At 53.6% G+C, this 534,994-nt stretch overlaps 4 protein-coding genes, 8 long non-coding RNA genes and 7 other non-coding genes across 27 annotated transcripts, besides 64 other annotated features; 12 read left to right on the top strand and 7 right to left on the bottom strand.

Moving 5' to 3' along the window:
- Nucleotides 20,992-21,737: an enhancer, noted in NCBI's record as "H3K27ac-H3K4me1 hESC enhancer chr9:138028907-138029652 (GRCh37/hg19 assembly coordinates)". NCBI's record gives its function as "activates a minimal SCP1, AML or CMV promoter by ChIP-STARR-seq in primed H9 embryonic stem cells {active_cell/tissue: H9 hESC(primed)}" and the evidence as "EXISTENCE:reporter gene assay evidence [ECO:0000049][PMID:30033119]".
- Nucleotides 21,738-22,481: an enhancer, noted in NCBI's record as "H3K27ac-H3K4me1 hESC enhancer chr9:138028163-138028906 (GRCh37/hg19 assembly coordinates)". NCBI's record gives its function as "activates a minimal SCP1, AML or CMV promoter by ChIP-STARR-seq in naive H9 embryonic stem cells {active_cell/tissue: H9 hESC(naive)}" and the evidence as "EXISTENCE:reporter gene assay evidence [ECO:0000049][PMID:30033119]".
- Nucleotides 23,874-24,675: an enhancer, noted in NCBI's record as "H3K4me1 hESC enhancer chr9:138025969-138026770 (GRCh37/hg19 assembly coordinates)". NCBI's record gives its function as "activates a minimal SCP1, AML or CMV promoter by ChIP-STARR-seq in naive and primed H9 embryonic stem cells {active_cell/tissue: H9 hESC(naive and primed)}" and the evidence as "EXISTENCE:reporter gene assay evidence [ECO:0000049][PMID:30033119]".
- Nucleotides 31,329-31,995: an enhancer, noted in NCBI's record as "H3K4me1 hESC enhancer chr9:138018649-138019315 (GRCh37/hg19 assembly coordinates)". NCBI's record gives its function as "activates a minimal SCP1, AML or CMV promoter by ChIP-STARR-seq in naive H9 embryonic stem cells {active_cell/tissue: H9 hESC(naive)}" and the evidence as "EXISTENCE:reporter gene assay evidence [ECO:0000049][PMID:30033119]".
- Nucleotides 31,996-32,662: an enhancer, noted in NCBI's record as "H3K4me1 hESC enhancer chr9:138017982-138018648 (GRCh37/hg19 assembly coordinates)". NCBI's record gives its function as "activates a minimal SCP1, AML or CMV promoter by ChIP-STARR-seq in naive H9 embryonic stem cells {active_cell/tissue: H9 hESC(naive)}" and the evidence as "EXISTENCE:reporter gene assay evidence [ECO:0000049][PMID:30033119]".
- Nucleotides 37,614-83,293, bottom strand: OLFM1 (olfactomedin 1). 4 transcript variants are annotated; one of them, NM_001282612.1, is made up of 6 exons: nt 71,356-71,538; nt 68,454-68,603; nt 62,779-62,934; nt 60,293-60,512; nt 51,943-52,049; nt 37,614-39,294 (listed from the first exon to the last, which is right to left on the bottom strand). In NM_001282612.1, exons 1-6 carry the CDS (start codon nt 71,422-71,424, stop codon nt 38,620-38,622), a joined length of 1,377 nt encoding a protein of 458 aa, NP_001269541.1. In that variant the 5' UTR covers nt 71,425-71,538; the 3' UTR covers nt 37,614-38,619. The 4 variants fall into 4 exon arrangements, with proteins under 4 accessions (NP_001269541.1, NP_055094.2, NP_001269540.1 ...); NM_014279.7 differs by lacking the exon at nt 71,356-71,538 and adding an exon at nt 82,996-83,293 and having other exon boundaries at nt 37,618-39,294; NM_001282611.2 differs by lacking the exon at nt 71,356-71,538 and adding an exon at nt 70,659-71,130 and having other exon boundaries at nt 37,618-39,294.
- Nucleotides 42,148-42,847: an enhancer, noted in NCBI's record as "H3K4me1 hESC enhancer chr9:138007797-138008496 (GRCh37/hg19 assembly coordinates)". NCBI's record gives its function as "activates a minimal SCP1, AML or CMV promoter by ChIP-STARR-seq in primed H9 embryonic stem cells {active_cell/tissue: H9 hESC(primed)}" and the evidence as "EXISTENCE:reporter gene assay evidence [ECO:0000049][PMID:30033119]".
- Nucleotides 49,442-50,001: an enhancer, noted in NCBI's record as "H3K4me1 hESC enhancer chr9:138000643-138001202 (GRCh37/hg19 assembly coordinates)". NCBI's record gives its function as "activates a minimal SCP1, AML or CMV promoter by ChIP-STARR-seq in primed H9 embryonic stem cells {active_cell/tissue: H9 hESC(primed)}" and the evidence as "EXISTENCE:reporter gene assay evidence [ECO:0000049][PMID:30033119]".
- Nucleotides 50,002-50,563: an enhancer, noted in NCBI's record as "H3K4me1 hESC enhancer chr9:138000081-138000642 (GRCh37/hg19 assembly coordinates)". NCBI's record gives its function as "activates a minimal SCP1, AML or CMV promoter by ChIP-STARR-seq in primed H9 embryonic stem cells {active_cell/tissue: H9 hESC(primed)}" and the evidence as "EXISTENCE:reporter gene assay evidence [ECO:0000049][PMID:30033119]".
- Nucleotides 51,300-51,825: an enhancer, noted in NCBI's record as "H3K4me1 hESC enhancer chr9:137998819-137999344 (GRCh37/hg19 assembly coordinates)". NCBI's record gives its function as "activates a minimal SCP1, AML or CMV promoter by ChIP-STARR-seq in primed H9 embryonic stem cells {active_cell/tissue: H9 hESC(primed)}" and the evidence as "EXISTENCE:reporter gene assay evidence [ECO:0000049][PMID:30033119]".
- Nucleotides 52,351-52,876: an enhancer, noted in NCBI's record as "H3K4me1 hESC enhancer chr9:137997768-137998293 (GRCh37/hg19 assembly coordinates)". NCBI's record gives its function as "activates a minimal SCP1, AML or CMV promoter by ChIP-STARR-seq in primed H9 embryonic stem cells {active_cell/tissue: H9 hESC(primed)}" and the evidence as "EXISTENCE:reporter gene assay evidence [ECO:0000049][PMID:30033119]".
- Nucleotides 52,877-53,401: an enhancer, noted in NCBI's record as "H3K4me1 hESC enhancer chr9:137997243-137997767 (GRCh37/hg19 assembly coordinates)". NCBI's record gives its function as "activates a minimal SCP1, AML or CMV promoter by ChIP-STARR-seq in primed H9 embryonic stem cells {active_cell/tissue: H9 hESC(primed)}" and the evidence as "EXISTENCE:reporter gene assay evidence [ECO:0000049][PMID:30033119]".
- Nucleotides 60,168-60,669: an enhancer, noted in NCBI's record as "H3K4me1 hESC enhancer chr9:137989975-137990476 (GRCh37/hg19 assembly coordinates)". NCBI's record gives its function as "activates a minimal SCP1, AML or CMV promoter by ChIP-STARR-seq in naive H9 embryonic stem cells {active_cell/tissue: H9 hESC(naive)}" and the evidence as "EXISTENCE:reporter gene assay evidence [ECO:0000049][PMID:30033119]".
- Nucleotides 66,688-66,845: a silencer, noted in NCBI's record as "fragment chr9:137983799-137983956 (GRCh37/hg19 assembly coordinates)". NCBI's record gives its function as "represses an EF-1alpha promoter that drives an FKBP-Casp9 reporter gene in an ReSE screen in HepG2 liver carcinoma cells {active_cell/tissue: HepG2}" and the evidence as "EXISTENCE:reporter gene assay evidence [ECO:0000049][PMID:32094911]".
- Nucleotides 68,866-69,669: an enhancer, noted in NCBI's record as "H3K4me1 hESC enhancer chr9:137980975-137981778 (GRCh37/hg19 assembly coordinates)". NCBI's record gives its function as "activates a minimal SCP1, AML or CMV promoter by ChIP-STARR-seq in naive H9 embryonic stem cells {active_cell/tissue: H9 hESC(naive)}" and the evidence as "EXISTENCE:reporter gene assay evidence [ECO:0000049][PMID:30033119]".
- Nucleotides 69,670-70,474: an enhancer, noted in NCBI's record as "H3K4me1 hESC enhancer chr9:137980170-137980974 (GRCh37/hg19 assembly coordinates)". NCBI's record gives its function as "activates a minimal SCP1, AML or CMV promoter by ChIP-STARR-seq in primed H9 embryonic stem cells {active_cell/tissue: H9 hESC(primed)}" and the evidence as "EXISTENCE:reporter gene assay evidence [ECO:0000049][PMID:30033119]".
- Nucleotides 71,109-71,969: an enhancer, noted in NCBI's record as "H3K27ac-H3K4me1 hESC enhancer chr9:137978675-137979535 (GRCh37/hg19 assembly coordinates)". NCBI's record gives its function as "activates a minimal SCP1, AML or CMV promoter by ChIP-STARR-seq in primed H9 embryonic stem cells {active_cell/tissue: H9 hESC(primed)}" and the evidence as "EXISTENCE:reporter gene assay evidence [ECO:0000049][PMID:30033119]".
- Nucleotides 71,970-72,830: an enhancer, noted in NCBI's record as "H3K27ac-H3K4me1 hESC enhancer chr9:137977814-137978674 (GRCh37/hg19 assembly coordinates)". NCBI's record gives its function as "activates a minimal SCP1, AML or CMV promoter by ChIP-STARR-seq in naive H9 embryonic stem cells {active_cell/tissue: H9 hESC(naive)}" and the evidence as "EXISTENCE:reporter gene assay evidence [ECO:0000049][PMID:30033119]".
- Nucleotides 88,006-88,903: an enhancer, noted in NCBI's record as "H3K4me1 hESC enhancer chr9:137961741-137962638 (GRCh37/hg19 assembly coordinates)". NCBI's record gives its function as "activates a minimal SCP1, AML or CMV promoter by ChIP-STARR-seq in primed H9 embryonic stem cells {active_cell/tissue: H9 hESC(primed)}" and the evidence as "EXISTENCE:reporter gene assay evidence [ECO:0000049][PMID:30033119]".
- Nucleotides 128,741-129,241: an enhancer, noted in NCBI's record as "H3K4me1 hESC enhancer chr9:137921403-137921903 (GRCh37/hg19 assembly coordinates)". NCBI's record gives its function as "activates a minimal SCP1, AML or CMV promoter by ChIP-STARR-seq in primed H9 embryonic stem cells {active_cell/tissue: H9 hESC(primed)}" and the evidence as "EXISTENCE:reporter gene assay evidence [ECO:0000049][PMID:30033119]".
- Nucleotides 135,589-136,229: an enhancer, noted in NCBI's record as "H3K27ac-H3K4me1 hESC enhancer chr9:137914415-137915055 (GRCh37/hg19 assembly coordinates)". NCBI's record gives its function as "activates a minimal SCP1, AML or CMV promoter by ChIP-STARR-seq in naive H9 embryonic stem cells {active_cell/tissue: H9 hESC(naive)}" and the evidence as "EXISTENCE:reporter gene assay evidence [ECO:0000049][PMID:30033119]".
- LOC124902303 (uncharacterized) lies at nt 164,752-166,508 on the bottom strand. The gene is made up of 2 exons (XR_007061847.1): nt 165,648-166,508; nt 164,752-165,169 (listed from the first exon to the last, which is right to left on the bottom strand). It is a non-coding gene; the product is annotated as an uncharacterized LOC124902303 (long non-coding RNA).
- Nucleotides 175,131-175,719: an enhancer, noted in NCBI's record as "H3K4me1 hESC enhancer chr9:137874925-137875513 (GRCh37/hg19 assembly coordinates)". NCBI's record gives its function as "activates a minimal SCP1, AML or CMV promoter by ChIP-STARR-seq in naive H9 embryonic stem cells {active_cell/tissue: H9 hESC(naive)}" and the evidence as "EXISTENCE:reporter gene assay evidence [ECO:0000049][PMID:30033119]".
- Nucleotides 175,720-176,310: an enhancer, noted in NCBI's record as "H3K4me1 hESC enhancer chr9:137874334-137874924 (GRCh37/hg19 assembly coordinates)". NCBI's record gives its function as "activates a minimal SCP1, AML or CMV promoter by ChIP-STARR-seq in naive H9 embryonic stem cells {active_cell/tissue: H9 hESC(naive)}" and the evidence as "EXISTENCE:reporter gene assay evidence [ECO:0000049][PMID:30033119]".
- LOC105376313 (uncharacterized) lies at nt 209,771-214,072 on the bottom strand. The gene is made up of 3 exons (XR_930421.3): nt 213,416-214,072; nt 213,226-213,330; nt 209,771-211,482 (listed from the first exon to the last, which is right to left on the bottom strand). It is a non-coding gene; the product is annotated as an uncharacterized LOC105376313 (long non-coding RNA).
- On the top strand, nt 213,100-222,008 carry LOC124902302 (uncharacterized). The gene is made up of 2 exons (XR_007061846.1): nt 213,100-213,391; nt 217,533-222,008. It is a non-coding gene; the product is annotated as an uncharacterized LOC124902302 (long non-coding RNA).
- LOC105376314 (uncharacterized) lies at nt 215,591-222,274 on the bottom strand. Its single transcript, NR_188683.1, has 4 exons — nt 222,225-222,274; nt 221,365-221,583; nt 217,190-217,330; nt 215,591-215,883 (listed from the first exon to the last, which is right to left on the bottom strand). It is a non-coding gene; the product is annotated as an uncharacterized LOC105376314 (long non-coding RNA).
- Nucleotides 225,702-225,761: an enhancer, noted in NCBI's record as "active region_29291". NCBI's record gives its function as "activates an Ori minimal core promoter by ATAC-STARR-seq in GM12878 lymphoblastoid cells {active_cell/tissue: GM12878}" and the evidence as "EXISTENCE:reporter gene assay evidence [ECO:0000049][PMID:35858748]".
- Nucleotides 227,970-228,089: a silencer, noted in NCBI's record as "silent region_20482". NCBI's record gives its function as "represses an Ori minimal core promoter by ATAC-STARR-seq in GM12878 lymphoblastoid cells {active_cell/tissue: GM12878}" and the evidence as "EXISTENCE:reporter gene assay evidence [ECO:0000049][PMID:35858748]".
- Nucleotides 228,570-229,427: an enhancer, noted in NCBI's record as "H3K4me1 hESC enhancer chr9:137821217-137822074 (GRCh37/hg19 assembly coordinates)". NCBI's record gives its function as "activates a minimal SCP1, AML or CMV promoter by ChIP-STARR-seq in primed H9 embryonic stem cells {active_cell/tissue: H9 hESC(primed)}" and the evidence as "EXISTENCE:reporter gene assay evidence [ECO:0000049][PMID:30033119]".
- Nucleotides 229,428-230,286: an enhancer, noted in NCBI's record as "H3K4me1 hESC enhancer chr9:137820358-137821216 (GRCh37/hg19 assembly coordinates)". NCBI's record gives its function as "activates a minimal SCP1, AML or CMV promoter by ChIP-STARR-seq in naive H9 embryonic stem cells {active_cell/tissue: H9 hESC(naive)}" and the evidence as "EXISTENCE:reporter gene assay evidence [ECO:0000049][PMID:30033119]".
- Nucleotides 233,643-233,782: an enhancer, noted in NCBI's record as "active region_29290". NCBI's record gives its function as "activates an Ori minimal core promoter by ATAC-STARR-seq in GM12878 lymphoblastoid cells {active_cell/tissue: GM12878}" and the evidence as "EXISTENCE:reporter gene assay evidence [ECO:0000049][PMID:35858748]".
- Nucleotides 240,886-255,566, top strand: FCN1 (ficolin 1). The gene is made up of 9 exons (NM_002003.5): nt 240,886-241,029; nt 242,337-242,450; nt 243,989-244,042; nt 244,378-244,413; nt 245,185-245,217; nt 245,655-245,782; nt 246,183-246,312; nt 247,531-247,665; nt 248,753-255,566. The coding sequence occupies exons 1-9, from the start codon at nt 240,927-240,929 to the stop codon at nt 248,998-249,000; spliced, it is 981 nt and encodes a 326-aa protein (NP_001994.2). The 5' UTR covers nt 240,886-240,926; the 3' UTR covers nt 249,001-255,566.
- Nucleotides 268,493-268,993: an enhancer, noted in NCBI's record as "H3K4me1 hESC enhancer chr9:137781651-137782151 (GRCh37/hg19 assembly coordinates)". NCBI's record gives its function as "activates a minimal SCP1, AML or CMV promoter by ChIP-STARR-seq in naive H9 embryonic stem cells {active_cell/tissue: H9 hESC(naive)}" and the evidence as "EXISTENCE:reporter gene assay evidence [ECO:0000049][PMID:30033119]".
- FCN2 (ficolin 2) lies at nt 271,275-294,654 on the bottom strand. 4 transcript variants are annotated; one of them, XM_011518392.4, is made up of 8 exons: nt 294,135-294,654; nt 276,159-276,272; nt 275,443-275,496; nt 274,026-274,058; nt 273,432-273,559; nt 272,901-273,030; nt 272,234-272,368; nt 271,275-271,630 (listed from the first exon to the last, which is right to left on the bottom strand). In XM_011518392.4, the coding sequence occupies exons 1-8, from the start codon at nt 294,199-294,201 to the stop codon at nt 271,383-271,385; spliced, it is 909 nt and encodes a 302-aa protein (XP_011516694.1). In that variant the 5' UTR covers nt 294,202-294,654; the 3' UTR covers nt 271,275-271,382. The 4 variants fall into 4 exon arrangements, with proteins under 4 accessions (XP_011516694.1, NP_004099.2, XP_006717078.1 ...); NM_004108.3 differs by lacking the exon at nt 294,135-294,654 and adding an exon at nt 277,877-277,988; XM_006717015.5 differs by lacking the exon at nt 276,159-276,272 and having other exon boundaries at nt 294,135-294,653.
- Nucleotides 285,829-286,029: a silencer, noted in NCBI's record as "peak7344 fragment used in MPRA reporter construct". NCBI's record gives its function as "represses an SCP1 promoter by STARR-seq MPRAs in K562 erythroleukemia cells {active_cell/tissue: K562}" and the evidence as "EXISTENCE:reporter gene assay evidence [ECO:0000049][PMID:32103011]".
- Nucleotides 286,137-286,310: a silencer, noted in NCBI's record as "fragment chr9:137764334-137764507 (GRCh37/hg19 assembly coordinates)". NCBI's record gives its function as "represses an EF-1alpha promoter that drives an FKBP-Casp9 reporter gene in an ReSE screen in HepG2 liver carcinoma cells {active_cell/tissue: HepG2}" and the evidence as "EXISTENCE:reporter gene assay evidence [ECO:0000049][PMID:32094911]".
- On the top strand, nt 286,180-339,383 carry LOC101448202 (uncharacterized). Its single transcript, NR_103451.2, has 2 exons — nt 286,180-286,249; nt 338,589-339,383. It is a non-coding gene; the product is annotated as an uncharacterized LOC101448202 (long non-coding RNA).
- Nucleotides 293,365-294,092: an enhancer, noted in NCBI's record as "H3K4me1 hESC enhancer chr9:137756552-137757279 (GRCh37/hg19 assembly coordinates)". NCBI's record gives its function as "activates a minimal SCP1, AML or CMV promoter by ChIP-STARR-seq in primed H9 embryonic stem cells {active_cell/tissue: H9 hESC(primed)}" and the evidence as "EXISTENCE:reporter gene assay evidence [ECO:0000049][PMID:30033119]".
- Nucleotides 294,093-294,821: an enhancer, noted in NCBI's record as "H3K4me1 hESC enhancer chr9:137755823-137756551 (GRCh37/hg19 assembly coordinates)". NCBI's record gives its function as "activates a minimal SCP1, AML or CMV promoter by ChIP-STARR-seq in primed H9 embryonic stem cells {active_cell/tissue: H9 hESC(primed)}" and the evidence as "EXISTENCE:reporter gene assay evidence [ECO:0000049][PMID:30033119]".
- Nucleotides 300,225-300,514: an enhancer, noted in NCBI's record as "active region_29289". NCBI's record gives its function as "activates an Ori minimal core promoter by ATAC-STARR-seq in GM12878 lymphoblastoid cells {active_cell/tissue: GM12878}" and the evidence as "EXISTENCE:reporter gene assay evidence [ECO:0000049][PMID:35858748]".
- Nucleotides 300,805-300,954: an enhancer, noted in NCBI's record as "active region_29288". NCBI's record gives its function as "activates an Ori minimal core promoter by ATAC-STARR-seq in GM12878 lymphoblastoid cells {active_cell/tissue: GM12878}" and the evidence as "EXISTENCE:reporter gene assay evidence [ECO:0000049][PMID:35858748]".
- Nucleotides 307,991-308,056, top strand: MIR3689F (microRNA 3689f). Its single transcript, NR_039696.1, has one exon. It is a non-coding gene; the product is annotated as a microRNA 3689f (primary transcript).
- MIR3689E (microRNA 3689e) lies at nt 308,157-308,228 on the top strand. Its single transcript, NR_039695.1, has one exon. It is a non-coding gene; the product is annotated as a microRNA 3689e (primary transcript).
- Nucleotides 308,442-308,521, top strand: MIR3689D2 (microRNA 3689d-2). The gene has a single exon (NR_039694.1). It is a non-coding gene; the product is annotated as a microRNA 3689d-2 (primary transcript).
- MIR3689B (microRNA 3689b) lies at nt 308,526-308,673 on the top strand. Its single transcript, NR_037469.1, has one exon. It is a non-coding gene; the product is annotated as a microRNA 3689b (primary transcript).
- Nucleotides 309,116-309,189, top strand: MIR3689D1 (microRNA 3689d-1). Its single transcript, NR_039693.1, has one exon. It is a non-coding gene; the product is annotated as a microRNA 3689d-1 (primary transcript).
- On the top strand, nt 309,234-309,311 carry MIR3689A (microRNA 3689a). Its single transcript, NR_037460.1, has one exon. It is a non-coding gene; the product is annotated as a microRNA 3689a (primary transcript).
- MIR3689C (microRNA 3689c) lies at nt 309,429-309,500 on the top strand. The gene has a single exon (NR_039691.1). It is a non-coding gene; the product is annotated as a microRNA 3689c (primary transcript).
- Nucleotides 313,013-313,513: an enhancer, noted in NCBI's record as "H3K4me1 hESC enhancer chr9:137737131-137737631 (GRCh37/hg19 assembly coordinates)". NCBI's record gives its function as "activates a minimal SCP1, AML or CMV promoter by ChIP-STARR-seq in primed H9 embryonic stem cells {active_cell/tissue: H9 hESC(primed)}" and the evidence as "EXISTENCE:reporter gene assay evidence [ECO:0000049][PMID:30033119]".
- On the bottom strand, nt 313,955-516,995 carry COL5A1 (collagen type V alpha 1 chain). Of its 3 annotated transcripts, none has more exons than NM_000093.5 (66): nt 516,502-516,995; nt 467,719-467,886; nt 458,676-458,889; nt 457,465-457,627; nt 431,401-431,532; nt 429,991-430,128; nt 428,323-428,562; nt 427,135-427,302; nt 426,671-426,727; nt 420,283-420,324; nt 419,990-420,052; nt 408,182-408,256; nt 407,916-408,008; nt 406,153-406,209; nt 404,895-404,948; nt 404,472-404,525; nt 401,980-402,033; nt 400,502-400,555; nt 396,820-396,873; nt 395,061-395,105; nt 393,064-393,117; nt 392,300-392,344; nt 391,745-391,798; nt 391,444-391,488; nt 390,335-390,388; nt 385,964-386,008; nt 383,886-383,939; nt 378,652-378,696; nt 376,078-376,131; nt 373,702-373,809; nt 372,750-372,803; nt 369,590-369,643; nt 363,672-363,716; nt 363,483-363,536; nt 362,380-362,424; nt 361,897-361,950; nt 360,337-360,390; nt 356,791-356,844; nt 355,803-355,910; nt 353,734-353,823; nt 353,584-353,637; nt 352,502-352,609; nt 349,508-349,615; nt 348,490-348,543; nt 347,406-347,459; nt 347,199-347,306; nt 346,296-346,349; nt 346,086-346,193; nt 344,762-344,815; nt 343,894-344,001; nt 343,169-343,222; nt 342,810-342,863; nt 341,719-341,772; nt 340,967-341,020; nt 340,035-340,142; nt 339,897-339,950; nt 339,745-339,798; nt 338,575-338,682; nt 336,648-336,701; nt 335,765-335,800; nt 335,329-335,382; nt 333,943-334,198; nt 332,894-333,006; nt 328,754-328,822; nt 323,594-323,827; nt 313,955-316,641 (listed from the first exon to the last, which is right to left on the bottom strand). In NM_000093.5, the coding sequence occupies exons 1-66, from the start codon at nt 516,608-516,610 to the stop codon at nt 316,495-316,497; spliced, it is 5,517 nt and encodes a 1,838-aa protein (NP_000084.3). In that variant the 5' UTR covers nt 516,611-516,995; the 3' UTR covers nt 313,955-316,494. The 3 variants fall into 3 exon arrangements, with proteins under 3 accessions (NP_000084.3, NP_001265003.1, XP_016869755.1); NM_001278074.1 differs by lacking the exon at nt 328,754-328,822 and adding an exon at nt 328,622-328,690 and having other exon boundaries at nt 516,502-516,993; XM_017014266.3 differs by lacking the exons at nt 313,955-316,641; nt 323,594-323,827; nt 328,754-328,822 and adding exons at nt 323,851-326,056; nt 328,622-328,690.
- Nucleotides 315,825-316,659: an enhancer, noted in NCBI's record as "H3K4me1 hESC enhancer chr9:137733985-137734819 (GRCh37/hg19 assembly coordinates)". NCBI's record gives its function as "activates a minimal SCP1, AML or CMV promoter by ChIP-STARR-seq in naive H9 embryonic stem cells {active_cell/tissue: H9 hESC(naive)}" and the evidence as "EXISTENCE:reporter gene assay evidence [ECO:0000049][PMID:30033119]".
- Nucleotides 353,625-354,125: an enhancer, noted in NCBI's record as "H3K4me1 hESC enhancer chr9:137696519-137697019 (GRCh37/hg19 assembly coordinates)". NCBI's record gives its function as "activates a minimal SCP1, AML or CMV promoter by ChIP-STARR-seq in primed H9 embryonic stem cells {active_cell/tissue: H9 hESC(primed)}" and the evidence as "EXISTENCE:reporter gene assay evidence [ECO:0000049][PMID:30033119]".
- Nucleotides 373,590-374,542: an enhancer, noted in NCBI's record as "H3K4me1 hESC enhancer chr9:137676102-137677054 (GRCh37/hg19 assembly coordinates)". NCBI's record gives its function as "activates a minimal SCP1, AML or CMV promoter by ChIP-STARR-seq in naive and primed H9 embryonic stem cells {active_cell/tissue: H9 hESC(naive and primed)}" and the evidence as "EXISTENCE:reporter gene assay evidence [ECO:0000049][PMID:30033119]".
- Nucleotides 379,956-380,565: an enhancer, noted in NCBI's record as "H3K4me1 hESC enhancer chr9:137670079-137670688 (GRCh37/hg19 assembly coordinates)". NCBI's record gives its function as "activates a minimal SCP1, AML or CMV promoter by ChIP-STARR-seq in naive H9 embryonic stem cells {active_cell/tissue: H9 hESC(naive)}" and the evidence as "EXISTENCE:reporter gene assay evidence [ECO:0000049][PMID:30033119]".
- Nucleotides 380,142-380,401: an enhancer, noted in NCBI's record as "active region_29287". NCBI's record gives its function as "activates an Ori minimal core promoter by ATAC-STARR-seq in GM12878 lymphoblastoid cells {active_cell/tissue: GM12878}" and the evidence as "EXISTENCE:reporter gene assay evidence [ECO:0000049][PMID:35858748]".
- Nucleotides 381,078-381,223: a silencer, noted in NCBI's record as "fragment chr9:137669421-137669566 (GRCh37/hg19 assembly coordinates)". NCBI's record gives its function as "represses an EF-1alpha promoter that drives an FKBP-Casp9 reporter gene in an ReSE screen in HepG2 liver carcinoma cells {active_cell/tissue: HepG2}" and the evidence as "EXISTENCE:reporter gene assay evidence [ECO:0000049][PMID:32094911]".
- Nucleotides 382,918-388,169, top strand: LOC124902301 (uncharacterized). Its single transcript, XR_007061843.1, has 2 exons — nt 382,918-385,581; nt 386,124-388,169. It is a non-coding gene; the product is annotated as an uncharacterized LOC124902301 (long non-coding RNA).
- Nucleotides 384,976-385,477: an enhancer, noted in NCBI's record as "H3K27ac hESC enhancer chr9:137665167-137665668 (GRCh37/hg19 assembly coordinates)". NCBI's record gives its function as "activates a minimal SCP1, AML or CMV promoter by ChIP-STARR-seq in primed H9 embryonic stem cells {active_cell/tissue: H9 hESC(primed)}" and the evidence as "EXISTENCE:reporter gene assay evidence [ECO:0000049][PMID:30033119]".
- Nucleotides 391,982-392,241: an enhancer, noted in NCBI's record as "active region_29286". NCBI's record gives its function as "activates an Ori minimal core promoter by ATAC-STARR-seq in GM12878 lymphoblastoid cells {active_cell/tissue: GM12878}" and the evidence as "EXISTENCE:reporter gene assay evidence [ECO:0000049][PMID:35858748]".
- Nucleotides 405,900-406,106: a silencer, noted in NCBI's record as "fragment chr9:137644538-137644744 (GRCh37/hg19 assembly coordinates)". NCBI's record gives its function as "represses an EF-1alpha promoter that drives an FKBP-Casp9 reporter gene in an ReSE screen in HepG2 liver carcinoma cells {active_cell/tissue: HepG2}" and the evidence as "EXISTENCE:reporter gene assay evidence [ECO:0000049][PMID:32094911]".
- Nucleotides 406,949-407,461: an enhancer, noted in NCBI's record as "H3K27ac-H3K4me1 hESC enhancer chr9:137643183-137643695 (GRCh37/hg19 assembly coordinates)". NCBI's record gives its function as "activates a minimal SCP1, AML or CMV promoter by ChIP-STARR-seq in primed H9 embryonic stem cells {active_cell/tissue: H9 hESC(primed)}" and the evidence as "EXISTENCE:reporter gene assay evidence [ECO:0000049][PMID:30033119]".
- Nucleotides 407,462-407,974: an enhancer, noted in NCBI's record as "H3K27ac-H3K4me1 hESC enhancer chr9:137642670-137643182 (GRCh37/hg19 assembly coordinates)". NCBI's record gives its function as "activates a minimal SCP1, AML or CMV promoter by ChIP-STARR-seq in naive and primed H9 embryonic stem cells {active_cell/tissue: H9 hESC(naive and primed)}" and the evidence as "EXISTENCE:reporter gene assay evidence [ECO:0000049][PMID:30033119]".
- Nucleotides 434,107-434,929: an enhancer, noted in NCBI's record as "H3K4me1 hESC enhancer chr9:137615715-137616537 (GRCh37/hg19 assembly coordinates)". NCBI's record gives its function as "activates a minimal SCP1, AML or CMV promoter by ChIP-STARR-seq in primed H9 embryonic stem cells {active_cell/tissue: H9 hESC(primed)}" and the evidence as "EXISTENCE:reporter gene assay evidence [ECO:0000049][PMID:30033119]".
- Nucleotides 449,930-450,497: an enhancer, noted in NCBI's record as "H3K4me1 hESC enhancer chr9:137600147-137600714 (GRCh37/hg19 assembly coordinates)". NCBI's record gives its function as "activates a minimal SCP1, AML or CMV promoter by ChIP-STARR-seq in primed H9 embryonic stem cells {active_cell/tissue: H9 hESC(primed)}" and the evidence as "EXISTENCE:reporter gene assay evidence [ECO:0000049][PMID:30033119]".
- Nucleotides 459,283-460,105: an enhancer, noted in NCBI's record as "H3K4me1 hESC enhancer chr9:137590539-137591361 (GRCh37/hg19 assembly coordinates)". NCBI's record gives its function as "activates a minimal SCP1, AML or CMV promoter by ChIP-STARR-seq in naive and primed H9 embryonic stem cells {active_cell/tissue: H9 hESC(naive and primed)}" and the evidence as "EXISTENCE:reporter gene assay evidence [ECO:0000049][PMID:30033119]".
- Nucleotides 460,106-460,930: an enhancer, noted in NCBI's record as "H3K4me1 hESC enhancer chr9:137589714-137590538 (GRCh37/hg19 assembly coordinates)". NCBI's record gives its function as "activates a minimal SCP1, AML or CMV promoter by ChIP-STARR-seq in naive and primed H9 embryonic stem cells {active_cell/tissue: H9 hESC(naive and primed)}" and the evidence as "EXISTENCE:reporter gene assay evidence [ECO:0000049][PMID:30033119]".
- Nucleotides 469,218-470,008: an enhancer, noted in NCBI's record as "H3K4me1 hESC enhancer chr9:137580636-137581426 (GRCh37/hg19 assembly coordinates)". NCBI's record gives its function as "activates a minimal SCP1, AML or CMV promoter by ChIP-STARR-seq in primed H9 embryonic stem cells {active_cell/tissue: H9 hESC(primed)}" and the evidence as "EXISTENCE:reporter gene assay evidence [ECO:0000049][PMID:30033119]".
- Nucleotides 476,651-477,170: an enhancer, noted in NCBI's record as "H3K4me1 hESC enhancer chr9:137573474-137573993 (GRCh37/hg19 assembly coordinates)". NCBI's record gives its function as "activates a minimal SCP1, AML or CMV promoter by ChIP-STARR-seq in naive H9 embryonic stem cells {active_cell/tissue: H9 hESC(naive)}" and the evidence as "EXISTENCE:reporter gene assay evidence [ECO:0000049][PMID:30033119]".
- Nucleotides 477,171-477,691: an enhancer, noted in NCBI's record as "H3K4me1 hESC enhancer chr9:137572953-137573473 (GRCh37/hg19 assembly coordinates)". NCBI's record gives its function as "activates a minimal SCP1, AML or CMV promoter by ChIP-STARR-seq in naive H9 embryonic stem cells {active_cell/tissue: H9 hESC(naive)}" and the evidence as "EXISTENCE:reporter gene assay evidence [ECO:0000049][PMID:30033119]".
- Nucleotides 477,692-478,211: an enhancer, noted in NCBI's record as "H3K4me1 hESC enhancer chr9:137572433-137572952 (GRCh37/hg19 assembly coordinates)". NCBI's record gives its function as "activates a minimal SCP1, AML or CMV promoter by ChIP-STARR-seq in primed H9 embryonic stem cells {active_cell/tissue: H9 hESC(primed)}" and the evidence as "EXISTENCE:reporter gene assay evidence [ECO:0000049][PMID:30033119]".
- Nucleotides 478,212-478,733: an enhancer, noted in NCBI's record as "H3K4me1 hESC enhancer chr9:137571911-137572432 (GRCh37/hg19 assembly coordinates)". NCBI's record gives its function as "activates a minimal SCP1, AML or CMV promoter by ChIP-STARR-seq in naive H9 embryonic stem cells {active_cell/tissue: H9 hESC(naive)}" and the evidence as "EXISTENCE:reporter gene assay evidence [ECO:0000049][PMID:30033119]".
- Nucleotides 500,411-501,218: an enhancer, noted in NCBI's record as "H3K4me1 hESC enhancer chr9:137549426-137550233 (GRCh37/hg19 assembly coordinates)". NCBI's record gives its function as "activates a minimal SCP1, AML or CMV promoter by ChIP-STARR-seq in primed H9 embryonic stem cells {active_cell/tissue: H9 hESC(primed)}" and the evidence as "EXISTENCE:reporter gene assay evidence [ECO:0000049][PMID:30033119]".
- Nucleotides 502,275-503,138: an enhancer, noted in NCBI's record as "H3K4me1 hESC enhancer chr9:137547506-137548369 (GRCh37/hg19 assembly coordinates)". NCBI's record gives its function as "activates a minimal SCP1, AML or CMV promoter by ChIP-STARR-seq in primed H9 embryonic stem cells {active_cell/tissue: H9 hESC(primed)}" and the evidence as "EXISTENCE:reporter gene assay evidence [ECO:0000049][PMID:30033119]".
- Nucleotides 503,139-504,003: an enhancer, noted in NCBI's record as "H3K4me1 hESC enhancer chr9:137546641-137547505 (GRCh37/hg19 assembly coordinates)". NCBI's record gives its function as "activates a minimal SCP1, AML or CMV promoter by ChIP-STARR-seq in primed H9 embryonic stem cells {active_cell/tissue: H9 hESC(primed)}" and the evidence as "EXISTENCE:reporter gene assay evidence [ECO:0000049][PMID:30033119]".
- On the top strand, nt 505,955-509,413 carry COL5A1-AS1 (COL5A1 antisense RNA 1). The gene is made up of 2 exons (NR_138049.1): nt 505,955-506,090; nt 509,214-509,413. It is a non-coding gene; the product is annotated as a COL5A1 antisense RNA 1 (long non-coding RNA).
- On the bottom strand, nt 508,592-510,744 carry LOC124902300 (uncharacterized). Its single transcript, XR_007061842.1, has 2 exons — nt 510,534-510,744; nt 508,592-510,407 (listed from the first exon to the last, which is right to left on the bottom strand). It is a non-coding gene; the product is annotated as an uncharacterized LOC124902300 (long non-coding RNA).
- Nucleotides 509,464-509,963: an enhancer, noted in NCBI's record as "H3K4me1 hESC enhancer chr9:137540681-137541180 (GRCh37/hg19 assembly coordinates)". NCBI's record gives its function as "activates a minimal SCP1, AML or CMV promoter by ChIP-STARR-seq in naive H9 embryonic stem cells {active_cell/tissue: H9 hESC(naive)}" and the evidence as "EXISTENCE:reporter gene assay evidence [ECO:0000049][PMID:30033119]".
- Nucleotides 510,688-511,487: an enhancer, noted in NCBI's record as "H3K27ac-H3K4me1 hESC enhancer chr9:137539157-137539956 (GRCh37/hg19 assembly coordinates)". NCBI's record gives its function as "activates a minimal SCP1, AML or CMV promoter by ChIP-STARR-seq in primed H9 embryonic stem cells {active_cell/tissue: H9 hESC(primed)}" and the evidence as "EXISTENCE:reporter gene assay evidence [ECO:0000049][PMID:30033119]".
- Nucleotides 513,470-514,054: an enhancer, noted in NCBI's record as "H3K27ac-H3K4me1 hESC enhancer chr9:137536590-137537174 (GRCh37/hg19 assembly coordinates)". NCBI's record gives its function as "activates a minimal SCP1, AML or CMV promoter by ChIP-STARR-seq in naive H9 embryonic stem cells {active_cell/tissue: H9 hESC(naive)}" and the evidence as "EXISTENCE:reporter gene assay evidence [ECO:0000049][PMID:30033119]".
- Nucleotides 515,310-516,016: an enhancer, noted in NCBI's record as "H3K4me1 hESC enhancer chr9:137534628-137535334 (GRCh37/hg19 assembly coordinates)". NCBI's record gives its function as "activates a minimal SCP1, AML or CMV promoter by ChIP-STARR-seq in naive H9 embryonic stem cells {active_cell/tissue: H9 hESC(naive)}" and the evidence as "EXISTENCE:reporter gene assay evidence [ECO:0000049][PMID:30033119]".
- Nucleotides 530,662-531,243: an enhancer, noted in NCBI's record as "H3K27ac-H3K4me1 hESC enhancer chr9:137519401-137519982 (GRCh37/hg19 assembly coordinates)". NCBI's record gives its function as "activates a minimal SCP1, AML or CMV promoter by ChIP-STARR-seq in naive H9 embryonic stem cells {active_cell/tissue: H9 hESC(naive)}" and the evidence as "EXISTENCE:reporter gene assay evidence [ECO:0000049][PMID:30033119]".
- Nucleotides 531,244-531,825: an enhancer, noted in NCBI's record as "H3K27ac-H3K4me1 hESC enhancer chr9:137518819-137519400 (GRCh37/hg19 assembly coordinates)". NCBI's record gives its function as "activates a minimal SCP1, AML or CMV promoter by ChIP-STARR-seq in naive H9 embryonic stem cells {active_cell/tissue: H9 hESC(naive)}" and the evidence as "EXISTENCE:reporter gene assay evidence [ECO:0000049][PMID:30033119]".

Genomic DNA, 534,994 nt, shown 5'->3' with positions numbered 1-534,994 from the left:
CCTTCGCTGAGTCAGCATTAGCAGAGTTTCTTGGTGTCTAGTGGGATTCTGTGAATCGTCATGGTGAAGAATGTGCATCTTGCCTGGAGAGACAGCAGTTTTTCATCCTTGGGATTTTGAACAAGCTCCTTGCAGAAGTCTGGCTGCCTAAGGACATCTGGAGCAAATTTAACACAAACTTTCACCATCTCCCCACTCCCAAGGAGGAGTACATACATGAAGACCCAAGTCCCAGAGCTTGTGGAGTACCCGTGTCTCATGGCTCTGGCTATGGGCAGGAGAGGCCAGCCTTGGGGATGGAACTCTTTCACCCTCAGGCTCTGGCCTCCTAAGATGAATGAACAGGGGAAACGGCTATTTCCAGAGCACTGGGAGGCTCCAACCCCTCTCAGCTGTGTAAAAACATGCCTGTGGTTCTCCAGCCTGCCAACCCGATGTGCCTTCATGTGTAACTCCGGACCTGCAGCCTGAGGCTGGGAAGGGCTAATTAGCCTCAGATTTTCCCAATTGTCCCTGCTTTTCACAAAGATCCATCTCAGATCTTCTCCTCAGTCATATCACCCTATTCAGGCTCATTCTCCAGGTGAGATGGGACACGTTTACTCAGAGGACAAGTCACCCTGCATGCATCAGTCTCAATTCCAGGACCAGAGGACATTAATAACTCCACTTCCACTCCCAGAAGATAGTGGCTCTGCACGCAGGTCTTGCTTGAACCTCGAGAACAAACAAAACTGCCTGGGGCTCCAGCTCCAGATAATCTCTCCAGCCCCATCTCACCACCTCTCCCTGAGCTTCGGGCAGTATTCCAGACATACCGGAAAACTTTTTGACAGATCACATTTCTAATTAAGTTTCTCTTTCCATGAAATAACATAGCTGATTTCTCTTCTTCTTCTTCTTCTTCTTCTTTTTTTTTTCATTTTCCAATTAGCATTTTGGAACTTAAAAAATGTTGGCCAGGCATGGTGGCTCACGCATGTAATCCCAGCCCTTTGGGAGGCTGAGGCAGGAAGATCACGAGGTCAAGAGATGAAGACCATCCTGCCCAACATGGTGAAACCCCGACTCTACTAAAAGTACAAAAATTAGCTGGGTGTGGTGGTGCACACCTCTATTCCCAGCTATTTAGGAGGCTGAGGCAGGAAAATCGCTTGAATCTGGGAGGCGGAGGTTGCAGTGAGCTGAGATCACACCACTGCACTCAAGCCTGGCGACAGGGTGAGACCCCATCTCTAAAAACAAGTTAAAGGACCATTATGGCAAGATGGATATAAGCTCAGACTTTGCTGTCATGGAGTTTTAGGTTTGAACCCTGGCTCTGCTACCCATCGGCTCTGCAGTCTTGAGCCGGGACTTACACTCCCTGATCCATGAAATGGGGAGGTAATAATAGTGGCTTCCAGGGTTGCTGTGGATTACATGAGATAGTGCATGGGGAGCATTCAGCATGAGCCTAGCACAGACTCATGCTGGAGAAGCAGTGGGTGCCCATGAAATTTTTATGAAGCATCCTGTTATGAAGATACAGAAAGACAAAAGAAAAGGAAAGAATGGAGGAGGGAGGGAGGGAGGGAGGAAGGAAGGAAGGAAGGAAGGAAGGAAGGAAGGAAGGAAGGAAGGAAGAGAGGGAGGGAGGAGTGAAGTAGTAAAAAATCTCCAACAGGGCCATTTGGGAGGAGAGACTAACATAACAACACTCTCTCTCATCTCAAATACTAGAGTGGGCTTTAAATTGGATTTGAGCTCTGACCCTCTAAAGGAGCTATTTCTAGAGTCTCCCTCTTTGAAAATGGAAGCAAAGATAGGACCCCAGCTCTTCTGCCTGAAAGCCTTGGAAGAGGAACGGCGGACTTGGAGCCACGTGGGAGGCTGTTCTCACGTCCTCCCGCTCGCTCTTCACAGACATTCCTAATTGATTAGCTCGTTCCCTTCCATCCAGCTTGGGCTCTGCCCCACAGGCCTCATCAACTCGGAGAGTGGGGTCACGCCGTCACGTGGATAGAGCTGGAGAAGATGGGAAATTCTTGGCCTCTTGGAGCTAAGACCTTGAGGCAGCTTGGGAGGTCAGCACCATGGACAGATCCCACTGAGGCGCGGGCTCTCGGACTTCTGGCCTCTGGGCGTTGCTGCTGCTTTTGCCTTTCCAGGGCCCTGCCAGCACCTGAGGAAGCATGGTCAGAGCACTGCGTAGGCGGGAGAATCATCCCATGCTCACACCTTACTGACCACCAGGCTGCAAACCAGAGGCCCGCAGTGGAGGAGAAAATGCTGAGCTTGCCAGGCAGTGCTAATGAAACTTGAGACCTTTCCTAAGTTTCTGGAGACCTCTGTCCCTACTCCTTTTAATCCAGTTTTCACTTCCGCATGCAGCTTGTGGAAGTCCAAAATCTGGTTATTGCCAAGGAATGAAAACTGCATATTTTTCCAAGATAGGTAAGTCCCATCCAAAGCTGGGGAGAAGATGCGTTGTCTCTGGGGGGACCTGGTGGCACTGGGAGCTTCTGCAGCGGTGGATTCATCCAACACAGAAGTAAATGCAGCTCTCTGATGTGTGCAACAGAATGCCAGCTACAGTCATCATCGGACGCCCCGTGCCAGGCCCGTGCTAAGTGTTCCCTGTGCATGACCGAGGTACCTATTCCTGCTCCCTTCCACGCTGTTGATAAAGCAATTTCGGGAGGATGAGGGGCTTTCTTGTGGCTGTGCAACCAAAGGGAGGGGCTTCGAGGAAGTCAGATTTTCTTTTCTATTTTTCTTTTCTCTTTCTTTCTTTGTTTTTTTTTTAGATGGACTCTCACTCTGTCACCCAGGCTGGAGTGCAGCCATGCGATCTCAGCTCACTGCAACCTCCACCTCCCGGGTTCAAGCGATTCTCCTGCCTCAGCCTCCCCGAGTAGCTGGGATGTCAGGCACGTGCCACCACACCCAGTTAATTTTTGTATTTTGACTAGAGACGGGGTTTTGCCATGTTGGCCAGGCTGGTCTTGAACTCCTGACCTCAGATGATCCACCCACCTCAGCCTCCCAAAGTGCTTGGATTACAGGCGAGAGCGACTGTGCCTGGCCGGAAGTCAGATTTTCTTTGCCAGAAGAAAACGCCTGCATGTCAGCCAAATGCAGACCCTAATGATCTGTGTTCCATCCTGTGACGTGAGGAGGAGGCTGTCCCCTGGGAACAGCATGGCAGGCATGCACCCAGTATCTCTCCTATCATTTTTCCTTGGCAGCAACAGTTTGATGCAGCAGGCCTGGCTGCCAGTGTTCAGATCTACACAGCACTGACGCAGGGACTGCCCATGGGACCCAGTTCCAGTGATGAGATGTAAGCAAAAGTCCACTGTGGGGGGCTCCTGGAAGCTGCTGGTTTCTTCATTAGAGGAAGCAGACTCAGCTGCTCACATCTTTTGTCTTTTACCCTTTCCCCTTCCAACAGCCTAGAATGTGAATGATGTCCGGGGCACTGCAGCTGTTCTGTGGCCATGAGGCTGAGAGTGGGACGATGAAGGAGCCTGCATCCATATTGTTCCTCTGGAGTCACCACAGTGGGCATGATGGCAGGCCTCTGGACTTATTGTTCTGTGGAAAAATAAATCTGAATCTGGACAAGCCCCCGTGGTCAGGCTTCTGTGACACACAGCTGAATTCCACCTCGACCTGGTCCCCCATCTCACTGGAGCCTCTAATGAAGGAATACATTTAGACCGCCCTCTTGGTCCTGTGCAGGACGAGGCCTTGGGAAATGGATGTGAAAACTGAACTGCTCCTCTTGACAGTTGCCTGGACCAGTTCTTTTCACAGACAGAAGGATACGAGATAGCAATGCTTAGCTTTGAGTGGCAGAATTCACTGCAGAGTTTCAAGGAAGCCTAATCTCCATCACAGAAAAAAAGCAGACTTGATTTTGGCTTTGCAGTTCACGAAGAATATCCTATCAGCCTGTTGGACTTGGAGCTACCTGCATCAGGATGACCTGGGGAGGCTGTGGAAATAGATTCCTGGGTCCTGCCCAGGCTCCCTTCATCACAATCCCTGAAGGAAGGAGGCAGGAATCTGCAACTTCAACAAGCTCCGGCCCCTTCCCCTTTGAGTCCTACACCTCTACAGTTGAGCTCCTGACCTGCTCCAATGTCTATTCTCACGTGGGATGTCCCCTAAGCCTTACAAAGCATGCATAGCCCCAGCCCCTCACCCAGCCCAGGGCTTCTCTTGCCATGGGATTTCTCTGACCTTTCCAGGGAAAAGGCCCCTCAGCTGCTACTCTTCCCCATTGAGAACGCTTAGCTCAGCCCTGAAAGAAACCGACATCAAACTGGCTGGAAAGAAAATTGCTGCCCCTGCAGTTTCAGGCAAATGTACAGCTGGGGACAGAGGCCTCAACGCATGGCCCATCCATCTTCTCTCCCTGGGTCAGCCACAGCCCTCCTGAGCCAGCAACCACTGCCGGCCCTTGACCTCTCTCAAAGCACCTCCTCTCTGCACGTTGTGTGTGCGTGTGAGTGTGTGCATGTGTGCACGTGACTGCTTATGTGTGCATGTATGCAGGTGTGTACGTGTGCACATGTGTGTTTGTGTGTGTGTCTGGCCATGTCGGTTCATGTGTGCATGCGTGTTAGTGAGACAGCACACTAGCTGCTCTCCAGGCCCTCTGCACAGCCATGTGCCTGTGTGTGTGCACACACATATATGTAAATAAGATATATGTTAGCTCCTTTCCAGGTCTTCTGCACAGAAGCAGCGTGATGAAGAGAAAATCCATTCAGGCCATATTTCTATTGAGCAGTTAGCAATGTCATCTCCACAGCCGGTTACTGCATCTCTTTTAGGTGTTCGGCCCTGAGCTAGAAATTTTACAGCCCCTGTCTCCCATACAAAGAGCCTGGAGTGACTGGTGTTGCTGTCCCCACTGTACAGGAGGAGACACAGGCTCAGCTGATGGTGTCCTGCCTGCGTCCCTGCTGGGGTGCAGAGGGGTGGGGATTGAACACCAGCTGCCCTCCCTTCCCTAAAGTGGGGGTGGTGTGGTCATGAGCACCAGCGCTGGTACACACCAGGCTCAGGGCTCCCCACAGTCCATGCGTGACCCCCCAGTCATCACAACCACCTCACAACATCACTTATTAGCCCCTTTGACTGATGAGGAAACCAAGGCTCAGCGCGTCGAACTGACCCGCCCCAGGCCACACAGCTGGATGTCCCAGAGCCACAGTGTCAGGTCCTCAGTTTCTCTAGGTCTGATTTTTTCCATCTACCAGGCCTGCCCCACCCCATGGAGTTAAGTGGCCGGGCCCCACCTTGCTCGAGGCTCTGGGAACATGGCGGTGACGGGATGTGCTCACCACGCAGTCACTGTGGCAAATGCAGTGCAGAGGGCAGGGAAGAGGGGTGGTCAGAGGAAGGAGGTGCTAATTCCAATAATTCCAAACACCAGGGTTGCCAGCGCAGGAACCAAGGGAGGAGGCTCTGAGGGAGGGAGGAGGGAAGTTCATGCAGGAACAGGGACAGCAAACGTGGGAAGGTCAGAGGCCAGCAGGAGGGGGAGAGAGGCCAGGGACGTCGAGTTCTAGAGCTGAGTCTCCCCAAAGTGGGATCTGGCCATGACTCAGCAGCCTCCATGGCCTCCATCCTCACTTCTGCAGCCAGTTTCTTAAGCCACCAACAGGGGCGGGGGATGGACGTGCTCAGACCTGAGCTGGAGGTTAGAGTTGTCTGGCGGGAATGTCGTGGATAAAGAAGATGGGAAGCTGGGGCCAGGGCACAGTTGGAGGGGCAGCAGGGAGGGATGGAATACACCCGCCTCCACCCCATCGGCAGCCTCGAACGTGCTTCCCTGAAGCCTCCTGTTGGCTCCATCACAGAGAAAAAGGAGGAAAGACCAGAGGCCAACAGGAGCCCACCCTCCCTGCACAAGAGGGAGCAGGTATGACAGGCCGACAAGAGCCCACCCTCGCCACACAGGAGGGAGCAGGTGTGACTCACTCCAAGCGGTCACATGAGGCTGGGAGGGGACTCTGCTCTGAGGGGCGGAGCTAGGCCCTGGCCCCAGAGTTTGCCATCAGAGCCGTGTCATGTCAGAGTGGGTGCGGTCACACTTGAGGAATTTGTCCCCATACCCAGATGGAGAGCAGACAGCAGCTGCCCTGGGAGCTCTGCCTTCCAAGAACAAAAGGTATCCTGTTTTTTTGTAAGCACTAATATATTCATTTAACAGACACAGCCCCTGTGCCTGGGGCTCAGCTAGTCCCTGTCCTAGTTCCTCTTGTGGGGGGTGGTGGGTTCTGCAAGTCCAGGAAGAGGGAGCACAGAGGGATGTAGGCATAGACACAGCCATAGGCAAATGTGTCAGCTCAGAGCATGTGGCAATCACAGAGTCCGCGGCCTGACTCTTGACAGCACCAGGCAAGTGAGGACTTTACCGCCTTCTCCCTAGACTCCAACCCCAAGGGGCAGAAAGCAGCAGGGGGAAGAGGCTGCCCACCCTGGCTGTGCCCGTAGACCAGCCCCCAAGTTGGGGGGAGGAGAAACATTTAATGTTAAATCCGTGTTTAACACTTTAATTTAATTTAATGCTAAATCAAAGCTATTTTTACTATCGAGGCTCTCTTTGAACAAGGTAGGGAAAGGTGGGTCTCATTACCTAAGAATGACAGGAAGTCACAGACTAGCCTGAGGGTTCATTTGGGGTGGAAGAAGAAATTTCACACTGAATTTTAAAGGGACCATCAGCTCTTTAAAAGATACAAATTTATTTTCTTGCTTACACCCCCCTGAGCCCTGCTTGTGCCACATCTGGGCTGCAGTGGTTGTAGGAGTCAAGGAAGGCTTCCTGGAAGAAGAGGCACACAAGTCAAGACCAGAGGGAGGAGCAAGTCTTGCTCCCTTACTCATTGAAGGGACACCACAGGCCAGAGGGAAAAGCAACCCCAGAGCACTGAAGTAACAGAAGGAAATCAGCCCATCTGAGCTGTGGTCAGCAGGGGCAGAGCTGGTGCTGAGGAGGCTGAGGAGGCTCAGGCAGGGAGGCCAGGCCAAGGCCTGGGGGACGGGAGGTCTTTGGCTGCACTTTGGAAGATGGATTTGGGGGGGATCCCGGAGCAAAGATCCCAGTGCTGAGATGGTGAGGATGGGATGAGGGCGGCCTGGAGGCTGGGGGATTCAAGGTTGCCTTTGCAGCTGGGATGGCCCAGTGTGAGGAGGAGGAGAAGTAAAGACACTGATGAATCTGGTCCCTGTGGCTTGGGTACTATGGTGGCTGGAAGAGCCCATCACGCAGTGGAATCTCATGGAGGGAGCATGGGGTGGAGGAAGGCAGAGCTGAGGGCAGGACGGCATCAGGTGCTGGCATGCTCGGTCACTGGTCCCAGGCAGGTCTAGAGCTCGGGGAAGAGGCCTGGCTGGCCATGCAATTTGGGGGTCACATTGCTGGCAACTGCAGCTGGGAAAACAGGGACTTCCTCCATGGCTTGCAAATCACAACGCATAGGGTCACTGAGCTGTGCCCACTCTTGGCGTGACCTTCGCCCTCCTGCCTTACTGTGAGCTCCAGCGGCAGCTCCCTGGAGAGGCTCTGGGCCTCCGGTGTCCTCTCTAGCGGTGCTGGTCTCTGCCATCATAGTGCCCATCCCACACTGATGTGTGTGGCCCTGTTCAAGCCTCATCTCCCCCGGCCCTCTGAGCTCCAGGAGGCTGGGACTTGGGCCATGCACGCCCCATAGCTTATCACCCTTTGCAGTAGGGGAAGAACAGCCCCAAGATGCCCACATCCCAGTCCCCAGCACCACGGATGTGCTCAGCTGCACGGCCACGGGGATGACAGTTGTAGTTGGAATTAAAGTTGCTAATCAGCTGACCATAGGCTAGGAGGATTATCTGGGATTCCACAGGTGGGTCCCATGCAGTCACAGGGTCCTTAAGAGTGGAGGAGGCACAGGAGAGAGCCGGGGGAGATGCGGCTGCAGGAAGCACCGAGAGATGCGACATCTCAGCTTTGAAGATGGAGGAGGGGCTTGGAGCCAAGGAGTGCATGACCTCTAGAAGCTGGAAAAGGCAAGGAAACGGGCTCTCCCTAGAGTGTCCAGAGGGACCAGCCCTGTCCAGACCTTGACTTCAGCCAGGCGAGAGATGTTGGACCTCTGACCTGCATGAGTGTCAGGTGGTAAATCTGCGCAGTGTTCAGTTTGTGGTAACTTTTACAGCAGCCCCAGGAAGCACATCCAGCCCTTTCCTTCCCCATCTCTAACAGTGGGTGCCTCGAGAGCAGCCTGGACCCACCATGTGGGCAAAGGATTACCTAGGTGCCGAGGCAAGAGACTGAAGGCACAAACTGTTTCAGTATAACAAAGAAAATAGTTAGAATAAGAACAGTCATAATACAAATTAGATATAGAGATGATCATGGACAATTATCAATCATTAGGATAAACATTATTAATCATTTAGCTTTTAATATTACTCTTTGTTACATTACAAATATAACCTAGGGATAATCGGTGGGTATAGCATCAGGTCTGAAGGGACATTGTGAGAAGTGACCTGGAAGGCAAGAGATGAGCCCTCTGTCATGCCCATATAAGGACCACTTGAGGGCTCCTTGGTCAAGCGGTAATGCCAGTGTCTGGGAAGGCACCTGTTACTTAGCCGACCGTGAAAGGGAGTCTCCTTTCCTCGGAGGAGTCAGGGAACGCTCTGCTCCACCAGCTTCCTGTGGGAGGTTGGATATTATCCAGGCTTGCCCGCAGTCATCCGGAGGCCTAACCCCCTCCCTGTGGTGCTTCAGTGGTCACGCTCCTTGTCCACTTTCATGCTCCTCCCATACTCCTGGTTCCTCTTTAAAGTTCGTAGTAGTTAGCAGTAGAAGAAATAGTGAAAGTCTTAAAGTCTTTGATCCTTCTTATAGTGCATAGAAGAAAACGCTGACGTATGCTGCCTTCTCTCTCTGCCTCAGCTACCTAAAAGGGAAGGGCCCCCTGTCCCATGATCACTTGACTTGCTTGACCTTATCAATCACTTAGAAGATTCACCCTCCTTACCCTGCCCCCTTGTCTTGTATGCAATAAATATCAGTGCGCCCAGTGGTTCGGGGCCACTACCAGTCTCTGCGTCTTGGTGGTGGTGGTCCCCTGGGCCCAGCTGTTTTCTCTTTGTCTCTTCGTCTTGTGTCTTTATTTCTTACAATCTCTTGTTTCCACACATGGGGAAAACACCCACTAAGCCTCGTAGGGCTGGTCCCTACACCACCGGGCCCCCAATGACCCCATCGATCCTGGGCCCTCCACCTGCTGGGCTGCAGTATATCCAGCACCCCCCAGGCCTCACCCTGAGCTCTGGGAGCCTCTCAGAGCCTGCACCTGTTTGCTGGGTGGACACCTCCAGTTCGGCACACCCCAACCAAACTCCTGCCACCCTTGCAGCCCAAGCTGTCCACAGCCCTCCTGCTGCAGCTGGCAGCAGCCACACCGTCCAGGCAGTGGGGCCAAAAACCAACCAGCCAGCCCAAACCACCCACCCACCACCAAGCACAAGTCCCGAGTCACACCTGGCCCCGCTGTCTCTCACACCTGCTCCCAGTTTATTGGGTGCCCCCTTAGGCTCAGGCTTCTGGGGCTCACTTCTCCCTACCTCCCCAGGGCCCCTCAGGAACCGTCAGTGCCTCTCTACTGCTGCAGCGGCCTCCCAACAAGTCTTCTGACCCCACTCAGCTGCCACCGTGACTCCTGAAGCTACAGATTAGGCCACGGCTTCAGGCTTCAGGCCCTGGGTGGTGCCACGTCTCAGGATAAGTAAAAGCTGGATGCAGTGGCCTGGGAGCTCCATGAGCCCTGCCCCCCTCCCTGGCTGCCCTTGCCTCCCCTCCCCTGCCTTCATTCCTCAGCTCCTGCCCTGGGATATCCTTCCCTCTAGTGTCCAGCTTGCTGCTCCCTCACTCCTCCAGGTGTGGTGTGGCTGTTGCTATCTCCTGCCACCTGCCCTGGCCACCCTGTGGTCACCTGACCCCCTCCTCAGGATACCTGGCCTATGGCCACAGGGACGAGCACCTCTAACTCCTGTATTGTGTCACGTCCTTCACTGCCCCATTGCTTTTGGACTCCTGTAAATGGCAGTGAGCCCAGCCCAAGGCAGCCCCCAGCCACTGCCGTGTGCAACCTTCACTGTCAGCCCAGGCAAAGTTGGCTGCGCAGGCAGCAGTCCTGCAACCTATGTCTCTGGCTGCTTCTCCAGCACCAGATGGAGACACACAGGGTAGGTGCTCGGCTGGTCTCTGTCTAATGGCTGCTGAGAGAATGAGCGAATTCTCTCCCTGCCCTCGCCCCTGTCTGTGCCCCTGGGACACTGAGGGATGGGAGGGCTGGGAGAGCCAAGGGTTCTAGGGGATCTGAGATGCCCCTGGCATCCTCAGTGAGCCCTGCTGGACTCAGAGCTGCTCTGGGCCCTGGGCTGCCCTGAAGGAGGAAGAGTCCTTCTCTCCTCCTCAGCCTTGGGGCCCAGTTTGCAGGTTGTGTCCAGGAAGCCTTGCCGGGCCTCCACCTCCCTCCCTTGTCCCCTGCTGTCCTCATCCTGGGCTTGTCATCCGGAGGAAACACCACACTGCGAGCACTGCCAGAGGGGCGCCTGGTGCACAGCAGGAACTGCCGACCTCACTGCCACCGGGGCCCTGCCCTCACCAGGAGCTAATAACCTGCGGGCTGGCACGGCCACGCTGTGGAAGGCAGACAATGTCACCCACTTTGCCACAGAGGTGGCCATGTCAAATGTGCACAGCCAGCCCCAAGCCTGTGCACATGTGCCCATGGATCCCACAGACTTGTGACTCAGAAGGAGCAGCTCCTGGCACCCAGGGTCCTGGGTCCTGCCCTGGGCCAGCTATGCTGGTTTAACTCCTCTGCATTTTGTCCCCTCCTCTGGGAGGAGCAGAGAGCAGCAGCCCCGTCGTGGGCACGCTCTGAAGATGAGGCCTCAGTCAGTGAGCACTCAGCAATGGCATCATGGCATCATCACTCGCCTGGAGCCCCTCCTAGGGCTCCCCTGACGCCCTGCCCGCCGCCTGCCATGTGGAGCCTCTGCTTTCTCGGTGCCTGGACAGAGGCCAGGTGGGCAGGGGAGCACTTGGGGAACCTGCCTGGCCTGGCCCAGCCCAGCCAGACCAAGCAGCTGTCACATGGTGAGAAGACCAGCTGGTGCGGAACCCGTGGGAGCCAGAGGAGGAGGAGGTCGGGCGCAGCCCCGGCCCATGGCCCTGTCTGTCCCAGGCTCCTAGCAGGTGCCTGGGCACACCTGCCCAGGGAGGGCACTATGGACAGGAGCTCCCCGGGTAAACAGCCGGCTCCTGGTTCTCCTCTCTGACTATGAGCGGTGAAAGTGTCTGTCCCCATTCATCTTTGTGAGAAAGCACCAGGCTGATGTAATTAAGCCCGTGCATCTGGTTGCCATAGCGTTCCTGCCAGGGCCAGCCCCATCAGCGGCAGAAGTGGGTCACACGTTTGCCTCCTCCTCGTTCTTGGACTTCTGTAAAATAACGATGAATCAGATCCACGTGTGCACCTCGGCTGTTTCCTGAGCTGTCCAGGTCCGTGATGAGCTGCCAGCCAGAGGGGGTGCTCTGCCCACTGGCTCGTCCCTTCTGGGTGCCAATTTATCTCTGGGTTCCAAGGTCTGCTGGCAGCTTCCACGGTGGAGGACTGTGCACCTCACACACAGCCATGGGAAGTCCTTCAGGTAGTCTGACCTTGTGCCTTCCCTGTGCTGTCTGACCCAGGCTGTGCTGCAGTGCACGGACCAGGGAGGCCTGTAGATCGTGAGGGTGGGTGGGGCTTGGTTCAGTGTGTGCTGCCTCTTTAATTGGCCTGGGGCTGGGGAGCCAGCATGGCGTCCTGCTCTCCGTCCTGCAGGATCTCATAGAGCACAAGGCTGAGCATTCACAGAGCATGTGCCTGGGCCAGGCATGGAGGACTCAAAGGTGAACAGCCATTCACTGCCTTCATAAGGGGGCTAATGTTTTGCAGCTCCAAGATGCTAGAAAATGAGAAGAAAGCACAGCTATCCCCACCCAACATCTTCAATAACCTTGCTGAGAAAGAGTCTTTGCAGGTGTAATTAAGTTATAGATCTAGAGGTGAGATCATCCTCGATTAGGTGGTACCAGAATCTAACGACAAATGCCCTCATAAAAGAGGAGAGAAGACAGAAGAGAAGAGCCCACGTGAGGCAGAGGCTGGAGCGATGCAGCCACAGCCAAGGAACCACCAGGAGCTGGAGGGGGCAGAGAGGACCCTCCCCTAGAGCCTCCAGAGTGAGCACGGCCCAGATCACAGCTGGAGTTCAGATCCCTGTGGCCTCCAGAACTGTGGGAATCAATTTCAGTTTTTTAAAACCAGCAAGTGTGTGATAATTGGTTATGACAGCTGCAAGAAACTAACACACACTCATACACAAAATTTCAGGGGCCTCTCAGGAGATCCCCTGAACCCTGGAGGTCATCTGCAGTGAGGAGGAAGGGGGCTGCCCAGAGCTCAGGGAGAGTCTGAGAGGCACACTTTGTGTTACGTCTTTGGGTGCATTTTCTAGCGTCTCTGCTCTCTATAGATTGAAGGTGCTGGCCTGGAAGCACCAAGATGCAATCAAAGCCCAGGAGGAATCCTAGGAGGCAGAGGAAAGAAAGGCCTGCTTGCCACGGGCTATGGAAAGTATATGGAGTCTCGGGGTCCACAGCCCTGCCATCTCCCAGTGGTACCATCTTGGGGAATGCTCAACGATATCACCAGTTGACCAAGGGCCAATGGCAGGCCAGATGGTCTGGGCACCAACAGAGAGGAGACGCTCCCTGGTAAAGTGAACCTTCCAATGGGAGGGTGCGAGGGAACCAATACATGAACACAGCAACCCCAGCCAGGAACAAATGCTGTGTAGAGAACTGAGCAGGGCAGAGTGGGAAAGAGGCCTGGGAGAGTGGGGTCAGTGATGCAGTCTCCAGGGAGGGGACATTAGACTGCCATCTGAATGACAAGGAGGACTTCACCCCTCAGAGGTCTGGGGAGGGCATTCCAGGGAGAGGATCTTTGGCTAAAAACCTGGGCAGGGCTGTGTCCTGGTCCAGGGTGCTCAGAAGGGCGGGTGCACTGTTGGCTGCCAGGGTGTCCAGGCTCCGGGGAAGCAGGAAAGGGTGGTCGTGGTGTGTGATTGTGGACTGTGGAGAATGAATGATGGGCTTGGTGGGAGGGAGACCCATGGGGAGGCGTTGGCTTTGGGTGGGGAGATGGTGGTAATTTAGATGAGGGCGGAATGAACCTTCATTAGGAGGTGGAGGGATCCAGGCGGATCCACAGTGCACTTTGGGAGTTGAGTCAGCACTGATTCCTGCTGGGGTAGGTGTTGGGTGAGGGAGAGGAGTCAACAGCCCTTCCTGGGCTGTGGTCTGAGCAGCTACAAAAATGTGGTGGCCAGTGCGTAGTGAGCGGGAAGGCGTGGGGTGTTGGTGTGAGACCTTGGGATCCGTCCTCGACACGCCGAGTGGACATGACATCAAGTGGGGAGCTGAGCCTGGAGTGAGGCAAGGCGGGGGTGTCTGTGGCCGCATGCCTGGAAAGACCTGGCTGGAGCAGGTGATCAGTAGATGTGGGGTCCCTCTGTTTCCAGATTTTCTCCCCAGATACAAGGGAAACAGGGGAAGGGCTGGAGGTGGGTGTGGAGGACAACTCAGCCTGGAAGAGCAGCACTGTCCCCAGGGTCGGCTCCAGCGAGGGTGGAGCCTCCACAGAGCCGCCTGTGGTTTGGAGCCATGCCAGCAGGTTGCCAGAAAGAAAGGCCCAGGAGGTGAGCCCTCAGCGGCCTTCCCTCCCTTCCCTGCCATCCTGGCTCAGTGTCTCTGGGGCCCGCCTCTGGGCCCTGGTTGGAATCAGGGGATCTGACTTTTCCATCCAGGCAGAAGGCGAGGATGCGCTACACCGTCAGCCCTCCAGGCCTTAGCAACCCTCCTTCCTCCAGACAAAAGAAACAGCATCAGCCTTGGGTCAGACTCCCCCAGGGGCGTGCCCTACGCCTGCTGATCTTGTTCTGAGGCCCCCCGCACAGCTGTCTCCTGCAGACGCATTTTGGCTGCCACCATGGGGAGCCGGGGAGGGCAGCCTTCCCGTGTCTGACCTTGGCAAGCTTAGAGGGTGCTGACGAGACATGGGCCGGGGCTTTCCAGGGAAACACAAAGATTCACAGTTTCCAAAATAAACACAAGCACGGCTCACCCCAGGGCTCCCAGCGGTGGGCAGGGCTCGTGGGGATCCTGGGGGACAGGGAATGAGCCGTTTTCTGTTGTCCTGACTGACAGGCCAGCTCTCCTGTGCCCACATGGAGTGGAAGGGGTACGTGCTTCCTCCTCCTTCCTGGGCTTCAAGTCTTTCTGGATTTCCTTCTTGATGACCCAGACAGGAATCCTCTCCTTTGCTGAATAAAAGAGACTTTTGGAGGTGCCTGAGTGTGGATTTGGTGGAGGCGGAAACATCCGTATCATACTCCAGCCAGTTTGTGAAATGACCTGGTGCTCTCTGGGCACCCGTGTCTGCCAGACCTGGGGGGACCCTAGGAAGCAGGACGGAGCCTGGAGACCCCGCTTGAGGGGCAGAGGGAATGTCCATGTTGTGACTTGAGGGTAATTTTGTATCAGCCAAATCAGCAGGACTGAGTGTGACGTGGGAGGGCAGAAAAGGAGGGAGCAGGGGAGCTGGCTTGTTGTGGGTTGAAACGCGCCCCCCAAGTCCACATGCAGTCCTGACCCTGAGTCCCTGAGAAGGTGGCCTTATTTGGAAACTGGGTCCTTGCACATGTTACTGGGTAAGATGAGGTCACGCTGGAGCAGGGCAGCCCTAGTCCAATATGACTGCTGTCCTTTAAAAAGGGACAATTTAGGCCGGGTGCGGAGGCTCACGGCTGTTATCCCAGCACTTTGGGAGGCCGAGGCGGGTGGATCATGAGGTCAGGAGATCAAGACCATCCTGGCTAACACAGTGAAACCCCGTCTCTACTAAAAATACAAAAAATTAACTGGGTGTGGTGGCGGGCGCCTGTAGTCCCAGCTACTCGGGAGGCTAAGGCAGGAGAATCACTTGAAGCTGGGAGGCGGAGGTTGCAGTGAGCCGAGATCGTGCCACTGCACTCCAGCCTGGGCGACAGAAAGAGCTCTGTCTCAACAAAACAAACAAACAAACAAAAACAAAAAAAATGGAGGGCAAATTGGACGCAGAGACAGACATACACACGAGGAGAACTTCATGTGAAGATGAAGGGAGAGACCAGAGTGGGGTGTCCACAAGGCGAGGAGCACCCCAGACGGCCAGCAGACCCCAGACAGAGAGGGCCCTGGAGCAGATGCCCCTCCCGGCAGGAACGGAACTCATTTGTGTTGAATGAATGAACTGATAGGAGCTACGGAAAGAGCGTGCAGCAGACTCCCCCAGATCGAGTCCCGGCTTGACCCCTGACCCCCACTGCATGCCAGCTCTGGGGAAAAACCTTTCCAGGCCCAAGTCCAAAATAGTATTGTCTTCTGTTTGTGTCCCCTTCACTTCCCTTCAGAGGAACTCACCCTGCTGACACTCTGATCTTAGAGTTCTGGCTTCCGGAACTGTGAGAAAATACATTTCATTGATTGAGCTGCCCAGCTTGTGGTACTTTGCATGGCAGCCCCAGCAAATTAAAACCGAGCTGCTTCCAAGAGAAGGGCCCCAGAGAGGCTTGGAGGCTCCGACTGGGGCTGCTGGGGGAACCCCTAGTCCTCCTGCACACTCCAGCTTTGACAACACTTTCTCCTGCCACAAATATTGCTAGAGCTTCTATCATGTGCCAGGACCTGTTTTAGACTCTGGGGATTTGGCAGAGAACAAAACAAAGTCCCTTTCTCAGAGCTTAAAGCTGAGTGAGTAAAGATGGGAAACAATGAGTAGGTAACATGGCTGATGGTGAAATGCACTGTGTGGAAGCTAAAGTAAGGGAAGTGGACAGAGACAGAGGCCGATGCTATTTTGGTCTTGGTTCTGGAAGGCTTTTCCCCTAAGGTGACATTCAGTGGAAGCCAGGCATCAATCCTGGTCTCTATTTGGGAGAAGAGTCTTGTGTGTGTGTTCTTTCATTAGCTCACTCATCAATTCTTACATACAACAAAAGTTTGTTTTATTTCTCCTGCCTCAGGGCAGGCAAGCCCCGCAATTGGGGCTTAGCCTGGGAAGGATCTTGGCTTTGCTCAGGAAAGAATTCAGGAGGCAGTCGGTGGTAGAAGGAAGCGACTTTATTGAGGCAGCAGTGTTGCAGTTCCATGACTGCTCCTGCAGAGCACGGCTACCCCACAGGCAACGTGCTGAGAGCGGCTGAAGGCAGTTCTGCAGTCATGTTTATACTCATTTTTAACTATATGCAAATCTGGATAGACAGATGAATGGATGAATGGATGAGTGGATGAGTGGATGGATGGACAGATGATGGATGAATGTGGATGGATGGGCTATTCATCAATTTCTAGAAAAGGGGCAGTAATTTCCAGGTCATTGCCATGGAAAGGGGTGGTAACTTTCAGGTGTTGCCATGACAATGATGGGCATGTTATGGAAAGGTGCTTTTGGTGCCTCTTCCCTGTTTCAGCTAGCCTCCAATGTGGTCCAGAGTTGAGTCCTGCCTCCTAACTCATTACTAAATGTTGGAGGCTCTTTCTTAGGCCCTAAAGATACATCAACAAACACAGCAGACAAGCCTCAGATTGGGGGAGGCAGATGGACAGTGAACAAGTACATAAGTAAACATCTAGAATCTGTGCCAGGTGGTGATGAGCCCCATGGAGAAGAATGCCACAGGGGATGGGGAGGGAGCTAGGAGTAAGTGTCTCCACTGAGTGGTCAGTGAGGCTGAATGGATAGGATGCCACTGGATGACTCAGCCCCATTCCATCATCCATCTATCCATCATCCATCCATCCATCATCCATTCATCACCCATCCATCCATCCATCCATCATCTATCCATCCATCCATCCACTAATCCATCCATCTATTCATCTATCCATCCATCCATCCATCATCTATCCATCCATCCATCCACTAATCCATCCATCTATTCATCCATCCATCTATCATCCATTCATCACCCATCCAGCCATCCATCATCTATCCATCCATCCATCCACTCATCCATCCATCTATTCATCTATCCGTCCATCATCCATCTATCATCCATTCATCCATCATCCATCTGTCCACTCATCCATCCATTCATCTATCCATCCATCATTCATTCATCCATTCATCATCCATCATTCATCCATCCCTCATCTACACGTCTATCATCTATCCATCTGTTCATGTATCCATCCATCATCCATCATCCATTCATCCATCTATCTTCCATCCATCACCCATTCATCCATCTATCCATCCATCACCCATCATCCATTCACCCATCCCTCATCTATCCATCCATCATCTGTCCATTCATCAACCATCATTCATCCATCCACTCATCTATTCACCTATCCATCCATCATCCATTCATCCATCTATCTCCTATCCATCATCCATCCATCCATCCATCCATCATCCATTCATCCATCCACTCATCCATCCATCCATTCATCTATCCATCCATATATTTACCCATCATCCATCCATCCATCCGCTTATCCTTTCATCCATCCATCAGCCATCCATCCATCCATACATCCTGTGAACAAATGTTTTTGTCTTCTGAGTAGATGGTATCATGAGTGTTGGGGCTATATCAGTGAACAGGACAGAGCTGGCCCTGCTCTCATGGAGCTAGATTCCATTGGTGGAGACAGATAATAGAGATGAAATAATTGCAAGTGAGAAGAGAGTGTTTCGGGACCATGGGGTGCCTAGCAGGGCACGGTTGCTTCCCTGGGTACCTTGGTCTCTGGTCCAGAACCCATTGGTCACTTATCTATTTTCATCCTGCAGAATGGGGACTCCTAGAAGCCAGAGGCCATGTTCTCTTCATCTCAGGACCCCCTTCACCAGCACCAGTCTTTCTGACCCCCAGCCAGGACCCAGTGCATAAGAAATGTGAATTACTGAGCCAGCTCTGGCTGAGCCTGGATGGTGGGTAAGATGAGGATCCACAGAGAAGCCAGGGCAGAGAAGGGCATTCTGAGCAGGGGCACCAGCCCGAGCAAAGATGGGAGAAGAGGCAATGCACACCTGTGTGCAGAGAGGGAGCTGCAGGGGAGAGCAGCCCAGGCTGGGGCAACCTGAGGAAGCAACCACAGTGTAGGGTGGGGCCCAGAAGGCCTGGACTGCTGCCTGAAGAGGCCGGTGACAAGATGAAACCCAGTGGGTGCTGAGTTGGTGGAGAGGTCCCCAGGCAGGACAGAGCATGTGGTGCCGTGTGGTGCTGTGTGGGAGTGAGGGGAGGGCATGGCCCAGTGCAGGTGGAGAGGCACCCAGGGAGAGAACTGCCTGTCCCTCGCAGCACTCAAGTGCCTCCGTGTCCCCCATCAAACAGCAATAAGCTGCTCCTTTTTTGGAGATGCCACCAGGGAGGCGGGGACACGCAGAATAATAGATGGAAGGTCCTTTCATTGTCCAGAGGCCCCAGCCTCATGGCTGACACCAGCTTCTGAGAAGTGTCGTATGCTGTGCTCATCTGTTCCTGAGACAAGCAGATCTTGAGGAGGAGACAGATCTCCCCACATGCCCCCTTCCTTTCCCCTGCAGTGCTGGGTGAATGGCACCCATGGGAGCGGGTGGGGGGGCGTGGCTGCATGCAGCTCACATGTTTACATTTGGTTCTGCTCCAAAGCAGCAATGGCAGCTCATGTCTTGTACCATCTCTCCACCCCTAACAACTCAAAACTCCAGCTGGAATTGCCAGGAGGCTTCTAAAGCTTTCTGAGACAAAAGGATAATTTACTGAAAAGCCCAGAAGCATGGAGGGGACTGGGTGGGACTGGCATGTGTGTGATGCCTCCCTCCTTTCCCTGCCTGGTTCCAGGCTCTATCTGCCCACTGGCTGGGCCCCGCTCAAGTCTGGTGTGAGCTCTGTCTGACCATGTGACAGGGATGCTGACCAAATATGACAGGGTGTGGGAAGGCTGGAGTAGACAGCTGTTCACCTCCTCCTCTTTTTCCCCAGTTAGAAAATCCAGGGTTTTTGGCTGGCCTCATGACCACCCAGTATAAAGACTACATTTCCCAGCCTCCCTTGCAGCAGTAGGTAGTCATGTGACTCAGTATTGACAAATAGGATATGCAGAAGTGTCATATGACAGCCCCTGGATACCATCCCTAAAAGGCAATTTGTGAATACACTGCGACTCTTTTCTTCTTTGCCCCATCCTTCCTGGAACAGAGATGTGGTGGCTTGAGCTTCAGCTGCCATCCTGGGCCATGAAGACAAAAGCCACATCTAGGGATGGCAGAGCAGATGCTGGAAGGCTCTTTGTCCTGGTAGCTGAACTGCCAAACCACCCCTGGGCTGCCCACAGGAAGTCTAGTCTTCACAGAGAGAGTGTCTCCGTGGATGTGATCTTGCTTCTGAGTCGGGCAACCTGAAGTGGAGAAAGCTCTCCCAGCAGAGGGAATAGCCTGCACCAAGGCCTGGTGTTTAGAGCAAGGTGTTCAGGCTGAGAATGGTTGGAGTCTGGGAAGGACAGTGTGGAGGGAATGAACCTGGGTATTCTTGGGGCAAGGGAGGTGGGTGGTCTGTGTACGCAGCTGCTTTGGGGTCCCGCCTGCCTCTTCCATGCAAACTCATCCTCAGGAAAGGGTTCCATACACATGACATTGCACACACCTGCAATGTCAACATAAGTCCTAGGGTGACTCTCCCACCCCAAAACTGAATAAGATGTTCTGTCCCCCAAGAAGGGGCTTCAGACTTCACCAAGGAGAAGTATTTGAGGTGGGCATGTCTTCCTGCCTGAACCCCATCACTGGCATGAGGCCTGGTAAAATTCTGGGCTCCAGATCCAGCCCAGCCTCTCAAGGACTTACATTAACAGTCAGCTCCACCCTACACCCCTCCGTGGTGAAGATCAGACCCCACAACTGCTTCATGTCAGGTCAGCTGTGGAGGGAGCGGTTTCCAGGCACAGAGGGGCTCTCAGGGTCCCAAGTCACCATGGTGTTGCTGTGGGCCCCTCCACTCGTGGTTGGTAACCCAAGCGTCCGCTCTCAAAAGGGGCTGAGAGAACCTGCAGGAGCAGGGCCAAGAGGTGGTGTCTGGGTGGACCCACTCACTTCTCGGAGCCTCGGGGTCCCAGGCTGGTAGGATGGAGTAGGGGGTGAGACCTGGAGGGCAGAGGACTTGATGCAGCACAGGAGCTGGGGAGGCTGGCTTGGTCTCCCTGTCTCATCCCATTTATTTCTCATCTGAACAGGACTCGTGTCCCCCTGGACTTGAGCTCTTTGGGGGCCAGGATGGGTTTGGTCTGTCCTTAGGCCCACCCATTGCAGTCATTCTTCCCAGAATGGGGGTCAGCAGATCTTTGTTAAGCAATTCTTTCAAAGTCAAATGCTGTTCCCTTTGTTCCGATCAGGGCTCTAACCATCCCTGCCTGCCTCATCTGAGCTCACATTCTCCATTCCTGTGTTATCAGTTTCACCCTCCACCTAAATTAACATGCAGCAGCTGTGGCTGTTCCCAAGGGGTCTTCGTGGCCAGACTGTAAGCTCTGAAGCACAGGGACCATGTATGTCTTACTTGCTGTTTGAATGCAGCCAAATCCCTTGGCTCAGAGAGGTTCCCCAGATGTTGGGTGAAGGAAGGAGGCAGGGGTAGAGTTGTGGGGGTGGGGATGCTAAGGGTCCCTTCATAGAAGGAAGGCTTGACTCACACTATAGGGACAGCTGAGTTCTCCAGATTCTGCCTCTTCTTCCCATGTGTGGACCAGGCTCCTCCCTCCTCTGGGTCTCAGTGAGGCCACCCTATGATCTATACCACGAGGGGTACCTGGGATCCCCAAGACCTCTTCTTACAGCTCCGCCAGCCAGGCTCTGGCTGCTGACAGCCCAGCACGTGGGGTCACCTCCCTGGTGATGCACGTTTCTCTGAGCTGAGTGGAGCCGAGCATCACAGAGGATTTTTCCATTGCCTCCTCCTGCTGCAGCCTCTGCCTCCAACAGTAACTTAATTAGCTCGCTGTTTTCCAAACAGGCAAAGCGTGACTCAGCACTTTCATGGGAGGTCTAAATTTGTCACAACCCCCTAGGTGTCTTTTAGCCAAATCCTTCGGGAAATTAGCTCATGGGGTTAGAAAAGGGATTTGGCGGTGGTTTCTGGCAGCTCTAGGGCCCCCCACAGGGCCAGGGCGGGTCCCTGTCCACAGACCTTGCTCCTGTGGGCTCCCTGCAGGGCAGGGTCACAGATGGCCTCAGATCCCTTCCCCTTGTTCCTTCCTCCCTCCCTGCCCCCAGTGGGGGCCTCAATCCCCATGGCTGGAAGTTAAAAAACAAGGTCACCAGCGTGCTGTGGATCCACCCCAGGCTCAAGCCTGAAAAGCGTGGGTTCTCCAGGGTGTCCAGGGCACCGCCTCTCTTACCCCTTCCAGGCTTCACCAAAGAGCAGCTGGAGCCCAGGGGGCTGCCTCTTGTCTTCTGTGAATGGCAGGGGTCTCTGACTAACTTGCCTCGAGGCAGAGGTCAGAGGCCATGGGCTCCCTCCCCTCGTTTCCTCCCTCTCCTTAAGGCCGGCAGCATCTTCTCGCCTCCAACCCCCTGGCCGGTCCTCATGTCTTCCCTCTGACGCTGAGCCTCCTAACTCCCTTTTATAAGGACCCTTGAGCTTCCATAGGGCCTGTGCAGATGATCCAGAATAATCTCCCTTTTCCATGAAATCCTTAACTTAAGCTCATCTGCAAAGCCTCTTTAGATAGGAACATTCACAGGTTCTGGGGAAGAGGATATGGCATCTTTCTGTCTGCCACAGTCACAGGGGCTTCTGCCAGTACTCACCCGGCTAGATCCCATCATCCTAGCTTCATCTCAGCCTGAGAACAGCACGGGGGGGCGGTCCTTGAATAAAGCCCACCCGGCCTCAGCTCCAAGGAGGGGCCGATGTCATGAAGGTGCCCCTGCCTGATAAGAGGCAGCGAGTCTCCCTGTCATCACTGGCTGCAGAACAGAATTATGGGTGTGGAATAAATTACATGCTAACATGCATGGTCACTCCCTGCTTCTCCTGCCATCAATAAGCACTACATCATATGTCCAGATGCTCAGAAACAGCCGACAGGTTTCAGTATCAGCACTGCCAAAACCGTGGTGGAGGCCCTCCCAAAGGCAAGAGCAGCCAAGCTCTGCGGCCTGTATCAGAGGTGTGGCTAGCCAGACTGCCTCCCTGGCACCACTGCCCTGCTCTCTGCTTGGGGTCCTCTGTCAGGGCCCCGGTCCTGGTCTGAGCTGCACCCCCGTCCCCACCTCTCCCTGGTCTCCTGAGGAATCGTGTTTGCTATTTTTCCGCAGAAACAGAGGTGGGAGTCTGTGTGGCTTGGGCCTGGCCTGGCTGCTGCTGAGAGCCCCCAGCCACCAAGTGAACTGTTGGGCACCAGCCACAGGCCTCCCAGCTTCTCAGTCAGACTTGGCCTAGAGGGGAGACCCCAGTTCTGGCTCTGGCTCAGCCTTCCCCGGTTTGAATTCAGCGAGTCACCTGATTTTGGTTTTCCAGAGTGGAGACTACAGTGATGATGCAAACAGCCTGCTTCACGGCTGCTCCCCATCAGCCCGGACCTGTCATCAGCCTTGACCTGTCTTCTGAAAAACACTCCATCCCTGTCCTCCCTGTGTCCTGGAGGAGGGACCTGAAGCCCGTCAGTGTGCCCCCTGCAGTGGGTGAGCTGTGGCAGCCAGCTCGCAGGCTTGAAGGCAATGGGGCCCACAGCCTGTGGCCCCCAGGGATGCCATCACCCTAGACAGGGCCCACAACAAGCTGGCTGTGTACTTAAGAAAGTCACTCGCGTCTGCCCGTTTATCCACTTTGTGGATGTTGGGTTGGAAACAGTCACCCAGCCAGCCCTCTCCTTTTATAGAAGATTTAAGAGAGGGCACCTGGCAGGGCCACGCCCTTGGTGTCTGCAACACGGTTTGTGGGGGTGGGGGCGGAACGAGCCGCAGCGGGCTCTGCCCTGGGCCAAGTGCTAGGTGGGCTGTGCGTCGAATCTTCCCAGCTAGAAAACTCCAGTGAGCCTCTCCATATGTGTGGCAAAGACTTGAGCTCAGAGTGGGTAAGTCACCTGCTCAAGGTCACCCAGCACTGCATGCTGGCCTCTCAGAAAAGTCAGCCTTTCCCAGATGTGGCCTGAGAGGTATGCAGAGATGCATTTTTTATTTTAATAATGTCAGAAACAGGTCCCCTTTTCTTCTCATTTCCTGCTTCACTGGTATCCTGAAACCACACCTCCCAGCCTCCCTTGCACTAGGCTGTGGCCGCATGACTGACTCTAGCCAAGGAAGTGTGGGTGGAGCCTTCCTCTTCTGCAGAGACCCTGGAGGCTCACAGATGGAGATGCCTGGATCCCTGCGGCACCCTATGGAAGAGAGAGGAGAGGATGAGACCTGGAGGAATTATCTACTACCATTTATTGTGAAGTATCAGAAAAAATATAGCCTGCCCATATATATATATATAACCATGGGTTAGAGATACTGTTGCTAAAATGCGGTTACGAAATAGGGTGAGGGAATTCTCTTTCTAAAACTGTTAAGTAAATAGCACGGGTGGTCCTTGGAAATGGCGTATCTGGAAGGTGACTGTGAGGATGTTTGGGAACGCCAGCACTGGGCTCTCCTGCTTCCCCAGCAGAAAGAAGGCGCTTCCCCGAGGCTCAGGGCCAGCATGGGGTTGGCATCTTTTGCCTCTTCCCTGGCAGGTGCCTTTTAGAAAACCCAATCTCCCCTCTCAGGACCTCTGTCCTCGTGCCCTCTGGCAGCCTCAGGGAAATTTGGGCTGACTTCTCTCCCAATTTAGAAGTCAACCATTTTATATCCAGTAAGGGAGAACAAGGCTTCTCTGAAACTCATCTCCCTGATTTATGCAGTCAGCGAATTCCACGAAGCTCACTGTGGCCAGTGCTTTCTGTGGCCCTTTTAGAGGCACGATCTATTTTACGACTCATTTAAGAAAGAGACGGGAAAATGCATGCTTTTCCTCACATAGGAAATCGGCAAGCCCAGTGCTTCCAATCAGTAAAATCATATTCTGCTGACTTTGAGAAGGGGCTGAAATACCATCCTCTGGGTGAGCTCTGACGGCGGGAGCTGGCGGGGTGGTCCGGAGCCAGAGACGTTTCTCGGTCGTGCTGCTGACGTGTTGAAAAACGACCTGGAGCTGCGCAAACAGATGGTCTGGGGCGGGGTGGGGCCTCCGAGCAGTGCTGGAGAAATCACCCCGGCTCGGCTGGTGCCTGCTCCCCAGGGGCGAGGCGCGGCCTGGCAGATTGCCCATTAATGAAACTCAGTGGGCAGAGGCTGCTGAGGGACACGGATTCCCACTCCCCGGGGGAGGGGGTGGAAATGGCTTCCTCCCTCTGCTTCCCTACCACCAGTAGTGGGGAGCTCACCATGCTTAGAAGACTCTTCCTTGCCTGGAGTTCGGGCCTCCTCCCTGCACCTACCACCCTAGTGGCCCCAAGTCTTAAGGCTGAAGGTAAATCCTGTGTCCTTCAGAAGCAAAGGCTGCAACCGATACCAAACAGAGGTGGCCAGCGCGGGCCATCCCTGGGATACCTAGCTTGGCAGAAGGTCATTCTCAGTTGTAGACTCCCTGCCCCCCTGGCATGCTGATACTGGGTATGAGGCCTGGCACCTGCCAGGTTCCGAGTCCATGCCGGATGGGTGAGGGAGGGATGGACAGATGCGGACTGAGTTGAACACACAGCTCTGATGTAGACTCTGAGTCTCCTGAACTAAGTCCAGCCCTTGAGGGGCAGCGCAGGCAGAGTGGTGAGGAGGGAAGGAGTTCAGGCTTGGTATCAGCACGGCTTCCTGTGGGCTCTGTGTGGAGCCACATGGGCAAGAGGGCGTGGCTCTGACCCTGGCTCCCCTGGGGTCTCCATGAGACCTCTGCCCCGTGCACACTGCTCCCACCTGAACCCCAGTCACCCTCCCTGCACCCTGCTGTGAGGCCCTTCAGTGCAAATCTGCACCCACGAACACCACCTTCTGAGTGCCCTCCAGCCCGCTCTGACACCTGGCTGTGTGGAGAGGTGAGGCCTTGCTTCCGCAGGCTCTCCAGGGAAGGCTGTTTTCCATGCCCATGGGTGGTTCCTCCCTTTCCCATATGGTCGAGCCCTCTCTCCTCACCCTGTGCAAAGCCCCAGCTCCTCTGCTCGCCTCCTCCAAGCCCCCTGTCCTGGTCCTGTGGGTCAGCTCCCTCCCGTGTAGCCTCTCAGCTCCTTGGCCCTGCCTACCAGCTTGTCCCCCACCCGAGCCACCCTCCTGGTGGGCCATGCCCTTGACCCTGTCAGCCCTGGCAGCAGCTCCTCCTCCCGAATCCTGGTTCCAAGCCCCCTTCTCTCCAGCTCGCCTGATGGAGTGCTCCAGTCCCTGGCTGCGCGCAGACCTCACTTCCTGGCTGCAGCCGCATTCTCACTCTTAATTCCTGCCTGCCCCTTGTCCTTGCCCACCTCTGCCTCGCCCCACTGGATTTCCATGGCCCCTGAGGTAGTGCCCCTCACTCCCACTTGCCCAGCACCATCTCCCTGACCCCCTCGCTCCCTTCCTCTGTTGACTGGCAGGAACTTCCCACCCTGCGCAGTCCTAGGGAACCGGTTTCCCACCCTTCAAACTGACGGGCTTATACCTGCTCCCTGCAAGCCCTCCTACATGCCCTGGCCCCTCCCCTTCATCTGACCCTGACCTCGACTCACGCCTCAATGTGAAAGTCAGAGCAGATGGAAAGGCACCCCCCTCAGGCCCTGACTGCCCATTATCACCTCTGCTCTGTCCTGCTAGTCTCGGGTGAAGTCTTGCGGGGGCCGACTCTTCCTGGACTCACTCCCTGGTGATGTCCCGAAGATGCTCCTGCAGCTGCCTCCTCTCTCCGGCACTGTCAACCTCTCCCTGCCACTGCTTTCCTGTCACTCACCACCCCTGACATTGTCATCCGCTGACCTGCCCTTTCCACTCCCCCTCCTGTACATGAGGCCCAGGCCTTGCTGTCTTGGTCACCAACGTGTTCCCAGGCCCAAAATGGCATCAGGAACAAATGGTGATTCATGGTTATTTGGTTAACTGAGCTGAAGAGTGGATGAACGGATACCTATGGCCCCGATCCACCAGCCGTCAGCCTATCCTGGCAGCCACAGAACCATGGGGCCCCTGGCCGTTTACAAGGGCAGGGGCTCCTTCCTCCCTGTGCTGGGCGGACAGCTCCCACCTGGGACCTTCCACACGGCAGGAGCCCCATGAACAGGACACAGAGTGGCGGAAGGGAAGGGCCCTAGACCTTTGAACAGTGACCCAGCTACTCAGAAGGGGAAGCCATGTGGAGACAGCCACGGGCTTCAGCCGTCCCGTCCCAGGCAGGCGACCCCGACCCACACTCCAGCTCCCTGCACGCCGTCCTGTCTCTCGCCTCTCACGCTTGTGTGATGATGAGAAGCCGGAAAAGATTCTCCCCATCATGATGGTGCATCTCGTTCTCGGCAATACCTTGACGTCCGGTGCTGCCCGGCCCCAGGCCCCGTGCCCACACCCCGCCTTGCCTGCAGGGGAAAATTCTAGACTCCTGAGGTCTTTGCCTGCTTTGCCTATTATCTGCACAATTGCTCTACCCCCACTTTTTCCACAGGAAGTGTCCTGTCTAGGGGTGAACATGAACCTTCACAGCTAAGGCTAAACGTGCAGTGTCTTTGGAGATGGCCCCAAGCCAGCAGCACCAAATTTGGGATAATTTTACAATAAAGGGATGTGCACAGTCCCAACCAGGCATGCGATGCGCTTCATGATGGGGCCTGAGCAGGGTGGTGGAGAGCCCTGGCTTGGGCATTCCCCTGGCTTGGGGTCAGGGGCACAGGCTGTGACCAGTGTTGAGGCACATAGGAGGTGCTCCTGTGAGATCATTAGAGACACAACTTCCTGCCCTCCACAGGGAGCTACTGCGCACCTGCGCTGAGCTGGCCGGAAGTGTGGCTGGGACAGGACCATGAGCGAGTCCAAAGGACCTTTGCTCTCTGGAGTCAGTGATGAAGGGGGGTTGCCAGAGGTGAACGTCAGCAGGCCAGTAATTGAAAAGCCTGCAGAAGAGCACAGGGTTATCCAGAATCCTGTCTGGAGAAAAGCAATTGATGAGTATTGTTCTTGAAACAACCGGTTGCATCTAATCAAATAATGTTTTCCTTAACTCACCGCTAATTTGTTTTCAAGATGAACCTTATGAGTGGTTTCGAGCTGGGATCTCTTTTCTGGCTGTTTCTAGATGGGTTGCCTCAGTCCTTCCTCTCACTTTGACTGCTCTGAATAATTCACATGCACCAAATTGCTTCTTCTCAGACTGCCTAGACATGGGAGGGAGAGTCTGCAGGGCCTGGCTGGGGGTTGGCGAGCAGAAAGGAGGTGCTGGCTTCCTCCTCCTTGTCCCTGATGAGGGGCTGTGGACGATTTCAAAAGACAAGAGGGTTTCAGGGCCGGCCTCCCTGTCCCCCAGAGGTTTCCTGTGTCAGGAATTCGGGGCTTCCCGGGTGCTTCTCCTCCTTTTACATCATCGCCCAAGTCTCAGTTCTGGGAAGCAGGAAGGAGAATCCATTCCGTGCCTCAGAGGATCGCAGCCGAATGTCCAGGGCACATGGAGTGGCCCTCATTCCAAAAACAGAGCGTCCAGGTGAGGACAAGAGCCAGAACCAGGCCAGGCCCTGCCTCGAGGGAGGGCGAGCCACCTCTTCACAGTCCCACCAGCTCAGCTGGCTGCGCGCCCCCAAGGAGCTCTGGAAATGGTTGTTGAAGTGGAACGATGACTGGAAGGTGCCAGAAGCCGGGCACTGGCTGCCTCCAGACCTCAGTTTGCTTCTGAAGGCCCATCCCTGCCTTGCATGCTTTCCCAATGTTTCACGGTGGGAGGTGTGCACCGTCCTTCGTGTATTCAACACACACAGACTGAGAACCTTCGTGTGCAGGCATGGGGCGGGCCCAGAGGAGAGCAGAGGCCAGCAGGACCGTAGGGACTCCCGTCTAGCCTGGAGTCTTCTGCAGGGCACAACAGACACTCAGGAGCCGGCTCCTGTGAGGCAGAGAACCTAAGGCTGAGTCACGCTGACTTCCTAGAACTAAATCAAAAGGAAAACCCCACACCTCCATGCCCAAGTAACAAAACAATCAGAGGCCACTCCCTTTGCAACTCCCCACTTTGCACTGCCTGGCAGAGGAAAAATGGAAAGTACCTCTGATTGTTCCCCTCCCACAACTAATCAGACTGGCCGCCAGCCAAGTCTTCATTTGCATACGGGTGTAACCTGGTAACTTCCTTTCAGCCTCTGATTGGTTGCCTCCTGTAACCAATCAGACTGTAAACAATCAGACCAATCAAACCAATGTCGGACCACTACTTCATTTACATAGGGTGTAAACAAGTAACCAATGGGAAACCTCTGGATGATATTTACACACAGAAAACTCTGTAACCAGTCCTCTTTGAGCCACTTGCTCCAGCCCACTCCCACTCTGTGGAGGGTACTTTCATTTCAATACATCTGTGCTTTCCCTGCTTCATTCTTTGTTGCTTTGTTTGTGTATTTTGTCCAATTCTTTGTTCAGGTTCTTTGTTCAGGTTCTTTGTCCAGGTTCAAAATGCCAAGAACCTGGACAACTCATAGTCAAGACTCTCCCCAGGTAACACCTGTAGACAGTGCTTGGGAGGGACCTGAGCTCATCTGCAGATGGAGCAGCTGCCAGCCCATCAGTGTCCCAGAGCAGGCCTGGCCCAGGGACGGCAAGCAGAGCCCATCAGACAGCGGCAGCTGTCTCCATTGAGACCTCACAATGGAGCCAGCACCTGAGCTGCCTGGCTGGGATGTGGACACAGCCCGACTGGGGCACAGCAAGGTGGTTAGGCACAGCCTGCCTGGCCCTCTGAGGCCCAGTGGCAGTCACCTGACTACTCCCAGCCTTAGTTTTCCAATATGAGAAATGGCGCTTGCTGTAGTGATGAGAGGAGGTAATGAACACGAGGGCTCAGCCTGCAGCCCAGCACCCCATGCTCAGCAAATGGGGGTGACAAGGAGCCACGAGAAGTCAGCAGCCCCCAGGGCCACACCTCACTGCCCCTGCATTCCCACCACCATCCCCACGGAGGCTTGGTGCCCACCAGTCAAGACCCCTGTCCTCCCCACCCACTGCCCCAGCCCAAGCACCCCGTGTCACTTCCCACCATCCCGGCCCCATTGTCCCAGCCCAGGGACTCTGTGTTACCCCCTGCCATCCCCACCCCACTGCCCCAGCCCAAGCACCCCATGTCACCTCCCACCATACCCACCCCACTGTCCCAGCCCAGGGACCCCGTGTTACCCCCTGCTATCCCCACCCCACTGCCCCAGCCCAAGCACCCCATGTCACCTCCCACCATCCCCACCCCACTGTCCCAGCCCAGGGACCCTGTGTTACCCCCTGCCATCCCCACCCCACTTCCCCAGCCCTGGCACCCTATTGTCCCCACCTCACTGCCCCAGCCCTGGGACCCTGTGTCACCCCCGGCCGTTTTGCTTTTTCAGGGTTGGCTCAGGGCCTGCTCTCAAAGGTCCCCAGGGGTGGGTCCTATGTGAATCCCGTTTTACAGATTTGAAACCTAAGGCCCATTAAGGGACACACAGCAGCCAGTGCTGGAGCACTCTGATGGGATCCCCAGTATCCCCAGCCCTCACCCCACCTCAGTGTCCACAGAAACTCTCTTGGCGTTAAACTCGTGTGTTTCTTTTTGCTTCCTTTGAGGAAAATGGCTCCCCCAAAAGCCTGTGCTAGTGAGGGGAGCAAGAGAAGGTGAAGGGGTCTAAGAATCGCATGGTTTTATCCAGAAAATCACCTTTTAGATTAGTCTCAGCCTGTATATAAAGAATCGGTAAGGGCCCGAAGAGGCCGCCGCATTTGTCTGTGATTTTATTGCACTTGAGTGGGCTAAATTAGCTGCTGGTTTCATATCCAAGAACTGGAGACTCAGGAACATCTTCTGGAATTGTCTGTCCCTGTCTCTGTCTTCTGCAGTAGGCTCAGAGCCCCTTGAGGCTGGGGTGTCTGGTTTGAGCCTTTGGCATGGAGCTGTGCGATCATTAACCTTCTGCAGAGTTGGGCTGCAGGGTAACCCCACAGGGCCACGCTCCCCCCGCCTGCCTGGGACTAGTGCAGACTGACAGTCTCCTGGTAGGAGGGACCCCGGGGAAGCTCCTCTGGCTGTGAGTCTTCTCCAAACCTCAGCCCAGCTCCAGAATTCACAGGCCAGGCCAGGAGCCGACGGGCCGCAGTAAAAGTTTAATTGAATCTCTCCTTTCCCAGCCCTTCTGGAGCTAATGTCAGCTTCTTGGAGTGACCTGATGCAGCCAGTTTTTCTTCTTTATTATGGCCTGCCACAGCCAATTTAACAGGGACAACAGGAGCCAGCCTGAGCGAGACAAACAGCCTGGGGGCTGATAGGAGGGCCCGTCCTGCTAATTACAGAAGTGAGGAGGCTGGAAGCTGGGGAATCGCGATGCTGGTGGACGGACAGCTGGCCACCTTTCAGGCTGTGCTGTGCTGGGGACAGCGGAGGGGTCAGTGCTGGAGGGCACTAGCCAGAGAAGGCACTTTTCGTGGAATCTGGATGAGCCACTGATGTCCTTGAAACAGGAAGCTGTTTGGGGGTGAAGTAGTGGCTGTGAGGCTGGGGGTCCTCCAGGGATAACAATTCAATAAGCGAAACTGAAACAACGAGAGACACGCAGCAACAACATCATTCTTGGCGACCTTATTTTCCAGACTGTAGCGGGAAGGAGAAGATCAATAAGGAAATTGCTGTTTCTTTTCACAGAGTCAGCTGCTGGAACCTCCAGTGTTGCTACAGCCCAGCCTCCTGAGTCTGACTCGGGAAGGAAGAAAGCGGCCTCCGGAGGAGTGGGCTCCGGTCCCCCAGCAATTCTGAAAACTTTGGCCCATTCGAAGGCAGTTGCTCGATATCACGCCAATTTCCCCAAACATGGCTCTTGGAAAAAGCCTGAGGCTGGGTGTCAGGGGACTTGGGTTCCGTCTCAGGCCCATCTCTCCCTTACCGTGCTAACTTGGGCAGGTGTTAACTAGTCTCTCCGGGCCGCGATGTCTCTACTTGCCGAGTGGGGATGACAATGCCTCAGAGGCAGAGCAAAGGGCTGTGGGAGCCCCTGGAGGGAGGGACTGCACGAGCACAGGAGAGGGAGGTTTGCGCCCGGCCAGAGGGTGCTTTGCCTTGAGGCCAGGAAGAGTCCTACTTTGAGGCCTTTTCCAGGTAAAGGGAGCAAAGAGACCCCTGAAGTCATCTGATGTGATGCCCGGTGCCCCCGCCAGCCTGGGGGAGCCGTCGCAAGAGCCGTGGCTGCCACTTCCATGAATGGGGAGCGGCGTCTGCTGGCACTGGACCCATGCTTCCCCAGCACAGCCCCCTCACTGTGACACCAGCGTTGGTATCCTCGGGTGTCGGGTGGGGAAACTGCGGCCCAGAGTAGGCTGTGCGTGGTGGAGGCAGGGTTCGAGCCCAGGTCTGGGTGACTTCATGCCCGAGCTTTGTTCCTCCTGCCAGGCTGGGGGACTGGAGCCGTGGGACATGGGAGCAGAAGTCTGCCGGGAAACAGGCAGGGTGGGCTTACCACTCCCGTTTTCCAGGGAGGAGATTAAACCAGAGGAAGCAAAGCGAGTCTGCCAGGCCCGCTTGTTAACCCGCAGCTGCTCGGCCTCTGGTGGGGTGCTCGGTATTAGCTGGCGTGCGTGCTGTATGCATGCATGTGTGTGTGTGCACATGTGTGTGTGTGGTGGGGCACAGGGATAGAGAGCGCACAGAGGAAAGGCTCAGCTTCCACATCAGCCATCCTCCCCTGAGAGGGCAGAGGCGGAAGTGATGCCGCCTGCTGGCTCGGCCTTCCCTGGCCAGAGCCTCGCCTCCCTCCGCCGCCCTACTCCATGCTGGCAGCAGTGACTCACCAGCACAGAGCTTCGTAGGGCACGCCATTCTGGCACCTTCCACTGCCTGCTGCGTGATGAATAAATGGCCGGTGACTCACCAACTGGAGGACGCACCGTGGGTGCCAGCAGGCCGGTTGAAGGCAGGAAAGAGCAGCGCCCAGGCTCGGCAGTCCCAGGTTTGCACCCAGAGCTGCGGCTCATCAGTGGGCCTGGGCTGCTGCGTAATCTCCCCGTGTCTATTTCTGTAAGACGGAGGTCACACAGCACCCTGTGGGGTGAGGGTTTCCCTGAAAGATCCTTCCGAAGACAAGACCTCACCTTGCCTTAGAATCCTGGCAGCGTCTCTGGAGTTAGGCACTTGGTTTAGAACAACAAGAACTGTGTCCGAGAGACACAGCACCCCGGAGTCACCATGGTCTTTATTGACCCAACAACACTGGTGAAGGCAAAAGATGGTGCTCAGGTTTCCAGATGCTTCCTGGAGTAGGGCCTGACAATCACAGGGGTTAAGCATCATGGTTTATAAGCTACTCAGAGATCACTTTATAAAACAATCCAGGGACCAGGTGCAGTGGCTCACACCTGTAATCCCAGCACGTTGGGAGCCCGAGGCAGATGGATCACTTGAGGTCAGGAGTTCAAGATCATTCTGGCCAACATGGTGAAACCCTGTCTCAACTAGAAAAAAACAAAACAAAAAACAAAACAAAACACACACACACACACACACACAAAATTAGCCAGGCATGGTGGTGCTTGCCTGTAATCCCAGCTACTCAGGAGGCTGAGGCAGAATTGCTTGAACCCAAGAGGTGGAGGTTGCAGTGAGCCGGGATTGCACGACTGCACTCCAGTCTGGGCGACAGAGCAAGAGCCTGTCTCAAAAAAAATAATAATAAAAATAAAAATAATTTTAAAAATTAAGAATTAAAAAACCATATAGGAAGTGTGCAAGGTGGTTGCCTGTGAAAAATCCCCTGCTCAGGTGAGTCCATGGGTCCTTTTGCCTTCTGGACACAGAGGCCAGCACATACCCAGGGAGAGGAGGGCCCAGGGATGGACCCCAGGACAAAGGGTCCAGGGGAGCAAGTTGGGCCATTTAACAAATAGCATTGGGGCCAAGGAGCAGCCTTTGGAAGAAGATGAAACTGGTTCCACACTTCACACTATCAAAGCCAGGGCATGGACAGCCCCAGGGTAAACAGACAGACTTTGCAAGAACCAAGAGAAGCAGGGATCACGTTGGGGAAGGCGGCCCTAACTCCAACCCCGAAGCCACAAGCATCACAAGGATGATAGATAACCCTGACTACACTCAAACACACACACAGACACACACACAACACATAACCAACATCAGGAGACAAATGACAGACTAGACAATATGTGCACCTCAGACCACAGAATCACAAAGGCTGACTTTCCACACATAGAAAGAACTCCCAAAATTTGAGAAAGTAAGACCAACAACTGAATAGAAAACAATAGGCAGAAGATAGGAACTGAAAGTTCACAGAAAACAGAGTCAGTCCTCCCCGCTGCCCTGAATGATGGCTCCCTTCCACCTCACCCCCCTGAGGATGGAAACAGAGGCAAAATTACTCACTGGCCAGGCCTTATAGGAGGCTGGACCAGGAGCTGACCCAATTCCTCTGCCTCCCGGTCCCCCTTGAGCACTAGGAACTGTCTGCTGTCCCAAATCGCAGGCTCAGCTGATCTCCAAGCTTCAACTGCTGTCCTAGACCCTTCTCCATGTTGGGCTGTGCTCATCTTGTAGACTCTGGGTTGGAAGCCCAGTGGCCCGGGGAAATTGCTGGTGTCTCAGAGCCTGACTTTTTTCCATCTAGCATGGGGCATGACGCCTCTTCAACGGGGCGGTGAGGTCCAAGGGTTGCCGGGGGCGTGGCATCCAGGTATTATCTGCTCCAAGCCACCACTTCCTTTCTTTCTTCCTTCCTTCCTTCCTTCCTTTCTTTCTTTCTTTCTTTCTTTCTTTCTTTCTTTGTTTCTTTCTTTCTTTCTTCTTTCTTTCTTTCCTTTTTCTTTCTTTCCTTTTTCTTTCTTTCTTCTTTCTTTTCTTCCTTTCTCTTTCTTTCTTTCTTTCTTCCTTCCTTCCTTCCTTCCTTCCTTTCTTCCCTTCCCCTGCCCCTTCCTTCCTTCCTTCCTTCCTTCTTTCCTTCCTTCCTTCCTTCCTTCCTTCCTTCCTTCCTTCCTTCCTTCCTTCCTTCCTTCCTCTCTCTCTCTCGCTTGTTTGCTTGCTTGCTTGCTGTCTTGCCCAGGCTGGAGTGTAGTGGTGCGATCTCAGCTCACTGCAAACTTCACCTCCCGGGTTCAACCAATTCTCCTGCCTCAGCCTCCCGAGTAGCTGGGATTACAGGCATACCGCACCACGCCCGGCTAATTTTTGTATTTTTAGTACAGACCAGGTTTCACCATGTTGGTCAGGCTGGTCTCGAGCTCCTGACCTTGTGATCTGCCCGCCTCAGCCTCCCAAAGTGCTGGGATTACAGGCATGAGCCATTGTGCCTAGCCCACTTGCTGCTTTCAAAGGGAATTAGGTGAAATGTTCCAATAAAAAACATTTTCACACTCCACAGCTTTATGGACTACGACTAGATGACCTAAGGGTTTCTGGGTTGAAGAGTCCCTCGGGCTGAGACAATGGGCCCGTTTGTGCTCAGTACCTGCCCCGACGTCACCTGGCTTGCTGACTGTTGGCTGTTCCAGAGTGTTCAGCTATGGAAATAACAGTGCCTTTCATTTCTGGATCCCTTCCAAGAACAGAGCTGGGCACTGGCTGTCCACCCAGCACTTCCCAAGGATTGTTGAGACAGAGCACCTCACCCAGAGCCGCCTACCCAGAGCCAACCCCTCCTGCTCACTGGTTCAGAGAGCAGAGCCGCCCACATCTTCTGTTTCCCCCACCAAGTGCTACCTGAGCACCTGCAGCTCTGACAGGGCCAGGGGAGGATTCGATGGGGAGCTGTGGGACCAACAGTCACAGGCTTCCCTCTGGAAATTAGGAGAATTTCAGACCCAGCTGCAAACAGAACTGTCTCTTGCTCTGGCCTCTGTGTATTGCGAATAACTGCCAGATATGGACTCTGGGCCAAACTTTTAATAAAGAAAATTCATCCACAGATGTTCCACCATCAGCCAATATACTCGGTTATTGGAATCTGGGAGATTTAATGGCAGCCTGGTTATTTTATTTGCTCTCTGGGTAGAACCATTTTTCTTGTGTATGTAATATCCTGGAGGAATATTTTCCCTAGCAAATACTCAGCCTGAGACAGCAAATCCATTCTGGACCTGTCAGGTCATTATTTTGTCTTCTGGTGACTCAGAACAGATATTTGAATGCTTGTTTTTTACTATGTCACTAAGGGGAGATTACAAGGAAATCAGCCCGTAATCACAGCCTGTAATTATAGAATAGTTCCCACTTGATTGTGCTTGGACAGGTTTCTGTCTCGTCGGGGTAAACTCATTGGCCTGCTAGACTGAGTTATGGCTTGATGGAAACTCAGGGCTTTTCTCTGAATATCCACTCCTGTGTCTTGCAGGGGGCATTTTGTGTGCCACCGCGCTCTGAGACAATTTGTAAACAGAAAAGTATAAACGTGCCTCCAGCCCTGAAAGTCCTCACTGAAAGTGCACTCCGCAGTGGCGTGTGAGCGCTGCTTTCCTGCCAGTGAGGCTGTAGTTATGGATTAGGCATTTCTGCCCCACTCCCTCCCAAATATCGGGCTTTTTTGTCTTGGGTTTGGAAATTCACCTATTTTGGATACCCCCAAATCCCCCTCAAATCCCAAAGAACATGTCATGTCAGGTGCAAGAGACTCATAGATGCTGGATGCAGGGGCTGGTGAGAGCCAGGGAACGGGAGAACGGAGGCCTGGAGGAACGCAGGCCAAGGAGGAATGCTCCCTGGAGGTGAGAAGGAGTCGTTCCCAAAATGATGGCCCCTGAGCTGGCCCCTGGGGAAGGCAGAGAGCGGGGACAGAAGGGCACACAGGGCAGGCAGGGCAGGCGAGAGGCTTGGGGCGGGTGGGGCCTAGGAGAGCAGATGGGAAGTGGCCACCCCGACTGGGAGAGGCGTGTGCAGGGCACAGACAGGCACTGAGCCCCTGCCATGGGGTTCTAGGCAGCTTGGGACTGGGGCATCACTGGCCCACCCAACCCACTGTAGAAACATGGCCCTAGCGGCCAGGAGGAAGGGACCTGGGGCAGACTTCGACTCCACGAGCGGCTGATGGCCATGGCGACTGGGAGCTGGGCTCTGCACCTCTCCGCAGATGCTGGCTTCTCCTTCCCTTCCCACCCAGTGGGTTAGGGCTCACCTGTGCCCTATTTGTCATCCCGTATTTTCCTAACTGTTGTCCAGGGCCAGGTAACAAGGGAGCTAGACATGGTCCCCAAATGTCCCCAGCTGCCACCTTCCCTGACCGGTTCACTCTTTCAGCAGCCCCAACTTCTGTGTGGTTTCAGGAGCTGGTGTCGCACCTTCTCAGACATTCTTGGACTCGGTTCCACTGGCTACTACAGACGTCAGCTTTGTCTGACTGCGCCATCCACGATTCCACCTGGGTACCGCCCGGCTGGCTGTCTTTCCAGGACAAATGATGGAAATGCTGGAAGCTCATCCACTCACTGGTTTGAGCAGGTGCCACTGGGCCAGGCTCACAGGGTTGCCTGGCTTTCCCCAATGACCCACATCACTGCCCTGCCACCCACGTTGCTGGGGGTGCCAGCTGCCCCCAAGCAGAGGGCAGGTGAGAGCAGGGTGGCTCCCAACCTCACACTATACCTGGGGACCCAGACGAGCAGCCCTCTTCTGCCAAGTTGGTGCCAGGAACGTTGTGAGGGAGTTACTCTGACATTCTTCCTTCTCTGGCTGACAGGAAGTGCCAGTATATTCCAGAAAGACTCCAAACATTGAGTTGTGGCCTGTCCTGCAGAGACCTCAGGGCCTGCTGAGTGGCAGGGGCCTCACGAAGCTCCCAGGATCTAGCCCATGTGATGCCCTGGGCCCCTCAGGGTTGCCAAGGGCTGCACACACCCGGCCATAGTTTCCAAGGCCTGGGGAGATACGGGTCCCAGAGAGGGCTGTCACTTATCTCCAGTGCCTGCTGCAGCCCTAGATGAGTGAACTTTTCCTCAGCAGGGTCTCTGCCCACCATGCCAGTGCTGACTAAAGTGGGTGCCGCCCCAGGCCCCCTCCAGTGGTGTCTATGGAGGGACAGCAGGGTGGAGATGGGGTGTGGGTGGAGTCCCTGGTGCACAGCCCCAAGTTGGAGTAGCGCCCCAGAGTCACCTAAGAGGTGGCGGGTAGATTCTAAGCTGCTTCTCCAGGTTGGGGGGATGGGAGGTTGGAGATCCAACAGGGACCTGTCCTTGCCCTCTTCCGAAAGAAAGGATTTATTTCCCTTTCTCAAAGGGCCACTCAAACCCAGGAATCCGTCTGCAAGGACCTGGAAGTCTCGGTCATTTTTAAAACTCTCAGAAATGACAAGTGAAGCAAAAAGATCTCCTAATGTTTTTATTGTTCCTTAGATAACTGGATAGTACAAAGTTTGCCTTTGTTTTTTACTTAAAAAACGTACTTTCCGCATACTGTTGCCCGTATGACTTTCCTGTCCCATCGGAAACCAGAGTTTCCCCAGGCGAGCCCTTCCTATCTGCGGTTACATGATTTAGCTAATTTAACAAGAAGAGAGTAATTCCTTTGATTATTATCAACATGAACTTGACTATGTCTCTATAAGGGTGAACACTGATTTTTTTTTTCTTTTTAGAAACAAAAACCATCCACTTATTAATCCAAACTACGGCATTGCATTTACAACAATCATCGCATAAACTGAACATACGAAGTTACCACCTCAAGGGAATAACAGAAGAACGTTGCACAATGTATCTACGGGGTACGCGAGTTCAAACAATGTGGGCACAGCAACTTCACTCTACACACTCTGACCATCGCTTCAGTATGTACTAGACACAGGTCCAGGAGCTATGTGGAGCCTCAGCACGGTTAATCTAAGAGACAGCAACACAGTCAAGAAACGGCACTGCAATGGGATGCGAGTTACACTAGCCTACGGCCGGGTGCAGCCCATGGCTCTCAAAGAGCCTGGACGCCACATTCCTCGGAGCTGACCACGATCTAAGGAAATGTTCATGCCATCCTAACAGTGGGTTTTTCCCCGGTGAGAACTGGCCAACAGTCATTGCCTCGCCTCTTTAGTATGTTGTTTGACCAGAGAGGGACAGGGCGGGGAGGAAAACCGGGGCGCCGTGGGCTGCAGTTCCAGCTGCAAATACGGGAGTTTCTTCCGACGTCTGTGGCCCGCCGGCTCGAAAGGGAGAAACACGGAGGTAATGCCATCCCTCGATGTCAGAATCCGCACTGCTGATGATTTTTCAAGATCGGTATTGTTAGTGTTATTGGTATCTTTTTGGCAGCAGTTTCACAGGAGTCCCTTTGTGGTGAGGACGTGGGCCCTTGGCTTCCAGGAGGAGGGAGCTACAACTCGTCGGAGCGGATGACGTGGAAGAGGGTCACGTTGTAGAGGATCTGGTGGCCGTTGTTCCAGGCATACAGGGCCCGGTCCTTGGGGTTGTAGTCCAGCATGGAGATGTGGGAGTATTTGTTCTGGAATGGGATGTCGATGTATTCATAGGTGGAGGCATTGGTCTGGTATGCATAGTGGACCTTGGTACCCCCTGAGTAGCCGTTGGTGACGTACAGCGTGCCGCAGATGATGAAGGCCTCCCCGGCGCTGCGCTTGGGGTAGCTCGTGTTCCAGGTCTGCAGGGTCTGCAGGGACACGGGGTCCAGCCTACTGACCACGATGTTGCCAGCGTTCTGGTTGGTGGCGTACACGGCCCACAGCCCGCTCTCGTCCACCATGAGGTCGATGTCCGAGTGGCCACCCCAGGCGTAGTGGTACATGTTGTTGTAACCGGCATAGTCCAGGCTGCGGGTCTTGAGGATGGTCTCTGTCTTCAGGTCAAACCTGATGATGATGTGGCTCTGGAACTTGTTGAAGTAGATAGAACCGTTGTAGACCACCTGCCCCGTGCCCGACCAGGGGTGGGGGAGACGGTGGGAGGTGAAATTGTCCGTGTTCATGAAGTCAACCATGGACTTGTACTCACGTACGAAGCGGTTGTTGTGATAGCCGTCCATGTACCACACCTGTGGAGAGAGCAGACCCGGTGGTGAGCACTTCCAAAGACCCAGTGAGTACTCCAAAGACCCAGTGAGCACTTCCAAAGATCCAGTGAGTACTCCAAAGACCCACTGAGCACTCCAAAGACCCAGTGAGCACTCCAAAGACCCAGAAAGCACTCCAAAGACCCCGTGAGCACTTCCAAAGATCCAGTGAGTACTCCAAAGACCCAGTGAGTACTCCAAAGACCAAGTGAGCACTTCCAAAGACCCAGTGAGCACTCCAAAGACCCAGTGAGTACTCCAAAGACACAGCGAGCACTCCAAAGACCCAGTGAGTACTCCAAAGACCCGGTAAGTACTCCAAAGACTCGGTGAGCACTCCAAAGACACAACGAGTACTCCAAAGACCCGGTGAGCACTTCCAAAGGCCCGGTGAGCACTCCAAAGACCCAGTGAGCACTTCCAAAGATCCAGTGAGCACTTCCAAAGATCCAGTGAGTAATCCAAAGATCCAGTGAGTACTCCAAAGACCCGGCGAGCATGCCAAAGACCCGGCGAGCATTTCCAAAGACCCAGTGAGCACTTCCAAAGACACAGAGAGCACTCCAAAGACCCGGCGAGCACTCCAAAGACCCAGTAAGCACTCCAAAGACACAGTGAGCACTCCAAAGACCCGGTGAGCACTCCAAAGACCCGGCGAGCACTCCAAAGACCCGGCGAGCACTCCAAAGACACGGCGAGCACTCCAAAGACACGGCGAGCACTCCAAAGACCCAGTGAGCACTCCAGAGACCCAGTGAGTACTCCAGAGACCCAGTGAGCATTTCCAAAGACCCAGTGAGCACTCCAAAGAGCCAGTGAGTACTCCAAAGACCCAGTGAGCATTCCAAAGACCCAGTGAGTACTCCAAAGACCCAGTGAGCATTTCCAAAGACCCAGCAAGCACTCCAAAGACCCAGTGAGCACTTCCAAAGATCCAGCGAGCATTCCAAAGACCCAGCGAGCATTCCAAAGACCCAGCGAGCACTCCAAAGACCCAGTGAGCACTCCAAAGACCCAGTAAGCACTCTAAAGACCTGGTGAGCACTCCAAAGACACAGCGAGCACTCCAAAGACACAGCGAGCACTCCAAAGACCCAGCGAGCACTCCAAAGACCCAGTGAGCATTTCCAAAGACCCAGCGAGCACTCCAAAGACCCAGTGAGCACTTCCAAAGACCTGGTGAGCACTCCAAAGACCCGGTGAGCACTCCAAAGACCCAGTGAGTACTCCAAAGACCCAGTGAGGACTTCCAAAGACCCAGTGAGCACTTCCAAAGACCCGGCGAGCACTTCCAAAGTGGGGTGGAACAGGCTTGTGTGGAAAGCTGTTCCTTGGGCGGGAAGCTGTTCCCCGACTTGGAATTTCCTGGACCTCAGGAGAAGGAGCTGAAAGAGCCAGGAAACAGTAGTCACGACCAAAGGGTGCCATGTCCTCCCTCCAAACCCAGAGAGCCAGGAAAGAGTAGTCACAACCAAAGGGTGCCACGTCCTACCTCCAAACCCAGCACACTCCTCAAAAGGAGACACAGCTATTGTGCTATCAGAGAAAGGATGGCCCAGTTTGAAGAAAGGGTCTAGTGGGAAGGTGAGATGGGAACACACAGTTTGAAGAAAGGATCTAGTGGGAATTTGGGATGGGACACACAGGCCCAGTTTGAAGAAAGAATCTAGCAGGAAGGTGGGATGGGAGCACACAGGCGTATACGTGCAGCCATTCGCCCCTAATCCTGCCCTCTGCTTGCTTGGGATGACACCAGGTTGTGGGGCAGCAGCTGCACCTATCTGTTCACTGCCATACCCCTAGCCAGGGGCCTGGCCCATAGTGGGGGTCATACACACGTGTGCAAGAAAGGAGCTCCTTCAGTACAGAACCCAGGGCTGAAGGGGGCCTTCGAAGGGGCACAGCCACCTGGCCTAGCCGAGGGCAAATGCTCACAGCCCCAGGCAGCTGTTGTCTGCAGTGAGGATCGACTCTCAAAGTCACCGGGGCGGGCCAGCTCCCATATCCCAACAAGACACCACGCTCAAGGCCTCTCCTCCCACCAAGCCATCGCTGCGGCACGGACTGAGTCATCCTGTCTGCAGGGCGGAATGTCATTAATTTGGCATTTGGGATGCTGTGAGTGTAATCACTCATTGTCACCCCTAATCCAGCAAAAGTGCCTCTCCGAGAAGAATATGGGCTTTGAAGAAGCCTCTGGTTGTCGAAAGCAACCAAGATAGCAAACCCAGTAATGGCCCAAGTTTGGGGTTACAGAAGAAGAGATTTCCGATGAAATGCCAGTTGACTTGAGAACTGTCTGGACTTTGCGCAAAATGCTTTAGTCATTTTCAACCAATGTGGGAGCAAATTAGAAAGCAACGCAGTTAGGCAGAGGGAGTCTGGCAGGCTGGTGCCGCTCTGCATGCATCTGTCTGGCAATGAGACAGCTGCTTTATCCGTCGAGGGCTCTGGAGCTGCAGGAGACTAAGGATGAGGGAGCTTTCAGACTTGGCATTACACACGCGCTAAAAATTAAAAAAAAATTATAACCTTCTTCTCAAGACATCCATTCGATACTTACAAGCAGATGTGCTTTTTGTTTTTAATGAGATCTTTTTTTTTTTTTCAGCTGGGCCTCATTTGAGGCTATTATCCTTAGCCTCCCACAGACCAAACCTCAATGATGTGGGTCACAGATTAGAACCGGGAGGGGTATTGGAGGGAACGGGGCCATGTGCTGAAACCCCCTTAATGACACTGCCACAAAGCTGCCCTCTTGCCCCCTCTTTGCTTGGCTATCTCATCAGACAGGGAGCTCACTGCTTCTGAAACTCACATCTAATACCATTCCTCCCCAAGCCCTCTCCTGACCTGCCTGGAGGGGAACCACCCCTGCCATCGCAGCACACAGAACACCTTTGACTGTGTTCACACATCACCCCCACAAACAAGCCCTTGATCGCGGGGACCCAGGGTGACTCACCCCTGTACCCTGGGTCCAGAGCCTCCTTCCCATGGGCAGAAGGGGGATACACCAGCATCAACTTGCTAAGGATTTTTAAATCACCTTCTCTTCCAGTACACCAGCAAAATGACACAGGATACCGCACTCTGAAGATGTAATTGGGGGTGGGAGGGAGAATCGGCACACGGTGCACAGGCTCAGGCAGGGTTCAGGGGAGGCCGCTCTGAGCGTTTGCCAGTTTCTGTGGGGTAAAAACTCCTTCGAGGCTGAGATCCAGTTGCCAATGGGAAGGCACCCATGCAAAGAGAGGCACTCAGAACCCCACAGGCCTTGGGATAAGGAGCCCCGTGCTTCACAGTAGGTCCCCTCCTCTGAGTTCATTCCCTCAATGTTCTCATCTGAAAGGCCTTTTTCTTCCCCTTTCTCCAAGTCCCAAGGCTCAGATCAAATTCCATCAATGCCTGCTAGCTTCCTCTCTGGGGAGGCGGCCCCAAATACAGTACCGGCTTTTAGGGAGATTGAGCACTTGCGCCTCCGGGCAGGACCTATCGTTCTTTCCAAAAAGACCCAAGGGCACCCAGCAAAAGGCCAAGAGCGGAACCAGGCTGCCTGGATGCCAGGTCACTTGTGTGCCGTTACTCAGGGCATTCACTGTGCCGGACGCTGGCATCATCTCTTGCCTTCAATTATCACATGAGCCCGTGCACCCAGGGAGCCGTGATCGCCCCATTTTTAGACTAGAAAATGGAGGCCAGGGAGGTTTGGTGACTTTCCAGTGGTCAGAGTCAAGAGGGGACTCCAAACCCTGAGCTTGAAACCACCAATCTGGCCAGTGGTGATCTGCCCTGGGGGCACTGCACATGCCCAGAAACAGTTCGATTGTCTTGACTGGGAAGTGGGGAAAGTGCTGCTGGCATCTAGGGGCAGAGGCCAGGGGTGCTGCTACCCATCCCCACACACCAACAGCCCCCTGCAACGAGGCATGATCCGGTCCCACACGTCAGTGGGTGAGGCTGAAAAGCCCCAGCCCTGATGCGCTGCTGTCCATGCCATGAACCTGCCAGGTAAACGGCCCATTTCCCTCCGTCCACTTATCCTTTCTGCCCCCAGGGGAACCTGGAGGGCAAACCCTCTGTCCCTGCGTCACCCATCAGGGCTGACCTTGGGCAAGCAATCTCGTCCCTGTGCTGGGGAAGTGGGGCCTGGCCAGGTAAGGCTTCGCCGGCCTCCTCCCTCTTCCGAAGGATGCAACCTGGATGTGGACGTGGGTTTGAAGGCTCGGCCTGAAGCTGCAGACCTGAGTGGTGAATGTGTAGGAAGGTGAAGATGGCACCCCTGGCTGAAGATTTCGGTGGCTCCCACAATAGAGGATATTTCTTTCCTAGCAGGGCTGAATTACAAAGAAGTACATTCACCCTTGACCTTTTGTGGCCCTAGCGGTCTTGAGGAAAGGATCTGTGTGTGTCAAGCTCCAGCGGGGAAATTGTCCCAAATAGGGCAGACGCATTTGCAGGGAGAAGCTTGCTGTTCCTGCCTGGCCTCATCCTTCCTGCCATAGAGCAGGGGTGGGTGGGGGGCTTGGATGACATCAGCTCCGGGGTCCACACTGTGCCGCGTGCGAAGAGGGCTATTCCCCATGCACATGGGAATAATCCGTGTCTGGGGCCTGGTTCCCGCTGCCTCATTCCTCAGTGGTGCTGGCAGCTCCCTCCTGGCCTCTGCAGCTCTGGTGTGGCCTGTGTGAACCTTCTAGAATGCCGGTCCAGCCTGTCCCTTACCCAGTCCCCTGTACACACCCTTTCTGATCCCAAACTCCAAACTCTGCTGCCCAGCCAGCCCCTCCCTCCCTCCCCAGGCTGCCCAGTCACATCCTTCAGTCCCAGACCTACCAACTCTTGCCTCTGTGCCTGCGGGAGCTGCCCCTCCACCCCGTCCCCATCCCTGCCCCAGGCCACACTCACCCCCTTGGGAGGTATTTCCTAAACCCCTGTACCCCCAGGCAGGCAGGTGTCCACTCTTATAGTAGACTGAATAGTGGCCCCCAGAAGATAGGTCCACATCCTGGGACCTGCAAATGGGACCTTATTTGGGAAAAAGGTCTTTGCAGATAGGATTAAGAATCTCGGCTGGGCATGGGGGCTTACGCTTGTAATCCCAGCATTTTGGGAGGCTAAGGTGGGCGGATCACGAGGTCAGGAGTTCGAGACCTGGCCAACACAGTGAAACCTCGTCTCTACTAAAAATATAAAAATTAGCTGGACATGGTGGCACGTGCCTGTAATCCCAGCTACTCGGGAGGCTAAGGCAGGAGAATCACTTGCAGTGAGCCGAGATCGCACCACTGCACTCCAGCACTCCAGCATGGGCAACAGAGTGAGACCCTGTCTCAAAAAAAAAAAAAAAAAAAAAAAAAAAGAATCTCAAGATGAGCTGGTCCTGGATGAAGGTGGGCCCTAAATCCAGTGACAAGTGTCCTTATAAGAGACAGAAGAGGGGACACAGACACAGGGAGGAGCCATGTGAAGACGGAGGCAGAGACTGGAGTGATGCAGCCACAGCCAGGAACACATGGAGCCACGAGACGAGGCAGGAGGGTCCTCCCCTGGCATCTTCAGAGCGCAGCCCTGCAGGCGCCCTGGTCTGGGGCTTCCAGCCTCCAGCACTGGGTGACAGTGAGCCCCTGTGGTGCCCCCCAGGCTGTGGGAGCTCCTGCAGCAGCCACAGGGCACCTCTTGGGCTTCCACACCCGTGTGCTGGGGCATCGGGCATGTGTCTCCCACCTGACCGTGAGCCCGGAGGGGAGGCCTTGCCGCCTCACTGTGACCCAGCACCCCCACTCAGCTCAGGGCACACCGTGGGTCTGCCAAAGCTTTCTGGCCTCCCAGGCACTGCTCTGTGGATCCCACAGAGTGAGGGGTGTCCACGTGGCTGGACTCCTGTTAATGCGGCACCAAGAAGCGCCTCCACCGCCAGCCACCGCCAGTCTCCAGCGAGACCTGGGGAGTTTCCACCCCTCTCTGTGCCTCAGTTCCCTCTGCTGTAAAATAGGTCCTGTGAGGACCTGCCACCTGTAGTGGTTCAATAAATGCCAGCTATCATCATTTATGTCCTTAGCCCGGGACTCGAGTGGGCTTGGTGGTTCTGGGTAGGCTAGACACGGCCCTCAGAGCCTGCTGGAGCTCATCAGGCCCAGGCACCACCCAAAGGAAGAAGGCCATAAGACCACCTGTGGGGACGTGGCGGTAGGGTCAGCCCATCTGAAAACCGAGACCACAGGGGGCTTGGCCTCCGGACTAGCCCAGGATGCAGCAAGACAGGCCGTGACACCCATCCCTCCACAGAGTCACAGAGGCTTAGGGACCCCGTCCCCAAATCCCCACTTCAGAGAGGCCCAGAGAGAAGGAAGGCCTCTCTCAGGGTCACATGGCCAGCTGTGCCAGCTGCCACATGCTCTGTGCATTAGGAAGCGTGCACGCTGGTCTGGATCTTGCACACAGCACATCCAAAGCCTGCCCTGACCCCGACACAGCTTGCTTCCACCCAGGTTCCCAAGGCTGCCCTCCCCCACGCCACAAAGTGGCTTCCATCTATGAAGGAGACAGCAGCTCCCCGCACCTGCTCATCCCTGGCTGGATGCCCCCAGTGATGCCCTCTTCCCTCCTGCCATGGCCTCTTCTCATCCCCCTTCCTTCTCCCCCTCAGGGACCTTGTCCCAATCTCACTTGGCGGCCCCATGTGGTGGTCCGTCTGTGCCCCTGCAGAAGGCAAGCTCTCACGCCGCCATCCTCCCAGGACACCACGGTGTCCACACGAGCCCTTGCTGCTGAGCTCTCCCAGGGTCAAGGCATCCACAGCGGCCCAGGAGACGCCCGCCCAAGAGTGGCCCTGTGCGGACTGGGTGGACGGGTCACCCACCGACTGGGAGAATGGTGCCTGAAAGCAGGTGTGCATGGCTGGCTGGCCATCCTGCCCCAGGTCTTGGCTACACAGAGCCCCAAGGCTGGGCCCCAAGCTCCATCAAGGGCCACCATTCATCTCCTATTTTCCAGGTGCTGGGGACACAGGCCCTGTCCTCCCAAAGCTTCTGACCTCATGAGGGGCCATGGCTCCACGCAAAAATCCTCGTGCTGGAAGAATCTTGGGGTTCCCCAGGCATAGGAAGGGGAGACCAGAGAGAACATTCTGGGAACAGAAGGCCAGTGCAGCCTGGAGGGAACAGGGACCTTAGACAGCAGAGACCAGAGACTCTTCTGCAGGTGCCTCTCCCAACTGAGAGCCCCACAGGGCGGGTGGCCCCTGGTGCCGTCTTTCCATGGAGCCCTTTTGGCGATCAGCGGCCAGTGCATGTCCCTCCCTGACCTAACTGCTCTCCATTCACAGCTGGACGGGCTGCTGTGTGCCATGAGCTGAAACCTGGTGTATTAGAGCCACTGGTGCTGCCCCCACAACGTATGCTGAGAGCCCCCTGTGCAGGTGTGCCCTTTCTGATCATGACCCCAAGGAACAGAAGGTTAAGAATGTCCTGGCTGGGCGTGGTGGCTCACGCCTGTAATCCCAGCACTTTGGGAGGCCGATGTAGGTGGATCATGAGGTCAGGAGATGGAGATCATCCTGGCCAATGTGGTGAAACCCTGTCTCTACTAAAAAACACACAGAAAAAAAATAGCCGGAAGTGATGGCATGCGCCTGTAATCCCAGCTACTCGGGAGGCTGAGGCCTGGGAATTGCTTCAATTCGGGAGGCGGAGGTTGCAGTGAGCTGAGATTGCACCACTGCACTCCAGTCTGACGACAGAGCAAGACTCCGTCTCAAAAAAAAAGAATATCCTAAAGGTCACAGAGCTGGGAGGGGCAGCAGAGAGACGCAGACTCCAGTGTGGAGCAGCTCCGAACCTCTGTGCCCAGCTCTGAACCACGCCACCCACAGGGACCCCACACAGGAGCTCACTGGTGACATCTGATGTCCCCAAGCTCCGCAACACACCCACCCTCAGCACAGGCAGGAAAGTTCAGATTCCCAGCCCCGAGATCTAGGAAAAGCAGGGGGTCAGGGCTGGACTCAGGCCTCCTGGGGGTCGTGGAGGTCTCGCACACTGATCATCCTTCTCCAGTTCAATGGGCCATGCGCTACAGTCCCTGAGAGCCTGCGGCCAGACGGCGAGCGAGGCCACCCTGCCCCGAGCACAGCCTCACTCTAATTCGACGACACAGGCTGGAAGGCCCCAAGTTCCTGCCCAAATCCCCTCCCCAACCCATGAGGGTTTCTTTGCCGGAAAAGATAAAGCAACGGGTGGGTTCTTCCTTCTCACGCAAACACAAAATGCATTTGTAAATACCATGCTTTCAGGGGACCAGGCTTCTCCGAAACCGAGGCCCAACACAGCTTCCCATATAAGAAAAACTGGCTGTCTGAACCTCTGCACCGCATTTCAGCCACATGTGGTGCAGTTTACTGAGAACGTGGGATTTTCCTAACTGTCCCGATTACTTTCATCAGCTTCCCAGTGAAGAGGGCCTCTCGGTTCAGGGTAGAGCTGGACGATGGGCACAGATCTGGCACTGCCGTCCCAAATGCCTCTGATGCAGCCCCCGGGAAGTGGGAAGCGGATGCTATTTAAGGGGTCTTGGCGTAGGGACTTGGGCCCGCGCTGGCACTTCCCTTTGGTTTGGCAAGCATCTGTCACATGTCGTCCTGACAGAATTCCTAACATCAAGGAGCCTGGGCCGCTGGAAAAGACACTCTAAAGCGGCCCGTAGCTGAATGGGTGGTGGGAAAGAGGTGGGGGGGATGCTGGCAGTTTCTGCCGGAGGCTCCACTTGGGGAGTGAAGGCTGAAGGGGAACAGACAACGGTTCTCGGTCCTGGGAAGGTCCCTCCTCACACTGAGAAGTGACTGGAAGGGGCGTTGATGTTTATTGCACCACTGGCGGCGGGCGGATCACTGCCTGCACCCACACGGTTTTATGCATTTTGGATATTTCCACCTTCTGGAAAAAAAGATTCCGTGGGATCCTTATAAAATATCTAGATGGCCTTGACGCTGTTTAGATGATGGGAAAGGACTTTGAAACGCTAAGCTAAGCTTGCTGCTGTTTGTAAATGACAGTGTTTTCCTAATTATATCACCCCTTCAAACATGAACTTCCTGGGGTGGTGGGAGTAGCGCTGGCCCCCTTTTTGGTGTCTGGTGTCTGATGTGAGCTGACCTGAGACTTTTATAGGAAGCGGGTCAGAAAGGAGGAGGCAGATGTTGGGCTCTGGAAGGCAGGCCATGGTCAGAGCAGGCCAGAAGCCTCCGAGCTGGGGAAGGGGTCCCAGAACTCATGTGGTCTCCCAGTGGGTGGGAACACAGCCTGGCAGGGCATTCACGCATCAGGTTGAGAGCTGGCCAACCTCCACACAGCCCTTCCCTCCTCCAACACTGAGGCAATGGGACGGGCGGGAAGGAAAGGAGGGGCTGTGGGGCCCGGTGCCCTGGGAAGCGCAGGGGTGGCTTCCTGCTGAGAAGAACTTGGGGGCTCTCAGTGCTCAGCACAGGCCGGACATACAGTCAGTGCTTAATAAATGAATCCAGAAAGACCTGCTGCAAAGGCGTCCCAAGCTAACCTTGTTCTGACAGCTTAGCAAGGCCCTGAAGCTGGCTCAGGACCGTCCCTCCTGTGGTCACACGAACACAGAGATTCTGCAGGTCCCCCTGAGCCGGGCTCTCTACTAGGCAGCCCCATTGAACCTCTCCCCTCTGCCCTTGGCCACACCTGCCTTACAATGCCCTCCGTGGCAGCCTGCACTGAAGCCGACATTGATTTCTTTTTCTTTTTTTTTTGGAGCGAGTTATTGGGCTCCTGTGTGTGTGATCAAAACTGAATGGGAGATTGGAAAAGATCAAAACAAACAAACCACGGCTGGCCTAGATCAATGACAGGACCTGGGGACATGTCACTTAGCACACTGGGAGTTGGAGGCTGTGCTGAGCGTATGGCTTGGAATGGCCGTAGCCGAGGGTGCTCTGAGCAGGCTCCGGGTGGCTCCTCTGCCAGCCCCAGCACCCATCTCCCCCACCCCCTTGCCAGGGATCCCTTCTCCTGCGGCTTCTTCTCCCCACACTCTACCCACCATCAGAGCCTCTTTTCCTGGAGGGCGATCCAGTCATCAAGCAGAAAATAGATGCCTAATGATCAAAAGCATCCATCAGCACCGCGACAGCTTTGCAAACCCACACCCTCGCTGCGCTGTGCAAAGCAAACAGCCGGGGCTTCCAGGAGCCCCAGATCCTTGGTACCTAGAAAAACGATAACTTGACTAGTGCTCCCTACGACAAAGGAAGGTGATACAAAAACAGAAGTCAAGAGGCACACACGTGTGGCGTTAGATACAGACAGAGCAGTCCAGCCCTGGGGGGTGTAAGGTACAGACAAAGCAGTCCAGTCCTGGGGGGTGTTAGATACAGACAGAGCAGTCCAGCCCTGGGGTTGCCCTCTGCAGCAGGGAGGTGACTGCTTCCTGCTCACAGATCTCAATGTGGTCAGCGTGGGTTTGTGGGGTGGTTTTCCTGCTCTGCATAGTGGGGTGGGCCAGATTGCGGGGAGGTGTGGGAAGGGCACTTGTAGGGGGAGGGTGGTATAAGGGACTCGGCTTGGAGTGTCAGTGCATGCTGCAGACAGGCACTCCATGATCCTGAGACCCTTCTGCCTCTGGGCGTGAGAACAGTCTTGTCATCCACACTGAGATGCCAATGACCCCGACGCAGGCAGGTCCCAGGGAGGACAAAGCAGGAAGGGCACGCAGATGGCTGCATGAAGGCCCCGTCCTTCCCCCGCTATTAAGGGAGTTAATGCATGAAAAGAAAGTGCTTTGGACAGCACCTGCACACAGGACACACTCGCTGTTTTTTTTGTTTTTTTTTTTTTGAGACAGAGCCTCGCTCTATCACCCAGGCTGGAGTGCAGTAGCATGATCTCGGCTCACTGCAACCTCTGCCTCCCAGGTTCAAGCGATTCTTATGCCTCAGCCTCCGGAGTCGCTGGGATTACAGGTGCACGCCACCACGCCTGGCTAATTTTTGCATTTTTAGAGAGATGGGGTTTCACCTTGTTGGCCAGGATGGTCTCAAACTCCTGACTTCAGGTGATCCGCCCGCCTCAGCCTCCCAAAGTGCTGGGATTACAGGTGTGAGCCACTGTGCCCGGGCCTGCTTTCTAAGTGCCTGCCAGCATCACCTTGTTTTCTTCTGTATTATGATCATTACAAAAACATCTGTGGCAGGAGCAAGTTCCTAACTCTGAACATAAGTGGGGTTTTCCAGGTGGGATGTGGAATAAAAGAGTGGTCAGAGTCTTCACAGCTAATTAAATTGTTAGAAAACTTCCAAGCCTCAGCTGTCACAATTTAGAAAACAGGACAGAAAAACCTCCCTGACAAACACCCAACACCAATTGTATCCCGGCTCTGCAGTCTGGCCAGCCCTTCCAGATGGGGGCGGGGGCCACTCCCATGCGAGGCTGGGGGATCAAGACACATGCAACAGGCTCTAGCAAGTCTGCCAGTCCCCCTCCCCTCCCCAGCCATCTTCCTGGAAGGAAGGAGTGTGCCAGAGGCCGTACCGCCCATGTTTTAAATATAAGAGATTTCGTGGAAATGGTGGCAATGGTGAAGGAGGGAGGCAAAGAGATCAGAAATCAGAGGGGAGAGAGCTGGGTCCATCCCTTCCTTCAAACCCGCTCCAGATAAAGCTTAGAGGATCTCACATTTCAAAGGGCCTTTCTCAGTCGGCCCAGGGCAGAGCTGGGTTGTTTGTTTTTAAGTGTTTATTTTCTAAGTGTCCTGCAAACCCCTGAAGGAAGGGGTTGCTGGGTGAGAAATGCCCACTCTGGCAGCCAGAGGTCAGTTTGCAAATCAAGGGACAGCGAAGCCCTGACAGCTTCCCTCCCCCATCGAGAGCCTTCAGAGGGTGCTCACTTTGGAGGGAGTCTACAAGCCCATGCTGCCTGTATACAGGGGTCTGGGGCCCAGGGGCCGAGCGAGGCCGGGCCTCACCATCAGTCGGGCAGCCACCCTCACCTCCCCATTTTTCAAAGGGGCTCGAACATAAAACCCAGCCCCCCAGATAAAGGCAAATATGATGCCTGTTTCTCTCTCCTCTTCTGAGGTTTCACCCAGCGGGGAAAAGCCTGGGAAAAAAGAACATGGCCTCTTTCCTAAATCAAAAGGAACATGAGTCTCCATCAGCCATGAAAGGAATGGCAAATGAAATACAAATGAGATGTCATTAAAACAAGAAAGGCCTAATGAATTCTCTTCCTGAAGCAGATGCAAGGACCGGAAAAGTCAGGGCTGGGTTTCGGCTCCAGAGAAATGGACTTGGGGCACCAGCCCAGCCCAGCCCAGCCCAGCCCAGCCCAGCCCAGCCCACCGGGCCGGGGAGGAGGCCTTGAAGGGGTCTACAGCCATGTCATGGGATACCATCAACCTCATGTCACTCCCTGGCCCATGATCTACAGCTCTGGATTAGCATAGAGGCCTGGGTCCCTCCCGAAAGTCTTCCAGGAACAAACGCCCCCAGGCACCAAGCTGCCCAGTCCATAGGCCCTGGAGGGTGGGCGTGGCTTGTACCCATGTCTGGGGCCCACCAGGTGTCCGAGAGCGCCCTTGCCCAAATGACCCCCTATGACATAAGGGGACACTCACCCGGTTATCGCCTTCAGGGGCGAGAGGGTCTGTCATCCAGGATCCGAACCTCGAGCCGGAGGTCTTGACAGTCACGGGGTCACTGATGCCCGTCAACTTCCCGCAAGCTGGAAAAGAGCACGCAGGTCAGGAGAGGGAGGGCGGGGGCCCCGGCCCGCGGTGATGACCCTGACCTCGACTGCCCAGAGCACACGTGCCATGTGGCGGCTTCTCCTCTTGCCCTCGGGGTCTGGGGTACTGTGGAAAGCTGCTCACGCCCTTGTTTTCACAGACAACTCCCCCACTCTCGGAAAAGCCACCTCCTCCCCAAAACAGAGCAGCTGTGGCCAGGATAGCAGGGAAGAGCCGTGGGCAGACGGCCGCCCTCCCAGGCTTCACGCCTCCTCAGCCTGCTGGACCCATGGCCTGGGGATGGGGGTGCTGGAGCAGCACCTCTAGGAGAGGGGGTCAGCTTTGCCAAGACTCAATTTTCTTCTCTTGGAGATGGGAACGCAGCGGCTCCACCCCCAAGGGCATTAGAGGTCATGCCCTGACAGCCCAGCCCGCGTGGGGCACAGTCAGGCCCAGTGTGAGACACTGCATCCAGGCAGGCCCTGTCCCACGATGGAGCAGCAGCACCACCAGCCGCCCCGGAACTGACCCGGGACAAAGGCCACAGCTGCCTTCCCGCAGGAAGAGCCTGCGCGCTTCTCCCACAGGCGTGAGCCGGTTGCTTCTGCCAGTGGGAGGAGCCCAAGCTGGAGCGCACCAGGGCGGATGGGATCCTGGATGTGATCTCAGCAGCCCTCCCGTCTCACAGAGGACCATGGAGGTGAGGAGGGACACACCCGGGCCACCCGGTGATTTGGACTGAGGCTGGAGCCCCCCACACCCCCGAGGGCTCAGGGCGGCTTCCACACCCACTGCACAGGAACAGAACTCCTCCTGCCCGGAGGCCGGTGTGTCTGCGCAGCCACGCAGCTCTTCCAGAATGCACGAGCCTCGGCCGCCCTCTGAAGGGCCAAACGCTCCTGATTCTAACAGGGACCCTGGATGGGAAGTGGGTGGCTTTCCTGGGGAGGGTAGAGGAAGGGCCCCTCCACCACAAGTCCCCGCACCCTGCCCTGTCCCTCCCGGCCAAGCCCGCCTGTGACCTCCTAGGTCTGCGTGGCACCCTCGGTGGGCTTGCACGAGCACACGAGTTCAGAGGCCATCCACGTGTGGGGGAAGACTGCGGGTGAGTGCGCCCGGACCTCGGCTCAGCCAGGATAATCCTGTCGGCAAGCAGGGTGGGGCAGGCTCCAGGCTGGCCCCCGGGAGGACGCGGCCTGGCCACTCCCATGCTCAGCGCGGGTCTCAGGGTGCCTCCCACTCTCTCCCAACTGGAAGTGGCCTGTTACTGGCATCACACAAGACCAGAAAGAGGAACGCTCCCGGCCCTGCCGGCATGGAGGCGTCTCCGATTCTGTGGGTTGGTGGGAGAGCGTGCATCCGGGCACCAGGGCTTTCAGAGGGACGAGGAGCCCACTGCCCACAGAAAAAGACTGGGTTTGCCCCCAAATTCCCATCGAGTCGGGCTGCATTGCTCCAAGGCCCCGGCAACCTGGCTCCCGGGCTGCCGCCTCTGCCCCGATTGGAAGAAGAAATGTCACAGCCCTTCCCTCCCTTCCTCCTCCGTGCGTAGTTCCCCATTCCTACTTTCAGGAGGAATTATGTGCTTTCCCAAGTAAATATTGTCCCCTCATGGCTGGAGGCTTCCTGGCAGTGGGGCCGGGTGAGAGGCTGCCAGGGTCTTCTCGGCCGTGGTCCACACGGGCTCTGGGCCAGGCCATGCTCCCCATCTGTGGGAGGAGAAGCAGCAGAAGAAAGGGATGGAGAGGAGATGGCCACAGCTGACCGGCGTCTATGGGGACGAGAAGTAAGAAGATGTGGGGGGTCTGAGAAGTCTCACAAGAGACTCCTCTTCCAGGAGAGCCCGGCCCAGATTTTCACCCCAGTGCAACTCGCTGGCGGAGAGGTGGAGCTCAGGGCGGCTTCACTAAGGCCCTGGAGGAGCAGGAGGCAGGAGGTGGGAGGGAGGAGCCATGGCTGGGCTCACCCTCCGGCTGCTGGGGGGCCCTGGGCTTCGGGGGAGACAGCAGCTCCCTCTGCACTGGGTGGGCGCTGGGAGAAGCCCTTCACAGCCCCTCTCCAGCCCTCCCTGCCATCCAGAGGCTGGTGTCCCCTAAGACAGTGCCTTGGCCCTGTGAACATCCCGTGAGGACTTTCCACGCCGTGGTTCTGTTAGTTGTCCGGAAGGAGAAGCCTAGAGGAGTGGCGGCCCCATGCTGGGTTTCCATCCAGCAGCGCACACGGGCTCTGGCCACTTCAGCCTCCTCAGTCAACACGCCGGGCCTTCCGTGACGCTGGCCCACACTAACGCCCGGAACCACACCCGCAGCAGACTCATCCCGGTCGCATGACCTACCGGAAGGAGACCAGGTGTCTGCCCTCCACCTTGCAGGCAGCCGGCAGAGGCCAGAGGCAGCAAGTCAGTGCTGGGCTCCTCTCCGCCGCCTGGCCAGAGCCCCGCCCTGCTGGTTCACGCAGCTTTGCTCCAGCTGTCCCTCCACCTGGTGTGCCGGCCCCAGCCCCACCTTCCCACCCACCTTCACTGGCTTGCCCCAAACTGACACCTCTGCCCTAAAGACGTGCCCTTCCTTCACTTTGCCTGGTCTGCCTGTCCTCACTGCAGCCGGAGCCAGCTTCCCACCGTACATCTCATGGGGCTGCCAAGGAATGTCTGGGTCTTACTGCCCCAGGGAAGAAGCTTCCTGCACTCACCCTGTTTCCTCCAAAACTCAGCCTGGGGATTTGTATGGAATGAATTAATGAATGAACGAATGACTCATTGCTCAGAAAAGCCTCCCAAGTCGAAGGCTTCACTCTCTGTCTCAGTGAAGGAGGGAGGGTGACCCTCTTCCCTGGGGGCTGCTGTGTACTCCCTCTCCTTCTCTATAGATGGGCTAATAACAACAGTGCCCCCTCGGAAGGCTGCTGTGAGAATTAGGGCAGGGACCACCAGAGAGCTTTTGGGACAGCACCTGCCACAGAGTCAGAGCTCCACAGAGGTCAGGAGGCATCACTGGGGATTCAGCCTGAGGATGTGCAGAAAAGGCGAGCCCAAGTGGACGTGGTCTTCACCCCTCCCACTTCATCCCGCCCACCCTGGACCTTGCAGTTCTGCTCTCCAGAGGGCGGCTCTGCCCCAGGCCCACCCTGCCGTGGGCCAAGGGCTCCCTCTTCCCTCCTGCATGGGCCCCACTGGCTCAGAGCTGAGCATCACCCTCTCCAGCTCCCTCTTTTAAATGCAAAAGTGACCCCTTGAAATGAGCCTTAAAATCCTGGCTTAGCAAGGGCAGGGAAGGGTGAGGCTGGCTCTGCACCCTGATCTTCCAACTGCTGGCTGTAGGCACAGCTCCCAGGGCCCTTGGGGCTGGAGGCCACCTGCCCTCCTTGAGTCAGGGAGTTATTTTTGGTTCTCCATCCAGACTGCTTCTGCCAAGACCTCAGGAACTGACAGGATCCAAAAAAGCCCATGGCAGAGCCTCAGTGGAATCTTGGCACATGCAGTTCAGGAAAGCGTCCCTCTCCAGTCACGAGCACTCAGGATGCACACACAAGGAGGGAAGAGGAGGGGAGAGGCAGGAGAGGGCTGGCCGGGCTTCCTGCACTGTTGGAGGCTCAGGAAATGGCCCAAACGGGCTCTCTCTCCTAGGAAGGCCTGGGCTTGGAGGGCCAGCATGCTCAGCTGGAGGGGCAGAGGCCCCCCGACGGCCCCAGACGGGCTCAGAGGGCAGAGCGCTGTGCAAGGCCGGGAGCCTGGACAAGCTGATGCCCCTGCGGATGAGACAATCTGCCTCTTGCTATTCACAAGAGGAGGCCACTTCTACGCAGCAGCATGGACGATCTCATAGAACAGGCCCGGGGAGATGCCCACTGAGGACCTCAGGCCAGAGACAGAGGGGTCTCTGGGCAACAAAGGAGACAGACCAGGAGGGCTGAGTGCCCTGAAGCAGGCAGATGGGGTTCCTGTCCTGCTGCCTGTCCTCTGAGCCTATCTCCCTTGGTCACAGCTTTTACCTCCTGCAATCCGGGAAGACTTAAGCTGGAAGAAGTCTGCAAAGCTGGGAACTTGGACAAACCGATGTCCAAAATGCAGATGAAAGAAGCTGAGAACCATGCTGCATCCCCGCCAGGCCTCGAGATCAGACCCAGGGCCTGGGCTGGGGCGGCCACTGAGGAAAGGGTCACGGCAGACCCTCTTCCTCGCATGGCAGGAAGGGCGGGCCTCCAGGAGACTCTCACCGCCTGTCATCTGGAGAACTTCCTGGGAGAAGCCCTGGCCGCCCGGGCCCCACTCAGTCAGTGCTTCTGAGCGGCTTTTTAGATTTTGGTTTATTTCCTCCCCTGTCACTCTAGTGGGTTTTCCTTCAGAATCCACTGGCAAGGGCTTAACTCTCTATCCTTGAACGCACCATGTGTGCTGGTGACAGTGGCTCACTGTCTAGCTCCACTCAGGGCCGGGGGCAGGAGAAGACAGACCCTCTCTCTGCCTGGCTGACCCTTTCTCACATCTCAGGGTCAGGGAACAAGAGGGAGGCTTCAGGTTTGTCTCCCCCAGGACAGAGTGTAGGGCATGGTGCCAGAGCCAAGCACTATGCCCTGCCATCCCGAGCTGGGACGGGGGCCTGCAACTGGACTTGCATCAACCTAGATACCCAGGCAGGCCCAGCTCCCAGCGGCTGACAGGGGACTCTGAAGCTGGAGCCAGCGGGCTTTGTTAAGACGCGTTCCAGTGAAACAAAAAGACCCGACTGACCCTGAAGCCCAGGCTCTGTCTGTGCTTATGGGTGTCTGGGGGCTTCCCAGGCTTTGGGAAAAAAAAGAAACTAAGGAAGCCTTTAGCACCAGAGTGCCAGGATGGTATATCTGGGAGGAGCCCTTCAAATCAGCTGGCCCCCTCACCCCTCATTTATAGAGAGGACCACGGAGGCCTGAAGCTGACAGGCACATGCCACGCCCCGGGAGCTCCATGGGTAGAGCAGCATCGTGCACTGACCCTCACGCTTCTGGCTTCGCTCAGCTTTGCTGCTGGGGCATCTGACTCTGCAGGCTCCCCTGGAGAGAGGGCCCCACGCCCAGCTCAGGGGACGAGGCCAGGGGCACGGGGCAGCACTGACTCTCCCCTTGCCTGGCAACAAGACTTGCTCCAGGGGAACCGGCAAACTGCCTCCTTTCCAGAGGATGCCCGAGAGGAGAGGTTCAGATTCAAGTTTCTGGCTGGGCCATTAGGAAAATCATATAATGCCATCAAAAGAGGGATCTTCAGAATTGGAAACTGAAAACTGATGGAGCCCTGGTCCTTGTTTTCTCTGTTTCTGAGTATGTTCTGGGCTTGTCAGCAACAGTGACTTGAAGAAGGTAGCAGCAAGGAGAGAACTATCAGGAAGACTTTGGGAGAGCCTCTCCTCCAGGCTTACTGCAGGAAGGGAACCCGGACCCTGTTCACTAGACCATGGAACCTGCAGTCACACTTCACACCAGCAGGAACAGCAGGCACACCAAGAAACTGCGGGGTCCGGGACAGGGGAGGAAACTGCCCACTACTGGAGGCCACGTCTCACAGAAGCCCTCACCACCCAGGACGGCCGGCAGCGGGTGCCGGCTCCACCTTGCAGAAGGCCGGGCTCCTCAGCAACCTCCCAGCAAGGGAACAGGCTGCCAGGGTGGTCCTGAGATGGGTACCTATTTGCAAGGCTAAAATGAAGCTAAATTAAGCAGCTGCAGGATATTAATTTGGTGCTTAAGTTACTGAGCTTGAATGAAAGCCTGGGAAGAGGGAGGAGGAAGGTCAGCAGCTGCTAACTCTATCTATGTGTCAATCATCTATCAATCAATCAATCAATCAATCAATCATTTATCTATCTAACTACCTATCCAGTTATCAGTCAGCTGTCATCACCTCTCTATCCATCGACCTACCTGCCTACCAGCACCTCCTCTGCTGGGCACAGTGCTGAGCTCAGGATCTGAAGGACTTCCATGAATTACCATTCCATGAATTACCCCAGAGCTCAGGGACTCCCTGCACCATTTTACAGAGGAGGAGGCAGCTGAAACTCGAGAGGGGAAATGCCTTGGGGGAGTCGCACAGCTATCGAGTGGCATTTACTACCTTACAAAACTGCCTCCTCTAACGGGGGAGCTCAGTTTGCTGTGTGTCAAGATTAGCTGGGTGCTGGCTACGGGCAGATGCCAGGGCCCCACCTGCAGACGCTCTGATTCAGCAGCTCCGCCTACGTGTCGCAGCCCTTCCAAAGAAAGAATTAAACGCAGAGGTGAAACCAGGCAGCTGCACTCCAAAGGTGGGAGAAAGAGGGCCTCTGGAGGCCTGTTAACCCTCTCTCTTTACTCCCAAATCAATGGTGTTAGCAGCCCAAGGACGGCCATGTGATCTCTTTCACAAGACCCAAGATTTTAAGCTGCAAGGTAAACTCACCCAGCTACTAAAAATAGGCCAAGCACAGATGGGAAGGCCAGCTCATCCGGGAGGGGTGGTGCCCCCTCAGAAAGGCCCTTGGCTTCTCACTATTTGCAACTTTTTACTCCAAATCCTCACTTTGCTCCCTTGATTCCTTGATTGGAAAATGTGGAGGTTTTCTCTGGGTTTCTCCATGATGTGCCCTGTCTATTCCAGGGAGGGAAGACACTGCTCATGGGGAAATACATAACAACAACAAAAAGACCCCACCACTGGATTCTTCGGAGGCCGAGGGAGACCCCATAAGTGGGAGTGTTTGGAGGTCCTGGAGAGAGGGGCAATGGTGAGGTCACTCAAGGTCACGATGGGTAGCAAGCCGAAGACAGTACCCAAGGGCAATAGTTATATAGCCCCATGATCGTTAATACAGCCCTATCATCATTAACATTCACACCAACTCCTAGAAAGTCAAACACTCACACCAACTCCTAGAAAGTCAAATTGGGAAGCCATGGTAGAGGCCATCTGGCCCAGACCCCCCTCCTGGGACTGTCTGAGATCACCCAGCCACTGTCATACCAGGGCTGGGCACCATGGAGCACAGAGCTGAAAGAATGCAGTTAGCAGCCCCCGTGAGACACAGCCAGCATGCACACATCAAAATGGATTAGTTCTCTGACTCCAAGCATTTCTTATTGTCTCTGTTTCGGGACTGGGGAATTTAAAGCTTTGTGCGTTCACTGAGGACACCTAGAAGAGCGTTTAAAAATCACCTAAATTGGGAACCTGGGAAACCAAGGGTTTGGCTGACTCTTTTCTTTCCCCTTGAATATTCTCTCTCTTCACCTGACTAACATTAGAGGTTTTTTTTTAAAGTGTTCTTTTTGGATGTTTTAGGTTTATAGTAAGGCACTTGGAGTGTGTGTGTGTGGAAGGGAGAGTAGAAATAAAAAGGTAATCCAGTTAGAACATCAGAGAAAGCCTGAGATAAACTTCATAAGGCAAAATCACCCTAAAATTACCCTAAGTTACCCTAAAAAGTAGGTAGTATGAAAACAACAACCTTTGTGTTATTAAACAAAAAACAAAAAACAAAAACAGCTTGGTGAGGACGGATGGCTAATATTTCTTAAGAAAAATTAAAAGTGGAATTGGGATTTGAAATGTGCTATTTAAAAGCAGACTCAGACACTAATGTGTTAATATTTCTCCTAGTAATTAACTGGAAAGTTGATAAGGTGAATGGGTAATCAATCAGAAATAAGAATCCAAATGGGTCACCCCACACTGGGGGTCTTTCTTAGGAAACACACCCGAGGAAGGGGTTCATTTGCTCAGAGGCTCCTCCCCTTCCAGGCTGTGAGCAGGGGCTCCCTCCCGTGCTGTGAATGGCAGCTCTACTGAGATGTGATTGAATTTTGTTCCCTTTTTTATTCAAACTATGCATGATTCAATATTTCAGGAGCTCCACCAGCCCCCGTTCTCAATCCGGAGGAATCTGAGATGTTATTGCCAGCCCTATTAAACTGGTGTCTTCAATGCACACACACATACGATTCACACACACACACACAATCTGCCAGATGGTATGCTATTTTTTTCCAGATGTGCGACTCAGCGGGGTCTGTGGCCTCTGCACAAGACCCGGCTCTGAACAATGCCCTAGGATGGGTGTGGCCTACGCTCCTCCTTTGCTGTCTCTCAAGGTAGACCTGCCCAGGAGCCCTAATCCAGCCATCACCTCGCGAAGCCAGGCGGGCGCTGTCCACTTCAGCACCACTCCCTAAGCCTGTGCGTGTGCCGGAGGTGGGCAGTGCAGCGCCACGTCCCGCAGGGTACTGGGCCTACCTAGTTTTTGCATGCATGCACGGAGCCTTTCTTCAAGATTGGACACTCTGCTCTGAAGTTCATCGTAGTCATAGGCGCCAATTTCCTCTTGCAGCTCGTTAAGCACTGACGTCAGATTCTGGACCTCCTCTTTAAACTGCAATACCAATTTGGCATCGGCCTTGTACTCTTCCAACACAGGTATCAAAGGCCTAAGTTCATCCATTTTCGCTTTTATCGCCTGCAAGGTTAAAATAAGCTGGTTCAGTGCGATGCATGCAAGAACTCTCACACCCTGCCTTGGCCTGGCTTCTCCCTAGGTGAGGGAAAGTGTGTATATTCCCGCTTTATTTACAGGCTTATTTGTTCTGGTCCAAATGAGTTAGAAGAGCATATTAAACAGTCCTCAGAACACCAGCATATTTGGGAAAGGTCTTTATTGTCAGTTTAGAATGCAACATCTTAAGGTTACATGCTTTGAGTCACATACACGAAGTTTTTTTTTTCTTTCTTTTTCAAAAAATGCATTGACAAGGGTTCAAACTATTCATGAAATGCAGCTACAGTCGCATGCAAAGGAGGATCCTGGTTGTATTCAAGGTTCCTTAGTGAAATGGTGCTAAGTATTGGAAAATAATAGTAAAAATGCATGGTGCAAAAAGCTCTCTGGCTCTCTTTCATGGTTACATGGGAGTGGACTGCTTCTTCAGTCACTGCAGCATTGAAAAAACTCTTTTAAGTTAGCCCTGCAAGTAAGAAAATGAAATACCGTTGAAGAACTAGCTCACTAGCCTGCCTGAAACAGACAGCCATCAGGAAACACATATTTGCATGGTCAGTTAGAAAAATCCCACTGTAATGCTCGAGTTAGTCAAAACAAACTGCTTTAAGAGTTATTGAGATTCCCTCGTCACAATTTCTGTTGGAATTTTTTTAATGCGGTTTAGCACAGTATAGGCAAGCGCTTGCTTTTCTTCCCCCAGAGCCACAGCACCCCAAAATTGGAAACTCGGAGAGATGCCTGTGTCAACAACGTTTGCCAAGATGAGCTACCTCCCAGTTGCTGAAGACACCCCCCTCGTTAGAGGAGTCTGCTGGCCGCAGAGAAGGGAGTGCTGGCTCAGAGACATAAATGCTTTTTTGGTTAGACAGGTCAACATCTCTCCCTCCAGAGTAATTCATGATGACCAGCCAGATGCGAGGACAAAAATGTCCAACTGCCTCTGATGAGCACAATCGGCTCATTTCACCTCAACAGGATTGGGCCTGCTATTATTTTATTTATAATATAGATTTATAATTTCATTAGCTTGCCATTTCATCTATTTAATGTATCATTTTTAAAAGAGAATTAGTTCTTGCCTCATGCAGGGAGCACATCGAAGAAAAACATTAGCATAAAAAGGACGGGAAGACAGAGACAGAGTACACCAGCAGTTTCTAGTCGGGCGAGGCTGTGTAATTTGACCTGTTCATTTACATCTGGGCTGGATTTCTAATTAAAATGCATGTATACCTTCATTAAGGCGGCATATAACGTTTCAGTCGAATCGCACTGAGATGGAGTCAACTGTGGGCATCTCTCTACCTGGCTGCACATCTGTATCTATGATTTTAGGTCAAACAAACACCAGTTTTAATGTCCAGAGTTACCCGGAGAAGCAGAACACTTCCCACGAGGTGGAAAGGAGGCTGGCATCTCTCTCTTTTTTCCCTGCAAGTCTATGGTATGCTTTGTCATGGCTAGATTAGGTCAGATGTGAAAACTGCCCTGAGAGATTCCTGCTCCAGAATGGCCCTCATCAATTCAGCTAATCTTTGGCTAATGTGATTTACCTGCAGCAGCTGCAGAATGACAAGGGCCAATAACGATGTCCCTTCCCAGCTAATATTCGACTTGGCTCGGGCAGCGCAGGATCTCAGACCCCTGGCTTCCAAACCACACTGACGGGGGCTTGGGGGCGAGTGTATGCTGCTGCCACCACTCAGGCCGCCCCTGTCAAGGTGGCTTCTGCCAAGCCAGGGCCAGTGGTGGCCTCCCTACTGCCAAGGGCAACAGTCCTTTCAAGGCACAGAACAACCTTTGCTATGCTTCTCCCTGCCCCAAATGACCATTTCTGTAGGGAAAGGGAGAGCATGAAGGGAAAGCACACCCAGCCTCAGAGGAGGAGAAGAAGGAGAGGGAGGAGGAAGAGGAGGAGAAGAAGGAGAGGGAGGAGGAAAAGGAGGATGAAGAGGATGAGGGGGAAGAGGAGGAGAAGAAGGAGAGGGAGGAGGAAGAGGAGGAGAAGAAGGAGAGGGAGGAGGAAGAGGAGGATGAAGAGGGGGAGGAGGAGGAAGAGGAGGAGAAGAAGGAGAGGGAGGAGGAAGAGGAGGATGAAGGGAGGAGGAGCAAGAGGAGGAGAAGAGGAGGAGGAAGAAGAGAAGGAGGAGAGGAGGGAGGGGAAGGAGGAGGAAGAGGAGGAGGAGGAGGATAAGGGGAGGGAGAGGGGGAGGAACATGCATACCTTAAACTGCCTGGCCAGGTGTTGCTTATGACTCTCCTCCACCTGTTTGAACTTGGACTCCAGTCCTTTCATTTGGTTCTCCATCTTCTCCACGTACTGCAAGTCTCTCTGGGTCCGCCTGTCCAAGACCTCTATGGATTGAGACATGTTCTGCACCTGTCAAAAGGGCAACAGGTTCAGCAAAACAGCCGCAGTAGGTGCCAGGCAATCTTCTCTGCCTGCTCGTACAGACATTGCCCTTTCCCACACAGCCAGCACACTGGGAACCAGAAGTGGCCCATGCATTATTTACAAGGTAATCGCCAGCATCGCGGACTGTGAGGACTGATAACTCCCCAAACACAGCAAATTGGTTGGGTAAACATTTTCTTTGCCAACCTGTTCTTATCATCAGGGATGCAAATCAGGGGTGTAGGAGACTCAAGTTCCGTTATTCGCTGTAGCTCCAGGCACAGGCTGGGTGATTTCTCTTGATCTCTCTCTCTCTCTTTTTTTTTTTTTTTTGGTAGTGGTGGGTGGGGATTGTTCCTAGTCTTTCTGTTGCAGGACAACATTAGTTAGGCAAGCATAAACACCAGCAGAGAGGAATGGCACTCTTAGGCTGCCCCGCCCCCAGGTATAAATTCTCCTTCTTCCTAAATCTCATTGACTGTCTTGCTGATAAGGTTGATTACTTAAGTGCAGAGTGAAGGAACAAGGGAGCTGCTCTCCCTGACTCTGCATCAAGCTTTTTTCCCTATCTGCTATGCCATCCATCACACCCCACAGTATCATAGGTAGATGACTGCTCTGCAAACATGTACATTCTGAGCATAGAGTCAGGAATCAATCACCCAGCAAATGAAGAATCGCTGTTTTACATCTTTACAGGCAGATCTGAATTGAGTCTAGCCTCAAGATGGAACTTTAATATTCAACAGGATTCCAGGGAGCTTAAAAGAAAAACAGTTTTAGTGCAGCCACCTGCCAGTGCATTTTATTTGCAGGAAACTGGTGTGTGCTTCTGTGCAAATGCATTCGGGGCTGCGGGGAGGCGGGAGGAAGCTGAGGATTGCTGCAGTGGTGTTTGGGTCATTTTCTCAGAATCTAATCCAATTACTAGAGAGGAAGTTACCTCCATGACAGCAAATCTTCACTCCTGACTTTTCTGCTGAATTTGAAAATACTCTCCCTTCTAGGAACAAAATCATTTGGGGATGAGGCTTAGCTTTGCCGGTCAGTGTGAAAAGAGGACAGTGTGGTTTCTACTTCTTACTATACATCCTCCACCCCGCCAAATAAAGTAAAATACAAGAGAGCAAACCAAGCCTCCTCAGTAGAAGGAAAACCACTATTGCCAATCTCAGCACCCCAAAATGCAAGGAATTTCATATCTTGTTATCAGAAAGTAACACACACAAACTCATCTTGAAATTTTAAGTTTGTAAAGTACACGACGGGGTGGCTTCAGCTCCCTCTCACCCCTTCTCTTCCCCGAGAAACGGAAGCATACCTCTAATACCACCTGCCTGATTCTCTTGTTGTCTTCCTCTGTCACTTTGAATAACTACAGCACCTTTTTCAAGAAAAGATGTAAAGTTTGTCTATATTCGTCCTTCAAGGCCCAGCCCAAATGCCACCTCCTCCAGGGAGGCTTCTCTGATGGACTGAGTTAAAACTAGCTGCAAACTATTTGGAAACAACAACGTCACTTTGTTGGCACAATGTCTGCCTAGGAGTGAGCCACACAGCTGTCCCCCCACAGCTTTCCGGACAGGATGCTCATGGGGGGAGTGACACTGGGTCTCATCCACATCTGTAACCCCTGCACAAAGTCCAGTAAATCTAGTGCACGGGAGTAGCTCCTGCAGCCACATGGCCGGAGGAAGCAACAATACAAATGGCGGCGCCAGTCCAGACCCCTCTCTCCATTCCCCTCCTGGCAAAATCCCCAGGAGCGAAGGCCCACAAGTGCCGAGGAGAAGCTGCTGAGCTCATGCTGGCCTCAGTCAGGAGACCACACACGGTGCTGTAGGCTTTTTGCTCCCCAGAGAAGGAATGCTTTTAAAAGATTTCAAAGATTAGACTTTAGATTTAAAAAACAAATTTTAAAGATACCAAGCTATTCAGCTGCCTTAAAACCAAACAATTACTCTCCTATAGTTCTCCTAACCCTGAATGCACTTTCCTTTCTGGCCATGGACAAGGCACAGGCACAGGTCTGCCTCCAGCTCACAGTCAGTCTAGGACTGCAATCACGCACCCATCTCCCAACCCTAGGGAAGGCATTCCTCTGAGCACAGCCCTTCCTCTGAGCACCTTCATTTTCTTGCCTGCAGGATGTGTCTCTGAGGAGCCAACTGGCAGGCTCAGGGTCACAGAGCTACGGGATGACAGTCTATCCCACACCCTACCCAACGGGGCAGCAGGCATTAAGAAGCGGGAGGGGGGCCAGCAACACACAAAGACACACCTGGCCTCAAGATAACTAACAGCTAATAATTATCCATCCTTTCCCATGTTCCAGGCACTGCACTGAGTCTGCTGTGTTATTTATCTCATTTGATCTTTACAAAACCCCGGGAAATGAATAAGTACTATTTTGAGTCCCATTTTACACATAGGGAGACCAAGGCTCAGAGAAGTTAAGCAACTTGCTTACTGTCACCCAGCCAGGAGGCCTGCCAGTTCAAGCTGGACTGGCTCCAAAGCCTACACTCTCAAACCCAGAGCCAAGTGCTTCTTCAAAGAGAACGGAGCCCGTGCCACACGCCTGCCACTATCTGTGTCCCTACAGTGCTCGACCCTAGCTGCATGGAACTACCTGGTGAGGCTTCCAGGGCTGTACATACCTGGGTTCCCCACAGGGACCCCAGGGCAACAGAAATCAGAGACTCTGGAGGTGGGGCCTGGGACTCAGTACCTTGCAGCCTCACCAGGTGGGTTAAAGGTGAAGCCAGGGCACAGAAATACCGACCTGGCTGGAATATGCTCAGCTGTGACCCAGCCCTATCAACAGGGCACATGGGCTGAGGTTTCTGGAGCACCCTGTCCTGCTTCTGCCCATGAAGAGAAAGCAAGAGAAGAAAAGAGAAAGAGGAAAGAAAGAAAATAGCACACAGGCCAGGGTGTGCGGGGGAAGCTGAGGACGGAGCAGCGCTGCCTCCTGCTAAAATGCACAGTGCATTAAGGAGCAAGGGCCCTCTTTCATAGCAAATGGCTCATGCCCTCTGAAAATAGAGTGCCCGCTATGGTATCAAATGGGGCTTTAAATTTTTAAGCAGTAATGCTGTGGCACGCACAGGCAGGAAGGAACATTCCAGGGCCTGCAGTCCCAGGGGCTCATGGAGCATTCTGGAATCCATTTCCCAACTCTCTGCTCTCCCCGCAAATGCCTCCTCCCTGGGCTCAGGGCTCTGTTTTCCCCTCCTGACTCTCGCCGGCCCCCACAGCCCAGAGGCCCCTCCAAGTGCCGCCTCCCCCATCTAAGCTTCTGAATAATTAAAGGCTCAGTTAGGCTTTGGTCTAGTTTGGTGTTAATAAATGTTGGTGGAATGTTAAATGTATCTTACTTTAATTCTTTTAAAATGATTTACTCAGGTGGCTAAAGAAAAAACAAATTCTATTCCTTCAAGGTGAGCGTGCTTTACGAACTAGGCCAGTTGCCCTGCGTACCATGATGCATCCTTCTTGCCCAAGAAACAAGGGTCCTGTGGCCATTCCAGACAGGGACTGGGACACAGAACAGGCAGTGACTCGGACCTTTCAAGGCCCGTCAGAGCTGGGTGGGCACTCGAAACCTCTAGCCCACCCTCTCCTTCTCCAAGGAAGGGGACTTGCTTTGTCTCGAGCTTCCTGAGGGTTTGTGGTTCAGCACCAGGAATGTGGACCCGAGTCGGGTCAATGCTGTCCTCTCACCAGGCTGCTCCCACCTTCCCCAACGAGGTGGGCAGTGACAGCACCATCTGTCCCCCCAGCACGGAGCCAGCCCTGAGTCACAGAGGCCCCCCGCCCCTCACAGGCCTCCTGCCATACTCCTGAGCTGACGCCCATTCCAGAAAGTCCAAGGCCAACCTGCAGGAAGAGTCACGGCTTTACTATTGTGTGTGTGTGAACGTGTGTGACTATGTGTGTGTGTGTGTGACTATGTGTGAGTGTGTGTGTGACTGTGTGTGAGTGTGTGTGACTATGTGTGAGTGTGTGTGTGACTGTGAGTGTGTGTGACTATGTGAGTGTGTGTGACTGTGTGACTATGTGTGAGTGTGTGTGTGACTGTGTGAGTGTGTGTGACTATGTGTGGGTGTGTGTGACTATGAGTGTGTGACTATGTGTGAGTGTGACTGTGTGTGTGTGAGACTATGTGTGAGTGTGTGACTGTGTGTGTGTGACTATGTGAGTGTGTGTGACTATGTGAGTGTGTGTGACTGTGTGACTATGTGTGAGTGTGTGACTGTGAGTGTGTGACTGTGTGTGTGTGTGACTATGAGTGTGTGACTATGTGAGTGTGACTGTGTGACTATGTGTGTGTGAGACTGTGTGAATGTGTGTGTGACTATGTGTGAATGTGTGTGACTGTGTGTGAGTGTGTGTGTGACTATGTGTGAGTGTGTTTGTGAGTGTGCGTGTGTGTGGTGTGACCCCACTCCCTCAGGGTGGGAAAGTTCCCTGCCCATAGGCACTACATGCAAATGCACCTTTCTTCTGGGGAATCAATGGGTGGAACAGAAGGGCCCACCATTCCTCCTTGTTCCCTTGGTAACTCTCCTATGGGGCCCCCAGAACCCAGGTTAACCACAGAATACGGGGTCCTTGGGTGGAATGTGCCAAAAGGCTGGTGGGCTGTGCCCATTAGGAGAAGGCCCCCTGACTAAAGTGGGGAGTGGAGGAGACTGAACCAGGTGATGAGCTCGGCCATGTGGGTCCGAGTGCCCACTTCCCTACTAACAGCTGTTTGGCTTGGGACAAATAAGTCCACCCCTTGGGAGCCAAATTTCCTTTTCTTGAACTGGAGTGAAAAATCTCACCAACTTCACATGGTTCTTGTGAAGATTAAGTGAAATAACGGATTCAAAATATGTTATGCAAACGACATATGCAAACCTGCTGTTCCCATGTGGTTCTGAAGGTGACAGCATGGCCTGCTTTAGCCCCAGGAAGGCATTCATGGTGATGAGCACCTGTCCAGCCACTGGCCAGGTACAACCATTCAAGGGCAGAAAAAAGATCTCATCTCGTAAAATCCAAATGGCCATGCATTCCTGGGCCTATGGGCGCTCTCCAAGGTAGCTGCTGGGTGACAGCCCCAGCCCTGTGCACACAGATTATGACATCACTCAGAGACGAGCCTTGTGTCCCGTCTCACCATGCCCATGTGACTTCTCAGTGGAGCCTGTGGTGACAGGGGGCAGGTCTAGTCCTCTCTTCCTGGACCACCCTTGGAAGTCTCAATCCACCTGTGTGTCCACCCACCCATCCACCCATCCGTCCATCCATCCACCCACCCATCCACCCATCCGTCCATCCACCCTTTCACTCATTCACAAATATTTTGAGTGGAGACAAACCAGGAAAGAGTCAAAATGGGGCCTGCAAGCTAGCCAAGCCTTGGTGCTGGTGTGAGCACACAGGCATGTACACACACACACACACACACAAACACACACACATACAAACTCACACACTCTGCGCAGACTCACCTTCTCCAGTAGCTGCCTCAGCTGTTTTGTGCGGGCATCCCGTGAACACATGGTCTGCTGTGGAGCGACCACTGTGCAGATACACCTGCCCTCGCTGTCCTGGGCAGAGCTGTACACCTGCCAGCTCTCCTCAGGGTTGGTGGGCAGCACCTGGAGAGGGGCGGGGCGGGAAGGGAGAGGGAAGGAGAGAAAGGGAGACCATGAGGTTGTGTATCAGAGCCAACAACCAGGGGAAACTGTCCACATCCACCCCCAAGGAAAAGATGGGAGGAAATGGTCCCAAGACATGTTTGACCCAAAGGGAAGAAAGGGTCCCTGGGAACAAAGAGGCACAGGTCTCCTGTTAGGGGGCTCAGGGCTGGAAGGATGTCAAAGAGGCAAGACCCTTTACGTTCTTAAAATTTAAGTTCAACTCAAGGGATGTCTGGAGTTTGTCGTCTGGCCAAATTGATCTGCTGGGTGGATGGGAGGGGCAACTGGAGGCCACAGGCTGGACTAGGAGCAAGGCAGGAAAGCAAACGCTGGGTGGCTTGCAGCGGGCACGTATTTCAGAAACAGGATATCCTTCCCGTAAGTCAAGCACGGGTGGCTGGCACCACCAAGCCTCGCCCTGCCGTTCCCTGACACTTGCAGACGAAGCACCCACTGTAACAGCCCCAGATCCAGCAGCCTATTCGCCCAGAGCTGTGATGAACCCCGAGCTACAGCAACCTCCCAGCCGGCAGCGTGGCACAGACCGACCCGAGAAAACACTAGGTTTCCAGCTCCTTGTGGGCTCCCCCCACGAGCCATTTGGTGGAGGTCGCCAAATTGCTGGTGACATGCTGTGCAGGGGTCACCCCCAACCTCAGTCCTGAGGTTTGCCCAAAGATCACCAAAGAAACCGGAGCTGCCCATGTCTGGTCTAACCTTGCAGCCCAGCCCTGCCAGGTACCGGGGCGGGCACTCCTGAGCCTACACAGCTCCATCCTGCTGCTGGCCCTACTGTCTCTGAGCACGCTCCCCTCCGGTGGCATCAGGTCATCTCTCTGCTATTTTTAGCATGAAGATGGGGAGGAGAAGTTGGGCGGGTAGAATCTATAGTAGTCATATCTTTAATCTCATTCATTCCCAACCCCAGAAGATCGGGACCGGCAGGCCGGAACAAAGTCATCATGGAGGAATCGCCCTCCGATTCCTGAAGGAGCAGGGAGGGCGGCCTCAAGAGGGGTCTTAGGAGGGAGCCACACCACGGAGCCCTCTTCGCAGGGCACTAAACCCCTGGCAGCAAAAAGAGAGAGGGAGGGAGACTCACGTCCTTCACCTCTCCTTTCAGCCTAAAGGGCCAGTGGTCTGGGGCGCGCCTTCCCGGCAGCGGCCCCTTCCCCGCGCGGCCCTCCGGGTGGCGGTTTCAGCTCAGCCTCGCTCAGCCATCTAAGTCAGCTCTGCCCAGAAGCAGCCCCGGCCACGGTTCCCCTCCCGCTAGGCTCGAGAGGGAGACGCGATTTCAATTTCAGAGGCCAGGAGGGAGGGGTGCGCGCAGAAGACGAAGGCAAAGGCGAGGGGGTGAGCGCCCAAGGGCAGGCTCCCAGGGGCCCCACCCAAGCCCCTCGGCACCGTCCTCGGAGGAGAAGGAACAAACCCTCCTATGGACTGGGGAGGAAAGGGCGCCTTGGGACTTTGGGAATGCAGGCGCGGGCAGGAGCTCCGGAGCCCACCGGCTGGGGCCCCACTCCCAGCCCGGTCCGGCCAGTCTGGCTTTTACAAACTAGGGCGGGCTCAGTCCCCGCTGGACCGAGCCCAGACTAGGGTCTAGCGGCGGCTCCACCCCTCACTCGCTGAGTGTGACCTTGGACAAGTCCCCAAGTCCCCAGCCTTAGTTTCCTAACCTTTTCAATGGGGGGCTCATGATTACTGACCCAGGACTCCAAGCCTCCGAGAACCCACCAAGCTCCCCCGGCCCCGCGGCGAGGGGCCCAGACGAAGGAAACGCCGCCCCAGGGGCGCGCGGGCGGAGATGGAGTGGCCCAGGCTGGGGGAGCGGGGAGCAGGGTCGCCACCGCTGCGCCGGCCCGCGACGCCTGCCCTTGCCCGCCCTGCTCCCCGCCGCCTCCCTGGGCGACTCGGGTCCCGCGCGGCGCCCGCCCAGCCCGGGGCTCCGGACCGAGGAGGGGGAGGAGGAGGAGGAGGAGGAGCCGCGCCAAGGCGGCCGGCGGGCGCACTTACGCCGGTGCTGCGGTCCAGCGTCCCGCCGCCGGCCGCCGAGAGCTTGGTGGTGTTGAGGCCCACCAGCGAGGGCAGCGTCTGGGACATCCAGTTAGTGATCATGGCCATGGTGCTCAGCACGACCCCGATCTTGAGCAGCGGCACCGACATCGCGCCTCGAGCTGCCTCCAGCGCCCGCTCCGAGCTGGCACCGGCTCCCGCGCCCAGGCGGCCTTCAGGCGGCGGGCACCGCGGCGGGCAGGGGCGCCTGGCTGTGTCCCCGCGCCCCCTCGGCCCGCCGCCGCCCGCCCGCCGCCGCCGCCGCCCCGCGCGCCCCGGCCATCGCCGCGCCTTCCCCGGGCGCCAGGGAAGGTGGCCAGGTGGCCTCTGCCCGCCGCGCCCTGCGCCTCGCGCCGCCCGCCCTGCGCCCTGCCTTGCCCGGCTGCGTCCCTCCGGGCTCCTCCGCCGCCACCGGGAAGCGCCGTCCGGCTCTGAGCGCTGCGCGGGCTGCGCGCGGGGGCCGCGGCCGGGAGGCGGGGCTCGGCCGGGCGGGACCGACGCAATCCGCCCAGGAAATGGGTGGATTTTTCCTCTCGCTCGGCTCCCCGCCGCCCCCTGGCTGCTGGCAGCGAGGTCTGCAAACTCCAGTCCGCCCAGGAGTTGGGATCAGGGTGACATGAGGAGACGGACACACCACCACCCCCAGATCATAAAATACCCGGCGGCGGCGCGGGGACTCCAGCTGGGGGCACGGCCCGCGGCCCTCCCGTCCCGGGGCTTCTCCCATCCTCACGCCGGGGCATCCCTCTCCGATCCCCGCAGAGGGTCCGCTTTGGGGCAAAGGTTGCCGGCAGAGAGACGGCGCCGTCCTGCCTACTGGAGCCCTTTTCCGCGGTGATTCGAGGGTCCCAGCCAGCCTGGGCCGTCGCCTGAAACCCAGCAGGCAGGGCAGGCTCCGAAAAGCAGCCAGACTCGCGAGGGCCTCCAGCGCCAGGGGGGCGTCGGGGCATCGGTGGAGAGCTAAAGGCGCCCCTGCGATCCCAGGGCAGCCGCGGTGCCCTAAGGCCTTGCTTGGGAGGAAGGGAGCCAACCGGCACTCCTGACACCTGCACAGCAAGGCGGGGGCTGGGGTGGTCTGCCGTGGCCCGCGGTGCGCAGTGAGGGCCCTGGGAGGGCGCACACCCGGCAGGAGCTGCATAAGGTCTGGGGCTCAGGCCTGGACCTCAGGAGCTGAAGGGACCACGCCCATGAACCTGGTGTTGGGGAGGTGGGTGTGTGGGGCGGGGACTGGGGTCTGTGGTGGAGGGGTGTGGGTTGGGGGGTGTCCTTACTGACTCAGGGGTGGCGCTCGAGTCATGGCGCCCAGGCACAGAGGCAGGGCAAGTGGCGCACGCTGCCCCTCTTCCCGGCCCTCTGCGGCGACCGCAGCAGGACTCACGCGTGTCAGTCCCACCTGAAGCGCAGGCCTGACTGGGTCAAACACGTTAATAGGGCTTTTGCATTTACAGAAGGCTTCTAATCGGAGATGAAAGCCACTTCCTCCGGGGCCTTCCATTAAGCTTTCCCAGCCATTTGGGAAGGAAAGAATCCTCCAGATCACTCACTACACTCTTCTCTGCCTGGGCGAAAATTAATCTCCCTTCCTGGATGGGATTTGAAAGACGGACGCCGGGCCGGAAGGAGCGCGCCTCCCTGGCGCCCGCCTGAGAGGAACAACGCCTTCCTGGGGCTTTTCTCTCTGTGTGCGCAGTCCTCGGCTGAAGAGACTTCAGCTGCAGCCAAGATGATCCTGGCCTGAGTGCTGGGTGTGAGACCCGCTAGTTAAATGAGCCCCTCAGATCTGCTTTTCTGATTAATGCTGTAATCTCAGGCAGCCGGGCTGGGTCGGATGCCAGGAAATTCCAACTGTTGGGGAAGGGCGCCATCTCCCAGTGTAAGCTGGGACTGCAGGCCCGGCTCACAGACTGGGCCCAGGCGGAGACACAAGTCCGGTTGGGCTGGCTTCGCCCCCCTCCTCTGGCCATGCATGTTTAACACCGATTCAAGGCCACAAGCCGTGTCTGTCCAGATCACTCACGCCGCTTCCCGCTGCGGAAGGACAAGGACCACTTGTTCTGCGGGAACAAATTCAAATGCAACCCAATCCAATCCACAAAACTGTCAGGCCATCTCAGAAGCCATAGACATTTATTTATTTAACGAAGTAAAAGATTAACCTGCACTTGGACTGCTCTAACCTGCACCTGAGCGGCTCCAACCTGCACCTGAGCGGCTCCAACCTGCACCTGCTCCAAACTGTCCTGTCCAGTTTCTAAAATCTGTGATTCAGTGGGCATAATGGTTTTGAAAGGGTCGTCAGATAAGGCTTGAGTAAGTGTAATTGGATTTAGAAGGCCATGGAGCATTCCAGAAGGAAAGTATGGATCGTTGAAGAATGAAGGCATTTGGATTAGGGGATCCATGGCGCCAGGCAATACCAAGTGTTCCTAAAGAGGACTTTCAATCCCAATTTCTTCACGACTTCTCTTAAAGCCAGGGCTCATCACACCTGCAGCTCTGAACAATCATACGGATGCTGATGGGGCAGGTGCTGCGCCCCTGGTGGCACTGGGGCTTTGCCATGCCTGGCACCCAATCCTTACTGAAGTGCATGGTGTGGTGGCATTGACTCCACTGTATAGATGAGGAATCTCAGGCCTAGAAAGATGATAAGACCTGTCCAAGGTCATATGGTGACAGCCTATTTCCAGGGCTAAGCCCATACACATGGTGGCATCCTCGTCTTATAAATGTCATGGCCATAGTTAAATCTCACGAGCCCCAGAAGTGGCATGAGTTGCATGGCCACAGCAGCCCTGGCTGTCCGCACAGTTCCACGAGCCACAGAGGCCGCCAGAAGACATTTCATGGGCCCTTGCCTTCCACGCTCGTGGGAAGGACAGGAGGTTGCCCACCCCTTTCTGAGTCCTGGCACGAGCCTGCACCACCCTCCCTGTCATGACAGGTTAGAACAGCCACGTCTCTATCCTCATGCCAGCCCCCTACAGGCCTTGACCTTGGTGGACTCTGTACAAATTCATCAACACACATAAAAACAAGCACACCCCCTCTGCATCTCCCGGCTTCAGAGCTCAGAAGACGCAAGTGTGAGAGGGTGCTCCTGCCCAGCTTGCTATAGACCTTACAAGAGGCGGACACACGTGGGCTATTGGGGAATCACCTCGAGAAGCCCTAGGACAGCCACATGGTGAGCTGATAGGGCACAGACGACACCAACACCCACAGTCAGACGACCACTGACACCCACAGTCAGAACAGTGAGGTCCGCAGGATGCAAACCTACTCAGGTCCCAGAGCCAGGAGTGGCTGCTTGGAGGGAAGCAGGTCTCTGGGCCACTTCCCGATGCTCCTTGGCAAAGGATGCCCTCAAGGGACAAAGTTTGGATGCCCGGTTGCTGTTTAAAAATACGCATACTCTCCTCAGGCTATTGGCAAATATCTTGAAGGGAAACAAGGGGAGGGGAGGAAGAAAGGGAGGGAGAAGGGGAGAAGAAGAGAGAGAGAGAGAGACAAAGGCAGAGAGACAGAAAGACAAAGAAACAGAGAGGAGACAGAGAGGAAGACAAAGAAATGGAGAGAGAGACAGAGAGAGAGGAGAGAGAAGAGAGGAGAAACAGAGAGAGGAGAGACAGAGAGAAGAGAGACAGAGAGGAGAGATAATAGAGACAGAGAGGAGAGACAGAAGAGAGACAGAGAGGAGAGATAATAGAGACAGAGAGGAGAGAGAGAAGAGACGGAGAGAGGAGAGACAGAGAGAGAGATGAGAGACAGAGAGAGAAGAGAGAGAGAGAAGAAAGATAGAGTGACACAGAGAGAGAAGAGACACAGAGAGAGGTCCCACATGGAGCCACCTCTCCTTTTTCTACGTTGTATGTAGCTTTTTCATTCCCTTTCTGTGCTGGAACATTCCAGGAGCAAGGAAAGGACCTGGCCTCAAGCCAGGCAGAATGGGAGGAGCCACAGGTCCCCTGGGCACTCCCTCTCGGCAGCCACAGAAGACCAGCATGGGTCTTCTGAGCCAAGTGTTCCCTGTACTCCCCTCCTCTGAGGCCTCTGGGTTCACACATGGGTGGAGGCGTAACTGCTCCTCACCCCCTTCCCTGGAGAGGATTTCCATCCTGGCCCGGCTCCCTGTGCCTGGCAGCACCTCCCATAAGCTGACAGTCTCCCAAACACCACCTGCATCAGGCGTGGCTGTGTGACCTGCGATTTTGGCCCCGGGAGGGAGAACGGCTAAGGGCCACGACTGAGCAGCTTTCAGAGCCAAATGTCTCAGTCACACCCTGTCTCTCTGCCTCTGTCATGAGGAAAACAGATCCAGAGAGGGCCCCTCCCTTGCCCAGGGCCCTCGAATGACAGGACATGTGAGCCAGAGGTGCCCCCAGGCAGCCTGTGCCCTATGCACACCGTTGCCATCATGAGCCACTGTGCTTGGGGTTTGTGAGCACGGCTGGCCTGAGCTGCCGACCCAGGAGATTCAACTTCCTCCGAGGTATCGTCCTTCCCCCTTTCCCTCAGTGTCAGCTCTTCAAGTCCCCCAGTGACAGTGATGGGGAGCTACTTGCCCTGGGGAGAGCATCCCACAGACCCATGGCTGTTGCTGGGGGACGTTTCCTCCATTCAGCAGTTGGCCTCGTGTCCAGCTCTTCAGTCCTAGTTCCTTGTCCATCCAGAGAGCTGACTTGTCCACGGCCCCCATCCCCCCAGACCCTTCATGCACCCTCCGCACTCTCCCTGGCAGGTTCCACGCCTCTTTCATGGATATCGTCTCAGCCTGGCCACAGCCAGGCCAAGGGAAGCCACAGCTCTGTATTCCCTTAGTTGCCGAATGGAAAAGAGGCCAATTCTGGGAGTGGTACTTTGAAGAACAGGGACAAGACAATTCAGCAGACACGTCACCCTCTGGGCTGAATGCACGTTTTTCAGGGACCCCACAAACATAATCATTTCCTACTTCCCAGGTGAGGAAACTCACCGTAACTAATTGGGAAAGGCAGCCCGGTTTCTGTGGAATCAGTCATTGATCCTGACATGAATTCAAAGGTGACATCATGATGAGAAACATCAAAGAGTCAATCCCAGGGTCCAGCTGGGAATGTGGAAAATGCCCCAGGTGGCACCATTTGCTTACAGCCAAGGATTTGGTGCTGCCAGATTCCAAACAAAGTTCTTTGCATCCAGACGACACCCGGCCTCTGCACAGGAGGCTCCCGGGCATTACTGATGGGGCCTGCCCTGTGGAGCCTGGACTTGGCCTCGGAAACGTTCTTAGCCACCTCTCACCAAGACTGCTGCAGCCCCTGGGAGAATCTCCTGTTTCATCATCCTTTGTATTGCTGATGGAACAAAGCACCCCTGGGTCCGTCAACACCCCTCACCTGCTGCCACTCAGAGCTGACTCAGTCTGTGCATCTGTGGGACAAGATGCTGAGGCTGAGTGGCCTGGGAACGGAAACCTGTGTGTGCATATTTGGGGCTGGGAAGGAGGCTGGGCAGGGGTTCAAGGACTCAAGTTGACAGCCAAATTGTTGGTAAATGGCTGGCTCCCCATTTCTGAGTCCCACTGCACTGTCAAAAACCACATCCTTCAGTGCATGGAGTAAAGTTATTTACGATACACTCATGTTCTTTCTTTGACTCTTAGGCCCCCGAAGCATCACCAGAAGCAAGTGGGGGAGACTTTCTTTTCAGCACCACTCAGGAGAGCCATTTTGTATGGTAGGGAAATCCCCGCGGCAGGGTTTAAACTCCCCGAAGACAACTTGTATACCTAAAACCACTAGCTGGAATGGAACCACTTTAGGGACGGCCCAAAGCGATGCTGTGAACTGCTGATCTGAATGTGGACAAGGGCTGGGGAGCCGACCTCATTCCCATCTCCCCCTTACACTCTTTCATCTCAACTTTTCATGGCTACACACTCTCCAATCAGATTTTAACTGTCATTGAACCATGCATAAGGAATATACGGGCAAGATCCCTGCTGCTGGGATGTCCTTTTGGGGCGAGCAGGTCTGCTAACACTGCAGCTGCCATCACCAGCTGGAGCCCAGGCAGGGGCGTGAGCTTTGACACGAGCACAGAAGAAGCAGGGACAGGAAACCTTCTCCAGGTGAGCAGCCACACACGAGGACGGGTCAGTTCGAACGCAGCGGATTCTCTCCATGGCAGCCCCTCCAGCCACCTTGTGCAAAGCATGCCAGGTGCAACAAAGGGGGTCACCGGACCCGCAGGCGTGTCGGGTGCACGTGTCGGGCAGTTTAGAGCCTCACTGAGAGGCCACCTTAGCTCAGGACCTGTAGATCCTATTTCTTACTTCTTGGCCTCGAACTCCTGACCTCAAGTGATCCACCTGCCTCGGCCTCTCAAAGTGCTGGGATCACAGGCATGAGCCAGTGCGCCTGGCCCCTAATTCTGACTTCTTGGATCTCAAGTTGTCATGCACATGCTGAGACATTTAACGGGCACAGGGCTGCCTACGTAACCCCTAACCTTACACTCCAGAGAACTGAGGCAGCTGGGCAGGCACTCCTAGATGCATCCCCGTTTCCAAGGGGTGGACGGGCCTGCTGGGGTCTTTGATCCTCAGGGGTTGCAAGGAAACCACAAGTGGACCCCCTCCTTCTTGCCCTGCTTTCTCCTTCAAAAGCCCGTTTTCAAGGTCAGCAGCCGGCCGTGCACGTGTCCACACAGTCGGAAAGGCACAGCTGATGGGCTCTGTGGTGCATTCCACAGAGGTCGGCGACCCGGCAGCAGCACCAGCACCTCCTTTGCACTGGTGTTCGGTGACACTGCGCTGTTTTTCGACTTTGCATTTTCTTTCTGTCTTAACAAGCACCAGAACTTAGGTTTCTCAGATGTCAGACAGACCTAGAGCACCATCTGGGGTCATCACATATGTGCTGGGTGGATGGGCAGGCTGCTTAACCTCCCCACGCCTGTGTGTCCTCAGGTCAAGAATGGGGACAACTGCCCAGGATTGCTGGGACCGCCGCAACATGATAAAGTTTACACTCGTGACATGCGGTATCAGTCCTCGCCACTGGCGGGATTCCTGGGGCTTTAACTCCGGGCGGGCTCCAGTTTCTTACATTATTTATCTTATATAGTATATTATTTACTATCATTATTATTTATAATATTTAGATTATTATTTTAATAATCTAAAAAAACTCAGAGGTGTGCATTTTTACTTCCTGTTCTCTCTTCCCCTCCCTTCGGTCGCCCTGCGGTGCCAGTCGGGACAGCGCTGAGGTTTCCGAGCGTGCAGGGTGTCCAGGACGAATCTTTCAGAGCTGGAAATTGGCTGCTCGCCCTGTCAGCCTAGCTCGTGGTTGCCATGTATCTAATTCAGTTTAGCTAGTAATTAGTTTTGTATTACTTTACACGGTGATGTTAATACTGATTACAGGGCCTGATAACTTTAGTAATAAATACAACCCAAGGCAGGAAATTACCTTTCTTCTGATTGGGGAAGGTTGAAGTCAGTGGAATGAGAAGCAAATTGCTTTAGGAGACGGAGCAGCTGTCTCATGGGCAGGATTGACAGCTCAGCGCCCCTGGTGTCAGGAGCCTCTCCACCAGGGGAGGCAGCCCGGGAATGGGAAAGGGGAGGGTGCCCCTCTCCCTCCGTGTGTCCAGAGGCATTGCCAGCCTGAGAGGCCACAGCCAACTTTGGTGCAAAGACTGAATGAATTCCACGTATTCTGAAATAATGGGTTTAGGAAAAGACCCCAATTTCACCTGAACTCTTCCCCCTACCCGTGCACTCCATCCCCTTCTACAAACACTGTATCCTCCCAGCAAGTCCAAAACAGAGGGGGCAGAGAAGCTGGAGGGGAAGAGGGCCTGGCAGGGGGACAAGACAGCTCATCCAGACCACCTGGCCCAAGCTTAGGTTGCAGCAGGTAAAAGTGTTTAGCCGTTTCTACTTGTTGGATTTGCTCAGGGCAGTGAAGTGAGGTCTTCAGCTCTAGAATGAGCTAAATGGGGGGATGAGGAACAGATTCAGAGGGATGGGCCTCACTGGGGTTCTCTGAAAGCCTAAGTCAGCATCACCTCCCTGGTCTTCTCGTCTGCCCTGTTCACACCAACCCACAACTCCCCAAGTGCAGTCCCGGGTCTGCCCACTTCTCAATGCAGGCACCTAGACTGGCAAACAGCTGGCCCAACTCCGAGACCCAGCAAACAGTAGTCACTCAATAAAACCTGAAGGCAAACAGTCACAGTGACGGTTGCCACTCAAGCCTGTTCTGTGTTCACTGACAGCTTGAACCCCACCAGGGGCATCCAGGGGTGTCATGTTTTAGGAAAGGCCAGGCCCGGCCTGGGGATGCGTGGCTAATGAGGAGAGCTCCGCTTCCATCTTCAAACACTTCAAATACCCTCAACCCACGTGGATTGAGCATTGGATGTGAGAGTCAGGGTTTCCAGGCCCTTCTTCCTGCTGCAGCCTCTGTCTGCAGCCATTTCTGTCCTCTTCTTCTTCTTTTTTTTGAGACAGAATCTCGCTCTGTCGCCCAGGCTGGAGTGCAGTGGTGCAGTCTCGGCTCACTGCAACCTCTGCCTCCTGGGTTCAAGTGATTCTCCTCCCTCAGTCTCCTGAGTAGCTGGGATTATAGGCGTCTGCCACCACGCCCTGCTCATTTTTTGTATTTTTAGTAGAAATGGGGTTTCTTCATGTTGGCCGGGCTGGTTTTGAACTCCTGACCTCAAGTGATCAAAGTGCTGGCCTTAAAGGTATGAGCCACCGTACCCAGCCTCTGTCCTCTTCTTCTTTCCCCCGGGCTCACTAGTGGACCCAGGTGCAAGCCTGGACCCAGATCAAATATCCTCCTTCTCCAGAGCTGCCTCCAGCTTCCAAAACAGAACTCACTCCCCAACTCCTACCCAGAGCACTCGGTGCAGACACTTCTTTTGCCACTGAAACACATGATTATGGCAGAGCCTGGGGTCTTCCCTCAAAGCAAGCCGGCCCCAGGTGCCAAGCGGCAAGGGTTTGGACTCACTTAACATTGTAAGCCCAGAATTGACCGAGTTAAATCTAACCAGCTGGTACCCAGGAAATGCTTGTCTAAGGAGAGGATGAGTGAGCCAAGGAAAGAATGGGGTTGGGGGTCTGTAGCAGGAAGGGATTTTACTCAAGAATCATCTTGTTTAATCCTCCTTGTGAAACAAGGAAGGTCAGGCTCAGAGGGGTTAAAGGGCCTTTCTCAAGGTCACACAGCCAGTGTCTGGTGGGATCGGGGTGAGAATGAGGCCATCTGGGTTCAAGGTTGTTGCTACAAAGCTTCCCAGCCCCTTTTACCCTATCACGTACAAAAAACATTCTTCACTCTGAAGGGAAGCCTGGGGGGTGTGGCGGTGGGCCTGGAGCCCAGGGAGTCCCTGCCCTGCCCCACCTTCCCCAAGGCCCAGAGATCAATGCCTCTGGACCCTGCCCCGGAAGCTCAGTACCATGCCACTTTACCCTGCTTCTCTAAGAGCATGAAATACCAGTCTTTTGTTGAAAATCACAGAGCAAGACCATGTGAAATGTCTTTCTGTCTGAGGACAAAGTTCACCTGGCCCCACAGCCTTGCGTGTCGTAGGCCATCCATCAACGGTTGGTGTTTGATTGAGTGTCTCATCGTAAGTAAGCTGTCGGGAGAACAGATGGCCCCGCCATGTGCTCCACTCCCCCTGCCTGTCCGCCTGAATCCTCCAGGCAGCATTTCTTAAGTGCAGGTAGGATCCAGGCGTTTCTGACATCTTCTTATGTCGACGTATGCTCATTTAGAAACACAGTGGCCCTAGAATCGCATGTCCATCCCTTGGAAGGAGCTAAAAGCAAGGATGTGGCTGTTGGAGCAATTTACCTACAGTGGAAGCGGGAGGCAGACACCAGGCAGCTCCAGCACCCTATCCTGAAGCCCAGACATGCTTCTTCACTCACTCACAAATATGAGCAGCATTGCTCAGGGAACCCGCAACGCATAACTTTGGAATCAAGAAAGTAAGATGCTTGGGGATGGATGTCCCCCAGTAGCTCTTGGAATCAGAGCAGGCTGGTCCTGCCCCCACACCCATTCCCGACCCCAGATGCCATCTTAGAGGTCAAAGATGAAAGTCACCTGGCATAACCCCAGTGGGGCCCACCCAGGTGGGGACTAGGGTAGCCAGGCTCTCGGGTGCTGGTGCTGAGCCAGCCACTCTCTGCCCCCTTCAGAGACTCAGAAACGTTGACGTGATTTCACCTGCTGAGGCTTTTTTCCAAAATCCCAACACATTAGGATAACTGGCCTCCAATGCAAGATTCCGAAAGCACAATTATCAGAAGCCAGCCTGGGGAAGGTGGAGCTGTACCATGAGGGTGGGAGGTGCCTCCTGGCTGAGTCAAGGGACACATTCCCCTGAGACAGCCTGTGGTTCAGCTTCAGAGAGAGGAACATGCCAGGCCAGCAAAGAAAACAGCAGCATTTCCCTTCCTGACCCGCGGAGGCTGTGGGCTGGCGGAGCTGACCAGGGTCCTGAAGGTGGCTGGCTGGGCCCTGACTCTAAGGTGTGAGGATGCAGGGGTGTGACCAGGGGCTGGCTGGGGTTCGGATGTCCAGCACCCTTCGTGTGGATGGACAAATACTTTCACCACTGAGACAAGGCTTCTAATTGAAGTTGAACCAAAAGTTTCTCCCCAGAACAGGGAATCTTTAAAAAGACACAAAGAGGAGAACTTAGGGAGGAAAAGCATCTTTTGGCCTGGGCATGGAGGCTTCAGGGTGCCATTAAGGCTTGGAGGGCCCTTGGGTGCGGCCATGTCCAGGACCACCCAGAATCAGCCATCTCTTTGCCAAGGTGTCTCAATAAGACACAGGCATAGCCCTTTGTGGGGCAGCTTGCCACTAATCAGGACCTGGTTGGCTCTTCTCTGCAGGTATCTGCTCCCCTGTGTGTGCATGTGTGTGTGTGTGTGTGCACATGAATGAATGCATCTGTCCAGCAACAGTGCACAACCACCACCCTCCACCAGGCCTTCCTGGGGCCAAGAAAACCTCTCCTAGAGGCCATGCAGAACCTCTCCAGGAGGGACTGGCTGATCGTCTGGGCAGCACCAGGAGAAGGGCTCTGAGGGTAAGCGGGACGACATAACCCCACTGCTGGATTGGGATTTGGACTGCACATCCTGGGCAGAGCCAGGGAGCCAGCGTGGGCTTCCAGGCAAAACAAGGGAAGCTCGTTCAGTGTCTTCTCTCCTGTGGTCTTCCTCTCGCTCTCTGGCCCTCCCATCTTCTCTGCTTTGTTTTCTCTTTTATTCTGAGGGAGATGGAGGAAGGGAGGAAGGAAAGAAGGGTCAGGGGCAGCTGGGGCTTGGGGCCAAGGTACTGGCTGCCCATCACTTCCTGGACTTGCAACTCCAAAGGGCCAGAGTCTCCCAGTTCAGAGCGTGGCACAGTGGCATCATTGAAAGGGCATTTTAATGTCACTCCCAAGCAGCCCGGCTCCCTCGGCTGGCAGGCTCTTCCGAGCACCATAGTGCCAAAGCAACCCTCCCAGTTCGGCGCTCACAGACAGCCCTTCTCCTCCCCCAAGACCTGCCAGCTCCAATATGCATCTTTAAAATGGAGAATACCAAGCAGAGACCTTTCTCTATTGATACATTGTTCAGGGTACGACAAGCCCGTTTGAAATGCCCACGATCCCCACACCAGCACGCCACAGGGCTCCTCACTCACCTCCTGCCGGGCATGTGGCCACAGCCCCCCAAGCCCTGCATATTAAGCCAGCAATGCACACAGCTGGCCGGCACGCTGGCTGCCCTTCCAGGTCTCAGCGGCACAATCCCCACCGCCTGTTTCTGGAGCCCCCAAGGGCAGCGTTATGCCCAAAGGGAGGATGAGCCACTCAGGGGTGTGTGTTGGGGGTAGGACTAAGGTCCCGCCACCTCTGAAAATGCCTGGGGTCTTGGCTATCCGGCTCTCACTCTTCCCCCTCCAGATGACAATAGCAGCCAAAGACCCCCTCGTGCTGCCCTTTGAACTTCTCAGCAGGGAGTCGGGGGCAGCGGAGTCCTAGGAAAAAGGGGGCAGCTGTCAGCTCTGCTGAGCCGGGGCTGGAGGAGCGCCGTCTCCGGTCAGCCTGCACCCCTCCCTCCCACCCAGGTCCAGCCTAGCGCCCTGGCCCCCTCCCCAACCCCGGCACTTCGGGCGCCCAGGCCGGGGGCGCGGGGCGGCGCGGAGCCAGAGCCGTTCCCGGACTTTGTGGGGCTCCCGAGGGGCCGGGCCGGGCGCCTGGCAGGGAGGAAAATGGCGTTGGATGCACGTACTTGAGTGAGTTCAGTGCCCATCAGGATGAGGAAGAGGAGGCTGAGGAGCTTCCGGGCCGGGTGCATGTCTCGCTGCCACCTCCAACGACCTGGCATGCAGGGCCCTGGGTGCTGGCCGGCCGGCGGCTGCGTGGACGCGGACGCGCTCCGGCTCTGGCCCCGGCTCCGCTGGCTCCGGCGGCGGCGCCTGGCTCGTGTCCCCACGCCTGGATTCAGCACCCGGAGCGGGCGGCGCGCGGGCTCTGCTGCGCGAAGCCTCCGCTCTGCATATTTATCGCGTCCCGGTTCCGGCGCGTCTGCCTCCGGGCAGGGCTGGGCAGGGCTGGGCTGGGCGGGAGCTGCGCCCTCCTCTCTCCTCGCCTCCTAATGGCTCCCCCGCGCGCCTGGCATTGGCGGAGAGAGGCGCGCCCTGCGGAGCACGAACGCGCGCTGGGCTGCGGTGGGTGCCAAAAGTTTGCTCGGAAGGGGCGGGGGCGGGGGTGGCGCAGAGGGACCCGCGCGCCTCGCTCTCTCCCGGGGAGGAGGGCGGCGGCCGGCGGGGAAGCAGGCTGGGACAGGATGTGACATCAAAAAGGCGGGGGAAATTGAACTGGGATAGAGAACTCCATCCTGGCCGGCCTGAGCCCTCGCGGGCTCCAGGTCCCGGGAATGGGGACAGAGGGGTTGCCCGCGCTGGGGACCTGGGCCCCTGGACAGGGAGTGGGCCGAAGATTGGGGGGGGGGAATGACAGCTGGGAGTGGGAGGGATGGGATGTTAAGTCTTGATGTCTATGGAGTGACAGGAGATAAAAGCTGAATGGGTCCTTAAAATTCACCCTTCAATGAGGTAAACTGAGGCTGGGTCAGGAAGGATGTTTCCAGGAGGAGGGGTCAGGGAGGAAGCCAGGGTTAGAACCCTGGTCACCTGGCACGCAGCCCTGATGAGTGGGGAGGTCAGCAAAGGGGTGGAAGCAGGAACAAGCATTGGGTGCTGGGCTCCTGTCCCCAGACAGGGCATGTGGACGAGAGTCTGTCTGTGTGCTCCTGGGGGTGGATACGACGTGCCTGTAAGGGGCCCTGTCATCGTGTGTTAGGTTGTGACACAGCTCTGCCCTCCCCAGGTGCCTTTTCTGAACCAGGAACCTAAGAGAGGAGCTCTCCCACCAGGGCCGGGGACTTCCAGAACCCCCTTGGCTCTGCCCGTCCTGGTGCCCTCCTTCCCTGGCCCTGGTGGGAGAGCTCCTCTTAGGTTCCTGGTTCAGAAAAGGCACCTGGGGAGGGCAGAGCTGTGTCACAACCTAACACACGATGACAGGGCCTCTTATAGGCACGTGCCAGGACCACAGGGCCCCTTACAGGCAGGTGCGTATCCACCCCCAGGACTCCCTTGGCTCCGCCCTTCCTGGTGCCCTCCTCCCCTTTCCTCCCTCTCTATGTCCCCTCTCCCTCCACCCTCCTTTAATGTGTACTCAGACCCGTTGACTAAAGGAGCTGTCTTGGGGCCCACGTTTTCCATTTAAATTCCTGATTTTGTGGAAGAGTCCCAAGCACCTGTATTTTCTGAGAAGCTAAGGTTGCAGTAGGTATCTAGAAGCCTCTCTCTGTTCTCTATTGTTTAGTCTTTAGTCTATGGAAAATAAACTCCCTAAAGAGAATCTCTGACAAGAAGAGACTCCAGACTCAATAATTGCAGAGAGCAGCACTGCCCAGGATGATGTGGCCCGGCCCCCTGTGTCACAGATGAGGCCGCTGGAGTTCAGGGGAGTCACGTACCGGGGTCACCCAGGGATATCCAGAACAAGGACAATGCCACCTCCTGCCCCTGTCACCATGCTGCTGGCATCTGGGAGGCATCCCCTGGGCATTGGGTGCAGGAGCTGGGCACATGTGCTGAAGAAGAGAAGATGGGAAGGGGCCCTCCGACACGGCCGTTGCACCCTGAGGGCCTTTGCTGTGGGGACTCTGTTCTCTGAGTGCTGGGGACAGAGCTCCCTCCAGGGAAGCCAGAGGGCCCGCCTGTTGGTCTGGGTGGGCTTCCCAGCCTCAGACGAGTTTAAGCAGTGGCATTCCTGGTGATATGCCACGGCCCCTGAGGCAGGGTGGCCCCCAAGACTCTGTGAGGAGATGGTGCTGGGAAGAAATTGGGGGGGGGGTGCAGCTGTGGAGGCTTCTTTTCTCTCTGCCCCCCTCATGTTACTACCCCCAGTGTCTTTGTTGTCCTAGAATGGAGGAAAGCTGTTTGTAAGCCCCTTGGGGATCGTTGAGAGAGGCAGCCAGGGGCCGGAGTGGACCCTGTGTTTGGAGCTGAAGGGATCTCCGGGTAGTGGCTGTCTGAGCCTCAGTCCCCACATCTGTCGAATGGGAATGAATGGTCCATATACTGCAGGTCTCGGGGCTACTGAGGAGATCCAGTGCAGGAATAAACACACTCTATATGCTTAAGAACTCTACGTGCATGGGGCACGCGCAGCACCCCAGGCCTCGACCCAAGTTTCTCCTTCAGCCTTCACATTGATGCTCCAAGTGGCCGCTAATAAATGTCTGGGCTCTGGGAGACCTGTGACATGGCCATAGAGCTGGAGTGCGACCCCCGTCTTTGGGGTTTTGTTCCTGTGGGCTGGGGAGGAAGGCTGCATTGATTTCCTTGAGTGGACTGAGGCCTCAGATCCAATTTTAGCAAGGATGGTTTTTATTTTTAAAGTTACACACCAGGTGACCCAGCAATTCCACTTCTGAGTACACACCCAAGGGAAGAGAAAGCAGGGACTGGAGCGGATATGTACACGCCTACGTTCATGGCAGCATTATTCATAACAGCCAAAAAGTGGGAACAGACAGGGCGTGGTGTCTCACGCTTGTAATCCCAGCACTTTGGGAGGCCGAGGCGGGTGGATCACCTGAGGTCAGTACTTTGAGACCAGCCAGGCCAACATGGTGAAACCCAGTATCTACTAAAAATACGAAAATTAGCCAGGTGTGGTGATGGGCACCTGTAGTCCCGCCTAGTCAGGAGGCTGAGGCAGGAGAATCGCTTGAACCAGGGAGGCGGAGGTTGCAGTGAGCCGAGATCACGCCATTGCACTCCAGCCTGGGGGACAGAACGAGACACCATCTTAATAAAACAAATAAGCAAACAAACAAAAAAGTGGGAACAACCCCTGTGTCCATCAACAGATGCATCAACAGACAGATGTGCTCCATCCAATGAACTGTTACCAGCGATGAAGAGAAGGGAAATTCCAACACATGCTACAACACAGATGAAGCTTGAAGACATTATCCTCAGCAAAATAAGCCGGTCACTGACGGACAAGTACTGCAGGATTCTGCTTTTATGGGGTCCCTAGAGTAGTCACATTCACAGAGCTGGGAAGTAGATTAGTGGTTACCAGGGGCTAAGGGGAAGGAGGTTGGGACATGATTGGTGAGTGGGTACAAGTTTAAGCCTGGAATAATGACAAAGTTTTGGAAGTCGACAGTGGTGACGGTGGCACAATATGGTGAATGTCATCAGTGCCACAAACTTGTGCACTTCATGGGTAAAATGGTAAATTTTATGTTATGCATATGTAACCACAGTTTTAAAAATATAGTAATATAATATACCAAAACCATTGAATTGTACACCTTAAGTGAGTGAATTGTATGGTATGTAAAACATATATATATATATATTTTTTTTTTTTTTTTTTTTTTTGAGACGGAGTCTCGCTCTGTCGCCCAGGCTGGAGTGCAGTGGATCGATCTCAGCTCACTGCAAGCTCCGCCTCCCAGGTTCATGCCATTCTCCAGCCTCAGCCCCCCGAGTAGTTGGGACTACAGGCGCCCGCCACCACGCCCAGCTAATTTTTTGTATTTTTAGTAGAGACGGGGTTTCGCCATGTTAGCCAGGATGGTCTCGATCTCCTGACCTCGTGATCCGCCCGCCTCGGCCTCCCAAAGTGCTGGGATTACAGGCATGAGCCACCACCTGTAAACTATATCTTAATAAAGCTGTTTTTTTTTTAAAAAAAAATACAGACTTATTATTGTATTTCTTTAAAAAGATAAAATACAAAGAAGAATGTAAAAGTAACGAAAGCCCCCTACCCAGAATAGCCAGTGTTGACCATGGGGCTGCTCTGCAGGCATTCCTCTGTGCACGTGATCAGGAAATGCAAAATGTGCAAACGTAAGAGGGTGGCCTCTAAGACCAAATGGCCTGGGTGCCAAGCCAGAGCCCCCCTCTTGGGAGCTGTTGAGGCCCTGGGCCAGTCACCCTCTCCGGGCCCCATTTATCTCCCTGGGGGTGGATTGATGATGGCAGCCCCACCTCAGTGCCCAGCTGAGTGGCGTCAGGGAGCCACAGCCGTGCCAAATATTTAGAACTGTGCCTGGCACGTGGCAATGGCTAGAAAGAAATAGGAAGGATGGGCAAATGCTGGTGTAAAAGATGACATCATCCTTCCCAGGCTTTGCAGCCCAGAAATATTAGATTGAACTGCAACGTAAAGAAGGAAGGGGAACAAAGTCAAGCCGAAGATGCTGCTGACTTCAAGCGCGTTTATCTTCACCATGCGAGGCATTGTTTCCTAGAAGAACCTTCTAAGATTGAGAAGGAAAAGTCTATGAAGACCGTTAACTGTTTGGAATTAGACATTCTCTATCCCGTGGTCCCGTTTTTGACAATAACGCCCACTTCCTCTTTTGAAAGCCTGGGTAATATTCAGCTCCTCTTTCTCTGGCCACCCTGTCCCTCCTCTCAATCTGTACTGCTTGTATTATTTGTATCTTGTCCGTACTTTTAATATTTATATTTGCTTCTGCAACCCAAGCTCCTAGCTCTTTGGCTCTAGTTCTGGATTTTGGGGAATCTGGCATCCACTCGGGCCCCTCGAGGAGGTTGCTCCGAGTTCTTCATTGTGTCCACCCCTTTGGGGTTGGCTGAGGTTCAGGTAGAGGGAGGCCACAGCCCGTGACACCAACACACCTCACTGCTGACAGATTTAGATGCTTGTCTTTTCCTCATCCCATGGCGTTCCTGTCTGCAAAATCAGGAAGCTCCCTAGAGCAGAGGCTCCATGTAGAGGTGGGTGTGGGGCCTGGGTCCCAAAGCTCCAGTCGGTCTGGGGCAGCTGCCCACCTCCTCCACCCCAGCTCTGAGATCCTGAGCTACCTTGGGATGAGGCCAAGTGGGTACCCAGCATCAGCCCGCCTCACTCTTTGGTGGGTACCGTGGGTCCTGGGACACCCCCACCCGCCCCTCTTCTGCTGCCTTCCTGATGGAGCTTGGGCAGCAGGCACCCAGGAAGCAGCCGCTTTCCCGCTGAGCTGCCTCAGGACACCAGCAAATCGATCTGCTTTGTGCTCCTCTAAGACAAGCCTCCTTCTACTGCTGAGCCCCATTAGAATGTGACAGAGCGTTGCCAAGGCAACGGCACTAACTCTCCCCTCCTCTCTGCGAATTTCCTAGCAAATGGGACCCAAAATCCACGCGATCGGCTCCCTGTGCCCTGAGCCTTCAGGCTGCCGGCTTCACCCTCTCCAAATCCAGCTGAGCCGAGCGAGCACCCAGATGGCCTCCCTGGCCCCTGGGGACACCGGCCTGGGGCGGTGGTGAATAGGCTCACAGAGGACCCAGGCTGCCCCTCCTTATCAGCTCCCTGGACTTGTGCACGGCAACCAGCTGCTTCTGTTTGGAAGCCGTCAAGCAAGGAAAGGGTGGCCAGCTCTGCTTCTGGGACCACCTGGGTGGTTTGGAGTTCTCAGCCCCACTGTGTGTTGGGCACGCGCTGAGCTTATGCCATTCTCTCACTAAATCCTTGCAGCCTAGGAGCACATTTGATGTTCACGGGAGTCAGTCGTGCACTTGCCGGTGTTCAGCCGGGGCAGGCAGCACCAAACCCTGCTCCGTGGTCTCCCCCTCGTCACTTCCCTGCTTGTCCAGCTGTGATTCCTCCAGAAGTCTCTCCTGTGCTCTCAGTTCCCTGGCGTTGCCCATCCTCCTGTCTTCCTGGCGACACCCAACTCTCTGTCCACCCCTCCCTGCTCCCTGACAGCTGAGCAGGGCCAGGGAAATCACACCGCCTTGTGGACTGGTCCCTGTTTGAATTCATGACCTCCCAGCCCAAGGGAGTCCTGAAATCCTGTCTCTGCCTCCCCCTGCCCACAGCCCCAACTCCCTTGGAGGGGCTCTAACTCTTTCTCCCCTGCTCCTCGGCCCTCCTCCTCCCACCTCTCCCCTGCCCCTCCGTCCTCCTCCTCACACCTCTCCCCTGCCCCTTGGCCCTCCTCCTCACACCTCTCCCCTGCCCCTTGGCCCTCCTCCTCACACCTCTCCCCTGCCCCTTGGCCCTCCTCCTCACACCTCTCCCCTGCCCCTTGGCCCTCCTCCTCACACCTCTCCCCCGGCAGATGACATGATTCTCACTGCACCGAGGAAGGCCCAGCCCAACTCTCAGCTCCCATCACAAGATCCACCACCCAGACTCCTGCCTGGCCCTGCCTTGCTCCTTGCAGGAGGTGAATCATCTCTGCCCCCATGCAGGACCACCATTCCGTGGGCCCGGGAGCTTGCCCCCTCCCTGCTCTGTCTCCCCACACCTGTCCTCTCGTCGAAAACATGTTGCCGTTTTTGCCCATCTTCACCAAAGAAATGTCTTTCCTTTCATCCCCTGCAGCCACGCCCCACCTCTCTGTCCTCCTTTGCAGAGATGAATGTCCACATCCCATCTCTCCAGGCTGCTCCTCCACACAGCTCTGGGCAAGCTCACCAGCGACTTCCTCGTCATCAAACGCAACGGTGGCAATGCCAGCCTTCATCTGACTGGAGGGAACCAGCGACACCCGGCACAGACTCTCCTCCCTCTACCCTGGAAGCCTCGCTTCCTCTGGATGGTGCATGCCCCTGCCTTGCGTGCCCTCGTCCCTCCCTGGCTGCTCCTCCCCAGGCTCTGTGCTGTGCTGGGCCTCACCGCCTTCCCACTTTCTTTTCTTTCTTTTTTTTTTTTTTAGATGGAGTCTCAATCTGTCTGCAGGCTGGAATGCAGTGGCGAGATCTTGGCTCACTGCAACCTCCGCCTCCCGGGTTCAAATGATTCTCCTGCCTCAGCCTCCCAAGTAGCTGGGACTACAGGTGCATGCACCACACCCAGCTAATTTTTGTATTTTTAGTAGAGACGGGGTTTCACCATGTTGGCCAGGCTTGCACCTTCCCACCTTCTAATGGTTGGGTGTTTCAAGGCTCTGTCCTCCATGGCCCCCCGCCAGGTGCCTCCTCCAGCGCAGGACAGGAACTCCCATTGCTGTGCTCCCCTCACTTACATCTCAGCATAGCCTCTTCTCTGAATTCCCAGCTCATACTGCACCACCTGACAGTGTCCCTTGGTATCTAACGTGCTTGTGCACCTGGCGAGTCTGCAGCACGGCTCTTTGTAGCCTACCCCAGACCCAGCCAGCTCCTGCCCCACCTTCCCAGTCCAGGGAACAGCAGTTCCGCCCTTCCTGTTGCCCAGGCCCAAATTCCAGGAGCTATGCCGGGCAACCCGCTTCCTTTTAAATCTCACATCCAACTCACCCGCAAGTCTTTCGGGCCAACCTGAATTATCCAGCACCGCCCCACACAGTCATCAACCACTCAACTGCATCCTCCAGTCTCCCTGCCGCCTCCCTAACCCTGCGGCCAGGGTGGATTTACAGAATCTTCCCTGAGGTCCTGACCCGGCAGAGGCTTCCCACAGGGCTGAGAGCCCTCCGTCCTCTGTCATGAGGTCCCCACCACCTCTCATATCCCACCCCCTTTCTCTCCCCTCGCTCAGTCCTGTTCGGCTGCACTGCCCTGCCCTGAGGCTGCTTGGGGACATCCCTGCTTTCCTGCCAGGAGCCTGTTGTCCCTGACGCCATGTGAATCCCACCCCGGCTTCATTCAGGCCCTGGACTCTGCTTTGTTTTCTTAGCTTTTCTGACTGTGTGATGGAGTAAGGCTCTCTCTCCCTCACTAGAGCTCCCTGAAGGCAAACAGAGCCCTAGTGAGGGAGAGAGAGCGTTATTACATCAGACAGGGCTGATGGTGAGAAGATACCCCAACCTGAGAAGCTTAAGGCAACGGAGATTCATTCTCTCCAAGTTCTGGAGGGGAGAAGTCCAAGACGAAGGTGTTGGCAGGGCTGTCCTCCCTCCAGAGGCTCTAGGGGAGGATCCTTCCTGCCTCCTGCAGCTTCTGGAGGCCCTGGGTGTTCCTAGGCCTGTGGCTGCTCCAGTCTTCCAGGCCAGCACCTTCAAGCTGTCTCTGCTGCATCTCCATGTCCCCTGCTCCTCCGCATGTGTCTCCCCCAACCCTGCATGTGTCTCTCCCCTCTGCCTGTGTCCCCACCGCTCCCTGCCGCGTGTGTCTTCCCCACTGCATGTGTCTCCCCGCCGTGCATGTGTCTCCCCCCAGCATGAGTCTCCCCCGGCATGTGTCTCCCCTCCTGCATGTGTTCCCCCCCATTGCACGTGTCTCTCCCCCACATGTGTCTCCCGCAATGTGTGTTTTCCTCCCCGCATGTGTCTCCCCTCCCCACATGTGTCTTCCCCCCCGCATGTGTCTCCCCGCTGCATGTGTCTCCCCCCGACATGTGTCTCCCCCAACCCTGCATGTGTCTCTCCCCTCTGCCTGTGTCCCTACCGCTCCCTGCCGCGTGTGTCTTCCCCGCTGCATGTGTCTCCCCCCCGTGCATGTGTCTCCCCCCAGCATGAGTCTCCCCCGGCATGTGTCTCCCCTCCTGCATGTGTCCCCCCCAACTGCATGTGTCTCCCTCTCACATGTGTCTCCCCCCATATGTGTTTTCCTCCCCGCATGTGTCCCCCCTCCCCACGTGTCTTCCCCCCCACATATGTCTCCCCCAACATGTGTCTCCCCCAGACATGTGTCTTCCCCTCCACATGTGTCTCCCCCACTGCATGTGTCTCCCCTCTTGCATGTGCCTCCTCTCCTGCATGTGTCCCCCCAAATGCATGTGTCTCCCCCACACATGTGCCTCCTCTCCTGCATGTGTCCCCCACTCTGCATGTGTCTCCCCTCCCCACATGTGTCTCCCCCCTGGCATGTGTCTCCCCCCCACATGTGTCTCCTTTCCTGCATGTGTCCCTCCAACTGCATGTATCTCCCTGCTGCATGTGTCTCCCCCCCAACCACGTGTCTCCCCCCCACATGTGTCTCCCCCAACATGTGTCTCCCCCAGACATGTGTCTTCCCCCCCACATGTGTCTCCCCCAACATGTGTCTCCCCCAGACGTGTGTCTTCCCCCCCACATGTGTCTCCCCCACTGCATGTGTCTCCCCCCGTGCGTGTGCCTCCTCTCCTGCACGTGTCCCCCCAACTGCATGCGTCTCCCCCACACATGTGTCTCCTTTCCTGCATGTGTCCCCCCAACTGCATGTATCTCCCCTGTGCATGTGTCTCCTCCCAACCACATGTGTCTTCCCCTGCCTCTTATAAGGATGCTTGAATTTAGTACCCACAGGGAGAGGACAGGAGGATCGGAAGACTCTGGATGTGGCCATATCTGCAGCTCACTTCTTCTGAATAAAGACCCATCAAGGTTCATGTCCAGCTCCAGGGATGAGAACATGGAGATCTTGGAGGGCTGTTACTCAGCCAATTGCAGGGACAGTGAGAAAACAAACAAGCAAGCAGATAGAAGAATTTGGTAAACGTCAGCCACAGCTGAGTGGTGTGAGCCTAATGAATAGGATGCTGGGCCCAGAGTCACTCGGGGAACATTTTGGGGAAGATGGCCCATGACTTGGGGAAGAGCACCCCATGCAGAGGCCTGAGGGTGAGAGTAGGTGGCTTTGGGGAAAGGTTGGGGGTTGGTGTCAGCAAGACTGGTGCAGGGGGAGGGCATGGGGAGCAGGCAGGGCCTTGCCAGCCCTGAACAGACCGTTAGCTCTCAGTATCATGAAACGGCAGTCACTGGGGTTTTGAGTGAGGGAGTGATGGTGTCTGATTTGTGCTTTGAAAACCCTGCCTCTTTGTGGAGAATGGATGAGGAGGATCCACAGGGAGCTACAGGGAAGGGGGGCTCACTCCAGGGGCCACTGGAAGGGGTCACATGAGTAACGACACAGCTTATGTGTTTGGTTTGGGGGCTCTGGGTGAGTAAGGGGCTTTCGTTGCACAAAGACAGAGAGAGGCAGGGTAAGGAAGGGAGGTCAGGAACGCTGTGGGGCATTGCAGGTGTCAGAGCCTGGGAGGAGATCCCAAGTGGAGATGCCAAAAAGGAGGCTGGACACGGCAGTCTGCTGTCCAGGGCCCAAGCGTAGGGGGAGACTGACCAGTGGGGACAGACAGCACCCATGAGGCTGGAGGGGTTCCCCAAGGGGAAGCAGGATGGGAGGATGGGAGCCGAAGGGCAGAGAGAGGTCCTCCACAGAGCCCAGGTCCAGGGATGTGGGGCTGGTCAGGGGCCAAGGAAGCAGCTCTAGAAACTATCACTAAGGATGCCACGTGGACAGCCTTGGTGGGCTGCCCTGGGCTGGCATGGTGCCCAGCAGGCTAAGAGCAGGGCTCAGGCCCCAGGTCATTGCCCCAGCATGGTTCTTGTTATTCAGAACCAGTGTGAATCCCAGAGGGAGGCCCTGTCTGCCCAACCCTGAGCCAGAACATGCCGTCCACTTGCCATTGTTGGACTGAATCCCAACTCAGTGCCTCCTGATTCTTGCCTGAGAGCCCAGCCCAGATCCTCAAGTGAAGGGCTTGGTGGGTGATATGGTTTGGCCATGTCCTCACTCAAATCTTATCCTGAATTTCCACATGTTGTGGGAGGGAACCAGTGGGAGGTAACTGAATCATGGGGGCAGGTCTTTCTCATACTGTTCTCATTATAGTGAATAAGTCTCACGAGATCTGACGGTTTTATAAGGGGGAGTTTCCCAGCATAAGCTCTCTCTTTGCCTGCTGCCATCCATGTAAGACATGACTTGCTAGTCCTTGCCTTCTGCCATGATTATGAAGCATCCCCAGCCATATGGAACTGTAAGTCCATTAAAACTTTTTCCTGTATAAATTACCCAGTCTCGAGTATGTCTTTATTAGCAGCATAAAAACAGACTAATACAGTACGTTGGTACCAGTAGAGTGGGGCACCACTGTAATGATAGCTGAAAATGTGGAATTAACTTTGGAACTGGGTAATAGACAGAAGTTGGAACAGTTTGGAGGGCTCAGAAGAAGACAGGAAAATGTGGGAAAGTTTGGAACTCCCTAGAGATTTGTTGAATGGCTTTGACAAAAATGCTTATAATGATATGGACAATGAAATCCAGGCTGAGGTAGTCTCAGATAGAGATGAGAAACTTGTGGGGAACTGGAGCAAAGGTGACTCTTGTTATGCTTTAGCAAAGACACTGGCAGAATTTTGCCTCTGCCCTAGAGATTTGTGGAACTTTGAACTTGAGAGAGATGATTTAGCATATCTGGTGGAAGAAATTTCTAAGCAGCAAAACATTGAAGAGGTGACTTGGGTGTTGTTAAAGGCATTCAGTTTTATAAGGGAAGCAGAGCATAAAAGTTTGGAAGATTTGCAGCCTGACAATGTGACAAAAAAAGAAAATTGCATTTTCTGAGGAGAAATTCAAGGTGGCTGCAGAAATTTGCACAAGCAACAAGGACCCGAATGTTAATCCCCAAGACGATGGGGAAAATGTCTCCAGGGCATGTCAGAGGTCTTCACAGCAGTTCCTCCCATTGCAGGCCCAGAGGCCTAGGAGGAAAAAATGGTTTCACGGCCCAGGCCCAGGGTCCCCATTCTGTGTGCAGCCTAGGGACTTGGTGCCCTGCATCCCAGCCACTCCAGCCATGGCTGAAAGGGGCCAATGTGGAGCTCAGGCCGTGATTTTAGAGGGTGCAAGCCCCAATCCTTGGCAGCTTCCATGTAGTGTTAGCCTGCAAGTGTACAGAAGCCAATAATTGAGGTTTGGGAAACTCCACCTAGTTTTCAGAAGATGTATGGAAACATCCTCTGTTGCCTGGATGCCCATTTGCTGCAGGGGCGGGGCCCTCATGGAGAACCTCTGTTAGGGCAGTGCAGAAGGGAAATGTGGGGCTGGAGCCTCCACACGGAGTCCCCACTGGACCACCACCTGGTGGAGCTGTGAGAAGAGGGCCACCGTCCTCCAGACTCCAGAATGGTAGATCTACTGACAGTTTGCACTGTGTGCCTGGAAAACCTGCAGACACTTAACGCCAGCCTGTGAAAGCAGCTGGGAGGGAGGTGGTACCCTGCAAAGCCACAGGGACAGAGCTGCCCAAGACCAGGGGGACCTACCTCATGCATCAGTGTGACCTGGATGTGAGATATGGAGTCAAAGGAGATCATTTTGAAGCTTTAAGATTTGACTCCCCTGATGGTTTTTTGACTTGCATGGGGCCTGTAGCCCCTTTGTGTGGGCTAATTTTTCCCATTTGGAAGGGCTGTATTTAGGCAATGCCTATACCCCCATTGTATCTAGGAAGTAACTAACTTGCTTTTGATCTTACAAGCTCATAGGCAGAAGGGACTTGACTTGTCTCAGATAAGACTTTGGACTGTGGTCTTTTGAGTTAATGCTGAAATGAGTTAAGACTTTAGGGGACTGTTGGGAAGGCATAATTCATTTTGAAATGTGAGGACATGAAATTTGGGAGGGGCTAGAGGTGGAATGATATGGTTTGGCTGTGTCCCCACCCAAATCTCACCTTGAATTCCCACATGTTGTGGGAGGGACCCAGTGGGAGGTAGCTGAATCATGGGGGCAGGTCTTTCTCATGCTGTTCTTGTGATAGTGAATAAATCTCACAAGATCTGATGGTTTTATAAGGGAGAGTTTCCCAGCATAAGCTCTCTCTTTGCCTGCTGCCATCCATGTAAGATGTGACTTGCTCCTCTTTGCCTTCTGCCATGATTATGAGGCCTTGTCAGCCACATGGAACTATAAGTCCATTAAACCTTTTTCCTGTATAAATTACCCAATCTCAAGTATGTCTTTATTAGCAGTATGAAAACAGACTAATACAGTGGGTTTCTGTGGTGGGATTTCTATCCTGGTAGCCTGCCTGGTACTCAAGTTTCCTTCTGGGAGAGGGAGAGGGGAGGAAATGTGCCTTTACTAAAACTGAACGTGGACTATGGTGCCAGGGTGTGTGTGTGTGTTTCCCTGTGCATGCATGAAGTGCATTCTGGCTTCATCTATATTCATGCCACCCTGCTTCCTCCTTAAAGTGAGGGAATTGGGTCTCAGATATGCTAAGGTCCATGCGCTGGGATGTGGCAGAGCCGCAGTTCTGCTGGTTTCTAGAGCTCCTCTTCTTCCCCGATCCCACATCACCTCACGAGAGTCAGGCTCAGCTTTGATCTTGTAACCCTCTGCTCCCAGGGCTGGAGACCTGCTTCTGAATTCCACCCTTGTAGCCAAGAGCCATCCGGGACATAAACAGATGGTGACAGAGCCACTGCTTGCTGAACAATTAACTTGTGCTGGGCCCTAAGCTGAGCTCTTTGCAGCAGGAATTTTCCCCTTCCTTGCTTTATGGAGAGTGCACTGCTCTTGCTTCATTTTACAGTTGAAGAAACTGAGGCAGAGATGGAGGAGAATTGCTGGCTCTAGGTTACTGGGCCAGGAGTGGCTGAGGCTGCCTCAAACCCAGGATCCTTGGGATTCAGAGCTGGGATCTGCCCCCAGCTCCCTCGTTACAGCTGCCCTCTCCTCCTCTGGGGTCTCCCTCAGCCCCAAATATCCATCTGCAGAGATAGCCGCTCAGAGAGGTCTGAAGTTTCACCTGCTTGGTTCCAGGGTGCAATTTGAGAACAAAGCTAAAAAAAAACCTAAAGGCTATTAAATGCACTAGTGAAGGTCATTGGTTTAAGAGAAAAGGCAAAAGGAAATGAGACACATCAATTTCAACGGTCTTTCCGGCTAGCATTTTGTTAGCAGCGACCCAGCGGATTTAACAACAACAACAACAAAAATGGAGAATATCTGATAATTCTGTACCAAGCCTGCTACTTAGGAAAAGTCTCTGGGGGCCTTCTTGGTGATGCCAATGCATGGAAATGAAGCAGGCAATTGCTTGACCTCCACGACGTCCTCTTCTAAATCTGTGTTTAAGATGAAGAGGCTCCGCGAAGACTTGAGTGGCTGCTGCGTGGAGATGCAGGGGCTGAGACTGAACATGAAGTGCTTCTGGGGCTCGTGAAGCGCCCACCCCCGGTGGAAAGGCTAGCGGGAGGCCCTCTGTGGGCTCCGGTTTCAAGAATGATGGTTCAGCTTGTACTCGCACCAGTATCCCATTTGCTTCTGAATTCACTCGCAGGGCACAGATTCAGGAGAAGAGCTGGAGGGGCAGGAAGGCTCAGGCTGTGGTGGTGGAGGTCTCTGGTCCTTTGTTTCTGGGGTTGCAGCCCCAGCCCCATCCTCTCCCCCACAGCATTGCAGGGCTGCTAGGTTAGTGCTGAGACTTCATGTGCTTTGCACAACTAAAATATTAATAAACAAACTGGACACACAGATTTCCTTAAGGTGAAGGATCAGAGAGCCCTGCCGGATCTGGGAATATTTATCCACCAAGTACCATTTGCATCTGTATCTTCCTGTACCAGCGTTTTTCCGCTATACCAGGTTGTCTTTCGAGGATTAGGTTCAGCTTTGATCTTGTCATTCCCACTCCCAGGGCTGGAGACTGGCTTCTGAATTCCACCTTTGTAGCCAAGAGCCATCAGGGACATAAACAGATCGTGAGAGAGCTGCCAGTTGCTGAACAATTAACTTGTACCAGGCCCTGCACTGAGCCGTTTGCAGCAGGAATCTTCTCCCTCCTCACCCTATGGGGTGGATGCTCCATGCCAGGTGCTGGACCAGCAGGGAAAGGGAAGGGGATCTGAAATCCAGAGAGTGGTTGGTTGGCTCTGGCCCATATGGGAACCCCATGGGCGTCCTGGTCTCTGAGCTGTTGAAACAGCCCTCTTGGCTGGGTCTGTCTGCTTATCTTTGCTGGGGGGCATATCCCCTTTGGCAGGACCATGGGACTCTGGGATGGGTACTCTGCATCCTGGGAGACAAGTGGGCATTGGGAGAGAGGGAGGGGGAGGCAACAAACCAGGCAGATGGCACTGAAACCCCAGGTGCAGAGTCCTCCTCCTGTCCGAGCTCCTCATTCCTGGGCCAGCCTCATCCTGTGCCTGAGCTGCACTTAGTGGAGCCCCTGAGCCAATGATGTCATTGAGGTTCATTTCCTCTGCAAGTTCTTTTCCTCTCTGGGACTCTCTCTGAGAGTGGCCCCAGGAGGACACCCAGGCTTCAGTTGGGGTGGCCAGAGCCACTGTGTGCCCCAGCCTGGATGGCCTCAGCAGTCCCTTCGCAGTCTCCCGGTCCACCCTTGCCCCAGATGACCAAAGATACTGGGCATCTTCTTGTGTGCTTATTGGCCCTGTGCATATTGTCTTGAGCTGTGCCCAGCTGTTTTGCCCATTTTCTAATAGATATTTTTGTCTTCTCCATGAATTGTAAAAGTTCTTCCTATATTCTGGGTATAAGTCTTTTGTCAGATAGATGTATTTTCAATACTCTCTTCCACTCTGTGCCTTGCTCCTTTTTGGTTTGTTTTCTTAGCGGTGGCTTTCAAGTTTTCGATTTTGATAAAGTTAACTTTTTCAATTTATATTTTGTGGTTTGTGTTTTTTGCAACCAACCTAAGAAATCTGTGCCCCACAGTTACAAAGATTTTCTCCTGTTTTCTTCTGGAAGTTTAGTATTAGCTTTTGCACTTTGCCCTATGATTCGAGTTTTGCTTTTGTATGTGGTGTGAGGTGAGGGTCAATTTTCATTTTCTCTTCATAGGTTTACCCCATAATTCCAGCAGCATTTGTCAAAAAAATTCTTCTTTCCCCATGAATTGCCACTGCACTTTGGTTAATCATGAATTTCACATATGTGTGAAATATTTCTGCACTCTCTGTTAGAGATCACTGCTTTATATATGTATCCTTTTGCAAAATCCTCACTGTCTTGGTTATTATACATTTACAATAAATCTTAAAATCAGATGAGTTTGAGCCCTCCACTTTGTTTTTGTGCTTTTTCAGGGGTGAAGCACATAATCTGAAGTCCACTTATATTTGGGCTGTGTATCCTTCATATTAATAAAAATGCTGATCTAGTGGAGCTACTCTTAGCATTTATATTTAAGCTTATTTTTCAATGAACCTTTACCTTTACATCTTTTTAGGTTAGCCTACACCTTTAAATCTTTCTGAAAACTGCTTTTACTGATGTATATGTGTATCGTACACATGGCATATATATGTGGGTTTATATATCATACACTTTGTTTATATACCTATAACTTGATGAATTTTTGCAAACCAAACACATCCATGAATCCAGCACAAGTTAAATAAACAGAACGTTCCCAGTCCCCGAGAAAGCCCCTCCTGCTCCTTTCCAGTCCCTAAGCCCCAGTGCTCACTACTCTGGATTTTAAACCTTAGTTTTGCTTGTTTTGTGCTTTACGTACATGAAACATAGAATGTCTCCATTTGATGATGTGATTTAAGTAGAACTATACTTGGAAAGCTCACAATTACACAATTATTTATATTCGGCACTAAACACATTTCCCATTTGATCCAAGTAGAATTAGTCTAAGGGTTTCTGCCGCTTGCTTGATGATAGGAATGACAGAGGTATCATTAAAATGTAGACCCCAGGTTCCTTTGCTGACAATTCAAATCCAGTGGATGGATCTGGGCCTGGGAATCTGTATTTATTTATTGCTTTTATAATTATTTTTAATCGACATAGAATAATTGCCCATACTTATGGGGCACAGTGTGAGATTTTAATACATGTATACAGTATGTAATGATCATTTGATTTCAGGGTGATTAGCATAGCCATTGCTGCAAACATTTATCATTTCTGTGTGTTGGGAACATTTGAAATCCACTCTCCTAGCTATTTATTAAATTGTTGTTAATTAATTACAGTCATCCTAGGTGCAATAGAGCCCTGAACTCATTCCTCCTCCCTAGCTGGCCATTTACATCCCTTAACCAACCTTTGATTACCCCGCCTTCCCTTCAACTTTGTTCTTTTTAAAAATTGCTTTGGCTATTCTAAGTCATTACCATTTTTGTATACATTTTTTTAATCAGCCTGTCAATTTCTCCATTCCAGTAAAATGCCTCCTGGGTTGCACTGAATCTATAGATCAGTTTAGAGAGGACTGACCTTTTGACAATGCCGGATACATAAATAGGGTCTGTCTTCCATTTACTTACGTAAATTTCTCTCAGCAGCATTTCATGGTTTTCAGTGAGGAGGAGTTACACTTTTTTGTTAAATTCATTCCTTCTGTGGCTTGTGGTGCTATTGTAAGAGTAATTTTTAAAATTTCACTTTCTAATTGTTTGATATTAGTATATAAACTGTGACTGATTTCTGTATCTTGTATCTTTCAATTTTGCTACATGCACTTATTAATTCCAGTAATTGTTTTACAGACTTCTTAGCATTTTTTACACAAGCAATTATTTTACCCACAGATAGGAACTGCTTTATTTCTTATCAAATCTGAATGCTTTTATTTCTTCATCTTCCTTTTGCAATGACTAGAATTTCAAGTAAATGTTTGAATAGAAGTGGCGAGAGCAAGAACTCTTGTTACCAATCTTATAGGGAAGATTAAGTGTGATAATTAGCTATGGATTTTACATAGCTACCCTTTATTCTTTATAAGGGGTATGCTTTATAAAGCTACCCTTTATCCTACCCTTATTCTTATTTCTCTGGGAGTTTATGATTGGATATGGAATTTTTATCTGATGTTTTTCTGTATCTATTAAAATGATTATATGGTTTTCTGCCTTCCTTTATTCTGTTAATATGGTGAATGACACTGATTGAGTTTCAAATGTTAAACCAACCTTGCATTTTGAGATAAAATTTACTTGTTCATAATGTACTATTATTTGTATATGTTGCTAGATTTCCTGAGTTGCTATTTTGTTAAGGATTGTTGTGTCTATGTTTGTGAGGAGTATTGGTTTATAGCTTTTTTCTTTTTTTCTTGTGATGTCTTTGTTTTGGTATCAGGATTACACCGGCCTCATAAGACAAGTTGAGCCATTTTCCCTTCTCCTCTTCTTTCTGAAAGGGTTTGTGTATATTCGGTGTTATTTCTTCTTGAAATGTGCTCGGAATTCACAAGTGAAACCATCCAGGCCTGAAATTTTCTTGGCGAAATTTGTTTTTATTTTTTAAAAAAACATTTTTAAAATAGCTATATAGATATTCAGATTTTCTCTTTCACATAATGTAAATTTTGGTAGGTTGCATTTTTCAAGGCTTTTCCTCCTTTTAACAAAGTTGTCACATTTGTTGGCATAAAGGTGTTCATGATATTCTCTTATATTTTTAATGTCAATGAATTTGTTTGCAAATTGTTATTCATAATAATTCCTCATCTTTTTAACATCTATAAGATCTGAAATCACATTCATTCTTTTATTCCTGATATTGACATTTTTGTTCTTCCTCATTTTTTTCTGGGTAAGTTTAGGGTTTTGTCATTTGTTTAATCTTGTCAAAGAATACATTTTTAGCTTTGTTAGTTTTCTCTATTTTTGATTGATTTCCCATTTCTTTGATTTCTTTACATATTGTTATTATTTTCTTCCTTCTACATACCTAGACTGATTTTGCTCTTCTTTTAGTTCTTGAGGGAGAACTTTAGATTTTGATTTTAAACCTTTATTCATTTCAGATAAAAACATTTTAAAGCTATAAGTTTCCTTCTACGCACTGCTTTAACTGAATCCCATAAATTCATATGTCACACTTTCATGATCATTTTTTGAACTATTTTCTAATTTCCACTGTGATTTCTTCTTTGACCATGAATTATCTAGAAGTATGTTGTTGACACCCATATGTATAGGAGTTTCCCAGATACCTTATTGTCACTGATATCTAATTTAATTCCATTGCAGTTAGAGAACATGCTCTGTATGACTTCAGGTCTTTAAAATGTATTATATTTATTTTATGGCTTAGAAATGACTCATCTTGCTGAGCTGACCACGTGTACTTAAAAAAAAAGTCTGTCTTTTGGTTGTTGGGTGTACTGCTCAGCACATATCAATCATATCAATACAATTGATATGATTGATGTAATTTGGCTATTCTAAGTCATTACCATTTTCATATAATTTTTTTTTCAGTGTTTTATTGACTTTTTTTCTCCCGTTCTTTTATCAGTTGCTGGAGAAGGGTGTCAACGTCTCTTACTATGATCATGGAATTATCTTTCTTCCTTTAGTTTTGTAATGTTTGTTTCATGTATTTTGAAGCTCTGTTATTAGGTGTACACACATTTGCAATTATTTTGTCTTCCAATAAATTAACCCTTTGGTCTTTATGAAATTTCTGTCTTTATCTTTGACAACATTCTTTGTCTATTTTACCTGACATTAATAAAGCTGCTTTAACTTCTTGGTCTGACTGTTTGCAAGGTTTATGGTTTTTCATCCATTTACTTTCAATCATTGTCTTTATATTTAAAGTGCTTCTCTTATAGAGAGTACATAGTTAGGCCTTGCTTTTTTATTTTTTAAAGAAATCATCTGGATTACTGTCTTTTTACTTGTTTTGTTTTTTCTCTCTTTTTTTTTTTTTTGGTTCTTCTCCTACTTTCCTACCTTCTTTTTTTTTTTGAGATGGAGTCTCGCTCTGTCGCCCAGGCTGGAGTGCAGTGGCACGATCTCGGCTCACTGCAAGCTCCACCTCCTGAGTTCACGCCATTCTCCTGCCTCAGCCTCCAGAGTAGCTGGGACTACAGGTGCCTGCCACCATGCCCAGCTAATTTTTTTGTATTTTTAGTAGAGATGGGGTTTCACCTTGTTAGCCAGGATGGTCTCGATCTCCTGACCTCGTGATCTGCCCGCCTCAGCCTCCCAAAGTGCAGGGATTACAGGCATGAGCCACTGCACCCAGCCCTCTTTCCTACCTTCTTTTGGATTATTTCATTAATTTTTAGAATTCCAACATACTTTACCTATTGACTTTTAGTGATACATTTTTGCATTATTCTTTTAGTGGTTATGCTAAGGATTATGATATACTGATATGATTTGGCTGTGTCCCCACCCAAATCTCATCTTGAATTCCCATGTATTGTGGGAGGGACCTGGTGGGTGGAAATTGAATCATGGGGGCAGGTCTTTCCCATGCTGTTTTCGGGAGAGTGAGTAAGTTTCATGAGATCTGATGGTTTTTATAAGGGGGAGTTTTCCTGCACAAGCTCTTCTCTTTTTTTTGCCTGTACCATCTCTGTAAGATGCGATTTGCTCCTCCTTGCCTCCTGCCATGATTGTGAGGCCTCCTCAGTCATGTGAAACTATAAGTCATTAAGCCTCTTTCTGCCATGATTGTGAGGCCTCCTCAGTCATATGAAGCTATAAGTCATTAAGCCTCTTTCTGCCATGATTGTGAGGCCTCCTCAGTCATGTGAAACTATAAATCATTAAGCCTCTTTCTTTTGCAAATTGCCCAGTCTCGGGTATGTCTTTATCAGCAGTGTGAAAATGGACTAATACATAGACATTCCCGTATTTTTCAATCTGGCTAATATTGTACCACTTAGCAATCCTATAGAGCCTTCCACACCCTTATCCTTATGTGATAGTAATCAAATGAATAATTTCATAAACATTATAAACCCCATAAGACCCAGTACACTTTTTGTTTTAACCAGTCCTATGTGCTTTAACAAAATGAAGGGAGACATAGTCTTTTTTCTATTTACTTCTCTGTTTCCTATTCCCGATGCTCTTTTGTTTCTGAACACCCAGATTTCCACCTGGTGGTGTTTTCTTTCTGCTGAGGAAATTTCTTCAGCATTTCTTGTAGGGAAGGTCTCCTGAGAAAAGGCTATTATAGTTTTCCTCCAACTGGAAATGCCTTTACTCTTCGTTGTTGAAGAATATTTAATTGGATATGGAGTTCTGGGTTGAGAAGGCTCTCTTCTTAACCTCCATGATTTCGGATGAGAAGGCTGAAGCTGTGGTTGTTCTCTTGTCCTTTTCCTCTTCCTACTTTCAACGTTTCTTCTTTATCTTTGGGTATTAGCCATTTGCTGCTGTGCCTGGATGTGAGCTTCTGCAAATGTATCCTGATTGCAGTTCCTTGTGCTTCTTGAATCATAAATTTATACCTTTCGCCCAATTTCATGAGTTTGAGGACATTCTTTCTTCCATTTTTTTCTTTCCCATGCTCTCTCCTCTCCTTTTGAGATTCCAATACTTGCTTGTGAGATTTTCCTAAAATAAGTTTCTGAGGTGTGATTCATCCTTATAGTGTCTTCTCTCTCTCTCTCTCTTCTTTGGATTAGATGATGACGATAGTTCTATATTCAAGTGTACCCTCTATCACCCCCAATCTGCTACTGACTCTATCAGGCAAATTTTTTTTCTTCTGCTTTATTTTTGAGTTCTAACATTTCCGTTGGATACTTTTTACACATTCTGTATCTCTGCTACAATTTTTTTCTTCCCATTTGCTATGAGAATATTTTCCTTTTCCACACTGAGCATAGTTAAAAATAGCTGTTCTTGTCTAGTAATTCCAACATTCGGTTCATCCTGAGGTTCATCGTGGAGTATTTTTCCTCGTAAATGAGTCACATCTTCCTGACTTCCACATTCAAATATTGAATAATTTTGAAGACTATTACTGCTATGTTGTGAGATTCTGGATTCTGTTATATTGCTCCAAAGAGGGTTGATGTTTTTGTTTTAATAGCCAATTTACTTGGTTAGAGCAAAACTGCAAACACTGTCATGCCAGTAGTTGACAGGTGTATGAGTCAGGGTTCTCCAGAGAAACAGAACCGATGGGGTCTGCAGAGAGAAAGAGATTCAGTATGAGGATTGTTTCATGTGGCTGTGGAGCCTGAGAGGCTCCGTGGATCTGTCACCTGCAAGCTGGAGACCCCAGAGAACCCATGGTATAAACCCCAGGCCGAGGGGCAGAGGAAACCGATGTCTCAGCTCCAGCATTCAGACAGAGAGAGGGCGTTCTCCTTCCCCCTCCCCTGTTATCCTTAGACCCTTGAAGGGTTGGATGATGCCCACTGGCATGGGGATTGCTGTTGGCTTTACTGAGTTCACTTATTATCACAGTGTGAGAATGGCTTCATACAAGCGTGGGGCAAGCTTTATGTTTCTCCAGCTTGATCTCTTCCAGAAACGCCCCCCACAGGCGCATCCAGAAATCATGTTTAGCCAAAGACCTGGGTACACCATAAGCTAGTCAAAATGAGGCATAAAATTAACTGTCACAGTGGGACCCCAAATCCCACTTCAAGCTGCTTCTCGTCTGTTTCACATGCACGCTGCAGGGTCCAGCTGGAGTCCTGGGCAGAGTTTGTATACAGAATGGGGGTTTTCCATTTCCCTTCTTGGCTTCCTCTTTTTCTGGGTTTCTGCTCACTCTCCACCAGCCTGCTGGGTTGGGGCTTCTTTCTGTGCTTCCTCCAGCCAGAAGGACGGCAGATTTTCCCACCACAGACCTAGCAGCCTGGTGCTGCTCCATGACCATGAGCCCTCTGGACAAGCTGGAGAAACACGGAAGTCGCCCCACACTTATATGATACCATTCTTGTGCTGCTATAAAGAATGACCTGAGACTGGAGAATTTATTTTATTTTTATTTATTTATTTATTTTGAGACGGAGTCTCTCTCTGTCGCCCAGGCTGGAGTGCAGTGGCGTGATCTCGGCTCACTGCAAGCTCCACCTCCGGGGTTCACGCCATTCTCCTGCCTCAGCCTCCTGAGTAGCTGTGACTACAGGCACCCACCACCACACCCGGCTAATTTTTTTGTATTTTTGGTAGAGATGGGGTTTCACTGTGTTAGTCAGGATGGTCTTGATCTCCTGACCTCGTGATCCGCCTGCCTCGGCCTCCCAAAGTGCTGGGATGACAGGCGTGAGCCACTGCACCCGGCCAAGACTGGAGAATTTATGAAGAAAAGTGGTTTAATTGGCTCGTGGTTCTGCAGCCTGTACAGGAAGCATGGTGCTGGCATCTGCGTGGCTTCTTGGGAGGCCTCAGGAAACTTATAATCATGGCAGAAGGCAAAGAAGGAGGCACGTCTTCCATGGCTGGAGCAGGAGCAAGAGAGATTGCTGGGGGAGGTGCCACACACTTTTAAACAGCCAGATCTCATGAGAACTCACTCACCATGTGGTATCAAGTGGGGAGGGTGCTAAGCCATTCATGAGAACCCCACCCTCACGATCCAATCACCTCCCGCCAGGCCCTACCTCCAGCACTGGGGATTGCAGCTGAACATGAGATTTGGGTGAGGACACAGACCCACACCACATCAACAGTCACCACCTGCACACTCGTGTTCCCGTCCAGTACCTGCCTGTGTGTGTTTAGACCCACACCACATCAACACTCACCACCTGCACACTCCTATTCCCGTCTAGTACCTGCCTGTGTGTGTTTATTCCCCACAGCCTTCAGGCGGTTGTGATTTTGCATTTCACTTAGCATTTAGTTACTTCTTGTGAGAGAATGGTTTTTTTGGGAGTTTCTTTGTGTATCTTGGAAATGGAACCCTGGAAGCCATTTATTGTTTACCAGCTGGAGGGGGCAGGCAAGGAGAAGCAGTTTTATTTTCAAATGTAGCCAACCCTGGTCCTCTCCCATTTACCAGGCCAGCCTTTAACATGTCTTGCTACTCTGGCATTTTATCCTTGGCCTCCAGAAGCAGCCAGGTGGTGTTTTGAATATTCTGTCTTGAAACTTCGTAGGTAGCTTATTGAGTTTATTAAGGTGATTTCTAATTTTCCTTGAAGCCACGTTGGTACCAGGCTTTTTGCCAGGACATGACAAGGGTCTCGTGCCTCCAAGCCGCTGTTAACATTTCCCTCCCCTTCCTCTCAGCCCTCGCTCTCAGCCTCCTGGAGTCCCCTTGGTTGTCCACAGACACTCTCAGGTCCCGCCGCACTTTGCTTCCTCTCAGCAGCCGGCCTCAGGGCAAGTCACATGTGTTCGGTTTTGGATCTGGCGATACCTCCTCCAGGCCCTGTAAGCGATTCCATACCTGTAATGCATAACAAGTCAATCCACACCCGGTCCTCAAACAACAATAATCGTTTATTTTAATCACCAATCTGCAGTTGTAGTAGAGCTCAGAAGGGGCAGTTTATTTCTGCTCCATAAAGCATCAGCTGGGGTGGCTTGAAGGTGGAGAGGGCCCAATGGCAGGTGCTGGGCTCACCTGAAGCCTCATCCTACCCTCGGCTGCTGATGCTGGCTGGCACCTGGCACCGCCACTGGGGGTGCTGGCATAAGACCTTCACGTAGCTTCTCCATGTGGCTGCCTGGCTTCCCCCAGCACAACTGCTGGGTACCCAGGGAAGTTCAGGAGAACAAGGTAGAAAGACACACATGGCTTTTTTGTGAGCTGGCCTTGGAAGTCACATCACATCGCATCTTCTGTACCCTATTGGGTGAGGCGGCACAAAGCCTGCCTGGGATCCAGGAGTGGGGACACGGGCCCCCCCACAAGATAGGAGGAGGGCTGCCCTCACATTGTAGGAAGAACATGCATGGGGGATGGAATCTCTCACGATGGCAGGTCTGGAAAAGACCAACTGCCATGGCATCTAATGAATGAGTGAACCTTAATAATTATTCATGAAGAGGCAACCATCCTCTCTTCTGCTTTAAAGAGCTCAGAATGGATTGTCCAAATAGTTCTGTTTTAAAACACCTCTTTGGTCTGCAGCATTGCACTAGGCACTACTCAAAAATTCTATTCTTCAATTAATAGTAATAACCATGGGGATGATGGAGAGGCATGCTCACACGGGGGTTGTTGTGTGCCGGCCCTTTTCCTAGGGCTTTACAGGGGTTAACTCATCGAGAGTCTCCCTCCTCAAAGCCTCTGATGTCATTTCCTGTCCCTTCCTCTCAACCCTCATTCTCAGCCTCCTTGCAGCCACAAACACTCTCAGGCCTGTTGTAACCGAAAGAGACGAAACATGTGCCCTGAGATCTGAAGTCTGAAATCCTGATGCAGATGAAGGCACCCATGCGTGCCTTGAGCTGGTTTTCTTCCCACCACCGCCCAGCTCACCACGCTGCTTTTCTCTTTGTCGTCCCGAGGTCTGGTCCCCGGGAGGCCTGATGATCCCACATATCCAGGACTCAGCACGACAGGCCCAGCATTGCGCGGGAGTGCCAGGGAGCCCTTGTGAGTCCAAGCCTGCCTTGAATTTGGGACAGAAGGTGACAGGCACAGGGCCAATGGCCCAGGGTCACTGTGAAGGCAGAGCAGGGGCACCTGGAGGGGTCATCTGGCCAAAAATATTTGGAGGTTCTTTCCAGCTCTAAAATGCTGCTTCGAATCAGATGAGAGAGCAGGGGAGCCAGGAGGGCCGCCCATTCAGTGCCTGCTGGACGTCGAGGCATCGGCACAGTGGGGGGTCCGAACCCGCCCTGCCTCACTCTGCGCCAGGCCCAATGCCTGTGTCTGGATGGGCACCGCCCGATGCTCACCCAACAACAAACATAAGTCAGCAGGCGGGAGCTGGGCAGGCCTGTCAGACTTCCTCTAAGGCGGCTCCTACAAGACCAGGGGCGTGGGCACATTTGGCCCTCATTCGCTTCGTTCTGACGAACAAGGCTCAAGCAACAGTCCCTGTCACCGTCTCCTGAATCACCAGAGTGGCCTTCTGTCCATTCTGCCCCCTGCCTCCCCATATTAAATCCATCCTGCCACGCAGTGTCCTCAAGGAAAGCGGTCTCTCTTCCACACTGGTCTGCAGATCTTATCTTGCTCTTTATTTCCAAGGTAGCAGTCAAACTCCGTATCTGGGACCCAATTCCTGTCCCTCCTGTCTTGGAATGAAAGGAAGGGGCTGCCTCTGTTTCAGGGATTGGAGCTCCATGACTTTGACTCTTTGGAAGCAAATCTTGCAGGAGGAAGGATGCTCCATAGAGACGGGGATCCACCCCCATAGAAGATCACACCTGCATCACCAACAGCCTGTGGCTGCTGAGGCCCAGGGGTCTCCTCGGTTTCTGGTAACAGAATTCTCTCACGTTTGCACACCAATCAGAAATGAAAGCAGGGGTGGGTAGCAATGGTGAGCAGTGTGGGGACGCGTGGCCAGGCCGGCCAAGGACTGGGGCAGGCTGAGGTGCTCCAGGGAGCATTTTTTCCCAGCCCATCTGTTTCTAGATAAGATGTGGAGGGGAGGTTTTTGGACAGGACTGATTTTATTCCTGGAAATGGGAATTGAGTTAGCACAAAACTCCCCGTGGATCTGCCCAGACCCTTGCTGGGTTGAGCGGGGACAGAGATGGCCAGATTTCCCCTCTGCAAGCTGTCTTGCTGGACTGGCTTTCAGAGGGGTCCCTCCAGGATCCATTCTCTAAGGCCGGCATCCACATTCGGGGGAGCAGTGGTTGGTTTCTGTAATCTACTGTGTTTTGTCACACAGAGAGGGTATTGACTGAACAGCTCGATTCTCTCAGCAGGTGCAGAGCAATCCATCCCCATTTGCTGCAACACGGGGCATTTATTCTTCGCGCAGACTGAGTTCTCCATCAGGGTCCCTCCCACCAGGCAGGAGCCACTGTGGAAGATGCAGGCATCTTGCATGTTGTGGGTCAGTCTGGTTTCTTACCCTGTCATTTCCCTAAGTGCCTTCTTTTCAGGCACTCTCGGCTCTCCAAACAGCAGAGGAACACAGGTCCTTTAATTGTCCATCAGGCATATTTGGCGGTATGAGAGAGGAGATGAAAGGAAAACGTCCTGTACTTAGTCAAGCTGCCATTGAAATTGATTTCTCAGAGCTCAGCATGGAGTCTGTAGCTGTGGAAATGCAGGAAGGCACATTATGTGGAGAGAATTGAGGCGCACGGCTCCGCTCTGGCTGGCTGGGGGCCACTTGTGTTCCTCGGCAGATCCGCACTGGGCATCTCCCCTTGCGAAGGTGGGCGCTCCTCAGGCCCCTGCACTTTGCCACCCACACTTCCGAGTCCCTTTGCTGTGTTTTGCCACCATGGTGCCCCCAGACGGACGTGTGGTTCCATAGACTAAGCAGCCTCATTGCCACTGGGCTGTGTGCCTCTCCCCAGACTCCAGTCAGCCTCCTCCCTGCCTTCAAAATGCACTTCACCCATGCCCTCAGCTACTCCCAGGCCTTGGCCTCGACCCCAGACCACCTGGACTCCTCACCACGGTGCCTCAGGCACCCACACTTCTGGTGTGACAACTCCTTCAATCAGCATGGGGAATGAGTGGCCCCAGGAAGGAGGGCAGGTGGTGCTCCTGGGTGCACCTCCTCCCAAATGAGGGGAGGAGTGAGGCGGGGGTCAGGCTGTCCCAGCTCTGCCCTTGGGATTTCACAAACTGCATCTGGCGGGCAGTGGTGGCTGCCTGGTTTCCTCCATATACGTCGTTTCTAATGTTTTGCAACCAAAATACACTGCGATACAGAACCTCATGTCTTTGTACACAGGTACAAGTGTAGGATTAAAAGTGGCCAAACAGGTGGGGGTGTGGTGGCTCATGCCTGTAATCCCAGCACTTTTTGGGAGGCTGAAGCGGGCAAGTTGCTTGAGCTCAAGAGTTCAAGACCAGCCTTGGTAATGTGGCAAAACACGATCTCTACTAAAAATACAAAATTTAGCCAGGCAGTGGTGGTGCACACCTGTAGTCCCAGCTACTCAGGAGGCTGAGGTAGGAGGATCCCCTGAGCCTGGGAGGTCAAGGCTGCAGTGAGCTGTGATCGTGCCACTGTACTCCAGCCTGGGCAATAGAGGGAGACCCTGTCTCAAAAAAAAAAAAAAAAGTGGTCAAACAAAAGTTATATTCATTTTTATTGCTAATAGATATTATTGAATCATATTCTAAAGACTCAAATCAACATTTCCCATAACATTTTATGAGCATGTTTAACCACCACATAGTATTGCAAATTTATATTTCTGTCATAATAATTATTTTTTTCTCCTGGCATCGAATCGCCCTTTGCATTCCTTTTCCTGCTAAGTCTTCACGCATGCGCTTTGCCTGTGGTTTCTACTGGGTTCTTGGTCCTTTGCAAATGTGTTTGTGAGAGGATTTAAATATTAAGGAAATTAACATTTTGTCATATGTTGAAAGTGCGTTATTCTTAGTTTGCTATTGGCTTTTGGCTTTGTCTGTCATGTAAGAAGTTTTAATTTTTATGACAGGATATTTTTCCATCTTTCTTTTTATTGGTTCTTGGTTTTAAGACCGCTGTACTTTAAGATCATTACCAAAAAAAAGCTCATATTCTAGTAAGGTTACATGGTTATTTTGCTTTTTTTTTTTTTTTTTGATATGTCTTTACTCTCATGAATGTATTTTGGTGTAGGGAGCAAGATAGGAAGACACTCCCCCACAAGGCCAGCCAGGGTGCCCCAAGCCACTGAGAAAGCCACAGACTTCCCGCTTTGCTGTGTGAACTCCCAAGCATGCGGGGCCACCCTGGGGTGCTGCTCCCCACGGGGGTCTGTCTGCCGTTGCATTCGCCAGCGCCAGCCTGCTCTAATCCCTGGAGGTCTAGGACAGGCTTCATGCCTGGTGGGTCCAGGCCTGTGCCCCCCAGTGACTGTGTGTGCCCTCCTTGCTGGGGCCGGGCCCGGCATCCCGATCTGAGCAGGGACACCATGGTTGGGGAGAAGGTAGGAGGTTCCCCCAGGCCCCAGTGCTGCCCAGGATCAGCCTTCTGGGGTGTGAAGAGGATGTCAGCGGCTAAGATACTCCCCATTCTGGAAGACAGCTCAGGCCCTTGCATCCTCAGGCTGCCCCCACCTGGGCCAGTGCTCAGACACCAAGCACTGGACAGCAAAGACTTTCCACGGTGCCGTACTGGGCACAGAGAGAGTGCTGGCCATTGAAGGGTCTGTTGGGATGTTGGGCTTCTGTCTTCTAGATGTGGTGCAATTCCCTTGTCCTCCACCCCTGCCTGCCCCACATTCCAGGCCCTCAAGTAACCTGGAAATCTGCTCTATGCCCAGTGGTCCAGGGACAACATGGGCTTTTGGAAAGGCCCATAGTGAGGTTTTGGACTTTAAGGAGTGGGTAGGAGAGTGCCGCTTGGTCCCATGGGAGGCAGCCCGGGCAGAGATGCTTGCCCATGAGCAGGATGTGGTCAGCAGACTGGACCACTTAGAGCCCATAGCTCTGGGAATGCTCCTCCCCAGAGGGTTCAGAGCCTGAGTGAGCTCCCGGAGTGGCCCACCATGCACCTGGTTTGCTAAGTGGGCCTTCCACTCAGATTTCACTGGTTAGCTGTGGCCAACAATGTGTTTGCTAATGGCTTTGAGCCCGTGCTCCCTCCCTTTTATGTGCGGGAAGGTAAATGCACAGGTCTCACATGCAGACACCTCTTTCTCATGCTCAGCACACAGCTGGGTGGGGCACAGCTAAGAAGCAGCTGCGATTGTTCCTCATCCCCACCCTGCCCCCACCCAGGGTCCACCAGGGATGCTGCAGGAGAGAGCCCCAGCCCCACAGCAGCCTGGGGACCGCCAGGATGAGCAGAACCTCGTAAGTGACCTCGTTTACACAGGCAGGTCATTCAGCTCATGGCAATGGCTCTCGATGGCAGCTGACAGATGCTGAATGGTGCCTGTGCCCGTGGCCCACAGCACAGCCAGGAAAGCGCCAGCCAGAAAAGTGCCTGCCCCCAGCCATTAGCTGGCCTCCCCAGACCCACACCCCGCCCGGGCCAGTTCTGCTGCCCACCGGTTCCTGCTCCCACCCATCACGCCACTGACATTGCCTGGATCCTCCCACAGGCACGGAAGCATGCTGCCATCCCCATCTGACAAAAAGCAACGATGGAAAACCAAAGCCCAAACTGCCCAGCCCCATCCCTCCGGACCCTGCACTGTTTCCTCTGCCCTTTTTACCCCCAAACAGCTGCAAAGAACTGTCTGACTTGCTGTCCCCAGTCCGCGTCCTCCATCCCGCAACCAACCCTCTCCATCCAGCGCCTCCCGTGATCCAATGACTTCCTTCGCTGGTGTCTTGCTCCATCTGGCAGCATTTGGAACTGCTGTGACGGCATCTCCGGTCCCTGCACACATGTCGCTTGGCTCTACCACCACCCTCTCCTCGGCCTTACTGGCTCCCCTCATCCCCAGCGAGGGCACCAGGTCCTGCCTTGTTTCTCTTCTGCGGAAACGCCTGGTCCTGTCTTGGGACTGAACACCAGGGCCTGCTGGTCTCTGCACTGGGCTCTGCCTCCTGGCCATCCTCCTGCAGCCTGCCTGTGCCAGCGGCGCTAGCTCTGTCCGGCCAGGTGTTCAGGCTGAAGCTTTGGTGCTGCCCCTGACACTCCTCTTTCTACATCTAGTCCATGAGCAGGCCCTGCGGGCTTCCTTCCACTATCAATGGTTCCATGCGTTTTGTCCCGCCGCGGCCCACACCGCAGGGCTGGCTTCCCGGCCTGAGACCTGGGCAGCAGGTCTCACGCTGACTTGATCCTCTGCTGTTGGAGGCCTCACCCTTTTATTTTTCACTGGGTCCTGCACACCGTACAACTGGCTCCTCCTGCACAAATCATTTCAACAGCCTCCTGGACTCGGACCATCCTCCTGCCCTCCCTAACCCTTTATTCTCTCTTCTAACTCGGTGGTGAGAGTGTAATTTTTTTTTTTTTTTTTGAGACCGTGTCTGGCTCTTGTTGCCTAGGCTGGAGTGCAATGGCGCGACCTCTGCTCACTGTGACCTCTGCTTCAAGCAATTCTCCCGCCTCAGCCTTCTGAGTAGCTGGAATTACAGGCGCCCACCACCATGCCTGGCTGATTTTTTTGTATTTTTAGTAGAGACGGGGTTTTGCCATGTTGGCCAGGCTGGTCTCGAACTCCTGACCTCAGGTGATCCACCCACCTCGGCCTCCCATAGTGCTGGGATTACAGGCGTGAGCCGCCGTGCCTAGCCCAAGAGTGTGATTTAAAAGCACCTGTCATATCAGGTCCCCTCTGCTGGTTTCCCACATCACTCAGGTAGAAGGCCAAAATTCCTACAGTGTCCGACAGGCCCTCTCTACCCAGCCCCCGCCCGCTGTGACCTTCTCTCCCCTACGAACCAAGACAAGCCGGCAGCCACCAGCAGCTGAAAAAGTCAAGAGAATGAATTTTCCCCCAGAGCCTCCAGAAGGAAGCAGCCCAGCCAGTACCTTGACTTTAGCCCGGTGAGGCTGAGTCCAGACTTCCGACGTCCAGGATGACAAGAGGAAACAGGTTTTATTTTGAGCTACCACGCTGGTGGGAATTTCTTACAGCAGCAACAAGAAACTCATGCCTCCGGCTTATAATACATTTCACTTATTTGTTTCTTGTTTATCGCCTCCAATAGAATGCAAGCTTAAAGAAGGCAGACACTCCCATCTGTTTTGTTGGTGATCATGTGCCTGCTGACTGTACAGCCCTGGCTCACAGTGGGTACTCCATGAAAACTGTGCGTTGTTCAGAAAAAGAAAAGGGACCTTAAACGTGTGAAAAGATGCTCAACCACACTCCAGATCTCAGAGATGAAAATTAAGATCAAGGGAGGCGCAGTGGCTCACGCCTGTAATCCCAGCACTTTGCGAGGCCGAGGCGGGTAGATCACCTCAGGTCAGGAGTTCAAGACCAGCCTGACCAACATGATGAAACCCCACCTCTATTAAAAATACAAAAATTAGCCGGACATGGTGGCTCATGCCTGTGATCCCAGCACCTTGGGAGGTCGAGGCGGGTGGATCACTTGAGGTCAGGAGTTCAAGACTAGCCTGGCCAACGTGGTGAAACCCCATCTGTACTAAAAATATAAAAAACTTAGGTGTTGAGGTGCGCACCTGTAATCCCAGCTACTCAGGAGTCTGAGGCAGAGAATCACTTGAACGCGGGAGGCGGAGGTTGCAGTGAGCTGAGACCACACCATTGCTCTCCAGCCTGGACAACAACAACTCAACTCCGCCTCATAAAAAAAAAAAAAAAAAAAAAACACGGAGAAACCATTTCTCATTTATCAGATTGACCCACCTACACTGTTGGCGAGGCTGTGGGGGACATGGGAGTCCTCAGGCTTTGTTGATAGGAATGTGTTATGAGCTACTGTGTCCCCTCCAAACAGAAATACGTGGAATGCTAATGTTAGGGGAACAGGAGCCTGGCAGAGCCAGAGTGATGTCATTTTAAGTTTGGCTCCATCTTGACACTAGCAAGGCACATTCCTTGCCAGTCACGACCCATGGTCCTGAGATGTTTGCGGTTGCGGAAGTGGCCTAAAGATGCCTGCGAGGACCTGCTCCTACAACAGAAAGTCCACAGGTCCCAATGCCCTTAGCCATATATTCGTTCGCAATAATTCAAGTTACGCTTTGGTGCACTCACACGCTGGAAGGTCGGGGATAGCTTTCTTTAAATCAATAAAGTAATAAACGTTATCATGTTATCAGCCCACCCGCACATAGGCACAGCTTAATTTAGTCTTTCTTTTTTTTGAGATGGAGTCTAGCTCTGTTGCCCAGGCTGGAGTGCAGTGGCATGATCTTGGCTCACTGCAACCTCTGCCTCCCAATTCAAGCGATTCTCCTGTCTCAGCCTCTGAGTAGCTGGGGTTACAGGCATGCACCACCATGCCTGTCTAATTTTTGTATTTTTAGTAGAGACGGGGTTTTGCCATGTTGGCCAGCCTGGTCTCAAACTCCTGACCTCAGGTGATCCGCCCACCTCAGCCTCCAAAAGTGTTGGGATTATAGGCATGAGCCACCGTGCCTGGCCCTAGTGTTTACAAAGATAAGACCCCTATATAAGAAAAACTGAAAACACAGGCGGTGTATTCCTTGGCTTGCTTTCTGTGGACAGACGCCCCCACTCTGTAAAGGAGCAGCTTTCAATAAACTCTCTTCTCACTACACTCTGCGACTAGGCTTGCGTTTCCTCCTGCACATGAGCCAAGGATCCTCTCTTAGAGACTGGATGGAGACCCCTTTTCCAGTTACACTAGCTCTTGGTACCTGTGACCCTATTTGGAAACAGGGCCTTTGCAGATGTAAGCAAGTTAGGATGAGCTCATTAGGAGGTGGGCTCCAAGCCAGTGCGACTTTCTTATAAGAGACACACAGGGAGAAGATGGCCATGGGACAATGGAGGCAGGGACTGGAGCGATGGATCTATAAGCCAAGGAATGCTGGGGGTCGCCCACCAACACCAGACGTTGGAAGGAGCAAGGAAGGAATTTCCCTACAAGCTCCTGAGCTTGTAGAGCACGGCCCTTGCCAGACCTTGATCTTGGACCTCTGACCTCTGTAAAACAATACATTTCGTGTGGTTTCAGCCGCCCAGGCTGTGGTCCTCTGTTATGAAAGCCCTAGGGAACTAACACAGAATGCAAAAGAAGATAGTCTCTGCCAGAGAAAATTTGGCAATCTCTAGTGAAGATAAAATGGAGGCACAAGACTGTATCCTGAACACCTTGTAATAACAAGATTGGAAGCCACTTCTGTGTCTATTCTTAGCTGACAGGTGAATAAATTATGGAACATCCTGGGCTGTTCTGTGCAGCAGTAAAAACAAGTAAAGACAACATCTACATCCCATCCCAGCAGGGTAACGGAGGCATATCGTAGGTGGAAAAGGAAAGACGGAAAACGGTGTGCAGAGCAGGCCAGCTTCATCTAAGAAAGGGGGCTGTGGATATAATTGTATGCAAATATGCACCCACACATATGTAATCACTTGCATTTTAAAATGTGGGAGAGTAAGTTTTGAAATCCTGTGGAATAGTTATCTGCGGTGAGAGGAAAAAGAGTGGAAGGGAAGGAGGAATGCTGGCTTTTTCTGCACCTGCCTTCTTGTGAATTACTGCAGGTAACTTTAAAACGCCATGTAGAGCTCGTGAGATTATATCCTATAGATCCCACTGCTGGAGAGAGGCTAAGTGATCTTACACTGGTTTTGGCAACTGTGCTAGTAGTCATGGTATTGTTGTCGGCCTTGTTGTTCTGAAAATACTACGGACGTGTGGGTGGAGTGTACACAGGTAGTGAGACATAGCAATTATGTATAAAGATGATGCATGTAAGAGAAAAAAGACACAGATATAAAATGGAATAAACCACATAGAAGCCAGTAATCCTACATTGGCATGGTAAATATTACAATGATGTTATGGTGTACTTTCCATAGTGTGTGTGTATTACTTCTGTTCACCAAAAAGGCCAAGAAACGATGACAAATTCAGTAACAATGAACATTCTCAGCACAGAGACTATGGTCTCTAAATACCATTTCCCCACCATAAGGACCCAGGGTTCTTTGGAGAAATGACTGGTCCAGTTTGGGACCAAGAAGTATCCAAGTTGAACCTGGAGCATCTTCTTGTGCCAAAATAAAGGATGCATTGAAGATAAGCATGCTTGTGCCAAAGGCACTAGGCCCTCCTCTCCACCCCTGCATGGGCAGTGAACACCCTTCCATATCAGTGTTTCTCCCCACACACTCCTTAACTTGCCTCAAGTCACACACACACACACACGCACGCACGCACGCACGCACGCACGCATTTTTTTTTCAAAACAACAAGCATCTTTTAAAAAAAAAAATCTCGTACGTGAGGCATCTTAATCCATCAATCTTTCATTGCACAATGTATTGTGTACCCGATCCTGAAAAGGGAACAGGGTCTGTGGCTTTGAGGAGGTCCCTGGAAGACAAACACGGAACAGGAAGATAGAGGAGGATTCCATGTGATTTTCGTATGTGCTATGCAGGCTCCGCCATCCTGGAGATTCTTGAGCTGAGAGACAGGGGAGACTTCCCAGAGAAGGTGGGAAGGGAAGAGAGGGATGAAGGAGGAGAGAGCCGCGGGACTCCAGCTCCGGTTTCTCCCCCTACATTGCATCGGGAATGCGGGGTCCTGAATGCATTATTTTACTCAGTGCTGTGTGGGCTAGATAAAAGGTGTCCACATGCTTCTGGGGCTCCACAGCGCAGGCAGATTTTCTGAAGGAATTTGTTATAAATAATTAATGTTGACTTCTTCGGTTTTATGTAATGAAAATATTTTTTGGTTTGTCCTCTTTTTATAACCTTGTTTGTTGGTATATGCCACAGAATTTTAAATTTATGCACATTCATATTTCCTTTTTTGATTTTTTAATCATACTTAAAATGAAATTCTGCACCATGAATGAAAGGAAATAACTTCTTAAGCTTTTCATCTTTAAAGAAATAATGCTAACCACCACTGCATGCACCTGGTCGCTCCTGCTCACTGCTGGGCTCCTGCTCACTACTGGTCTCCTGATCACCGCTGGGCTGTACTTCCTGGCAGACTTCCCATACGAAGCAGGTGCCAGGTGAGATGTTGGGTGATGGTTGAATAGGCATGTAACCTGAACAAATGGCATCCACAAATCCTGGGGTCTTTGCATAGTGTGGGGAACTCTCATCCTTATTTCGATTGGATTTTTTATGGGAATCCAGTCAAAGGATGCAGGAGGGTGCTGCACTGAGGGCTTGAACTCACCTTTCCAAACATAAGGTCAGTTTGGCTTCCAGATCTCAGAACTGGACGCCTGTGGAAAAGATGCCAGGTCAGAAGCATCCCCTGCTGGATTCTGGCAATGATCTTCCCTCTGGGGGAGCGACGTGGAGGAGCTGCCTCTGTGAGCTGTGGGCTCAGCTTCTGTCCCAGGTACTCACCTCCTGCGTGGTGGAGGCTGACAGAAAGCTTTCACCTGCTTGGAGTGATTGCTGTTCTCTTGGAAGATGCAAACCTGGGAAAACTCAGCTTTGGGGAACCTGGGTGCCTCATCGGAGAGTAGGGGCTGGCATAAATGTGAGAATTTGCCTGGGGATGGTGAATTTTGTGTCCATAGCAGAATATCTGAAAAAAAATGGACCGTCCAGTGTGCCTGAACTCATCAGACGGGCCCTGCCTGGCACTCTGCAAAGGCAGTTTCTGCTCACCCTGCACCTGGCGTTTGCAGAGAGGGAACCTTGAGGAGCTTCTCACTCCTCCCCAGTGTCTCGGCATCTCTCAGAGGAGCTGCTCAGCGGGGCCTCGGTGGCTGGTGGCTCGCATCAGAGATGAAGCCTGTGCTGAGCTGAGCATGCACCACTGGAGGCTGCAGGTCTGGGCCCAGCCGTGGCCAGCGGCCTTTCCGTGTTGCCCCACAGCCTGCAGGCATCGGGTGTGAGCGTGTCCTGGGGACTGCATTTCTGCAGGGTGCACCCTGCACTCCCTGCGCCTCACCTCTGGCTGCCACTTTGGGAATCACAGAAGGGAGGATGTTCTTGGACAGTGGCCTGGTCAGTATCCCTGGTAGCTCCCAGCTGGGTACACTCGTGCATGCATCCACCTGGAGCATAAGTGTCTGCTCTTTTGCCCAGGGGGCCCCAGAGCAGAGTGAAAATGTGGGGCCTCTGAAGACCTACCTTAGTCCGTTTGTGCTGCTACCAAGGAATAGTGAGGCTGGGTAATTCATCAAAGAAAAGAGGTTTACTGGACTCACAGTTCTGCAGGCTGTACAAGAAGCATGGTACCAGCATCTGCTTTGGGTAGAGGCCCCAGGAAGCCTCCACTCATGGTGAGAGGGGAAGGGGAGCAAGCGTGTTGCATGGCAGGGGAGGGAGCAAGAGAGAGGGAAGGGAGGTGTCAGGCTCTTTTAAACTGTCAGTTCTCCTGGGAATTCCTAGAGCAAGAACTCACCCATTACCTGGAGGGCAACACCAAGCCATTCACGAGGGACTCCCCGCACCCAGGACCCAAGCACCTCCCACCAGGCCCCACCTCCAACACTGAGGGTCAGATTTCAATCTGAGGCTTGGCAGGGCCAAACAAACCACAGAAAACTCTGTCCCAAGAAAGCCCCAAACATGACAATCTATCCATGCTGTCCTCAAGGAGCCCTGGGTGATCTCCATCCAATACAAAGAGCAGAGGCTGGAAACTGTGATGGTTCTCCCCGGAGCTCTCCTGGGAATAGTGGGTGTTTATAACATTGAGAAAATGATGCATTTCTTTTTCTGATAATGGAGTCCTGGGATAAGAATTGCTACATAAAGAAAAAGAAAAGCCACTAAGACCTGACTTCACTCTACCTGCCAGGCTTTGCTAGGAACGAAGATGGGCCCAGCTGAGGGCCACGTGCATGTCCTGTTTCCCTACTTGTGTACTTCCCAGGGGTTGCAGCCACGAGTTCACTGAGCTGTTTCTGGAGAGAGCCTGGGTGGGATCCTCCCAGCCCAGCCCCTGAGAACGTGGTGAAGCCGGTGCCCCTGCAAAGGCCGTGTGAGAAGGATCGGAGCCAGAAACATCGGAGGGACACAGTGTCCGTGGATTAGATCAGAGAGATGGATTAGATGTAGAGGAATATGGGGATCACGACCTGTGGGTCCGCGTCGGAGTCTGACTTCAGTTTGTAGGAACTGAAAATTGCTTCATAAGGGAGTAATAAAGATTTTTTTAAAAAACAACATTTTCAAAAGGACACAGCTTGAAGATGCTCCCACTAGTCAATGATGTGACAATTTGGGCATAAAAATAACAACTGTAATAGATTGAAACACATCAAATGTGCTGAAAATTCATGAGCTCATCACTAAGCTAAAGAAAGCCACACTGGTCCCCTGGGGTGGGCGCGGGGGCACCAACTCATCCTTCCGGAAACTGATAAATGCGAGGAAAAGCCAAGCACCCCTCTCCTTCCCCACAGGGACCGAGCCTTCGGGGGAAGCTTCTTTACACAAGTCCTCCAGCTCAGAAGCTCAGAGTGGAACCATGACAGCCGCCCTCCTTTGCAAACCACTGAGAGCTCCAGGAGGAAGGCTGCTGGGGTTTTATAACGACTGAGCGAGGGTGATGCCATCTCCCCCCATACAGAAAGGCAACAGGATGTCACATGCACCTCCCGAGGCAGTACAGTGGGAAGCGCCCACTCCACCCATGAAGGGCTCCTGCCTAAAAATCACGCCCCGCTCTCATCATGCCTCTAGGTCTAAGCACCTTACAGGAGGTCCAGGGGACAGAGAGACATTCAGACAGGAGATCCAGGGGACAGAGAGACGTTCAGATGACAGCACGGGTGCAGCCAGCCAGCTCCAGACTGCAGGACGCGCGAAGGGCAGATGACTCCATTCCTTCAACAACAACAAACGTCAAGAAAGAGAACTGGGGGAGGCTGTTGTCCTGGCCTCCTAGGGCAGCCAAAACAGATACCAGACTGGGCAGCTGAAACGGCAGACATTGCTTTCTTACAGTCTGTAGGCCGGGAAGTCCTGGATCTAGGTGCGCCTGGAGCAGTGCCTGGTACAGAGTCGGTTCTCAATAAGCATTATCCACAGTGGTCCAAGCACTGGCCATGTGGCTCTCTGTGTGGGTGGGGCTCTTCTGACCACCCTGCCCGTCTATCCCCTCTGCCTTCTGTGCCTGCTGGCTGCAGGCTGGTGCCATCTATGTAGTATAGCCTGGGGTATGATGGAACCCGTGAGGTTTGTGTTAATGGACCTGTGGTCTGAATTTAGATGAGCATCTCGGAATCCTGAGAGCTGGCCCTGCTCCCAGACCACCAGACTTCTTCTCCACTCCCAACTAGAATCCCCTCCTCAGCAGCCTGCCCCGCCCCCAGAGTCAGAGACCTTCCCTAGATGGGGGCGCAGCACCGCTCAGCCCTGAGGATTCATACTAGGATCAATCCAGACATGATGGGGGTTCCTTTGTGTGAGGCTGCAGCCAACCATCAGGGCTGCCAACGTCAGACTGGTCATCCCCAGAAAGGTGTGGGGGTACATAAGGAGCCTGGGCACTCTAGGCATGCAGCAAAGGGATCCAAGTGTACTGTGTGCACACACGTGTATATGTGTGTGCATGCACACCTGTGTGTGTGTGCACATGCCTGCACTGCATGAGTGTGCACGTGCATGTGTGTGCCTGTGCGCACGTGTCTGTGTGTGCATCTCCAGCCCTGCAATCCTTGCCTCCTCATTGTGCAGACACAAGGAGGTCAGCTCCCACATTGGGAATCAGCTTTGAGATTCTTCTGGTCCTTCTTGCACCATCTTTTCCTATGAAGGTCAGTTGGACAGATGTCTCAGCGATGCGTAGTACATGAGACAGCTGTGCCAAGCTCTTAGCCACAGCAGGTTTCCTTGTCCCACCCTCCTCCAGACACTCACGCTGGGTGTGTTTCAGCAGAGGTTTTGGCCACCTGGGGTGCGGGCCCCGAATGCTCGTTTCTGGAAGTTGCCCACCCCACACAAAGAGAATGGGGACAAGCGTATGTGGCGTTGCGGTATGACCTGCTCTAGAGACAGGTAGCATCCCTGTCTTCCCTCACAATGGTATCTTCCTCCACCTACACATAAACCTGCCTGGAGCAGGGCAGGTGGGGTACTAAGGCTGATTAATCCCAGGTACTGCAGGGTAGCAGGTTAATATACTCCAGGCAGATGGAAGCAAACTGGTTTGCAAATCAAGGTCAACTAATTCATTTATTGATCCAAGAGCTGCCTTTTACTTTCCCTTTTATCAAAGAGTCTTCTCTTCCTTTGTCCTAGAAAGTTAGCCCAGGGCCTCTCGGGAGGCCCAAACGGTGGATCCCACTCTGCTGACTCTCCTGCCCCCTGCCCCTGGTGTTTGCTTCCCTGGCCTCTGGCCCTGGTGTCCTTGTCATTGTCTGGCTTAGGTTGCTCAAAGCCCTAAGGTGAGTTTGCTCATCTTTTCTGCAACGTGGAGCTCCTGCTTCCCTTGCACCTCCCTTCCCAGGGCTCCTTCCTGAAGTATCCTCCCTGGACCATGCTGCCCAGGCCCCATGGCGGTCACATCATATGGCCTGGGCCCACCTGGAGGAGCCACCAGCCACTTTCCACAGTGACCTCCAGCTAGTCCTATATACACGCAGGTGTTCACTCACTCACTCATTTATTCATGGGTGTTCTCATCTGACAAGACAGCACTGAGGGCCTCTTTTGCAAGAAATGAAGGATCTTCACTTGGCCAGAAGCTGAGCCCTGGAGTGGCTGAGGGAACTGGCTTGGGGCATACCGGCCACTCCTGTGTGGGACAGAACACTCAGCCCCTCTGTCCTGATGGTTTTCATCTTTAAATGGGGTTAATAGCAAAATAAAAAGTTATTATTTTCCCATTTTAGGGAATAAAAGAGTCAATAAGATAATGTACAAAATGCAGACAGAGATATTAGGATAGCCAAAGGAAAAGATAAAGCGGAAAATAAATGTTGGCAAAGATGCGAAGAAACTGGAACCTTTGGGCACTGCTGATGGGAGTATAAGATGGCAGCTGCTCAAATAATTAAAAATAGTTGCCATGTGATTTGGCAATTCTGCTTTTTTTTTTTTTTGAGATGGAGTTTCACTCTTGTCGCCCAGGCTGGAGTACAATGGTGCAATCTCAGCTCACTGCCACCTCCACCTCCTGGGTTCAGACAATTCTCCTGCCTCAGCCTCCCAAGTAGCTAGGATTACAGGCACCCGCCACCATGCCTGGCTACTCTTTGTATTTTTAGTAGAGACGGGGTTTTGTCATGTTGGCCAGGCTGGTCTCGAACTCCTGACCTCAGGTGATCTGCCTGCCTCAGCCTCCAAAGTGCTGGGATGACAGGCGTGAGTCACCGCACCTGGCTGGCAATCCTGCTTTTGAGCGTATACCCAAGATGATTGAAAGCAGGATGACAGGCGTGAGCCACCACACCCGGCTGGTAATCCTGCTTTTGAGCGTATACCAGAGAGGATTGAAAGCGGGTCCCAAAGAGATATTTGTACATGCACATTTCTAGCAGCAGGACCCACAGCAGCCAAAGGTAGAAGCAACCCCAGCGTCCATCAGTGCGCGACGGATAAACAGAATGTGGTCCATCCCTACAATGGACCGTGGGCCTTGGAAGGGAAGGGAATTCTGATGCATACACTTCGACGCGAACAGACTGTGAAGACACCATGGTAAACCAATCCAGACACAAAAGGACAAATACTGCGCGACTCCCATTCTGCGAGGTGCCCAGAGTAGGCAGATTCACAGACACAGAAAGTAGAGAAGTGGGTGCCAGGGGCTGGGGAGAGGGGAATGGGGTCTTGTGTTTGATGGGACAGAGTGTTGGTTCGGAAAGATGAAGACGTTCTGGAGGTGGGTGGTGGTGATGGCTGCACAGCGATGTGAGTGTGTTTGGTGCCACGGAGCTGTACACTTAAAATGGCGAAGATGGTAGATTTATGTCATGTGCATTTTATCACAATTTTACAAAAAGCCAACATAGAGCCCAAGGGAGGGCAGGTGCTCAGTAAGCGACCGTCTTTTGAGATTCTGAGTGGTTCTTGCCAGAAGAGGACACGGGGCTTGTGCCCCAGGGATCTTCCACGAGACATGCAGTGTGGAAATTCAGGTGCAGCGGAGAGGAGAGGCAGGGGACGGGGTGGTGGGTGGGATCAGTGGAGAGAGTGATGGGGTGGCGGGTGGGATCAGTGGAGAGGGCGATCGGGTGGTGGGTGGGGTCAGCGGAGAGGAGAGGCAGGGGATGGGGTGGCGGGTGGGATCAGTGGAGAGGAGAGGCAGGGGACGGAGTGGCGGCTGGGATCAGCGGAGAGGGGGACGGGGTGGTGGGTGGGGTCAGCAGAGGGGAGAGGCAGGGGACAGGGTGGCGGGTGGGGTCAGCGGAAAGGGCAATGGGGTGGTGGGTGGGGTCAGTGGAGGGGAGAGGCAGGGGATGGGGTGGCGGGTGGGGTCAGCGGAGAGGGGGATGGGGTAGTGGGTGGGGTCAGTGGAGAAGGGGACGAAGTGGCGGGTGGGGTCAGCGGAGAGGACAGGCAGGGGACAGGGTGGCTGGGGGTGTCAGCAAAGAGGAGAGGCAGGGGATGGTGTGGTGGGTGGGGTCAGGTACTTCTCTGGGTGACAGTGGAAAGCTCCCTCCCTCCTGGGCCTTGGTTTTCTCAATCTGCAAATGGGGATAATGAGGGTGGCCACCTAGTATGTGCTGAGATTCAGTGAGTCCATGGGACACAGCCTCACTCTCGGCCACTATGGGGGTGGAAACAGGAGGAAGGAGTATATTCATGCTGGGCAGGCCAGGTAAGGCTGCCGGGGAGAGCAGGGGTGTGCATATGTGGGCAGGGGGGCCTTCCCGGCCGCGGGAGAAGCACCTTATGCTGTTCTGCCAAGACCACTTCGAAAAATAAATTCCTGTTTACTGCCACCTTCATTTCACACACTTCATATGGGCCAAATAAAGATGCTAATGCGTTAACAACCCAATTCCCAAGTAGCCTATCCTTTTTTACAAGGACCTTGTTCCTTTATGGCTCAGATTTGTCCCCAAGACATGACACACGCTGCTCTCACCTTCTCATTAATTCACCCCGCGAGCCGGCCCATCTCCAGAGCTCATGGACCACTGGACAAAAGGCCCGAGGCAGGGCAGAGCGGTGGGTGCTTTTAGGGTCTGGGGCTCTTCTGCTGCCGCTGAGCCTGTGCCATGGGGGCTGTTCTGGGCAGGGCGGGGCCAGGGCACCTGGGTCCCCATCGCCGACCTTCCTCACACGCCTTTCACTCTCGGAGACGCCTCTCCATGCTTGCAGATGGGCGGCTACCTCTCGCCTGCGCTGCCGGTTCCTGCTTACCTTGCCAGGAGAACCCTCAGCACTGCAGTTTCCAGAGGGCTGCACCCCCATCCTCTTAGCATCCCTGGACGGAAGCCCAGTGCTCTAATCTGTAAAAGGGGGACAAAGTGCACGCTCAGCAAACCTCATGGTGGGGGTGTTTGTATCCAAAATTGTGCTTCAGCCCCTGGCCTGGGGTCACGGGCTGAGCCAGAGCAGATGCACCCTGGAATCTGCCCCAGTCCTGAGCTTCTGCTGTGCGGCCCTTGCCCTGGGAGGGAAGGATAGTGGTGGGCGATAGTGGAGGGAGATAAAGAGCCTCGTCCACCAGCTCAGGAGGGGATGTGGGCCCTGTTTGGTGAAAAAAATCACCCACAAATAAAGATGAGGGAGCTCATAGGCTGGTGGGAGAGGCAGACATCCACTGAACTGCCACCTACTGACCTTGCGAATGCCATGGTGCAGTGTGGAAGGCAGCAGGGAGCCGAGGTTAAGACCCAATCTGGCTGGTAGGGCAGGAGCTGCTCTCACCTGGGCAGGAAGTCCCTTTCAGCAGGTGCAGGTGGCAGCAGAAAGGACTTCAAGACTGGAGAAGCCTGGGTCCCAGCAGGTGGTGAGCGCAGCAGCCCAAAAGACTTACCTGTGAGGGACACCAGAAGTGGGGTGGGATGCAGGCCTGTGTGGGACAGAACTCCCCAGGAATCTGTGCTCCCCCACACACTGACAACTGCCAGACGGAGGCTTTTAGTGTCAATTCCCGAGACAGAGAACCTGAATGGATGGTGGGCATGAGGGGAGCCTCGCAAGCTGAGCCAGGTCCCCGACCAGGGCGGGGGAGGAGGAGGAGGGGAAGGTTTGCTACCTGGAGGTTGCGAGATGCTGAGCTTGTTGGGGTGAGTTCCGGCCCAGGGCTCAGGGCTCAGGCCCTGCTGCCATCTATCCCTCCCTCCCAGGGCAAGGGCCGCACAGCAGAAGCTCAGGACTGGGGCAGATTCCAGGGTGCATCTGCTCTGGCTCAGCCTGCGAGCCCAGGCCAGTGGCTGAAGCACAGTTTTGGATACAAACACCCTTTAAGGCACAACATGGGTTTGAGGCTGGACAGCATGCACAAGCCCACGCTCATGGGTCACAGGCACCCACAGCTCCCCCATCTAGCCCCTCATCTAGACCCCATCTAACCCCCATCTAGTCCTCCATCTAGCCCCCATCTAACCCCCATCTAGCCCCCATCTAGCCCCCCATCTAATCCCCATCTAGCCCCCCATCTAGCCCCCCATCTAACCCCATCTAGCCCCCATCTAGTCCCCCATCTAGCCCCCATCTAGCCCCCATCTAACCCCCATCTAGCCCCCATCTAGCCCCCCATCTAACCCCCATCTAGCCCCCATCTAGCCCCCATCTAACCCCCATCTACCCCCATCTAGCCCCCACCTAGCCCCCATCTAGCCCCCATCTAACCCCCATCTAGCCCCCCATCTAGTCCCCCATCTAGCCCCCCAACTATCCCCCAATCTAGCCCCCCATCTAGCCCCTCATATAGTCCCCCCACCTAGTCCCCCTTCTAGCTCCCCAATCTAGCCCCCATCTAGTCCCCATCTAGCCCCCCTTCTAGCCCCCATCTAGACCCCTGTCTAGTCCCCCATCTAGTTCCCTATCTAGACCCCACATCTAATCCCCTACCTAGCCCCCCATCTGACCACCATCTAGCCCCCATCTAGTCCCTGATCTAGATCCCCTATCTAACTCCCACATCTAGCCACCCATCTAGACCCCATCTAGTCCCCCATCTAGCCCCGAATCTAGTCTCCCATCTAGCCCCCACTTCTAGCCCCCCAGTCTAGCCCCCCATCTAGCCCCCTGCTTCTAGCCCCCCATCTAGACCCCCCCGATCTAGATCCCTTTCTAGTCCCCCATCTAACCCCCTATTTAGCCCCCCATCTAGCCTCCCATAGTCCCCCATAGCCTCTCACAGCTCCCCATAGCCCCCCACAGCCCCCCATATTGCTGTAGGGTGTTTAGGCTGCTTCTACTTTTTCTCATTGTAACGACGATGCCGCGAGGGACAGCTTTGTGTCTGGCTGTGTGAGCCCATCCACCCTTGTTTACTAAGGACAGAGTTCTAGAAGCAGGGCTGCTGGGTTCCCCCCCGGGAGCTTGCAGGACTTTTCCTGCTAGCTACACATGCTGGCTGTGCATTTCCTTCCCAGAGCTACATCTAGGGGAGAAGAAGGGACATGCTAGAGCAGGAAGACCTTGTTTTCCTTTCTTGAGATGGTCCCCAAAGGGCAGTGGCCCTGAGAAGGGGCTTTGGTGAGGCTGGCAGGTGTCTCTGCAGCACCCAGCAGCTGGAGGCACCCTGCTCCCCCAGCCGGGTCCTTAGCATCTGGCGTGGCTGCCTGCTCCCAGGAGAGCCGCAGAGGGCGACCGAGGTAGCAGCGGCTGCATATTCATGAGGGCAGCGCGGCAGAGTCCGTGAAGCTCTGGCTGTCATATTTCGTGCTCATTTGCAGCTTCCAGTCAGGCTACAGCCTGCTGCATGCTCTGAAAGTTCCCTGAGATTCAGGGTGGGCAGCACCGGGCTCCAGTGTTTGGGGCATCTTCCCAACACTCCAGAGAGCTTGGCCAGGAAAGAGTGCAGGCACCCGGTACGGGGTTGCGGGGAGCAGGCCTGGGCTCCCCGCTGCAGAGGTGGCGCTGCTTAGCCCCCTGAGCCCACCCCGCAGCACCCCTCTCTGCCTCCAGTCCCCAGCAAAGCACTTTCCGGCCCCCAGTTTTCGGACCTCCCCCAGGCCTGCCTTGCTGGACAGTAGGGAAGCTGCCCCCAGTCCTAGCCTTTCTCTCCTCTACACCTATCCACACGTACTCAGCCCTGCCCTGCTCACCCTCCTGCAGGTATAAGCAGCCAGCAGCAGAGCAAGTCCACACCTGCTGTCACCAAGAACGGGCCTGTCCCAAGCTCTCCATGGTGGCCCACACCCCACCACATCAGGAGGAGGGGGCAGGGGCTGTGCCCACCCGTCGTACTTATGAGTAAAGCTGAGAGGCCCAACCCGCAGGGTGGGGGGGGGGTCTCAGTGGGTGACCAAGGGGCAGGTGGGTTCTGGGGGCATGTGAAGAAGTCCCTCTAACACAGACGACATCTAGCAGTCAAGGCAGCAGCGGCGCCGTGCGGAGCCTCCTGTCTGCTGGGTGAGCATACTGGACTTTCCGTGGGAACCTTCTGGGGAGAGTGTTGTGATTTAATGGTGGAATTTGGGGCACTGTCACAGGGTTAGAGAACAGGGTTAGAGTTTTTCGTGGAAAAGACCTGGTAGTGCTTTTCAAAGCACAGCCTGTTCCACGTTTGAATCCCATTTGCCCTGGGCAAAGCGGCTTGCAGCTGACCTCATCCCCAGAGATGGTGCGACAGGCAACATCTCACTCCTGCAGCCCCAGTGCATGGGGGACGCGGAAGCTCCTGCAAAAGATCACATGCAGAAATAGAGTCTTGTTCACTCAAAGGCTGTCAAAGCAAGAGTGTGTGGGGCTGGTGACACCCGCCGCCCTGCCTTCCGCATCTGCTGGAGGATTAGCACGCATGGGAAGGATGCACGGGGGATGGCTGGCCTGGCGCAGGATGATGGGGACAGAGGCTGCTGGCAGCAGGGCAGGAGCAGAGACACATAGCTGCACCCCTCCTTGTGGTTCTCGCTGAATCCTCTCGGGGGTGTGGGCATCCAGGAGAACCTCAGGAGGAGGCCAGCACTACAGCCAGATGTCCCCTGGTCCCTGCCAGTGTCTCGGGGCTCTGGCAGCTGCTCCCCTTAAATGGACACCAGGCTGGCTCGCAATGTAGCCGCAACATCATTGTGAGAAACAAACTCACCTCTTCAAACCCAAAGAATGGACTCAGAGACACGGAGAACAGCGGAAGAGAGACTTGCAAGATCGGGTGTCTGATGGGCAGGCACACCCAGCACAGTTTCAACAAGCAATTTATCCCCTAGTGCACAGTCCCCTCCCCCGGTTCCTCATAGGCTGTGTACTGTGGGGCCTCAATCTTCCTGGACGTCACCTATTGGTTGTCGGGCAGAGGCTTTAGGTGTTTTCTTTAGAGTTGTCTTGCTGCATTTTTTTTTTTTGAGACAGTGTCTCACTCTATTGCCCAGGCTGGAGTGCAGTGGTGTGATCTCTGCTCACTGCCACCTCTGCCTCCTGGGTTCAAGCAATTCTCCTGCCTCAGCCTCCCAAGTAGTTGGGATTACAGGCACCTGCCACTACACCCAGCTGAATTTTTGTGTTTTTAGTAGAGATGGGGTTTCGCCATGTTGGCCAGGCTGGTCTCAACCTTCTGACCTCAAGTGATCTGCCCACCTCGGCCTCCCAGAGTGCTGGGATTACGGGCATGAGCCACCACGCCCGCCCGTCTCGCTGCATTTTGTTGCAGCTCATAATACATTGCAATCATGATCAGCTCTGGGGCTGTTTAAGCATTTGACTTATGACCCAGCTAGTCAGGCAAGCTGATAAGAATAGATAAAGTGAGCTACTTTGCAGGCTAGTAAACTTTCATTTTAGACTAAACTTTTTGGTTTGGGTGAGGGTAACTAAGGGGTCCCGACAAGCAGGCGCCAGGTACTTAGGCAGGGGCTTAGTGTACCTTGTTCTTTTGTAGTCTGAGCACCCAAGCCTCTCTGAGGCATTCTAATTTGAAAATGGACCACCATATACATCATTTTCTACAAACATGACTGATGGGACACTGGCCGGCCACTGGCCGAGAGTCCATCAAACAAGCTCTGGCCCATCAGCCCCAAGAGGCAAGCTCTGCCCAGCCCACATGCTGGGATTGAAAGGGCCGTGGGGTAGCTGCAGCATCCACTGGTTACTGGGCCTGTCCAAGTGGCATCAGATCAGGGACAGGCCTGTGCTCTCCGGAAGGAAGTCTCTATGCTCAGCCCACACTTAAGGGGTGGGGAGATTTGAGTCACCTCCATGAGGGCATAAATTATGGAATGCCTCTGCATGGGAAAGATCTCTTCTTCCTCATTTATTGATTGACTCCGTCACTCATTTATAACCAGATGGACTCATGGACATTTATTCTATACCTTAGGTTATACTCTGATACTACTTTACTTTGCGGTTCCAATTTTTCCACCTGTGGCCATTGGGACCCCCTGCAGCTGGCTCCTGTGCCCCTGTGACATGTCCCTGCCTTTGCGAACTTTTCTTTTTTGGGGCACTGCGTTACCTTATGGCACCACAAGTCTATGCCCCACTCTCATCTTGCCCCAGTTCTAGAAGCAGCCATTTCTCCAAGAAGCCCTGGTTCTCTAATTGGAAAATGGTGCTAGAAACCAAGATCTGGGTGCTGGGGGTGCTGTCGTTACTGGGGGTGTGGTTGCTCCTTGGCCTTCTCAGCTGACAGAGAAAAGGTGTGTGTGTGTGTGTGTGTGTGTGTGTGTGTGTGTGTGTCAGCGGCAAGGATGCCTGGACATGGTGTGAACCTGACCCCAGTGGTCTTATGAGCTCTAGGACCATGGGCCAGTACTTAGCCTGCCAGTCGTGTAGTTAATTTCACTGTGTCAGGCCGAGTTCTACGGATTTCGACAAATTGATAGTCATGTATCCACCAACACAGATCCATAATAGAACAGAAAATTCCCCCCAGATTCCCTTGTGCTGACCTTTTGTAGTCAATCTCTCTTCATCGCAACTCCTGGCAACCCTGTCTCTGCTTTCCATCTCTATAATTCTGCCTTTCCTGGGATTTCCTATGTATGGAGTCATACAGTATACAGCCTTTGAGGCCTGTCTTCCCTCCTTTGGGGCTGAGCTCTAGCAGCATAGAGTGCCTGCCCTCATGGTGTTGCATTAATAATGCTTTGCTCCTTTTCCTCTTGGAGTACTTCTCCCCCGTACTTTGCTCCTTTTCCTTGTGGAGTACTTCTCCCCCATACTTTGCTCCTTTTCCTTGTGGAGTTCTTCTCCCCCGTACTTTGCTCCTTTTCCTTGTGGAGTTCTTCTCCCCCGTACTTTGCTCCTTTTCCTTGTGGAGTACTTCTCCCCCATATGGAAGCCCCAAGGTTGTTTTATCCATGCCACACCCGTATCTACGTGTTTTCAGTTTTTGATCACTGGGTCTTTCCCAGTGGCCCCAGATCAGGGCAGGCCTGTGCTTTCTGGAAGAAAGTCACTGTGTTTGTAAATAAAGCTTCTGTAATTGTTTGCATGCATATTTTTCGGTGACTGTAGGTTTTCAGTTCATTTAGATAAGTATCTAGGAGTGGGATGGCTGGGTCATATAATCGTAAGGGTGTGTTTGACTTCAAAAGAAATGGCCACACGTTTCCAAAGGGGCTAGAGCTTTTTGCATCCCACAGCAGTGTATGAAAGGTCCAGTTGCTGTGCCTCTTTGCCAGCACTTAGCATTGTCAGTTTTTTTAAAATATCGGCCCTTGTAATTAATGTGAAATGGCATCTCATCATGGCTTTAACTTTCATTTCCCTAATGATTCATGATGTTGAGGGTGTACTAGAGGCTTATTCACTATCTACATGTCTTCTTTTGTTGAATTTCTTTATTAGATTTTTGTTTTCTTGTGGTTGAATTTTGAAATTTCTTTAATATTTTAGACACAAGGTCGTGCTTACCTTGCTCTCAGTATTAAGGGAAAAAAATTCAGAATTTCACCAGTAAAGTGTGACGTTAGCTGTAAGATTTTTGTAGACGGCTTTTATAAAGTTAAGAAAATTTCTTTCTACACTAGTTTACTGAAAGATCTTATCATGAATCAATAATGAAGTTTACAAAATACTTTTTCTGCAACTATTGCAATGATTCTATGTTTTTTCTTCTTTAATGTGTGAACATGGTAAATCATATTGATTGGCTTTTCAAATATTAAACCATCCTTGCTGAGCCCCACTGAATCACAGCATGTTAACTTTTTAACATATTGCTGGATTAAAATTGTCAATATTTTTGAGAATTTTTGCGTCTCTGTGTATTACAAATATTGGTCTGTAGTTTTTTTTTTTCTTGTAATGTCTTTGTCTTACTTTGACATTAGAATAATGCTGGCCTCAAAAAATGAGTTGGGGAGTATTTTCTCTTTTTCTATATTCTGGAAGAAATTGTGTAGAATTGGTATTATTTATTCCTTAAATGTTACGACAATTTACCGGTAAAATCATTTGGGCTGTAGGTTTTATTTTAAGGGATACTTTAAACTATTAATTCAATTTTTCGATTTGATATAGGACTGTTCTAGTTATCTATTATTCTTGAGTAAGTTTAATACTTTTTCAACTTCCAAGAAATTGGTTCACTTTATCTATGTAATCAAATTAATAGGCAGAGAGTTGTTCATAGCATTCTCTTGTCATCCTTTTAATATGTATAATCAGTAGTGATAATGCTTCTTTCATTCTGGATATTTATGTGTGTCCTATCTCTCACCTTGTTGGTGTGGCCAGAGGTTTATCAATTCTGTCAATATTTTCAAAGAACCAGCACTTCGGGAGGCCAAGGCAGGCAGATCACTAGGTCAGGAGATCGAGACCATCCTGGCTAACATGGTAAAACCCCATCTCTACTAAAAATACAAAAAATTAGCCGGGCATGGTGGCGGGTGCCTGTAGTCCCAGTCACTTGGGAGGCTGAGGCAGGAGAATGGCATGAAATCGGGAGACGGAGCTTGCAGTGAGCCAAGATGGTGCCACGGCACTCCAGCCGGGGAGACAGAGCGAGACTCCATCTCAAAAAAAAAAAATAAAGAATCAAGTTTTGACTTAATAGATTTTTCTCTTTGGTTGTATTGATTTCTACTCTTATTGCTATTATTTCCTTCTTCCTGCTTGCTTTGGGTTTACTTTGCTCTTCTTTCTCTAGATTTTTAAAGTAGAAGCTCAGATTACTGATTTGGGACCTTCCTTTTCTAGCAGAAGCATTTAAAGCTATACGTTTTCCTGTAAGCACTGCCTTAGCTGCGTCCCACCAATTTTGACACAATGTATTTTTACTTTCATTCAGTTCAAAATATTTTTAAATTTACCTTGAGATTTCTCCTTTGACTCATATGTCCTTTGGAAAGATGTTATTTAATTCCTAATACTTGTGGATTTTCCACATATATTTCTTTTGTTGATTTTCATTTTAAGACTGTGGTATGTGAACACACTTTATATGATTTGTATTCTAAATTTCAGATTTGTTTTGTGGCTCATAATCTGGTCTGTCTTAGGGAAGCTTCCACGTACCCTTAAGAACATGTATTCTGTTGACGTTGGGTAGAGTGTACCAGAGATGCCAGGTGGGCCAAGTTGGCTGACGGTGTTGTTCAGGTCATCCACATCCTCACGGATTTTCTGCCAAGTACTGAGAGAGAATCGTTTACATCTCCAACAGTAATTATGGATTTGTCTAGTTCACTTTTCAGCTCTCTCATTTTTTGCTTCAGGTGTTTTGAAGCTGTGTTATTAAGTATATCTTTTAGATTTGTATGTCTCCTTGAAAAATCAAGTCTTTTATGGTGATGTAATGTTGCCTTTATCCCTGACAATTCTCCTTCTCGTGTCTCCTTCGTCTGATGTTAACATAGCTGCTCCGGCTGTACCTGGGCCGGCTCCCAAGAAGCTTCCATTCTTACACTCCCCAGTGGATTTTTGTGCACATTTTAAGTGTGAGAACCAGGGCCATCGGCATCATAAGCTCAGTGAGTGGAGATGGTGTCTTCTTTATTGAACCCCGTAGGAGGCACGAAGCCAGGCACAGACGTGATGTCAGGAGCTCGAAGATCTCCCGACAGGTGCCTGCCTTCCCCTTCTTGTCCCCATGGTCCATCCCCTTCGCCTCTGTCCACGTGGCTGTCCGAATTAGCATCCCGCATCACCTTGCTGGACTCCAGCCCACCTCTTCAGCTTCCTCTCTCCCCTCCCACCTTTGCTTCCTTGACTGGACATTTTTCCTTCTGGTCCATGGAGAGGCAGCACCCAACACTGTGCACCTCCAAGGTCCTCCTTCCTCTCCCAGGAATGCCACTAACGTCCAGGCCACTCTTTTGGGAGATCCCACGCCACCATTACCCCCTAGGAACACCTTCTTGGGCCCTCCGGAGCCGCTTCCCAGGTCCTGTGATCTGGTTTCTAAGGCTGGAGGTGTGATTGGCCTCACAGTCCTCCCGCCCCCGTGCAGCCTGCAGCAGGTGATCAGTGAAATGCACATCGCCTGAGTGAGTGCTGAGATGAGGTGGTGGCACGTGGCAGAGATTTGTCAGAAATTCTGGGAACAAATACCCTTCACAGTTCTCTAAAAAGGCAAAACTGGTGACAGGGAATGCAATGCCGGCAAACACAATCTCCTCACTTGCTTTGAAGCATGTAGGTCAATATTTCCATTTCAAGGAGGCTGTCATCAGCCTCGTCCATTATTAAGTGGGGGGCATGGGGAGCAGCTGTGGGGTTGACCATGGCAGCTGTCACAGCCCCACGTGGGCTGCTCCACTCTGAAGGGGTGAGGTGTTCTCTTCAGAAACACAATAATGAGTCACAGGTCCTGATTAGCAAGAAAGGCCGGAAAGCTGCTGCCAGCAGGACAGAGGCACAGACCAGGCTCCTTTCCAGAAAGTGCCCCCGGGGCTGAGGAGGCTCCTTTTGCAGGGCTGAGGTCTTGTGGCATGAAATTCCTCTCTCTGGCAGGGAAGCAGGCATGCGCAGACACCTCCCATCAGAACCATGGTGGATGGTGACTGTAGCTAGGTTTCAATATGGTTATTGTTTTCCTGATTATGAAAATAACACATAGCCATGATAGAAAGTTGAGAAAATACAGACATGGTGTAAAAAAGAAAGTAAGTGGCCGTAATCTCACCAAGCAAAGATCATTACTGTAGCTGCTGGGGATGAAGGGCGTGTACCTGTGAGACACACACCATGCTGGGCACACATGTAATCTTCCAATCATCCTGTAATTTTTCCAAAAACTGAGCAAGTGATTCTCAGTGAGGGCCTTCTGAGCCTCACTTTACTGGCAAGGAGACTCAGGCCTAGAGAGCTGAGGTGGCCTGTCTGCGATCCCATCGTGCAGCTGAGATCACATCCAAGCCCCCTGGCTCTTCTGCCTCTCCCCACTGCTTCTGGGGGTTGGTCCTCACAGCAGCTCACGCGCTTCCTTCCGTTCTTTTTTACAATCGAGTAGTTTTTGTTTGTTTATAGAACAGGGGTCCCATTGCACATATTAAGAGATATATCTTTTGTTCTCCACACAATGTCCTACCATTTGTGTATCCTCCCAAAACACCCAGGGTGACAATGTCATAGGGCACAGCCTCAGCACAGGCAGGTGAGCGCAGCTGGGGTGCACCGTGGGCCCTGAAATGCAGGGTAAGCCAATGGGAAGTTGGGGGAACACTCTGGTTTACAATGTCATAGGGCACAGCCTCGGCACAGGCAAGTGAGCTCAGCTGGGCGCACCCTGGACCCTGGAGTGCTGCGTGAGCTGTGGGAAGTCCAGGGACCCGCAGTTCTTGGTCTGTCTCTTTCTGCTTTCCCCATATCTGAAACGGGCCAGGTGCTTTCCAAGGTGTTTTGGCTCTGACCTGGAGGCTGGCACCACTCGAACGGGGTGTCCCCAGGGACCTGGGCCACTGTGGCGCCTGCCTTCAACCCCACTGCCAACCAGTCTCCAGGGTGTTGCCGGAAGTCGGGGGTGGCTCTCATGAGAAAGGCCGAGGAGGAAGGTCAGAGAAGTGGGAGGAGACCCAGGAAGGCCAAGAGAAGTTGGGTGTTGAAGCCCTGGGTAGCAGAGCATGGAGTGGGGCTGAGATCAGCTCTGGGTCACTGGTGGGGCGGAGGCAGTCCTGGTGGAGGGGCCTGAAGGCCTCCGGATGCACCCTGAGGCCTATCTCTACCCCAGGGCCTGCCCGCGTCTCCTTCACAGCATGAGCCCGAATGCCTCTCCCATCCTTCTCTGGGGTTTCTGCAGGGATGCAATGAGAGGAAAGATGTGTAAGTGCTTCGTAAGCCATAAAGCGCTATACAAATGGGAGCTGATATTATTATTATTGCTGTAATGATTGTTATTCTGAGTGCACAAAGATGATGGATAGCCTGCTGGGAGAGTCCGATCCGCCAAGAAATCCCTGTATTTCTGCATGAAAATGCTTTGAAATCTGTGGAGGAAAGAGGCTTCTAACCAAAGGCTTTTGATTATCATCGTATTCGAGTTAACTCATGTAAAACCTGACTTCATACAGGAAAAAAGGCATCCACGCAAAATTAAGTCGAGCTTTTCCCCCATCCCTTCGTACACTCACAAAACTCTGGGGCTTAAGAGATAAAAGTGCAGAATCCAATCGAGAAGAAGCTTTCTGGAAATTCTGGCCCAGCAAAAAGCCATTAAACCACCTTTTCCCCGGTCAGATGGGGCTTACGGGAAGGGGAGTGCAAATTATTATTTCAGCCTCTTCCAAGCCCAGCACCAGCAGCTGCTCCATGGTGTCCCAGGCGAAGCTTGAGGGTCACCCTGCCTGGCACTGTAGCCACTACTGCCTTGAGCCAAGGCCAGAGGAGGCCTGCAGGGGCTGGAGCAGGAGTCCCAGGGCGGACTGTGGGGTTGATCTCTGAGCTGCTGCTTGCAAAGCCCATAGGGCAGAGGAGGGACCAGGACCATGCAAGTCCAGCTGTGTCCAGCCCCGAGCTGGACCTGGCGTGTCACAGCTGCTCAGTTACCGGGTGTTGAGTGGAGGACCCAGAAACGGCTGTGTAAGAAACAGGCAGGGTCTTCAGGAGGACATTCGGGGCCATAGAAACCCCTTTGACCCAGGGCAACCATGCATGAGTGTCACCCACCTCCAGAGACTTGAGGGTGGAGGGCATGTGACCTGAATCCGGTGGCTGCCCTGGAGTGCTTTGCCCTGAAGTCTGATGCATGCGCCATTGTCCACCACAACCCCACGGCCCTCAAGCTGGAAGGTTCTGGGCCCTGGAGCTCAGCCCATCCTGTTCCGCCCAGCGTGTCCAACTGCTCACCCCTCATTCACCCGAGGGGAGTTGGGGGCTGTTTACAGCAACTGTGGGCTCCTCTGCAGGATAACAGGGCTGAGGGGCAGCCACCGGCCCAGCCCGTAGATCTTGAGAACAAAGTGCCCTCCCTCGTTCTCCACTGAACCGGTCTAGCAAATTGAGACATTTTGGGACTGAGAGAGTTGAGTGGCTGTGCAGAGCTTTGCCTGAAACACCCGTGGACGCAAGGCACACCCTGGGGCTCAGTAGACAAGCAGTCGCTTGCACGGGGTTCCAGTGACTGCAAGACTTTCCTGGGTCTTATTTTAGGAGCAAGTTTCAGCTCTGGTGTGCATAACACCCTCTTTTTCACACCTCAGAAATCACCAGAAAACAGGCTTGGCTGAGGTCACCATTTCCTAAGGAAGTGGAGGAGTTGGCGGGGCCCAGCAGAAGAAACATCAACCAACGGGAGCCGCAGACCCATCCGAGCAGGTGGAGAACTGCCCAGGGCAGCCCCGGGGACCCTGCACATCCTGGGCCCTGGGGACAATCTCCTCAGACATCCAGGACTGAAGCTGGGACCCCTGGGGCCATGGGGACAGGGAAGATGTCCAGTCCAGGCTTCTCCACACATGTTCGATGCGGCTGCTGCAACAAACGACCCCACCACGAGGGACTCAGAACAACACAGATTGATTCTCCCCCAGTTCTGCAGGCCAGAGGCCAAGAGGGAGGTGTCACAGGCCCGTGCTCCCTCCAGAAGCTCTAGGGGAGGATCCTTCCTGCCTCCTCCAGCTTCTATGGACTCCAGGCATTTCTTAGCTTGTGGCCACGTCCCTCCAACCTCTGTGTCCATCCTCACATGGCATCACCTCTCCCACTAGCTCCCTCTGATAAGGACCCTCATCTTAACATTGGACACACCTGTATGATCCAGGATCTCCTCCCATTTCAACAGCTTCAATCACACTCCAAACACCCAGTTTCCATATAAGGCAACATTTGCAGGTTTTGGGGATTGGGACCTGGTAACTTTGGAGGTCATTATTCAGCTGACCTCAGGCAGGCTGAGTAGACTCAGGAGGAGCCCCACAAAAGCAGACCCCGAAGCCCAAGAGAAACAGTCTCATAGGTTTCCATCCTATAATCTCTGCGGCCATTGTTCAGTTTAATTGGTTTGAAATGGATTTGGCTGGAAGGGACTTCCCAGGTAATAAATAGATGCAATCACACCTCCCGTAAGTGCAGAGCTTTCCAGCGTCCAGAGCCTGCACCGCTGCTATTTCTTTAGCTCTTCATAGCAGTAGGGTGGGGGCGGCTGCAACATTTGTCCCACCTGACAGACAAGGACCCTGAAGTATGGGTGGCCACCACAGAGGGGCCAGGACTCACCCCACATCCTGGCAGCTGCAGTTTCTGCTGGGACCTCACAGCCCATCCCCAGCCCTCAAATCGACTTCCTCTCATCCACACTCAGGCAGATTCCATTTCTTCACCCAGTGATGCCCACTGGCTGTGGAGTAAAGAGCTCCATGGCTTGGGCGATAGCAATGCTTACATCACCTGCTCCCATCTGCTTATGATGTGGCCACTGGGTTTCCAGTTGATCTGAGAGTCCCCATCTCCAGCCCAGCTCAAGGGGGCCCAGGACCTGGAGACAGGACTCCCTGCTGGACATCCCTGGAACATCCTTGCAGGAGCAGAGGGCAGGGGCGATGGTGCCACCGTCTTCCCTGGAGCTCTCCTGCAAGTCTGGGCTGGCAAGGGTGGCCGTGGGTGGCCGTGGATGGCCAGAGATGCAGGTCCTCACTCAGGTTCCACACTCAGGCTTGAGTGCCCGCATTTTAGCCATCCTCAGCTCCCTGGTCTATTTAGGGAAAGATCTAAGGGCCACTCAGGGGCTTTGGCAGGAGGGGCTGATGAAGACTCACCATTGAGAGGTTGTAAGTAATTCTGCCACTGAGGGTCTCAAAGTGCCACCCCTGGAAAAGGTCATTTTAAGAGGGAGTTATAGCCTCCCCCTACTCTTCATCTGTCTCCCGAGAGGGTAGCCTGGCAAAAAGCAAGGGGGATAGGACCCAAGCAACGGGGACCTGGGGAGAAAGACCATAGGCAACCCCTCCATCCTCGTTCATCCGCAATCACTTTGACGGTAAGATGGCACTGGGCCTCAGCCCAGGATCTCTGGACAAGGTAAGTTTCTGCAGCTCAGGCAGAGGGCTCTGTGTGGTCTGGTAACATTCTCTGGGTGATGTAATTAACTGGGATTAAAAGGTAGGTGGGCCCCTTTGACCAATTGCTTTGATAATCACAAATCTTCATCTGGTCGTGATTCAAAGAAGTGAAGAGTCTGACCCGAGAAGGGAGGCAGCCCCAAATGTGGGACAACCAGAGCCGTAGCACGGGGGAGGGCCAGTGGGTAACCCTGGTGATCATGGTGCACCTGGCACAGGGGAGGGCCCGTGGGTGACTGTGGTGGTGGTGAAGGTGCACCTGGCACAGGGGAGGGCCCATGGGTGACTGTGGTGATGATGATGGTGGACGTGGCACGGGGGAGGGCCTTGTGGGTGCCTGTGGTGGTGGTGAAGGTGCACCTGGCTTGGGGGAGGGCCCATGGGTGACTATGGTGATGGTGACAGTGCACCTGGCACAGGGGAGGGCCCGTGCGTGCCTGTGGTGATAATGATGATGCACCTGGCATGGGGGAGGGCCCGTGGGTGACTGTGGTGATGGTGATGGTGCACCTGGCTTGGGGGAGGGCCTGTGGGTGACTATGGTGATGGTGACGGTGCACCTGGCACAGGGAAGGGCCCGTGGGTGATTGTGGTGATGATGATGGTGCACGTGGCAAGGGGGAGGGCCTGTGGGTTCCTGTGGTGGTGGATGGTGCATGTGGCTTGGGGGAGGGCCCGTGGGTGACTGTGCTGGTAATGCTGCACCTACTATACACCAAGTGCTGTCTTAGAAAGAGATGTGTAGTTGTTTTCAAGGAATTTATTATCAAGATATCATGGGCTCAGAAGCACGTGGTTTGGAGTGATGCAGTGGTTTGGATTCACCCGTGTTACTTAGTGCACACATTAGCTTTGAGTTGCTTCACTTCTCTAAGCACTTATTTACTTCACTGCACAAGAGGATGGCAGTGAACTCCTAACTCAGGCTGTTAGCCTTCCTTCCTTACTCATCCGATTGCCTGTGGACTCCAGAGTCAGTTCCCCTCCTTCCTCCCCCTCCCTCCCTTCCATACATCCAGCCACAAGATGAAAGTGATGGGACACACAGAGAACCAACCCAGACGAGGGATTTCCCAGATGAGGTTTCTGCAAATATAGAAAGGATCTCAGCTGTCAGCAGAACTGGCCTCTCTCTCTCTCTCCCGCCACCTCTCTCTAATAGATGCTTTTCAGAAAATCACTTATGTCTTCATTTTCCTTTCCCTTCATGGAGGTCTGGCAGTACTTCCTGAAGAAAAGCTGCTTGCCTCCTTTAATCCCAGCACTTTGGGAGGCTGAGGCGGGTGGATCATGAGGTCACGAGTTCAAGACCAGCCTGGCCAAGATGGTGAAACCCCGTCTCTACTAAAAATACAAAAAATTAGTCGGGGGTGGTGGCATGTGCCTGTAATCCCAGTTACTAGAGAGGCTAAGGCAAGAGAATCACTTGAGCATGGGTGGCAGAGGTTGCAGTGAGCCAAGATTGTGCCACTGCACTCTAGCCTGGGTGACAGAGGGAGACTCCGTCTCAACAACAACAACAGCAAAAAACAATGGGGGCATTTAGTGCTGCAGAGCCTCAAAGCCCAACCAGGGGCTTTGTCCTCTGGACCCCAGACCCACGCAGGCAGCTCCTGGCAGGCCCAGACCTGCCCCTCCCAGAAGCCACCTTGGAGCTGCCTGCAAATTAGCCGCAGGCTCCTAAGAGTCATTGCGATTTGAGGACTTTGCAGTTATCAGCCTGACCGGTTCCCCTGGAGCTCTACCACACTTTCCAGGTTTGGGAATTCAACTCTGGTCTGGGAAGGCTGAGAAGGGACTCAGGGACTGCTGGGTGGGTAGCTGCGTCCTCACAGGGACCTGTGGGCAAGCTCAGCATCTCGGCTCCTGTCCTGGCACCTCCTGCTCTGTGAGGTCCATGAGGAGGAGATCCGAGCTGTCCACGCTTGGGCTCCATCCACGAGCAGGTGCACAGTAGACTTGTGGGCCTGCAGCCCGTGGCCTCTACCCTGTCCCTGCACAATCTGGGCCCCCAGCTGGGTGTGAGCCCGTTTTCCTAATTGTGTGAGAGGCTCTAATGAGCCTGTTTAATCTCAGCCCATCGCTTAAGAGTGCGTACATGCTGGCAAAGTGCAACCTCTCTAAGCTCCCTCTTCCTACTCTACCTACTCTATAAAAGAAGACGACACCTGTTTCACAGGAGTCTAATGAAGATGCCACGAGAGGCAGTGCCCCAGCTCTTCAATAGCGGCCACCCTTAGCTCTGCTATTCACTGTGTTTCAGGCTGTTATGAGTTGTTATTGATACGTTGTTGTTTTTATTGCCTGTGGGAAGAGGGGCCAGTTTCTGATGCCTAGGGAGTAGAAGGGTCTCCCTCTGTGGCTAATTAGCATGTCCCAAGTATTTTACGGGACATGTTTATAGTAAATAACAAAATTTTCATTTATCTGGAATTCAAGTCTTATTTTCAGGAGGATGATGACGCCAAGAAGAGGAAGCAGCTGTCACTGCATGCCCTGGCATGTGGGTGAATGTGTGGTGTGGGTGTCTCCCCAGCTAACCTTTTTATAAACAGCTCTATTGAGATATATTCACATACTGTACAATTACCCATTAGAGTGCACAGTTCAATGGTTTTGTAGCATATTTATGGATAAGTGCAGCCATCACTACAGGCAATTTGAGAACATTTTCATTCCCTCAAAAAGAAGCCCCACCCCTGTCGCCTGTCACTGCCCATCCCCGCTCCGCTCAGCCCTAAGCGACCCCTGCCTGGCTGCACGTCCCTGTGGGTTTCCACATCCGGACATTTCACTCGAATGGAATCCCATAAAATGGGGTCTTTGTGACTGGCTTCTTGCACCCACCACGCGTTCCAGGTCCACCCGTGTTGCACCAAGCGTCAGAACTCCGTTCCTTCCTATGGCTGAGCAGCGTTCCATTGTGTTAGACAGTATTTTTGTCATCCACTCATCAGAGTATGGTGACAAAGACTTCCTCCCTATCAGGGTCCTCTGACGTCGGTCTGCCACCCCACCCTTCACCTGCCATTCCCAGCTTTAGCAAAAGTCATGCTAAACCTATTTGCTGAGAATCCTGCACTCTTCATGCCTGACATGTTCTACATCCTCCAGCCTGGACATCTGGACCCTTGGTCTGCCTTTAGCAAGGATTCTGTTAGGCCCCCTCAGCACGAATCCCCTGCCCTCGCCGTCTAAGGGAGCTCCTCTTCATCAGTTTCCACCCACTGCCCCTCACTCTGCTGACCTGCTGAACATCCCCAGCTGCCTCTGTCTACTCAGAGTTGAGCTCAGTTCCACACTAAAGCCCTTTCCTCCTATTGGGGTAGCTGGAATAAAATCTGTCTTGCTGTTTTTAACAAGCGTCTGGTGCACATTTTGTAACTGACAGCGGGCCTCTGGCTGTTCCTGCCTTTGGGCTCTTACGAATGGAGCTGCTGTGAATCTCCAAGTGCGCGTTTTTGTGAGGCCTCTGCCTTTGTTTCTCTTGGGTGTGGATGCAGGAGTGGAACTGCTGGGTCAGCGGCTGAAATGCACGTTCAACAGGGTGTCCTGCATTTTTATCTGGCAATGCCTGGTCCAGCCCACGCATGTGTCCTGCGACAGGCTCGGGAGGACAACCTACGCCGTGCACCAGTGGGCTTCTCCCTTGGGACTGGCGCCTCCTCAGAAAGAAGCAGATGCCAGGAAAGGTGAGCGTTGCTCCTGTTGCTTGCTTGCAACCATGTGCACTTTCCTGTGACCACTGTGTCTGTCTTCCTCGGCTCTGGGATGAGACCCCCGCCTGAGTCCTGCTGCCCCAAATTCCCCAGTGGACTTCAATAAAACCTTACCAAGAAGAGAGGAATAAGGCCACCTTGGGCCTTCACACACACAACACTTCTCAGGAAGGTGAGTGGAAAACAGAAATCTCGTGTTACTCTGTAAAAGTAGAAGATACCTGCTTCCCGGGGGTCTAATGAAGATGCCCCCAGAGGCAGCGCCCCAGCCCTTCAACAGGGGCCACCCTTAGCTCTGCTGTTCACTGTGTTTCAGGCTGATTTTATTTGAGCTCCCGCAGTAGGAGGAAAAGATTTTAGTGTGGAACTGAGCTCAATTCTGAATAGACAGACAGCTGGGGATGTTCAGCAGGTAAGCAGAGTGAGGGACGGTGGGTGGAAAATGATTAAGAGGAGCTCCCGTAGACAGCAAGAGCAGGGGATTCGTGCTGAGCTGGCTTAATAGGATCCTTGGTAAAGGCAGACCAAGGGTCTACACGTCCAGGCTGGAGGATGTAGAACATGATCAGGCATGAACAGTGCAGACTCGGGACCCCTGTGACTCAGCTCGGGTGCCGGAATGAAATCCCACGGGCTGTGCAGCTTTAACCACACTCTCCAGACCCCTGTGACGCAGCTCGGGCGCCGGAATGAAATCCCACGGGCTGTGCAGCTTTAACCACACTCTCCGGACCCCTGTGACGCAGCTCGGGCGCCGGAATGAAATCCAAGGGCTGTGCAGCTTTAACCACACACTCGATTGATTTCCTCACAGTCCCAGAGGCTGGAAGTTTGAGGTGCAGGTGGAGGCAGGGCTGGTTCCTCCTGAGGCCTTTCTCCTGGGCTTGCAGATGGCGTCTTCTCCCTGCGTCCTCATGTGGTCATCCCTCTGTGGGCTTCTGTGTCCTAATCTCCTCTTCTTTTAAGGACACCAGTCACAATGGATTAGAGCTCATCCTGAAGACCTCATTTTACCTTAGTGACCTCTGAAAAGACGCTATCTCTGATACTCTCACATTGTGAGGTCCTGGGGGCCTAGGACTTCAACATACAAATTTGGGGGAACACAGACACCCAGCCCATAACATGAACCAAACCCCAAAGTGGCACTGGGGCTTTTCTCCGGGGACCGCCATCATTTTGGAGAAGGAAGAGGATTCTGGAAAAGATCCACCCAGGCCCAGAAAGGGGAAGGGAAGGAGGGAGACAGAGCGGGGGAGGCGGGAAAGGGGCCAGGAGCATGGTGCGGGGTCCCTCACAGCCTGGCCTCAGGGCTCCTGGAGGGAAAGAAGTGGGGACGTCCCCTGCTCCCCAAGAGGAAGTCTGACTTTGGGCCCCCGGTGAGGACTGGATTCCTAAATCCAGATGTCCTGTTCCTTTCTCTCTAAGGGCCAGAGGGAAACAGGACATTCAGCTCCTGGCCCACCCGTCTTTGTCATTTTAATTAAAATCAGGGCTCGTGGTGGTTTAGACAGTTGCCCTCATTAGCACTAAATCAAGCACCCATTTTTAAGATATAGGCCCCTTGAAAGTGAAGAATGGCAGGGCTGAGAAATAAATATTTGAAAAGGGCAGCGAAGCCACAGACCTGCCTCCCTTGGCTTCCTGCCGACTGGTTTCAGCTCCATTTCTCTCCCCTCGTCTCTGACAAATGGCCCCTGCACGGAGTCCACCTGTGAGGCTGGGCCCCTGGCTGAGGCCTCACGAGAGGGAGGCTGAGGACCCCAGGGCAGATGGCCAGTTCTGCTGCCCCTTCCTCTCAGGCCTGGGGAGAGTCTGTGTCCCACAGAGAGGAGACGGAGATAGGGCAGGGGTTGGAGGAGCTTCCTAGGAGCCTCTGGGGTGGTGGCCTCTGCAGATACCAGCACCCTCCTGAACAGGTAAGAACAGGCAAACAGCACGTCTCAGTGACATCTCTGGGCCCAGTGACAGGCTCCTTCCCCATTGAGTCCGAGTCCATAGGAAACACTAACATTCCCTTTTGGAAAAAGATAAGTAACTCCATGGTGGAGACACGTGACGTGCACATCCTCTGCCAGTGACCAAGGCCAGTGTCAGCAGTGAGAGTCAAGTGGACGGCACATGATCCTGCTGATGTGCGTGGGTGGAGGGGCATTGCCTTCCTGCTCCTCCTCCCAAACCCATCACCCAGTCTACCTGTGAGAAACACAGCAGACAGAGCCCCACCAAGGGGCAGGTGACCTGAGGTCAGGAGTCTGAGACTAGCCTGCCCAATATGGTAAAACCCACCCTGTCTCTACTAAAAATACAAAATTAGCCGGGCATGGTGGCAGGTGCTTATAATCCCAGCTACTCGGGAGGCTGAGGCAGGAGAATCGCTTGAACCCAGGAGGTGGAGGTTGTAGTGAGCAGAGATTGCACCACTGCACTCCAGCCTGGGCAACAGAGTAAGACTCTGTGTCAAAAAAAAAAAATAAATAAATAAATAAAAAAAACACCTAAACAGCATCCCTCAAAACTGTCAAGGTCATCACAGATGGGGAAAGGCTGAGAAACCACCACAGCCAGGAGGAAACCGAGACGACACAATGTCCTGTGGTGTCCTGGACAGAAAAGGGACCTCAGAAGAAAGATTAGTGAAATTCAAATCAGGTCTGAAGTTTAATTAATGATAGCATTGCAGCAATGTTGCTTTTCTGGTTGTGACCAACGTACCTGGTCATACAAGATGCTGACGATAGGAGATGCTGGTGACAGGTCTACAGGGACTTTGCAGACACCAGTCCCCTCCCTGGGCCCCACACACAGGATCTGAGAAGAGCAAGGCTACTGGAGATGCCCTGCATGGGCCTGGGCCCTCCGGCTGCTCCCAGCCCACCTCTCTCTGTGTGCCTCTCCTATCTCTCTGCTCCCCGCTCCCCAGACCCTCTGGCCCTCCCACCGCTTCAGGAGCTGGGTTCCTACTCAGCTGTCAGCCTTTGGGTCTGGGAGTCAAAGGGCATTGCTCTAGCAGCATGAAATTCTGATTCTTAGATTATCTTTGAATCTGAAACTTAATTTACTGACAGGTAGACCATTTACTCCAATGAGTCAGAAGCCCATTGCTGGCCAGTGCTGATTTTGAGATGCAGATGAAGCTTAGGTTCTGGTGGAGGCTTGGGTGGAAAGTGTCCTGAACCTTCCTTGGGTGGAAGAAGTGAGATCATTGACTCAAAATCCAAGATGCTTGGCAAGCCATGACAGAGCTGTCACCAAACGTTTCACATGCACTATTTAATTACTGACAAGGATCAGATGAGATAGGTATTGTTTCCTATCTCAAATGGTCCTGATGATGTGCATGGGTGGAGGGGCATTGCCTTCCCCTCATCCCCAGATTCCCATTTCAGACAAAGAAACGGAGGCTACTGTCTTTCTCAAGTTCACAGAGCTAGGAACAGCAGGGTCAGGATTTGAACCCAGGTCCCCATGGCTCCAAGGGCATAAACTTCACCATTACCACCAGATCTCCTAAACTGACTTCCTACCTTGTCAACTAGTTATGGGTGGGGCAAATAGCACCACTTATCCATCTGTGGCTTGTGCAGACAGTTTGGTCTTGGGGACTGCTAGGACCCCCTGATCTCTGGGCTCTTTGGGTAGGTGGAGAGGGGCTCACTGGGCCACTATTGCTTAGCTGCATTGTTCTGATTGGGCTCAGATGTGAGCTGTCGGTTGAGTTCCTAATTGCTCTTCAGCCGATCCGGTTGGCTGTTGAGGCTTACAGGAAGGCTTGGCTTTCTGGATTTGCTCTTCCAGCTTTCACTCCAGTGGTCACATCTGCGTTTAGCCTACAGTGCTCTGGGCCACTGGAGCTCCAGGCCTGGCCTCATGGGGGTCTTTTTTGTTGAGCCACCTTCCAGGGCTGCATTGGGGACCGTCCTTTGAGAGCTGGAGGGATGGCGTCATGAAGTCCCCTTGTGCACAAAACAAGGTGTGAAACAAGGCAGGCAGGGGATCCCTGGGAGCAAGTGTCAGAAGCACCCGGGGGATCCTGAGCAGATGCCAGCCCCACCCTCAGATTCTGCCTCCATGGGTCGGGGGCCAAGGGTTTGCACCTCTAACAAGCCAGGGCTACCACTGGGCTTGGGCCTCCCCTCGAGAACCGCCCTGAGCCTGAGGCTTGAGTGGTTTCGCTTGAGTGGTTTCACTTGAGAGGCTTCACTGCCCTCTTTACCAGTAAGTAGCTCAGTGCAGCCAGGACCTACCCAGTCCCCTGCTACGGAACCAGGAGCATGGAGGAGGTGGCTGGCTTGTCTGTTACTAACCCATGTCTCTTCTCACTCAACTAGCATTCGTGGACAGGGCAGGTGGAGGGAATTCATTTAAACAAAATTAAGTGATCACAGTTTCTCTTCGAGATGACACTGGCCCATGGAGGGAAGCTTGTCAGAGGTGGGGGCAGTGCCAGAGACAGGTGGGTGCTCCTGAGTGAGCCAGACCCTCAGGCCCCTAGCCTTCTGGACCCACCCTCACCCCACTACACCCTGCTTTGGTACAAGTTGTGCCCGAGGGTGAAGTGGTCCTAAGTCGCCCTGTCACTTCTCAAGGAGTGTGCCCCTTCCACATTCTCTCCAAGTGAGGTAGGAGGTGGGACTGGACTCTGGAGGCGGGGCTTGGCCACCAGACCCAATTGGGAACTAGCTAAAACAGGGCCAGGGTAGAAGCAGCTTTCCATCAGACACACCCACCAGTGTGTACTGTTGCCATGGCAACACCTGGCAGTCCCTTTTCATGGCAATGACAATGACCCAGAAGTGACTACCCTTTTCCTAGACATTTCTGCATATGCCGCCCCTTAATCTGCATGCAATTAAAAGTAAGCATCCGTATGGCTGCAGGGCTGCCTGGAGCTGCCGCTCTTAGCACTCCACCAGTGGGGAGCCCAGCTCTGCAGGAGCAGTCACGGAGTTGTGACACGCTCAGAGCTGACACCTGTGACACTGCCACATCCATAAAGTGGGTTTCTTCCACCACTGGCTCACCCGTGAATTATTTCCCGGGCAAAGTAAAAATCCCTCCCAGGCTGATTCCCAGCTAGGGCTCACCTGCCCTGTGTCACAAGGATGTGGAGTAAACAGCTTCGTTTCTGGAGTAGAAAATCTGCAGCAACGAAGCTTAGGGGCAGGTGAGCGTGAGAGAGTCTCCCTCGGTCCTTCCCAACACTGACCCCACCACTCAGGGCCCCTGCTGCCAACTTCCGGCCCCACACCTTCAGGGCAGGAGGCTCTGGAGTGAGGCCTTAGGGGCTGGGGCCATTGGGGCCCGCTCCTGCGCTGTGTTTGCTCCTCCCAGACGTGGGGAACAGGAAACAGGGTTCCGTCTCCAGGGGGAGTCGGTGGGCGCCTGGCCACGGAGGTGGGAGAGGCCCCTCCCACTGTTCCCTTCCATCCTGTAAACCGGGGTATCCAATCTGTGGCCTCCCTGGGCCACGGTGGAAGAAGAGGAATTGTCTTGGGCCACACATAAAATACACTAACACGAGTGGTAGCTGATGAGTTAAAAAAAAAAAAAGGCCTATACATAAATCTCATACTGTTTTAAGAAAGTTTAACGAATTTTTGTTGGGTGGCATTCAAAGCCGTCCTGGGCCATGTCACCTGCGGCCTGTGGGTTGGCAAGCTTGCAACACTCCTGTGTGCTCATGGCCCCTCTCTGCAGGTGAAGGGACTGTGGCTGAGAGTCTAGGGGACTTGCCACACAGATGGCCTGCTGCACTGGGAAGCGGGGAATCCGGCTCAGAGCTTGGCTCTCTTGGCTGCTGGAGATGGCGGCGTTCCTTCCTGGAAGCCCTGGAGTCCCCTTGAGAGGAGACAGAAGGGCAGGGACCACCGTTCTGGTCAGGAGGAGAGCAGCATGGGTAATACGGGGGTGCCAGTGAATCACCCCCAAGGTGCAGCCAGAGATGGACAGGCCCAACCTTGCTGCGGGGTGGAGAGACCAGGTGCACCAGTGTCCTGGGCCTGCTGAGCCAAGTCCCACAGGCCTGCGGCTTGACCCGCAGGTACTCATTCCCTCACAGTCTTGGGGGCCAGAAGGCCTAGAGCAAATGGCAGCAGAGTGGGCTTTTTCTAGAGGCTCTGAAGCGGAATCACTCCCCTGCCTCTCCCAGTTCCTGGTGGCTGCTGGCAATTTGGGGCCAACCTCTGCCTCCAATGTCATGGAGCCATGTATCTCTGTGCCTCTCTCCCCTCATAGGAACACCAGTGACATGGGATTAGGGCCCACCCACTCCGGGATGACCTCATCTGGACTAACTACATCTGCAAAGACCCTATTTCCAAATAAGGCCATATTATGGAGTATCGGAGGTTAGGACTGCCTCATCCCTTTATTCAACCCAAAACACCGGAAGCCTGGGCTGAGCTTCACACCTGCTGAAAGGTCGCCCAGCTCTTTCTCGAAGATAATTCCTCTTGTTCTTTTCCTCTGCTCTTGGCAGCACCTCCAGGGCTGATTTTAGCTCCTTTGTTTTCCTGTGGGTTCTGGGTTCTTGCTCACCTTTGGGCTGGGGGAGGGGAGAGAGGCGGAGGGGTGCCCTGCTCCCTGGATCCTGGATCCTACATCCCGGCCCCTCAGCGCCCCCAGCACACACCGCAGCTCCACCCCACAGAAGCCCACCCTGGTCACACTGCCAGCCAAGGCTGCGAGGCCCACGTCTCCACTATAATGTAAATGAGTTTCTGTGCTCCTGAAGGATATTTTTGACCAAGCAAAAATATCTCTGTGAGAAGGAATTTTAAAGATCCCAAAGAAAAATAATAATTGCATACCACATCTGTTATTAAGTCGATTTTTGGATAACCTTTCTGGTGCTGTGAATCCCACTTTAACTGTGGGTGCTTATCTACACCTGCAAAGCGAAAGCCCTGGCTGGATCCGGGTTTGATTTGTCTATTCAGGGCAAGCAGACCTTCAATGTCAGGCTTGCTTCTCATTACCTCCAACTCAGCAGAGAAAGACCATTCAGTCCCAGAATAGGGACAGTGGAGGGAAACCCACGCTGAGAGTGACAGCTGCCTTCAACCTAAGTGCTGGTGGCAGCTGAGGGAAACAGGACTGGGGGGCTGGGAGGGAGGTGCCTTGGGGACCCAGACCCTGGCAGGGAGGATCTGGGTTTGGGCTGCCCAGAGGGAGGGTCACGTTGGCTGCTCCTGGCTTGCCTGGGGGTGTAACCAGGAAGACAGACACACAGCATTCATCATTTGTCCGTGGGCCTGAGGAAGAAGGGCTGGGATGTTTGACCAGCATCTGTCCAGCCATGGGTCAGTTCCCACGGGGCCACAGCATCCACCTACCTCAGGCCGCACGCTGGAATCTGGGGAGAGCTGTGAAAACCACCCATGCTTGGCCCCTGCCCCAGACCCTGATGGTGAGGCCTGGGGCTGGGCTTCCCCAAAGCTCCCCATGCGATTCTATCGGCGGTGGGGGTGGTCAGGCTGTGCACCTGGAGGGGTGGGGAGCATCCTCCGCTCTCTGGGCAGGCCCCTCAGGAGGCTGTGAGAGGACTGAACTCAGTGCATTCGGAATATTTCTCCAAGCGCCGTCCTCCCTAGACTCCTGCAATCCAGGCCACAGCTCCCACCCACCCAACCCCGTAAGTCAGGAAAAGGGGGTCATCGCCTCCTCCTCCCTCACCCCCACACCAGGGCCATCTGCAGATTAGAGCATCCTTCTCCATTCCTGAGCTCCCGGCCTCCTCCAGTGTCAGGCCGCCTGCTGTAGCCCCCATCTCTCCCAACACTTGGCCAGAATTCTTTTTCAGGACCTGGCTTAGAAGCCGCCTCCTCAGGAAAGCCTCCCAAGCTTTCTCAAGCTGAGTCCCGCTCCGGCTCACCCTGAAGCGCTGCTGAGACTCTCCTGGGGTCAGGGGCCAGGTGCGGGTGCCTCGCAGCACAGCCCCTGGCACAGAGCAGGGCCTCTGCAGGTATTTACAGCTGCCAAAGGGAGCATCTGTCAGAGCTTTGGTTTCAGAAATCCAGGGGCTTCTAGAAGGGACACGTGGTCACAGGTGTCAGGCCCGAGCCCTCAGGTGGGGATGACCAACTGGGAAGGGCCTGGCTGTGGGGAGCCGGGCTTAGGGGAGCCAGGATTGGGAGAGCTGGGCTGGGGAGGACCTGGCTGTGGAGGGCCGGGCGGGGGCAGCCGGGCTGCCAGCTCATTCTGGCCTCTGTTCCCGTAACTGAGGAGGCCGACGGGCCTCCCGCTGGCCTGTCTGTGCCCACAGGCAGCCACCTTGCTAAGCTTAGGCTTTCTGACACTGCTTGGCCTTCCAGCTGGAACTCTTTTCAGAGGCCAGTGATTTTTGCAAACCTTTAATTGTTGGTTTCCTGGGGTGAGTAAAAATTCACAGACACACAGGGCTTTGTGATGGCTTCTTGCCGTTGGCTTTTTAGTCAATTACTCTACCTGTCCTCTCAAAGTGGAGCACGGCTGCAGGCAAAGGGGCCTGGAACTGTCCTCGGGAGCTCCAGACCCAGGTTCCTCCTCTGCCCTTGAAACCAGCTGGAGATCTGGCGGGACTGGAAGAAGAGGCCTCAGCATAGAACAGGGCTGGGTAGGGTGGGCTCCAGTGTCCGAGAATGCCTCTGTGGCTTGCCGCGCTATATGGGGCAAGGGCTCCTTCCACCAGCTTCACAGGTCCTGGGGGCTGCTACGAAGGACCTGGAGCTCCTTTCTGCCAGCAGTTTTCAAATTTTGCATCAGAGCTTTACACAGTATAGCTGTCCCTCAGTACTGCTGAGGGATTGGCTCCAGGAACCCCAAAGATACCAAACTCCAGGGATGCTCAAGTCCTCGACAGAAACTGGTGTAGTGTTTGCATAGCACCTATGCCCATCTTCCTGTACCCTTTAAACCCTCTCCAGATCATGTCTAATATCGAATGCAATGTAAATGCTATGTAGATGATTGGTATACTGTTTAGGGAATAATGACAAGAAAAGAAGTATGTACATGCTCAGAACAGATGCAGCCATCTATTTTACTTTTGAAATATTTTTAGTCCATGGTTGGTTGAATCCATGGATACAAAACCCACGGATACAAAGGGCCAACTCCATATAAATGAGAGAAACATGGAGACATTCACTTTCTCCTCCCCTCCCATCTCAGGTAGCATCACCAGATGTAGGAAGTAAAATTGCAGGACGCCCAGTTAAATTTCAATTTCAGATAAACAACAAGTAATTTTTTTTTAGTATAAGCATGCCCCACACAATATTTAGAACATAGACTAAAAAATTAGTGTTGTTTTTCTGAAATTTAAATGTAACTATCTTTTATCTGGCAACCATTCTCTTAGGTATCCAAGACATTCCCTATGGCAGCCCCAGGGCCATATTTCCTAGGATTTATTCTGCCTGTGGACCGGTGTGTTGTATCACATAACATTGCTTGAGCATTCCTGACAGACTCCTGGCTGTCAATTTATCAGTGGCAACAGTTTACTGGTTGAAAATGGGAAGCAATAATATTCATCTGACCAGTTTCTCTCTCTCTCTCTCTTTTTTTTTTTTTGAGATGAAGTCTCCCTCTGTCACCCAGGCTGGAGTGCAATGGCATGATCTTTGCTCACTGCAAAATCCACCTCCTGGGTTCAAGTGATTCTCCTGCCTCAGCCTCCCAAGTAGTTGGGATTACAGGTGCCCACAACCATGCCCAGCTAATTTTTGTATTTTTAGTAGAGATGGGGTTTCACCATGTTGGCCAGGCTGGTCTCAAATTCCTGACCTCTAGTGATCCACCCACCTCAGCCTCCAAAGTGCTGGGATTACAGGCGTGAGCCACCACGCCTGGCCCAGTTTTCTCTTAAAGCTATTTCCATGATGATCATGATGAGACTTAATTATATTTTTTTATTTCAAATCACTCCTGATAAGTAACAAATTTGGAGAAATAAAAATATCGAAAAAAAAACAACAACAGGAATTCTTAAGAGCCTCACAACACAGTTTGAAAAGAAACCATTGCTCTCTCAAATCATTGCATTCTCTCTGGGGAAGCAATCCCAGAGAGTCTACTTGACCTTTCAAGAGTCATATAGCGGATATGATGGGGCAAATGAAAGACTGTAGTCAGGTCTCGTGACTTACTATCTATCTATCTATCTATCTATCTATCTATCTATCTATCATCTACTTATATATCCACCCATCCATCCACCCACTTCTCCACCCATCCATTCATCCATCCACCCACCCATCCATCCCTCCATCCACCCATTCATTCATCTATCCATTCATTTATTTACAAAATGTCTATTAATTCATCCATCCATCCATCCCTCCATCCATTATTCACTCATTTATCCATTCATTTACCAAAATATCCATCCATCCATCCATCCATCCACTTGTCCATCCATCCACTCATCCATCCATCCACTCATCCATTCATCCATCCATCCATCCATCCATCCATCCACCCACCCACCCACCCATCCATCCATTCACTCATCCACCCATCCAGTCAGCTATCTAAAGCAAACATTTATCCAGAACCAACTAGGCTCTAGGCCTTGTACCAGCTTCTGGAAAACAGAAATAAACAAGATGGCGTTTGTGTCTCCTGTGGGCTTCATGAGCCACTGGGGAGCAGACTATAGCCCAGCACTAGCCCAGCCAGCAAGTGTCGTGGGGTAAGTGCTGGCATCACCGTGGGTATGGAGCCCTAGGAGCCCTGGGGCTTCCTGGAGAGGATCCCAGCTCTGGTGTAGAGAGGGGCTGTCCCTGAAGGTGATATTGAGTCTGTGTCTTAAAAGAGAAAAGGGAATTTGCTAAAATAGAAGGGAAGAGGGAAAGATCTTCCAGGCAATGGGAATAGCAGGTACATAGAGCTGTGGCTCAAGGCTTGTGTTCCTTCCTCAAACGTGCCCTGAGTGGGCACCAGCATCGGACACTGTGTTAGGACAGGCTTCTCTACTGTGGCCCTACTGACATTTTGGGACCAGATAATTTGTTGTTTAGCAGCATCTCTGGCTTCCACCTACCAGATGCCAGCAGAAATTATGACAACCAAAAACATCTCCAGATATTGCCAAATGTCTCCTGGGGCGGGGGGAAGTCTCGGCTGTTTGAGAAACCATTGTGTTAGAGGCTAGAGAGGCAAAGATGAAAACAAACTGCAGTCCTCCCTTTCAGGGAGGTTGTGAGAGTTTCTTCCCAGAAACTCTGCATAGCTGAAGTTAGTAGGGATGTAATTAAAAAGAAAGCCTGGGCTGGGCATGGTGGCTCACCCCTGTAATCCCAGCACTCTGGGAGGCCGAGGAGGGTGGGTCACCTGAGGTCAGGAGTTCGAGACCAGCCTGGCCAACATGGTGAAACCCCGTCTCTACTAAAAGTACAAAAAATAGCCCAGCATGGTGGCGGGCACCTGTGAGCCTGTAATCCCAGCTACTCAGGAGGCTGAGGCAAGAGAATCACTTGAACCCAGGAGGCAGAGGTTATAGTGAGCCGAGATCGCACCATTGCACTCCAGCCTGGGCAACAAGAGTGAAATGCCATCTCAAAAAATAAAAATAAAAATAAAAAAGCCTGCTGCAACATATCCTGGATAGTAATAGCTTTTAAGTATTTTTCTAAACCCCAGGTAAACACCTTGAAAACAGGAAAATGTACAGTAGTTCCTTCCTATCCATGGGAAATACATTCCATGACTCCCTGAGACCACCCGAAATCACAGATGGTACCAGTGCTCATATATACGATGTTATTTGCTATACATACATGCTTATGATAAAGTTTGATTTATACATTAGGCACAGTAAGAGATTAACAGCAGTAACTAATAATAAAACAGAACAATTATAACAATATACCATGGTAAAAGTTATGTGAATGTGGTCTCTCCCTCTCGTACTGTGCCCACCTATCTTCAGATCTCAGTTTACCTGGGGTAATAGAAACTTTGGAAAAGGAAACTGCAGATACAGGGGCACCGCTGTGTAACTATTCCACACAGGGTTCATAATGGGTTGGATTGCTACTCTTAAATATATATCAATCATATATATGTATGTGTATATAAACAGTCACTAGCATATTGAATTTTTTCACACTGTTTATCCAGCATAATTTGTAGTTGGTCTGTATTTGATTAAATATGATCATCTTTTATGTACAAGTTACATAAGTAAATAGAAAAATCCTTTACAGTCCAATGCCTCATGCAAAATTAATCTCAGCTGTGTCCTCGCTGCACACTCTGAGTTGTTGGGGACATGTGGTTAATTGAATATGGGAGGGGACGGGTGTCATCTGAGGCGAACTGTGAAACTTCACTTCTTCATTTTAATACTTTGGAAGCTTCAAAATTTTCCTGTGAATGTGTGGATTTAAAACTATTCTCAATGGTGATTTCATCGAGTAAATCTTGTAGAAGCTTCAGAATAACAAATTATTAAATACACTGCTCGACAGGAAGCATCTCTGGGGAAATTACTTCCTTAGTTGTAACATTCTCAACGTTTGACAGCAGCAACTCTGCGTTGACTGTCAGCTGACCACAGGGTGGTCTGTTCTCAAGCTCCTTCTGCCTGGGCCTCAGTCTCCAGGGAAGAGGGGAGGCAGCTGTTTCCATCCAAGCTCAGGCCCCACTTGCTGCGCGGGTGGGACCTCCTCCCCAGGCTGGTGTACCCCAATCCTGTCCAGAGACTGTGTCGATAGCCACATGGGAGGGGACCAAGCCAAGGGGCAGACAGGGAGGTGGACACAGAGAAAAGTCCAAGCTCGTCCTCTTTCTGGGAGCTTTTGGAGAGCCCAGATTCTAGAAAAGTTGTGAAGGTCTGATCCACTTTGGACCTGTGTCCCACCCAAATCTCCCTTCAAACTGCAATCCCCAGTGTTGAAGATGGGGCCTGGTGGGAGGTGACTGTATCATGGGGGTGTATTTCTCAAGAATGGTTTAGCACCCTCCTCTTGGTGCTGTCCTTGTGATAGTGAGTGAGTTCTCGTGAGATCTGGTCATTTAAAAGTGTGTGGCACCTCCCCCTCTGTGTCTTGCTCCTGCTCAGAACATGGGATGCACCTGCTTCTCCTTGGCCTTCCGCCATGATTAGAAGTTTCCTGAGGCCTCCCCAGAAGCTACCATGCTTCCTGTACAGCCTGCAGAACCATGAGCCAATTAAACCGTTTTCTTTGTAAAACACCCAGTCTCTGGTATTCTTTATAGCAATGTGAGAAAGGACTGATACACAGTACTTTTATTGCCTGGAGCGCCCATCCTCCGGGTCTTGCTCCCTCCTCCCATGAGTTCCCTGGGGCTGCCACAACAAAAGACCACAAACTGGTGACATCCAATGGCAGAAGTGTCTTCTCCCAGCCCTGAGGCCAGAAGCTCAACGCTGATGGATGTCCAACAGCAGAAGTGCCCTCTCTTAGCTCTGAGGCCAGCAGCTCAATGCTGAAGGACGTCCAACAGCAGGAGTGTCCTCTCCTGGCCCTGAGACCAGCAGCTCAACTCTGAGGGATGTCCAACCACAGAAGTGCCCTTCCCCAGCCCTGAGGCTAGCAGCTCAATGCTGAGGGACATCCATCAGCAGAAGTGTACCCTCTCACAATCCAGAAGCTGAAAGCTAAGGTGCTGGCAGGGCCACCTGCCTGGGGATCTGGGGAGGATTCTTCCTGCCTCTTCCAGTCTTTGGTGGCCCCAGACAGTTTTGGCTTGTGGCTGTGTCACTTCCATCTCTGTCTTCATCTTCAAGTGGCCTCTTGACCCCTCCACTGGTGTCTCCAGGTGGTCTCTCTGCCACTCCCTGTGTCTCATAAGGACGATTGTCATTGAATTGGGGGCCAAGCTGGCTAATCCAGGATGATCTTATCTTGAGACCCTTTACTTAATTATGTCTGCAAAGACTTTTTTGTTTTTTTGTTTCCCAAATAAGGTCACAGTCACAGGCTCCAGGTGACCATGTCTGGGGCACGACTCAGCCACCACACCTGTTGTTCTCACAAGGGGTGCTGCAGATGCTGATCCCACCAGAGCTGGTGTCCAGCTGAATCCAGGGGAGACTCATAAAGGTAGCAGGCATCATTGGGAAAAGACTGACATCACGTTTGCAGCACCATTTGAAGGTGAAACTGCTGAATTTTTGACAACAAATTTTTTTGTTTCTTAAGCCAAGAAATTTTCTTAAATTTTGTTGCTTTTGTTTACCAAAAGGTAAAGAAAAACCTTTTGCTGTGTGACTGTTTTTTCTTATTGGAAGTTCATTTAGGTAACCTGGAAGTTAAGCCCCATAAAAAATGTTTGAATTTAATTAGACACAGCATAGGGAACCAATTTCACAGAGACTATTAGACCGCAATTACATACAACATTTCTTTTATATATTTCCTTTCACAAATTTTAAACTTACACAGACCATCTACAGCATGCTTGAACTTTCTGAGTTGTCCTAAACATCCCTCTTTCTTAAACAACCAGTCATTTTACTTAGGACAAGAATTTACCATACAAGATTCTTCTTCATATAAAATCTCTTTCTCATAACCTTCCTTACCACAAATACCTCTTTACCTTTATAGCCTTTGAATGAGACAAAGTCGTTTTTCTTCTGTTAGGAAGCTGGGGTTTGTGCTGCCTGTTACTGTGTGTATCTGCGAAGGGGAAGCAGATGGAGAGGATGTCCCCACACCGTAGAAGTTATTCCCCTCAAGAGACTGCTCCATTAGACTTCTTGCTAGGGCTTGTCTGAGTAAGTGTGGAATATTCTTAAACCCCTGAGGTGGGACTCTCTAGGTTGAAGTTATTGGTTAAAGGTTTAGGTAGCTTTCCAGGGACAAACAGGGCTATTAGAGAGAAAGATGAATTTAGAGGTTGGGTAAATATTAAGCATGTCCTCATCTTTGAAAGTATATTTTTGCCCCAGAGAGGTGTAAGGTATGTTGACATTACCAGGGACTGGTGGGAGAATGGGCACTGGTCTTTTAAGTATTAATAATATAAATGGGTGTGAATTTTTCCTTTGGAGGGAGGGGTTGTCATTTGCTCCCATTATCTGACTGGATTTGGAGGAGAGTAGCTTAGAGAAGGAGGTTAGCACAGAGTAGGCAGTTTTTGAACCCAAAAGGGAAATTTATCATTTTACTTGCTGCCTCCAGAGTTGCCCTGGGCTTTGTCTTGTTGGTGAGTGTCTGATTTGGAAGCCAGCCAGGGCAGAAACCCCTTCAGCTCAAGGCCATCAGAGGTGGGGATTCCATCCCAGGAGCCCTGCGGCCCTCAGGGCAGTCCCATTTCCAGTGGCCGAGCTTGGGTCAGAGGGGACAAGCTCTGTGGGGCTTTTCCCCATTTATCCCATTGGGGCAGTTTGCCTTCTAGTGGTCTGGTTTCCCACACCAATGGCCGTTATCTGGAGGAGTGTTCTTAGGTCAACCTGGTGTGGGCTGGGGACTAGAAAGCAGCCAGCAGCTGAGCCTGCCTCTTGTTCTTGAGTTCTTTTTTTTTTCTCTTAACCCTGTTTTCTTTAATCTGCTGTTAGTTATAAAAGACTGAGGGGGTGAATTTGAGGATTTCCTGCATAGGGACCACAAAAATTAGATATTTGTTTTTGAGAGTCTAAGGGTCTAATTTACCCCAATGCTCTAAAATGCAGCCCTGGGGTGAGTCTGAGGGAATGGAGGGGCTCATGGGACTGGGAAGAACATCCAGTGGGGACACAAACCACAGTTTCTCCTGGGGCATCCCACCAAGGGAAAAGGGCTCCCCTCATGTCCACAGAGGGCCTCTGAGATGCACTTTCCAAAGGGGGCATCCATCCTATTGGAAAAGATCTCCCAGCACTAGTGCCTGACATTGGATGAACACTGGGTGAATGGCCCCAGGTCACTTCAAGTATGAATTACACTAGGTAGCCAGCCCAGGTATGAGTTATGCTGGGTGCTTCATCCAGGTATGAGGGGAAGGGGTTGAGGGAAGACTCACCATTCAGGTGCTGTTTGGGATCATCTGGCTTAAAATGCCTGAGTAGGATGGCTAGCTGCCTTCACTGGAGAATTGACAGGGAGAAAGAAGGGGTCTGAGTTCCCCAAAATGTGTGTAGGTTCACTTTCATTGAGCTTCCACTGCCCATCATGCTACCTGTAGGGAGTGGGGAACTTTTGACCAGAAAGGACAGGAGACGGCCTTCGTCCCTTCTGGGCAAGGCAGCCAGACCTGTTCACCTCCTGGCCTTTAGGCTACAACAGGGAGTGGCCCTGGCCAGTTGCCATCAATTGCCAGAAGAATACTAGACTTTGTCTTCTTGAAGATGGAAAAGGAAAGCAAAACTCTAGACTCTCACCAGATTGGGTAACAATGGTCAGACATCTTTCCACCGGGACATCCTGGTCTGCCAAGGAGTGGCCCTGACTGGCACCTCCAATTGTCTCTAGGTTTGGGTGCTGTCCATTAAGAGTCTGGAGTTGGAGGAGAGGAAAGGGAGAGAGTAGGGGAGCAGTCTCCAGGCACTTCCTGAGCTGTCCCCAAGCACTCCCTGGGTCACCAAAATGTCATAGGTGTGAGTAGATCAGGCCATTGTTGTGGGCTGTGAAGGAATTTACCAAGACAGTTGTAGGTAGAAAAAGGCAGATTATTAGAGAAAGTAGGAAAACACATTGCAAGAATGCAATGGGCAGCACAGCGAGAAGGGGCTATCTGCAAAGAGGCAGAAGCTAGGGGGAGGTTTGATAGGGCCATGCTGCTGAAGCTAGGTGGAGCAAGGCTTTTGTGAACAGGTTGTTTTGCCAGTGGGTGGTTTGCAGTAGCTGCTTCTCAGGACTATTGTTCTCCCAGACCTGGACCCCTTCCTCATTGTTGCTTATCTTATTAGGACTCCACAAAGTGATGCTAACACCATGGGGATACTCACTGTAAAAGTCTGGTGAAGAATGCAGGCTATACAATTGCCCCGTCTTAAGTACTTAAAAAAGAACTCTGTGGGGATGAAAGGCTGGGTGGAAGGCAACTAGTGATTATACCCCACTCCTTGTACATTTTGGTATCTGTCTTAGTTTTCTGCCACTGTTAGCAGCTTCACACAGCAGAAATGCCCTCTCTTACAGTTCTTGAGCTCAGAGTCTAGGGTCAGGGCGCTGGTGGGGCTGCTTCCTTCTGCACGTTCTGGGGAGAGTTTGTCTCCTTCCTTTTTAGCTTCTGGAACTCCCTTCATTCCTTGGTCTTTGGATTCTTCCTCCGCTTTTGAAGCACATCACTGCAATCTCTGCTTCTCCCACACACCTGCTATGAACTTGGACTCCCTGCCTCCCTTTCCTGAGGACACTTCTGATGGCTTGTGCTCACCGCAATTATGGAGAATCATCTCCTGTCTCCAGATCCCCAACTTCGGCACATTTGAAAAGCCCCTCTACCATGTAGAGGGGAGGTGTCACAGGTTCTGGGATGCACTAGTTCTGGGCATCAGGACCTGGACATCTTGGGGAACGGTATTCAGCCCACCATGGTATTTTCCAATCTTTTCCATGATGAAGAGACATGTTACTTTACAGTGGACAAAACATATATAATATATTTTATACTGCCAAGCAGACAGACCCACTGGAAATGTGGGGCTCACTTACTCAAAGCTCTTCAGCAAGGCCCATGAAGTCCTGAGTCATCTGATGCTGTGGATGCTTATGCTTCCTCTCCAGAGGCTGTCCTCTCCTTCCCAGGCCACAGACTCCCGGAAAGCCTTGATGCCTGGTGCACGCCCTGCTCCCCTCAACCTCCCTGCTTTGCTGTCCCCTCTGCTCTGGGACACGGCTGGGGCGTGAGTGTCGTGAGTACAGCAAAGCCAGGTGAGGCTCCACCTCCAGGAGGGTGCTGCTGGCTGAGGGTCTTGTGCCCACCTTCGTCAGGTGGCAGATCAGACTCACCAAGGGCTGTGGCTGGCCTTCCATTCCCTCAGCCTCCACACTGCCCTGGCAAGCCGTGCAGTGACCGCCCTCTGGCCAGGCCTGAGCTCAGCCCCTGCTCCCCGCCATCTTCACAGGCCTGAGCTTAGCCCCTGCTCCCCGCCATCTTCACAGGATGTGTCATGCTCTCCAGACTTCACACCCACATGCTCTGGACTCCTCTCCCCTCTAGGTGCTCCCTCCACACTCTCCCACTCACCTGCTGTGAAGGTGCCCAGCCCAGCACTCCCCTCCTTTTCTCTCCCTACCTCTGGCCATAAGAGGCTTCAGAACGTCGTCTCTGGGCCAGTGGCTCCCAGTGTCTGTCTCCAGCCCTGAGCTCCCACAGAACACCGGCACATGTGTTCACCTGCCCATCGGACGCCGCAGCTGTGCCTGCTGCCACGCTTCTTGGTGGGCACAAGGGCAGCCCCTCGCCTAGCATCCTCCACCTCGCAGCTGCTGAGACAGGGACCTGAGTCCTTCCCTCTTCCTCCGCCTACAGCCAGCGTTGTCTCCTGCCCCCTCCAGGATGTCTCTGGCATGAGTCCTCCCTCCCTCCAGCCAACACTCTCTCCCAGCCACTGTCCTGTTGCTGAACAGCCAGGACAGGGTTGAGCTCTGGTGTCCTTGCCCCATCCAGTCCACACAGTGCAGGCCGACGGAGCACCTGAAGCAGCGCTCAGGTCCAGTCTGCCCATCCCCAGCACCTGCTGAAGGCTCCAGCTACACTCAGGGAGATCCAAGCTCCTTACACTGCCCAGAAGAGGGGGCTACACCAGCTGTCCTGGCCCCACTGACTGCCTGGGCCCCTCCTGAGCACTCCCTTCCCCAAAGATGCCCGGCTCTTCTTCCAGTCCCCTGCCTGGCCCTGCCTCCACTATTCCACTGACCAGTACGAAGATCTCCACTGCAGTCACCTGTTCAGCGACCCTGCCATCTAAAGCCCCTGAAGTCCTTTCATGGCAACCTGACACACAGTCTTCTGGGCATCCCAACCTTGGGAAGTCACCTTCTTCCACATTTGTTTACTTGCTATTGTTTCTTCCCCCACCCCATTTCCATTCCTTCCGTCCCCTGACCCTCCCATCCCATCTCCCCAGTGTGGCTCCTTCACCATGTGCCTGGCTCATAGTAGGGATTCAGTAAACCATTCTTATGCAAAGGTCGCAAGTCTTTGGGCTCAATTAGGAACAGGGTGATTAAAAAATGAGCGCGTGAAGTGTTGAATGATCAGGGCTGTCCTCTCCTGGGGCAAGGCCACGAGGAGACCCTCTGAACCGGGCCTAAGACCTGCTTATTGATCAGCTCAGAAGGTGGCCTAGCCCGCCCAAGTGTGCCAAGCCCCTGCGGGGACAGACACCTGGGCAGGCTCATCCGCTCCATCTGCTACCCAAAGCGCAGGCTGCTGAGTGAAGGAATGGCTTTAATTTGCTAAAAAAACGATTGATTTGGCTTAGTTCCTTGCAGAATGAGTCATTTTAATCAGTGCCATCTAATACTGTTTGCGATGAATTTTGCAAACGTTAGCAGCTCCATTTTTTCTCTCTCCAAAGTTACTGCAATAAAGTTACAAGAGGAGGACCAGTAAGAAGCCTTGGCGTCCACCCTAGAGAGTGCCCGCAGCCTGTGTATGCCTTTGCCAGGCTGCTCAGATTCTGGTGGTGCTGGCAGAGGAAAGGGGGCTGCTGCCCTGAAGAAAGGAGTAGACCTCACTCTGACCCAAGGCTGATCCTCGCGAATGTGGCCCACGTCACCACGTCAGACTCACACCCTCCCAGGCCGTGAGAAAGTGACCACGTTAATGGTGACTCTGGAGAGCTGGCTTTGCCGGTGCAGACTCACCCAACGTCTGCTGGGCAATTCCTATGGGCCAGACGCTGGCCGTAGCTCTTCATCAGCAGGGAATTTTATTCACTGCTTGCAGCAACTCTGGGACCCTGGTGCATGGTATTGCACCTGTGAGTCGGGGTCGGGGAACCAGGTCCCATCAGGGCCCTTCCCAGGCAGGCCTTGTCCTTCCTTAGTCGCAAGGCTTGTCTTCAGTTTATTAACCTCATCCCCTTTGTTAGATGAGGATCAGACCTGGTCTAACCAAGTCCTTTTATTTTGTTCAAGCCTAACTTTCTGCTAATTCCAGCCCAGTTCTTGTTCAGGCATGCAAGCATGGCCCCCACCGCACGTGTGTGTGTTTATGCCCGAGTCCTTAGTGTCGGCCTCTTGCTTGGGAATGCCAGCCCTGCAAGAGCAAGGATCCCATTCACTTGGCACTGTCCCTGGCCCATGGGGGCCTGGAGAGCATCTGTGGTGCCAATGAATAGGCAAATGAATTTGTGGAGCTTCCCAAAGATTGAGACTATTTTTTGGCAATTTTGTATTCCCTTGGAGCCTAACACAGCATGCCCAGCAGGTGCTCAGTAAGAATTTGTTGGGGGGAAGGAGAGGTGGGAGGGAGGTGACAGAGAGATGGAAGAGGAAAGGAGGGAAGGTTCTTTGGAGACGCTGTGCCACACTCACCAGGGTTGCATCCTGCAAAGTCCACTTAGTCTCATGTGAGGACACCTGTGCTATGAAGCTTTGGGCCACACCTGGTTCCCAAGGGGTGGCTTAGACCCCGCGAGATGCCAGGATGCCTTTTTTCTAAGCTGTGTTCCAAGACCTTTGAGAGGTGGTGTCTAGGAGCTGAGCTCTGGGGTCAGCCGGCCTTGCCTCTGGCCCCACCTCTGCTGTCCCCTATGCAGGTGGCCCTGGTAAGCCCCGTGCCCCTGGGAGCCACTTTCCTTGGCTGTCAGATGAGGACTGTGACCCTCCCAGGATGACTGTCAGGGTGAGGGGGGTCGTCCCTCCTGCTTTAGCCCAGAGTTCATCTCGCAGGGTGATGGGGGATGGTGGCAAGTGGGGGAGGGTGGCAAACATGGCAGGAGCATCTGTCTCCTGCCCTAAGTTCTCTCCTCCAGCCCCCAGGCACCGCTCATTGTAAAGGGCCAGAAATATCACCCTTGCAGAAGGAGATGCCTACAGACTCCCTGCAAGAAGGTACATAGCTCCCTAGAGTCTCAGCACTCTGAGCCTGGGGCAGACACATCCTTCCCAGGATGGACTCACGCCACCCTTACACCCACACCTGCAGCTGGGCTGTGTCCTCAGTCCCCGCCTCCAGATTTAGGGGCTCAGTCGCCATGAGGCTTGCTGCGTCTTAGTAATGTGAATCCGAATAACTGTGGTGGCTTGCCAGGGGAGACCTCAATGAAGGAGCAGAGCAGACGGACCTTCAGGGAGGGATGCGATTTATTAAGATTACTCCTAGGTGCACGCTTAAGATTCAGATATTTAAAAACTAGGCTGGGAGGACAGCCAGGGGAATTGGGAAGCTAAGGTGGGTATGAAGTTTTGCCTCCACTCTTGTGGCTGCTGGGGATAAGGGCTTCCCTCCCTGTTCCTGCTGTGCCACTGCCCCAAGTGATCAGCTGCATTGAGGCCCAGGGTAAGCACAGCTTTCTAAGCAGCCATTGGCAAATCCTTGCGGGCGTGAGATTGAGGTCTGCAGAGCTCTCGCGTTCACTTTCTCGTCCACACACGCACAGAGCTGCTGTTTATGGGCTACTTCGCGTTCATGGCAGGCCTGGGAGCGGATTCTCATTATTGTGATTTTGCTTCAGGGGACTGAAGTCCAGAGACGTTGACGTATCTGCCCGGGGTCACACAGTGAAAAAGCAGAGACACTGGCCAGAGTCCCTCTGCTCCCAAAGCCACCCCCATCCCCAGTCTGCATGGATCCCCCCTGCAGGCAGGTCACACTGACCTGACAGATGACCAACACCTGAACCTTTCCGCAAGACATGAGAGCTGTGCGAGGAAAAGATACTGACGAGGCTGTGTTGCCGCTGGGCGACAAGGACATAAGGAAATCTTTATACTCTCCTGCCCATGTCCCAGTATTTTTGATCCTGCCCATGTCCCAGTATTTTTGATCCTGCCCATGTCTCAGTATTTTTGAAGATGCTCATAATTAAAAGTTTGGGGCTGTAAATAAACTCTAGAGAGATGCCTGGGACACGTCCAGAGCTATGGATTTGGGGTTTGAAAGCTCCAGATGAAATGGCAAAATGACAGCTAAAGCAAAGCTCCGCTTGCACTTCCTTGCGACAGAGGAATTTAATTTGTACCTTTTGAGAGCACTTCTTGGCTGTACTGCTCGGATGACGGGAAGCCAGTGCAGACGCCGAGTTTGTTTCGCTGATCCGGAACGTGGGTGGGTCGGCACTCCCGGAGGGCACCAAAGCCTCGCCCGCCCAGGAGACTAAGATGAGCTCAGAGCAGGAAATGTTTTTCCGCCTGGCAGAGGGCCTGGCGCGCACTGGGAGCAAAGCCCTCGATCAGGATTTCACAGAGGGAAGCTCCACGGGTTTCGGAGTCGCTGGAGGGGTGGGGCCCTTTCCGAGTTCACAATGAGGCCCCTGGCGAGGTGGTGGTGAGGGCCCTGCCTCCTACTCCATGTGTGACCTTGAACGGGTGACCTGACTCCTCTGTGCTTCAATATCGTCACCCATGAAACTGCAGCATCTGTGCCGCCCACCTGACAGGCCCCCACAAGGACCGAATGTAATGAAAGCCGTGTCTGGCACTCCGCGAGCACCCGATAAAGTCAGTCAGTCTCTCCGAGGACGATTAGGCCATGCGGCCTCGGAAAGGGGTCTGAGCAGCATTTTGCTAGAAATCTGTAAGGATGTTCACTTGGTGACAACGGTACTTAGAACTGGAGCCCCACCTTCCCAGAGACCGTCCGCGGCGGGGGGGGGGGGGGCCCTTCCTCCTTCCAGGAGACCCTCTGCAGGGACTTTTTCCTCCTTCCGGGAGACCCTCCGTGGGGGGGGGCCTCTTCCTCCTTCCGGGAGACCCTCTGCCGGGGCGGGGGGCTCCCTCGCCTTCTGGGGCCTTCCTCCTTCCGGGAGACCCTCCGCCGGGGGGCCTTCCTCCTTCCGGGAGACCCTCCGCCGGGGGGCGCTCCCTCCTTCCTGGAGACCCTCCGCGGGGAGGGGGGTCCTTCCTCCTTCCGGGAGACCCTCCGTGGGGTGGCCTCTTCCTCCTTCCTGGAGACCCTCCACCGGGGAGCCCCTTCCTCCTTCCGGGAGACCCTCTGCAGGGGATTTTTCCTCCTTCTGGGAGACCCTCCGTCTCAGGGGGCCTCCCTCCCAGCCCTTCCCCAGCATGCCCAGTTGCAGAGGGTGCATTAGATCCTCCACCTGCGTTCAGTCTCACTGGTCTTATTGCTTCTTAAGCTGCTTCCTTTGCCGACAGCTGGGCTTTTCTAATTTTGTGCCTGGGTCCTGGGCTGACCTGACCATTCCGACCTCATGAACGTCAGGAAAAGAAGGGGTGGTGGGGGGATGGGGGTGCCTCAAACCTCCCAGGGACTCAGCAGCCATCCTTGAATTTGTACAAAAGGGGTTTATGGTTTTCGTAGTAAATTAATTTGAAGACTTAGCGCTTAATGAAATCGGCTTCTTGAGCCTCTGTGTATCTCAGTTTGGTGTGGGAACCCACCTTGAATATCACAAGAGATTTTCGCTGTGGAGTTCCAGAAGGGACCCCCCGTCTCTCTTCTCTGACACCTGCGGCCGGAACCTGGCCCAAGGCCTCACTGGCAGCTCTGAGGATTTAGTTCCAGGCAGGACCTGAGGCCGAGACAAGCAGCAGCAGATCCATGGCCAGCCCAGCGCCACAGGACCCTTCGCTTTGAGAGGTGACAGCGTGCTGGCAGTCCTCAGAGCCCTCGCTTGCTCTCGGCACCTCCTCTGCCTGGCAGCACTTGAGCCCTTCAGCCCACCACTGCTCTGTGGGAGCCCCTTTCTGGGCTGGCCAAGGCTGGAGCCCACTCCGTCAGCTTGCAGGGAGGTGTGGAGGGAAAGGCTCGAGCGGGAACTGGGGCTGCGTGCGGCGCTTGCGGGCCAGCTGGACTTCCGGGTGGGGGTGGGCTTGGCGGCCCCGCACTCGGAGCAGTCGGCCAGCCCTGCTGGCTCCGGGCAATGAGGGACTTAGCACCCGGGCCAGCAGCTGCAGAGGGTGTACTGGGTCCCCCAGCAGTGCCAGCCCACTGGCGCTGCGCTCCATTTCTCGCCGGGCCTTAGCTGCCTTCCCACGGGGCAGGCCTCGGGACCTGCAGCCCGCCATGCCTGAGCCTCCCCCGGCTCCGTGGGTTCCTGTGCAGCCCGAGCTTCCCCGACGAGCGCCGCCCCCTGCTCCACTGTGCCCGGTCCCATCGACCACCCAAGGGCTGAGGCATGCGGGCGCACGGCACCGGGACTGGCAGGCAGCTCCACCTGCAGCCCCAGTGCGGGATCCACTGGGTGAAGCCAGCTGGGCTCCTGAGTCTGGTGGGGCTTTGGAGGACCTTTATGTCTAGCTCAGGGATTATAAATACACCAATCGGCACCCTGTGTCTAGCTCAAGGTTTGTAAACACACCAATCAGCACCCTGTGTCTAGCTCAGGGTTTGTGAATGCACCAATCCACACTCTGTATCTGGCTACTCTGGTGGGGCCTTGGAGAACCTTTGTGTGGATACTCTGTATCTAACTAATCTGATGGGGACGTGGAGAACCTTTGTGTCTAGCTCAGGGATTGTAAACGCACCAATCAAAACAGACCACTGGGCTCTACCAATCAGCAGGATGTGGGTGGGGCCAGATAAGACAATAAAAGCAGGCTGCCTGAGCCAGCAGTGGCAACCCTCTCGGGTTCCCTTCCACAGTGTGGAAGCTCTGTTCTTTCACTCTTTGCAATAAATCTTGCTACTGCTCACTGTTTGGGTCCACACTGCTTTTATGAGCTGTAACACTCACCGCGAAGATCTGCAGCTTCTCTCCTGAAGCCAGCGAGACCAAGAGCCCACCGGGAGAAGCGAACAACTCCAGATGCTCTGCCTTAAGAGCTGTAACACTCACCGCGAAGGTCTGCAGCTTCACTCCTGAGCCAGCGAGACCGCGAACCCTCCAGAAGGAAGAAACTCCAAACACATCCGAACATCAGAAGGAGCAAACTCCAGACGCACCACCTTAAGAGCTGTAACACTCACCGCGAGGGTCCGCGGCTTCATTCTTGAAGTCAGTGAGACCAAGAACCCACCAATTCCGAACACAGCTTCACAGAGAAGCCTGGACTTCATCAAGCTCGAAATACCTGCCCGAGAGCAGGAAACAGGGGACTTCGCTCTTCAAAGTGCCTCTCACGTTGTTGGAGAAAAACGGGCTCCAAATAAACTCTAAAAAGAAATGGAAAAAGAGAGGTGAAGAGAAGTCGGGCTGGGCCCAGGCTGGCCAGGGTGGCCCTGCCTTTCACCCACCTCTCCCCCAGGGCTGTTGTGGTGCAAGGCGAGAGGTCTTCATCAGCAGGATGCCCAGCCAGGCAGAAGCAGAAACCTGCCCAGCTTGCTGGATCTCTGATGGGTGATTCTGCCCCAAAACCTGGCCAAGGACTCCGGGCCAGGAGGCTGGCCACCTGTGGTGGGTCGTGGCCTAGTCAGGGGACCTTCAAAAGACGCGTTTTGAGTTTTCTTTTTGCAGCATGCCTCTACACCAGGCACTGGGACGTGGAAATAAATGTGGCATCCCTGCACCGGTGCCCTCAGGGGTGAGTGGGAAGCCAGGCATGTGCACACAGGTCACACGTGGACCACGTGCCCCGTGGTGAGCTGGGCCCTCTGCAGATCCAGGGGTATAGTGGAGAGTAGGGAGAGGTCAGCACAGCTTCCTGGGGAGAGGAGGAAGGCAGCCGTCCTTCCATCCAGCATCTGCAGGAGCTCCCCACGATGTGCCCAGGCTCATCCCACCCTCCCAGCCCAGTTCCGGTTTCCAGCGCCACCTGCCAAGCACAGCACTGTTCACCTCCCCACTCGCGGGGTGGACAGTGGGCACCTCGTGCTGGGGCTGGCATCGCCCTCGGCACCATCTTGAATCGGTGGCAGTGATCTCTGCATGAGATTTCAGTCTCCTACCATTAGGCAGCGGCCCCACTTCCTCAGTCTCCCCTCACACCCCTGACCAGGACACTCCTTCCTGTGTGGCCACAAGCTGCCTCGACCTGCAGAGTAATGTTTGTTTTCCCCAATCCTGCTAAGTGTCCAGCCCCCACCCCCTCCCGATTTTAAAAGCACCTGCCTGTTAGTGTCTGAAAAGACAGCAGATACAGTGGTCGGTGCTGTGGGTTTGGGAGACCCCCGTTCATTCACTGCCCCTGACACACACACCGCTGAAGAGCAGAAGGCACCTCACACAGTCTGGACACCCCTCCGAACCTCATGTTCAAACGGGACCCCAGTGTTGGAAGGGCGCCTGGTGGGAGGTGTCTAGGTCACGGGAGCAGATCCCTCATGGCTAGGCACTGTGCTGGCCATAGTGAATGAGTTCTCGTGAGGTCTGGCTGCTGAAAGTGTGCGCCATCTGCCCCCGGCCCCTGCCTCTGCCTCTTGCTCCTGCTCTGGCCGTGTGACGTGCCTGCCCCTGCCTTGCCTTCCACCTTGAATAACAGCTCCCTGAGGCCTCTCCAGAAGCTGAGCAGGTACCAGTGCCACGCTTGTATAGCCTGCAGAAGTGTGAGCCAACTACACCTCTCTTCTTTATCAATCACCCAGCCCCAGGCATTTCATAACATCAAGGCAAAAACAGACTAACGTAGTACCCAGGTCTCTGATCCCTGGGCCCAAACATATCCCAACACAAGCTCCCGGGAGGGAGGCGGCCCCGTTGCTCCCATCTCTCTGAATCAGGTGGGTGGGGGGCCTGCTTGGGTGTCTGGAGGCCACAGCAGAGGCTGGGGAAGGCGGCTACTGAGCCCCAGCTCGGGGGACCCCCCTCCTACTGGGGGCAGATGGAGGGAAGTTGGCTTTGGGTCTGCCCTTCCCCGTGGGGTAAAGGACCAGGCGCCATTTCAGCCAGCTTGTCACTAGGAAGGCCAAAACCAGAGAATGGGGCCACATCACAGAAAATCCCAATTTCCACGTGGAAAAGTTGTGGCTTCCGGCTGAGTGCAGCTAGCCCAGATCCTGACAGACCAGAGCGACGCCACTGCTGGTGGAGATTGACAGAGAATATCCCGGGCTTTGGTGGGAAGAGAATGGAGAAAGCAGGGAGGGTGGGGGCAGAAGCAAGGTCAGTGCTGCTCTCACGGCCCACATCCTCTCCAGGCAGTGGCAGAGAAGAGGCCAGATGTGTCCTGGGCACCTGCATATGCCTCTGCTCTCACGTGACCTGCACACATGCCAAGGCCAGGTGGCTTCTCACCTGCCATTCCCAGGGTGGGGAAGGCCAAGGGTTCAGGCTGCTCCCCCGTCACTACTCAAGGAGGAGATGACCCCTGCTCCCTGCCCACTGCAGAGAAAGCAGGGACCCCCAAGAGTCTCCCTGTATTTCTGAGCCAGGTGACCCTTCACACAAGTCACCTTGGTCTTTTCTGGGGAGCCTTGTTCTATCACTTCTTCCCTAACTTCTTCTGTCATTTTGCAATTGCTCTGCCAGCAAGGGCATTATTTGTCGATGCTCCTCAGGCATTATTTGATTAAGAGGTTGCAATGCCATTTTAGAAGCAAAGTCCTGGAATAATCCGTATTGATAGCTGGGAGAAATACCAATTGGTGCCCCTCCATAGCAGGAAGCTGGATGAAAACCCAGGATGCCACCCACGTCTCACCGCTCAGTTGGAGTCCCTGCACACTAAGCTATGTGCCAAGGCACCCGAGTGAGTTACTTCTCACTGCTGGGACGGCGGCCTTGGAATTCCAGTAATGCAAATTGTCCAACCCTTTCCCTTCACTAAGGGGGTCTCCATATTTAGAGCAAACAACTACTTACTGAGTTTTCACTCTGTCTAAATTCCCAATCCTGGATCATTCACAATCTAGTTGTGAAAGTAGAATGTTTGCCCACTAAACAGCAACAACTACAAAGAAGACAACAAAGACGAGAAAGAATCAACTAGTAAATAATGGGGTGCTTATTCAAAAGTACAGGAGTTGAGGAAAGGAGGAAAGTGTGTGTGGAGGGGAAGTCAAGGGAAGCTTCAGGGAAGAGGTGGCTTTCACACCAGGCTTTGAAACAACTACCGTTTCATGCTCTTGTGACTGTGGGTTGGCATTTGGGCTGGGCTCAGCAAATGGCTCTTCTGCTGGCCTTGGCTGGGGCTACTCCTACAGTTGCAGACATCTGGCAGTTTCCTGGTGCCAGATGGTCCAGATGACCTCACTCATCTGAGTGGTGGTTAGCACCAGCTCTTAGCTTGGCTCATGTCCTCCACATGGTCTGGGTTCTTTTTTTTTTTTTTCCTTTTTTTAAAAATACTTTAAGTTCTAGGGTACATGTGCACAACATGCAGGTTTGTTACATATGTATACATGTGCCATGTTGGTGTGCTGCACCCATTAACTCATCATTTACATTAGGTGTATCTCCTAATGCTATCCCTCTCCCCTGCCCCCACTCCATGACAGGCCGTGGTGTATGATGTTCCCCACCCTGCGTCCAAGTGTTCTCATTGTTCAATTCCCACCTATGAGTGAGAACATGTGGTGTTTGGTGTTCTGTCCTTGTGATAGTTTGCTCTGAATGATGGTTTTGAGCTTCATCCATGTCCCTATAAAGGACATGAACTCATCCTTTTTTATGGCTGCATAGTATTCCATGGTGTACATGTGCCACATTTTCTTAATCCAGTCTATCATTGATGGACATTTGGGCTGGTTCCAAGTCTTTGCTATTGTGAATAGTGCTGCAATAAACGTACGTGTGCATGTGTCTTTATAGCAGCATGATTTATAGTCATTTGGGTATATACCCAGTAATGGGATGGCTGGGTCAAATGGTATTTCTAGTTCTAGATCCTCGAGGAATCGCCACACTGTCTTCCACAATGGTTGAACTAGTTTAGAGTCCCATCAACAGTGTAAAAGTGTTCCTATTTCTCCACATCCTCTCCAGCACCTGTTGTTTCCTGACTTTTTAATGATCGCCATTCTAACTGGTGTGAGATGGTATCTCATTGTGGTTTTGATTTGCATTTCTCTAATTGGCCTGCGTTCTTTATATGGTGTCTCAGGGCAGTGGGATGCCAGAGGGGAAGCTGTGAGATCCCAATTTTCACCACCTTCCTCACCACTTTCTACAGCTCAAAGCCAGTCTCAAGGCTGGCCCAGATGCAAGGGGCAGGAAACAGCCTCCACTTTCAGTGGAGCTGCAGGGTCACATTGAAAAGGGCCCTACACGTGGGATGGGAGACATGGTGGTGCCATCCATGCAAACAATTCCACACCATAGGAAGACCTCAGTGGTCCAGACATCAGCCTCAAAGAGGGACATTCCTGAGACTCTGACCTGACCACATTCTCAGAAATGGAACAAATATCAAAGGGAAGGCTCAGGGCACCCGCGGCCATGGGAAATGGGATAATGAGCCACAGGCCAGGGGACTCGGAAGGCAGGAGACCTGGATCTCATAGGCATAGAGTGGCATTCAGGAGAGGGCTTTGGTGGCAGCTTCCACATTTTATATCAACATGGAAACTAAGTCCAGGCAGTAGAGGACTTTCTCAAGGTCACAAAGAAAGGTGGTGGCTAAGCGAGAACTGGAATCCCGGTGGTTCCTAGCCAGGGCTTTGCGGTCAGTGACCTGGTAGAAAGCTGAGTTTGCTGTTCATGACGGAGGCTCTTGCTTGCTGCCAGCCAAGTGAATGAGAAGGTGGCCGTGGGGATCAGACACCAAGAAGTGTGATTGGCAGACGCCAAAGGGCATAAGAGATTCCCCAGAATTAACGTTAGGGTCTGTCCACAGTGTGACTCTGGATAGAAGGGATGTCATACCTATTAGTCCCCAGGAAGATGTTTGTGGAGTAAATGAACAAAAGAAAGAAATGAATCAAGGTCTTGTTTGCACTTGTGCTAGTGTGTCTGCTGCTGGATTGAGTGTGTTAAATATTCAACTTCACCGAGCCAGCATGACACCTGTATATGCCGTTCTTACTACCATCTCGGTTCAGGACTTCTCCTCCACCTGTAACATCCCAGCGGGCAGTCTCTTCTCGTGCACTCAGTGATGGGGACTCACCCCCAAGGAGGCAGCAGAGGAAGGCGGGGGCTCAGCAGGTCTATGTAGGATTTGGCACATCCTTCAAAACCAGGGCACTGGAAGCTAGACACAAGCTGCAAGATGTGGCAGCCGAACCCAACCTTAATGTCCTTGCCCCATCTCATGGCAGATGGCCAGAGGTCTGTCTGTTGTTGGCCACAGATGGACTCAAATGATCCCCAGGGCACTGTGGTAGACACGGAGATGGGCCCCAGACACCCTCTGCACACATGGCCTCACTGCCCAGCTGCAGGGAACAGTCAGCCCACAGTCTCAGCCATCGGCATCTTCTGAGCCAGCCTGGGCTGCCAAGAGCTGCCCCACTGAGCCCACACCCTTCCTGGGGAGCCATTCCATGGGATATTCCAATGAGGACCGTGTACCCCAGAGCTCCCTACCAGGTGGGCCAGAGGCTTTTCAGGTTGCACACAGCATCGTTCTGCCTGGTCCTGCCTCCGCTACTTCCAGGCGTTGGACCTCCTGGACGTCCTGCTCCCAGACTCCACCGTGGCCTCTGCTTCTGGAGAGCCCAACCTAGACAGACCCCACTTCTACTTGGGGCTCCAGTCGGCCCCTGGCTTGCATTCGTGAAGCATCCTGAATTTTTTTCACCCTGACCTCTGCTTCTCTGTGGCTCCGTGGCTGGTCCTGGTTCCCCATTCCCAAGGCTGTTCCGTGGCCGGGTCTGGGAAGGAAGGACACCCCTGCTGCAGTTCGAGTATCAGCAGCAGCAGGAGCCCTGTGGGACCTGCGCTGTGGGACCCACCCCGTGGTGATACTGTGATGGAGGCGGCCTCTCCGTCCGCTCCCCCGCCTCAGCCTCAGAACTGGCATCCAAGTGCTGCTTGCATGACTTTCCTGTAGCTGCTGGAACAGAGTGCCACACCCTTGGGGGCTTCAAACTACACACATTTATTTTCTTACAGTTCTGGAAGTCAAAGGTCTAAACCAAGGTGCCAATGGGGCTGGCTCCTCCTGGAAGCTTCAGGGGAGAACCCCTTCCTGCCTCTCCTGCTTCTAGAGGCCTCCTGCATTCCTTGGCTCGTAGCCCCTTCCTCTACCTTCAAAGCTGGGAACATCACGTGAAAGTTGTCAGAATCAAAATAGAGTCACTTGTGTCAAACCCTAACAAAAAAAAAAAGTCAAGAGGCTAAGAAGGGCCCTCCCTGCCCCACACACCTGCCGGCGGTAAGAACTATCATAAAGGCTCTCTGAAGGGCTCTTATCTACATATGCCTGTAGCAAGAACTTTTCCGAAGGACTTTCCAAACTGCCACTTGCTATCTGAGTCACAGGGACAGCTGGTCGGATGCACAAGAACCCTTGCCTGACACGCTGTCTCCATCTCCAGGCATGAACTGACGTCAACTCTCACAACAAGACTCTGTGACCAGGGTTCTCTTTGCTTCAAAACAACTTATGTGCATGCCTCCCTTTGCCTTTAAAAGCTTCCCCTTGCCTCAACCTCCTTGCACATGCCTGTGGTCCCCACAGCCCTCGTAGCCAGGACAGGAACCCCGCCTATGCACTCCTGGATACACTCAGCATCACTGGACGAGCTGTCTCTGTTGCTTAGGTTGACAGTGGCATCTTCGACTCTCGCGTTGACCTCTGCTTCTGTGGTCATATCCTTTCTGACTTGGACCCTCCTGCCTCCCTCTCATAAGGACTCTTGTGGCTCATGGGGCCACCCAGATAATCCAGGATAAGCCCCCATCCCAGGGCTCTTCACCTAATCCCACCTGCAGGGTCCCTTTTGCCATGCCAGGGAACATACTCACAGGCTCTGGGTTTAGGGTGTGGACATACTTGGAGCCGTTATTCAGCCCACCTGAGTGCCTTATTTAGGGAGGGACAGGAAGGGCCGAGTGGCAGATAATCGGGTCAGATCCTGCGGGCTCTGTGGGTAGCCGCCGGCAGGTGGCGGTAACTGACCTCAGGCCACACTTGGACTTGCATAAAGCTATGGGTCAAGTTCCTCCGGGTGAAGTGCAGTCCCCACCCCCGCCCCCTGTGCTCAGGGTCCTTTGCGCCTGCTATTCCTGTGCACGCAGAGAAAACTGCCCCTCGGGCCTTCGCGTGGCTGTCCTTCCCCACTCCAGCAGGGCTCTGTTCCAGCGTCAGGATCTCTCCACCGCACGTCCAAAGTGCGGCCCACTCGTCGCCCCTTCACCCTGGCCTGTCCCTCTCAGCAAATGATCATCTCTGTGTTTACTGTGTGTCCTCGGTAGAACATAAGCTGCCCAAGGACAAACAGGGTGTGTTTTGTTCATGGCTCTTTTCCAGGGGCTACAGGAGCAATACAGGCATTTAGTGGGTGTCGTGGGGTTGAACTCTGTCCCCCAGAAAGATATGGGGAAGTCCTAGTTCCCAATACCTGCAAAAGAGACCTCATTTGCAAACAGGGTCTTTCAGGTGTAGTCAGGTTGAGATGAGGTTGTACTGAGGGGGGGTGGCCTTAGGAGGGGAAGGGGGTTCCGGAGACACACGCGGAAGATGGCAGCAGAGACTGGGGTGACGCCCCACTGACCTGGATGTTGAGCTCCCGGCCTCTGGGCAGCAAGGGAAGGAATTCCTGGGGGTTGAAGGCCCCTCATTCATGGTCTTTTGCTACAACAGCCCTGGGAAAGGAACAAGGCAGGATTCGGCTGTTTGTGAGGACGCACAGTCCAAGGCACCAGCACGAGGGTGCTGGCTGCGGACGGCTATCCTGAGCCTCTCCTGGCCTAGCCAGCCTGACTCTCCAGCCACAGCCCACCCAGCCCTGATGTGCAGGATTCCTTCGTTCTGCTGTAAAGATGGGGGCACCCTTCCACTTCAGTGGAATCTTTGAGCAGCTGCCTGTCATTTAAATAATTTCTCTTAATTTTTTAAAAAAGATAAATTTAAACATTTAGATAATTTAAAAGAAAACGCAGCTCCTACTGCCCTCCTTGTATAACCACCATCCTCTCACTGTCCGTCCTCCCCGTGGAATGATCATTATCTCGCCATCCTTCCTCCCTGTATAACCATCATCGTCCTCCCGCCGTCCCTCCTCCCAGTGTAGCCATCATAACCCTCTCGCTGTCCCTCCTCTCTGTATAGCCATCATCCTCTTGCCATCCCTCCTCCCTGTATAACCATCATCCTCTCGCCGTCCCTCCTCCCTGTGTAACCATCATCTTCCTCTCGCCATCCTTCCTGCCTGTATAGCCATCATCCTGTCGCCATCCCTTCTCCCTGTATAACCATCCCTCCTCCCTGTGTAACCATCATCATCCTCTTGCCGTCCCTCCTCCCTGTGTAACCATCATCATCCTTTTGCCGTCCCTCCTCCCTGTGTAACCATCATCTTCCTCTCACCATCCCTCCTCCCTGTGTAACCATCATCATCCTCTTGCCGTCCCTCCTCCCTGTGTAACCATCATCATCCTCTTGCCGTCCCTCCTCCCTGTGTAACCATCATCTTCCTCTCACCATCCCTCCTCCCTGTATAACCATCATCTTCCTCTCACCATCCCTCCTACCTGTATAGCCATCATCATCTCGCCATCCCGCTTGTGTAACCATCATTATCCTCTAGCCATCCCTCCTCCCTGTATAAGCATCATCTTCCTCTTACGATCCCTCCTCTCTGTATAACCGTCGTCCTCTCGCTGTCGCTCCTCCCTGTGTAGCCATCATCCTCTCACCATCCCTCCTCCCTGTATAACCATCATCTTCCTCTCGCCATCCCTCCTCCCTGTGTAACCATCATCCTCTTGCCGTCCCTTCTCCCTGTATAACCATCATCCTGTCGCCATCCCACCTCCCTGTATAACCATTATTCTCTCACTGGCCCTCCTCCCTGTATAATCATCATTCTCCCTGTATAACCATCCTCCCACGGAGGGACCAGCATGGTTTGTGGTGAGCCTTTGTGGGCAGGCAACTGACTGGCACAGATTCCCTCCGTGACCCACTGCGAGCCTGGGCTGAGCCCCGTCTCAACTAGGCCTTGACCTTGGCCTTCGTGTCCATGGCTGGCTGAGTCTTGTTATACTGAGAACCCTCCCATCCTTTGCATTGGATCAGATTCCTCGCCCCTGACCATCAATGTCTAAATCCTCGGCCTGCCTTTAACAGGAACTCCTGCCCTTGGTGTCTAACCAGGTGAGTGGTTTCCAGCCCGGACCCTCACTCTGCTCGTGGGCTGGGCATCCACAGCTGTCTTCACTGCGTCTGAACTGAGCTTGGTTCTAAAGTCCTTCACTTACTCCAGTGGCTTGAATACAATCTGTCTTGCTGTTTTTCCCAAGTGAGCAATGCAGACAGGTTCTCCTACACATGGTTACTTGCTTTGGATAGTCGCTGTGAAGGAGGACTCGCTGGCTGAGAGGATGAGCGTTTTTAAGGGCTGGGTACACCTTGCTGAGTTGCTGTGCACACAGGAGAGTGTCAGCTGGCACTCCTGCTGGCAGCAAGTGCCAGGAGAGGCCCTGGCCTGGGAAGGCCCCTTTCTCCCAGGGCTGGCTCCTGGGATCTCCTAAGTCGCTGAGATTCTAGGCTCAACCTCAGCTCCTCTGCGCCGGCACCCCCACCTGCCCCCCGGCCACCCAGCTCCCACCATGTCACCTCCAGCAGAGGCTGAGAAGGTGCCTCCCCCACCTCGTTAATTATGGAGTCGGCAAATGCCCTGGATCACACAGCTGGGTTGTTTTTATTCTTCACTGGAAGGTGGAAGGTTTTGTCTGGCTCTCTCCCCAGGTGCAAGGCCTTGCGCTGGGCTGACTTCACCCCTCAGATACAGGGTCATTTCCAGATGCCGATACCTGCAGCTTTCCGGACACCGCCCCGCATCTCCAGGCAGACTGGCCTGGGCATGGAGGTTACAGCCTGGTGCCTCTAACAGGGGTTTTACCCTTGGGTCTGTGAATTTAGATGGAAAACACGTTGCAGTTTTTAAAAATAAATTTCTGATCATCCGTCATTTCTCTCGATAATGCTTATAGACGACCACAGTACATGCGACTTTGTGCACAGGGAAAACCACAGATCTTTGATCTCTCGAGGTAGCCATTGCTGCTAACTTCAAATATCCTTTTTATTCACCACGGCTTGGGAATTGCGGAGTTATTAAGCCCACCGGCCACACGTGATGCAGCCTCCTTCCTGCCACAGGGCCAGGTAAAGGGACTGGCCCAGGATCAGGCCATTGTGTCACACCTGAAGAAAATATCTGATAACAGTACTTTAAAGCAAGTCGTTTATTTTGAAATCCTGACTATTTTGTTAAGAATTTAAAAACCCTATGATATGTCATTTGCAAACATCCTGAAAAGGGTTCCATAGGCAACAGCAGATGCCAAGGGGCCCCCTGGCTCAGAAGCCCTGAAGAACTCCTGCCCCACAGGCTTGGAGAGTCCCCTTCCAAAGCACAAGGACAACCTGAAGTCCTCTAAAAATTGAGGCCATTCCCAGGGACCCGGCAAGCAGATCGGGGCCTGGAGGAGGCCGGACAGATTCTTTTCGAATGGAAGATTGGGGGCTGGTCATGCCAGGCCCTTCCTGTTTCCACAGAGAAAACCACATTAGCAATTGCCCGCCACGCATCTCTGCTGTGGAAACTTTGTGTATTTTTTTTATCAGCCTTATGGAGGTATAACTGATATAGAGTAAACAGTGCATATGTAAAGTGTACAATTTGATCAGCTTTGACACTTCTGTGTACTTGTGATACTATCACCACGATCATGGTGAGACACGCAGACCCCACTCCTGAGAGTTTCCTTGTGTCCTTGGAACTTCTTCCCTCCCCTTTCCCTCCTCCCTCCCATTCAGGCAACTAACGACCCTACTTTAGGTCACTATGGATTAGTCAGCTTCCTTCCTTCCTTCCTTCCGTCCTTCCTCCCTTCCTTCCTTCCTTCCGTCCTTCCTCCCTTCCTTCCCTCCTCCCTTCCTTCCTCCCTTCCTTCCTTCCTTCCGTCCTTCCTCCCTTCCTTCCCTCCTCCCTTCCTTCCTCCCTTCCCTCCCTCCCTCCCTACTTCCCTGCCTCCCTCCTTCCCTTCCTTCCTTCCCTCTTTCCTTCCCTCCCTTCCTCCTTCCTTCCCTCCCCCCTCCTCCCTCCCTCTCTCCTTCCTCCCCTCCCTCTTTCTTTCCTTCCTCCTTCTCTCTTTCCTCTCCTCCCTCCCTTCTTTCTTCCCTCCTTCCTTCCCCTCCCTGCCTCCCTCCCTCCCTCTCTCCTCCCTCCCTCTCTTTTCTCCTCCCTCCCCTCCCTCCCTCCTTTCCTCCCTTCCTCCCTCCTTCTCTCCTTCCTTCCTTCCCCTCCCTACCTCCCTCCCTCCCTCTATCCTCCCTCCCTGTCTTCTTCTCTCCTTCCTCCCCTCCCTCCCTCCTTTCCTCCCTTCCTCCCTCCTTCTCTCCTTCCTTCCTTCCTCCCTCCTTCTCTCCTTCCTTCCTCCCCTCCCTTTCTTCATTTCTTTCTTCCGTCCCTCCCTGCCTTCCTTTCTTTCTTCCTTCCCTCACTCTGTTACCCAGGCTGGAGTGCAGTGGCACAATCATAGCTCATTGCAGCCTTGAACTCCTAGGCTCAAGTGATCCTCCCTGCTCAGCCTCCCAAGTAACTGGGACTACAAGTGCTAGGATCACAGGTGTGAGCCACCGTGCATGTGGCTCCATTTGCATTTTCAATAGCGCAATCATTATGGTTGTCTGGGACATCCACAGCTCATCCTTCATGTTGACGGGCAGGGCCCCACGGTGCGAGTATCCACGGCATGCTTGTTTATTCACTCATTGATGCCAGCTGGGTTTTTCCCAGGTTCTGACTATTACAGATGAAGCTGCTGTGAGCATTCATGTGTAAGCCTTTGGACAGATGCACACTTTCATATCTTGCGTAAATACATACGAGGGAAGTAGCCTTGTCATATGGTGGGTGAGTGTTTATCTGGAACCTTCCAAATGGTTTTCAAAGTCTTGTCCCATTTTACATCCCTGGGTCTTCCACATCACACTGGGTGTGCCCAGGCCTTGTAATAAGCCATTTAAATAGGCCTATGAAATTCAGCTATTTAATAGGTGTTTATTATTTTTTATCGGCCTTATTGAGGTATAACTGACATAGAGTAAACAGCACACATCTAAAGTGTAGAACTTGATCAGCTTTGACATGTGTGTGTACTCATGACCATCACCACGATCATGGTGATGCACACGGCCCCCATTCCTGACAGTTTCCTTGAGCCCTTGGCACTTCATCCCCACACAATATCTCATTGTGGTTTTAATTTATATTTCCCTAATGACTAATGATATTGAACATTTTTCTTTTGGAGTCAGTCTCACTCTGTCACCTAGGCTGGAGTGCAGTGGCACAATTTGGCTCACTGCAGCCTCGGGCTCAAGTGATCCTCCCATCTCAGCCACCCAGGTAGCTGGGACCATAGGCACTCACCGCCAGGCCTAAGTTTCACCATGTTGTCTGGGCTCAAGTTTCACCATGTTGCCTGGCCTCAGCCTGCCAAAGTGCTGGGATTACAGGCATGAGCCACCATGCCTGGTTAATTTTTGTATTTTTAATAGAGACGGGGTTTCACCATGTTGCCCAGGCTGGTCTCAAACTCCTGGGCTCAAGTGATCATCCTGCCTCAGCATCCCAAAGTGCTGGGATGACAGGTGTGAGCCACCGTGCCTGGACGGATATTGAGCATTTTTATGTGTTTGTCATATATATACACACACACACATATATATATATATATATATATATATATATATATATATATATACACACACACATATATATATACACATATATATATACACACATATATATACACATATATATATACACACACATATATATACACATATATATATACACACATATATATACACATATATATATACACATATATATATACACACATATATATATACACATATATATATACACATATATATACACATATATATATATACACACACACACATATATATGTATATATATATGCACACACACACACATATATATATATACACATACATACATATATATATGGCTTCTTGGTGAGATATCCATTCAAGTCTTTTCCCCACTTACTTAACTGGGTTGTTCATTGCCTTATTATCTGGATATAAGTTCTTTTTCAAATACAGGATTGCAAATATTTTCTTGCAGTCTGTGGTAATTTTGTTCTCTTAGTGATGTCTTTTGAAGAACATAAGTTCCTAATGAAGTCTAATTTACCCAATGTTTCTCTTTCATGCTTTTAGTATTGTAACTAAGAAATTGTTGCCTAACCCAAGATCACAAATATTTTTCTCCTGTTGTTTTTTGTTGTTGTTATTAGATGTTTTATGGTTTTAGGTTTTACACTTAAGCCTAGGATTCATTCTAAGTTAATTTTTGCATATGGTGCAGGCTCTGCAGAAGTTCATTTATTGCCTGTGGATATCCACATGCAATGGTTCTAGCACTATTGGTGAAAATGGGGGAGGGGGAAGGGGGAGGGGGGAAGGGATGGGGAGGGGAAGGGGGAGGGGGAGGGAGTGGGAGAGAGACAGAGAAAGAGAGAAAGAAAGAGGAAGGAAGGAAGGGAGGGAGGGAAGGGAAAATCAGCTAACCACATACATGTGGGTCTACCTCTGGCCTTTACACTCTGTTCCATCAACACGTGTCTCTTCCACCTTTTCCATGACATGGTGCCTTCTGATTACTGCAGCTTTATCATCAGACTTGAACAAGTCCTCTATTTATGCTTCATTTTCAAAGTTGCTTTAGCTGTTCCAGATACTTTGAATTTCCATGTACATTTTACTTTTCTTTTTATTCATTTTCTGAAACCCTGAAATGCCCCAAAAGCCATATAAATTTTAGAATCAGTTTATTATCTGAGAAAACTTGCTGGGGTTTTGATTGGCAGTGTATAGAATCTATAGCTCAAATTGGGAAGAACTCACATCTTAACAATATTGAGGCTTCCAATCTCTGAATGCGGCTGTCACTATACTTTGTTCTTTTAAATTTTTCTCTGCAGTATTTTGTAGTTTCAGCGCACAGGTCTTGGAAAACTTTTGTCCAACTTACCTCTAAGTATCTTATGTCTTTTGATGTTATTGTAAATAGTTTTGCATTTTCTTTTTTTTGAGACAGAGTTTCGCTGTGTCACCCAGACTGGAGTGCAGTGGTGCAATCTTGGCTCACTGCAACCTCCACCTCCCAGGTTCAAGCGATTCTCATGCCTCAGCCCCCTGAGTAGCTGGGATTACAGGCGTGCGCCACCACGCCCGGCTAATTTGTGTCTTTTAGTAGAGACAGGGTTTCACCATGTTGGCCAGGCTGGTCTCCAACTCCTGGTCTCAAGTGATCCACCCGCCTCGGCCTCTTAAAGTGTAGTTTTGCATTTTCAATTTCAATTTCCAAATGTTTGTTACTAATACATAAAAGTTGACTTTTGTATATTAATCTTGTACCCTGCATCCTTGTTAAACCCACTATCAGTTCTAGGGGTTGTCGCTGTTGTTGTTTTAGAGTTCATGCTATTTTCTAAGTAGATGATCATGTCTTCTGTGATTTCAGACAACTTCCTTCCTTCTTTACATGCAGGGTGCCTTTTATTTACTTTTCTTGACTTATTGAAAGGTTAATCCCCAATATAATGCTGAGTAGGAGTTGGGTGGGCCAGTGTCATTATTTGTTTTTTACCTTAGGGGAGAGCATTTGGTTGTCCAGTAAATATGGTACCACCTGTGGGTTTTTTATAGATACCTCTTATTATGCAAGCAAGTTCCCTTCTACTCCTAGTTACCTAAATATGGTACCGCCTGTGGATTCTTTACAGTTACCTTTTATTATGCAAGCAAGCTCCCTTCTACTCCTAGTTTTCTGAGAGTTTTTATCAGGAATGCAATTAGATTTTGTGAAACACCTTTTCAGCAAATCTTGAGAGAATCATATGTTTTTTGGTTTGGGTTTCTTAATATAAGTTACATTACTTTTTGAATGTCAGGTCAATGTTACATTTCTGAGATAAACACGTAGTCATGAGGTATTATCTCTTTTTAGGAATTACTAGCTTTTATTTGCCAAAATTTTGTTAAGAATGTTTGCATTTATGCTCATAAGGAATATTGGTCTTTAGGTTTATTGTCTCATAATCTCTTTGTCTAATTTTGCTTTCAGATCAATTCTGACCTCATGGAATGACTTGAGCAGTCCCTTCTTTTCAAGATTTTAGAAGAGATTATTTTAAATTGATATTTTTCTTTCTCATTTGGTGGAAGTCAGTGGTGAAGCTATATGAGATTGTACATTTCCTTGTGGATGGGCTTTAACTACAAATTAAATTTCTTTAACAAATTTGGAAAATTCATGATATCTATTTATTCTTAAGTGGGCTTTGGTGTTTGGTGGTTCATGTTTTTCAAACCATATGTCCATTGCATTTAAGTTGTTGAATTTATTGACAACAAGTTATTTACAGTATCTTATTGTTATCCTTTTACTATCTGGGAAATTTTTATAAATGTCACCTCTGTCAGTCCTAATTTGGTTAACTCATTTCTTTTCTATCTTTTTCCTGGTCAATCTGCCTAGAGATTTTATTGATCTTTAAAAAGAAACTTTGGCTTTTAATGATTTTATTTATTATTCTTCAGTTCTCTATTTCCTTAATTTTGATTTGTTGTATTTTCATTTTTATTCAGTTCAAAATACTCTCTAATTTGCTTTTTGGTTTCTTCTTTGATCCTTGGTGTATTAGGAAGTGTTCTATTTCATTTCCAAATATTTGGAGATTTCCAGATAGCTTTCTGTGGTCAATTTCTAATTTAAATCCATCACGGTCAGAGAACATAGTTTATATTCCTTGAATCCTTTTAAGCTTATTGATACTGGTTTCATGGTCTACAGTATGGTTGCTCTTGGGAGATGCTCTGTGTTCATTTTCTGAAGGTATTTTTGCTGGTAAAGAATTCCAGTTTGACAACCTTGCTTTTCTTTCAGACTTTGAGGATGTTCCTCTACTTTCTTTTCACTGGCCTCGATTCAGACGAAAGGTTCACCACCACTCTTTGTTCTTCTGTATGTAATACGTCTTTTTTCTCTGGCTACTGTTAAGGTTTTGTCTTTATTATCAGTTTAAAGCATTTATTTGTGCCTTGGTATTGTTGTTTTATGGTTTTTCACGCTTAGGGTTCATTGAGATTCTTGGATCTGCAGATTCATGGTTTTTATCACATTTAGAAAATGTTTGTATTTTATTTCGTCAAATGTTTTTTCTGACCTTCCTTTTCTCTCCTTTGTAGGCTCCAATTACATGTATATTAGGCTGTTTGACCTTGTCCCAGGACCCACTGAGGCTGTTATTTTTTTAAGTTTTTATTTCTCTGGATTTTATGTTGTACAGTTTTTATTGCTATGTTTTAAATTGCACTCATCTTTATTCTTCAATGTGAATTCTGCCATTAATCCTATACAGTATATATCTTACATATTATAGTTTCCATGTGTAGAATTTTGATTTGGTTCTCTTTTAAATTTTGGTTCTTCTATGTCTCTACCTGATATGTTTATTATTTCCTGTGAGTCTTGAATGTATGAAATTAAATTATACTAACCACTTAATGTCCTTACCTACTAATTTCATTATGTGTGTCATTTCTGGGTCGCTTTCAAGTGACTGATTTTTCTCCTTAGTATGGATTGTATTTTCTTGCTTTTCGCACCCCTGATAAGTTTTGGCTAGATGCTGGGCATTCTGAGTTTTACCTTATTGGATGCTGGATACACACACATGCACACACACACACGCACATGCATACACACACGTAATACCCTTGAGTTCATTCTGAAACACAGTTAAGTTACATGGAAACAATTTGTCCTCTTGGATCTTGCTTTTAGGCTTTCTTAAGTGAAAACAGCAGAATTGAGTCTAGGGCTAACTCTCCTTACACCACCACAGTCCCCTGCGTGTGCACTTGACGCCCGGTGATGTCGGGTGCTTTGCACTCTGGCTGGTGGAAACTGGCACTGTTCCTAATCCTGCATAAGCCCCTGGGATCCTTCCCTGTAATTCCTTTGGTGATTCTTCCCTGGCCTCAGGTGGTTTTTTTTCACACACACAAGCTGATTTCTAGAGTTCTCTGTGCAGCCGTCTCCCCTCCAGTGCCCTCCCCTGTGGTCTCCACCCTCTGTGGTCTTCCTGAGCTCCTAAGTGTTTTCTCCACTTTGGGAGACCTATGAGTTCCCTGTTCCTGTGCTGCTACCTGAAAACTTTCTCCAGGCAGTAAGGTCGAGCAGTCACAGCACCCACTCAGGGCTTCCTCTCATTTCACATCCTTCAGGGTGGGTTGCTTTTGTTGTCTGATATATTTTGTCCAAACCATTGGTTGATATATTTTGTCCAGTTTTTTCCCTCCCTTCCTTTCCCTTCCCTTCCTTCTTTCCTTTCTTCTTTTCTTCTTTCTCGTCTCACGAGAGAGAATATTCTGGTTCCCATTACTCTATCTTAGCTGAAAGTTACATTACTTTTTAAAAATTTACTTCAGTCAAGGGAAAGTTTTACCAGAAACATTTATTCAACAAATATTTATGTGTTATTTTCTGCAAAGGTTAATATGCCTAGAGCTGTGAATAAAGACAGACAGGATCTCTGCCCTAAGAGGTGAGAGAGGCATGAAGTGAATCTCACAATTAGCTATTTAATTTCAGTTGTTCATGTCCTGGGCACTGTGAATCCAATGATGACTCCCAGAGCTCATAGCTGAATAGAGAGGTCAGTGCCCCACGCCTTCTTAAGCAGGTGGAGGGGCCAGCGATGCACCTGCTTAGGCAGATGGAGAGGTCAGCGCTCTGCGCCTTCTTGGATGAGTGGAGGGGTAAGTGATGCACCTGCCTAGGCAGGTGGAGAGGTCAGCACCCTGTGCCTTTTTAGGCAGGTGGAGAGGTCAGCGCCCTGCACCTTCTTAGGTGAGTGGAGGGGTCAGCGACGTGCCTGCTTGGGCAGATGGAGAGGTCAGCACCCTGTGCCTTCTTAGGTGAGTCAACGGGTCAGCACGATGCCTTCTTAGGGGCTGTGGGAGATTCTAGGGAGGACACTGAGGAGTGGCAGGGTTGAGTGGAGTGACTCGGTTTCTCCACTGTGAAGAGGACAAGATGCAGGCACAGGGACTCTACCTGTTCTGTGGAAAGTGCTGCTGCTGAGTCCTGTCTTCCATACCTCCCCACACTACATCTCAGCAGGAAGAAATGAGCAAACTGAGCTTTTCAGAGGCCCCGAAGACCAATGTGACAATCAATCGGCAGCGCCTGTTTCTTGCTCTGGCCCCTGATGTGACCAGGAGGAGGACTTGGCACACAGACCAAGGGAGGAAGTTGTCCCAGGACAGCACTCTCTCCCAAGCAGCATAAGACAGGCTCTGGACAGTCCAGGCTCTGCCCCCAAGCTCTGCCCATTCCCAGTCCCTCCGGACCTGAGCTTTATTGCTCATGGGGCCTGGAACCTTTGCATGGGGAAAGAACATTCTACTGTGGCAAACTGCAGGAGATGACTTTTGAGTATGGGCTGCTGGGCTGCAGGGAAGCTGCCAGGGAGTGCAGATGTCTCACCTACACCTGCAACTGGGCAAGTTCCTGTATTCTTTCCTCTTTCCTGCATGGCCCACATACTCAAAATATCTGCCCCAAAGCAGCCCTTGGGGGCCTCTTCTATTCTTGCCCACCCTGCCCTTCAGATGCAGAAAAGGAGGCACAGAGATCGAGGGGAATCAGCGGAGGTCCCACAGGAGATGGAGACCCAGCTGGAATTAGAACCCCACGTCCCCTGATGTCCAGTCCTAAGTGCTCCCTGCCCTTGCCAGTGTAGCCAGGCCCCCCGAACCAGGGCCCGTCTGATGACGCTGGGGTGGGTGGGGCTGAGGGACTTCTACTTGGACTCTCACCCCCATTGTGGGTTACTGGCCCCTCTTTCCTCAGTGCCATTGGTATTACCGTCCCAGCTGTCTTGGAAAGGATCAACCCACCAACTCTTGGCCCTTGCCATGGACCCATTGCTATTTATTATTCATACTGAGAACGTTTTAGGGGAGGCAGGGCACTCATTGACTAGGAAGTACAATTATTGTTTCATTAAAGATTGATTACACATGTGGCTGGCCATTTAAATAATGGCTCTGCTGACACCGTTAATTGAATGATAAATGATTCCACACTTGCTCCTCTGAATCAATATGAATGCTGCACGAGAAAGGCAGCCGGCCAGCCCTTCTCTCCCACCTGGAGGTGACGAGAGACCGGGGAAGGGCAGGCAGTTCCCAGGCTACAAATAAGGTCAGCTTGTGGGGCAGAGGTGCCAGGCATCAGCCTAACCACCTGCTCTTGGGCCCATACACAGCTGCCAAGAACTCAGTCAACGTTAATGTCTCCATGAGAAACTTAATTTCAATTTAATAAGACAGATACTGTGTGCGGTTTAATGTCATTTCATTATTAAAAGCAGATTGATGGAGGCTTAAGATATTAGACAGCCCTACCAGGAACTGTGATACCCGTCTGGTCCTACTAGAATTGAATGGGCACCACAGACCTTCGGAGTCTGAGGAAGGCATCCAGGTGTGCATGCATTCATTCATGCATTCATTCATTCATTTATTTATTCATGCATTCATTCATTCATTTATTCATGCATTCATTCGTGTATTCTATTCATTCATGCATTCATTCGTGTATTCATTCATTCATGCATTCACTTGTGCATTCATGTATTCATGCATTCATTCATGAATTCATTCATGCACTCATTTGTGCATTCATTCACTTATGCATTTATTCATGCATGCATTCATTCATGCATTCATTCATGTATTCATTCATTCGTGTACTCATTTATTCATGCATTCATTCATTTATTCATGCACTCATTTGTGCATTCATTCACTTATGATTCATTCATTCGTACATTCATTCGCGCATTCATTCATTCATGCATGCATTCATAGTATAGTTCATGTGCCCTAAGCCACATACTATGAATGAGTAAACCTGGGGAAAGAGAGAAGACACAGCTCACCTCCTCGCCAAGCTCCCAGTCAAGTGAGGAAAGAAAAGGAGAGGAGGAAAGCGAACAGGGAACAGCCAGGCAAGGAGACCTGGCCTCCCAGGAGAAGCCACAGGTGCCTGTGAGCAAGGAGGGCACAAGCCCCTCTCTGGGCTCTGAGGGTGATCACAGGAAAACATCCTATGAGGAGGGCAGTCAGCACCAGCCCCCACCTCAGGCCACATGGTACCAGCCTGGCTGCCCTCACTCCAGGGCAAGGTCCTTCAGTTGGAGTCGTGAAAAGCAGGCAGGAGACCTTGGGGTCCTGGAAAGTAGAGATCACAGGCGGGGTTTGGGTCCTATGGGAGAGGGGAGCAGGGTTAAAGAAGGCTGGCAATGGGGGACCCAGGATGCAGGGGGAGAGGAGGAGGCTGGAGGATCCCCAGTGCACAGTGCTGATGCAGCAGAGAGAACAGAGTTTTCCCATCAGGGCTGTCAGGGACCATGGACCTGGGCCACTGAAATGCCTGCGGGAAGTAACCCGCAACTGGGGTCCTGTTGAGGTGTTTATCTGCAGGCAGCTGGGGTCACGAGCTGGGAAGCAGGACTCCGGGCAGGCTTCCTGGAGGAGGCGGCCTTCAGGTGGGCCAAGCAGTCGTTGTGACCAGCAAGCGCCACCTGTGCCTTATCCACTCCCACACTCACTGCTGATATGCTTCCCTCGGAATCACCGCTGAAGTTGAGTCCTAGGCCACATGGTGTCTTTCACATACCCCTTTCTGTTCCCAGCCCAGGTTTTAGCCTCAGAGACTGCCTCTCAGTCTCCATCTGGCTTTTCCAGCTGTGAAACCCGGGGATGAGACCCAAGCCCCTGTCCTGGCCCTTCCAGCCTCCCCTGCCCTGGTGCAGCTTTGTCTCCCTGGGGTGACATCGGCCCTAAGTTAACAAGATTCCACCCCAGGAGGTGATGAATGGCTTGTTCCTCTCCATCCTTGTGGAGAGCTGAGCTGTGGCAGTGACACGGCCATGTATACGCCCAGAAGAGTGATGCTGGGGCTTCTCTGTGCTCCGTCCAGGTAGTATTTGTCAGCCGCTGCGGCTTACCAAGCATTTCCAGGTCCACATTTCACACCCCAGCTGCAGTCCCCCATCTCCTCTTCCATGTGCAGAAACAGGGTCTGGCCAGGCAAGCTGAGGTCACAGACGGTCAGCAAAGGAGATGGGACCTGAGCCTTTTCCCTCGATAGAACTTTCTGGCCCCTGCAGATGATTGGATCTTGCAGAGATGAGGCCCTAGGGCTGCCCTCAGGAAGTGTCTTTGTCCTGGCTCCTGGATATGCCTAAAGTCTATGCTGCCGGACCCAGGGACTGTTTTTGGAACCGAGCAACTTGCCTTCTGGTGCTGGAGCTGCCTTGGCAACCTTGCGATGTGGTGGGGTGAGCTCGGGTCGGGAGACTCACACAGAGGGTGGACTTCCCCTCTGCTGCTCCTCGGCTGTGTGACCTTGAGCAGCTCACTGCGCCTCTCTGAGCCATGCTGGGAGATGTCAGTGAGACACTGAGACCTGGACATTGGACACCCAGTCCCCTTCCTGGCGTAGAGATGGGCTGCTGAAATGCTCCGGTCCCTCCACCTTCCTAGACAGGGTCAGGAAATGCTGCACTGTCCTGGCCAGACACATTCCAGGTCCTGGTTGTCCCTAGGGTGGCAGCATTTAAACTGCACCCAAGGGACCAGAGTTCCCTCTGGTTCGCTGGAGGCATCACTGGCCGCAGCCCACCTGGACTCGTCTTCATTTCCTTTCATTACATGAAGCCTGTGTTGGATTTGCTGCAATTGACAAGTGAAAGAGAATAGGTGCTCAGCCCACTTTCAGCGCCATTGGGTGGGCGGAATTTGCAGCAATTAATTCCAGGGAAGCAGCTTCAGGACAGGGCCCCAAGGGCTCTGCGCAAGGCCAGGCAGCTGCTCCGGAGCTGGGATGGAGGATGGTCCCTCCTGCCACGGGAACAGTCAGGCCGCCCACATCCTGCTGAAATCTTGAAATCTGAGCTCTGTTCTACCCCCATAGTCACTGAGTGCTTGTCCATTAAGTAGCACACAATTGCTTTTTGGAAGCAGACCTCGAGGTGGAATAAGATAGCATGTATATGATAGAGGATTGTCCCAATTATATCTCTTCTTCTTCTTCTTCTTTTTTTTTTTTTTTAAGGAAAGGGGACTAGAATGTAGCACTATGGAAAATTAAAATCTTGAGAAAGCAGCATTAGAATAAAATGAGTCTGCTTATGGGCAGCCCTTCCTCCCCCTGATTAATCAGACAGGAGGCTGCTGTGAGCAGGCTGGTTCTGCTGAGGCTGCGCTCTGGGGCTGCAGTGAGAGAGTCCCATGTCCACGCGGGCAGACGCAGCCGCAGATGCCCGAGGAGCCTGGCCTCCTCAGCTGCCCGTTTCCTGCTCTGAGCTGACAGCAACTGCCCACGCCCAGGCCACTGCCTGCTGCTACTGCCTACTGCAGACGCAGACGCACTCCCTCTAAACTGAAGAAGTTCTTTCTCAGGGTTCCTTCTCATGGTCTGAGAAGGCAGCAGTAATAGCGCAGATAGGGGGTCACCTCGGGGAGCCTTATTCTCTCCACCAGGACGAGCTGAGGGTGCACAGGAAGGTCGACTGCCCCTTGGGGGGCAAGTGGCACAGGCACTGCTGAGGGGCACCCGGACGTATCTCCTAAAGCTGAGGACACACGAAGCCCACAGATCAATTGTGAAGCATGAATGTGAAACTGCATGTCTACAGCGGCCTGCGAAGGCACCCCTGTCCGGCGATCCCACGCGGGGCGCTGCCGTGGGACATTCTCCCTCTTTTCATCCGTGCAGCGGCTCTGAGGGGGGCATGGGGCTTGTCCCTGGGTCACCGTTGAGGGACTTGAGGGATGTGGATGGCCCAGTGCCCCCAAGGAGGCTGCGTAATTGGGCAGCATAGCTAGAGGCTTTTCTCAGGATGGCTGCTCTCAGCGTGAGTTGCAAACCCCTTGGGCAACCCCTCTTGCCCCAGTCTGGGCTGGGAGGCACTGGGGGACTCATTTATTGCTTTCACATCAGGTAAGCCCAGCTGCAAAGCTGTTCCCGAGACCAGAACTGCATGTGGCATCTGCAGAGCCCAGAGTCCACCAGCAGCCTTGAAGCACAGAGGAGGGAACTGGCCCGAACATTCAAGAAAGGAGGGCCCAGGGCCACCAGAGGGTAGCAACCAGCCCAGACTTCTGGTGCCACTGCCCACCAATCCCGGCAAGGCCATTGTCCCCCGCCAGGGCTGTGGCTGCTAAATGCAGGGCAGGCATGGGTGAGCTGCAGGCTCCAGGTGGCTGGGATCCCCCTCCTCCTCCTCTCTCCATCCCCCAGAACAAGGTCACAGACTGGACCGTGCTGGCCACCATGGCACACAGGGCCTTCAGGCATCACCCGTGAGTTCCCTTTGTCATGGGAGAAATGGGGGCTTGGAAAAGTGGTTCTTAAATAGGCAGCGGCCTCAGGCTATTAGACACCTGCTCGGCCCACAGGCGCATCAAGACCAACTCCCTAGCGGCCTTTTCAGGACGACCTTGATATCAGCAGGCAGGAGTTCCAGCGAAGGGGAGGACACGCCCACCTGGCTCTGTTAGGCTTGCTGTCTCACCCTCGGTGCATTGGCACCTGGTCTTCTTACCAAGCAACAAACCCATTTTTACCCTCTTTGACTCCAGGCAAACAACCCTGCGTCCAGACAGTTAGGAGGCGAGAAAGGCAAGGGCGGCTCCACCCTGGCATCTCAGCTACCTCCCTAGAGGCTGCGTCAGGAACTGGTCACCATGAGTCTTCCTGCTCATTGTGGAGCCTTTCAAGTTATCAGTGAGAGTCCTTGGATCAGCTCGATTACTTTAGAAACTTTATTTCCCCAGTTTTAAAAGCCATGCGTGTTCATCGTGGAAGGCTGCACAGTAAAGAGAAGCCTGCAGGCCTTCCTTCTTGGCGCATTTGCTGAGAATTTGCTAAGGGCTCTGCTGTGCCCCATGCTGGAGATGCCTGTCCCTGTGGGTTTGGGCCTTGGAGAGGCAATAGTTACAATGACTCACCAAGGCATGTGTCCTTGCAAAGGGATGGCTGAAGGGCTGGGCACGACAGGGAGGCAGGCCTGGTAGCACCAGATCCAGGGGTTTCTCAGATTCTGCTCTGAGTGGACACAGAGGGCAAGCATGGGGGAAGGCTGTGGCTGGCCAGCGTCACCGCCCATCACCTCACAAAGATGGTGTGTTTGTCATCTGCTACCATGCAGCAAATTAACCCAAAACATAGAAGTTTCAACAAGAAACATCTCTTATCTCAGGGTCTGTGGGTCAGGAATTGGGGTGCTTCTGCCCCAGGGTCTCTCATGAAGTTGCAGTCAAGTTGTTGGCCAGGGCAGTATTCATCAGAACGCTCAACTGGGGTGGGAGGAGCTGCTTCCAAGCTGGTGCATTTGGCCATGGGCAGAGGGCTTCAGTCCACACCATGTGGGCCCCTGGTAGGGCTGTTCCTGGGTCTCTGCAATGTGACAACTGGCTTCCCCAAGAGCCAGTGATGCACGAGAGAAAGCAGGAAGAGGCTGCAATGCCAGGCTTGACCAACTCTGAGGCCACACTGTAACCCATCCGGACACCAGGTCCAGCCCACGTTCAAGGGGAAATGAGTTGAACTCCACCTCTTGAAGTGAGGATTACCAAAGAAATGGTAGCCATATCTTAGAATTTCTGTGAAAATCTTTCCATATTTCTCTATGCTGGCTTATGCCTGCAGATATAAATATTTAATTTTTATAAATTGGATGATAGTATACAACCCATGTTGAATCCTGATCTTTTCATTTAAACATGTCAAGGAGAAGGTCTTGCATCTGGAAATGTGGATATGTGTCATTAGTTTTGATATTTTAGGCATTATATTTCAAATAACATGATGCCCTAATAAATGTTTCTTGAGTAAGTGAATAATGGACAAATGCCCGGTGACACCATTAAATGTCTTTAACCCCTCACCTACAGGGAGTTCCAGTTGGATTCAATGCTCAATTATTTTAGAATTTAGATAAATATTGCATGAGAGATGGCTGGTGTTCCAACCACGCTCTCTTCCCCCGGTGCACATGTTTCTCAGGCGGTCCTGTGTGTACTGGAGTCTGGTCAATGGGAGGTGAGAGGAAGTGCTGTGTTCTGCTTCTGGTCAGCCATAAAACCCCTCATGTGTGGTCCTCACGCTCTCTCCCTCTCTGTCTGCTGAACCAGAGAAGGGTGGTACCATGGAGCAGGCAGGACCTGGATCACAGCATCGCTCTGTGGGTTTCTATGTTGGGAGAAACTGCCGAGGTTTGGGGCTGTCTCTTACAGCAGTAAACACACCAGATCTTTGTGCCTTTGCCTAGGGATCTGAGACATTCTCCCAGGGAACTGGGGGCTGGTTCAAAGGACACATGTATCTTCAGCGTGGATACCTGCCATCAGACTGCCCTCCACACGTGGCCGTTTCTCCTCCCAAGGGCTCTGTGGCGTGGCCTCCAGCTCCTGCAGGCATTCCACAAGCAAAGCAAGAATGTGGACCCCAAAATGTGCTCCCCAGAGCTCAGGTCTTGATGCCACCCCCTCCTTTCCTGGACTGGAAACTGCCTAATATGGGCCAACTGGGTCATCTCAGCTCTCAGTTCTGAAGACATGACTGTCCAAGGAGCTACTCTGTAGTCCCAGAGCGGTGGGCACCCGGAGGCTGCACTGCACATGGGGCCAGGGCTAACTCCTCCCCATCTGGGGCACAGCCACACCCCGTCCTACTGCCCTGTTGCTCCATCCCTCCTCCTCCACTGGGCACTGGGCTCCTGGCAGGCAGCTTCTGTCTTGGCCCAGCTTAGCACACAGTAGGCACCGGAGACATGCACCATGTAAACGAATCAAAACAAGGATGAGTGAGTGAGAGCGTGGCTGACATGCATGTTAGGAGCTGAACCAAGCTGCCCCTCGCCCCAAATTCACATGTTGAAGTCCTCACCCCAGCAGCTTGGAGTCTGTGATCGTATTTGGAGGTAGGATTTTCAGAGAGGTAACTAAGTTAAAATGGGGCCATTAGGGTGGACCTTAATCCAATAGGACTGGTGTCCTTAGGAGAAGGGGTGGTAAAGACATGGACACCCACAGAGAGAGAAGATGGCACCCACAGGCCAGGGAGAGGGGTCTCAGAAGGAACCAGCCCTGCCAGCCCCTTGATCTCAGACTTCCAGCCTCCAGAACCGGGGACAATACATTTCTGGTGTTTAATCCTTCGTCAAACATAACATGCTTCATACAGCCGCTGAGCAGACTCGTATAGGGGGCTCGGTGGCTCGTGACTGGACTAGGGAGGTCTGAGGCCTCAAAGCCAGCAGAGGCCGGGGCCTCTGGGGGTTCCAGCAAGTTCCTGTGATGAGGGTCCGGACACCCGCCCACGACCTCGGCCCCACTCGCTGCTGCGTGGGCTGCCCCTGGCCGCGGTGCCAGCTTCCACCTGCGATCCCCATTTTGTCTCTCAAACCCTGCGGATCTGCCCTCATTAGCTGCTCCGAATCCCATTTTTAGTCCTTTTATTTCCACACCTCTGAAACGTCAGCATCTTTCACTTCATTGCCGGTATGGAGCCCTGGAAGGCCAATTATTCCCCATTTGGAACAAGTTCTCTTCAGCACGAAGAACTTCACATAAAAAGTTATTCATTTTATTTCAGGCAGCTTGGAGAGAAGTCATGCCCTGTGATGAGTTGGAGAGAAAAAAAGGCGCAAGCAACTGCAAGGTCCGTGTGTGTGAACGCCGCATGGATTTGCCTCCAAAGAACACGTGAGCGACCCGCGCTGCGAGCAGTGCCTGGCTCCCGGGGCCCCGCGTGCTGGAGCCGCTGCGGTCACGCCTGGTGCTGTGAGCAGTGCCTGGCTCCTGGGGCCTCGCGTGCTGGAGCCGCTGCCCTCACACCTGGAGTTAAAGACACTGGGGCTGAATTCGGGCTCAGCCACTGTCTGCATGACCAAGGGTAAGTTACTTAACCTCTCTTTGCCTTGGGTTCCCCATCTGTGCCTGTGGCTGAGACCATTTCCATCTCAGATGCATAAAGTGATGAGCACAGTGTCGAGCCCCACAGTCAGCCAACAGCACCGTCATGATCATCCCTGTCTGGGTTGTTCCCTCAGTCAGCCCATGAGGCAGGTGGAAGAGATCTTACTAATTACGCAGAGGAGGAAAGGGGAGCTCAACAATGTTAAGGAGCGGCCGGGCGCGGTGACTCATGGCTGTAATCCCAGCACTTAGGGAGGCCGAGGTGGGTGGCTCACTTGAGGTCAGGGGTTCGAGAACAGCCTGGCCAACATGGCAAAACTCTCTCTCTACTAAAAATGCAAAAACTAGCCGGGTGTGGTGGCGTATGCCTATAATCCCAGCTACTCGGGAGGCTGAGACACAAGAATGGCTTGAACCCAGGAGGTGGAGTTTGCCGGGAGGTGGAGGTTGCTGGGGGGCGGAGGTTGCTGAGAGGTGGAGGTTGTGGTGAGCCAAGATTACACCACTGCACTCCAGCCTGGGCGACAGGCCCTGTCTCAAAGAAAACAAAAAAGAACAATGTTAAGGGGCATGTGGAGCCAGGCCAAATGCAGTCTTCTGATTTCAAGCATGCTGCCCTCTAGGACAGGCGGGCCCTAGTGTTAGGGTGGGGAACCGTGAGAGCTATGCAAAACAGGACATGCCTTACACTAGCATATGTTGATGTGGGAGATATTTTCTTCTTGGTATTTCAAATCAGCACATGCTAATAGTCACCTTTATGTTCTGAGCAAGTTACCAAAGGGTTTCTTTAAGGGCATATATTTGCTTTTGTGGTCTTTAAAAAGCCCAATTAAAGTTTATGGCTTTGGCTGGGAAAGCCAACCTCCCATTTATTATGAAGTCTGCAGGCTGGAGGCATCTGGGGCAGGAGGACTTCCTACCTTGCTGCTGCTGGCCTGAGAGTCCGCCTGATCCTCAGCCTCCTGGGAAGGGCTTGGCATCAGGAACTAACAGCACAGACAAGAAGGCATGAAACCTGTTACATTGTCCTTGCTGTCATACAAGGAACTGCAGTGAGCCAGATGTGCAATTGCTCAGACTGTAGCTGGGTGGCTGCTCCTGAGAGGCGGAGGTGCAGGGCACCTGCACTGGTGACAACACGAACGGGGCACACGCACCAAGGTCCCCACAGTGGCTCCGGGCTGTGATCGTGGTGGCGACTTCCAGCCATTCTGTCACCTCCCCTCGGAGGGTGTGTCTGTAACCCCTTGGAGGTCACAGACGTCCATTTCCTATGAAGTGCCCAGCCCATGGCTATGGGACCCCCATACAGCGGATAAGAGCTAGTGGGGTCCCTGTGGTGTGCTGAGCCAGATGACCCCAAGGCCTGCCTGCAGTGTTTGCAGTGAAGCTGGGAAGGAAAGCCTCGCACCTGAGTTGACGTTCAGTGCAAGACCCGGGTGCAAGCCTGTGGCCATGGACGGCTGCCAAGGTGGAGAGAAGGTGGGAGACAGGAGCCGAACAGCCCACGGGAGGGAGGCCTGGGGGCACTGTGGGTGAGGCAGGAGCCGAGGGGCCAGACTGGGGCAGATAATCCGGAGCAGTGGCAGAAAGAAATGCTGTGCCCTCAGACACCGGGGCCTGCTGACCCACTGGATAGAAGCACATCATGAGCTTGGCAGGAAGCCCCAGGAGAAGTCCTCGTGAGGACACTGATTTGAAATCTTTGTCAGCAGGTGCTGGTGGCAATTAGCGTTTTATTTTGGGTTGTAAATAGACAGCCATAGTCCAGGGTCCTGGCCCCAGCTCAGCCACCGGCCTCTGCACGCCCCTGGTTGCAGCTGCTCTTGGCCTCACTGTCCTCGAGAAACCAGGAGGTTGGGAGGGTTGGCTTCTAAGGCAGGCAAGCTGGAAGGTTCTCTGTGATTTTATGGTATGTGGTGACATTTGGCCAAGAAGGGGCAACTTGGCAGGGGGGTCCCAGATGCCTGGCTGAGAACCGACCTTCCGCAGGGGTTCGCTCGCCTTCCTGGAATCCGGCGGGGACTGGCTGCAGGAAGCCGGCTCCCTCCCCTCTCCCATCACACACACCAGGGAAGTGCTTCAACTCCTGGGTGGCTTGTTCCTGGCGTTGCCCGTGGGCTCGCTAGGAGAGCCATCACGTGAGCAACTGTCTGTGTCCCTTGTGGATGAGGGGTGCAAGCTGTGAGCTAGAGCCAGATGGGAGCAAAGGTCTGCAGTGCCCCCGTGGTGGGGGCCATGCCCAGGAACAGAGAGGCTAGGGCCTCCTTCCCGGCCCAGCCTCAGTCCTCTCCTCTTAGCGGTTTTGACAGAGTCCCAAGTGCACCTGCAAAGCAGACAGGCTGCCACAGTGCTGGGCGGAGAAAGGTCACCCTGCCCTTGCCTGTTCAGCATGGCTCTGCAGAAAGGGCCTAATGACTAATTAAAACCCTGCTGCCCGGGTTGGAATACTAATCTTTACAGCTTCATGGGCCTTCGTGATGCATCTCCCTGCAAACTCTGAAGAGCGAGGAGATGAGGCTGGAGGGGACGGTGTTGGTTTCCATCGGCTTCTTGTTTGTAGCCGGGGAGCGGCCCCTGTCTTCCACTTCTCAAAGTCGCTGTGAAGAAGTGAGAGTTGCTCCTTCCTGCTCTCTTTTTTCAGGGCCACAGGCAGAATGGAGCCTCCTGGAGGGTCAGGGCCTCTTTCTTCCAATTCGCTTCTCGCTTCTGCCCAAGGAAACCTCTTCAGCTGGAAGATCCCAGCTGGGACCTGGCTTGGAGGGAGATGCATTCCCTCTGAAAGGTCTGGCAGGTGGTGGGCTGTGCCCAGCTGTGCCGACCAGTGGCCCTGGGGTGGGAATGGCTTTGCCATCTGCCTTAAATTCGCCCACCTCTGGCCACCCAGCTGGCACTCAGGTCCCGCCCAAGCTAGCGTTGCGGGATGTACGTCCCTGGGGATCTAGAGAAGTGACTTTCACAGGCTACCTGTGTGTAGCGGAGTGGTGAACAGTGAAGTCTGAGACCCTCAAGGGTTGGCCTGGCTGAGAGCAAGAGGAGCTGACTGGCCTTCGACCCAGCAGGCCCCAGCATCTGAATGGGTCTCCTCCCTCAGCCCCATCCAGCTGAGCACAGAGCCCTGCACCTGCAGCCTTCATGCCGTCCTCCTCCTGCCTGCAGGGTGTGTCTGTGGCTTGCTTATTCCTGAGACCTCTTCCTTCAGGCCCATCCATGGGTCCTTGGAGAGCACCTTGCTGCCCCCATCGAAGGAGGCCCCTCCTGGCAGTGATGCTCTGGAGCCACCTCGCTTTGTTTTGTCCAGGGCCTTGGTTGCAATTTGAAATGGACCCACATAGTATGTGTTCAAGGGTGGGTTGTCCTGTCCCCTGGGGTGGCAGCCCCACCACGGCAGAGCCCCACGTGGCTTTTTCACAGTTTGAGAAGTCAGCCCCAGCGCGCATTTGCTTAATGAGTGGATGAAGGTGTGGATGGACAGATTCCTGCCACCTCTGTGGATACCAAAGAGGATGCTGGTGCCTCATAGGGGTTGGGGCTGTGGCCAGGACTGGCAGCCGCCACAACCAAGGTGGCGTGGGGCGCCTCCACCTGGAGCCAGGTCTTCCTCAGGGATGTCCCATCTGACACCCACCAGGGGAAAACCTTCCAGAGATGGTCTTGGGAGGATGGGCCAGAAGGACGGGGTGGCTGTGACTCAGACCCTCTACTGACCCAACTCCAAGACCCCCCAGGGCACCTGAGGCCAGGCCACACTCTACCCAGAGGCCCCAGGGCAGCACACAGGCTCCTGAAGTCCCACTACCTGGGCCCCGAGGCACCTGCCTTCTCTCCAGGATGATTATGAACCACATTGAAATGGTCAACAATGACCCAAAATGGTAGCAGGTTTCAGACGTTCAGATCCTTTGGGAATGAAGATTTGGGTCACCCCACCAAACAAGGAAGCACGACCCTCCGAGGGCCTTGCTAGGGCACAGGGACTATGGACAGTCACGAGGGAGGGTAGTTATGGGACAGCTATGGCCGCATGACCAGGTAGAGACATGAGGTGTAACAGTCACAAGTTCTTATTCCGTATTTAGCTGTGAATCTGTCAGTAGATGTGAACCACACTTCTCCTCCCTCTTCCATTTCTCTGCATCCAACATACGTTGCATTGATAGTAGTGACCTTCTCTCTCAGCAGGCTGGGCGGCCTCTAAGATGGGCCCATGACCCCTCCTCTCTGTATCTATGGCCCTGTGTAATCCCCTCCCCTGGAATGTGGGCTGGACATAGTACCTCAATCCAAAGAATGGACAGAATACAACAAAAGCGAAGGGTTATCACTTCCAAGATTAGAGGTTAAGTCACAAAAAGACCATGACTTCCATCTTGCATGCAGTATCTTGCTTTCTCTCTCTTTTGCAGCTCTTTTTCTGAAAGAAGCAGGCTGCCACATCATGAGTAGCCCCACAGAGTGGCCTGCATGGCAGAAAGCTGCTGACACAAACCAACAGCCATGCACGCAAGCGTGGAAGATGATACCATCCCAGTCCAGTCTTCAGATGAGATCACTGCCTTGGCTGGAAGCTTCACTGAGGCCTAGCGAGGAACTGTGAGCCACAGGCAGCCAGTTTAGCGATGCCCAGACTCTTGTCCACAGAAGAGGTGAGATCATGCACATTTATTGTTTTAGGCCTCTGGATTTTGGGGTGATTTTTTATAGAGCAATAGATAACAAATATACTTGGCGTTTAGGCCACAGGATATCAGAAAGGGTGTGAGACTTAGCTGTAGGAGGAAGAGATGTCACCCAGGGGTGGAGGAAGGGGTTTTGTATCCTCTTCTGGGCAGAGTGTGTTTTCAGTTGTTCAGAGGATCATGCTTCATGCTAGGCATAAGCAAGGATTTTGCTGTTGTCTTTATTCAGGCATTAAGTGTGTCTAAGTGAGTCATATATGGTGCCAGGTTGACAAGGGGCAGACCGTGGTGGGTTTCTATTGCATCAGCCCACCCAAGCAGAACTGTACTGCCCAGAATGCCCTTTCCTACATAGCCCCTGGTCAGTTTGGCCCCAAGAGGCATGGTGCAGAATTGGGAAGGCGGGAAGCAGTGGCCATGTTCTTTTTGTGCCCAGAAGGTTGGAGCTGTTGCAGCCCTGCATGCTGTCACCTGTGGGCAGGCACCTTGCCAGTGTGCAGCAGGGGACCCACAGCAGCCCTGTTCCTGCCATAGTCTTCCATGAGTTCTTTAACTCCCAGGACAGGTGTGACATTTAGCACCTGATGAAGGGCCCCATCTTCTCCTGTGGGATCCCAGAATTAAAGCTGGGGACAGCAACAGGGAGACTGCCTTGCAGAGGACATCCGACCCGGCAGTTTCCAGGGCGCTCCTGCTGCCCAACCTGACATGCAGCTCTCCTGCCCCACCACCTGCTCTTCTGACCCTAGGCTGCCACACCAGGCACAGAAGCAAGAGCCTTCTTTGACTTATCAAACATGGGCAAATCCTACAATAAATCCCTCAGCCACATTTCCTGGTGGTTCTGCCTCTCTGATCAAAGCCTAATACAAACCTAATCCCCTTATAGTGAAGCCTTGTTCCCCTGCTCCCAAAGGATAAGAAAGAAGCTCTTTGTGGTTTGCAGCAGTTGCCAGGAGAATAGCAGCAATGTCTGTAGCCAGCCAGACTTTCCAGTGAGGGGATCACACAGGGACACCCACGAAACTCACAGACATTGGCGGTGCCGTTTCGGAAGCAGAGACCAAGCCCCTGTGCCCAGAGGGTTCTGTGCCCCGAGGGCTGGGCTCGGTGGCTGGAGCACCCATGTGTGCACATGCACAAACACACACAGACACACACAGAAATACACACAGACACAAATGCACACAGACACACATGACACAGACACAAACACACAGAGAAATACAGACACAAATGCACACAAACATGACATAGACACAGACACACACAGTAATACACGCAGACATAAATGCACACAGACACACAGAAATACACACAGACACAAATGCACACAGACACAAATGCACACAGACACACATTCACACAGACACAAACACACACAGAAATACACACAGACACAAATGCACACAAACATGACACAGACACACACAGAAAGACACACAGACACACATGCACACAGACACACAGAAATACACACAAATACACACAGAGATACACACAGACACGCAGAAATACACATACAAACAGAGATACACATGCAGACACACACAGAAACACACACAGACACACATGCACACGGACACCGAAATACACACAGAGATACACACACAGATATACACAGACACATACAGAGAGATACACACACACAAAGAGATGCAGACACAGATACACACACAGACACATACACAGAAATAGACACAGACACACACAGGGACATAGACACACACATACACACACACATCGACACATACATATGCACACAAATACACAGAAACACATGCACACACATGAATACACATGGACATACATACCTAGAAACCCAGAGACACACGTGCACAGAGACACACACATACACACACACATCGACACATACATATGCACACAAATACACAGAAACACATGCACACACGTGAATACACATGGACATACATACCTAGAAACCCAGAGACACACGTGCACAGAGACACACACATACACACAACACACGTGAACAGATAAACACACAGCTAGAGACACACACAGATGGAAAGGCTACTGCAGCCCCATTTAAAATTTTTAACACCATGCCAGGAAAAATGGCACCTCCAGCTGCATCTTCTAGACTCTTTCTTGTTCATTCTCTGAAGTTGTTGGAGGGGAAAAGGAGCTCAGGAAGTATTATTCCACCTTGCCATGGACCAGTGGTGAGGGTGAGCCCCACCGTGGTGAAGGACTTCCCAGTGTGGTACAGTTTAAAAGGAGGTCCAAGTCGGGGGGCAGCGTGAAGACCACGTGCTGGAGGACATGCCTCCTGTAGGTGTGATGCCCCCGAAGTGGGCAGCCCCTCTCTTGCCAGTCTGGGCTGCCCTTTTACTGCCTCCTCACCTCCTGCCAGGGTGATGGCACAGATGTCCCTGGCCCAGGCCACAATCTCCTCCAGGTAGCTCCTTCCACAGCAAAGGCCAAGGGGAGGAGAGATGCTACCATGGCACAGAAGCACCCGGTAGCCCCTGGCTGACTGGCCAAGCTGGGACAAGCTGAGCCAGAGGGACAGGAGAGCCTGCCATTCTGCAATGTGGACTGCATCAGAGGAGGGGGCGCAGAGCTAGAGGTTTCCGGAGCCCTCCAGAGTGTAGATAGGAGTCACTGCAGGGCCCACAGCTGTCAGCTGAGCCCTGCCTTCCAAGAAAGTCTCACTTATCACTGCTCCAGGATCAAACTCATTCATAATTTGTGTGTGCACCTGCATTATTGATGCTCCATCTGAAAACCCTGTCCTGGATAGGGTATTATGAATCTAGAGACTGGTTAAAGACCAGACTGATGGAGAAAATACATATTTGTGCATTAATCATCACCTTCCTCTGACATGGTAGCTCCCACAGTGACAGAAACTTGGGTTTGGAGCCTCTATTGTCTGGCTGTAGCACCTGCCATGCCAGCCCCAGGCCCAAGGTCACATAGTGGGAGACAAGGGTGAGCATGGATTCTCCTTACTTCCTTACTCTGCCAGCTGCCTTCCCTCTGCTCTGAACTGCGGGACCTGAACTCAGACTCCAGGGCACTCTAAGCCATGGCTGCATGGTGGGGTCCCTGGTAATGCAAGTCTTCTGGACACACTCACTCAGCTGGGGAGAAGTTTGCCAAGTTCTGGCTCAGATGACTAGGAGAGATGGCTTGGCCTCCTCAAGCCCAGGCCCTGGCAGGGCAACCAAATGCATCTCCCTGAACCCACCAGGCTTAGGTGCCAGAGGACAGGATTTCTATGTCTTCTTCATTGTTTTTCCCCAGTGCCAAGTGCATAATAGGAGCTCAATAAATATTTATTGAATAAATAATCTTTGCATGAATTGTTATAAAATCTCTGCCAGAGTCAGTGCTACTCGCAGACTGTGTTTCTCTCTCCTGACACTTGGTGGTTGTTAAATCAGAAATCGTCCCCTATCTTCATCCATCCAGCCGTCCACCCAATGGCACACTTCTAAACGATTTGTGACAGCTACAGGTACAAACATAGGTGACATCTGAATACATTTTTGGGCATTTGCATAGGGGTTGTTCACTCCTAAGGTCTCACCCTAACGACTGTGTTGGAGGTTATTGTGCCACGGGGCCTTAGGCACAAAGGGCTCGGGTTTGGTGCTGAGATTCCAACTTTAGCTGATGCATTGACAGTAGCATAGGAAGCAGCTGGTGGGTTTTATTTGCAGCCTGGAGGGGTCAGCACAGAGGAGGGTGGAAGGCGAGCATGAAGGAACAAGAGAAAGCAAAGGACACTGGGGTTCATGGCTGTTCACGGGTCTGCTGAGAACGGAGGAGGGCTTTGCTTTGGCACCGTCTAAAAATACTCAGAGTGCTCGTGATGCCCACAGCTAACTTCATACTTAATTCAGAAGGACTGAAAAAGCTTTCTACCTCTGATCAGAAACATGACGAGGATGTCCCTTCTCCCCACTTCTATTCAACAATAGGGTTCTAGCAAAACCTAGTCAGGAAAAAGAAAAGATATCCACATAGGAAAGGAAAAACAATCTCAATTTGCAAATGAAATGATCTTCCTAAGAAATCCATGAAAAATACTCTTAGAACAAATAAACAAGTTCGGCAATGTGGCAGGATATAAGATTAATATACAAAAATCAATTTTATTTCTACACACTTGTGATGAAAAAGCCAAAAATGAAATTTAAAGAAATTTCCACTTATAATTGCATATATACCTAGGGATAAATTTAACAAAAGAAGCCCAAGGCTTGCACACTGAAAGCTACAAAAGGTTGTTAACAGAAATGTTTAAAGACCTAGATAAACACAAAGATATCCCACATTCTTGAAGGGCATGACTTGCTGTTGTTAAGATGGTGGTACGCCCCCACATTTACCTACAGATTTGGTGTAATCCCTATCGAAATTCTGCCTGACTTTTTTGGTAGAAATAAAGAAGCTGATCATAAAATTAGTACAGAAACTCAAGAGATCCAGAGCAGCCAAAATATTCTTGAATAGAACAAAGTTGAAGGACTCAGACTTCCTGATTTCAAAACCCACTATAAGGCAACAATAAAGATAGTGTTTATTGGCATAAGAATAGACATATGGATCAATGGAATAGAACTGAGAGTCCAGAAATAAACCAATAAACCCTCACATCTATGGCCTATTGATTTTTGATAAGGGTGCCAAGACCATTCAATAGGGAAAAATAGCCTTTTCAACAAATGGCGTTGGAATAACAGAATATCCATATGCATATTCAAAAATTATCCACATATAAAAAACTAATTCAAATGAATCAAAGATTAGGCCAGGCACAGTGGCTCATGCCTATAATCCCAGCACTTTGGGAGGCCAAGGGGGGCAGATCACCTAAGGTCAGGAGTTCAAGATCAGCCTGGCCAACATGCCGAAACTCTGTCTCTAGTAAAAATTCAAAACTTATCTGGGCATGGTGGCATGTGCCTGTAGTCCCAGCTACTTGGGAGTCTGAGGCAGGAGAATCTTTTGAACCAGGGAGGTGAAGGTTGCAGTGAACCAAGATCATGCCACTGCACTCCAGCCTGGGTGACAGAGTAAGACTCTGTCTCAAAAAAAAAAAAAAAAAAAAAAAAAAAAAAAAAAAAACATGGATCAAAGATTTAAATGTAAGAGCTAAAACTATAAAAGCTCTTAGAAAAAAACAGGCATAAATCTTTGTGACCTTGTGTTACTCAACAGCTTCTTAGATATGAAATCAAAAGCTCAAGGAACAAAAGAAAAGACAGATGAATTAGACTTCATTAAAATTAAAAGCTTTTGTGCTTCAAGACACAATAAATTAAAAAGACAACTGACAAAATGGGAGAAAATCGTTATATATCATCCATCTGATAAGTGACTTGTATCTAGAATAAAGAACTCACAGCTGGGCACAGTGGCTCATGCCTGTAATCCCAGCACTTTGGGAGGCCGAGGCAGGAGGATCACCTGATCCTGATCTTGACAAGATTGAGACCATTCTGGCCAACATGGTGAAACCCTGTCTCTACTAAAAATACAAAAATTAGCTGGGCATGGTGGTGTGCACCTGCAGTCCCAGCTATTTGGGAGGCTGAGGCAGGAGAATTGCTTGAACCTGGGAGGTGGAGGTTGCAGTGAGCCAAGATCAAGCCATTGCACTCCAGCCTGGTGACAGAGTGAGACTCCATCTCATAAAAATAAAATAAAAGAATAATAATAATAATAATAATAATAATAAGGAACTCACTATGCAATAATTAAAAGACAGAGAACTCAATTTTTTAAAAAGGGGCAAAAGACTTGAATAGACATTTCTCCAAAGAAGATACACAACTGGCCAATAAGCACATGAAAAGATGCTCAGCTGCATTAGCCATCAGGGAAATGCAAATCAAAATCACAGTAAGATACCACTTCACATCCATTAGCATGGCTGTAGTCATGAAGACAGATAATAACAAGTGTTGGCAAGGATGTAGAGAAATTGGAACTTTCATATGCTGCTGGTGGGATGTAAAATCATGCAGTTGATTTGAAAACAGCCTGGCAGTTCATCAAAAGATTAATTATTCAGTTACCATATGACCCAGCAATTGCACCCCTAGGTATATGCTCACAAAAACTGGAAACATGTTCACATAAAAACTTGTACATGAATTTCATAGCAGCATTAGATCTTAACAGCCAAAAAGTAGAAACAACCCAAATGTCTACCAACTGACAAGTAATACCATGGAATAGTATTCAGCAACCATGGAGTATTATGCAGCAACAAAAAAGGATGAAGTACAATTGTGTGCTGCAACATGGAAGAGGCTTGAACACATTCTGCCAAGTGGAGAAGCCAGTCACTAAGAGCATCCGTTGTCTGATTCCATTTATACAAAATGTCCAGAATCAGCAAATTCATAGAGACAGACAGGAGATTGGTGCTGGCCTGGGGTCAGGTAAGACCTAGAGGAGGTGAGGGATCGGGGAATGACTGCTAATTAATACAGGCCTTCTTTGGGAAGGGACAATGAAAATGTTCTCACATTAGACTGTGCTGATGGTTGCACAGCTCGTGGAGACAGTTACTAAAAAGCATTGAGTTGTGTATTTTAAATGGGGAAATTCGATAGTAGGCAGATTACAGCTCAACAAAGCTGTTAAAACCATCACAATAACCAAGAAAGATTCTGTACCTACCCATGGTCCAGATCTCAACTGACCCGTGGCATACACGCATGAGCGTGCTGAGCAAAGCAAGCTGCGTCTGCAGGCGAGGACTTGCAGGGCATGAGCTGAGGCCAACCCCAGAGCACCGGCGGGGCTGGGGGGTGCGGCACAGATTTGCCCTCCACAAGGTGCACTCTCGTCCTTTTCTGTTTGAGATACAATTTAACACAATATGATGCACAGATCTTAATTTAGTAAATTTTAACAATTGTAGGCACCCACGTAACTACCACCCTAAAACTCCAAATTATGGCATATTGCCATCACCCTAGAAAGTTCCCTGGAGCACACAACCAGCCAGAGTTTTGGGAAGTCAGGAGTGAGAGAAAGGAGGCGGACTCCCAAGTGGGGCCATGACTGCAGCCTATAGGATGGGTTTGCAGAGGGTGAGACAGAGATCAGTTAGCAAAAGGGACCTTTGTCCTCCCTGAAAGCTGATGGAAACTGAAGGAAAGAAACCCTTCTGCTGAAGGAAATGCAGCAGGGCCCACATTCCCAAAGCCCCTGGGATGATGATCTTTTGGTCATTCCTTGTCCTCGCTCTTGGGGAAAACGTCAGCTACCATTTCCGCCCTGAGTCTGCCAAGGGGAGAAGGAAGAGAGAGGAGAGCATTCCTGAATTCAGAGTGCGTTGACAACAGTTTCAGAAAGGTGGATGGATGGGCGTATCCTTCATGACCAGGGACCACGGATGGGTGGAGGTGATGCAGACCTTGCCAACTGCCTCAGCCCGTCCTTGCCCAGTATGCACCCTTACACCCTGGCCATCAGCCAGCTCCACGCGCCCAGGGAGGCGGATGCCCCACACACAGCGTCTTGAGGGCACAGCCGGTGCATCTTCCAGGGCCATTTGGAGAAATAGGAGTTTTGTTGTTGCTGTTGTTTTCTAACACAGTTTGGTCTGGGGCCTCCAAAAGGCCAGCTATAGACACTATAAATTGATGGGTTTCTAGGGAAACCTGTCAGAACAGAAGATGAGTTTCAGCCACTGTGGCAGTGACGGGGCCAGAGGCAGAAATGGCCTAGAGGTACCATATGCTCTCGTAATGTACTTTGCTTCCTGCTATTTATGAGCGGAGGACGCTCTGAGTGCATCGTTCTCAATCAAGGGCATGACCAGCAATCACTCTGTGTGACTCAGCTGCCAGTGGGCCATGGGGTTGACCCTGGAGAAACCTCAGGGGCCTGGGTAGGCCTCCAGCCAGAGTCGGAACCTGGCCTCAGTTCCTCCCGCCTGCACACCCCTCTACAAGTATGGCCTAAAGGTCACGAAATATTTAGCTCTTCCCCTTCGCCTCTAGGACAAGAAGGGAGCCAGAGATCCAAGGGATGAGAGCCCAGCTTCAGAAATCAGACAGACAGGTGTGGTCTTAGCTCTTCCGGCAGGATGTGACTTTCAGCTAGGTGCCCCAGGGGATCTGTCCCCACCCACATTGCAGTGGAGAGGTGGCACTCTACTCCAGAGGCGGGGCTCAGATGCTGGACCAAATTGAGGACCAGCTATAACAGGGATGGGGTGGAAGCACCTTTCCATAAGACACGCCCACCAGTGTGAGTTGACCGCTGCCATGGCAACACCTGGGCGTTACCTCCTCTTTCCATGGCAATAACCCCAGGATCTAGAAATTTCTGCATAAACCACCCCTTAATCTGCTTGTAATTAAAAGTAGATATAGATGTGACTGCACAACTGCTCTGAGCTGCTCCTCTCAGCGCACTGCCTGTGGGGTAGTCCTGCTCTGTAGGGACAGTCACGGAGCTGCAACACTGCCTCGTCAATAAAGCCCCACCCCACCAGGGGCTTGCCCTTGAAGTCTCTCCTGGGTGAAGTAAAGAATCCTTGGGGGCCCAGCCCCACTTTGGGGCTCCCTGCTCTGCATCAGCGTGATGGGCCTAATGGTTGACTCAAGGTAGGGAGTACCCAAGTCAATGCATGCTGGGGACTCGGCAGTGGGGCTGCCCTGAGCGGAGGAGGAATATCCTGACAGACTGGCTGTCATTCAGGGGGGAGTGGGGTTGTGGTTGGCGCAGGAGCCCAGCTGAGGACAGGCATGAGTCAGGGTGGCAGTGGATGCTGTCATGTTCTGGGACCCCAGGCAGGGCACAGTGTAGCTGTGCCACGAGGTACACAGGAAAGGACGAGAGGCCTCCAAAACGTTCACAGTTGTTATTTCTGGGCAGTTCTTCATGTTCTTTAAATTTTCTGCATTTCTCCAAACTCTTTACCCAGCACACAGGGCCTTTACAATCAGAAATCTAAGAGAGTCACTGCGCTCAAAGCCACGCTGGGGCATGGCACCACGGACATGGCACACTGTTCGGCCTGTCATATGCCTCACATACGAGCTCACGTTTCTCGAGGTTTGCCCACCCACCCAGCCCCGTTCTGGGCTCTTGCTCAGGCTACGGCATTGATCTCATTACCCCCCAGTAGGCGAGGAAGGGGCACAGGTTGGGAAAGTTGTGCCAGGTCATATGGTTGGTAACTTGTGCAGGGAAGCCTCTCACCTGAACTGTGTTTCTCCTCTACTCTCACACCTCAATAATCATCAACACAGGAGAAGACTTCTGTGATGCTCCCCCGCCAAGGCTGCCCCTACACACACCAGCCGCAAGTCTGGGCCCCTGGAACTTCTGACTGGCCGCCTTCAGGTTGGCATTCCCATGACCCCCTCTTTCCAATTCTATTAATTTGCTGGAGCAGCTCGCAGAGCTCAGGCAAACACATTTATAGATTAATGAAAAAGAATATTGCAGATGAAGAGATGCGTAGACCGAAGTGGGAGGAAGGGACGCAGAGCTCCCACATCCTTGCTGGGCGCGCCACACTCCAGGAACCGCACTGAACCGAGTCCTCTTGGGATTTTATGGAAGCTTCATGATGTCAGCATTCCTTCCCCCATGGCATAGGATGGGACCCTCTCATGGGAGGGTCTTAAGACCCACAATCCGAAAGGCAGGAGAAAGTTAGGGTGCCGCCTTGGGGCAGGTGAAAGGAGGGCAGGAGAAGGCAGAGGCTGCCCATGAGGCTCAACACCCCCAACATTCTAACGCAAATGGGAACAAGTGCTATGGGAGTTATAAGCCAGGAGCCGCAGACGAAAACCCGTATCTATCCTAACAGCACATAACTATACAAAATCTATTTCCTGGCCACATAGTCACTTTTTAACGTAACCTTGGTTAACAGCATGGTGTTCAGTGTTTACAGAACACCTGGGCCTGGAGTGAGTGTGCCGGTCAGGTTCACATAGATATAAAGGATATGAAGGGAACCCCGGACACTGCTCCAAAAAGCAGACCCAGGGATGCCTGTGGGTGGCCGGTGATGGGCCCCTCTCACCCCTGGGGAGCTGGGCTGGTTGCAACCTGTCCGCCGGCACTGCCAGGCCAGGGTCACGGCTGAGGATACCCAGGGCAGGTGCAGAGGTGAGGAGGTCCCAGGTGAGCACCCTGGGAGTGGGGTGAGCTCTGCCGCGGCTTTCCTGGGGAGGGCTGTGGGAGGCGCAGGTGTGTCAGCAACGACCTGAGGCTGTGCTGTGGCCCCATGGCTTGCTGTCCATGGCCTTCATCTGCCTCTCGCCTCCTCTGGAAATGAGAGTGACTGTCCCGGCCACCCTGACCCCGCTGACCGAGAGCCCAGACGAAGGGGTAGTGGAGGGGGACCTGCTTTTCTGTCCAGAAGGATTTGGTTTGAGCCTTAGTTTCTCATGCAGCTGCAGGTGACAAGGGCCGGCAGCTGTGCCTGGCAGGGCAGGGCCCTTCTATCCAATTCTGAGCTGAATCTTCCAAGCCAATGATCTCACAGACGTGGTGTCAGTGTTACAACAGCCCGCGAGGCTGCCGAGCCACTGAGAAACTAGGGTCACCTGCAAGTGAGCAGGTGGGCAGCACCAGGCAGTGTGGGGGCAAGGATGCCTGCAGGGGCACCTCCTGCAGGGATGAGCCTTCTAGCACATTCTAAGGGAACCAACGCCCTCTGCCCTGCTGGTGCTGTCCCCAGAGACTTTGATAGCTGGGTTTTGGGTGGGTCTTGGCTTCTCAATGTAAGAGGCCAGTGCGGGGTCCTGACGTGCAGCTGGGCTGGGGCGGTGTTCAGAGCACCGGGCTCCTGTCCTCTCTCCTCACCCGTCATGCAGGGACCTCCAGCCTTCCTTCCCCAGGCTGCTGGGGTGGGGAGGGGTGTGGAAGCTAGAGTCTGTGCAGCAAACATGGGTGGTCGACACTGCTGTCTGTCAGGCGGAGCAGCCCTAGAGCGGCACAGCCGGTCCGCTCCCCCGCATCCTTGGAGACAGATGGCCAGAGCCTCTGCTGGGTGGGGGAGAATTCCGCACCCTCCTGGCTGGAGGCGAGGCCGTGGGCCGCCGGCTCTGGGAGCTCCAGGCTCTGCCTCCCACACCCGCTGCTCTGGACACGCAGCATCGCTCTGCGGGGAGAGAATGGTGGCGGGCCTGGCTGGCTCTCCCTGGCCCCCCAGGGACCTAGTGGGAACAAGCACTGCAGGACCAGGAGAGAAAGTGGGTGAGGAAGCGGGGGGGGGGGTGTGGGGGTGAGCGAGTGTGAGTGTGCAAGCAGGTGTACCCGGCTATGCATGAGCACAGTGGCTGTGTGCAGGGGTGTGCCTGTGTCTGTGTGTGTGTCTGGTGTGAATGTGTCTTTGCCTGTGTCTGTGTGAATGTGTCTTTGTGTGTGTGTCTGGGGTGAATGTATCTGTGTCTGTCTGAAGTGAATGGTCTGTGTGTGTATCTGGTGTAAATGTATCTTTGTGTGTGTCTGGTGTGAATGTGTCTGTGTGTGTTACTGGTGTGAATGTGTGTGTGTCTGGTGTGAATGGTCTGTGTGTGTCTGGTGTGAATGTGTGTGTGTCTGGTGTGAATGGTCTCTGTCTAAAGTGAATGGTCTGTGTGTGTGTATCTGGTGTAAATGTCTCTTTGTGTGTGTCTGGTGTGAATGTGTCTGTGTGTCTGGTGTGAATGTGTGTGTGTCTGGTGTGAATAGTCTGTATGTCTGGTGTGAATGGTCTGTGTGTGTCTGGTGTGAATGTGTGTGTGTCTGGTGTGAATGGTCTTTGTGTGTGTCTGGTGTGAATGTGTATGTGTCTGGTGTGAATGGTTTGTGTCTGTGTCTGGTGTGAATGTGTCTTTGTGTGTGTGTGCCTGATGTGAATGTATCTGTGTCTGGTTTGAATGTGTCTGTGTGTGGCTGGTGTGAATGTGTGTGTGTCTGTCTGAAGTGAATGGTCTGTGTGTATCTGGTGTAAATGTGTCTTTGTGTGTGTGTGTGGTGTGAATGTGCCTGTGTGTTTTTGGTGTGAATGTGTCTGTGTGTGTGTCTGGTCTGAATGTGTCTTTGTGTGTGTGTCTGCTGTGAATGGTCTTTGTGTGTGTCTGGTGTGAATGTGTCTGTGTGTGTGTGTCTGGTGTGAATGTACCTGTGTGTTTTTGGTGTTAATGTGTCTGTGTGTCTGGTGTGAATGTGTCTGTGTGTGTGTGTCTGGTGTGAATACATCTGTGTGTGTGTCTGGTGTAACCCTGTCCCAAGGAGTGGCCCAGCCATCCTTCATGGGTCACAGACTGTGACATTTGGGACTACCAAGTAGTGGGCTTCCCCTGCTGTCCCCAACCCCACCCCACACCCCCAGCACCAGGTGGCTTCATCAGAGTCACAGCTGCCTGTTTGGGAGGCTCTGGGCCCTGAGCGGAGAGGGAAAGGGGCAGATGGGCCAGCACACACTCAACTCACTCTTCGACTTGGCTTTCGCAGGTGGAGCTGCCAGAGGAGCCTCACAGCCTCCCCCAGCCCACAGTGACCACCCTCCTGCCATGAGGCCACTGCTGATGAGCCTGAGTCCCATGTGCATTTGAGGGCACCTGTGGCCCCAGGCTCCGGGCCAGGGCCTGGCTCAGGGCAAGAACCAAGTTAACTGTCTCGTGAATTGGGGACGGGGTAGGCTGCATGGGCAGAGGTGACAGGGGTGCTTCCCCACCCTCCGCGCCACCCTCTGCCCTCTGCCCTTTGCCCTCTGCCCTCTGCCCTCCGCCCTCTGCCCTCCACCCTCTGCCCTCCGCTCTCCAGGTGGCTTTCCCCAGGACCAAGTGTGGTTCTGCCCTGGGAAGAGAATGGAGCAAGGGTCTCCTGGCAGAAATTAGGAACCCAGGACTTTACCCACCTTCAACCAGCCAAATGGCCTCGGTCAATCCTCTCGAACTGCATACCTCAGTATTCCCATTTGTATAAAGAGGGTCTCCATGCTCTTTGAGGACCAGGATCAGATCTGACAAGTGCAAGGTTAAGGTCAGGCTTTCTGGTGACAGAAGGTGTGCAAGCTGACACAGGTGAGGTTTTGTTGACCTGCTTACCTTGCTGGCGTTTTCTTCTTCCTGAAATCCCTGCTTACTGTTTCTCCTCCATTGCCCACCACCTGCCCCAAAACATTCCCCGCCTGCCAGGTAGGGAGACCTGCAGTGAGGACACCCACACGCGGGGTTTCTGTGTCCCTCGAGAGGGGGTGCGAGGGCAATGCCAAACAGGGGAGGGTGGCTAAGGGTGGAATTTCAGGCATGAGCAGGGCCGCCGTGTGTCTAAGCCAGGCATGGAGCAGGGAGGGGCAGGGAGCGCTTCTCCATCCAAGGAGCTCCGGGGGCAGCACACAGCCTCGGGACAAGCCCAGCTGTGGGGCCCGGATCCCGGTCCAGTTCAGTCTCAATCTCCACTCGTTTCATTTCTCTTGAGTCTCTGGGCCTGTTTCCCCATCTTTACATTGCACTGTGGGGTTGCAATGCACAGGGTGGTGAGGTTGGATGAGATGAGCCGACTTTGCCTATGTTAGTATCTCTCATACCCGCATTCCTCACACACTATGTCCGGGGCACTGGGGACCTGTGATCCAGCAAACCCCTGCAGAAAGAGGGACGGCGAACCTCTGAAAGAAGTAAACAAATCAGTCCCAGAAGGAAGGCGGAAAGGAAAGCCGTGGGGATGTGTTTCTGAAGTCAAACACCCTGCGCTCGATAAGGCTTCTGGCAGAGGAAGAGTGAGAGCCCCTCCCAGGCCGGGCTGCCGGCTCTCCTGGCGCCTTCCCGCTCAATCCTATTAGCCATCGAGCAGCAGAAAGAAGCAAAGCACACTCAGAAGGAACGCAGATGTCAGAGACAAAGACAAAAGGCAGGGTGGGGCTGGGAGGAGGCACCGCTTGCAGGCCTGGCCAGGCCAAGCTCCCTGGAGAGGAGCCGCATGGCTCCAGAGGGAAAGTGGTTTAGCAAACTTGATGGATTCCTCTTATTAGACAAAGCCCTGTCTCCCCTACTCCCACCCCTGCACAGCTACAGAAAAAGGCTCTCCAGCGGGGGGGCATCTTACTCCCACCTCCATCCGGGAGGGGCTGGCAGGCTGGGGATGGGGAGAGGAAGGAACCCATACCCCAGGCTGGTCCCCAGGTCCAGCCCCTGGAGAAAGCTGGAGGCCTGTGTGATGAGCACCCTGGCTTCTTCCGTCTCCTGCAGGGCCCCAGGAAGCTGCGATGCCCCCACCAGCCCTGGACTCTCTTTCTTCATGTGGAAGGGTCATCTCAGAACCCAGGTCCAGTAGGATCCAGTAGGGGCTGCGTTCCCTCAGGGAAACCTGGGAGGTGAGGTTGGGAGGGTCATCCATCCACCTGGCCATCGTGCACTTGAGCGAGGCAGACAGGGTGGAGGCAGAACGGCGGGGTGCTGCGGGGCAGGTGGGCGTGAATCCCCTGCCAGCCCTGCCCACACACAGGGATGTGTTGGGGTCCGTCGATGAGAAAGTGTGCCTGCAGGCTTGAGCGGGGCTGGAGCCTCCACCACCCACCTGTGCATGGCAGCTCTTGGTGGGGGGCAGTCTGGGCGGGGTGCCCAGCGGACCCTGTGGCCTGAGTCACGGCGGATCCCGTGTGCCTCACGTAATCCTCCCCCCCGGACCTCCCCAGCCATTTTCAGGACCTCGGGAGGGAAGAAGGCATTTGAACATCTTCAAGATCATTTGCAGGTGAGGAAACTGAGACTCCGAGGAGGTGCTCAGGACCTCGAAGCAGGAACGCGAGTCAGGCCAGTGCACCTGCCAGGCTCACCCTTTTAGTCCAAGAGGCACAGCGCCCTCCGTTTCCACCTGGCAGAGCCCAGGAGTGAGGCTTTCCCACCTCCACACGCCCAGCGCCCGCCCCAGAGGAAAAACACCACTTCCCAGGATCTGACCCAGAGCAGACGATGGAAAGAGAACAGTGTGTGGGGACAGAATCTTCTGGAGACCTCCATTGTGCCTCAGTTTCCCTCTATGTCAAATGTCAGCCTCTGAGCGTTGAGGGTAAACTCTATACATCATTGGAAGATTGTGCAGGGAAAACACCAAAGAGAAGCCCTATCTCAGGAAAGCCCCCCCTGCACGTGCCCCCTCCCCCATTTAGACCTGCTCCCCATCCATGTGCCTGTGCCCCTGGCAAGTCACTGTCGTCTTGTTCCTCTCCCGATGGGGCACATGGGTCAGGACAGAGGCAAAGCAATCAGCTCCACATTGCCTGCCGGCTGCAAGGGGGGGCAAAAGAAATGTTTAATTTATCACTGGTTCCAAGAACTAAGGAAAAAGTAATAATAATTCTGTCTTGAGCACCAAGAGCATGATATTTACAGCCGCAAAACTTTCCCAACAGTTTGAATGCAAAACAGGGTGTGCCGTATTCATAGCCGTTTGTCCCAATTGGAAAGGAAGGCGTTCGAGAGCAAAATAGCACTTTGCTGCAAACCGCTCGCTAAGAAAATGGCAAGGCAGTCTGTGTTCTGAGGGAGGCTGGGAGCTGGAAATGAGCAGGTACCTGAGAAAAACAGAACAAAAGCAGGTGCAGAAGGCGGTCAATGGCAGCCTGTGCCAAGCAGAGCAGGGTGGCTTTCTTTTTATTTAAAATAACATTTTTATTGATTCCTGAATTCCTGCCCAGATGAGGCTGGGGAGACAGGAAGCCACATGGACGAGATGCCCGGGGAGAAAGCCCATGGTCTCCCAGCACTTGCCCTCCCGAGGCTGCTTCCACTCTGCACCGTGTGGCGGGGGCGGTGGGCACAGCCGACTCAGTTTCCCTTGCTCTTAGGGCGAGCACCAGCACTTCTCTCCCAGGAGCTGAGATGATTCATTAACAACCAAGGAGAGATTTGAAAATGAAAAATGTCCTCGCCGTCTCTGGGATTAATCATCGTATAACGCATGCTCCCTCTCTGCGTGGCAACTTAATTACCTGCCGTCGACAAAATGATTCTCCTCCTGCTCCTCTCCGGAGAAACGCTCCCATTTGGAGCCCGCGGTGCAGATTCTCGGCAAAGAATCAAAGCTCTCTTTGCAGCAACAGAAAGGCTCGGGAGTGTTTTTATGGAATGAGAGAGAACAGAAGCAGCCTCTGCTGGAGAGGGGCCTCCCAGGTTCGGAGGGGACAGACCAGGGAGAGACAGAAATGGCCCTAATTTTGTGATTTAAAAAATAGAACTCGAGATCCTGTTTCCTCCCGAGCCTGCTGAGAGGAGTCCTTGGCCCCTCTGACAGCCTGCTCCAAGGGGCAGAGCGGGGCAGGGAGCATGACCTTGCCTGGACGTGGACCTGTGTTGCCCTGGCCAGGGCCCTCCAGAGAGTTGAGCCTACTGTCTGCTTCTGTCTCAAGACCCGGTCTTAGGGATAGGGAACTTGCCTTGCTGACCTTCCTGAGGCCATAGCCACTGGACATTGGGCTTGCTTAGCCGAAGCCTTGTCCCAGGTCCATGTGGGTCACGGCCCTTTGTTTTGTGTGTGTTTGCTTTTGTTTCTTTGTTTGTTTTTATTATTTGAGACAGAGTTTCACTCTTGCCCAGGCTGGAGTGCAGTGGCGCAATCTCAGCTCACTGCAACCTCCGCCTCCTGGGTTCAAGCTAGTCTCCTGCCTCAGCCTCCCAAGTAGCTGGGATTACAAGTGTGCACCACCACACCCGGCTAATTTTTGTATTTTTAGTAGAGACAGGGTTTCACCGTGTTGGCCAGGCTGGTCTCGAACTCCTGACCTCAGGCGATCCAGCCTCCCAAAGTGCTGGGATGACAAGCGTGAGCCACTGCCCCCAGCCTGGGTCACAGTCCTTTGTAAAGGGCCACTCAACACTGACCTGCAGCCTTGCTGTTCCCTGCAGCTGGGGTGGGGTCCACCTTGCCTGGGGCCATCCTCATTCTGCTTGTCTGACGTTCTTTAGTATCTGTTAAGGCTTGTAGGGCCCCTTTCACGCCCAAATGTCCTGGTCATCCCAGTTCTAGAAAAGAAGACATTCGAACTAGTCTGAAAGATCAGACAGAGTTTTTTGTTTGTTTCTATTTTTTGCACCTGGTAATGAAAGTAATAAATTCTCACCGCATAAAATTTGGAAAGTAAGGAAAAAATAATGTAAAGCAGAAGAGAAAGCCACGCCAGCTTGCTAATATCTTGGAATGTTTATTTTCTGTCATTTTTCCTAGGCTTGTAATTATTGCACCTGGCCAGGGTCATCCTGAACACAGTCGTCACGCCTAACCATCTCTAGGCAAGGAGATGGGAAGGGCTTCGGTGGGCAAAGCTAAGGAGAAGGAAAGGGCTCGGTTGGAGGGAAGACTGGGCTCCGCTCCTGCCACTAGCTGCTGTGTGCTCTCTTGCCAGCTGCTCACCCTCTCTGAACCTTGTTCTTTGGCCTGCAGAACTGGCATGGGGCTGCCACAAGGACGATGAGCTACAAGCGACAGCAATGGGCTTCTGCACAGACGGCCCTGCAGAAACCTCTGAGATAGCACCCCCTGCGGTCCCCTGCCCACCACCACCCCACTTTGCTTTTCTTCCAATTGATCTCCACCTGACACAGTGCACGCCAATGCTGGTCTCCCTCTCCTTGACCCAGGGGGAGGTGGGGAAGCTCCTGAGAGGGAACCCGCTGTTGTGTTCAAGGCTGTGTTTCTGGGGCACATGAGGCCCGGGCTGGGTGAAGCTGTGAAGCTGTGCTGAATGGATGCAAGGCTTTCCAGGAAAGATGGCAAGGGCACGAGGACGGCTCAGGAGGAGCAGGAGGGTGCCAGCAGAGGAGCCCAAGGACAGGAGATCACAGAAGGCCCTGGCAGCCTGAGACGGGGGTGCTGTCCTCTTTGTAAGCTGCGCAGCTGCCTCGACCCCTGAGCAGGCACACAGCAGGTGCGGGTAGGGGTCCTTCCTCCTGGCACAGACAGCCCCACAGCCTATGGGGCAGCAGAGCCTCCACCCCGGACACTCCTGCTCCTGGATGCAGAGCGAGAGGTGGCTGCAGCCTTGCGGGATGTCGCGCGGAGGCTGACGGGAGCACGGTTCACTGAGAGAGAGAAGCCAGCAGGCCTCAGCCATGGAAGCCGGTGCCTGATTGGTGCCCAGCTGTGATTAGAGAGTCCTATTTCAATGTGGGCCCCTTAGGCTCATGTCCAGAGGCCTCTGACTCATGGAGAACTGTGCTCGGCACACCGTTTCTGGACCCTCTTGAAGGATTATCTGCTAGTCCTGGGGCCTGGGTACCATGTTCTGCATGGACAGCCAGGACTGGGATGGAGCCTGGACCAGCCCCCGGAGCAGCTGAGCATCTACCCATCGGTTCAAATAGAAGGACCCTGGATGTCTGCCTTGGATGGCCGGCCCAGCCCCCTGTGGGCTGATGGGAGCTCCTCTTTCCAGGGTTCTGGGCCTGTCTCCAGAGCTGGAAGCGCTGAGGACTCCCAGCCCTGGCCATGATGGATGACGAAGCCCACACCTGCCCACCCTGTCCATCCTCCTGTGGTGGATGCCCTTGTCTTCTCTCCGTGATACCGTGGGCTTCCCCTGGCAGAGCCCTCATCACAAAACTCTGATGTTTACTCATCTCCGCAGCAGGCCCCGGGGAGCATCTCGCAGGCGGCCACCCCGCCAGAGCCACCGTCCTCTCTCAGTGCTGGGTCACTGCATGCATTCAGGGCTGAGTCTCCACTCCCCACATCTGCCTTTAGAGTCAGAAAATCACCCACTGGCATTAACCAAGGCCCCCGAGTCAGTTCTAGGGCTGGAAGGACCTCCTGAGACCCACCTGTGCTCATTCACTTATCCGCTCATCACTCACTCATCCGCTCATCACTCACTCATCCACTCATCATTCATTCAGCAGTGGTTGTGGGTCAGTGACACACCCAGCCCCGAGCCAGATGCTGCAGGTACATAGCTCAGGAAAGTGATGCAATCCCTGAATGCCTGGCCTTGGTGTGCCGAGAGACAAGTGAAATTTTCCCAGGGCCACGGTGGGATTCAGAAGGTGCAGCGTGCCCTGCCAGGGGGAGATGGCAGAGGCATGACTGTCCGGGGCAGACAAGACAGAAGGATGAGTGGCAGTTAGTAGGAAAATACACGTGTCCAGGGCAGAGACTCTGGCCCTAGGAGGCCTGGGGGTGGCAGGGTGAGTGCCCAGGAGGGGGACGTGCCTGGCACTCACACAATGAGTCGGGCAGGGAACGCGGCTGGACCCAGAGGGCCTGGAGGCTGTGAGGAGGGTGATCTGCCCCTCTCTGTAACAGGACAGCCCAGGAGGGTCTGTGCTCAGGGGTGCCACATGCCCCTTATGCTCCATCTCACGGCTGGTGCCAGCAGACCTGGACTCTTCCAGCTTCCCCAAGCGGTGCGGGACTGCCCGGGATAGAGAAGCATGCAGCGACCTTCCAGGCTGCAGCAGCAGAGGGGTGGGGGTGGCTGGGCCTGCGTGGTGGCCGCAGGGGAGAGGGACGTGGATGGAGGTGAAATGGACAGGTGTGTGGATTGCAAGGCAGCCTGGATGTGGGTGTGGGGGGCGTCATGGTCTTCCCTGCCACTGCAGACGAGGCAGCAGGCTCCTGGGGAAGCTGGAAGAGGCAGAACTGGGCTGCTCTGTTCTGAGGGCTTCTGCCCAGAGTTCCAAGTTCCAGGAGCTTCTAGGGGCTGGGGCCTGCCTGCATAGTGAGGGGATGAGTCCAGGTCTGCGGCACATGGCCTCTGCCGTCGGCCTTGCTCTCAGTGCAGAGCCGGCCTCGTCCTCATTGTGTGGCTCAGGAGATGGAGGCCCAGAGAGGCGAGGCTGGCACCTGCACAGGCCAGCTGCATAACCCAGGTCCAATTCCAGGTCCCAGAGCCAGGCTGCATGTTGACCCACTGCCAGGGATGACGGGCAGACTGCTACTCCCAACAGTGCCTCAGCTTTGTCACCTGGAGGGCAGGAGGGCAACAGGACCTGCTTGGAAGCTGAGAGTCCACATGCCCAGCAGGCATCCCGCCCTCCTCCGCCTCTTGACAAAGCAGGCCGGTCATGCTTCTGACACCAGGGCCGTGAGGAACGGCGTCCCCCTCCCTGGGTCCGTAGGCCTTTGACAGGTGGGGATGCCTGTCCCTGCTGGGCCCCAGGTTTGTATTTGCAGCCACAGAGCAGAGCAGGGAAGAGCCAAACTGACCCACCAGGAACCTCAGCTCTTCCCTGTCTGGGTCCTGCCCTGACCACATCCGTCACTGTCAACACCGGGAGGAGAGTGTGCGGCAGCCCACGCTCCCTGATGGCAGCCTTCCCCAGAGAGCCAGGCCCACCCCACCGACCCCAGCCTGGGGTCTCTCAAAGGCTCTGGGCACTGCCTTGGCTGAAGCCAGTCCTGAGCTCCAACTTAGGGACAGAACCGGCCCACCTTGGTGGATGGGGCTTGGCAACCTCCCAGATTCCCGAACACCCCCATAGGCCCCTTTCAGCCTCAGGTTTGGAGAGGCAGAGGGGGAAAGGTCCCAGCTAGCCAGCCAGGGGCAGGGAGAAGGTGTGCTGGTCTGGTCAGTTACCTCCCTGACTTCCTCATCCATGTGGCAGCTGAAGCCTGTGACAGGAAGAGGCAAAACAAAAACCAAACCTGTCCCTAAAGGTTAAGCTTATTGGTCCTTACGTGGGGGTGTAAAGTGTTTTATTCAGGTAAGCTGACGCATCCTGTTAGCTGAGCTAAACCAGACAGAGCTGACTGGAGGAGGCAGGGCTGATTTGAAAGATGAACCTCCAGCCGAGAGCGCCTGTGAGGATGCTTGGGGGCATCAGGATCTTCCTCCTGCAAAGCTGCAGGTCCTCATGTGCCTGATGCTCTCCCACTAATGGTTAGCTCTGTGACCTCCTCCAGGTTGCCTCAGTTACCTCAAATGTAAAATGCAGAATGAAGTCCCCCCTCCCCACCGCAGATGGGACACAGGTGAAGAAAGGTGGTCCGGTGACCTGCCCCATCCCAGGTGGCTCTTACTGAAGGTCGGCTTCTATTGTTAGGCCACGTGCACGTCCTTTACCTGGAAGATGATTGAAACCTGCACCTGGACAGTGCTACCAGCTGTGGGCCACCAGCTCTGCAGGGACCCAAGGCCCCAGTGCAGGCTCAGAACGAGGCAGAGACAGTACCGTGAACTGCTCCAGGCATCCACATTCTCAGGGACCAATCACCCTCCTCCGTGCCTGTTTGGGCCATCATGGGAGCGATTCAGGGCTGCTCAGGCCTTGGTCCTCTTGTCCTAAGGGAAGAAAGCTGAAAATACCTAGATGTCTAGATGGCCCTGGATCCACAACAGTCTCCATCAGGAGCACAGGAGCTGTGCATGACCACACCACCGATTTCCTCTTGGGAGACTTCTAGGGGTGGGGGGCTGTGGTAGCAAATACAGAGTGTGTATTACCCCAGCGTTAACCACGCAACTCCTAGCCTGGAACACTTAAAAGAGGAACCTGCCACCCTCCATGAGGCTGGAGAATCAGCGGGAGTTTCCAAAAGGCAGCTTTGGTTTAAACCACAAGATAATGGAGGGATTTGCATTTTGCTGAAGAAACCCCAAAGTGCCCTCCGACATTGTTTCAGTTCTGATTTTTTGTTCCTTTTTGAACGTCTCCTCTTGAAGCAATTTCTGGCCAAATCACACAAATAAAGAGCTAGAGAAACGGGTTACAGCTCGCTTCCCCAACTTGTTAATTAGGTTTGGAAATGTCTAGAGGGACTTGAACTTCAGTGACCAACCACCCTGGTTTGCCCTGGGGACATGGGACTGTCATTGCTAATACTAGGACAGTTCCAGGCAAACCGATGGGATGGTCAGCCTGCCTGCACCCTGGTCATTGTCTTCACCCATTGTTCCCTCATAAAGGTTGATAAGCACCTCACCTTTTGTAGTTGGTGGAGTCGCTGCTCCACCCCTCCTTTCCCTCGGCTGTGATGACTGGCAGGTGACTAGCCAATCAGATTCTTCCCTAGGATTCTTCGTTGGGGATTGGTGGATCACATCCTCACTTGCCCCCCTAACTCACAGAGTATGATGGAGGTGACTTAATGGTGACCATGGCTGGCTGGGCTCTCTCTGCCTCTGAGAGAGCGCTCCTCTGTAGAAGGAGAGAAAGAACCCAGGCAGGGACAGTGTGTGTACGTGTGTGGGTGCGTGCATGTGCGTGTGTGAGCCTGCAAACCCACGTGCCCACCCCCAGCTGTCTCTTGTCACTGCCATGACCAGATCGGGGTGCTGGGAGGATGGAAGAAGCCGTGGTCCCGTGCTCTGCCCTCTACTGTAGCAGAGAACCCGCTACACAGAGGTGACTGTGCAGGGGTGAGGGAGGTGGCGGACAAGGTATTTATGTGCAATAAATATTTAATTCCACCCAGCGCTCCTCCCGTAGCAACGTGGATCCTAGATTAGTTTTATACATTCCACCCACATCACCATACCCTTCAGCAAGGTTGATCCTGTCCTAATGCGAGTTTAAAAATTAAATCCACTTCGATGAACAAATGTCCTTTGCAGCTTCATCCCATTCTTTTATGCAGAGTAAATATGTTTGCACAATGGCTCTGGGAACAGCGCTCCAGAGCGGATCACACACGCGTACAACCCGGCTCGCGGCCCTGACTCCATGCATTATATATGACAGTCCCAATCCAGTCTCGCCACCGTGCTGGGGAGCGGGCAGCAGCTTGTCAGCGCCTTTAAATCAAGCGCGAAGCAGATTGTGAGCTGGTTCTGGGGAACAAAAAGCAGTAAAATAATTTGGGATTTTGAGAACCATTAGTTTAACTTAGGTGAGAATACGTGCCTGGAGTTTTCTCATCTGTTCATAAGCTTTAAAAATATACACAAAGCTGAACAACAAAAACAACCACCACCAAAAAAACAGCAATTGCCCCTTCTCCAAAACCGACCCTGCTTCCCAGTTTGTTTTTCCCGGGTTTGTGGAAGGTGACAGTGACCTCTCTCCTACACAGAGCTGTCGGTGGAGGCTGGAGATTTGGTCGCGCCACCGTGTTCTAGGGTTTGGAGACTCAATTAAGATATTAAAAATAGGACTTGGGGCCAGCAGGGTGCTTCCGTGGAGCTGTCTTTGTTTATGTCTTCAGCAAGCGGCCTGTGAAAGCCCCTCCAGTCCCAGGGAGGCTGGAGAGTTCTAAAGGGGATTATCTGCCTCCCGGGGTATAAATTCCAGTTTACTCTGACACAAACTATTACCCTGCAAACACTGGCCATCCGTCTTCAGGTGCCCGGCAGATACTCGGCGCCGGTGCTATTATCTCTGGGAAATTAAAGTGGGCCGCAGGGTGAGGGATGCTTACTGCTGGAGCCCCAGGTTCCTCTGCCTCAAGGCCGACGCTGACCTCCAAATAGTCCCAAGCATGAATTGGTTTGTCTCTCTGGGTGGTGATGCCCGACGTCCTCACTCTCACCCTCTGCTCCTTCGTAAGGGTTGATAAGCACCTCACCTTTTCTAGCTGGTAGGGGGCTTTATAAAGGGCAATGTTGCTGCTGCCAGCCCAGGGGTCTGAGCAAGGAGGAGGTGACAGTGCTGGGACAGAGGAAAGGGGAAGGAGAAAAGAAGGAAGGAAGAGGGGAGAGGAAGAAAAGACCATGTTGCATAGCAGAGCAGGGCCTGTCCCACCCTGCTATCCTGGGCTAGAGAAAATCCCCCCTTTAAAGTATTCAGAGTCAGGCTCCCTTCCTCACCATCTAAGAACCCCTGGGCCTGGGTGCTGGGGGAGGCCCACTCGGTACCTTCATCCCAGCACTCTTTGTCCAACGTAAAGGCTTTGTTGAGATGTAAATCACAGACCATAGAATTCACCCTTTTATTTTATTTTATTTTATTTATTTTTTAAAGACAGATTCTAACCCCGTTGCCCAGTCTGGAGTGCAGTGGTGTGATGTCAGCTCACTGCCACCTCCACCCCCCGGGTTCAAGCAATTCTCCTGCCTCAGCCTCCCCAGTAGCTAAGGTTACAGGCATGCGCCAACACGCCTGGCTAATTTTTGTATTTTTAGTAGAAATGGGGTTTCACCATGTTGGCCAAACTGGTCTCAACCTCCTGGCCTCAAGTGATCCACCCACCTCGGCCTCCCAAAGTGCAGGGATTACAGGCGGGAGCCGCTGCGCCTGGCGGAATTCGCCCTTTTAAAGTGCACAGGTTTTCTGTATAGTTACAGGATCGTGCAGCCATCATCATATTCTAGTTTTAGGACATTTTCATCACCTTAAAAGAAACCCTGGACCCTTTGGCTGTTACCCCCCTGCCACCCTTCTTCTCATCCCCTGGCCACAAGGAATGTTCTCTCTGTCTGTCAATCGGCCCATTGTGGCGATTTCCCGTCAGTGGAATCCTGGGCTGTGTGGCCTGGCTTCTCATGTGGGGCATGTTAGGAGGGCTTGCCCTGTTGTTGCCTGGACCCATGCTCCCTGCCTTCCGTGGCTCACTCTTGTTGCCCTCTGCTCCCTCATAAGGGCTGATAAGCACCTCACCTTTTGTAGCTGGTAGGGGGCTTTATAAAGGGCAATGTTGCTGCCAGCCCAGGGATCTGGGCAGGGAGGAGGTGACAGCACGGGGACAGAGGAAACGGGGAAGGACTCTCCCCTCTGTGGGGAGACCACACTGTGTTCATCCCTTTCTGTTGAGGGTACCTGGGTCACCTCCACCTTTTGGGGATTGTGAAGTGTGCTACTATGAACGTGCTTGTGCGGGGGTTTGTGTGGAGGCCTGTTTCATTTCTCTTGGGTATATTCCCAAGGTTGCTGCTGGGGGCTGTTGGAGGAGCTGCCAGCCTGTTTCTACCACAGCTGCCCCATCTCACATTCCCACGTCCTAAGCATGTTATTGGTCGGCTTTGCCTTGAGCACTGGAACAAACCACCCTGTTGGCAGGTGTGCCTTTTGCTGAACCCATTCTCTACAGATGTTAGGATCTCTTACTGCAAAGGAGATCCTGACACAAGAGCCGGGGGACCCTTGCCTGCCCATGAGGCCTGAGTAGTGGCAGGGTCACCAGCTGACGGCGACAGTGACTCCTGGAATTGGAAGACGGAGCCAGCGGGGCAGGGTGGGGGGTCAGGGGGTGGAGAGGAGAGTCAGCTTCAGCAGAGAAGGCTCTGAAAGGTCATCTGGTCTCAATGGTTGGAGTCCGTCCTGTTGCAGAGCTTGCTCAAAGCTGTACTGGAGCCCTGGCTTCTCGCCCACCCTTTCCCTGGCCTGGGCTGCCACTGGGCACTGCAGCCTGGACTATCTGGAGTCAGGGAGTTTATCTGGCAGGAGGCACCCATCCTCCAGAGGGGCCTGCCATCAGGTGCCCTCTGGAGAGGCTACCAGGGGCAGGGAACTGGGTCTGCTGGGTCGGCTTTTGCCTTTCAAACTTGGTAGCCACCCCCCAGTCACTCCAGGAAGAGGAAGAAGACACCTCTGAGGCTGGAGGAAAGAAATCGGGCAGAATTTACTCCCTTGCTACCAGAACTCTATGAATACCTGGCCTGTTTGTTCAAGCAGGCTTGAGCTCTGCTACCTGTGTCCCTGGTGTGCTGTGAATGGAGCACGAGACATAACACCAAGCAGGACCCATGGGGCTCTGCAGGGGAGAAGACAGACCAGGTTGTGTGTGTGTGTGTGTGTGTGTGCACTCATGTGTGCGTTCGTGCACGTGTGTAAAGAATGAGTTCTTACCACTCTAGACAATGGAGAACTAGTTTTTCTGGGCTTCGTTTTTAGTGAGTCATTGACTTCTTCCTAATCAAATGATCTATGTAGAAAAACACCAGTAGGACTGACAGATACATGGCCTATTTCTGCTAGACATATTGGGCCTACAGAAGTCCAAACCATTTCTTTTCCCCAGCAATGCCAATTAGAAAATATAATTCTGAAAAAGATGCCATTCACCACAGGAACAGAATTCATTAAGTATCTAGGAATCAACCAAAAATGTCCACTCTGATACAAGATGTGGAAGACAGTCTGAAGACGGGCAGGGCTCTGCGCGCTCCACACTCTCAGAAGCAGCGGCCTGATGTCAGGACAATGCCGAGTGTCTCCAGACGAACCCACAAATTCAACGCAATCGCAATCAAGAGTGCTTGTGGAGCTCAGCAGTGATGGAGGAGTTAAGGTCCTCAGATGGCTAGCTCAACATTAGAAAAGAAGGGCAAAGGGCGTGGGCTTGTCTTGTGAGATAGGAAGATGCCCTGCAAAGACGCAGCAATAAATGCCACGTGGCACTGGCAAGAAGAGCAACGGCCTAGAACCAAGAGCCCAGAGACATGGCCAACATTGACCCAAGTGGGAACTTAAATCCCAAAGGCAACACTGCAAATCCAATGGGGAAGGAGCATGTGGTCTGGTTGATGTTTGCTTAGCAGATAGAGGTCAGCAATGAATTTCTACACCTGTGGGTCACAGACACGGGAGGACTCCATGGATTAAAGGGCCAGATTGGAAAAGTAGAAAATCAGAAAGCCAAAAGACTGCAGAGTATCTTTAGGGCTTAAGGGCTGCAAAAGCCTTCTTAAAGAAAACTTATTTATTTAGACAGGGTCTCAACCTGTCATCCAGGCTGGAGTGCAGTGGTATAATCACAGCTCACTGCAGCCTCGAATTCCTGGGCTTAAAGGATCCCCCCACCTCAGCCTCCTGAGCAGCTAGGGCTACTGGCATGTACCAACACACCTGGCTAATTTATTTTTTTGTAGGGATAGGGTCTCGCCATGTGGTCTTGAAGTCTTGGGCTCAAGCAATCCTCCTACCTTGGCTTCCTGAAGTGCTGGGATTCTGGTTCAAACTCGCTACACATAGGGAAACCGAGGCTCTGAGGGGGGAGCACGGTGTGCGTGCACATACACACACACACAGGCACACACCTGGTCTGTCTTCTCCACTGCAGAGCCTCACGGGTCACACGCACACACCTGGTCTGGGATTACAGGCATGAGCAACCACACTCAGCTAAGAAAACTTTAGAAGCCAAAATTACTAGCTCAAAAAACTGTAGGGGGCAAAGTCCACGGAGAGCTGATAGAAAGGAAGAAGAGATTTGCAATGTCTGAAGCCCACAAAGGTCGATGTCTAGAGCTAAGGCATGAGCAGTGAAAGGCAGCAGTTCCCGCAGAGAAAGCTAGGAAGGAGCAGTTTACTCGGGCAGCAGTTACGTTGTCCACTGTGAAGCTCATGAGCACCAGCAAGATGTTCCAAATCCCGGGCACACTCAGGAAGCAGGAGCGTGCAAAGAGTCGGTGGGAAAATGTAGAAACCAGCACCGGGCCGGGCGGGGTGGCTCATGCCTGTAATCCCAGCATTTTGGGAGGCCGAGGCGGGTGGATCACGAGGTCAGGAGATCGTGACCATCCTGGCTAACACAGTGAAACCCCGTCTCTACTAAAAAATACAAAAAATTTAGCTGGGCATGGTGGCAGGTGCCTGTAGTCCCAACTACTCAGGAGGCTGAGGCAGGAGAATGGCGTGAACCCGGGAGGCGGAGCTTGCAGTGAGCCGAGATCGCACCACAGCACTCCAGCCTGGGCGACAGAGCGAGACTCTGTCTCAAAAAAAAAAAAAAAAAAAAAAAAAAACAGCCAGCACGGCCCCCACTGGAGCACAGCCTTTCTATACAGTCCAGTTTTACTGCTCGAAGTCCCCACCTTGGTGTGAGCCAGGAGGACTCTGACACAGGTTCCGTCGGGGGCGGGTAGGGGGGGGAGGCGGCGATTGGGGGCGGGGGTGGCACTGCAGCATTGGCGCTGGGAGTGAAGGTAGGCTTACAGGCCACCTGGGTCACCCAGTAGGTGCAGCCCGGGGAGTGTGGCACGGCTGTGGAAAGCGTCGGGCTGAATGCAGATGCACCAGGATGGGTGATGGTAAAAGTCACACGTGCATGATGCAAATTCGGTGGAGGAAGTAATGTTCAGAGCCAGGTGCCACAGATGCCATTTACCTAAGTTAAAAATACACACACACAGATTCATTTTGAAAGAACATGGTTAAAATAAAAAGCTATGCACTAAACACAAGAAAGTGTTGTTTAGGCATGGAGGAGAGGCAGGGAAAGAGAAGGAGTGTGGGATAAAGGGAGAGGGAGAGAAAGGAGTCTGTGGGGACGCGGCACTGGTGGATAATGGTGCCTACCCCGGCCCCAGGCCTTTCGAGGTTGGATTTTTGGCTTCTCTGGTGTCCGCTGGTGTTTGCAGAGCCCCAGAACATCCTCGCACCCTGCTCTCTGCAGCAGCATTCCCCCCAAGCACACCTACCAGGAGGTGGGGAAAGCAAATCTACCCACTCTTCCCTGGAGACCCGAGGAGGACTGGCATTCCATCCAGGTGGCTCCCTTTGCTGGAAGAACCCTTGGGAGGACTATGGCCATTTGTCTGGGAGATGGAGCAAAGGGGAGGAAGGCCAAGAGAAACCATTGCTTGGACCTAGGGACACGGGGAGAGGGGAGGGAGAAGACTGCTCTGTGCAGTACGACTCTCCCTCAACTCAGCATGACTGTCCCCCAAACTCAGCACCACTACTCCCTGCTCTTGGCATGACTGTCCCAACTCTCAGCAGGGCTGTCTCTCCCTCTCAGCAGAAGGGGCTGCAGCTCTCACCTGCCCTTATTGGCATGGCCTGCCAGGAGCTGGTCCAAGGTCCCGCATCCCAGGTGGGGAGAGCCCCGGTCTGTGTGGACCCACAGTCCCTGCTCCTCACACAGGCATGGGGCTGCTGGGAGGCCTCCCACTCAGGGGGATAACAGGTGCTCAATAAACCTCATGCTCCCAGGCTGGGGCCTGATGCCTGAGTCAGGAGGCAGGGGTGGCCTGGGCTGTCCTGAGGACTGGACGAGGTGGGATATTGGTGAGGAAGAGGTAGTGAGGGGTCAGGCTGGGTCAACTCCGTGAGCTGCTGGGTCCCTGCCCAGGGGTTGGGGATGGAATAATTCCATGGGTCTTCCGAAAACCCCTGTCCTGGAGCCGGCACATGGTGACAGAGCGTGCCTCTCTGGAGAAAAGAATGAGGAACCTAGGGCAGGAATGGGGCTAGTCAGCCACAAGGAGGAAGCAGGGGCAGAAGTGGGGCTAGTTAGCCACAAGGAGGAAGCAGGGCCGTGTGTCCTGAGGTTGAGGAGAGGAAGCCCATGGGTGTGGACGCATCTGGCATTGCTCAAGGAAAGTCCTGGATTCCTCTTCCCCCCAATAAGAAATAACCAAACAGAGGTGGAGCAGGCAGCCCTTGGTCCCTTTCCTGGGGTCTGGGCTCTGGTTTGACTCGGCAGAGAACCTCTCCCCAGCGGCAGGGCTGCAGGCACAGTCTGTCCTCACAGCCAAGCAAAGGTGCCCTCTGCTTCCTCACAGGACCCTAAAGAGTAATGTGTGGAGGGCCCCACCGGGTCCAGCCAGGCGAGCTGTCCATCTTCCCACCACCAGCCAGACACGATAAGCAGAAAATGAGGGGGCGTGTCCCAACAGAGGGACGGGGATAGCCCAGCCCAGGGGATACGCCTGGGCTCGACACTGGTTCCAACCCCCACTCCGGAGGGAGCCAACTGCCCTGTGGCAGCTCTGGTGCCTGGAGGAGCCAGGTCTCTGGGTGGGTGAAGGGGACACAGCTGCTGCTCTCAGGTGCCCACTGGGGCCGGTGGGTCCTGGAAAGCTCCACCAGCAATGGTGGCACATTTTAAGGAGAACCTGGCTCTAGGTGTCACTCTAAGTCGGTTCCTGACTCCACGGCTCTCCGCTGGGCTTTTGGTGATGTTGCTTCACCTGCTGAGGCCATAACTTGGACATCTACCCCCAAGGTCTGCATTAGCAGAACTTTAGTGTTCCTTGAGACTCTTGCTCAGGAAGATGAAACTTGCAAAGGACTTCATTGCTCATTGCAGGAATCTCCCTAAAGACCCTGTATTAGTCAGGGTTCCCTAGAGGGACAGAACTAATAGATGTATATATGAAGGGGAATTGATTAGGAGAATTGACTTACGCGATAACAAAGTGAAGTCCCACCATAGGCCATCTGCAAGTTGAGGAGCAAGGAAGCCAGTCTGAGTCCCAAAACCTCAAAAGTAGGGAAGCCGACAGTGCAGCCTTCAGTCTGTGGCCAAAGGCCTGAGAGCCCCTGGCAAACCACTGGTGTAAGTCCAAGAGTCCAAAAACTGAAGAACTTGAGTCTGATGTTCGAGGGCAGGAAGCATCGAGCACAGGAGAAAGATGAAGGCTGGAAGACTCAGAAAGTCTAGTCCTTCCATCTTCTTCTGCCTGCTTTATTCTAGCCGCGCTCATAGCTGATTAGATGGTGTCCATCCAGATTGGGGGTGAATCTGCCTCTCCCTGTCCACTGACTCAAACGTTACTCTCCTCTACCAACTCCGTCACAGAAACACCCAGGAACAATACTTTGCATCCTTCAATCTAATCAAGTTGACACTCAGTATTAATCATCACAAGTCCACCCCCTGTCAACTTGAACCCATACACATTCTCCTGGTATCATATGTAATTTTCAAATAAAGACAATAATAAAGTCATAATTACACCTAACATAATATAGCTGTCCTTCGTACAACTGGAAGCACACTAATCCTTAACCTAAATGATATTATATAAAGTTAACAACACTTAAATGTTGATATGAAGTCAATAAATCTTATGTCACATGGTAGAAGGAAAAAGAAGAAATAAAGTGAAGATATTTTCTTAGTACAAGGGTATACATGCACAAACATATTCCTAATAAAATAAGGAGGAAATACTCATGACAATTACAGTCCTCATTTCTGCACCTAGTCACGTGGTTGTAGCTGGTACTGATGACTACCTTCTTCTACTACCTGTTCTGTATTCCCTTTGCCTTCAGCAGGCACCTCAGCGGGTTGTGGTTCTTATTTTTTATTTATTTATTTTTGAGACGGAGTTTCACTCTTGTTGCCCAGGCTGCAGTGCAATGGTGTGATCTCGGCTCACTGCAATCTCCACCTCCCAGGTTCAAGCCATTGTCCTGCCTCAACCTCCTAAGTAGCTGGGATTACAGGCATGCGCCACCATGCCTGGCTAATTTTTCGTATTTAGTAGAATCAGGGTTTTGCCATGTTGGTCAGGCTAGTCTCGAACTCCTGACCTCAGGTGATCCACCCACCTCGGCCTCCCAAAGTGCTGGGATTACAGGCATGAGCCACCGCACCTGGCCTGGGTTATGGTTTTTTACCTGGTGGAGTGACTCAATCCTTCATTCCTGAAGGGTCTGGGCCAACTGGAGTCCTGCCTGGACTGGGCTGTTGTAGTTTCCCATTGACCTTAATTACAGGGCAGGAGGTCCCATTGACCTTAATCACAGAGGAGACACCCTAAGAAATCTGTACTCCATGCATACTCTTCCTTACCTCCGCTGTGGAGCAGTAGACTGACTTTATCTCGATGGTCTGGGTCAATCACCCCAGCCAACACTGTAACTCCCTTCTTAGGCTGTTGACTTAGAGGCAGGAGGAGGTCCTGTCCCAAAGTGTCCAGATGGCAATCTTAACTTCCAGTTTAATGGAATCATTGTGGTGTCTCCTGGTGGCAGCGTTCCTCCCTCTGGAACTAAGACCTCTAGGCCAGCAGAACATAATGTTGCGGGAACAGAAAGCAAACATTTTGCTAGTGGGTCACTAGGGGTGATGGTGAGTGGTGCCACTTCCACTTCCACTGCTTGATTCCTGGAGCCATGAATCCTGGCTATGGGGAAAATAGTATCATATATTTGATGCAGGTTCAGAGCATACACAGCCTCCTGGAGAACTTTGCCCCAGGCTTGCAAAGTATTGTCACCTAGCTGGCGTTGTAATTGTGATTCCGAAAGGCCATTTCACCATTCTTTTTTTTTTTTTTTTTTTTTTTTGAGACGGAGTTTTGCTCTTGTTGCTCAGACTGGAGTGCAATGGTGCAATCTTGGCTAACCACAATCTCTACTTCCCGGGTTCAAGCGATTCTCCTGTCTCAGCCTCCTGAGTAGCTGGGATTACAGGTGCATGCCACCATGCCCGGCTAATTTTTGTATTCTTAGTAGAGACAGGGTTTCATCATATTGGTCAGGCTGGTCTCCAACTCCTGACCTCAGGCGATCCGCTCACCTTGGCCTCCCAAAGTGCTGAGATTACAGGCGTGAGCCACCGCGCCTGGCCCATTTCACCATTCTATCAATCCAACTACTTCAGGACAATGGGGAACATGGTAAGACCAGTGAATTCCATGAGCAGGAGCCCACTGCCACACTTCTTTAGCTGTAAAGTGAGTGCCTTGGTCAGAGGCAATGCTGTGTGGAATACCATGATGGTGGATAAGGCATTTCGTGAGTCTATGGATGGTAGTGTTGGCAGAGCACTGCGTACAGGATAGGCAAACCCATATCTGAAGTGTCTATTCTAGCGAGGACAAATGGTTGCCCTTTCCATGATGGAAGAGGTCCAATATAATCAATCTGCCATCAAGTAGCTAGCTGATCACCCTGGGAAATGGTGCCGTATCAAGGGTTCAGTGTTAGTCTCTGCTGCTGGCAAACTGGGTACTCGGCAGTGGCCATATCCAGATCAGCCTTGGTGAGTGGAAGTTCATGTTGCTCAGCCCATGTGTAACCTCCATCCCTGCCATAATGGCCACTTTGTTCATGGGCCCACTGGGCTATGACAGGGGTGGCTAGGGAAAGAGGCTGAGAGGTGTCCACAGAAGAGGTCATCCTATCCACTTGATTATTAAAATCCTCCTCTGCTGAGATCACCCATTGGTGAGCACTCACATGGGATACAAATACCTTCACAGTTTTTGACCACTCAGAGAGGTCCATCCACATACCTCTTCCCCAGATTTCTTTGTCACCAATTTTCCAATCATGCTTCTTCCAAGTCCCTGACCATCCAGCCAAACCATTGGCTACAGCCCATGAGTCAGTATACAATCACACATCTGGTCATTACTCCTTCCATGCAAAGGGCACAACCAGGTGCACTGCTCGAAGTTGCCCACTGGGAAGATTTTCCTTCACCGCTGTCCTTCAGGGATGTACTAGAAAGGGGATGTAGTGCGGCAGCTGTCCACTTTCGGGAGGTGCCTGCATATCATGCAGAACCATCTGTGAACCTGGTCTTCTCTTTGTCTGTCAACTGATCATAGGGAACTCCCCATGAGGCCATCGGTGCAGGATGGGGGAGAAAAGGGAGGGTGGCAGGAGTGGAGACCATGGGCATTTGAGCCACTTCCTCATATAACTGACATGTGCCTTCAGTACTTGATCAAGCCCAATCACGTAGATATTTGGTGATGGAATGCTGCTGTACGTGACCCACTTTATGGCTAGATGGGTCAAAAAGCACCCAGTTCATGACATGCAGTTCAGGTCACATGGTGGCTTGATGACCCATAGTCAAACTTTCAGTTTCCATTAAAGCCCTGTAACAGGTCAAGAGCTGTCTTTCCCAAGGAGAGTAGTTATCTGCAGAAGATGGCAGGGCCTTGCTCAAAAATCCTAGAGAACTCCACTGTGATTCACCTATAGGGGCCTGCCAGAGGCTCCAAACAGCATCCCTATCTGCCACTGACACCTCAAGCTCCATTGGATCTGCTGGGTCATATGGCCCAAGTGGCAGAACAGCTTTCACAGCAGCCTGGACCTGTTGCAGAGCCTTATCCTGTTCAGGATGTAGGTCAAAACTAGCAGCCTTTCTGTTCACTCAATAAATGGGCTGGAGTAACATGTCCAAATGAGGAATGTGTTGCCTCCGAAATCCAAATAGGCCCACGAGGCGTTGTGCCTCTTTCTTCGCTGTACGAGGTGCCAAATGCAGCAACTTATCCTTCACCTTAGAAGGAATATTTCGACAGGCCCTGCGTCACTGGACCCCTAAACATTTTACCGAGGGAAAAGTTCCCTGAATTTTACTCAGATTTATTTCCTACCCCCTAGCACACAAATGTCTCACCAATAAGTCCAGTGCGTTTGCTACTTCTTGCTCACTGGATCCAATCAGCATAATCTCATCAACGTAATGGACCAGTGTGATACCTTGTGGAAGGGAAAAACGATGAAGACCTCTGCAAACACGATTATGACACGAAGGTGAAGAGTTGATATACCCCCGAGATAGGACAGTGAGGGTATATTGCTGGCCTTGCAGGCTAAAGGCAAATTGCTTCTGGTAGGCCTTATGGACAGGAATGCAGAAAAAGGCATTTGCCAAATCAATGGCTGCATACCAGGTACCAGGAGATGTGTTAATTTGTTCAAGCAGTGAAACCACATCTGGTACAGCAGCTGCAATTGGAGTCACCATTTGGTTAAGCTTACGATCATCCACTGTCATTCTCCAAGATCCATTTGTCTTCTGTACAGGCCAAATGGGAGAGTTGAACAGGGATGTGGTGGGAAACACCACCCCTATGTCTTTCAAGTCCTTGATGGTGGGACTAATCTCTGCAACCAAGAGACTCTTCCCGTTGACTCTTCAACAGGAATCCAGAGTGTATGCTCCAGGACTCTTGAACCCTCTTCATCTCAAGGTACTGGCTGTACTGTGTGCACCCACCCAAAACTATTACATCGAAATCCCCTGACCCAGCCCTCTGGAAGATCCACCCTAAACCAGACTTGGAGCTCTCAAGAAGCTGGACCTTCCCTTTCCTTCCCTTCCTGATCTGAGGCACTGCTGTAGCACTCTGAGCTGGCACTGTCCCTCACTGTGGTGAGCCGGGAACTCAACTTTGTCCTGTCCACAGTTGTTGGGGATATTTGGAGAGTGTCATTTGAGTCTCTGCCATTCCTCCCGCATACGTGGAGTCCTGAACTAACGTGCCTGGGAGGGCTCCTCTGTGCAGTCATCTGCATGCAGCTCCTGGGGTGTGTGGACCCAGAGCAGGTGTGCAGCGAGCCCCACCCTCTCTCAGGTGGCTTCTTATTCCGTGGCATTGTCGCTGTATTACCTGAGCTTCAACAGGTGAGCACAGTGTGGCACCCCTATGGCAAGCATAAACCAGTTATAAGGATGTTTCTTGATTTCAGAAATAGCAAGGAACACCCGGGCACAGTGGCTCAAGCCCGTAATCCCAGCACTTTGGGAGGCTGAGGCAGGCAGATCACCTGAGGCCAGGAGTTTGAGACCAGCCTGGCCAACATGGCAAAACCTCGTCTCTACTAAAAATGCAAAAAATTAGCTGGGAGTGGTGGCAGGTGCCTATAATCCCAGCTACTCAGGAGGCTAAGGCAGGAGAATCGCTTGAACCCGGGAAGTAGAGGCTTCAGTGAGCCGAGATCACGCCACTGCACGCCAACCTGGGCAACAGAGCAAGACTCTGTCTCAGGAAAAAAAAACAAAACAGAAACAGCAAGGACCCCCAGGTCCACTAGAGCAGAGAGGAAGTACCACATGGCACACCCTGGGGGTGAGGAGGCCGCAGAGGCTGTCCTGGGGATGACTAACTCCAGGAGGAAGTGGAGCAGGACCCCTCTGGCTGCCCTGGTTGTAATCTCGAGGGGCAGGGTGCGGTGAGGGCATATCCCCAATGATCCGCACAGCAGCCTGTGACTGATCCTGTGTCATCTGCCAGAAGGACCCTTCCTGGGGCTTGGGCAGCCAGGCTTTTTGCTAGATTATATTTTCTTTTGGTTGCAGCCACACTTCTTCTCTTCATAATAAACTGTTGCATTTTACAGTGTGAGAGTTTCTGCCTTGCTGACCCATGGGGTCAGAACCCCTCGGGGGTGGGCATGGTCCAGGGGGAAGGAATTCCCTCTGTCCACTCTGACCAGCCCCACTCTGACCAGCCTCACTGGCTGGCCTCTCCCTCTGTATCCTTCCAAGGCTCATCTCAGGCTGCAGACCCAGCACGTGAAGCAACAGCCAGGCTAGGGGTTGCTCAACCTCCCAGAAGCCTGAGCTGCAACAGGGAAGTGAACCAGCAGGCATTCAACATCCCCAAACCTCCCAGAGACAGCTGGGCTATAGCTTGTGGTGGGAGCAATACAGGACGATGGTGACCCTTATGTGTTCTATTTATTTTACTTAAATAGTTTATTTAAGCTTGCTCTTTTAAGTGAAATTTAACACCCATTCACCAGAGTGCATAAACTAAACCTGCATCACCCAATGAAGCCAAAACCCATCTCCAGCCCCCCGTGCCCCTTCCAGGCCTAAGGGCTCCCCCTCCTAAGGGAGCGGTCGTCTCACTGGCCCCTGCTAAGGGAGCGGTCATCTCACTGGCATGGTCTGGGCCTTTTTCTCCACGTTGCCACCGAGCATGCATTCCTTCACACTGCTGTTCAGTTTTGCCCACTTTCAAACTCTGTACAGATGCAAATGAACAGTTCGCATGCCTTAGTGCTGGCGCCCTGGATGCTCCGTGTGCTTGCGGATTTCAACAAAGCTTTTGCGTGAAGCTGGAATCCGATCATTTTATGGGTCTACAGGATGCTCCAGTATGAACGAACCTCAGCTGACGGCCCCATTCTGCTGCGGATGGACGTTTGGGTTGTTTCCGGCGTGGGGCTGGACATTTTCACACGTGTCTTCTTTCCAGCTGGGCACACCTCTCTGTTGAGTAGAACTGAGCTGAACATCGCTGGTTATGGAATATGCTGGTCGTAGGGAATTGTTGGGAATACTGCCAGTTTTCCGAAGTGCTTGTACCAAGGTTTCTGACACTTCTTCACCAAAACCTTGCAGAGTTGGCTGTTTAGAAAAATTTTAGTGTCTGCAGTCATCTCATGAGATTTAAGTTTTCATTTCTTGGATTAGTTATGAAGTTGAGCATGTTTTCATACTTCCATCATCTATTAAATATTATCTTTTATAAGCGTTTGTTGAAGTCACTTTCCCACTTTCTACAACATCGTTGATTTACAGAAACCCTTTATTCTGGATACAAGCCTTTTGTCACTTCTGTGTGTTGAAACCTCTCTTCCCTCACCCTGGCTCGTCTTTTCCCTCCCACGGTGGTGTATTTTGAAAAAGAAATAATACTATTTTCATGATCAATTTTTCCACTTGTCCTTTATGGTTTGTGGTTTTCCATCTTATTTAAAATAACTGCAAGGCTATTGGAGATCTTATAATATGATCTAAAACTGCTGTTTTCCCTCTCACATTTGGGTCTACCCTTCTCCTGATGTGGATTTTTTTTTCATCTGATAAAAGTCAAGTGTAACTTCTTGTTTTTCCATATGACTCTCCAGTAGTTTGTGCCACTCATTGAAAGTTTATTCTTTCACTATTGCTCTTTAGAGCCACCATGTCATAAATCTAGGGTCCGTATGTGCCTGGATTTGCTTCTGCACTCCCTACTCACTTCCCTAGGTTTGCTGTGTACGCCTAAGCCAGCCCCACACTGTCTCCATCACTATCGCTTGATAATGACTGCTGGTGTCACTTCAAGCAACTCACCCTTGTTTTTTCTTGCTCAAGAATAGCATGGCTATCAGCCTCTTGCCTTTATATAAATTTTATTTATTTATTTATTTATTTGTTTATTTATTTAGACAGAGTTTCACTCTGTTGCCCAGGCTGGAGTGCAGTGGTGCAATCTCGGCTCACTGCAACCTCCACCTCCCGGGTTCAAGCAATTCTCCCACCTCAGCCTCCTGAGTAGCTGGGACTACAGGCATGTACCACCACACCCTGCTAAATATATATATTATATATTTTTTGAGATGGAATCTCACTCTGTCGTCCAGGCTGGAGTACAGTGGCTCGATCTTGGCTCACTGCAACCTCCGCCTCCTGGGTTCAAGCAATTCTCCTGTCTCAGCCTCCTAAGTAGCTGGGTTTACAGGTGCCCACCATCATGCCTAGCTAATTTTTGTATTTTTAGTAGAGACAGGGTTTTACCATGTTGGCCAGGCTGGTCTTGAATTCCTGACCTCAAGTAATCTACCTGTCTCAGCCTCCTAAAGTGATGGGATTACAGGTGTGAGCCACTGCACCCGGCCCTTTATATAAATTTTAAATTCACCATGTCAATTGTCACAGAAAATGGTAGTTTAATTGATAATACAGTGGATATTTAGATAAATTAAGAGAAGATGAATGTTTTTCCTATATTTGGTATTCTAATCCACACATATAGAATATCCTTCTAATTATTTTAATCTTCTTTTAGGTCTTTCTGTTCCTATTTGATAGTTTTGTACACAGAAGACCAGCATGGATGTTGTTAGACTTATTCACAGTTATTTGAATTTGGTGTTGCTGATGCAAATTTTTTAAATTTCATTTTTAAATTCTTTGAGGCTAGTTTTTAGAAGCACAATTGATTTTTGCTAAACTTTTTATTCTGCTAGTTTATCTGTAGAAACTCTAGAATTTTCTACATCCTCAATCATGTCTTCTGAAAATAACAACTTTGTGTCTGCCTTTCCAATCTTTTTATGGTTTTGTTCTCTTGCCTACTGCACTGGACAGTGACATGCAATACAATGTTGACCACAGTGGTGATGACAAGCATCCTTATTTGTTCTCAGTCTCTGAGGATGGTTTTCCATTTTTCCTGTTAATTATGTTGTAACTTCTGTATCCACAGCTTCCAAAGACCTCTTTCTATATTCTGTTGTTTCTGTTGGTCCTTATACACATTGTCTTTTATTCCCATGAGCCTGGTTATCGTTGATTGTGTTTTAACATTTCATTTGAAAAAAATAAAACACTTTGCAGAAATAATGACCTGGGATGATGTCATTCTCCTTCAGAGAAGATTTTTGTTTCTTTCAGCAAGGAGCCTGGGGGCATGAGCAATAATTCCAGGAGTTGAGATTCCTTTCCTGGGACACTTAGATGTCTCAAAACCAGTTTGCAGCCCTTGTGAATGTTGGTTGTTGCTCACTCATCCTATTGCTAGGGTGCAGCCCTTCTGAAAGCCAACCCCAAACCCATACCTTTGGCAGGCCGTAGGCCCCAGTCTTTGACCTTCAGCTCTGCAAGATGGTGAAATCACTGCCCAACTTCTCACCTCTCTTTTGGAGATTGGCAAATCCCTGTGCAAAAAGAGGTCCCCACTACTAGTTTCACTTCTCTAAGATTTCTGTGGCTCCTGAGAGCTTGGCAAAGTAATCCTTTACTACATAGCTAGCTTGACGGTGCCTTCGAGCAAATCTCTTTTTAAAGGTTTTGTCTGTTTGTCCTTAATAGGATGCCCCCAAATACCTAAACTGCCATTGCCAGGAATCAAATGACTTTTGTTGATCCAATGTTAAGATATTTTAACTTGCCAGAATCTTGCATTCTTTCATACTCTTGGGAACATTGACTTGATATCTGAAGGTGGTGTTGACTTCTCACCTGAAATAAACCTATTGATGTTGCAAGGAAGAGGAGGTCCCCTCACACCCAGGGGGCAGCTGGCAAATGGAATTGAGGGGCACAGACCTGCTGGCTTTCTCCCTGTTCTGACCCAATCCCAGGTGAGTGCTGCTCCTGAATTGGATCCTCTCCAAGAAAGGAGGCCGCACCACTGACACCCAGACCTCTCCCGCCTGGGCCAGTAGCTCAGGGACACTAAGCGGTGTCTGAGGCAATGAAGCCTCCTGCCGTTGTCTCTCAACAGGCTGGAGCCAACACACACAAACACACACAGTCGAGAGTCGTTGTGGTGCCCAGAGAGCCTGGACACAAGGTCCTGTGTCTCCTGGATCCCCCACCCCTGGGCCGCCCCTCCACTTCTCTCCCACCTGGGGAGCCCTTGAGTTTGGAAACCCAGTCTACACACGCTGGCTCAGAGAAGTTGCAAACCACAAAACAACACCTCTCCCTGCTCCTTAGTCCTGCTACCATCTGACTCTCGTTAGTGACTATTTCTATACGTTCTAAAAATCCCGCACAAAGTGTCCACAGCGTGGCCTGGCTAAGCATGATTCACAGCACGAGATGCGGAGTAGGAACATGGCCTCAGGGATTTGGGGGAACAAGAGGCATCCCCACCTTCAGGTGAAATGAGCAATCCCAGTGATCTACAAGGCGTTAGACAGAATTGAGTCCAATGCCTGGCTCTTACTAGTGGAGTGACTTCAATTTCTCCAGCTGTAACTTTCAAATAATTTACTCCACCGAATGGGGCTGGTGCAAGATGATATGATGGAAATAGTATTTGGGACATAACAAGTGCTCAACATTTTTTTCCTCTCCATCCATGATAAGTGCCTGATGACGGACAAACCCTGAATTTTCTGGGAACAGATGAGGCAAGGAAGCGTCTTCAGCAAAACCTTCCTTATCCCCCAAGGTTAAGGTCAAGGTTTCCGAGTATTGCTTGGGGACAGCTGGGGAATGGAAAGGGGGTGTGGGGGCTGTGTTCTCCTTAAGCCACAAGCAAAGCCGATGCTTTCCAGCAGAGGAGTCTCAGGAGCTCTCTGGACTGGGAGCAGGGTGTCTTTGCTGGGGGAAGAGAGCCCAATGGGGTGGGCATCTTGCTGGAGCCTAGTGGAAGGAAACATCCTTTGAGATGACCTCATACCTCCTGTTGGTGCAACTAAGCAGCCCATAGGAAGTGGGTGTCCCCCAGGGAGTTGAGAAACTGTGGCACAAGGCGAGAGCTGGTTTCCTCTGCCCTGTTAGAGCTGGGGGACTCTTCAGAGTCAAAGGCCAGAGAGCATGGAGCTGAGTGGAGCCACCATGGCCCGGGGGCTCGCTGTCCTGCTAGTCTTGTTCCTGCATATCAAGAACCTGCCTGCCCAGGCTGCGGACACATGTCCAGGTGAGACAGACCTGGGTTTTCTGGTCCCTAAAAGCTGGTAACAACCCCACTCACTGACACTCGGGTGTCCCAGGCAAAACCTTTTATGCACATCTTCCTGTGAAGATGCCCAACAGATCTGTTTTATCCTCAGGCAAGGACATGGAGGCTCAGGGCAGCTGAGGCATTGCCCAGGGTCATGGAGGGATAGGGGAGGGATGTCACCAGGTCTGTCTGCCTCGAAAGCCCAGGATTTGCCCATTGGAGCTTCATAGGTGGGTCTGGAATCTGTCACTGAGAAGGAAGAAAATACTGTTGACTTTATCTTCTTACGGGCTTACCAGGGAGGCACTCTAAGACCCTCTAATACGGTGGCTGCCACACGGACTTGGGGGGTTTGTTAAAAAGGCAGATTTCTGGCTCTCCTCCAAGAGAGTCGGAATCAGTTGATAGGGACAAGGGTTTGAACGGTGGTAAGGTGTTTCCCTCACTGATTCAGGAGCAGGTGGTTCTGTGACGCTCAGCAAGAGACTGCTCCTAAGGACGGCCTGGTGCCCCTGGCTGATAACATATTTATGAAGGAAACATAAATAGTAAATTACAGCCTGCTCTAGTGGAAGGAGGACTGGAAACACAGAAAGGAAATACCCCAAAAATGGCAGTGCCATGTCTCCGGTGAGAGCACTGCTCCGTTCCATGGTCTCTAAGAGCGCCCTTAGCAGGGCGTGTAGATTTTGTAATGAACAAAATGAAAAATATTTTTTCAAAGAAGTAAACAACTTTGGTTTGGCTGCAGCTGTGCCACACCTGGCTCTGTGTCCTTGGACCCCACACTGCCCCTCTCCAGAGGACCTAGAAAGCCCCTTCCAGCCCAGTAATTCTACAACCACATTCCCAAGGTCTGGGAGGGAAAATGCTTTGTCAGCCCCAATTCCCCAAGTTTCTTAGAAATATTGATTGTCATTAGTTATTGAAAGTGCCCGCTGTTTATTAAGCTCTTTCTAAATGCCATAAATTACAATAAGAGATTTAAAATGCACATTCTTTAACCAAATCCTGGCCGCAACCTTGTTATTATCCCCGCTTGGCAGCCCAGGGCACAAAGCTCAGAGGAGTTAAGTTACTTGCTGCAGGACACACAGCACTGAGGAGATGGGGCTCCCCTAGGTCGGGGTGGCCTCCAAAGCCAGAGCTCTGCCCCCCATCACATCTCCGCCTCACCAGTGCCTGAGGGGTGAGGACAGACCAAGGCCCCAGCAGAGCAGAAAACCTCACTTCCCAGCCACTGTTGGGCCAGGCACTGAGTGGGCACCTGTGTTTCTCTGCAGAGGTGAAGGTGGTGGGCCTGGAGGGCTCTGACAAGCTCACCATTCTCCGAGGCTGCCCGGGGCTGCCCGGGGCCCCAGGGCCAAAGGGAGAGGCAGGTGTCATTGGAGAGAGAGGTAGGTGCGGGCCGGGTGGGGAGGCCAGGCATGGCAGGGGCACTGGCTCTTGCTCTTTATGAAACTGGATGCAGAGTTGGGCAACACCCCCACCGTGGTTCCTAGATCAAGAGCCTGGGTCAGGCCCCTGCTAGAGCCAGGAACAGAGCTGACTCCCAGGGCCCAACAGGGTTCTGAAATGGAGGGAGGGTCTTTCCTAACTATTTCATGAGCTCACATTTGGACATGCTTCTGTAGCTCTGTCTCCTAGTCCTTGATCCAATACCAGCTTTGCTCAGCTACTGGCACGACTTCTAAGCTCTGTGTCCCTCCACCTTCTCACCTGAAAATTGAGGTGACCGCTTTCTTCTGCACCTGCCTCATATGGGAAAACTGAGACTCAAAGAGGTCACAGGCTTTCCTACTTGACAAACCAGTAAGGAGTGGGGCTGGGACTTGGACTGGTCTACTTCAGGGCACAGAGGGCACCCGAATCCTGAGCCCTGAGCTCTGCATGTGGATTTGCAGGGAACATGGGAGAATGAACAGCAGGCACCTGCCTTGGGTGGTTTTGGGTCCCCCTAAGCATGGCATAAGGCAGACGTGCACAAAAACTCAGAAAGGGCGCTGCCTTAGGGGGTGAGCTCCCCATGCCTGGACGCATTCAAGATGATGCCTGCGGAGCACTTGGTGGGGATGTCCCAGTGTAGATGGGACAAGCTCAAATGTCCCTATGACTTGGACTTTCACTGACGTGTCTAGGCTTCCGTGTGGGTGTCCGGGGCCAGGTCCTCTGTGCCCACTCCGCAGGCTGGACCTGAGAGTGCGGTCCCGATCCCCTGCTGAGGGAACACTGGGGAGGAAGACCTTCCCTGGCAGGAGAAGAATCAAGTCTGGCTCAGACTTCCCTTGAACCAGGCTTCTACCAGTGGGCATGGCTGGCTAATATACCCTAAAGCAAGAACCAGCCCCCATACACTCTCCCCAGCCACTGGGGTCAGCGAGCGGGCTGGGGGCTGCCTCTTGGCTGGCATCGGGGACGGGAGGGTCACCTTTCTGGCCAGAACCACGTGGAGCGCTGTGTGACACCCCAGGAGCTCAGGCGCACGGTGGAACCGGATCCTCCCTGGCAGCAGCGGCTGCACGTGGCGCCCACCCTCTCCGTGTGGGGACGTGGTAGGATGAGGCTCTCTGAGGACGCATTCTTTGTTCCAGAACCTGGTCCCTTGCTAGGCAGTAGAGCTCTGTGTGGGTGACTTGGGTCCAGGCTTATGGTCAACAGAGTGTGAAACCCAGGTTGCTCCCAAGGCACAAACAGGAGCAAGGTGCACCTTGCCTTGAGCCCAAGGTGGGGTGCAGGCCCCTCCCTCAATCCCTCACCTCCATCTGCAGTCACCCCCAGGCTAAATCCATGGCTAGCAATTCTGAGAGCTCCTGGAACCAGAAGGGGTTCAAGGCAGAGTGGGGGAGGGTCAGGACTTAACCACTTGGGGCAAAGATTTCCAGGGAGAATTGTTTAGGTTGCATTTTTCTCAGTGATATGTCTTTGGAATTTTCAGGAGAACGCGGTCTCCCTGGAGCCCCTGGAAAGGCAGGACCAGTGGGGCCCAAAGGTAACCAGGGGACAGACAGCGAGGAGGCCTTGAGCAGGGACCTTGGAGCTGTCTGTAATGAAATGAGGGAGGGAGAGACAGAGACAGAGACACAGACACAGACACAGAGAGACACGGCAACAGAGAGAGAAAGACAGTGGCAGGCGGACAGGGACCCTGGGATATTCCAGGCCTCGGGGCCCCTCCCCACCATTGAGACCTGGGCGTTGTGATGCCTTAGTGAGCCTGCAGGGCTGGGGAGATGCAGTGTCCAGGCCGGGAGCCCACTCTGGACCAGCCTTTCCGTGGCCCACACATCTGGGGTCAAAAGCTCATTATCCTGCCTCTTCCTCCAGGAGACCGAGGAGAGAAGGGGATGCGTGGAGAGAAAGGTGAGCCACCCGTGGGCCCAGGCAGTTGTCTCTGCAGGCTTTGTCCAGGGGAGGGGTCTCAGAGGCCTCAGTCCGCCTGCCCACCGCCCACGTCCCTGTCAATCCAGGCTGTGGGCAGGGAGGGGTGGAAGGAGTCCAGCGGGCTTTGTTGTCAGAATCCACGAGGGCTCAAACCCTGGTGTCTACAGCAGTCACTCCCAGTGGCCAGCAGGACCACATCAGTGCATAGATGGTGACACTTCAATATTTCAATTTCTGTCTTACTTATGCTCATTTATGCAAAAATTGTAAAAGTTTAAAAAAGCCAAATGTGCAAGACTCTAATACACTGTACCACGCTCCACCCACAAACACAAATGAAAACCGGAGCCGGGGGCTGAGGGTCCGCCGATACCTGAGTCCCAAGAAACAGAGGCCAGGGCGGAGGCAGGGCAGGCTTGGAGTGACCCTGCCAGGCTTGAAGAGTTATTCCGCTGTTATCAGTGGCGAAGGCCCCACTAGGGGTCCAGTTCGTCCAGCAGGACCCGCAGCGCCTGCCACAGCCCACCAAGCTCAAGCTGCACAGCAGGGGCCTATGGACAACCATGTGGCTGGTGCCTCTGGGGAAGTCGAGTCTGGCCATCCTTCCCTAGGCCTGTGCCACGTGTCCTGGAGACATCAGAGGAGCTGCCTTTGCCCATTCTCTATTCTGTGCTCAGGGAGCCACTGGGGCTGACCAGGACAAAGGCTCTGATTTCAAGCTTATGACAAGTGTCTCCTCTCCCCACACAGGAGACGCTGGGCAGTCTCAGTCGTGTGCGACAGGTGACTGATCACACCCTGACCTCGGTACCCAAGCCTTGCCCCCACCCCTGGGGCCAGCTGCACACGTTCACGCTACGGAATCTAAGGACAGAACCCTGTCTGCACCTATCATCCCCCCCTCAATCACTCGAGTAATGGGCAGCTATCACCTGAATCCCTTCCATGACAACCTGGGCTCTACTATTATCTACCCTAGAAGGCCGGGTGCCCAGGAGGCAAAGGTGGGGCAGACACTGGGAGGTGGGAGGGTCGGCAGACTGGGTGTGGGCATCACAGCTGCGTGGCCCTGGGGGCCGTGTCCCTGTCCAGGCCTCGGAGTCCTGCTCGGTCCGCACAGAAGCCTGTGGCCCTCCTCCTCCCTCCTGGGCCTCCCTCCCACTGCCCCTGTCCTGCCCAGGGCCCCCGTCCTGCAGCCATTCCCCGGGTTCCCTTCCCAGGCCCACGCAACTGCAAGGACCTGCTAGACCGGGGGTATTTCCTGAGCGGCTGGCACACCATCTACCTGCCCGACTGCCGGCCCCTGACTGTGCTCTGTGACATGGACACGGACGGAGGGGGCTGGACCGTGAGTGTGGGGCTGGGCAGAGGCGGTCAGCCTGGGAGTCCCGGAGGCCAGGCTGCACACCTGGTTGTAGAACACACTCTGGAATTCTCTATTCCCCTGGATGGGGACAATCATAGATGATGGGGGAAGTGACCCGTGGGTAAAAGTCCAGGCCATCGGGGAGGCTGGGAGGGGACCGGTGCTCTCCTGCTGTGTGGCTTGGGGCTTGTTGCCTCTCTTCTCTGAGACCGCATTTCCTCTTTCATCCTGTGGAGTCTGTGAGGAGACCAGATGGGCGTGCGTGTGGCACCGGCCTGTGATGCTCTGCCAACTACAAATGCTGCTCCTCTGGAGGGCGGGTCCCCGGTGCTGTGGGACCTCGGCCTGCCCCGCCTAACTCTGTATCCTGGCTTCTTCACAGGTTTTCCAGCGGAGGATGGATGGCTCTGTGGACTTCTATCGGGACTGGGCCGCATACAAGCAGGGCTTCGGCAGTCAGCTGGGGGAGTTCTGGCTGGGGAATGACAACATCCACGCCCTGACTGCCCAGGGTAGGGCCACTGCCGTGGCTCAGGGGTTGGGGGGCCCTGAGGTGCTCCTGCCCCTTAGGCCTGGGCCATCTGCAACATAAGCACCTCTTGGCCCACAGGGGATTGGGCCCTGAGCACACTCAGGTGGCACTGGGACCTCTAAGGGCTGCGTCCCCTGCCGCAGGCTCTGGCAACATCGGGAAGGGAAACGGTTAGAGCCCTGGGCTGAAGGCCTCTTCAGGTCTTGGTCCTACTGGCATCTTAGATCCTGAGAGTGGGAAGCAGGAGAGAGACCACTGGGGCTTGGGGTAGCCTTCCCCCATCTCCAGCTGTTGATCTGCCTCTGAAGCTGGCATCTTAGTCCCATGGAGAGCCCACGCTCGCCTCCTCCAGCCCACGCCTCAGCAGGCCCCCCACAGCCGCACTCACCTGAGTGAGAGGGCCTCCCCCCAACCCTCTGGGGCAGGGGATGAGTTTCACAGCTGGTCCTGAGGCAGTCTGTATAATTGCTGGTCCATTATCCCTGCCCACTGCCCTGTGGCATGATTGAAGGAATCCACTCAGGTGCCTCAAATTCCTGCAAAAGAAACTACAATTAGAGCTTCGCCCACTGCTGTGTTAGTGGCTCACCAACCCTTAGAAGGAGAAGGTACACTTTCAAAATGAAAGAATGCTCCCTTCCACCCAGTGAACTCCAGTGGGGCATGTTCAGTTCTCTGAAATAACGGGAAAGGTGTTTAGAAACAGAAAGCCATCCCTGAGGGCCTGATAGCAACAAGGGATTTTCTGACATTTCCGGTTGATTTTTTTCCTGGATGCCACGTTCAGACATCCCTTAAGAATATATCCATCCCCAGCCGGGCACCGTGGCTCACACCTGTAATCCCAGCATTTTGGGAGGCTGAGGCTGGTGGATCATGAGGTGAAGAGATCGAGACCATCCTGACCAACATGGTGAAACCCCATCTCTACTAAAAATACAAAAAAAAAAAAAAGTAGCTGTGTGTGGTGGCACACACCTGTAATCCCAGCTACTGGGGAGGCTGAGGCAGGAGAATTGCTTGAACCCAGGAGGCGGAGGTTGCAGTGAGCTGAGATGGTGCCATTGCACTCCAGCCTGGGCAACAAGAGCGGAACTCTGTCTCAAAAAAAAAAAAAAAAAAATTACCCATCCCCAGCCCTCATGCCTGGTGACAGAAAGATCTTAAAGGCTGGGGCCTTAAAATCTTTTTCCAACAGGAAGCAGCGAGCTCCGTGTAGACCTGGTGGACTTTGAGGGCAACCACCAGTTTGCTAAGTACAAATCATTCAAGGTGGCTGACGAGGCAGAGAAGTACAAGCTGGTACTGGGAGCCTTTGTCGGGGGCAGTGCGGGTGAGTGTCTGCTTGGGGCTGGTGGCCTGAGTGGGGCTTGGAAAGCAGAGAGAACCTGGCTCTGTCTCCCCTGGTGACCTTGGGCCCTCCTCTCTCTGAATCCCATTTCTCCATCTATGAAGCAGACACTAGCATTTGTGTCTCTGTACAGCGTGGGGCTCACAGGACATAGCGGCTGGTATTCCTAAGGCTATGTCTGCCGCACAGTGAGCTGCCTGGGCAGGGCTGAGACGACCCACCAGCATCACTGCTGAAACCTGGAAGACGTCGTCCTTTTCTCATGGGTGCCTTGGAGCTGTTTCCCAAACTGTGCTCCATGGAACACCAGCCTTGTGGGACATTCTTTACCAAAAGGAGTCTCTGGCTACACGATCTGGGGAGGCATTTCCTACAGGGCGTCTGCTTAGGGAATTCCCAGTGCACATCGTTCGTGAAAGGCACTGAGAATTGCTGCAGCTGGAAGTCTGTGTAACTAACTGCTCCATGGAGCAAGGCAGTCCCAGGGGAGCCTTGGAAATGACAGCCTTGGAGTCTGTGCAGTCCTTTCACAGGCACGATCTCACGCATGACCTCCAAGGAAGGCAGCAGGGCAGGGAAGGTCACCCCCATTTTGCAGGTGGTAAAACCGAGGCTCAGGGGGTGACATTTCTCAGCTATAGGAGCCAGGGATGAGCTTCCGGCTCAGGGCTTGAGATAGAGGAGAAGCCCCCAGGTGAGGGCTGTCCTGAACCTACCAAGGGCCACCAGGGGACGTGGGGAGAGACCGGAAGGAGCGGCGCAGGCTGGAGGAGGGAGGTCATTCCAGGAGAGAGCAGGAGGCCTGACAGTTTGCGGGAGCCCTGGAGGAAACAGGTGGTTGCTGGAGCAGGGGCCTCAGGTTGTGGAGAGAGATTTCCAGACCAGGTTGCCAGAGGTTGCCTCCTGCTTCCCCTTCCTCCAAGGCCTGGGTGGGTCATTTGTGCACCTGTAGCTCGGCTCATGCGTCGCTAAAGTGAGGTTGGCTCTGCTCAGAGGCAGGATGTGGTGAGGGTCTCACAGTGGCAGGGCTTTTTCCAGCATCTGCAAACCCCACATTTTCTGTGAGCAGGTAATTCTCTAACGGGCCACAACAACAACTTCTTCTCCACCAAAGACCAAGACAATGATGTGAGTTCTTCGAATTGTGCTGAGAAGTTCCAAGGAGCCTGGTGGTACGCCGACTGTCATGCTTCAAACCTCAATGGTCTCTACCTCATGGGACCCCATGAGAGCTATGCCAATGGTATCAACTGGAGTGCGGCGAAGGGGTACAAATATAGCTACAAGGTGTCAGAGATGAAGGTGCGGCCCGCCTAGACGGGCCAGGACCCCTCCACATGCACCTGCTAGTGGGGAGGCCACACCCACAAGCGCTGCGTCGTGGAAGTCACCCCATTTCCCCAGCCAGACACACTCCCATGACGCCCACAGCTGCCCCTTTGCCCCCAGCTCAGTCAAGCCGCCACATGCCCACAACCTCACCAGAGGGAGAATTATGTTTCTAAATATGTTTACTTTGGGACAGAAAAGTTTTACCAGTTTCAATGTGTGTTTCTTGAACACCAGTGGTTTTGATCACTTTCCTGTGTCTGTTGCACGGCAGGTCTTTCCCTGGAATTTGGTAAGTCGGGAAGAGTCAGGACCCTTATTTAGCAGATGGCACTACCGATGTTCAGGGAGGTTGAGTGACTTTTGCGAGGATTTTCCACCTCCAGTAATTGACACAGGGCGATCCTCACCTCCACCCCCAAGCCTCCCCCATCCCCCCATGCCTCACTCACAACACTTCACACTTCTTGAAAAAGGTCACTTTGGGGTCCAGAAAACACTTACTAAAAAGGGGGAAAGTTTAGTAGGAACTTTTCTGCTTCCCACCACGGCAGAGTTCATGCTTTGGGCTGGCTGGCTGCTGGGAAGAGATAAACACTTAGCACTCACTAAGTGAGCGCCTGGTCAGCCACCTGCACAGAGAAGATTCCGAAGAGGCCTTCCTCCCACACACAGACCTCAGCTAGAGGGGACCGCGGACCTCAGTGGGAAAAGCTGCACAAGGCTTCTAGGAGATGATGGAGAAGGGGCTTCTCCAGCTCCCAGGCCAGGGGAGATTTCTCAACCACGACCTAAGAAGCATCAAAGGGAATGTGGCAAGTGTGACTCCATTCAAATCAAGAGCTCCCACTTACCGAAGGACACTAAGGGAACCAAAGGAAGGCCAGAGGGGCAGAATCAACGTGCGGCACACAAATCTTTAGTTTTCTACTATTGCCGCAACCAGTCACCACAAATGGAGTGGCTTGAAACAACAAGAACTCGCCACCTCCTGGCTCAGTAGATCTGGAGTCCCTGGGCCTTACTGGGCCAGCAGGCAGGACTCAGCAGTGGTGGCTCCTTCCAGGGTTCTAGGGGAGAACCTGCTTCCTTGCCTTTTCCAGCCCCAGGGGTCACTGGCATTCATTGGCCCGGACTCCTTCCCCCAACCCCAAAGCCAGCAGCACCACATCTCTCTGACCCTTCATCCGTTGTCCCCTCTCCCCCCAAGCCCCATGGGACAGGGTCTCCACTCCTGAGACTCATGGGATTAGACTAGGCCTACCTGGATGATCTGGGATCCTCTCCCATGTCCAGGTCTCTATCCCTAACCACATCAGCAAAGTCTCTTTTGCCATGGAAGGTATTTGCAGGCTCTGACTTTGTGTGTATTAGGGCAGGACATTTTTGGCGGGGCAGTGGTGGGGGCAGGGAATTATTCTGCCTACCATGCCTTATACAAAAATAAATAAATCACAGGCTTATACCTGAAAGAATTCCTGCAAATAATAAAAGAATTAGAGCAGCTCAGTTAAATAAAAAAAGGTATGAGATGTGAACAGACACTTCACAGAAGATGACATGCAGGGGAGCAAGGTATTTATCAAAAAGTGCTCCACTTTTCACTTACCAGAGAAATGCAAATCAGCACCCAAAGGAGTCACTGCGGCACCCTCATCTGAGCCTCAGAAGTTAGAAAGATGGATAGCACCAGTGTCAAAGGTGACTGTGGGAGGGAGATTTGCATACACTGCTAGTAACAATGCGAATTGATGGAACCAACCTGGAAAATGGCTTGGCATCAACTGTTGGAGAAGAAGACACACAGTCCTCTAACCTGCCAGTCCCACATCAGGGCCTGGATATGGCCGTCATGTGTACCAGGGAGCATGGCCAGGAATCTTTACAGCCAAATACTCACCATAGCACCAAACTGGAATCAGCCGACATACCCATCAGGAAGAGAATGGATGTTAAAAAATGCAAGGATAGCCATTGGGTAGAACGCCATACAGCCATGACAATTACACAGTGACACCTACACACAAGGAGCATGAGTCTCACAAACATGGCAGCAAAAGGAGCCTGTTCAAGAGGGTATGTGCTATGGATTCCATTGTAGATAAAGTTTTTCAAAAGCAAAAGTAGCCAATGGTATTTTGGATGCATATTTAGGTGGTAAATGTATACAGGAAAAATAAGAAAGTGATTGTATTTGAGGGTGGGACCACATGGTGACTGGGAAGGGACAGGGACAAGCCTCTGGGGTTCTGGCAATGCTCTGTTTCTTGACCCAGGTGGTGATTGTAAGGATGTTTGTTAACTAGTGATGAAAATAATTAAGCTGTACTTTTGCTTTATACACTTTTGAGTACATGTTATGTTCCACAATTTAAAAACTACTTATAAAGAAACTGCACATGCTTGGATCCAGGAACATGAGCTACAGGCACATCCTCCACTGATGCCCAGTGTTCTTGACTCAATACCTGTAAGGAGAGGTCCTTGTAGCCCATTGGGGGCTGACCAGACCCTACTACGCCCCTGCCACAATCTCTAGTCCATCACAAAATCCACTATTGGGATAGTACTTTCGTCCCTCAGTAGGTAAGCATTTTTACAACCTAGGAAGACTTAGCTTTAAGTCTAGAAATGATTAGTATAAATATAAAATATAAATATGATTAATATAAATATAAAATAGCCATAGAAATATGCCTTTTAGTTTGTTTTTTGAGACAGAGTTTTACTCTGCCACCCAGGCTGGAGTGCAGTGGCGTGATCTCAGCTCACTGCAATCTCCACCTCCCAGGTTCAAGAGATTCTCATGCTTCAGCCTCCCAAGTAGCTGGGATCACAGGCACACACAACCATGCCCAGCAATTTTTTTGTATTTTTAGTAGAGATGGGGTTTCGCCGTGTTGGCCAGGCTGGTCTTGAACTCCCGACCTCAAGTGATCCACCCGCCTCTGCCTCCCAAATTGCTGAGATTACAGGCGTGAGACACTGTGCCTGGCCAAAATATGCCTTTTGTATTAAGGAATCTGGACAGGTTTGATTTTTCACAGTCTTGTAATGTTTAAATAATTTGGCCTATTATGAAGAATCTCACAAATCCAATATAAAATGTGGAACTAACTAATCAAAATCATCTTGTAATATTACATGGAAATCTTAGTGCGTTTATACACGGTATTGGCATATTTAAGAGACTTTGAGCTCATTGCATTTCTAAGTTAAATTATTAGATTTCTTAAGATTTAAGTTAAATTATTAGATTTTTAAAGATTAATTAGTGCTAAGGAGGGTTTTCTCATTAGACAGCTGAAATGCCGCAGGAGAAATTTGAGTGTATTCCACTTCTTATTGCAATTTTAAATGTTTGAAGTTATTTAAAGAACTAAATTTATGGTATCCAAAAGCTCTAAAAAGGTGACTCTTAAGATTTGCAGGTCTTATAAATAGAAAAACAAGAACTGTAAGCCAAACTTAAAATATTCAGGATGAATTGAGTTTTTGAATTTGTAGCTTTCAGAAACTGAACATTAATTTTAAGAAGCAAAGCAGGCTGGGCACAGTGGCTCACGCCTGTAATCCTAGCACTTTAGGAGGCTGAAGTGGGTGGATCACTTGAGATCAGGAGTTCAAGACCAGCCTGGCCAACATGATGAAACCTCCTCTCTACTAAAAATACAAAACTCCGCCAGAAATCGCTTGATCCCGGGAGGTGGAGGTTGCAGTGAGCTGAGATCGTGCCACTGCACTCCAGCCTGGGGAACAGAGCGAGATTCCGCCTCAAAAAAAAAATAAAAATAAAAAGAAGAAGAAGAAGAAGGAGAAAGAGGGAGAGGGAGAGGGAGAGGGAGAGGGAGAGGGAGAGGGAGAAGAAGAAGAAGAAGAAGAAGAAGAAGAAGAAGAAGAAGAAGAAGAAGAAGAAGAAGAGGAAGAGGAAGAGGAAGAGGAAGAGGAAGAGGAAGAGGAAGAAGAAGAAGAAGAGGAAGAAGAAGAAGAAGCAGCAGCAGCGGCCAGGCGCGGTGGCTCACGCTTGTAATCCCAGCACTTTGGGAGGCCGAGGCGGGCGGATCACAAGGTCAGGAGATCAAGACCATCCTGGCTAACATGATGAAACCCCGTCTCTACTAAAAATACAAAAAAATTAGCCGTTCATGGTGGGGGATGCCTATCGTCCCAGCTACTCGAGAAGCTGAGGCAGGAGAATGGCGTGAACCCAGGAGGCAGAGGTTGAAGTGAGCCGAGATCGCACCACTGCACTCCAGCCTGGGCGACAGAGCGAGACTCTGTCTCAAAATAAAAGAAGCAAAGCAAGCTTATGAAGAGATGAAGAGTCTTTTCCCATCACCAATTCCTCCCCAACTCACATCAGCAGAACTGAGAGAGCTTTTGTGATTTGAGGGATAAAGCTGAATGGGTGAAAAGAAATCAAGCCCTCCTCCTCTTGGGCCAGTGCTCTTCTTCCTGGCCATGGGACCTCTCAAGTAGGAGTGTAGGCGTGGGCCCATCCAGCAACATTTGGGCATTCGTGGACATCCACATAGTGTTGTTTCTGTTCTTTTCCTCTCCTTCCTCATCTTCTCTCGTCTTTGTTGAATATTTTTATTATCCCGTCACCTCCTCTATCAGCTTATAACTTGTTCATTCTTTTCCTATCTTTTGGTGTTTATGCTTGCGATTGCAATATATAGCCTTGATTTTTTACGGTATACTATAAATTATTCCTTCTACCACTTTACCAATGAAGACTTTGAAACACCTCTAACTACATTCACTCCCTTCTGCTTTTTATGCCATTCTTGCCGCCATGCTATGATACATTTATTTAAAGTCCTGCAAGAAATGGCTATTAGTATTGTTTTGTGCAGTCCGTATTCATTTTTACCACATTTTTACACTTTATGTTGCCCTTTATTCCTTCTTCTATTTTATTATTATTATTATTTTTGGTGTGAGATCATCTTCTTGCTGCCTGACAAACTCCCTTTCATATATATTTTTTATTTTTATTTTTTGAAACAGGGTCTCACTCTGTCCCCCAGGCTGGAGTGCAGCGGTATGACCTTAGCTCACTGCAACCTCCACCTCCTGGGCTCAAACAATTCTCCTGCCTCAGCTTCCCGTGTAGCTGGGACTACAGGTGTGCACCACTACGCTGGGCTAATTTTTGTATTTTTTGGTAGAGATGGGGTTTCGCCATGTTAGCCAGGCTGCTCTTGAACTCCTGACCTCAAGTGATCCACCCGCCTCAGCCTCCCAAAGTGCTAGGATTACAGATGTGAGACACCGTGCCCAGCCTCATATATTTTTTGATGAAAGTCTGCTGAGGATGAATTCTGTCCACTTTTATTATCTGAAAACATCTTTATTTTGCCTCATTTTAAATAGTATTTAGATTGGGTGTAGACTTCTATATTGCCAATTAGTTTCTTTTAGCACTGTAAATACAGATGTCCAGTATTTTCAGATTCAGTTATTTCAGCTGAAAAGCTAGCTGAAAGTCTTGTTGCTCCTCTGAAGGTAATATGACTTTTTTCAAAAAATACATTTATAAAATTTTTTTTCTTTGCCTTGATAGTTTTACTACAAGGTGCCTGGATGAGACTTTCTCTGAATTTGTCTTGCTTGGGGTTCATAGAATCTGTGACTTGATGTCTTTCATGAGTTTTGAAAAATGCTAGCCATTATCTCTTAAATATTGCTATTACTCTACTCCCTCTTCTCTTTCAGATATTTCAGTTACACCAATGGCCAATGTTTGCTCGTGTCTCATATGTCTCTTGTTCTAGTTTCTGGATTTGTATTCTTTTTTCCTTTTCACATTCAGTCTGGATATTTTCTGCTGACCTATATTCCAGTTCACTAATAATGCTTTTCACTGTATCTAATTTGCTTATAAATAGAAAACCATTGATTGAGTTATTAATTTCAGTTATAGAATAGCCAGTGTAGACTCCAATGCTTGGCTCCACTTCTCCACTTTTTCACCTATTTTTTTCACCATCTTCCATTTTCTTCAACACACCAGTCAGAGTCGTTTTTAAAGACATTTTAAACACCTCAGTGGCCTGTAGATCTTATCTTCTGTTTTTTGTTTCTTTTTAATCTTAGTTTTTTGGCACACTTGGAGGGTTTTGATTGAATGCTAGACATAGTATTCAGGAAGGCAGAGAGGATTTTTTTTTAAGTCAGATTTTTTGAGGTATAATTTAATACAGTAAAATTCACCTATTTTAGTTCAGTTCTAAGAGTTTCCTCTGTGACTTTTCCTTTGGCCCATGGTTTATTTAAAATTGTGTTCTTTTACTTCCAAATTATTTGGGATTTTTCTAGATATCTTTCTGTTCTTGATTTCTGGCTTACCTCTATCAGGGTCAGAGAACAAACTTAATATGATTTCAATTATTTTAAATTTGCCAATGTTTATTTTATGGCCCAGAATATGGTCTATGTTGGTGAAAGTTCAATTTGAACTTGAAAAGAATATGTTTTATGCTGTTGTCTACTGAAAAGTCTATATATAAAAAATAGATTAATAAACTGATTAATAGCCTGGTTCACCACTTTCGTAGCCTTACTGATTTTCTGTTTAGTCATTCTGTTGATTACTAACAGATTCTCTAACAGAGAAGTATAAGCTTTCTAACTATAATGGTGGGTTAATCTGTTTCTCGTTTCAGTTCTAGCAGATGTTTCCTCAATTTTTGACGTTGCATTTTTAGGTGAATGCACTTCTGGAATTGTATTGTGTCCTTGCTGAATTGTCCCTTTTATCAACATGTAATAGCACCCTTTATTCTTGATAATAGTCTTTGTTCTGAATTTTACTTTGTCTGTTATTCCTATAGCCTTTCCAATTTTCTTTCGCTTGGATTTTACGTGATAAGTTTTTTCCCCCATTTTACTTTTAGCAACTCTATATTTTTTAGTTGAGGTTGGGTTTCTTGTAAACAGCATATAATTTGGGTTTTTTAATCCAATCTGAAAATTAATGTCCTTAATTTTGTGTTTATACCATTTACACATAATGTACTCATATATAAGGTTTAACTGAAACCTACTATCTTGCTAGTTGTGCTCTACTTGAATTTTTTTTTAGTATTCTGTTTTAATTGACCAACATTTGACTGTATCTCTTTGTGTAATTCTTTTACAGGTTGCTGTAGGCATGACAATATATACACTTAACTTTTCTCAGTACACTGAGAGTTGAAATTGTAGTACTTCGAGGAAAACATAGAAAACTTGCAATGATATCGGTTACATTTTACCACCTCCATATGTTGCAATTATTAAATGTATTAGATCTGCCTACCTCGAAAACCCATCAGTCTTTTAACTTTTGCTCTCAATGGTGATTCATATTTTTAAAAAAACTTGAGGCAAAAAAATAGTGTGATATATTTATCCAACTATTTATCATTCCTGTTGCTCTCTTTCATTTCTGAAGTCCTGCACATCCCTCTGTTTTCATTCTCCTTCCAACCTAAGAACTTTCTTTAGCATTTCTTTTAAAGCAGCTCCATTGATGATCAGTTCGCATATTGTTCCTTTCCTGAAGAATGTCTTTATTCTGGGGACTGTTGTGGGGTGGGGGGAGAGGGGAGGGATAGCATTAGGAAATATACCTAATGCTAAATGACGAGTTAATGGGTGCAGCACACCAACATGGCACATGTATACATATGTAACAAACCTGCATGTTGTGCACATGTACCCTAAAACTTAAAGTATGATAATTAAAAAAAACTATACAGAAGTTTTCTGAGAAAAAAATAAAAATAATACAACATAAAAAAGTAGAATGTCTTTATTCCACATGCACACGTATGTTTATTGCGGCACTATTCACAATAGCAAAGACTTGGAACCAACCCAAATGTCCATCAATGATAGACTGGATTAAGAAAATGTGGCACATGTACACCATGGAATACTATGCAGCCATAAAAAAGGATGAGTTCATGTCCTTTGTAGGGACATGAATGAAGCTGGAAACCATCATTCTGAGCAAACTATTGCAAGGACAGAAAACCAAACACCACATGTTCTCGCTCATAGGTGAGAATTGAACTTGGACACAGGGTGGGGAACATTACACACTGGAGCCTGTCGTGGGGAGGGGGGAGGGGGGAGGGATAGCATTAGGAGATATACCTAATGTAAATGACAAGTTAATGGGTGCAGCACACCAACACAGCACATATATACATGTGAAACAAACCTGCATGTTTTGCACATGTACCCTAGAACTTAAAGTATAATAATAATAAAAAAAGAATGTCTTTATTCCAAGTTTATATCTGAAGAATATTTTCACGGAATATAGCATTCTGGGTTTACAGTTATTTTCTTCCCATGCTTTAAAAATGTTATTCCAGCCTGGCCACAGTGTCTCATGCCTGTAATCCCAACACTTTGGGAGGCCAAGGTGGGGGTGGGAGGATTGCTTCAGTCCAGGAGTTTGAGACTAGCCTCGGCAACATAGTGAGAGTCCATCTCTAAAAAAAAAAAAAAAAAAAAAAAAAAGTAATAGCCAGGTGTGGTGGTGAAGTCCTGTAGTCCCAGCTACTTGGGAAGCTGAGATGGGAGGACCACTCGAGCCTGGGAGGTCAAGGCTGCAGCGAGCCCTGGTCACACTACTGCAACATGTAATAGCACCCTTTATTCAGCAGAATAAGGGTGAGAAAGCAGAGTGAAACCCTGTCTCCAAAAAAAAAAAAGAAAAAAAAACCACAAAGTTATTTTAGTGTCACCTGGCCCCAGTGGTTTCTTCTTCTTCTCCTTCTCCTTCTTCTTCTGTAGGAGTTTTGTTCTTGTTGCCCAGGCCAGAGTGTAAGGGTGCAGTCTTGGCTCACTGCAACCTCCGCCTCCCAGGTTCGAGTGATTCTCCTGCCTCAGCCACCCAAGTAGCTGGGATTACAGGCGCCCACCATCATGCCCAGCTATTTTTTTTTTTTTGTATTTTTAGTAGAGACGAGTTTCATCATGTTGGCCAGGCTGGTCTTGAACTCCTGACCTCAGGTGATCCACCTGCCCTGCCTCCCAAATTGCTAGGATTATAAGCATGAACCACTGCATCTGGCCCCCAGTGGTTTCTTGTAAGAAACATGCAGCTGTTTAGATCATTGTTACCTTATTTGTATAGCACATAATGTGTAGCTCTGTTGTTTGGTGTGCACACATTTAGAATCCAACAATTCTACTAAAAAACCTCTAAATTTTTAGTAGGTTGACCTTTTATTATTATATTCTGTCTCTGGTAATTTTCTTTGCCTGAAGTCACTTTTATCTGATATAGTAGAGCCTCTCCTGCTTTCTTTTGATTAATGTTTGCATAACATACATTTTCCCATATGCTTTTACTTTCAATTTGCTCATATTATTATATTTGAAATAAGTTTCTTTTAGATAGCATATGCTTAGTCAGGCTTTTAAATACACTCTGACAATCTCTCTCTCTTTTAATTGGTTCATTTAGGCCATTTACTTTTATGTAATTATTGAAATGTTAGGACTCCTCCTTACTGCTGGGTGGGAGTAGGAGATCCAGCTCCTCAGGAGACCTTCCCTGGTACCTCTGTGCGTAGGAGGGTTGTGTGTCTCCTTTCTGTTCTCCATGAGGGCTTTACTGGCACCACAAGGGGAGGGGTGGACTCACTGCTACTGGGAGATGGTGAAAGTTCTGAATCTCCACTAGGCCTCTCTGATACCAGCCAGTGGGGAAAGAGCTGAGCAACTCATAACTGCTGGGTTGGGGTGGAAGTCTAGTTTCCCCATGTAGACTCCACTGACACTGCAGGAGTAGAGGGGACTTGTTACTGCTTGTGCACAGAGGAGATGAAAGTGCCTTTTCTGATACCAACCCATCCAGCACTAGAGGGTGCTGGGATGCCTCATTACAGCTCAATGAAGGTGGAAATCTAAGCTCTCTACCTAGCCTTTGCTTGTAGGGGAGGAGATGGGTCACCTCCAGCGTTTGACTGGAATAGAGCAATTATTGTCTAAAGTTTTCTGTCTTGCTGGACTGTCTTCTTCCTGAGCCTTTGGATAGAGAGAGCAGGTTTTTACTGGCCTTCTTTTTTTTTTTTTTTTTATCTGTGCCTTTTGGTATTTTCAGGTTATCAGCTTCTTCAGGTCAGGGATATCTGTTACATTTATTGAGTGGAATAGGGTAAAAGTATGTCTACTCCATATTACCAAAACCAGAAGTCTCTATTTTTCCCAATGCGTTTTCTCTCCATTGTTCAAAATGGAAGACTTTTATTGACCTGTCTTCAAGTTCACTGGCTCTTCCGTTATCTCCATTCTTGTATTGATTCTATCTAGGGAAATGCTATTTCTATTGTTACATTTTTCAGTTCTAAAGTTTTCATGTGATTTATTTTGTAGCTTCTAGTTCTTTGATGAGACTGTCTAGCTTTCCATTAACTTCAGGAGTGTTAGCACTTACTCCTTACAGCATGATTATAATAGCTGCCTTAAAGTCTTCAATACTTCTAGCACTTGGTCATATCAGGATTAGTGAATGTCGATTGCCTTTTTCCTTCAGAATTGTCTATGTTTTCCTGGTTCTTTACATCCCTTGTGCAATTTTGGATGTAGCCAGGACATTTTGAATATTATGTTATGAGATTCTTTAAACATCTTCTGGGAAAATGTTGACTTTGTTGTTGTTTCAGCAGGCAGTGCACCTAATTAAGTTTAGATTGCAACTTCTGTTTCGCTTTCCCTGTGTAGGTTATTTACACAAATGTTGTGTTCTCTCTCCAATCTGTCTTTGTTACTTTTCAAATCATCAGGTATTTGTGTTTTGTTCAATGTCTGACGTGCTGCAGTGGGCTCACTCCATTGTGGGAAGCATCATTCAAAAATGCAACTCAACCCCAAAGATTTTCTGCTCTAATTCCCAGTGCTATAAATACAGGCTATCATGCCAGTGATCATGTTATGTTACATTACAAAAGCGATTTTGAGATGCTATTAAGATGGCTAATTAGCTGACATTGAGTTAATTAAAAAAGGGATTATCAGGGTGGGCCTAATCTAATCATGACAGTCCTTTAAATGCAGAGAGTTTTCTCTGGCAGGTAGCAAAAGAGGAGTCAGACAGATTTGCAGCATGAGGGTGATTTGACACACTTTTGCAAGCTTTGAAGATGGAGGTTCATTTAGAAAGAACCTGAGAGTGGCCTCCAATAGCTGACAGCAGCTCCCAGCTGACAGCCAGCAAGAAAATGGGAACCTTACTCCTAAAACCACACGGAACTGGATTCTGACAACAACCTGAATGGCCCTGGAAGCTGCTTCTCCCCCAAATCTCCAGCTGAGCATAAGGCTTGGCTTACACCTTGACTTCAGCTTTGTGAGACTCTAACCAGAGGACCTTGCTTGCTGAGCCCACTCAGACCCCTGATCCATAGAACTGTGAGTTAATAAATGGGTGCCGTTTGTGGTAATTTGCTGTGCATGAGTAGAATACTAACACAGCCACCTTGACTGCTATAGAAATTATGAACTTTGTTTTTTAAGTGTTGATGTAGATCACTTGAAACCTAGCAATACTTTGTCTTCCTCCAACACAGGTTTCATTTGCTTCTCCAGGCATGTTCTGGAAGTTAATAACCAGTGCCATTGCCAGAGATGGTCTGTGCACCCATATGACTTAAAATCAGTTTGCAATTTTGGGGGAGAGCTGGTTTACTTGCAGGTGATCCTTACCTCTGGGATGCACATGTACATAGTTGTCAGGCTAAAGTGCAGGTTCCTTAACCTGAAACTCCATTCTTGGCAGGCTCTAAACATGTACCCTGGTCCCCTTCAGCCTGCTGAGTTGACAAAACTCCCACACAGACTTGAAAGCTTCTCTCTGATTGGTGAATGACCCCAGACAAAGATACTCACAGATACTCCACTCTGAGTTTCTATTTCTGCCGAATCTTATTCTGGTAATTCCTCATTACTCTGATCATCTTTAGTGCTTAAGAAGAGTATCTCTGAAATTTGCCCAGCTTTTTTGATTTCAGAAGGAAGTTTGGCCTTGTTTTCTAACCCATTATTACTGGAAGTAGAAGTCGGCACTTCCAGTTCTATGATCTAATTTTACACTTAGGTTTCCAGGTCACTAGAGCTTGCACATTGAGCATTTTTTTAAATGGCCATTTAATACTCACTGGAGGAAATGGACATCCTCTTATTGTTGAACACTTATAATCTATCCAGTGTTTCCTCTTATCGTTGAATACTGATATCCTAGCCAGTAATTAACACGTTTATGTACACGCTTTTTTCTCTTACGTTGCATTTTTTTTCCAAGAGTAAGTTCTCTGGTAAGCTTATTGATTCAAAGGGTACAAGCTTTTCTTTAAGTTCACGTAGTGTCATAAGTGACACTTATGAAACAGATTCAAGTCATAATACCACATCCCCATAAAACAATCTATCTAAGGCATGTAAATATTCACTGTAATTAATTTGATCCTTATTGCATGTTTTAAAAACATTTCAACTTGCTTTTGATTTGGATCTCTCTCACCTTTATTCTGAGGGATGGGTGGGGGGCCTGGGGACACATGGCCCACAGAAGGCTGGAGATGGAGTGGGAGGCAGGCTGACTTGTCATCTCTGTTTGATGTGCTGCTGTGTGACTTCCTACCACAGCTCATCAGCGGAGAAGAGGGAGGGCTCTAGGCATCACCCACTGAGATTTTGGTTCTAAAAGTCTGGGATGGGGCCCCTGAATCTGTATTTTTCAGAGCCTCCCCAGGTGGCTCCGACGGACAGTTAGGTTGAGGAACCACTAGCGTGCTAGTTTCAGAGAGCCGAGTAGAAGGTTTTAGTGCAAGCGAACAAAACCCGGAGATCTTCTGGCTCATCAGAGCAAACTCATATTAAAGAAGACAGCAATCCTGGAAGGGAAAAGAGAGATAAACGAATTAACGCAAATGGGTTTCAATTAGAATCCAGGCTCGCACAGCCCAGAGAAACAGGAGCTGGGAAGCCAGGTAGGTATCAGCCGAGCCAAGCATTCATCAGAGCCAAGCATGCTGGATACGTGATGGCCGCTCCAGGTTTTGTTTTTGTTTTTGGATGTGCGTTCTGTCCTTGACTCACATGTCTTGGCCATCAGCCCAGTAGAGGCCCTTCCCGACGGTACGGGGTAAACAACCTTGGACTTCCCGCCATACAGGTCACTTGGCCCACTTTGAAGATTAGCTTTTATGGAGAAGCAGAACTGCATTTGACAAGAGGAAGACCTTCCAATGTCAGTCACCACCATCCCAGGCCACACTGATCTGGTGGCTGCTCATGCCAGTAGTGAGCTTCTTGTGCCTGTGGGTCTGCTGGGAGCTACAGAGGCACTGACTTGAGTTCTGGGTGGTAAGATCACCCAGAGCAGCTGCCCCTTAATTTCCAGTTCTCAGATTTGATGATTCATGTTTCAACCCCAATGAAATTGTAGAACACCCATGCCGTCATGGAAGGCACAGGGCTCTGGGAGGGCCCGTTTGCTACCTTGGGACAGATGGACATATCCAGATTGTCCTTGGCTCTGCTGGCTTCCCGACTGGGACTTCTGCCACATCTTGGGGTGGGCGGGTGGGCTTCCAGCCTCCTGTAAAGCTGCAGGAATCAGATAACTGGCTGCCCCCCACCCATATGGCCTCTGGCTGATGAGTCACAGTGGCAATGAAAACCAAACTGAGTAGCTCAAGTGCAGCTAAAGAAATCAGTAGGAGGCCAACTTGGCACAAAGCCCAGAGTAAGTTTTTGAACCAGGAGGAGAATGCAGGTTTCTCCTCTCCTCGCCTGGGCCACCTCTTTGTAAAGATAAGAAACAGCAGCTATTTTAACAGGCAATCTTAATATCTCAGGGCTGATACACAATGCAAGTTTGTTTCTTGCCCAGGTCATAGTCCAGGGCAGGACATGGTGACAAGAATCACTCCTGCAGTGATTTAAAAAACCAGATTTCTTCTGGGCATCTTCTTTCCTGAGATAGAAATTTGGCTCATATTTCATTCAGATTTGATGCACTTCTTTGCCAATTTATCCCCATGCCTCCCTGTATCTCTCATCTTAAGGAAGTCTTTCTTAAAGTTTTCAGGCTTGGGCAGGAAGGATCTTTACTACAATTTTGAGTCACTCTGTTCAAAACAACGTATTCCATTGATCCTTCTTACCCTAGTGCTTTTAAAACCTCATCTCGTACTGTTTGGAGTCTAACAATGTTCAGGCATTTTCCAACTCTGCGAGATTTCCAATTCCTAGTCTCTTTAATCCATTTTTTTTCCTGCTTGCTAATTTCTTTTCTAAACTCTTCTTTCTCTTGTAACACCTAGTCAGACAGCCAATAAAAATAAACACACACTGAAAGTTCTGTTTTTCAAGTCGATCCCCTGGGGCTGGAAGAGACGTTCCAAGGAACTGCCTTCCAAGTTATTGAAGACAACATGTTCATCAAACAAAACTCTGCAGCCCTCCACCCACCATGTGGCTGCTAGGCCAGTGCCTTGGATTTTAGGTGTCTGTTGCCACGCTCTTGCACTTCTGGTACCAATCTCTGCATGAGTCAGTGTAAGCACAAATAGCTGCTATAACAAACAACCCCTCAGGATCACAGTGTCATCATTTCCCCTTGTGCTGCAATGCAGGGCCCATGCAGTGCAATGCAGGTTTACAGAGGGCTTTGGGGTTCCTCACCAGGACATGGGACAGAAGGTTTGGGGGGCCAGTTTAGAAAGGGGTCTGCATAATCTCTGTGAACATCCCATTGACTAAATCTCCATCATATAGTCTCATCTAACTGCAAGAGAGGTTTAGAAAAGCAGCCTTCTTGTACCCTCAGGAGGGGGAAAAACAGGCTTAGTGAACATATAACACTATGTCTGTCTCAATGCCACAAGGCATGCCTTTTATAAACAATAATGAGAAATTCTCCTGGAGTGATGGGAGCACGTACGGTAACGATGCAGCCATCTTCCCCAAGGGTTTGCCATTTGTGTATGGATTGGAATGTGAATTGTCTGTATTTGCACTTAAATCTGGACATCCACCTGATGCAGGGTAGGTGAGCCCCAAATTGGGGCTTAGCCCAGGAGGGTTCTTGGCTTCACCCAGGAAAGAATTTAAGGGTGAGCTGGTGGCATCAAACAGCAACTTCTATTGAAGCGGCCATGTACAGCAGTAGCCAAGTTACCCTCCTTGCAGAGCAGGGCTCCCCATAGGCAGTGTGCCCAGAGCAGCAGCTCAGAGGCAGTTCTGCAGACATACTTATACCCACTTTTAACTAAATGCAAATTAAAGGTGGTTTATACAGAAATTTCTAGGAAAAGAGTGGTGACTTCTGGGTCATCAAGTCATTGCCATGGAAAGGGGTGGTAACTTCTGGGTGTTGCCGTGGGCAATGGTAAACTGACATGGCACATGGGTGGGTGTGTCTTATTGAAAGCTGCTTTCACCTTGGCCCTGTTTCAGCTAGTCCTCATCTGATCCAGTGTCCAATCCCTGCCTCCAGAGTCACGTCCCGCCTCCTAACTCTCTCTCAGGTCAGACAGGCAGTGAGAGAGTAACTGGGGAGTTCTGGCTCCTATAAGGATTCAGGAGAACTTCAGGCTGAGCCTGGAAGAAAGAAACAGGACAGGACTCACTGGAGCCACTGCTTTGAGTCTTCCATTTAGGCCGTTTGTCTGATGCTATTGGAAAAGGCCTCGTTCTCCTGGTGAGAGGGCAGGCTCCTTCAGAGCAGGAATTCACTGCCTTGTACTCCAGAGAGGGCTGTGCACCCAGCAGATGTTCCATGGGGGTAGTGGGAGAAGGGCTTGGCTTAGTCTTTCTTCACTAAGTGATTAGTGTCATTCTAGTGAAGAAAAGAGAAGGTGAAGGTCAGTGGGGCAGGTGTCCTGAACTCTGTGTCTTCCTGACTTTGAGGATAGGGCATGCAGTGTTTTGGGGATTTTTTTTTTTTTTTTTTTTGAGATGGAGTCTTGCTCTGTCACCCAGGCTGGAGTGCAGTGGTGCGATCTCGGCTCACTGCAAGCTCCACCTCCCAGGTTCACGCCATTCTTCTGCCTCAGCCTCCCAAGTAGCTGGGACTACAGGCACCCGCCACCACACCCAGCTAATTTTTGTGTGTATTTTTTTAGTAGAGACGGGGTTTCACCGTGTTAGCCAGGATGGTCTCGATCTCCTGACCTTGTGATCTACCCTCCTCGGCCTCCCAAAGTGCTGGGATTACAGGCATGAGCCACTGTGCCCAGTGGTTTTGGGGATTTTTTACCTGTTGCATCTGACTGGGGCCACTGAGACTCCTCTTAGGACAACCGACCATCCTGGTGGCTAGGGCTTTTCCAGGAGATGGATGCTCAGTGCTAAAACTGGGCAGGCCCAGGCTCACTGGCACAAGTTGGCCACCCCACTCTTTCTGACTACAGGCTACTGGGAGAGGAAAGAAGCCTAGGACGCAGAGGAATAAAGGGACAAGAACAGACACCCAGAGAGGCTGGGGACAAAGAGATGCGAGGGGCCCTGAGTGCCCAGGAGCCTGGAACAGTGATGTCCTCCTAGCGTGGGGTCACCTCCCAAAATGCACAGTTCATGCTCTGCAGCAGGCCATGTTTTCTGCCTGTTACTCCCTGCTTGCCTTCGGCCACTTCCCAGAATGCTCTTTCCAGCTCTCCACTCCCATTCCCCAGCAGTGTTTCCATCTTGGTTGCTGTAAAGTGCAAAACTCAGAACCCAGGGCACAGGTGGGGAGTGACCTATGCAGAGGCGAGTGTGGCATCTTCCTTGTTCTAGATGTCAGGCCTTTGTGAATGCAGCCTAAAACCACATCCTACCTTTGGTGAGCAACATTACGCTCTGCCTAGAGCCAGCTGAGCCTGGAATCCACAAGACGGCCCTTTCCCAGTTCTTTTTTTTATAAATTGCACTTAAGGCATGGAGTCATTGGAAGAACTCAGAAACCCATGGTGAGGGGTAGGGAAGGGGCAGGGGACACGGGGGTTTGGGTCAATGGAGGCAAGAACACCTGGTTTCAGGGTTTGGGTGCCTATCAGTCACAGCTCCCAACCATCAGCTTATTGGAGGGAGACAGTGTCCCTCAGGCCAGGAGAGAGAGAAGAGAGCCAGTTCTCCCTCAAGCAGATTCTGAAGGCAATAAAGGCAGACAGCCTGGCCTCTGCTCTGACCCCAGGGAGCCCGCCCTGGCTAGTGTGGGCAGCAGGTGAGGGAGGCCTTTGCTGGAGCCTGGCCCACAGCAGGTGGCTCCATCCTCCTCTCCCAGGTCTGGATACACAACAGAGTCAATCCCTGCCCGCCACCCCTATGCCAAGGCACAGCTCCCAACACCCTCAACAGAACAGCCTGGACTCTCAGCCCAAGGAGACAGGCAGGTGACAGGAGGTGTAGGGGCAGGCCAGGCAGGGCTAGGCAGGGCTGGAGCCCACAACAAAGACCTATAGCCAAGGGCTCCTGCGCCCAGGGAAAGGCCCGAACAGAAGGGGAGGCCTCACGGGCAAGGGCTGTCAGCTGGGCAGGGGGTGCCCTAGGAGGAGGACTGGCAGCTGGGCCGGGTGTGTGATGCTGTGCTACGCTTCCTGGCCCTTCAGCACATTGCAAACCCAGTGTGGGAGCACATTCTTCTTACTCCCCGGGGCCTTCAAATCCACCCTGCCATCCCATGTTACACGAGAAGGAAGATTCAGAGAGGTCAGGTCACAGATCAAGGCCACACAGCCCAGGTCTGTGAGGGCAAAATGCCACTGCACTTCACAGCTGAAATGAAGAGACTTTGCTTTTGAAGGAGGCAAGTTCTACTCTGAGACCCTGCCTGGGAGCACAAGCCACACATAGTGCCACGTGGCCAATGTCTCCATAAACACGTACAGGCAGCTGAACAGGACCAGGGACCAAAGGGCCCCAGGCAGGGCCACTGACACCAAGGCCAGGAGGCCTCACAGAGCCCCATGCTCGGTCAGTTCCTCCTGAAGACTGGACAGGAAGAGGGGGTGGGGATCAGGCTGCAGCAAATCCATCGCCCAAGGGCTGAGAGCCCAAGGGCAGGATGGAAGGGTCCTAGGGTTCCACAGAGCACCCGCTACTGCTCGGAAGGCAGAGCACAGGGAAGACAAAACCAGAAAGCACATCAGATTCTGGAGAGGTGAAGGCGAGTGAGAATGAGGTCTGGAAAAGGTGTAGCAGGGGCAGGGTGGAGAATGAGGATCCCAGGGAAGGGTCAAGTTGTGCTCCCATTCCCAGAGAGCATCACACCTTCATGGGGAGAGTCCTCAGAGGTGGAGGACTGCCCTGGGCCTAGATTTGTTAAATGGCCCTCTCTCCTGCAGAGGAGCTTTCTGAGTACACTGCTTCACCTTCCTGATACATGGGGTTCCAGCCCTGCAGGGCGGGCTCCTTTCTCATCCTAAGGACGGGGACTTCCTGATGTTGCAACCACCCAGTGGGTTCAGCTTGCCTGCTGCCCAGACAGAGCCAATTTATCAAGACAGGAGAATTGCAATCGAGAAAGAGTAATTTACGCAGAGCCGCCGTGCAGGATACTGGACTAGAGTTTCATTATTACCAAATCAGTCTACCCGAGCATTCAGGGATCAGAGTGTTTAAGGACAACTTGGTGAGTTGGGGGGAAGCGAATGAGCCAGGAGTGCTGATTGGTCAGGGTTGGGGGGAAGCCAAAGAGCTGGACATACTGATTGGTCAGAGATGAAATCACAGGGAGTCAGAATTGTCTTCTTGCACTGAGTCAGTTCCTAGGTGGGGGCCACAAGATCAGACGAGCCAGTTTATTGAGCTGGGTGGTGCCAGCTGATCCATCAAGTGCAAGGTCTGCAAAATATCCCAAGTACTGACTTCAGGAGCAGTTGAGAGAGGGTCAGAATCGTGTAGCCTTCAGCTGCATGACTCCTAAACCATAATTTCTAATCTTGTGGCTAATTTGTCCTACAAAAGGAGTCTAGTCCTCAGGCAAGAAGGAGGTTTTGGGAAAGGGCTATTATCATCTTTGTTTTGAACTATAAACTAAGTTCCTCCCAAAGTTAGTTCAGCCTATGCCTAGGAATGAACAAGCACAGCTTGGAGGTTAGAAGCAAGATGGAGTTGGTTAAGTCAGATCTCTTTCATTGTCTCAGTCATAATTTTACAGTGGCGGTTTCAATGTCAGTTACTCCAGCCAAAGCAAGGCTTCACAGCTTTGGGGAAAATAAGCATCCTTATCCAGACCCCAAGAGAGGGTTCTTGGACCTCTCACAAGAAAGCATTTGGGGCGAGTTCATAAAGTAAAAGCCACTTTATTAAAGAAGTAAAGAAACAAAAGAATGACTACTCCATAGGCAGAGAAGCTCTGAGGACTGCTAACTGGCTATTTTTATACTTATTTCTTGATTACATACTAAACAAGGGGTGGATCTTTCATGAGTTTTCCAAGAAAGGGGCAGGGAACTGAGGGTCCCTCCCTTTTTTAGACCATACATAGTAAGTTCCGGAAGTTGCCATGGTGTTTGCAAACTGTCGTGGGAGTGTCCTTCAACATGCTAACGCATTATAATTAGCATATAGTGAGCAGTGAGGACGACCAGAAGTCACTTTTGTCACTGTCTTGGTTTTGGTGGGATTTGGCCGTCTTCTTTACCGCATCCTGACCTGTATTTTGTGATACCCGTCCTGCCAACCTCCTATGACTAAGAATGCCTAACCTCCTGGGACTGCAGCACAGCAGGCCTCAGCCTCATTTCACCCAGCCCCTATTCAAGATGGAGTCTGGCTTGAATGCCTCTGTCACCCCCAGCCTGGCCACAGAAACCACAGTTACAGTTAAGAATCTAGGGTCTAGTGGGCACAGGCCCCCTGCCAGCTGCTGCCCCTTCTTCCAGCCCTCCCGACAGCAGAGGCCTGAGACCTCTGAAGAGCAGGAAGGGAGGCAGCGGTCCCCAGCAGAGGGACAGGGACAGCCCAGCCCTGGGGACACTCTTGGCCTTGGCCTAGGCTCCAACCTGGCTCAGCCCCCTGCTCTGGAGGGGAGCCAGACACCCTGAGGCAGCACTGGTGGCCTGAAGGAGCCAAGTCTTTCAGGGGATGGGAGAAGCAGGCACCTGTGGCTCCCAGGTGCCCACCCAGTACCAGCTGGTCCTACAGAGCCCTTCCGATGCCTGCCTCAGTTACACCTCCCAGAGGCCCCGCAGGTGCACACACACACACACGTATGCACATGCGATGCACGTGTCATGCAAATACATTTATGTTATGTTAGGTTAATTACACAAGCCTCCATGACCTCCCTGTGCTGTGTTAATTACGCCAGCCTCCTGACATACTGACTGCATTTTTATAAGTACATTTTCTTATCCCAACAAACCCCCCCAAAGCTTGACAGTATTTATAAAGTATAGCAAAGCTACATTAAATATTTAGAAAAAGTTACTTTTTAGCTCATCTCTCAATTAAGAAAATTTAAAAAAACAATATTTTTAAAAATCTCTGGCTTGTCAGGCTAAAAACATTTCTATATTAAATAGCTTTATTTTTGCCTTCCAGAATAATGCCATCATGCATTCCAGGGAGAACCCCATTTCTAGAACTCAAGGGTCAAGATTTGGGAGAAATTCCCAGTTCCTCCCTTTACAGCTGTGTGAGGTGCGTGTTTTCTTCATTTAAATCTCCTGTTGGAGATTGAAATGCCCAGAATGGGGGGTAAGCGGCGCTGAGAGGAGGTCTGACGCCAGGTCTCATCCTGACAGTGGCCCGGGCTGTGTGGCTGAGCTCTTTGCTGCCCTAGAAGACTGCCTGGCAGTGAATGGCTGAAGCGTGAGGCCACAGTGCATGTAAAGTCAGCACCTGTCAGTGATTTGTCATCCTGTCTAAAAGCTAGGGACCCAGGTCTACGAGAAAAGAGATGTCTGGGTGTAATTTCCAGGGGCAGCACCCCGTCATTTAGTTATAAACCCTCAGGTTTGACAGCTTGCTAGTTTCTGTCCTGAGGACGGGTCAGCCCCCTGGGTGGGTGGTGTGGCCCCCTCCTGCGGGCCCAGGAAGGAAGGAAGTGCCACGCCCAGGGCCATCCCTGCTTCCCGCTGTCCTGGCTCATCCCAGGCCTCGGACCCAGAGTGAGGAGGGAAGGTGAAGATGGCTGTGTCCTGATCTTCATGGCGCACCCCCTCCAGGAACTCAGAGGAAACAGTGCACTCTCCCCCGAGAAGTCCCAGACACACAGCCCTCTCCATGACTTGTGTAGGGCTTAGACCAGCTAAGACCCAGGACGGACCCTCGTAGGGGAAGGAGGGGGCCCGCGTGAAAAAGCTCAGGGAGGGATCATGGCCTCCTTGGACCCTTCTGGATCCTCTCTGAGTAGAGGGTATAGGACAAGGGCAGGGCTGTTATGAGAGTGATCGGGGACCCAAACAGCCGTACAAGGGTCAGCACTGGCCGATGCTGGGGTGCGGAGCCTCTAAAAGCCTGGTCAGGCTGAGCTGGCTGGGGACCGGGGACAGGGGACCGGTCCTCAGGAGGACCCGGACGTGGTGAGAGGAGAGGGCCAGGTGCCATCCTCAGCAGACACAAGCTCCTGCACTAATACACTTTTCTCTCTTGCAGGCAGCTTGCCTGAGAGAAGCGGGTGGAAGGGGCTTTGGCTTTCTGATTCAATCTGCACTGGGCTAGGCTGCAGGGCAGCTTTGGGATGGACACTCATGGCCAAGAGGAGTGTTCTTCCCTCCTCAGGAGTGCTCGGGTCCCTCACACCTGCCTCATGTAACCACTCTCTCCGTTTTGATGAGGGAGTCACAGGCACACTGCCACTCTTGCTTCGGCTTGTGAGGAAGTAGCGAGCAGATCCCACGAATACCCAGGACAGCAGGCGGCAGGAAGCCTGGGTGACGGGGGAGAGTGAGCAGAGCTGCGGCTACGAGGCTGGGGGCCTTGGACAGGCAACGGCATCTCTGAGTGCAAGAGAAACTTCCTCTCCAATGTGCCTTCTGACTTCCCTGCCATCCAGCTCACAGAGAAGCCCAGATGGTCGAGCCCCAGGAAGGCGTTTAGCCTGCCCAGGGACCTGAGCAGGGCTGCACTCTGAGCCCATCGCAGCTTCAAAGTCTTGTATTTGTCCTTAAGGAAGGTTCCTGCTGGCATGGTCAGGAACACATTCTTACTCATTGTCAAGGAAAGACAGAGGTTTGAGGTGAGTTAATGTCACAAATCTGAAAGGGTTGATTGCGGAAACAGAGCTGGATTTGAACCTCTTCCGCACAGCAAGACAAACCCAATTTAGAATCACGACATGTGTTTCTTTTACAAACCGTAGGGCCAAGCTCCCAACCCTACCCCCCAACCAACTATGTGTGGAGGCGTCCTGACCCTGAGGCCGGCCTGGGCTAGGCAGGTCGCACCTTCATCTCTGACACCTTGTAGCTATAATTGTATCCTTTCCCCGACTTCCAGTTGATGCCATTTGCAAAGCTGCCATGAGTCCCCCTGAGGTAGCGACCATTCAGGTTTGACACATGGCAGTTTTTGTACCACCAAGCTCCCTGAAACATCACAGCACAATTTCCGGTGTTAAGATCATTGTCCTGGTCTTTGGTGGAGAAGGACTGGTTGTTGTGGAACGTCAGGGAATCTCCTGTGCAGGAGGAAATGTGAGCATCGTTACAGGCAGTAACATCATTACAGACAGTATAAGTCTTTATACCTGAGGCCTGGCCTGGTGTGTCCTCCATGTATGGTTAGGCAGGTTGTGCACTGCACAATCCAAGAAGTGCAATCCATGACTCCAGTGAATACTGCCCTGCTGTTGGCAGTGGTCTTGGCAAATTGTCTTTAGGTCTAGCCCTGCCACCTAATGTGTACTATGTTTATTTCACAGAAGAACAGGAGGCAGGGGTCAGGATCATCATTCTCTACTCTGGATTCCATCATGGCAGACCCCTTCCAGCCATGCCCCGCAGAGATATCAGCTGCTGTCACCGTGCATAGGTCCCTGCTCTGCAGAGACTTCCTTCCTACCAGATGCCCTTGCTGGGATTTCTGCAGTCATACACTGATGTGTCCCATGACCCCCATGCTACACAGAGCACAGATGTTAGTGTCTGCATGTAGAGATGGACGAATTGGCTCAGAGAGGTGAGGCCTCTTCCACAAGGCTACCAGGACACTGAGCACGCTCTCTCCACTTCCCAAACCCCCCTCAGAAGCCCAGGCCACACAGCCCCAAGCAGACACTCACCCGCACTGCCCTCCACGAAGGCCCCCAGGACCAGATTGTACTTCTCCGCCTCGTCGGCCACCTTGAATGATCTGTACTTAGCAAACTGGTAGTTGTCCTCAAAGTCCACCAGGTCTACACGGAGCTCGCTGGTTCCTGTTAGAGAAAGGTTTCAGGGTCTCAGCGGAAGGGCTCTCTACCTTTAGACATGGGAGCTGGGGATCTGGGGCAGGGCCTGGAAGGAGGTCTGGACTCCATGGAGGCAGAGGGCGGAGAGCACCGCAGCATCCCCGGGGCCTGTGTAGCTCTGACCCGGCAGGGTGTGCTGAGCAGCAGGGCAAGACTCTTGACTCCCAAATCCTAGCGGATTAGAGGCAGAGTTGGGGTTGGGCCCAAACTCCACTATGGGGCCACTGTGTCCCTCCTTCCCCTCTCAGGACCTGAGATGCCAGTGGGGCCAAGACCTGAAGAGGCCTTCATCCCAGAGCTCTGACCCTCTCCCGTCCCGATGCTGCCAGAGCCTGCAGCAGGGACGAAGCCCTCGGAGGTCCCAGTGCCACCCTGAGTGTGCTCAGGGCCCAATCCCCTGTGGGCCAAGAGGCTCTTGTGTTCCAGGCAGCCCAGGCCCAAGAGGCAGGGGCACCCCCATTCAGGGCCCCCGACCCCCAAGCCCCAGCAGCGGCCCTACCCTGGGCGGTCAGGGCGTGGATGTTGTCATTCCCCAGCCAGAACTCCCCCAGCCGACTGCCGAAGCCCTGCTTGTACGTGGCCCAGTCCCGGTAGAAGTCCACAGAGCCATCCACCCTCCGCTGGAAAACCTGTGGAGAAGCCAGGGGACAGGAGCCGGGGGGGCCAGGCCGACGTCCCACAGCACGGGGGACCCGCCCTCCAGAGGAGCAGCATTTGTAGTTGGCAGAGCATCACAGGCGGGGTCACCAGCACGCCCACCTGTTCTCCTCACAGACTCCACAGGATGAAGGAGGAAATGGGGGCTCAGAGAGGGGAGGCAACAAGCCCCAAGCCACACAGCAGGAGAGCACCCAACCTCTCCCAGCCTCCCCCAAAGGCCTGGACTTTTACCCACCGGTCATCTCCCCCATCATCTCTGACTGTCCCCGACCAGGAGAATAGAGAATTCCAGAGTGTGTTCTCCCACCAGGTGTGCAGCCTGGCCTCCGGGACTCCCAGGCTGACCGCCTCTGCCCAGCCCCACACTCACGGTCCAGCCCCCTCCGTCCGTGTCCATGTCACAGAGCACAGTCAGGGGCCGGCAGTCGGGCAGGTAGATGGTGTGCCAGCCGCTCAGGAAGTGCCCTCGGTCTAGCAGGTCCTTGCAGGTACGCGGGCCTGGGAAGGGAACCCGGGGAATGGCTGCAGGACAGGAGCCCTGGGCAGGGCACAGGCAGTAGGAGGGAGGCCTGGGAGGAAGAAGCAGGGCCATAGGCGTCTGTATGAACAGAGCGGGACTCTGAGGCCTGGACAGGGACACGGCCCCCAGGGCCACGCAGCTGTGATGGCCGCAGCCAGTTGGCCTGGCCCTCCCACCTCCCAGTGTCACCCCCACCTTCAGCTCCTGGGCACCCGGCCTTCTGGCGTAGATTATAAATAGAAAAAAATTGCCATGGAGTGTATGTAAGTTGTCTGGACAATATTTGTCACTTCCTTGAATAATTAGGGGACAAGGAAACGGGCAAGCAACCATTTTCTTCTGTTCATATTTGTCACTTCATTCTGGCAATGGCGTCGTATGACCCTGGACTTCCAGCCAAGGGCAGCCACAAGCCGTGGGAGGAGTGTGGGGGTGGTCAGTCACCTGTCAGGCACGGCTGGGGCTCCCCAGGTGCTCCTGTTCATGGATGAGAGAGGACACACGTGTCACAGTTTGGAAATCAGAGCCCTTCAGCCCCCATTGGTCCGCGGACACCATTTTCTGGGCCTCCCCAGGAGGTGATGGTATGGGTCCAGCCAAGGAGTCCCTGACCCTGGTTCTGTTGACCAAATTTTTCTTTCCCTCGAGGGATGCCTACACTGGCCCCTCCACCACATGCACCCCTTTCAGAGGTTCCTGGGGAAGCAGAGGCCACCATCCCAGAGACTGCTGAGGCCTCCACATGCCAACTAAAGGAAGCCTGGATCTTCAGGCTTCTCCTGAGGCCCCAAGGCCTGCAAACAGCCCATCTTGGTGGACACAGTAATATGATGTGGGGAGTGTTGTTTGCGGTGTGGGCACCAAACCTGCGTATTTTATGTTTAGACACAACCCATGACTGAGCCTGGGGTTTGGTGAGTGTAGGGTGGTCTTATTCTGAGTAGGTCTGTGGGTAAAGGTGAGTGAGTAAAGGGAGCTTCAATTTCCTACTGCGTATTTCTCCGATTCCTCAAAATTTATTCCTCAAGAAAATATATCAGAAAATTCTTTGTTTTAAAGCAGAGAATTTCCACTAATTCTGTGTTTGGAACTTGTTGGCATGGTTCTCCAAGCCATCCGGGGCTGATCCTGGTTTTCAAGCAGAGTCAGGAGGAGGGGACAAGACAGGGCCTCATGCTCAGGGGACAGAGGCCAGGACTGAGTGAGGCTTAGAGAGGTGGGCAGACAATCCCCCCCCACCCTCTCAAGACCACTTCCACATTAGAGGGACAGGATTTGGTCTCAGGCCCACCCACAGGGCAGATGCTCCTGCACTGAAAACCTTCCCCTACCTGAGAACCCCCCCATACAGACAGCCCCCCCACTAAGAACCCCTCCCCACACTAAAAGTCCCTCCCCGAATAATCAGAACCTCTCCCCCATCCCAGAATCTCTCCCCCATATTGACAGCTCCTCCCTCCCTGCTGATAACACCTCCCCACAGCCTGCCCACCGGGAACCCCTCCCCCAACACACACCCCAAGAACCTCTCCCTACACCACCAAGAACCCCTCCTCCGACATTGAGAACCCTGCCCCCACACTGATGACCCCACTCCCCCAAACTGAGACCCCCTACACACATTGAGACCAGCTCCCACACTGATAACCCCACTCCCCCAGACTGAGAACCCACACACACATTGAGACCCCTTCCCCCACACTGAGACCCCTGCCCTGGACTAAGCCCCAAGAGCCCTGCCTGGGCAGGCGTTGGCTCTGGCGAGGACAGCGTGGCAGCCCCAGAAGACCCGCCTCACGTTCCTCTGCAGCCAGGTCTGGAAGGGCCTTGAAGCCGCTTCTCACTCTTGTCCCCTCCTTACCGTTGGGCCCAGGTGGTCCTGCCTTCCCAGGAGGTCCAGGGGGGCCACGTTCTCCTGCAATTTCCAAAGACACTGACTTGAGGAAAACTGCCCAGCCCAGGATCAAAGGGCCCACCCTGGAGCTGGCGGCTGTCATTTCCAATCATGACCATGACCCTGCTCGTGCTACGACGTGACTGTGGCCCCGCCCAGGCTTGCCCATCCTGCACCAGAAGGTTCTAGATCCAGGACCCAGGCCTCACGGGGCTCTCCTGTTCACTCAGGGGCCGGGAGCTGGAAATCCAGAGACCATGGGTAGAATCTCGGCTCTTTTCCTTCCAAGTGTGAGAACAGAGCGAAATCCCTGGACTCTCTGAGCCTCAGTTTCCTCATCTGAGACAGGTGGAGAAGAGTGTCATGGCCTCCGTGTTGAGGTGGGAAGGTGGAGGGACACAGAGCTTGAAGTCGTGCCAGCGGCCGAGCAAAGCTGGTATTGGATCAAGGACTAGGAGACAGAGCTACAGAAGCATGTCCAAATGTGAGCTCATGAAATAGCTAAGAAAGACGCTCCCTCCATGTCAGAACCCTGTTGGGCCCTGGGAGTCAGTTCTTTTCCTGGCTCTTGCAGGGGCCTGACCCAGCTCTCGATCTAGGAACCATGGTGGGGGTGTTGCCCAACTCAGCATCTGGTTTCAAAAAGAGCAAGAGCCAGTGCCCCCAGCCATGCCTGCACCTACCTCTCTTTCCATTGGTGCCTGCCTCTCCCTTGGGCCCAGGGGCCCCAGGCAGCCCCGGACAGCCTCGGAGAATGGTGAGCTTGTCAGAGCCCTCCAGGCCCACCATCTTCACCTCTGCAGAAAAACACAGGTGGCCACTCAGTGTCACCTGGGCCTGAAGACTCCACTGAGCCATAGATATACCACTCAACTGAAAGGCATCTGCCATCTTGGTGACATCAGGACTGGGCAGATGGCTATAGCCACAGCCACCTCCCTCAGCTGGAGGGTCACCTGGAAGGGAGGTTTTCCTGCCCTGGTGGGCACTTGGTCTGTCCTCACCTCTTGGGCACTGGTCAGGCAGAAAGGTGATTTGGGGCAGAACCCTGGCCTTGGAGGCTACCCTGCCTGAAGGCAAACCTTACTTCCTCAGTACTGTGTGTCCTGAAACAAGTCCCTTAACCCCTCTGAGCCTCTGTTCCCTTACCTACCGAGGGGTGCAGGTTCATTTCAGCTCCTACCATTTAAGACAGCATCCTAATCTCGTCTGTTCTCATCTATCATATCATTGTAATCAATATCGGGTGAGAAGGACACAGGGAGAGAGGCTACCATTGCAACTCCCACGCCTGATCTTGGAGCAGATCTGAGAGTGGATGGGCTCCTGTGGGTCCACCTTGTTCCTCCACAGAGGGAGGCGTCCTTCAAGGACACTGAACAAGTTGGTGCGAAACTAGAGCTGGAATGCAGCTTGTTGTTTTTAATTAGATAACTCAAATTCAAGTGAGTGTGTTACAAAAATAACACGTGCTATTATTTGATCATTTAGAAACTCTAGAAGTATTTAAGGAAGAAAATAATGCCACCCTAACCCCACCACTCCACAACGAGCCACTAGGAGTTTCCAAGCGAATCCCCGCTGTTCCTGGCCTGTGTCACACTTCACGCCACGGATTGCTCCTTGAATGCGATGCTAGTCACAGCACACCGCAGAGCTCTGTGTCTCACATGCATTCCAGAAATCCTGACACGAATCTCTGCAAGCATCAGGAGCATCACAAATTCCTGACCCTGCATCCCAGCCCCGGGTAGACGGAGTCAGGACCTGACTCCAGAACCTGCATTTTCAACCTGCCCTCGCATGCGCCGGAGCCCATGGTTTGGCACCCGAGTGTCCCCTCGGGAGCCCCGAAGGAGGTCCAGAACTCACGGGGACAATGCCACCCTTATTGTGCCGCATCAGGGACACCATGGGAACTGCCATCTCCAGAGCCCAGCAGGTCCTGGATGGAAAGGTCCTGCAGTGCTCATCCCCGCCTGACACCCTGTCTTTCCGGGTGCTTATCCCCACCTCACACCCTGTCTCTCTGTGATGGCGACCATGGCAGAATATCTGACTGGTGTCTACCCAGCTGGCACCACAAGCCTCACCTCCCCACACAACACCATGACTACGCTTTTTACGCTTAGAGGGGGACATGTGGCCCAGGGAGACTGGAAACCTGCCTCGGTTTCCATTATGGGAGGGCAAGCAGAGGAAGCTCCGTCTCTGAGATGCCACATCCATTCGGGGCCTCTGCGTTTGTTCACATAAGATGAGGCATGCAGAGCTGCTGTCTCGTTAGACGATGCTCCACACGGCCTGGTGCAAGGCCTGGAAGCCAGGAAGCCACCAATCACGAAGCTGCCAGCTTTCAGGGACGAGAAGTTTCCAGGAGGAGGCCCTGGAGTGCCCTTACCTGGACAGGTGTCTGCCGCCTGGAGAGCCCAGGCCATGCCCAGGAAAGAGAGCAGCAGGGTGGCAGCGCCCAGGACCCCCACAGCTCTGTCCAGCTCCATCTCTTCTGGTCTTTGCTTCAAAAGGTGCCTGCCCTCTTATAGGGCTAGAGAAGCCAGCCTCCCTCAGACTCCAATTTCTCATCTTCCGAGTGACAGCCGCTTCCTCTCCGCGGGCTTGGTGACGCCAGCAGGAGGTGCGAGATCATCTCCAGGGCTGCTCCCTACCCCCCGCCCCTTGGGGATCCCATGGCGACTGTCATCCCTGCAGGGGGACGGTCTCCTTCCAGGGAACAGGCTGACTTGCTTGTGGCCTTGGGCAAAGAGCCCAGGCCCATCCTCCCACCTTTGTTCAGCGGTGAGCAGATGTCACCATGAGCTGAGAACGGGGAACAAGGAAGGGTTTGCTAAAGATGTTCTGCTTCAAAGAGGTCTCTCTCCCTTATCCGAATACCTAGAGTCCTCATGGCCAGGGCTGGTCATGGGCCACTGGTGTGGGCCTTACACAGTAACCCTCACCACATCATGAGCAGACTTGGGACTCTCCTCAGGAGGCTTGGAAACTGCCACTATGAGGTCCAGGCAGGCTGCCAGGGTGAAAAGGAGAGGAAAATGCGTGTGTGTCCACTGTTTCCTGGGGCAGTATGTAGAGCACAGGGGCACATGAACAGGAGGGAAAGGAGAGAAGAGTGGGGAGCCTGGGGGACTATGACCCAGGTACACATCTGAAGGGGAGACCTTGAGTGTGAATGCAGGGGCTTAGCCTGTAGGGAGGATGAGAGTAGGTGAATTTCACTCCTAGGGCCCAGGGAACCCCCTGAGCCCTGAGGCCAGACATCCCACCTGTAGGATGGCTGTGGACTTACTTCAGTGGTTGTGTTCGCCTTTTGGAGAAGAGCTGGCCTGAAGGTGCACTCTCGCCTTGGACTGAGCCAGGTTAGAGACAGAGACAGTAGCAGGTGGGGCCCCAGAGGCCGTATACCTAAAGCCCCCAGAGACGGAACCAGCACTGCACCTCCCACTACCACCACCGCACCCTGCCACCTGCTGCCATCGGGATGCCGAGGTGCCTTCTTCCTTGGCAAGATCAGTAGAAGGATTTTAAACTGTGACCCCAGCCCAGCAAAGCCACGCGAGAAACAAAATCCCATCGGATTTTCCTTCAATGCCCATGGAGATGTGTGGTCCTGAGACTATGACTAGTTAAGACCCCCCTCGGGTTCCGTGGTGTTTAGGGCAGACCTCTCAAGACTTAATTAAGGCTATGCCAGATGCAGATGAGGTCCAGGGATGAACCTGGGGAAGACACAGGCTCCATGGAGATGCAGATATGGAACCTAGAAAGATGGCTTGGGGGCATCTTCCTCAAAGTCCTGAAGTCACCTGCAGAGGAGCCAGGTCCCCAGAGCTGCCCAGTGAAACCCCAGCAGCCAAAATTCCGAGTCCTTAGGCAGGTTCCTTTACTGCATGCTATTTGTCCTTCCTAATAGAAGCATCTTTCAAACCTAGATGACTTAAAATTAAGTCTAGAAGGCTTTAAAAGCCCAAAGACATTATATTAATATTTTAGTGTTCAGAAATCTAAAAAAATATGCTATTTAAAGTACTTGCAATAATCAAGAGAATCTGGCCTATTGGAGTGGGTGCAGGATAACTTCAACAGAAAATGGCCAATTGAGTAATTGATTTGGCAGAGTGCATTTATGCGGAAAACTTACCGAATTCATATAAACTATTGAATCACTTTATTGGAACTCTGAGTTTATCACATGCTGAATTTAAATGATTACATTTCTAGCAGTTCATATTCAGAAGGATTTTTTAAAGTTAGACAAGGTACTAAAGGATAAATGTGGTTCTATTAAATGTATAAATGCAGTAACAATGTTTGAAGGTGTTTAGTTGGCTAAGTTAAGGAATGGACCAAGAATTATTCACAGGCTCCTTATAGGTGGTTATTAAAAGATAGAATAATAAGGTTTATAAGTCACACTTTTAAAATGAAGGCAGAATGCAGCTTTTAAAGTACACTTTTTTTTTTGAGACGGAGTTTCGCTCTTGTTGCCCGGGCTGGAGTGTAATGGCACAATCTTGGCTCACCACAACCTCCGCCTCCTGGGTTCAAGCGATTCTCCTGCCTCAGCCTCCCGAGTAGCTGGAATTACAGGCAGGCACTACCATGTCCGGCTACTTTTTGTATTTTTAGTAGAGATGGGGTTTCCCCATGTTGGTCAGGCTGGTCTCGAACTCCCGACCTCAGGTGATCCACCCACCTTGGCCTCCCTAAGTGTTGGGATTACAGGTGTGAGCCACCGCGCCAGGCCCTAAAGTAAGATTTTTAATAAATGGACATAATTAAATTTGAATTCGTTTTAGAAAGCAAAGGAAGACCTGAAAAGTCTTTGGTGAACTCAAAATTGCCCACAGATGATAACACACAAAAACCAAAGCCCTCACAGGCACCAGTGTAAATGTTGGTCAGGGGTGCTTCCAGGGGTCACGTCACTTGTTACGGGCAAGGAGGCTGAGGCTCAGAGAAGGGCAGAAGTTCCCGCAAGGCACATGGCCAGTTCATGGCTGAGCTGGCTTCCAGCCCTAGTTCCTCGGGTCCCAACTAGGGCCTTTTCTACCCCCCTGTATTAATCAGGGACAGAACTAATAGGATAGGCATATATAAAGGGGAGTTTATTAAGTATTAACTTACAGGATCACAATAGGCTGTGTGCAAGCTGAGGAGCAAGGAGACCCAATCTGAGTCTCAAAACTGAAGAACTCGGAGTCTGATGTTCGAGGGCAGGAAGGATCCAGCACAGGAGAAAGATGTAGGCTGGGAGGCTAGGCCCATCTCGCTTTTTCACATTTTTCTGCCTGCTTTTTATTCACTGACAGCTGATGAGATGGTGCCCACCAGACTGAGGGTGGGTCTGCCTTCCCCAGCCCACTGACTCAAATGTTCATCTCCTTTGGCAGCATCCTCTCAGAAACACCCAGGATCAATACTTAGCATCCTTCAATCCAATCAAGTTGACACTCAGTATTAACCATCACATCCCCCTTCCAGAAGTTTCCCTCCCACACAAGCTACCTCTGTGCCTCAGCCCAGGTCTCCACCCTCAGGGTGCCGGCTGTTCTAGGACAGGTGATGCTGTACACAGGAGACAGACCAGGCAGGCATGGATCCCATCTGTGAGGTCTCTAACATGACCACCATCTCACAAAGGCCAGGAGGAGAGAAATGGAGAACACGGCCATGAGACTCTTGTAGCAGACAGCAGTGGCTTCATGTTGCCGGAAGGTAAACTGTGATCATGGAAGAGATTTACTACAAATTCTAACGTGGCCACTAAAATAACAACCTTCTACAGATTCAAGCCATACAAAGTATGTTCTCGGACAACAATGGAATTAATTAGAAATCAAGAAAAGAAAGGTGTCTAGAAAATCCTCCCAAATATTTGGATACTAAATAACATTCTTCTAAATAAGATATAGGAAATAGAAGAGGCCAAAGGAGAAATTAGAAAGAATTTTGAATTGAATGAAAACAAAAAGGCAGTAAAATACAGTTTGCATGGTGTTCCTAAAGCACTCCTTGGGAGGCAAATTACAGTGTGAAATGTTCACTAAAAAGGAAGAAAGGTCTCAGGTCAACAGCCTCTGCTTCCGTCTCAAGAAACTAGAAAAACAAGAGTAAATTAAATCCAAAGTAGAAAAAAGAGAATGAATAATAATGAACAAGTGCAGAAAATCAATACAACCTGAAGCTGATTCTTTGAGAAGGTAAATCAAATTTATAAACCTCTAGTCAGACTGAAGAAAAGAGAAAAAAGAGGGAGAATGCAAAATATCACTATTAGGAAGAGATCAATGACCTCACTACATATTCTACAGATATTATGAGGAATATAAGGAGATATTAAGACACTTTAGCACCAACATATTCAACAGTGGAAATGAAATGGACAATTTCTTTGAACCACCAAAGTCACTCAAGAAATACCTAAGTCAAACAACTGGCGTGGTGGCTTACGCCTGTAATCCCAGCACTTTGGGAGGTCGAGGTGGGTAGATCACCTGAAGTCAGTTCGAGACCAGCCTGGCCAACGTGGCAAAACCCCTTCTCTACTAAAAATACAAAAATTAGCTGGTGTGGTGGTAGGCACCTGTAATCTCAGCTTCTCGGGAGGCTGAGGCAGGAGAATTGCTTGAACCCAGGAGGCAGAGGTTGCAGTGAGCCAAGATCGTGCCATTGCACTCCAGCCTGGGTGACAAGAGGGAAACTCCACCTCAAAACAAAACAAAACAAAACTATACATATAAAATAAATTGAAATTGTAGTTAAGCCTTTATTTTTATTATAAAGAAGTTTATCAGGATAATGTGGTACTGATGTGAAGGTAGACATATAGACCAATGGAACAGACAAGAGAGCCCATGAAGAAATAGAGAGTCTACAGAATAGAGAGCCCAGCAAAAAAATCTCCAGGCCCAGACAGCGTCACTGATGAAATCTACCAAACATTTAAGGAAGAAATAATAGCAATTCTTCCCACATTCCTTCTGAAAATCAGAAAGTTACAACTACTTTATCATTCATTCTATGAGGCCAGCATTTCCCCAATAGCAAAAGTAGATAAAAATCATTGCAAGAAAAAAATAACTATAGACTGATAGCCCTCATGAACATAGATACCACAATTTTAAGCAAAATTTTAGCAAACTGAACCTGTCTATGAAAATAATGTATCATGAGCAAGTGAGGTTTAGCCCAGGAATAGAATGTTTGTTTACCTCTTAAAAATCAATGTAATTCTCTAGCTTACCAAATTAAAAATGATATACTATCATCTCAAAAGAAACAGAAAAAGATTTGAACATTTTCATCCATTCCAGATGAAAAAGGCTCTCCAAAAATGAAGAATAAAAAGTATTCCTTTTCTATCATTGTGTAACAAATTACCACATCTTAGCAGCTTAAAATAGCACCTGTTTATTATCTTATAGTTTTTGTGGGTCAGGAGTCCATGCACAGTTTATTGGGGTTCTCTGCTAAGGTCTCAAAAGCAACAATTGAGGTATCAGACAGGGCTATAGTCTCATCCGTGGTTCAACTGGGGAGTGGTCTGTTTTTAAGCTGGTTCAGTTTAGGGGCAGACTGCAAACCCTTGTCATTGTATTAATAGGAATTGAGGGATACATTTTCTTGCTGGTTTTTGGTTGGAAGATGCCCTTTATTCCTAAAGACTACCCACAATTCCTGTCCCATGGGGTTCCCCAAATGGCCACTTCCTTCTTCAAAACCAACAAGGGAGTGAGAGAATGCAACAAGACCAGCAAGATGGGAGCTACCATTTTATGCAATAGTCACGTGCACATAATCACATACACAGCTTCCTCTTTGCTGTACTCTTGGTTAGAAGCAAATCATAGATTCTCTCTACACTCAAGGGGGGTGGGGACCAGTGGGGACCAGACATGGCTGTGAGCAGTGAGGTGCAAGGATCCTGGGGAACACCCTGGGGCCTGTCTACCACGGAAGGAAGCTTGCTCAAGGGCATCCACAAAAAACCCACAGTTCACATCACGTTGAATGGTACAAGACTGAATGAATGCAATTAGAACAACCAAGAGCAAGAGAAGGTGTCCACTCCCACCATTTCTACTCAGCAAGGTACTAGAGGTCCTAGTCAGTGTCACTGGCAAGAAAAAGAAGTCATGCATATTAGGAAAGGAAGAAGTAAACTGTCTTTTTTTATTTAACACATGACATGATTCTGTAGAAAATCTGATCAAATCTGAAAAATCTGCTAGAACTACAAAGTGAGTTTAGCAAGGTTGTAGTATATAACTTCAATATATAAAATCCGTTGTTTTTTTCAAATCACCAATGAATAATTAGAAATAAATTAAAACACCATTTACCATAGCATTGAAAATATAAAATACTTATGGATAAATCCAATCAAATATGTTTAAGACCTATTCAGAAAACTACAAGATATTGTTGGACAAAATTAAAGATCTAAGTAAATGAGAGATTATACCTAGTTCATGGATAGGAATATTCAATAATGTTAAGCTGCCTATTCTCCCCAAATTGATCTGCAGATGCAACACAGGCCAAACAAAAATCCCAGCAGCTTTTTAATGCAAATTGAAGTTGATTCTAAAATTTATATGGAAAAACACAGGATGTAGAATACCAAAACATCTTTTAAAAAAAACAAATTTGGGAGGTCAATACTATCTAATTTCAAGAATTATTATAAAGCATCACTATCAAGAAAATGGTTGTTTGGATGTAAAAGCAGACAAATAGAACAATGACACAGAATAGAGATTTTAGAAATAGACCTACGTGGATGTGGAAATTGATATTTGATAAAAGCACAAAGGAAATGTAGTGGAGAAAAGCTAGACTTTTCATTAAGTGGTGCTGGACTAATTGAATATGTAACAAAAAGAACATTGGTCCCTACCTCACACTATATAGAAAAATGAATTTGAAATAGATCATAGCTCTCAGTGGGAAATAGAAAAGTATAAAACTTCCAGAAGAAAACATTGGAATTAGGCAATGATTTCTTGGATAGGATACTAAAAGCATAATCTCCAAAAGCAAAATATTGATTAACGGATTGTATCAAAATTAAAATATTCTGTTGTTTGGGCTGGGCACAGTGGCTCCTAACTGTACTCCCAGGACTTTGGGAGGCCAAGCTGGGCAAATCACTTGAGGCCAAGAGTTTGAGACCAGCCTGGCCAACACGGTGAAACCCTGTCTCTATTTAAAATACAAAAAATTAGCCGCGTGTGGTGGCACACACCTGTAACTACTGCCAACTACTTAGGAAGCTGAGGCATGAGCATCACTTGAACCCGGGAGGTGGAGGTTGCAGTGAGCTAAGATTGGGCCACAGCACTCCACCCTGGGTGACAGAGCAAGATCCTATATCAAAAAACAAAAAACAAAAACAAAAAAAAACAAAAAACAAAACAAACAAACAAACAAAAAAAAAGTTCTGCCATTTAAAAGACTGTGTTAAGGGAATAAAAAGAAAGCCACAGTTCAAATGAAAATCCCAGCAGCTCTGTTTTATTACAAATTGAAGCTGATTTGTACCCAGGGCTGCTGGGATTTTCATTTAGACTGCATTGCATCTGCAGATCAATGTCAGGAGAATAGGCAGCTTAACATCGTCGACTCTTCCTAGCCACAGACTCAGAGAATATATTTGCAAATCATATGTTGTAGGCTGAAGAATGGCCCCCAAGGCCATCAACCGTACATGGCAAAATGCAAATGAGATGAAGGGTCGTGACACGGGGAGATGATCCTGGCCTCTCTGAGTGGGCCTGGTGTAATCCCAAGGGTCCTTCTAAATGGGGAGCAGTAGAGTTAGGGTCAGGGAGGAAAAGGAGGCAATGAGGACAGAAGCCAAGATTGGAGACATACTCTTTGCAGATGAAGGGAGGGGCCATGAGTTGTTACGCAGCAGCCTCTAAAAGCTGGAAAAGACAACGAAGCAGATTCTCCCCAGAAGCCTCCAGAAGGAACCCAGCCCTATCAACAACTTGATTTTAGGCTTCTGACTTCCACAACTGTAAAATAATAATTTTGTGTGATTGTAAGCCTCTAAGTTTGTGGTAATTATCTTACAGCAGCAATAGGCTCTCATGCATCACATACATTTGATAAAGGGGTGGTACTCGGAACACAGAGATAACTCTTCAAACTCAGTAAAAAAAAAAACTAACCCTCCAATTAAAAAAAAACAGGCACACAATGTGAAAGGATGCTTCACTGAAGAAGATGTGCGGATATAGCAAATAAGCCCATGAAAAGATGCTCAACGTCATCAGTCATAAGGAAAACGGGAACAAAACGTGATGAGACGTCACCACACCCCTGTGAAATTGGTTCAACCTAAGAGGACTGACGGTACCCAGTGCTGACAAGGATGTGGAGGACCCGCTTCTCTTGCACTGCTGGATTAAGCGGTGCAGCCTTTTTGGAAAACTGCTTTGCAATTTGGAAAAAGTTAAAAACATACCCACTGATATGGTTTGGCTGTGTCCCCACCCAAATCTCACATTGTAGCTCCCATAATTCCCATGTGTCATGGGAGGGACCCGGTAGGAGGTAACTGAATCACGAGGGCGGGTCTTCTCGTGCTGTTCTCGTGATGGTGAACAAGTCTCACGAGATCTGATGGTTTTATAAAGGGGAGTTCCCCCGCACCACGCTCTCTCTTGTCTGCTGCCCGGCGAGACGTGACTTTGTTCCTCCTTTGCCTTCTGCGATGATGGTGAGGCCTCCCCAGCCACGTGGAACTGTGAGTCCATTAAACCTCTTTCCTTTATAAATTACCCAATCTTTACGAGCAGTGTGAGAACGGGCTAATACACCTATCGTACAATCCAGCCATTTCCAAGCCTGGATATTAACCCGAGAGAAATGAAACCATATATCTACACAAAGACCTGTGCACAGAGATTCATAGCAGCCTGGTTTGTCATGGCCCCACCTGGAAGCAACCTAAATGTCCATCAACACCTGAATGGATACATAGCTGTGGTCTATCCACACACAGAGTATGACTCTGCTGATCGGATACACAGCTGTGGTCCATCCATCCACGGGGTACGACTCCGCTGAATGGATACACAGCTGTGGTCCATCCACACACGGGGTACGACTCCGCTGAATGGATACACAGCTGTGGTCCATCCACACACGGAGTATGACTACAGTGAAAGGAAACAAACTGCTGTGCACAGTACAACATCATGACCCTTAAAATAGGTCTGCCGGGGGGAGGAAGACAGGCAGCAGAGAGTGGATAGGATGTGATTTCACTCGTAAAAAATCTTAGGAAAATAAGCTATAGTGACAGAGAAAAGCACAGATGTTGCCTGGGGACACGATAAGTGGGGCCGGGTGGGGGTGGGTGGGATTGCAACGAGGAAGCTTCTGGGGGTGACAGATCTGTTCCTTGTCTCAATTGTGGTGCTGGTTTCACGGGTGCATCCTCTGTCAAACTACTCAAGTTGTGCACTTCAAAGCCATGTAGCTTATTCAATGTCAAGTACACCCCTCTAGGCTCTTAGAAAAGAAAATCCTGTGGGACCCAGAGCATAAGCTTTCCGATGGCTCTTTCCTCTCGGGTAAGGGGCAGCCAGGACTCCTGCCCATCCCAGTCCACCTCCCCACAGACCCACATCCTCCCTCTCAGCACCGGGTCCTAGAAGGAGCTCGGCAGGGGCCGGGCAGGGAGCCCAGTGCCCACTCTACACAGCTCCCTGGTCCCGAAGGGTCTGGGGCCCCAGAGCCAGAGAGGGGTGAAGAACAGAGGACTAGGTGTGGGCTCAGCGTGCGGTCACAGGGGAGTGAGCACGCAGCGGCGGCACAGCCCAGCCCCGCTCCTCTCCACTTCCTGCCCTTTTCCTGGTCAGGATGATGATATGACCTGACAGGTGGGACCCGCGAGATGCCAGGCATGAGCCCCCCATCCAACTGTCGAGAAGGAGGACACAGGGACAGCCCAAACAGTGGCCCCCAGACCAGGATGCAGTCACAGATCCCAGAAACCACAGGCCCCGAAAACCACACTCAGTGGCCAAGCCGCGGGAATCCATGGCAGAGACAATTCATTCCACCAGTCCTCAGCGCCGATCCTGGAATATTGCCCTGCCTGATTGGGATCACACGTTGAGTAAATTGTAGAAGAGTGGTAACAGTAATAAAACCCAGGCCTGCCCACTCAGGGGCTTTCGTAGCGCTCAATCAACCAATCAATCAATAAGTACAAGGCATATTAGAAAACAAAAGACACTTTGGGCAAGGAAACCAAAACCTGAGGGGCTGTACCATGTCGGCCGTGCTGGCAACGAGGTCGCCTGACTCTGGGGTCAGAGGGCAGCGCCTCTGGGTGGAGAATGGAGAGAGGGCACCGCCGAGCCCAGTGCTGGTGTTGGGGGAGACCTGTGCAGTGAGGATTCTGACCCGCTTAAGGGAGGAGGCTCTGAGTGCACAAGCTGCCTTCTGCCAGCTTCCCTCCCACCTCCCTCCCACCCCACCTTCGTCCTAAAACCTCTCCCTCTTCTGGGGCTCAGTGTCATCTCCCCTCCCCTGGGAGCATCTGACGACTCAGAGTCTGGGGGCTTATACTGTGCTCTCCGTGTCCCCCTTCCTTCATCACAGTGGAGTGGCTGTGCGGTCAGTGGTGGGCTGGCTGTCCCCCCGCAGGGCCGGGCTCTGTGCTCAGGGCAGGGTCTCCTTTGCTCACCGTGGCTGCTTGGGGCTCAGTACAGGAGGCACCCAGGGCACCCCCCGAGGGCACTTATTGCTGCCACTCAGGCACGGCCTCCCTCCACTGAGGTAACATGGGCTTGGCCCCCCGAGGGGCACAGCTGAACTCAGAGGCCAGGTGGTGAAGGTGCAGGGAGTGGCAGGCGTCACCCTGGGGGTGAAGGCTGGGGCTGGGAACTTCTGGGCACCCCCTGGCCCTTGCCATGCCCAGGTCTACACTCGGCCCTCCCAGTGAGCCCACGGACCTCTGCACCCACACTAGGCCGGGTGGGCCAGGCTCCAGGCAGCGGAGTCGGAACCGTGGGGCTGCGAGACCTGCTGCCTCGGGGGGCAATGGCCTGGGGGCTGCTGTCTCCCACATGAAGCTGCAGCCAGCAGAACTCGGGGAAACCGGCATCCAGTGTCCCACAGAGGGGGGTTTGCCAGGTGCCACCAGCCACCTCCACATTAACTCCTTCAGGCCAGGCTGCCCCTTGGGCAGAGGAACCCTGCCTAGCCCAGGGGCTGTCCACGGAGTCTGAGAGTGGACAGGAGGACCACCAGAGTCGGATCCGATTCATCCTCTCAGGCCTGGGGCAAACCCACCCCATGTGAATGAAGCCCCCTAACAACAGGAATTTGTGGGCCCCCCCCTCCTGCAGCCATCTGTCCCCCTTATGCTGGCTATGGGTGCTTGCAGACAGTGGGAGCTCGGGAACAGTGCAGCGCCCACCTGAGGGGCCTGTTCTGTGATCACGTAGCCCTCACCTGCATCAGGAGCACCTGAGGGCAGGAGCCAAGGCTCCTCCATGCTCCCCACACCCTCTCCTGTGAGCCTCAGCCCCTCGGAGGCCTCTGCTAGAGGCTTATGGGTCCCTGCAGGTCACAGGTTGAGAAGAGTCATCTGTGAAGCAGCCGCACTGGGCCTGCCAGCATTTCCACCTGGAGAGTTGAGTCGAGCAGAGAAAAGGCAGAAGGAAGCCTCGGAGAGACTAACAGAAGCAAAAGCAAAGCCAGAGGCCTAGGGAGGGCCCTGATTTCCAGAGGCGGGGAAGGGAGCCTGCGGGGGTCTGAGCCCTCTCCGGGAGAGAGACCGAGGCTGGGGAGAACCCTCCACCCTCTGCGGGGTCTGGGCTCAGGGCAGCTGGTCCCAGGAGAGGGCCTACTTGGCTGATCAGAAGGAAAACAGGTGTTGTCAGGCCTTATGCAACCCACGGTTTTGTGGGCTCAGCTTTCTGGCTAATTCCAAGAGGAAGCGCTTGAGGGAGGAGGACCTTTCCCTCTCCCATGGGCCCAGATCCTTCTCACCCACTCGCCCCCTTCAAATCTTTGCTTTGTTCTTGATGAGGGATTCACGTGCACACAGTCACCTTTGGTACAACGTGTGAGGCTCTCATGCATGAGTCCCAAGGGACCCTAGGAGGCAGGTGGCAGGAAGCCCCGGCACGGGGGCCGAGTGGGCAGAGCAGGGGCCAGGCGGCCGGGGTCAGGTGGCTCTGAGTGCAGAGGTCGGCGAACACTCTCTGTAAAGGACTGATTAATACACAATTTAGGAGTTGCGAGTCATACGGTCTCCGTCCCAACTACTCTATTCTGCCTGGCACTTGGAAGCTTCCGGGGATGATAGAAACCAACCAGAGACAATATGGAAGCCATGGGCATGGCTGTGCCGATAAAACTTTATTCACAAACAGGCACGGTGGCCCTGCTTTGTCTTAGCCAGTGGGGAACTCCCTCAGCCCTAGGGCATCTGATCCACCCATAGGGCCAAATCACAGGGAAGCAAGGACGGATGAGCAGCACAGTGGTGTGGTCACTGGTCAGGGCAGGGCAAACGGCCATGGCATCCCACCATTGTCTGTGAGGCAAGCAAGCACTGATGGCTGCGGTGAGGGAGGCACGCTGGGGCTTCGCCTAGCCTTGCAGATGGGAGGCAGGGGGCTGGATGCTGGCACTGGGTGCAAAGCTCTGCGGGCCATGCCTATAAGGGACTGGTGGGAGCTCCCTCTTCCCATGAGGATGGGGGCCATGATCCCCACATTGCCCTCTTGGTGAGGGCTGAGGGATGCGCTCCTCCAGCCAGGGTGTGTGGAGAGAACCTCTGACCTCAGCGCCGGGCTAGGTGGGCCGCACCTTCATCTCCGACACCTTGTAGCTGTAGTTGTTCCCTTTCCCCGACTTCCAGTTGATGCCGTTTGTAAAGCTGTCACGGGCCCCCCCGAGGTAGACACCATTCAGGTGTGACAGGTGACAGCTGGCATACCACCAGGCTCCCTGATAGTGCACGGCACAGTTTTCAGCATCTCGGTCGTTGTCTTGGTCTTCGGTGGAGAAGGGGTAGTTGTTGTGGTGTGTCAGAATCACCTGCTCAGAGGGAAAAATAGGGCATTCTCCATGAAGTTCCAGGGAGCCTGGATCTGCTCCGCTGGGTCCTTGGTCTGTCCTCACCCCTCGGGCACTGGTGAGGCGGAGAGGTGATGAGGGGCAGAGACCTGGCGTTGGAGGCCACCCCGATCTAGGGGAGGCCCATGTCCTCAGTGCTGTGTGTCCTGTGGCAGATCACTTAACTCCTCTGAGCTTTGTGCTCTGGGCTGCCAAGTGGGGATAGTAACAAGGTTGTGGCCAGGGTTGGATTAGAGAATGTGCATTTTAAATCTCTTATTGTAATTTATGGCATTTAGAAAGAGCTTAATAAACAGTGGGCACTTTCAATAACTAATGACCACCAATATTTCTAAGAAACTTGGGGAATTGGGGCTGACAAAGCATTTTCCCTCCCAGACCTTGGGAATGTGGTTGTAGAATTACGGGGCTGGAAGGGGCTTTCTAGGTCCTCTGGAGAGGGGCAGTGTGGGGTCCAAGGACACAGAGCCAGGTGTGGCACAGCTGCAGCCAAACCAAGGTTGTTTACTTCTTTTTTTTTTTTTTTTAAAGTATCCCCAATTTTTTTTTTATTATAGTTTAAGTTTTAGGGTACATGGGTACAATGTGCAGGTTAGTTACATATGTATACATGTGCCATGCTGGTGTGCTGCACCCACTAACTCGTCATCTAGCATTAGGTATATCTCCCAATGCTATCCCTCCCCCCTCCCCCCACCCCACCACAGTCCCCAGAATGTGATGTTCCCCTTCCTGTGTCCATGTGATCTCATTGTTCAATTCCCACCTATGAGTGAGAATATGCGGTGTTTGGTTTTTTGTTCTTGTGATAGTTTACTGAGAATGATGATTTCCAATTTCATCCATGTCCCTACAAAGGTTGTGAACTCATCATTTTTTATGGCTGCATAGTATTCCATGGTGTATATGTGCCACATTTTCTTAATCCAGTCTATCATTGTTGGACATTTGGGTTGGTTCCAAGTCTTTGCTATTGTGAATAATGCCGCAATAAACATACGTGTGCATGTGTCTTTATAGCAGCATGATTTATAGTCCTTTGGGTATATACCCAGTAATGGGATGGCTGGGTCAAATGGTATTTCTAGTTCTAGATCCCTGAGGAATCACCACACTGACTTCCACAATGGTTGAACTAGTTTACAGTCCCACCAACAGTGTAAAAGTGTTCCTATTTCTCCACATCCTCTCCAGCACCTGTTGTTTCCTGACTTTTTAATGATTGCCATTCTAACTGGTGTGAGATGGTATCTCATTGTGGTTTTGATTTGCATTTCTCTGATGGCCAGTCATGATGAGCATTTTTTCATGTGTTTTTTGGCTGCATAAATGTCTTCTTTTGAGAAGTGTCTGTTCATGTCCTTTGCCCACTTTTTGATGGGGTTGTTTGTTTTTTTCTTGTAAATTTGTTTGAGTTCATTGTAGATTCTGGATATTAGCCCTTTGTCAGATGAGTAGGTTGCAAAAATTTTCTCCCATTTTGTAGGTTGCCTGTTCACTCTGATGGTAGTTTCTTTTGCTGTGCAGAAGCTCTTTAGTTTAATTAGATCCCATTTGTCAATTTTGGCTTTTGTTGCCATTGTTTTTGGTGTTTTGGACATGAAGTCCTTGCCCATGCCTATGTCCTGAATGGTAATGCCTAGGTTTTCTTCTAGGGTTTTTATGGTTTTAGGTCTAACATTTAAGTCTTTAATCCATCTTGAATTGATTTTTGTATAAGGTGTAAGGAAGGGTTCCAGTTTCAGCTTTCTACATATGGCTAGCCAGTTTTCCCAGCACCATTTATTAAATAGGGAATCCTTTCCCCATTGCTTGTTTTTCTCAGGTTTGTCAAAGATCAGATAGTTGTAGATATGCGGCGTTATTTCTGAGGGCTCTGTTCTGTTCCATTGATCTATATCTCTGTTTTGGTACCAGTACCATGCTGTTTTGGTTACTGTAGCCTTGTAGTATAGTTTGAAGTCAGGTAGTGTGATGCCTCCAGCTTTGTTCTTTTGGCTTAGGATTGCCTTGGCGATGTGGGCTCTTTTTTGGTTCCATATGAACTTTAAAGTAGTTTTTTCCAATTCTGTGAAGAAAGTCATTGGTAGCTTTATGGGGATGGCATTGAATCTGTAAATTACCTTGGGCAGTATGGCCATTTTCACAATATTGATTCTTCCTACCCATGAGCATGGAATGTTCTTCCATTTGTTTGTATCCTCTTTTATTTCCTTGAGCAGTGGTTTGTAGTTCTCCTCGAAGAGGTCCTTCACATCCCTTGTAAGTTGGATTCCTAGGTATTTTATTCTCTTTGAAGCAATTGTGAATGGGAGTTCACTCATGATTTGGCTCTCTGTTTGTCTGTTGTTGGTGTATAAGAATGCTTGTGATTTTTGCACATTGATTTTGTATCCTGAGACTTTGCTGAAGTTGCTTTGAAAAAATATTTTTCATTTTGTTGATTATGAAATCAATATGCCCTGCTAAGGGTGCTCTAAGAGACCATGGACCAGAGCGGTGCTCTCACCAGAGACATGGCAGCTGCCACTGCTTGGTGGATTTTTTTTTTATCTGTCCTCACCCCTGGCTCACTGGTCAGAACAAGTGTAGACCACTTTTTTTATTTGCTTAATTTTTCTCATTAAACAATGAATACTTAATAATGTAGGATAATCTAGAAAATAAGACATGTTTGGGGGAAAAAGTTAACTCACCCATAACATAACCAGTGAAAGGGCCTCTGTAGTGTGTGTTTTCTTCCTAGCCCCACTCGGGGCCTTTCTCCATGGGACCCACCATTACCCTGGCCCCTGGTCCACCACGAGCAGGCTCAGACCATGGCGCCTACTAGGGTTTTTGGAAGCCATCCCTGGTTCTGAGTTCAGAGCAACGTACTCCAGCATGGCTGCAATGCAGGGGGGCCAGAGCCTCCCCCAGAAGGTGGAGCTGCTGGGAATCACCTGAGTGCCCCCAGAAGCCCAGGGAAGATCTGGAGCCTAGGTGCCACATCGACCTCACTGGGCTACATCAGGGACACAGTGGGGACCACCTGTCCCAGTGCCAGGCACATCCCAGGCCAAATTCCCTGCAGAGCTGGGACTTGACTTTGCTGGCCACGTCCAGCTGGGTGGTCTTCCAGTGACATTGATCGTGGCACAGGCTCTGACTAGGCCCACTGCCCGCCAGCGCCCTGTACGCCCACTGCCTCCTCACACAGCTGGTGGGACTCTCACGACGGCCCTTCTGCGGAGGAGGATTCGGCCCCGGGGAGACGGCCCTGCTGCATGCTCTGAATTTGGGACCTGGCCCGTTTGGCCCCAGGGCCCTGTTCCTAACCCCCGTGTTAGGCTGCATCTGTTTCTTTGAGCCTCTGTCTGGTCTTTAAAGGGTGAGGCTTAAAACAATCTGTTGAGAAAATGAGGCAGGAACCTTCACAAAGGGCATAGTACCGGGCCTGGCGTGCTGTGAGTGGTCAGCAGGTGGCCGCTGTCAGCTTCCCGGAGTGTGATCGCTCTAAGGTTCTACCCACCGGGGGGCTGACTCACCTGGACAGGTGTCTTCAGTCAAGGCCATGGTCCACAGGAAGGAGAGGGCCAGGAGAGCAGGTCCCATGGCTACGGCAGCTCGGCTCAGCCCTGGGGCTCTGGTCTTTGCCACTGAAGGAACTCCGTGGTTCTTACAGGGCTGCAGCCACCCACTGTAACCTCTCTCTCCATTTCCCAACCCCAGTGGGGATGGCCACTCCCTCCCGAAGGCTTGGTGGCACCAACTGGCGGTGGAGACAGCCTCAGGGCCGCTGTCTTCCGCAGGCCCCACAGGCTTCCCACTTAACGAGCCTGGCTTCCCCTGGCAGGGACGCTCTGCCCAGCAGAAGGCTCCCTGAGGCCCGTGTGGGAAGGGCCTGCCTGTTTGTGTCTTTAGGGAAAGCTTGGCGGGAACACTGCCTGAGGCCCGCAGCAGGACAGAAGGGCTTGTGGAATCCAGCCCTTGAGGAAATCTCTTGCAGAGAATCTGCCGTGAGTCCACAGAAGTTTAGGAACGTCCACTGCGGTCTGAGTGGTTCCCAGGGGAGGGAGAGGGAAGCAGGATGATTACCAGGAACCTCCCTGGGCCAGCATGCAGGGAGTTGGTTGCAACCCTAGAGGACATTGGCTGGCGAAAAGTGGTGTGAGCGGACCAGGAGCCTTGCCAAGGGGTGGCACGCTGGCACTGGATCAGGCTCCCGTCCAAGCCGGTGCTGCAAAGACGCAGGACTGTGAATGGGACGGCAGCAGCTTCAGGTGGGGGCGGGGGAAGGGGTGGGGATGGGTGGCATGAAATTGCCCGCGGGGGGCCATTGGACACCTGCCCCCTGAACAGGGGAACTGGTGGATTGGCCCCAGCTTCAAAGCCTTTTAGAGAAAAGCAAATCCTGAAGCAAATGCTGGCCTCGGGTTCGGTCCCATTAGGGAGAGGTGGCAGGCTGTGGCCCCAGTTGCACCACCAATGGCCCCTGCGCAGGTGTCAAAAGGGTTAGATTCATGACCCCAAGTGGAAAAAGCCCTGTGAGGCTCATCCATGGCAGACCAGCTCCACGTCCCTGGCGTCATACAGGCCTGAAAACACAAAGCCATTTAAAGACCTCGACTTTGACCGTGCCAGACCCAGTGTGAGCAGAACGTGGCTGGGAAGGGCGGGCTCCCAGGGATGTGTGGAAACGGAACCCAGAGATGTGGCCTCCCTCCTGGCACCTTCTCTTCTCACCAAAGTGCCACGGGCAAGACTCACACAGCTGGTAGCTAAAAGCCCACGGCAGGCTGCCCAGACTCCCGGGCCCTTAGTCACCTGGGCTCCCTGAGTGGAGACGGCCTCCTGAGTAGGTGTGTGTTTCTTCTAAAGTCTAGACAGAATCAAGAAATTGAACCTCACAGTATGAATATTTTAGCGTAAAGCAATCTATGTCAATTTGGTATTTTGAGTATTGGAGAATTTGGCCTATGTCAGTGACACCCTGATAATCCAATTGAAAATGTGAAATCGAGGAATTGAATGAGTTAGTGATTTTATGTGGAAAACTGTAGTGTGTGTGTAGTTTTGGAACATTTAAGAGACCTCCCCCCACAGTCATATGTTTAAATTATTAGATTTTGAAAAATTAGTTTATACTCAGAAGGTTTTGCTAAAGGTGGAATGCTGAAGTACTAAAACATAAATTTAAACATATTAATTTTGGAAGTGCAATTAAAATGTTTAAAGCTATTAAATAAACTAAGTCTGTGATGGACCAAGAATTATCCACAGGCCTCATAAAGGAAGTTATTAACATTTGCCTGTAACGGGTAGAACACGGTTTATCAGCCAAATTTAAAGTCTCAAGAAGCACTGGACTTTCGAAATTGTGATTTTAATACAATGAAAAAATTACATTTGAATCGATCTTTTTTAAAAAACGAAGTAATTCACAGAGTGATCTCTGTGCGAGAAATAAAAGTAAGCAATAAAATACCGTGGAGGGAACCACCCACATCACCGGGACCAGGCACAGGTCGGCTGCGGGACCTCTGAGGGCTTTTTTGCTAAGGATGAGAAAACGGGGTCCACAGAGCTCTCTATGGGTCTACAGATGCTCCTGCCCCACCCCCAGCCTCCCTATGGATGCTCTATAGTAGCATTCCCTGCGCCAGCACACAGGGATTTGGCTTCCAACTATTGTGGTCTCATAAGTACAAGAGAAAAAGGGCTTGTGTTTAATAAACACCTACTATGTGCCAGGTACTGTTTTATGCCCTGTGGTGCAGTAGGGAACAGAAAGACTGGTCCTTGTGCTCTAGAAACCTGTTCTATTGAGGGCAAACAGAAAATAAACAACTAGACAAACAAATGAATGCATAATTATAATATCAGATCATATATCTCAAGAAAGCAATGTGGGCTGCAAAGTAAATACGAGTAGAGAGTATTATTAAGGAAAAGCAAACTGAAACAGCTATCTCAGTGGCTACACACACACGCACACACACACATGCGCACACACACGGACATGCACATGTAGGCACACACACACATACACACACACATGCACGCAGACATGCACACACACACGGACATGCACATGCATGCACACATACACGCGCACACACACACATGCACGCACACACACACACGTTTATTTGTTGCTGTCATAAAAGTACAGGGTAAGTGCCCCTGGCCAGACACCTCTCCTTCCACAGTGATTCCAGGTCCCCAGCTTCTTCTAGCATGTGGCTTTTCCACGTTCCATATGTGGCCCCTGTCCTGAGGTGGGTCTCCACTCCAGCCACTTGGAACTGGAAGAGAGCATGGGGGTGCCCGTGGCAGGGGCTTCTGGTGACTCCCTGGTGCCTAATGGTGATGGAGCACCTCCCTTCCACCTGTTGCCCCTCGGCCCCACCTGAACCACAGCTGGGTGACTGCAAGGAACACTAGGGAACGCAGCCTGGTTGTGTGACTGGGAACAGGAAACAGTGGTTGCTGAGCACGCAGGAAAATGAACTGAGGCTATCTGTAGGGTACGTCGCAAGGTCACTGTTTGTGTGGTGTGTGTTTCTCTATTCATTTGCTTTCATCCTGTTTGTCCCTGCAAGTGCCTTCTTGTAAACAGCGAGTCACTGGATCCTTCTTTTAAAAAAAAAAAAAATCCATCCTGACAACCTGTGCCTTCTGAGTGTTTAGTTGATTTACGTTTAATGTAATTATCGATATGGTTCTGTTAGGGGTACCATCTTGCTATTTATTTCATATCCTATCTTTGTTCTATCTTACCTATCTTGCCTTGAGCTGGTCAAGCATGTTTTAGTACTTCATTCTCTCTCCTCTGTTGGCTTTTTATTTATTTATTTATTTATTTATTTATTTTCATTTGTTTATTTATTTTGAGATGGAGTCTCACTCCGTCACCCAGGCTGGAGTGCAGTGGTGCCATCTTGGCTCGCTGCAACCTCTGCCTCCCTGGTTTAAGTGATTCTCATGCCTCAGCCTCCCAAGTAGCTGGGACTACAGGCACAGCCACCATGTATTTTTAGTAGAGATGGGGTTTCACCATGTTGGCCAGGCTGGTCTAGAACTCCTAACCTTCACCCGCCTCAGCCTCCCAAAGTGCTAGGATTACAGGTGTGAGCCACCACACCGTTTAAAGGAAAATCTTAAAAATAACCGGAGAAGAAGAAAAAAGGAAAAATTAATCAGAAGGGTAAACGACTTCTCATCATAAAAGGAGAAGATAATGAAAGAACATTTCTAAGTTGCTGCAAGACAAAAATTCTTAACTTAGAATTGTAACTAGATGATTCAAAAATGAAGGTGAAATGAGACTTTTTTCAGTTGAGTGAAAGCTGAGAGAATTTGTTGCCAGCAGATCCATACCCCCAGCAACGCTGAAGGGAGGTCTACAGCTCGGGGAGGTGTTACCAGATGGAAACGCTGATCCGTAGGGAAGGTGGAAGAACAGTGGAAGTGGAAGGTCTGAGCGAGACTCCGTCTCAAAAAACAAAAAAGGTTTTCCCTTGACCTTTTGTTTTTGGCAGTACGCCTTGGTGCGATTTTTTCTTTGTGTTTATCCTGCTAGGGTTTGCTTTTTTTTTTCCTCCCCAAAACGGAATTTCACTCTTGTTGCCCAGGCCGGAGTGCAGTGGCGTGATCTCGGCTCACTGCAACCTCTGCCTCCCAGGTTCAGGCGATTCTCCTGCCTCAGCCTCCCGAGTAGCTGGGATTACTGGCATGCATCACCACGCCTGGCTAATTTTGTATTTTTAGTAGAGACAGGGTTTCACCATGTTGGTCAGGCTGGTCTTGAACTCCTAACCTCAGATGATCCACCCGTCTCAGCCTCCCAAAGTGCTGGGATAACAGGCGTGAGCCATCGTGCCCGGCCTCCTGCTAGGGTTTCATCGAGATCTTAGATATGCAGGTTCATGCTCTTGATCAGATTTAGAAAGTTTTGGCCAGTATTTCTTGAACGATTCTTCTGCCTCATCTTCCCTCTCCCTTCTTTGGACTGCAATTGCACTCTCTCAGTTTGCTCACTACCTTCCCAGTGAAGACGGAGGCTTTGTGCACTTGTTCTAGAAACTTTATTTTCCATGCCTCAACTTTGGTATCTATGTCACATGTAAAAATGTTTATGTAGAAACAGAATGCTTGTTCCCCAGTGCTGCAAAGAAATAGCATTTGAACATAAATTTAATCCTCTCAGCAAGGCCTTTTGTACTTTCTGCAGAAAGAGTGCTCATCGCAGATGGAATAATGGCGAGAGCACATCCGAACAAAGGAGGGAAGCAATTTTTATTCCTTACGCAGTTTGTCCCTGCTGCTGTGTCCTGTCTCCATTGGCAGGAGCCAGACCTTACAATCTAAACTAAAACCTGATTGGCTAACAGTTTAAAACTTTTTTAAATAGGTAAAAGTAATGGAAAGACAAAGGAAAAGAGGAATTTGCTTATGAAAGGACTTAGAAAAGTAATAACATTTCCAAATAAGGAAGGGGCATGGGCTGCGAGCTGGGACATGCCTGTGAGCACTTCCAGCACAGATATTTTGGTTAAAGTACAAGGACATAGAATGTACTACATGCCTGTGAGCATGTCTAGCATAAAGCTAGTCTTTAAAAGAAACTATTATTTCTAATACTTATGATTTATTCTTTAATAAGAAGGGAAACTTTGAAGAGGAACTTTTTTACTTTCTACATCTATCAACACTTCTTTGTATTCCCTGATCCTTCCTTATATTCCCCATCTGATAAATGTTTAATTTTACATATCAAAATTTTTACTTTTAATATTTATACTTTGCTTGTCATTAGATTTCTGTATCTCTTTTGAAATCCTCCATTTCTCCACTCATTACATCTAAATTTTCTTGCATACAAATTAACATATTTATTCTACTTATTTAAATAATTTGCAAATTTCAGCGTCTGAACACTCATTCATTCATTTCCATTGATTTTTTTTTCCTTTTGATTATGGATTACATTTTCCTTCTTCACTTCCATGTCTAGTAAGTCTTGATTCTGTGCAAAGCATCGTGAATGCTATGTCATAGAATTCTGAATTCTGTACCCTCTCTCAGACAAAGCTGAGCTTTGTGCCAGCAGGCAGGCAAGTTGCTGGAAGATCACTTTTGATTATGTGGATGCTTGGCTTTAGACTTTGTTAGAAGGCTTCTGTGTTGTCCTTAATCCTAAGGTAAAAGCTTTAGTTCTGGAATATGGTGCTTATATAATGCTTAAGCATTGGGTCTCAATGGAAAGCCTGATTTGCCAAATTCATTAAAGTGTGGGGCTTGAACTCCAGTTGTCTCCTCAGCCCTGGGGAGCCGCTGGAATCTCTGCTCAGCCGTGCCAGCCTTCCAGCAGCTTCTCCCCAGCAGGTTCATTGGAGTCTATGTCAATTTGGTATTTTGGAATCCAGGTGACTAAGGGCCAGGGAATCCGGGCAGCCTGCCATGGGCTTTTAGCTACCAGTTCTGAGGGGCTCACTGTTTCTCTGTGAGTCTTGCCCATGGCACTTTGGTGAGGAGAGAAGGTGCCAGGAGGGAGGCCACATCTCTGCATGTTGACACCAGGAGGCAGGCAAGGCTATGAACACGTTCTGTCAGCAGATGCTGGGGCTTCCCCACATGACTCCCTCGTTTTCAGAATTTCTCACCCCAGTCCCAGCCACTCCGGTCGCCTCAATCTCTGGCAGCAAGTCCTCAGCCTCATCGTGACTCTGCATTGCCTTCCAATAGTTGTATTTTCGTAGGTTTTCCAGAGTATTTTTGTTCACAGGAGAGTTAATCTAATGTAAGCTTCTCTCAACTGTCAGATGCTAGAAGTCTGAGGCGTGAGTTGTTGTTTTTTTTTAACTTTTAGTTCCACAAAAGCTCTCTGAAAAGGTGACATTTGAGTCAAGAACTGAAAAACATGAGTCAGATATGCAATATTTGGGGTAAAGTCTTACATAAAGGAAAAAGTCTTGGCGGATCTGAGACACAGGAAGGGGGCCAGGGTGTCAGAGAGCAGAAGATGGGGTGAGGAGTGGTGGGAGCCAGCGTGGAAGGTGTTGACTGTATAGGTGGCCTGGGGTCCCCTCCTGCACCAAGTGGGGTGGCAGTGAGCAGGGTGACTGTCGTCTATGCTTTCCCCCATGTTCTTACTATTTCTCTAGACTGCTGAAGCCGCCTCTGTGCCTCCTGGGTCTACCTTCCACACCAAATGCCAGGTGCACATTTTTTTTTTTTCATTATACTTTAAGTTCTGGGGTACATGTGCAGAATGTGCAGGTTTGTTAAATAGGTATACACGTGCCATGGTGGTTGCTGCACCCGTCAACCCACCATCTACGTTAGGTATTTCTCCTAAGGCTCTCCCTCCCCTTGACCCCCACCCCTCGACAAGCCCCAGCATGTGATGTTCCCCTCCCTGTGCCCATGTGTTCTCATTGTTCAGCTCCCACTTATGAATAAGAACATGTGATGTTTGGTTTTCTGTTTTTGTGTTAGTTTGTTGAGAATGATGGTTTCCAGCTTCATCCATGTCCCTGCAAAGGACATGAACTCATCCTTTTTTATGGCTGCATAGTATTCCATGGTGTATATGTGCCACATTTTCTTTATCCAGTCTATCATTAATGGGCACATTTTTAAAGCCAAGCTGTGATTACATCCATCTCCTGTCCTCAAACCCTGTCCCTGGATGTGTGTCCACTGCTCCTGAACACAGTGTAAGCCTTGTAAAGGGTTCAAAGCCACGATCCATATTCCAGGCCACGCCTGATTTCCTGCACTGTCTTTCACTATTCATCCACCCTATGACCAAATGGGGAACACTCTTATTATCTACACATAATGCGTTTACGTCCCTTCCGCCAGGACATTTCTTATGATGCTGTCTCAACTGTGCATTCCCCTCCCTCATTCATCTGTAAACCGCTTCTTGTCCAGGTGCTTCATTCTTCTTTCTTTTGAGCAGCAATCATGTTCTTCTCTCAGAGGGAAATTAGATGCCAACTAGGGGGGAACAAACCAGTATGTGAGACCGCAGTGTCCTCCACCCATAGTTACATCCAGCGGGGTCTCAAACAGGAGAGAAATAACACCTTCCTCCGTGATGAGTGATGAAGTGGGTGAGACTGGCTCTTAGTGCCACATGCAGCACACTCTTGGCCTCCATCCATTAGAGGAGCCCTCCACACTTTCTCTTCTTTCTCAGGATCTTTTCTTCTGTGCCAAAACTCTACCCTAAATAAAGGTTGTCAAATTGATTTCTACCAAAGGATCAGAACCTTGCTAGAGTGGTTTATAAGAAAAACACCTGGCCGGGCATGGTGGTTCATGCCTGTAATCCCAGCACTTTGGGAGGCTGAGGCAGGCAGATCACGAGGTCAGGAGTTCGAGACCAGTCTGGCCAACATGGTGAAACTCCATCTCTACTAAAAATACAAAAATTAGCCGGGCGTGGTGGCAGATGCCTGTAATCCCAGCTACTCGGGAGGCTGAGGCAGGAGAATCGCTTGAAACCAGAAGGCAGAAGTTGCAGTGAGCCAAGATCACGCCAGTCTGGACGAAACATTGAAACTGCATCTGAAACAACAACAACACACCTGTCGAGTCTTCGAGACGCTTGGATTTTAATGATATTCCAAGCCTTATATGGGAGGAGTGAATTTCTTTACAGTGGAATTTTAGTGTCAGAGGAAGCTTGGGGGTGTATTTTTGTGAATCCACGGGGTAGGAGGTACCTTACTTTGAGTATGACCTGGCTGGGTTGAGAGAAGTCTGGGAAGCCTAGCAAATCCTGCCTATTTCAAGCAGCAGCAATACCTGTACACTTTCTAGAAACACACATTCTCGGTGCCGCCCCATACCTACTGAACCAGGCCCTTAGCAGGGAGGGAGGGGTTGAGGGGGAGCTAGAGGGCACCCTGCAAACGGTTTTAGGAAAACTTCCAGGTGGCTCTGAAGCAGGCTCAAGTGTGAGAACACTGTCAGCCCTTTCCGGGGGCTCCCAGGCCCTGCCCTCTGTCTCCAGAGGCTCCCCTGAGGGTGAAGGAGAAGCAGCTCTCTTCTTTTAGTCCAATCTTCTCTTGTCACCTGGCTCCAAGCGTGGAGCCTAGATCCACACCTTCCATGCCCACCATGAGCCTGAATGTGGAGCTTTGACAAACGGTGCCCCCCGCTCCCTGCCTACTCTCATCAGAACCAAAGCCCTGGGCCAGGCTACGCTCCTGCTTCAATATCTGCCCTGCCTCTGTCTCTCAAGAAAGTGCAGAACGAGATGATCATGGCTGACTCCCACTAGCACAGTCTTTATTGCGTGCCCGGCACTGATCTAATCGACTCCCATGCCTGGCACGAAAGTTGGGTGGGCAAGGCTCCAGGGAGGTAAGGCAGAGCCACGGGCTCGTGGAGCCTGCCCTGCCTTGGGGAGCATGAGACGGGAGTGGTGTGTTTCCAGGAAGAGTCGAAGCCAACAGAACTTGAGAAAGTGGCGTGGCATCTGGCATCAGTACCGTGGCTGGGAGTGGGTGGGAGGCTTGCACCCAGCCAGCCCCGTGGAACTCCTCACACCTGGGATGCCCCCGGGAGGGAGGAACCCAGCTTAGCAGGGCGGCTTTCCCTGAGCTGAGGCAGACACAGGCAGGGTCAGGGAAGTTGGGAATTCATCATTCCAGGCCTGGGTCAGATCCACTTCACCTGGGATCTGCATCCTTCCCCAGAGCCTGCTGGTGCTGCATGGGCAGTGGGAGCTCAGGTGGGGCACAGCGAATGCCAGATGGCCCTATTCCCAGGCCCACATCGACCTCCACCTGCCTCACCTGAGGGAATGGCTGTCTCCCCCATGACATTTGCCGTGGGACAGGGTTGGAGCTGGACCAATGTGGACTGGCGGCATGTGGCCCAAGCTCCCACCCTGGTTGTCTTGGCTCCAGCTATGAAAAAGGGGGCTCCCTCTACCCCACTGTGGACGGCCACCTCTTCTCATTTTGCACTCTCCTCTTTTGGAATCTGGGAGAGAGCTACAGAGGGTCAGCTCTAGGATCCAGCCTCCAAGCGCAAAGGGCAGAGGGCTCTTCCAAGAACAGCATTCCATGCAGACCTCCAACAGACAGACAGACATCACAAAGGCGTGCTTGAGAAAGGTATCCAAATGGCTTCTTCGGTACGTCTCCACGTTCCACCTTCTTGTGGAAGGTGAGATCTCACCTCTTCCTGGAAGCCCGTCCTGAACACTCCACCAGCTTGGAGCAGGCTCGGCGCTCAGCCTGGGGGTTCCTAACCTCTGGGTGGCTCTCGGGGGTTGGGGGTCTCAGTTGTGAGTCTGGTCTCTGGGTGTACTTGAGGTCATCGCAGGCAGGACATTCTCTTCTCTCAAGATACGCACTCGCCAAGCCAAGGCCGCACAGCCCGCAGGTTCTGGACACTAAGAGATTGCTCTGTGATCAGTGGCACCCTGAGATCCCCTGGCCAGCACATGGTGAGCAGCACTGGTGTGATTGAGTGCATGACAGTTGCTGGGGCCCTGGGAGAAAGCGTGTCCCAGCCATGAACTCATCTGACCCTACAAGCTGTGGAAGCACAGTCTGTTTTGTGGATGAGGGAACCAGGCAGCCGGACATCTCGCTTCTGACCCATCCCATGCATGAATGTTTAAGAAACACACTTCAGGTCCCAGAGTTGAAGAGCACACAGGCATCGACACTCACGCCTCCCGAACCCTAAGCAGGCTGACACAAAGCTGGCACCGCTGCTCCCCAAGCTGCTCCCTCAACCTTGTGGAGTCCCCTCCCCTTGAATCTGGGCTGGGCGTAGTAATTTGCTTCCAACCCACAGAATATAGCAAGGGACATGGAGCATCCCTTCTGTGATTGGCATAAAAGATGGTGCTTCCATCTTGCTAGCAGACTCTCCTCTTGTGGTTGTGATGGAGCAGGTGGCTGTGCTGGGAGGTCCACATCATAAAGAACTGAGGGTGGCCTCCAGCCAACAGCTAGTCACCACCTGAGGCCCTCAGTCCAATGGCACTCAAGGACCCGAATGCTGCCAACCACAGTGAGTGAGTTTGGAAGTGGAGCTCTCCCCAGATGAGCTCCGGATAAGACCCCAGTCCTGGGTGACACCTTGATTGCAATTTTGGGGCAAGAGGGATCCCGAGGCAGAGATCCTCTGAGATGTTTCTGGATTCCTGACCCTCGGAAGCTGTGAGATGACACACAGGTGTGGTTTTGAGCCTCCAGGCTTTGGGATCATTTGTGATACAGCGGTAAAGAACGCAAGCACAGAGCAGGCTGCCCTTATATGATCAGTCTCCCACCTTTAGGAAGAGTCTTTGAAATCATCCCGACCCTTCTAAGGAGCATTCAGTCTAGTGGCTTCTAGTTTTAAAATGAATTTGAGAAAGTCCCAAAGGGTAGTGAGATTCTTGCTCTGTTAAACATGTCAGTTCTCAACAGATGTCGGGGAATTAGGCTTCTCCCAAACCTACGTGATTTCCATTTGCCAATTGGAAAGAAAAAAAGCAAGATGTTTGGGGCAGAAAGTGCATGTGGCTTTTGTGGAAGTATTCACTCCTGGGATATTACTAGAAAGTGGTGTTTTCCTGGCTGGGGTACAGAAACAGTCCCCAGTCTCCAAGAGAGGCTACTGGGTCATCACAACCCAACCTGAGTCGAGCCAAGGCAGCCTGCAAGTTCTCCCAGCTTGGGAGGGGAGCTGGCAGGAGGGGAGGAGGAGCAGGCCCAGTCCCTCCATCCCCTGCCATCTTTCCCAGGCTGAGGGCATGATGGGGACAGCCCACAGAGCTGGGGATGGTCTCCCAGACCTCAGAGTCCTTTGGAGACCTGGCCATACTGGAAACACAGGCTGTGTGCCTGAGCCTTGTATGTCTGGAGGGGCTCTCCTGGGGGAGCAGCGTCCCCTTGAACACTGCTGGGAGGTCAGGATGGGCTTCCCAGGGCCCCTGGGCAAGGATGGGGATGCTGCTTTCTCATCTTGCAGGCCATTTTGTCAGGGGAAATCTGGACAAACATCCATGCCTCCCATGCCTCAGTGGTCACCCCAGGGCTGTGGGACCTTGTCGCCGGGTCTGCTCTTCCCATGTACTACAGTTGCACATCCACCACCCCCAGACGGCCACATGGCCTTCCTGGACAGCCTGCCTCACTTTGATTGGATCCTCAGCCTGTTTCTTCTCCTCTGTTGAAATTGCTCTCGTGACAAAGTCTCATTTGTGAGATTGTTGGATCAGAATGAATGGCTCCCTTTTATGCTCTGGGTAGTTTCATTATATTAGAAATATTTAAATCTGACTCCCACATCTCCATGCAGTGGTATGTTTCCTATGATATGTATGTAAAATATATGCTTATGTTTTATGTCTGCATCTAAAGCACCCACTGTTTGTTACATGGGCACACCTCCAACTCCACCTAAAGCACACACGATGCTACCTGCGCACACCTCCAACTCCATCTAAAGCACACACAATGCTGCCTGTGCACACCTCCAACTTCATCTAAAGCACACACAGTGCTGCCTGTGCACACCTCCAACTCCATCTAAAGCACACACAATGCTACCTGTGCACACCTCCAGCTTCATCTAAAGCACACACATGCTGCCTGTGCACACCTCCAACTCCATCTAAAGCACACACAATGCTGCCTGTGCACACCTCCAACTCCATCTAAAGCACACACAATGCTACCTGTGCACACCTGCAACTCCATCTAAAGTACACACAATGCTACCTGTGCACACCTCCAACTTCATCTAAAGCACACACAATGCTGCCTGTGCACACCTCCAACTCCATCTAAAGTACACACAATGCTACCTGTGCATACCTGTAACTCCATCTAAAGCACACACAATGCTACCTGTGCACACCTCCAACTTCATCTAAAGCACACACAATGCTACCTGTGCACACCTTCAACTCCATGTAAAGCACACACAATGCTACCTGTGCATACCTCCAACTCCATGTAAAGCACACACAATGCTACCTGTGCACACCTCCAACTCCATGTAAAGCACACACAATGCTACCTGTGCACACCTCCAACTCCATGTAAAGCACACACAATGCTGCCTGTGCACACCTCCAACTCCATCTAAAGCACACACGATGCTACCTGTGCACACCTCCATCTCCTTCTAAAGCACACACAATGCTACCTGTGCACACCTCCAACTCCATCTAAAGCACACACAATGCTGCCTGTGCACACCTCCAACTCCATCTAAAGCACACACAATGCTACCTGTGCACACCTCCAACTCCATTTAAAGCACACACAGTGCTTTGTGCGCACACCTCCAACTCCATCTAAAGCACACACCATGCTACCTGTGCACACCTCCAACTCCATCTAAAGCACACACAATGCTTTGTGCACACCTCCAACTCCATTTAAAGCACACACAGTGCTTTGTGCGCACACCTCCAACTCCATCTAAAGCACACACAATGCTACCTGTGCACACCTCCATCTCCATCTAAAGTACACACAATGCTACCTGTGCACACCTCCATCTAAAGCACACATAATGCTACCTGTGCACACCTGTAACTCCATCTAAAGCACACACAATGCTACCTGTGTACACCTCCAGCTCCATCTAAAGCACACACGATGCTACCTGTGCTCACCTCCAACTCCATCTAAAGCACACACAATGCTACCTGTGCACACCTCCAACTCCATCCAAAGCACACACAATGCTACCTGTGCACACCTGTAACTCTAAAGCATGCAGAACGTTGCATGTGCACACCTCTAACTTTATTCAGTGTGGTTTCCTTCCCTCTTCAGGACGTTTAAGTAGTTGACTTCATTCAGCTGCAGGCCCAGCCCGCTGTGGGCTCTGACGGAAGGCCCTTTCCTGCAGAAGTGCGGGTGTGTGGGGACGGGTGGGGCTACTGTCTCCATGCCGCTGAAGTGAAGTGAGCTCCAAGTGTAGCCGAGCAGAGAACCCTATGGGGTGGGGTGTGGGACCTCACACACTGCAGGTTCTACCACCACCTCCCCGCGGGTGGCTTGGCTTAGAAGGCCTAGAGGTGGACCTAGAATGCGTACTTTTAGGGGGCTCCCCGGATGACTTCAACAGGCAGCCAGGTGGGGGCCACTGATGGGCAGACACCAAGAAACACCAGGAACACTTCTGCTAAGCGCTGGCCTTGTCCCATTAAGAACCTGTGGCTCCCCTGGGAGGTGTGATCCCGTGCTCCCTGGGAGGTGTGATCCCGTGCTCCCTGGGAGGTGTATCCTGTGCTCCCTGGGAGGTATGATCCTGTGCTCCCTGGGAGGTGTATCCTGTGCTTCCTGGGAGGTGTGATATCGTGGTTCCTGGGAGGTGTGATCCTGTGCTTCCTGGAAGGTGTGATCCTGTGCTTCCTGGGAGGTGTGATATCGTGCTTCCTGGGACGTGTGATGCTGTGCTTCCTGGGAGGTGTGATCCCACACTCGCTGGGAGGTGTGATCCCGTGCTCCCTGGGAGGTCTGATCCCGTGCTTTCCTGGGAGGTGTGATCCCGTGCTCCCTGGGAGGTCTGATCCCATGCCTCCTGGGAGGTGTGATATCATGGTTCCTGGGAGGTATGATATCGTGGTTCCTGGGAGGTGTGATCCCGTGCTCCCTGGGAGGTCTGATCCCGTGCTTCCTGGGAGGTATGATATCATGGTTCCTGGGAGGTATGATATCGTGGTTCCTGGGAGGTGTGATCCCGTGCTTCCTGGGAGGTGTGATCCTGTGCTTCCTGGGAGGTGTGATCCCATGCTTCCTGGGAGGTGTGATCCTGTGCTTCCTGGGAGGTGTGATACCATGCTTCCTGGGAGGTGTGATCCCACGCTCACTGGGAGGTGTGATCTCACACTCGCTGGGAGGTGTGCTATCGTCTTCCCTGGGAGGTGTGATCCTGTTCTTCCTGAGCGGTGTGATCCTGTGCTCCCTGGGGGGTCTGATCCTGTGCTTCCTGGGAGGTGTGATATCATGGTTCCTGGGAGGTGTGATCCCGTGCTTCCTGGGAGGTGTGATATTGTGGTTCCTGGGAGGTGTGATCCCGTGCTCCCTGGGAGGTGTGATCCCGTGCTCCCTGGGAGGTGTGATCCCGTGCTCCCTGGGAGGTGTGATCCCGTGCTCCCTGGGAGGTGTGATCCCGTGCTCCCTGTGAGGTCTGATCCTGTGCTTCCTGGGAGGTGTGATATCGTGGTTCCTGGGAGGTGTGATATCGTGGTTCCTGGGAGGTGTGATCCCGTGCTTCCTGGGAGGTGTGATCCTGTGCTTCCTGGAAGGTGTGATATCGTGGTTCCTGGGAGGTGTGATATCGTGGTTCCTGGGAGGTGTGATATCGTGGTTCCTGGGAGGTGTGATATCGTGGTTCCTGGGAGGTGTGATCTGGTGCTCCCTGGGAGGTGTGATCCCATGCTTCCTGGGAGGTGTGATCCCGTGCTTCCTGGGAGGTGTGATCCTGTGCTTCCTGGGAGGTGTGATACCATGCTTCCTGGGAGGTGTGATCCCACGCTCACTGGGAGGTGTGATCTCACACTCGCTGGGAGGTGTGCTATCGTCTTCCCCGGGAGGTGTGATCCTGTTCTTCCTGAGAGGTGTGATCCTGTGCTCCCTGGGGGGTCTGATCCTGTGCTCCCTGGGAGGTGTGATATCATGGTTCCTGGGAGGTGTGATCCTGTGCTTCCTGGGAGGTGTGATATCGTGGTTCCTGGGAGGTGTGATCCCGTGCTTCCTGGGAGGTGTGATACTGTGCTTCCTGGGAGGTGTGATCCCGTGCTCCCCAGGAGGTCTGATCCCGTGCTTCCTGGGAGGTGTGATATCGTGGTTCCTGGGAGGTGTGATATCGTGGTTCCTGGGAGGTGTGATATCGTGGTTCCTGGGAGGTGTGATATTGTGGTTCCTGGGAGGTGTGATCCCGTGCTTCCTGGGAGGTGTGATCCTGTGCTTCCTGGGAGGTGTGATCCTGTGCTTCCTGGGAGGTGTGATCCTGTGCTTCCTGGGAGGTGTGATATCGTGGTTCCTGGGAGGTGTGATCTGGTGCTCCCTGGGAGGTGTGATCCGGTGCTCCCTGGGAGGTGTGATCCTGTGCTTCCTGGGAGGTGTGATCCTGTGCTTCCTGGGAGGTGTGATATCGTGGTTCCTGGGAGGTGTGATCCGGTGCTCCCTGGGAGGTGTGATCCAGTGCTCCCTGGGAGGTGTGATCCCGTGCTCCCTGGGAGGTGTGATCCCATGCTCCCTGGGAGGTGTGATCCCGTGCTCCCTGGGAGGTGTGATCCCGTGCTCCCTGGGAGGTGTGATCCCGTGCTTCCTGGGAGGTGTGATCCCGTGCTTCCTGGGAGGTGTGATCCCGTGCTTCCTGGGAGGTGTGATCCCGTGCTTCCTGGGAGGTGTGATCCTGTGCTTCCTGGGAGGTGTGATCACATGCCTGCTGGTGATAGAGAGGCACAGCTCCCCATTGGGGAACAACCAGGACCCAGCCCTGGGAGGTGTGGATTCAGGAGGGCCCCAGAGGCCTGCATGAGCTAGTGAGAGCTAGGAGGTGGTGTCCGCACTGGGAGCGGGACCCACACAGAGGGCACGTGGGGTAAGCATCAATGAAGTTCCGGGTGTCAGCCAATTGCACCCTCCCAATGGCCCTGGAGCAGTTGCAAAAGCTTCCTGCTCTCCCATCGTCCCCTTCTCCAACCCACTCCCGAATGCAGACGCCCCTGGCCCTCCTGGGTGGCCAGAGCCTGAGGACACTCACTAGGACAGCCCTGGGCAGCTCAAAGGAGCACTTTGGCCTGGCACAGGCCAGCTCCAGGGATGCCCCCACCTTCCTCCACATGCATGGATCGGGTTTCGTCACCAAGACATCTGCAGGACAGGAGCGGGGCCTCTGGCCACATGGCCAGAGTGCCTCCTCCATTCATGGGTCCCATGTGCAAATGGGCAGACAGGAGCTCTGAGCAGCAGATTCCCCGAGGCCACATGGGGCACTGGTGGCATCTGAGCCTGGGTCGCTGAGGCAGCTGTCCTCAGCCTGGTCTCACCAGGCCACAGCTGTCAGTGGGTAAACGTGTGTGCGCGTGTGTGTGTGCTCCTGCGGCACTGTGGGGGTCATGCCTGTGGCTGAGCATCTCCTGGAATTCTCTCGTCTCACTTTCGACCTCCTCTTCTCAGCAAATCCCATCAACCCCATCTTTGAAACACCTGGAGCCGGAGTGTGACCCACTCTCATGGGTCTGCACCGCCCCCAGCCTGCGTCTGGGTTACTGCCCCGTGTGGCTTCCCTCCCCATCTCTGCTCAGGCCACACCAGCCCCCTCCCACTTCCCCTTCCTCTCCCCACTCCCTCTGGCCTCTGCCCTGCTGTTCCCTCTCCTGCAAAGCCCTTCCTGCCCGCTGGGCTCCAGGCAGAGAGAACCTTCCCAGTGGCCCTGGTCACCCAGGAGAGCACTTCAATCCCCACCCCACACACACTACACACCCCATACACACAGGCACACACACCACACCCACACACACACTATACAGACACAGCACAAACCACACACACAGGCATGCACACTATACACATGCAGCACACACCACACACACAGGCACATTCCCCACAGGCACGCACACATATACCATACACACGCCAGCACACACACCACACAGGCACATGCACAAACACCACCTCCACACACAGGCATACACCACACACACACACACCACACACACCACACACACAGGCACACACACCACATACACAGGCACAGCTCCCCACAGGCACACACACACACCACACAGGCACACCACACACACAGGTACACACACAACACACATACACTTCACATAAACACAAATAGCACATGCAAAATACACCACATAGCACATGCACACACGTGCCATACACACATGCACATCACCCCCCCCACACACACACAACCACACACATGCACATTGTCTCCTCCCCTTTACATTTCCTCAGGTCTCATTCCTCTGGGCACACCTTACCCCTGCCTTGTGGGTCTTGGTCAGCCCGTGTCCCCTGGAGTGGCATCTCCTTGAGGGTGGGTTCTCCCCTGCTGCTCCCGCCTGGCACACAGCAGGTGGTCAATGAACTGCCACTGAAGGAATGGGGGAATGAATGGATGAATGAAAGAGTGGATGGATGGATGGATGGATGGATGGATGGATGGATGGATAAATGATGAATAGATGGATGGATGGATAGATGAATGGATGGATAGATGGATGGACAGATAAATGATGAATAGATGGATGAATGGATGGATGAATGAATGAATGGATGAACAGATGAATGAAAGGGTGAACGAATGTGTGGATGGATGGATGGATAAATGATGAATAGATTAATAGATGGATGAATGGATGAATGAATGGATGAATGAAAGGGTGAATGGATGAATGGATGGATGGATGGATGAATGGATGGATAAATGATGAATAGATGAATGGATAGATAGATGAATGGATGAAAGGGTGAATGGATGGATAGATGAATGGATGGATGAACAGATGAATGAATGGATGTGGTGGCAGAACTCCTTGGGGCCAGTGGGAGGAGGAAGGCAAGGAAGGCAGACTGGGGGCATGCACCCTCCCTCCAGGGTTCCTTCTCCCCAGGAAACTTCCCAGAGCTGTCACCTACAACCCCGAGAAATCGTGGGAGTCCCCTTGCATGACGGGTGCGAGGGGAGTCCCACAACTCTGGGCCACAACTGTGCCATGGCTCAGCCACCGGCCGAGTGGACCTCAAGCCTCCTGCTGCCTGGGATGGTCAAAGGGTCATTGTGAGTCTGAGCCACTGACTCCTCCAGACCAGGCTGGGGCCCCTCTGCAGGATGCCTCTCCGGAGGACAGATCAGCTGCCCACCTGTGCATTTCTGGCCGCTCCACCAGCAGGCACCACGCCGACTGTCCGCCCACCTGCCTTGCTCTCTCTCCTCTTCTGGATTCGATGGCAAGGACCTTCAGACCCATCAACCTTTGACGACTGTGAGCGTCCATTGCCGGAGTCGCTTTCCCAACTCAAATGCATTTATTAGGCGCCATCCTAATCTACTCCAGGATTTTAAGAAAGGGGTGGGCTGCTCAAATTCATGACGACTGAGTTTTAACTGGCGTTTGTCCCTCAAGGCGTCTCTCAATGTGGTCTTTAAACAGTTGATGTTGGGAAACGGTTGCCTCTTCCAACTCTGCGCATCCTTGATTCGTGGGCCGTTTCCTTTCATTCCTGGCTCTTTCCAGAGCTGGTCTGCCACGTGGTACCTTGCCACATGGAATTCAGGCATCCAGCCTGCCCACCATCATTTCATGTCAAGCCTCCTCCCCAAGGGTTGCAAGTTATGAGTTCATAATCTACCTCTGAGCTATCACAGTGATCAAACAATTGTACCCAATGTTCTGCCTGTGGATGACATGGGTCAACAGCCTCCCATCCTCTCACAATGGCCCCAGCTTCCCTGGGCAATGCTGCAGACCACCCTTCTGTTGTGAAAGTCGCCTCGTCCTTAAGCACCTACACAATTCCGGATCACCTAGGTTACTGGCTCTCCGGCTTGAACGTGCAGCAGAGTTGCTCAGAGACCTGCTTTCAGATGATTCAGCTCTCCCACAACATTTGGGCCAGCAGGTCTGGGATGGGGCTCAGGGACTGGCACTTCTAACAAGGTGGTGCCATTGCTGCCATTCCCCGGACCCTGCTGGAGACCCACTGGCCTAGGTTATTCGGCAGAGTAATCAACAGTCCCTGACATCAGTGGCTTTAATAAAACAAAAATGTGCTTCTCCTGCTCCTGCTACCAGTTCTCACAAGCTGGCAGGGGGCTCACTCAGGGAACCTGCTGGTGACGTAGCCCCTCCACGAAACATGGCTGGTGCTGTGCCCGAGGGAACCACACCTTCAGACCGGAAGAGGCGAATGCCACGTGGGCTCAAGGTCATCGGCTGCAACGAGCCCCGTGCCTTCCCCGACCTCTAGCCACAAGGAGCTAGGGAGTCTAATCCTGCTACACAGCTGGAAGGGCAGTGCTGGAGAGCTTCAAGAACATTCTCGCAGGGTGCTGACTGCCAGGAGTGAAGAGTGAGGACAGTACACGGTGGTGTGGACACCCAGCAGTGGCTGAAACTCACTTCTCGGGCTAGTGCCCGGTTACGTTCTAACATCCTCCCAAGGGCACAAAGCTGTCCATGCCAGCCTTGGCCACTCCTGAGGGACAAGCTCCACCTAAGGACAGCCGGGGCCATCCCTTCCTTTCTCTGGGTGGCCAGTGTGGTTATCTCCAGAGCTCCTAGCGTCCTGGGACTGTGTGCAGTCCTGTCTGGGAGGGGCCTGGCCACACTTAAGAAGAGAGTCACTCACATCTGTTTACGGTGGAAACACCCAACTCGATTTATTGAAAAACTATTACAGTTAATTATTCCTTTGTTACACAAGTTTAGAATATTTTAAGATATCCTTTCCTGGGCATTACAGTTAAAACTTATGACATGTCTAGCGGATTTTTTGAAACCGTACAATGTGTCATTTGACATTGTATTTCAAAAGGCCTGATGTCCTCGAAACTTTATCTTGGGTTTTTTGCTTACCATTTTTTTCTTTTTGCCAGCGTTTGTCCAATTATATATATTGAGAGGAAAAAATAAAATTACACCAAAAGAATTTCTGCAAATATAAGAAGTAATTTTATTGCAATATACTGTGGCTAGAGTGGTCTGGGGAGAACGGGACACATTTTGAAGTTCAGTACAAATTATAACAACTTTGAAGGGACCACAGAGGAAGAAAATGACAGGAGAAAAGGACAAATTGGATGGGATGAGAAATGAAAACAGAATCACATGACCTAGACGCAGTCCACGGGGGTCGCGGGACAGTCCTCGGCTATGGCTTTTCTTTTGAAGAGATGAAGGTGACAGTCATTGGCACATGCTGGCATCCTGGGCTCCAGAGACTCTCCAAGCCAGACTTTTCTTTGGCAAGAGCGAGACTTACTTTCCAGGGAAATTTGGAAAATCCACGCTGGCGGTGTTTTGTTCCTCCTGGGTGGCTTGTTTGTGGCTTCCTAAGCTGGAACTGCATTCTGGTGGTGGTGGGGGTCGGGGACAGCACCAGAGCCCCGCAGGCTCACCCCAAGGGCCCAGCCTGCATTTCCCATGGTAGAAGGAAAAGGCGCTGCACCCGGGCAACTTTTCACAGTGAAGAGATCGCCTTTCCTGGCTGCCCCTCGGGTCCTCCTGCCCACAGACGGCAGCCCCCCGACCTCGATGGCCAGGAAAGGGTTCCCCAAAGGGGACCTCACCCGCCCCGAGCTCTGGAGCCGCTGACGCTCGCATCCAGGACATTTGAGATGGGAATCCAAATAGGCTACTTGGAAAAGACGTGCTGCAGGCAGCCCTGGAGAGACTCATGGAGTTCATTGTACATTACTCCATCTACCGAGGCAGCGCATGGCATGACTGAACGGCTTGGAACAAACACAGAAATTAGCACCACAAACATTCAGGAACCAAATATAATCTGCTATGGTCACACCACAGACAATGCAGGAAGAGGCTTTTTATTGCTTGTGTGTGTTTTCAAATCAAGTAGGCACAACCCAGTCCTCATAACAGCCCTCGGGAGTGGACGCACCGGGGCGGGAGAGCGCAGGAGGGAGTGTGCTTGGCTATCCTGCCCAGTGGAAAGGAAAGTGACGTGCATTGATCTTAGAGTCCTTGGCAACAGACTGTGGAGGCAATAACAGGATAAAGAAAGCAGGGAGAACGAGGCATGGCCAGGGTCCCCAGTGCGCCTTCAAGGAGACCTTAAAACAGATAGATAGCACCACAAGAGAGCCACAAGAGAGAAGTGTAAAAAATAAGCACCAATTTTCATTGAGTTATCACCTACAAAAAATGTGGTTTCCCTGCCCTGGACATTCTCCCATCAGGCTCTGCGGGAAGAAAAGCGGAAAAAGGAAGCAAATAAAATTAATCCAAACCTGTGTTTTAGTCTTAAGTGCATGTAGAAAAAAGAAAATTATCAAATTTTTTCCCTATTAAAAAAAAAAAAAGTCTAGAGCGAATCAAAAACTGTCTGAAAAGGGGCACTGGTACCTGCTTTTCAATGGCAGCATAAATTCTTGCTGCCCCGGGGCAAACTTCCAATTTATTGCACGTTCTTGGCCAGGGCGGGGGTGGGGAGACTTCCTATTTCTAATCAGAACGGTACTGCAACCCAGAATCCATGCCTCGCCCATTCTGTCCGTGGGACTGAGACTGGGTTTCCGTGCATGATTGAAAGCCAGGCACACTTAACATTTATAACAATACAATACAAATATTTACTTAAAACTCACAAAAACATAAGCACCTTTAATCCATCGGGAAGGCACCTGCAGAATGACATTTGGCCTCTAAATGGATCGTGTTGGAGGTTGTTAAAAACGGAGGCTTTGGTGATGGTGGGATGACCTTTACGAGGCTTACCTTGGAACATTTTTTGAAGGTCAGGGGAAATACACATCTTCAAGTTGAATTTAGAAAAAAATATAGTGTCCAAATCTGGCAGTCCCTCCCCCAACCCCTGAGACCTATTCACGAACAGGATGGGTCGGGCGAGCTGGGGGGCTGGAGGCATGGCCCCGCTCCCGGGGCGCGTGGGTGTGGACAGAGCGTGGGGCGGGCCCAGGCGCTGGGGTGCAGCTAGGTCATGTGATTCAGCTCCAGGTGGGGGCGCGGCTCCTTCCCTCTGTTCTCTCCGGGCTGGGGTCCCACACCCCGTGGTGCCGAGGCGTAGATGAAGTCAGGTGGGAGGGGAGGGAGAAGCCTTCACTGTCCAGGGTCAGGACGTGCACGGGACACTCACGAACGAATGGCATGCTGAGGTCACGAGGTTGCTCTCGGGAGCCCGGGCTCGGCGGCTCCTAGCCCATGAAGCAAGCCGGCCCCACTTCAAATCCAAATTTCTGTGACGCTTCACCGAAGTCATTGAACATGATGTCCACGATGGGCACCTGCTCCACTTTGGGGGTGTCGATCTCCAGAACCGTCTTCTGGTAGCCTTTCTTGGTCTGGGGAAGAGGGAGACAGATGGCCGGTGGTTAAGAACAGTTGGGGGTCTTGGGGTTTACCAATCACCCCCCACAATCTGTCTGGCTCCAAAACCCAGGCTGGTGTCCTGTCTCCTACCCAGGGCTGCGCTTGCCCGGGCAAGTGTTGGAGGAAATATGGCTGATCAGAGCATGCATTTAACCCCGGTGGATGTCCCAAGAGTCCCCCTGCACAGGTCGGAGGTGGGGTGGTGTGGGCATCAGCGAGGCGACAGGACCCTCCCAAGGCTTCAGGGGTGGCTGAGGCACACACAGGATTGAAGCTGATCAGCCTTCCCACCGTGCCCAGTCCAGACTCCTTGTGATGCCCCAGGTATTCACTTCCAGGCAGCCTCCCCAGGACCCAGGGCCAGCTACAGAACAAGCAGGGCACACTGGAAAATCAAACGGGGGCTCCAGGTTCGAAAAGGAAGGAGTCCGAGGCGGCACCGGCAGAGCCTTGAGCCAAGTAAGACCCCCCTACGACCACCTGCCACACACTGCCTTAGGCACTCGGTGGGCTGGGTCTTCACCTCCACAAGTATGGGAAGGGGTGGGGACCTTCCACACCATCTGGTCTAGAGGAGTCTTAGGTAAACTGAGGCACAGAGGGCAGGGGTAGTGCAATGAACCTGGCCTGCAGGATGAGTCAGCACCCATCCCTTGCTCAAAACAGCACAACCCTGGGCGCTGGGATGTGGGATGGAAGCCTAGGAGAGGCCGCCTCCCTCCCAGAACACAGGCAGCGCAGGTGTGAGATTCTTTGGTCCCTCCCCAAAGCCACCCAAATATAACTCCCAGTGTTCTTTATAACTGAGGCTGAGCTGGCCCTGCTGTCCCGTCAACTTCCCCCAAGACAAGGGCCCTGGAGGCCGCACCTTTCCCGCAAACCAGGAGCCTGCAAACGCATCCTGGGCAGATGGCTTTTGCTACCTCAGACCCAGACTGGATTTACAGTCGCAGCTGGATCTGGGCCTGGGAAGGATCTCCTTCCACTGCCCCATCCCCAAAAGAAATGATCAGATAAACAAGTAGGGGCCAGCCAGGGTTCCCTCCCGGATGGGAGGCAGTGACCCCAGGATGCAGCCCTGCAGAGGGCCCAGCGCAGACTCCCAGGCCGGAGATTCGGATAGCAGACAGCAGCTCCAGCTCTCCCGGTATTCTGCTCCCTGACCTATGGGGAGGGCGTGGCCTTGAAGGGCCTTATTCTCCCTGACTATGATCTTAATGTTCCCGTTCCCAAAGATGGTATTAGGAGGTGGGGCCGTTCGATGGGAGTTGAGGAGGTCCTGAGGGTGGAACCCCATGAGTGGTATTAGTGCCCCTATAAAAGAGGCACCCGAGAGACTCCACCCTGTGAGGGTGTAGTGAGAAGCTGCTATCTGCAGCCCAGAGGGGAGCTCACCAGAGCCTGCCTTGCCAGCAACCTGCTCACAGACTTCCAGCCTCCAGAACTGTGGGCGACAAATTTCTGTTGCTTATGAGCCACGCAGCTGGCGAGATTTGTCGTGGCAGCGAATGGACCTAAGACAGACCCTGAGCTAGAGCCAGCCAGCTGCACCTCTCCCAGGCTTCTGACCCTCGGACATGGGGTGACGTAACGAACATCTGTGGTTTTAAGCTGCTAAATTTGGGGGGCTAGTTGATTACAAGCAATGGATAACCGATACGCTTTCTGTGACTCAGTTTCCTCAGCTGGAAAATGGGCATGCTCACATCACAGAGGCGCTGTGAGAAGGAATGAAGCTCACCTCCCTGCATGCGTTCCTGCTATTATCCATGAGAGTCCCAAACTTCACCTCCTAATGTCCACTTCTCCCCTGACCCTGCCCTTCTCACAACCCTGCCTTGATAGGAACACCTTTCTGTTACTGCAGCTGGCTCAGCCTGGCATGATTTTCAAGTTGGGATTGGAACTTCAGAGAGAACGCGAGTTCTCAGGGAGCTTGTTAACCCCCTACAGCTCTGACCCCTGCCCAGAGAGGCTGACTCCGTCTGGCTGGGGTGGGACTCGGAATCTGCATTTTAAAAAATGGGTGTCTCAGACAATTCTGATAGGCGTGGTCATGACTGGCCTTTGAGAAACGCTGTCCTAAAGGACCTCGCCATGGGGCACCCCCGGACTTGACAGCAAAACACACAGTTCCACAGAATGCCGAGTGTGGGGCAGACGGCACCCTGTGGCCAGCTCAGCCCTGCAGAACACAGCTGGGATGCTGCTGTCCCACAAGCCCGCCTGGGGGTGGCCACAGCTCTCCTGTGGAACGGAGGGCAGGGGCCAGTTGCAGCTCTGCGGTGGCTGGGAAGGATAGGTGGGCAGCGGGGCTGGACACAGGATATTCAATGAGAGGTGGCCATCCACACCCTCCAGGGGTGAACCCTGAGGGTACCAACCTCCTCACCCTCCCCACCGGCGAGGAGCCAGAGACCACCCTGCCTGCCTCTCCTCCGGCCTCTGCTCCCTGGCCCAGTCCCACCCAGGGAGTGCAGTGAGATGGTTGGGCCTGGCTTCACTGGGCCACTGCAAGGTGGCGCTGTCCTGGGGAGCCAAGTGAGCTCGGCGACAGGTCAGCAAGCCAGCAGGGCGCTGCCCGGCCTTTCTCATCCACCCCTGGGAGGCTGGGCAAGCAGTTCATCTCAGCAGTGGCGTCGGTCACAGCCCTTCTCAGCGATGGCACCAGTCTCTCCCCAGAGGGACGGGCAGCATTTGCTGAGCTGTCGGGTGATTTCATGGGATTTATGGGACCCCTCTGCTCCAATTATCAGAGTGCTTAGAGAGGGGCGTATTTAAAGTAGGCCGCTGCGAGCCGCTCTGTTACCCCGTTATTCCAGGGGTATAAATAACCATTACAGGCCAGAACGGCCCCCCAGAGGCGCCGAAAGCTGCACAAACACCAGGATTTATGCGGCGGGGTGCCTGGGCCCTCTTGCAGGTGATTTGTGCCTCTCCACTGGGCCCGCTCAGCGGCCCCGTCAATCAGGCGCCCCAGCCAAACGATGCCCGCGTTGGAATTCCAATTTCTTCGGCCGTTATTACAATATGAATCATGCAGACCTCCGGGGGCTGAGGCAGGGCTTTTGCCGCTGGCCCGAGTTCGGGGCATCAGGGCCTCCTGCAGCAGCCTCCGTAATTAAATGAGACGGTTGTGACTTTTCAAATTGTGGTTGGGCTTGTCAGGGACTGGGGTCAGCAGGGCACCTGAGAGTCCGGGCCAGCGTCCCTGCATGCCACCCCCATGGCCGCCCCGCACCCCAGCTCCACGCTGCTGCCACTGCCCACCTTTCCACCCAAACCACCTGTCCAGCTTGGCCGCAGAGCCTGCCCCTGCCATCTGGGGTTAGGCAGTTTTGGGCCATTCTCTCTCCATCTTTTCAAAGTCAGAATCTTTGCTTTCCAGAAGTAGAACAGCCCTGGGGAGGGGGCTGCTTCTCCTCTCCCTGCCCAGAGTGCAGTCTGGGTATCCCCGTGATCCCAATCCCTCCTCTGCACGCAGAGACACTTCCAAGGACAGTTGTGGAACTCAGGAACGCCTGCCATGGGGAAGGGGGCGAGAGAGTGAGCCAGGGTCTCCTTTTGGGGTGGCACTTGCAGCACTGGGCGGCTAACCAGACCCACGCTGCTGACTGCCTGAGAAGGTGGCGCGGTCTGGACGGCAGCTGCACTTGGTTCTCGGCTTTGAGGGTCCTGATCTCACCCCAGAAGTGCCAGCTTCTTTGGGTTCCATGGGAGACAGGAAGGAGCAGGTCCTCTTTGCCCTTGCAGCAGGTGAACCCTCTGCGCTCCCTTCACACCTTAGTTCTGTGTGTAGAAGGGTGCTTCTCCATGGGGGAGATTTTGCCCCTGGGAGATGTGTCTGGAGACATTCTGGGTTGCCGTCACTCGGTAGGGGGCTCCTACTGGCATCTAGTGGGTGGAGGCCGAGAATGCCAAACAGCCTGCTGTCCACCATCAGAGAGCCGTCGGGCCTTGATGTCAGAAGGCTTGGGCTGGGAAACTGCTCTTGAACCCGGTTCCCTCTGCATGGCTGACGGGACCAGACCCAGGAGGCGATGGGCGGATAGTACAAGTAGACTTGAGCCCAGTTCTCGGAAGAGCTTCCTCATCCTGAGACTCTGCAGCCATGGCCTGGGCTGTCTCAGGAGGTAGTGAGATCACTGTCAACTGAGGTATTCAAGGTGCAGCTATGCCAGGAAGGGGCTATGGTGAGAAGAATGCTGCAGTGGGAATTAGGAGCCTCAGCTCTGTCACACCTGGAGACCTTGGGCGAGTCGCCGTAACTCTCTGGGCCTCAGGTTTTGCGTATGTAGAAAGAAGGGAACACTTGTATTGGTGGTTCGCATTCGGACGTGGGGAGTGTTTCTGGAGGCGTTTGGCACACCCGAGACTGGCAAAGTGGAATGTCTTGCAAACCAATGGCCACACTTCCCCAGATGCCAACAGCACACCCTCATCACCGGGAGACACTGGGCTGAGCAAGAGCCCTCTCTGCTTGTGGAATTTAAATGATCCCAGCTTGACCCTATCCCAGGATGCAGGTGGAGCCAGGAAGTCAGGTTCTGAGTCAGAAAGCATTGCCGAAGACTTCTGGGACCTCGCAGAAGTGGGCTTTGCTGATGGAATGAGTAGGGGCAGGAGCTTCAAGAGGAACTGGGATGGAAGAAGTTGGATCTTCCAGGAAGGTCTTAAAAGCAGCAGAAGCCTCTCTTAGCCAGATTAGGGAGCAGGGGTCTGGCCTGCCCTTTAACCTCCAAGGGTCCTTCGTGGGATCCATCTTTCTAGCATTGTCTTCCAGGGAACATTCCCCTCTCTGGAAAGCTGTTCCTCTCCCTTTACCAGACAATACCCACTGGGCCAGCTAGTTTCCCTTTTTGCCATGGAAGCCAGGAAGCTCAAAGCCAAACTCAGGAGGCTGTCCCTCCAGGTCCTGCCTCGCCTTTACAGGGTTCCTGATTTCTCTTCACCTCCATGTTTACTGCCTTACATTTGTGGTCCATGTTATCTAAAAATATTCACAGGAACTGGCTGCTCATCCAGGGCTTGCAGTGGGTCAGACACGATTCCGAGCTCTAAAGGCATGGTTTGACATGCTCCCCAGAAAGCCCTGTGAGGCAGGTGCTATGTTATACTCATTTGGGGAGGACGGGTAAGGTCCCTGGCATTTTTAAATGCCTCTTTCCAGGGATCTGGATCCATCAACCTTACACAGGGATGAGTTCTGCATATTCCACAGTCAGATCCGAAGTACTGACCCCAACCAATCGCAGAAGGCAGTAGCAGCCGGGAGGAGAGGTGAGCACTCCTGGTGAGGGCGGCCCCCGCTGAGCACGGCCTGGCCGCGGGATGGCCCTGGGAGACACAGCTTTAACCCTCAGTGCAGCCCTTGGGCAGCAGAGAAAAGGAGCTGAGCGTCCTATGGGTGAGGGCCAGGTGCTCCGCAGCGATGCTGGGCAGGGGGAGGCGGGATTGGAACCCAGGTCCACTCTGCTCCCAGGGCTACAGACAGGCCTTGCACTCTCAGTCGGCACCACCCTCTGGCTTTCCTGCCTGCCCAGGCCTCACACTGAGGACCCATCCGTGTTGCTCAGAAGAGGGCACCCTGCAGGGCCGGCCCTAACGCCGGCCCCGTTCCCCTCAGGAGCTGGCCTGGGCCGGTGCCATGGCTTGGACCTTCATCCCTTCCAAATCTCAGGTTGAAATGTGGTCCCAGTGTTGGAGGTGGGCCTGGTGGGAGGCGTCTGGGTCACGGGGCTTGGTGCTGCCCTCGGGGTAATGAGTGAGTTCTCACTCTACTAGTTCCCATGAGAGCTGATTGTTAAAAAGGGCCTGGCACCCCCTCGCTTCCTCTCTCCTGTGCATTCCACACACTGGCCCCTTCACCTTCCCAAGACTGGAAGCAGCCTGGGGCCATCACTGGACGCAGATGCTGGCACCACACAACGATTCCTGGACAGCCTGCAGAGCTGGGAGCGGAGTAAACCGCTTCCCGTTTACCCGGCCTCAGGCGTGCCTTTCTACAAACACTAAAGGAGCGAGGCGCTAAGGGCTGCTTTCCGCAGGTCTCTCAAGAATAAGTGGTGGAGAGAACAGGCTCCAATGTCAGTGACAGGAAGACCCACAGGCTGGAATTCTCAGCGATTCCCACCTCCAGCCTCTAAAAGGCCACACGAGGGGGACATGTCTGAGGCTCCCGCAGGCCTGGGCTCTTGGGGCACAGCTGCACCCTAAACACCTCCAGGACACGCGGGCACATCCCAGACCTGTGCGATGGCCCTGGCAGTCTCAAGGGGACCTTAGCGGAGGTGAGCCCAGCTCACTGAGTAGGGAGGGGAAAGGCGTGCATGTGGGAAGGCCCATGGGTATGAGCGCCAATACCAGCCCTGACTGCCCGTGAGGTCTCAGCAAGCCTCCCGCCGCTCCGGCCTCCATTCCCTTGTCTGGGACCAGAACAGCTCTCCCCACATGGAGAGGGCCCATGGGCCGGGCTGTCCGGAGAGCTGGCAACTGTCTGCAGTGTTTCCAGACGGCCGTGCTCTCGGGAACAGGCCCAGCTTAGTTCTGGCCACTCCCAGAAGAGCCCTGTCCAAGGAGAGGGAGGCTCCCAGCTCCAAACTGGAACCACAACGGGTCCTCCATTCCTCACTCCACGCCACAGCCCTGGATGGGGCGAGGGACCCACGCCCCTGGCTTTTCCGGCCAGGTCTCAGATTTCCCATCCTAACCCACAGAACTCTCCCAAGTTCCCGGAGCTCCAGCTGCATAGGCCTGGGATTCCTAGTCTCCCTGCAACTGTGGGGCTGCCTGGGGCGAGAGTCTGGTCCGGGGCCCTCACTGCCCTCTGGCAGGCATCTTGGGGACAGGTAAACCCGTGCTGAGTGAGGAGCGAGCCCCACGGAGGCGTGAGCAGGGGTGCTGGGCGCGGCGCGGGATACTCACAGCACAGCCGTCCACCAGGGCGCGGATGTAGGGGTTGTTGTCATAGGACATCTCCTCGTCGTTGGAGCCCAGGAAGCGGAGGGCCTTGTCGTAGCTGCCCGTGGCTGCGTCCTGCCAGGCCACTGACTGGTAGCAGTGGTAGGTGACGTTCTGGTGGGCAGAGGCGCTCAGCAGCCGCAGGAAGGTCATCTGTACCACACCCACAGGGTTGCCCTCGGCGTCCACATAGGAGAGCTGGGGGGACAGGGGTGTTGGGGCTCAGCAGGGTGGGGACACACACAGCAACAAAGCCCCACGTCCGCACTGCCCTGGGCTTCACTCACACTGTGGTCTTCTCGGGGGAACTACCTGGAAACGCACTGTACCCACAGACCCGGCCGAGGCCAGCGCACATGGGCTCTCTTGCGTGTTCCCAGGAACAAAGGGAACCATGCCTCATGTCCTTCAGGGCCTTAAATAATCCACCCACTTCTCTTGGCTTATGCTTATCCTTCAGGGCTCGGCACCTGTGCTGCCTCCTCCAGGAAGCCTACCCAGAATAGATGCTCCTGCACCTACTCTGTGGCTGCCCTCCCCAACCTTAGTTTGTCACAGTGTCTGTCTTCCCTAGCAGACTATAAGTTCAGAGAGGGCAGGATGGCATCCTTCTTGCTCGTTACTGGCCGTGGTACCCGCCCCATGGCTGCCCAGTGTGCGCTTGATAAAGCTTTGCTGCATGGTGAACGGCAGCCAGTGTCTCCTGGGCCAGCACCCACTGCAGTGCCAGCTGCAGCTGCTCTCCCTGCACGTCCACCCACAGTTCTTCTCCCCTTCTGCCACCTGGGTGCCTCCATCCCAGATGGTGATCTGGGTCTGCCAGGTTTGTATGTGTTGAGTGAACAGAGAACCATTCTCAAAAATATGGCTTGCATGAAGACCTGCCTCTCATTCCTGAAACGCAGAGCTCTGCACCCGATCGCTGGGTCGGGGCACCTGGAGCAGCAGGCGAGCCCTGGTTTCCCCTGAGTAGAGGGGTGCAGGGCCAGAGAGGGGCATTAGGTTCCCTGGGGGTGAGAGGAGGAGGTCTTAGAGCCCCCTCCCAGCTGCACCACACTTCTCCCTGAGCCCTGGACAGCAGGTGTCCTCCTTCTGCCCCTGAGCCACTGCACGGCTCCTCCCTCGGCCTGGGACACTCCCCACCTGGCAGGAGGTGCCCCCACTGCTGTCCTTTGGGTCACAGCCTAGACCACTGCTCCTAGGGAAGGCTCCTCCCCACCTCCAGCCTCTAGGGCTGGCTTAGGGACCCTGATCTGTATCCCAGCCCTCCCGATGTCCCTCCACTCCAGCTCTGGCCCCCTGTCCCTATCATCATGCTCCAACACCAGCAAAGGAAGGTGCTCACAAGATTATGTGAACAAACGACCATCTGCTGGGTGCCCAGGATGTACAAGGCCCTGGCCAGGGAGACTGTGAGCAGCTGGAGCCACGGGGCACGAGGCCTCGGGGAGTGAGCGGGCCAGCTGTAGTGAGGTGCTCAGGGGAGGCGAGCCTGAGGGAGGGTCAGGGCTGTGCAGATGGCTGGGGTGACCGGGGATCCTCCTGGAGGCACAGGGGTCCCGGATGATGTCTGGCATGGCCACTCAAGAAAGACCACTCCTCCCCTTCCCAGAAGCGTCTCCTCAGGGCAGTGAGCAGGCTTCCTGAGACAGGAGTGGCTCCATCTGCCTGCCCTGCCTGTGCCAAAGGTCAGCCCGGGACTCTGATGACACTGATCCTCCCTGAAAGCCCTCCCAGTCTCTGCACAAATCCAGGGAAGGCATCAGAGGACAATGTGCAGCTTCTTAGGTGGCCTCTCCAGCATCACTAGCTGGGTATCCAGGACTGGGCTGCTCAGCTCCACCAGGTGCAAGGCCCGTGCAGGGCATCCTGAGCCATGATGCATCTCACTTTTGCATCTCTGTTGCCAACTCAAGGTTTCTGAAAAACCTGACACTTCCAGGGGACATCGATGCATCTTAGCTCCCCGAAATGAAGCACACATCTCTCCTGGCCTAGGCAGGACCTTGAAGGACCCTCTCTGCAGGGAAGGCCTGGCTGGGCAGGGCAGCCTGTCCTGTTTGCAGCATCAGGGAATGAAGCAGGCTAAAGCCAGCACCTGAGACCTGCTCTGCCCACTCCTATGCAACCGCTGCCTCGTGGTGGTGTGTTTTGGACCCTGCCTCTGGCCTGCTCCGAAAGAGCCCCATTGAACAGAGGAAGGGAACTGACTTCAGTATTGCCAAGAGTGTTTGGGCACCGGGAGTGGGAAGAGGGTGAACACACTGCAGGACCCACTTTTTCAACAGATGCCACTAGAAAAAGCCCAAAGTGAGCAGCTGGCCTGGGGCCTGGGCCTTCCCAGGGGCGAGGGAACACGCTGCAGTCCCAGGGCTATCGGCGAACTCCACGCTTTCAGACGCAGCCACGAGAACCTTACGGGCAAACCTTGAGGAGGAAAAGTGAATACCAACCGACAGGCTGGGCCGTCCGGCGCTCCTTCTGGGAGGGAACGTGACTGACTCGAGGAAGAGTGTGCACCACAGGGAGCGGCGGTGGGCAGCACCGGACACAGAAGGACCTGAAGCCCCCAGTGCCCATGGGGCAGCAGGGGGGCCCGGGGCATGGGGCACGCTGCCCTGCATTGGAACCCCAGGGTCCCACAGTGAGGCCCTGCTCTCCTGGTGGGAGGGATTCTCTGCAGTATTCTCTCAGTATGGTGCAGTGTGGGTAGCCCTGCCCAGATAAAATTCCCATTTCTGGTTTTTTCTTTCTTTTTTTTTGGAGACGGAGTCTCACCCTGTCCCCCAGGATGGAGTGCAGTGGCGCGATCTCAGCTCACTGCAACCTCTGCCTCCTGGGTTCAAGAGATTCTCCTGCCTCAGCCTCCCGAGTAGCTGGAATTACAGGTGCACACCACTATGCCCAGCTAATTTTTGTATTTTTAGTAGAGATGGGGTTTTGCCACGTTGGCCAGGCTGGTCTTAAACTCCTGACCTCAGGTGATCCATCCGCCTCAGCCTCCCAAAGTGCTGGGATTACAGGTGTGAGCCAACCTGCCCAGCCCATTTTTGCATTTTGTTTTTTAATAGAGATGGAGTCTTGGTATGTTGCCCAGGCTGGTCTCAAACTCCTGGGCTCAAGCAATCTGCCCGCCTGAGCCTCCCAAAGTGCTGGGATTATAAGCATGAGCCCCTGCACCTGGCTGAAAAATCTGGGTATCTTTGAGAGGCCCCCATCTACCTCTTGTCCACGTATGATATTCACAGAGCTAGAAATAAGGCCGTGGAAAGATCCTAAAGTAAGCTGATGTGTTCCCTGGGTCGTCCCTTCACCCCAACCTTCATTAACTCTCTGTGGAACAGGACGAGAGGTGGAAATGGGCTACTCGGGCTGAAGGCTGCAAATGAGGTTTCACAGCCATTTCCTCCAAGCGAGGAAAATAGGCTCTTTCTGCTTTTCCCATTTTGGAGGATGCTGTGAGAGGCTCTTTTTGGAGGCTGAGAGCTGTCATTGCGGGGAGAGGGCAGTGCCAAGCGCAGGCGGTAACTACCCGCAAGACTGCAGAATGGACCCTGCCACCTCGGCCCCCAGCAGCTTCACCCCCAGGGCCCCTTCCTTGCCTGATCCCACACATCAGCATCCCCTACGCTCTGTCCCTCCGGGCCAAGCAGCCCTGGTCCCGGGCCCTCCCTGTCCCCGGGTGTTTCAGGTCCTTCTGTATGCCAGCAGCTCTTTTTGGAACACAGCACAGAGGAGGCGGGGAAAAGGAAAAGCAGGAGAGGAAAGGAGGAGAGGACTGCAAGTCCACGGCAAACCACAAAACGGGAAGCCTCCAGAAACACAGCCACGGTGAGCACAGACCCTCGGAGTGTCTGCAAAGGAGCTGGTATATGATTTCAAACCAACAACAATGAGGGCACGAGAGATGAATAATCAGCTGTGAATGCCTTCAGGTTATGAGACGAGGGGCTTCAGAGGTGCAGACAGGGCAAAGGCGGCTCAGGGCCAGTGCTCTGTGTCCACCCAGGGAGGCTGGGGCTGGTGCCAGGGTGCAGCAACCCATGGCAAGTGGTCAGGCTACAAGCCGCAGAACCCACGGGCTGCCTTCTGAGAGCAAGGCCCTCCTTTGAGGACCACCTGGGAGTGGGGCCACTGGATCCCAAGAAGGGAGGGAAAGGAGAATCTGGGCCATAAATGACACCCGGAACCCGTCTTGTGTTCTGGAACCTTGGTCCTTTAACTTGCTGGGAGAAAAGACAGAACTCTGCTCTTCATTCCAGGAGAGGGCCCAAATCAAACTCCGGTGGGGTTCCTAGGGGCACTCCACGCGGCAGAAGCAGCCGCTGTCCTCACATCAATGTGTCCAAACTGGCTCTTGGGCACTACACCGGCCAGAAGAACCTCCTATGTGGTTCTTTCCTGGGAGGCCAATGTCGTTTCCTTTCAGGGATGGATTCTGTAAGACTCGATCCCCAAAAGTGAAAACGTGACTCGTACAGTGGTGTGCAGTGTAACTGGGAATCTGCAGCCCGGTGGGCAGAGAGACAGCCCTCAGCCCTGAGCAGCTGGGGAGAGGGGATCCGTGGTGCAGGTCCTAGAAGGAGCTCTGAATGGCTTAAGTGGTCTGGGATCTGTGTCCTCTGCCCTGCCATCAGACACAGTGAAAGCGCTCCTGCTTCTGGAGCGTCTGACCTCAGTGCTCAGGTGCCTGGGGCTGCACCGTCTGTGGGCAGAGGATCAGCTCAGGCTGGGGCCCACACCCAGCTCTGCGCGCCCTACACAGAAACGGAAAACCATCTGCCTACTCCAGGCAGAAACACACTCTTGTCAGGGTGGCGGGGGCTGGGGAGAGGACTCCACACCTAGCTGAGTCTTGCTGTCACGTGATGTGGAGCGGTTTGGCAAGAGCGGTGTGGCACACATGGCAGCGATGGGTGCCATGCAGAGCCGCGAGCCAGCCGTGCCGCAAGCAGGCAGTGCCGAGGTGGCCGGGCCGAGGTGGCCACTTACCAGGGACCCCCGCTTGTACTGACTATACCAGGTGGAAGGCTGCTCTTTGGGCCAGCGGGCCATTTTACTCTGTAAGATACGAGATGGGCGGGTTTAAAGTGACAACCGCAAAGACGCCAGAGGCCACCTTACCAGTTTCCCACGCTTGAATTCACTGAACCAGGAGCCCGGGTTTTCTTTGGGCCAAGAAGTGATTCTGGCCTAAACATGCAGCGGGGAGGTGGGGAGGGAGAGAAACAGAACAAAAGGGTTACTTCTCCGGCCTCCAGAGCAAGGCCCCAGGCTTTCCCGGCCCCCGCGCCTGCATCCTCACGCCGGGGGGGCTGCAGGGAGGACCCACCGAGCGCCTTCAGTGCAGCCTGAGGGCCCCGGCCCTTGTGGGGAGACTGGAGGTCACAGGAGAATGAGCCCGGCCCAGGTCCTTGGGGGGATGAGCCTGGCCTGGGCCTTGAGGGAGACTAGAGGCCACGTGAGGAGCCGGGCCCCAGCCCTTGGGGAGACTGAAGGCCATGTGAGGATGAGCCTGGCCGGGGCCCTCGGGGAGACTGGAGGCCGCGTGAGGATGAGCCTGGCCCCGGCCCTTAGGGAGGCCACGTGAGGAGCCCGGCCTGGGCCCTCGGGGAGACCGGAGGCTGCGTGAGGAGGAGCCTGGCCCCAGCCCTCGGGGAGACTGGAGGCTGCGTGAGGAGCCCGGCCTGGGCCCTCGGGGAGACCGGAGGCCGCGTGAGGATGAGCCTGGCCCCAGCCCTCAGGGAGACCGGAGGCTGCGTGAGGAGCCTGACCTGGGCCCTCGGGGAGACCGGAGGCCGCGTGAGGATGAGCCTGGCCCCAGCCCTCGGGGAGACTGGAGGCCGTGTGAGGAGCCTGGCCCCAGCCCTCGGAGAGACTGGAGGCCATGTGAGGAGCCTGGCCCCAGCCCTCCAGCCCCTGCTGCTGCCCAGGAAGGGTGCGCTCTGCCTCTCGTTTTGCATGTTAGGCCCCAGGCCAGCGCCTGGTGCTCAGTCACTGCTGGAAACGCTCACTGAGGGAGGGAATGAACGAATGAATGAATGAATGATGGACCAAGGGAATGGTAATAAAAGCCAGCATTTACTGCAGGCGAGGGGTGGGGCATCCTCATCCCATCCTCACAGCCTTGCCTGGCTGCTGCGGCACCAGACTGTGTGCGTGTGTGTGTGCGCGTGCATGGTGTGGGGGGTATGTCTGTGTGAAGGGTATGGTGTGTGGTACGCATCTGTGTGTGTGATGAGTGGTGTGTATCTGTGTATGCTGTGTGTGTGGTATAATGTGTGGTCTGTGTGTGATGTGTGGTGTGTGTGTAGTGTGTTATGGGTGTATCTGTGTGATGTGTGGTGTGTGTGTGTGGTATCTGTGTGTAATGTCTGTGTATGGTGTGTATCTGTGATGTGTGGTATGTATCATGTGCGTGGTGTGTGGTATCTGTGTGTCTGATGTGTGGTGCGTATCTATGTGTGGTATGTGGTATGTGTGGTGTGTATGGCGCATTATGGGTGTGTGTGTGGTATGTGTGGTGTTTATCGTGTGTGTGGTATGTGTGTGGTGTATGGTGTGTATCTGTGTGATGTGTGGTGTGGTATATGTGGTGTGTATTGTGTGTGTGGTGCGTATCTCTGTGGTGTGTGGTATGTGTATCGTGTATCTGTGTGGTATGTGTGGTGTGTGGCCTGTATCTGTGCGTGTGGTGTGTAGTGTGCATCTGCGTGTGTGTGTGTGTGTGTGGTAGAACCTTCCTGGGGACTGAGACGTGTGCGGGTGAGGGCTGCTCCTCGGCTGCCTGCCTGGATCATGTGCAGCCAGCTCACGCTGCCATGGGGCACTACTTGTGCCCGCTTCCTGGGAGGGCTCCCACCTGAGGCCTGCTTTCCACAGAGGCCGAGGCTGCAGACACACAGGCTGGGCCCAGCAGGGCAGGCCTCAGTGACGCCACGGATGGATGGGTGGGTGAGCAGCCATTCCTCTGAGGGGAGACCTGCACGCTGGGTCCCAAAAACAGGACAAGGGGAGCCCCGGCTGCCTGAGGGTGCACTTGCTGCAGGCGTGGAGTGGAAGGGCCCCCAGGGCCGGCCTGTCCCCAGCCTGGACTGACTGGGGCTCACGTTGTGCGCCATGAGGACACAGAAGACTGATCCCTGGCTGATCCCCCCAGCCTTCTTCTTGAGCTGGCCTTGTGCCAAGAAGGCCAGAAAAGGGGATCCCCTGGAGGAAAGGGGTGTCCCATCTGCCTCTCACGCCACCCAGAGCTCTCCCACCCTCTCTCGTTTCCAAATCTGCCACTGTCAATGCCAAGCCCAGGCGGCGTGAAGGCAGCTTCTTCCTGGAAGAGTCCCGGGATGTGGGCAAGCGCGGGCTCCCCCAGCCTCTGCTGTGAGCCTCCTCCGGGTCCAAGGGGGCCACCTCGGAAAGCGTCTCCACTTGCCCTTGGCCAAGCAGCTGTAGCCCAGGCCCGAGGCTGCAGCCTGTGGACGCCTGGCTGGTCAACACTGGGGGAGCCTGGGGTCGCTCAGCAGCCCCACGCTGCTGTGCCGTGAACACCAGCCGCGGCTTCCCAGGAAACCTCTGAGTTTGGAGGAGTCTGGCCCGTGATTTCCACAGCGGCAAGGCCACCCATTTGCAGAGGCAGGCCGCGAAGGAGGGCCGAGAAACCTCTTTTCTAAGGGAATTCCACGCGGGGCCTCTGGCCAGACTGAGGGAAACGAGAGCCGAGATGGAAGGCCCCCGTGTTTGGATTCTCTCTGAACAGGGTTTGTCACTAGGAAGGCAGGTTCTCAAGGAGTTAAAACTTCAGGTGGGGGAGGGGACCCCTGCACTTGGAGCCCCACAGATCTCCAGCCATGTGCAGCCTCCACTGCAGCCAGTGGGCTCCTAACCCAAAGTGGCTACTGAGCTCAGCACGGTCAGGGCGTGATTGAGGGGTAAGGGGATGGCGGTCCCTGGGGAGAACGTAGCTGCTCTTCCCCTGGCAGGAAACTGCTTCTGGGGCACTGAGGTTGTTAGGAAGCAGAGGCTGCAGGGGCGCACAGGTCTGGACCTGCACAGCAAACCGCTGCGGCCCCAGAAATGGGCGGCCTTTGCCTGGGGCCACGCGACAACTGCGAGCTCATGAAGGAGAGGCCGTTCAAGCTGATGCAGGGGCACGAGAGCTGCAGGCTTGGTCACCTTCCAGGAGCAACAGGGAGACTCAGTCCTCGCCTGGGCCAAGGCTGGACCTGCCTCAGGTGCATGCTTGAGGGATAGCAACACACGCCCGTCTACATGCATGCACATGCCAGCCACATGCACCCACATACACCAGCCACACACACCCACACACCATATACACATCCACACACCAGCCACACACCCACACACCTGCACCAGCCACAAGTACCCAAACACCATCTACACACCCACACACCAGCCACACACACCCGAACACCATGTACACACCCACACACCACCCACACACCCCCACATACCAGCCACACGCACCCATCCACCACCCATACACACACCCATCCACCAGCCACATGCACCCACACATCATCCACATGCCATCTACACACACACCATCCACATACACCCCAACTACAAAACCACACAGCATCTACACACACACACACACCATTCACACACCCATCCACACACTCATCCACATGTGCCCACACACCATCCACATGCACACAAACTCCTGCTACAGCGCTGAGGCCTCCGAAAGGCCACAGAGGTGGGTATTTAAGTGACATGCCACAAAATCTCAACAGAGCCCAGCTCCCCACCCCGAATTCTTCACTAAACAGACTTCAAAACAAAGCACTCAGGAGGGACCAGGGCCAACCCACAGAAACAGGCTGGATAATAAGAATTGAGGCAAAGGGCAGCTTCCGGAAGATGTCTCAGGCTCACGTTATTGTACCTGCTCCCAATTCCTTTAAAGGGTTTTAATGGGGGTCTCAGGTCAGTGGGACCACTGAGTCACCGGAGAAAAGCTTTTATCAACCAGTGAGTGAAGTCCCAGCCCTGGGACGGCAGGATGCCAGGTGGAAAGCCCTCCAACCCTTCCTGACCCCGGGCTGCACAAACCTATTTTATTACTAAAAAATTTCTTAAAACAATTTCAGGTCTACTTCTGAAAGAACAGTTTCACTGATGAAACGGATTCATTTCTGGCTTTCAGTCTTAAAGCTGCATATACAAGAAATGCTTGAAGCCCTCGGCATGGCCCTGTCTGTGACGCCTGCCCCGCTGGGGCCATGGAGGGACACAGCTACTCACCCCTTCGGACTTCTTGTCAGGGAAGACGCATGTCGACCCCCCGGCTGTGAAGTTGCAGTAAACCTTGAAGGAATCCCTGGAGCATCCTTGGTTAGGATCGACCCAGTATTCACCTGGATTTCAGAGACGGGGAGGGAGGCAGGCAGAGTCAGAAGGATTGCTCCCTGGATGGTTCCGGAAGCCGCTGTGACATTTCAGTCCAGCAGTTAAAATGCACGCCCCAGGAATGCCGCCAACACGGGCCTTTCTGGGGTTTACTTTATTGCATTTTGCTTCTCCTGCTGGGCCCATAAAGAGATGTGGACAAACTCATTCACCAAGAACACAGCTGGTGCATGAAGCAACTGGGTACGTGTTCTGGTGGCCAGGAGGGTTGGGGTCCGGCCTACTCTCTGGGTGGACAGAAATGCAGAGAGGGTTCTGGAAGGAACTCTGGAAATTCATGCATGTAGGATCAGAGTCTACTGGAACCATGAACATCCCTCGAATCTTGCAGGGGGAACATTCAAACTTCCCAGGGGGAAGAAAAGCTAATGGGAATTTATCCTTCAATTGGTGCCTGAGGCTATGATGGTGAGGAGAAGGATGTGTTTTTACAGTATCGCGGAGTTTGAAGGCCGTTTGCCCAAGCACAGCGTCTGCTGCCGGTCCTAACACTGACCCTTACTTCCACTGGCACTGTGCCAGCCTCTCAGGCACTGCCTCACGCAACTCTGTCCTCTTCCTGGGAGATGTTTCTGTTCCCATTTGACAGGTCAGGAACACGAGGTTCAAGCAGGTCACCCCGCCAGAAAATGCCTAAGACCAGATGAGAACCTGGAGAGTCTGACCTCAAAGCCTTGGCCTCTGCACCCGGCCTCACCCTGAGATGCCTCCATAAAGTTCAAGAGGGGAGGCTCTTGCGCACCCCGGCCCCACAGATGGGGAGGCTGCGGCTGCCCGTCCTGTCCCTTCCGCTGTGCCTGGCTGAACTGTCCTTGCCACACTCCATGTGTCCTGCAGGTCCATGCCCGCTTTGGGGGGCCACCCCTGCCCCCCCAGGCCCTCACCATCTGGGAAGTCGGGGTGGCAGAGCTGCAGGTCCTTGCAGGTGCGGGCGGGGTTCTGCTGCGTGCCCAGGGGCCGTTTCATCTGCTCAATCTCCAGCTTCAGAGAGTTGAGAGAGCCGAAGATCTCTTCCATGCCGTCCGCGTAGTCCACGTAGTTCTCGCCATTCCCGTCGTCCAGCAGCTGGCTGGCGTCGATGTTCCGCCGCGTCCTGGATGCCTGGATTGGCAGGGGCTGGATGACCTCTCCCGGGGGGCCCTGGGGGACAGAACAGGAGCAGCGGTGGGTGATGGAGGATGGGAAGGGTCCCAGGATATGAGCAGAGCAGGGACAGCTGGGGCCACATCTGCAGGGGTTCCCTGGGGCCTGGCAACCTGGGCTACATGGACATCTGTCCGCCTTAGAACTGTTTCCATCCCTTCCTCCAGTCTCTGGAACATTCCACACCCATCCCCACTGCCAGGTGCTTGCCAGCATGGAGCACCTCTCCTTTCTCTCTAGAGCTGAAACTTAACAGTTTGCAGCCTTGGGCTTGCATCTGCCATCCTGCCCTCAGCCACACAAAAGGCCAAGCCTTGAGGAAAGGGACCAGGTCTCCCCAGTCTGGCCTCTGCAGCCCTAGCTGGGGCTGAACACAGTGGGGCCACATGAATGCCTCCTGATGCAAAGAGCCATTCACTTCCAGAAGGCCACAGCTAAGATGACGATGGGAGTTGGAGAGACTCCACAACCAAAGGGGGGTGTCCAATAGTGCACTCGCCATGCCCTGGTTCAAACTGGGCTTCACCTTTCACCTCCAGGGCCTTGTCTAGTGCTCCCCCATCCCAACACACACACACACATGCACATATATCCCAGACATGCATGTACACATATACATATGCACACACACACGGCCATGCATGCACGTATACAATATACACACACTACACATGCACACACATATGTGCCCCACATATATGCATGCATACCCATACACACATCATGCACACACACATGCACATACAAACCATGTACACACACATTACACATGCATGCACATATACAGGATGCACGTACACATACAGACATGCACACACACGTGCCCAGTCACATACACGCATATACTACACGTTCACACATTCATATACCATGCATGCACACACAGCACACACGTGTATCCTCTCTCTCCTGGCCAGCTGTTCTTCTCAGGGCCAATTGGCCTGTAAGCTTCCTGTGATAGACCTGTGTGGCTCATTTCCCCGGCTGCGTGCGAGGGACAAGGCCCGGGCATGCCACATGGGCTTCATGAGTCTCAGGAGGGGTCACACACACACAGTTGCTTTCTCAATTCCCTCGGAGCTAGCCAGAGCCCCCGTCCCGCTTTCTGGGCTTCAAGGGCTACTTACCGGGGGGCCTGGGGGTCCTGGGTGGCCTGCCTCACCCTTCGGGCCAGTTGGACCCTGGGGAGAAAGAAAAGAATCAACCCTTGGTCACAGAGGTATGAGGGGACTTTGAATCCACCTTCAGCTCTAGAATGGTCCCTGGAGACCTATGTGGGGGAGGTGGCCCTATCAGCCACAGCAGAGAAGAGAATGGCAGAGACCCCTGTACCCTCCTGGATCCTTGAGATGAGAACAGAGAGGGATGGAGCCCTTCCTAGGGCAGGCGGCGAGCAGCCCACCTGCCTCAGTCCGCCATGGGTCAGTGTAGAAAGATGGGAGGATCGTGAGCAGCAGGGCCTGAGCTAGGACGGTTGTCTGGGTAGTTTGTTCCCGTGCCAGGGGACCCGTCGCCCTCCCCTACCTTCCAGGCATTGGCCTGGCTGGGCAGCATGTTACTTACCGAGGAGCCCTTAGCACCTTTTGGACCAGGCGGACCCTGCAGAGAGAGGAGGGCAGAACGTCAGCAAGCCGGGTCTCAGCTCCAGCCCCACCGTGCTCCATGTCCTGCCCAGCCTGGTCTCGCCCCTCGCCCCTCTCCCACCCGCATCCCCCTCAAGAGTCTATGCTTGTATTTGCCCGGCTAGAGTGGGAGGAGGGTCGGGGCCTGGCTGGTGCTCACCCCTCGTGGAGACACAGGGTGGTCCTACCTGCCCCCGGCCAGCCTACCACCCACCCTGGCTAGGAAACCCCAGCTCAGACAGCCGCGGGGGGGGCGCAGCGGAAAAGAGCATGTCCTGGCTCAGAAGGGGCTGATGGAATGCACCCCCCAGCCCTGATAGCACACAGCAGGGGCCAGCCCTCAGCGTGCCAGGGGCCCCCGGGGGCCATGTGTACCTGCAGCCCAGCGGCTGTGGGGATGCCCTGGGAATGCTGGGTCTCCCAGCAATGTGAGACCCAGGCAGCGGTGCCAGAGGAGGGCAGCTAACTGCTCTTGTCTGGGCCAGGCTGGCCGGGCTCCTGGGAATTGGGAGGGCTGGAGAGCCAACTACTACCTTCCGCACCCTCCCCAGATGCCTACAGACAAGTGGCCTCGTTCCCTGAAATGGCCACCGTTTCCTGTCCCTGTCTTCCCCACCAAAAACCATGGCCGGGCAACGCCACTTCCTTTCTTCTGTCTCCTGGAACCCCAATGTTGAGTTAATGGGCAAATCCACCCTGGAGGCCCCAATTCCAGCTTCTCGTGTGACTTTTCCACAATTCTCTAGCTCCACACTGAGGCCCCAAGGCTTATCCCCACCCTCCCTGCCCTCCCAGGAATGACCAAGCCCCTCCCAGATACACACCGGCAGGCCAGGGGGCCCAGGAGGCCCAATCGGGCCAGAAGGACCAGTGATACCCTGAAAAGGACCAGAAAATGCAGGTTATCACCTTCAGACGAGGAGGAGCTGCGGGGCTGCAACCCTGCTACCCAGCCACACCCCTCGGCTCCCCTGTCCCTTCCCCACGGTATGCCCTTTGGCCCCTCAGCAGCCTCCTGTGGCTGCTTTCTGATCCTGGGCTGTGCATGTCAGGGGAGCCATCGACCTGAGCATCCACCCCAAGGCTGCCAGCCCTCGGCACTGCTCCCCCGGCTGGGCTGCCAGGAACTCACTCTCATCCCCCAGGCCACCGAGGACTTCAGGCTGAGCACCTCTTTTCACGTTCATTTGGAAATACAGAAACCACTGCCCTGACATTGTGGCCCTGGCTTGGGCCCCTCTTGCTGTTTCCTGCTCATGGTGTTAGTCTCCCCTCTAGAACTAAGCCCGGAGGGGTTGGGCAGGGAGTCCCATCCATGCTGACTGTCCTGTCCTGCCTGTAAATGTGCTTTCTGCATCCTTGGAGCGTGGAACCTCCGCTCAGACCCCTTCTCCCCACTGACTCCCTCCCAGACTGAGCTGCTGGCACAGAACAGCTTTGACCAGCTTTGCCACGGGCAGCTGGAGCCACCTGCAGCCTCTCTCCCTACAGCCCTGGATTCCACTCAGAGCTCTCTCCGGGCAGAAGCTGGGGGCGAGGGTAGCGGAGGGCTGATGGCCGTATTTCACTGGGGAGGGAGCGCTTCCCTCCCTTCACCTTGTCCCTGCAGGAACTTGGGCTGTGGCTCATTGTAAGGACCCCACAACTACCCAAGCCTGCACACCAACCCGACACCTTCATCAGCAATGCCGCCAAGACCATGGTTTGGGGTGAGGGCAGGTGAGCAAACAGGGTGGACACAGGGGTGCTTTCCCCGCTGGCCGTGGGGACCCTGGATGCCTCTCTAATTCTCGTGGTTGCCGGGCCACCACACCCTGGGCGGCACTCCTCCGACGACCCTGCTGTGGCCTGGGGATACCGGCAGAGGAAAACAGTCAATGGCATGGAGGACACTGGCCAGTGAGGTAGGGTTTGCAATGAGCTCCACCCTTCAGCCATGTCCTGCAACCTTCCCCGGGCCCATAGTGAGGGTGCCACCTTACTCCCAGCCTCCAGGGGCTCTGCCTGCTCCTGCCCTGTCCCCCGCATCCTATGAGGCATGGGCGTGGGTGGGCACAGCATACTGTGCGTGTGTGTGTCCGTCACACCTTGCTCGGGACGGAAAGATTCCCACACAGGAATAAGGACCCGTGGCCCTCATGGGGGAAGGACAGAGGCACTACAGGTCACCTCATCCCCTCTCCTGCCTCCATGGCACACGTCACCCTCCCCAGGCCACTTCCAAGTCACTCAGAGTTGTGGGACAGAGTGAAGCTCTCTGCATGGCGTTTCCTTGGCTATGGTTTGCAGAGGCTGCAAACTCCAATGAGCTACAGTTTGGGGGCAGCTGGGGACAAGGTGGAAGCAGGAGCCAGAACAGCCACTCTGCCCGCAGCTCTGGCAAACACGGCTGGTTGTCACCAGTGACCTCCTGGGCAAGCGGTGGGTGACAGGCTCTCCCACAGGGCTGGGAACCAGGCAGAATGACCTGACTTCCGAGTCCCTCCAGCTCTGGGGGACACCACGGTCATGAGGAGGAAGCCCCGCCTGCCAGTCAGGGCATGGAGCTGGGAGACGGCTCTGCCCAGCTCACTGTGCACCTGGGCAAGCCCAGCCCGTCAGTGTTCCCATCTGCCAAGCAGGATGACCGGACTCAACCGACGTGTGGACGTCCTTCCGGGCTCTGATGGGCCTCCTGTCCCCTGGGTGCCTGCCCCAGGGATCTAAAATGCCTCTCGACAGCCCACATGCAAGAAGTGCCATCTCACGCACCTGTTCTCCCTTAGGACCGGAGGAGCCCTGGGGGCCAGGGAGACCACGGTCGCCCTTCTCACCCTGTTCACCCGGAGGACCGATGAGCCCGATCAGGCCTGGATGACCCTGTGGGAAAATGAAGACAGGAAGGGGCATTTGAGGGAGCCACGCCTCATGCTCGGCCACGGTGGGCCAGTTAGCACGCAGCACAGCCATGGCACAGGAAGCTTTACATCATGGTCAGCCTCCCCTGGAAGGGGAACAGGCTCAACAGAGGGGCCAGGTGACGAAACGGCAGGTCCGAGGTGGCCCTTCGCTGGCCACAGTCACGTCTAAAAACAGACAGGGAGCCACAGACACTGAGACAGACCAAAGTGATAAAGGGGTTTTCCTGAGTGGTAATGTTTATCTCTGTCTTTCTCTTCGTATACGCTCTCCAATTTCCTATGGCAAATCCGAACGCCTGCTCCTATACGGAACTAAAACAAAGTTTGTGGACTGACACGGAAAGAAAGATGCAGAGTATTATAGATATTACAATCATGGGTTGTTTTTCTAAAAAAAGAAGAATCCATGACACTCGCTGTCTATGTTTGTCTTCTAGGAACCCAGGGCAAGCCTCGCAAGGCAGCCCCAGCTCTCATTTGCCTTGGGGCTGGGGGCAGTGGTGGCGGACGTCAGAGTGGAAATGAGAGGGCCCTCACTGCCTTCTGCTTCATATACAACCATCTCACTCCTGAGTACCTTTTATGTTTGTAAATAAATCAATGCAAGTGGAAAACAATTCCCAGCAGTTAGAAAAATAAAAGGGCTTTGCTCCCACTGCAGAAATGTCCTCACACCTCCTGCGGAAAGGATCTGGGGCCGCTCAGCCCAGGGAGAGCAGCAACCTGGGATCCTGGACACCCATCAGCCGGGGCCTCTGTGCCTAGCTGGAAGGTTCTCCGTCAATACCGCAGGGGCCTCCGGGATCTCCCGAGCTGCTCAGGACCCCCCAGAGGCAGGGGCCAAGCCTCAAACACAGCGTGTCTATTTTCCTTTGTCACCCCTCAGGTTCCCCACCACCAGCCTGCAGCAGGTGCTTGACACATTTAGGTGACGGATCAAGAGCTTGTTGAGTTTGAGACCCACGGCCACAAATTTGAAGGCCCCGAGTCACAGTTGCTGGGGCAGGGAGGCCCCTCTTACCTTTTCACCTTTGGGACCAGAATCTCCTTTGAGGCCGGGAAGTCCTGGGGGACCCTGTGGGAGGAGGCAGGGGGATCAGAGTCCTCATCCTTGGGGCTTTGGGTGGCGAAGTCATCCCACCCGCTATGCTCACCATGAGGAATGTGACTCACCATGGGGCCGGGGGGACCGTCCGGGCCTGGGGATCCTGGGAGACCTTGTTCTCCCTGAAACACAGAGACGCTCTGCATGAGTTGCTGGTCCCCCGTCCCTCCACTCGGCAACCCCTCTGCCCCTCACAGCCTACTCACCACAGGGCCAGGGATCCCTCGAAGGCCATCCGGTCCGGGCTTCCCAGGGGCCCCCTGGGGGCCGATGGGGCCAGTCTTCCCAGGAGGGCCTTCCAAGCCGGCTTCTCCCTGCAGGACGGCGGAGGGCAGAATGAGGTCCGGAGCTCTAGGCTCCAGGCACCCTGGCCCAGGACCACTGCTCGGAAACCCTGGGCACCTCTGGAGGAGTCCCAGGTGACCCCATATCCGGGGTTGCCCTAATTCTCCACATTTCATTGCCTGTGGAAGCTGCCCTGGTCAAGTCTCCATCCCGATCATCTCCCAGGCCAGCAGGGATCCCGTCTCCGCTGACTGCGCCGACCACAGACCGGGTGTCACAGCGCCACTGCCCGAGCAGGGATGGAACCGCACAACCTCCCGTCTCCTTAACAACAGGCGCCTCCAGGAGGGAGGCAGACAGTGCCAGGCCGGGCCGCCATCACCTCACTGACAGAATAGCCTCCCGTGTGCTCTGGGCCAGGCCCCAAGCCAACTGCATGGGTGACGGCGTCCCATCTTCTGCACGGGCCCCGCAGCAGACACGGTCACCATCGGACACGGTCCACTTCAGAGGTAGGCGGCTCAGGTCTGGCCGACTCAAAGACCAGGCATGAGGTCGCAGGGCTCCGGGGGACATAACTACTCAGCCTTGGGCTCCCTGAATCCCGCACCCACCACCCGCCTCCTCCCTCAGGTGGGCAAGGCAGACGGCCCCAGTCTTGTGGCCACCACTTGGCTGCCTCCTTGAGAGAGAACCAGGTCTCCTCCCCAGGTAGGCCATGAGCCAGGTGCCCCTGGGGCAGCCACTCTCAGCCTCCATGGACATCTCTGCCCACACGCTTGTCCACTCCCCACCCTCTGGGCTCCCCTGGGGGAGGTCTACGCGGTCACAGCCTGGCTCCAAAACACGTTACCTTGGCCCCTTTCTCTCCCTGTCTGCCTTCGGGGCCTGCGGGGCCTGGGGGACCCTGAAAGAAGCAAGAGAACAGCAGGTGGTGAGTGTGGCCTGCAGGGGTGGAGGGACGAGCTCGGGTGCAGGCGCTCAGGGTGTGTGTGTGTGTGGCCTGCAGGGGCAGAGGGACGAGCTCGGGTGCAGGTGCTCAGGGTGTGCCGGGCTGCAGGGCAGGGGTGCAGGGTCATGGAGGCTGCTCCCGGGCCACCCGCAGTGACACGGGTCCTCAGCATGAGTCCTATGGACTCCAGTCCCAGGTAAAGGCCTCTCAGGCCACGTGGGGAGGCGCAGTGCACGCCGCGAGTTGTGTGTGGCCTCCGTCCTGGGTGCACCAGGCAGCTGTTTACTGCCCCACCAGCAAGTGGCTGGACCATTCAATCTGCAAAAGATGCCTTCTCATTTGTTCTGGCTTTTCAGTAAAACCTGAGCCAGGGGAAAAGGACCTTTGCAGCTTTGCGGGTGTCTTTCTCCCACCATGGATATCACTGACCGTGTCAGCAGGCGGCCTGTCCTAAAAGGAGCAGCTGCGTCGACCTGGCAAGCCTGTGATTAGGTGATGATGTGGCCGAGGCTAAGTGGAGAACATGCCACACCCGAGCCCTTCCTCATCAGTGCAGCTTAGAGCACCCAGGGCCCAAGCAAAGGTGACGGGGAGGGGCGGGGGTGTTTCATGCAGGGATTTGACAGCAAGGATGTGCCTGCAGGATTATTTACCCTTTTTCCTGGAGGCCCCGATGGACCTGGTTCACCAGTAGGGCCGGGGGATCCCTGGTATTGGGAGAAAGAACAGAGTGTGAGGAATTGGGGCCCGTTAGACTCAATTGAGGCAAAACACATGGCGATTTCAGTCTATTTACTCCTCGGCCAGCCCTGCGGCCGCCTCTCTCTTCTTTTGGGGCTAGCACAGAGGGTCCTAAGACAGTGTCGCACCCGGGCTGTGACAGCGTAAGGAACCCCAACTCCCATCCTGCGGGTTTTCTGCATTTTGGAAGAGAACTTCCCCACTCACAGTGCTGACTCTTGATACACAATGACGGTTCGGTCCCCACCACAACCTGGGCAGGGACGAGGCACTGGCATCCCCTTTCACAGAAGGGGGGACAAGAATCGTCCCAGGACACAGGCCGGGAAGTGGTGGACTGGGGGTGTCTGTCAGGGAAATCCAGCCCGAGGCTAGATCCCTAACCCCTTCTCTGAGTGGACGCTCCTCTCAACTCAGTGACATGGCCTTTGCCCTCAGGTCCGCAGTCCCCCGCGCTTGGCCAGGCTGGGTGCAAGGTGGGGCAAGGGCATCTGCAAGGCCTCAGGGGCCTCCTCCAGGCCCAGTCCTGCCCAGGGCCCATGGGGGTCGATCCGTCCCAGAAAGACGTTCTGGGCTTGAAGCGGTGTTTAAAACACTCAACGCCAAGCGTCAGATGCAACGTCCAGTGTGATCTCGGTCAAGGTAAGGCAGGAAGGGCCTGGTGAGGAGAGGCACTGGCCCTGCTAGGCAGAGCTGTGGGTAAGATCTGACGTTCCCGGGCGAGCCCATGGTGGGTCGTGGAAGCCCTGGGGCTGCCTGCAAACCTGCTGCTGAGACAGCACGTGCATCTCAGAGGGAGTTCATGAGCTCTGTCACTGTCCAGAATCAATATCATAAGGGAATCAACATCATAAGGGAATCAATATCATAAGGGAATCGATATCATAAAGGAATCAATATCAACTAGGTTGGAGTTTTTCCCAGAAATGAGTCAAGCAAGCTGCAAGGTCCCAAGAATACACTGACACCTCCACCAGGAAGCCAGCCCAGATTGTGGACTCACCGTCTGCCCGGGTTCACCATCATCTCCTTTGTCACCAGGGGGACCATCTTGACCCTATGGAGGCAAAAGCGAGCTCCTTGCTGAACCCCGGATGGCACCCTGAGTTCATGCACCAGTTCCCAATGCATCTCCAGCCCCTTCCCAAAACCCAAATCCATTCTGGTGCCAGCACAGAGCATGGTCAGTGGGGTCAAAGGCGTTTTCTTGCTCTGATCACCGGAACACGAGTGCCTTTTGGGACATTGCCTGCCCCAGTGGGAGTTCATCACAAAGAACCACCAGAAAGAGGGGAAATGGGGCTGGCAGAGGCAGGCCAGCACTGTGGGGGATCCGGTGGCTTTGCCCTCTTGAGCACCTACCGCGGGGCCAGGCTCTCCGGGGGGGCCAGGATCTCCAGGAAAACCCACTGGGCCCTGAAAGGAAGAAAGAAGGAAGCAGCCAAGGCCATCAGCAACCTGACTGAGACCACACACGGCCAATCATGTCACCACCTCAAGATGGCCACCTGCCACCGTCCAGCTCCTAAGACTTTCCAGCAGTTCCGACAACCCAGTGCACTTTATGGCCCAGAGACCCTTCCACGTGCAGCATGTCCCAGAGCCAGCAAGCCTGGCCAGTGGGCATGGCAGGGGTCAGCTGGTCTCTTGCTTTCCAGAGCCAAGCAAGGGGCAGGCGTTCCGCCCACAGGTCTATTCCTGGGAGCTCCAGGCTGCAACTAGAACCTGGACCTTCAGACTTCCGGAATGTGCCTCTCCGAAGCCCCTCCTGATGCAAAATCAGGGCCGGCCAAGGGCGGGGGCAACTTCCCAAAGCCTGGCTGTCACTCGTGCATCTCAGCCGGCCGCCTGGCCCACAGAGAAGAATCACTCAGGGCTTTCTCCTCCAGTCCACGCCCTGTCTCATCTCCACTATTTTGGTTCAGTAGCTGGTATGAAAACCTCTAGTGTCTAGAAAATTTACCCAACACATGGAATGGTCTTGAAGCTGTTCTCAGAGCAGAGTGCACCGCCAGTGAGTCAGAATGATCCCAGTGCAGAGCCCCGCCCCTGCTGCAGGGCCCCTGAGGTGTGTCTGGAATACTCACAGGGCTGCCTTTGGGACCATCATCTCCGGGAGGGCCTTTGGGTCCAGGGGGTCCGGCAGCACCTGAAGGGCCTGACTCGCCCTTCTCTCCCCTTTCTCCTTTGGGTCCCTGGAGGAAAGAGGCCAGTGTCAAGTCCTCAGAGCCAACCACGTCGCCGCCCAGAGCAAGGTGGGCCTCCCCGGTTTTCTCACCCCATTCAGACCAGCCTTTCCAAGTATCTGCTGAGCCCTGCAGGGGGCTGGCTGCCAGGTCGCTCCCCAAGCCCTGGGCAGAATCAGCTCCTGTGTGCACCCTGAGGGGGACCTGAGGAGCCTTCACTTTCTGGGGCCCTCAAAGCCTGAGATTCAGCTCTGGGTGGGAGGGACTGACTCCTGGACCAGACATCAGTCAGTGAAGACCACAAGGGGTGCCCACAGACTCCACGGATCTCATGGGGAGGGAGCAGCTAGAACCAGAAGACCCGAGTCCACCCAGCTGGTCCTGGGCCTGAAAGCCACCTTTGGGCTGGCCTCATAGTGAACATTCATCTGGCCTGAGAAGGCCTGGATATTCCTAGTCTGGCCCTCAAGGTCCGGGGGGACGAGGTGACAGCAGCTGCCCCGCGAAGGGGCCAGGAGCAAACACTACAGAGGGTAGAGTTACTGCAGGCCACTGGGCACAGGTAGCTATTGCTAGGTCTGCGTGTACATGCTGACTCCCACATCACACACCTTGTTCACGGTCATTCCATGAAATGGGCACAAGAGGGGTTACAACTCCCATTTCGTGGATGGAAAAGCTAAGGCAGAGCCAGAGCCTCCAACCCAGCACCCCGTCCACACACCCGCTCGGCCATATCCCACCCCTCCCGCAGCGCCCGCTCACTCACCGGGGGGCCGCCTTCTCCCGGAAGGCCAGGCTCACCTGCTTCGCCAGGCTCGCCCTAGGGAGACAGTGCATGTGGTTATGGCAGCGGTGAGCACCGCGATGAACGCAGTGCTACGGTTTCAAGCATTTGCCAAATCCTGCCTGCTGTCTGCCTGCCCCTGGGCACCCAGGACCCAGGGGTTTCTGGGGAGTGCTGTCCCCACACACTCCCAGAATTGGAGGTGCGTGAGGAATGTGGCAGGCACGTGATGGATACAGGGCAGAGTGTCCAGACTGCAAGCAACACTGTCTGTGAAGGCTTTCCCGGAGCGCTGCTCCAAGGGTTGTGGAGGGCAACTATGAGAAGCTGGTAAGTGGCTAGGATGGCACTCCAGGTGGGGGATGGCCAGGGCCGAGGCAGGAGGACAGGCACGCAGTCCTCAGGGACACAGGCCAGAGGGACGCAGGGAAGAGGGCATGCACAGTGGCAGCAGGTGAACAGAAACATGCGCCCTACAGCGGGGACACCAAGGAAAACACCGCCTCTCTGAGCAGAAGCCGCACACCATCACCCTGTGGTCTCAGCAGGGCATATTCCTCTTTAATTTCTGTATCATAAAAAATGAGCAGCGGTGGAAGGCGTCTTCCAATTTAATGGCCTGATTGATGTCAGAAAGAAAGCTCTGGAAACGGTGCACAGGGGGCTCAAGTGCATGGATGTACACTCTGTCTTCCCTCTTGTCCAGGGGAACTGGGAGAGGTGCTTTTGCAGTCAGGCAAATGCTGTCCCACCCAGCATGCAGGCACACACACATGCACCGATGTGCACACAGGAGCTCACACACACAGGCACACACACACACACGACTGGGTCCATGACGCTCATGGAGTCTGGGCTCCAAAACCAATCAGATCAAATGGAGAGGACCCATTTGAGAAAATAATTCGGCTGAAATGGAAACTGCAAGCTTAGAAACACCAGTTATTTAAGGAATAGATGATCTCCACCAGAGCTGAGTCTTGGAGGAGGCAGGGGCTTTGCTGGTGGGGCATCGTCTGGAAATTCTGCAAAAGGCTGTCACAAATGGACAGTCAGAGTTCCCAGTTCCATTTCACAAGCATCTGCCTACATTTCAAAATGCCCTTCATAGGAATAAACCAGCCATGCCCACAGAAATGAGTACTTCTCATCTCTGTGTACACACAGAGAGGTACACACACGTGTATGCACCCCCACAAGCGTGTGCATGCGCACATACACATACACACAGACACACACACACAGACACACACACACACTCCTCAAACAACCGCAAATCTGCCACCAGAGCAGGCACGAGCCTCACCTTCTCTCCCACTGCACCAGGGTTTCCTATTCCACCTGGGGGACCTTGTGGGCCATCAGCACCTGGAGCTCCGGAGGGTCCTCGGGGGCCAGGGGGACCCGGGGGGCCCTAGGAAAAGGGAGAGACCACTGAGCCCAGAGGAAACGCAAATGTTTCCCCAAAACATGAGCCGCTAGTACGGCAAGGCCTTGGAGTCTCAGGCACACTTACCATCTGGCCCACGTCTCCTGTCTCACCCTTCTCGCCTGGAGGTCCTGGCAAACCCTGAGAACAGGAAACTTCCCAGTTAAGCGCTGTTCTGTCATGTGTATGTCAAACACACACACAGCTTTCACGACCTCCACCCACACAGCACCACTGAGCCCCCGAAGCCCCGGGAAGGTGCTTCTCTGTGCATAGCTACCCACGAGGACGTCCCGGGGTTCCCAGTCTCAGAATCGGCCCGAGGAAATAAGCAGAGAAGATTGCAAAGATTTACGACAAAGGTGATTATGGCAGGAACCCATAAAACAATAAAGCCTAAGGAGCCAGCAGGGGACGCCTGGGTAAATTATGTCACCACCAGATGCTGGCTTACTGTGCAGTGACTAAAAATCATGTTTTCCAAATAAATAGAAAGTCATGTGTAATGGCATTCAACACACTCGTAACATAAAACGGGAATGGAGGATGGAAAATGGGGAAAGCTGGGAACAAACTTTCTCTCTGACTTATGACATGATTCATTGTCAAACACCAAATACAATTACATATGCGCCTCTGTGCATGAGAATACACACATTTAAAAGGCATGGCCATGAAACATGCCCAAATGTTTATCGTTGTCATCTCTAGGAGGTGCATTTAGAAGTCACTGTTACTATGTTTCTCACGAATCATCAGTTTCCACAATGAGCACAGAAATAAATGCCACTGCTGAAGTGTGGTAAATGCGGGCATGTCTGGAATTCTGGGAAGCTACAGCACTTCCAGTTGGAATGAGGAGGCCCAGGAGGCCCCCTGCAGCCTGGCTTTAGTTTTCCATTCTTAAAAAGACAAGAGGAGAGAGCACAATGAAGACACAGGGGGCGTCAGAAGCGGAGGAGCCCGGTGTGGTGAGAACCCCACAGTTACCTGCAGCCCCACTGGCCCAGGGGGTCCAGGAAAGCCTCTGGGACCTTCATCACCTTTCTGCCCGAAAAGGCCCTGCTGGCCCCGAGGCCCCGGCTCGCCGTCAGCTCCCTGCAGGGAAATAACCGGCCATGGGTGAGGATGCTGGCAATGCCAGCAGCTCTGGGGGGGCGTGGGGCTTTTCGAAGGTCATTGACCATGGATACTCACAGAGGGGCCTGGCTGTCCGATGGGGCCTTGAGGACCTGTAGGCCCAGGAGGACCCTGCGGGGAACAAGACAGAGACATAGGTAGCTTCTTGGATCGTGGATAAGGCTGAGGGAGGGGTGGACCGCATCCTGAGCCCGGGGACTGATGCATCCAACGTCGTCAGTTCAGTCTCCAAATGTGTCGTTCCTTGCACCACGATGCAAGCCTGCTGCAGGCTCTGGGAAGCAGATGAGGATCTTGGTTCCACCCTGAGCCCATTTCTGGATGGCAAAGAGCTGCCCCCAATGTCTCTCGAGACCACCGTGTGTCATCTCAGCTCCCATCATGCACCCACAACAGGGGCACGTGAGGCCCCCTTCAACAGTGAGGGTCCAGGATCACAAGCTCCTCTGGAGCCCTTGCGCCCAGCACCATGTCCCCTGCTGTGCCATCCTCAAGAGACCTCCCGCATGGGACCATGGGAAGGAGGCAAGCAAGGAGGGTACAGTGCCCTTGGCCCTGGTAGCCCAACCCACGGCTGGAAGAAGGACACAGCCTCTGTGGCAGGCCTCCCAGGAGCACGGATCCTGCTTGCCTAGGAATCAACATACTGGGGGAAAGGCCTGGCTGTACAGGATAAGAAGACATGTCACTCATCGGGAGGGAGCTGGTAGCAGAGTCATGGGGTTTTTGCAAGAACCCACTAGGATTTCTGAACAGATGAAAAAACCAAAAGGGGAAAAATGAACAGGCATTTGGTCAATGGTGCTGTCTCTGCCGGAGCATTCTGGTTCCCTCACCTCAGAGGGCAATGGGTGTGTCTGCAGAACCCAAGCCCTCTAGGACAGAAACACTCCATTTATTTAATTTCGCAAAACCGGTGGATGCTTCCTGTTCATTCTAACACAGAGAGACTCACTCCCAGATATGCACGCGTGTGCACACACACACGTTGTGGGAACACACATGCACGGGAGATTTTCACAGCATGTCCCGCTAGTCATCAGCAACGTTGGAAGAGAACGTGCATGGCACACGGCCTACAGCCTGCGACGAGGCCCCCCGGGACCTGGGGGCTGCCGCGCGCCCCCGTGCCAATACTTACCTGTTCTCCTTTGTCCCCCTTGCTTCCTTTCTGCCCCGGCTCCCCGATCTCTCCCTAGGGGAAGGTGTGGGGGATTCGGTTAGAAAGCTTGACAACCGTTTGGACCTTTTCTGTTCCCCGTAATGAATTTTTCTTGGAGATTAAGAACAGTGTCCTTTCCAGGTGGCCCTAAAACTTTCCTACGAATAAATGTTTCCATATATTAGCTTGATTTCCTTTTTAATACAAGGGCTAAAAGGGACGAGGTCTCGATCTGATGCTCGACAGGCTTTTAGTAGACTTGAAGATGTGGGAAAAGTCATATTGAAAATATTTACTCTGTTTTTCAAATTGGGCCACTACCATGACAACCTAACAACAGGCAACTCAATTACTATGTTGCCGAAGAAGTTATTAAAATCCTCTCTGTTGTTCCTGTCGGTGCAAGGCTGTCTCCCGCCCGGAGATGTAAGGCATTATCCATGCAGAGGTGACAAAGTCAGAAATGTCCCCAGAGAGGGGTCATCAATAGAAAGTTACAGCACAGCGAAATTTCACTGTCTGCGTTAAATGAAGGATAAAATGCAAGCTCCTGCAGCCATCGTTTTGGAATTATAAAGCACATTCTTAATGAACGGGAGCCTGGATAATTCAAGCGGAGACATTTAAAAATAGATACTGAGCAAAACCTCATTAAACCGGGCTCCGCAGTTTCGGAATTTGAAATTATTCGGGGGGACCGGGGAGCATTTTTCTCTGCTGTGGCTACTCACAGCAAATGTTGCAGGCAACCTCAAAATGACACAGGAGGGTGTGGTTTCTAAGTCCCTCGAGCGTGCCGGGGACGGCGTGTATTACCATTTACCAGTGGGCTGCTGTGAAATCATCCCCTAATGCCAGGACTGCGGGGTGGGTGTGGCATCACTCCGCTGGCTGAGCCGCTCTACCTGCCAGCATCCTGTCCTTTAAATTCACCACCCTCCCCCACACCCGTCTGCCCAGCCAGGCCCAGCCATGGGTCACTCTGGATTTGCCTTACCTTATCTCCGTCTTCTCCAGGGGGACCCACAGGGCCAGCTGGACCCGGGAGCCCCACAGGCCCCTGGAGACCGTCTCGGCCAGCTGGGCCTTGTGGGCCTTTCTCGCCCTAGAGAATACAGAAGATCTCAGGTCAAACGTGGCTCCAACCTGGGAACATCCCCCCACCAGCTCATTACCCAAGAGAGGGATCCGCTGGCAGGAAGTGGGAGTTGGTGAGGGTGACCGTCCCCACAGTCCTAATGGATTTCAGCCAGGGCCACTGAGGGCCGACTCTGAGCCCGCCCCTGGACCATGAACTTCTGGTGCATCGCTTCAATTAATCCACACTCATCCTAGGAAAGGCTGCTCTTTTACAGATGGGGAAACTGAGGCACAGTTAGTGAGCAGTAGAGACAGGATCCAAATCCAGCCGGCCAAATTCTTGAGCCTGTATGTGGATTGTCTAAGCTAGTGACCGGGAGCCAAGCCCAGTCACCAGGATAGCCTGAGCTCCAGCTTTCACCAGCTTTCTGATTCTTTACATTCTCTGCAGACACTCTCCCTGCACACACACACAAGGACATGCATGCTCACACATGAAGACATGTACGCACACACATGTGCATACATGCACACATGTGAACACGCCTATGTACACAGGTATGCATGCATGCACATGCATGTGCACAAAACAAGCATACTCGCATGTGCACACGTGTGAATATGCACCAACATGTGCACACGTGTGAATATGCACCAACATGTACACACAAGGACATATAAAGAAGCACACTGACATGTATGTGCATGCATACATGAGTATGCACGCACAGGTACACACACAGGACATGCTTGCAGGCATACGCACACACTATTTTTCCTGTCCTTGTAACTTTGATTCATTTTCCTCCTAACTGCCTGCTTGGTAATCTCAAATGATCCTTCTTAAGTTCTTGCTTTGCTCAGTTTGACCAGCCATCGCATCACTCTGTGAGCAGCCTATATTTTCTCACTGCAGACAGGGATCCCTATCTTCCGACAGATACACAGAAGGAGGGTGTGCACATTGGGAAGGGAAACATGGAATAGAGAATGTACATTCAATGTTCTGGTCTAAATGTAGCCGGGATTTAGTCATCCATCACTATTTCGTCTTACCATTCCTCCCTCCACAATTCATGTCCTGCTCCTCAAACTGAGCTCCTATTCATAGAAATGTCTACCCTACTTAAGCCAGAGAATGCAAAGACCACGTGTGGGGCTTTTGTGGAAGCTTCCTGTCCTACATTCCTGGTCAGGTCGGGAGTTCTCAGAGACGTCCAACCTTTGCTTGGCCTTTCCTTCCCTCTGGAGCTATTCTGGGAGGATGACGAGCTTCTGCCTGGATAGAGCAACTCTTGCAAGGTTTCTGCTCAAATATTTACTCTCTTGAAACTGTGAACCAAGCCATTTCCAGCTGACTTTGTGTGCACTCTATACACTGACTGCCCAGTTGGCTTCAGTTTTCTGGCACAGAATCCAGCTGGATCCATGTCCTGGGTGCCTCACTGGAAATGATTAGAAGACACCAAAATTGCCAATAATGTATTGAACAGATTCTCAATGGCCCAGATGTTTCCAATGTGGTTTCCAGGGAAGTTCCTGCCCAGGGAATGTAGGCTGTTCCTGCCACCCATGAGCCACTGAGAGTGAAACGTACAAGAAAATCACAGTTTCTGGCTGGGCGCAGTGGCTCACGCCTGTAATCCCAGCACCTTGGGAGGCTGAGGCGGGTAGATCACTTGAGGTCAGGAGTTCGAGACCAGCCTGGCCAACATGGCGAAACCCCATCTCTACTAAAAGTACAAAAGTAGCCGGGTGTGGTAGCACACATCTGTAATCCCAGCTACTGGGGAGGCTGAGGCAGGAGAATTGCTTGAACCCAGGAGGTGGAGGTCACAGTGAGCCGAGATTGCGCCACTGCACTCCAGCCTGGGTGACACAGCAAGACTCCATCTCAAAAAAAGAGAAAGAAAACAGCTTTCTAACAATCAGCACTCAGACCTAACTCAATTTGAGATGGTCTGCACCGATTATCTGCCAATTCCCCTGGAGAACTCAAGCTCATTCTGACCCTCTGTACTGGGAAGGAGAAGTTGAGATTAAATTGGTCTCCAGAGCTGATTGAATGCAGAGGTAGGGGACACTGCAAAATTGTGTGGCAGAAGCCAAATACGGGTCAGGGTGGACCACTTCTGGACGGTAAGTGGCATTTTGTGGGTTATTCACGAAAGCAGGCTAGCAGGAAGCATCTAGGCAAAAAGGGCGCTCGCTCATCTCCTTCTTGGAGACCAAGATCTGGGTGGCCTCAAGACATGCTCCTCCCCACTCCCGAGGCTTCACAAAGCCTGCAAAATTCGGGGCTTACCAGCAGGTGGGCTTTCCTGGACACAGAGGGAGGCGCCTTGTCTTTCCGTTATCCACCCATCCCCTGCCCCTTCTTTGCTGGACATCTGCTCTCTACACCTGCCCCCCAACCAAGAAACAGGACTCCCCGGTTCCAAACATCCTTTCCTAGGAAGAGCCCAGCCATGGGTCTGGGCCAGCAGCAGGGAACAGTTCACACAGTGGGCAGCTGTGGCCCGACCACACAGGTGGCACTGAGGCTGGACGGAGACCAAGTCCACAGCGCACTGACTGTCTTCGGCCCCTTCCTCTGTCCACGCATGTGGGGAACACCAGCATGCACGCGTGGACAGGCTGAGACCGGCCCAACATCATCCCACAGGGCTCCTCTGGCTCAGCTGATGGCGGAAAGAATGTGGCCGGCACCAGGACTCCTCCTGTGCTCCTCAGGCAGGTCACCAGGTTCCCATGGGACACACGCTCTGTCCTAGAGGGCCGCAGACCCCACCCCATCCCCAATCCCAAGGAAATACCCCTGGGGACATCACAGGGGGAGGGACAAGGCCAGACACGGAACGACCCCAGCATCTCTGAGGGAAGGGCTCCCCCAATCCAAGGCAGTACTTACAGGAGCCCCTTTCTCTCCTGCCGGCCCTGGGGGTCCCTGGGGCCCAGGTCTCCCTGGAATTCCGATGGGCCCAGCGGCTCCAGCTGGACCTCTCTCCCCTGGAGATCCCTGAGGTGGAGCAAGAAAACAGTCTGCTTCAAAGGCTCTCAGACTGCGTGGTCGTGACTTTGTAAAGCACCAGCTGATCACTCCACTTACCTGCTCACTCTAGAGCCCACAGTGGCTCCCTATGGCCCTTTGCAAGCACAGACTACCTGGTCTAGCGTTCGGGGCTCTGTGTCTTCCTGTAACTCCAAGCTCCCAGGTGCTCCTCCCCCTGGTGTCTGACAGTGTGCCCTGTGGTGTGCTTGCCTTCAATGGGCTCCCTCTTCTAGAAGCCTGGCACCCCCTCCCCTTGAGGGTCTGCCCACGGGGCACCCTCTCTCCTCCAGGGCCCACATGTCTGTGAGGCACCCCCTTCCCTCTAGAGCCCACGGGGCACCCCCTCTCCTCCAGGGCCCACATGCCTGCAGGGCAACCCCTCCCCTCCAGGGCCCCCATGCCCATGGGGCACCCACTCCCCTCTCTGCTGTGCTCCTCCATGGGGTGCGTTTTCTAGGGGATGCCTTGCCTGGGGGCTGGCATATGGATGGGTGGGTACCTGGCCTAATCGTGAGGGCCATCCTGCCCAGTGGGCCCCCGCCGTGGGCAGCCTGGCTTTAGCGTGCATCTTCAGAGTCCCTGCAGACCCGTGTCTGTTTCTTCCCCTGCTGGCCCAGCCCAGACCCACGATAGGTGTGTAGGCTTTCTCCTTGCTCCTCCAGGGAGCATGCTCCACAGGCAACACAGAGTGGCTCCTCCCGCCCTCCAGGCTGCCCAGCACTCTCCTTTCCTCGGTGTGCCCCTGGGACCCTTCGTCATCCTGGCTGCCAGCTTGGGATGCGCCGTCCGCATCTCCCTGAAGGCCATTTTCCCCCCTCCACATCCTCCCCAGGCTCCTCGGGGGTCTGGGGCAGCTGCATGCTCTGGGCTCTCGGGGACTGCCCCTTCTGACCTGGAGAGTAGGATTCAAGAAAGAGGATGGGACAAAGGCTTTGACTCACCGCAGGGCCTGGTGGGCCAGGGGGCCCTTCATTGCCTTTCAGTCCAAGAGCTCCCTGCAAAGCCATGAAAAGGTTGGTCAAGGGCACGTGGGGAGAGGCCTCCAGGGCTGCACCTGTCCCATTTCATTCCCCGCCTGGCCTCTCACTCACCACTGGACCAGGAAGCCCTCGGTCCCCAGGGAAACCACGTAATCCTGGAGGGCCATCTTTCCCAGGGAGGCCTGCAGGGCCTGGGTCACCCTGAAAACAGAGTCAGAGATGAGCTTTCCTGGAGCCAGTGACGCAGACCTCTCACCAGCCCCAGAGCGAAGCCAAGGGCTGGGGCCTTCTCTCTTGGAGCCAGCAACGCAGACCTCTCACCAGTCCCAGAGCGAGGCCAAGGGTTGGGGCCTTCTCTCCTGGAGCCAGCGACACAGACCTCTCACCAGCCCCGGAGCAAGGCCAAGGGTCGGGGCCTTCTCATCAGACACTCCTGGACTTGGGTTGGATTGGGCTTCTCCTGGCCACTTTTCAGAGTCGTGACTGGACTCAGCAGCCCACACGTGGGAGCACAGCCTGAGCCTCCACCTGGAAGCCACGCTCATCTGGCGGGCTCTGCGTGCAAATCTGACTCTACCCCTGCTCCACGGAGTTCCGGGGTCCTTCCTCCCAAGGCCCTTAAGGGCTACGATGGGCCATGTGGGAGCTGAGGGCACGTCTATCTTTTCCATAGATTTGGGGCTCCTTGTAAGACCGTGCTCAGACAAAGAAATCCATGGTCGAAATAGCATTAAAAGCATCGTCCTAAATGGACTTATCACTTAAGGAACTTCTTCAAGCCCGAAACCACATTTTCTGAAAAAAAGTCACCCCTTAGCCTCGACTTTCCCTGAGGTACAGTAAAGCTTTGATATCTTCCAAAATGTTCTCTGGGGTCCAACATGGAGCACAGTGCTGTTTTCAAACGAGCAGGTCAAATGCCCGTGGCCGCCTTTCCAAGCTCGGAGAGCTCTCTTTGTGTCTAGAATACACACACGTGTGCATGTACACATGTGTATTTATTCCTATATCTACATGCACACCCGGGTGTGTGATTTTTTTCAGTATTTCTTCATTTGCTTCACTTTATTATTTTTCAGGTTTACTCTTCTGTGGTCCTACAGGCTGGAGAGCTTGCCTTTGTTGCATTCCTTATTGAAGAGCTGAAAGGGAAGGGCTATTTTTGTGCTAACACAGCAAGTTATGGCCAGTGAACCTGGGGCGCCCAGGGGAGGAGATATGAAAAGGGGGCAGTTGGAGCTGGCACCAAGAGGTGGGATAAAAACACGTTTGCTTTTCACTTTTATAATTTCTCAGGCTCTTGGGGTGAGGGCTGTTTTTTTTTCTTTTTTTTGAGATGGAGTCTCGCTCTGTCGCCCAGGCTGGAGTGCAGTGGCGCGATCTCGGCTCACTGCAAGCTCCGCCCCCCGAGTTCACACCATTCTGCTGCCTCAGCCTCCCGAGTAGCTGGGACTACAGGCGCCCGCCACCACACCCAGCTAATTTTTTTGTATTTTTAGTAGAAACGGGGTTTCACTGTGTTTTTTGTTTTTTGTTTTTAAAAACAGAGTTTCATTTGTGTTAACCAGGCTGGAGTGCACTGGCACGATCTTGGCACACTGCAACCTCCGCCTCCCGGGTTCAAGCGATTCTCCTGCCTCAGCCTCCCAAGTAGGTGGGATTACAGGTGCGCACCACCACACCCAGCTAATTTCTGTATTTTTAGTACAGATGGGGTTTCGTCATGTTGGCCAGGCTGGTCTCAACTTCCTGACCTCAGGTGATCCACCTGCCTCAGCCTCCAAAAGTGCTGGGATTACAGGCGTGAGCCACTGCACCTGGCTGGGGTGAGGGGTTTTTAAAAGGACCACTTTCTGCTAAACGTGTTATGGACACATGAAGTCCCAGAGCTTTTTATCCATTTCTGGGAGCAGGGCTGGCAGCTGGGGAGAGAGCAGAGGGTGGAGGATGGTGGTGACCCCTGCGCTCCCCCTTCAAGCCCATCCCTGAGCAGGTCAGCGCGACTCCTGGAGTGAATCAAGGAAAAGTGAGCAAAACGTGCGGTCTGGGGAGTGAACCGGCATGAGAAGCGTCTGTTTGACGAATTACCCATTCATCAGAAAAGGGCAAGAAAAACACAAAGTCCCAAAATGATTCCTGAGGAAACGCCTGAGCTGACACAGAAGGCTCCAGAAACTCACCTTCGTCCCTTCTTTTCCAGCAAGGCCCGGAAGCCCCTGTTCACCGGGGGGTCCAGGGGGCCCAGGGTGGCCACGCTCACCCATTGGGCCCGTTTCTCCCGTGGGACCCTGTGGGGAAAATCAGTGTCAGCCACAGACGTTTCGAGTGACTTGCAAGGGAGTGAGAATCTCTTCCTAAATCTAAGGACAGCCCTGGTCATGGACGCAAAGGTCTGCTGCGGGCACACCAAACCTCCAAGTGCCTTTGCAAGCCTTCTCTTCCCGGCAAAAATCTAGAGGGTGGGTGTTGGTACGCTGCTCACTGCCTGGCATCTGCTGGGCCCCGCGTGGCCCTCTTCCCCCACCTGGCGCCTTCAGGAGGCACGGCCAAGCCTGCCTTCCTGGGATGTGCCCTGAGGGAGGCTGATTCAGCCACAGGACAGGCCAAGGATGGGAGAAAAGCCACACCAGGGGCAGAGCCCACATGCCCTTCAGTTCTGTGGCTGCAGCAGGTCTACGTCTTACTCACCGCTACATGAGGTGTGCGCTTTCTAGGACACAAGGTGACCCCTCCCCGTTCTGCAGCTCTAAGCCATCAATCCTGGCTCTAAGCTGCCCCTGACACTGATCTGCCACTGGTCTGCGGTTAGAATCGCAGGCCCGTGACACCCACAGGGACCAGTGGCAGGAGGACTCGGCTGCCTTGGACACCCACAGCAGGGATGAGCCCAGCTCCTGAGCTGGCCCAGGTCTGGCCCCAGCCACCCTGTGAGCCTTGGGCAGCCTTCCTTGCCCTGCGTGTTGGGTTTGTGTTGAGGGCAAACACATCTGTGCTTGCTCCTGCGTGGGGCGAGCCTCACGCTGACCAACATTCAGGACCTAAGATAACCTCTCAGCAGTACCTGCACCTCCGGAATCGTGGAGGGAACAGATGCCCGGGCTGGGACCCTCTTCCCTGTGGGCAAGTGACACCGAGTGACCCATGGAATCTGGGAAGGCTGGAGCTTACCTGAGGGCCGACCACGCCGGGGGGGCCTGGAGGGCCGGTCTTGCCTTGGAAACCCTGTGAAGAGAGAGTCACTGCACTGACGGTGCTGCAGTGGCCTGCGCCACCCTGCCCTGCACTGTTCTCAGCAGGACGCTTGCCCCCCACCTCCCTTCCCCCCAGAGTAGATGTTCCAGACTTTGTGTAAGAGGCCCATGTCTCTTGTTTCATTTTTTTTTTTTTCAGATGGAGAGTCTCGCTCTGTCGCCCAGGCTGGAGTGCAGTGGCTCGATCTTGGGTCACTGCAACCTCTGCCTCCCAGGTTCAAGTGATTCTCCTGCCTCACCCTCCTGGGTAGCTGGGATTACAGGCACACACCATCACACCTGGCAAATTTTTGTATTTTTAGTAGAGACAGGATTTCACCATGTTGGTCAGGCTGGCCTCGAACTCCTGACCTCGTGATCCACCTGCCTCAGCCTCCCAAAGTGCGGGGATTACAGGCGTGAGCCACCGTGCGTTTGCACTAATTTCACGAGGGTAACGAAGCCACACAAGCTCATCTCACTGGCTGCTCTCCTGCCTCTGCATCTTTAGGCCGACGCGATTCGCCTTTATCATGTCACCAAACGCTCCTTTTCTGAGTTGGCTTGGTGCCCTTTCTGGACCCGCGACTACCTCTGGCTGTTTCTCAGCAGTGGCTCTGTGACGACTGACCTGCTTTGGCGTGAACGCCTCTGATGCACGACGGGTGACTCTGCCCGCGTGCTCCTCAGCATGTATTTAAAACAGGCAAGAGCGAGGGCCAGCTGCTTTCATAACTCGGCAGCTTGGATGCGTTATTTTTAGCTTGATTCAGCGGGAATATCTCACGCCCGCTCTGCATGCTCACGCGTAGATAACGATCCTGGCTTGGCTGTGGGTGTCGCCACGACTTCTGTACTCTCCCTCAAAGGAGAAAGATGACCTTAAGGCAACATAAGCTTCTTTTCCAGGCACGTCTGCAGAGCATGACAGGTGCCAGCGAGAAGCCATCTGCAGGTGCCACATGACACTGGTGGAGACATGCACACCTTCTACCCGGAGGCCTCGAGGCAAACTCTAGACGCTGGAGGAGAAGGTGGCTGGCCCTGAGGCCAAGCTAGGGCTGGAGGGTGAGCGGCCTCAGGCCTGGGCTCACTGACTCACTGTCCAGCAGTCAGAGGCAAAACCTCACACCAAGCCACGGGGCCACATGAACCCACAGCAGACTAGCTTCTTTTTTTTTTTTTTTTTTTTTTTTGTTTGAGACAGAGTTTCACTCCTGTTGCCCAGGCTGGAGTGCAATGGCACGATCTCGGCTCACGGCAGCCTCCACCTCCCGGATTCAAGCGATTCTCCTGCCTCAGCCTCCTGAGTAGCTGGGATTACAGGTGCCTGCCACCATGCCTGGCTAATTTTTGTATTTTTAGTAGAGACGGGGTTTCACCATGTTGGCCGGGCTGGTCTCAAACTCCCGACCTCAGGTGATCCGCCCATCTCGGCCTCCCAAAGTGTTGGGATTGCAGGCGTGAGCCACTGTGCCCAGCCCAGACTTAGCTTCTTTGCAAACTCTAGGAGGGCTCGCCTCTTTAAGCCCAGCTCAGCTGTGGGCTAGAATGATCGTTTCTAATGTTCATTGCACTTATGGGGTCAGAAGTAAGGAACGGTGGATGGGTGTCAAGGGCATGCCCTGCTCAGTGGACCCGGGGAGAAGAGCTCAAGAGCCTGAAGGGAGATCGGAGCCTTGGTTAAGTTTTGCTAATGTCAAAGTTAACACGAAACAAAAAAGGCCTCCCCAGGGCCCTCGGCCACCCTGGCTGTTGAGGACAGAATATGACCTTAGCCCTTTGCTGAGAAATAAGTTTCTGGCTCACATTTAGGAGAAATAATGACCGTTGGTGTTTCATATTTTTAAAAAAGAAGGAAATCAACACTGCAGAGAAGCTCTTTCTGGAAGGCTTGTCTGGACTAGCCCATGGAGGAGATGCTATGTCCCAAGTGGCTCTCAGAGACACAGGCATCACTCCAGCGCCATGTGTCTAGAGAGGTGGCCGGGGTGGCAGAAGGCAGCCGGAAGTACATGTGCAACTTTCTGAGCAGAGACAAGCAGCTTAATTCTTTCACCAGCCTCCGTCCAGAATAAGTCAGAGGGAGAAAAGCACATAATATGTAAAACCTTCTATCTTGTCTCCTTGAAAAGGCATTAGAGAAAAATATGCAAAGCTCAGAAGAAATGTTTTAATTTTTCTCTATAAACAAAAGAGCAAAGCAATCTCCATTTATCAGGCAGCATGCGCCGTGCAGAACACCAGTGAAGGTATAATTAAAAGAGGTTTCATCACGATGAACCAAAGAGAGACAAAGGGGATTTTTTCAAAGCAGGCATGGAGAATATATTCAACAGGGCACTCAGAGACCCATTCCACGAGGGGACCTGCTTTTGCTGGGAGAGTCCTGTAGAGACCTTGATCCCTAGAAACCTGGCTGCAGGGACCCTTGCAGTGATCCTGGCATGCCCCTCACTCTCCTCTGTGGGAAATGTTTGCATCTGTGCAATTCATCCTTTAAGCTGGACAGAGTAGGTGGGCACTCGGAGAAGGAACACAGCGTGGTGACGAGGAAGTCACCCGACACTGCACGTCCCCAGATATTCAGAGCCTGGAGCCCCAAGCTTGTAGGTGTGGGCCAGGTTACAGGCGTGCCTGCACCCTTTCCTGAAACACACCTTTAGGGAGCTGGGCCAAATTTCGAAGGGCTGATGGGGCCAGGAAAATGATCCCATTTCTGATGAGGGCTTTTTCTCCCAACTGAAAACACTGGAGTCCTTTCTGGTCTGGATGAAGTAGCCTGTGATATGCATTTCTAAAGTGAAGGGCAAGGTCAAAGGGGAGTCTCTGACTACAAAGACCATGTGCCCAGCGGAGTGACTAGTTAGAGGCCACTTCCACCTGACTGGCGCTTGTTTTCTTTAGTGTAAAAAGGGACATTGCAGGCATCCTCCAGACCCCCTGGATTGGAGCTGGAAGGGCCCGGGTGAACGTGGGTGGGGTTGGTGCATGGCCCACAGCCGCCCTCTTGAAGTATTGCAGCATCGAATGACTGAATGACGCTGAGTAACATGTAGACCCTTTCCCAGCACTTTCTCAATTAAAAGACGTATCCCTCAAGCGGGGTAGCACTCAGCATTATTCTAGAGGGAAAATAAGGCTGGATGCATGAGGCTTCAGTCGGCCCAGGATAATCTGTGTGTGTCTTTAAATGTGGCCTCTCACCAAAGTTTCCAAAACCAGCCCAAAGCCAACACCTGCCTTCTGCCCACAGATGCCATAAGGCGCTGCCGGCCTGCATGACTGCTCTGCCCTGGCCCTGCCTCACAGCCTGGCTCTGAGTCAGCGGAAGCCGGCCCGGCCCTTGGGAGCCTTTCTGAGGCCAACCTGTCTCTCCCAGGCCAGGAGGGTCCTAGATGGCGCTGGGCAGCGAGGGCTGTGCCCACGTGCAGGGTGGTCAGAGAGCCAGCCAGCCACGTCCCCCAGCACCCTCGATACTCACAGTCTCGCCTCTCTGTCCAGGGTGTCCTGGGAGTCCATCCTTGCCTGGAGGGCCCTGAAGAAAAAACCAAAGGAAAGGAGGTTCATTCGTGTCTGAGAAGCAACCACCTTTGAGAATTAATGCCACGTGGAGTGACCGTTATTTCCATGGCTCCTGCCCCTGCACATCCTCTGAGAAAAGCAATCACCTGGCAGGCACGGGGACAGTGACAACAAATCTAAAGCTGTCCTTGGCTCCTGCCTGTCCTCGTACAAAATCCTCACAACTGCCCCATGGGACGTGCTGTTGTCACCCTCATCTACCAAGGGAGAAACCGAGGCATAAGAGGCCAGTTGGTATCCTGAGGTCCAGCCAGCAGGTGACACAGCCGGTGCCAGGACCCAAGTCTGTCCAGTTGCAAAGTCCAACCTCCTCCCACCAGCCCCGCCATGCCTGCTGGGTCATAATCCCACTGCTAGATGGTTGTCCATACTGGAGGAGATACATCACACCTGCCATAAGGCGACGTGTGTCCCCAAAAAGGACATGTGGAAGCTCTGACCCCCAGAACCTGTGCCTGTGACCTCACTTGGAAATGGGGTTTTTGCCAGTGTAACTGAATTAGGATGAAGCCAACCTAGATGGGTGTGGGCCCAGCCCAGTGACTGGTGTCCTTATAAAATGAAAGAGATGGCCGGGCGTGGGGGCTCCGGGCACGGTGGCTGTAATCCCAGCACTTTGGGAGGCCGAGGCAGGTGGATCACCTGAGGTCAGGAGTTCGAGACCATCCTGGCCAACACGGTGAAACCCCATCTCTACTAAAAATACAAAAATTAGCTGGGTGTGGTGGCGCATGCCTGTAATCCCAGCTACTCGGGAGGCTGAGGCAGGAGAATGGCTTGAACCCAGGAGGCAGAGTTTGCAGTGAGCCGAGATCGAGCCAATGCACTCCAGCCTGGGCGACAGAGCGAGACTCTGTCTCAAAAAACAAAAAAAGAAAGAGATTAGAAGACAGAGAGACACAGACGGAAGTCCACGTGAAGATGGGGGCAGTGGCCAGGGTGAGTGTGCACAGGCCACTGGGTGCCAAGGACTGGCAGCAGCTACCAGCCCCCGGGAGAGGCCTGGTACCCCATCTCCCCTAGAGCTTCCAGAAGGTGCCAGCTCTGACTGACCACACTTTGCTCTCCAACTTCTGGCCCCCAGGGCTGTGACAGAAGAGCCACACCCAGTTCTAAGCCAGTTCCTGGTCATTTGTGATGGCGGCCCCAGGGCACTAACACAGAACTCAGAGAAAATCACTTCAGTCTCAAGGAGAGAGGACCCCAGCGTGCAGCCCTCTCCAGTGCCAGCGGGCCCGGCAGTGGGACACAGCCACAGACTGCCCCACAGCCGCCTTGGCGGTGGGGGGGTCTCCCCCTCATCTGACCAGCCAGAATTTCACCTCGGGCCTCCCTCCACCCACCGGCCACTGTGAGGAGCTCCGAGCAGACCTCAGAGAAAACAGGCGGGTTTTGGAGGGGACAGGTGGGTTTTGGAGGGGACAGGCAGTGCTGGCCCAGCAAGGAAGCCATTACTTACAGGGGGGCCCTTTGGTCCAGGAAATCCTGTGGGTCCTTGGGGTCCATTGGGTCCCTGGGAACAGAGAAAGGCCAGTTTGAGGACAAGAGGTCTCTCCCGAGCAGCTCCTGCCGCTGACCTGCCTGTGCCGGTGGCTCTCTGAACGCAGGTGTCATTTCTTCCCACCCCCATGGCCTTTCCTCCATTATTCCAGCCCCTCCCTCACCCTGCCTCACCCTCGGGGGCAGGATGGGGCCCAGGACCCATTTCCTGTCATCTCGGCCACTCCCAAACCCCAAGACCAGGGCTGCGGTCGAGGCCCCTGACCTACGGAAGAGTTCACTCCCAGGGCGTGACCCACCCTTGGGATCTTAGGAAAACCCTACCCTTCAGCAGGGTCTGAGGCGTGCCTCCCTGGCCCCAGCCCACCCCAGGACAAAGTGCAGGGGGCATTCGAGGCAGGCTCTGCCCTTGGAGACACCCCCGAAGGCTCCAGCTGCTTACCCGTTCACCAGGAGGGCCAGCTGGGCCGTCACCTCCGGAGTTGCCCTTGAGAGGGAAGGAGAGGGGGGAAAAGCTTATGATTGTTATTATTTGGATGAAAAGACTCTGGCCCACAACGTCATCAAAACGTCTGAGTCAAATATTGCCTGTGTGCACCCCTGAAGGTGGCCCTGACCCTCAGTAAGGGGCAGAAGGCATTGGCGCTGATCTGTGGCTATCAAAGCCTGCCTGTCCCCGTGCCTCTGCATGCAGCTGACAGCCCAGTGTCTACAAGGCTGGACATTTCCAGAACAGTCTCCTGAGTGGGACAAAGGCTGTGCCCCAGCCTCGAGCACCTGGAAAAGTCATGCAAAGGCAGAACGCAGGGACCCGCTCTAGGGCCACCCCCATGTGACAGCTGCTGCTCTGAGTTCTCATAGGTGAGCCTCAGGTCAGGTCACGGGGCACACGAGAAGTGCCCCAGAGCTTGTCCTGGAGGAGTTCAGGGTGGCCTGTGGGTGCATTCCGGTCAGCCGAGGGACGGGCCAGCTCGGCCCCTCAGCCCTTGGAAGACTCATCCCAGCAGGAACCCGCTCTGGAGTGGCATCCTGGACAGGTAGGAGTAGCCTGCCTGCTGGGTCTGTGTCCAGATTCTCCACCCAAGGAGTGGCTTCAATGCCCCTCGGTGGGAAGAATGTGCATGAGGCCGGCCTGGGCCTTCCCCTGCCAGAAAGCACTTTCTGTAGGTTCTGGTAGAGGCCTCTGCAGCTCTCAAACCCCTTTCAAGAGAGGAAATGGGGCCTCCCGACCAGGGCGGGTGAGTCTGCGGTGGGCCTGGCCCCCTGCTGCCGTCTTTGGGGTCCCAGGTGTTGGGGCGAGGCCCTGTCCCTGCTCTGCTGGGGCCACTTCTCATGACCATCGTTCTCAGCCACTTAATTACATCTGATCTGAGGCATCCAGAGGCTGCTGGAGGGGACAAGCTTCTTAAACACACCTAAGAAAATGTCCTGCCTTTTTTTTTTTTTTTAATAAAAAAGGTCACAGACACCCTCAGACGCTCCACGTCTCTGTAGCCTTGCAACTTGGGTTCACGCCGCCCACCGCCCAGGAGGCCAAAAACATACCTTGGGGCCAGGCTTCCCAGTGATGCCCCGGGGGCCTCTTTCACCCCTCGGACCCTGGACAGATGGGAGAGAAGGAAGGTCAGCTCAAGTCCCGACACACAGACACTGCCTTCCCCCAGCCCCTGGCACGTGCTCCCTAAACCATGCTCCCGTTTCCCAAACATGCCCACAAGCTGAAAGGGTGGTTACCGTTGGGCCTCGCTGCCCCCGCGGTCCTGGCTTTCCAGGGGTCCCCTAGAATCAGAGAAGGGGCTGGTCAGTCACTCTCTAAATGCCCGGCCCTGCTCAGGTGGCAGCTGTCTCCCGGGTTATTGAGAGACTGTGAATTCAGAGCAGGATAGGAGGAACCTGGGCCTCCCCGCCACCCACCTTTTCCGTGTTTTAATAGGAGATTTATCAGGGCGAGAAGCTCACCGCACACCCGACACACACAGCTTTGCACTCCTGCACAAGTCCTGCTGAAATCCAATTTTCCTCCTGCAGTCTGATGGATGTTTATACTATTATCTGGTTTCTTTCCTCAGAGCACCGCTACATCCCTCCTCCTCCTTCCTCCCTCCTTCCCCTCCTCCTCATCTCTCTTTCTCTCTCTGTCCTCAGCAGGGAGGGAAATCATTATTGCAAGAAAAGAGAAGAAAGTCAACCCCTTTCATACATAATTTACTTTTGCTACAGTTAAGAATATTAGCCATTAAATTTTCAACAGGCTCTGCAGACGCGCAAACTTGGAATTTAATATATAAATCATATATCCAAGAGTCATCGGCTTCTCCTCTAATAGAATTTATACTCTTTTTTCTGTTGTTGTTTTGCATTTTCCAAACCACAGAAAACAAATGCAGTGCAAAGATGTCAGAGCTGGAAAATGTAGTTAAGCTACATTACACGGAAGCCACGGGCTGAACACGCAGGGGCCCCTACATCCCCCACCGTGTCCCAACTCAGCTTCCTGAACTTGACTGGTTTCTTTTTTGTTTCTTTTTTTTTTTTTTTAGACAGAGTCTTGCTCTGCCGCCAGGCTGGAATGAATGCAATGGTGTGATCTTGGCTGACTGCAACCTCCGCCTCCCAGGTTCAAGCGATTCTCCTGCCTCAGCCTCCTGAGTTGCTGGGACAGACTACAGGTGTGTGCCACCACGCCCAGCTAATTTTAGTAGAGACAGGGTTTCACCATGTTGGCAAGGATGGTCTCGATCTCTTGACCTCGTGATTCACCCGCCTCAGCCTCCCAAAGTGCTGGGATTACAAGCGTGAGCCACCGTGCCTGGCTGAACTTGACTGGTTTCTGATGCTCCGCCCAAGGTGGATCTGTATGGCTGGAGGCCATCAGATAAGTTTCCGCTCATCATCTTTCATTCATTTGCTGCCAGAGTCAAAACTGCTTCCTAGAGTCTCCCATTTTGAAATGCATTTATTAAAACCATTTATGATGATGAGTTAATTATGTAGCTTTTTAACAATGCGCTCCGGTTCCAGTTCTTCAATTACTATGGTGATATCCTCTGGCTTCAAATAAATATTTGCATATGAAAATTAACGAAACATCTGCTTTCTTCCAGTGATAGGCGTTCTACAGGCGAGGATGCCCACGGCCAACCTGATGACTCCTGGCATTTAGGTGCGAATGAGCCCGGGCTGCCAGATTTACTCATTCCCATCCTCCCCTAGAATGAAAACCCTCCACCCTAAAACAGTCCCACTATGACCTGGACCACAGGTTTAATCCTGCAACAAAAATGACTGCAACCCAAACTGACTGTGCCCGAGGCACAGGCGCTGGGGCCCTGGCAGTTAGCAAAATACCGGCTCGACCGCAACGCCATCTGGGGCTCCCAGCAGGCATCTTGCTCATCTGTTTTCTTTATAAACTAACTCAAGCCAAAGAATCTCGAGTCCCTGTGACTGGAGCTGTGGAACAGAATGCCCCCCCCAGCCTCCTTAGCCTTCCTTCTCCCTTGCAAATTGCTTGTGGGCACCTGTCTTCTTGCCCTTAGGAAGGAGTGGACAGTCCCAGCAATGGCCATGCTGGGAAGCCAAACGCAGCTTGAGAGGGGACCTTCTACTGGGGAAGTCAAACACAGCTAGGAGAGGCCTTCCACTTTCGGGCAGGTGCATCTGAAGAGCGGGTCTTTCCCCCTTCCCGGGAAGGGGCTCCTGGGATCCCTCCTTGGCCCGAGGCCCGAGGGGCAAAGCGACACTTTGCTCACACCCACTCCTCTTCCTTTGGCTTCAGCTGGCTTGACATAGCAGCTTATGTTCCTGCCATTTCCACGTCTGGCCCATAGTCAAGGTCCACAGAACCAACGCTAGCTCTGCAGAAGGTAGGACCAGGCAGACAGACAGCAGGCAGACAGCAGGCAGCCCTCATGTGGAAGGCAGACACACATACACATGCGCACACACACGCGCGTGCACACACGCGCGCACACACACGTGTGCACAAACGCGCGCACACACACGTGTGCGCACACACACATACACATGCATACACACACATGCACACACATGCACGCACACATGCACACACACATATGTACACACACGCACACACACACATGCACGCATGCATGCGGACACTCAGGCCTGGCATCCTAGCACCTAGAAGCATCCATCTGGCCGGAATATCTAAGATCTTCTAAAAGACCTCTCTGGGCCGGGCATGGTGGTTCACGCCTGTAATCCCAGCACTTTGGGAGGCTGAGGCGGGCAGATCACTTGAGGTCAGGAGTTCGAAACTGGCCCGGTCAACATGACGAAATCTTGTCTCTACTAAAAATACAAAAATTAGCCAGGCGATCTGTAATCTCAACTACTTAGGAGGCTGAGGCAGGAGAATTGCTTGAGCCTGGGAGGTGGAGGTTGCAGTGAGCTGAGATCGCACCACTGCATTCCAGCCTGGGTGACAGAGCGAGACTCTGTCTCTAAATAAATAAATAAATAAATAAAAGACCTCTCTGGATGAGCACAGACATCCCACTGGCTTTCCCTTCAACCCTTGGAATGGTCCCCTTCCCATTCCTGCCCCACACTGGGACCAGAGCTGTTTCAAACAATCTTCAGTGCCATTCCCCCTGGCTAAAACCTTCCGTAGGTCCCAGTGCCTCAGGATAAAGAGCTTCCCCCAAAGCAGCTGGCTGCCCCGGCAGGCTCTGCAGCCCACAGCCCACTCCCACGTCTCCCTTGCCGGGCTCGGCCCTGTGCCGGCCCCCGGCTCCTCACCTCCTGACCCCACAGCTCTGCCTGCTTTCCATACCTCACCTATCCACTTCTGTCCCTCCTGCAGGGCTCAGCAAAAATGTCACTGCTCCAGGAGGCCTCCCTGGACCTTCTGGGTCAGACCCTGGTGCCTATGACCTTTCCCTGACTCACCCTTGTCCTTCATCATCACAGCCACCACTCCTCTGAGTGCTGCTTACCAGGTGGTGTTCCACTCTGGATGCCAGAGGGATGTCTGCTTTGACCACCAGAGTCCTCAGAGCCTGGCAGAACACCCAGCACTGAGAAAGGACTCGCGATGCATGTGCTGTTTAAGTGAATGGACTGCACCCAAGACTACCAAGTCCAAAGCCCAAGGCAAAAGAAGGGCGGCCAAGGGCGAAACCTGGGAGGCAGCATCTGTTCACCGAGGCGCAGAAGGCAAGCCAGCGCCCAGAGGCTTCTGGGTAACCTAAGTGAGGCTTCTGCAGTCAACAAAAGAGGAAGGGTCCCTTTGCAAGGACAGCCCAGCCCTCAGCTTCCTGTGGACATTCGGGAAGCCCAACCTACTAGATCAGAGGGCACCCACACTCTCCGTCATTCCCCGAACTTGGTACAAAGCATCAACCCTGTCCAGAAAGCCAGGCAGTGCTGCAGGCTTCATTCTGCAGTGACGATGCCACTGAAGGCTCATGCGGGCAAAGGCTGTGCTCAGTGTCCTGAACGGGAGGCTCTGAAGAGCTGTGATGGCAAAGATGAAGGAGGCCAGGGCTCCATCTCACACACATGAACCACCACTACCATGGCTCAAGGGGAAGCACACGGCCTCGCCCTTTTGGCCTGAGGTCTGTGTTGTGGGTTGTGCCACCAGCCAGGTGCAGCAGTGAACGAAATGTCCTTGGGCAGGGCCAGACACCCAGAGGCTGCAGAAAGGCTGTGAGTAGCTCCTATGTGTGACTGGGGCATGTGGTGCCTGGCAGGTCTGGGCTTGAGTCAGGTTTGTGTTGTGTCCCGTGACCCACAGTGCTGATGCCCTGGACATCTGGAGCATCCATCTAAGCTCCTCGGCTCGCCGGTGGGGAGGCTGAGACGCATGAGGGGCAGAGCCCCAGTCAGGAGCATGGGAGTGAGCAAGGGCTCCAGTTGCTCCACGAGGTCCCTGGTCCCACACAGTCCTCCATGGAAAGGGCTTGCAGTCACAGCCCATGACCAGCTGCAGAAGGCCATATCCTCTCCCAGACACTCTCACTGCAGTGCAGTGTGAAAGGTCCCCCAGCACAGGAGCAGCCCACCGGGGTACCTCACATTCCCCATGTTTCTCACAGTGGTACCTAAGAGTATTTCAGAAGACAGTGTATTCCCAAAGGCACTACTCAGGGCTTCTCCAGAAGAAGAATGACAGCTGGATAGAGACAGATGGAGAGGTGGATGGGTTGGATAGATACTGACAGAGATAGACAGATAATAGAAGATGGATGGATGGATGGATGGATGGATGGATGGATGGATGGATGGGTGGGTGGATGGATAGATGGATGGATGGATGGATGGGTGGGTGGGTGGGTGGACGGATGAATGGATGGGTGGGTGGATGGATGGATGAATGGATGGGTGGGTGGGTGGGTGGGTGGATGGGTGGATGGGTGGGTGGGTGGCTGGATGGATGGGTGAGTGGGTGGATGGATGGATGGGTGGGTGGCTGGATGGCTGGGTGGCTGGGTGGGTGGGTGGGTGGGTGGATGGATGCATGGATGGATGGGTGGATGGGTTGGTGGGTGGGTGGATGGATGGATGGATGGGTGGGTGGATGGATGGATGGGTAAAAGGACAGAGACAGAGAGGGGTGGAGATGGAGATAATAGTCTCCTTGGGTCTGTGCTGCCAACTTACACTCAGAACAGACTTCTTTTTCCTATTTTGTGAATCTGGCAGAACACATTTGTTTGCTCATAAGGTTTTGGCCAGGAGGGACAGGCCCAAGAGGGAGCTGCAACCCTGTAGCTCTGTCTGCCCTGGGACAGCAGGATGGGGCATAGGAGGATGGGCTGGGCAGGGCTGCAGGATCATGGCTGGGGCTACAAGGCAGGTGTGAGCTCTGCCATCTTTCGGGGAGCATGTCCCCCAGGCCTGCTCTGCAGATGCTGTCCTGCATGTACACCACAGACTGGCCTTTCTCTGTCCCCGCCATATGCCCCGTGGACAAGGCCAGCTCAGAGTCCAAGGCCTGAGGACCATCTCTCTCCTGTTTTCCCAAGTGGCAATGCTCAGGCACTGTGATTTCACTAACAAGCATCCAGGACCGCTCCTGCAGGGAGGCCTGGGCCAGCGGGGGCTCCAGAAGGTGCAGGGAGAACACAGCTCCCTCAGCCCGGCCCCCTGTTCCTTCGCTGAGGGTGAGGACAAAGGGGACTCAAACCACACTGCAAGCTGGTGGGTGTTTATGACAATGGCAGCTTGCTAATCCCGTCCAAGTTAATGTTAATTTAAATGACTTTAAATTTGGACGACGGTTAAGTAGCAGGACATTTTTGAAGGGAAAAAACAATCTCCTTTTTCCCTTCCTTTTAAAATTAGCTTGGAGGAAAAGCCCACTTGGGTAGAGGAGAAGAATCTGATTTTCAGAATGACCTGAAAGAGCCTTCTGGATTGTGGTGCTAATTAGAAAGCTCCATTTTCTCAGCACACTTCCTTCCTGCCTCTGCCCCTTCCTATCACATACCTGCCCAGCCCAGCGTCTGGAGAGTGTCACCAACACGTGGTGCTGAAGTTCAAGAGCTTAAGGCCAGCCATTCAGGAGAGCAGTTTCAGAAGCAAGAGAGTGAGAAATAAACAGGCCGTCGGCTGGAGAACCAACTTGCTAGGCACCGAGGCAGCCGAACAAGCTGCCTGCCCAGGGGCCAGGCTATCCTTACCCTGCCGCCCTTCTCTCCATTGGCGCCAGGAAATCCAGGGAATCCAATAGAGCCCTGAAAGAGAGTTTAAGGAGGAGGCATCAGAGCTGGGCCAGGAATGAGTCATGCTGCATGGGCCGCCTGGGGGACCACCTGCATGCCAGTGCACAGCCTCTGCCCCAGACTCCACCTGCCCACCCACCCAACCACCCACCTACCTGTCTACCTACCTTCTCACCTATCCACCTACTCATCCATCTACCTGTCTACCCACCCACCCACTCATCCGCCTGTCTACCCACCTACCCATTCATCCGTCTACCTGTCTACCCACCCACCCACCCATTCATCTATCTGCCTGTCTACCTATCCTCCCACTCATCCATCTGCCTGTCTACCTATCCTCCCATGCCTCCATTCATCCACCTGTCTACCCACCCATCCACCATCCACCTGTCTACTCATCTGCCCACCCATCCATCCACTTGTTTACCCATCTGCCCACCTACCCATTCATACACCTGTTTACCCACTGGCCCACCTATCTGTCTATCCATCTATCTGTCTATCCATCTATCTGTCTATCCATCTATCTGTCTATCCATCTATCTCTCTATCCATCTATCTGTCTATCCACCTACCCACCCACCCACCTACCCATTCATTCCATCTGCCTACCTATCCACCCACCCCTCCATTCACCCAACTGTCTACCCACCTGCCCACCCATCCATTCACCCACCTATCCACCCACTGGCCTACCTATGTATACATCTACCTGCCTACCTACCCACCTAACCATTCATCCATTTGCCTGTCTACCTATCCACCTACCCCTCCATTCATCCACCTGTCTACTTACCTGCCCACCCATCCATTCATCCATCGATTTGCCTACCTATAAACCCACCCCTCCATTCATCGACCTGTCTACTTACCTGCCCACCCATCCATTCATCCACCTCTCTGCCAAGCAGCCCACCTATGTCTATCCATGTGTCTACCTACCCACCTACCCATTCATCGATTTGCCTACCTATAAACCCACCCCTCCATTCATCCACTTGTCTATTTACCTGCCCACTCATCCATCCATCTATGTATCTACCCCACCTGCCCACCCATCCATTCATCCACCTCTCTTCCCACCAACCCATCTATCTGTCTATCCATCTGCCTACACACCCACATACCTACCCATTCATCCATCTGCCTACCTATCCACACCCCTCCACTCACCCAGCCACCTATCTCTTTATCCATCCTCTCTACTCAATAAATATTTCCTAAGCATTTCACAGGCTTCAGCTCTAGAAAGCCAAATGGAGTTTCATCATGCTCCCTCCCCTGCCACCATCCCCCACGCGCCCATATCCATAGGAGGGTGGCTGGTGTTTGGGAGAAAGGGACACACACTGCTGAGCTGAACTGAGGTGAGACATGAACATTGCACTGTGACATTGTATTTTCTGTGCCTCGTGCACGTTGTGTTGGCGTCCCACAATCCCTTTAAATAAAGCACAGCAGCTTGCAGAGTTGGGAATGAATGCAAATTTATGCACTGACTGTAGCACCTACCAGCTCTTTAATTCTAGAAGTTTGCAAGGTGCACACAGACCAGAGATGGATTTAGGGACTCTGACCTGGTGAATATCCAAACACCCACACAGGAAGCAGCACCGCAGTGAGGTCGCTCAGCTGCCCACAGGGTTGGCGCTGGCCACTGTCTTTGGCAGGTCTCTATTTGTCTGGCTTAAAATCCTGTCCTGAATGCACACTTGTATCCATGAAGAGCTCACACATGTCCAAACCTTGTATTTCTCACAGGGGACTGAGTTCAGCCAAGCCACTCACACGCCCGCCTGCCAATCTAGGCAGGGGGCAGGACCCAGGAAACCTCAGTGCAGGTGACACAGAGCTCAGTTCAGAAACCGGGTCACTGTGCTGATGGCTACTTCTAGTCTCTGCCCAGGACACATGTACCATTCCTTTCCAAAAAGTTGCCTGGACTTGATTTAGACCACCCATCTTTCCCAAACTTCTCTTCTTTCCATCCCCAGAGGGATGTATATTAAGAGAGGAAAAGTGCCCATCAGCCCCTTTGACCACATTCAGTGACGATGCTGCGGTCAGCAGCTACATCACACCCACGTTCAACGAGCCACTGTTAGATCCTAAATGAAATTCCTGTTTCACAGCAAGCTACCTCTCCTGCATATGGGGTGTGCATCCACACACACGGAGCAGGGGGCTTCGCATTCCACAGGAAGGACGGACAGGAGCATTTCCTTAATGAGAATGGAAATACCTGGAGGGCAGCCTCAGCCCACCACGCCCGTCCTCCTGTTAACAAGACTGCTCCAGTGAGACCGAAAAGGTGCTGAGGCTAAAAGGAGATGCCTCGGGCAGAGGCAGATCTGAGAAAGACGGGACCCCGCTTCGGCTGTTAATTATGTCTCCAGTGCAGGCAGCTGGTTATTCTTTAAGGAAGAACCATGAATAATAAAATGTGAGATTTGAAAAAAAATAACATTTTCAATGATTTCCAAAGCCTCAAGGAGCTGTTTCACTTAAACCTGAACATGATTTCACATAAGAAAGGTTTCCTTTTTCTTTTATACTCCATTATGAGCAAATAGCCTTCAAATCGCCGGTGAGGTAGAGTTGAGAGGCGACCATCCCACGGATTCTGGGTATGGACAACCCAGGGGAAAAGGGCCACCAGCCAAGCAACAGGTGCAGAAGACTGCAGGGGACTCCAGGAGGATCCCAGAAGGACCCCAGGTGTCTGTGCCGACTGGGGCAGAAGACTCATTGCCCAAGAGCCTCCTTTCAACTCGGCAAATTAATGCAGAAGGCAGTGAACACGGTGGAGGCTGAGAGCCACAGTGTCACACACGCCCCCAAGGATGGGGAGTGGATGAACCTGTGCAGGGTGGAGACGGCCGGTGGAGCATCCCTCCACCTGTCCCGGGACACCTAACATAGCTGGATGCAAGGTGAGGAGGCCTGGCGGTACAACCCCCACGCCTGCACCAGGACACGTAACATGGCCAGAAGTTATCGGCAGAACATCCTTCCACCTGTGCCGGGACACCTAACACGGCCGGATGCAGGGTGGGGAGACCGGGCAGAACATCCCTCCGCCTGTCCCGGGACACCTAACACGGCCAGAAGTTACCTTTGGTCCTTGTCTTCCTGGATACCCTGGTAACCCTGGGACTCCGAGTTTTCCCTGGGGGAAGAAAGAGTTGCATTAATGGCCAGCACGGTATTGCTCCATCCGTTTCCCCGGAGCAGAGAGAAAGGACATGCGTTCTGGCAGGGGCCTGGAGGAGGGTGTGGTTTCCAGAGGCGGGGGCACACGTCATTATGCAGAAGCCCTGCCTGCCCTAGGTGGAGGGTGACTGCCAGCACCCATGAAATCCAGGGGGTACCCGATGGTCCCTGCACCGAGGAAGAAGCGAAGGCCCCTGGAGGAGAGGTCTTGCCACTGTGGAGCAAAGCGATTAGAGGCAAATGCCTCAACTCAGCGTGTTCATCCTGGGGCACCTCTGAGCCCTTTTGTATGGGTCCACGTAGCAGGATAGGGCAGGAAGTCTGGACCACTGCATGCACCATTCCTGCCTGAGCCCAGGGTGGAAACAGGGTGGAGCCAGGGTGTGTGGCTGGCCCAGGAGCCTCCCACAGCTGGAAACTGCAGGCCTATTGATGGCTGCATGCCCAGAGCCTGCTCCAAGGACCCCGGCCTTCCTTCCTGCCAGGCTGCCACACCTTCAGGCCATGGTGGGGACACCGTTATTACCCAGCTGTGGAGGCGGGAATGTGACAAGGACGGGGTCCTGGAATGTTGGGGCTCAGAACGCAGGCTTTGTAGCCACCGGGAGGAAGGAGCCTTCCAAGGCGATGGTGGAGGGCTGGGAAAGGGCGAACCCGGGACAAGGAAAGGGTCATCATTCAACCAACAGCTTCATAGGAACAGCAGAGAGAACCCAGGGTGGAGACAGGAGCCCGCTCAGGAATCACCCCCACCCCATGCCTAGGGCAGCCACAGCCAACGGGAGCCCGAGGCCATGGGGAAGGGCCTGTCAGATCCCTCCCAAGAAAGTGGCTGAACGTCCCACATCACAAACCTTCTCCCCAGGGGGTCCCAGAGGACCGGGGTCACCATTGGGACCTCCGCGACCCTTTGGGCCTTCAGGGCCATCTTCTCCCCTGGGACCGGGTGGGCCGATCTCCCCCTGCAAGCCAGAAAAGAGGAGGTGAGAAGACCACCCCCCGCACACACACTATTCTCCACCACCATTCTGAGAGCAAGGAGCAAGGGGACAGGTCACAGGCACCCTGTGGTCAGAGCTGCTCCACCAGCTCGGCCTCACTCAGACCACGGAGCTGCTCCCGGAGCCACTGACAAAGCGAGCGCATTGTACCGCGAATTCCCGGGCTCCCGGGCTCTGCGGAAGCTGGTCTCTGCACCGAGGTTGCCTGCTATTTATTTTCTCAAGGCTGCAGGCTCCTACTTCCCAATTACCTTCTCTAAATTGAGTGCCTCTTAGCTAAAATAACTTTGGTTAACAATAGTAGCTCTGAATTGCTGTTTCTCCAAATAGAGCAGAGTGACTGGGAGCTGCTGCTGCTTCTGAAACCCCAGGAGGTATGGAAGTGGACCCCAGCCCCGGATGGGGCAGTTACCTGGGCATAACGAGCACACGGGAGGGCCTCAGGAGGCGTCCCAGGAACAGACGGGCTTAAATTCCGCCTCGTCCAACTTCCTCAAGTTACAGATTGGGAGCTCGGGGCTCAGAAAGGGGAGAGGGCTCTGGAGCCTGCCCAGGCAATGGTAGCGCTACGGCAGAGTCTCTAAATGCCCTTCCCGGCACTCTTTGTCCAGCAATGGATGGATCCTCCTCTGATCATCTGTCTCTAAGAGCAGCTGTAAAGCAGTGGTGCAAGCCCACAACAGAAATGTGTATTGCTCAGATAGAGAAAAATGAATAACTTCCTAATTCTGAGGCTCTAATCTGTCATCGGGTCAGGAACTCTCTGTCCCTAAGAGGTGTTCCTCTCGTTCAACAAAATAACCCGGCACACATTTACAGAGCACCGAGAAGGTGCAAAGTGCCAGGCTGTGCTCTCTGAAGAGGTCCGCATATGGGGTCCTGTTCCCTGGGCTCAGGATGGGTCCCACCCCTGCATCCCACCCTCGTCCCATGGCAACGAGAGCTCCACTCTCGGAGCCCTGGCACGGGAACGTGTGTCATCTCTTCTGAAGCTGCACCCTCGTCACGTGGACGCCACATGTGTGAACAGAGGCATCAGAAAGGAGGAGAAAAGGACTTTCACCATCAAACCGAGAAGCCGCTGGGATGTGGGGATTCAGGAGCCTTCTACTAGGAAAGAAGTTCTAGAATGGGTGCCTTTAGCAGCAACTTAACTGGGACAACATTGCGCAAGAGATCCCCTCCTTCCTCCCCCTTCCTTCCCACAGAGGTGCAGATTGCCTCTGCCTTTTGCCTGCCAGGTTGGGACGAAGTGCCAAGTGTGTGGGGCTTTCCTGTTCTGGAAAGCCACCTGCGAGCCGGTGCTGCAGGGGGATGACTGCGGCAGCTGGGTGACAGCCCTGCTGCAGCCGACAGATGTCCGTCCCGGTGCGTGCACAGCTGTCACCACGGCTGTGCCCACCGGAGGCCGAGGCGTCTTCGGTTCCTTCTGCTGGGCTTCTGCTCGCTGAGAGGTTACTGGGGAAACCTCCAAGAGTCTTTTGGCCACCCTGGCTGCTCTAAGAGCTCCCTACCCTTCCTTCGTGCCCTTTGCGTCACCTTCTCTTTAATTACAGGAACGTGCAGCCCGTCACTTTCTGTGGTTGCCGGCAAGCCCCAGTCCCTCCCAGCACCCACCGGCTTTCTCTGGAGCCGAGCTAAATTATTCATTTAAAAATAAGCCAGGTCTCCTGAGCCAAAATCACAGACCACAGGACTGTGTGGGAGTCCCAGGGACCCTGAAGAACTGTCTGGGGACCAGGACGCTCCCCAGGCTCACAGGGATCCTAGACCCACGTCGCGTGCTGCCCTGTGGGCGCCGGCCGTGTGGCCTGGGCAGCAGCTGCGCTCCTTCGGTAGGCTGGGTCATTTCCGTAGCTGCTCTCTTTTCTCTTCCCAGGCACCGCTTATCCCTCTTGAGTCAGGTGAGTAACTCTGCAGTCCACAGGTGCAGTCAGAAGTGAACCCAGCCCCACTGACCCCCTGTGTGGGACACTGGGCGGAGGAGCTGGCGACCACAGGTTATTCCCAGTCCCCAAGGGGCAAACTGAGGAAGAGGAGGTGAAGAGGAGCTGGAGAGAGTCGGGCCCTGGGCTCCACGCCACTGTCCCCTTCCCACCAGGAATCTCTACCAAGAGTTTACCTCCATTCTGAGAAGCTGCCCTGTGGCGGCAAACATCCCCACCCCCTCCCACACGGCCAAGCCCACCCAGCTTTCCCCAGCCCAAATCCCAAACCTGAGATGCTCACCCGATCACCCTTGATGCCCATGTCTCCTTTAAACCCAGGAAAGCCGTCTTCACCCTGAATATGGGACAAGAGAGTGCCCTAGTCTAGGCAAGAGGACCCGCCTCCCTGGCGGTCCCTTCCCCGCTCCAAACAACCACACTCAGCACCAGGTCCCCCACGCTTGGGGGGCAGCACATGGCCCGGACGGGGTGGGCTTGGGGCCCATCCCTCGAGAATGGCTTTCCCATGAGCTCTGCGTTCCCAGCTGTAACGTTCTGAAGCTGGAGAGAGCTGCGTCCCTGCTTCTTGGGCAGGCCCAGTTTGAATCTGAATGTTCTGCATGGCGAGGCCTCAGCAAGCCCAGGCCCCTGAGCTCCCGGTATCATTTCTCAGTGCACTCTGTGGCGTCCCATCAGCACTGAAGCACTGAAGTGACGGGTAAAGGGGGTGACAATTGAGGACGGGGAGCTGGATGAAAATGCCCCTGCAAAGAATCCCTAACGCCTGCTCTTGCCGGCACTGCAGTAACAGGCAGTGCTTTCTGAAGGGTAGGGGTGTTGCCGGGGGTGGCGGGGGAAGTCAGCGGCCCGCGCACCCCTGGGTTACTGGTGAACCTGGGACCCAAGTGAGGCTGCCGCGCGTCAGTGCCCCCTGCTGTCCGTTTGAGTCCCTGGTCTAGACGTTCCCCATCCCGGAAACCGCAGGGCAAAAGCCCTCAGATCCTTCAGCAGAGGGCACGGGTGGCTCCCAGAGAGGGGACCCTTGGCTGGGCTTTTCCTGTCATTATTCAGGGGCTACATCTTGATCCAAAAAGAGTGAAAGGACAGGATCTGGGGACTCAGCCGGTCGTAAACATTCAAGGCCCGGCTGGGGGCACACGCAAGGGAGGCAGCTTTCTGTGCAGTGAGAATCCAGCCCTTTCCAGCCAGCGCCAGCTCCCGGGGCTCCCAGGGCCTCAAGGCACTTGTTCACAGTGTTCACATAGTGCTGGAAGCTGAGCAGCGGCCACAAATAATGCAGAAGTCCACAAAGACGGTCCCTTGGCACTGCCCCACTCCTTCCCCAGACCATGTCGGGCTGCCTGCGTGGCCCTCGGGAACAGTGCGGGAGCTCTCCTGGCAAGAAGGCATCCCCTGCACAGCCCAATCAGTATCATCTCAGGCAGCCCTGTCTCTGGCTAGGGACAAACGTGACAAGATCAAGCGGCAAAGCTGGACTCTGTGAAGCCACCTTGGAAAGGATGAAAGGTCCTCAGGTGAGGGAGCCTCCCGGGGACCAACGGGATGGAATTCTGGGATGGGGACCCTGTGTTCGTAAGGCCCTCGTGTTCCGAAGCCCCGACGGGCTCCACGTAGAAAGCAGTGCTCTTGGAGAGGCCAAACTGCTCAGCTTTCCCGGATGAGGACTTAGGATTCCGCTGTGCGGATGCCCTTGGGAAGGAGCCGAGATGGCACAGGCTCAGGCCTCCTGGCCGGTCCTCCCACAAGGGCAGACACTAAGAACAGAAACCAGGGACCAGCACGCTCAACAAACTCCGTGGAACAAGAGCGTTCCTGCTGCCACATCATTTCTGATCCAGTTGTGGCCACTCAATGCGTCCCCTCGGGAATGGCTTTAAGGCCGGCAGATTTCACAAGAAAGGATCCAAGCGACATCTTCGACAGGTAGCAAATAAGGAGTCTCGGCACGTGGACCATCACGCCAGCACCCGCACTCCAGCCCCGCAGGCCGCCGTGGCCAGGGGAGAGCCCAGAGTCTGCCCAGCAAAGGGGACCAACATGCCTTACGGAAAGCAAGTATTGCATGGCTACACGGCATGGCAGGGCGAACCCACAACAGAGCGTGAGGCCACGGTGGGGAGGGTGGCACGGTGAGGCCGCCCCTGAGGCCTAAATCTGTGTCATAACTGGGCCTTGGATTTGGCTCTGAGCTTCCTTCCACCACAGTGAGAAGAGAAAGGTGGCCGGCCACGCAGCTCCATGTGGCTCAGGCTGTCGCCGCTGCAGGCTGCACCCAAGCTTCTGACTCTGGCAGGCATGCATGGGGGTGTAGTTTAGCTTTGTCTTCACCACAGTGATCTGCTTAGGCCTGACCTGCCCCCACGGACCATGGCCAATGGCACGGCCTCTCTCCCTCCCTGCCTGGCTCTGCTGCACACTGTGAGTTTCTGCAGCTTGGGCTGCCCAGGGATGAACATCTAACAACTAAGTGGACCCTCGTGCCAGCGGCCATGCAAGGCGGCCCACCTGGGAGTGGGGAGGGTGACAGGTGTCCACTGGCCCCTGCAGGCACGTGGGGGGCCGTGTGTTGTCTCTGGGGCCAAGGCCTTCTCCTTGTGCAGAGACACAAACCCTGGACCCACTCAGCTCTGCTAGGAGATGTGCCCCTGGGGACCCGAGGGCCTATCCTCAACTTACTCTTCTTCCGTCTGCAAACAGAGACACTTTCCACAGAGTGGCATCCATCCCCCTCAGTACTCAGAGGCGACATCCACCTCAGCTGGTTTCATGGAAGAAGCATTGTGGGAGGGCCCCGCTGGCTGGAATTCGGCTCCGGACTAAGCAGGGGGCCCCGTGGCTGCAAGGAGAGACTTACCTTCTCGCCCTTTGTGCCCTTCAGACCACGGATGCCATCGGCCCCCTGTGCGGGTGGGAAAAGAAAAAGGAGTGAATGGTTACAAGTCTCAGCCTTTCTAGAGCTGTCGCAGGCGTGTCAAGACAGGCTGAGCTCGCTGAAGCTGACAGATGAGGCCAGCGCCCTGCCCTCAACACACTTCCTCCCATATGTCCCCCTGTGGCCTCAGGAGGCCCAGCGTGTCCACAATTCCTGGGCTGACTCCACTGACTCCTGTTCTTCATGCAAAGACCCAAACCCATCCCCCACCTTCCAGCCCAAGCTCTGGACCCGCCCTTCCAAGGGCCCACACCCGGCAGCCAACACACCCCTCCTGCTTCCCATTATAGCATCATCTTCTAGAAACACCCCCACCTTTCAGAGGTTTGGGGAGGAAGCAGGAGGTGAGGTCTAAGGCAGACTTGATTAGGTCCCAGCTCCCCCTCCATGGCCTCTGACAATGCCCCAGACTCCTGCGTGCCTCAGTTTCCTCATTTGGGAAGTGGAGAGGACGACAACCCTTACCTCGTTACCACTGTTGGGAGGGAAATGCCTGCTAAGCTCTCAGAACAGCACCTAGCACCCAGCACACAGCAGGTGTCAATAAACAGAAGCCCAGTGCCATGTATTTCAACTCCGTGTTAACATGAAGAGATGATACTGTGATATTACTAATGAATGATGATAACATATTTATTGCAGTTGTCATGAGTTCAGGACACACCATCCCACCTCCCTGCTGAACAGGAGTTTCTGGGACGGGGCCCAGGACTATTTCTCTGACACTCTCACTGTGCCAAGCGCCTGGGGCAGTGGAGGTAAATCTGTGGGGTGGAATTACGCAGCCACACCCTTGCTGTTAATGTCTTTGACTTCAGCCCTCCCAGCAGGGTGACTTTTAGCTAGAGAGACTACCTCGGGCTACCTCAGGCCACCTGCCCGTGGGACTTGAGAGAGAGAGAGAAGCCACACTGCCCCCGGCACCGGGATTCCAGGCTGAGGCTGAAGCCGGGGCCACAGAGCACTGGAGGACGCAGGGCCTGCCGGCTGCCCTCTGGTGGTCAGAACTTCCCACATACTTGGCAGTTCTGGCCTTTCCCCAGGTCCTGGAGAGGGAGGGGCTCTGGGAAGGGATGGAGACACGGAGGAGCTCCTTTCTGCAGAGGTGGCTGGCCTTGGGCTGCGTGCCCTGGCTCTGCCAAGGAGCTGCGGATGTAACTGCAGAAACGCCTTCCACTCCAGTGCCAGCTGCAAGGCACTTCCAGCCACGCAGACAGGGCAGCGGCGTGGTTGCCCTGAACCATAATCACTGGAGGATTTGGAGCACCGGAGACAAGCAAGAGTTCTGCCACTACACCTGCAGGCACCATTGCTGAAGTCATGTCTGCTTCACACCTGGCCGCCACCACTAGTGGAGAGGCCTGGGACACCTCCCTCTACGCCCAGCACAGGGCGGAGGCAGCCGGGAGGGCAAGGTGGGCTCGGAGCAGCTCTGGTTCGTCTGGCCTGGCACTTGGCACACTAATGTGGGCCAGCATGGAGCGCCTTGGGGGGACAGGGCACAGCTCAGAAACAGCACTGGCCCAAGCAGGGAGGCCGACTCCAAACAAGCCTCTCCTACGCTAGTCTCTACCCCAGCCTGAGATGGGACATGGACCTCAAGATGGAGAGGAAGCGCCGGACAAACACAGCTTGCGTATTCCAGGGCTGAGTGGGAACGACCAGCCAAGCCGCGAGGAGGCTCAGAACAGCCTGCTGCAGGCCACTGCCCCCACTGAGCACAGCACGCGCTTGGCAGCACCTGTGGGCCCGGGCAGCCCAGGAAGGTGAGAAGTGACTCAGCTGGGCCAGCTGCTGAGAGGCGAGTGGTTTCTAAGCACTTGGTGGTGTTTTTTTCCTAGCAGATGCCTTCTTCCAAAGCAATCCTGGCTGGAAGCCCCCAGAGTTTTGAAAAGAGAACAGGTAGGGCCACGCTGGCTGACACAGAGCTGGGGGCCCCAGAAAACCACCTGCCGTCTCACCACGGCGTGGCATCGCCTCAGAGACAACAGCCCCAGAACCCCACCAAGAAGGGCTTTTTAGGAGATGAGCTACTTTCTTTTCTTAGGGCAGTTTTGAGTCCTCACCATACTTGCAAAATAGAAGAGCAACTTTGGATTCTGCTTATTTCCTCTGAAACGCACAGGAAAATCGCAGGTGTGGCTGAGAATACAATCAGGGTTGAGCCTGCTCAGCAGCGTCTGATCCTGAATGCAAGGTGATGTCCAGCTGCCCCTCCCTGCCCTGAGTCCTGGGGGACTGGGTTTGTGTGGCTGGCATTATTTCCCAGGAGCACTAAACTCCCTGGCACAGCACCCGGGGGCATTGGCACCAGCTCTCCTCCCTCTGGCTGGGCAGGCTGGGGGACGCTGCTGCTCCCTCCCTGCCCATGCCCTGCTGAGAGCAGGCAGGTAGGACCGCAGCCTCCTGAGACCCCTCTCGGTCCTACAGTTCTACCGTTTGAGGATCCCCATCGGAGGAATGGGACCAACTAGACAGAACCAGCCGCAGCCTCCTGAGACCCCTCCCGGTCCTACAGTTCTACCGTTTCAGGATCCCCGTAGGAGGAATGGGACCAACTAGACAGAACCAGCACTTCCCAGGGCTTCTTGGCCACGGGGCTGTTGACATTGGGGCTGCTGTGTCCGTGGTGGGGTGAGCAGCACCTCCCATTAGAGGGCACTCCCCAGTCATGCAGGAAGTGGCCCTGGCTGGGAAGGGCTGGATTGGGGCATCCGTGACTCGGCCGGCCAGCCGCCCCGGGAAGGAGCACTCAGGAGCTGCAGCACGGCTGGGACCAGATGTGCGCACAGCCCAGAGAGGGACAGGCTTTCGCCCAAGGCCTGGATGTGAACTCATATTTGGGGCCTCCTGGCAACCCCCTAGCAGCTGGGGGCTAAACGAGGGGTGGATTTGACTCTGCTGACAGTCAAGCTTAAACAGGTGCCCCTTCAGACGTGCAAGGCAGAGGGAAGCCTGGAGGTGGGCTAAAGGTCAGTGAACTCAAAGGAACACGAGCCTGCTGTGGCCTGAATGTCTGTGTCCACCAAAAACTCATATGGTGAACCCCAATACCTGAGGCAATGGAACTAGGAGGTGGGGCTGTGGGGAGGTGACTGACTGGGTCACAGGGTGGAGCCCCTGTGATTAGGATTATGCCTTTACCAGAGGCCCCAGGGTGCTCGTCCCCCCTCTTCTGCTATGTGTGGACACAGTGAGACGGGACCATCAAGGAACTAGACAGCAGCCTTCCGCAGACACTGCATCTGCTGGTGCTGTGATCTTGGAATTCCCAGCCTCCAGGACTGTGAGAAATAATTCCCTGTTGTTTACAAGCCACCCATTTTAGGGTCTTTTGGTTATAGCAGCCCCACTGGACTAAGAACCTTTTCCTGGGAAGAAGGTAGGGCTTTGGTGGAAAATAACGGGCCCCCTCTCACCAAGGACTATTCACCTCAAATGGCGGCAGCTCGGCCCACGCAATCCCACGCCCTGCCACCATCACTGCCACCCGGGCCAAACTCGTGAGGCGCCGACACCACTCACATTTCCAAATGCACAGGAGTATGAGAAACTTTTTCCCCGATGAAAATAATTTTAAACCTCGGTTTTCCTTCCACCCTCTGCTTCCAAGTCTAACTGGATTGCTCATGTCATGAATGAATTTTAATCAGATAGGCAAGATAAGAGCATTCTCCATAAACATTTTAAAGCAAACACCTTTTTAGCTCACAGAAGCAGCGTTATGCAATTAGCCATGTATGGGAGTTGGCAGAGGCTTCTGCTATGCGACAGGAATTTGTAAAATAAACATGCTATAGAACTCACATAATCAGCATTTCTACTAAATTATCACCCTTATAAAATTCGCTAGGCATTTTGCTGGTAGAAGCTGGCTTTAGGGAAAAACCTGACTCGCCTAAGGCTCCCAACCGTTGGGAGGTCTCTCTTCAATACCTCGTGAACTTGGAAGGTCCTCATTCCTGGGAAATGGAAGTCGGGGCCTCCGGGGGACAAGGGTGGGGCACTTGATTTGGAACCTGGTTTGATTTCTGACAGCAGCCTCGATTTTAGTGTAATCTGGGGCATGTCACTGAAAACTGATGTCTTGGGCTCTCAGAGCAGGTGAGGGGTGACCAGCCAGAGTCAGGAGGGTTGATTCGGAGCAGACGACAGTTTCCAGTTGGCCTCCATGCCCCAGGGCGGCCACACACTTCTGATGTGCAACAATGTTTGAAAAGCATAAAGCCCTTCAGACCAGGGAGGTGAGGGGCAGGGGAGCTGGTGAGTCATTTCTACAAATCCCTCAAGCTTGACTAGTTGCTATATATACACACATATTCCTTCACATCCAGTTAAAAGCATCTTGAAGGAAAGAATCATCATGAGCCTTTAAGATACCGCAAGTCCCCATTCTCAGAGGAAGAGGAGAGCTGGTCCGCGTGCGCCTAGGGGTATGTCTGTCTACACAGAACGTGCCGTGTCCAGAGAGCAGCACAACTCGAGATTGCATTACCCAGCTCAGAGCAAACACAGTTAGCTGGGCTGTGACAGAGGGGACCTGTGTCTGGGATATTGCTCTGGAGCTGTGCGCCCCATGTAACGAGGTTGTCAGAGCCCGTCATGGCAGAAACACGAATGATTGTGAATAAATGGACAGCTCCCATGAACTCCGCCTTGCGACAGCGCTGGCCCACCCAGATGCTATCGGTGGAGACAGACTCTGTTTCTCACTCGGAATGTGCAAATGGCTGGGAAGAAATGTTTCCGAGCTTCCCCAGGAAAGAGGCCAGGCTCTTGGCTTCAGCCGGGATCTGCTGTCTGCGAGGAGAGTGACAGAAGCCTGACAAATGGCAACAATTAAAGAGGCAAGAAGCAAAAGGACGTGTCCCGTCCTGACAGATGGCCGCCAGCGCGCCCCTGGCGTCGTCACCAGACTGCAGACTGTCCTGTGCTCCATATCAGCCCTCCTGACTCTAGCTGGTCACACCCTCACCTGCTCAGGCCCGCTGTCCTGAGACCTAGCGTCCACACAAGTGACTGGGAGGACTGGGCTACTCCAGACTGAATAGCAGGGACATTAAACCACAGAGAATTCCCTAAAACCAGCCACGCCAAGGCCCACAGTCCCAACCCTGACCTCCAGGACGACCTGGAGTGGCGTGAGTCTCTCTCACCTTGACTCCTCGAGGACCTGGGTAGCCAATCGGACCCTGGGGGCCAGGTGGACCCTAAAACCAAACAGAAAAAGACCGTTAGCCCCATGCCAGTGTGGAGGTGCCTGGGGAACATCAGGAAACTCCAGAGTTCGGCATACCCCTCCTGCTGAGAGCAGGGCGAACATCCCAGCTCAGAGCCTCCAGAGAGGCCCCCCGTGGGAGACTCGCACAGGTGTTCACAGCCTGCACTGACAGTGGAGGTGTGGCTGTGTCTCATGCTGAGCGGGACACAGAGGTGAAGCAAACGCTGGCCCCACCCCGGCAGTCAGGGAAATAAGGGATAGGCTGGGGGAACAGTGAGACGGTGAAAGGTCAGCGTTGGAGCTCTGCAAGGAGTGTTGTCCCTAAAGAAATGCATTCCCAGCCTAAGGTCCTTGGAATAAATCAGGAGAGCTTCCGGCTGGGAGAAGGGACAAGGCTGCTAGACAGGGAAGAGACATCCTCCAGCAGCCAAGGGCCTCGCCGATGCTCAACTAGAGCTCATGGGGGTGGGCATCCAGCCCCCATGCCCCCAGCCCAAGACTCCAGCATGATGAACGGCTCCCACCGCCTCCCTCCCAGCCCCCTTTCCACATGGTGTCACGGCAGCGGCTGGAGCTCCCAGGCAGGATGGGCTTGGTGGCCTCCTCTGCAAGGCTGCAGCTCTGAGGCCCGGGCCCGGTCTGCCTTGCTCCCTGCTGTATCCCATCGCTAACAGGATGCCTGGCACATAGAGGAACTCAGGAAGTCCCAGGGAGTAAGTGAATGCCTCTCGTTCCAGTTGAAAAGCCAGCTCTCAGAACAGTGGGCCTGTGCTGTGGGCTCCAAGTGCCAACCACCTGTCAGCACCAGTTCCGGGCACTGTGCGAGCTCTGGTGGCCCCAGGTGCTGCCTCCACCTCTGATGATAAGAGGCTGTGCCCAGGGAGGAGGGCTGGTAAACTCCCCACTGGAGGCAGCGGGAACTGGGTCTCCCATGGTGAACGGAAGCCAAGGGCCGAGGGGAGGGTTCACCCCAGTGGCTGCTGCGACCTTCAAGAGAGGGAACGGGGCAGAAGTGGCGAATCTCAGACCGCTCTGGGTCTCAGAGGCAGCACGTTGGAGAAGTGCCACTGCCCAGCAGGCCTGGCACTGGAAATTGAACTCCCTGTGAGGACTGGCGCTAGCTCTGCTGCCCTGGAGGGTCAGTCCTGGCCTACCACACCCTTGGCAAGGGGAGCTGGGACCAGGCCCCAGACCCCATCTTGCCTGCACAGGCCCTGCTTCAAGAGATAAATGTTAATCAGGCCCGATTCCAGAGCCTGTGACAACTGGGGCCTCTGGAACCCTGGAGCAGGTGGGCCTCTGCCCTCAGCCCCAGGCTCCCGACGACCATGAGCTCGGTGTGCGGTTTCAACACACAAGAAAAGCAGTCTTGGGGTGAACGAAGGTTGGCGCACACCAGGACAGCAAGAGCAGTCCCCACTGGCTACTCCTCCCGTCTGGAGGCTCTTCCCACAGAGGTGCTTGCAGCCCAGCAGCTTTGTCATGAATCGCAGTGGAGAGAAGGCGCTGGTGGACGTGCTGCATGGGACCCTCGCAGCCCAGCAGGCCCCGCAGGAGGAACCACAAGCCGCTCACAGTGTCGGACACAGTCATCCATAGAAAGACTCCATCCCTGGCACCGGCGTGACCTGGTAGGTCTGTCCCCATTCATAATAGCATCTCCCCAAAACTCAAAGGCCACCCAGCTTGTGCAGAGTCAAGACCAGGGCTGAACACGGAGACACTGCCCTGCTGCCCACACCCCATCTGGTCATGGGCACCCGATCCGGTCATGGGCAGCAACTGGAGGGTGGGGTGAGGGGCACTGACCCAGAGAGGGGTGCCCCGCTTCTTGGGGAAAAGGCCTGTGTCCCCCCCAGGCTGGGTCCCTTGGCGGAGACACCTGAGGAAGGGCTGAGTGTCCCCGGCTCCTTCCTTTCCAAGCTGGATGTCCCTGAGCAGAGGCTGAGCCCAGAGCACCTGGACCCGCCCCACCTGGATGCTGAAGGGTAGGAGGGCGTGGCGAGCACCCACCTGACCTCCTTTCTCTCCTGGAGGGCCTTCTTTGCCAGGGTGTCCCTGTCACAAAAGAAGAAGCATTGATTAGTCAGTGCCACTCCAGAAAGCAGCCTCCCTCGCTTCCCCTCCCTGCGTAGCATCCATGATCATGGAGCCCATTTCCCTTCCTCCCCAGGAAAACTGAGAGCACCAGAAGTCGAAGGCAGCTGGCCAGGCAGCCAAGCACAGCCCGGCCTCCCCGAGCCGCCAGGCCCTGAACCTCGGCTGCTCCATCTGCAAAATGGGAACAATAAGCCTGACCCTGGCCCAACCCCGGCCAAGGCCAGAGACTTGCGGGGAGTATGCAGCAACCCCCAAGTGCACAGGTGACCTGCACGGTGGCTCCTGACCCGGCCAGAGCCAGCCCGCCCTCCAGTGCAGGTCCACAGACCAGTGACCCACGAGTGGGGACAGGGCCAACAAGGGCCTCTTCCCCAGGTCACCTGACAAGATGAATCTGCACAATAATGAGCTGGGACCAGGTTCCTGGCATCCCTGCTTCCCGGACTAGCAATTGCTGAGCTGTCTGCAAACCTTGGAATCTCTGATTGTTGGGGAACCAAAAGCAAAGCAAGGTTGGTGCGGGGTGGAGGGCTAAGGCGTGTTACTTGACTGAGGGGTCCCAGCACATCCGTGAGTCTTCAAACAGCTGCCTCGTTTGAGACCCACACCCTCGGGTCTCCACCTGGCCTCGGGGATGGAGGGGAGCTGAGCGAAGGTGAGGACCTATGCCCCATGTGACAGGTACCCAGCCGAGGCTCTAGGAAGGACCTGTGTCTCCTGCCTGCCTGGGCCTGTACTAATTCCATTCCTAGGAATGCAGGTTTCTCTGACTTTCCAACCCAGGCGGGTCACTCGGTTTAATGCCTGTGAGCTCAGGATCGGTGAGCCAAACTTCCAGGATAAAAGCAGAAAGATCATCAATGTTCACTGTGCAGAAATGCAGTTCCACCAACGAGGATTCCAGGAAAGAGGCTGGGCAGGGTGATGAGAAGGCTGGCAGGGTGGGTTCTACTCCTGGACACACTCAACCTGCTGTGTGAGCTTGGGCAGGTCACTTGCCCTCTCTGGGCCTCCCGCTTCCTCAGGTATAACACGAGAGGGTGGCAAGATGCTCTTCTACCTTGAGTGGCCTAACGTTGATCTGAGACTCTTTCTAGACACAGTAGCATTAAGAAGACCCAAGTCTCGTTGCCTCAATTAAATGGTTCGTGTGTGACTTTTAAGTTTTTATTAGCTGTCCAATTGGGTTTGATGCCTTTGCAGACAGCCTATCCTAGCAGACAGCCTATCCTAGCAGCAAGTGAGTGGGAGGGCGCAAAGTTCCCCTTGAGGGAGGCTTTGAGGAAGTCCAGGCACCTGCGGGACCTCACCCGCTGCTCCAGCTGGGAGGGGACGTGCTTGGCCACCACGCCGCCTTCCGGAAACAAGGCTCATGGCGCCAGCACCTCAGAGTGGCCGGGCTGGACCTGAACAGAGCCAACTAGAGGGTGTCCTGGTCCAGGGTGGCCAGGAGGGGTTCTTTGTGGCCCTTTATTACACTTTCTATCAGCCACAGACACCTTTCTGTGAAGGACCTAGTGGGTGGATCTGCAGGGGGGCCGAGAGCCCGGCTCTGGACCGGGCAGACCCAGCCCCGGCTGCTCGAGGAAGCCCCCAGGCCTCTCCACGTGGTCATTTCCTCAGTTCCAGGCTGGAGATAACAGCACATCTGCACACAGCGCCGCTGCGGAGACGCACAGAGCGTTTGCAAGGGGCTCAGAACTGCGCCCACCCAGGGAGCACCAAGCAGAGTTAGCGGCCGGCATCACGGCGGCCTCCATTCCCATCCAGGCCAAATTCCTTTAGGTATATTTTCAGTTACAGATAGAGAATGAGAGTAAAGCAGTGGGGGGAAGCACAAAGCTCCCTTACTAAAAAATGTTTGAACAGGAAAAGGCAGAAAGGAAACGTAACAAGATAACCACGACTGATTTTCCTGCAAAGCCGGGCAGGGCCGCTTTCCCCTTTCTTTCTACTTGTGTGTGTTTCCCAATATTCTATAATGAGCAGTGCTTCTGTAATGGGAAAATAATAAAGCTTACATTATTTGTATTTGATATTTTCTGATTAAAAAAGTAACGTATGTTCATCATAGACAATTAGGCAACTGGAAGAGGAATTAAAATCCTTCATCACCTCACCACTCGGAGTGGCTGTGGCTAATTGTATGATAGAATCATCTGTCGTCTCTGCAGATATGCATGCGCCCTTGGCATGGTAGATCTATTTTTAATTTAATATTACATTGTGAGCATTTTTCTCATGTCACGGAGTATTTGTCTAAATTCAATTCTTACTGGCTCTGTAATATTCCACTGAGCCATAATTCACTTAACCATTTCCCCAGCGTGTGATACCAGGAATATATTCCACTGAGCCATAATTCACTTAGCCATTTCCCCAGCGTGTGCTATCAGGATTTATTCAACAACATATTTCTAGGCACTGAGTCTGCTCTGAAGTGCCTCATACCTCTTGATGGATTTTAAGGCAATCTTCCTTTCTTTGAAACCAAAACCAAAACAAGAAAAAAAGAAAACTCTCTCTGTAGGGTTTACCCTCAATGTGCTGCCTTTGCAAAGGAGAATTTTTAAACATCTTTTCTTTCCTCCAGATTTTCGTGGGAGATGGCTGGGGCTGTCTTTGGGCCTACCCTTTGCTTCCTTTTGCTCGAAGCACCTTCATGTGAATGGGGTCCACCTACGCTCACATTTTAAGCTTTAAATTCGGGCTGGGGAAGGGACACCTTAAAGGCCTTTCCTTCCCCCAAAGAATATAAAAGGAAACTGCAGGCTCTTTAGGGACCCCAATTCTTTGGAGGTTTCAACATGGGGAGGGGAATTCCAGGGAGAACAAGTTAGGTCAGCTGAGGGCCGAGAGAATGATCTTGGCAGGAAGGTGGGGTGCAGCCCCCTTCACACCCAGGCCCCCTTCCTCCCCGCAGAAGGAAAGAGGGGTGCAGCCACCTTCACACCCAGGCCCCCTTCCTCCCCGCAGAAGGAAAGAGGGGTACAGCCCACTTCACACCCAGGCCCCCCTTCCTCGTGTGGCCTGCTTCACACCCAGGTCCCCTTCCTCCCCGCAGGGCTCTGGGCCCAGCCACTGTCCCCACAGATTGCGGCCCATACTCCATGGACACCACAGCCAGCAGCACGGGAACAGAAAACTAGCCTGGAAGGACACACGTCCACCCGCTGTCAATGGCTAAATCAGGAGATGAGATCAAAGGTGGCTATAATTTTACTGTAATTTTATTTATTTTCCTAATTTTCTATAACAAGATGTGCTGTTCTGATCATTAGAAAGGGCAATGAAATATAAATGTAAATTAAAGGACACAACACATTGGAAAAGATGAACCACTCAGTATGCAAACTCCCATGTGGCCAGGTGACCACGGGGCCCCACAGCTGCGCGCGTGGGGATGAGAAGGCTCCACTCTGCTTCTTCTGACCAAGAAAGGGCAGTTTGTGATGTGGGAGTCACTGGGCCAACTGACTCGGCCTGAGGGATGCTGTGTGGTGAGCAGTCACCGATAATCATCAACATATTTAACTTCCTTGTTTAGTTTTTAACAGTGTTATTAAAACCATAAAGCATACTGCATCTTCAATAATTAATTCTGCTAATCTCGTTTGTGAAACAGACTCAGCATTAACGGAATAATCAAAACCAAAACCACAGCAGGCACTTACAGAGGGTGTGGGTGCAAATCAGCTCACACTCATGTACACGCACGTGTGCACGCACGCACGCATTCTGAGTGTGTTCTACTTCCTCACACCTCCCCCCTCCACACAGCTTAGACACAGATTGGATTTGTCACCAACTCGCTATTTCCAGGCAGAATCTAATTTGGCTCCACAGCTGTGCGCGCACACACTGCAAACGCGTTTGCTCACCACCTCCCTTCTCAGTGTGTGAACACTAAAAATACACACCACGTACCCTGCCTCTTCGCTTCCAACCCTGGGGACGCAAGCGATGGCCTGGAGCCCGGCCCAGCCCTCCTCACGGCTCAGCACGCAGGCCTGACTTCCGGTAATTAATCAGCACAACCTAATAAATAGCTAATATTCCTACTCGCGCAATCGCCACTCGTTGATTAAAATCCATGATGTTAAGGGTGTCCAGAACCCAAGAATGACCGAGCAGTCCAACTGGAGACCAAACGGGTCTTCATCAACAGAGCCAGAATGAGTCAATGCCGTCCAACAACAACCCCAAAGAGCCTGGGCCTGCAGCCCTATCCGCAGGGTGGAGGTGGGGAGAGTATGGAGGGATGAGGTGGGCAGGGCTACTCACCGGGGGTCCGTCAGCACCGGGCATTCCTGGAAGGCCTGGTTTCCCCAAGGGACCCTAGAACAAACCAGAGACTCCATGAGGAGATGCCCTCCCTAGGCTCACCTGACCTCTCCGTCGGCCACCAAGGTTACTTTTCAACATTTCTGCCCACACAGCATTTGCTGAGAAGTGTGGTCAGAGGCACTGGGTCCCTGGCTGTGAGGCGTGCAGCCACGGTAGCGCCCAGGAGGAGGCGGCTCCACTGTTCTCAGCACCTTCAGGTTCTGCTGTAGGAACGGAATCAGTCCACCAAGTGCCCCCATTCTTCTCCACATCCACCTGCTGCATACTGGGGCCCGGGGGGGCATCATCTGGCCTCCTCTGCTCTTACAGTGCTGTGCCTTCTTCAAGTGCTCCCACCACCCTGTCCTCCCTGGTCTGTTCACATCAACACCCCAGGGCAGGGCAGGGCATCCTGCAGTGCAAGGCCCACAGCCTCAGTATCCCATAAACAGCAGCTCCTGGAAGGTCCCAGGCCTGGCAGCAGCCCAGCCCTCTGTGTTTCTCAGGCCCCCCGGGGATTCTCATGCACTCAGAACCAGCCCCTTGGAGGTGTTTTTGCTGATCGCAACCAAGGCACTTGGAGCTACCTGAACTATCTTGTGCCTGGTTAAGCGACAAGCTCTAGAAGGGCAAGCACTTCCAGCTCTCGTTCCAGGGCCTAGGACACAGTAGGCTCTGGAGATACAGTCAAGTTGCCAAATTTAGCAAAACTAGACTAAACCAAAATAAACAACAACAAAACAAGATGCCCGGTTAAATTTGAATTTCAGATACACAATAGTTCAAATTTAACTGCATGTCCTGTATTTTTGTTCCTTGCTAAATCCAGCAACCCCTATACATACTAGAGAATGAATGAATGAATAAACGTATGAATCAATGAGACACGGATCCAAAATCCTCCTCATGCTTCTGGCCCAGTTCTTGGCACTCTGAGCTTTGGCGTCTCTTGGGAGCACCAAGATATACATTGAGAGCTGGTGGATACCAGGGGTCCTCCCAGGGTGGGGCCAGGGAATCCACCTGCAGGCGGGCAGTGGCCTGCAACACAGCCCAGGCCCACCTACCTTTTCTCCTGGAGGACCAATTGCACCCTGGGGGCCTGGAAGACCCTAAGAGGGAGAAAGAGCCAGAAAGGGAAGGTGAGGGCGCTGATTGACTCAGAACCCTCCCCTGCCATCTGTCCATCTTCTCATTGATGTCTCCCTCATCCAGGCACCAACCCAGGTCCTAGTCTCCCTCCAGATAAGGGGAGGGGCTGCTACTTGGAGGGGACAGAGCTCCCCGCTTCCTCCCAGGGCTCCGGACTGGAGACGTGTGCCTCCCACGGCCGGATCCCTGCGAGCTGCCTCTCTCAGGCTCACTTACCTGGGCGCCTGGATTACCCTGCTGTCCTGGGGGGCCAGGCTCTCCCTGGGGACCCTACAGGAGACAAGAGCAAAGGCACTGAAGGGGGCTCTGGGAACTGTATCCCCTTCCTGGGTGTCGTGTGCCCCCTCACTGGCCTCCCATCCTTTCAAACTGCTCCCCACTGCCTAATGCCAGCGGGAAGGGAAAGGCGGCCGGGTCCCACCACAGAGAGCAGCCCCAGGACTCAGCGCCTCTGAGGCTGTGGAGGTTGACTCTGATGGAGTGAGCACTAACTCGTTTATGCAAATATGCCCAGACATCCGACCAGGAAGGAACACGTGAGAGGAACTGACCAGAAATGATTTATTGGGCAGAAAACTCCCAAGTCACCCCATCATGCTAAAGTCTCCAGGTGCCACTCACCACTGGAGGGTGGGCACCACAGCAGAGGGTCTGCAACCTGCCCTTCATGTTCCCAGCTGATGTGGACAGCGATGGACCTCCCTAGCCAGGCAAGGAGTGTGCCCAGGGAAAGTGCCCCTGAAGCCAGGCCACGGGACCCCAGGGACTTACCACATTTCCTTTTGGCCCCGGCTGGCCGTCCATACCCGTGACACCCTGTGTACGATTTTAAGAAGAAAAACATGTAACTGAATGCGAAAGAACTCACAGTGCTCAAGAGGAAAATCCCACTCAACTCAGCTCAGACGCCCATCCCACGACGAATCAGAGGACGGGATGCTCTCTGGGGAAGGGAAGGACCTGACTCCAAATCCCTTCCCAGAGGTCCACTGATCAGCCCCAGTAACCCTCAGCTAAAGGTTAACTGAACTGCCAGGCCCTAGCATTCCACGGGGCAGGCCTCAGGTTCTAGAAAACCAGGTCACGGGGCTGGGAAGGCTGAAGGGGGCAGGCCTGGCCCTGGGGGAGCTGCCCACCGGGACACAGCCCCACTGGAATCAAGGGCTTCAGCCTCCTTCCAGAATGTTCACAGAAGCTGCTGGAAGTTCTTTCTAGCAGGGAAGAAACGTGACATCCTGGGTTTCTGCTTATAACTGAAATAGCACATGCTGTCTGCCAGGAGGAAGTGCAGCCAGGGTGAAGCGGAGGCGTGAGGCCGGCAGCCTCGGGCCTCCACCTGCAAGGCCACACCTGCTGGGGCCGTGTCTACAGCGTCTGAACATCAGTGTCCCGCTCACGCCTCACACTGGCAGCAGGCAGGCGCCAGAGGGGCCAGCACGGACTTGCTGCCCCAGTGCCCAAGCGTCCACCGGCTGGGAGGCGGGGTCTCAAAGGCCGAGATGGGGGCAGACAAGCAGGGCGGTAATGGGACTTACGGGAGGTCCGGGAGGACCTGGGGGCCCCTTCGGCCCAAGCAGACCACGTGGCCCCTGTAAGAGGAAAGGGAAAATAGGATTTAAACTCGGGCAGAAATCCCAGCCCTCCTCTCTGTCCCCTATGCCCACTTGGCCCTGACTCCACCCAGAACCCCAGCTGGTGACTCAGGCCTCCTGGCCTCCCAGGAGTGAGGCCCAGACTCCCTCCCAGCCTGCTGCGCTGCCTCCCTCCACCCCACCCTGGTGTTGGGAACCAGGGGCAGGTGTCTGGAATTGGTGAGAACTCAGAGAGGACACCACAGGGCACCCTCAGGGAAAGGGGGGCTTTCAAGCTGACCGGCTCCTCTGACACTTGCTGGGGCAGGTGAGCAGACGCTCCCCCAGAGAATCACCACGCTATAACATTCCACTGCACGGAGCCCTTGTGCCCTATCCTCATTACCGGCTCGCTCCTGAATTCCCCTCCGCAGCGACATACGATTGTTTTTATGATATCACAGGGTCAGAGGGTGCGGGCAGGAGAGCACCAGGTGAAACTAGTCCCTGGTGGGAACCCCAAGACTGAATGTGCAGAAGGAGGCGTGGGGTACAGATCTTTTCCAGGACGCTACTCTGGGCAAGAGCTGGCACGCCCTCTCCGGTCGGCGAGGCTCGTGCAGAACCTCCCCTTTACCGCAGGTGGAGTGAGATTCCGGGAGAACTGCCTGCCACAGGGCACTCACACCCCCCACCCACGGAGAATTACAGAGGCTTCACCCCAGGTACGTGGACTTCAAGTGCCCTTAATTTTGACAGAACCTTTTCAGATTCTGTAGAAGAGAACTCCTTCCCCCACTTACTGCCTCTTAAATGTTTCCTTCGTTATTTTAATACCTAGTTATAGCAACATTTCTTGGAAGCTAACAGCCCAGAAGGTATTACTTGGACATGTGTTAAGGAGAGAGTGGAGTTCATGAATTCTCCTTAGAGGCTAATCAGACATCTGGGGTATAATTTAGTCCCAAATGAGTCTGCAGGCACCGACCCCTGCCTCCTCTATGCAGTGCCTGCTATATTTCTCATCAATTAGCACCACCTGACGCACGCAGCCGGGCTGACTTGGCTACGAGAAAAGAGATGCTTTAAAGCAACAGTAAATGAATAGTAATTAATGTCCTATCCATCAGGAAATTTGCTCTGGGCCTAAATATATGTCTGCTTAGGGAAGAGCTTTCCCATGCCCAGGGCTGGGGCAGAGTCTGCTGGAGGAATCTGCCTCTGGAAGGGTGGCCATTGAAACGGGCCCAAGCTCGGGCTGATTCAGGTGTGTGACCCCCCCCACAATGCCCCTGGATGCCACTGTGCTGCCCCGGGACCCCTCACAATGCACTCAGATCCCCCACAATGCCCTTGAACCCCCCATGCCGCCCCCTGACCCCCTATAATGACCTCAGACCTCCCATGCTTCTCCCTTGACCCCCCACAATGCCCTCGGACCCCCTATGGTGCCACTGAACCCTGCCATGTTGCCCCTAGACCCCCTACAATGCTCTCAGACCCCCCACAATGCCCTTGTACCCACCCATGCTGACCCTGGACCCTCCCAATGATGCCCCTGTACCCCCCACCCCCATGCCCTCGGACACCCCACACTGACCCCGGACCCCACCACGATGCCCTCAGACCCTCCACAATGCCCATGGACCCCACATACTGCCCCCGACTCCCCACAATGCCCCCAGACCCCACCACGCTGCCCCTGGACCCCCACAACAACCCTTGAGGGCCAGGCTTGCTCCTGTAGGCAGGCTCAGACTTCCTCCTGGAGTTGCCAGCCAGCCTCGCCTGTGCCTCCTCTCTTTGGCTTCCCTGGGAGATGCCCAGGTCCGTCTGTTCTCAGGTCGAGCTCTCTCTCTTCTAAGCTCCTGGCTGATCCCAGATCCTGCTCCAGCAGGAGCCTTGGACAAAGCCTTTCTCCACACTGAGCCCCCACCGTCCCACTCAGCTCACAGACTTACGGGCTCCCCAGGCAGCCCCCTGGGCCCAACTTCTCCGTCGTCACCCTGCAGAGGAGAAAAAAGGCAAGGTTAGAGAAATGAGCTGTTAGCCTGGACACCAGCTTCCCCTCAGTGGTGCACAAGGGTTCTCTGGCTTGGGGCTGCTTCACATACGCCAGGTTTACCAGCTCTGGTACCAGCCGGAAAGGCCTGGAATGTCCTCGCTCCCAGCAAGCTGCTAGGTGTGCAGACACTGCAGGTGAAGCCTGCAGGCTCTGAGATGCCGGCTCAGGAGCTCACATGCCACAGCTCTCCAGAGGAAAGGCTGGGCAGAAAGAGCATCTAATTGAAAGGATTTGGTGACCTTCTTGAATGACAGCCTCTGGGGCAGGACAGGGCATCAGGGGAGAGTCACAAGATCCCCTGGGCCACCCTCTGGGGAACCAGGTGTCCCTGCCGGGGTCCTAAACAGCCTGGAAAGTACAGCAAGAGGCTTCCTCCTGGCTGCAGAAGGGAATGCCTCCCTGGCTCACTGCTTCAACCCACGGGCTGTTTGCAAACACTGTCCCTCGCCAAAGCACCACTGCACCTTCCCGCCCGCCTCACACATGCAAGCATGTATGCTCACACACAGCCTGCCTACACATGCCTACACACACATGGACACACAGACCCTGTGCATGCACATGCATACACAGCCATGCTCACATGCTTGTGCACACACATACACCCTGTGCATGCACATGCATACACAGCCATACACACATGCTTGTCCACATACACACGCACACAGCCATGCGTGCATGCATGCACACAGATACGTGCACTCCCTGCACATACACATGCACACAGCCACACATATGCACGCATACACACACACACACACACACGTCCTCTCAATCAAGAAGCACTGACATCTAGAAGGGTCCCTCTCTCCTTCCTCATCTTACAGCAGACTGTGCTGAGGCCCACACAGGAGCAGGTGCCCCGTCCATGTCAGCCTGAAAGCTGGTGAGACAGAAATGCCCCTGGAGCTGCTCCTCTTTCTCACCCTCCAGAGCTCCTTAAAGCTTTCCCCCTAAACACCTCTCACATACAAAGAAGGCGTCTGAGTGACTGCGGTGCCTGCAGGGAAGAGCTTGGAAACCCACAGCCTCGTGCATCCCATGCCCCAATCCCACTGTGCTGTGGCCCAGAGATCCCACTTCGCCTCCACACATGAAGACGGCGTGGCAGATACCAGACCCCGGCCTGTGCGTCCATGCTGGAGAACAGCTCCCTCCTGTGCTCTGGCCCCATGGCCACAGCCACTCGCTCCCCTACCTCCAGGCCCACAGAGGGTTATTTCCAATCCCCCCACCCTCTTCTGCTCCTCCAAATCTCAGCTTTCTGCCACCCACATGCCTCCAGCTAACTCCTCATCTGGACGAGATAAGCAGAGACGCTGAGCTCAGTAAACGCTCTGGCCACCTTTCCTCCCAGTGGGGTTTGGGGCACCTGCATCCTGCAGTGAGAGCTGAGAGCTGGCCCCGAGCTCCATCCATCAGCAGGACCGATGGAGTAACTAAACGTTGCAGTCAGGGTCTCTCCAATGCCCCGCAGCCTCTTGGCATCTGATCAATCGCTTTGCCCACTGGAATCCCCATCTGCCTTCTCCCAGCTGGCCCTCCACATGCGGCAGGCCAATCCCACACCTGGGCCTCTCTTCTGTGGTTTTCCTGCCCAAATCACTGAGGAGTAGGGCAGGCAGGAGCAGTCGGAGGGACGGCAGAATACCTACCCTTTCTCCATCGTCTCCCGGAGGTCCTGGTGGGCCGGAAGGACCAGGGTCACCCTAGGAAGTGAAAGGGTCAACGTCAGCCTCTCCTGAGCAGGTCATGCAGGGCTTGTCCAAGGTCCCACTTTGTTTTTCTCTAATTCTGACAGTAAGATTCCCAAGCTCTCAAAAGACCCTTCCAGAATGGGGGAATTTTCCTTAGAAGATCACGTGTGCCTCAGCCGGGCTAATGCAGGCTGCAGACTCTCACCTGAGTCTCACCACGATGGCCTGAAGGTAGGAGGGTGCTGGACTGAGCACCCAGCAGCGCAAGGCAGGGCCACACATGTGGGCAGCCTCAGGACACTGAGCCGAGGTCTGAGCTATCCTCAGCCCAAGTGCTCCAGGTGAAGCAGCCTCACGCTCATACCCTCAGGGAGCCCCGCCTGCCTGCAGCCTCAGAGCTCGCACGCAGTGGGTGCTCAATATGTGCTCATCAGTCGTGCAAAAGGGCTGGAGCTGAGTCAGGGACAGCCTTCATGGCTGTGCTGTTTCCATGTGGTTGTTGGAGAACATACATGTAGCAGCTTTGGATAAATGGCAACAGCCAAGCCCCTTCTCAAGGCATCATGGAGGGCTGCAGGGCATGCTTACGGGAGCAATCAACAGAGCAGTGGGGTGTGGGTGGATGTGTGGGTGCGCCTGTGTGTTTGTGTGAGTGCATGTGTGTATGCGAGTGCACGTGTGTGGGTGGAGTGTGTGGGGGTATGTGGGGTGTGTGCATGTGTATGCCTGTGTGCATGTGGGGGGATGGGGGGTGCATATGTGTGTATAGGTGTGTATGCGTGTGCGTGGCGTGTATGCATGTGGGGGTATGAGTGTGCATGTGTGGGTTGTGTGCATGTGTGGGGTGTGTGCACGTGTGCATGTGTGTGCATGTGGGTGTGAGTGTGGGCATGTGTGGAGCCTGTGCACGTGTGTATGCGTGTGTGGCTGGTGTGCACGTGTATGTGTGTATCGGGGTGGTATACATGTGTGTATGTGTGTGGCGGGTGTGTATGCATGTGTGTGCATGTGTGTACGTGTGTGTGTGCATGTGTGTATGCGTGTGTGGGTATGTATGCGTCTGTGTGCATGTGTGGGTGGTGTGCATGTGTGTATGCATGTGTGCATGTGTGTATGCATGTGGGGGTGTGTCAGGGTGTATGCGTGTGTGTGCATGTGTAGGTGGTGTTCGTGTATGTGTGGGGTGTGTGTGCATGTGTGGTGTGTGTGCATGTGTGTATGGGTGTGTGGGTGTGTGTGTGCATGTATGAGTGTGGGGGGTGTGCATGTGTGGTGTGTGTGTGTGCATGAGTGTATGAGTGTGGGGGTGTGTGGGTGTGTGTGTGTGCATGTGTGGTGTGTGTGCATGTGTCTGAGTGTGGGGGTGTGTGGGTGTGTATGTGCGTGTGTGTGTGGGTGTATGAGTGTGGGGGTGTGTGGGTGTGTATGCGTGTGTGCATGTGTGGTGTGTGTGCATGTGTGTATGAATGTGGGGGTGTGTGGGTGTGTATGCATGTGTGTGCATGTGTGGTGTGTGTGCATGTGTGTATGAGTGTGGGGGTGTGGGGGTGTGTATGCATGTGTGGTGTGTGTGTATGTGTGGGGGTGTGTGGGGGTGTGTGTGCATGTGTGGTGTGTGCATGTGTGTATGTGTGGGGGGTGTGGGGGTGTGTGCGTGTGTGCATGTGTGTATCAGTGTGGGGTGTGTGGGTGTGTATGCGTGTGTGTGCATGTGGTGTGTGCATGTGTGTATGAGTGTGGGGGTGTGGGGGTGTATGTGTGTGTGCATGTATGTGTGTGCATGTGTGGTGTCTGCACATGTGAGTGTGGGGGTGTGTGGGCGTGTATGAGTGTGGGGGTGTGTGGGCGTGTATGCGTGTGTGCATGTATGAGTGTGGGGGTGTGTGGGTGTGTATGTGCGTGTGTGCGTGGGTGTGTGTGCATGTGTGTATGAGTGTGGGGTGTGTGGGTGTGCATGTGTGTGCATGTGTGCATGAGTGTGGGGGTGTGGGGGTATGTATGCGTGTGTGTGCATGTATGAGTGTGGGGGTGCATGGGTGTGTGTGTGCCTGTGTGGTGTGTGTGCATGTGTGAGTGTGGGGGTGTGGGGGTGTGCGTGAGTGGGGGGGTGTGGGTGTGTATGCGTGTGTGCATGTGTGGTGTGTGTGCATGTGTGTATGAGTGTGGGGGTGCGTGGGTGTGTGTGCATGTGTGGTGTGTGTGTATGAGTGTGGGGGTGGGGGGGTGTGTGCATGTGTGCATATGTGTATGAGTGTGGGGGTGTGGGGGTGTGCATGCGTATGTGTGCATGTGTGTATGAATATGGGTGTATGTGTGCATATGTGTGTGGGGGTGTGGGGGTGTATGCATGTGTGGGGGTGTGTGGTGTGTGCATGTGTGTATGAGTGTGTGTGCGCATGTGTGGTGTATGTGGTGTGTGTATGTGTGTGTGCATGTGTGTATGAGTGTGGGTGTGTGTGGGTGTGTGTGCGTGCATGTATGAGTGTGTGGGTGTGGGTGTGTGCATGTGTGTATGAGTGTGGGTGTGTGTGGGTGTGTATGCGTATGTGTGCATGTGTGGTGTGTGTGCATCTGTGTATGAATGTGGGTGTGTGTGTGTGCTTGTGTGCATGTGTGTATGAGTGTGGGGGTGTGTGGGTGTGTATGCGTGTGTGTGCATGTGTGTATGAGTGTGTGCGCGCACACATGTGTGGTGTATGTGGTGTATGTGTGGGTGTGTGTGTGCATGGGGGGTGTGCACTCACATACTCATGTGCCTGTATGTCCTCAGTGTGCTAAAATATAAAGGAGCCATCAGAGAAATCTGCTTCACAGAAAGCAGGTCAGAGAAGGAACACCCCACAAGCTGTGAAGAGCCCTCATGTCAGGCCCCCAAATGGGCTGAGAAAGCAGGGCAGGCGGCCAGGACGAGCCTTCCCCACCACACCTCCTCAACAGGGCAGGAGATTGTAGGCTTTCTATCACGTTGTTATTGAAAGAAGACCACAGTCTATTGAGACAGATTCAAGATTCGAGGGGCTTGGCTGTTGCCGTTTATCCAAAGCTGCCGCATCTGTGTTCTCCAACAACCACATAGAAACGGCGCAGCCAGGAAGACCCCCAGGTCACCGCACTAGCTCGGGACTCACGGGACACACTTTCAAATTCATCCACGCCCATTAACAGGGAACAGGGGGACACCTGGCATGTTTTCGTGACCTGGTCTCCACATGGCCACTTGAGATTGTCCCCACCCCCTTGGGACCACCACTTTAATATTGCAAAGTGTCCTTGGCCGCCCCTGAAATGGCAGCTGCTTGGATTTCCTGAAATGTTAAAGGACTCCATTAAACAGATCTCTAAAAGGAAGGGCTCCTTCCCTGCCCCCTTCACGCGCCTCAGGTGGGTAGGCCCATCTGGCTCACTTGTCACAAACTGTAGATAAGAGCTCCAATTCCTTTGGGCTGGCCACCCATCAACAAAGACATCATCTTGGGGCTCACTGCCATTGCTGACTCCCGTGAGGTTTGTATACTGACTGTTGGAATGGCGGAGACCTGACCCCACAGGAAATCTGAGGCTGCCTGGAAGGAGAAGGGCCTCCCGAGAGACACCTCTGCTGCCCATCGTCATGCCTGTGTCTCACAGAGGAAATACTCACCCTGTGGCCCTTCTCGCCTGGCAACCCAGCCAGGCCGTCGAAACCCCGGTCACCCTGCAAAAAGGACAGAAAGGCTGCCTCAGACGCCACCCTGCACACGTGGACACCCCGCCTTGGTGTCCACCAAGTGATGGCCGCCCCGCCTTGGACCACGTTTCACACAGCATCTATGCACCCTGAACCCCATCGGCCAGCCCTCTCCCCATAGGCCCCCACTTTGCATCTACAATCTCAGCCTCTTCCCCTGCAAACATGAACATGGGCTGCAAAGGGGGAGATGACTTTCATCCCCAAGTCCCAGGCCCCGACGGGTCCTTAGTCATGCGGTATTTCAGCGACCGCTGCAGTTTCCCGTGTGTGTGAGTGTCTGCTGCTGATCTCCCCCACCCCAGGGAGGCTCCAGGAGAGCAGGGTCCCGGTGTGTCCGCTCACAGCTGTATCCATGGTGCCGAGGGGCTGCCCGCGCTCAGGAGGTACGCGTACCCATTGGTGGACGGGCCAGCACTGGCTACCCTCAGGCATCCTGGCTCTCTGGCCGGCCCCTCTTCTGCATGCCCTGGAGCCCGGGAACAGGGCCCTGTCTCATGGGTGTGCACACCATCTGGGGTGATGTCGATGATGGGACATTTTAGGCTTTCAGCCATGTTGTTGAAAGAAGACCATGGTCTTCTGAGACAGAGTCAACAAGACTGCGTTTCCTCCTGTCACCCCAGGCCACCTCACTAGCTTGGGACTGACGGGATGCACTTCAGAGCTCATCCACGCCCGTTAAGAGGGAACAGGTGTAGTTGAGCCCTGGCATTTTTTTGGTGCCCGGTCTCCAATCTCCAAATCACAGCTGCTGTCCCCAGGTGCACTCTTCACGGAAGGTCAGTATCTCCCCTGCCCCCCGTGGCCTGGGACAAATGCTTCCAAGAGGCGAGGAGGAGGGGTGAGCCAAGACCGGGGCAATGCTCACAGCAGTGCTGGGGCAGAGGGGTGGATACACTGAGCACAGCAGCGGGCAGGCATGAGTGGCGACAGCAACAGCTGGTGCATGCCTGGTGCAGCCTCATTCATGCCACACACACAGCCCTGCCTTTAGCCACGGGCAACATCTACTCACCTCCACAACACCCAGGAGTCCCGACTGGACAAGACCCCCTGGCCCCCGCACTTGCCATATGCCCCGCCTCTGCCCTACATGCGCCTCGTCACCTGCACGGCCACGGATGGTTTTCATAGTCGGGATCCCACCCCCATCCCTGCTCGCCACTGCTGGAAGGGAGCAAATTTCTCCCTTATGAAAATGAACTGCAACTGTCACGCTTGCTGGCGAAATTCACCCACCAACCCTATCTTCACGTCAAATGCCAGTGACGGAGCCACCTGTCATCATAATCGTAGTCATCACATAACCAGCATTTTGGTTACATCATCAACATGACCCCAGGGATGACAGTGATGCCAGGGCACCAGGAGGGTGGTGGGTGACCTACCTTGGGGCCAGTTTGTCCAGGCATTCCTCTGGCTCCATCACTCCCAGCCCGACCCTGGAACAAAGGAGGCAAAACCGTCAATGCAAAAGAGCCCCGGTTCACTGAGACCCCCGGGCCATGGTTTTCCGTTAAACCAAGTTGAGCGTTCCACCAGAGCCGCGCCCACCCCCAAGGTCACAGCCCGAGTGGCCGGGCTGCTGCGAGGACCCAGATCCAGGAGCCCGGGCGGGGCTGTTCTGTGCCTCACACCAACGGATGGAACACACGGGGCTGGTCTTTCCGGACCACGTCATCCCAGACTGTCAAAGGGGGATCACGCCACTGCCCCTGGGCTTCGAGAAGACGCCACAATGTGGCAGAGGAGACCCGGCTGGAGGAGCTGCGTCAGTCTAGGGGACCGTGAATTTAGGACTCAGGCGAGTGCAGGCCACTGACATCACAGACAGCACAGCTCCTTTCCACCATTTGGAGGTCAGAGGAAAGAGAGAAAGGACACATCTGGTTTGTCCACTTGGCTAAGGAAGAGGCCCAGGCCCCAAGTGAGGCCCAGTCTCACTCAGACCACACAGCGACGGGAGGCAGCATCTGCACGGTGAGCAGATGCCCTGTTCCTGATGGCCAGCTATGGACACAGTCAAGGACAAGGTGCCCAACTGACTGGCCATGGGGCTGAAGAGGGGACCTAGACCTTCCGGGGCCCACTGTGCAGGCCCCACCTTCACCACAGGAGAGCCCTGCAAGGGAACAGGGTCTCTATGAAACTCAGCCAGACCTCCACGCCAATGAGGCACCCCAGCCAGCGAGAACAGAGGGCTGCCACCCTGCACAACGAGGCACCCCAGCCAGCGAGTATAGAGGGCTGCCACCCTGCACTTCCATTTTCCAGGGGCTCCTCCTCATATGAGGCCCTTGCCCCCAACCCACCACCAAGCAGAGAGAAGATCTGGAGGGTGGCAGCTTAGGGTCTCAAAGCACTGGAGACAGACAAGGTGGCACCCGAGAACAGCCGAGAAGCAAAAAGAGAGAAATCCAAACACACCCCAAGGAGACAGTCGGTGCTCCCGTTGCTCCCCAAAAAGACATCGCCCTGTTGGGCAAATGGAGGGGCCCATTGGGAGCCTCTTCTAGATTTCCAAACACTTTTAGAAACCAAGGGAAGATTGTCGGAAAACTTCACAGGATTTCACAGCACAACTCAGCCCCGCAAAGCACCCAGATGCTTCTACAATTCACAAGCGAGCGTTCCTTGCAGGAAATGCTAGCAAAGAATGGAAGAGGCTGCTCAGACCACTTTGGAATCGACCCCTCAGCTCCAAGCCCCTCTCTCACCACCATCTTTTCTTCTGCAGCAGATCTTCTGGGCATACTTAATGCCTTAAAACACACGCATATGCATGGCCCCGACACCATGCAACTCTGCAGCTGGCCATGTTAGACAGCATTTCCCGAGTCTCCTCTTGTTCCAGTTTTTAACCTCACTCTAGGAAACCAGTTCTAGTGAAACTGGGTGGGAAGGATTTACGGAGACACACAAAAACACCTTAAGGAAATAAAACATTTTTCAGAATCAGATCCAAATAAATGGCCCAATTGTCTACCAAGAGTCGATTCCAGAGCTGCTAATCCTCCTGGAATTATCCAGCCCAGGCCTCTGTTTCATGCCCAGATCCCTGCATAGACCCTCGGACCTGCCAAACTGCGGCTTATCGGGTCATTTCTACCCACTAACCACAGCTTGCTCCCCAAGTCAGGAGCATCCAGAACCACTAGGGAAGGACCCATTTTTGCCTTGTTGACTCAGACTATAGCAGTCAAGGGTAGCTTAGGTAGACAACATACTGGGAAGAGGTCCACACTGAAACAAATCCAACCCTGCACCGAAATTTCTCTCGTTCACCAGAAAGGTCTGCTGGTTGAAAAGGTCCACTTTTGAGAGCACAATCTGGGCTCCCAGGGCCTGCCCCAGCCTGTCTGGGTGGTGGTCAGCACTCGGGAAACGTGTGTCCTCTTTTAGAAGCCAGGGTCATGTGCAAACAAACCAGTTCCATCCAGGAGAACCATGCACCAGACAGAAAATTCCAGGAGGCAAGACAGCAGGTAAGGCGCAGGAAGGCCCGCCCATGCCCCCGAATCAGGCCATTTCTGGAGTCCCAGTGCTGCCCGAAATATATAAGGCCCGCTGATAGTTTTGTCTTCTTAACATTTGCTCCCAAAGGGCCTGGGAAGTTTCTTGAATTAGAAAGGTTTATTAAACTAAATGAATGTGCCCAGGGAAGAGGCCTGGTCCGCTGTGTCTGCGCCCAGGACACAGAGCGCCCCTCCCAGGCAGCTGGCTCAGAGGCAGCCTTGGGGATGGACGCACCCATCACAAGAAGGGGAGCCACCTGGCTTCATGTGGCCCAGCTGGCTGTTGGGGGTGCCCGCACCCCAGATTTGGGCTCCTCCAGCGCCCAAGCTGCTGTCACTAAACCACACACACTCGCACCACTCACCCGTCTTCCGGGCTTCCCGGCCGGACCAGGCGGGCCTTGCACACCTCGAGGACCCTGCCAGGGGTAAGAGACAAAGGGTCAGTGGCGAGTCCGCCTTTCTCAGGAGAAAGAGCAAAGCCTTGTCCCTGTGCTCATCGACCCTGCCCATGCCTGGCTGTCCAAGCCACAAACATGTGGGCACTTCGGGGACGGGACACGGATCTGCTGCCCAGAATGAAGGCCAGGGACAGAATACAGCCAGCTCATTTCTGCCGCAGGTGTCAGAGTTCATTGTGCTCCACCCTCAGCACTGCGTAAAGCAAGGACAATTCCCACGAATTTCCTTGAAAACATGCAGCAGTTGGGGTCCCTCCATGCTCGCCGTCGCTGCCGCCGGAGAACGGGAGGCGCCCACCAGACAGCGAAGGCAAGGATCCCACATACCTGAGGCCCCACGTCTCCCGGCTCGCCCTTCAAACCTCCGCTCCCAGGGGGACCCTAGGGAGACATGGTGTGTGTTAATGTCTGCTCGAGGTGGGGACTCGAGAACACAGGAAGGGCTGGGGGTGGCAGGGGAGGGGCAGGGGGAGGGGACAGGGCTTCGGCCACGGTGCTCAGCACACAAAGCGCGACCTGTCTGCCTCGAACAGAACCGGGGGGAAGAACGATGACTTTCCAGGAGCCGGGAAATGCAGTTGTTTGGATCTCTTCCTAATCAGGAATACAATTCTAGTTGTTGGGGCTCGCAAACACCACAAAGCTCCTGGAGATGTTTCTCTCTCCGGGGTGAACCTGACCGTGGTCCGTTACAGCCCAAAGCTTCGAGCAGCGTATGCACCTGCTACAGGCCCCTCAAGGCCAGATCCCCCAGATGTGGGAGGCCAGCCCTGAGTCAGGCCCTGTGTGGAGGCGACCGAGCCCAGACCCAGTGGCAGGTGGCAAAGCCAGGAGGGCCCCTGTGGTGTTGAACTCCTCTGTGTGCCTGCAAACCCACACTCCTCCCCAGAGGCCCCGGAACCCAGCCCCTGTGCCTGACACTGGCAGCCCAAGTCTCCCTGGGCACACACTGTATGTTTCTCATGCATCGAGGACCCCAGATGAGAGCTAAGTTGAGGCCACAGGGCAGGGGCGGGTGAGGCTGGAAATCCTGCGTTCTGCCCCACACTTAGTTATCTTCAACTCTGGAACAGGGCTGTAAAGATCAATGGAGGCCCCTGCTCCACAAGGCAGTCACAGCCTGTGCGAGGGACTTCCCCAGGCCCCTGGCTGCAGCAGGACCCCATCCCTCTAAGGAGCCACTCCTCTGGTGACAGCTCATAGCGTGTTCTCTGCAGGGGGAGCCTGGAACTCCAATGCAGGGGTGAGGAGGGGCCTCCTCCTCTGATTCCTGCCAGCTCCTTTCCATTCAGGATGGAGTTGGAGGCTGTTTCCCAGGATCGCTGATGTCAGCTCTACCCCGCTGAACTCCCTCAAGTGACTTCGAGGCACAGTCACCCATCCCCACCCCCCACCAACAAGGGGGCTGGAGCAGCACCGAGAGAGGCCCCTGGTCCCCCTGGCCACCCTCCTGGGAACAGGCACTGGACCAAGGGCCGCTCTGTGTCCACAGGACCCCAGGGCCACCTGCCACTGTCCGCCAACGACACAGGGAGTGGGCCAATCCCCACACCACGCCCAGCTCTCAGATTTGCCAATGACTTACCACAGGGCCAGGTCTCCCTGTGAGACCCATCGGGCCAGCTGGTCCCCTCAGTGCCAACTGCAAAGGAAAGTGAGACACGCTGAGACAGGGCCCCAGCAGCAGTGCTCCGGTTTGCTGGCGCCTGAGCCGTGAGATGTGGCAGGAGGGAACGGGCAGACTGGACAGAGGAGGGACAGGAGACTCTGGAAAAGGAGGTCTGATGACTCCCCAAGGGCCCCCCCCCCCCGACTTCGATGGGGCTCTCAGCATCCACGGGAGTGACGTGGGACATGCAGAGGTGCAAGCCAGTGGGCCCCCGTTTCCTCCCTTGGGGGATAGGCCCCATCCCTCCTTCCTGTCTCTCTAGCCCACACAGAGAGGGCCTGCTCCCAGCCCATCACCCTTGGCTAGGTCAGAAATAAGCCTCTTACTCTGGGCATAGGGAGTACATTTTACACCTGAGCTCAAGCTGAGTCATGACATATTTTATTTCACATGGGAGGCGCTTCAAGCACTCCCAGCCACTGGGGAAGTATTTTGGGAGGGTAGGAACCCACCTGCCCCCTCTGCATGTGGCCCCCACCTGCACCAGTGCAGGGCCCACCGCTTTCCCACAGAGCCGCTTCTGCAGCTGCCAAGTGACTCTGTTTCCCTGGCAGATGCCATCTGAATTTTAGAATATTTTGTTTTGCATTATAAAATCTTATAGCCTATCATCCATTTAGCTTCAATTAAAATACACAAGATAAAAGGCCAGCCAGGCAGGCCCAAGCCCATAAACCCAGTGGCAGGTAGTGGGGTTTGCTACACACCACCTTCCATCATTCAGGCAATTTGCTCCATGGTAACGACTCTGTGCTTACACTGTCCTGTAATTACCTAAGCACTCTGATCATTAACATCTACTCTGGCTGCTGTGGGAGCTGCATAAATATTTCTCAAACAAGGGATTACTTAGCAGCTTTCTTGCACTCCGCTGGAGGATTACCCACCCACCCACCCGCCCCACGGGGCAGTGTTTACACCTATCGTGGGCAATCAGCAATCCGGAGCCAAGTCTACAGAAAACACAGGCCACTAATGAGCTACTTCACAATAGGGAGGCAAGTGCTCCTCTGCGGACCCTGCTCCTTAGGACCCCCCAGGCTGAGAGTGAGGGGCTCTGGGGCCCAAGGGCTCTCTCCCAGAGGAGCCCAGCTCCAGCCCAGGCAGCCCCTTCCAGGAGCCACGTGGGTTTCCGGCTCCACTTCTGGATCCCAGCAGAGGGCCTAGCACAGAGGCAAAGGTCACCAACGGTGGAAGGTGGGCCTACTGGGTCAGAGGTGGAGGGGCCCAGAAGCCCCTTGTAAAGTTAGAACCCGGACCCTCAGCATGGACAAAGAACTGCTGAGAAACTCCCCAAACAGTCCCCATGATCTCGGGGTCCCTACTGGACAGTGACACGCTCTCGGGGTCCCTACTGGACAGTGACACGCTCTCGGGGTCCCTACTGGACAGTGACACGCTCTCGGGGTCCCTACTGGACAGTGACACGCTCTCGGGGCCCCTACTGGACACTGACATGCTCTCAGAGCCCCTACTGGACACTGACATGCTCTCGGGGTCCCTACTGGACACTGAGGACTGGACGCTCCCACAGCTCCTGACCCCAGCAAGCAGGCATTCTGGGATCAAGACAGCTGCTTCCCTCCAAGTTGGGCTCTGAGCCTGACTCACTCACTCCTGTTGGCCCCTGGGGCTGGGCTCTGTCCCCTTCAGGCCTCTTGGGACCCAGCAGTACTCACCCTGGCCTGCTGGAGAATGGCTTGCGCCTGGGACTCCTGGGCTGAGACCATGGGGCCTTTGGAGCCCGCATCGCCGCCACCTCCAAACCGGAACTGCAAGTGTAAGACAAGGGTCACTCTGGGAGCAGTGACGTGGCACCCAGGCAAGACCACAGACTGAGACGGGGCCCACAGGCCTCTCCAGTGACAGCGCAGCCTCAGAGGGTCTGGTTTGGATCCCACCTGCCCCAGCTGCCTCCCCACCTCCGACTGATAAGGGTACTCACGGGCAGCATGAGCATGGTTCCTGGAGGACCGGGCAGGCCATCGGCCCCAGGAAGGCCTGGGCGTCCAGGGGGGCCCTGAAGACAAGGGGCCAAGAGAGACAAGTCAGAGTGCAACCAGGCCAGGGCTGGGCTGCAGCGAGAATGAGGGCGTCGGAGAAGCGGCCCACCCGGGAAATGCACTGGACACGCACAGAAGCTGTGAGACCCCGTGGCAGGAATGTTTCAGAAACCCCCACCCGGAGAAGGGAGGGGCACGGCTGTGGGCTGAGGATCGGAAAGGCTTTGGAGGGAGGGATAAGAAGGGAGGGAGGTCTGAGCTGGATATAGAGAAATCCAGAGACCCAGCAGGCGTCCTCTGGGGCCTCAAGGCAGAGACAAGGAGCCCGAAGGTGAGGAGGCAGTGTCAGGCTCTTGTCGCTCCAGGAACGCCCCTTTTAGGTCTCCATACCCAACAGGAAACAAAGACTCCAGGCTCAAGGCCCAGTGCCTCCTGTGCCCAGTGGGCACTTGTCCTTAATGGGCTCCGAGCGAGCCGCCTGTGCCTGCTCAGATGGAAGACGGGATGGAGCAGCCACTTGCGTGGATGGACACGCAACACAGCAGAGCACACACTCAGCCACAGCAACTTCAAGAACCCACTTATATGTAAACGACACAGTGCCCTCCTCACGCCCAGCCAACCTGGCCACACAGACATACCTAGGACTGGATTCTCTAGACCAATTCCAGCCAGCTTCAGACCACTATACGCATGTAAAACCAGTAAGATGATTTATTTTCAAAATAATATTTGATCACAAAGCTATTTCACAAAAGCAAGCAGATTCTCAGCTGGCCTAAAGTAGATGAGGCTTGTCTTGCATAGAGACTGGAGCTTAACCCCCTCTCCCCAGTGAGAAAAGCCTCCACCAACTACACTCCAGTTACACTCCAGTGTAGCGGATGGGTGCTGGCTGCAGTCTTCCGAATCAGCAACAGCTACACTGAGCATGTGTGTTCACACCACCTGAGTGAGACGCTCCCTGCCAGGAAACCCATGATGGATTCCCAACTCCCAGACAGAAAGACCAAGAACCTGAGTGGTTTTTCTGGAACTATCCAGAAGGCTGTGGAGCCATCTGGGCCTGAACCTAAACTTGCCTGCCTTGTCTTTACTGGTTGCTTTTTGTTGCAGAAGTAACTCCATTTCTTGTGAAATGGCTTAAGGTACACATTTATACAGTGAAAGTGAAAGGTCCCTTTTCATCTCCGGATGTAACCAGTGCTCAAGTTCTGTAAGTGCAAAGGCAAAGATGAAGACGCACATGCTGGACACACTAACTAACACATTCATCACTATGAGGCTGTGTGGCTTCGGAGTTTTGTTTTTTTTGTTTTGTTTTGAGACAGAGTCTCACTCTGTTGCCCAGGCTGGAGTGCAGTGGCATGATCTCAGCTCACTGCAACCTCCGCCTCCCCGGTTCAAGCAATTCTCTGCCTCAGCCTCCCGAGTAGCTGGGATTACAGGTGTCCACACCAGCGTGGGCTAACTTTTGTATATTTAGTAGAGACGGGGTTTCACCACCTTGGCCAGGCTGGTCTTGAACTCCTGACCTCGTGATCCACCCGCCTCGGGCTCCGAAAATGCTGGGATTACAGGCATAAGCCACCGCGCCCAGTCTCTTTCTTTTTAATGATACTGTCCCTAAATATTCTGCAATTTGCTCTTGAAATCATGGCCTGTCTCTGTAGATATCCTTGGCAACATCTGTTGCATCTCCCAGGCACAATGGACTCCTTGTTTATTTAACCCGTCTTCTGCCGATGCACGTTGGATTGGTTCCAGTTTGCATTATGACAAACACTGCCCGACAGACGTGCTAACATATTCTACTAGGTAAGTCCCTCAAAGCAGTGCTGCTGGGTCAAAGAATGTATATATGTGTATATTTCTGAATTGCTAATGGATACTGCCCAATTGCTCCCAACTGCCATTTTGGAAAACACTCTCAGAAGACAAAAATCGTGTTTAAAAAATAAAGATCCAAAACATGTTTGCCGCCCAGGTTTTGTCATTGACATACAATCCTCATAGCCACTTACAGCTGAGATTCCTGTGTCGGAATCAATTCCAAACCAAACCTTGCATTTAAGATTTGGGGTCAGTGTCTCCCAAGGACAAGCTGCTGTCTGTGCAGTGCATGTGTGTAAGTGTGTGTGCATGTATGTGTGGATGTAAGTGTATGTGTGTGCATGTGTGAATGTAAGTGTATGTATGTGCATGTGTGTGAATGTGTGAATGCATGTGTGTGCATGTATGTGACTATCAATGCATGTGTGTGTGCATGTGCATATATGTGTAAAGGCATGTGTGTGCATGTGTAAATGCATGTGTGCATGTGTGTGGGTGTGCATATGAATGCATGGGGTGTGTGCATGTGTGTGAATGTATGCATGAATGCATGTGTGTGCACGTGTGGAATGTGTGAATGCATGTGTATGCATGTGTGGATGCATGTCTGTGTATGCATGTGTGGATGCATGTCTGTGCATGCATGTTTGTGGGTGTGTGCATGTGTGAATGCATGTGTGCATGTGTCTGCATGTGTATGAATGCATGTGTGTGAATGCATGTGTATGTGTGTGTGAATGCATGTGTGTGTGAATGCATGTGTGCATGTGTCTGCATGTGTATGAATGCATGTGTGTATGAATGCATGTGTGCATGTGTCTGCATGTGTGTATGAATGCATGTGTGCATGTGTCTGCATGTGTGTATGAATGCATGTGTGCATGTGTCTGCATGTGTATGAACGCATGTGTGCATGTGTCTGCATGTGTGTATGAATGCATGTGTGCATGTGTCTGCATGTATGAATGCATGTGTGCATGTGTTTGCATGTGTGCATGTGTCTGCATGTGTGTATGAATGCATGTGTGCATGTGTTTGCATGTGTGTATGAATACATGTGTGCATGTGTCTGCATGTGTATGAATGCATGTGTGCATGTATCTGCATGTGTGTGAATGTGCGTGTGAATGCATGTGTGTATGAATGCATGTGTGTGAATACATGTATGCATGCATATGCAGGTGTGTGTGGATGTGTGAACGTCCATATGAATGTGTACGTGTGTGCATGTGTGTGAATGCATGTGTGTATGCATGTGTACGTTTGTGTGGGAATGCATGTGTGTGCATGTGTGTCTGTGCATGCATGCTCCTGCTCACATGGTGTTGCTGTAGGAAGCCAGGAAGTCTCCTCAAGGCCACTCCTTGTCCACTGCTGTCCATTTCCAAAGACCCTCTTTTCAGCATCCTTCCTGCCTGTTCTAAGCCACGGTGGTGAAAATCCAATCCCCAGGCTGTGAAAGCAACTTCCCTCTGATGCCGCTTCTCACCGACACCCGGAACAATTCCAAAGAATGGGAACGTAGATGAACAAGGATAACGTGAAGTCCTAGAAGAAGGAGACAGTGTGGAGAAGAAAGGAAAGAATGTCGCCACCCCCATGAACCCTTCCGAAGTGTTCAAATTTGACACAAGTCCTCAGGGCCACCAACATGAACCTGCATTTGCTATCACTTAGAAACATTGTCAGCAAGCCTTTGCCAAGCCCTGTGGTCTCTAACGTAAAGACTTTGACCCCTGGGCTGAAAGACACGGCTACACCTCAAAGTCACATTTCCAATTTTCATGACACAAAGCACGGGCCAGCGATGTGGCTGTTGTCTGCGACAAGGCAGGTGTCAGACACCAAGGGAACGCTCCAGCAGGCCCACACACAGGTCATGCGGATGCTGCTTGGCTCCAGCCACAGGCAAAATATGGCAAAATAAGAAATCCCACCTTGCCTTTGCTATTTGCATGTATTTTCCTGTTACTCCATTAGCTGGCCCCCAAATCAGTGCCCTAACTTGGTCAAACAGCAATGTTCTGAAGGCCCTGGCACAGGAGGGCTCTCAGTGTCATACCTATACCAGGTGAAGAAATCAGGTGCCTACTTCCAAATGAAGGCACCACTGGTATCTAACAGGGTTTCTTTCCTGAGGACGTCCAGACGTCCTTTGCACAGAGACGATGTGGCTGGGTGACCAGATGCCTCACAAAGTGGCTCCCTCTGCCACTGCAGATTCAGCACGTGAAACTGTCCCCACGAGACCCTCGGCTCAACCTCAGGGGAGAGGCACAAGGCCTCTTTCCAGGCCGGGATTTGGGTCAAAGCAGTGAGCAGAGAACTCTGAGCCTTTTCTCTTCATGGTGGTGGCAGGTTTGGGAGGAGCTGTAGGCCTGCAGGAGGCTTTGTGTTGAAAAGCTCCCTTCCACTCTCGGAAAGAGCTGGAGCAGGAGGGCAGTGTGCAGGCGTCTCTCCAGAACCTTTGTGTGCATGTGGTTCTGTCCAGGCCCGACCCTGGGCAGGCCCAGCTCGGGAGTGGCTGGGAGAAGCTCTCAGTGGTCACTTCCTGCTGGACATCTCCTGGCTGTGCAGAACACGTACGTGCATGACCACGCGCGGTGGGCTGAAGGGTCTCTCATCAAAGGTACATCCAGGTCCTGAAACACGTGACTGTGCCCTTACTTGGGGTCTTTGAGGATGGGAGTGAGGATCTTGAGATGAGATCTTGGGTCCTAAATCCAATGATGAGTCCTTGTAAGGGAAGAGGAGGGGAGGCAGTGACAGAGACACAGGGGAGGGCTGGGTGAAGACAGAGGCAGAGACTGCAGAGATGCGCCGGCAAGCTACAAGGGCAGAGGACGGCCAGTGGCCACCAGGAGCCAGAAGAGGTGAGGAAGACCCTCACCTGGAGCCTCCAGAGGGGGTGCGGCCCTGCCTACACCTTGATTTCAGATTTCTGGCCTCCAGAACTAAGAGAGAAGACATTCCTGTTGCTTTAAACCCCAAGTTGGTCATCAATTGTCCGAGGATCCCAAAGAAATGAACCCACCATTCGTTCGTTCATTGAGAGGGTTCCTACTGAGCCCCTTCCAAGAGCTAGACAGACACTCTTCCAGGAGCCCTAGGGCCCATCTAAAAGACTGGAAGCGGGGCCCTATCAAGAAGCCTGATGCCTCAGACCGCACCCCTCAACCAGAACTAACAACCAGAAAATCCACAGGAGGGGCTCTTTATCCATAGGCCACCAATAATCGGGGCTCTGGGTAAGACCTGCGGCCTTAAGGGGCCCACGTGAGAAAGACTCCTGGACTCACCCAGCCATTGCCACTAACTGACCGTGATGAACACCCTGGCAGACCCTGCATGGGGTCCTACAGCATAGTGCACTTGGCGCCATTCATGCAGCTCCTGCCAGCTGTCCCTTCACTCTAGAAATGTCCCGAGGCCTTTGCTCCCTTCACCTCTCTCTCCACAAACTGTACTTGATTTTCTTTTCCATATGATAATGTATACCCTCCAATGAATCTTCAACACTGAGCTCGCTTTGGGAGACACACACTGCCTCCAGGGCTACAGCAGAGAAACCCACAGTTCCCACTGATCTCCTGGTATGGCACCTGAGGCTTGGACAGATTCCTATCAGTGGCCTCAGGGGACTAAGCTTTGAAGATAAATGTGACTCGAAATGGCCAGAAGTCATTCACGACCAGGCTGCTGGGGATTCGGGCACACAAGCCTGCAGACCAGCCTCCATGGAAGGGCCGTGTGGAGGTGAACCCAGACAGCGCACGCGTGCATGTAGATGTGTGTGCACGTGCACGCCTGGGTGTGTGCATATGTGCATGAGTGTGTGTGCAGGTGTGTGAGTGCATGTGTGTAAATGTGTGTGCATGTGTATGGATGAGTGTGCATGCATGCATGAGTGTGCGAATGTGTGTACATGTGTGGGTGTATGTGTGTGCATGTATGAGTGAGCATGTGCATGAATGTGTGTGCAGGTGTGTGAGTGCATGTGTGTGTAACTGTGTGAGAGCATGTATGGGTGTGTGCATGCATGTGTGAATGTGTGTGCATGTGTGTGAGCGTACCTGTGTGCATGTCTGGGTGAGTGTGTGCATGAGTGTGTGTGCAGGTGTGGGTGAGTGTGCATGTGTAAGTGTGTGTGCATGCATGTATATGTGGATGTGTGTGCATGTGTGGGTGTGAGTGTGCATGTATGGGGGTGTGCATGAGTGTGTGCAGGTGTGGGTGACTGTGCATGCATACGTGTATGTATAGGTGAGTGTGTGCGTGTACACATGAGTGTGTGCGTGTGTGGGTGTGTACATGTGTGCATATACGGTTGAGTGTGTGCATGTATGCATGTGTGGGCATGTATGCATGAGTGCGTGCACGTAGGCATGAGTGTGTGTGCATGAGTGCATGTGAATGTGAGTGCATGTGTGGGTGAGTGTGCAAGCGTGTGTGCTTGAGTGTGTGTGTGAACCTCTCTGAGCAGCTCTGCCAAGATGTCCTGAACACTTCTAAAGACAAGGAGAGACTGGATTGGCGTGTCCCATCCACAGGAGCCTGGGAGCCAGGAAAGCAAATGAATCCCATGCTGCTTGCTTCTTCCCCACAGCTTTTCTCGAAGCTAACTCCTTCGGAGTCAGACAGCAGCTGCGTGCTCGTGAGTGGACTTGCTCACTCTGTCAAGTTGCCAGTGATCTAGCCTGTGTCCTCTCCCACCCTGGGTGTAGCACCAGCAGGCCATGGGGAGGGGATGGCATAGCAGGGCATCACCCCAAGGCTGGTCCTGGGGAGACCACACCAGAACCTGTTAGGTAGAGGTGAGCCACACTTTCTGGCTGGGAGGTAGTGACTGCTGTTTTTCAGGGCATGGCTTACATACGAAACTTTTCAAGGCACAGAAAATGCACTCACGCAAAATCCCATGGGGAAGGCTAATCCTGGACACATAAAAAAGAGGGGGAGAAGGTTTGAGCCCCTGCTGAGTGACAGGAGGGGCTGATAAGACAGCGCCGGGCAGCATCATTATTGCCAGGCTGCTTCTGCACATAATGGGGTCATTGAAGGGTGGGGGCCTCCTCCCAAGGCATCAAATGCATCCCACTGTGCAGGGAGCGAGGTGCCCCTGTGTGGCAATTTGGAGAAAGCTTGGGAAACTGCCTCCACTCTGACCCTGAGGCGGCTGGGAAAGAAACCTGCATACTGAATCCCTGGGGCTTCCCAGAGGAGGATCCAGGCCCCCCAGCAGGTGGGACCTGCCCACAGACCCAGAAGCAGATCGCTACTTTACCCAAAAGTAATAAATATGCTGTAGGTGGAAAGATCTGTGTGAAGTCTCTCTTAAGAGCAATAGATGAGTGGCTGGTCAACACCAGCTGGCGCTCTCGGGAGTCAATTAGACGGTAAGCAAGCTTATTTCTAGATGAAAACGTTAAACTCTCCAGTGGACTGCGGAGATTCAGGAGGAGTTTGGCCACAGCATCCTGAAAAATGCAATCAAATCCACAGTAACACTGGACGGTATTCAGGAGCTGCCTTAAAACACAGGAGTGCCTGGGGTGCAAGGCTTTTGGAGAGGCACACGGGGAAGGGAAAGGAAGGGACTCGCCTCAAAGACGCTCTGATCACAGGGAACATTTCTTAGGCACAAATATCCGTGGACACCAGCTCTGGGGCACACACGCGAATGGATGTAGGGGGCGCTCACAAGCAGCACAGAGGTGGCGCCTGCCTTCCGGGTGTTTCTATCGAGGCTAGCAGGTGTGGGCCCTGGAAGTCCATGGAAGGCGGGACTCACTGGGGCCTGAATCTTTACTGATGGTCCCCAGCCCTCTCCTTCCCCCACCTGCCCGAGGAGCCCAGGGAAGGGCTTCGCTGGGCAAACACTGCTCAGCGACCCACAGGGGCACGGCACTGCCACCATGGCATCATAGGGAACCTTCACAAATGCACAGCCTCATGATTTCAGACCCACTGATATCTCACTATATTCCCGGATGCGCAAAAGAGTCAGCCCCTACAGAAACGCACTGGCAGGTGGCACAGAAGCCAGACCCACAAGAAACCCAGGCCAGAGAGGGGCTGAGTAACGGCCACCTGGCCTGCAGCTCACTTGGGGACTCCCAGCTCTCTTGGGTTTCCTCTGAACCTCAAAGTAAGAGTGGCCACCTTCCTTCTGCCACAGGAGATCTGAGTTCAACCCCAGGTCTACCTCTATCTCCCTGCGGGCACATTGCCCCAGCTGTGCACCTGCTCACCAGTCACCTGAGGGAAACTGGATGGGATGATGGTTCGAGCCCCTTCTCCACCCGGACACAGCCGCTCCAGACCTCCCATCTCGGGATTCCCAGCTCTTCCTCCAATGCCTTTACTAATTAATTCTTGCTGTCTAACCGTGCCTGGTCTGTGCCTTTTCTTCCTCACTGGACGGTGAGTTTCTTAAGGCAGGCCCCACTTCTGTGCCTCTCCTTGCACTCTGCTCCCTGCGGGCAGCCGTGGGCACAAGAGCAAGAAAGGATTTGAGGTGCTAGAAGGCAGATGCAGCATGGAAGGTCATCCAAGGGGAGCAGCGGGAGAGTGTGCAGGGCTCACCAGAGTGTGTGAAGGAAGCAACACCCAGGGCCAGCCAGTGGAGGCACAGGGTGTGGGCTTCAGCAGCTGGTCAGGGCTGCATGATACCCAGTGGGATGCCACGGCACAGGTGCACAGACGGCTCCCAGCCAATTGCCACGGCTGCCCACGGCTGCCCACAGGGAGCAGGGTGTGAGGAAGGGCACAGAAGTGAGGCCTGTCTTGAGGAACTCACCATCCAGTGAGGAAGAAAAGGCACAAACCGGTCACGGCCAGACGGCCCTTGGGGAAGGGAGGAAGGGCTGGGGAAGCCCAAGGCGGGAGGTTGGGAGTGGCAGGGAGAAGAGGGCTCTTCCAGACCCCAGGGAAAAGGCCCTCCCAGACAGAGGCACAGGAGGCCAAGCAGACGGAGGGGACAGAGCACGCCACTCCCCTGCAGAACGACTATTTTCTGCTGAAGCCAAGTAAGAATCGACGGACGCAAGAAGAGTTCTCTTACCTCCCCTCTTCTGCCTAAAAGCAGGGCATTACCCCCTCCTCCCACCCCACCCTCCTGCCTCTGCTTCTGTACCAGGATTTGGAGAGCGCCCCTTATCACCTGAGAGGGAGGCCAGCCCCCAGTGAATCTGCATCAACAGACTTTGCCAAGATAACCTTAATCTTCCATTCGTTCCTCCATGGAGTTCCTAGTCACTTGCCCACCATCTGTCACCCCGCGAAGCCCAAACCCCCTTTTCCTTGGTCTAGCCACTTCTCCACATCCTATTGCTGCTTGTTAAAATGGTATATATGCTCCCGAACCCAAGCACTTTTTTTGGTTTTTACTTCTTGTCTGCGAAGCCCCCGTGCATAGAAGATTAAAAGTGTTAAAATCGTATGCCTCTTCTCTTGTTAATCTGTCTTTTGGAGGCCCCAGATGCTCAACCTCCGAGGGCAGAGACAATGTTGTTTCTCCGCCGCACAGGCACCTGAGCCCGGCCCACCGCAGGCTGCACTGCAGGGCCTCACCCCATAGCCAGTGATCTTTCACAGCTGATTAGCGGGCATCGAGCAAGATCTGGACATCAAGAGGGCGCTGAGCGGTGAGCAGGGATGGCTTCCTGAACAAGGCTGGCCGGAGCTGGACCCAGAGGGGTGGTCAGCTCTCAGCTCCTGGAACCAGCACCCCTCTCACTGGAAGGGCCCTGGGGAGGCCGGTGGGCTCCAGGTCTCTCCTCTGACTCCACGGATGGCAGACCCTGGAGGAGTTGGCTCCTCTGCCAACCCCAACCTCAGTCCTCATGCTCCTGGACCCTGATGTGAGTTTGAGGAGGACCAGCTCCTAAACCAACGATATTCTCCAGTCAGGGCCCTTGGCTCCTCCACGGCAGCTGGGTAGGTCACGGTGTCACAAGGCACTGGCAGGGCCACCCACCAGTGACTCCCAAGCCAGGATCAGCCCAAAGGCAGGGACCGCATGGTGAGGTGTGAACCAGCACCCCTCTGGTTCACACCATTGAGATCCCCAGGCTAGAGCAGTGCCCAGCCCTGCAGGCACTCAGTACAAATCTGTACGCTGGATGGATAGAAGGAGGACGGAGCCGTGGAACACCACTGAGGCAGTGTCAGTCAGCATCTGGGTGCCCTGTGTGTCAACCGGCATTTGTGCCCTGTGGGTACCACCCTGTCCTACATCTGGGAGAGAAAACAGCTCCCAGTGCCATGCAATGCACTCTCCTTTGCATACGAACCCAGCCACACCTGTGGACCCATCCGCAGGCAGCTCTGCGGAGGAGGAGCTTGGCCGTTGCCCCATCTCACGCGAATCTGGGGGAAGGGGTCTCCAGAGCGAGCTGGGGTGGCTGCAGCCCCCAGCACAGAGCTCCAGCCATGCCGGTCCTGGCTGGGTAAGAGCAGCGGCCACTCGCTGTTGCCTGTCTGGAGTTTTGGCCGGTGCTGGCTGGGCAAGAGCAGCGGCCACTCGCTGTTGCCTGTCTGGAGTTTTGGAAATGTGGCTGCCAGGCCGGGGATGCTGTGAAAGCTTTGTGCTCCAGAGGCCAGCCAAGCCCCCACCCCACTCTGTTTCCCGCCACGGCCCTTGCCATGGAGCAAGACCCGCCTCTTCTGGACCTCCAAATCCCTGACCGTGAAAAGCAACGTGGCAGAGAATCTTACTGTGTGGCCCAATCTGATGCGTACTGCCCTCAGAGGTCACCCAGCCACACAGAACGATAACAACCTCCTCCCGCATAGCTGACCTGAATCCTTCTCCTCCAAAGGCCGGCCTCAGTGCTCCCATCTCCTCCCCAAGCAAGCATCCCCACTGGCTCGGCTCTTGCTCCCAAGAAGGCTGCCGCCGCCTGCCCCTGCATCCTGCTGCCTGACCTCACCTGTCCTGCCCCTCCCCAGCTTTCCAGGGGTACTGAGCACCTGTAAGAACCTCCAGGTCCAAGGCCAGGACTTACTGTCCTGCGCCCTGGCCCGCCTTTCCTGAGCACTGCTGCAAAGCCACCAGGCACTGCACAAGACACTCCCCAAACGCCTCCCCGTGCAGTAACCTGGGAAGCATCCCTAGCCACTGCGCTCTGACATCACGAACCACCTTCTCACACGACCAGACCCTGCCCTGCATCCACCCACCACAACACCCACAGGGTCCTCACTCTGCCCCGGACAGCAGGCAGGGCCCTGGCGTGAACACCCGCGAACACCCGCACGCAGCCCTTGTTTCTCCCACCCACAAGCCAGCTGTCCAGGAATCAGTTCTTAGTCCTTCTGCACTCAAATCCACATTCATTCCAACAGCAGGAAGAGAAAACTCCCGCCCCGCCGGACACCAGGAGGCCGCAGTACTTGGAGCGCCCACCAGGTGTCAGAAGGAAATCGCGGCAGCCAGGGAGCAGCTCTCCCTCCATCTCCTCCCGCGGCGAGGGACACCCGAGGATGCCTCTGAGCCTGTGAGCCAGGTGCAACCCAGACCAAGGAAGTTCCCAAACCCAGCAAGGGGGGTGGCCAATTCCACGTGGTGTGGCTGCCCAGGGGCGAGGAGTGGGAAAGGCCCCGGAGCCATCTGCTGTGGTTACTGCTGCTGCGGCCGTTTGCTGGGCAACTGCAGGGTCCTGAGGCCACCGTCTGGGCTGAGCACTGGCAGGCTCCCTGGGCCCCGAGGGGCCCCACTCTCCCCATAGCCACAGTTCAGCCCCAGAAACATCTGAACGGGGCTGGTGTGAGGAGTGCCTGGGTGAGGGGGGATTTGAAGACACAAGCCTCTGGGTCACCTCCACAGGCAGGGACAGCTCGGGTCACAGTGTGGAGAGGAGGCGTGGGCAGCCCCACACCTTGTGTGATCTCAGGAAACACAGTCAACCTCTTACCCTTTCTCCAGGGTCCCCGACTTGGCCAGTGGGACCCATGGTTCCTGGAGGTCCGGGAAGACCCTAGAATTAAAAATAAAGTTGGGGCAGTTAGAAGATGGGGCCGCAGGGCAAGGTCCAAGTTCCAACTGGCCAACCAAGGCAGAGGTGGGGGTGGGATAGCGCCGGCTCCCAGGGGATCTGCAAAAGCGGAGAGCCCCCCTCTTTTCCATCCAGGAGACATAAGGGGTGTCACCAACCCCACCCCACCAAGAGCACCTTCTGCAAGTCACAGGATAAAGCCGGATACTCACCGCGGGGCCTTCTGGGCCAGGCGGGCCCTCGATGAGCATGCCCTGGGGAGACAGAGAGAGGGCGTCTGAGACCGCAGCCCATCCCTCCCGACACCCCAGACCCCAGTGGTGTGGACGGCCTTCAGCTGCATGCACAAGAGGCCCTGGCTCAGCTCCTGCTGTCCTGGGGAGTCACGAGCACAGACTGCAAAGGGGGCCTGTGGTGGGGCCTCAGTGGCTGTCCTCCTGGCACTCGCTGGCAGAAGAGCAACCCGGGCCAGCGGCCAGTGACAGACACAGGCTCCCGCAAGACCAGCGCCACGAGAAGCACCTGAAGACGCCGAGATGAGGAAAAGGAGCCGAGACCGCCAGGCTCCCTGCATCACCCCAAAGGGGAGTGCCAGGCAGGTCCGCCAGGCCAAAGCCACTCGAGGGAGGAGGTGGATGCCAGGACAAGGGGACTCGGGTGGATTTGGGAAGGATAAGGGAAAAATAGGTGCCCCAGCTCCAGGCTGAACTTCTGTCCCCAGCCAGGACCACCGTCAGGCCCCAGGGCTGCAACCTCCAGACCCCGCCTCCCTCCAGGTAAGAGGTGCATCCTCCCATGCACGCAGCAGCCCAGAACCCATGGGAAACCCTGCCATGTCCACCTGCCCACTCAGCCCTCCTCCTCTGGCCCTCACCTCACCACAGGGCCCATCTGCCTCAAGCACACCCAGGCCTCACTCTAACCCCAATGGGGACAGGGCCTCCTGGCTCTTGGGTCAGCCTGAGCCCTGGGAAAGGCAATGTGGACAGCTGTGAAGGCAGCAGTGGGAGCGGCTCCCTGCAGGACGGGGCTCCCTGCCCTGAGACCCCCACTTCCGACCCCTTCCCCAGGGCGGGATTCCTCTCTCCACTTCTGACCTGGCAACGCCAGGGTCAGGCACCCCCAATGCCCCAAGAGTCCTCCGTGTTCCATGACGACTTCAGGGCGACTGTTCCTCAAGGGACTTGCTCTGACAGATGGGAACCAGGTGCTACTCAACAAGACAATGGAGAATGACCCCGAGGCAGCCAGAGATCTTTGAGGCAAGCTAGGACCTGGGGGACCACATTTTCAAAGAGGTACCCAGGAACTCAGCATTCCCTGCCCTGCACCCCTCAAGTGTCTGCTCCCCACGTTGCGACACAGCACCCGTCAGCCGCCCAGCCAAGGCTCCAGCAGGCCCAGGGGCAGCTCTGGCTCAGCTCTGGAGGGTGTGGGTGTGGCCTCGGCGACACCCATGGGTACTGATTATCCTGCAGCTGCAGGGAAGGAAGGCAGGAACTGCGGCCATGGCGCCCTCCACGTAGAGGTCAAAGTGTGGCATGGACAGCCTGGGGTCCCGTGCAGAAACCAGCCACAGGGGCAGAGGCTCTGCAGAGAGTTCCCTGGGATGACGCCTGGTGGATCTATGGAAGTGGAGGCACCATTGAGACCCCAGGACTGTAGCGTCACCAGCATACAGCGCCAGCCTGGGAGGGCAGCAAGGACGAGGCTCCAACTCCTGAGACCTGCTGTGCAAAGCTGTATGAGCAGTGCTGCCTGAGGCCCTGGGGCCGCCTCCCTCCAGTGTGCCCAGGAGGTGGCACACCAAGTGAAAGATTATTCTAGAAAGGTTCGTCCTGTGGGGTTTTGAACTTCCTCGGGGCTGCTACCCCTTTCTTCATGCTTCTCTTTTGGAATGGGAACCTGTCCCCCTCCCCATCACCATGTAGTTTGGAAGCATGAGGCTTGTTTCATTCCCCAAGCTCACAGCTGGACAGGGATTTGCTTCAAGATAGATAATTTGAGCCTAAGTCTCATCAGTACCTGATTTGGGTGAGACTCTGGACTTCGAACTTTTGAGATGATGTGGGTACCGGATGGAGTGAATGTAAACTGTATGTGAGAAGGACATGAATTTGGGGGCTGGGACAGAATGTGCTAGGGTTTGAATGTGTCTCCCCAAAAGTCATGTGTTGGAAACTGAATCCTCAATGCAACCGTGTTGAGAGGTGGGATCTTCAGGAGGTGATTAGGTCACCAGGCTCTGCCTTCCTGGATGGGTGAATGCAGCTACGATGGGAGCGGGCTCGTTAGGGTGGGAGTGGGCTCTTGATGACAGGATGGCAGCAGTCACCTTCTCTCCCGCTCCTTCTCACCATGCGATGCCTTCCGCTATGTGAGGACACAGCAAGAAGGCCCTCGCCAGATGTGGTCCCTCTATATGTGACTTCCTGACCTCCAGAACTGTGGGCCAATGAAGTCCTGTTCATTCTAAATCACCCTGACTGTGGTGTGCTGTAACAGCAGCTCACAATGAACTAAGCTCACTTCTGACAAGTCAAAGGTTGTGTCCAGCCAGGCCACAGGCCACAGGCCACCGGAGGCTGCTGCCAGAGGTGCTGGGTACCAGGCTGGTGAGGGGACTCCCGGCCAGGGGGCTGCAGATGTCCAGCCAGTTCACAGGCCACCGGAGGCTGTCACCAGAGGTGCTAGGTGCCAGGCTGGCAAGGGGACTCCCGGCTGGGGGGGCCGCAGATGTCCAGCCAGGCCACAGGCCACCAGAGGCTGTCACCAGAGGTGCTGGGTACCAGGCTGATGAGGGGACTCCCGGTTGGGGGGAACACCGATCTCCCCACCCCTCCCATCCTGCCCCAGCTGGGGAGCTCTGCACTGTGTTTACACAGATGCACACTCAGAGAGACACCCGTGTGTGTGCTGTACACAGAGAGCTCATCCAAGCAGCCTCCAAGATGCCAGTTTTCCAATTTCCGTCTCTGACAAAGGCAGCTGAGAAAGCCCAGGGCTGAGCTGGGATTAAGGGAGAAACCACTGGCCATCAAGGGGCCAGGGACAGCAGCTGCCTTCCCAGACACGCAAATTGCTTTTCTCAGGGAACTGGGGCAACGCGGGCGGGGACCTTGCAGGGAAGCCAACACCAGATCATCCCAGGTCAGCGTCTGAAGGAAGCTGGGAACAGCTGGATGAATGCGCCTGAGGGTGGGGATGCCTGAACCTTCCCAGGCAAGCTGTGGCCCCGCTCCCGCCCCGGCCCACCCAACCACGGACGCCACTCTCAAAATTGACCCAGCGAAAGAGGAACGAGAGGAAAACGCCTCGATATAGTTAATGATATTGCACTGTAGATGTCATTTGCCAAAAGAGTACACTTTAGGCACTTTTACCATAAAGAAGAAAAAGAGGCAGCTATGGGGTGGTGGTGGTGGGTGCAGGATCACTTCACTGTGTCTGTCTGTGCCTGGGTAACTCTATCAAACATGCTGCACACCTTCAATGCACACAATTTTTTTTTTTTTTTTGAGATGGAGTCTCACGCTGTCCAGGCTGGAGTGCAGTGGCGCAATCTTGGCTCACTGCAACCTCCGCCTCCTGGGTTCAACTGATTCTCCTGCCTCAGCCTCCAGAGTAGCTGAGATTACAAGTGCCCACCACCACACCTGGTTAATTTTTTTGTAGTTTTAGTAAAGACAGGGTTTTGCCATGGTGGTCAGGATGGTCTCGAACTCCTGACTTCAGGTGATCTGCCTGCCTCAGCCTCCCAAAGTGCTGGGATTACAGGTGTGAGCCACCGCACCCGGCCGAATGCATACAATTTTAACAAAAGAAATAAAAGACCTCAGACCTGGCAGAACTCAAGACAATCTCAATGGAGGGTCCACCCATCTGGTAAACAGCACATATTTTAAAAACAAAAAACAGTGTCAAGTGGAGATGGTGATTTGGATGCCCCTAATGGATGTGGCCCAGGTAAAATCAGCCACTGAGTCTGGGGGCTTCCTGCCTGGAAGCACAAGGATAAGGATGAACCTGTCTCCTCTCGGTTCCGTGGATTCCTGTCCTTTTAGGGAGCCTCTGGTCTGGCTGACAATGAGAGGGAGCGGGACTGAGTGGGAAAGACCTGGGCATGCCCCTGGAACAGATGCATCTCCCAAGAGGGAGCTCAGGTGGGGCAGACAACAGACACCCCCTTCCACAGGCCGGGACGCCCGCAGGGCCCCAGGACCTGGCCATCTGTTTATGTGCAGCTTGGACCCAAGGATATCTGGCAACGTTCCAGGTTGAGAAATTCCAACTGTTTATGTGATCTCTGCAGGGGGCCTGGCCAAAGGCCCCAGGACACTTGGAGCAGGCTGGGGCCCGGGGGAGGGAATCCTTCCTAACTGCACCCAGACGGCTGCTGCTTTTCCCAACAAAGGTGAACTGGACTTTCCAGAGCCATGATGTTCCTGTACGGCTGCTGCTTTTCCCAACAAAGGTGAACTGGACTTTCCAGAGCCATGATGTTCCTGTGGGGCCACCTCGACTCTCGGCCCTCTCCTTGGCCCACCCTTGCCCACTGCTGCCTTCCCGGGTGCCTGGCAGTGGAAAACCTGTGCCCACCCCACACTCCCAACCCCCTCCTGGAGCCCAGACACCACGTCTACACTCACAGAGCCAGCTTACTCGGGAACATGAGCCAACACGAAGCTCATTCAAAGGTTTCAGTCCGGCCCTCCCAGAGCGGGGAGGGGAAACCGAACTGGGATCCTGCAGAGCCAGGGGCACCTGCCCACCCTGAGATCCCATCTTCCTCCCCGAGCAAGGACCCCCTTTCACTGAAGCAATGGGGACAGCACAAAAGAAGCCCAAGGCCAACCTCAAGTCTACCTGGGGGCCAAGTCTGGGGAAATGCAACCGGATGTCCCACCTCTCAATAACAAGTGTAGCTTGGGGCTGGGACCTTGGATGTAGCCTCTGCTGTTGTTCACCTTCTGGCAAACACCCTTGGGCAGAGCAGAACAGGCCCGCAGCCCCCTGCTTCTGGGTGAGTCCGCCCAGGCGGACGGCAGTCACTCTCCCCCACAGCTGCTCTGGTCCCTGAGCCCAGGCCTGGCTCTGAGGTTTTCCACAATGCTGAGCAGGGGGATCCTGGCCTCAGAGTCTCCTTTCATGCCTCTGCACCCCTTTGCCCTGCAGCCCATGACCCTTCTGCCTCAGACAAGCTCTGTCTTCCCTGGACCCCCAGAGAGCACTGGAAAGGGGGTCCGAGAAAAGGATGTGTCTGTAGGCACCGGCAGGTCCCACCCCTGGGTTGGGCCTGGAGCAAGGGCATAGAGCCCCACAAGAGCCATCCAGACGCTTCCATAGGCCAGGAAGGGGTGAAGCCCTGGACCCTGGGAATTCCACCCCAGAGATGGGACACATCCCGTCTGCCCTGGCCACGGGCTTCAAAGAGATTCCAGGGGTATAAAGGCCTGCTAAGTGCCATCCGTCAAGGTTCCAAGAGAATGTCCCCAGCTCTACAGTAGGGTGGCGGGTCACTGTGACTGCACATTCTGGGAACTGCAAGGTCAGGGGGCTTCTGGGAGACCCAAGGTGTATCCTGAGCTCAGCCCTCAGGAACTGAGTCCTGGCGGCAGAACAAACAGCTGCCCCCAGCCTCATGACTGGCCGTGGTGCAGGACGCACACCTCCTCCTGTGGGCACTTGGACAACATGGCAGGGTGGGCCTTGGTGCTGGCTCCTCCCTGCTCTCCGGTCGTGCCCACCACATGCAGCGGCAGGACTCCCTGCCCAGCTGATCACAGGGCATCCTGCCTGCCGGCGGCGGGGCGGGGCATCAAGACCTTAGTGGCTCTGAGACCCCAGGGAGAACTGGAGGCCTCCCAGCCAGGCCATGGCCCCCTATGGGACAAGGACACCCCAGTATGGGGCAGGGCCCCCACCAAACGCGCCAACCAGGAGGGGCATCTAGAACGTCCTCGCTACAGTCCCACGCTTGAGGGCATTATCAACAGTAACTTTTTGAACTCACCCGTGATCTCATTACCTAACATAGTTGGGTTTTACTCAGCTGGAATTTCAGCACAGTGCTGTTTTATTTCATTCCCTTGATAAAGTTTCATAAACAGTATTCCATGTTTCAACAGCTTCTGTAAACTTACTCCAAACGGTTGCATAACAGACGCAGAGAGGTACGACCACGTGTTAACTATTCCCTACCACTGCCGCGCGCATCTTTTACACGGAATGGGCCATTTACATCCTCTCCTCCACCCCTCAAAGGGGACTCCGCCTCCGCCTCGATAGCTCTGAGCTGCTTTTCATCCCAGGTGAAACTGACCAGCACTGAGATGCCCAGAGCTTGGGTGCAGGACCGGCTTTGATCAGCACCTATCCCGCCCCCTCCATCACAGTCCAGAACATCCCCTACCCAAGGGGATTCTTCACAAGTCCTGGGGACAAGTGGTGCGTGGACTCCACGAGACCAGGTGGTTGCTCGAAGTGACCCAGTGCGCGCAGGTGCAGGGGCCCACGGACCTGTTCACACCCTACACACCCCGCTGTGACCCCGAGCAGCGGACACCCCGGCGCAGGGAGGGAATGAGAAAATGTCCTCACCGGCTCGATAATCGCTGGTTCTCCCTTTTGGCCTTTCTCGCCCCGAGGTCCTCCAATCTGGGGGTGATAAAAGGCAGATGGAAAGAGAATCAGAGAGAAAAGTGAGAAAGAAAGTCCAGATTACACAAAATCTGCCCGATTTCGCAAGGCCGAGGGCACTATCGTAGCTGGGCATCTCCCCAGGCCCAGGAGGATGGCAGGAGCGTGACAGAGGCCAGGCCCACGGGAGCCCATGTGACTACTAACGAAGAAACAGGCCCAGAGGAGAGTATGCTCCGATACACACGTTATTCAGAGCAAATTCGAGGCACCGAGGTCTCTTTAAAAATAAAGTTTTGGGAATAGGGTGTAACACTTGAGCTGCCCGTAGAGGCCCACCCCTGAGGAGGCTCTTGGGCAGGAGCCCCCATGATGCCCCACCAGCCCCCCAACCCCACCCGGAACGGGGGCCTGCACCCTCTCACCCCTTCATAGATGGTATCCTGGTTCGCCGGCATTCCCGGCCCGATCTCCGACGGGGAGCTGGTGGGGTCGTAGTAGGGGTCGTAGTAGTTCTCGTCAAGGTTCCGGATCGTTTCCTCAGTGAACTCCCCCTCCAAGTCATCCGCACCTTCCCCTGGAGGCGGAGCTGGCTGCAGAGGGAGAGGAAGGCGCAGGGTTGCCTCGCAAACGCACCAGGCACTGCCTCTCCATCAGGCCCTGGGCGGGCACTGTGGCTATCCGGTCAACTGGGCAGAGATCCCAGATCCATCAGGCCCTGTGCTGGCACCATGGCTACCCGGTCAACTGGGCAGAGACCCCCCTCTGGGAGAGACCTCCTCTGAGGGCTCCAGGTCTGACAACTCGGAGCTGGCACACCATGGAGCTGGCACACCCGTGCACCCGCTCAGGCAGGGGCTGCACCCCACAGCCCCAGGGTCTTGCGATAATGCATCCCAGGGCGGTGCTGCAGACGCAGGGGTCTGGACCTGCTGGAACGAGGTGTCCTCTCTGGCAGTGGAGATTCTGCATCACACAGTGGCTATGTTAAGCATCGGCCATGTGCTACACACTACGCAAGGCTCCTCCTGAATCTGAAAACTTCACAGCCCCCAGAGACAGGAACTGTCAGTGCCATGTTGGAAAGGAGAACCGCGAGGTCCAGAGACGCAGACTAACTTTCCAAGGTCTCGGGCAGAGCTTTCAGGCCTGTCTGCTGACAGTCAGCCCCCGTCCCAGCCAGGGCGGCCCCAGCTCCTGCTTCGCTGTATTTGTCTGGATCCTGGCTCCCAGCCCCATCCTGCCTGGCCACACCCAGGCCACAGGCAGGGACTCTGTCCACAAGCCACCCCCCTCCTCATCCAATTTCCACCTGAATCCTCAAAGACCGGAAGGGCTAGGGTCATTCTACCCATTTTCCAGGCAAAAAATTGACAACATTGAGATGAACTCAGCAAACCAGGGATTCCAAACTTGTTCAGCAATGGCCTCCCCTGGGAAGTATTACGCCACCCAGCTGCAAAGGGCCCAGGGCCAGGGTGTGGTGGAACACAGGGGCCACCCGAGGACACCAAGGTGAGAACTGGAGTAAGAAGGGAGCTCAGCATTGTGGCCCCAGCCCTGGCCCTTGGCCCACTGCCCCAGACCAAACCAATGGGAAGGAAAGAAATTACATTGGAGGAGTTGGAGGTGTCGGCGGTGCTGGTGGGAATTTCGGCCCCAGCGCCTGGGTCTGTGGGCTGGTCGGGGTTCTCCTCCCCCTCGCCATAGGTGAGGTCATCATACGGTGAGGGCGTGTAGTAGTCCTCACTGGGCACGTAGTCATAGTCCCCGATGCCGACGTCCTCTTCCTTCCCAGCCCCTTCACTGGTTTCAGGCATGGGAGCAGCTTCCGTGGGGGTCGGGGTCAGCTCCTGGGAGCCAAGGACAGAGACAGCTGGAGTCAGGGCGGAGGCCGGCAGTGGTGCCAGGTCTGGGACTTGCCGCATGTCCGGGTGCAGGCATCTCAGTGGCAACGCCTGGAGCCCAGGCCTGTCAAGAGGCCCAGAGACCTCTTGGGTGCAGGGGCCGCCCCCATCCATGGGGCTTGGGGGCAGAGCAAGTGGGAAGAAGGCAGCCCAGCTGCAAGCCCCCAGTTACTAAGCGTGCTCAGAATGGACTCAAACCCACCCAGTTACACACCAGAAAAGGGTGAATCATATCTCAGTATTTAAAAAACAAAAGTAGCAAAACACTCCAGGCTCTCAGAGCAATGTGAGATGACCAGGTCACCTTTCCCTGGAAGGATACACACACGCTCACACACACAGGCTCATGCACACCCGTGCCCGCATGCACACACGCTCACACACGCTCACACACACAGGCTCATGCACACCCGTGCCCGCATGCACACACGCTCACACACGCTCACACACACAGGCTCATGCACACCCGTGCCCGCATGCACACACGCTCACACACGCTCACACACACAGGCTCATGCACACCCGTGCCCGCATGCACACACGCTCACACACGCTCACACACACAGGCTCATGCACACCCGTGCCCGCATGCACACACGCTCACACACGCTCACACACACAGGCTCATGCACACCCGTGCCCGCATGCACACACGCTCACACACACTCTCACACACACGCAGGCTCAAGCACACCCGTGCCTGCATGCCACATGCTCACACACACTCGTTCATGCACACACACACACCGCCCATGCTCACACCCCACCCTCTTTACCTCTGACAATGGCTCTGAGGCTGGACAGCCTCCTCCCCAGGAGGACACCCACCCATACACACTCCTGCACGGGGCCCGGGCCCTGCTAGGTGTGACCCTCCGGCTCTCACTGCCGCTCACGCACCCTCACAACCCTCCCCAATTTCAGAGGTGAGGGGATGACAGCCCAGAGCGGGGAGGACCCGAGGCCGACCTCAGACTGCGTCACCCCCCGGGGGAGCCCCTGAGCTCTCCTCTCTCCTCTCCCACCACAGCTGCACCCACACTTAAGGAACCCGAGAACCAAACTCATCCTGGGCCTGCTAGAGCCCTGTGCCTCGTACAGGGTGGGGACCGGGGCCAGGGCCCAGAGATGCTGGCAGATGCTCCCCTGTATACTTGGCATCTCCCAACGTCCTCCTCACTGCGGAAAGCCCGATACGCCCCGTGACAGCAAAGCTCGGATGGCAACAGCCGGCTCCCTCACTGAGCTGCCCCCGCAACCTTCACCAGACAGCCCCCAACCCTCTACCCTGACACAACCTCTCCTGGCCTCGCCCTCCCCTGCACCATGGCCTCGAGGGGCCCAGCCCAACCCAGTCCCCCGCTCAGCCCAGACCTCGGGGACCTCTGTGGTTTCTTTGGCAGCTTCCACGGGCTTCTTGCTGGGGGTGGGCTCCTTCCCTAGGTCTTCGGGGTCTTCGTAGTAGGGGTATTCGTAGTAATAGGTCTCACCCTCGCCGTCTCCTTCCGTGTACTGAAAGCGAATTGCGGCCCCGTGAGGAAGCAGCGGAGCCCGCAGAGCGACCAGCCTGCTGTCCTTCCTTCCGCAACCTCCAGATCTGCACGCCACGACGCCCCGTCCAGCCCCAGGCGTGAACCTCCCTGTGGGTCCCCGGATGGGGTTCCTCCCTCTCCAGCTCCTTGGAAAGCTGACGCAGCCTCATCAGAAGCACAAGAGAGAAAGCAGGGGGAACACCAGGTCCCCTCGAGCAGTCAGAGAAAGATGAGCCCTCAAAGGTGAAGGCTTCTGGCCCTTTGGAACCCAGGCCAGAACAACCAACAGAATGGCAGTCTGTGCAGCCGTCACCATGTCTCCAGCAGGCTCCCGGGCCTTCAGCCCCAAGCCTCAAAGCCCAGGGACCCCACGGGTAGGGCTTCAGTGGGACAGAGTAGGCCTTGTCCTGAGCCCATTCCCACACCAGGAGCTGGGAGGAGCCTGGCAGGAGGCCGGGGCAGCAGGGACTCGGCTGGGAGCTCTGTCCTGCCCCTCCTGGGGTTTGTAAGATGTGGCCTGGGCCACGGGGTCCCACAGCTTCCTGAAAGCTACCCTTCCTTCTTTCCTGACTGGTGGTGAAAGAAGGAAGACCCAAGGAGAAATAAACAGGATTTAATATTACGGATGAGAAATGAGAGGCAGTGGGCCCAGGGAGTGGGAGAGCATTTTCATGCAGAGGTGATAGGAAGAACTGCAAATAAGAAAAACTGCAGTGCCGCGAGGGTGTGCAGCGGGAGGGGGAGGACAGCTGACCCATGGACATGGCGGGTCCCAGGAAGAGGGACAAAGGTGTCAGGCACGGCTGCCACTCTACAGTACACTTTACACTCAAGGGATCCGAGGGCTGGCCATTCTACAGTAGACAAGCCCAGGCTCCGTCCTCTTTGGCGAGCTGCACATGGCCCCTCCAGTGGATCGAGTCCATGGGGGACACCTGTGGCATCTGTGCTCACAAATACCCCATCAAGGTCAAGCCCAAGCGTGAGAGAGCACTGGGCATTCACCATCAAGGAGCTTGTTCAAAAGGTTAAAGGAGAGGGTTATTGATGACAAACTCTGTGACCCTATCATTCTGGGCAGTGCTATTTAGTAAAGTGAGTCAGATATCCCAATGTTTACCTCCTAGGTCCCTCCAAATTCTCACCCAGTGGATTTATTTAAAATAAGGGTCCCATGGCTTATGTGTCTCTTCACCAACCATCCCAAGTAGTCTGCTCATGCTCCCCAAGATCCCAGCCAGAGTTAACTCACATATTCATCTGGATTGGGGTCCTGCGACTGTGGGGTGTCAGGTACTGCGGTGTCACAGTCAGGGCTGTAGTGCTCACAGTAATCATAAGCTGCCCGGTGGTCCGAGACAAAGAGCAGCTGCTGGATGTCACCCTGGAAAAGAAGAGACGCTCATGAAAAAGCAGCTCACAGAGCACTCGCATGGGGACCTGGGAGACACAGCCCCATGCCTTGAAGCAGGGGAAAGTCCAGACCAAGCCACAAGACGAGCTTGTCCTCAGAGCCAAACATTCTCCCTAGAAGCTGCCACTCACAAAAGACACTCAAGCTAGGCTGGCCCATCCATCCATCCATCCATCCATCCATCCATCCGTTCACTCATCCATCTACCCATCCATCCATCCATCCATCCATCCACTCATTCGTTCATCCATTCACCCATCTATCCACCTATCCATCTACATCTACCAGTCCTTCCATCCATTCACCCACCCATTCACCCATCCACCCATCCATCCATCTATCCATCCATTCACCCATTCACCTATCCATCCATCCATAAACCATCTATCCATCCTTCCATCTGTCCACTCATTCACTCATCCATCAATCCATCTGCATATATACATGCTTCCATCCATCTACCCATCCATCCATCCATCCATCCACTCTTTCATTCATCCATTCACCCATCTGTCCACCTATCCATCTACATCTACCAGTCCTTCCATCCATTCACCCATCCATCCATTCTCCCATCCACCCATCCATCCATCTACCCATCCATTCACCCATTCATCTGTCCATCCATCCATTAAACCCTCTATCCATCCACTCCTCCATCCGTCTGTCCACTCATTCACTTATCCATCCATGCATCCATCCATCTGCACATACACATCCTTCTATCCATCTATCCATCTATCCACTCATCCTTCAACCCATTCACCCATCCATCCACTCATCCATTCATCCATCTACCTATCCACCTGTCCATCCATCCACCCAGCCATCTATCTGCTCATTAATTCATCCATCTATCTATCCATCCAGATACATACATCCTTCCATCCATCTCTCCGTCCCTCTACTCATCCTTCCACCCATCCACCCATCCATTCATCTGTCTATCCACCCATCTACCCACCCACCCATCAATCCACCACCCATTCACTCATCCATTTACCAGACACCTGTTGAGCACCTGCCAGATGCCAGTGCAGTGCTGGCAGCTTTTGCCTGTTGTGAGAAACAGCCTGCACTCTCACCCGCCCTAGACCCCGAGGGCTTGGAGGTACCCTGCCTCCTTTGCCATTACCCCTCAACCACTGGGGAAGAGAGTATTTTTAAAGAGGTGATGTCTGGTTTCTCAAAAAGTTAAAACTAGAATTACCATATGACCAGTAATTCCAATCTCCGGAACTGAAACAGATGCATAAACAATTCACCCAAATCAGTTCACCCTCCAAACAAAACAGGGACTCAAACAAATAAATGTATACAAGTGTTCATAGTAGCATTAGTCACAATGGCCAAAAGATAAATGCAACCCACATGTCTACCGACAGCTAAATGGATAAACAGAGTGTGGTATATGCATAGAATGGAATATCATTCAACCACAAAAGGGAAGGAAGTACTGCCCCACACTACAAGGCGGATGAACCCACACTGCTAACAACTGAACTTTCGGATTCATTGTGAGCAGCCTACACTCTAACTGTGTCAGCCGGGAAAAGCATGCAAGCACTTATTCCTTCTTCCTCTAACCATGATGTGTAAACAATTTATTCCATTATTCTCTCACCACAATGTGTACACAGGAGAAATAAAAGGGCTGCTAGTAGGAATAAGAAATGCAGGTCTCATAAACGCTATCTGCAGAGATGAAGATGACAGGCACGCTAGGAGTCACCCTGGCAGCACCCTGGGTGTTCCAAAGCAGAGGATCTTTTGACCATAATCAGATGCATAGAAGCCGACCAATATAGTAATGATTATAGTAATGACAGTGATGACGAATTAGATCATGTTTACCACAGATCAAGTACAAGGTAAAGAGCCTGCACCTGGTCTCTCTGTGCCCTCAAGAACCCTATGAATTGTGTCCGACTAATCCCCACTCTACAACAGAGGAAACCGAGGACCTGTGAGGTCACCTGTCCAGGGTCCCCCAGCAGCTGGGGCAGGATCAGCCCAAGGCAGCCTGCAAGATGCCAACCACTACACGCCCCACCACACTCAAGGGAGGGAAAAGAACTTGGAGGACCATGTCCAGGTGCTCCGGTCCTGGAGACGGTGGCGTCTCCGGTCCCGCCACCAGAGACGGTGCCGCAGGCAAGGGGACTTGGGGCAGGGCCAGGTGCTGAGTGCTCTGGGTCTGGAGCTCATCTTGCCACCCTGCATCACATCTGCACACTTTTCCAGAGCCACAGTAGCCAGCGGGCTGCAGGGTCAGGGTGCCCAACCCCATCTGGAGGATGGCAAGTTCTCCACGGTTCATCCGAGCCTGGTTCACCCGAGCCTGGTTCACCCGAGCCTGGTTCACCTGAGCCTGGTTCATCGGAACCTTCACTCCATCCAAGCAGAGGCACCACCTCCCCCGCCGAGGCCCCTCTCTGGGCCAGGAGGAGTCTAGTGACAGCTTTGTCTCCGCCTTGAAGACTCTGGCCTGCAGCCGCGGTGGCTGTGACGTGGCTTTGCGCTGTGTACTTCTGACCCTGGCGAGTCACCCTCACTCCCAGGGTGCCAGTGTTCTGGGAAGGGCTGGGAGACATTCACAGCTGTGAGCTCTGTGCGCACACCCATCATTGTTCCGAGGGCTGCTCTCTTCCACGAAGACTTTTGGTGCGAGGGTCTGGCCACAGCAAGACAGGCACTGAGACTTGGATGGAGCGGGTGGGAGCATCACAACCACTGCGCACACGGGCGGGGCGGAGGGAATCCCAGCCCGCAGGCACACTTGGAAAAGCAGTAAGCTCTGTGCTGCCGGACAGGCCCGGCCCACATGCCAGCTCCAGCCGTTGCCTGGCTGTGTGGCCTGGGATGAGCCTGTTCACACACACCTCTCTGCTCCCTGCTTTCTCTCTGAAAAAATTAGCATAAAACGGCAGCATTGACCTCACAGAGCTGTAGAGTCCTCCAGGCAAAACTCCTTGTATGCAGAAGGCACTCAATAAGTAATGCAAAAGATTTTGAGGTCAATGGGGGAAGGCATGTGCTCAGGAAAAGCCCTCAGCAGGCAGTAGGTTTGGAGGAACTGGGGGTCAGCAGGGGGCTGATGCAGGACACAGGGTGGGGGCCCAACAGCAGGTGTGAGAGGGTGGCAGGGAAGAGGCCACAGCAGCCAGGACAGTGCTCCTGAGAGGGGAGGGAGTGGTGCGAGGCAGGGGCCGAGGGGAGGACCTCGGGGCTCAACAGGAAACGGCTCTCAGCACCAAAAAGGGGAAGAGAGTGGGGTATGTGTCTGTGGTTATCGTGGGTGACCCCAACTTGTGTTTAAAAACCTCAAATGATGAGCGAGGAGCTCAGAACCCTCCCCAAGCCCACCCAACATTCCAGGCAGCAGCTCTGCCAGGTGGTAAGTTCCTGCTCCTGACTTCAGCCACACATCCACATCCATACCTGCCTCTGGGTCAGAGGCAGACGGACCCACCTTTCTCGGCACTACTGTGCCATAGCCTGGCCACAGCCCTTCTGCCCACCTGCCCCTGCCTCGCCCCATCCAGAAGGGTGCAGCCAGGGTTCAGGGGTCCGTCCGGTGCCTGGGTGCACGCCAGCACCCGTTCCCTTGCAGGACTCAGGACTCACAAGGGAAATTTCTGTCACCTCCATTTAACAGATAGAAGAGGCTGGGACAGGAGACATCACTGGTCCCAACTGCAGAGCCACAGAAGCAGTGGCCAGGACCTGGAGCCTATGTGTGCAGCGGGGCCCCTGACACTAGCTGACCCAGCCCTGCCTCCCCTGTCTCCACATCTCAGAACAGATGGAGCAGCACAGAGACGGGTGCTCTCCCTGCAGGCATCAGGCCCAGAGCATGGGGCGTCCCTGGCCGCCACGTACCTACTGCCTCATCTGAAGTTTCAGGGACTGAACCCCCCGCATCACCCCACATCATGGACAGCACCGCCGAGCCCCCTCCAACCCGGGTCCTTCCTCTCCGCAGGGTGCCTCAGGACAGTGGTGCCTCAGGACAGCGGTGCAGGAAGCAGCTGAGGGTTGGCGGTCGTCGGGAGCTGAGCTTGCACCTGTTCCCTGGGCTGGGGCATCTGCTGGGCTGAGGAGGGCACTGGGTGACAGGTTCCTCTCCTTCCAGACTTCACCTCGGGGGCTGTGACCCACAAAGGGACAGAGCACGGGGACGGGGAGTGACCGAGGACAGCTACCTGCTGCTGCCCCCTGCCCCTGAGACCCCATCACAGTAAACTGGGGGCATTTTGAGGAGGAAGCAAGAGTGGGGCCCTGATTAGCGCAGCCCTCAGCATTTCACACCTTCCCTCCCCGACACCAACCCTCAAACGGGATGCCCCACTCTCCACCCGCTGAGGCCAGCAGAGCTGCCCACCTGCCTCACCTCCCTCTCCCTCTTTCTCCTTCTCTCTCTCCCCCATCTTTGGATGTCAGAGGCTCCTGGCCCATGTTTCAAATTCTCCAGCAGACAAGGAGGAACAGTGAATCAAAACCACACACTTTTATTAAGCAACATGACTTCTGGATCACATTTCATCCAATTCAAATAAAATATGTTCTCCTTTCAACTGGCAATTTGACATCTGAATATATGTTCTCCAAAGGCACTTCAAAGAAGGAAGAGAAGCCTCAGGGGCCTTCAGGGGCAGCTGTGGTCCTGGGCCCTGATGCACCCCTGGATCCAGCTCTGCTTCCCCGGAAGCCCCAAGCTCCTTGGATCATGGGCGTGTCCGGCACAACCCCGTACCCCAGGGTGTCCAGCACAGCGGCCATACCTTGCAGGCCCTGCATAAGGTGCTGGCACTGGTCTCAGTGCTTGTGGGCACACAGCACCCAGGCACACCTGCACGACCATCAGGGCCCAAGGCTAGGTAACGAACACCCACGAAGCGGGACAAAGCCTGAGGTGTCCCCAGGTGCCCGGCGCTCTGATCCCAGGCTGACCTGGCCCTCAGCCAGCCCTGCTTTGTGGCCTGCCCACCACACCCCCAGACTGCAGCAGTGAACAGACAATAGTAGGACTGGGCATGAGGTCCCTTCACTTCGAGAACCCCCTCCTCTGCAAATGCACGTGCTTCGTTCGAATCATTTCCCCACCAAATCCTCAGGTGGATTTTCACACTAGAAAGAGCCGGTGTGTTCTGCGGGCACCACTGCCAAAGGGCAAGGGTCTGCCAGGCCCTACACCACCCCCGTGGAGAAGGAGAAACCGAGGCGCAGGTGCTAAGGCTCAGGCTCAGAGTGCTGCAGAAGCAGGGTCGCTCTAGACCTGGATCCTGGCCCAGGGCTCTTTCCAGCCCACCCACTGCTTCTTCCCTACACATGCAGGTGAGGGAGGGGACCCTGAACACCTGGGTGCCCAGCAAGGCTGTTGAGGAGGAGCTTCTCTGCAGGACCCCAGGCAGATGGGGCCGTAGTGAGGGATCTGCTCCAGGCTCCAAGACAGAGCGGATGCCTCCCCTGAAGCCCAGCAACCTCCCACGGGCCAGCCCCATGGCTGCACGAGCTAGCGCTCCTTCTGTGCCACCTTCCAGGCAGGGCTGAGAAGAGGGCTCTGTGATGTCTGCACCCCCACAAGGACTGGGCGGAGGAGGAGCTGAAGCAGAGGGAAAGGCTGTAACCCACCCCGCAGGACTCCAGTGAGACACCTGCCTCTGCCCTGGGCCACCCCTGGGGCCACCTGATTCCTGCGAGTCCAGAGGCCCAGGTGCATGGGACTTCCAGCTCTGCCCTCGGGGCTGTGGGTTGGTGGCTAGTCCAGTGTTCAGAGCAGAGACGAGATAGTGATGGGATCCAAACACAGTCATGGGGTGCCATGGGGTGACGAGAGGCACAGAACAGCCCTAACGGGGTCATGGGGGGTCCTGGGCAGCCCTGTATGGGTACTATGGGGAGGTTACAGGGTGGTCCTAGATGGGGTACTATGGGGGAGCCTGGGCAGCCCTGGATGGGGGTCCCATGGGGGGGACATCTGACAGCCCTGGATGGGGACAGTTGAGGGGGCTCTAGAGGGTTATCATGGGGGGTCCTGGATGGAGACAGTGAGGGCCACACTGAAGTCCTCCTGCATCCCTGAGACCTGTGTCCATCACTAGACTGATGAAAGATGTGATGGGTCCAGGGTGAGAGAGGCATCTTCCCTGACTCACGCGCAGCCACACACTGTGTCCTACCCAGCAGGTGACACCCGCGGAACCCTGGGATCCCCAGAGACTCCATGTGGTGGGTCTGGCGGGGACTGGGATTCAGGAGCCATAACTGCTCATGAGATTCTAAGATGCAGCCAGGCCTGGAGCCGCCCCTCACAGACCTTGAAGGCAGCTGTGGATGCGGGGACGCCCCTCCTTCTGTCAGTGGTACCCTGGCAGTTCCTGAGCCTGCACTCCTCCTTCTGGAACATTCACTCAGAGTCGGCTCCTCTCTGGAAGCCAGGTCAGCATGTGGAGACGTCCAGCCCAGCCACCTACCAGCCAGGCAACCAGCCCCTGGGAGCCACAGTCTCCCCATTTCATCACAGGAAATCTCAGCCTCCCCTGACCCCCTCCAGGCTGTGTGGACCAAACACACAGCTCTGCCCGAAGCTCACGAAAGCCCTAGGCAGAACTCTGCCCTGGTGCCCTCAGAATCCTTCTCAACCCAGGGCTTCCGGCAGCCACTCCCCAGTGTGCTGGAGAGGACATGCCCAGCCCGACCGCCATAATCTGGCGCACACTGTCTTTCAAATACAAAGCTAGGATCACGACTTCATGTTGTATGCTGAGAGCATTTTCACAGTGCATCCTGTGATATGAAACCAAGCTCCAAACTACAGACCAGGAAAATTGGTCGATGAAGCCTCCTCTCCTGGTGGAGCCTTGCCCGGCACTGGCCGGCGGGAGGTGCTGGCGGCCTGGAAACAAAGGGCCAGGGGCTGGTGGGCAGCCCCTGCTTGGGCTTGGGTGAGCTCGTGGCTTTTCAGGGGATGGGGACAGGAAGCTGGAGCTTGGGGCTGGGTCACAACGCGCACGCACAGCCAAAGAAACCCCAGAGAGACCTCAGCCTGCAGCCTTCCAGGACCCAACCCTGGGTCTCTAAGAGGCCGGCTGTAGGTCAGAATTGCCCAGTGGGCCGTGCCCTGACCCTTCCTGAGGCACTGAGGCACCCCAGGAATTTCTTAGCTGCAGCTGCCCTCTCAGACGGGTGGACTTTGACCCCAAGAACCTCCAAGCAGCCTGACCACGACCTCAGAAAGGCCCATGGTCCCCACAGTCCCCCTCCCAGGTGCTATCAGAGCCCCTGGCACACAAGCGCAAGGAACCAACCTGATGCCCTGCCCAGCAGTGGCCTGTGGCTCTCCTCTGATGTCACATCTAACTGCCAGGTTTCATGGCACACATCCAATCCCTGAGCAGGGCAATAGGTGTCACCTCCGACCTTCTTCAGACACGCCCCTTCTCCACCCTTCATTGCTTTCTCCCCATCCTCCGTCCTCTTACCAACGATGGCAGCCGCCTACTTCCTGAGCCGCCCCCTTGCCCTGGAAAGGCAGAGGCCGATCACCACCCAGGATATGGAGCATGATGTGCCGCCCTGCCCCTGTCCTGCCCTGGCCATGAGATGAGTGTGTGAAGTGCTGGGTCTCCCTTGCTGCTGTCCTCTTCGTGCTGTTTTCCAGCCCTCCTGCAGGGCCAAACACCCACTGGACGCAGGGAAGCCCAGCCAGCAACCCCACACTTGTAGGCCCATGGCCCGCTTGCAGGCCAAGCGCCAGGATCTGGGGTTGGCTGGTGTGTTGTGTCACTGTGTGTGTGCATACATACGTGTGCGTGCATGTGTCCGGTACCGTGTTGATGCAGGTGTGCACATGGGTGCAGGAGGCCATATGTGTACTGTGCACATATGTTTTGCATTCACATGTGCGGTGTGTGTGCGTGACATACATGCCTACGTCGTGTGCACAGTATACATGCATGTGTATGTGTGACATGGGTGCATGCACACACTTTTATGCATATGTATATGGTATGGCATGCCTTGTGTGCATATGTGAACAGGTATGCATGTGTGTGGCACACATGGGTCCTGGCACAGCACTGGAGATGGCCCCGAGGTGCCTGGGACTCAGTCCCCTCCCTCAACAACAGCCCACAGTTCTTTGAGGCTGCTTGTCCTAAGCCCACCCCACTTCCCCGCTCCAACGTGACAGGTTGTGTTGACATGTCAGATATCCTCAGCGTGCACCGCCTGTGCCCGGCATGCTTCGGGAAAGACCCTGGTGTTTCACACTGACCCAATTCCCAGCCCTACCTCACGCCTCGGCAAAAGAGACTTTCCTTACAGGTCTGGCCCTACTCCCATTCTTGCAGCCCCCCCAGGAGGAAGGCAAGGTCTCCTTTCCACTCTCCCATCCCCATTTCACAGATGCAGCAATGGAGGGTCTGAGAGGCAGCGCCACTCTCGCAGGCCATATGGGAGGAGGGCTGACTGGGGCTCCTGAGTCTCTGCCTGCAGCCCCCACAGTCCCCACCCCAGAGCTGCCCACCTTGGAGTCAAGGACATCGTGCCAAGTCACACATCCTGCACACAGAACGGCCGTGGGCTCCCAGTTCCCAAAACTTTGTCCCATCACCCACACAGCCCTAGGAGCAGGGGCAGGCACCTGCCCAATTCGCCTGGCAGATTCAGGCTTCTCCTGTTCCACGTCTTGGCTTCCCGGGCTGAGCCCCTGAACCACTCTGCTCAACTTTAAAAGCCAAGACCCAGCACCAGCGGCTCCAGACAGCTGGCCCTGTGGCTGCCCAAAGAAGCAGGTGGCAGCTGTTTTCATGCCATCCCTCGCTCTGATAACTGACCATTTTCCCCCTTTACATTCCTGGATTCTGCCCCCTGCCAGGTCATTAAAGTGCCCTGGAAGTTTCCGCCACCAGGCCAGGGTCATTACGGCCATTCCGCTCTGCTGCAGAGCCCCTGCCCACGGCACAGTTGGCGGCCACGTTCGACGGAAGATGGGTCGGCGGCCACGGCGGGAGCATGTTGTCCTTGGCTCTGGCAGAGATGGGAGCATTTTGCTGAGAGAATCAGTTCTGCCTTTTCTGCTAATGAGACCGTATCCAGGCTGCGTCTCTGTTGTGAGCTGAGGAAACTGCAAAGTTTTCATTGGAGAGCCCCATAAGCCTGGAGCCATGGAGACGGGAAACATGGACCTCACCAAATTAGAGGCTCCCGTGGCCGCGGCCCCCCAGCCCAGGCTGCTTCTCATGCTGCTGCTCCCTCTAATCGCATGCTCAGTGCCTCCTCTGCCATTTAATCATGCACTCCTCCTTTCAACCCCATCCCCCATCCCTGGGTTGAGCCAGCCCCCCCATGACTGCCTGGCACCCAGGCCCCCTCCTCGTCCAACCGAAACAGGGTCCACAGGAATCCCAGCTGAGCACTCTGCTTGTCCCACAGACTTTATCATCTAATTTTAGCCAGAGCACTTCGTGCTGGTAAACAGAGAGACACAAATAACTATTTAAGACAAACCCTTCTTGTTCGAGGCTGTGGGAGAAGCGGTCGGCAAGCATGTTGTCCATGAGAGATTGTTCTGCCACTGCCAGGCCCTGCCACAAACCTCCCCTGTCCTGGCAGGCGGGCACGTTGTCCAACCTCCCATACAAAACGCAGCCCAGCTGAGTTAACACGCTGACTGGGAGGGACGGAGGCCGGGAGAGCCACGGGCAGCGCTAGGGTCTGGAGCTGGGTTCACCTGGGCCCACATCTGAATCCTGCCCCTTGCTGGCTGAGTGATCTCAGGTGTGTTCGCAAACCACGTTAAACCATTCTTTCCCCTTCTGAAGCTGGGGATGGAACAACGCTGGCCCCAGAGGCTGCTGGGAGGGTGGAGTCTGGCCCTGGGCTCTGCAAACAGGAGCTAAGAACACGACTGCGTTCCCCGCAAGTACAGTGCCATCATCAGCAGTCTCTTGCACGGGGCTTCCCTCCCGCTGGGCCCGGCGGATTCTGACAGACACTGCCAGAGCAGCCTGGCCGGACGCCACCGGTGCCCCTTCTCCACGAGGCACTTCCTTGACGTCCTTAGCGCTGCGCACGTAGGAGACCACCAGATCCCCCCATTCCAGCTGCCAGGGGCCAGACCAGTCACATTTACAATCTCGCTTTGATGTTCTTCATCCGTGAGTCATACAAAATGGAAAAACAAAATGCCCCCAAGCCAGTGAGGTCTAAATAATTTTTTCCATGGTTTTCACAGCACCTGTGAGAACGAGTTTCACACTATTAACGAGAGTGTCAGAGAAATATTTTCATGTCGTCGGAAATTGCTTTCTGCTGTCCCCGCCATGTCCTCGCTCGCTGCCTCCAGTCCCAGTCCAATTCTCACCTGCAGCCACCAGCCCAAGACGTGTAGGGTCAAGTCTACTCACAACAGCTCTGGGTGCAAGGCTGCAAAATGACACATCTGTGTCTCCAACATGGGGGTGGGCCGCATGGGTGCAGAGAAGGGGCATGATCAGGTCACAGCCTCATGCACACCCTGAAGCTGGCCACAGGGACTGAAGGGTCAGCTCAGCAAACTCGGAGAGGGGGCCTCATCTCTAGACCAAGGGACGAAATGGCAGCACCAATGGCAGGGGCTGGGGGGCAGGTCCACCTCCTCAAAGACTTGCTCTCTCCAAAGGGTGGGGGTTCACCTCCTCAAAGACTCGCCACCCAAAGGGTGGTGACCTCACAAAGGCCTGCACTTGTGGCTTGGGCAGTGCACGCTTGAGCTGCTCCTTCTCCACATCTTGACTTTCGGAGCAGCGGGCCTGCAGACACTGTTTTATGGCACACGGGGCATCGCTGAGCACAGGGGATGTTCACTCGGTCCAGGCTCCCCAGAAGGAAGCCACCTGACCCTTGGCAGCACTGCCCGAGAAGAATGGCACAGGGAAGGCACTGACCACAGGAGGCCTGGGCACCGGGTCCCTCCCTTGTCATCTGTGAGGATGTCAGCGTATGACTAATTACTCCAGGCCTCCATCTGTTGATAAAAGAGGATAATAAGATCTACCTCATAGAGCAGAGGACTAAATGGGATTGCACCAGAACACTCCCCAGAGCAATCAGCATCCACTAGCACAGCCTCCACAGCCACCACCAGCACCAAAACCACAGAACCACCACACTGCTAGCATCATGACCACCACCAGCAGTGCTACCAGCACCAAAACCATAGAACCAACACACTACTAACATCATCACCACCACCACCACCACCACCACCACCAGCATCACCATCATCTTCATCACTACCATCACCAGCATCACCACCACCACTATCATCACCTCCATCACCACCTTCACCAGAATTGTGGGGAAAAGAAAGAGAGATCAGACTGTTGCTGTGTCTATGTAGAAAGAAGTAGACATAAGAGACTCCACTTTGTTCTGTACTAAGAAAAATTCTTCTGACTTGAGATGCTGTTAATCTGTAACCTTACCTCTAACCCTGTGGTCGCAGAGACATGTGCTGTGTCGACTCAAGGTTTAATGGATTTAGGGCTATGCAGGATGTGCTTTGTTAAACAAATGCTTGAAGGCAGCATCATGCTTGTTAAAAGTCATCACCACTCCTTAATCTCAAGTACCTAGGGACACAAAACACTGCAGAAGGCCGCGGGGACCTCTGCCTAGGAAGGCCAGGTATTGTCCAAAGTTCCTCCCCGTGTGATAGTCTGAAATATGGCCTCATAGGAAGGGAAAGACTTGACCATCCCCCAGACTGACACCCATGAAGGGTCTGTGCTGAGGAGGATTAGTAAAAGAGGAAGGCCTCTTTGCAGTTGAGATAAGAGGAAGGCATCTGTCTCCTGCTCGTCCCTGGGCAATAGAATGTCTTGGTGTAAAACCGGATTGTATATCCCATCTACTGAGATAGAGGAAAACCGCCTTAGGGCTGGAGGTGAGACATGCTGGCGGCATACTGCTCTTTAATGCACCAGATACGTTTATGTATGTGCACATCAAAGCACAGCACCTTTTCTAAACTTATGATACAGAGACATTTGTTCACGTTTTCCTGCTGACCCTCTCCCCACTATTACCCTATTGTCCTGCCACATCCCCCTCTCTGAGATGGTAGAGATAATGATCAATAAATACTGAGGGAACTCAGAGACTGGTGCTGGCAGGGGTCCTCCGTATGCTGAGCGCTGGTCCCCTGGGCCCATTTTTCTTTCTCTATACTTTGTCTCTGTGTCTCTTTCTTTTCTCAGTCTCTCGTCCCACCCAACGAGAAACACCCACAGGTGTGGTGGGGCAGGCCACCCTTCAAGAATCACCATCACCACCACAATCACCTCCACCACCACCTTCACCAGCATCACCACCACTACCATCACCTCCACTACCACCTTCACCAGCATCACCACCACCACCATCATCGCCTCCACCACCACCACCACCACCACAATCACCTCCACCACCACCTTCACCAGCATCACACCATCACAATCACCTCCATCACCACCTCCACCAGCATCACCACCACTACCATCACCTCCACTACCACCTTCACCAGCATCACCACCACCACCACTATCATCGCCTCCACCACCACCACCACCATCACCTCCACCACCACCTTCATCAGCATCACACCATCACAATCACCTCCACCACCACCTTCACCAAAATCACTATCACCACCACATCACCTCCACCACCACCTTCATCAGCATCACCACCTTCACCACCTTAACCTCCACCACCACCTTCACCAGCATCACACCATCACAACCACCATCACCATCATCAGCATATCCACCACCATAAACATCACCATCACCTTCACCACCACCACTACCACCACCACCATCACTACCATCATGACCATTACCACCACACCACTGTTATCATCATCATCATACTCACCATTAATATCACCACCATCAGCATCATTATGACCATCATCACTACCACCACCTCCTCCGCCACCACCACCACCATCATCAACAGTCCTGGATCCCTGAGAAAGGCTCACCAGCCTTTCCCGAACATGCCTCTGTAGCATGAAGGCCTGCAGGAAGGCAACCAGCTCTGATTGTTCATTCTTTTGTTCATTCAACCAGTATTTTTTGCATCTCTCTGATAAGTCTTAGGGACATAAAGATGAAAAAAATCTGGGTCTCTGACTGTAAGTCTCAAGGGAGAAGACTTGGGAGGCAGCACAGAAGCAACAGACTTTGCCTGGGAGGTCAAGGAGAGCGTCACGGAGAAGGTTGCTCAGAGCTGGGCCTGGAGGAGGAGAAGGTGGCTGCTACAAGGTTCACATCCCATCACTGGTCTCAGTCTGCTGTGGTCTCATCCCCTCTCCTCTGGACAAGACCCCACACTGGGGCCACCCACTCTCCACTCCACCCACCTTCTCTGTCCCGGGTTCAGACCCCAGTTCTTTCTATTCAGCTTCTGTTCAGCACAGTTTCCAGACCTGAGATCACCCTGCCCTCTGTCCCTAACGCCACCTGTGACAGCGTGCATTCCTGTGGCCGCCACACCACACTGATGATCGTTAATGGGTTTGACACCCACAAACCCCTAAGTTTTTTTCATATAAAACACTTCACTGCCGCTTCTCCTGGCCCTGCGCTTGTACAATTGATTGTTTTGAACCCAAGTGCAGAAGCTCACGTTTATCCTGATTGAATTTCATTTTCTCAGTTCGAGAACATAGTCCCAGCTTGAAAGATCTTCTGAGTCTTCATTCTGTCAACCAATAGAGTAAGGTGGCTTTACCTGTGATGGGACAGTGACAGATGCAACTCCCGGGTGTCTCTGCAAATCAACCATCGTCAGGAAGACCCTCACTTCTCTGTGGAGCGCACACAGCCCTGCTGTGGCTGCAGACTGGGAGGGAGGAGCGCTCTGGGGTTATGTTAGGAGCCAGGCTGCTCCACATGCTCCCCACCATCACACCCTGCAGTGAGTAAATGGGCCTGTGACCCAGCCTCCCTGACAGCATGAAGCCAGTGGGGTAGGGCTCAGGCATCCTGCTAAGAAGACCACGTGGCGTGGCTCAAACTGCCTCTAGGGTAAAACTCACTATCGGACAGGAGAAGGGCAGGGTGAGGCCACGTGGCTAGCTCGCAGGAAAACCTGCACTTCTCAGCTCCAAAAAGTATTTCCAAACACACAGCCTCCCAGAGGCATGGACGGCAGGCAGCCAGGGCTCTGGAGAGAGGCCGTGGAGCACAGCGGGAATCACGCCTGGTTTGGAGAGTCCAGGGCTCCAGGAGTGCTGGGAGTCCCCGGCTGCAGCCTGGTCACCCACAGGCCCTTCTGGAGGACAGGTTTGCGGACAGAGCCAGGATGGGTATGGGCTGGGGGCACCTGGAAAAAGGCGTCCAGGGGAGACCTGGTCCCCGTGGTCAAGGAAACCCCAGCAGAGAACAGGGTGGGGCCATTTGAACAAAAAGCAGCAACTCAGGGTTGAACATGAGAAGCACCAGGGTCTAGGGCCAGAAAGGGGCAGGAAAGATGGGGGCAAGAAGAAAGGGAAGCAGAAAAGCCAGGGGCAGGATGGAGGAGGGCAGAAGGAAGGGGTAAGGAAGGAGGGGGAACAGGAAGGAGGGGGAACAGGAAGGAAGGGGGAGGGGAGGAGGGGCAACAGGAAGAAGTGAGGCAGAAAGGAGGGGGGACAGAAAGGGGGCTCAGGAAGGACGGGGGACAAGAAGGAGAGGAGCAGGAAGAAAGGGGGACAGGAAGGAGGAGGGAAGGCAGGAGGGGAAATAGGAAGGAGGGGGACAAGAAGGAGGGAGAATAAGAAGGAGGGGGAACAGGAAGGAGTAGGGAAGGAAGGAACAGGGACAGGGATAACGAGAGACAGGAAGGAGGGAAGAAGGAAGGAGGGGACAGGAAGAAGAGGGGCAGGAGGGAGGGGGACAGGAAGGAGGGGGGACAGGAAGAAGGGGGAAGGAGGGGAACAGGAAGAAGAGAGTCAGGAAGGAGGGGGGAGGAAGGAAGAAGGGGGATAAGAAGAAGGGGGCAGGAAGGAGGGGGGAAAGGAAGAAGGGGGCAGGAAGGAGGGGGGAAAGGAAGAAGATGGGCAGGAAGGAGGAGGACAGGAAAGAGGGGGAACAGGAAGGAGGGGGAAGGAAGGAAGGGGGATAGGAAGAAGGAAGGCAGGAAGGAGGGGTACAGGAAGGAGGGAGGAAGGAAGAAGGGGGCAGGAAGAAGGGGGGAAGGAAGGAGGGGGACAGGAAGGAGGGGGAAGGAGTGGGGACAGGAAGGGGGCCAGGGTAAAGGGGGTTCACTTCCTGTCAGGCACTCACAGACAGGCCCAGGAGTCCAGGGTGTGAGACTCAGGCCCAGCGCCATCCACTTGCGGGGAGGGCCAGGCAGTGGCTCTATGGGGCTGGAGAACGAGACGCTGAAAGGGGACACAGGAGATGTGACTGAAGAGCGGGGATTTGGATCAGGAGATGCAAGAAGGGGTCATGAGAATAAGGAGACAGGACCCAGGCAGAAGCCTCCTATCCGGGACCCCAAGCCGTGCCCCTCTTCACCTAAGTATGGGAACTCTTAACCCAGAAAGATCCAGGCCTGGGCTGAAGTCCTGCCCTGACTGTTCCCAGCTGTGTGACTGTGGGCAGGTGGCTTTACCTCTCTGGCTTTACCTCCATCTCGGAGCCTTGGGTTTTCTGAACAAGCGGTGGCCACTGCACCAGCCCCCAGTGCCCCATCCAGCCTAGTGCTTGGGCACCATGGGGTGCAGTGGTAGAACAGAGCAGCCCTTCCCAACTGCTGGATCTTCAAACAGACTGGAGGGTGCTGGCAGAAAAGTGATTCTGAGACAGATTTTCCATGTGCTCTGGGATCAAGACTCACTCATTAGCACACCTGGCTGGCAAGACACAGCCCCACACCCCAGGCGCACGGTCTATACGACAGCACCCAGGCCCTGCAAGTGGGGTGTCACCGGCCTGACCACCTGGACCGTCTGCTTGGGTCTGGGGAAGAGCCAGGCAGCCTCCCTTAGACGGGGGAGAAACAGAGCCAACCTGGCCTCCGAGCTGACTCTGCAGGCCCACAGGGGCTTCTTCCAGGCACCAAACCACCGACCGAACAATTCATGCCCAGAGGCGGAGGCCAGCTGTGGAAGACAGAGACCAGCTGTGGGAGCTCCCTTCCCGGCTTCCCATGTGGCTGCCCCCCCAAGTGGTCCCCTCCCCCACCACTGCACCCAACAAACGGGCCTCTCCACCACTGCACCCAACAAACGGGGCCCCTCCCCCACCACTGCACCCAACAGACGGGGCCCCTCCCCCACCACTGCACCCAACAGACGGGGCCCCTCCCCCACCACTGCACCCAACAAATAGGGCTCCTCCCCCACCACTGCACTAAATGGGGCCCCTCCCCCACCACTGCACCCAACAGATGGGGTCCCCTCCCCCACCACTGCACCCAACAGACGGGGCCCCTCCCCCACCACTGCACCCCACAGATGGGGCCCCTCCCCCACCACTGCACCCAACAAATAGGGCTCCTCCCCCACCACTGCACTAAATGGGGCCCCTTCCCCACCACTGCACCCAACAGACGGGGGCTCCTCCCCCACCACTGCACCCAACAAATGGGGCCCCTCCCCCACCACTGCACCCAACAAATGGGCCCCCCCACCACTGCACCCAACAAATGGGGCCCCCCCACCACTGCACCCAACAAATGGGGCCCCTGCCCCACCACTGCACCCAACAAATGGGGCTCCTCCCCCACCACTGCACTAAACGGGGCCCCTCCCCCACCACTGCACCCAACAGACGGGGCGTCTCGATGGGGAGCAGGCTTAGGTCCTGGCTCCCCTACCTGCCCACTGAGCTTGTAGACCCTTCACACCCCTTTCAATGAGACAGGGTTAACGGCACTGACGGCGATGCTATGAAAATACTGCACAATCACTATGACTACCATCATCATCATCACAACAGCCACCGTCTCGCGCGGGCAGGAGAGCCTGCCAGCACACAGCGGCGCACCTGCCACCACGCTGAGTGAGCACGGGGCGGGCCGCACCGGCTTTGCCTCCTTTCATCCGCACCACAAGCCTAACATCCCCACTTTCCAGCTGAGGAAACTGAGGTTCAGGCTGGCTCAAAGCCATGGGAAGGATGGGCGGAGGGCTGGGGCTTGACTGCGGCTCCCTCAGATGCCCCCTTGGCCACGGTGCTAAAGAAGGACATCACGTTCGTGGGCCCCCTCGCCCGTCAGCCGTGTGAGGGCAGCTCCTCCGCTCAGGTGGGCGGCTCCCCCAGCCACTGGACCCTCCCACAGGGGACGCCCTGCCCCTTTGCTCCCCCTCCACCGCAGCCCTGCCTGCCCTGGGCACTCCCCTCCAGAGACCCTCCAGCATCATGCGTCCCTTCCCAGAGACCCTCAGTGCCATCTTCTGGGAACTGTGGATCAGAACATCCGCCGTCAGCCCAGCAAGATATCTTTGGATAAGGCCGGCTCCCAAGATGACATCATTCCTGTCTGGGCTGGGAGATGGGTCTGTGGCTCACATTTTCCATGGAACAAACCTGAAGCCCAAACCTCGGGCCAGGCAGCAGGAGGGGCCAGGCCCCACAGCACATGGGAAGAGGCAGGCCCTGCCCAACCCTGTGGGGTCTCTGGACCCCTCCTTGCTGGGTGCCACACAGATCACCAGCAGGGTCACTGGCACCTACCAGGCGGGTCACCAGCCACCTGCAGCAGGAAGGAGTCCAGGCCTCACTCGCTCACCACTCAGGCCTCCCTAGACCAGAACTGCAAATGAGAATGCACCCCGATACCAAACTGCACCCCAATGCCACACTGCACACTGGCTCCAGCCAGCCAGGCAGCTGCCTACTGCACCAGGGAGATGCCCACGGGGCTTGGCCAACCGCCTGCTAGCCAGGAGTAGCCCCCCCACCCCTCCTCAGCCAGGCACAGCTCAGCAGCCCACCCCGAAGCCTCAGCTAGAGGCCCCAAATATGCATGCCCAGAGGCTCACTTTTAAGCACACGTGCTCTGTGGCAATTTAAGAGACGAAAAACCCCTTTTCCACGCTGGTGTAGGGAAGTGGCTGAATCATGGCCCCGAGGGATGGGTCCAGGTCGGAACTCCCAGAATCTAGATCCACAGGTGACCTTGTCCAGAAATAAGATCACTGCAGATGGAATGAAGGATCTGGAAATGGGAACATCCTAGATTAGGATGGGCCCTAAATCCAACGACAAATGTCCTTGTGGGTCACACAGAGAGACACAGGGGGAAGAGAGAGGCTGTGTAAAGACGGAGGCAGAAGCTGGGGCGACGTGGCCACAAGCCAAGGAGTGTCTGGGGCCACCCGGGGCTGGAAGCGGCAGGCAGAGTCCCCCGCTGGAAGCTTCAGAGGGAGCACGGCCCCGCCCACACCTCGATCTTGGAATTCTGGCCCAGAGCTGGGAGAGGATAAATCTCTGCTGTTTGCCACCGGGCTGTGACAGTTGGTTGCAGCAGTCCCAGGAGATCATGCAGAGTGCAATGTCCTTGTCCCTTCCAGGGGCAAGAGGAGGTCTCAGCAAAGCAGGCAGAGCTGAAGACACGACAAGGGGCCTCTGCCCTTCACCTGCTGGTGTTCCGCTGCCAGGGGCTGCCTCAGCACTGCCAGGGTGGGGTCTGGGCTGCCACACAGGTGGCCTGAGACAGCGGAGGTGGATCCTACAGAAAGCACCAGTGGATGCTAAGGAGACAGCAGGGCTGGGTAGATGCGGGTCTTGGACCGAGGACCTAGAAGGGTGACAGTGTCCTGTGTCAGTGCAGGTGCACCAGAGCCCCCACCCCGGGAGTTGCTCTGAGCCGCAATGGCAGGCGCACTGGCCAGGCAGCAGCAGGGACTTGGGCCAGGACTCGGGAGGGGCAGGCACACACTGCCTCCGAGAAGCCCTGGCAGAGGGACACCTGGCCTATCCATGCTGCCTGGCCAGTGATGGAGGCACAGAGACGACATAGCAGGGTGCCTGGGGCTGCCCGAGGCGGTGGAGTGCCCTGCCCTGCCCAGGTGCACACATCACATCCATCTCATGTCCGAAGTCAGAGTTGGCCCAGCCAGCCCCCCAAATGTGCCCCTCTGGGCAGCTTCCAAGGCGGGGAAAGCCCTCCCTCCCCGGACACCTCCCCAGTCCTCTCACAGGGGAACGCAGCTCATCCAGCAGAGGCTGAGCAGCAGGGCCCAGGGAAGGTCTGGCGAGGTGGGTTTTCCCAGCTCCGCAGCCCTCCCCCGACCAGGAGGAAAGGTCCTCAGCAGAATCCCCTCACGTCCCGGAGCCGCCAGCCGCACACAGCTCAGCACCCAGTCTCGCCCGCCTGTGTGCCGGGAAGTCTGCTCATCTTCACGGTTGCGCTTCCCTCCCCTGGGGCTTCCCCGGCTGCCCAGTGATGGGCTGCGGGCTCCAGAGCTGCCCTAGACCCAAGCCTGAGTCCTACCTGCTGTGTCCCACAGGCAGCCCAGGCAGCCGTCAGCAAGCCAGTGAGCAACAAGGTAGTTCTGGAAGGATCCAGAGGCTCCAAAGGCCCCAGCCTGGGAAGTTACAGCAAACGTGGACCTGGGCCTCTAACAAAGCCCTTGCTCTCCCCTTCGAGGCCCTAACACTGAAGGGCCTGACGCCCTGGGGGACGTTCCCACTCACAGGAATCCCAGGGCTCCTCTGTTCCCACTCACAGGAATCCCAGGGTGCCTCCGTGGATGGCTGAGAAAGGCCCACTCAGCACAGGCCCCACTCCTGCCCCGGGGAGAGTGAAATTCCAGAAAGAACATGTCAGTGGAAAAGCCAGGCCCCTGGAAAAAGGGAATCAGGGATTAGGTAAACCGCTCGGTGTTTTTCAAAGGCTGAAATGAAGGCAGACAGATGGAGGACCGTTAGAGCTTGGAGCCGACGCCATCACTTTCCCGCCAGCACCCAGGGGTTTTGCAGGGAGAGCTGGAGTTTATAGTCTGTTTGGTCTTGTTGCCCCTTGAAACCTTCAACAGCTTAAAAGCACATTTGGCTCCTGGCCCAGAACTCGCTGGCCGGCTGTCCCCCGGGGCAGTTCTCATCCCCTCCACGGCCCCCCTCCTGGTCATAGCTCACCCACAGAGGAGGGGCCTTCCACGGCAGGCCTCAAGGCAGAGGCACCCCAGGCCCCCTCTTAGTCCCGCCTCCCAGCCTCCCTGACGTGGCTCACTGGGCCAGCTCAGGGCCCATAGATGAGGTGAGACTCTAGAGAGGTGCATGGAGCCCTCCGGATCAGCAGCCAGGTAGCCCCGTGCTGCCCGCCACAGGCTGGGGAAGGTGCTGGGACAGGGGCTAGGCGGGTCCAGGTCACCTGTCACACACGGGAGGGACACTCTTGGGCCCTCTGCCCTTGCTAACAGCTTATGCTGGCTCTTCCTGGAAGGTTCCAGAGTTTCACAGACCCCATGGGCCAGGGGACTCCAGGGTCCTCAGGGCCTGTGCGGGGAGGGCTAGGAGAACAGAATGCCAGGCGGGGGCCCACAGTGCTGTCAGGCCAGCCTGAGTCCAGTCTCCTGCCACTGGTCCCCGGGATCCCTTCCAGGCTGGGGACAGTTGTGTCATGATTTCCGAGGTCCCAATCTGCTGTCATGTTGCTGAGTGACCTTAGGCAAGTGACTCAACCTCCCTGGTGCTGGCTTCCCAAGCTATGAAGTGGCAGCAAGACTCTCTTCTTCCAGGGCACAGTGGGGGTGGGCCCTGGCTGCTCTCCCATCCGCCTTCTCCTTGCCTGTGAAGATAACTCACACATCCCCACCTTCTGCAGGATGCCCCATGCTCACCCTGGCCACTGAGGCCATGTTTCTGAAAACACAAAGCTCGTTCCTGACTATGCCCTGGATAAAAAGACCTTCCTGCACTGGGGGGAGCCCAGCCCCTCTGCCTTCCCCTTCCTGCACGGTGGTCCTGGGCCTGCCCAGCACCTCTGGAAACCTGGGGCTTAGGGAGCAATGCCCTGAGTCCTCCTCTGACACCAGTGCTGGCCCCAGGGCACCGGCACATCCAGAAGGGACAAGACTTGGGATGAGAACTTCCCAGGACAATGTCCCAGGCAGCTCCGGCATACTCGCCCTGGGAACAGGCAGCATGAGAGGGCTTGGCCATCCCACCCCATCCTAGGAGACACAGCCCATGCCAGGGGGATCTCCTGCCAGCTCCACAGGGGCACTCTGCCAGGGGAGGAGGACAGGGGCCTGCGAACCCAAACCTTGCTGAGGGGCTGCTGTGATGGCAGGTGCAGGTACGGGCAGGAGGCGCCCCGGAGCACTCGCCCTAGCTGGGGCTGGCGGGACCCTCAGCCAGTTCTTTCCCCATGGACCTCTCAGCGGCTCCATCCTCCTGAAGGCCCAGGGGTCTCATCTTTATGGCAGGACTCACAGCATCTAATTCATAAGGGGAGTCCAGAAAAGCTGAGAAAAGGGACAGCTCATGACAGTGCCACTGTGGACGATGGGCCACCTCTGGCCCATTGTCACTGGCAGATGACCACTGACAATGGGCCAGAGAGCAGCTCTCACCGCCAAAGACCCAGGACAAGGTGGTTCCCTGCGGCCCTTGGAGGTACTCACATCTAACACAGATTTGATCTCACCAACCCAAAATCCGACAGCGTTGGCCCTATCGCCCCATTTTACAGATGAGGACACGGGGCTCCAAGTCACCAGCAGGGAAGGAAGTCCAAGGCTGGGGGGACCTGCCGGCAGAATGCCCTCCATGCCCATCACTTCCTCCGTACGTGGCTCTGTGAGGGACAGCAGTGTCCCACCTCCCCTGCATGGCAAGGCTGCCCCACTAGAACCAGACTCAGGGGCTGGGAGGCAGTGAGGGCCTGGTCTGCAGGCGCAGGGGGCTGCTGACACGGCCAAAGCCACACACTCAGGCTCCGCGTCTATACCCAGGGAGGCTGCGGGCACAGCACCAGCCGTTAGCCCTGGCCTTGCACTGCAGGAGACACATGTGTCTTGGCCCTGAGAGTCTCTATCTCCCTCTGTCCCTCAAGGGCGCATCACTTTGGACAAAGGGGGCCTCTGTGGGGCCACAGACACCCCAGGAAAAACCCCCAGTCCCTGTTTAAACGAACTCTCTTAGAGTTTGGTGAATCCTTGTTCAGTATAACTCTAAACACAGAACAGATTGGCTTTGAATGAGCGGAAGTTGTCCTTCCAGGGGAAGATTGGGGCTGCTGGAGGAATATGTCTCAACAGTGCCAGCCCCTCATTTTTAGAGCCTTCTAGAGCAGCCAAGCGACTGAGATGGGAGGTGTCGTTATGCAGAGCCCGCTGGAAAGCAGAGATAAATCACTTTTACTTCAAAAGAAATAGAAATTCTCTTCCACTTGCAATGAGACAAAAGGTGGCTGGGACTCTGAGGCCAACTCACCGAACTTCCTCCTCACACTGTTAAGGGAAAAAAAAAAAAGAAAAGATGCTTGGGGCAGCTGAAGGCATCGCTGATCCTGCTGGACTTCATTAAGAAAGACAGGTCCAATTTTCCAACGTGAGCACAGCTAACAGCCAGGAAACTCTGGGGCTAGGAAAACACCTCCTCCAGACCATTAACAACTTGTGGTCAATAAAAACCTCTCGTTCCTGGCAGCCACTCTGGCTCAAATCGAATTCCACGACAGGAAAAAATGGCTCACCAGGAACACAGAATTCGGAACCTATCTGTGACTTACCGTTCGACCAGAAGCCTGCCAGGCGCCAGCTGCAGAGTGAGACCTGCACGGTTCCCTGGAAGAACAAGCCAGGGTAGGAAAACAGCCTCCTCCATTCAAGAGCCATTTCCTTTTGAAAACCACACGTTACCTTCATCCTTTGCTGATAAAGGAGGTAAACTCTGGCATGTTTGCTGTCGGCCACTCATAGGCATTTTTCATGGATTAATTCTCACGGTGCCTCCCACACACACAAAACTGCGGCGGGTACTATTATTGTCATTTTACAGATGGGGAAACTGAGTCTCGGAGCGGTCAGACAACTCACCGAAGATCTCACCCCTGGGAAACAGTGGAGCCAGGATGCAAACCCAGCCCTGAACACGGATTTCTAGTGCTTCCCTGGGGTAAGGGACTCTTCACATACATCTGCTTTTGGGAAAACAGCTTTTCCTGCTCAGTTAGAATATCAATGAAGCACTATTTGTTTTAGGATCCTAATTTTTTAAAGATAAAATAAAGCTTTTTCCTGAATCTTTACAACAGAACACACTAGAAATTACAAAGATTTGACACAGCACAAAAAAGAGACTGCATGACAAACATTAAAACCCTGAGGCCGGGCGCGGTGGCTCACGCCTGCAATCCCAGCACTGTGGGAGGCCGAGGCGGGCGGATCACAAGGTCAGGAGATCGAGACCATCCTGGCTAACACAGTGAAACCCCATCTCTACTAAAAATACAAAAAAAATTAGCTGGGTGTGGTGGCGGGCGCCTGTAGTCCCAGCTACTCGAGAGGCTGAGGCAGGAGAATGGCGTGAACCCGGGAGGCAGAGCTTGCAGTGAGCCGAGATCGTGCCACTGCACTCCAGCCTGGGCGACGGAGCGAGACTCCGTCTCAAAAAAAAAAAAAAAAAAAAAAAAAAAACCCGAGGCCACCGCGTGGCCTCCCATCCAGAGGCAGGGCCTCGACCCACAGAACAACAGGCAGCGGTGGGGGTGACTCTGGCAGGTGCCCAGGCCAAGCCCAGAACCTCCCCTGCAGCTGTGCAGGTAGCCTTACTGTGACCAATGTTTTACAAATGAGTCTCAAAGCTCATCAATGTCACCTGCTTTGCCTAGATCCTCCCACCAGCAAGAGGCAAAACCAGCACTTGATCCCAGTCTGTGTGACTCCAAGGCAGCTTTTAACCCCAGCTCCCCAGAATAGCCCAGAAGCTGCCTCCTGCCTGGCTGAGGACGGCTCCTGTGCCCGCAGTTCCTTCCAGGCGCCTAGGCAGGTCTGTTCAGAAGTGTGCCCGGAGGGTGTGTCTCAATAGCTTGCAAAATCTGGCTGTGCCAGCAGGATCCAAGCACCCGCCCTGCTCTACCGAAGCCCCAGGCTACAGCTTCCTGGAAACTGACCCAGAGCCAACTGCACGTTCAGCAGAATCTCCACCACCTTCACACCTACTCCCTGCCTTCTTCTAACAGGCCCATCTCATTCCACAGAGCGTGGCTGCTCTGATCATTCCTCTGCGGTCTGCACTGGGCCGCGGGGCTGTGTCCTGCCTTTCTGTCTGCCTTGACACTGTATTAATATCCAGAACAACTGAATTTGACATTAAGCCGGGGCTTCCTATAAGGGAGACAGTGCGCTGCTGTGTCACTGCATTCAACCTCATGGAACCTTTGCCACAGCTCATGAAGCAGCCACATCTGTGATCCCATTTTACAGACGGAGACCCTAAGACAGAGAAATAGCAGAGCAGCTTGCCCGAGGCCCAAATCCAACAATCGACAGAGCCCAGGTGGGCTTGCCCTGAGGCCAGCACTCTGCTGAATGTCCAGTTCACAGTGACACTACGTGGTCCCCAGTATGATTTCCTAGAAAGGTGAGACTTTCAGAATTGCCCTCTTCTCACACGCTCAAAGCCCCAGGGTCAGTTCAACCGTGCCCGTCCCCACGAGCAGACATCGATATCTTTAACACAGAAATGAACTAGTACGTGTGATGTCTCCTTCGCGTGCCCTTGGCAGAACACCAAGATTGAGTCAACACGGTGTCTGGTTTGGTGACCCCGAGTCACCGAGAAGAAACATGGCCCTGGGGACCCCACCTCAGCCATGAAACGGGGGCAGCCGGATGCAGAACCGATGTGTAGACACAGCCAGGAGCTCACGGCAGCGCTCGGGGATTTAGGGAGGAGACACTGCCCTAACTTGTCCCATCTCTGCAGCCCTGGAGGAGGAAATCCCAGAGCCAGGATGGCCCTCGGAGGCCATTTAAGCCAGTGGCTTTCGAACAGGTTTTAGCCACAGAGACCCGGGTGCAAAACCAAATCTTCTGCAAAACCCAACTTACATAAACGACAAGGAAGCCCAGTGGAGGGGTCCTGGCTGCCGCCTAACCCAAGCCGCGGAGGCAACGGTCACTGCAGTGCCCTTGGGAAGGGCAGAGTCCAGGACCCTGTGCAGGCTGTCGCCCCAGCACCCCAGGAGGCAGGGCCCTGGAACCCCTACAGGCTCCTGGTGACTCCAACGCCCCCACCCGGGGCAGCTGGGGATCACTGGTCACCTGCAGAAGCTCTCAACCTGTTTCTTGGCAGTGGGACGGGGCATTCTCCTGCTCTCTCACGCAGAACCCCAACCTATGAAGGGCTCCATGGGCTGAAGTGAGGGTCCCAGAGCCCACTCAGCTCAGGCCCCGACTCCCAAGCCTCTGAGGCATTCCCCGGGAAAGCAAGGCCCCTGGCTGGACACAGCTAGACTGGAGTGAGGCCAGCCCGAGTTGGGTCGGCACAGGTCTCCCTGGTGCGTCCACACGGTGGCCCAGCTCTGCCCTTCAAGCTCACCCAGAGGACAGCTGCCCCTGTCCCAGGATGGCCTCGGATACAGACGGCAGGAGTGTGCAGGTTTCCAGGAGCCTCAGCACGAGGCTGGACAAAGGCCCTGTCCTTTCCGAGCCAGCACCCAGGAGACTCACGTACTGGGCCCTTGGGACAAGGGCGGCCACTGCCATCCCCACGCGGCCTACAGGCGGCAGCAGCTCTGGCCCCTCCATTTCCGAAAGCCACAAACATCTCTTAGGATGGCAGCAGAGGCTTCTGACCAACAGAGACGGTGACCACAGTGGACCGCCAGCCGGTCCCGGCCCGAGGAGCCTCCTCCAACAGCAGTCACAGTGGCTCCACAGGAGGAGTGCCCTGGTGGGCACAGGGGTTGGTCTGCCCTCCTGCTCACCTCAAACACCTCCTCATCCAGGATCCGGGTGCCAAACACGATGATGCCATTGATGTCGATCATGGGGTGGTCGCTGCGGTCGAGGAATTTGGTGGTCTTCTTTTTACAGTCGAGGATCAAGGTGACATTTTTCTTGTGGACGCTGAGAGCAATTCTGTGCCACCTGCAAAGAAACAGATGGTGAAGACAGGGCTTGGATCACAGATGCCAGCTCAAGCAATTTTGCTGCAAATTCCTCGAGACACAGGAAGAAGGCCCACTTCCTGCACGATCGTGGTGGGGCGGAGCAGATCAAGGCCCAGCCTCTGGAATCAGACAAGTTAGGGCAACACCCCGTGCCATGAGATCTACTCATTCCCCAGAACCCTCGTCCCTCAGACAAGGATGGCTGTCTGAACCCTGGAAGCCCAGCCGGGAGCCCAAGTGAAAGGGGGAAGGGGGAGCACACAGCACTCGGCACTGGCTCGGGACCCAGGAGTGTGGTCCCTGGGAGCGTGGTCCCTGCGGTGCGGTCACAGCCATCGGGAGAATGGCAGGGCGGCGGCCGTTGTATTTTGCTGTGTGCATGCGAGCACTTGTCACGTGCCCTCTGAACCCCGATGGCAAACTGCAGGCAGCCAGAGAAGACCGGGTGTGGACGGGAAATGGTGGAAGGAGTGGATCTGTCTGAAAGTCTTGGCGAAGAATTCAGAAATCATGTATTGAAGACGTTCGGAGATTATCAGGGCATGACCTCACACGTGCTGACCACGAAAGAGGAGACTGACAACCCCTGGTGTTGAGGTCTGCACCCAACAGAGCGTGCTGGCACGACCCGCTTTTTCTCATGCTCACTCCCACTCCTAACACACCTGTGTCCTTGAAGGATACCTGAAATCCTTTCTGGAAAAGGTTGGGTATAACCTCACAATTTCCTGTGTCCCTTCTGACACAAACAGGCGGGAATTTGATGTGCTTTAGTGCACTTTACAAAGGGATAATGGAGGGCCAGGGAGGAGAAGTGACTCCCCAGAGCCACAGAGGATGAATCAAGACCATAACCCAGGTTTCAGGACTCCAAGCCCAGCACCCTCTCCTCTGCTGCGGCGTCTGTGGGAGTCTCAGTACCGGCTGCTGCACGTCCTCTACTGTGCCCCACATCTGGTCAGTGGTATGAGCTGGCCTGATCCCCCCTCCAGCAGGGGGACAGTTGCCCAGAAGTGCCCACTTACTTGCCATCTGACAGGTTGATGCCCCGGAAGAGGGGGTAGTCTTCCGGGCCAGGCTTCCCCGTGTGGTCCTCGTAGAGGAAGACGGGAGAGCGGCCCAGCTCCAGCCCAATCTGCTGGATACCCTGCTCGTTGTAGATGGAGACCAGGAAGGCCTGGCTGCCTTTCTTGGCTTTCACAGTTGTTAGGATGGAGAAGTCCTCGGGAAATGCAGACGCTGGAACAGAGCACAGAGGTGAGAAGGCAGTCGGGGAGCCCCTGCAACCACACCCAGCCATGGCTCTCTGCAAACAAGCCAGCCCGGGACCCTGGGAAGCTGTGCTGCCCGTCGTGGGGCACTGCCATCTGCTGCACATCTGCCCCTTGATCAAACTGCTCCTGCAGCCCTTCCCTGCTCCCACTTGGCCAAACCTGCCCCCTTCAAGACTCAGTGCAAATGCAAACTCCTCCATGAAACACAACTGGTCCTTCCAGCTGGGAGCCCTCAACACCCTGCCCTCAGCTCCTGCGCCTAACACATCTGTGTGTTGACCCTCAGGAGAACCTCTCAGGCTGTGAGCTGCCTCTGGATGGAGGCTGCTTCTGAGGTGTCTTAGTACGCTCCATGAGGTCACACCACTCAGCATGCAAGGAAGGGAGGGAGGGAGGGGGAGGGAGGGAGAGAGACGGAGGGAGGAAGCAGAGAGAGGAAGGGAGAAGGGAAGCAACAGCCTCGAACCGCCACTAGAATTGTACTTTGTGACATTTCCTGGTTGATACGCAAAACAGAGAAAAAGTGGAAATTCATCAAAAGAATTTAATCCAAATTTAAAATTAGAAAAAAATATATCCCTAGTATGTTAACGGGAGGAATTACCTCTTACAACACATGCCAGGAGCAATTTGAGGTCATTAAAAGGCAGACCCAGGCTGGCCCGGCCACAAGCACCTAAGCCCACTCCACATATCTGCCCCTCATCCGTGGGCATGACCGGGAGCCCCAGCCCCTCCTGTCCATCGATCCTGGTGGCAAAGGCAGCGATGCTCTCACCCTGGGCCACCTGCAGTTCTGCCAAGAGCCTGGGGCTGATGGAGGGCCTGTGGCTAGTTGATGCCGGTGGGCCAGCCAAAAGTGCTGGGCCTAAGGCTGTGGGCTGCTCAGAACGGGCCAGAAGGAGCGGTGTCCCAGGAGGGTGTCAACAGGGACATGCCAAGGAAGGGGGGCCCAGGACCTGCTGCTGGAGCCGCCCCACAAGCAGCACCACTACGGAGGGCTGGGATCTGGTGGGTGGGCTTGAGCCATCGTGAATCCATTACCAGACCCACCCCTTCTTTAGAAGTGGGAACAAAGGCTAACCAGGTGGCCCAGAGGCCCCTGACCCCATGGGGCAGCAGAGTCTGGATCTGCGGCAGCAGCGCCTGCAAGGCGGCTATCCATGAGCACCCTCTGCTGGCGAAATTGTGGCAAGGCGGGCAGCAGCGTCACCACCTCTGCCCCTGGTCACTCCAGCACAGCTGCAGGTACAACACTGGGAGGAAGGGGACGCTGAAGGCCCCCTCGTCCCACAGCATCCTGAGGCTTCCAAGGGGGAGGAGAATGCTGCCTGTCACAGCCTCTGCATCCTCTGTAAGGTGCTGCAGGGAGATCTCCTGAGGTTCTGCAAAATGAGGGGCCACTACTCCAGGCAAACCCTCCAAGGCCCCCACAGGCCAACCCAGAGCCTGCGTGAGCGCTGGAAGCTGCCACAGCAGCAGGCTCATCCTGCAGTCACGAATCTCTCACTAAGGCACTGACAGGGAACAGGGCTGCCCAGCTGTGGCCGGGCACCCTGTGTTGACCAGCTCCAAGCCATGACTCAGCTGTTCCCACAGGAGACTGGGCCCCAGGTGGGCCTGGCCAAGGCACCTGCCCCCAAAGCTGGGGACAGCCCCAGGTGGGGGTGATGACAGTCAGTGTGGCCATCTGGGAAAGGCAGGTTTCACGGAGGAACTGGCTCAGGACTCCCATGTCTAGACACAAGCCATCAGCTTTGTTTTTTTGGGTTTTTTTGTGGGGTTTTTTTGAGATAGAGTCTCGTTCTGTCGCCCAGGTTGGAGTGCAGTGGTGAGATCTCGGCTCACTGCAACCTCCACCTCCCAGGTTCAAGTAATTCTCTTGCCTCAGCCTCCCAAGTAGCTGGGACTACAGGTCCACACCACCACGCCTGATTAATTTTTGTATTTTTGGTAGAGACGGGGTTTCACCATGTTGGTCAGGCTGGTCTCGAACTCCTGACCTCAGGTGATCCACCCGCCTTGGCCTCCCAAACTGCTGCGATTATGGCTTTGCATCATCCTTCCACATGAGGGGATGTGGGCGGGGGACTCTGGAGATGACAGCCTTAGCTGGTCCCACCTATGGCAAGGGAGTGGGACCTGCCATGCCCACCCACCGTAGGGACCCCATATGGCAAGGCTGCCAGCAGGACCATGGCAGCCCCACGTGATCCCTGGGAGTGCATGGGGCACTGAGGGCCAGGTGGGGTCTCACCTGAAGCACTCAGGTCCCCGTCCACACCCAGGGCAGATGGCACAGTCACCATCTGAGTCCACTCCCTCACTCTCATTGCAAAGGGCCACCTGGCTCCCGTCCCCACCCCACCGCCACCCTGAGTGCCAGAGTCATTCTTCCGTCTTAAAAGATCAAAGAACGAGTTGCGCACACTCATGTCTCCGGCACAAGGCACCGCTAGGCCCACGAACCCCCATCTCCGCAGCTCATTAAAATGCCGTTTCTCAAGTTTTGAAATCTCTATGGTAACAAATTTTCTCAGCTCAGATAAAACCCGAAAGGATAAATTATGTTTAACATTAATCTCTCTCCTGGCAAAATAACAATGGATTTATTGTCACTGTGAGATGGCCCATTCGAGTCATGACATGAGCTGGGACGCTGATACTTTATAATCTACGCTGTCCGGGCACTCTGGGAGGAGGGAATCGGCTGTCGAACACTTCATGTTTCATTTCTCCAAGAAAAGTCACAGTTGAGGGGTGGGCTCCGGACTCCCTCAGAGCTTTTCATTTTTTTTTTTTTAAGACAGAGTCTCACTCTGTTGCCCAGGCTGGAGTGCAGTGGCGTGATCTCAGCTCACTGCAAGCTCCGCCTCCCGGGTTCACGCCATTCTCCTGCCTCAGCCTCCCGAGTAGCTGGGACTACAGGCACCCGCCACCAAGCCTGGCTAATTTTTTTGTATTTTTAGTAGGGATGGGGTTTCACCGTGTTAGCCAGGATGGTCTCGATCTCCTGACCTCGTGATCCGCCTGCCTTGGCCTCCCAAAGTGCTGGGATTACAGGTGTGAGCCACCCCGCCCGGCCAGAGCTTTTCACTTTTACTTCTGCTGAAGTCCAAAGGCACTAGAGCATTTTAGGTATGCAGTAGGAGTACAATAAATGCATTTGTGTTGAAACTAAATCATACTGAGCCGACAGTTACTAAGCATACCGATTGCTCACTACAGTGGATCACGTGATCAATAAACAGTGACTGATCCCCTAATAAACAGTGATTGGTGCCAGGCGCTGGGGTGACACAGTCAAAGGACAGATATGGTCCCTGACCTCAGAAAGTGATACTCCCACGATACAAACAGAAATCATCAAACCAAACCAGTTAGTTAAATAATTGCAGGCTGGGCGAGGTGGTTCATGCCTGTAATCCCAGCACTTTGGGAGGCCAAGGCAGGAGGATCACTTGAGGTCAGGAGTTCCACACCAGCCTGGCCAACATGGTGAATCCCTGTCTCTGCCAAAAATATAAAAAAAATTAGCCGGGTGTGGTGGCACACACCTGTAATCCCAACTACTCGGGGGGCTGAGGCAGGAGAATCGCTTGAACCTGGGAGGCAGAGGTTGCCGTGAGCCAAGATTACACCACTGCACTCCAGCCTGGGCGACAGAGTGAGACTCTGTCTCAATAATAATAATAATAATAATTGCAAATAATGCAGGGGGCAGTGGGGCAGGGTGGCAGAAAGAGGTCAGAGGATAGGAAATGAATGCGGGGTGTGGCTAACTTTGGACAGGGGGCCAGGAACCTGGGGGGCGGCTGAGGTTTCAGCTGGACCCTGGCAGCCCAGGAGGGGCCGGGCTAAGGGGAGCATGGCAGGCCCAGGGCAGAGGCCCAGGATCCAGGGGCACCGAGGCAGCCCTGCAGAAGGAATTTCACCAGCCATCTTCAGTCCCGACCAGAAGGGCTCTCAGTCCCACATTGGGGTGGGACAGGTGAGGGGCTCCAGAGAGGAAGCTGCCATCTGGCAGCCCCTGCAGGGATAACTTGGTTCTGGAACCTTCTGGCCTGGACCCAAACTTACTGCATTTGTCATGGCCAGAAGTGAAGTTTACATTCCCTGGGCTGGACTAACCCATGGGGTCGAAGATAGAGTGAGGAAGAGACGGTCTCCAGTCTCACCAGGTAGATTCCCAGGTGGGAACCCCGCATCTTATTTCATGGGACCCCCCTCCTCTCAGCCATCAGGGAACCCCTATCCTGCTCTATGGGGGTACAGGGGAGTGGGGAGCATCTGCTCAGTGAGTAGAGGGTCTGCAAAGCCCCCAGGCTGAGGACACTACCCTCCCACCGCTGCCTCCATCTTCCCCTCACGTCAGCCTGCCCCTGCAGCTGGCACCCTGTTCGGCCGTCCCTGCCACCCTCGTCCAGCACTCAGCGCAATCCTGTGGAGGGTCCCAGGGCCCAGCGCAACTGGCTGCTCCCTTGCTCTCTGGCAGGAAGGTACTGGCGGGGGCAGCGAGGGGCAGCAGGACATTCTGCCTAAGGGAGGCTGATTCTGGAGCCCAGGCCCCAGGGTGCAGGAGAGCCACAGGCGAAGACAGGGTGTTGGCCAAGGGGCAGGGGGGTGTGGGCAGAGCCGTGGCCTCCACCCAACCCTGGGTGTCCTGAGTAGGAGGCAAATCTCAGAGGCCTGGTCTGAAGAGGGGTACGGAGGAAAAGGCACCTACAGAGGACAAAATAGAGAGGACCCCACCCACAGCACCAGAGCCGAGGAGGAGGATGCGTGCTGATCCAGGAAGTGGGCTCAGGTGGGGCTGGTCCCCAAGTCAGGTGACCAGGGGGGACACTGCCTCGCCTGGTCATCCTCAGAGGGGACAGCTCAGATCTGGGTCATTACAAACAAGCAGTGCTGGGTCAACAAGGCAGGGAGCACACCATCCCGGGCCCCCAGTGGGGACGTGGATCCCAGAGCTCGGGCCGCCTGGTGAGGAAGCCAGGCCCGCTGCCTTCAGGGTCTCAGGCCACCTCACCGTGAGGCGATGTCTGCACTGCAGACACAGGGGACCGAGGCCTGGGACCCCACTGGGAAGGAAGTCCCAACCCTCCCCGCTTCACTGGCAGCCCCTGTGTCACAGTCCTGGGCTTCAGTCCCTGCAGCCTCATCTCCCTGGTGCCAGGACAACCCAGCACCCATGATCGGTCAGCAACCGTGGCTCAGGGTTGAGCTCCCTGGTCGGACAGATCCCAGAACCCAGACTGCTGGGTCTCAGCAAGACTAGAAAACCCTCTTCGAATGAGGGGGGAAATTCTAGCCTCTGTCCTGCCCCCAAGTGCAGAAAATGGGAACAGGATTCTTCCCCTGTACAGAAGGGAGGGCGGTGCCCCTGAGGAGGGTGGCCTAGGGAACCTCGCTCTCCCAGGCCAGAGGAGGCCGGGCTCCATCTGTTCTATTCATGGCTGTGTCTCCCTGGCACCCAGATCACTCTGCCAGTTCGTGCCCAGTGGGGGATACAGGACCAGGTGGTGCCAGTGTGGGTGGAGGGCAGAGGTCAACGCCTGTGCGGCCTGGGCGGGGACGGGCACTGCACCCAGGTGGAGGCTCCCAGTCACCTGCTCAGCTCAGTCTCCAAACCCCCACCCCCGTGATCCAGGGCCACTTGGCTGCTGATTTGCCGAGGGGTGTGTGAGCTCTTCGGGGAGTCTGGGGAGCCTGCTCAGGGATTTTGTCAGGGGATCGGATGCCGGGGAAACAGCTGCCTGGATGCGGGCTTCCCCTCTCGCCAAGAGATACTTACAGATACTGTTTTTGCTCCACTCAGTTCCCCACAGCCCAGGCCTTGCCGTGGCCACCTGGGCTGCACCCTCTCTTCTACCTCTACAACTGCCAGGCAGGTACGGGTCTCTAGAATCCCGCAGATGCTGCTGCTCCCCGAGACAGGGCATGGTGCAGCTCCAGCTCCCCTAGCGCTTAGGCTGACCCACACGAGTGGCTGGCGCGAGACCGTGTCGGTCCCAAGCAAACAGCCCTTTCCTGTGTGTGGCCCCTACACACTGAGCACTTCTCAAACAGAAAACCTGAAGTGAGCTTCTGAGTCCCTCCACTGAGGGGCCCACAAGCCAAGTGGGGTGGACAGAGTCCGAGCAACAGAGGACAGGTGGCGAGTTTGCTCGGAGGGCCGGGCGGAAGGGGCGAGGCGGGGTATGGCGTCAATTCAAAGGCAAATGATGTCCTATGACACTGGTCTCCAACAGTGTCCCTTGGGACCTCTGCAGGTCCCAACCCAACACTTTGGGACCTGCAGAAGGGACTCCGTAGACAGCCCTGCTTCAATACTTCCCAAGCAACCTCCAGCTTCATCTGCCATGAATGGGGCAATTGGCTTATGTGGACCCACTCTACTCTGTAAGCTAATTCACAGAAGGCTCTGGAAGAGCAAGTGAAGCACTTTGGAAAACTTAAAAAAACATGGACTTAAAAAAAAATCCCGCAGACTATTCAGAAATTTACCCTAGATTATGTGTTGGTTTTTTTGTTTGTTTTGTTTTGTTTGAGACAGTCTCACTCACTCCGTTGCCCAGGCTGGAGTGCAATGGCGCGATCTCGGCTCACTGCTTCACTGTGTCACGGTAACCTCGCTCACCTAGCATCTGGTTAAAAGCCGGAAACAGACATGGAAACCAACTGATCTGTAGATAAGAGCCCTGCTCAGGGATGGGGTCCCTGCTGAGAGAGGCACAGAGAGCCTGCTATGCAGAAACTGCTGGAAGGCCAAGCCATTTCTTTCTTTTCCTTTTTTTTTGTTTTTGACATATTCTCACTCTCACCCAGGCTGGAGTGCAGTGGTGCGATCTCAGCTCACTGCAACCTCCGCCTCCCAGGTTCAAGTGATTCTCCTGCCTCAGCCTCCCGAATAGCTGGGATTACAGGCGCGCACCACCACGTCCAGCTAATTTTTGTATTTTTGGTAGAGATGGAGTTTCACTATGTTGGCCAGGCTGGTCTCAAACTCCTGACCTTAAGTGATCCGCCTGCCTCAGCCTCCCAAAGTGCTGGGATTACAGGGTGAGCCACCGCGCCCAGCTGATCCTAGATTATTTATCCAATAATTAGCCCGTATTCCTGAGATACTGTAATATTTCTGGCCACAAGATAATCCAGCAGAGAAGGACAAAGTCCAGTGAGTGTGTGGTGCCCACACCCCAGAATTGGGTGACACAGAGAAGATTAAACAAAGTGGCTGAAGATCCCCTTGGAAAGCAGGAGCGCTTACTTCCCAGGGTGCCCCTCAGCGTGTCACACACCCAGAGTCCATGTGGTCCTCGGCAATCAGCTCTCTAAGCCCTTCCCTGGACCAGCCCTCCCAGGATCTCTAGGTCACGAATTCTAAACCGGGGGTCATGGGGCAGAAAAGGGTGCAATTTCTGGGCCAAGGTCCAAGTGAGGATTCCATGGCTAATTCCAAAAGAGATGCTCTCCCAGAAGCTTATGAACGCTCCTCCAGAGGCCTGGAGAAACGAAACCGCTGCAGTCCTTTGCGGGGACAGGCTGTCTGAGCCGATGAGTTCCACACGCTTGAGGCTGGGGATCCACAGCCCAGGGCCACTCTGGTACCCAGAGGTGGGCTGTTTAAGAGAATATGGGCTGCCAGGGGTCCCAGGCCACTTCACCTCACCTCCACCAAGCTGCAAGGCAGAGACTCGGTGCCTCGAAGGTGTTTCTTGAAATAACTCGTTCTCAAAAACATTCTTGAAAAGAACTGCCCAGATTCTCTCAGAGACAAACTCTTCAAGGTCACATGGATGTAAAGGAGGGCTGGGCAATGGCTGGGGATGAGTGTACAGAGAGCACGTCTGTGGAAGCAGAAACAGCCCCTCAAAAGAGGGTGTCCTTCAGGGGCCCCGTGGGGACACGATCATCAGAAACACCACGGAGCATTCAAAGACTGCCCTGATCGTGGGTTCAATGCCGGGGTCACCTCCAGGTCCACCAAAAAGATGCTGCGCTGTCTTCTAATAATTACAGAGCATCTCATAAAGTGAACTCACCTGCCCTACATCCCCCGTCCCTTTCTCATCTGAATCAGAAAGAGGAGCTCATTTTAGTCCAGGCCATGAGCAAGTGGCTGGGTCAAGGCGATGAGGTTCTCCATCAACAGCTCGTTAATCACGTCCAGATAAGCCCAGAGGGTTTAATTAACTGTGGCAGGTGCCGCCCCACGACTGGGTGACAGGGACAACTTGGATGCTGTATCTTAGAGCTAATGCTGCTTCCCGCTCCGGGCATGTAATTAAAAGCAGAGACCCGGCATTTAGCAGTTGACTCTCATTAAAAGCCTCCCATGCTCTTGCTAGGAGTCACGACGTTTGATTCATCGTCTCTTAATGTCACTGCCCCTGGTTAAGCTTCTGTCTGGAAGTGCTTCCTTTCCCACGACCCCGAGGTTTCTCTCAACCTCATCCCTCAGGACCCATCCGACTCTTTCTGCCCTTGGAGTCCTGGCGGCCCAGCTACCACCAGAGACACAGCTGATAGAAGGTCAAGGGCACTGGGCCACACCCACCCACCCACATCCAGCAGAGAAGGACAGTGACAAAGCCCAGTCCCGTCCAGAAGGACAAAATCCCACTGTTGCAACTGCCTTTTCACTACAGTGAAACGAAGCCGGGCTCGTGAGAGGGGCTTCCTGGAAAGCTGAGCCCGCTTCTGCCACCACGCAGGCTTGAGCGCTGCTCCTGGCTGGAGGCCAGAGGGCCAACGGGACCCACCGCCCCAAACAGAAGGGTGCGGCACTTACCAGGGTACAGCTGCTTGGTGGGTGCGCTGAGCTGCGCGTCTTTGGTGACTCTGTAAGCGACATCCGGGCCTTTGGAAGATCGCCGCGTGGCGCAAAAGCCTGTTGTCTTTGTTATTCCATCAGGCAAGTTGTGAAAATCTAGAACCTTCAGGAGATCTGCTGGCTGAGCTGAAATGACAGAGGAGGAGCAGAGTTAGCCACGGAGAGGAAAGGAGCACCTGGGAACACCCGGAAGCTGGGATGACAGGAAGCACCCCCACCCCCACCACTGTGAATCCTGGGCACTCAGAAGAGCCCCAGGACCAGCTTAGAGCCGCGTGCTGGGCGAGGCAGGGCACCACGCTGCGGAGGAGGGTCCCATCCTTGTCCCCACCAGCAGCCACATACCGGGGGCAGACCCAGGCTAGCCCAGAGGGTCCCATCCCTGTCCCCACCAGCGGCCACACACCAGGGGCAGACCCGGGCTAGCCCAGCTCTGACGACGCCCTCCTTCCTCACTGCGCTCTCGTGGCTCCTGAGGCTGGCAGGGGCCACACACCCAGCCTCCCAGACACCTCTTCTCATTGGCCACGTAAGGAGAGCAGCCCAGGCAGATGCTGGAAGGCCACAGAAGGCCCACTGCGGAGCTGACCGCCTTATGGTGTGCTGTGCAATGACACAGGAGAACCGGTGGGTCACAACATCTGCCCTGCAGCCCTGAGAACCTTCACCCCACCTGAGGCCCCTCCAGAGGTCACGGGGATGTCACTGGCCTAGTTTATCCCCCCGTCATTATCCACCTGGACTGTCTGTCGCCTTCCCATGACCGTTTACAGCGGGTGTGCAGTTTCCATTGCCCTGGAAGACCCCTGCCCACATCGCCAGACCATGCAGAGCCAAGAACAAGGGAGGGGCAGCCCCCGCATCCCTTCCAGAAGGTTCCTGACCCTCTATCCAGGGGCTCTCAGGGAAGGGCAAGGGGATAAGCTGACCTCTGGCCACTGAAGCCGTGATCATTACCAGGGAGCTCAATGGTCACCCTCCAACACAAAAGACGGCCCCATCTGCCAGAGCCTCCTTCCCCCACACCACGAGGACCCCAGACCTGCATCCACCACAAGGCGCGAATCCAGGAACCTGCCCTGAACAAGGTCAGTTTTATGGGAAAAGCACTGCTCCTGTGCCCACGAGCAAGAGGCTCCCTGGGAGTCCCGGCAGAGAAAATAAACTCGAAGTTGGCATCACAGCGACAGAATGGTGTGTGTTGGGGCGGCCTGGGAGTTGGAGGAACCCAGCAGCCGGCAACTGCCCTGCCCAGTAGATGTGGACGGGGTTGGCCGTGCCCCCTCTGCTGGCCAATCAGAGCATGACACCGCCCTGTCCCAGACGGTCAGCTCAGGGATGGACGTGAGACCAGCCAGGATAAGGAAGCTCCGTCCTGGGGCTTTTTTCCTTTGAGAAAGAGGAATCCTCCCTGCTCTGCTGGCTCCAAACACAGAACAGGAACCTGGAGCTGCTGGCAACTGTCTCCTGAGCAGGTGGAGAGTGCTTGCCTGAGGATGCAGAGAGACAGACTGGCCACACTGTTTGAGTAGCTGGATCAAGCTGTGCCTGACAGAAACCGGTGTATCCCTCTTTATGCTAATGCCAATTGGAGTTAGATCCCAACATCTGCTACTAAACAGTGCCCATCTCTGGGTGCAGTGGTGTGGGCCTCCTCAGCTATCAGTTCCCCGCTCTCTGGCCTGGCCCTCCTCCCCAGGGAGGAATGGTGATCAGCCTGCGACGGGCTCAAGAGGAAAGTCCCACCTTTTTCCCAAGGGCAGAAGGTTTGGAGGTGAGATGGGATGGCCACGCAGGTTTCCTCTCTGCTGGTTTTCAAGGACTCCTGCAGCCAGGGGCACCTGCAGCCTCGGCACTGCCACGGGAGGAGGTGGCTGCCAGAGACAATGGCGCAGTGTCACTGCTTGTCCCAGCAGGCCCTCAGCAAGAGGAGCACCCAGACGGAGGACTCTGTCTCCCCAGCACTCCCTGTCCCTCCAGGGGACTCAGCGCGGGCACTGTGCTTGGTGCGCAGGCCACAAGGAGGTACAGACAGGAACCTGTGCCACCCCCACCCCCGCCATGACCAGCTGACAGTGCAGGGAAGACAGCAGCCTGGGCAGGGCTCTGAAGGAGACCAGGGTGGAGGGAAATCGAAGCCGCATTTCTCATTCATGAAGCCCCTCCCCATCCACAGTTCTCTGGAAGGCTCCACAGTACCCAGGTCCCAGGGTTCTGAAGTCCCTGCCTCTGACGGTGTCATTTCTACAGCTTGGCTTTGCTGCAGTCCTCTGCCAATTAAATCAAGAAGCCAGAAACATGGAGAAGCTGAGGATTTCCCACTGCGGCGTGGGAACAGTGACAAAGGGGAGGGGCGGCACAGGGACCCAGAACACCCCACGTCCAGGCCTCTCATGGCCTCTCTGTTTTCCTGGGTGGCTTTCGGCTGCCAAGCAGGGCACAGCCCACCCAGCTCTGTCACCCCCTCGGGCATGTATGGCACCTCCCACCTGGCCCCAGCAAAGAAGGCTTTGGTGGGCTTTTGCCTTTGACTTGAGAAGAAACGCTGAGTGCCAGTGCCTGGTGAGGCTGCACCGCGCAGCCCTGGGCCTGGATGCAGCCCGTGGAAAGAGAGGATGCGCCAGCTGCCGGTCCACCTGCTGAAGATGACACAGTGCCGAGCCCTGGGTCATCCCTAAGACTCAATTCCAGCACTGGCAGCGGCCGGGGCAGGGGAGCAAGGATCCCGGCCGGGGCTTCCTGGACTCACACCATAACAAGCCCGTGATGCTCTTCCCAGACTCAGGCTCGCAAGCCTGTTTTCTCCATTGCTGAAGGCAAGAGCTGTTTTCCAGCAGGCTTGGTGGACATGTTCGCAGATCTCTGTTGCAACAAGTTTAAGAGGCCACCAGACCTTTCCCAGGCCTAGTGCCACCCCTCCTGCTGGCCAGGGGCTTCCTGTGCCAGAGCAGAGGAAAACATTAAGTACTTTTTGAAAAAGAAAAGGTTGGGGAGAGCCCAGGAGGAGCCTGGCGCACAGCCTTTCAGGAGCTTTTCTTCCAGCCTCCATCAGGATGAAAACTCCACTTGGACACAGCACAAGCTTTGGGGACAGGTGGACATGGGTTTGAAGCCAGTGGCACCCCCCACCAGAGGGTGGATCCCAGTGGGTCAAGGCCAGTGAGAGAAGCTGCAGAATCAACAGTGGCCACCGCACACTGGCCCGTGCACTTCCCGGCTCAACAAACAAGAGCCCCTCTCTTTTGCCCTTTTCTCCTAGACAGCCAGGCAGGGGCCCATCACCAGCAGTTCCCAGAGGACCCACCGAGCAGCCCAGGTGCTCAGTGAAGACGAGATGGCATCACGCGTGTGGTCTCCACACCCAGCCCGGTGCCTACTCTTTAGTGAAGGACCATGCAGCTGTGCCCAGAGGTTCCTGAGACCGACCATCTGATGCACAGAAGGCCAGCTCCGAAAGCTTCATGAAACAAAAACTTTGTTGATTCCATGGAACCCTCGCCATGACCGGATCACCTATGGGGTCAGTCCATCACATGGTGGATGGATGGATGGATGGATGGATGAATGGATGGATGGATGATGGATGGATGGATGGATGGATGGATGGATGGATGGATGGATGAAGTCCCAGAGAATAGCAGGTGTCCTGCTGTGCCTTGGCCACCCAAGCTCCAGCCCTGTCTCCTCTAGGCACCATCCTGCTCTGCAGTCTGGGGAGCTAAAAACTACACTTCCCAGGTGCCTTTGCATAAGGATGCAGGGTGCAAATTAGAATCTGCCAATCAGAGAGACTCATGGAGCTGGACAGTGAGAGGGAGGTGGCAGCCTCCTCCGCCCTGGCACAGCCAGCAGGGCCATATCCCCAGACACAGCATATGGAGGTGATCCTCATGTCCAGACCCCCACGCATGCCACGGCCTGGGACCAGCTTCAGGGCACCAGGCGGCATTGGCAGCAGCAACTTCCTGCAGTCTGGGTGGCAGCCTCGCTATGGTGGTGCAACCCCAAATGGGATAGTGGAGTGGGGCCTCCTGACCCCACCACGCCGGGTCTCCCGGAGACTGTATCCACCTGACTCCCTGCATTCAATCCCTTTCCCCATCGTGGCTTGCTCCCATCAGCTGTGTGCACTGAAACCAGGAGCCTCCCTGGAACCACCTATGGGACATGGGCCCAGCACAAGGCCACGGGCATCAGAATCTTTAAACTACAAGAAGTGTTTACCCCCAGCACCTAGGGGTCAGGCATCCTGCACAGCCTCGCTTGCCCAGGGAATACCTCTTGTCCATCCCCGAGTTGATCAGAGTTAGAGAAGTTGGCCCCTGCATCCCCTGCACTGTTACAAGTAGAAGTATTTGTCACTGGCATCCCAGAGGCCCATTTTCATGAGGATATAACCAGGCATCAGGTCCCCAGACCTATAAAGGAATGGACGCCAGCAAGGTCAGTTTTAAGGAAGAAGGGAGGTGACTGAAAAGAATTTGATGGCCAGGCGCGGTGGCTCAGGACTGGAATCCCAGCACTTTGGGAGGCCGAGGCAGGCAGATGGCTTGAGCTCGGGAGTTGGAGATCAACCTGGGCAACATGGTAAAACCCCGTCTCTACATAAATACAAAAATTAGCTGGGCTTGGTGGCATGCACCTGTGATCCCAGCTACTGAGGGGCTGAGGTGTGAGGCTCGTTTGACCCTGGGTGGTGGAGGTTGCAGTAAGCCAGGATCGTGTCACTGCACTCCAGCTTGGGTGACAGAGCATAACCTGGTCTCGAAAAAAAGGAAGAGAAAGAAGAAGAAAAAGGAGAAGGAGAAGGAGGAAGGAAGAAGGAGAATAATTTGGAAATGAAAGTTTGAGTTCTGCGTGGGTGTCATGCACCACAAAAGGCAGCACAAAGACCCTGATAAGAAATACAAGCAAGACTGCAGCACTGGCACATAGGAGGAGCTCAACACAGACATGCAGGATGGACGGATGAATGGATGGATAGTGGATAAATGAATGGTGGATAGATGGATGAATGGATGGATGGATGAATGGATGGATGGGTGGGTGGATGGATGGCTAATGGATGGATGGATGAGTGGATGGATGGATGGATGGTGGATGGATGGGTGGATGGATGAATGGATGGATGGATGGTGGCTGGATGGGTGGGTGGATGGATGGATGATGGACGATGGATGGATGATGATGGATGGATGGTGGATGGATGGATGGATGGATGAATGGATGGATAGATGGATGATGGACAATGGATGGATGATGGTGGATGGATGGTGGATGGATGGTGGATGGATGGATGGATGGATGAATGGATGGATAGATGGATGATGGACAATGGATGGATGATGGTGGATGGATGGTGGATGGATGGTGGATGGATGAATGGATGCATGGATGGATGGTGGATGGATGGATGGTGGATGGATGGATGATGGATGGATGGATGGATGGAGGATGGATGGATGGATGAATAGATGGATGGATGGATGCTGGATGGATGGATGGTGGATGGATGGATGGATGGATGGTGATGGATGGATGGATGGATGGACGGATGGATGGATGGATGAATGGATGGATGGATGGATGATGGACAATGGATGGATGGATGGATGGATGGATGAATTAATGGATGGATGGTGGATGGATGGATGAATGGATGGGTGAATGGATGGTGGATGGACGGATGGATGGATGGATGGACAGATGGATGGATGAATGGATGGATGGTGGATGGATGGATGGTGGATGGATGGATGGATGGATGACTTAATGGATGGATGGTGGATGGATGGATGAATGGATGGATGGGTGAATGGATGGTGGATGGATGGATGGATGGACAGATGGAAGGATGAATGAATGGATGGATGGTGGATGGATGGATGAATGGGAGGATGATGGATGGATGGATGGATGGATGAATGGATGGATGGTGGATGGATGGATGGTGGGTGGATGGATGGATGGATGGATGGATGGTGGATGGATGGTGGATGGATGAATGGATGGATGGATGGATGGATCAATTAATGGATGGATGGTGGATGGATGGATGAATTAATGGATGGATGGTGGATGGATGGATGAATGGATGGTGGATGGATGGATGAATGGATGGATGGGTGAATGGATAGATGGTGGATGGATGGATGAGTGGATGGATCAATCAGTGAACAGATGAGCAAGTGAATGGTGAAAATCAGGAGGTATAGGGCAATTTTACAATTGCTGCACTAAGTTGTCAGCCTTTCCACCAGCCAATAACAATGCCTCCACTAACCATGCTAGGATAACTTTCTCTGTCCCCAACAGGCATTTCCACGATCCCCATGGAGGTCAGCTTCTCTGCTCCTCCAGAGCTGACCCAGAATAACCGCATTCCATGTCACTCTAGGGCTTGCCACCCTCTCATCACACAGCTGCAGGACATGAGATGCTGAAACTTCATGCAAGGACTACAGTGCTCAGCGCACCCAGGTGCTCCTGGCCTGGACCAGCAGTGGACTAATGTGGCCCAGCACAAAGAACCAGAGATGAGGGCTTGAAACTGAGCTGGTGAGGCATGAGGATGGAGCCCTGGGCTCCCCTTAAGGCCTGAGGCTCACAGACCTGCTGAGAAGGATGAATGCTGGCAGCCAGGTGGCTGAAGACATGGCAGGGCAGCATCACAGCACCCAGCCCAGCAACGCTCTGTTTCCCCCCGAGACCTGGGGGGCTGCTGGACATCTGTACAGGGCTCCGGCACCTACAGGAGCTGATGGAATGAGATGGCTGCTTTTAGCGGGAACTTAAATCAGTTCCTGGTCGTCCACTGGTGCCCGAGCACTCCTCCGAGGGCTCAGAAGCAAGGAAGAGGCAACTTCGGCCCGGTCACAGCCTGCCCTGCTGGAGAGCATCTCTCAGGCTCAGCAGCCCCTCCCCTTGGAAGTGGGGCCCCTCATGAAAGAACGCTTCTCCACCAACAACAGAAACGCTGCAGAAGTCCGCTGCTTTCGGGAAGGAGAGTGGAGGTCTGGGGCCACCCTCTTGAGTGACGCAGATGTGTCCTCAGAATGGAATCCGGAACCTGAGCCTGGACGCTCCATAGCACCACCATCCTGCCAGCCTCGAGGAAGGGAGACGCTTGGGGGCACCCTGCCAAGTGCTGACCTCAGAGCCTCATCTCCCCAGTGGGGAACGGGTCTTCAGAACAAAAGACAATCAGCCAGAAAAGCCCACCGGGTGCCGGCGCCCCAGGAAAGGGGGTGCAATGAGCTGCTCCCAGGGCACAAGCACCCACTCTCAGGTGGGGTGGGCCCTGATGGAGAGGGAGTATCAAAGGGCGGCAGGAACAGAGCCCTTGCATGCAGGGCAGGACCGGGGCCTGCACAGGAGCCCACACACACTGGGCACTCAGCCGTGTTTGCTGAACGACTGAGCAACCCACAGCTTCTACACACAACAGCCTGGGAGAGGGTGTAAGAGGATGCAGAGAGACAGACTGGCCACACAGTTTGAGTAGCTGGATCAAGCTGTGCCTGAACATCTACAGAAACTGGTGTATCCACCTTTATGCTAACGCCAAGTAGAGTTAGATCCCAACATCTGCTACTAAACAGTGCCCATCTCTGGGTGCAGTGGTGTGGGCCTCCTCAGCTATCAGTTCCCCGCTCCCTGGCCTGGCCCTCCTCCCCAGGGAGGAATGGTGATCAGCCCGCGACGGGCTCAAGAGGAAAGTCCCACTTTTTTCCCAAGGGCAGAAGGTTTGGAGGTGAGACGGGATGGCCACACAGGTTTCCTCTCTGCCGGTGTTCGAGGACTCCTGCAGCCAGGGGACCTGTAGCCTCAGCACTGCCACGGGAGGAGGTGACCCCTGACCACCTTACAGCCGTTCTACTTTTCTAAATAAAAGCCCACTTCAGCCTGGCGTGCCACTCTGCTGTCACCGTCTCATGGCGGCCCTCACAGAGCAAGAGCAAGCTGTGAACAGAGGGGAGGGTGCCTCCCCTGCCCAGGAAGGAAGCCGGGTCTGAGGCCGTGGGATCGCACGCTCCTACGAGGCCTGCTGGGGTCTGCATTGGATCTTTTTCTCTAATTCCTTTTTTTCCCCTAAACAAGTTCAATATCTTTAAGCACTGGCTATGGGTCGGCTGCCTTTGAAGCCCAGGCTGTCTGTCCCCACCGGATGATGTGCTGGCCGCAGTCCCCGCTCCCAAAGGCTGGGCATTTGCGATCCATCAGAGCCTGCTCCTTTTTGCCAACAAATGCACAGGGATGCTCCCCTGGCCCCAGAACCACAACACACCAGCAGATTCCACCTGGTCACTCGTGGTCACTTGGGGGTGACTTTTCCTCAGCTCCCCCGTCCCGGTGCCCCCCTGAGCCGGAGCAGTGCCCACTGTTACTTTCCAGTCAAGGAGTGCCCCTCAGTTCTGACTCGCCCACCTGCCTGACCTCCGGGATTCCTGCGCCCTTCCTGGGCAGCAGGCTCTCCCCCACCCCACCAGGCAGTGTGGTAGGATTCTAGTATCATCTTTATCTCCTTATCTCATTAGAAGGTTATTTCCAACTCTGTCCCTGGCACTGGGCTGGCTCCGTCGGTCCTGGGGTCAGGGTCTCTGGGGAAGTGTGCTGGCCCAGCCCGATCTCTCTGCCCCATGTTCACCCGCACAGTCCCCTCCCCATGCCCGCTGTGGTGGCTAAAGGAAGCCGCAGCTCTTGGGTGACACAGGTACAGAGTGCTCCGCTCAGGACCCGGCCTCCAGGCAGCATGGCTGGGGGAAGGCGAGGCACTAGGCTGGGTCCCTGGCACCCAGCCGAATAGTGCTGTCGGCTCTGGGGACACCCAGTCCAGCCCCCAGCCCGAACAGGGCAGCATTTCTGCCTGGCCCTTAAAGCTCCCCGGCCCGTCCTCCAGAGGTCACCGCCAAACACTCAGCACCACGGTCCCAGACACTGAGCCCAGGCCACGTCCTGCCAAATGTCTGTGGCCTGCACAGCCAAGGGACCAGGGTGGACTTGATAGAATGAGCTGGGGATCAGGGGTTCGGGGAAGGCAGCTGTGGGGACAGACAGAGAGCAAGAGAGAGAGAGAGGGAGGGAGAGATGGGGAGAGAGAGGGAGAGAGAGAGAGCTACACAGACAGAAAGAGAGAGGGAGAGACAGAGAGAGAAAGAGAGGAAGAGCGAGGAAGAGAGGGGAGGTTTCTGCAGGCCCCAAAGTCAATATCCTTAACTTCAAGAAAAACTTGAGAGTCTCTAAATAACCCCAAGCTTGAGGTCTTCACAATTCTCGGGCTAGAACTCTAATTTTAGAGCCAGGAGTCATAAATAGCATCTGGGCTAAGAGCCTTCATTGGGAAAGAGGAATCGAGGTACAGGGCAGGTGAGCATGGTCACTCGCAGGCTGGTGCCATGCTGGGGCTGCAAGGGAGTCACCCTCAGTGCCCAGTCCACCCCAGTCCCAAGCGCTATTCCACTCTGGAGCCAGTGACAGGCTCCCGAAACCACAGGCACACGCTGGCCTCTCCAGACACAGCTGGCAGCCTCCATTCCGGTCCCACCCGTGGCCCCATCACTGGAACCATATCCCTGCTATGTGTGTTCCATGGGCAGCGTGTGTCTCCTCCACGGGCTGTGAACTGCAGGAGGGCAGGGGCCCCGCACAGCCCGGCACCCGCAGATGCTCGCAGAAATTGTTCACGAAGCCATCAATTTGCTCTGTTTGTAAAGGGCCCTGCAGAGCCGGGGAAGGGCGGCTGTCCCTCCTAGTTCCCTTCCTGTATTTCCTGGAAGCCAGAGAGCCACAGTTCTTGAAGGGCCGGGCTGAGGGCCGAGCCATCGAGCCACCAGGGAGGGTCTGGCCCAGGGCTGAGGCCCCCCCACCCCAGCCCTCCCTGCAAGGCAGGCGGCCTCATCAGTGAGGTCAACCCAGCAGGTCGAAAAACAGAGGCGCTCTGGAGGCTGCGACTGAAATTCTTCCTCAATGACTAAACCAGGGAGCAAAGCAAAGGGGCAGGGGGTGGGAAATGCACAGAGGGCCTGGGGCTGCAGCACAGGCCGAGGACACCATCCTGGGAGGATGGCAGATGGCCCGGCCTCTCCCGCTGCCCCCCGAGGCTGCAGTGCCAGGCGGAGACCTGGAGACCTGAGCCCAAACTCCCAGCCTGTCCCTGCGCTCACTGCCACTTCGCCAAAGCAGGTTCCATGCACCCACCTAAAAGCTCCCATCAACGTCCAACTCCTCTGCCTGATGTCAAAGTCCCGGCCCTCACCCGTCCTTCTGCCCCTGTGGAATTTTCCCGGGAGGCCCTGGCTGTCACAGGTCCATCTCCTCACCAGTGTCACCGTCCTGCAAGACCCCATCATGGTGCATTAGAACAGCGCTCCCTGGGGTTGTGCAGTGCACAGCATGGCCACCCTCCCCAAGCCCCTGGGGCCCCACCTCAAGGCCTTTTGCACTTCAGGACCTCACCGGACATGGTACAGCAGAGAGCAGCAGTTTGGAACTGACCAGGGCTAGTCAGGATGCCAGCTCCGCCCTCCACAGCGGGGACCAGGTTGGTGTCCTCAGCCATGGGTCATGGAGGAACAGGTACAGGTGTGCCGGGCAGGGAGCTCGCACCTGGAAGGGGCCTGCTGTCCCCACCCCTCCATGCCACCAACCTTTGTAAAAATGACTCTGCCCACCTGCCCAGCTTGTCTGTCAACAGAGCCTTCAGGACTGAGCTAAGTCCACATCCAGACACCTGTGCACCGACCCGCAGTGTTTCACAGGGTGAGAAAATGGCCTGTAGCCGGGCCTGGAGGCTCTATGTTAACCTTCGCCTGGATGGCTGCCCTGAGTGGGCTCTGAGGTACCCAGAGGCACTGCGCTTGTTCATGGCTCCCAGCTCATCATTCCTTGCTGAAGAATGAAGGGCCCGTCCAAAGGGCCTCCGGGGTAGTCCTTCCTGAAGATGACAGTGTCACTGCTCTCACTGCATTGCTTATTATGAGATTCTCTGTGCAAAGGATCTATGGCTCATCTGTGTCTGACACTAGACCACCCTCCCCACAGGCACAGGCCCACCTGACCCGGCACCACCCCACTCCCGGGGTGGACTGACTTGGATCCTAAACCCCCCATGTACAAGCCCCATGGTCCTGGGCAAAGTGGGTCCCATCCCAGAGGCTGCCTGTCATTATCTGTAAGAGGGACATATTGGCAGTGGGGCCTCGCGAGGGGACTGGCTGGCAGGAGCCTGAGATCTGACCACCGGAGAGCACCGGGGCACCTCCGCAGTGCCCCCAACCAGCCCCACAGTGCCCCTTAAGAAGCCCCACAGTGCCCCGTAACCAGCTCTGCAGTGCCCCCTAACCAGCCCCGCAGTGCCCCAAGAAGCCCCGCAGTGCCCCCAACCAGCCCCGCAGTGCCCCCTAAGAAGCCCCGCAGTGCCCCCAACCAGCCCCGCAGTGCCCAACCAGCCCCACAGTGCCCCTAGCCAGCCCCACAGTGCCCCCTAAGAAGCCCCGCAGTGCCCCCAACCAGCCCTGCAGTGCCCCCAACCAGCCCCACAGTGCCCCTAACCAGCCCCACAGTGCCCCCTAAGAAGCCCCGCAGTGCCCCCAACCAGCCCCACAGTGCCCCCAACCAGCCCCACAGTGCCCCCTAAGAAGCCCCACAGTGCCCCCTAACCAGCCCCGCAGTGCCCCCAACTAGCTCTGCAGTGCCCCCTAATAAGCCCTGCAGTGCCCCCTAGCCAGCCCCACAGTACCCCCAACCAGCCCGGCAGTGCCCCCTAACCAGCCCGGCAGTGCCCCCTAGCCAGCCCCACAGTGCAGGGGACAGATCGGGGAGGGACTGCGGGGTGGTAGGTTAGGGCCTCGGAGACTGCTCTTTCCACACAAGACACAAGACAAGGAGGCCCAGAGAGCGAAAGGAAGAAAAGGATGATCAGTTTCCCAGCGCTGATGGCAGGGTATCACTTTAAGGGTGTCAAGTAGTGAAGAGGAGGCTCCAAATGAACTGAGAATTGATGAGAACTGAAGGCCTGAAAGGCATCTCGGATAACAGAGGGCAGATACCACGTGACCCCAACACAGAGCCACTGAATGGGACTGACCCAGCAAGCCTCGGAGCCTCACCCTGCACAGATCTAACGCCTGCCCCCCAGCAGGGGGTAACACCAACCAGCCTGATCCCTGCTCCCTCTTCCCAGGCTCTGCCTTGGCAAAAAGCAGACACTTCAGGGGCCACCCAGTTCCAACGGCATTTAGCTCCAGCCCCTTCACCCAGGGCCCGGCCCACCCGTTCCTCCAGCGAGGGCCAGTTTCATTTTGTCTGCACTGCGAGAGTCCTGGTGGATCACTTGGGCTGTCATCCTGGGTGGTCCAGCTGCCCAGCCACAGGGAAGGAAATGGGGGTCTCTGTCGCTCACTGCAGGAGTGCACATCAGCTCAGGAATGACAGCAGCCAGGATAAAAACAGGCTCTGAAGAGACCATGGAGGAGCAGCAGGTGGTGAGAAGCAGGTGCTTGCCCTGCAGGGATGCAGACAGCTTCCCGGGGCTGGCACCAGCCAACACACCTGCCGATGGGACCCCTGAGTCAGGGACACACACCGGGGCGGCAGGCCACTGCAATGAGCCTGTTGTTGGGGGACTGGACCCTGGGCACCATCCATGCACCCGAGCACCATGGGGGAGGGGCAGCTGAGGACTGTGCACCTGTTATGTGCTCTGCGCCCAGCTGCCACACTTCCCTTATTCATCAACTTGGCCCACAGTGTCGGCCCCTTCACTGGTACATGAGGAAACTCAGCGTGAGAGAGGTAGAGCAAGCTGCCCATGGCTTCAGAGCCACAGACCACCAGAGATACAGACCACCTGAGTTTCAGACAGCATCCATTTGGGTCCAAAATCTTTCCTCTGCACCATGGGGCTGCAAGCTGGGAGAATGCCTCCAAGACCCCTGCAGATACCCTGCTGCGGAGGGAGTGACGCTGGGGAGAGCACTGGGGCCATGATGAGGGCAGAGCGAGGCTCAATCCGAGGAAGAGCGGAATTGTTCTTCACAGGATGTTCAGGACCATAGGAGGCCTTGCATGGAGAGGAGGCCCTCCATACCCAAGCTATGGGGCGACAGAGAATCTTGAGACCCCCAGCGGTGGAACAAGGGCCAGGCAGAAGATGCCCCTCCCGTGGAACCATGCCATGGGGCGTTCCAGGCAGCTGTGGAGAAAGCAGCCTATTCACAGTCCTCCCGCATCCACTGTCTCAACCACACACTGCAGCTGGGCACTCACTCAAGGACAGACACACAGACACGTGAAGAGATGAAGGAGGAACAGGGAGTAAGATGGCCGGACTGAGAAAGGATGGAGGGATGGATATAGACAGATGGCTCACTACAGGATGGAAAAGGGCGCTTGAAGAATGGCCCCAGGGACGGCTGGATGAAGGGTGGCTGTGCCAAGGAGTGATGGGGGAAGGAATGTCATCACCCCGAAGATCCCGCTGATAAACCTCACCCTCCTATCATTTCAGCATCAGGGGCAAGAGCCTGGCTCCACGAACCTGAGCATTTGCACATGGCCTCTCTCTACTGGATGCACTGGATTCCTGCCTGTGTGGGCAGATTCGGGATTTAGAAGGCAGTGAGAAACCTCTCCTGCTGTCCTGAAATGCTCAGTGGAACCCAGCACAAGGATGTACCTGAGAACCAAGGGCAGCTCCACCACCCTGAGCCTTTTCCCCTGCAGGAAAGGAGGTGTAATACCAGGGCCTGCCTTCCCCGAGAAGCCATGACTGGTAGCTGAGATCTGGATAAAAAGGCTGGACTTTCAGGCTTCCCACTCTCAAGTAAGTTATTCTGAATATTCAAGGTAGCATCCAGCAGAGACACTGTTCCTTCATGAAGCTCAAGGAAGATGAGAGGCCCTGCCACCAATCACGAGGGGATGGACCGCCGCTTCCTGGTGTCCCTGCCTCTTCTGTGTCTCCCCAGCAAACCACAACCAGAGCACTCCATGGCCTCCCCAAGCCCAGGACTGGCAGCAGGTGCTCCAAGGGACTTGCTATTTCCCAGACCGTGAGCTCCTTTAGGGAAGGGACAAGTCTTGCCCTTAATCCACAGCAGAGAAGAGAGCTTAGCTCAGAGCAGATGCTTGGTACAGCGCTCAAAGGAAGGAAGAAGGAGGAAGCCAGCCAATGAGCAAACAAAGGAAAAAATAACCAAAGGAACCAATCAACAGATGATCAAACCAACCAGTGAACAAATGCAGGAATGACCCAACCAAAGAGCAAATGAAGGAACAAATGAACAAACCAACTAAGGGACAATAAGTGAACAATGAAGCACCACCCCCACCAGCAAATAAAGGAGGGACTAAATGAACAAATCAACCAATGAACAAACAAAGGAACTGTGCATTCGTGGCTCCAAGACGAATGCCAGTGGAAGAAGGAGCCTTTCGGGAGCAGCAATTTTGCAGGATCTCAATGCAGATGTACACATGCATTGACCTGCCATGCCCCCCTTTAGGGCTGAATCCTACAGAAAGGCTTGCTCTGTGCCAGGACATCCAAGGCTTGCTCACAGCAGCAAAGAACTGAAAACAAAGCACATGCCCATCAATCGGGAACTGGTTAAATCAACAAAGCTGCATTTGCCAAATATGCTGCAGAGGCCAGACAGGAAGGGGTTCATGCAGACGGCCTGAGATGGAGAGATGGCCCAACATGTCCTTAAGCCATGGAAATCCTTATAAAGCACAATCCCTTTCATCTTAAAATAAGTAAAAGATGGCAATGTCATCTGATAAAACACCATGCAAATACACACACCAGTAAGTCCAGAACAATACCGATCAGAGAGTTGAGGGGTTACTTCTGGAAAGGGGCTGAGGTTTGGTGGAGCAGTGAAGGGGAAGGTCTGCTTATCATTCTCTATATCCCTCCACTTCATAAAAATTGTGTAAATACTTAGCCACATACAACTGGCATAATTTTGTTAACAAAAAAAAAATGCCAAAACAAAATTTTTAAAGTGTGGAAGTTTCAAAATGGCCACAAAGTATCTAACATAACAGCCCATCAAGGGGTGGGGTCTATGTCCCCTCCCTTAAATCAAGGTGGGCTTTGTGGCCACCTGACTGATAGATCGTGATGGAAGCAACACTGCTGGCTCACAAGTCTAGGCTTTAAGAAACTGGGAGACTCTACTCCCATGTCTCTTGGAATGCTCCTTCTTAGGACCAAGACACCATGCTGTGGGGAAGCTCAAGCAGCCCCTTGGAGGGCTCCATGTGAAGAGAACCCCAGGCCCTCAGCCAACAGCCAGGATCAACACCACACATGTGGAAAAGCCATCTAGAAATGGATCCCCCAGCCCCAAACAAGCCACTCAACCTGAAGTCATGTGGAGCACACAAAGGGTCCCCAACAAACCGTGCTCAAAACGCAGATTCACACACAAAATAAGAGGATGCTATTAAGCCACCAGGTATTGAAGTGATTGTTCCGCAGCAATAGAGAACCACAACAACAACAAAAAAGAACAGGCAATAAACAACAAGATGTGTACAACAGAAATACACAGGAGATGTTCTTGCAACTAGAAAAAGGGGGGAACAAATAAATAACATTCGATGTTACTAGTAGCTAAATACAAATTAAATCAAGAGGACTTTGTCTCCCATCAAACTGGCACAAATTTTTTTTTAAGTGACCAATTTTTGGCAAGGATGCAAATTCTCATTCAGTACCCACAGGAGTCTAAATTGACACCTCTCAGGAAACAGTTTGACACTTAGTACTGAAAGTCTGAGGGACATTCATTCTCTTTATGCTCCTATGGGAGTTTAACACTGAATTTGAGATGAATACAAATGCTTAATCAAAACGCTCACCCAACAATTACATGCAATACTGAAAAAACATAGAAAGAAAGCAGATGTCCCAACTGGAGAGGACTGCACATATCACAGTACACTCTGTACAACCAACAGAATACCATAGCCACTCATCTGTGCCTTAATGTTACATTAATATTACCATTTATTTCATTTATTAATAATTATTAGTATTAATAAGGGAATATTGAAACGTGAGGAAATGCTCAAGGCATTTGTGGCTTAAGTCAGGTTCATGGAGGTATAATTTATATGCAGTAAAATTCATTCTTTTTCTTTTTTTTGAGATGGAGTCTCATTCTGTTACCCAGGCTGGGGTGCAGTGGCGCCATCTCAGCTCACTGCAACCTCCACCTCCCAGGTTCAAGCGATTCTCCTGCCTCAGCTTCCCAAATAGCTGGATTACATGCGCCACTATACCCAGCTAACTTTTGTATTTTTCGTAGAGACAGGGTTTTGCCACGTTGGCTAGGCTGGTCTCGAACTCCTGACCTCAGGTGATCCACCCACCTCGGCCTCCCAAAGTGCTGGGATTACAGGCGTGAGTCATCGCACCAGCCAAATTCATTCTTTGTAAGTGTGCAGTTGAATGAGTTTGGACAAATGGATAGTGCTGTACCCTCCACACCCTCATCCAACACACACACACACTATCAAGATACACAACATGTCCATCACCCCCAGGAGTTCCCTTATGTCTCTCTCCTCACTCATCTTTTTTCTGTCCCTGCAGTTCTGCCTTTTCTCAAATGTCATATAAATGGAACCGTGTCCCCTGCGTCTTTCGTGTCTGCTTCTCTCGCTTAGCACAGTGCTTTCGTGCCACCCTGTTCGGGCACTCATGCCTTCTGTTGCCAAGCAGTATTCCCGCTTGTTTGTCCCCGTACCAGGTGGGCACTTGGGCTGCTCCCTGCTTGAGGCTATTGCAATAACACAGCACATGAGTGCTCACATACATGTCTCTGTATGGACGCATGTTTCATTTCTCTTGGATGAATGCCTATACATGGAATTACTTTGTCCTGTGGTAAAGGAAGGGCTAATCTTATAAAACACAGCCAAACTGTTTTCCAAAGTGGTTGCACCCCTTTGCATCCCCACCAAGAATGGGTGATAGTTTTTCCACATCCTCACTCACACTTTTGCAGTATGTCCTTATGGTTTTAAGTTGTATTTCTCCAATGACTAACCCTGACAAACATCTTTTCAGATGCATGTTGGCACGCCTCTGTCTTCTTTTCTGGAACATTTGTCTGAATCTTCTGCCCAGTTTTAAGTGGGGTCATTTGCCTCCATGCTGTGGAGTTGTGACCATGTTTTATGCATTTTAGACATAAGTTCTTTATCAGATATGTGTTTTATAAACATTTTCTTCCAATCTTATTACCTTTCCATTTTCCAACAGTGTCTTTTGAAAAGTATAAGGTGTTGTTTTAATAAAGTCTGATTTATCAGCTTTTTAATCTTTTAATGGCTCATAGTTTTGTTTCCTATCTAAGAAATCTTTGCCTAACTCAAGGTAAAAAAACTCAAGATTTTCTCTTTTGTCTTATGCTTTATAAAAGTTTTAAATCTTACCTTTAAATACATGACCCATCTTAATTTTTGTATATTATTTGAGGTAAGGGTCATGGCTTATTCTATTGCAAATAGATATCCAGTTGTTTCAGCACCATTGTATCTTAGCATTTTTTTTTTTTTTTTTGAGATGGAGTCTCGCCATATTGCCCAGGCTGGAGTGCAGTGGCGTGATCTCGGCTCACTGCAGCATCTTAGCACTTTTATGGAAAACCAAAAGATTATTTACATGTGAGTCTATTTCTGGACTTGATTCTATTCCATTGGTCTATATGTCTTTCTGTCAACACTACACTGTCTTCATCACTATAGCTTTAGAGCAAGTCTCAAAATCACAAAGCATAAGCCCTCCGATGTTCTTCTTTTTCAAAATTGTTTTGGTTATATTAGGTCCTTTGCATCCCCACATAAATTTCAGAATCATCTTATCAATCTCTATTTTTAAAAAGCCTGCTGGGATTTTAATTGACATTGAATTGAATCTATAGATCAAGTCGAGGTGGAATAATATCTTAACAATATTGAGTCTTCTGGTCCATGAGAATGGTATATCTTTGCATTTAAATCTTAAGATCTTCGTTGATTTATCTATGCAATATTTTGTAATCATCAGTGAATAAGTCATGCATATTTTCATTAGATATATCTCTAAGTATTTTATATTTTTAATATTGTTGTAACAGCTTTTTAAATTCCTGTTTCTAACTGTTCATTGCTAGTATCTAGAAATACAATGAATTTTTGTAAATTGACTTTGTATTCTGTCGCCATGCTAAACTTTTTAGTTCTAGAAGTTATTTTGTAGATTCCTTAGAATTTTTTTCACATAGTCACTAATGTGATCTGCAAATAAAGACAGTTTTACTTCATCCTTTCCAATCAATATGCCTCTTATTTTATTTTCTTACCTTATTTCACCAGCTAGGATCTCCATACAATGTTAATAGGTGTGATACGAGCAGACGTTCCTGCCTTGTTCCTGATCTTAGGGTGAAAGCATTTAGTATGTGGATTTTACATGAATGTCCTTTATCAAATTGAGGGGCTTCTCTTTTATTCCTAATTTATTGAGATTTGCTCATCATGTTTTAAGTTTAAAACTACTACAAAGTAGTATGTAATCCCAATTTTGCAAATACAGGCATGGAACAAATAGTAGAAAGTAAATACATCAAAATGTTCCTTTAGTAATGTGTTTGGTTATACTTAATAGAAACCAACATCATTAACATCATCATAATCATCACCATCACCATCATAATGGTTTAAACAAATAAGACATTATGACTCATTTTCATCTTCTTTTTTATACTTTTTGGTAGCTTTTAACACTTCTATCATGGACACATATTGCTTTTATAACAAATGAATGGAATAATAAATGCCAATTGGCATCTAGCAGGAAATTGCATTACATAATTAAGTACATAGATATTTAACATCTCTCCATATCTAACTGAAGCTGCAAGACAGTCATGGATCTTTGGCCTTTGCCTTGATAATGGGCAATTTTTAACTGGCCTTTATAAAACAAAACTGCATTTGCACTTCTCAGGAATGTCTCCACTTCCCAGGAGTGTGACATTTGAAGTGGGCCCCCCCACACCAAGTGTCCTCACAGGGCCCTTGGTCAGGCCCAAGTGCAGCTTGCACTTGCCCTTTCAGACAAAACTGTGGAATGTGGACAAAAGACAAACGCGCCTGTTGGCTCATTGTTCTTCCCCAGCCCTGGCATCGGACAGCACTTGCCTTTACGGTTTCATTACAACGGGCAGATTTAGAAATACAAGGAAATTGGCCCCGGGAGATGGTTTAGCACCTATTAAATGCTGCAAAACAGACAACGTGATAGAGGAAGCTAAAAGGAATACACTTCCAGTTACAAATGAAAGCCCCTCTCTGTCCACTCAACCCTTCACGCACTCGTCCAGATGTGTGGTTCCTCACACCCATCCGAGGGGAGCCACTTTAGAGCTGCGGGTGAGCCCAGTGGGGTTCCTCTCTGGCTCTGCTGACTCAGCTCTGAAATTATTTTATTCAGTTCTTTGATGCAAGTAAAGGAACATTGTGGTGGGTCACTGTGACCTTTGGGAGGAATATTTTACATTACTTCCCCGGGACCAGAGGCATTTTTCAATTACGAGAGCTTTGCAAGTTTTCAAAACACTAGAAATGGACTCAAAACCAGCTACATGGGCCCTGAATGAACACATAACTGTACTGTGCGAGATCCCAGAGACGCAACAAAGGATGCACCACACATTGGTGCACTGGGGGCAGGACTTGGAGCTGACGTTCCCCTGTGAGTCTGCACACCCAGTGGGTTAATGGAGCCAAGCTTCAAGGTCCCCTCCGCGGTGGGCAGCTGGGGGCTCTCCAGGTGTCTCATGCGCAGGAGCTGTCTGAACAGCTCCGTCTGCCCTCCCAGAAGTGGGTGAAGCACAAGTGTGTGGGGCCACATGGAGCTCATTTTCACACTGAAAAAATCCATCTGCAAGAATCCAACCTGCTGCCCCAGACGACTGAGTCAGGCTGCGGCCCCAAAGCTGCAGCAGGCCCCGACTTCACGTCTCCTCACAGCAGCCCAGGCCCACCTCTCTACCAGCCACCTCCAGACATCAGCTCCCTCCCGGCCTTGTGGTATTTCAGTGTGGAAGGCAGGCCCAGGCACATGCGTTTAGTGCAGCCACCAGGTGGGGAGAAGACCCGCAAGTCAGCAGAACCCCCACACAGACAGAGCTGTCCACTCCATCACCGCAGTGGGGACTCAGCACACAGATGGCCAGAGAAAGGGAGGGAAGGAGGGGAAAGTAATGAGCATCTAGTGAATGTCTGCTGGGTTCTAGAAGATTCCCTTACATTTTCTGACTCAATGGGAGGAGAGGTCTAAAGCTCTACATGCATGTGAGTTTCCACTCTTAAGAGTAATTCAGCTTCTCGGGACAGCCTGTGGAGCAGGAAGTGCTGCTCCATCCTCCAGACAACGACCCGGGGGCTTGCCTAAAAGGGTCTCCAAGACGTGCCACAGGCCCAGGAAACAATCACACCAGGGCCCAAGCATTAAATCACAGCTCCCCACTGCCTCTCTAGGAGCAGAGAGGGGGAAGTAACTGGCTTAGCATGGGTGAGCAGCCCCAGTTCTCGGACATGGGGTCCACCTGGGTTTAACACCTAAGGATAACACTGCCTGGGGCACAGTTGCTCAGGTGACAACTGCCTGTTGGTTGGAATGTAATTCTGCAATAAAAAGGCTTTAAAATGTCCCTATGCTTGGATGCAGTGAGTCAATGTCTAAGAATCCGCCCTAAGGAAATAATCAGAGAGACAGAAAGGATTTATCAGAAAGATGTTCATCCAAGTGTCATTTATAACAGCAAACGATTGGAAACAACCCAAACCCAACATGAGAGGAACAGTTAAGAAAACTATGATACAAACATGCGGTGGAATGTTCAGCAGCCGTTGAGATATTTACAAAGAGCTGATAATGACATCAGAAAATCTCTGTGTCTAAGTGCAGGGCACAACACCGTTTCTGCACATGAGTTCAACCATGCAAAGAAAAAATGTGAGGAAAGGAAAATAAAGTCATTTTGATATTTCCCAAATGTACTATAATGAGTATGCGTTCCTTTTAGAGTCAAGAAAAGTTAACAAAGTTATTTGGAGAATGAGTTGCGTCTCTGAATCTATAAGCCAATATCCAGGAACATGTGGACTTTAAATTCCCAGTTCTCAGTTCCCACCATGGAGTTGTCTTATGTCTTACTGTCAACAGGAATGCTCTCCTCACTTCTCCCCTCCCATCCACACCCCACCTCTGCGGAGAGCCAGGGTTACTTCCACATCCCCACTTCCTCCGGCGTGGTAGGCTGCCTCCTCTCATAACTCTTAAAAAGCACTCAGCACCTCATGATGATTCTGACTGTACCGTCGGCTGCTGCTGCAACTGGATTTCTCTTGTCTCTCAGTTCAAGCCAACAAAACAGCTTGAGAATCTAGTTGTATCTGGTACCATTCAAAGCACTGCAGAAACTAGTAAGTTAGCCACTCCTGGCCGCCTAGTGTAGACAGTGGAAGTCTGAGATGGTCGTAAACCACCCTAACACAAAAATGCCAATCGCTATGGTAGAGGAGGCAGCCCAGTGCTATGACAAAATCATGGACAGATGAATGGATGGGTGGATAAGTGGATGGATGGATGAATGGATGTGTAGATGAATGGATGGAAGAAGGGATGGAAAGAAGGAAGGAAGGAAGGAAGGAGAAGGGAAGGGGAGGGGAGGGGAGGGGAGGGAAGGGAAGGGAAGGGAAGGGAAGGGAAGGGAAGGGAAGGGAAGGGAAGGGAAGGAAAGGGAAGGGAAGGGAAGGGAAAAGGAAAGGGAAAGGGAAAGGAAAAGTGAAAGGGAAAAGGAGGGAGGGAAGGAAGGAAGAGTAGGTGGAAGGGAGGGTGGATGGGTGGGTGATTGAATAGATATATGGTCTGGATCAATGGGTGAAAGGATGGGTGGATGGATGGATGGAAGGATGAGTAGATGAATGGATAGGTGAGTAAATGGATAAATGGGATGGATGGTTGGGTGAGTGGGTGGGTGGGTGGATGGATGGATGGATGGATGGATGGATGGATGGGTGGGTGGGTGGAAGGATGGATGATTGGATGGGCAGAAGGATGGATGGATGGATTGATGGATGAATGGGTAGATGGATGGATGAATGGATACATAGATGGAAGGACAGTTGGATGGTTGGTTGAATGAATAGGTGGGTGGACAGGTGGATGAACAGTGAATGGGTACATGAGTATATGGACACATGGAGTATGGACAAATGGGTGGACAGATGGATGGGTAGATTAATGATATGGATGCACAGGTGAACGGATGGAAGAACAGTTGGATGGATGGGTGAGTGGGTGTCTGATTGGATGGATTTATAGTTTAGATGGATGGGTTGGTATATACATGGATATATGGGTAGATTAATGGTATGGATGGACAAGTAGATAGATGGATGGATGGATGCATTGATGGATGAATGGGTGGGTAAAGACACCAATACACCTTTGCTGATTTAAACTAAATTTAAGGCACCCAATTTCTTGCTGTTCTCTCCTGCTACCCTACCTGGTGTTGAGTGATAGCCAAGCTAAATGCCTCACGCAAAGACCAAGATCACACAGTGATCAGGCGTTTGCACATTCTGTTCCTCAGACCTGGAATCCTCCTCTTCCCCCGACTCCCACTCTTGGTGAATTCCTATTCATCTCCTAGACCTCATCTTAGACATTGCTACCTCTGAAAGGGCTCCTTAAGCCTCATGCTGGATCAGTGGCCATCCTATGTGTTTATTCTTATAGCATTAGATTGAACCATGTGAAATGGCCAATGTTTGATCATTCTGGCCTACAGGATAGCAATTCCACATGGATCACAAGATCTTCTGATTGTCCAATCCCAGCAGGACACAGGACTCGAGAGCAGGGACCACACTTCACCTTTTTGCTTCTGACATTTGGGGCTATGACTGACCCAAAGTGCCTGGTACATCCACAACACTGTCAGCTGAAAAGGTGGATGAGCAGGTCTCAACTCCTTCCCACCCCTCACAGCTCTGTGTTCCAACACAACAGACCAGCTCAGCCTACCTGGTAGGAAGAGCAGAGGCTGAAGTTTGGGGGAAATGTCATGTTCCAGCAGGGACTGCATAGAAACAAGACACAAAACGCCCTAGGAAGTGAGGGATTTCAGCTCCTTTTCTAGGATGAACGGATCCCTATTGCTCCACAGAGCCCCCTGTCCTAGAGTCAGGCACTTGTCACCCCCTCCCATGACTGTCTGTGCCTGAGGACTTCCAGGTGAAGGACCTTCAAATCTTGTGTCTGGGCTGGCTTCCTGGGAGGTGGGGCACCTCTAAGCAGAGAATCAGCCAGAAAGGAAGACTGCAAGGATACCTGTGATGTGGAAAGAGATAAGCCTAGCGACAGCAGGTGGCCCTGCTGCTGGACACCAAGGTGAGGCCCTAGTGGGGCAGTGCATGGAGATGGTGCAGTTATGAGTGACAAGTGAGCACCAGGGTGTGGGGTGGTGCTGGCAGGGCTGGAGGTCACCGGCCACACCACTTCCAAGCCATCAACTGCTGAGCACCAGTGACCAAACAGAGCCCATCCCACTGCAAATGCTGTCACATCCTTTGTCCCTCTGACTCCCTGAAGAAGGCCCTGGTGGTCAGCGTTCCACAGCCACTGATCCTGAGAGGGCCTGGAGGCATTTCCAAACCTCCAGTGCCCACCAGATAGGCTAGGGACAGGTGCCATGCATGGCCAGGATGCTGCCAATTGTGAATAAGGTACAATGTGTGTGCATCCATTCCACGGGTGAACATCAAATAACAGGACAGGCACTGAGCCCACAGAAGTTCTGTGCTGGGAAAGTCACCATAAGCAGCTAGATCCAAGGTCCCAGCTCTCAGTCGTATGGTTCCTGGCAATTTCCTTCATGTTCCTCTTTTCTAAAACAAGCTCGTCATTATGCCCGATGACTGAAACATAATGTCTAGAGATCAATGCCAGACCCACAGGAAGTAATCAAAAAATGGTTATGTGTCATCACCCTGTCATCAGCACTGGGGTCATGTCATCCCCATCCTCGAGGAGATGTGAGTTATTTTGCAAAGGCAGCTCAACATGTATACCGTGAAAGAAGAAAATAGTGAATTTAATGAAGGACCAAAATGTTTTACCCTATCGCACAGGTGAAGAAACTGAGTCCCAAAGAGTCTACTCCCCCAAATCTCACAGACTCAGTGCTGAATCAAGGCCAGCCCAGGTTTGTGTCCCCATACCCGCTGGCAGAAGAAAAGGGTCACGATGGGCTAGCCACACTCCATCCTCCAGGCACCCCCAGTGAGGGAGCCCCCTGGTAGAGAAAGGACAAACTAGCTTACCCCACCCTGAGGCCAAACAAGAGAGGCAAAGGCCTTGACCTTCACGAGCTCTCAGTCATCCAGGAGAGAGAAGAGGAAGACGCATGCCAGGCTGGGACTGTCCCTGGCCAGCCCAACCTGTGTGCCTTTGAGAACGAGTCCCCTGAAGCCTGCTCATGCCCACTGACACCCAAGGCCCAGAGCCTCCCCAAGAAGAGAATTCTCCTTTCTGGACAGACTCGCCTGAGGCCAAAAGCCACTCTCCAGAGAAGAAGGCCATGGGCCTGAGCAGAATGGCCCCAGGAGCCTGTGCTGAGCCCAGGGACCCCGTGCCAGTTTCTCTGCCCCCAGTTTACTAAGTGACACCAGGAGAGGTAGGTACCAGCCTCAGGTTCCCCACCTGTAAAATGAGTGGATGAAGGATGGCAACGACAGTTTCAGTTCTGAGCATCTACAGGGGCACACTCCTATTTTCGGAGCATTACTGAGTGATCATATATAGTCAATCCAGCCTCTGCCTGGGTTGATCTTGTTTCCTGTCTTTGTCCTTTTTTTATTTTTATTTTATTTTATTTCGAGATGGAGTCTCGCTCTGTCACCCAGGCTGGAGTGCAGTGGCGCGATCTCGGCTCACTGCAACCTCCGCCTCCCGGGTTCAAGCGATTCTCCTGTCTCAGCCTCCCAAGTAGCTGGGACCACAGGCATGTGCCACCACACCAGCTAGTTTTTGTATTTTTAGTAGAGACGGGGTTTCACTATATTGGTCAGGCTGGTCTTGAACTCCTGACCTCAGGTGATCCACCTGCCTTGGCCTCCCAAAGTGCTGGGATTAGAGGCGTGAACCACCATGCCTGGCCTTTTTATTTTTTAAGACCACAAGTTGTTTTAATTGACTAAGTCATTTCAGCCAAAGGCCAGCTGCTTGCTTGCTGGAAAGGTTCTCAGCTCCCAGAGCCGCCAGCCCCACGTCCCTGTCCCTGCTCTGTGTTGTGCACACACAACTGTCCACCTTCCAAAGACCCACCTGCTGAACAACAACGCATTCAACCCCTTTCAAAAGATTCAGGAGAGACCTGCAGCCTGTGCACCCAGCCGTCCACTCTACAGAAACTACACACGAGTCCCAATTTGTATGCATCCCTTTTCAATAATCATAGACAAGCCTAGATTTGTGTGTCTTTTCTTTGAGTAGAGATGGATCCATTACGACGAACATTCTTCATTCTGCTTTGCTTTACTTAACATATCTTGGAGATTGGTGTACCTCAGCAAATGAAAACTTCATCTTCTTAGCTGCTGTGCTTGTTTTGTTCTGCATGGTAACCCACCTAAACGGCTCTCGCCCTTCCAGACAGTGCTGCACAGCGGTTCTCCACACACACGTATATCTGCAGGAAACATTCTGGGAACTGGAGATGCTGGTCAAAGAGTATGTGTGTTTTTGTTTGCTTGTTTGTTTGTTTTGAGACGGAGTCTCTCTCTGTCGCCCAGGCTGGAGTGCAGTGGCATGATCTCGGCTCACTGCAACCTCCGTCTCCAGGGTTCACGTGATTCTCCTGCCTCAGCCTCCTGAGCAGCTGGGATTACAGACGCCCGCCACCACACCTGGCTAATTTTTGTATTTTCAGCAGAGACAGGGTTCCACCATGTTGGCCAGGCTGGTCTCGAACTCCTGACCTCAAGTGATCTGTCTGCCTCAGCCTCCCAAAGTGCTGGAATTACAGGCGTGAGCCACCGTGCCCAGCTCTAGTTTTTGTATTTTTAGTAGAGATGGAGTTTCATCATGTTGGCCAGGCTGGTCTCGAACTCCTGGGCTCAGTTGATCCACCCTCCTCAGCCTCCCAAAGTGCTGGAAATATAGGCATGAGCCACCATGCCCGGCCAAGTACATGTGTTTTAATGCTTGGATAGATATTGCCAAATGCCTTTCAGAGAAGGCACCATGGGAACACCCACTGCCCCTCACAGGAGCCAGTGTCACAGACTCTCAGCTTCTGTTCTCTGTCCATCTGGCCGAGGGAGCAGTGCCTCTCCCTGGGGATTCACCTCCATTCTCTCCTTGTGAGTAAAGTCTAACATCTTCTCACATGTTTAAAAGTCACCTGTATTTTCCTTCCTGAGAACTTGCCATGTGTGTCGGCCATCTTGGTGTTTGTTTGCTGGACTTTTCTGACTGATCAGTGGGAGTTCCTTGCAGGTCGACCCCCTTTCCGTCAGATAGGTGTAGATTCTCTTCTTACGGTGACCAGTTGTTTTTTTGCTTTTCTTTTGGCCAGATAGAAAATCTTGACTTTTATGGGGTCAAACTGTTTTCTTTTATAACTGCAGGGGCTTACGTCATACTCGGAAAAGCTTCCCATCCCAAGACTGTAAAACCTGGCCTCCCATGTTTTCTTCTAGTAGTTTTATGGTTTCATTTTTAAAGTTCGCATCTCAGATCCATCTGGAATGCATTTTGGTAGAAGAGTAGGGCAGGATCCAATCTTTTTTTCCCAGACGGATTCTGCAACACTCTAGCCCAGTTCAATGATGAATCCTGTCTTTCCCAGCCAACATGACAGGCTGTCTTTACCAAACCCTACATTTCTGCCAGTGCCCTGGCTTTAAAGGGCAAAAGCTCTGCCTTCCCACCAGCTGACTGATTCCCGAGGGTGGGCAGGGGGTCTGCTGCTTGCCCAGCACCCCCAAGATGTTCCCTTCCCCCTGGAGAGCCCAAGAAGGCCTCTAGCACCCTCCGGTGGTGGCAGCTCTGGTGACCCGCCACAGCAAGCTTCCTCAACACCCCTGCCCTTGCAGTATCAAAAAGGGGGAGCCACCCCAATATCCAATAGGCGACACTTTAAATTAGACTTTTGACAGCTGTCGTGAATGAAAGAGAATGCCTGCACTCTAATGTGGCATGACAAAGTCCAAGTCCAAGTCCTCAGGGCAGAGGCCTAGGGATGGTCTAGGCGTTCCCCATCCGCCACCACAACGCATTTCCCTCTGTACTTTCTTCTCTGTATTCATAATCTGGGTTTGGGAGAATCTGGGTTTACAGTCATTTTTATTTTCTTCTTTATACTTTTTGGTGTTTTCCAAAATGACTATAATGAAATGTATTATTTTCATTAAAAATAGATATTAAAGAAGGAACTGGAGGAGGAGGAAAATGCTCAAGTGACATTTATCCTCCCCCCTCAAGTGCCCATGGCCTCCCAGCCCTGCCAGGTTGGCCAGGGCGGCCTCCTTGCACCTCCCCAGCAGACTCCCGAGGCCTCTGAACACCTGGGCCACACTCCCTCCCCCAGCCCCAGCCCTTCACCCTCTTAGGCTATCAGGACAGTATGGGGACAGCAGAGAGGAGAAGTGTGCTACGTTCTGGGACAGGCCCCCGGCCACCACACACTGACTCCAGGATGAGGAGCCCAGGTGTTCAAAGCCTCAGGGCCAGCCCAGGTCAGGCCAGGCATCCTCTCTTCTTTCTTGGCCCACACGGCCCTCCTTCCAGATAGGGGCTGCGTCCGATGGATGCACCCAGCACAGCAACGTGCAGAGAACAGTTGTTCAGGAAACGTCGAACTTCATTTTGAGAACATGGTCTCTTCAACCACCCCCTCAGCAAAGCCACCCACAGGGCCTTTGACATCGTACATGCTCACAGAAATGTGTGGCGAGTTGAATGCAAAGGCAGTATTTTTAGTAAATTTCCAAACATGGAGGCTCACAGAGCAGGCAGTAGCTGTGCAGCAAACACTCATCGGTCTCTGCTAACGAGGCAGATGAGGTTCTACTATAGCTAACAGCCCCAGGTTTAGAGTGACCAACTCTGGTGCAGAACTTGCGGCCCGAGGAAGATGTAATTAACAACAGATTCAGAGCATCGCTTTGCAGCCCAGAGGGTTTCATGCGAGTTAGCCCGTCCCCATCCAAGCTGGCAGCCGTCCATGTCCCCACCTCACTCTAGAGCTGTGAAAGCTGAGGCCGGGAGAGAGATCAGAGGAGAGATATGGGCTGCAGAGCATGAGGGTGGAGAACAACCCCCAGAGGCCCTTCCATCTGGGCTGCTCTCTTAAATCAACCCTCACTTCTACCCTCAGCCTCCCATCACCCAAGGAGCGCGGAATGTCCCCACTGGAGAGATTCAAAGTCCTTGGCAGGCAGCACTGGGCATCTACGTAGGGGTCAGGAAGGGTGCTGGGGAGGCCTAGGCCAGCTCCACTGGCACCGGCAGGCCTGAAAACACAGGCTTCAGAGCTTCCCAGGCTGTTAGGAAAGTCAAAGTGGAAAAGAAGGAGGCAGCCGGACTGGGCTGGAAACCAGCTGAGTTGTCAGAGAAGAATGTGCGAAGCCCTCAGCTTGACATATCCCAGGGAGGGTAGCTGCCCTGAGCGGCCTGGAAGTCAGGGCCCTGCCTGGGGGCAGTTATGTGCTGGCCGCGTACACGACTGCAGAGATCAGATCAGGAAATATTTTCACAAGTGACTAGAAAGAGACCAGACTACCCTCCTTCAGAGGAATTTTTTTTTTTTTTTTTTTTTGGCCAAGATATTGACCAGGCATCACATTTTATGGAGAAAGGCACATACTTAGAGCCCAGTAATTTCATTTGGGCTTAAACTCAGCACAGGGAGGGCTGGATTACGGAAGCCAACAGACAGGCACAGAGTCAGGTTCCCGCCTCTGCGTGAGTAACCGCCCCAGAGAAGGCGGCTTTCAGCATGGAGCACTCACAACACTGGCATCCGTGTCCAGTTGAATGCCATCCTGGGACTCGCCTTAGCATCCTAGAGAACAGAAGCCGCTGGAGGGAAGGGCTGGAAAGGGAAGAAGCGGTCGGAGGAACAGCGAGGTTGGCACTGCTTAAGGAATTCTGGAGCACAGCTGGAAGAGCTCCTGGGAGTCATTTATAGGGTGAGATGATTGATCCCAGAATTAAAGACATTTAGGTTGAAAGGGCCTGGAGAGATTACAGCTAAGAAGGTGCTGGGTGACATCTGGGAAAACTCTCAGGAAGATGCAGTGGGCTGGGCAGGGTTGCATGGGGAGGGGGGTATGGGTGCAGCACAGAGGGGACACTGGCGTCTAAGAGAGCCACCAAGTCTCAGCTCTGCTCCCTATTGGCCAAGTCAACTGGGCACGTCCTCACAGAGTCAGGAGAACCGTACTGACCTCACAGGACTGGTGGGTGGAGTGAAAGTCACCGACAGAAAGCAGTTGGTGCTGGGAGCCATCAGCCCATCCGTCAGCATCTGCCCACAGGACTGGAGGCTCCTGTACCTCACACACACGCCCTGCTGCAAACTGGTCATCTGCTTGGGGACCCCTTGAAAGATCTGGGGTGGTGCAAACAGCTGTGTGAAGCTCAGCAACACATGGCTGAGCCCAGATTAATGTCAGATGTGGGACAATTAGTGAATCCCTGATCCCAAAGATCCCAATCCAAGGAAGGCTGATGGGCAGCTTCCCTGGATGCAGCACCGAGAATAGTGTCCCCGACACTTCCCCAACCAAACTCCCCAGGCCACCCTAGGCAACTCTCGGCTTCCTCTCCCACCCAGCCTCTTTGGGGTCAGCAAACCCAGCATACCCCACCTCTGCCAGCCAGTGGTGGGTGTGGTAAGCTGAGATCACTCTTCTGGTACCTTCCATCCTCCCCTAAAAGAACCCAGGTGCATGGTTCACAGCTTCTAACATCTGCTCTCCACCCCACTTCAGAGAGCTACTTCAAAACATAGCAATTCTCTGGGCTGGTCAGCACCCTCTGAGTTTACAAAGCACTCACAATTCAACCCAGTGACCATTCACTGAGCACCTCACAGTGGCAGGCACTCTGAGATGCAAGAAGAACTCAAAGAGACCTTGCCTGTTTCTATAGAGATCTAAACTGTGCCTCCTTAGATGCTCACCACAAATCTATGAGGTAGAGAGACATCATCAGCTCCATTTTACACATGAAGAAACTGAGGCACAGAAGAAAGTTATGGTTTTGAGGTCGCACCATGAGTACTCTAGTACAACCCAGGCCAAGCCTAGGTTTTCACAATGTCTAGTAGAGCTGGGATGCAATACCCTCCTTAACCTCCAGGGGCACCACTCCCACCACTGGTCTCTAGCTAGACACTGAAGTTTGAGGCTTTGATGTCATGAGCATGAACTAGGGCTTTGGGTTACCACTGTTTACAGTGAATTCTGGCTACTGAGGTGACCTGAAACTAGAAATGCCTAAGACCACATATGCAGCAGCATCTCTATTCCACTGGTTTCTAATAAATTGAAACTTCCTAACTTTTCCTAATAGAATCTGTCTGGGGCATACAGTAGGCGTAGGTGAGTTACCCAGGTAGCGAATCTTCAGAGGACTTTGACAATTCTTTAGGACTCATGGTCCATTTTAAGTGAAAACCAAGAGTAAAACTCTTTTGAGCCTGGTCCTTGGCAAACCTGAGGACTCTCATGGCACATAGAACACATCGTTCTGCTAATAGGATAAAGGGTGGACTTGGAAATCAGGCCTGGGGCACTGCTTCTCTCAGAGTTTGCATTTTTCTTTTCTGAAATGCTGATGGTTTAAAGATGTGGATCGTGGCCCAGGTCCCTGACCCAGGAGGGGTTTTGTGATGCTATTCCAGCTCAGTTCCTGAAACATCTGGTCCATTTCTACCCCTGGCCCGCCTGCGCCTTATCTGCTATAGCATCTGGCTTGCTGGGCCCCATTTCTCCTTGGCCGTGTGTCGGCTGAAACTAAACAGGCAGCACCTACCTGGCGATAATCCTCCCCTATCACTCTTTCCTTCCCGCTAAAATGGAAAAACTGACTCAGACCAGGGCAGCTCACCCCCTTAAGCAAACAGTGCACACACAGCTGGGCACAGGCTCCAGATCTAATCCGCAGATCTCATCGAGGACGGTACTCGGGGCGCCTGTGGAGCCCACGGCTCTGTGGGCTTTGGAAGAGGCTGCTGAGTGACAGGATCCAAAAGGCCCCGCTCCCTCCTGAGACCCGCCACCAGGGCCATGGTGATGCAGGAGGGCAGGGAGGACAGAGGGTTGTTGGTGGGGTCACCGGACTTCACATTCCTCCTGCTCCTCTCTCTCAGTGCCTACTGCAGGGATGAAGACCCCAAAGAAAAAAAGTGCAACCGTCCTTCAGATAGGGACCAAAACCCCACCTTCCTTGGCTACTTGGCACTCTCGGAAGGCCTGGACTCATATCAGGCATGTTCCCAAGCAGCTGGACAGAATCAAATGCCCACAACTCAAAGGCTTTTTTATGATTATGATTATTATTATTGTTTTGAGATGGAGTCTCTGTCGCTCAGGCTAGAGTGCAATGGCGCCATCTCGGCTCACTGCAACCTCTGCCGCCCAGGTTCAAGCAATTCTCCTGCCTCAGCCTCCCAAGTAGCTGGGATTACAGGCATGCACCATCACGCCCGGCTAAGTTTTTTGTATTTTTAGTAGAGACAGGGTTTCACCATATTGGCCAGTCTCAAATTCCTGACCTTGTGATCCACCCGCTTCAGCCTCCCAAAGTGCTGGGATTACAGGCCTGAGCCACCACACCCGGCCTCAAAGGCTATTTTAAAGGCCTAACTCTGCCACTTCCTAGCTGCAGGGCCTCTGAGCCTGCTTCTCACCTGTAAAATGGGATGACACCTCCTGCCTTACACAGAGGCCATCGGGATAAAACACAGTGTGAAGGCACTTGGGGTCAGGTCAGAAGAAGACAAGTCCCAGAGAGTCCTACTCTTCACCTGCAGAGAAAAGTCTCAGCGAACCCCTCCCTCGTATGTCTCATGTGAATTTCTACCTTAACTGACATTTCAGTTTCCGGGCTCCGGAGAGACCTTGAAGAGGGCCAGGACCCCAGAGCCCACCTGGAGCCCAGCAGCCCCTCCCCTCCAGGCCTGGAGCCAGAGCCTCCCAGCTGCTCTCCGCACAACCACAGGGTGCCTGCCCCACCCCCCGCCACCCTCCAGGGGACAGAAGCCGGGCAGGGTACAAGAGGGGCGTCGGCTTCCATTAAGACCCCCGACATGCCTTTAGGCCCACACTGCCCTCGGACTATAGCCCCTCTCCGGGGCCTGCAAATCCTGCTTGAGGGCTAGGCAGCTGTTTGTAATCGGCCAGGCCCTAGCTGCAGGAAGGGGAGGTGGGAGCGTATGCATGTGAAGGGGCCCAGGGCGTGCAAGGACAGGCCCAGCAGGGGCGGGGGGACGTGCAGGGGCGGGGGCACATGCAGGCTTGGCTTGGGCTGCCCCTCCCAGGGCTGTCCCAGCAGAACTGGAGACCCGGGCAGCCAGAAAAGGAAAGAAAGAGGGAGCGGGTGTCTGCACTTCGGAGCTGCTTTCCTTTATCACTGGTGAGCAAGGAGATTTTCAGGGTAATGGTGAAACCTATGGGCTGCGGAGGCCGGGGTCCAGAACCTCCCAGCGTGGGTGCTGCCTGCTCACAGAGGGGCGAGCTGCCCACCACCACGGTTGTAGGGTGAACATTGGTCCTCAGAGCCTGCCCTGGGCAGAAAGCCCCTGCATTAGAAAGCCTGGGACCCCTCCAGCCCACTGAGGCTGAGAAAAGACCCAGTTTTGAACACCGTCCCCTGACGGTGGCAAGAGACGGGCAGGGTTGCTTTCCCCAGCGACAGGACTCCGAGTGCAGTCCGCCATAGCCAGCAGCATCTCCGTGCCCGGCCCATCCCTCGTCAGTGAAGCCCACCCGACAGGCCAGGACTCCCAGGCCTGGTCTCCCCACTCCTCACCAGCCTGTGACACCAGGAACCCACACCTTCTAAGTCTGAGCTTATTCATCTGCCAAACGGCCCCCAGGCCATAAGCCAGGCCACTGACTCTGTGCCCCCTCCCCAGAAGACATCAGAGTCCTCTCCAGGAGTCCAGGCAGGTCCTGTCCCACCCCCTGCCCTTCCCCGTCAGGCCTGGCACCCCCGGGCAAAGGAAACTCATCTGGAGAAGCTCCTGGGAACTGAATACAGAGGAAGGTTCCACAGCCCTCACCCCCCATATTATCTATAAACTGCACCCCCTACCCCACCCCCCATATTATCTATAAACTACACCCCCAACCCACCCTCCATATTATCTATAAACTACACCCCCTACACCACCCCCATATTATCTATAAACTACACCCCCACCCCACCCCCATATTATCTATAAACTACACTCCCACCCCACCCCCATATTATCTATAAACTACACCTACACCCCACCCCCATATTATCTATAAACTACACCCCCACCCCACCCCCATATTATCTATAAACTACACCCCCACCCCACCCCCATATTATCTATAAACTTCACCCCCTACCCCAGCCCCCATATTATCTATAAACTACACCTACACCCCACCCCCATATTATCTATAAACTGCACCCCTCTACCCCACCCCTGTATTATCTATAAATTGCACCCCCTGCCCCGACCCCTATATTATCTATAAACTACACCCCCTACCCTGCCCCCATATTATCTATAAACTGCACCCCCTGCCCCAACCCCCATATTATCTATAAACTACACCCCCTACCCTGCCCCCATATTATCTATAAACTGCACCCCCGCCCTGACCCCCATATTATCTATTAACTACACCCCCTGCCCCACCCCCCATATTATCTATAAACTGCACCCCCTGTCTCACCCCCCCATATTATCTATAAAGTGCACCCCCTGCCCCGTCCCCCATATTATCTATAAACTGCACCCCCTGTCTCACCCCCCCATATTATCTATAAAGTGCACCCCCTGCCCCGTCCCCCATATTATCTATAATGTACACCCCTTGCCCTGCCAATTGGAACCTCTGGCCCTTTTGTGCCAACCATTTAGCATCCTCTGAGGTCCCTGGCTGGGCCTGAAGCTGCAAACAGCAGCTTTAGTCCTTCTTTCACACTTTATAAAAGTTACAATTACTGCCTCCCAACCTCCGTATTAACAGCCATGTAAAATAACAGCCATCTCTAATAAGAATTATATGATACCATCTGCGACCATCCCAATAAAAGCAGCAGGCATCGTTATCAATACCACGAGTGCACCTGGTGCTTGCACTGCACGGGACGATGTCCTGCACACCGGGCACACCTAGGGCTTTGCATCCACACCAGTATTGCTTCCTTAGATCCTCACAGCTGCCAGTCCAGGTAGGTGGTGCTATTGCCTCTGATATGCAGATAAGCTGCCTCAGATCAGAGAGGTTAAGTAACATGTTGGAGATCCCACAGCCAGGAGTTCAAACCTGCTCTCTCGGCCTCCGAAGCTCCCGGTGTCCCTGAGAATCACTGCTTCCCTCCTCATCCCCTGAGCTCTCTTTGCAAAAGTCCAAGAGGTGACTGTGAGCTGGTGATAGGGACAGGCTCTGCAGAAGGACAGAGGGCTGGAGGGAGGCACAGGCCCCCACCCTCCTCTGCTCAGAGTTTCCCAAAGTACCCTCAACTGGTCACTGCCGCTGCACTGGGCGGGCAGGACGAGGAGCCGCAGGCCCCAGGCTCCACCTCAGACCCTCAATCTGAAGCTGCAAGGTGGGGCCCCGGGGCTCCTGCACCTGTCCACTGTGAGGGTCCCAGGCTCCAAGCTCCGGCATCCTCTGGCATCCGGTGGTGAGCCCTGCAAAGCCCCACCCTGCAGGAAGCTGGACCTGCCCACCCTCCTTTGCTTCCAGTCAATCCCAGAAAACACCAGGCAACTCCGGGCCAGGGTTACAGACCCAGAGAACTCCAACCCTCTGCAAAATGGCAGTGCAGCTGCTGTCTTGGTACCAGCCCTCTGTGCCAGGACATTCAAGGAGGGCAGGACAGGGGAGCCCTGCTGCAGGTGCCAGAGGCTCTGACAAGCCCACGTGCCATAGGACAGCCTGGTGGGCACAGCACCCATGGCACCCTCTGGGTCCTCACCCACAGCCTTCGGGCTGAGTCCAGCCTGGTCACACATTCCTGTCTCCTGTGGCACTTTCACAAGCCCAGCTCAATTCCATGGGCTCAGCAGACTCCTGCAAGTCACCTCATGGGGGCCACCTGTGACCTCTGAACCAATGGCATGCCTGGGACACACAGTAATAGTAATGACCATAGCCAGCTGTGGTGGTCCTAGCAGTTTACACATGTGAATCCTGAGTCCTCTCAGCATGCCTGTGAGACAGGTATTATTCTCATGCCCACTTGACAGATGGGGAAACTGAGGCACAGGAAGGTGCTACGAACTGCCTTAGCAGCACTGAGCTCAGGCTCATGAGGACGCTGCACAGCCCAGCTGAGAGGCTAAAGGTATGGGACACAGCCGCCCTCCACCCTCCCGGCTGGGGGCCTCCCGGGGCTCTGTGCTTCTCTGAGCTCCACCTCCGCCTCCCTCGGGTGGGGACTCACCCTGCCTCCCACATCGATGCACAAAACAGAAAAGTGCAGGCCCTAAAGCCCAAGGCCACCCAGTGCATTCGGATAAACCAGCCCTACAGACGCCCGGCCCAACACAACCCCAGCCCTACAAACCCCTGCCTTATACACACACCAGCCCTACACACCTCCAGCCCTACACACACCAGCCCTACACACCCCCAGCCCTACACACACCAGCCCTACACACCCCTAGCCCTACACACCTCCAGCCCTACACACACCAGCCCTACACACCCCCAGCCCTACACACACCAGCTCTACACACCCCCAGCCCTACACACCTCCAGCCCTACACACACCAGCCCTACCCTCCCCCAGCTCTACACACCCCCAGCCCTACACACCCCCAGCCCTACAAACACCAGCCCTACACACCCCCAGCCCTACACACCCCCAGCCCTAGACACTTCCAGCCCTACACACACGAGCCCCACACACCACCAGCACTACAAACCCCGCCCTAAACACACACGAGGTCTACACACCCCAGCCCTAGACACCACAAGCCCTACACACACCAGCCCTACACACACCCCAGCCCTACACATCTACAGCCCTACACACCTACAGCCCTACACACACCAGCTCTACACACCTACAGCCCTACACACACCAGCCCTACACACCTCCAGCCCTACACACCCCCAGCCCTACACACCCTCAGCCCTACACACTCCCAGCCCTACACACCCCCAGCCCTACACACACCCAGCCCTACACACACCCAGCCCTACACACACCCAGCCCTGCACACCTCCAGCCCTACACACACCAGCTCTACACAACTCCAGCCCTACACACCTCCAGCCCTACACACACCAGCCCTACACACCTCCAGCCCTACACACCTCCAGCCCTACACACACCAGCCCTACACACTCTCAGCACTATACACCCCAGCCCTACACACTCCCAGCCCTACACACCCCCAGCCCTACACACACCCCAGCCCTACACTCCTCCAGCCCTATACACACCAGCTCTACACACCTCCAGCCCTACACACCTACAGCCCAAAACACCCCCAGCCCTACACACCTCCAGCCCTACACACACCAGCTCTACAAACCTCCAGCCCTACACACCTCCAGCCCTATACACCTCCAGCCCTACATACCCCCAGCCCTACACACCCCCAGCACTACACACCCTAAGCCCTACACACTCCCAGTCCTACACACCCCCAGCCCTACACACACCCAGCCCTGCACACCTCCAGCCCTACACACACCAGCTCTACACAACTCCAGCCCTACACACCTCCAGCCCTACACACACCAGCCCTATACACTTCCAGCCCTACACACCCTCAGCCCTACACACCTCCAGCCCTACATACACCAGCCCTACACACCCCCAGCCCTACACACCCTCAGCCATACAGACACCAGCCCTACAGATGCCTGGCCCTACAGACTCCCAGCCCTACAGACACCCGGCCCTGCACACCCCCAGCCCTACAGATCCCCAGCTTGAGAGACCCCTGACCCTGCAGACACCCCCAGCCCTGCAGAGTCCCCAGCCCTATAGCCCCCTGCCTGAAAGACCCCCAGCCCTGCAGACCACCATCCCTATAGAACCCTGGCCCTACAGATCCCCAGCCCTATAAACCTGCAGTCCTACAGATCCCTGGCTCTGCAGAGCCTGGTCCTGTGGACCGAGCACAGTACGGATGGAGGGGAGGTCTGGGTGAGGGGGGCGCCCTTGGGAGACGCACAGACGGCACACGGCCAGCAAGCTGAGGTGAGTTTGGAGTAGGGGTCCTCCTCTTTCGGAGACCGAAATAGTTACCGAAGAACGCAGCTGATGTCAGGGACTGGCTTCAAAATCACCGGGTGCGGGGGCGTGGGCTGGCCTCTGGCTGGAACGGGGTTGGCTGTGGGCTGGTCCCTGTGGCCCCAGGCAGAACACGACCTTTGCTGCGCTGTGTCTGAGCCTTCCCATAATAAGAACATCAACAACAGCAGAATCTCATGGCCAAACCCATGGGAAACCCCTTCTCTGGAAGCTCACCCCCACCCCCAGGGTCTCCCTGCTCCCTAAGACCTGCCGGATAGTGGGGTCTTTGCTTTGGAGATGAGTGAGTGCCGCTGCCAGGTGTGCAGGGGAACAGCACCATGGGTGCTTTGTGAAGCGGGGACCACCATAAAGAAAGCGGGAGGTTCCTGAGATGGGTGGAGGAACAGCCACACCCTCCTCTCTTCTCTCCAGCGCTTCTCCCCTGGCAGGTGCCCTCCCCACCCCACGACCACCATTAATGCTGAAATCCAAGACCCTGGGCTCGAGGACGCAGAACGACTCGTGGTTTGCAAAGTGTGGCACCCCCAGACGCTCCAGCATCCGCGTGGTCTGGGAACTGACTTCGTTAGAAATGCAGTTTCCTGGGCCCACCCAAGGCCTCCTGAGTCAGAAACAATCTGTGCCTTAAGAGAGGCCTCGGGGGGATTCTGGGGCCTGGTAAAGTTTGGGAACTGCTGGTCTACACCATGAGGAGAAACGCTGGACCCGGCCTAAGAAGAGGCCCTCCCTCCTGTCTGACAATGAGCCATGAGAAGACCATGGGGTGAGGCCACGGAATCTCACCTTTGCTTCCTCTATCCCACGATTCCTGCAGCCTCCGGGCTGGGTCAGTCTTTTTGGTGGGGGCTGTCCCGTGCACTGTGGGGTGCAGAGCAGCATCCTCGGACTCCCCCAACTACAGGCCGATAGCCCTGCCCCCACCCCAGGTGCGACAATCAGAAAACATCTCCAGACATTGCCACATGTCCCCAAATGGCCTGGGCTGAGAAGCCATGATGTCCACCTGTTTCAGGGGCAGGAGGATGACACTGGCATCCCTGGCAGGACAGTCGCTCCCCTGCCCTCCCACCCCCTCTCCCTCTCCCGATGGCTCCACCTGGGGCATCTCCTTGCCCCACCCAGCAGAGCCGTGTTACACTGGGTCTGCCTGCTGTCACCAGCTCACTGTTACCGCCACACCGGCCCAAGGACGCCCTGTGTGTTCTCAACCTTCAGCTGAGTATCTCCACTGCTCAAGCAGTACTTTTTGACCTAGTCGACCATTACTGAGACCTATGACCCTAAATAGCATGAATAATAATTACCTAGAAAGCTCTTACAATCGCAGTCAGAAATCGTTCCCTACCCTTCCCTCGAGAACGCCCTTCACCCCACCTCGACCGCGGGAACACTCTGTAGCCAAAGGCTCTGAGAAGAGTCAGTGTCACTTTCTCCTTTCCTTAATACCTCTGGGAGTCACCATCCCTCCTTAGAAAGAAGGAAGGGGAACGTCCACAGGAACGTGGACACGGGACACTTTCTCCTCACTCTCCTTTCCCCAGGGGAAGAGCAGAGAAATAGCACAGGAAGAGGATTTCAGATCATCCCCAAAGAAAGAAAACAAAACAAAAAATCAAGGGAAGACAACCAGCAGCAAAGACAGATCCTGGGAATGTCCCTGATGGACACAGTGGTGGGAAGGCAGAGGACCCGAGAAAAGTCCCCCCAGGGGCCCCTCTGTCCCGCGCCTGTCATCGCACCTGCACCCACCCACTGTGCAGAGCCCATGGGCAACGGGCCGGCTCTCCCCACACCCAGGCTTGCCTGTCACCCCCACAACAGGCCCCAGTGACTGACCTAATTGTGTGCTGAGGATGCAGATGGCTGGGCCTCTGTCCTCCAGAAGAAAGACGAAACTACAGCTGGAAAAGCTGAGACCACCGTGCTCTCTGGTGTACATTTTTATTTTTATTTTCATTTTTTTTTAGACAGGGTCTCACTCTGTCACCCAGGCTACAGTGCAGTGGCACAAACACAGCTCACTGCAGCCTCAGCCTCCCTGGCTCAAGTGATCCTCCCACCTCAGCCTCTCAAGTAGCTGGGACCACAAGCACGAACCACCACACCTGGCTAATTGTTTCTGAAATTTCTGTAGAGGTGGTGCCCAGTAATGGTATTGTTGGGTCAAATGGTGTTTCTGGTTCTAGATCCTGGAGGAATCGCCACACTGTTTTTATGTCATTTTATGGCATTTATTTAAAAAATAAAGAGGCCACCAGATGGTGCCCAGGCTTGATGTGCATTTTTATGCATCTGAAAGGAAGAAGAAGAAACCGAGGCAGAGGCTTCAGGTACGCACTGTTGCCTGGGGCCATGGCTCCCCTTCTGAAGCACTGGGACCCAGCTGCCATGGAGGCTGGCGCCAGCAAACAAACAGGAGGGAGCGGAGCCACGCCGCCCTCACCTGGCCTTGAGAATGGACAGAGGCTGCTTGCGTCCATGCATGTGACTGTACGGACCTGCACCAACATGCAGGCCGTGTGACCACTGGGACGTGGAGGGTGGTTTTCATCCCCTTGTGCCAGCTGGACTCAAGGAGCTAGACTGGCACATCTGCAGAATGGGCCGATCCCACCTGGCACGAAGGGCGGGTTTGAGGATCACAGGTGCTGACGGGAGCACCCTCAGAGCAGGGTCCAGTGTAAATATGAAAATATGAACAAGAGCCAGAGGAAGAACATGCACGGGAACGTGCCCTCTGCATCCACCAATGGGAGCCTGCCTTCAGGCGCATGCATCCCAAAGGGCTGGCCCTGGAGAAGCAGGCTGGTCTCTGACTGGCCACCGCCCCATGGGGCTGGCAGGTGCCTCCCTAGACTGGCCTTGGCCACACCCTACTCCCACTTCTACTGCACCTCACTGGGTAAAACCACCTGTTCAGATGGCTGACTCCCCCGCCGCAGCGGAAGACCCAGTAGGGCACAGACGGCTCGCCTATCGCTCACCTGTGCCCCCCGCACAGGTCCGTCTCATGTTAGGGGTCCATAAATGCTGCCAAGCAAACCTGCTGACACACCCAATGTCTTTGCATATGGACCCCATCTGTTCCCTCTGTACCCACACACGGGAAAGAGTGCTGGTCCCCCAGGCCACCCGCCAGCAGAATGGAAGACGGTCGCTTCCAATGGAAGACGGTTACGATGCTCATGTGTTCTCACTGGGAGATCACTGTTTCCCAATGCAAGGGTCAGAGTTTTTCAACTTAAGTCACTCCTGCTACATACACACATTTAAAAAAATTTTTTTTATTATACTTTAAGTTCTGGGATACATGTACAGAACGCACAGGTTTGTTACACAGGTATACACATGCCATGGTGGTTTGCTGCACCCATTAACCTGTCATCTACATTAGGTATTTCTCCTAATGCTCTCCCTCCCCTAGCCCCCCACCCCCCAACAGGCCCTGGTGCATGATGTTCCCCTCCCTGTGTCCGTGTGTTCTCATTGTTCAACTCCCACTTATGAGTGAGAACATGTGGTGTTTGTGGTTTTCTGTTCTTGTGTTAGTTTGCTGAGAATGATGATTTCCAGCTTCATCCATGTCCCTGCAAAGGACATGAACTATCCTTTTTTTATGGCTGCATAGTATTCCATGATGTATATGTGCCATATTTTCTTTATCCAATCTATCATTGATGGGCATTTGGGTTGGTTGCAAGTCTTTGCTATTGTGAACAGTGCCGCAATAAACATACGTGTGCATTTCTCTTTATAGTAGGATGATTTATAATCCTTTGGGTATATACCCAGTAATGGGATCACCAGGTCAAATGGTATTTCTGGTTCTAGATCCTTGAGGAATCACCACACTGTTTTTATGTCATTTTGTGGCATTTATTTACAGAAAAAAAAGAGGCCACCAGAAACCCTATTGCCGAGGTCCTGGCAAGGAAGAAAAGGACAGAAGAGCTAATTTCCCTACAAGAACACGGGTCTAGGAAACAGAAAATAAAGGAAGCTTCCATTTCATGGGCAGAGACATCTCGGCAAATAGGCTGAGCCCATGTCCCCAGAGCTCTGAGTAATTAAATTTTGAGAAAAGTGGGTCAGGCTGTGGTTCCATTTCTTAGGTCTGAGTCATCAAAGGATGGTGACATTTACTGCTAATATGAGGTTATTACCTAGTTTGAGATTCCTCCAGAAAAACTCCTCTGCTGATAGGAAGCTGAGGGTGTGACGGCTCGGACTATCTGACATGGATAACTCAAAGTGACCCGCACCCCTCCACTGAGCATCCAGCCACCAATTCATTCATTCCACGGTCTTCTCTCCAGTGGCCTGGGGCTGGGCTGGCACAAAAACAACATCTGAGATGGCAAAGCCCCCCCCACACCCCGCCCGCACCAACTTCACCCACCCCTGCCTGGAACACCTCCTTTCAGTGATCAGCCACCACTCACCGCCATCACATCACAGAGACAGAACAGAGGCCTGCAGCTGGGAGGTGCACAGGTCCATCCACCTCCTGGACCTCCGTTCCTTGTAAAGAGCAAGTGGCCAGAGGAGGCAGGGGAGGGCCACTCTGCGGGCTGAACTTGGCCTGGCCCGCGACTGCCCAAGGATGCACCTTCCTGGCTCAGGCTCAGAGCCTCAGAGGCAGCGAGCAGCGAGCGATCCGCTGAACTGACCACTGGTGCTTACTGCCTTACCTTTTCTCCTGCGTACCCAGTGAGGGAAGCAGCAGTGTGACACCACACAGGATGGCAAGGGAGCACGCACAGGCCAGCGAGTAGAGGGCCCCAAACCACCTCACAGCCTCCTGCTGCACTGGGGCCCCTGGTGGCAAGGGCAGTAATGGGGTCTTACTCTGTGCTTTATATGAGTAATACATTAGACATCACTAAAACCCTACTGTAGTTACAGTCACCACCCCCTTCTTACAGATGGGGAAAGTGAGGCACAGGGTGGGAAAATGCACTGCTGGTAGACACTGGAGCCAGGATAGGAATCCAGGAGTCTTGCCGGCTGCCTGTCCTTTGCCAGCAGGCCACCCTGGTCCCTATGCCATGTCCTGGTGGCTGCAGTCCTGCAGTCCTGCCTATGAGCAGAGCTGTATTAGTCAGGGTTCCCTTAGAGGGACAGAACTAATAGGAATAGAAATAATAGAAATATATATATATATATTATATATATATATATAGGAGTTTATTAAGTACTGACTTACACAATCACAAGGTCCCACCACAATAGGCTGTCTGCAAGCTGAGCAGCAAGGAGAGCAAGTCCGAGTCCCAAACCTGAAGAACTTGGAGTCCGATGTTCGAGGGCAGGAAGCGTCCAGCACAGGAGAAAGATGTAGGCTGGGAGGCTGGGCCAGTCTCGTCTCTTCATGTTTTTCTGCCTGCTCTACACCTGCTAGCGGCTGATTAGATTGTGCCCTCCCGATTAACGGTGGGTCTGCCTTCCCCAGCCCACTGATTCAAATGTTAATCTCCTTTGGCAACACTCTCATAGACACACGCAGGATTAATACTTGTATCCTTCAATCCAATCAAATTGACACTCAGTAGTAACCACCACAAGGGCCGCTGTGGGCTCCGCCTGCAGGATCGAGGCACATCCACCAGCCAGGCCAGAAACTTTAAAACCGACACTTGGCAAAGCACTGAGAGAGAGCAGACGAGTCAATTATATGGGAGAATGTAAATAGAGGAGAAGCGGGAGCCATAATGTAACATCGCCCTCCCGGGAGTTTAAAAAGACATGAAATTGTCGGATCCAGCTGGACCCGGCTTGCCCTGCGGCAGAACCCACAGCCTCACGCTCAACCGGCAGGTTCCACGTGCCATCTCCTCCTCTCCCGTCCAGCTGGGGCCGGGTCACGGTAAGGAGAGAAACGTCGCCCTGCCACGAGCTCCTCAAACACACCAGGCCCTGCACGTGGAGTCAGCCAGGGACACCCATGTGAACGCAGGTACATGTGCAAGGATGCGCATGCGTGCACACTCAAACACACATGTATACCCACAAACACATGTGTGCAGGCAGATCGCGGGGAGATATACACATTGTCCACACGTGCACACGGCCTGACACACACACACACACACGCACACATGACACACATACACACAAACGCACACATGAGTGCAAACCCTGGAATTGGCTTCTAAAGCTTTTCACATGCATCACACCCCACGGCCTGGACAATGACCCCATGAGGTTCCGTGGGAAAGCAAAGAACCGAGGCCAAGGAAGGCAAAGGGGCAGCAGAGACCGGCTAAGCGGGCAACAGCAGAGCCCCAGGGGTCTCAGCAGGGCCAGGCCCCACACAGGCACACCTCCCTCGCCTGTGCTTCTGGGAGCTAAAGAGGGCTGTGGGAACACTGCTCTTTCCTCCTGCAAAACCACCACTGAAGATGGGGGCGATGGTAACGTCCCCACACAGCCAGTGCCGAGTACAGGTCAGGCAGCCTGCAAAGCTTCTCACAGGTGTGGCCTCAATCGATCTTCACAACCATGCCTCAAAGCAAGAAATGTGGTTCTCCCCATGTTCACGAGGGGAAGCTGAGGTGCAGTGACTTGTCCTCGCCCAGCCCATCCGACAGCCCCTCAGAGGCAGGGAAACTCAGCTCCAGCCTCACACCGACCTTGCTGGCCTGGAGTTCAGTAATCTGATTGCCAAGGAATGTCCCCTCCCACATCCGACCACCTGTCACCCAGCACAGGTACCCAAAATCACCCCCAGAGGCCCCCACATCCTAATCCACAGCTGTGGAGCTGTCTGCAGAGCTGTGCAGACTGGGCTCACTGTGCCAGGCCAGCAGGGCTCGTCAAAGGGAAACAGGAGGAACGGGGGCAGAGAAAGGGTTAAGGAAGCTGCCAGGATCTGCCACTTCCCTTAGGGGCACTTGTATTCTCCTGGCAAACAGATACTGGGAGCACCTGCCAAGCCCGTGAATGAGGGGCTTTCCAGCCAAGGGAGCCGCCCAGGAGAGCTCTGGGACACGGTGTGGAATGTCCTGTCAGAAGGAGGGAAGAGAGCAAGATTAAAGCCAGAGGTGGAGGAGGACCCCACGAAGGAGGGTCATTTCTGCAATAAAAGGAAGGAGAAGAGAAGGAGGGAAGGCCAGTTTCACATCACCTCCTCCAGGAAGCTCCCCAGCTCTCCCCAGTGCAATTAACCCTCCCAGACTGTCGGATGCAAGACCCAGCACATCCCATGGAGGGCCCTGAGTAAAATTCACAATGGTCTGCCTGTCAGACTGTGAGCTCCTGGAAGGAAACGAGGGGTCCCATCCCATTTGCCTCGGTCTCCCCAAGATAGGCCCGACCCAGGTGAAAAGGCAAAAGCCTTCAGGGTCCAGGCAGGTTATGCTGATGTGCAGAGAGGCCTGGGAAGTGGTGGAGACTGTGGCTGCTGCATCCCTCTTGAAGGCACTGGAGTAAAAAGAGAAGGGATGGAGGGACAAAGGGAAGGAAGGAAGGGGATGGGAGAGAGGGAGGGAGGAAGAGAGGGAGGAAAGAAGGAAGGAGGGAAGGATGGAGGGGGAAGGAGAAAGAAAGGAACTTAAAAGCTGTGTTGGCCAAATGGAATGGCTCTGCTCCCAGGACCCTGTTTGGACTGGGCCCCCAGGCCAGGACTATAGCTCAGGGCCCTGGCCTTCTCCCCGGGGAGAGCTGATAAACCGATGGGAAGTGAGAAGAGGGAACTGTGACAAGTCAAAGAGTGACCATGCCAGGCGAAGGGCCGTTGCTGGCTTAGGGCCCCACAGCAGGAATGGAAGACATCTGCCTGGCATCCCTGCCCCCTGACTCCTAGGCTCTGTCCCTTCTCAGGCCCGGGTGAGGGTGCAGTGAGATGGTGCAGCTGATGCTCACCACAGGCCAGGCAAGTGCCAGCCCCTCCATTCCCATGTGTGATTGTCTCCCAAGGCCATTCCCAGAGCCACGTCACGTGACCGAGCAGGGACAGGTCCTGCACTGTTCCAGATGCAGCTTGGCTCAGGCTCCTATGTGGGTGCCCTCGGGAAGTGTTGGGGACTCATCCTCGCCCTCCAGCGGGGCAGCTCACTGCTCTGCACAGCCCCTACTCCACCTATCAAGGTCTATCTCCCAGGAGGTGGGATGGGGCGGTCCAGGGAGGAGGCAGGGCAGGCAGACAGGCCAGGCAGCGAGAAGGCAGGGCGGGACGGGCAGCACCAGCTGTGTTCGGCTGAGGCGTGGCGGTGGGGAGTCCAGAAATATCTGCAGGGCGGGGTGAAGAGCAGGCTCTGGCCAGCCCCGCAGGAGCAGCCCAGGAGTAACATCACTGGAGAAACCACTGTGAGCCTGGCACTGGGAGCACGCCCCTGCCTGGGGCTGCCGCACTGCTGGGTGGGCACAGCCCTGGGTAGCAACCAAAACTCCAACCCCTCCGGCAAATCTGGACCACAGCAGGGAGAGGGCTTGGGGAATTCTTGGGGCTTCTGAGCTCCTCCCACTCACTGCTCTTTTATGGGGAGAGGGAGGGAGGGGGCAGAGGATGGAAAAGGATGTCTTTCCAGCCAACTTGATTGAGTCAGAGGAAATTTAACCATTTGATACCTGTCAAGTCTCACAAAACTTGGCCGACTCTCCCCACAAATTATTGCAAAAAGCAATCACGTGACTGGAGTCAACCAATGGCGTGTAGAGGAGATGACCTCAATTTCCAAATATTGGGGTCATGTTTCATTTCCCATACTCTCCTTCCCCGTTACACTGTTCAGCAGCCCCAAATGCAATCTTACTTTTCATTCCTTCACACACTTGGCCAAAAGAAAGCAGGCAAAAGAACTGTGTTCAGAAAACCCTCAGAAAACATCTGGCAGATCCGAAGATGGAGAAGACAGCAGGCACTTGCTGGTGGCTCCCCCCCGCGCCTGCCTCTCCAGTGGACAGCCGCCCCCTCCCCGCCACGCCTGCATTTCCAGTGGACAGCCGCCCCCTCCCCCCAGCGCCTGCATCTCCAGTGGACAGCCGCCCCCTCCCCGCCACGCCTGCATCTCCAGTGGACAGCCGCCCCCTCCCCCCAGCGCCTGCATCTCCAGTGGACAGCCGCCCCCTCCCCCCAGCGCCTGCATCTCCAGTGGACAGCCGCCCCCTCCCCCCAGCGCCTGCATCTCCAGTGGACAGCCGCCCCCTTCCCCCAGTGCCTGCATCTCCAGTGGACAGCCGCCCCCTCCCCCCAGCGCCTGCATCTCCAGTGGACAGCCGCCCCCTCCCCGCCACGCCTGCATCTCCAGTGGACAGCCGCCCCCTCCCCCCAGCGCCTGCATCTCCAGTGGACAGCCGCCCCCTCTGGCCATGCTCGAAGGATGACTTCCAAATAGGTCCCACCCTGGGAGGTGGAGAGACGTTGGCAAAACTCACTAAGAAAAGTGGTCTCTCCACATGCTTCTAAAAGTCTGTTCTGACAAAAGCAAAATGTCCAACTCCATAGCCTGCTGCTCTGGGCCATCCTCACTCCCACTTCCAACGAGCCGCACTTCGATTAGCGAGGGCAACCAGAGAGGGAAAAAGACAGTGTGGAGGTGGGGAGATGGGCAGGGAGGGAAATGGAACCCCAAGCCCAGTCCGGTGCATGGTCCCCAGGCAGTGCCCTGCCCCAGCTGTCTAGGGTGACGATTCCCCTGAAGGACTCCCTCCTGAGTTTCTGGGGAAAAGTCCCCAGAGGCGCTGAGACAGGGCCTAGTCCCCCGGCAATGGCACAGTCCCTGACCACACCTTCCTTCTCCTCTCCACTTTTCTGGGGACCTCTGTTGTCCCCCACCTTCAGCTAACCCCTGGAGAAACACAAGCCCAGTTAGCCCAGGGTCAGGAGAGAGTTGGTGGCGGCCCAGGGATGAGATCCCAGGTCCTGGGAGCCAGGCCAGGCTCCTGGCTCCTCCCCCAGAGCCCCAGGGCAGCCCCCACACCCAGACTCCAGCTCATCCAGTTAGCCCAACAAGCACTGATCGTGCCAGGGAAAAAGGAAAAGAGTGTTTTAATTGACAAGCGGAACACGGACAATGATTCTTCCCACTTGTCTTCCAATCGTGAAGCAGAGAGAAGCATTCTTGCTGGCAGGCGGCGGGCTGGTCCAGACGTTCGCTGAGCCCACCGTCCCATCGCTCTGCCCGCCACTTCTCCTGACCTGGCAGCACACAGCTCTGAGCCTCCATCTCCCCGCCTGTCAATAAGGATTCGGGGGACCTTCCAGGGCTGGGGGCTCTGATGTTCGAGAGTCTGTGAAAACCCACCCCGCCACTAACTACCAAGAGCGATGCCTAGAAAAACTCCCCCGTCAGGAAGCTGCGCCAGGGAGAGTTGAACCCTCGAGAACCCAGGCAGGGACGCAGACAGTCCCCGCCTTGAAGCGCCCTCCCCGGGAAGCAAGCCTCCTTCTAAGGGCTGACCCTTGGCAGAAGGAATCCCACATCTGCATATCATCCCAACCACTCACAGCCCCGCCTGCAAGCCCATCTCTGGCTTTGCTCCACGCATCCCATCTCTCAGCAGCGAATCCAGGAAAAGCTGCCTTCCAGGGATCAAGAAGTTTGGGGGTGGGATTAGGAGCAGGGCTGTCTACCACCCTGCAGGGGTCCCCAGTGCCCCCGAACACTTAGGTGACCAAGGCTGCAGGAAACGCTGTCCCTGGGGAAAGCAGGGCGCCAGCTCAGCCTAGAGTGACAGTGCCTGGGGGAAGTTCAGTGCTGGGGGCCCAGGCTTCTGGGATTCCCCCCATCCCCAGGAGTCCCGGGATTTGAAGGGCTGTAACTCTAGGGGGCGGCCCTGCCCGGTTTGGAGCAGAGGAAGTTCTGCTGTAGGGCTGTGAGGGCCCAAGCTGGGCGCCTGTGATGTGGGACAGAGAAGGAAGGTTTTTGGGACAAAAGTTTGCCCGCCTCGTGGACAACCCCTCCTGCTGATCCAGCCCTCGGTCCTTCCTCGGCTCGCGCGACAGCCCCACCCGACCCGCCCGTCTGGGGAGGGGGCGGCGGCGCGCCCGCGGGCATTGTGTCTGCGTGTCGTCATCTCGGGGGGGCCCCCAGCAAATGGCATTCGTGGTCTTGGCCCGTGCATTCCACAGGCCAAGGAAGAAAAGTTCTGCGGGCGAAGGCGCCCGGGGATGACAGCGGCGCCCGGGCTGCGCGCGCCCCATCCCGCAGCCCCGCGCCCCGGGGCGCCCTTACCTGCGCGGCTCGGAGGCGGCGCCCACAGCAGCAGCAGCAGCAGCGGGGGCAGCAGCGGGGCGCCCGGGCGGAGCGCGCTGCGCGCTTTCCAGCGGGTATGGACGTCCATGCCGGCGGGGCGCGGGCCGGGGCGCACAGGGGCGCTCGGAGGCGCGCGGGGACGCACAGGGGCGCGGGTCACGGCCCGGGCAGCGCACTCAGCAGGGACCGCACCACTTTAGGAGGTCATGGGGACCTCGGCACCCCCCGTTCTTCTTTGTGGCGGCGGCTGTTCTGGAAGGGGCGGCTGGCGCGCTCGCCCACGGGCGGGAGGGCTCGACTTTGGCCCGCGGGGCGGCCGGGACCCCGCTGGGCTAGCTCGCCCTCGCCTCCTCCTCCTCCTCCTCCAACTCCTTCTCGCCTCCTCCTCGCCGCCGCCGCCCCGCGACCCGCTCCCCGTGGGCGCTCCGCTCGAGTGAGGTCCTGCGCCAGCCGCGGGGACGGAGAGTGCGGACCTCGCCTTCGGCGCGGAGCACTTTTTTCCCCCTTTTCCTCCCTCCCTCTCTCCTGGAAGGCAGCCGCGGAGGCTGTCGATCCCCAACGCCCGCAGCAAATCAGAGCCCGGCGCTGGGCTCGGCGAGGCCAGCCCCCGCCTCCCACTGGGCGCCGCGGGCGAGGGGGTGGGGACAGCGGGCGAGTCGCAGCGAGGAAGGGGCTGGCCCGGGGCGGAGCGGACGTGGGGCGGGCGCGGCCCCCTGTTCTTTCTCTGAGAGCCGGTAGGCGGGCGGGCCTGGGGCGGCCTCGGAGCCCAGGGGCCCACCCTGGTCCCCCCACTGTTCCCACCCCAGGTGCCCGCACCTGGCCATGCTCCAAGAACCAGTGCAGAGGGGCCCCGAGGTTTGATCACTTCGGGTTAAAAAGAAAGTTGCAGTTTACCCCGCCTAACTTTTTCTTTAACGTGGAGGAGTTCAGAGCTCCTCTTCTGGGTGGAGACTAAACTTCCCATCCAGCCAGATCAGGGCGCCCAAGACTGTGGCCTACGTGTCAACCCGGACCGAGGACCTGCCTCCTAACTGCAGATTGGCACGGGACCGAGCTGGGGTCTGACTTCCCAAGAGCTCCCGGGACCTCCATGTGCTTGGACGGGAACATCTGGGTTATTAATCAGGCGAAGTTTGGCTCTGCGGCCCCCAGGCTCTCACCCCTCACTCCTGCCCACTCCCTGGTGGCCCCTCTGCAATAAAAAGGAAACCAAAGAAGGCATCCCCTTGGGAGTGACAGCTGGCGCAGGGAGAAGGCATTCCTGATCGGCTGCTCTCGGAGAAGAGCTGGGGCCCTGATTCTCCTGCCTGGCTTCTTTAAGCCCCTCGGGGTCTCCTCCAGCAGGAGGCCCGCCAGTCTCTGGGTGGTAGGTGGGCGTCTCTCCCTCCAGCTTCCCCAGGCCTGGCCTCCCTGCACAGCCTCCTGAAGCCTGACCCACACCCCTTCCCCAAGGGCTGCAGGGCTAGTTTTTTAAAAGGAGGGAATCAGAATGAATTAAGAACGATTTGCAAACCCTGGGCCATCCCCATTCCCTTTGAACAAACAATTTAGCCAGAGATGCCAGACAGGGCTGGGACTCCCCTCTCCAGTTACATCTCCAGACTGGGCGTGAAATTCCCCAAATGCTCTTTAATTCTCACCATTCTGGAAACAGGAGGTGAGAGAGGCGTCCGAGGTTAGGTTTGCCAGGATAGCCATGGCAGGCTCCGGAGCTGGGTGATAGGTCGCTGTTGCTAACTTGGTGATGAGGCTTTTAGTCTCCATATCTGCCACATGCGCTTGCATAGATATCAAATATTTCGCAGGAAAAGAATGAGAAGCTCTTCACACACAGACGTGGGGAGGTGCTTGAGATACATTCAGTAAAGCAAATGTTAGTTCTGACCTGTTTCCTTGTTGATTTTATTTTGTTTTACAACTTGTATAAGGCATATGTGATCAGGCAAAAATGTGTGTGAGTTGTGTGCATGTGTGTGTTTGTGTGTGTGCCTGTGTGCGTGTCTGTGCGTTGGTTAACCTGCAGCCACTGGCCCTTTACTTTCCCTGTGGACTTCAATGAGTGAGAAATTCCATCAAACCCCAGACTCCGCGCCAGCCCCAGCTGTGCTTGGTCCTTGGAGTGCCCCCGCCCCTACCAGCAAGGCCAGCTTCACCCCTGAAGACTAGGGGTGCTGACACAGGCCATGGCCTGGTTATCAGAAGAGAGTGGAGGCTTTCTGGTTCCAGCTTCTTTTTCCCCAAGCACAAGTGGAGTTCCTTTCTGACAGTCCCATGTGCACATCCGTGCCAGTCAGCAAGCCCTCCTGTAACTCACAGCCAGCATCTAAACTTTGCCCTGAATTAACACAACTGGCGCCTTAAGAGCTGACACTCAAGTGACCACCCCAAGGTCCCCCAAAAGTTGACTTCTCAGCAATGGTAAGATGGCTCAGTCTTGCAGCTCAAGCAGCCATGACAGATGCACTTTATCCTCTCTTGGAGAGCAAGTGGTGCGGTGGCTTGGAAAGCTGTCAAATGTGAGTTTCCACCCTCATCTGAGCCTTGAGTTGGGTGGAGAGATGAGTTTCTATCCCACCAGGAAACTCAGAGAGAAGTCCCCAAACTTGGCGGCCTGATGTGTCAGCCAGGGACTATGGCAGAATGGCCCGGCAGTACCAATCAGGATTCGAACTGTGTTGCCAAGCTAAGAATATCAGCCACATCTTAAGGCTTTTGCCTCACACTCTTCACCCACACGTGCATCAGTTCTCATGCACCGGTAGGGAATACTGGCATCTCTCCCATCCACAGATGAGGAAATCAGGGGCCACAGAGGGTAGGGGACTTACCCAGTTCATCCGTGACAGGGTCCGGATTTGGACCCAGGTCTCCATGCTTGGAGCCCAGTGTGCACTGCCTGCCTCCCCATGGCATCCGGACCACACGCCTGCCGCCAGGACCACCCTGCCCAGATTCAGACAACAGCAACTGGTGCAGATTGTCCCAAACTCACCATGTTCCATGCCCTCCCACAACTGAGCAAAACCAGAGTCCTTGGAAAACTGCTTATTGCGCGCATACTCCTTGCCAACACCGCTCTAGGCTTTAGGGAGTATGTGGTGAGCAAGGTGCCTGGGTCCCTTCCACATTGACCTGCAATGCAGCAGTGACTCCCACGCCCATGCAGAGGTGGCCCCTTTTTTGCATGTGTGTCTTCCTTGTCTTCTGCTATCCATCGTTTCCCATCTAGCCCTCCCCGGCTGCCTGCTCCTGTTCATGGCACTCACCGCAGAAGGCTAACCAGGTCCTGTACCCTGTGTACTCCTGGGCCACCGGGAGCGCCACCACCCATCACTGCGTGTTTCCCACAGTGCCTAGCAGAGAGTGGAGCAGGCCAGGTGCCCTGCACCTTACACGTGGAGTCCGATGGCCCAACTTCTCCTTCCAAGGCTGTGTTTCCTCTCATTTATTTTTCGAGCGGCAGAGCTGTGGTCCGGACAGAGCGGCCATGGCAACCATCAGGTGTTGCTCTCATGTGGACCTGATGGTTCACCACCAGTCCTGAGGGGTCACACCAGCCTCCCAGAGTCACGTCTGGCTGGAAAATGGCCAGCTGCTTCCCAAGACAAAGGCCTTGAGGGGCAGCCAGATTGTCCCTTCTTCTTCTCCTAGACCCATGGAGGAGGTGGAGGAACAAGGTCTTCTTGGAGTGCCTGGAGGCAGATATCTGCTTGCCCTCTAAGCATTTATGGTCCAGAGACTGCTGAAGTGGGCCCAGGAGGGCCTGGGTGAGCCACGGCCTGGCAGAGGGGCTGGAAGCTGCCCCACTCTGTCCCATGCAGGGGAGGAGTTCCCTCTAGCTGCGCAAGGAGAATGCTCTGAACCTGCATCCGGCACCTGGGGCTGCAGCTGTGTCCTTCAGCTGATGTCCTGGGACCAGGCCAACTCCAGAGTCACACAGACTTCCGTTAGAATCCCAGCAGCACCAGCCACTAGCCACATGACCTTGGGCAAGAGGATTCTGTCTCTGAGCCTCAGTTTGTTATCTGTGAATGGGCGGTGAAGAAACTGACCGCTGGGGGGTCCCTGTGAAGCTCAGATGAGAAGGTAGGTGAGGGAGGCCTGGCCACAGTCCCCTCCCTCCCTGCTCCCTGCCGCTGGGCACTCATCCTCTTCTGCCTCCTCCAAGCCCCCTGCCGCCTTCCAGGGCTTCACCTGCTTACCTGCATCATCTCATTCAATGGAGCAACAACCCTTTGAGGCAGGAGGAAGCTGAGGCTCGGAGAGGTGAAACTATTTGCTGGAGGCTGAACAGCAAGGGTGTGGCTAAACCCAGTAGCCCGGAACGCAGCCCTTAACCACCGTGCAGCCTGCACACCAGCAGCAGAGCAAACCAAGGAGGCGCCGGGTCCGAGGGCCGGCCCGCGGCTGACCGCATGTCCTGCCGGTTCCAGGGGCCCAGACCCCCACTGGCCCTAGTTTACCTTCTGACCCATTGGCCTTGACCACTGCTCCATGTGAGCTGTGGCTTCTCAGCAGACCAGAGGCCACCGCTGTGCCCACAGAGCCAGCAGGACTCTCCCTACGTACTGGAGCGGGGCAGATGGGAGGGAGCCCCTTTCAAGCCAGCACTCTCTTTGAAAAATTACTTGGGGAAGGCCGCCACTTTAAAGCCCTTGGACAAAGCATGTCCTTCATTGCCTTGTTTTTGCAGCCTTCTTCAGCCTGTGTCTGCCAAGTGGAGAGTAGAGGAGAGGGTGAGAGAGGGGCCGGGGCCATGCCCCAGGTCACCAGGCTTCCCGGGTGTGTGAGTCAGCTCGGCGGCCACAGCAGAGTGCCACAGATGGGGCAGCTTAGACAGCAGGGATTTATTCCCTCACAGTCCTGGATGCTGGAAGTCCGAGGTTGAGGTGACGGCAGCACTGGTTTCAGCCAAGGCCTCCCTCCTCGGCCTGCAGTCGGCACCATCCCCCCATGCCCTCACACGGTCATTTCTCTGTGTGTGTCTGCGTCCTCATCTCCTCTTCTTTCGGGAACCCCAGTCAGTTGGATGAGAGCCCACCCTAATGATCCCACTTAAACTTAATTATCTTGTTAAAAGCCCCATCTCCAATCACAGCCACATTCTGAGAGGCAAAGCTTCAATGTACGAATTTTAGGGGGACACAATTCATCCCCCTAAAACTGGATTCCTGCAAAACAGTCCCAGTCCGTGGGCCTTTAGCAGAAATCTGAGGATTGAGGGGCTCTGTTTTCTGGCACAGTAGAGACTTTTACCCACCTAGGTGCTCTCTTATTGTGGATTCTCACACCCCAAGGCGGGGGCAGGGGTGAGGGGTGCAGACTCTGGCCAGTGGCAGGGGACCCTGGCCAGTGGGAGGGGACTCTGGCCAGTGAGAGGGGACCCTGGCCAGTGAGAGGGGACTCTGGCCAGTGGGAGGGAATTCTGGCCAGTGGGAGGGGACTCTGGCCAGTGAGAGGGGACCCTGGCCAGTGGGAGGGGACTCTGGCCAGTGAGAGGGGACCCTGGCCAGTGAGAGGGGACCCTGGCTTCTGATGAATGTGTACCACCCTGTCTCCTTGTCCCTCTAGCACATAGGCTGAACCTCTCCTCGGTGGCACTGTCCACCATGGGTGTGAGAGTGGGGCCAGCTGGAGGGCCCAGAACACCAGTGCAGATGCAGCATCTCCTCCAAAAGGCTCCAAGCCCACTCCAGAGTCTCCTCTCTTTGCTTCCCTCCCCACAGCAAATTGCCCTCCCCTTTCTGTGAGTGAGGTGCCCCTGCCCATGCTGCCTGTTAGGAGCACATTCTGTTCTGGATATGAAGGTGTGCATGTGAATAAGTCAGTCTTTGGGACAGATGTGTCTGGGAGCAGGTGTGCATGGGAGCAGTGGTGCACAGGGGCAGGTGTGTATTGGAGCAGGTGTGCATGGGGCAGGTGTGCACTGGAGCAGGTGGGCACAGAAGCAGGTGTGGCTTGGGGCACACAGTCAAGCATGGTAGGTGGGGGCACAGGCCTTGGGACACTGTGTAGTCACATCTGTGTATACCTCTGCTTCCGGAGAAGCAGCCGTGGGTCTGACCCCAGTCTCCCCAGTCCAAGCCTGCAGCCTGTGCTCCATCTAGATGTGGGTGAGAGGGGGTGGGAGGGGGTGAGAGAGGGTGAGAGGGGGTAGGAGTGGGTGGGAGGGGGTGAGAGGGGGTGAGAGGAGTGAGCTGGGAAGAACCCAGGCAGGCTGTGGTCCAGTGAACTCCAGGCCCCATGATTCCATTGAAAATGCAATCCGCTGACTCAGTGGTTTACTTGAAGCCCTTCCCCCGCACCTGAACTTCTACCACTTTGTGAAGCTGAAGCCTCTTCCTCTTCCCCAACCCTCAGCCTTCCCCAACCCAGAGTCCAGCAGAGGAGCTGTTCTCCTCCCAGAGCTCCCATCCCGGGACACCACGGTGCCAGGACCCCCAGCCCAATTTATCAAGCCACACAAGCAGGACCAGACACAGCTGGCCCTGGCATCTGATCAAACATATACACGCAGCTGGAGGTTGGAGGCGCTTTTCATCATGGCGGCTTCTCAAGCATGGCGGCTCATGCTCTTTATCATGGTCTGATGGAGGGCCAGGAAGCAGGGCTCTCAGCAGCTGAGGGGCTGCCCCTCCTTCAAGCCCAGGGACAGAGCAGCATAAATCACCAAGGGATGGAGCCGTGACATCGATGGCTGAAACAGCCTGGCTGTCCCTTGGCTGCGCCTGGCCCTCCCATCTCACTGGCCCTCCCATCTCACTGGCCCCGCTCCGCTGTGCGGCACAGCTCTGTTTCCATGTCATGTCCACGAAGGCCTGGTTTTACTGGACCTGGATATCCCATCAGGTGCCAAGTAAACCCTGCAAAATAATGGAATTTCCAGGCGAGAGAGCCCATGACGAACACCAAACAGACTTTAGATATATAGAGTGAGTTCGCAATTAATTCGGGCCACAGTGTGCCAAGGCACATTTCCAAACTGGGCCTGGATTGGCGTGTCATCCTCCAGGAGAATATATTAGAGATAAAGGTTGAGTTTACAGCCCAAAAGAAATGTCAGTTGGAAAGGTCCCCGCTATTAAATCTTTTAAAGAACCATCTGCATAGGTGGAAAGAGATGCCTCCCACTCAATGGGCTGTTCCCCGGGAGTCAACAAGATCACCCTGGTGAAACAGCTTTTGAGGGTGTCTGTGACGATTCCCCACCTAGGGATCTCACTGAAGCTTTCCCACCATCCGACGAAGGTGAGGGCAGGCATGACCTCAGAATCTGGAGCAAGCGGCGTCCTGGATATGAGTCTGCCTCAGCAAGGGGCCTGAGGCTGCAGCCTCCCCACGCTGGCTCAGGTTCTCCTCTGGAAAGTGGGGACCGCAGTGCACCCCTGCATAGGATGCTGTGGAGGTTATCCGAGATAACACACAGACTGTGCCGGGCACAGAGCACAGGCTCAGAAAAGGCTCCATCCGTCCTGCTTCCGGCAGCTTCATGATCGACTGGGGAAACAGAGTCTCAGAGGGTGAAACCACTTAACTCGGAGGTGTAGGAATTGGAGACAGCCCCACCCCATCTGGGCACAGAGCTCTTTCCATGACCAACTGCCCCAGCGACGCTCCAGGACGCCACGAGCATAAGGCAGTGGTACCAGCAGAAATGCCTGTTAGCTGAAGGCTTTCTCAAAAAGTCAGGAGCCAGTGCTCCACACTGTGGAGGGGGGTTGGCCCAGACCCCCTCAGGGCCCAGACTCCCCTGGCCTCTGTCAAGAGCATGGTTTGCTGACAGCCAACAGCTGAGTTCCTTGCCTAAACTACCTTTTACTGGAGGTTAGACCCCATCCCTGCTCAAGGGCAGCCCACACCCAAGGACCGGTCAGGAAGAAGGTTCCAGATCCTGTCCCTTTTCCTGAATGTGGGACAACTCAGAAGGGCCGTCCCTGCTTCCGAGTCCTGCGGTCGGGGGGCTCCATGAGGCCTCTGCAGAATGCATGCACCTGCGCCCCGGCTTGCTGCCCTCGCCCCCACAGGCCTTGTTTCCAGAGTCCGCCTAGAAAACCCAGAGCCTCAGAGTCAGCTACCAAGGACCCTGACATAAACACTGTCCTCCTAGACACTTCTCCCTGCAGACAGGGGTCAGCAGGGCCCAGGTTCAGGGCCCAGGGGTTCAAGAAGTAGGGACGCTTGTGGGAGCACGTCCCAAAAGGATACAAGAGGAGGAGGGGCATCTTGGGGCCAGGTGCCACCCCTCACTGATGCCATCCTGGACTCTTCTCCCCCTGCAGAGGGAATGCACATGCCCAGGCCCAGAGGAAGCCACAGAAGGCCACTCCAAGGAGGCTGTGATGGAACAGGGAGGAGGTGGCCTGGGGGCTGAGGGGCTGGAGACAGGAGGGTGGAGCGGCTGGCACAGGGACAGGAGAGCGGGGTGGCTGGCACAGGGCAAGTCAGTCTAGGCAGGGAGTTTGTATTCTTCCCAAGGAGAATGGGGATGCGTAGAGGGTTTTAAGAGGAGAAGGCTATGTCATACTTGCATCCTGGAAAGATCTCTGACTTCAGTGTTGAGGATTGCTTAGAGGAACAAGAGGTGGGGCTCAAGTCAGAGGCAGCTATGGTTTCCAGGGAGAGGGGAGACGGGTGGGATGCCTTCCAGTACACGGTGGAGGAGGAATCGGCTGGGACTCGCCAGCAGCAAGGGCAGCGGTGCCCAGGACCCCGCCCAGGCTGTGCCTCTCATCATTTGAAGGCCTTTGCCTTGGACACTGTCAGCTGCAGAGTGCACCTCTGGCCAGGCCCCCGCGAGGTAGGCACTGTGGCCCTGCCTGTTCCCAGACGTGGTGTATCAGTCTGTTCCCACACTGCTATGAAGACATATCCGAGACTGGGTAATTTATAAAGAAAAGGGGTTTCATTGACGCACAGTTCCGCATGGCTGGGGAGGCTTCAGGAAACTTACAATCATGGCAGAAGGCACCACTTCACAGAGCAGAAGGAGAGAGAATGTGTGCTGGGCAAAGCGGGGAAGCCCCTTATAAAACCATCAGATTTTGCGATAACTCACTCACTATCAAAACGACAGCATGGGGGAAACCACGCTTATGATTCAATGACCTCCACCTGGTCCCGCCCTTGACGTGTGGGGATTACTACAATTCAAGGTGAGACTTGGGTGGGACACAGAGCCAAACCATATCACATGGGAACCATGGACCCCATCACTCAGGACCCTGTGCAGGGCCTCCCACAGGGAGCAGAAAACAGAGTCTATCCAGGAACCTCTCTCGGATATTGTTTTCCATACCATCACCTCCTTCTCATGGTCTCACACATGGCAACCACCCACCCCCCATTCTCCTGGCCCTTGGCACTAACTTCCCTGTGAGGGAGGCAAAGGCCGCAGTTCCCATTTCACAGATAAAGAAACTGAGGCCTTGAGATAGGACTGATTTGTCTCAGGTAGGAAACCAGCGCATCTGCCCGGGTCTGGCAAGAGCCCCTGCGAGTGACCTATGAGATTCAGATGGCGCGTTCTTCCCTCAGAGAGGCAGGGCTGCCTGCTGGTTACACACACCCTAACCATACTTCCTGGCCCACTTACGTCAAGCCTCATCAAAAATCCCCATCCATGGGGCCTTGGGGACCCCCTTCCTGAGCCGGGTGCTAAGAGGTTTCATGGATTCACTGTCTCATCCATCCCCTCACCATGGCCATGCGGTGGGAGCCGACAGACACTGAAGACCTGGGGTGTTACATGGCTTTGGGAAAGTCATTCTGCAATTTGAACAGGGTCCCCCAAGTGCAGGGAGCTCACCATGACTTTTGGGCTTCACTGTGGGATGCATATTTACATGCATCCTGGCCCCCGGGCAGACCCTGAGAATACACGGCCGCTCATCTGGGGTAAGGCCTGAGGCTGTTTGACGTCATGCGAGCACACCCTCTGCCTCTCAGGGCAGTGTTCAGGCGGGACAAGGATGCCCTGCTCATTGGCTGAAACAGCCAAGCTTCATTTGTTAAAAATTCTAGTCCTTGAGCCACGCCAACTTCATTATGGTCCTTGCCTCGGAGTCCTGGAGCTGCCATAAGAAAATACCACAAACAGCGAGGCTTAAAACAGCAGAAATGTTTCTCTCCCGGTTCTGGAGGCTCGAGACCTAGATGTTGCAGGGTCACGTGCCTCAGAGGCTCCTCCCTGCCTGCTCCGGTCCTGGCGGCTCCAGGCCTTCCTTGCGTGGCTCCAATCTCTACCTTCGTTTCACACCACCTGTCTTCAGGGCATGCTGTTGTTTTGGCCTCCTCTGCCTCCATCTTACAAGGACACCTGGGATGGTATTTAGGGCCAGGCCAGCCTGGCTAATCCAGGAGGATGTCCTCATTCATCTCAGGTCCTTAAGCTGATTGCATCTGCACGGACCTTTTTTCAAATAAGTCCATCTTCACAGGTTTGGGGTCTGGGACATGGGAGTATATTTTGGGAGCCACTTTCCACCCCGTATTAGTCAGAGTTCCCTAGAGGGACAGCACTAATAGGGTAGCTGTACATATGAAGGGGATTTTATTAAGGAGAATTGACTCACGCGATCACAAGGTGAAGTCCCACCATAGGCCATCTGCAAGCTAAGGAGCCAGGAAGCCAGTGTGAGTCCCAAAACCTCAAAAGTAGGGAAGCCCACAATGCAGCCTTCAGTCTGTGGCCGAAGGCTCAAGAGCCCCTGGCAAATCACTGGTGTAAATCCAAGAGTCCAAAAGCTGAAGAACTTGGAGTCTAATGTTCAAGGGCAGGAAGCATCCAGCATGGGGGAAAGATGGAGGCCAGAAGACTCAACCAGACTTTTCCTTCCATGTTCTTCTCCCTACTTTCTCCTGGCCATGCTGGCAGCTGATTAGATGCTGTCCACCTGGATTGAGGGTGGGTCTGCCTCTCCCCGTCCACCGACTCAACTGTGAATCTCCTTTGGCAACACCCCCACAGACACGCCCAGGAACAGTACTTTGCATCCTTCAATCCAATCCAGTTGACACTCAATATTAACCATCGCAATGCACTACATTCCAGGACACAATAAAAGAGGCCTCTGTACCCCACGTCTTCCTGTGCTCTCCAGCTTTGGAGGCTGAGAAGACAGTGGGGTGGAGACAGCCATGGTTTGGAGCAATGGGGGGTAAATGGTGCCTGCTGTGCACCTGGGTGTTGGGGGCAGAAACCTGTCTCCAACAGGAGGCTTCAAGCTGGCAAGAACACGTGGGGAGCTTGGTCAGAGGCTGCGTGCGGTGGCGCAGTGCTCATGTGAGATGCACGCCGTCTGGGGCTGTTATTTTTTCCAGCAGGCTCTAGTTTTATTTGTTTTCATTTTTAGTATTAAACCAATGTTTTTAATGGAAATACCTCCCAGATTAGATTTTCTTCCATAAGAGGAAGTGAAAACGGATATAGAATTTAAAATGACTCTCAAACTGGAGTCGAACCCAGAAGCCATATGTATTCCACCCTCAAAGTCTTTGAGCCTGGTCCACAAGCTGAGCCTCCGGGAGGGTTCTCGGGCCACAGAGAAGCAGCAGGAGGAGACAGAGGAAGAGTCCACACAGGAGGTGAACACTCAGGCTCAGGACCCTAGAAGCAGGCTGAGGGCCACAGCGCCCAGGTGAAGGAGCCAGGACCCCCTCCCAGCCCATTCCTCCAGGGCGCCGTCTCTTTCACTTCCACCTTCCAGCAAAAACAGGGCTGATCAGACGCCCAGGGCCTGGCGGGGGCACGGGACAGGAGCGTGGGCAGGGAAGCTCGGCTGCGGCAGGCCAAGAGTGGCTCCTGAAGAGAGGCCCACACTCACGCCCCGAACCCCTGGATATGATCTTATTTGGAAAAAGGGTCTGTGCAGGTGCAATTAGGTTAAGGACTGTAAATGAGGCCATCCTCCTGCGTTTGCCTCATGGGCCCCAATCACCACCCCCAGTGTCCTTATAAGAGAGATGCAGAGGAGATTAAAAGCCAAGAGAAAACCCATGTGAAGACAGAGGTGGAGTCTGGAGCATGGCGGCCACAAGCCAAGGAGCACCTGAGCCCCCAGAGCTGGAGAAGGCAGGAGGGTGCTCCCCTGGAGCCTCTGGGGGTGCAGCCCTGCCGACGCCCTGGCTGCGGACTCCAGGCTCCAGCGCTGAGGGAAGAGATCCGTCTCTAGCCTTCGAGGTTGTGCTCCTTCCATCCTGTGGTGGCCACAGGACTCACCCACACAGACTTCTGAGCTCAGGGCTCAGTGGGCAGGCCCACAGCATGGGGCACCTGGAAGGGCTGGGACAGCGCCAGCAGGGGAGGGGCTGGGGGCGGGAAGTGCCAGGCGGCAGGTCGAGCAACCTGTGCCAAGACCCCTGTGCGACTGGGCCAGGGACTTGGCCCTCGGCATCTCTCCCATGCCTGTCCAGTGAGGCTGACCAAGAAGGCACCAGGCCTGGGCCAGCCCCAGACAGGCTGGAGACAGGGTGCCAGCCAGGGAGGCCTACACGTCTGCTGTGGCCACTCTGGGCTGGACTCCTGGAAGAAGAGGATGGGCTCAGAGGCAGGAGCAGGCAGGCTGCCCACCCAGTCCAGACAGGGAGCAGGTCACACCCATGAGCCAGGGTTTTCCTGCCAGGCACAGGGCTGGGAATTCTCATGGATGCAGGGCAGGCCCTGCCCAGGATGTTATTCAAACGCTGGGGCAGCGACTCCCAGACCCAACTGCCCCAGCTGCAGGAGCAATCCCACCACGCCACAGGGGACTGCGGGCTTCTGCAGCCAGAAATGCGAGCTGGGCAGGGGTCCGCAGAGGAGCTGCGGGGGAATGGGCCTGGGGGTGACACACAGGGTGAGCGGCGGGAGCCCGTGCAGCCCCCACCCGAGGGGCACAGAGGCGGCTAACCCACGTCGGCATCAGCCGAGGCAGCCATGAGGCACGAATTTCTGGTGAGGGAGAATGGACATTCTCTTCTGATTGCTTCTATTTGGCTCGGGGTGGGGGGTGAACAGGAAGGGAAGGAAAGGCAGCGCATGGTCCTCCAGGGAACAGCCAGGGAAGGGGGGCCGCGCTTACTTCACTTGAGTGACCATGAGCTTCAGTGGAGATGGTCACTCGGCTGTGTGCCCTCCTCCAGCCACACATGTCCATGTGGGGCTGCACTGAATGGCCAGAAGGTGAGAGCCAATCAGAGGCCACTGACATGAGGGTGACGCATGTGTCTGTCTCTGAGTACAATGTGTGGAGAGGGTTAGTGTGCCCCATAGATGTTCAAACGGAAGGCACAGCCATAGCTGATTAGAATTGTGTTGCTGTTTGCATCCATTCTCCTTAAATAACCTTGAGAAAGAACTATTTGCCCCAAGTCTTGTGCAAATTCCTAGGAAGAGAAATTTCTTACATGTCTCTGCCTTCTATGTACCTGACATATCCTACTGAATACCGTGTGGAGTGGGTTGAAGGGTGGCCCCCAAAACAATAGGTCCACATCTAACTGGAAACTGTGGCTGGGGCCTTATCTGGAAAAATGAGTCTTTGCAGATGCAGGTAAGTTAAGGGTCTTGAGATGAGATCATTCTGGGTTATCCAGATAGGTCTTAAATCCAATGATAAGTGTCCTCGTAAGAGACACATAGCGGAAACACTGGGAGAAGAGGAGGGCTGGTGTGAAGAAGGAGGCAGAGGCTGGAACGACGCGGCCACAAGCCAAGGAAAACTTGGAGCCACTGGGAGTTGGAGGAGGCTGGCAGGCCTCCCCGGGGGCCTCTGGAGGGCAGCAGCCCTGCTGAGGTCCGGATTTCATGCCTCTGGCCTCTGGAACTATGGGAGAGTGCGTTTGTGTTGTTTGAAGTCCCCTCGTTTGTGGCATATTGTGCAGGACACTAACATGCTGTTTAATGTAGGTTTCCCACTTCCCCATCTACAGACCCAAAGCTCAATGTTGTAAGAGCCCGGCGGGGTTCCCACCAGGGCTGAGATGGTGACGTGGCGTCCACCCGCCTGTCAACACCCCACTCTCCCCTGCACAGTAGCTGCCGCGGTCTTTCTGCTCCAGGATGCAGCTGTCTCAGGTACCCTGCGCCGTGAGCGGACCACCCATCGTCGGCGTCTCAGACACGCCCACCCACTTGCCTGAGCTCAGAAAGTGCCGGCTGTGCAGCCCAAGCGTGCCATGGGCTTCCACTCGGCGTTCACGTCTCACCTCTCGGCTTAGGAAAACCCACGCCTCGCGCCAAGGAAAATGAGGCAGAATGTTGTGCACCGTTAATGAGACCATGGGCCTGGGCATCTCCTGGCTGCTGCCCCCTGGAGAGGCACTTCCATTCACCAGGGCGCCCCGCCAAAGCCCCTGCCCGATGAGGAATTTTCCCCGCTTTGAAGCTGGTGGGTCTGTGCCAGTTTGGAACACGGGGATCCAGCTCCTTGCGGGAGAATAAAAGCAACTCGCAGACAGTAAATGCTGGCAGAGATTCGGTTCTCTTTATTTTTGTCAACAAGGAGATTTGTTTTAATGGGAACCAGCAGATTTTCCACTCCTGCAGGTCTCAACAGCAGCAGCCCGGCTTCCACCCCAGGTGGGACAGCTGCAAATCTGGGGACAGTGGGGATGGAGGGAAGGATGGGGAAAGAGGGAGGGCATCCTAGGGAGAAGGGGCCTCAGCAGCAGCAGGGCAACTCCCGTCTCTCTCCTGGCCTTGCGCCCCGTCCCGCACGTCACCCTCCAGCTCACTGGCCCTCTGCTTCAGGCATCTGATGCCACTGTCCCCCAACGTCATTCTCCTCTTTGTGAGCTGACCTCAGGGCAGGACACTGACTCCTCTCCCTCCCTTGTAAGGAGGAGGGTAAAGGAGCAGAAATGCTTCCTGCAAGATGATCACGTATCTTAGGCAAAGTGCTTAGCCTCTCTGTGCCTCGTTTTCCTCATCTGTAAACTGGGGGACCTCAAAGCGTTGTCATGAGGATTCTGTGAGATAATAAGTGCCTGCAGAAGCAGCTGGATTCACACGTGCTAATATCAATCAGGCTTCAGCCTGGACGCGGAGAGCTGATCAGAGAGGCTCTTGGTTGTGTGTGTGTTTCTGACCCAGCCAGGGTGCAAACCTCAGACACTTAGGGGCCTAGAGGCTGGTAACAGTCCCACAGCTGGACCAGGCTGCCCGAGCTGCCCTTCTCCTTTACTCTGTAGACCTTGAGGCCCTGGCAGCCTCACCTTGACCCTGACCCACTGCTTCACCTGAGGTTGGTCCACCTTCCTAGCCTTAGGAGAGGTCCAGGTATTCCGGCTTGCTGCAGCCAACAGTGCATGTCTCTTCCGAAGTCTGTGTCAAAATCTGCCTCGGCCGGAGAGCTTACACCACAGAAATAGGCAGATGCAGCAAATTAAGGCCTTTTCTCTGAAGAGTGAGGCAATCATTAAGCACTCGGCAGCACCCACTGGTTCCACCCCAGCGGGATCCTGCTGATATTGGCCTGCCCTCCTGGGGGCCCAGGGTTCCTTGTCTGCACCCTCCCGGTGATGTGGCAGGCCCTCGGGCTCCAGCTGACGTTGGCCTTCCCTCCTGAGGACTCGGGTTTCCTTCCCTGCACCCTCCCAGTGATGTGGCAGGCCCTCAGGGGAGGATGGGAAGTTCAATCATCCCGTTATCCATGTTAAAAGCCCGGATTTCCTGTGGGGTGGCCATCTGCCTTCTTAAGAAGCTGTCTTTCCTAAACAGCTGCCTGAAGATATTTGCATGGCCATCATGGGGAGCAGGATTATTCCATATGGGCCAGGAGAAGAGAGGGAACATCGCTGCATGGAAGTTCGGGGAAGCAGTTTTGCTTTCACTCCGCATATGTCATGGGGTCACAAAGGCCCTTCCCAGGCCCATTTCTCTTTTCTGAGGACCCCTCCAAACTCCACTCACTTAAAGAGTACAGAGATACTGTCGTTGCAAAGCCCCTGCTGTGGCCAGTTATGAAGGGTGCCTATCCCTGCCCCTGCTTCTGTCACCCAGAGGCCCTCCCAGGGAAAGGAGAATACATGCCCAGCTCTTGACACAGGCCTGGTGAGAATTCAATGTCTGACCATCAGTACGTCCCAGGCCCACGTTCGCATCAAATCGTAGAACTACTGGGAGGACTCTCAGAGGTGTCGTGTTAACTTTCAGCGACTCCCCCTGAAAGGAGGCTGATTTCTTCATCAAAGCCCCCAGCTGAGGCTTGCTGAGTGGGGAAGCTGTCCCTGCCTGCATGGGGTCTGGAGCTGCTTTGGTAAATGGCCAAACTGTCGGCCTGCATTGAGACTGGCCACTGGACAGCCTGGATACAAAACATGCTGTTTTGTTTGTTTTGTTTACCTTTGAAACAAATTAAAACAATTAAGGCTAGATTTAAAACTGGGTTGACTGACAGTCTTTTGGGGGCAGGGTCAGTGATCACATGTGCCTGAAGATGAATCGTGAGTTAATGTCACAGGAAAAGGTTGGGTCTTATCTGGGGAATGTAAGTATTTCACTTCCGTGTTGTTTCTGGTTTACGCAGTGCTTTCAGACAGGCCCACAAGGAAAGTAAGCGCAGCACAGAGAAGCCACGGGTGGGCCCAGCGTGGTGCTGTGTGGGGCGAGGCTGAGAGGAGAGCTCAGGGCTCCTGGCCACCGCCTCCGTCTTCGTTCCCGTGTGGAATGGCAACTTTCCTCATTCAAAAATGATAGCGTAGTTCAGTTAATAGATTCTGCAAGTGGAGTGTCACATCTGCCTGGCGCTGCGTGGTTACTCAAGACTCAAATTGCGGTCTATAATTGTCACAGTCCTGGGAACGCGAATTCTGTGAGGCTGGAAGCTTGCGGGGAGCAAAGCTCCAGGCCGGAGTTTGGACCAAGCCTTCCCAGGTCCACGGCCATGTTCCGTCTCTGCCTTTGCATCCTAACACCTTCAGTGCTTAGGGAACTAACCAGCTCTCCCCTGAGCCTAGACCTCTTATTGGCTTGACTTGGGGTCAGAGAAAACTGGGCTTCTTGCTAAAGAAGGAACATGTAGTCTTCTGTTCAAACATGTATGTAGGTGTGGATTTGAGGGGCTGCTGGGCCTGTGTGAGGAAGCATTTGCTGCAGAGTCAGGAGGGCCTGGGGGTCCATTCATTGCCAAATCCAAATGACTGACCTACTTTCCCTCCTCCTCTTTGGAATGAGACTTACTCTCCAGAAAGGCTGTGCCCCGTCCACTGTACCCTCCAGGCTGCATGACTCAATTGCAGGAAACTCAGTCCCTCCCAGTGATGAGCAATGGTGCTGGCGGGTGGGTGTCTGGAGGGACTGAGACAGCTCCCCTCCTCTGCAGAGAGACTGTTTTCAATGACCAGAGTGTGGGGAGGTCAACAGACATGCCTCACACCCTAGCCCCACTGGCAGGGCCAGCTGGTGACTCAGGGGCATGCTGGCGTGCAGAACTTCAGGTAGATGGTGGGCCCTGAGCTGCAGAGGCTGGGGCAAGCGAGAGCAGGACCCAGGAAGAGGCACCCAGTCGGGCAGTGTTTAAGCGGAGTGCCAGAAGGTAAGCTTGGATGGTGTTGGCCTTTCTGAGGCAATGTGGTGGCTGCTATGGGCTGCCGGAATGTCCTGGTGGCTTCTGGAACATCTACAAGTCCCCTTGCACATAGATGCTGCAAGAGGCAGACCAGATGGCTGGTGGATTGTCCCATTTCTTCTTACAAAAGCTGAATTTTTGTTTTCTGTTCTGAAGAAAGAATCTCGGAGAATTTGAATGCCCACACATAAAATAGAGCAGAAGCTGACTATATTCTTCCTACACTGCAGTGGGGGTCAGCAAACAGCCTGAGAGACCAATGAACAAACCCTTGCACGTCAGTCCTGGCCAGTCATGTGACCTTGGGCAATTTACTTATCCCCTCTGAACTTCAGCTCCTCCTCCCTGGGCAAGTCACGCTGTGAGTGTCTCCCGTGCCGGGCATGGAACAGCTCTGCGAATCTCAGCTGTCAAATGTAGACCTGACCCTCATTCAGTGCTGCCTGAGACCAGGGGCTTTGCCAGCTCGGCCGTTATGCAACTGCGCTGTGCGATGTGATAGCCGGTGGCCAGACGTGGTTACTTAAATATTCACTTAAAAGTCATTACAATTAAGCAACATTTAAATTCAGTTTTTCTGTCACACGAGCCGCATTTCAAGTGTCAATGGCCACATGTGCGTAGTGGTTACCAATCACCCCGCCCACATATAGGATGTTTCCATTGGTGCAGAGTTCTGTTGGACGTCGGATGGCATCTGTCCGGAACCTTGGGGGACCCACAGTCAGCCGGGACACTGGCCAAAACTGCAGACCCCTGCACTGCCCTCTACAGATTCTACTCAGTGGAGTCCTGGTGATGTTCCCCAGAGTGCCAGGACCAGGCGCGGAGCCACGCCCACCACTCTGACAGCTGCTTCCGCTGAGTGACACGCGGAACCGAGAGGCACCTTGACGGAAAACACAACTGAGGCCCAGCAACCTGCC

This window comes from Homo sapiens, chromosome 9, assembly GCF_000001405.40.
Source record: "Homo sapiens chromosome 9, GRCh38.p14 Primary Assembly".
Classification (NCBI taxonomy): domain Eukaryota; kingdom Metazoa; phylum Chordata; class Mammalia; order Primates; family Hominidae; genus Homo; species Homo sapiens.
Note: the sequence above shows the minus strand (reverse complement) of the source record. Positions and strands in the feature narration are given on the sequence as shown.

Bases quoted from the DNA above. Each gene is read 5' to 3' on its own strand.
- OLFM1 (NM_001282611.2), bottom strand. From the start codon at position 70,808: ATGTCGGTGCCGCTGCTCAAGATCGGGGTCGTGCTGAGCACCATGGCC. The intron at 60,513-62,778 runs GTATGCATGTTC...TTAACCTTGCAG, and splicing joins ACCTGGCCAGGCAGTTTAAG to GCGATAAAAGCGAAAATGGA. The intron at 52,050-60,292 runs GTAGGCCCAGTA...GCTCTTTTCCAG, and splicing joins TGCATGCATGCAAAAACTAG to CTTGCGGGAAGTTGACGGGC.
- FCN1 (NM_002003.5), top strand. From the start codon at position 240,927: ATGGAGCTGAGTGGAGCCACCATGGCCCGGGGGCTCGCTGTCCTGCTA. The intron at 241,030-242,336 runs GTGAGACAGACC...GTTTCTCTGCAG, and splicing joins GGCTGCGGACACATGTCCAG to AGGTGAAGGTGGTGGGCCTG. The intron at 247,666-248,752 runs GTGAGTGTCTGC...TTCTGTGAGCAG, and splicing joins CTTTGTCGGGGGCAGTGCGG to GTAATTCTCTAACGGGCCAC.
- FCN2 (NM_004108.3), bottom strand. From the start codon at position 277,976: ATGGAGCTGGACAGAGCTGTGGGGGTCCTGGGCGCTGCCACCCTGCTG. The intron at 273,031-273,431 runs GTGAGTGTGGGG...GCTTCTCCACAG, and splicing joins CGGACGGAGGGGGCTGGACC to GTTTTCCAGCGGAGGGTGGA. The intron at 271,631-272,233 runs GTGAGTGTCTGC...CCTCCTGCACAG, and splicing joins CTTCGTGGAGGGCAGTGCGG to GAGATTCCCTGACGTTCCAC.
- COL5A1 (NM_000093.5), bottom strand. From the start codon at position 516,610: ATGGACGTCCATACCCGCTGGAAAGCGCGCAGCGCGCTCCGCCCGGGC. The intron at 362,425-363,482 runs GTATGTTTTTGG...TTCCCTCTCAAG, and splicing joins CTGGGAAGCCTGGCCCCAAG to GGCAACTCCGGAGGTGACGG. The intron at 352,610-353,583 runs GTGAGTCAAAGC...GCTCCACCTCAG, and splicing joins CTGGCCCACCAGGCCCTGCG to GGATCTCCAGGGGAGAGAGG.